This window comes from Balaenoptera physalus, assembly GCF_965194825.1.
Source record: "Balaenoptera physalus genome assembly, chromosome: 15".
Taxonomy (NCBI): Eukaryota; Metazoa; Chordata; class Mammalia; order Artiodactyla; family Balaenopteridae; genus Balaenoptera; species Balaenoptera physalus.
In genome coordinates, this window is record NC_138894.1 from 89,567,777 (window position 1) to 90,071,058 (window position 503,282).

The 503,282-nt window shown below is 46.7% G+C and overlaps 5 protein-coding genes and 1 pseudogene across 26 annotated transcripts; 4 read left to right on the plus strand and 2 right to left on the minus strand.

Moving 5' to 3' along the window:
- Positions 1–25,036: 25,036 nt before the first annotated feature.
- Positions 25,037–462,688, plus strand: LOC309643282 (uncharacterized protein). Its single transcript, XM_082425909.1, has 2 exons — positions 25,037–30,372; positions 461,740–462,688. Exon 1 carries the CDS (start codon positions 28,801–28,803, stop codon positions 29,281–29,283), a length of 483 nt encoding a protein of 160 aa, XP_082282035.1. The 5' UTR covers positions 25,037–28,800; the 3' UTR covers positions 29,284–30,372; positions 461,740–462,688.
- LPIN1 (lipin 1) lies at positions 58,718–278,608 on the minus strand. 13 transcript variants are annotated; one of them, XM_082425896.1, is made up of 25 exons: positions 278,416–278,607; positions 243,404–243,460; positions 202,657–202,857; positions 201,809–201,904; positions 198,097–198,404; positions 195,044–195,169; positions 192,764–192,871; positions 188,999–189,128; positions 187,489–187,804; positions 186,302–186,395; positions 185,447–185,637; positions 184,295–184,388; positions 183,473–183,542; positions 180,277–180,369; positions 177,157–177,236; positions 171,979–172,105; positions 170,578–170,726; positions 170,126–170,212; positions 162,272–162,424; positions 156,893–157,007; positions 155,555–155,658; positions 152,308–152,466; positions 106,439–106,493; positions 65,868–66,002; positions 58,718–60,759 (listed from the first exon to the last, which is right to left on the minus strand). In XM_082425896.1, exons 1-23 carry the CDS (start codon positions 278,494–278,496, stop codon positions 106,466–106,468), a joined length of 2,967 nt encoding a protein of 988 aa, XP_082282022.1. In that variant the 5' UTR covers positions 278,497–278,607; the 3' UTR covers positions 58,718–60,759; positions 65,868–66,002; positions 106,439–106,465. The 13 variants fall into 13 exon arrangements, with proteins under 13 accessions (XP_082282022.1, XP_082282026.1, XP_082282015.1 ...); XM_082425900.1 differs by lacking the exons at positions 58,718–60,759; positions 65,868–66,002; positions 106,439–106,493 and adding exons at positions 116,229–116,774; positions 128,335–128,443; XM_082425889.1 differs by lacking the exons at positions 58,718–60,759; positions 65,868–66,002; positions 106,439–106,493 and adding an exon at positions 133,740–133,758.
- NTSR2 (neurotensin receptor 2) lies at positions 286,536–295,080 on the plus strand. Its single transcript, XM_082425901.1, is given in 5 exon segments — positions 286,536–287,175; positions 291,608–291,857; positions 293,473–293,563; positions 294,547–294,721; positions 294,723–295,080. Coding segments are annotated over 5 exon segments (1,257 nt in total). The 5' UTR covers positions 286,536–286,551; the 3' UTR covers positions 294,840–295,080.
- On the minus strand, positions 302,691–448,616 carry GREB1 (growth regulating estrogen receptor binding 1). Of its 3 annotated transcripts, none has more exons than XM_082425886.1 (33): positions 448,295–448,616; positions 373,861–374,041; positions 369,035–369,151; positions 366,439–366,615; positions 360,523–360,705; positions 358,101–358,244; positions 356,585–356,713; positions 352,703–352,816; positions 352,079–352,222; positions 349,313–349,498; positions 346,348–346,698; positions 345,131–345,259; positions 344,293–344,421; positions 343,457–343,654; positions 342,551–342,731; positions 340,980–341,172; positions 339,390–339,526; positions 333,638–333,977; positions 332,163–332,278; positions 330,667–330,866; positions 328,518–328,607; positions 325,055–325,677; positions 322,161–322,263; positions 319,738–319,896; positions 318,245–318,387; positions 315,855–316,016; positions 313,186–313,390; positions 312,130–312,304; positions 310,308–310,526; positions 308,886–309,021; positions 307,469–307,669; positions 306,899–307,037; positions 302,691–305,748 (listed from the first exon to the last, which is right to left on the minus strand). In XM_082425886.1, exons 1-33 carry the CDS (start codon positions 448,406–448,408, stop codon positions 305,585–305,587), a joined length of 5,982 nt encoding a protein of 1,993 aa, XP_082282012.1. In that variant the 5' UTR covers positions 448,409–448,616; the 3' UTR covers positions 302,691–305,584. The 3 variants fall into 3 exon arrangements, with proteins under 3 accessions (XP_082282012.1, XP_082282011.1, XP_082282013.1); XM_082425885.1 differs by having other exon boundaries at positions 340,980–341,175; XM_082425887.1 differs by lacking the exons at positions 302,691–305,748; positions 306,899–307,037; positions 307,469–307,669; ... (5 more) ...; positions 318,245–318,387; positions 325,055–325,677 and having other exon boundaries at positions 319,761–319,896; positions 340,980–341,175.
- Positions 430,449–434,308, plus strand: LOC309643279 (RNA-binding protein FXR1 pseudogene; annotated as a pseudogene). Its single transcript has one exon. The product of its transcript is annotated as an RNA-binding protein FXR1 pseudogene (transcript).
- Positions 448,647–469,386, plus strand: E2F6 (E2F transcription factor 6). 7 transcript variants are annotated; one of them, XM_082425905.1, is made up of 8 exons: positions 448,835–448,895; positions 457,362–457,416; positions 457,676–457,824; positions 460,639–460,855; positions 462,728–462,883; positions 463,965–464,079; positions 466,423–466,576; positions 467,038–469,386. In XM_082425905.1, exons 4-8 carry the CDS (start codon positions 460,701–460,703, stop codon positions 467,085–467,087), a joined length of 630 nt encoding a protein of 209 aa, XP_082282031.1. In that variant the 5' UTR covers positions 448,835–448,895; positions 457,362–457,416; positions 457,676–457,824; positions 460,639–460,700; the 3' UTR covers positions 467,088–469,386. The 7 variants fall into 7 exon arrangements, with proteins under 7 accessions (XP_082282028.1, XP_082282029.1, XP_082282030.1 ...); XM_082425906.1 differs by having other exon boundaries at positions 460,642–460,855; XM_082425902.1 differs by lacking the exon at positions 457,676–457,824 and having other exon boundaries at positions 448,647–448,895.
- The last annotated feature ends 33,896 nt before the right edge of the window (positions 469,387–503,282 follow it).

Sequence of the window (503,282 nt, forward strand, 5' to 3'; positions counted from 1 at the left end):
CTATTTAATGTAAATTTGCATATTTAATTAACATTTAAAACTCATTTAATCTGCACACAGCCCTTTGAGGTAGGTACCATTATTATTCCATTTTACAGATGAAAAAAAAAAATGTGAGCTACAGAGGAATTGAGTAACTCAGTGTAGGTCCCGTAATCTGCCTCTAATTATCTGAAGGAACAGTATGTGGCAGACCTGATATGTACACCCAGCTTGGGGACAATAAGGCCATGACCCATATGTGCTTTAGCTCCAGTGGAGAGGAATGAACCCAAGGGCTCCCGAAAACATTTCCCCTCTCTGGATCTTATCGCTCCAGTTTTAACTAAGACAGACAAGACTAATGTTAGGCTGCTTTTATCCACGTAGAGATTTTTGTCTTTGATGAGAAAGAAGCTAAACTCTAATTTGCTCTTTTTTGAATACAAAATTTGACTTCAATTAACCAAAATTTTTCTTACTTTGCATTTTTTACAGAGATCCTCCTTGTTGTTGAGAAACTCACCAATGGCTAAGTATATTCAGGTGCAGAAAATCCCACTGAGACTTGGGGTTCTTGTGAGTCACCTCTCTTCACGTCCCTGCTGTGTTACTTTCCCTATCTATGGAGTGGTCATAGGACCTAAAGGGAGAGGCCATCTGGGTCCAACTTCTATTACATCATCCTGATGGAATGTGGATACAGGGTTTGCAGGGACTTTCTGTTTAAGCCTTGTTTTATTTAAGTTGATATCATTCTTAGAGTTTTAAATCACATCCACAGTTGCTTGGAATCCAGGCTTCAGTTGGATTATTGAAGGGCTGCAGCAAACGTGTCCTCCTAAAAGCTGAACTCAGCAAATGGTTAAACCAAAGCCATCCTGCCCCAAGACTCAAAGCGAATCTCTCAGTTCATTACATTTTAAAGATTGCTACCAGTCAGCAGCCTTTAGATTTATGTAACCTACGTTGTATACTGTAAAAGCACGTGCTAGTTATATAACAGATGTTCATGTGAATTGGTTAAAATAGGGCAGGTAAAGGATCATACACCATGATCAAGTGTGATTTATCCCAGGAATGCAAGGATTCCTCAATATACGCAAATCAATCAATGTGGTACACCATATTAACAAACTGAAGGAGAAAAACCATATGATCATCTCAATAGATGCAGAGAAAGCTTTCGACAAAATTCAACACCCATTTATGATAAAAACCCTCCAGAAAGTAGGCATAGAGGGAACTTTCCTCAACATCATAAAGGCCATATATGACAAACCCACAGCCAACATCGTCCTCAATGGTGAAAAACTGAAACCATTTCCACTAAGATCAGGAACAAGACAAGGTTGCCCACTCTCACCACTATTATTCAACATAGTTTTGGAAGTTTTAGCCACAGCAATCAGAGAAGAAAAAGAAAGAAAAGGAATCTAAATCGGAAAAGAAGTAAAGCTGTCATTGTCTGCAGATGACATGATACTATACATAGAGAATCCTAAAGATGCTACCAGAAAACTACTAGAGCTAATCAATGAATTTGGTAAAGTAGCAGGATACAAAATTAACACACAGAAATCTCTTGCATTCCTATACACTAATGATGAAAAATCCAAAAGTGAAATTAAGAAAACACTCCCATTTACCACTGCAACAAAAAGAATAAAATATGTAGGAATAAACCTACCTAAGGAGACAAAAGACCTGTATGCAGAAAATTATAAGACACTGATGAAAGAAATTAAAGATGATAGAAATAGATGGAGAGATATACCATGTTCTTGGATTGGAAGAATCAACATTGTGAAAATGACTATACTACCCAAAGCAATCTACAGATTCAATGCAATCCCTATCAAAGGACCAACAGCATTTTTCATAGAACTAGATGAAAAAATTTCACAGTTTGTATGGAAACACAAAAGACACTGAATAGCCAAAGCAATCTTGAGAAAGAAAAATGGAGCAGAGGAATCAGGCTCCCTGACTTCAGACTACACTACAAAGCTACAGTAGTCAAGACAGTATGGTACTGGCACAAAAACAGAAATAGAGATCAATGGAACAGGATAGAAAGTCCAGAGATAATCCCACACACATATGGTCACCTAATCTTTGATAAAAGAGGCAAGAATATACAATGGAGAAAAGACAGCCTCTTCAATAAGTGGTGCTGGGAAAACTGGACAGCTACATGTACACGTAAAAGAATGAAATTAGAACACTCCCTAACACCATACACAAAAATAAACTCAAAATGGATTAAAGACCTAAATGTAAGGCCAGACACTATCAAACTCTTAGAGGAAAACGTAGGCAGAACACTCTATGATATAAATCACAGCAAGATCCTTTTTGACCCACCTCCTAGAGAAATGGAAATAAAAACAAAAATAAACAAATGGGACCTAATGAAACTTAAAAGCTTTTGCACAGCAAAGGAAACCATAAACAAGACGAGAAGACAACCCTTAGAATGGGAGAAAATATTTGCAAATGAAGCAACTGACAAAGGATTAATCTCCAAAATTTACAAGCAGCTCATGCAGCTCAATATCAAAAAAACAAACAACCCAATCCAAAAATGGGCAGAAGACCTAAGTAGACATTTCTTCAAAGAAGATATACAGATTGCCAACAAACACATGAAAGAAGGCTCAACATCGTTAATCATTAGAGAAATGCAAATCAAAACTACAATGAGATACCATCTCACACCGGTCAGAATGGCCATCATCAAAAAATCTGCAAACAATAATTGCTGGAGAGGATGTGGAGAAAAGGGAACCCTCTTGCACTGTTGGTGGGAATGTAAATTGATACAGCCATTACGGAGAACAGTGTGAAGGTTCCTTAAAAAACTAAAAATAGAACTACCATATGACCCAGCAATCCCACTACTGGGCATATACCCTGAGAAAACCATAATTCAAAAAGAGTCATGTACCAAACTGTTCATTGCAGCTCTATTTACAATAGCCAGGACATGGAAGCAACCTAAGTGTCCATCAACAGATGAATGGATAAAGAAGATGTGGCACATTTATACAATGGAATATTCCTCAACCATAAAAAGAAACGAAATTGAGTTATTTGTAGTGAGGTGGATGGACCTAGAGGCTGTCATACAGAGTGAAGTAAGTCAGAAAGAGAAAAACAAATACCGTGTGCTAACACATATATATGGAATCTAAGAAAGAAAAAAAAAAGGTCATGAAGAACCTAGGGGCAAGATGGGAATAAAGACACAGACCTACTAGAGAATGGACTTGAGGATATGGGGAGGGGGAAGGGTAAGCTGGGATGAAGTGAGAGAGTGGCATGGACATATATACACTACCAAATGTAAAATAGATAGCTAGTGGGAAGCAGCCACATAGCACAGGGAGATCAGCTCGGTGCTTTGTGACCACCTAGAGGGGTGGGATAGGGAGGGTGGGAGGGAGGGAGACGCAAGAAGGAAGAGATATGGGAACATATGTATATGTATAACTGATTCACTTTGTTATAAAGCAGAAACTAACACACCATTGTAAAGCAATTATACTCGAATAAGGATGTTTAAAAAAAAGAGAAAGATTTGAAGATGCTGCTGGCTTTGAAAATGGAGGAGGGGGCCATGAGGCGAGGAATATGATTGGCCTCTAGAAGCTTGAAGGGGAAAGGGACTGGATTCTCATTAAAAAAAAAAAAAAAAAATAGGGCAGGTAAATTAGATGTTGAAAATCAGAACTCAAAGGTTCCCAATAGCCTTAAATATATGTTGTTTACAGTCATAATGAGGGTATAATTTGGGTTTTTTTCCCTATGCTCTCCAATAACAACAGACATAATTAAGTGTCTACAAAATGCCAGTCACTTCTGCCCTATGGCTCAGCTTTGGAGTGTGGTCAAACTGCTTGATCTATGACATTCTGCAAGCTTCCCCGCCATGGTTCACCCATCCATCAAACAGAGGTAGTCATGCCTACCTTACCAAGTCAACATGAGAATTAAATGAAAAACATGGCCAAGTGCCTGGCAGGAAGTGGGTACCCAAGGAAGGATGGCTTCCTAGCCCACTGCCCTTATCTGATTTTATTTACTCCTCCGGGCCAGCCGGGGAGCTTGGTATGATTATAATCCCCATGTAGCAGGTGAAGAGGCTGGAGCCCACTGCCAACCTGACATTGCCCTTCAGCAGAGGAGGGTCTTCAGTGCAGAACTCCTTAGAGGCGCGTCTTTGCTTTGCACAGGTTATCCCACTGGCAGTTCATGCAGGTCTTCTGACTTCTCTGCTTTTCCTTCTGGCTGCCTGCCATCTGGCACTTTCCCTGCTAATTAGCACCTCAACCATGGTACAGCAGGGGAAATCCAGAAGGGTGAGCCTCAGTTGTTAGCAGCTGAATTGTGTGGTTTAAGAGCTTTCGGGGAAAGATTTTTTTTTAAGTTTGATAAAAGAAAGAGTGTCACATCTCAGTGGTGACATGAACATTTTAAATTATATCTGGAGTTCAGTTGTCTTTTATCCCGGCCTCCCACTAATAGGTAATTGAAAGTGGATCGTTATATTTAAGAAGTGTTCTGATCCTCAGGGAGATTAAAGTTCATTTGTATGCTGAGGCATTGAGCACGCTTCTCAAAATCGTATCAGAGCTCCTATTCATCCTAGCCATTACCACCAAACTGCTTACTCTCTATATTTATGCTGTCTTTCATTGGCAAAGAGTTTGATGTGCAATAGTGTTCATTCTTTGCTGAGATGAAATGGCTGGCATTCTGTACCCAGCAAAGCAGTGGATGCAAAGACATTAGATCAGTCACTGGGAATCCAAGGTCAGGTTCCTACATTCCTACTCAGGCAAACTCATGCTAACCCAGGCTGAGAATCCACTGATGGGAGAGGTAGCGTCTCTTTTTGAAACTGATTTTCGATGGAGGTGAGAGAAATCACTTGAGAGACCCCATAACTCGGATTTAAAAATCCAGTAAAACATCTGCATTCATCCCAACACATAGCCTACACTCACCTTTTGTTTTCAGCTAAGTCTTTATATACCTTCTTGCATAACAGAGTGAACTAAATTCACAAGGGCTACAAAACTTGTAAAAACCAACCCTGCAAAAATATGGAGAAGCAGTACTATCCCAAAGGCATTCTAGAAAACAGTTTGGCAAAACGAGGCAAAGGTCTTTAAAATGCTCATAACCTTTGATTTAATAATTGCACTTCTTAAAGTCCATTCTTATGAAACAATTTATGAATGCAAATAAATATGTTTCTTGCAGTGTTTGCATAGATGATGGACAAAATTGGAAAAGGTGAATGTTCCCCAAATGGGCATGGTTAAATTCATTTATTCAATACATATTTATTGTGCAGCTACTTGGTACAAAAACTCTTGCAGGCAATTCTTCCCCGGTAATAGGAGAGAGGGGAGAGGGTATGGGCACAGGTGTCCTAGGGTGGGCGAGGGTAATAGAGGTAGCTGGGGAAGTTTTCTTCAGGTTGCTGAAGTAATTTGTGGTAGAGCCCCACCAATTCATTAGTCCATAGCCCCTAAAAACCATCTTCATTAAAAATTTCAGTGAGAGGAAAAAAGGCTTAGAATACAATGTCACATGAAAAGGCATCATACATACGTGTGTGTGTGTCTGCAGATCTGAAGTCCTTGGGGATGAAGTGTACTGGTGTCTGCAACTAACTAGGAATAAGAAAATAAGGTAGACTGATGAAAAGATAGAGGGATAGATAGATAGAGAGATGGGCTAAAGCAAATACAGCAAAATGATAACGAGAAAATCTAGATGGTAACTCTATGAGTGTTCACCATACAATTCTTTCAACTTTTCTGTATGTTTGAAAGTTTTTATAATATAAAATCAAGGAAGAACACGTTTTTATGTACATGTCCACACAAACATGTATATGTACAAAAATGTTCAAAGTAGTCATTTTTCGGTGGTGACAACTGAGTGGTTTTTTAATTCTGTTTTATACATTTCTATACATTACCCACACCATCAGGCCCTGGTCCCAACTTGTTAGTGAGAATTTAATCTCCCTGAAGTGGTCCCCGCTGCTTCCAGATGCTTCCTTGACTGTGCTCTGGTATAAAAAGTCCTCTGTTTCTTCTCCCGCGCCCCTGTCGGGTGTCCTCTGCAACAGCTCACTCTGTGACAGCCCCTCGTTCCTGGGTGCAGGTGGCCTCTTCTACCTAAACCTGCTTCTGCCACCTCCCTCTACCTCAAGGGGGAGGACCTCACTCAGCTTCCCCAGGTCTGCCGCATACTACCTGGGGCACAGGCCCGTGTTCTGGTCCCCACGGTGCCTCTACAATACCTGCACTCAAATCTCAGCTCCAACACCTACCAGCTGTGGGACCCTCAGCTAGCTGCTTACCCTCTCTGGGCTTTAGTTTCCTAACCTGCAAAACTGGGAAAATATTAGTACCTAACTCATAACGTTATTGTGAGGACAAAATGAGTTCCCATCTAGTATTCAGAATAGTATCTGGAATGTAATGAGCACTAGGGGAGTGTATTATTATTATTATCATCAATATCATTACCATTACTAGTATTGCCGCCATACTACGATCACCACCAAACCCAGATTGCCACGTGCAAGAAGATATGGTACATTCTGAGACAATGGAGGGGAAATGTGGTGGACAGAATCATTTATAATACTGCCTCAGGTCCGGGTCACCTGAGCATCCCTTTCCAGGCTAGATCCCAGGTGCCTGGCTTCCATCTGACCCAACAGGACAGTGGCAGGTCCCCCACCACTACATCACACCATACTTCGCTGTGCCAGAGACTGACCACTGACGTCAGGGAATTTGTTCCAGAAGAGGCAACTTACCAAACATGAAAAGGCCCCTCCCCTGAGTCGTCCTTTCTTGCTCCAAGATTTACGTCTTCTGGGGATAATGGAGAACTGGGACCTTCACTCAATGGCAAACCCTTCCCTACGCACTGGGGTTCAGTCTGGTCTCAAAGCCTTCAAAAGACAATCACGAAGTAGTTTGACATAGATGTCTTTCCCAAAGTCTCTGCTAGTCAGTCTTATCGTGGTCATCACGTTAAATATATTTTCCAAATTAGATGCAATTAATGGGTGCCACTTTCACAATGAAAAGAAGATGGTGGTTGGGAACTTTCTTAATATTGCTGTTAAGGTGTTGCAGGATTCTACAGGGTGCCACGAAATCAAACAGATTCATATTGCAAAGTCTGTAAGTGGTCACTGGTTAGCCTGACGGTGTTTGTCTAACTCGTTGCACTAGGACGTTCCCACTCCTCCCAGGAAATACTTGTCAGAAGTCATAGATGTTGTTTTTCTGAGATGTAAAAACAACAGCACTTTGTTATTTTTATCAATTCTATCTTTGCTGGACCTATCAGAGTCAATAATTTGAACCGGGGCAAAAATAAGAGACTACTTGTGTATTCAAAATTTACATGCTCAAAATCCTAACCTTTGCCAAAAACTTTGTTTAAAAAGTAGAAAAGAATCGTTGGTTTCTAGCACAGGAATGTCATTCAAACCCTTAAATTCAAAATAACTTACAAGTTTCCAAGTTCCACTTCTTTTTCCAAGTAAACACAGATATCTTTTTCTAAATTGTTTCCACCCAACTTTTGCAACATGCCTAGCAAATTTCTCAAATATGACATATTTTATGTGTTTCCAGGTGTTGAGAAATGCCAGGAAACCAACCCAGGGAGTAAAAAAAATTCATAGACCTGGTTGGTGAGAAAGAATAACTAATGAACTTTCTACCTTCCAGCAAATGTAAAACTCTTCATAATTCTTCAGGTACCAGTTTAATAGCCATCACAACTGTCTTATTTAGTTATTTCAGGAGTGAGGCTTGCGTGTGAGAGCAAAGAATTGCATTTATCTTCATGAATATACAAACGAGTGCATTACGTGACCCAATCAGTGGTTTACTTCTCAGTAGAGACAACGTTCTGGAATCAAACAAAAAGCCTGGTATGTGAGGGCTAGAAGGGTCCCAGAGGATCATTTCATCAAAGCCCAGAGAGGTGACGAGCTCACCCTAGTTCACACAGCAAGCTGGTCCCAGTGGGGGCTGCCATCTTGGCCTCCTTCCCCTGCAGCAGGACCTCTTTACTGCATTGGGCAGTTAGGACTCAAACACTGAGAGCAGAAATACCTGTGGATTCCTTTTCCCATCCATCGTCCTCATGGAATATAATTTGGTAAAGTGAGAAGACTGGAGGCTTTGGAACCAGCCCTACCAGGTCCAAATACAATTCTACCATTTCCTGCAAACCCCTAATAACATTAAGAGTTGATTTATCTTCCAGTGAGAATGTGAGTGAGATGTACACGGAGCCAGCAAAGTACCTGCATATACAAGGTTCTCAGTGGAAGTCAGGATGATTATTATCTGTCTATCACCAAATATATACACTAGATGTTTATTAAATAAATTGGAAATACCAGATATGTACATTTGATGTATAGAGATATATATACCCTAGTATGTATGTGTATGTATAAATAGATAAGAGTATGTACAGATATAGATAGATGTTACCAATGCCTAAAATTCCTATACTCCTCTAATCTTGTCACATAGAGATTAAAAAGCTAACAGACTCTTGCAAGGTAAGCTAAGTCACTCAATATCTCCTTGGAGAATCTTTGAAATTTCTCAACATGGGGTCAGACTAAAGTTACAGTAAATGCTGACAGAACACACCCTTGCAAACAGTATCCCGATAGCAGCAGAGAAGGTAAAATACTGCAAAGAGGGGACGAAAGGAAGGTGAAGAGAGGAGAGAAAGGGTAGGAGGAAAAAGAGTGAGCAGAAAGCTCTTGAGTTGAAGGATGAGGTGAAAGTGTGTCCACAAACCTGCCAGTCACCCAGGAGGCAGCCAGCTGTCATGGCCCCTGGACCTCATTTTCAACCCCAAGACCAGCCAACTCTTATCCCAATTCTACAGTTTTTTGAATCCCTAAAAGAGTCTGTTCATCCATCCATTCATTCATACAAAAAACGTCCTCGATTTTGAGGGCATTCTGAAATAATGAAACATCATAAAGGAGAAATCGAAGGATCTTTCTCACCCATATAATTTTACAGAATTAATACTGAATTTTTTTCTACTCCATAACTACCATTGCTTCCAACCTACTATTCTCCCAGCCCCTCTATTCTGGTTACTAATTCTGTAATTAAATGCAGAGATCCAATCTCCACAATATAATTTCCATTCTCTACAAAGCATCCAAATATTGGTTGAGAACTTTTTTTACCCCCCTGGACCCCAAAAAAGCATCTAACAGAAGATGGATAATCAGGTGTCCTATACAAGTCAACTCTCTTCTGCAGATTAAGAACTGGTAGGAATTCAGACCAATACATGTCTTACAAACATCACTCCAGGAGACTCTTTTCTTGTATGTATATGTTACACCCAAATGGAATAAGACATTGGAAAATGAGCCGTTCATAACCCTGCCTTCATTTATGTCTTTTTACTCATTTCTGGTTGACCCCCTACTCACCACCCTTATGATCTATGTCTATACATGTCCAAATCCTCCTCATGCCCCAAGGCCCAGCTCAGATACCACCTTCTCCAGGAAGCCTCCCATGTCTGTCCCCAGCAGGAAATGATTTTGTTTTCCTTACAAGTCTCAGAGAGCACTTCACCTCATACTTTTCTTGTGAAATTGTTCATTTCCAAGCTTTTTTGATAGTTATTAATAAACCCATCTTCTATCTCCTGGGAGCTGCTTGCAGACCACCATTTCTCACCCTCCCACCACCTCTCTCATCACCATCTACCCTACACTTTGCTGCTTTTTATCTGACTTTGCATTGTCCTTCCACAGGGAATCTCTTTACATCTATCGCCTGTCCTAACCTCTTCCCACCCGAAGTGCTTTATAATCATCACTGCCTTTCTGACTGCCCCACAATCCATGAGCTCTTTAGTGACAATGGCTGTGACTTGCGTCTGTGTTCCTAGTTTAGGAACGTGGGAAACTTTTGTTGCATAAGTGCACGGCCACATCTAGTTTCCCTAAATTGTTCCCAACCCAAAAGCACAGCTCTAGAATCTGACCGCTTGCATTCTCATCCCAGGTCTATCACTTGCTAGCTCTATCACCTTGGGCAAGTTTTTCAACCTCTCGGATATCTCAGTTCCTTCATCTGTAAACTAGGGATGATAATAATACCTATTTTACAGGATTATTTTGAGAATTGAATTAGATTGTCTATTTTAAATGCTTGGTATATTTTTGAAACATGGTAAGCAATTAATTATTCTTTTCAATATATGTTTTTGAACAAGTGAAGGAATAAATGCTTCTTGTTCCCAGAAACATATAGACTATGGGACACCTTTATTACATCTTCTCCCTACAGAGATTAACAGCTATATTTTGAGAAAATTCACTCTAAAATTATATTCCCTGCTAAAAGCAAGCTCTGATGTGTCAACAAGACTCCAAGCAATGGATGGAGAGTGCCCTATTTAGGATGCTGTGTCCATATATGAAATTTCACACCCAGTAGATTTACATCTTCGGAGAAGCAAAAATAAATGAGGTGACTTCATGACCGTATCCCAAGCAGGTGACTGAACACTTTCTTGGATCTTATTAGGGCGGCCCCTAGAAGTCTTTCTCGAAACACAGACTTTATATTCCATTTTATCTTTAGGTTTTGTTTTTAGCAGCAAAAGGTTAAGAGCCTGGGACCGAATATCTATTCTACAAAACCCCTTTTTCAGGGAAAACAACTCTCTAGGACCAGAGAAGGCCTCAGAGCGTGGCCCTCCATCTTCTGGCAGACGCCCACTGTGGTCAGCTGGGCATCACAGGCTTCAGCCACAAACACAGCCCCTCTGGCACACTTTGCCATTTTTCAAGGCAAACCATTATATCTTGGGGCTGTTCTTTTTTTTTTTTTTAATATATTTATTTATTTTTGGCTGTGTTGGGTCTTCGCTGCTGCGCGCGGGCTTTCTTTAGTTGGCGGCGAGCAGAGCCTACTCTTCGTTGCGGTGTGCTGCCTTCTCATTGCAGTGGCTTCTCTTGTTGCAGAGCACGGGCTCTAGGCCTGCAGGCTTCAGTAGTTGCGGCACACGGGCTTAGTTGCTCTGCGGAATGTGGGATCTTCCTGGACCAGGGCTCGATCCCGTGTCCCCTGCATTGGCAGGCAGATTCTCAACCACTGTGCCACCAAGGAAGCCCCCTGGGGCTGTTCTTGTCATCAGAAAACTCCTTCCCAATTTTTACCCTCTGACGTTGCGAAGGCTGAATAAACTCCCTAATCCAGCTCTTCAAATACTGCCAAACTCTTCCTACAACCTGTGCACCCAGCTCCTTGAGCCATTCTTCATATGAGAGACCTCGGCAAGACTGAGAACGCCTCCAGGCAGGGTCTATGCATGGTCCATTTGGTGCAGTCACATAATGGCTTCCTGAACATAGTAGAAGCTCAATAAATATTTGTCAAACGAATAGATGAATAATTAAATGCATTTGAAAAGCTTCTCATTTCTCCGTTTACTCAACAAACAGGTATAGAGGACTAATAATATTCTTGTATGAGCAACAGGGATGGAAGTTAAATAAGAAACAGTCTGCGCTCCCAAGGAATTCATGGCTCACAAAGGCACCGTCTGTAAATGACTACTGTGGATTAATGTACAATATGGGCTGTAACACAACGTACGAAGTGTGTGCATGTCCTTGAGGGTCTTGAGGGAGGAGCAGCGCTCCCCCAGACAGCATATAGAGAAACCCATTCCAAAGTGACCAGCATGGGCAAACCCCCAGCGAGCCATCTGGGTTAATGTGACCCATTTCCTTTCCACCTGTAGCCCCACAATTGAATACAGCAACCTAATTAGAGCCTTGGCCATGCAAATCACAAGAAAAACAGCATTTCTCTTTAAAAAAAATCATAATGCTTCTAACAATGCATTTTACTTTTCAATTTATTTTTCTGGTAGCTATGTCCCATGGTTGATTTATAGGGAGTACACAGTCATCTCAAACCACTGAAACATTTATTTCAGTAGCAACTCTTTGCTAAGCCCCATGCCTGCCAAGCTGCCCTGGTATAATGGACTAATTTTTCATTTTCCTTAAACATAGAAGTTTGCATTTTTCACCATGATATTTCATTTCCTTCCTCCAGACTCACGCTCTAGCCACCACCACTGAACTATATGATAGTGTCACACCTTTCCTTGGTGAAGAATGCAGAGTATTGAGATTCTGCACTGTATGATTAGGAAATTTGGGAGAAAGTCAAACTTGGAATTTTGGTGAGACCAGCATTCCAAAAGCAGCTGTCATTTCTGACCTTTCCACGTTACTCTGGAATCTAGTCCGCATCGACGTTATTTCTGTTGTAGGGAAGGAAGCCACGGAGGTGTGATGGTTGCATCCCCACGTTCCTGGAGCAGCCCCAATTTCTAATATTCCGTCTGCTTCATTGCCTGTATAAATCACCAAAATGTCCTAGAAATTACAGTAGCTTATTTTCTATATTTGCTGCCTCCCCCAGACTGGCTTTGCCTCATACACGTTCCCTGTGTCCTTTGTCAGATCATTCATCCCAATTTTCTCTGAAAAGATTATTTGAGAAGATTTGAATGATGTCTCATAAAAAGTCCTCTAAAGAGCCAGTGAGACCTAGAGCTAGAAGTGAACTGGAAATCTTGGCGAGCTGCCTTCCCAGCTCCCTAACCCTTCCTGCTCCAAGAGTTTGTCAGGTAAAATGGGCAAGCCATCTCACAGGTTTCCCACTCCACTGCAAAATATGCCTTATTATTCCATTTCTACATGGCTGGTTTTTTTTTACAGGGGTTGGGGCTGGGATGGGAGGAGGAGATGGGAAACAACATTTACTATCTCTTTCTTATATCACAGCATTCTGTGTACATAAACCCATTTAATCCTTATAACTTTGAGGTAAATAGAATCATCCCTCTTTTACAGACAAAGAATAATGAGGTTTAAAGAATTTTAGTAACTTCTCCCAACACCATACAAAGCCCATATTCTGTCCGTGTACTACATACTTGATAGCTGTGAAAAATCTAAACTTGGAAAAAATCTTGGAGGATAGCTGCTCCAAACAGTTTATTTTTCAGATGAATCCACAGAGGCCCAGAGAAGGCTAGAGACATTGGCAACACCCTGGAGCTCATTAGTGGCGGAACCGGAACCCAGGTTCCTGAAACCCAAGCCCCATGCCCTTCCTCCAGCAACACACAGGCTCAAAGTCAAACAGAGAGGTGCCCAGAAGGAAGGACTGTCTAATAAAGACACCCTTAGACCACAAGAAGAAAAGGGACTGTTAATCTGCAGAATATTATTGGAATATTTTGAGAGGGCAGCAAAAATGATGTGAGTAAAGATTTGCAAATAATCTAATGTCAGATGTGAAAAGTAAAGCAGAGATATTGACAAGATGACAGACAAAAGGTGTTTGAATTAAACTATGCACAAAAAGCAAAAGTCAGCTAGGTGGGCAAGTTTGGAGGGGTCTCTCGTGCAGTCCCTTTCTCTGAATTCTAGCAAAATACTCTCTTGAACTAGAAAATCAGTATCATGATTCCCTGATAAGATGGCTGAATGGATAGTTCGGGGTGGAAAAAATGAGGTCATCCTGAAGAATTCCATCTGATGTGCAATATTGTGAACCAGAGGTTAATTTCCTGGGGGTTTTTTAACAATTAATCTCTTCCATATGGCAATTGGGCAATAAAAAATAGTCCCTTATATAAAACCACCTAAAGGGAAAATACACATAACGGAAGAATTATCCCAAAAAATTGTTCAAGAAACAATATACAAGTGACAAAAGCAAGTTCCCTACAAATGATGGAAATATTTGAACATGGACATTTTCCAAGAAGTATTTTCCTTCTCTAAGCTGAACAAAGTGGGAGAATCTGGAGGTGGTACTCTATAAAACAGTATGATTTTTATTTGAATGGATTTTTCAAAATTTAGTATGCTGATGGAAATGCTACTTATAATTAATTAGCGAATAAGAATTTAGAAAACAAGAATAGTCCTTGGAGTCAGTCTTCTTTTGCAGCAGGGTATTTGCCTTTAATGTGATCATTGGTAGTTAAAATCACTGGATTAGGTTTGTTCCAGCTGAGCCAAGAGGCATTTATAATTCTCTTCTCTCCAAAAGTAAACCACAATCAAAACTAGGTCACAGATGCTGTTTGAAAATAATGACTAACATCTGCATAGCCCAGTTATGGTTTAAAGAGCAAATTCACATCCATTATCTCATTTGAGGCACATGAAAATTTGTGAAGCAGATATTAGTATTCCCCCATCAAGGCTCAGAGTTTGAATGACTCGGCTAAGGACACACAATGGGTAAGTGCCAGAACCGGGCTCCTGACGTTCCCTGCACTCTGCCCATCAAATACACTATCAGCCAGAACTATAACAACCCACCAAACACCTGTGAGTTCAGATTCTCCTGGAATCCAACTAACCAGGATCTACAGGGTTCTGCTTTTGTTTATTTGTTTTTGCGGGGGAGGGAGGAGCTTTGGGGAGCATTTACTTTAAAGATGGAAAAGATGAACAGACAAATATCCTTCTGAGCATAATGGGAACTCCTCTGCTTGGTGTCTAGCTTTTCTGATCTCCTACACTTTTGGGGATAATCTTCTGTATTTCTGATAGGAATCTAAAGAGAATTATCAAAAATCAATTTTGTTCAACATAATGTTCCATTTGTTTGTGAATTTGGCTTGCAATATTTAAAAAATATTTATAATTTTAAAAAAGGTGAAATCAGAAAGATTTTCTGGTTAGCCAGAAAAGCAAATTAATGAGAAATAATGTTGTTCATGAACTATAGTGTCATCCCTGCACAAAGACGGTCTTTGAGTCTATTGTCAAATGTCGGCAGGATTCTCTTTCAGCCTTTCACTTATTTCTCATCTTCAGGGCTGGTAACTACAGCCAGAAAATGAGATGTCAATTAGGAATAATTTTTGGTCATTTTTTTCATACATATTTTGTTTAAATGTTGGAATCTGGGCACGTAAACCTCAGAATCGGAAAAAAAAAAAAAGATCCATCTGCCAGGTAGGGTTCTTTATAGAGTGTTCGCGGGGAGAAACAGGAGAAGTCAAGAATTTCTCCAAAGGGGAGATTCCTTAGTCCTACAATTCCTTTTGGTGGAACACAGCTAGTTTTGGATAGTTTCGTTCCAGGTAATGTCTGAAAGCAATTCTTCAAGTAGGAGTCTTGAAGAATGTAATAGAGATGAAATGTAATAAGAGGAAACTCTGTTAGAATCCAAAGCAGACTCTTCCTTCCAAGAGTTTCTGCACTTAAAATCACAGTGTAATTTTGTTTACAAAGAAAGAAAGATATTTTGACTAACATGAAACAGATTTGATATATGATCCTCAGAAGCAAATATTCCCCAGGCTATTAAGGCAATAAACTTGAGAGAAAGTGATTTTACATGGAAAAAACTCAGAGATGAAGAAACGTATAATTAAACTTGGGTCTAGGCAGTATCAACTTTGGAATAACAAAATCAGTCAAATAACCAAGATTTATCTTCTTGATGCCAACAGAATAGTGTGGCTAAGTCTCCCCCCCACTAAATTATTTAATTGATGTTGGTGACCTATTATTTTGCTCAGGCTGCCATAACTAAATACCACAGACCAGGTATTTAGACAACAGAAACTTATTTTCTCACAGGTCTGGAGGCGTGAAGTCAAAGATCAAGGTGTTGGCAGGTTTGGTTTCTTCTGAGGTCTCTCTCCCTGCCTTGACAGATGGTCTTCTCACTGTGTCCTCACATGGTCACCCCTCAGTCTATGTGGCTGTGTCTAATCTCTTCTTCTCATAAGGACCCTAGTCCTACCGATTAGGCCCACTATATAACCTCAGTTTACCTTAACAACCCCTTAAAAGGCCCTATCTCCAAGTGTAGCCACATTCTGAGGTCCTGGGGGACTAGACTTCAACATGTGAAATTGGGGGGACACCATTCAGTCCATAACCGTATACTCTCTGGTCTCACAAAATGCATGTTCTTCTGACGTGCAAAATACATTCACCCCATTCCAACAGCCCCCAAGTCCTAACCCATTCTAGCACCAACTCTAAGTTCAAAATCTCACCTAAAATATAAAACAGTTATGGGTGAGACACGCTGAAGGTATGAAGCAGCCTGAGGGAAAATTCTTCTCCAGCTGTGAATCTGTGAAACCAGATAAGTAATCTGCTTCCAAAATATAATGGTAAGACATGCAGAGCATAGGCATTCCCATTCCAGATGGGAAAAGTCAGGAAGAAGAAAGGGGTGACAAGTACCAAGCAAGTCTGAAGCCCAGCAAGGCAAATTCCATTAGATTTTAAGGCTTGAGAATAACCCTCTTTGGCTCCATTTTCTATCCTCTGGGTCCACCAGGGAGGCAGCCCTGCCCCCCAAGGCCCTGGGCAGCAGTTCTCACCCTATAGAACCAAGAGGGAAGCAGCCCCTTCACCCACTCCCAGGCCTGTGCCCTCTAGGCCTACGGTGGCAGCCCTGCCAACCTCTGAACTGCCTTCCAGGACATTCTTCTCTTTTCTTGGAAAATAACATGTTCACAGCCAGATTGCTCTACTGGTCTATCCTATAAAGTCTCAGAAGTCCAACAGTCTTCCTATATTTTGTCCTGTCTCTGCCCCCCCCTTTCAGTTCAACCTGCCATCATTTCTGCTGAAATGGTTAACAGGATCCATGAGTCATAACTGTCACGTCTTTATAACCAAATGATTGTCCAGCAACACCCCTGATGTTCTCTCCAGCTCTCGCATTCTCAGTTTTTGCAAAACTGATAGGCTGAGAATTTCCAAATCTTACAGTTCTGGCTCCTTTCGGCTTAACAATTCCTTCTTCCGTGCGTCTCTCCCCTCTCACATTTCACCCTAAGCAGCAAGGAGAAAACAGCCGGTACCTTCAACACTTTGCTTAGAGAGCTCCTCAGCTAAACAGCCCAGTTAATCACTCACAAGTCCTACCTTCCCTAAAACACGGGAACGCAACTCAGCCAAGGTCTTTGTCCCTTTATTACAAGGATCACCTCTCCTCCGTTTCCAGTAACGTGTTCCTCGTGTCCATCGGTGACCTCAGCAGAAGCACCTCTTGTGTTCACGTTTCTGTGAATAGTCTTCAAGGCAACCTTGGCTTTCCTGTCAAGCACCTCAAGACTCTGCCAGCCTCTATCCCTTACCCAGCTCTGAAGCCACCAGCACAGTTATAGGTATTTGTCACTGCCAGACCCCCATGTCACAGCACCACAGTCTAAGTTCGTCAGTGTCCCCAGAGAAACAAAACCAACAGGATGTATAAATACACAGAGGGTCATTTACTTTAAGGAACTGGTTCACGTAACTGTGGCGGCTTGGCAGTCCAAAATCTGCAGGGTGGCTTGCAGGCTGGAGACCCGACAGAGAGCTGCCGCGTGAGACTAAGACACGGTCTGCTGCCAGGATTTCCTCTTCTTTGGGGGATGTCAGTCTTTCTCTACAAAGGCCTTCAAATGATTGGACGAGGCCCACCACATCATGAAGGGTGGTCTGCTTTACTCAGTGTCTAAAAAGTATCTTCACAGGACCATCTAAATAACATTTAAGCAAATACCTAAGTACCGTGGCCTAGCCAAGTTGACACATAAAATTAACCTTGACAGTGACATACGTTATTTATTTCCTAACCCTCACACTGAACTCATTCTAAGGGCCAGAGGTGAGCTCAAGCATAGAAACAAGGAAAAAGCATGGCATCCTGATAAGAGTTCTGAATTTGGAGTCAATAGAGATATGTTCTCTGCTAACTGATTGGCTATATGATATATCTGCTGTCAGTTCTTCTTAAATTTATGAAATGGAGTTAAAATTAATAGCTCCCTCATCAGGGATCAAATGTGATGATCAAGTATGAAACACTTTGAAATGTTAGTTATTAATGATAATATTAATTAATAGAGGATTATTGCCTCACTCTTTAAGTGGACAAATACAAAGTCTGGAAGGCAGAGAACTTGGGTGTCTATCTTGGTCAACACCATGACGCCTTGTATGGGTGGTGGGATGGCAGCTTTCTTGCTCTTACCCCTCTCTAAAGCCCAAACTTAAGTTCTCACTATGGACATTGAAGTTCGGCAGCAGTAAAGGCTTTCTTAAAGCTACAGTGTGAGCACAAGCAAATGTCAAGTCCTCCTTTGCTAGTGATGTTGCTTCTGTTCTTCTGACGACAGTGGATTAACTCCACTGACAGGCAGTAGGTTTGAGAAAGATGGTCTCCAACTCGAAGATTCTATAAAATGTAATCAAAGTCACACACGTGGAAAGAGAGACCATCATTGTTAGTAAAAAGTCTCTTTTTAAGTGAGGGGAAAACTTTTCCCTGGTCCAGAGTTTGGGATGAGTGTGAAATAGAAATAAGAATTTGGTCTTCTGATGTCAGTGAGATAGAGATCTGGGTAGGGCATTTTTGCACAGTTTTAATCCTCTTGGAAAGAAAGGAATAGAACTAAAGAACCAGCTGCCCACACCAGGCTCCCTTCCCATACATGGTCTCTCATTTAGCCTTCCCCCAAATCCTACAGCACAGAGATTATCTCTACAAAGGAACAGCTATGGGGGTTGCCAACAACTTGGAAATTAAAGAAATAAAGTTAATAGCAGAGTTAATATTAGCATCGCAGACACCAGATCAGAGCTGGGATGTTGAAAGATAACTGGGAAAGAAATAGAATGGCTTGTAAGCCAAGCTATTAATAGCTGGAGACATTAATATAATTAAAGTTAAGCAGAGGAGCACTTGGTCATTCCTGGAAGTGGAGAGTCACAGAATAGTACCCATACCAGTAATGACCAGGGGAGATGGAATCCAGGTCTAAGGGTTCAGCCCGTCCAGTCTCTGTGGCAAATTTAACCCCTTTATGAAAATGGATGGAAGAGGCTGCTAGAGCCCAAGGCCATGGGACACTTAAATTGCATAACTACTTAATCATACTCTGAATGTATTTTCATCAAGGAACCTTCCAATTATAATTTACTTTCCTGTGTGACTTGCCTACAAGAAGAGAAGGTGCCATTTGGGTTATTGCAAGTATTTTGGCCATTGTGCTAGGCGTGACTCCCATTTTAACTTAATACATTGACACTGTGGTTTTTACATCAGCCTTTATGAGTTTGGTTAAGGTGAGTCTGCCCCAAGCGATGGAGCACAAACTTGGTGAATCGATCCAGCAACAAGGCTAAAGGTCATACCTTGAACCATGGAAAATTTGTCTCAACACTAACCACCTCATGAAACAACTTAGCAGCCTGACAATGGGTTTGGCTTAGTCTTTCCACATACAATCACGTCTGAAAATTCAGCATGATCACCTACTTACTTTCCTTGAGCATGAGTTTCCTTTTCTGCAAAATAGGGCTATGCCTGCCAGAAATGAAATGACAATGTAAATAAAGTAGATAGCAAAGGCCACGAACATAGGAACTCAATTGCAGGAACTCAATTAGTGTTAATTATTCTGATTAATTATTATTCCTTTTCTTCTGGTCCCATGAAGGCATCTGCCTGGAAGCTGAAATTAGGGAACACGCCATCCCAGGACTCTCATTCCTCTAAGTCCAAATTGCTCCGCTTCCTAAGGAATGCTTCTTCACTCAGCCAAGTTTCCAGTTGTCAGAACCTCTCCCTTATCTGGAGTTCCCCAAAACAGAAATATAGGAAACATTGGTGGATGGGTAATGACCGGCGGCACTTATCAGTTTAACAAACACGCGAGAGTCGGAAGCAGTGTGGGTCCTGAGACTAACGAGGCTGCTCCAAAAGCTGACTCATAATAACTACATGGTCGCCAGGGGAAATGCCAATGAGTTTGCTGGGTCTGGCAGAAATCCACTGGCTCCAGGGAAAGGACTTTACATGGTGGCCATGCTGAAGGCATGTGGTCTGGGGACCATGGTAGCTGGGAATACCCTGGGTCCAAAGCCCCCCCACCCCACCCCAGCTCTCAGGGCCACAGAAGACATTCCTGTCCCCTTGGTCATCGACACAATAATAAAAATGGGTTATTTCTGCTCTGGACAAATTTGGAGGTGAGGACGTCATGAAAAGCAAGGAAAATCTCCAAGGCCACTTCCTCCCAGGGTATATGCTTTGACATCCAAGTTGGCCAGGTTGACGGAATAACAATCCTTGGAGCATGCTTTCTGTGACACGGATGAACTCCTCCTTCACTTCTTGAATGTTTCAAGATGTATCTTTATAGCAACAAACTAAAGTGAAGCTTAATGGGCGGAGGGAGGGAGAGAGGCAAATCCTACCCCAACAGGAACCATGAAGCAGAGCACGAAGCTGCCCAGAGAGCTTGGTTGGGAGAGCTGCCGAGATGGCTGTCAGAGCAGCAGTGGAAAGAAGCCGTCTCTCCTGGCAGGGACTGCTTCCCTCTCACCTCCTGGAGAAAGAGATGCATTTCCTAGAATAGAGGCAAAATCTCCCTTGGTCCAAGGTCACAGACACCTCTGTCCACCTTTGCTTCCGTTTACACCCAAGGAAATAAAGACACTGACGCAGTCTAACTAAAGGTGAAGTGGAGGTGGTCCAAGTGTAAGTTTGGGCCAAGAAAGCTTTTTCCAAATCTGGTCTCAGAGTGTCAGGTTTCTCCACTGATTTAGTCCAACACGGGCTTCAGATCCTGGGTGCGCCGCTAACGACTGTGTGATCTTAGGCAAGTACCTTAACCTCTCTGAGCCTCAATCTCCTGTTGGGCAAAAGCAGGCCTGACATTCTCTTTCTCACAGAGACGTTGTGCAGATTCAATGAGATAACATATGCAAAGGTGCATAACACAGCCTTGATACATAGTAGACACAAGCCAAGTGTTAGTTTCCTTCCTTTCCAAATTACCTTTTTAGAATTGCTGAAGGCATTCACACCCAAAAGCACTGCTGAGACGGCTGTCTTCAATTATACTTTATAGAGAATATGAAGCATATGGGAGGAAGATATTGATCGCCAGCTGCCAAAATTATTTTTGTGGAAGGAAAATTCAGAATCACTCCAGATCTGTACTGTACTCTTAGCTGCAGGTGTGCCTACCAAGCCTTTGACACTCTTAACTTGAATATATTCATTATGACCTAAATAGAATTTGGGGAGCTACTCGTTCGGGTTGGAGCTGTGAGTGGCACCATCTTCCGTAGAATCACTCCATCGGGGATGTATCAACACATTGGAAAATGTCAGACTGAGAAGTGGAAGTTCTCTCCCTGGGATGTGAACACCTGGTGTGAGGACATCGAACAGAAAGGTGATGGCAGAGAAAGAGACTAATTCTAATTCCTTCTGTACAATATATTCAAGTGACACTGAGCAAAGCAATAGATCTTCCTTTAATATTTTTATTTGGTACATATTAAATGGCCTTTCACAATAATCCATGGGTCATGTTTGCATTGAAATAGTAAGTTTCTTAGATGTGCACAGGTGAAAAAGCATTATAAACCTCATAATATCTGCTTAGAAGTGGGCGGCTAGTGGGGACTGTGAAATCACAGTGGGGTCAGAGGGAGAAAATGAACAATTACTGATTTTCTACTATGTGCCTGACACAGTGTTTGGCTCTCAGAGACATTATATCGCTTGAACTTCACAGCATCTTTGTGAGGTCGGAGTTACCACCTCATTTTAGAGATGAGGAAATTGACTCCAATGAGAATAACTAACTAGGAAACGACAAAAGTCCGATCAGAGCCCAAATGAGTCTAACTTCGAAGCCTCGCCTTTTCCACTGTCACACACTGCCTGCCCAAGGACCTCAGATGGGCTCTAATTCACCCTCTCCCTCGCTTTATGGGGGAACAATCCCCAGCCCAGGGAGGGAGGTGCATCACTTTAGGTCAAGCAGTGAACTCCTCCTGAAGGCTGAAGGAGAGCGCTGCCCCTCCGAGGCTGGCACAGTTCCTTCTCGTCGGTGTCTCCCTAGTTAGAAAGGCCCCTGGACACGGGCGTCACCAACCTGCTACTCCCCAGAGATCCCAGCTCAGTAAACAGAAGCCCCATTTACCCACGTGCTGCAGGCAACCCAGCGTCCGCCCCCACGCGTCTTCCCGTCACGCCCCCCCATCTGATCCTCCCACATATCCTGTCACCTCTACCTTCAGAAAGCCCCCCATGCCCCCCCACTGCTCCCCCTGCCCCAAGCCTCCGCAGCAGCTCCTGCCTGACTGCTGTAGTCTCTTAACTCGTCCCTCTGCGTCTGTCCTTCGCTCCCAATGTTCTGTCCTCAGCATAGCAGCTCCAAGAGCATTCCCTTCACCCCCTCACTCATTCTTTCATTCCACGAATACCTGTGAACGCTTAATGTGTGCCAGCCTCTGTTTTCAGTGAGAATTCAGTAGTGATAAAATAAGTTCGCATCCCCGGCCTCATAAAGCTTACATTTTAATGGGGGAAACAAGCAGGTAACAAGATAATTATGTAAAATGTATAGCAAGTTACCCTGTGATAAGTTCCAGGGAGAAAAATAAAGCAGGGCAGGGGGCTGAGAGTTTAGATAGGGTGGGCAGTGAGGCGTTTCTAAGAAGGTGGCCTGGCCATGAACATCTGGATGAGGTGAGGGGTGAGCCGGGTGTGTCTGGGAGAAGGGTGCTGCAGGCGGAGGGAACAGTGCTACCTAGGACAGGTAACAGGAGCCGCCTTTAGGGGGAGCCCTCAGTGCCAGGGTTACCCTTGGCTAAGCGCCACACACAGACGGAACATTCTAGTGGGCACTCTGCGTTTACTGACTTCTAATTGTCATAAATTGACCCCCCTCAAAATATCCTCGATTTTTAAATGAGGACAGCTCAGCAGCACACCCACGGTCACAGAGAGCCGACCTTGTCTACCTTCACCGTGCTCCAGCTGCCTCTCTGTCGATCTGGGTTTGTGCTGCCCTATTAAGTAAGGACGTGTCTTCAGTGAAAACGTCTTAGCGCTAAGATCAACCGTGAGTTGAATTATGACCTCAGCTCTGAGTTATAAATAGCTGCTCAGAGCAAGCCTGAGCTCAGAGCAAAAGCTCAGCCTGGACCACCGCCAAGGTCGGGGTCTGTGTCCCAGTGAGGCTGAGAGATGTGGAGCTCAACTTCCGGGGACCTCAGTTTCCCCACATGAAATGACATTGGACGTTACCAACTGGTCTTTGGGTCAAAGGGGTCCCTAGAGGCCATACAGTCCAACATCCGTATTTACAGTGGGTGAGACGGTCCCAAAGAGAGGCATGTCCAGCTGCTAGGTCTCCTGGGGTGTCAAAGGCAGAGCTGGAACTCCCAGCCCAACGCTCGCTCCCAGGAGCACTTGCCTCCCTCCGTGGAACGTGTGAGTTACTCTGCCTGGGCTCTGAGGCATCAAAGTGCAGGCAGGGAATGAAAGCGTGGGCAGGGGTTCCAGGTGACCCCTGAAGGAACCTTCCCTACCCTGGCATGATGCTCGGTCCCTCCTCACACCGGGGAATGGGCTGAATGGTGACTCCCAAAATAACACGTCCACACTCTAATTCCTGGACCACTGAAGAACACTTCACATGGCAAAAGGGTGAATATCCCTTTATATGGCAAAGGAAGTGATTAAGCTTAGGCTCTTGAGAAGAGGAGCTTATCCTGAATTATCATGGTGGGTCCTACACGCTATCACACGTCTCCTTATATTATAAGAGAAACAGGGAATTTCGAGAGCAAAGACTTCCCCGACTCTCTGTGCCCTTGACGTGATGACCTCAGACACCCCCCACCCCCATGCACATCCTCCTTCCCGCCCTTTCAGCTCTACCCTCAGCTCAGGCCGCCCCCCTTCAGCTTACACTTTCTTCTCCCCTTCTTTCTACTCATCCTACCCAGATATTCCAGTCCCTAGAAGCTCCCGTCCCATAAGCTCCCCCTGAGGCCATCCCCACCCCGTCTGCCGGAGACAGCAATGGGCTGAAGCCTCTCCCAGCAGCATCACAAATGTTCAAGAGGACCTTAATGATCGTCATGCCTGGAACCGCGATGGCCCCGACAGCCTTGGGAATGGCATTGATGGATGACTGCCCGGCTGCCCGCCCCAGCTACCGTGGCCTCGGGCTGCTCAGTGTTCTGGATGAAAGAAAGTGTGAGGGAGTTGTTAGTGGGAGGAAGCTGGGCTTGGCCAGGGTGGGGTCTGCAGCTCCCACCCTTCTATTTAGAGTCAGCAGAGCTGTTTCTAGGTACTGGAAGAAGGCATCCCCAGTAGCAAGGCCCCCCTCTCCAAGCAAACCAGGCCTGGAAGGGGCCCGGGCAGACTTGCCAAGAAAAAATAGGAAACCCAGCTGATTTTTGAATCTCCGATAAACAACAAATAAGTATGTCTCATGCAATATTTGGCACATAGTGATACTAAACATGTACTCCTTTTTCATCTGAAAATCAAATTTTTACCTGAGTGTCCTGTATTTTTATTTGCTAAATCCGGCAAATCTCACCCTGGCCTGGGCCTCCACCTGGTAGCTCTAGACAGTGCCCTTTGCTTGTGACATCACAGCCTACCTGTCCTGGCCCCTGAGAGCGGTCCTTGGACAGAAGCTAAGTAGTCTCTGGCATTTTGAGCCCTTGCCAGAACTCTAGGAACCTCAGGCAGAGCAAAAGAACTGATCTGCTGAAGTTGAAGAGACATAGAAGATGGCTCAGGAAAGCAGTGTATTCAAGTCAGCCCACACGCGCTCCGCCAGGCGTTGCCAGTGCAGAGCTGAGAAAAGCACAGCCTCTGTCCTGAGGAAGGCGATGAGGAGGCTACGGAATTTTCCACGCTAATTACCCTGGACTCACCCCCCAGTCGCTGCCTCGTCTTCTCTGCACCCTCCTCCCAACTCTCGAAACCAGCCGCTAATTCCTGACCCTCCCTCACCTTCAGCGTCCCCCGCGCCAATCAGCACTTCTCCTTGCTGCTCCCGGCCTCACGCCTTCGTCATCTCCACCTTGGACCAGTGCCCTCTAGAAACTTGCTCTGTTTCAGGTCACGTTCCACCCCACCGCCGCCTTTCTGGCCCTGAGACATCGCAGAATGGATGGAGCAGCTCTCCTTGCTGCCATGGACTGTCTCCCCTTTGCCTGCCCAATAAAGACCAAACCCACTGGCACGGCACTTAGAAACCTCCGAGGTCTGCATGGCCCTGCCTCGCGTCCCACCAGCCCGCACTAAGCACGTGATGCTGCAGGCACAAGGGATGATGAGATGCTTGTAGAAGTTTGGATTCCTCCCTCCTGCTCATCTGTCTTTGGAATCTGGGGCTCTGAAAACTGAGAAGGGAAAAGCTTAGGTTAAGCCTTCCTTAACCAACTTAGCTCAGCATGGCTTGTGGGGTCTCTATGACCCCCACCCCAGGATGTATCTCCACTTCCTCCCCAACAGCTAAGAGTCCAGGGCTTTGATCCTACCTGGATGAGCCAGTGTCAGGCAGGGTAGAGCCCCCAAGACAGCATGGGGCTGAGCTGCAAAGCCGGGCATCCAACTCCAGAGCTGATGCCTTCAACTCCTCCACCTTGCAGAGCCCTTGATGATTCTTACCAAGGGACGTCTGCATACAAAGGAGGGTCAGCGAGGGGAACCCACATTCTGCTTCTTAAGGCTGTGTTTATACATCTCCCCGCTCTCTGAGATTATACTGAAGATCTGAAGATCTGCAGATCTTATACTGGGATCTGCAGATCCCAATTCTTCCCAGGATTCCCCTCAGCAACCTTGTCTTCCAGCCAATATTAAGGTAAGCCGACTGCTGTAAGTTACAAACCCCAAATCTCTCTGGCTCAACCCAGCAAGGGTTTGTTCGTTGCTCATTTCAGTCTGGAGAGCTTTGCTCCACGCGGTCATTCAGGAACCCAGACCTCTTTCATCTTGTGGCTCCACCCTTTCCTAGGTCCTTGGAATTCTTTCCATTCAGAAGGTAAATGAGGTGACGATTGTATGTGCAAGGTTTTTATGAGCCAGGACCGCCAATGATGCATGGGCTGTGCCTCGCAGGCCCCCCACTAAAACTGAAGAACATATTGCCCCTGCTGCTAGAACCAATGGCAGACCGTCTTCAGCAAGCAGCCCCCTCGGGAATCTCTCTGAGCTGAAGAAAGTTATCCCTTTCCTAGGGCAGCACAGGAGTGTAAAAGCCCAGGTCCTTCACTCCCACCTAGGACAACTCTGAAGAGCCCTGCCAGCTTCAGAGACCAGACTCACTTCTGCCTCTGCCTGTCCTGCTTCTGTCCCTTCCCTTCAGTTGGTCTTAACATCAACAGGACTCACAGATAAACTTCCAGCGTGCTGATCTCTATTTCAGAGTCTGTTTCCCAGGATCCCAAACTGCATACACACGCGTCACTTCTGCTCACATTGCACTGGCCCAAATTCAGACCAGTGACAAAAACCCTGGAAAGCGTGCTCTGGCGGCACACACAGGTAGCCGGAAAGTGCGGTGCTGATCAGCTCCAGCGGCATCTCCACAAGGAAATGCCCTCCTCTCTTAACACAACACTTCCACCCAGCGTGGAGCCCTACTGTGATGGTGGGTGCATTTGGAAATAGAAGCGGAGGATGCATTTGAACCTGAGAGCATGATTGCAAAGCACTGGACTTAGAATCAGGACACGCCTTTCTACTTTCTAGGATCAATAAAATGTTATTTCTCTTCCTTCTTCCATAAACTTCATTCCCAAAATCTATAAAGTGTGGCCGGCCCAAAATATTAGAATGTATAAAGCAGTTGTGAGATTAATAAGAGAATCTATGCAAAGTCAACTACTCCAGGACCCGGCATGGAAAAATTCCTCTCTTGGTGCTAGGTGGGTCCGAGTCTGTCTTCTGGCGTCTGCTTGATCCATGTAAAAACACTGACCTCTTTGACTATAAATTTGTGGGCTGGGACACTCAGACATGACATCCTATCAAGAGCTGATCAAATAGAAATGAATTAGCAAGCTGGAGAATTCAATATCATCACTGTTTTACTTTCTCTCTAAGAAAACTTTGAAAATGTTTTCCTTTGGTATTAAACCACTTGATCTCAGAATTCCATGGCCTCAGTCAGCCTGGAATTGTGTGGTTTACATGAGTTGGACCAGGATCTGATACTGGGATCTGGCATTTACTTGAGGTGGGCCTTTGAAGGCTGAATGAGACTTGGCTGGCTTGAGCTGGAGAGTCTTCCAGGCTTCGGGCATCCCACTAAAGGCACAGCTCTTGTGGCAAGAGGTTAACCGGGCAGAAGAGATTGGCAGGGCTTGAGACGCCTTCCTCTTTGCCTCATGATTTGAAACCAAACCAGCATAAACCTACAATATAATCAGAGCATTAAGAGGCTCTCAGAACTAAATCCAATCTATCCAACACCTGGGAAGGAATGCTGGGATGTCAGAGGGGTCAACGTAAACTCTACCTAATCCTCAGCTGAGGTCCCTGAGCCCCGTCCTGGGACGCAGGACAGGAGTCAGCGGGGAATGAGATGGCTGTGTACACAGAAGTGAAGATCATGGGCTCTGGAGCAAGCGTGTCAGCACCGAAACTCTGGTTTGCTACTTCTTAGCTGAATGAATGGGTGCAAGTTGGTTATTTAACCCCTCTGGGACTGAGTGTTTCCATCTCTAAAATGGAGATCAAAAAAGGACCTATATCATCATGTTAGTGTGAGGATTAGATGAAAGAAATCCGGAAAGCTCTTAAAAAGTAGCTGGCATTTGGCAACCATGCAAAGAAGTCAGTTGTTGTTGTAGGTTTGTGACTAGCAGTAGTAGTAATACAAGTATTATTATCACAAAATGTGTTTCATCTGCTCACTGATGTGCTCATTGGTGACTTGACTGTCCCAGGTCTGTGCCAGACCCTGGAGGTGGAGACATCATTCTGACCCTGGAGTTGCCACAGTCTGCTCGGGGAACGATGAAAGCAGAGAAGATTCTGTTTGGATCCAAGCAGCTGGAGGTGATGTGAGCCCCTGACCTAACCTGCAGGCATGTTGCTGCCACAGTTTTTTAGGCCACAAAGAACTGGGATGGCTGATGGAGGAGACACACCAGCCCCGAGGTCCCTGTGCGAAAGGAGAGGAGATGGAAGGTTGAGTTTGAATGGGCTGTATGGTGAGGAGGCCCAATGATGATCAGAACTACAGACACAGATCCTGGGGGTCCCCTCTGCTGACACCACGCACCCGCCCACCCTCTGACAGTGGAACAAGAATACTAGATTCTCAAGACGGGGAGGCACCTTCAAGGAGGAAGTGGGGTGTCCTGGGTGGTTTTTAAAGTAACATCATTTTGTTTTGAAACCAAGATCTCCCACATACAAGCTGTACAACTTTGGAAAGGCGTCTGACCTCTCTGAAACTCACTTTCTTATGTATAAAATGAAATAAAATACCTATGCCATAACATGCTGTGACAATTACATTAGATAACGTTAGGTTATTTTTTTCTTTACCACACCTGATTCCACACCACAAATGGTGATAAGCGTCTACCAACAGACATGATGCAGCAAGAAAAACAGATAAATAATAAAGAGGGAAAACCACAAATAAGAAGGAAAGAGAAAAGACAGGGGAAGGCCAGTCCACATAACTGCATTCCATATGATTCTGGACCAGAGGTAAGCTACAGTTTTTGCTCTGAGCTTTCTAGTGGCTAAGGCAAAGAGAGAAACCTGGGAAGTGACAAGATTAATGGTGCCCATAAGATGAAAACAGGCCTGTTGTTCATGAATGAAGTATTTGTTATAAAGCTCTTAGCTTCTACTAAAAATGTTTGCAGCTACTATGAACTACTACCACCGCATGACTTTTATATTCATCACCATCATCACCACCATCACCATCATCACCATCACCATCATCATCATCATCACCACCATCATCATCACCATCATCACCATCATTATCACCACTATCATCACCATCACCATCATCATTATCACCACTATCATCACCATCACCATCATCACCATCATCATCACCATCACCGTCATCATCATCACCATCACCATCATCATCATCACCATCATCACCATCATTATCACCACTATCATCACCATCACCATCACCACCATCATCATCACCATCACCATCATCATCATCACCATCATCATCATCATCACCACCACCATCACCATCACCATCACCATCATCATCACTATCATCACCAGCATCATCATCACCATAATCTTACCCAGTGTTTTTCAAAGTAAATGTGAACTCAATTTCATGGCAGGGGTCAGAATTTTTTAATAAAATAGAATAAAATAAAACAAAACAGAAAAATAGAAGTTATATTTGTGAAACACATGCTTCAATTTATATATATACAAAGAAGGAGAGAGAAAGAACCAGATTGTTGCCATGGACTGAATTGTGTCCTTCCCAGAATTCATATGTTGAAACCCTAACCCCCAATGTGACTCTATTTGGAGAGGTAATTAAGGTTAAATGAGATCATAAGGGTGGCACCCTGATCCAATATGTGAAGAAACACCAGAGAACTCTCTCTCACTTTCTCTCTCTTCACCATGTGAGGACACAGAGAGAAGGCCGCTGTCTGCAAGCCAAGAAGAGCGCTTTCACCAGAAACCAGCCTTGCTGGCACCTTGACCTTGGGCTCGCCAGCTTCTAAAACTGTGAGGTAATAAATTTCTGTTGTTTAAGCCACCGGTTGTGGTATTTCGTTATGGCAGCCTGAGCTAACTAAGACAGCTGTGGTATAAAGGACATCACTTAACGTGGTTCATGTTCAAAACAGTTTGGAAAGTGCCTGACCTTCCTTGACCCTCCTGTCCAGCAGTCTTCCAGGTGGACATCTACCTTTGAGCCAACAAGAGAGGACTGACGCTCACTCCTCTCCTGGGCAGCCCCGTCTGTCGCTGAGTCTCTCAGGCTTTAAAAAAAAAAAAAGGAATTCTTCCTTCGAGCTGAAATCTGTCTCCCTGGAATTTCCACTCACCAAAACAACACCACACATTATGAAGCAAACTTATTTTCCATTCATTTATTTTTGTGGTTTACTTGGATTCTCTGAACATCCTTCTCTGAACAGAGCTCTAGCCTAGTCCCTGGCAGAGTGAGGGAAGAAACAGATAGGCACAGGGCACAGCTCTTGCCACCAACAAAACTTGGGGTCTTGGGGCTTCCCTGGTGGCGCAGTGGTTGAGAGTCTGCCTGCCAATGCAGGGGACACGGGTTCGAGCCCTGGTCTGGGAAGATCCCACATGCCGCGGAGCAACTAGGCCCGTGAGCCACAACTACTGAGCCTGCGCGTCTGGAGCCTGTGCTCCGCAACAAGAGAGGCCGCGATAGTGAGAGGCCCACGCACTGTGATGAAGAGTGGCCCCCGCTTGCCGCAACTAGAGAAAGCCCTCGCACAGAAACGAAGACCCAACACAGCCAAAAATAAATAAATTAATTTTTTTTTAAATATATATAGTACCTAAATTGGAGGATACTAATGAGAATTAAAAGAGAAAATATGTAAAGTGCCTGGCACGTGACCGGTCTCACCTAAATAGTAGTTATTACTGTTGCTCCTCTAGGTGACACCTAAAGACATAAGTGGAACCAACGGCTGGAAGTTACAGGAGAAAGGTTTCTGTTTAATGGGCATTTCATCAACTGGAATGGCTCACAAACAGAAGAGGCTGCCTTCTACAGAGTAAACTCCCATTTGAAAAGAGACAGAACAGTGTAAGGGAAAGATTACCAGAATTAATTCAGAGCGCTTTGCTCCGACTTCAGAGCTGGATCATCCAAAGAAGGCTTCCTCACTCCCCCATCTAGCTGCGACTTTCCCTCCCCCACTCCAGGGTAACCAACATCTACACTTCTCTCGCCACAAATTAGCTGTGCCTGTTTTTGAACGCTACTAAACGGAATCATACAGTATGTAATCTTTTGAGTTTGGCATCTTTTACTCAGCAGTTAGTTTATGAAATGTTCTTATATGTAGGTGTAGTTTATTCTCTATACATTTTTATTATTATTTTTTTCAGTTCAGTGTGTGAGTTGTCACCTTGAAACAAAATGGCTATCAGAAAAAACTTCCAAATGGCTAAACTTCTGTGATTGCACCAAATGATGGCTGCAGTTCCAAAAAAGACACTAGTTTGGTATCTTGAATCACAAGATGATTCACTAAGTTGCCCTAGAGCATAATATATAAAATGTGCACATCTTTGATAATAAATGAAATAAACCGAGCAGTAGCAACCAACAGCTTAAATAAGAGCAGGCATATATCAAGATCTTAGGGCACTCCAAGAAGAAAGATTCAATTAGAATAAGGAGAGAATGCACACTGCCTGTGCAAATAGGTCAATAAAGAACAGAAACTTCCCCTAGAGTCACCAGTAGAGTTGTTAGAAACACATAGGCATGAAACACAGTGCCAAGAATGTAGATGTTGACATCGTACAGAACTGGTACCGAGCCGTTGGTCCCCTGCCCATTAACGGTGTGATCTTGAACAAGTTACTTCACTGCTCTGAGTCTCAATTTCTTTATCTGCCAAATTAAAATAGTACCTACCTCTTAGGCTTGGTTTAAAGATAAAATTCAATTAAATAATGGTGTGAGATAGAAAGTAGGTGCTTCTATTATTAAGAAATGAAGAAAATGCCAACCCATATCCCTGGCTCCAAGCTAACTTTTTTTATTTCTGTGTAAAGGGTACTAGGAGCTTTTCAAGGGCAGAGCATGAACCTTATTTATCTGATGGTCCCAAGTGCTTAGCATTTCATACAAGAAATGTACATCGATTTGAGGTAGATGGGTGGTTGTATTTGTGCTTATGTATTTGGAAGGAAGACAATGACACTAATATATCTTAGTTCTCAAAGTGACTAGCATAATGGCTCATAATGTCAGCCATTATGCCAGTCACTTTGCAGATGGTAATGGACTATTAGTTAATCTTTATAATGATTTTATGAAACAGAGTTTTATAGACCAAAAACAAAACTCAGAAAGATTAAGGTCATATATCCAGTTAGCTTAGGATCAAGATTGGGATCAGGTCCCTATTTTTCCAAATGCTGGGTTCCTTCCACTCACCATTGTTTCTCACCATCTTCTCTGCCCATTCATTAATTCAGTTATTTATTGATTCATTCATCGACTCAATCCATCAGCAAATATTTATGAAGCACCTGCCATGTGCCAGACTCTCTTTCAGGCATTTGCAGTATACCGACAAAAGAGAGATGAAGGCTTTACCCTCATGAAGATGACATCCTAGTTGGGAGAGGGTAGTAAATAAATAAATAGGATTCAGGAGGTTGATCTATGAAATATATAGATAGAGGAATATAATTCAGGGGTGGGAGCCTTCCTGCAGAGGCGACATCTGAGCTGAGACCTAAAAAATGTCCTCTTAAGTGGGTCCAGATGACATATCCTCCTGCCCTTCCACGTATCTTCTTTCAGAAATTGACCCGCAAAGTACTCTAAGCCACCCCCAGGCCTCCCATGGGGAGCAGTTTTGAAAGCTGGATTTACAGATCAGTAGGAACGGATCCCAGCCTGCCTGCCTGCCAAAGTCCCGTCAGCACTTCCAGATGGTTTCCACAGATTACTGCTTTCCTATCTGTCTGGGCTGGCTCTCCCCACCCAAGGAGGCAAACAATCTACCAGAGGTGGATGATTAGGAAGAATTTTCCAAGCATCTTTTATGCAGCTACTGGCCCCTGTGGTTTTCACCCCTGCAGGAACCCTTGGCTTATGTTCTTTTATCTTCCTACACCTCTCTGTTCCGATAGGGCAAAGAACTACCAGTGACAGCGGATCTACAGTGCTCCAAGCCCTGCACTCTACATACCTATCTGAAAATGCCTTTAGTTATGAGACTCTGCACATTACTTCCTTCTGTTTGGTGGCGCCATCTTGCATGTGCTCACAAAGATGGTGATTGGTTTTTCCTTGATAGAGGTATTCATTTGTAGACAAAGAGTTTGGTCCACCACAAATACATTCAGAGGCAGCCCTCACCCTACTAAACATGCAATATTAGGCTGTAGATGAGAACTACTGGCTCCAAACAGGGAGATGAAAGTATCTGGTAAAGGAGAGACAGCATGAGCTTTGAAGTCAGACAGACCTGGATTCTAAACCTACTTCATCACAACAATGTGATTTTTAAGGAATCACTTAATTTCCCCTATTAAGCGTCTATTTCTCCATCTGAAAAATGAGGTTATTTATATTCAGACAGGTTGAAAATAGTAAAGGAAAACGGTTGGTCCTAGCCCAAGCATACAGTGTGAAACGTGTCCAAAGGAAAGAATGGCAGACATAGGTACCTTGGAAATTTACTATCATCTAATGTCTGGCCATCAATTATGTGACAGTAATGACATGATTTTTCAGCCCACCAAATGTCCACCCATCTCTCAGGATGGAATCACACTGACTAAGCTCACTAGAGTGATGGAAAAACAGAATATCAACTTTTAAAATGATAAGGAGGATTAGAATTGTGATAAAAACCTCAAGGTCATATCAGCATGACTAATATTTCTCCTCCCTGGAAAGCACAGGGGAAGCCAAATTATAATCAGGAGGTCGACTCATGAACATGGAATCAGAAAAAGGAGAATTCGATGAAACACCTATTTCAAGGCATCAGGACAATGTGGCCATTGGGACCAAAGTATTCACAGCACCTCTCCGGGGACAGTGCCTGTATGGGCGCTGGTACATTTTGCCTCCACGTCTTCTGCTTCCTGGGGTCCTTTCTGATAGCCTCATTCTTTCCCTTAGAAATACTAACACGTTCCATTGAGTTTCTTCAAATCTTTTAGACCCAAGAAACATTTTTCTGTTGCAAGTGATTTTGCACTGCCTTGTTATGATCTCCTAACATTGATTTTATAATTTAGCTTTCTGGAGGCAAACTTAGTTGTAGCCACAATATAGGTTTTCTAGGAATAGTAAATGACATAGATTTCATACAGCATTTGGAACATAATAGGTATTGGAGACATTTTGATGATGGTGATGATGATGATGATTTTGTGTATTGGTCAGAATACACTTGTGCTCCAATTCAGGGAATATTTCAAAAGGAACAGCAGGAAATGTAAAGGGTGGGTAATAGGTAAGGCACAAATCATGGTCATTTCATGATTATTTCTTCAAATAGCAAATCCTCTGTCTTAACCATGAGACTAGGCATGTGACTCAAGCTGAACTAGCCTTAGAACCCCAGACCTATAGCTACAGAGACTGGCACAGAAATGAGGCACATGCCCAAAACCAGCCTAAGGGTATCCTTTGTAAGTCTTTGTAAGGCTGTTATGCTATTGTGCTCTGGTGTTTTGGACCTGCTCAGAGCATAGCCAGAGGCCACGTCCTTGTGAGTAAAGGACAAGAGCATCCACTGAAGGAAGAGAAAATTCCCACCATCTTGAGATGAGGGAGCTTGTGGAGCAGGAAATAGAGACTCAGAAAATGGGAAGATGGAGTTTCTTCTCATTTCTGGGACTTGTCCTTGGGTCTGTACTGTGAGGAGATAGATATATTCAGGGTGCTTCTGGTTGGAAGTCAAACACTGATTGCTGCCACATCCAATTACCCAGAGCCAGCCAGACAGACAGACAGAAACAGCCTGGAAAAACCCATGTTGATGGGCCAGGGTCTGTGTGCTGAGAGAGCAGACGTATATGGTACTCATTTGTGAGCTACTCTGTAATTCCCAGATTTTACTCCAGCCCTCACCTATGCTCTGAAAAAATGGGGAGGGTTTGTGACCACCCCAGGCAGCATAAATGCCTCAGTCCGTTCAGGCTGCTATAGCGAAGGACCATAAACTGGGTGGCTTATAAACTACAGAAATTCATTTCTCACAATTCTGGAGGATAGAATCCAAGATCAGGGTGCCAGCATGGTCAGGTTGTAGTTAAGAGTCCCGGACTGTTGACTTATTATCCTAACATGACAGACAGCAGAGAGCACAAGCTCTCTCATGACTCTTATAAAGGCATTATCCCATTCATGAGGGCTCTGTCCTCATAATCTCATCTAATCCTAATTTCCTCCTATAGCCCCACCTCCTAATGTCTTCACATCGGGGGATAAACTTTCAACATATGAATTTTCAGGGAAGACAAACATTCAGTTCATAACAAAGAGTAAAAAGTAAGCAGAAACCCTAGGCAGCTTTGAAGCCTCGGCAGCCAGGATTGGTGACTGGCTCCAAGGGGAAGGTGCATCTTCCCACCAACAGTGTGAACTCCAAGGGCTGCCCTCACCCTCCAACCCTGACCTCCTCCACCACCTGACACATGCACACACAGATACACCCTCCACTGACAACCCCAAAGGACTTGGTTTGATGTTATGAAGCACGTGGCCATTTCTCTTCTCCAGTTGCCTTACGTATAATTATGCTCAGTACATTTATGCAGATTGATTTGTGGCTGTGGCTTTCCCTTCCTATAGGGAATTTGGGGGCTGCAGATATGGATGTTGCAGCCTAATAGCAGACAGAACCTATGAGCCTAGAAATGAATCCTGATATAATCTCATTAGACTGGGAGAGACAAAGTGCTTCTTTAAGTAAAGAGGATATAATAAGGAGCAAAATTACTTTCCTAAAATGCCCAAAGAACCCACGACGTGAAAGAAAAATCCCACGTGTTCTATAGGATCCAAAGAAGGAGAATTAGAACTGATGGGTGTAAGTTATACCAAGATGGATTTTTATCTCATCTTAAGGTAAAAAAATGTGCAGATACTTATACTTGATTGTGAAGAGCAAAGGATGATTCCTGTTTTCCTTCCCACTCACCTTTAATTCCTCCAAAATGTTCTGTAGAGCACAAGTATAAGGGTTATGAGGCTAACACAACTGTGTGGGGAAGAGCAAAGGCACCAGCACCGCTAAGGGTAGCTCCTATCTGTTATGCTATTATCATGGGCAGGTACCTGCCAAGAGCTTTACAGACTTCTTCTCACTTAATCTTCACAGGGACCCAAAGAGGTAGGTACCATCGTTGGCCTCATTTAAGGATGAGGAAACAGGCTTAGAAAGGTTAAGTAACTTGGCAAATCAACTTTGGTCATAACCAGTAAACCATACTGTATACATGTTTTCTAGAGCTGTTTTCAGTGTTTTGAGCCACTTTATGAAACGTTGTGTGAAAAGGACTTGCTACGGAGGATCACCAGGCTATACAAGAGGGTGCTGTCCTGGGAGCCCCTGGAAGTGCTGAGTGATCCTCACCCAAGGGCAGTGGGGGTCAGGCTCCACGGAGGTCACTCCACCAACTTCCAGGTATGTTTCTTATCAAATGTTTGTTTTGTTGCTTTGCACACTCATGTCCCTAAGAATCTTGAGGAACTGGATTTTTTTCAAGATGAAATGAGAAAATCAGAGCAAGAAAGAAATATGCAGAAAAGTCCTTGGCAGGACATTGGAAGCTGCTAAAAGTTGGATGCAGAGGTGATGAACGGAAACGTCTGAAGGTACAATCTGAGTCCAGATGGCCAGCTAGATTATTCACATGAGAGTAACTATTTTGGGAGAGGCAGAAGTTCTAAAAGATTTCTTTTTTGTCACATCCCTCTAAATAGAGGCAGTTACTCTTCAGGGACACAGTGTCACACATTGTATGCCAAAGTCATACTCAGTACAGAGAATTTTGTATTGCATGCTCACAAAACTTTAGCATCTTCCAATAGTTTCACTATAAAGTTGAAATGCCTTAATTTGGCACACACGATCCACATGTTTGGCTCCTACAGTAGCATCTCTCCCCCCTTCTACATATACATACTTGGTCCCAGTGACACTGAGTTGCCTGTGGTTCTAGAAACAAGCCTACTGTTTCATGACTTTCTACTTCTGCCTTTATGTCCTCCCATCTTTTTCCTTAACTCTTATTTATTCTTCAAGACTCAGGTCAGCCACACATGGGCCTCCCTGAACCTGCCTCTCTTCTTTGCCTGTGTGGTATAGTATCCTTCTGTGCTCTACACCAGTGGTCCCCAACCTTTTTGGCACCAGGGACCGGTTTTGTGGAAGACAATTTTTCCATGGACCGGCAGTGGGGTGGGGGTGGGGGGGATGGTTTTGGGATGTCTCCAGCACATTACCTTTATTGTGCACTTTATTTCTATTATTATTACATTGTAATATATAATGAAATAATTACACAACTCACCATAATGCAGAATCAGCGGGAGCCCTGAGCTTGTTTTCCTGCAACTAGATGGTCCCATCTTGGGGTGATGGGAGACAGTGACACCCGAAGTGTGTTGCTTATGTCCAGTCTACTCCGTAAGATGCAGCTTAATTGTCACTTGCCAGTCACTGATGGGGTTTTGATATGAGTCTGCAAGCAATTAATTTATTATGGTCTCTGTGCAGTCACACCTCTCTGCTAATGATAATCTGTATCTGCAGCCTCTCCCCAGTGCTAACATCACCACCTCAGCTCCACCTCAGATCATCATCAGGAGCCCACAACCTAGATCCCTCACATGCGGAGTTCACAGTAGGGTTCACGCTCCTATGAGAATCTAATGCCACGGCTGATCTGACAGGAGGCGGAGCTCAGGCGATAATGTGAATGATGGGGAGCAGCTATAAATACAGATGAAGCTTCACTCGTTCGCCTGCCGCTCACCTCCTGCTGTGCAGCCCAGTTCTTTACAGGCCATGGACCGGTATCGGTCTGTGGCCTGGGGGCTGGGAACCCCTGCTCTACACAGCCGCAAGCATCCTGTACCCAACTGCAGCACAATACATAGCTCACAATGAGTTCTATCAATTGTCTCCCATCAGCACCTCCATCACTGATTCCACCACCATCAGACAGAGTAAGTGGAGGGAAAGGATCATATATATCTTCATTGATTTTTGTAGCCACAGGAGTTTAGCACTACAAATGATTTTAAAGCTAAATGGTTTTAATTTTTAGTTCAGTTCCTTCAAAGTTAAATTCAATAAACAAAGACCAATCAGATTTCTATATACTACCAGTGAACAATTGGAAACAAACAAAAATTTACAATAGCTCCCCACAAAATGAAGCATTGAGGTATAAGCTAACAAATCACCTACAGCAGAAGCCAGAAAACTTGATGGAAAGGGCCAGATAGATTTTAGGCTTTGAGAGCTATTACAGTGTCTGTTGCATATTCCTCTTTGTTTTTGTTTTGTTTTGCTTTGCTTTTGTTTTTGTTTTATGACTCATTAAAAATGTAAAAACCCTTCTTAGATCACTTGTCTTACAAAATAGGCCACAGACCACATTTGGCTCATGGGTCATACTTTACAGATCCCTACAAAATCCTAATGAAAGACATCAAAAGCCTAAAAAATGGGGAGACATAGTGCATTCATAGATTAAAAGACTCAATATAGTAAAGATGACCAACTGATCTATAGATTTAATGTAATATCAATCAAAATCCCAGAATAACTTTTTTGTAGATATAGACAAGCTGATTCTAAAGTTTATGGAAAGGTTAAGGAACTAGAAAAGCCAAAACTATTTTGGGGAAAAAAAAGAATAAAGTTAGAAGAATTACACTAATCAATATTAAGATGTTACAAAACTACAATAATCGGGATAGCATTGATATTGGTGAAGGAATAGACACAAAGATCATGGGATAGAATAAACCCACAAATATGTCCATTGGATTTTAGACAAAGTCACAAAAACAATTCAATGAAGAAAGAGTAGTCTTTTCAACAGAAGTTTTGGAACAATTGGATAAGCCATATGCAAAAAAAAAAAAATTGACCTAAACTTCATGCCTTATACAAAAATTAACTAAAATATATTAACTTAAATATAAAAACCAAATATTATATTATAAAGCTTTTAGAAGAAACACAGTAGAAAATATTTGTGACCATAAACCAAGAACACAATCTGTAAAAGAAAAAAATTGACAAATTGGCTTCACCAAAATGAAAACTTTTGCTCTAATGACTTTTCTTTCACATCATTTCATTAAAGTGAAGAGATGTTTATAGAGATTTAAATAAGTAGATGCCAGTGCCTTTCTGGACATTGTTATATACTCCTTTGCATTAGTCTTGATACAGAGAGCCAGACGTTTCCCTTGGGTTGAATAATGGCTGGAACTATACACCCATTCTAGAACCTTCATCAGATGCAATCCTTCCTCTTGCATGGTCTGTGCCAACCCGATCATTTTCTCAAAACAGGCAAAAATTAGAAAGCCATGTAGAGGAGAAACATTTACCTAGGAAAACAATAAACTAAATATTACATTTTTACAATGACATTTTCAAGTATTATTTCCTCCTGGAAATCTTCCTCTCGGAAACTCCTCATGTTAGATGCCAATTTAAAATACCACCACTGCATTTCTCTGTCAGGGCATTTCCCTTGAAGAGACTTTTCAAAACCTTGGTCAACGGGTTCTCTCTCATTCAGGATGAATGTTATGTATAAAGAATATCCTTGATATCTTTCCTACTAAGGGGAAGCAGATTCCTTTAAGTTTCATGGTAAATTGGGGGGAAATGTACACGTTAGTGTATTTTCTTCCAGGAGGCAAGAGAAGACTTAAAAGGGGGATGCACATCTCATAGGTGATTCTTTCTTCCCTCATTTCTGATCTCAGCTTATTTTTACTATGTCAAGCACATTACATTTCAGAGATTTAATATACTTCTTTTTTTTAATTTATTTATTTTTGGCTGCGGTGGGTCCTCGTTGCTGCACGGGGGCTTTCTCTAGTTGCGGCGAGCAGGGGCTACTCTTCATTACGGTGCGTGGGCTTCTCATTGCGGTCACTTCTCTCATTGCGGAGCAGGGGCTCTAGGCGCACAGGCTTCAGTAGTTGTGGCACGTGGGCTCAGTAGTTGTGGCTCGTGGGCTCTAGAGCGCAGGCTCAGTAGTTGTGGCGCACAGGCTTAGTTGCTCCGTGGCATGTGGGATCTTCCCGGACCAGGGCTCGAACCCGTGTCCTCTGCAATGACAGGCGGATTCTTAACCACTGCACCACCAAGGGAACCCAAAGCTTTAATACACTTCTTAAATATTCGATTTATACAATTCACAGCTTCTCAACTATCACCTGATCTGGATCCACTCACTGGCACAGCTGCTTCTGCTTTGGCCTCTGCTTGACCTAATTGGCTTCTGTTCAACTGTTCTTCCTTACAACCTGATTAGAATGAAGAGGAGATAAAAAGGGGAAGAAGAAAGTTCTAGTAGAGGGGTAAGCAAGAGGTGGGAAAATGGGAGGACAAATGATAGTTAGAAAGAGGAGAGACTGTTTAACCCAAATTTATTTTAAGCACACAGTTTGGGCAGTTTTGTCCCTATTAAGCTATAGGGATGTGTGCTCCAGAGCAAAGTTTTGTAGCAATGGTCATGGGGAGATGCACAAGGATGAATGGTGGCTGCCTTATAATGAACTTTCTATGAGTTCTCTCTGGTGGTTAGGTATGTGTGAAACATTCTTTCCTTGGATCAGAGATTTTATTACCTTCCCAATGGCAGTATTTCACTGTAATAACTGATGAAAAATCTGTGCAGTATTCAGAGGGCTGACTAACCAGCTCATAACAGCAAGCCACATCTATGGGGAGAAATTGGAGCAGTCTCTCCAGTTCAAAGAGCCTAGATCAGTCCAGAAGAGAGCACTAAAGTAGCAGGATAAGGATGCTGGTCCTAGGGAGGCCAACTCAGGACCACCAGCCACAAAAGCCAAAATATCCAAGAGAGAGAGTTTATCGCAAGATGCCCTGGTACCTTCAGCTGCAAGTGGAGACAGAAGCTTCCTGAATCCTGGAAGAACCAAAGAATTTGATTTGACCAGACTTAGGGTGTCATGGTTAATCTTATTTGTCTTTGCCTAGAGCTACTAACTGCAGATCAAGGGTGGAATTTATCAGATTTTAAGTTGAAAACAAAAGATCTGGATAAGCTTTGCCATACTAGCCATGAAGAAACAAGAAAGAGAAAAAGTAAAATGTGGCAGGAAAGAAAAGAAAGAAAAGGAATAAACTACTGATTATTTAACACAGTAAATGTTTGTCCATGTCCTAAGAACTTTACCTACGATATCTCATTGTTGTGGTCAAGACAAGACCAAATGCACCTTGCTCTCTGTGACTTCTCTTAGAAGACGGGGTCATTCAAACTAGAAGGACCTTAGCAATTGACTGGTTTTAACCTTGTTTTTCAGCAGAAGCAGAAACCTTTGTTCAAATGAAATCATCAAGAAAGTCACTCTACAAAAAACAGATAAAAGCAGAAATATGATTTGAGAGGACTTGAGTTCCCTAAATAAGTGAGTTGATGATAAACCCAGGCAAGAGCTTGGGTCTCTTTCCTAGTGCATGTTCTTCCCATCATCTCACAATCATCTCTTTATGGAAAAAACCTAATAGACGTCCTTGAATTCATGTCTCATCTCTCCAAAAAGATCATAAGCCTTAAGGGCATATTTCAAGTCTCACATACTTCTTTGTATCCCTCACTGCCTATCGACAAGGACTGACAAACACCAAGACTCAATACATATCTGCAGACAAACTCTGGGGATTTTTCAGTAAGGTACATAGGTGCAGAGCAACTTTAAAAGTTATAAAGAAGTTGTATTGGGGAGGGGGCATTTTATGCCTCTATCTGGGTGAGCCCACTTCTTTTGAAGTGTATCCTGAACAACCTATGGGTACAGGCCACACAGGTAAGGACACAGGCTATGAGGTCTTACAGTCCTGTCAAACGGGCTTATTCCAAGTGGTGTATCCATGAAGGTACCACCCCAGAGTGGATACCTTCAAAACAAAGGAAAATAAATCACGTGTGTGTGAAGCTGGGCAAACACAAAACTGGAGGATGGGCAAGGATTAGCAAGCCAAGAGGTCCAAGTAGGTCATGATCCTAATTCTGCTAACATGGAGGAATTTGTTCATTAAAAATTGAAGTATTCGAATATTGTTGTTATTGTTAATTCTATAAGCATGTCTTAGAAGAGAATGACCAATTGGTTTCTTAACTCCTTGTCCTCTCTCTTTACTGCTGTATAACAAAATTAGACCAGATGGAGGCTCATGGGACATACAGGCCTCAGGTTCAATCAACATTTGCTGTATGTAAATGTTGGCAAGGATGTGGAGAAGAGGGAACCCTCATACACTGTTGGTGGGAAGGTAAATTGGTGTAGTCACTGTGGAAAACAGTATGGAGGTTTCTCAAAAAACTGAAAATATAACTACCACATGACCCAGCAATTCTATTCCTGGGTATATATCCAAAAAAACCCAAAAAAACAAAAACACTAATTCAAAAAGATATATGTACCCCATATATATAAAGAAGATGTGGTATATATATATTTAATGGAATACTACTCAGCCTTAAAAAAAGAATGAAATTTTGCCATTTGTAGCAATATGGATGGATTTGGAGGGCATTATGCTAAGTGAAATAAGTCAGACAGAGAAAGACAAATACTGTATGATATCCCTTATATGTGGAATCTAAAAAATACAACAAACCAGTGAATATAACAAAAAACAAGTAGCCTCACGTATATAGAGAACAAACTAGTGATTACCAGTTCGGGGGGTGCACAATAGAGGTGGGAGAGTGGAAGGTACAAACTATTGGGTGTAAGATAGGCTACAAGGATGTATTGTACAACATGGGAAATATAGCCAATATTTTGTAATAACTGTAAATGAAGTGTAACCTTTAAAAATTGTATTAAAAATAAAAAATTTAAAATAATAATAATTTTAAAAACCACTTATTGTATGTTAGGCACTTTGCTAAGAGAAAGGATACCAATTTCTTTAACTTCAAGAAACAAATAAAAAAACATAATTCAAAAAGACACATGAACCCCAATGTTCATTGCAGCACTATTTACAATAGCCAGGACATGGAAGCCACCTAAATGTCCGTCAACAGAAGAATGGATAAAGAAGAAGTGGTACATATATACAATGGAATATTACTCAGCCATAAAAAGGAATGAAATTGGATCATTTGAAGAGACATGGATGGACCTAGAGACTGTCATACAGAGTGAAGTAAGTCAGAAAGAGAAAAACAAATATCATATATTAACGCATATTTGTGGAATCTAGAAAAATGGTACAGATGAACCAGTTTTTAAGGCAGAAATAGAGACATAGATGTAGAGTACAAACATATGGACACCAAGAGGGGAAAGGGGGGGTAGGATGAATTGGGAGATTTGGATTAACATATATACACTAATATGTATAAAATAGATAACTAATGAGAACCTCCTGTATAGCTCAGGGAACTCTACTTCACCTCGCTGTACAGTAGAAACTAACACAACACTGTAAAACAAGTACACCCCGATTTAAAAAAAAGAACCAAAAAACAAACAAGAAAAAGAAACAAATAGATGCTCCTTTCCTTCAAGAATAAGAAAAACACATCCTTGCCTTCAAGAAGCAAATAGTCTGTTCAAAAAAATGCTGGGGTAATTTCAGTACAGGGGGCAGTGCTTAACACCACATCTGGCACCTAATGGATGCTCGATCCACATTTGTTGATGGAGTGAATGAAGGAAGACTAGAGGTACCACTAGGGTGGTGGGGGAGTGTAGCAGAGAGGAAAGGAGCACAGTCTAAAGTAGGAGGTGACTGTCAGAAAAATCACTTGGTAAAAATGTAATAAATGCGGGCTTCCCTGGTGGTGCAGTGGTTAAGAATCCGCCTGCCAATGCAGGGAAGATCCCACATGCCACGGAGCAACTAAGCCCGTGTGCCACAACTACTGAGCCTGCACTCTAGAGCCCTTGAGCCACAACTACTGAAGCCCACCCGCCTAGAGCCCGTGTTCCGCAACAAGAGAAGCCACCGCAATGAGAAGCCCAAGCACGGCAATGAAGAGTAGCCCCCGCTTGCCGCAACTAGAGAAAGCCAGCGCACAGCAACAAAGACCCAACGCAGCCAAAAATAAATAAATAAAATAAATAAATTGATTTTTTTAAACGTAATAAATGCAAAGGGAAGAAACATTTTAGAGCACTTTGCATTTTATAAGATACTTTCGCGTGAAACATGTCATTTGTACTCGTATCACCAAATAAAGAAGGTGTAATTCTCCCTCAGTCTCCAGATAAGCCAGTAGAGAAATAAGAAGCTGGCCGAGGTCACCCAGCTGGTGAGAGTCAGAGCTAAGGACCCAACCCCATTTCTTTCAGCTCTAAAGTGTGTGTGTTTTCCAGAAGGCCAAGCTGACAAGACATGCCAAGTCTCAGCTCTCTTCTGGGAACTTGATATTGAAGGTGTACCTCCTCTTCCACTGCAGTTTTCCAGTTGGCCCCTAAGGAATCATTTCAACCTCAAAATGGGAGGGCGGGGAACCTCACTTTCAAAATTTTTGGAGCCATCACCTTGAGTATGAAGGTTTCTTTTTCTTTCCCTGGCCGCATCCCATAGAAAAACAAATGGTGAAAAGGAAAACGATATTAGTAGTAAAATGATAACTTTAATAAAATAGTAGACCATGCTCCTTAACAAAAACTCATGAAATGAATGCAAAATGATCAGTCATAAACACAAGAAGGTATTTTTAGCAAAACAGTATCGCCATGCACACACACACAATTTTCAGGTATGGTTTCATCAATTTACCTACATGAGATATTAAACTACTTTTTGCTGCTCTCTGTGAGCACCGGGTTCCTGTACTTCCTTGCATGTAAATGAGAAGTAACTCAGGCTGTTAATGAGAACTCAACATAAAGGCAGCACCAAAGCGTGGCGCTGCATTTATGAAATGGTTGTTTACATTTGTTTAATTACCAGGTTAATTAGGGGGTCATAAAATCAGAAGGAGCTGGGGAATTAAAGGGCTGGCAGAGAAAATACAATTGATCATCTTCTATTCCTTATCAAATAAAGGTTCGCCTGCACATAATTGCTCCTAGAAGTTTGCTCCCTATTGCATATCTTGTCAAATCGAAATGAATCTTCCCAACATCGTAAAAGCCCCCAAGACCTCATTCCTCCTTTGGGGGTGGTAGAATGAGCGGTGGACCAGAAGGTGTGGATAGAAGTCTGACTTCACCGTGGAGAAGTCCCCAGGTTTGCTTCGCTCTCTTCCTTCCCCTGTCCCACATCAGTCCTCCCCAGACACCCCATCCACAGTCTTCCAGCCAGAGACAGAGCAGTCATCCCAACACGCCTCACTCTCCTGCACCAGAATATTCCACTGATCAACCCATCCAGTCCAATCTGCCTCCTTAACACAGCCAATCCATCCCCTCCTCTCCAGCTCAGTACCATGGCCAGGGCTTACCACTCACCTGGTCTGTGGACATCACCTAATCAGCCTCCCTCAGCTTCCCTCTCTCCAGCCTCCATCCCCTAACTCTGAGCCTTTCTCTGTACTGCCAGAGTGAAGCTCTACATCACAAATCAGAACAAGTCACTCTCACAGCAGAAACGCTCTACTGTTTCCCATCACCTTTGGGGAACTCTGACAATAAGAATTCAATTCTTCCCACCATAAATGTGTTGCCTAAGTATCACATCTCTCTTTTCCTCAGTTGATATTATTTGTGGCAATTGTAAAATATATATATATATATATATATATATATATATATATATATATATATTCATTCAACTATATATATATATATATATATATATAGTTGAATGAAACATCAACAAAACTCTGGCTGTTTACAACATCAAAATGCACTTTTAAAATTCCAATTTTAAAAGAAAATCTGTGCCCTAGCCTATCACCCCCATTTCAAGTAATTATAGAAAATTCAAATTCACTTTTGCAAGAAAAATGTTTAGGTGATCCATTAGAGATGAATATGATGGGATTGGATGAGTATTTAATACGGCCGAGCATCAGAATGAAGGGAATAACTGTGTTGCATATTAAATTTAATAATAATCAGGATGGATTTTTATCCTTGTCCTTTATGTCCAGTCTGGTGGACAAGGGGCGGTTGAAACTCTTCCCAAGCTTGATTAACTCAGTAAGCAAGACAGAACTGGCTGCTGAAACTCTCAGTGGTAGAACGGGGTGTTATTCTTACAATCTATGCAAGAAATCATGGAGACAGCGTTGGTAGTCTCTCAGCCAATCATGACTTGTGTCCAAAAGATTTTATCATTTCAAATTCATCAGCCCATTCTCCCCTCGCACTACCAGGGCCACATATGAGCAGAGGTAGAAAAGGGAGTGCACGTCCCGTTGACTGGGTATTGCAGAAATGTGGCCGTCGAAATCAAGGTCTGAGCAGCGTCTGACGCTTCACATCCTTGGGGCCACAGGCACAAGGACAGAATGAGGAAACTTAATTACAGCGTGTTCAAGCAGCTCATGGAGCTGCCCAGGGAGGGAGACCTAATGGGTGTCAACACAATTAAGGATCTTCACACACATTTGAAAATCACGGACTGCGACACAGGCTCAATGTCCATGTCGTCAGCTCATCTCCACAGCGATGTCACATCCTGGATATCAATGCAGAATTGAATTAGAGGAAGAGATTGCACGGCGATTTCCCAAGAAATTGGCTTTCCAGTTTCTCTGTTAGCCAAGGCGGAGCAAGCCCCACGGTCACTCTGGAAGTCCAGCCACCCCACACCCCACCCCAGTCTAGGCTTCTGCCTAAAAACAGACAAAACCAGGATGGGTTCCCATCAGCATCTTGGCTGCCAACACTCAAGACACTCAGAAGAAATGCAGAAGCTGGAACAACGGAATGCTTATCCTAAACACTCCTCAGAGATCTTTGCTCCCAGGACTCCCATTTGCCCTCTCACCCAGCCTCATTCTCTCTTTTTTTAAAAATTTTTATTGGGGTGTTGATTTACAATGTCGTGTTAGTTTCAGGTTTACAGCAAAGTGAGTCAGTTATACACATACATATATCCACTCTTTTTTTAGATTCTTTTCCCATATAGGCCATTACAGAGTATTGAGTAGAGTTCCCTGTGCTATACAGTGGGTTCTTAGTAGTGGGTTCTATTTTATATATAGTAGTGTGTATATGTGAATCCCAATCTCCCAGTTTATCCCTCCCCCACTTATCCCTGGTAACCATAAGTTTGTTTTCTACCTCTGTGACTCTACTCCTGTTTTGTAACTAAATTCATTTGTACCCTTTTTATAGATTCCACATATCAGCGATATCATATGAAAATCTACAAACAATAAATGCTGGAGAGGGTGTGGAGAAAAGGGAACCCTCTTGCACTGTTGGTAGGAATGTAAATTGGTACAGCCACTATGGAGAACAGTACGGAGGTTCCTTAAAAAACTAAAAATAGAACTACCATATGACCCAGCAATCCCACTCCTAGGCATATACCTGGAGAAAACCATAATTCGAAAAGATACATGCACCCCAATGTTCATTGCAGCACTATTTATAATAGCCAGGACATGGAAGCCACCTAAATGTCCATCAACAGAGGAATGGATAAAGAAGATGTGGTACATATATACAGTAGAATATTACTCAGCCATAATAAAGAACCAGCCTCATGCTCTCAATTCCTTAATGACTTCCTCTACTAGCTACATGGCCTTGGCATCTCACCTGTCCTGAATCTCAGTCTCTTCATCTCTAATATGGGATTAGGAGAAGCCGCTAGGCTAGATTAGAATCACCTAGAAAATCTTTTAAAATGTAGATTCATTTCCCCTACTGAATTGGTTTCCTTGGGGGATGAAACCCAGGAATGTGTATTTTTAACAAATGCTCCAGCTCCTGAGGCAACCAGCTCTGTACCCGTCACCAGATTAGAAAGCTGGAAAGGACCAGATGATCTAGAAGGGGTTGTTTTAGTTCTGCAGCTTGTCAAGCTGTTCTTCTGACCATCATAATACACATGGATCACTTACCTGTTACCAGCCAACACTACGTATTTACACATATGCTATGTCATATTGCGTGGATTAAATGACATAACATTGACCCCAAGTCAGGATCCAGTCCCAGCCCTCACGACTCCTTCCACTCCCCTAATCCTCACACCATCACACTGTTTACCCATCCATCTTCCCCATGAAGATGGGGGCCTTGCTTGTCCTACTCACTGCTGTATCTCCAGGGCTGACACACACGTTAAGTGCTTAATTTATTTTGGCTGAATGATCATATTAAGGATGGTGAAACTGATGCTCAGAAAGGTTAGGCAACTAACTCAAGAGCATAAGAATTTGAAACCAGGGCTGTCGCACTCATAAGCTAGTGCTGTTCTCAATATCCTTATCCCAGAGGCTGGCCTCCCTCTTTGCAAGATCACTTGATTGGCATCTTTGCTCAGAATTCCAACCCTTCAATATTAACTTTGCTATCGATTTGCTTGATTTACAAGACAGTTGCCATATCTATTTTTCACCTTGTGGCTTTTGACTGGGTCATTATTTAAGTTCATTAGAAAATTCCATCAATAGTGTGATTTCAGCTGTATGTATACGCTGCTGTACATATGGGCCAACACGAACAACCCAAAAAGTACATTGGTCTTGATGGTGGTCTTGTGGAGTTTCATCTCCCCTTTTCATGTCATTTTTGTAAAATGCTTTTTTTCCAGTGATGGAGATACTGATGAAAAAAGAGTCTATCCCATTAGAAATTAGAAGCCTTAAATAAATCATATTTGCATCTGTTTCTATCCAAGTGTTAATTAGTTTCGGTAAAAGGCTACTGTGTAGCAAGAATGATGCTAGATGTTGGTGCAGAGCAGACGGGAAGGGATGACGGCAGAGTAAGTGCCTTGGCTGGAGAATCAGATGGCCTGAGTTCAAATCTCATCTGAGTTCTACCCCTGAGAAGGGGGAGAAAGTCACTTACCCTGTCTGTTAAGGCTAACACCAAATTAACGTCAAGCAAGTCAGCAGTTAAGGATTAAGTGAAGTCCTTATAGGAAGCACCCTAGCAAGTGCCTAGTATAGAGGAAGCACTCAATAAAGAGAGGCCTTTATTTTCTTTATTGAGAACCCCACGCTCAGCGCCATTCTTCTTTTTCCACCAGACCCCTTCTCCAGCCTTCTTGCCTTCAACCGCCTTTCTTCCACGCTCTGCTCCCACCCCCTGCATCCCTCCCATGGGCACTCTTCTTCCTCTCCCCGCCCCTTCATTTCCCTCTGTGGCAGTCAGTCCACAGTCAGGCTATGTATCTTTCATGCGGTAAGACGCCCTCTTTCAGCAATAAAGACCTAACCTCATGAAATGTGAGAAAAAGACGTCCCTGAGAAACAATCTCTTCATCTTTAGCACTTCAAAGTGACCCCAGCCACCAGATCAAAAGGAGAGAAAGCCTGAAAGCCTTCCATCAAAAGCTCCCACCATCCCACAGACTGGCAGCCTCTCGGCAACACCGTGCTTTCAATTTGTTGCCGCCATTGCTATTCACCACGTGTGAGCTCCCATCACTCAACCTTCACATGGAGATACTTGGAAATCTGGTCTGAAATCTTTCTTATCCGTAACCTTTGATTTATGTTGTTTCTGTCAAAATTACAAGAATTATGGTGGAGCCACTTATAAGATTAGTCACTGAAGCTTAGGAAAAGGGACCTGAACGCTGAGAAACCAACCCAGGACCAGAAGCTCCACAACCCGGGGGGAAGCCTCCCTCTATGGAAACCACAGCACGTGCCCACCCAGCAACAGCCCTGGGAATTGCTGGATAAGACCAGAAGCTCTCGAATACACAAAGAGGCAGACGTACTGCGTCTATCTCATTATGAATCTTTCTTGAAATCCATCACCAGATATTAAATTTGATTTTTAGTAAGTAATACACATTTTTGTAAACCCTGTGGAGAAGTCAGAACATATACAAGGTAAAAAATAACCCATAACCTCACCACTACAAATAACATCAGTAAACGTTTTACTGGGTATAAGAGGACATTCATAATGATAATATTTATAATATCAAAAAATGGATTGATAGTTAAATATTAAGGAACATATTTATATATATTTTAGTATAATAGTTACATATTTATATAATTTTATTGTATTAATTTATATTGTATAAGCATATATTTATATTTGTATATTGTATATTTTGTACATAATGTATATACAATGTACAATATATATGATATATAAGACATATCATACAGATATATATATCTCATGTAAGTGTATTACATATACTTAGATTTATAGATTTAGATGTAAATATATCTTTTGACATTATACATAATACTGTCATGGATGTCCTGTTACAAAATCATTGTACTGCTGAGGATTCACTTCTCTGGTATTGGGTAGGGATTAATAATCCGTTACTCTCAAGGTGCAAGAAATATTTTTGCATAAGCCCTTCATCTGCTGAGGCTGGCCAGAAAGCCATCTGCGGTCATTTTATGTGGTCCCTCTCCCTGCCATGGGTTGTGCCAGAACCAGGAAAAGGAAGGCAAGCTCTGGGCTTGGTTTGGATTGCTCACCAGTGCGGTTGCTCTGTGTTAAGGCCAGGTGGACCCTCCCAGGCCCCTAAACTCACCTGGCAGAGCCTGGCCCTGTGCTGGTCCCACCAGGGGGCTTGAGCTATGGCTGCTCCAGCCAGCACTCACTGCCCAAGCTCTGCAGGCAGCTGCCTGGCATCGCAGGTCCCGTAAATGAAGGGCTTCAGCCTGTGGTTGAAGGCTCCACCTCATTTCAACACAGGCTCGTTCTTAATTTAGCTTGTGATGTGTTTGCACTGTCACACATAGGATGCTGGGTCAAGTGCTCTCTTTATATATTTTAAGACTTTTTTTTTTATTGGGTTATAATTATGTTACAATATTGTGTCAGTTTCTACTGTACACTGGAGTTCCCTGTGCCATACAGCAGGTTCTCATTAGTTATCTATTTTATACATGTTAGTGTATATGTGTCAATCCCAATCTCCCAATTCACCCCACCACCCCGCTTCTCCCCTTGGTGTCCACACATTTGTTCTCTACATCTGTGTCTCTATTTCTGCCTTGTAAACCAGTTCATCTATATCATTTTTCTAGACTCCACAAATGTGCGTTAATAGATGATATTTGTTTTTCTCTTTCTGACTTACTTCACTCTGTATGACAGTCTCTAGGTCCATCCACGTCTCTACAAATGACTCAATTTCGTTCCTTTTTATGACTGAGTAATATTCCATTGTATATACGTACCACATCTTAAGACTTTTTAAAAAATCCTTTTAAATGATTTCTCATGAAAATATCATATATACAAAAACACAGGAAATGCATAGATAAAGTATGCAGAATTATAAAATAAATACCATTATACCCAGGACCCAAGTGAAGAAATAGATTCATACAATTCCTTTCAAGTTCCCCTCTCCCTTCCCCTCAGCCCAAAGGGAAATATAATATTGAATTTTGAGTTTATTAGTATTGTTACCTTGCTTTCATGTAAAGTATAACTAAATAATAACTATCTCTAAACTTTGTAAGGCTTTGTATTCTCGAGGACTCTGTACAAACAGTATCACACTCTTTATGTTCTTTAGAAACTTGCTTTTATCATTCAGCTTCAAGTTCTTTTAAGATTCACTGTGGTTGATGCATGAAGCTATGGTTAATTCATTTTGCCAAAGTATAGTGTTCCAACAGGGGAATAACCACAATTTATTCATGCATTCTCCCCTTGATGAATATCTGGGATGTTTCCAGCTTTTTGCTATTACAAACAATGCCACTCAGAACATATTTCTGCAGCTCTCCTGGTGCACACAAACAGAAATGCATGTGGTCTGTATACCTGAGAGGAACTGCTGTGTCAGATGCATTACACAGCTTCACCTGAAAGCATAATATCCATTTCTCCAACATGTTCATACACTTTTCACACTTCCCCTAGCATTCTGTCAAGTTCTGTTTTCTCTACTCTTCTTCAGTACATAAGCTTTGCCAATCTGGTAGGGGTGAAATGGTATCTACTTATTTTAATCTGCATTTCTCTGATTTCTAATGAAAAAGAACATCTTTGCATGTGTTTATGGGCCATTTCCTATTTCCTTTTCTCTGAAATGCTTATTCTATCTCTTGCCCAATTTTTTTCTGTTTGGTTTGTCTTTCTCTTTTTGATCTGCTGTAGGTCTTTTTAGATATTAAACCATTATCGGTTATGTTGAAAATATAGATTTATAGTTTGTCTTTACACTCGCTTTATGGTGTTCCTTGATAAATTGTTTCCAGTTTTAATCTTCTTATTAAAGTATAATTTACACACAATAAATTCCACAAATTTACATGCATAGTTTGAAGAGTTTTGACAAATATTTCACAGTAAGCAATCACCCAAAGTACATAGTTTACATTAGGGTTCACTCTTGGTGTTGCACATTCTATGTGTTTGAACAAGCATATAATGACATGTATCCACCATTACAGTATCATACCGAATATTTCCGCTGCCCTAAAAATCCTCTGTGTGACAACTATTCATGCTTCCCTGCCCCCAGTCCTTATCAACCACAGATCTTCTTACTGTCTCCATGGTTTGGCCTTTTCTAGAATGTCATACAGTTAATCATGTAAACTTTTCAGGTTGGCTTCTTTCACTTAGTAATATGCATTTAAGATTCCTTCATGTCTTTTCATAGCTTGATAGCTCATTTCTTTTTAGCTCTGAATGATATTCCATTATCTGGGTGTACCATCGTTTATCCATTCAGCAAAGAAGGACATCTTGGTTGCTTCCAAGTTTGGGCAGTTATGAATAACACTTCTACAAACATCCATGTGCTAGATTTTTGTTGACATAAGTTTTCAACTCCTTTTGGTACATACCAAGGAGCACAGTTGCTGGATTGTATGGTGAGAGTATGTTTGGTTTTGTAAGAAACTGCCAACCTGTCTTCCAAAGTGACTGTACCATTTTGCATTCCCACCAGCAACAAATGAAAATTCCTGTCGTTCCACAACCTCACCAGCTTCTGGTGTTGTCATGGTTCTGGATTTTGGTCATCCTTATAGGTGTGCAGTGGTAGTTTATGGTTGTTTTATTTTGCATTTCCCTAATGATATACGAAGTGGAACATGTTTTCATAGGCTTATTTGCCACTTGTATATCATCTTTGGTGAGCTGTCTGTTAAGGTCTTTGGCCCATTTTTAAATCAGGTTATTTGTTCTCTTATTGTTGAATTTTAAGAGTTCTTTGTGTGTTTTGGGTAATAGTCTTTTTCATCAGATATGTCTTTTTCATCAGATACGTCTTTCACAAATATTTTCTCTCAGTCTGTGGTTTGTGTTTTTATTCTGTTGATAGTATCTTTCACAGAGAAGAAACTTTTCATTTTAATGAAGAGCAGCTTATCAATTCTTTCTTTCATGGATCATGCATTTGTGTTATATATAAAAAGTCACCACCAGGTCATATAAAACTTCTATGTTGTCTTCTAGGAGTTTTATCATTTTGCATTTTACATTTAAGTCTGTTATCCACTTTGAGTTAATTTTTGTGAAAGGTGTAAAGTCTGTGTCTAGATTCTTTTTTTTTTTTGCATGTGGATATCCAGTTGTTCCAGCACCATTCATTGAAAAGACTATCTTGGCTCCATTGTATTGCCTTTGCTCCTTTGTCAAAGATCAGTTGACTATGTTTATGTGGGACTTGGTTGTGGTGTGTAATTCTTTTAATACACTGATGGTTTCAACTTGCTGATATTTTGTTGAAGATTTTTGCATCTGTACTGATGAGAGATCTTGGTGTATAGTTTTCTTTTCTTGAAATGTTTTTGGTTTTGGTATTTGTGGGAAGATTTTTAACTATGAGATAGAGAGAGAGAGAGAGAGAGAGAGATGACTATTTCTTCTTCAATTCATTTGTTAAGCTGTATTTTCCAAAGAACCTGTACATTTTGTCTAAGTTATTAAATTTATTGGCATACAATTCTTTTTAATATTCCTTAAAATCTGCAGTGATTTCCTCTCTTTCATTCCTGGTATTTATAGTGCATTTCCTCTTTCATTTTTTTCTTTGACTAGTCTTACTAAGGGTTCATCAATTTTGCTCATCTTTTCAAATAACCAAATTTTGGCTTAGTTAGTTTTCTCTAGGTTTTCCTGATATCTATTTCATTTATTTCTTTTCTAATCTTTACTATTGCTTTCTTCCAACTTACTTTTGTTTTAATTTGTACCTTTAACTAGTTTAATATACAAATGTATATCATTAATTTTTAACTTTTCTAATATAGGCGTAGTGGGAAATGGGAACTCTCAGTCACCACTGATAGAAGCAGAAATTGGTGCTCCCACTTCAGAAAAGTGTTTGGTATAACCTCAACCCAGTTTAACATGGATGTAAACTACAACTCAGAAATCCATTCCTAGTTATATACTCCAGAAAACCTTTTGCCCGTTTGTTTCTGTAAGTATATTTACAGAAGCATTATTCATTATGTCAGGAAACAGGAAATAACTCAAATACTATACTAGAATAGTATCAATCAGTACTAGAACGTTAGCATGGATAAATAAACAATGCAATGGGACTTTACAGAGGAGGGAAAATGAATGAACCACAGCTACATTCACCAACATAAATTAATCTATATTCATGTTATAAATCTAAATAATAACATTGCATGAAAGAAATGGGCCACAGACTAATGCAAAGAAAATTATTCAACCCATTTAAAGTTCAAAAACAGACAAAGCAGAACAACTGTTTCTTATCTAGGGTTATTTACAAAGGTGAACTACTATGAAGAAAAATAAGAGAATGATTAACACAAGATTCAGGATTGTGATTTCCTTTCGAGGCGGCAGAGCTGAAAGTGAACAGAAGAAACAGCAGAGCTGGAAAGGGCGGACAGAGGATTTCTAAGGTACTGGTCATGTCTTGTCTCTTAGTCTAGGTAGTTGGTGCATGGTTTCCAATTTATTATCATTAACTAATCTTCACATACACTTTTTATATTCTGTAGTATATTTTATATGTGTCACCAAAAAATAAAATATTCCTCAAAAGAATGAAAAATGATTTTAAACTCTATGAAAATTCTGAGGCATAGACAGGGCAAGGTTAGGTCTACTGGTGATCCGTTTAACAAGTATTTTCTGAGCACCAGCTCTGTTCCAGGTATTGGGTTGTGCGCTAGAGACAGAGAGATGAACGGAATGGAGGGCGTGTCCTCAGAGTTCCCAGAAGAGGCTGATACCTACATGAGGGTAACCTCAGAGGCAGAATAAGCTAGAGGGTTTGTGAAGCCATGGAAAATGGTTTACAGAAAGAGCTTAGCATCATTGCCATATCCTTTGACCAATAAGAAAAGAGGAGACTGAGAGTTTTGTAAAAGAAGTGCCAGGATCAGAGCCTTTTCTCAGGATGTCTAATGGGGCCAGGTATGCTGAATGGCTTGCAGCAGGCAGAGAGCAGGCACAGGAAGCCCAAGTCTGTAGACACTAGTGTAAGAGCTCACAGAAGAATTACCAACAGCCTGAACTAGGACAGTGAAATCAGGATGGAGAAACAAAGGATGTTGACATGCACATGGCAGCAGGGGTGGGAGGACTGTGTTGACAGATGGGGATCGTTGTCTGTCAAACAGATGGAGATGTCAACGACGACCCAAAGAGCGGTTCAGCCTGGATGATGGGAAGATGGGTGGAGAATGGAGGTGGAGAAACATGAGCCAAGGAGAGGTGGCAGGGTGCGGGGAAGGAAGGGAAGAGAGCCTAGAGAGTTCTCTGTCAGGGACACACAGGGGCTAAGGTCAGGGTGGGCATCCCGGGAAAGATGTCTTGGAGGAAGTAGGGAAAGGAGCGTGACTTCCCTGACTCCCTTCACTCCTGATGATTTTTCCTCCTTTGGGTCAGATGATCCTCTGCAGCTGCATGATATTCCATTTGCTGACCAGCCTTACGATTTTGAGAAAGAAATTCCAACCAATATCAGACCAATTCACATTTGCTTCTCTCTCACAATTTAAGGTCTGCAGTGAAATGTACACTTTCAATCAAGGCTCACCTATGGACCACAGGCTGTATCCACATGGTAGAAAAAGCCGTTGTTCAAAACTTGCAACCTGACAGACTTAGGTTTGAACTTCCATTTCTTTCTAGCTCTGTGACACTGGGCAGTCCAGTCAACCTCTCTGAGCCTCAAATTCTCTCATCTATGTAATGTCAACAATAATACCCGCTCCAGATGTCTCACAAAGTCACTGAGTAGATATCATACAGATGTGAGCTTTACCATGATGGTCATAATGAGAACATTTGGTAAGAGCGGGAAATGCAAGGGATCAGAGCACCAATCGCTGCAATGAGGAAATAAAAAGAGAAAACCAACTGCATGAACTCTTCCCTATTTCATCTGCTGTTCTGGCCTTTTCAATAATTCCAATGAGTGAGCTTCTAAAACCCGTCTCAGGTTCTGGATGGAAGTGATATGGCAAGAGATCCACAGAACACTCTCAGGTTAAATTACTACTAACTAAAGGGGAAATACCAACCAGACCACACACCCTTCTTCAAAAGCAACTCCAGAAACACAGCATTTCCTCAACACAAAAAGGAAGATAAGGGAGGGAAGGCAGGAAGGAGAGGGGGAGGGGGAGGGTGCTACTTGTAATAAGATCTTCTCTGTGCCTGGAGTTGTGCTAAAGATTTACACACACATTTCCCCACTTAGTCCTCACCACTGCCCTGCAGTGTAGGTATAATTTCCTAATTTAATAGATGAAAAACATTGAGGCTCTTCAGATGCTAAGAAAGCTGCCTAAGAGCTGGTGGTTGGACAGTGTCAAGGTTGAGATTCAAACCCTGGTGTGAGTCAAAGCCACTGTGTTCTTACTCCACGCTGTCTCCCAAGCTGATCTGGAACACATCGTCACTGAAGGATTCCATACCCTGCGTTAATCATTTACAATTTCCTCCTCAATTCTTCCAGTTGGAGGAGGAAAGCCTTGCATGTAATTAACTTAAGGATGAGTCCTCCATAAATTATACTTTACTCTGGTTCTATATTTGAATAATTAAGTTTAAAACAGAAAGACTAATGAAACTAATGGTTACCAAATTACTAGATTTTGAAAATCATTGATTTTCTCATTTGCCTGCTAAAATTAATTGATCTCATTTACATATACAGATTGCATTTGCCTTAGCTTTGAGAATATTTATCTTCCAAGTTTTTCCACTAAAGTTTCAAAATCCATTTGCAAAAATGCAATTCTATTTCAATTATGCTCATTTGCATGGAAACCAAAGCCTTATTGCTTTTCTAATTAATACTATTATGATTGTTCCTTTTATTTGAATACAATGCCCTTGCAACTTAAAGAATAAATCTTTAACCCAGTCAAGCAACTTTAAAACTACATATGGAAATGATCAGTGTAATACAATTTCTTCTGGTAAATAAGAGAAATAAAAGCATATTCTCCTGTTACAAAACACACTTTACAAAATACATTTTTAACAATATCTAAAACACAAAACCCTAAGATATTATGACCATATAATGCTAAATGCTTATATCTCACATGATTAGAAGGTATCTCTTGGAATGATTAATAAACAGAATAAACCCAACAAAATTTCTAAGAAATAGAGAAACAAAAGGATCCAATGACTTGAAAAGAAAAAAAGGATCCAATGACTTGAAAAGGAGTAAAAATCTTATAATTCACTGGGTTTTCGTAGAGAAGGTCACCTCCTACAAAACTGGTAGGTTACAAATTAGCATTTTTTGTATTTTTTATATTAGCGTATATGTTTTACAATAAAATATAAGTTGAATAAAAACATATAGAAAGAGCAATTATTGTTTTGAGAAGCTTTTGTTTCAGTTTCATATTTTTATATGGGGGTATAGAAATATGTGTGTGAGCATATCTGTGTGTGTGTGTGTGTGTGTGTGAGCATATCTGTGTGTGTATGTGTGTGTGTGAGCATATCTGTGTGTGTGTGTGAGCATATCTGTGTGTGTGTGTGTGTGTGTGAGCATATCTCTGTGTGTGTGTGTGTGTGTGAGCATATCTGTGTGTGTGTGTGTGTGTGTGTGTGTGTACATGTGTGTGAATCTGTGTGGGGAGGGTGTGTATTGCCTGGGTCATTGTCATGACATAAAATGTATTTCTTACTGCAGATCAAGGTCAAGAAGTTTGAAAACCACTCATCTAATTGATCCCCTTTGTGCAGAAGAGTTTTGAAGGACTGATATTTCAAAGACAATAAATAATTGACTTCAGCATCAGGTACCATGGGTTCAAATCTTGGCAAGTAACTTCATCTCCCTACATCTCAGTCTCTTCCTGAGGAAAATGGAGATAATAATAGTAATATCTCACAGGTTTGTTTTGAAGATTAAGAGAGGTAATATATTTAAAGTGTTTAGCACAGTGCCTGGCATAAAATAAATAGTAAATGTTGGCTATCATTATTTTCCAAGAACTGCTGAAGAGTTTCTTTGTCTCTGATTAAATTTATCTGCTTCTAGTTGTGTCCATTTCCCATCAGGCCACACCCATATTGAGCTCTTCCTCACCTCCAGGTCCTCTGCTAGGGGGAGAGATGAAGGAATGAAAAAACAGGGCACGCATCCGTGGACCCCAATCTTATGCTACTTTCAAATAAAAGTGCCAGCACAGCCGAGAAGATTCTTAGTCACCTTAGAATTCCTCATGACATCTGGATCCTTCCTCTCTCACACTTGCCTCTTTCAATACGGTTTACTGCTGGGGCATAAAGTGGGAAAAAAGAATATTCTTTAAAAAAAATTGCAATAACCTACAAGAAAAAAGAATCTGGAATATATATATATAATATATATTATATATATTATATATACAATATATGTTATATATATAACTGAATCACTGTGCTGCATACTTGAAACTAACACGATATTGTAAATCAACTACACTTCAATTAAAAATACATATACATTAAAAAAAAAAAAGCAGACAGTCCAAATACTGATGATCCTGGAATAAGGAGATTTAGAGTTGCTAAAGCAAGGAAAATGTATAAGGTACGTGCAAGATATTATATTGAAAATATCACCTATTTAAAGGAGTTTATAAGGCGCGTTAAGGGCTTTGCACTTTATAGAGCAATAATAAAAGTAGGTAACAACTGCTGAGCTCTCACCCTGCCTGATGCCGAGTGCCTTACACATATTATCTGACTCACGACACACACGATGCAGGTTTTCTGGTTAACCTCAATCTTCACGTGGGAAAGTTGAAGTGTCAAGAGGCCGACAAATGTATTACATGGTGAAGCTGAGATTCACACCCCAGACAGCTAACTCTGGGGCCAACATTCTTCAGGTTCTCGTGCCTTCCGAGGGCCAGAGGAGGCCATCAGAGGCTGGACATGAAGAGACCAGCATTTTCTGTTTTTTCTGTAAACTGAGAACAAGCCAAAGCTGGGAGAGCTGGAATCAGGAAGCCCCCTGGGAGGCTGCCAGCTAGCTAATCCAACAGCCCAGGCAGAGGGTGAAAAAGAAAGGAAAGGCGTTGTTCTCAGGGTGGAGGGACTAGGGACAGACGTGAGAGATCAGATTGATACAGATTGGTAACTGTTTAAATATGAGGCCTGGGATGACCAGCAGGGACCAAGGACAACTCTTGGGTTTCCACCCCTGGTAGACGGATGCAACAGAGCCTAAAACCCTAAATGCCGCAGGTGCACGTTCACTGAAGTTCAAGTGGAACAACCCGGGGAAGACAAAGCAAATTTGCACACAAAGAGGCAACTGAGCACAGGAGGGTCCTGGAGCCAGCCTGCCTGGCGATGAATCTTAATTCTGACACTTCAAAGCTTTGTGACTAAGGGCAAGTCAGCTAATATATGTAAAACACTGCCTGACACACAGAAGGAACGCGGGAAGTGTTAGCTCTTGGTATGATTATATAACAAAATGAAATAAAAATAGGGCGAAGCAGAAAGTTCCTCTGGAATCACTGCTTCCTCCTTCTCCCCCATCCCTGTACCACGTCTTAGACGCCGCTTTAAGATGCCGCTTTAAGATGCTTAGGGGCAGCCGAGGTGCCAGAAGGAGTTTGAGAAGAACCCACCTGAAAGGGGTCCCGTCCTGTTTGTTCCTAAGCTCAGCCCTGTTCCCAATCAGGCCGCAGGACAGAATGGTCTCTATGTTCATCCTTCGTTCTTTGCTTACTCTGCTGGGTCGGGTGATTGTGCGGTACTTGAATTTGGGACTGATTCCTTTCAGTGACTTTTTAGATATGACTGAGTCAGTCCTGCCTTCAGCAGTGGGAAAACAGCGCCCTCCTCAACTCCAGCCAGATTTTGCTGATTTACGTTCTCCAAGGGAAAGGGGCAAACGTGGAGAATTCACGTTTATTAAGAGTTTTCACAGTGAAGAGCGCTTGATACACATCGGCTCGTCTAGTCCTCACAGTGGACCTGTAAGGTTGGCAGTAAAGTAAGGAAACTGAGGCACGGAGAGATTAAACCATGCTTCCAAGTCTCACAGGCTGGCTAGTGGCCAAGCGGGGTTCTAACCCAGGTCCCCTGACTCCATCACTCCTTACAGTTTGTCATCAGGGGCAAGGCCCCACCCAGAAAGCTGATTAACCTACCCTAAAATGCTATGTCACATTTCCAGTACCTTCCATTCAGACTGGATGCTTCCTAAAGGGTGAAAGACGCAATGGATTACAGTTTTCTCGTGCTTAAAGTACTGAATTGCAGAGAGAGCTCACCAACCGCCAGTCATGTTCACTGGGTCCCTTCTACAAGCACCCCTCGAGGTTTTCTATGTGTCAGGCCCTGTAATAAAATAACTGAAAATTACGACAAACTTAAAATATAATATAGAACAGTATGCAAAGAGATACAACCACCTAGATACAAGAAGCCATCTAGTTAAAAAAAATTTTTTATTGAATATTGACTAAATCTAATCAGGTTTCCCTTAGCAGGGATTCTCTCACATTTGTCCTAGTGTCGGAGGGTTTCTGGCTCTTGTGCATCCCATAAGTTTTTCCAGGCCTTGACACAGCGGTGGCAAGACAATTAGCCTGGTGTCCTTCCCACGAAATAAGACCCGTTGCCCCATCCCCACCTCACTTCAATCAAGACGATGCACAGTATTGGCCACCCCATGAATTTAACTTTCATCCTTTATCAGCTCTTAATATCCATGGCATCTCTTCATTTCCTGAGCTCTGTGCTCCTAGCTTGGGCTTTAAGAGCTATGTGTGTATGACGTATGTTTCTTTCTTGCGCTGTCGTGTTTGGGCTGGATGCTTAAGTCTACCAGTTTCTTAAAGAGACTGGTTCTTTTTTCTTACTTGAATATTTCCAGATTTCCACTTCCAGCCATAGATTAACTTGTTTCAAAACAATCCTCTTTCCAAGATGACTAGAAAAGCTAGACAAAAAAACTTTTTATATATTTGAAGGTATTGGAAGATGAGTAAAGGAGCAAGAATTTCAGGGGCTAAAAGCCTGAAAAGAAGGGAAACCAAGAGAGGTGGTTCCAACTTCTGGCACATTTTTGTTCTTGATCAGAAAGCTAGGGATGAGAAAAGCTGCAGAGATTTCGACAGTCCCGAGGAGAAAAGGCCTGGTAACACCCGGGCTTCCTGAAGAAGTAGAATGCAAGACCTTCATTACTTTGATCTTTATCATATACCCGGGACTGCAAGCCCCGCATATAAAATCTCTGATTCCCCGTGTGTGAGGGGCACAGTTCTTGGGGTGCTAGCCTGCTGTGTCTTCCCTTCTGCCTGGCAGAGGAATAAGGCCATCTCTCTTATCCTCCAAAATCTCTGTCTCCATATTTCTGTCCGGCATCACTGCACAGAGAAGCCGAGATTTTGACAACAAATCCCCAGAAAGGCAACATCCCAGGGACAAGAATGAACAAAACCCAACTGTATGCTACACACCTTAAAAACAAGGGTACAGAGAGGTTGAGAGTAAAAAAGAAAGAAAAAAATATTTCATACTAACACTAACCGAAAGAAAGATGATTCACTAACGAGTGTAAAACAAAGTATCTTTGGCTATAAAGCAAGAAAAAAAAAATCTCCAGAAATAAGGATGAAAAGAGTACATAAAATATAAAAATTCAAAGTCTGCAATGCCCTGTATCAGTCGGGGTTCATACAGAAGTGAGAGGCCACGCCAGAAAATGGAGCAGGGAAAATTCCAGACACAGAGTTGTCAATTAAGTGAAAAGTGGTGAACTCCTAACAGGGGGAGCAAGTGGACCTGCAGAGCTGAGAGGTGAGCTTGGGGAAGAGTCTAGAACCCAGGGAATGGCCCGCAGGCTGAGGAGGAGCTCCTGGAGCCGCCACAGCAACGCCTGGACCCGCTCTCAACTCTGAGATTTACCGAGATGCAGGGTCTCCATAATGGGCCCTGCAAAAATATATATGTAATCAGTGATGAGAATGATATTTTCTGGAATTTAGTCAAGAATTTATCATAGAAGATAGACCACTTTCCTCTTTTAATTTTGTCACGTTTCTTTTCTGAGAAGATCCTGACGAAACAGCAATACTTTGAGAACCGTTCCTCCACAAATTTGCTTCCTTTTCCTTTTTCTTACTCTCGGCCACCAAGACCTTCCAGGCCACCCTCATCTCACACAGGACCACGGGGATTGTCCCCACGATCCTCACAAAGCTGGTCCGAATGAAAGCAGCATGCAAGGCGCCGGGGACCAAAGGAGATGTGTGCAGAACTCAGGACAAGAGAAGGTCCAGCTCACAGCCACTCCGGCACCACTGGCAGCTTGGAAACAGCCAGAGAGGAAGCAGCCTGGGCAAGGGGGACCCCAGCCTCACATACGTGCGCTCCTCTGATGTCAGCGGAAGCTCCGGATACAGACGAGCGGGCTGAATTGGGCTCCATGCCTTAATCACAATGTTATTTTTCTCTTGGGGGTTCAATTCTGTGCTTGGCATCTTTTGTGCAATCCTTCTCAGCTTCCATGCAACCTTTGGAAATCTCCCGCCATGGCTTGCATTACTCAGGGTTACATGAACAGCTTAAAAGATGAACAAGGCCTAGAAAACTCTCAGAGGGCTTCTGCCACCCACAAAACCAGGGTCTTGGGCTCCTGGTCGGGGGATGGCTCCCTCAACACCCACTCACCCAGCTACTCCGAAAGGAGGAACAGACAAATGGGGTAAATGGACACTTTTTTTCTCTTCTCTACCATGGCCTCTTTCCCACCCGGGCTGACAAAAGAAACAGAAAAGTAGGTTCTCAGATCTGTTCTGCCCAGTAGGTGGCTGCCAAAGCATCTGCTTTGAATGCTTTCGTGTCTCAAATACCACTGTTACCATCCCGAGCGGATGCCAGGACTCCCATCATTAGAAACCCTTCATTCTGGCCTTGGAAACTGTGGGTTTCCAGATTCTCTGTTCAAACCCAAATAGCCTAACACTTTGAGACAGCATTTCCCAAAGTGTTTTCCTAAGAATGTTCCTCAAAATTTCTTAGAAAAATAGTGCTATGGTCTAAAAAGGAAAAAAAAAAAAAGAGAGAGAGAGAGAGAGAGACAGGGAGAAGTGGCGTATCACGTGTCTTTCCTGAGGGTCATGATGCAAACATGTTAAAGGCTCTAAAGATCCCACAGTAAATAAAATCATTTCATTATGTTTAACAGTGTTTCCCAAAAAGATCTGCTCATGAAACCCTGTGTTGTTTTTTCCGTTTATAAACATCCCCCAAAACAGACAGAGTTTTCTTTGGAAAACCTGACTTAAGCCATCAATTTACAATAACAGTGAAGTGTGTCCAGATCACTGGGCTCCAAGTCAGGAAAATGTGAGCTTCCTTCACCAGTATATACCCCACCAAACCCCTATTTCATTCCTTTGCTGGTTGTTACAAACCTTCTCTGTCCTCTTCCAGCTCTTTCCACTATCACTGCTACCCTATCACAGCAGATACTCTTTCCCTGCTACCCTATCACAGCAGATAACCTTTTCAAATATTTCATTGAAAACACTGAGACCACCAGAAAGGAACTCCCTCAAATTCCTGCCGTCTTTGAAACTGTATCTATGTGTTTGCTTCCATCCCTCTGCCTTTTCTCCTGATTCAGAGGAAGGAGTGTCACCCCTCTACTTGTGTCTACTTGCAGATACACCCTTTATCTGCATCATGATATTGTCACTTCTCTCTTCTGAATATTTATCCTCTACTCTGCTGATCTTTTAAAGCCCATGTCTATTCCAAGTTGGATTTTAAAAAACTCACTCAGGGGCTTCCCTGGTGGCGCAGTGGTTGAGAATCTGCCTGCTAATGCAGGGGACACAAGTTCGAGCCCTGGTCTGGGAAGATCCCACATGCCGCGGAGCAACTAGGCCCGTGAGCCACAACTACTGAGCCTGCGCGTCTGGAGCCTGTGCTCCGCAACAAGAGAGGCCGCGACAGTGAGAGGCTCGTGCACCGCGATGAGGGGTGGCCCCCGCTTGCCGCAACTAGAGAAAGCCCTCGCACAGAAACGAAGACCCAACACAGCCAAAAATAAATAAATAAATAAATAAATAACTCATTCAACAAATATTCAGTACTTATTAAAAGGCACTAATTAGCAAACTAACACTCATATCTCACCCTTAGATTTCTTACCAAAAGTAAACAGAGACAGACAAGCAAACAAATGCCACCCTCTGGTTGGGCCAGGGCCCTGAGGGGAGTGAGTGCGGGGACCACAGGCACAGGAAGTCTGGGTGGTTTCCCAGTGGGTATGAGATGGCAAAGCTCCCAGAAGAGGTGAAGCTAGAACCACGCCTCACGCCGCATTCTGCGGTAGCAATCACCTGCTCCCTCATCACTTGCACAGCCATGCTCCAAAAAATATAGTCCACTCTGGATATTTCCTCTTCTCCAACCACCCCTCCATTCACTTCCGATTAACCTGGCTTCTGAGCCAAACTTTCCAGTGAAGCTGCTTCCTTGGAGGTCACTAGTCACATGGAACTTTCTACACCAATGGACATTTTCATCACCTGTGTCTTACTTGATCTCCCTGAAGCATTTAACACTGCACTCTGCTCCTCTGGCTTCTGAAGTGCCTCTCTCCCCTGAGTCTCTTCTTGTCTCTTTTATCCATCTGTCCTTCTTTGTCTCCATCATGGACCCCTCTTTTAATATCAAGTTTAACTCTTGACATTCCCCAAGGTCTTTTCTTGGCCCTCTTCCCTTTTCCCTGTACTATTCCTGGATATTTGTTGTATCTATTTGATTCCCACATGCTCTCAGCTCACGGCCCACTCACGACTTTCTCTCTGACCAAGTAAAATCTCCCTGCCACACCCTCTGATGACACCATGTACTGCTCCTTCATAGCACTCACCTATGATGTAATTTTGCATTTATTTATGTGGCTGTTTGCTTAAGATATCACTTTCAAATAGACTGAAATTCCATCTAGGCACTCTGTCCAACAATAACATGCTGTTTAAACAATTTATGGTATGCATACTTGATGAAATACTATACAACTAGTGAAAAAGCATCCCCCCAAAATGTAATGATTTGGAAAACTATTACCTTGTACATTAAATATTATAAAAGCATATTGCAAAGCAATACCTATAGTATGATCCCACTTTGCAAATAAATATGTACATATGTTCAAAAACTCCTGGAAGAATAATCTGCTAAAGTATACATACTGGCATGGTATAATTAAAAGAGATTTTTATTTTCTAAGCAACAGTAATAAGACTTACAAATGGGGGTTAATTTACAGGAAGATCTGTATGCTTAATGTTTCCCTGGGCCCTTTTTTTTTTTTTTGTAGCTGAGCACCTAACTGCCAAACTGACTAGCTGTGTTCAAATTTGTTACTATATTAGTACAAACATATCCACACAGTTCTTAGAGATAAGCAGATTTTTTTTGCTTACCAGAAGAGAGAGAAGCATCAGTGAGTCATAAAGGTCCAGAGCTCTGGGCAAGGGCTTCCTAGTCAACTCCTGGTTCCTCTGAAGTAAGTTCTGCATCCATTCCACAAGCATTTATTGCACAGCCCCAGCTGGGCACTGGAGGAAGAGGATGAAACTGGATGCACTCTCTTAGCATAAGGAGGGTACAGTCTAGTGAGGGAGAGAGACAGGTAAACAAAAGGCCAATAAGAGTTACAGATGCTATAACAGAAGTTAGTGGGGGCACAAGGCAATGACGGTCATTTCCCTGCAGGAGCAGATGATGAGTGAAGGGCCACTAGGAAGTTTCAGAGGGTGACATAACAAGACTCACATGTGTGTGGTACTCGACGGGTTTCAAAGGTGTCTTCACACTCTATTCTATCTGCTTATATCCATCCACGTGACCGAGGCTGGTAGTATTATTCCCATTTTATTTGGCAGATGAGTAAGTAACAGCTAAACCTTATAAAGCACTCACTAAGCATTTGACAAGTGTTAATCTCTCCTAATCCCCATCACAACCCGAGGAGGCAGGAACCACTATTATCCTCCTTTTACAGATAGGGATTGAGGCAGAGAGAGGTTAAGCAGTTTGCCTGGCTCATCCGTGGAGAGACAGATTGAAAATACAGGCAGTGCGATGCCAGGCACTGAGCCCTGGACGAGAACTCGGTGCCGCCTCGCAGGACTGCTTCTCTCACGGCCAGGAGGAGGCTGGGAAGGGGCAAATCCTGCCCAAAAATCCAGATACTCTGTCTCAAAGCCCCGCGCTGTGGTCACTCCTCCCCAGTACAAAAATTCTCAGAGACTTCGAAAAACCTAGAAACGTTAGAAGGGAGAGGGAGGGAAGAAGCACACTAACTTTGACTGAAAGCCTCTTTCTGTGCCAGGCGCTGTACAGGGCACCTAACAAAGATTATCTCCTTTAGTCTTTCTTACAACCCTGAAAGTCTGTACACGTGATTCTTCCCATCTGCGCCAAGGAGATCTGGTTTAAGAGGAGGGGTGACTGGCAGCGCAGGTCCCACCCCTACAGGCAGTGCCCACTAGGTCAGGCCCTGCCGGCCGACCGAGACAGGGGGTTCTTGCTCCTTCTCCACTCGGTACCCAGGAGGAAGCACTGCCACGGCCCACGTGGGCAGACGTGCCCCACCCCCCACGAAGGGCCTGCCACATGCCCCGCGCTGGGAAATAGAGATGAAGCCTGGTGTCCGCCCTGGAGGAGGTGCCAGCATGGAAGAGTCTCCCCACCACCTGCCAGGCTGCGGGGAAGGGCACGGAAGTGGGAAGGGATCCCGACTGTCCCTTCAGCATCCGGTGGTCCCCCACCTCCTCCCACCTCGGAGCAGGAAACAAGAGAGGAAACATCACCGCACGACAGCCTCTGCTCACGTTGCAGCAAGGCCGACGCCGGATGCCTGTGGCGCACTTTTGTTCACGGTCACGGTGAGTCTGGGGAGAGGCCATCTGGGCTACACCCGCGCCCAGCACGGGGCACAGGCCGCCCGGGGGGTTCCTGCGCGCCAGGCCCGACTTCAGACACTGTCCTTTACTGGGCGCCTCCCAGCTGGGCCCAGGGGCCTCGCACGTACCCTCTCCTGCTTTGCAACCGGCCCCAGGAGCTGCTACAGGTATTTCACACGCTGAGAGGGGAGAGAACCGTGGCCTCCCGCAGTGACTTATGCCCTCCGTTTGCAAATCCTGTTGTGCACGTGATGAGAATATGCTTAACCAGACGTGGAGGTAAATTGTGCAGCCTAGCATGGCGGGGGGAGGGGGCTCAGTTATGTTACGGGTTATTTCGGCGGGCAGCCCACCCCGGATGAGGATTCCACTGCCCCTGAGCAAAGGAGCGTGTCCGCCCAGCCAGCGGCACAGGGCCACCCTCGCCCCCGCACGGGAGATCCGAATGTTTTACTTTTTTTAACATCTCTATTGGAGTATCATTGCTTTACAGTGGTGTGTCAGTTTCTGCTGTATCACCAAGTGAATCAGCTATACGTATACATATATCCCCATATCCCCTCCCTCTTGCGTCTCCCTCCCTCCCACCCTCCCTACCCCTCCCCTCTAGGTGGACACAAAGCACCGAGCTGATCTCCCTGTGCTATGCGGCTGCTTCCCACTAGCTATCGATTTTACATTCGGTAGTGTATATATGTCCATGCAACTCTCTCACTTCGTCCCAGCTTACCCTTCCCCCTCCCCGTGTCCTCAAGTCCATTCTCTACATCTGTGTCTTTATTCCTGTCCTGCCCCTAGTTTCTTCAGAGCCTTTTTTTTTAGATTCCATAAAAGACCTAAACGTAAGGCCAGACACTATAAAACTCTTAGAGGAAAATATAAGCAGAACACTCTGTGACATAAATCACAGCAAGATCCTTTTTGACCCACCTCCTCGAGAAATGGAAATAAAAACAAAAATAAATGGGACCTAATGAAACTTAAAAGCTTTTGCACAGCAAAGGAAACCATAAACAAGACAAAAAGACAACCCTCAGAATGGGAGAAAGTATTTGCCAAAGAAGCAACTGACAAAGGATTAATCTCCAAAATATACAAGCAGCTCATGCAGCTCAATATCAAAAAAACAAACAACCCAATCCAAAACTGGGCAGAAGACCTAAATAGACATTTCTCCAAAGAAGATATACAGATTGCCAACCAACACATGAAAGGATGCTCAACATCACTAATCATTAGAGAAATGCAAATCAAAACTACAGTGAGGTATCACCTCACACCAGTCGGAATGGCCATCATCAAAGAATCTACAAACAATAAATGCTGGAGAGGGTGTGGAGAAAAGGAACGTTCGTGCACTGTTGGTGGGACCGGAACGTTTTAACACGCACATTTCATCACAGCAGTGGCTTGGGCTGCAAATGTTTCTCTCCTTTTCAAAAGCCAAAGGAGTCGGCCAGACCTTGAAGAGATTTAGGAGAGAAGCTCGAAGGCGAACAGATTTTACTCTTGGGACGCACAGTGCTCAGACTTGGCAATTCATTAGTTTAACTAGAAGTGAGGACCTCTGAAATTTCGAGGAACTCCACCCGGCGGGGGGTTGCCACTTTCGGAGTGTTTCTCTGGCGGCGCCCCAGCCTCGCCTGTGCCCCCCAATAAAAATAAGCGTGGTTCAAGCTCCATTCTGAAAAGAGTGCTGCTAGACCGCTCCAGACACTTCAGCATCTCAACAAGGTACTCGTTTCCATTCAAATGGCTCCTGATCTGCTCCTTTAACAAGCTCTGGTATGTTCTATTATTGACCTGAGATGTTAATGCATTAAGAATCTCCATTAAGCACTGCTCTGGAAACGTTACTCTAAGTCATGCATGGTGCTGGATGCTTCACAGGTATTATTTGATTTCATCATCATAAGAAGCTCCTTTTTCAGCCCTAGAAACAGGTTTAAAACCTTGCCCCAAGTTAATGCAGCCAGTAATTCTCTTGGTTAAATTTACTGAACAGTTAATTTTAGCGTAACTACAGACAAGGCACGTATCATTCAATACACGGAAGGTTTCTTTCATTACCCCCGGCTACCCCCCAGTAGAGAACAGGGGCTCTCAGACTGTGGCCCGTCTTCTACTGACTCTCCTCACTTACTTTTTTATCAGCCCTAGTTGTAGTGGGGTCACCTCCCACCTGGTCTCCACCCTGGTGGTGCCACCTTCAAACACTGATCACTCAAGATGCTCATAGGAAGGGCTGAGTCACAAACAGCAACATGTCTGTGTTCCGGCCACTTCTTAGCCCCAGCTGCTCTGACCCAACTTTGTCCAGTACTAGAATCAAGGGCACGTGTCTTCACCACACATAGACTGCCTCTTGCTAGGTCTGCACAACTGTCTTCTGTGATAAATGGAGTATTTTATCCTCATTTTATAAATAATGAAATCGGGATTCAGGGAAGACCGGTGATAGAGTACAAGCTGTGGAACCACAAAGACAGGGCTTTTAATTCCCACCCCCTTCCTTCCTGAGCAAGCTTGTACAAGTATTTAGATGTCTCCAGTCTCAGGTTCTTCCTCTGTAAAATGGGACTAATCTTCCAGGTCATTGAGAAAACTGAGTTAAACAGCATGAAAAATACAAATCCCTGCCAAGAAATAGGAGACAGAAGCAGTGCTAATAAGCAGGGCAGCCACGCAGCATCGGTGAAGGTAAAATGAGTTCCAGGCTGACTGAGCTTAATGACTGCAGGAAGCCTTGGGTCCAGAACCTCATTCTGAGTTCAAAGGGGTCAGGAAACTGAAATCAGATTATTAATACGAAATGAGTTTAAGAGGAGAGAGCGTCACCCCTCCTTTTAAAAAAGAAGACCACTCAACCCAGGCAATCAGCGAGTGCATCCTGCATTCTCAGGCTCCCCCGGAGTAGAAGGAACACTCAGCTCCTGGTCTCAGATGCGTCAGGCTTTACTGGGAGGCTAAACTCACATGGGAGTAACTGGAAAGGAAAGCTGAAATCTGCGCGCTACAAAGGCAGGCTGGATGGGGAGTCAGGTGGGAGGAAGGTGAGGTTTGGACTTGGAGGTGAAGCTAGGGAGGGGGACCAGTTTGGAAGTTTCTACTCAAGGTTGCCAAGACTGAAAACTATCGGAAGGTGAGTATGACCCCAATTCCTTAGACAAAAATAACAGTGAAAACTTCCGTTGACTGCCTCGTCCATGCAGAGAGTTCACTGGACTTTCTCATAATCCTGAAACTATTTTTACAGATCATAAAACTGAGACCCAAAGAGTGAAATCCCTTGACAGAGGGCAGACTACTAGTCAACAGCAAAGCTGGGAGTCAAACTCTGATCTGTTGGGTTCTCTCTGTGGCGACAGAGAGCAAGGAGGCTTACACCGAGAAAATCTCAAAGATTAGTGGAGGAGACCTTGTCAAGAAGGGTGGATGAGAGCTGAGAGGGTGCTGCTGAGCTATGGCCCTGAAGTGTCTGAGATGTGTCTCCCCTGGCCATTGGGCCCATGTTACTTGAGTGGGGAAGACAGCTTTAGAGACACAGTAGCTGGTCAGGAAGGATGCTTTTGAATATCAGAGGAACAGGGATCAACAAATCCTGAAGTGTTCATGAAAAACATCCCGAAGAAGCTGGGGAGGGTCCCACTTCACATCCTTCAGTGTTCCACGACCTCCAGCCTCCTCCAAGCATTCGAGAGGGCACCTGGGGCTGTTTTATCTTCTTTTCCTTCCAGCACTTCTCTTTTACAAACTAGCACAATATCAAGATAACATTTCTCACCCCCTAACCTTTTTTGTCGACTTTACTGATCGTCTCAGTGCCCTCCAGGGTTTGGGGGAAATTGCAGGCACTCTTGAAAATTAGTACACCTCTTTTAGGCATAAATGAGGCATTATTTTGGTTGATAACTATTTACTGAGCATTTTCCATAAGCCAAGCACTGCACTGGGTACTAAGGATACACAGTAAAATACAAGTCACCGATTTTAGGGAACTCAGGAACTAATGGTGAAGAGAGGACGAGAGAGGAAACTGAAACTCAGACTGCTAAGCTTGCACAAGGCACCACTCACCAGGACCCAAGGAATTTGATATCAGTTTACCCAGTAAGTCTATTTCTGGCACCTGATACATAATACATAAATATGCTCACTAAAGCACAACTTTTAATCACTGAAAGCAATATATCTGCCCAAGAATTTGAACCATTAAATAATTTATAGTACATCTATTCAGTAAAGAATTTTGCTTCTATTTTAAAAAATGATGCTTATAAGTTTTTTTTTTTAATACCAGGAGGAAATGCTTGTGTTATGTTAAATGAAAAAAAATAATAAATGACACTGTTTAAAATATATATTAAAGAAAAAAAGACTGGAAGACAATAGCCAGGTGAGTACTGACAAATGTTTAACAAGTAAAAATAAAGAAGCCTTGGTTTGTAGTACGTGCTGATTACTGTGATGTAAATATTCCCACCATGACCTAGTTCAAGCTGCCAATGTGATGTCACTATGTCTTTGAACATGAAATAGGGAATAAAAGCACCCAGTTGGCTTTCCCAAGCTGGTCCCAGCCAGTTACAGCACTACTGGCCATAACCTTAAGATGTTGACAATAGTTTGAATGATGCAATCATGGGCAATGTTATTTTTTATTTATACTTTCCAAATTTTTAGTAATGCATATCATGTTTGTAAAGCTCGTTTCTGCAGGGGAATGGCCTCCTAGCGAGTGTGGCCATTAGCTGAAGATCTGATTTGAGCAATACTGTTGGGCTTTTTCCTTGCACACCAAATTAAATACATTCTTGTGATCTGGTTTCACATTTCATTCAGTGAATAATGTCAGGAGCTCGAGTGAGCCAGAGAAGACACACCATTCTTCGTCCTAATACCACCCACCCAGCAACCATGGAATGATGCAAGCAAGGAGGACCCCAATATCTGAGCAGGAAGACAGGGGTCATCACAAAATTAGGCTATAGCTAACTGAGACCCTTACCAATGGTCCAACGTAGTCAACCAAGACAAAATCTTTTTCTTGGGTTGTGCGATTTTTTTCTTAATGAAACTCGAACGCAGCATTAGCCTCTGAGACATATAAGATCATATAAGTGACTCCTTAGGCAAGTTATTTATCTTGCCCAATCCTCAGTTTTCTCATCTGTAAAATGGGGACATTAGTACACACCAGTCACCATGCCACAGTTGTAAGGATCGAAGGAGATAGTAATCGTGAAATGATTGATAGCACTTAATAGGAAATATGAATTCTCATTTGCCTTCTTTTGCTCACTCTACTACCTTAGGGAGGAAAAGAAAGGTCCAAAGAAATGTCCACCAACAGAAAAGGGATTAATGATAAATGAGAAGCTCATGGTCTCGCAAATAGCCGCAGAGGCTTCAGAGCAGCAGTAGCACACGTTTCCTATCTGCAATGGCATGAAGCCACACATGTGTGTTTCTGTAAAAGCCTCCAACGGCTTTGCCCTAAATACACAGCTATCGTATAGCAAGAAAAAAAAAATAAGGCATTTTAGAAAGTCAGATTTATTTTGCATCTAAACCTGCAGCTCAGACAATAAGACATGATTTCAGAGTAGAAAAAACACAGGGTTGTTGCCTGCAATCATAAGACCTGCTTCCAGCCATCACCTTCCTGCCAAGAGATAAAGAATTTAATCAGAAAAGGTGGCAAATTGCTAAGCGCAATTCTGTGCAGCACACACACACGAAAGTATATACCTTGATTGAATTCACAGAACTACACTCCACTTTCGGAAAACAGAAGCGCTAATCGCTCACAACACTAAGTGCAAACAGATACCAGGGCGAAGAGCTTCAGATCCTCTAAACGGCCAGCCGAACTGGCTTGCGCTTTCTCACCTGGGAGGGCTGAACTCATCAGTGTTTCTGCCACTAAAGGAGAGAAAACTGTGGCCTGCTCTGGAGCAGAAAGGGCGCGGTGCCCTCCCGCTTTCTGCAGATGCCACATTCCAACCAACAGGCCCCTCTGGAGACACGACAACCAGCCTTCACTGGTTCTTTTGTCCTACTCTGACCAGAGTGTGGGCAGCAGATTGATTTCATGCTCAGATTTCATTTTTAACCCTTTTCTACGTATTTAGCCCTTTTTCCTTCTATCCTAGGATTGGAAGGCACTGGGGACAAAAAAAAAAAAAAGAAATGATTAAAAGCAAGCCAGTTGTGATGGTTAATTTTATGTGTCAACTTGGCTAGATTATGGTGCCCAGTATGGTCAAACACCAGTCTAGATGTGGCAGTGGAAGTATGTTTAGGTGCGATTAACAGTTAAATCGGTGAATTTTGAGTAAGGCAGCTCACCCTTCATCATGTGGATGGCCTTATCTTATCAGTGAAAGACCTTTAAAGGCAAAGACTGAGGTTTCTCAAAGAAGAAGGAATTCCACCTCCAGACTGCAACGTAAAAATTCTGCCTGGTTTCCAGCCTTCAAACTCAAGACTTTTCCCTGAATCTCCAACCTGCTGTGTGCCCTACAGATTTGAGACTTGACAGCCCTCACAATTGCATGAACCAATTCTTTAAAGTCTCAATCGATACATACATACATACACAATACATACATGGCATAAATATGTGCATAGGTAGAAAAAGATAGATGATAGATACACACATAGATACATAAATAGATAGATGTATCTATATATCTATAGCACTATCTGTAGATAATAATCCTATGGGTTCTGTTTTTCTGGAGAAGCCTAACTAATACACCAGCAAACACCCCTCTGTCCTCAAAGAGCAGCCAGTCCAGTGGGCGCAGAGGATTTGCAGGCAGATGTAGGGAGGTCCTCGGCATGTAAGTCTGAGCTGCAGAGGAACACAGATACAGCCCCTGCAGACTGGCCTGCTCATACATCTCCCAGGAGCTCCATTTCCACGATTACCTCCTGTCAAGGTCCTAGGTAGGTCTGAGGTCCGGTTCATGGGGTGACCATGTCCCCAGACTCCTACCCCACCTCCCCAAGCAATCAGGAAGTGCTGGTCACTTTATTCTCCAAGCAAGGATGGGAATGAGAAGCAGGGCCTCCACAGTGGTAGAAGAGAGAGTGGGGATGCCAGACCATCCAGGGCAAAGATCTGACTCTGTGAGCCCTGCCTTGTGGTGTTGCAAAGCTGCTCAGAGAATCTGGGCCAGATCCGAGTGAGGAGAAGGAAACAACCGAGAGAGATAATCCAGTGAGAAGGTATGCCCCGGAGCAGTGGTTTTCAAACTTGAAGTTTGCAAAAGCATTGCTTCCAAGCTTGCTAGAAAATGCAGATTCCAAAGCTCTCACGGGAAGATTTGGTTCAGAAGGTGTAGGATGGGGCTTAGAAACGAGCTTTCAAGAACACACCGCAGGCGATTCTAGTACAGATGTCTCGGGGCCCACAAATGGAGGTTATTTCCTTGGCAAGCTAGACAATACACTGCTGAGAAGAGAGCGAATTCCCCCTTTGCCCTACTCCACGCTTCAGTCCAATCAGCTCCAGAGAAGCTGGACGCCGAGGATGGTCATGGGCCGGCAGGGCCAAAGTCATCCCAGACTCCCATCTCTTTCTGACTCAGCCAGCTAGGAGGAGAAGTCGGCTGGAACAGGGACAGAAGACAGGGTCCTTGTTGCTCCTCAAGGGAGTGTTGGCTTAGCTTGAAATTTTGGGGAAGAAAAAACTAATTCTCACCGGTGCCATGAGTCAAAGGTTAACTTGAGATAGAATCAGCATTGAACTGACATTCATTTTCCCTCCTCCATCAGCAGAATTGTGATAAAGAAAATGTCATTAGTCAACACGAGGAGCTGGAGAAAAGGGACTCACCTCCTCCTTCTGCCTCGATATTGGAGCAAAGGACTCTCGTTGCTGCGACCTTCTCAGTGGCAGCACTTGACCAGCTCCCTCCCCCTGTTCATGTTCAGTGTCTCACCCCTTCCTTCATTTCCATGTTAATGAGGTATCTCCCAATCTCCCTGTTCCCTTTGCTGACCCCTATCCCTGCTGACTTGCTTACAGCCTGCAGGGCCTTCCTCTCTGCCAGAAGCATTACCCAGCCATCTTAATTACTCCTTCCTTTCTCCTCTGCGACCTGACCGGTGGCTGAAACACCACCTCTATTTCTCCATCAGTCATTTTAACTACTCCGCGGTTGCCTAAGTGTCGTCCGCTCTGTTCATCACTGAAGCACCCGGGGCTCCCTGAATAGCACATAAACCGAACCACACTTGGGGATGAAGGATATTGTAGCGTTCCACTTTATACCCCTTATCTATAACACGGATGCTCAAAATTACAAAGGGCAAAGCTGGAGGGTAGAGAGAGAGCGGGGGAGAGTTGGTTGATTACAGGATGGTTTTAGGCAGTGTAGCTTCGGGAAAGACGATGGGAGTGCATGTCCGTCTGTTTGGAGGAGGGGAGATGGGAGCTGCATGAGGAGACAGGGGACCAGGCGAGGGTGCACCAAAGCGTGGTAGCAAGGAGTCTGCACAGGCAGTGCTAAAGCCCACCGCGTCGTGTTTGGAAGACGGGATTGGAGCTGTTGGGGAGAAGATTCGTGTCTCAGGGTTTCCTGCCACAGCTAACAACCCAGACTCAGTGAGTCACTAAGGTGGACGACCGTCTTCTGCTTAAGAGCCGGGTTACTCTGTGTGTTCATAGTCACGAGGCATCTGAGAGGCAGTCATGACGGAGCTTACCGGCAAACGTGCGTAATGAAGCAGCTGTTGGACCCACGTAGGTGGAGACATACAAGTCTTCCTAACCTGACAGACTTTCTGGCAAACCCTCACAGCAAAGATAAATATAACGGGGAAGTATCCGCGGCATTGCTACCACAGAAGGAGCACTGCCTGCCATCGTTGCCTCCTCCAACAGTGTGTTAGAGGTCCTAGATAATCCAACAGGCAAAAATAAGAAAAGAAAAACAACTAAAGTATAAGAATTGAAAATAAGGAGAGAACAAAAAAAAACTATACTGGGGCTCCCCTGGCGGTCCAGTGGTTAAGACTCTGCGCTTCCACTGCCTGGGCGCGCTCAGTCCCTGGTTGGGGAATTAAAATCCCACACGCTGCCTGGCGTGGCAGAAAAAAAAAGCAAAAAAAACCCTATACCTATTTACAAACAATGCCGTTGTCTGGGGAAGTAAGCTGAAAAACGCCGCCCCCCCCCCCCAAGATGCCCACTTCCTATCCCCCAGAACCTTTGAATGTTACCTTTTATGGCAAAAGGGACTTTGTCAATGTGACTCATTAAAAAAGTTTGAGATGGGGACATTATCCCCATCTCAAATGGGGATAAGAGGGAGGCATGAACAAGTGCAACAAATCCGTAAAAGAGCTCAGAAAAATCCAGCAAAAGATGTACAGGATTTTTATTAAGAAAAGTTATAAAAATATGTGCAAGGACATGAAAGAAGACCTTTATAAATGGATATCTCTACCATGCTTATTATAAAGATCACCATCATAAAGAAGGCATTTTCCTCAAGTTAATCTGTACGTTTAACACATGAATTTCAACAAGGTTTTTGGGGGGTTTTGGGGGGGGCTGGGGGTTGTTTTATTTTGTTTTGTTTTTGTAGAACTTGATAAGCTAACCCTAAAATCCAAAAGGAAGAGTGGGCAGGAAAGGGTTAACACAGCAGCCCTAGGTTGCTCAAATCCTGCACATTCCAAAGAAAGGCTTCTCTTCTGGACTGGTTAGCCAGCTCCTGGGAAATACCCCTGAGTCCTTGGAATATTCTGCCTGATTAGAGTGCTTTTGTGTGCTTGAGGCCCTGGGTCATGCTGTACTACTCTGGCCTGATAAAATCATCCTGAGAATGTGATTTATGGTGAACGACTTTTTCTCTCAGCGCTAGAGGGGGGTGCCCAGAAGGATCTGAAATCCGAGGAGCTGAGGTCAGTCAGGCAGGTTGCCACGTGTCTACCTGACAGACCCCCAGTAGAAGCCCTGCACTAGATTCAGGTGTGCCCCCCAGGTCGTGACACATACATGCGATGTCACACATTGTTGCTGGGAGGACTATGTGTCCCCACGTGACTCCGCTGGAAGCTTGCACCTCATTTCTCCTACACTTTGCCCCATGTCCCTTTTCTGTCTGATGATTTTGATCTGCAGCCTTTTGCTGCAATAAACTGTAGCTTTGAGTACAGCATTCTGAGTCCTGTGTGTCCTCCTAGCAAATCATCAAGCCTGAGGGTGGTCTTGGAAACTCCTGTCACAAAGAGCAAAGCGCTGGGAATAGCTGAACCCCTTGTGAAGAAAATCGATAAGTTTGGGAGTAGTGGGTTACTACACTCACCAGATTGAGGCTCGTTATAAAACTATCCCAGTTAAATTAGGAGGTGCTGGGACAGATGGACAAGTGGAATGGAGTAAAGACCATAGACACAGGCCTGTGTCTAGAAGCTTGAAAGATGAACGCAAATGGGGAGGGGGTGTTATTAGCTACTCAATAAATGGTGATTTTAAAAAGGAGGTCCCTAGCTGTCACCATATTTGAAAAATATGGAGCCTACATTCTTACTGGGTTGGGGAAGATGATAAACCATCGACATGATAAATAAGCAAATGTATAGTACATTAAAAGGTAATCAAGTGCTCTGAGGAATAAAGAAAAAAGGCAGAGGAGGATTAGAGAGGTCAAAAATGATTGATACGGGCAGGCTGCATTTCTAAACAGGGAGTGAGGGTAGCCCTCGCTGAGAATGGTCTTAGTCTGTTCTGGCTGCTATGACAAAATGCCACAGACTCAGTGGCCTTATGCAACAGAAATTTGTTTCTCACGGTCCTGGAGGCTAGAACTCCAAGATCAAGGCACCAGTGTGGTCACATTCTCGTGGGGGTCTTCCTCCTGGTTCCATCCTCACATGGCAGAAGGGGCTAGGGATCTCCCCAGAGCTTCTTTTATAAAGATACTAATCCCATACACAAGGGTAGAAACTCCCAAAAGCCCTACCTCCTAATACTACCGTCTTTGGGAGTTAGGATTTCAATGTATGAGTTTTAGAGAGACACAAACATTCAGACCATAGCAGGAATATTTAAGGAGGTGAAGGCATTAGTCATGCAGGTATGTAGAGAAAGAGCATTCCAGATAGAGGAGACAGTCAACAGTTCACATGTGAGAAAACTGAGGCTGGGAGAGGTTAAGAAACTAGCATAATTTTACATAACTAAACAGCTGAGTATGGATTCAGCCCTAGGTCTCGCCAACTCTAAAGTCTATGGTCCTTCAGCTACACTGTTTAAAATTATTTTAAAATGTTCTTAAAATTCATAGCAAGGATATCTTACCCAAAAGTCAAAATATTTTCAAAACATATCTAATAGTCATCCTCAGATGTGACTCTCAGTAACTTTCCACCCTTCTTTTCCACCAGCCCGTTCCCAATGCTCCGGCACCCACGCCTCAGCCTCACCAAATACTCACTCTTCTCCCACACACCACACATTTTCAGGCCTCAATTTCTTTCCTGTTGACCCTTCATTTTGCAATGTACTACCCGTGCTGGTGAACTAATGCCCCACAGTCTTTTCAAGTGGTCTTTTCTTCATGAAAATTTCCCCAGCTTCCAACGAAAAGACATGGCTCCCTCCTCAACGCTCCCACACAAATTCAGTCACAGAGAAGCCAATTGTGTGGCCTGTGTTTGTCTGTCTGTTCCTCCCTCCAGCCTGTGGACCCTAGACGACCCAGTCAGTATCTGATTCATCTTTCTCCCCAGCACACACCACAAGATAGAGGGCCTCAGTAGGTGTTAAATAAATGTATGTCAAGTGGAAAATGAGTGAAATATTAATGATGATGAAAACCAAAACATCATGAAGTAAGTAAATTGTAATGTTCAACAGGAACTATGGTAAATGGTAATAAAACCTAACATTTACATTTGATATAAAACAATGTGCCATACAATGAGTACGTTCCAGATTTATTACATATTACATAAATAAAGGAAGACGTCAAAAAGGCAAATAATTACAGCCAAGCTATGTGCAGAGCCTGTTAATTTGTTATCTTTGTTGGAAGAGTGTCTCCATGTAAACACATTTTTTCAGAAACATGCTTCACGGAACTGGTGTGCTATAAACATGCCTTGAAAGTTAAACTCTGAAAATTGGGTATTCTCACTGAGTACAGATTTATATAAGACTTCCATTCATGATGGAACTCATCCTTCTGCCTCTAGGAATATCTACTTAATAATTTTAAAGATTCCTGCTTCAAATCTAAGCACTCTTAAACCACATTAATCCATGCATACTAATTACATATTTCTTTACAAAAAAGGAGATAGAAATTAAAGTTTCCCTTTTGCAGTATTCACAGATAAAATATTTGTTAATCAAATGAGTAGGGGTAATACGATCACAGGAAGAATTTGAAACCTTTAAGTAATCTCCCACTTTCTTGCTTAAGTGCACTTGTGCTATGCAATACGGTAGCTACTAGTGGCAGGTGGTTAATGGTCGCCTGAAATGTGGCTAGTACAACTAAGGAATTGAATTGTCAATTTGATTGGGTTTCGATTAATTAAAAATTAAATTTAAATAGCCACATTTAAGTGTAGCCAGTCACTACCATATTGGACAGAGCAAATACAGAATATATCCATCCCCTCAGAAAGTTCTGCTGGAGAACATTGCTTGTACTGTGCTGTAGATGGCCAAAATACAATAAATACAAATGAAATTAACAAACAATGACCAGTTCATCAAAATACAAACTTTGACATTACGGCATATAAAGAGGAAGAGTGTTCCCTGCCTTCAAAGAGACAAATGTGTAAACAGTAAAATAGAGGGTCGTCCCTAATGCAGGTATGCACAAAAATTACATGGAAGAGAAGTTGACTATATCTACTAGATCAAGGAAAGCTTCAACAGAAGACGTGCTATTAGAACCAATTCATATAGGAGAGAAAAATCTGAACAAGCGACAGGGTGGGAGTTGAGAACCATCAAGCCGAGAAAACAACCATGGGGGAAGGCACAGAAAAGCATCCTGAAAGATCATGATGTCGGGTGGCCAGCTCACTGCTTGGTGAGGCTAGAATGTACAAAGTGAGTGGAGAAGGGGCAAGTGACAGCTGAGTGAGGAAGCATGAAAGCCTGGGAAACCATGTGAGGGATTTCAGAACTGTCCCTGGGGACAGAAGGGATTGGATTCCGTTTCAAGTAGAAAGGTGACATAGACGGATCTGTGTTCTGGAAAGGTCATTCTGGCTGTGGAGAGGAAAATGGACAGGATGGAGATAGATTAGAGATGAGGAGATCCAGGAGGAGGCTCTGGACATAAAGCAGAAGAGAGATGACCAAGCTGCGCGAGGGCAGAGCAGGAGAGGCTGGAAAGGAAGCAAGGGAGGTGGGCGTTGTTTATTCGCAATGGATGAATATTTATTTTTAAAAGTTTTCTTAAAAAAAATACAGCAAGTGTGAGACATGTGATCATTCTGACATCCCAACAACATATGTTACAAGAAAAGGTGTTGCATCGATTTTTATGATGGGCTCTGATGAAAGCTCACAAAAACCACTTCAAAATGCTGAGCACGCAGCCAACCTGAGAAAGCCCACTGCTGGTGCTGAGATCAGGCAGCCAGCGTGGCAATGGAGTTATGGATTCCTGAAGATGAAAGGAGATACCAGCCATGACCGGGGAACAAGACATGGGGCAAAGGCAGCTGTCAGCATTTTGTTTTGGCTGCCCTAGCAAACTAATACATAGATATACTACAAAAATCACAATTTTCAGATGATTTCATACCGCTAATACTTGAATTTGAACATGGACTTGCTGTGGAAACTCATGCTTTAACATTACCCTACATGGTTTCCCCTTTTGCAAAGCAGGTTAGGTTTTAGGCATATGTTGTGAAATTATTATTTTTTGAAGTAAGGTTGCATGAAGATATTATCCCTGGAGTGAGTTCCAGTTTCATCTTCCATCTCCAAGTGGTTCCCTAATCCCCAGTCAAAATCAGTACTTTTTTCCAAACACAATAAACACCAGCTATGCCATGAACTTAACTGCAGCTCTAGCTATGGTTTCTTAAATTTGCTTTCCTATGACCAAAATAAAGACATATAGAAAGGAATGAAGACTTAGAGCCCTCATATACACCATTCTCCATCTACTACATTAGTAATTATAACTTTTTCCAGTGTATCCAGACAGAATTTGGGGGTTGGTGTGGGAACAAATATGAAGAAAGTGGGATAATGGTGGAAAGAACATAAAGTTGGATCAGGCTGAATTGTGGATAGGGAACCACTATCCACAGAGATTCCAGGTTTAATGGTGTAGTTTGGGAAGGCTAGAAAGGACTTTGTTCCGTTGATTGGTTGGCTGAAACATGGACTAAAGGTGGCCTATACTAAATGAAGTTGAAATGCCAGAACTACCTTGGTTACCACACAAATACCACACAAATTTTGCTTATTAACATAAGGTCATCTGAATCAATATTTTTGTCCTTTCTTTTTTAAATTACAGTAAGTCCCCTACATACGAACGAGTTCCGTTCCGAGAGCACGTTCTGAAGTCCAGTTTGTTCATAAGTCCAACAAAGTTAGCCTAGGTACCCGAATGGCTTTATAGTACTGTACTGTAATAGGTTTATAATACTTGTCACACAACTAATACATAAAAAAAAACACAAAAAATAAAGAAAACATTTTTAATCTTACAGAACAGTACCTTGAAAAGTACAGTAATACAGTACAACAGCTGGCATACAGGGGCTGGCACCGAGTGAACAGGCAAGAAGAGTCACTGACTGGAGGAGGGAGAGGAGGTGGGAGATGGTAGAGCTAAAGGATTGTCAGCAATAGGAGATGGAGGGCAAGCTGCAATTTCACTCACGCCTGATGTTGATGGAACGCATGTTCGCAACTTTGAAAGCTTGCAACTTGAAGGTTCGCATGTAGGGGACTTACTGTACAGAGAATCTGTGATTTCAAAAAGTTCTAAAACCCTAGGCTAGATAAAACCAGGTTATGCAGAGTAGTTTTACAGTGGTCATGAAAGCAAAGACTTATTGGTGCAATTTTCTAAACTCTTTAAAGAAAGTCCCTGCTCCAAACCAACATTAATAGAGGGAAGCCCGTCATCCTCCAGGTCTAAGAAGTGCGCTAATTCATCAGGCAATTATGGCTCTTCTAGGCGCTCCCAGGGGCATTTGGAGTCAGCAAAGTATCAGACAGAAATTATCTTCTATATCCTTCCATGGCAGAGGGCTGCCAGGTCCCTCCTCTTCTCTGAACTCCCCCTCAACTGAGAAGAGCAGGACCTTCCATCTGTGTCTCTATCTTCTGTGCTCAAGTCCATCTGGGCTGCCCCAGGGACCACCACCATCCAGGGTCAACCACATGTCAGAGTGGTAATACTGTTGCCGTGGATAGTGGCCCAAACTCCAACATCTCCTGTGAGTTTAAGTCTCCCCCGAGAACATTCTGTACAACATTAGGAGTCCATTCTCTCTTCTCCGTGCCTTCATTGCCCATGGCTCTGCAGTGATGACGGCCCGCTTGGAAACAAAGACCTAAACCCCACTGTATGGGCCCCACACATATCATTCCTCACAGCCCAGACCAAGCCCGTAGATGGATGGATGAGGGAACAAAAGTTCCCAGAGGCTGGAGAGCTGCCAGGGGCCACTACTGCAGCACAACAGTCATCTTCCTGAGGAAGACCTTGGAGAGAGGGGAGCAGCTCATGTGCGGGAGGATGGAATCTAGGCCGTGCCTCTGGATTTCATTCTAGAGACAAGGGTAAGGACGGAGGGCGAGGAGAGTACATTCTGAATCCAGGACATGTGGTCGAGACGGCTCCCTCCCTGCCCAGCCCCAGGGTCCTCTCTCGGGCCTAAGCTGGTTTTCACACCCTTGGTTTCTTCTCAGCCCCAGGCCCCGGGAGGCCTCAATCTGCTTTGCCACCCACAATGTGTCCTGAGGGATGTCTCCTTCCAGGCCTGCTCTGCTGTCAGGTGTCAGGTTGGTCCCAATTACTCTCCTCTCTGTTGCCCCTGAAGATGCAACTACAGGCCTTCGCATCGGAAGGTCCTAGAGCTGCAGCCAGCAAGGGACGGGATGGGAGAGTCACAGACGTAGGACTCTGAGAGCTCATGGTCTTCACGGTTGCAGGCCAGGTGTCATGGAAGGCCATGGGGCATACCCTAAAACTCTGCTGCTTTGTTCTTCTTCCTAGAAGGGGGTGTGCCAGCCCTCCTTGTGCCCTGCCAGAGAGGACCAGACCGGTACCGCATGGTGAGGCCCAGGGATGGGGGTCCAGGAGCGCACAGAGCAGGAAGTGCAGCGGAACAGGGAACTCTGGTGGCGGAAAGTCACATCCAGGGTGAGATGTTGCCAGACAACTTAGCTCGGCAGAGACTCAAGCTCATGGGGAAAATTCAGAGACTTGTTTACTGGAGAAGAAGTACCAGGAGGGTCTTGGTCACAAAGAATAAAGGAAAAGCTCTGTCTGCAGACATTCTCTCATTCACGCATTCATTCAGCAAACATTTCTGAGTGCCCCCCTATGCGAGGGTGGGTCTGAGGACCCAGAGAGCAATTGAATTTAGTCCTTGTCTTCCAGGAATCTCATTCCCATAAAGAAGAAACCTGATTGGAAAACAAAGGTGTAAAGTCAAAAGCCCCCCATACTTATCCCATCCCTCAATGTAAAAATGTTGGCACACATTTATTCAGAAATTGTTCTGGGATTATACAAAAAAAACCAGAACAGAAAACACTAGAAGCACCCTTGGCAGGCCGCACAGCCCCACGTCTGGAGGAACGTGCACAGCGGCGTTTCCAGGTGACCAGTGCTGGGTCGGGGAGAGCTGGTGAGCCCTGAGGGTGCGGCGGAAGCAGGGGGAGACACTGCGGGGAGACACGTGCTCCGAGCAGGTGGCGGGACGCTGCTGCAGGGCTGGGTCGCCGAGCCCCCCCGTCAGGTTCCCTCTGGGCCCCCCGGGTCTGGAGAGTGCCCTGCACCAGCGAGGCTCGGCCTGCAGAGGACGCGACAGCGCATTGGAGCCCCGAGGGACATCGCTCACCCACTGTTCTGAGTCCCAGGGCTGCCTCGGGGGAAGGCAGCGACGGAGGTGATGCTCGTTGCAGAGCCCTGGGAAACGGACACAGACAAGGAGCGGAGGGTCCAGGTCCCACGGTGAGCCTGGCGGAGGTGGACAGGAGCGTCTCCTCCAGGCACGGACAGGGGTTTACACTGCATCCCACGCCTCCCATATGCTTCGCTGGGGCCTCCTGTAGAGGGAGACGGGAGAAAGCAGCCCCCGCAGAGCCTCACGGAGCCCACGTCAGCCTGGGACAGCTCCTGGGACAGCTTGGCCGTCTTTCCCAAGCACAGGGAATAGAAACCAGCTGGGACCAATGAGGGGCAGCGGCCTGGGGAACCAGCTCGGCCTCTGGATTCGATCCCGGTTTTCTCAGCACCTCTCAGCTAGATGGTCTGAGTCCTAACCCCTCTACCTGCAGCTTCCTCTTCAATAAGATGGAGATCATAAGACCTTTCTCCTGGGTTTTTGTGAGAATAAAGTGAGGGCACGTATATAAAATGCTCAGCCCAGGGCTGACATCTAATAAAAACGATGACAGTGACGTTCATGTGCATGGTGCACGGGGCATTGCTTTAAGCACTTTGTGTGTCACCTTATTCATTCCTCCTAACAGTTCTAGGAGATAGATGTTATTATGATCCCCATATTTGGAAACGAAAGTACAGAGAGGATAAGTATAACCTCTTTGTTGCCCAAAGTCACAAAACGAGAAGGGAGGTGAAGCTGGTGAAGCTGGAAGGGAGGTGAACCCAGGCCATCTGACCCCACTCCCTATGGCCTCAATCCCTGGTGTGCACAGCTCAGTAAGTAGCACAAGTGGTGATGGTCTTATCGTTTTGCCAACCTTGTAAGTTTATTGTGAGAACTAGAAATAAAACATAGAACGTTCCTAGAAAAGTCTGTGGGTATCCAAAACCTAGTAATGAATAATTAGCACTACTATCACAATTATTACCATTCTAACTAAGGCCAGTGGAAAGTGTGCATATTGACCCCCTTATAAAGTTCCTGTATATTATCTATTGCTGCAATAATGCTATATAGCAAGTCCAGTAAGTCCCCTACATATGAACCTTCAAGTTTCAAACTTTCAAAGATGCGAACATGCATTCGCATATCCAATCATGTAAGTTAGTTCACGTATCTGGCGTCCATTGTCACATGTGTGCATCCTCTACACGCCGTTGTGCTTTTGTGTAGTTTACTGTACAGTACTATATAGGGTACAGTAGTACATTATCTTTATTTCAAGCCCAGGATGTCCAGAAGTAAGCGTAAAAGCAGTGGTGATGCAGCTGGTACTGTACTGTACTTTTCAAGGTACTGCACTGTAAGATTAAAAATGTATTCTTTATTTTTTCTGTTTGTTTTTTATGTATTATTTGTGTGAAAAGTATTATAAACCTATTGCAGTACAGTACTGTATTACAGTACAGTAGCTGATTGTGTTAGTTGGGTACCTAGGCTAACTTTGTTGGACTTATGAACAAACTGGTCTTATGAACGCACTCTGGGGACGGAACTCATTCGTATGTAGGGGACTTACTGTACCCACAAAACTGCAGTGGCATGCAGCAACAAATTCAGTGCACAGTCTGTGGGGTTTGGGAGCGTGAGCTATGCTCAGTTATGTAACCTGGCCTCACTCACATGGCCTGGGTTGGCCAGATGTCAGCTGGTCCTGGAAGGCCTTGGTTAGAATCTCCAAGGAAACTGTGTTCTGCTCTGCTTATCTTTCAGCCCAAAGCAGACTAGCCCAGGCACGTTCTTGTGGTGATGACAGGAGGGCAAGAGCAGTAAACCCACCTGAGTGAGGGCTTTTGAAGCTTCAGTCTGCATCCCATTTGCTAAACCCTAGGGGTCAAAGCAAATCACATGGCCAAGACAAAAGCCAGGTGGGAGGGCCCTCCACAGTTACAGGGAAAAGTTTGTGGATGAGGAAGGGTAAAAAAAATCTATTACAGTGCTCACTTCAGCAGCACATATACTAAAATTGGAATGATACAGAGAAGATTAGCACGGCCCCTGTGCAAGGATGACACGCAAATTTGTGAAGTGTTCCATATTTTTGTTAATATACAGAAATCTGTTGCATTTCTATTCACTAACAGTGAACTCTCAGAAAGAAAAATTAAGAAAACAATCCCACTTACAATTGCATCAAGAAGAATAAAATACCTAGGAATAAAGCTAACCAAGACAATAAGAGACCTGTACTCTGAAAACTATCAGACACTGATGAAAGAAATTGAAGATGACACAAACAAATAGAAAGATACAGCATGCTTATGAACTGGGAAAATTAATATTGTTAAAATGACCATACTACCCAAGGCAATCTACAGATTCAGTGCAATCCCTATCAAAATACCAATGGCGTTTTTCACAGAGCTAGAACAAATAATTCTAAAATTTGTAAGAAAACACAGAAGACCCCAAATAGAGAAAATAATCTTGAGAAAGAACAAAGATGGAAGAATGACACTCCTTGATTTCAAACTATACTACAAAGCTATAGTCATCAAAACAGTATAGTACTGGAACAAAAAGACACATAGATTGATGGAACAGAATAGAGAGCCCAGAAATGAATCCACACTTACGTGGTCAGTTAGACTATGACAAAGAAGGCAAGAATATACCATGGGGAAAAGACAGCCTCTTCAATAAATGGGCAGCAACATGCAAAAGAATCAAACTGGACTACTTTCTCATATCATATATAAAAATAAATTCAAATGGATTAAAAACTCAGTTGTAAGAACTGAAACCATAAAACTCCTAGAAGAAAATATAGGCAGTATACGGTCTTAGCAATTTTTTTCTTTTTTTCTTTTTTCTTTTGTTTGGATCTGTCTGCTCAGGAAAGGAAAACAGAAGCAAAAGTAAACAAATGGGACTACATTAAACTAAAAAGGAAATGATCAACAAAATGAAAAGGCAGTCTACCAAATGGGAGAAGATATTTGCAAACAATATATCTGATAAGGGGTTAATATCCAAAATATACAAAGAACCCATACAACTCAACCTTGACAAAGCAAACAACCCAATTTAAAAATGGACAGAGAACCTGAATAGACATTGTTACAAAGAAGACATACAGATGACCAATAATCATCAGGGAAATGCAAATAAAAAACCACATGAGATATCACCTCACACCTGTCAGAATAGCAATTATCAGAAAGACAATAAATACAAGTGTTGGTGAGGATATGGAGAAAAGGGAACCCTCATTCATTGTTGGTGGGAATGTAAATTCGTGCAGTCATTATGGAAAACAGTATGGAGGGTCCTCAAAAAATTAAAAACAGAACTATCATATCATCCAGGAATTCCACTTTGGGGTATTTTTCTGAAGAAAATGAAAACACTAATTTGAAAAGATTCATGCACCCCTATGTTCATTGCAGCATTATTTACAATAGCCAAGATATGGAAGCAACCTAAGTGTCCACTGATTGATGAATGGACAAAGATATGATATATATATTCCATATACACAATGGAATATCACTCAGCCATAAAAAGGAATTAAATCTTGCCATTTGTAGCAATATGGATGGGCCCAGAGGGTATTATGCTAAGTGAAATAAATCCCACAGAGAAACACAAGTACCATATGATTTCACTTACATGTGGAATCTAGAAAAAAAGAACAAATAACAAAACAGAAACAGAGTCATAGATACAAAGAACAAATCAGAGGTTGCCAGAGGGGAGAGGAGTGGGGGGATGAGTGAAATAGGTGAGGGAGATTAAGAGGTGCAAACTTCAATTTGCAAAACAAATGAGTCACGGGTATGAAATGTGCGGCATGGGAAATATAGTGAATAATATTGTAATAACTTTGTATGGGTATGTATGGTAACTAGACTTATCATGGTGATCATTTTGTAATGTATAGAAACATCACATCACTACGCTGTGCACCAGGAACTAACATAGTGTTGTTCGCCAATTGTTCTTTGCTTAAAAAAAAAATCCGTCACAGTTACAAAACAAGTAGCTTCCCTCTGAGTTGCCACCAGTGTAATTACCTCCTGCCCAGGGTGAACCTACCACTTTTTTGTTGTGGTTCCTGAACTCCCTGTGCTCGGTCAGCACCATTAATCCCTCTGAAGTCAGCTTGTTTAATCATTATTTGCCAGACACCATGGGAGGCACTGAGAACATACCTGTCAACAAGACAAACAAGGTTCCCGCTCTAATGGAGCTAATGTTCCAGCAGAGGAGACATGCAAAAAAAATACCTAACATAATTTCAGATAATGAAAAATTCTATGAAAAAGTTAACCAGAATTACTCGATAGAGAGAGACTGAGAGTGGTCTTAGAGGACAGTGACCTTTGAGATTTACATCTGTATCCTCAGCCCTAAGCCCAACTGGCTAACATGGAATTAGGTTTCAATATATGTGGAAAGGAGCATGAACGGATGGATGAACAGATGGATGGATGGACGGACGGACGGACGGACAGACGGACAGACAGATGGGTGGGTGGGTGGATGGATGGATGGATGGACGGACGGTTGGGTGGGTGGGTGGTGGATGGATGGATGGATGGATAAATGGATGGATGGACGGACAGACGGGTGGATGGATGGATGGATGGAAGGATGGACCGACAGACACTGGGACCTACCTGGCACTTCCTGCCATTGCCTCTACTCTCTCTGGCCCACTGGGGCCAAGAAAGATCATAGAGAGAAGACCCAGTTCCCTCTCCATGTCTGGACAGCCAGCCCTGAGACCTCAATTAAGTGTCTTCTCCACAAACCCAGTGGCTGGGGCATCTCAGTTCTCCGTGGTTAGCAAAGGGATTGCCTTCCTTCTGATCTCCCTGCTCAGTATTGGAAAAACGTCCTCAGAGCTGATGCTGCCCACTGTCCTTTTGGAGAAATTCAGACCCACTCCTTTTGAGGATGTTTAGGTTGTAGCGGGCGGGAGTGAAAAGGATGTGAAGAAACATGGGACGTTGCCAGTTCTGGTCCCGCCCCGCCCAGATTTCCCTGAGCAAGATCCGCAGGTTCACTGTCCCAATATTTTGGCTTCTCACCAAAATGTACCGAACAACTAGGCGCTTCATGTGTATTTACTCTTCACAATAACTCACTGAAACTGGTTACATTGCCTCACTCTACTGAAAAGATGGTGATTTTCTTAAGGTCACCAGTATAGAATGGCAGGGCTACCACGCAGAGCCAGTTTTTCTGAAGCAACATGGTGGAATGGAAATCAAACAGTCCTTCCTAGTCCAATAGACACGGATTTAAATCCACATTCAACCACTTCTTAGCCCTGTAACTGGGGCACACTGCGGTAGAGTTGAGTGTAACAGTGACAATTCAAATCCTAGAAACTCGCAGATTCAATCGAGTCAAAAGTGTTTTACAAACATGTTCTAGCAGAGGGCATCTGCTGGAAGCTCATGTTGGGGGCTTACATTTTTCTTTTTTAAAATACTTACTGAAGTGACTGTCAAAGTATATTTAAAATCTGAGCGAAGTAATAAAAATCAGCAGTCTTCCCAATTGTGTATGCCTATAAACAAAAAATCATCCTAAATGACACCTCTCCTTCACAGACCCGGTGGCCCATCGAACAAAGTCTCCAGATACGCATTCTGCTCGGGATGAGGGGCCTGGTGCTCCCCGGAGATCCTCTTCACCCCAGCCTCTCTCAGATTGTAGGTGCTGAAATTCGAGGCGGACGAAAAGCTGGAGGAAGCAGGCGGAAGGAAGGGTCTTTGAGCCGTTCTCTGGGGCAATCTGTACCATGGAAAGTTATTTTTAATTTGTTCCATATGAATCGTGAAAAAGACATGAAACATTCAGGGGGTTTATCATAATTCTCTCTGAGATAAATACTGTGCTCTGCAATAAAAAAATGGAAAATATGTATTTAGTCCAAAAACTCCATTTAAAAAAAAGTTAACATAAGGAAATAATTTCCTAAAGAGCCTTTCAGTCTGAGACCAAAGACGGACTCAACCATCTTAAGGATACAGATCAGATTTATCACTCCAGTTATGTCCCTCGACTAGGACAAACTTAAGCCGTGAGTTTTCCAAGCAGCAAGATTAAATTCTGAAGAACCCAAGCATGTGCTCCACCGTGCTGTGCATCTAAAGCCTTGCTCAATCCATGTCCTGCAGTCCCACATACCCTGCTTCAAAATTACTAGCTGTGGAACCCTGGGCAAGTCACTGAGTATCTCTGAACTTCAGTTTTCCTATTACCATAATAACTACCTTCCATGGTAGGTAAGAAGATAAAACGATATAATAGAGCTTTGTTTGGTGAACCATCTAACTTATTTAGAGATGTTAGCTACTATTGCTTCTGTGGACTGAAAAGCAGACACAAAATATTTCCAGGACCTATTGGGAGCTCAGCAATATGCTAGACCCTAAGAAAAGAAACACAAGAAAAGCAGAAGATGTGGTCCCTGAGTCCAAGGAGCTTGTAAGCAAGTTTTCAGACATAAAGAGGAAACAAAGAGAGACTCATGTAAGATAAAAAATAAGCAAGTTAGTATTTTTATGAAACGGAAATTAGTATCTTAAGATACAAATGACTAGAAGATTCTGGTGAGAGTTAGGCACATGTGTGTGGCTACAGGAAAACACAGCGGGAGGGAAGGCAGATGCCCAATGAGAGGTGAGCAAGATGGAGAAGACATATCTTAGACGTCAATTTGGCCAAGACAACGAGATCTAATTTTCCCTCTGGTCCTGGTCATCCTCCAGTCAACGCACACCTCCCAGATGTGGCCGTGGCCCAGCCAGGCTAAGTCAGAGGAAGACTTGGAGAAAGCCTGGTCTCCAGGCTGGCCATGGTAGAGTCACCCCTCTGGACACAGGCTCCCCATCTGCAAAACAGGACATCAGTGGCCCCACCCCCCCAAAGGGAGGGGCTTTGAGAGAGGTCATGCAGACTGTGGAAACGGGACTAAGGACTACCTGGCCCGACAGGGGAGAAACAGACCAACTGGGAGGGAAAGGAGATGAGGAGGAAAATGCACTGAGTTCCTGCTCGGTGCCGGGTACCCTGTTACGTGCCTTGTTGCACATTTTCCCACTTAATTCTCTCAACTGGAGTTGAAATTAATATTCTCATGTACAAAGAAGGAAATGGAACCTCATAGCAGTTGAGAGACTAGCCCCAGATCCCGTTCAAAGGAGAGATTTGAACCCAAGTCCTTCAGACACCGAAGCCCACACTCTTTATGGCTCCCAGAGGAGGTGGAAAGCCCTGGGCTGGGCAGACGTGGCAGGGAGGCCTCCACTCTGCCTTTTCCTCTTGGTTGAGAGAAGAGAGGCACTCCTTTGGGGGCGCGGAAGGAGGAACCAGAGGACTGCAGCTTAAGAGTGGCTCACGGCTCCCCCATGACAGAGGGGAGCATCCCAGGGGCCCAGCCCGGGTGGCCCCAGCTGGGGATACACTCAGTCCAGGGATGAAGATGGGGCACCTGACGAGGTGCTCCCTGGAGGGCATGTGTGGCCCTGCCCTGGGGTCCAGGACCAGTGTAACTGAGGGGCTGGTCTCAGGGAAATTCGGGGAGGACTTTACTTATGAGCGTGCTCAGCCGGATCAGAAGTGGGAAGAAGACTGAAGTTACAGGCAGAAAATGCAGGAACCAGCATGCTCAGGCAACCTGCATGTAACAGGTGGGCAAGGGTACAACAAGTCACAGGGGAAGCAGGGCCCACCTCCTCGCAAGAGCAAAGCTAAGTAGTTTCAAACAGTATTTTCACACTGGCACAAATTTGGGAAAATGGAATAGAATTCAATAATCTACGAATTTTTAAAATAAAACATGATTTCAAAGAAATTTCACTTGAGGCAACCACTGGAGCTGCCCCTGAAAAATCTCCCAGCCATTAGGCTGTGTGATGGGAATTTTCTGAAATAAAATCAGAGGAGACAAAGAGGAGGCAACACAAAGGGAAGGCAGCCAGGCCAGTCCTCAGGGGCGGCCGGGCTGGAGGCTGGAGTTAGATACCCAGTGGATGAGGAAGGGGGGCCAGGAAGACAAACAGGTGAACAAAGGACTGGCCTCTCACGGCCCATTTACACAAATTTAGAAGAGTGTCACCCAGGCAAGAGACATCTCCCATGCATCCAGGGATTTAATGTGAAAGAACTTGTCGAACTGCAGGTGTGTGTAAACTGCAAAGGGCTCCAGGACAGAAGGAATTAGCATCTTAATTATGCAGCGCTAACCTGGGTGACCTTGCCTGTGTCTTGACTGGTCCTCTCTTCCCTAACCACACCTCCCTCCTCTGTAGCTCCTCCCACCTTCCAAGCTGATGCCCCACCCACAAAGATCTGCCCCTCTGCTCTCCTGGTCCACCAGTTGCAGATGTGAGCTTTGCAATAGTTGCTCCCTTTGGCCACTGTTTCTTAGACCCACAGTCCAGACACATGGTTCTGGCTGAATCATGTCTGCTGCTCTGGCCACTCTGGGAGAGATGGGTCCACAACCTAATGGGGCTGGGAGAGAAGGGAGTCCAGAAACATGCACAAGGGTACCTGCTGTGGGTTGAATTGTATCCCCCCAAAATTCATATGTTGAAGCCCTAATCCTCAGATCCTCCAAATGTGACCTTATTTGAAAATAGAGTGGTAGTTGTTAAGGTGAGGTCACATTGGAATAGGGTGGGTCCCACATCCAATGTGACTTGTGTCCTTATAAAGAGGGAAAATGTGGCGACAGACACACCCACGGGGAGGACACCAGGTGAAGATGAAAACAGATTGGGATGATGCTTCTCCAAGCCAAGGATGCCAAAGATTGCCAGCCAACCAGCAGAAACTAGGAGCGAGCATGGAACAGATTCTCCATCGCAGAGGGAACCAAGCCTGCCAATGCTTTAATCTTGCAGTCTGGGCCTCCAGAACTGTGAGGCAATAAATTTCTGTCGTTTAAGCCACATAGTTTGTGGTATAGTCGGCCCTCCAGATCCGTAGGTTCTAAATCCTTGGATTCAACCAACCCCATATCAAAAATACTTGGAAAAAAAAAAATCTAGAAAGTTCCAGAAAGCAAAACTTGAATTTGCCAGGCACTGGCAACCATTTACATAGCATTTATATTATATTAGGTATCATAAGTAATGTAGAGATGATTTAAAGTATACGGGAAGATGTGCATAGGTTATATGCAAATACCACACCATTTTATATAAGGACCCGAGCATCTGTGGATTTTGGTATCAGGGGGATCCTGGAACCAATGCCCCACAGATACCGAGGGACCATTGTTCTTTTTAACAGCATCCCTAGCAAACTACTAAATGCCCAACCTCTCACACCAGGGTCAAAAAGGGCTTAAGAAAGTAGTATGGCCTGAGCCAGGTCTTAAAGAATGAAAAAGAGGATTCCAGGTAGAGTAGGAGCATGAAGGTTGTTCTGGGCAGGGGAAAGAAGACAAGATACAGCATGAAGACGTTCCCAATGAGCCACCGCTTGCTTTCCTGAGTGTCTAACTCCTGGAGAAAGAGGGGGCTGACAGTCTCAGTGGCACACAGCAGGACCCAGAGGAAGGGCCTTGGAGATGTAGAACAAATCTCTGGTTTTACGAACAGGGAACTTGAGGGTAAGGGAGGGGAAAGAAGCCACCCAGAGTCACATGGGGACAGGGCCCAGCCAGAACTAGAACCTGGGACTCCAGACACCACTTGGTACCTTCTGTTTACAACATAATTGATGCAAATGGGCTATGATTAAACACAGACTTCTCTTTAAATCAAGGCTCATTAAAAGAAAAAAAATTATCCATGGTTTTTTTTGCAGCAACATGGATGAACCTAGAGATTGTCATACTGAGTGAAGTCAGACAGAGAAAGACAAATATCATATGATATCACTTATATGTGGAATCTAAAAAAAGGGTACAAATGAACTTATTTACAAAACAAAAGTAGAGTCACAGTTGTAGAAAACAAAACTTATGGTTACCAGGGGGTAAGGGAGGGGAGGGATAAATTGGGATATTGGGAGTGACATATCCACACTACTATATATAAAATAGATAACTAATAAGGACCTACTGTATACCACAGGGAACTCTACTCAATACTCTGTAATGACCTATATGGGAATGACCACTCTTTAAAAAGAGTGGACATATGTATGTGTATAACTGATTCACTTTGCCGTACAGCAGAAACTAATACAACATTGTACATCAACTCTACTCCAATAAAAATTTTTTAAAAAGAAGAAAGAAAAAAAGTATCCATGGCTTTTGTCGGTATCACACAAAATATTTTGTTTTCCAGTGTAATCAGTATAACATAAACTTGGCTCATGGCGAGACTCACACAGGAGAAGCTGCAGGCCTGGCACAGCCTGGGATGCTGGCACCTGCGAAAAGGGAGCCGTTTCTATCAGGGTTTCTCACCAGAAAAGTGGGTTTCGCCTTCCTAAGGGCGTCCTGCCCTGGACCGGAGAGGCAAACAGCGTCCGGTACTTCCCAACCACAGCCCTAATCACTTTAACACGTTTGTTTTTCTGCTCAGATTAAGGCCGTCGGGGACTCACTCTTCTTCTAGCCAGATTTAGAGAGAAATTTTGCTGTAAAAGTCATGGGGTGGTTGCACGGGGAAGGTTCCAGATCCTGTGTGGGTTCGCTGGGCTCCTCCACCCGGAGGCCATGAGTCCCGGGCCAGGCGGATGGGGTCCATCCAGGAGGAGGCTCCTCTCCTCCAGACACCAATAGGAAGAACTCAGAATTCGCGGTGGCAGCCTCAGCCCGGCTTCTCCTCTCCCAGGCTGTGTGACACAGGACAAGCCCAACCTCATGAGATGCAGCTTAGCGACCTCACTTGGATGAAGGCAGAGTGCTGGCCAGGTGACCTTGACGTTCCTCCCCTCCCCATTTGTAAAAGTGCTGTGCTCATTTTCAAATAAAAATATTAGGATTAAAGATCAAAATGGGCTTGCGTTTAGGAGCCACTGACGTAAGCTGTCCTGAGTCCCCTCTTCTCCACCCTTCTCCTCTGTGACCTTCCCCCTTCCTCTCTTCCTTTGCTTCAAAGTTAATCCCCTCCTCCAGGAAAGGGGAGAGGACAGAACCAGTGTGCATGTCCATCCTGTTCGGTCCCAGGCCCCTGGCTTTGGACTAAGCCTTTATGCAGTATCATCACTTCATTTAATTCTCAGAACTCTAGGAAGAAGCTATGTTTGTGCCCATTTTACATATTTGAAAGCTGAGGCTCATGGAGGTAAAGCAGCTTTGAGGTCTGGGTCTTGATCCCTAAACTAGCTCATCCTCTTTTCTAATTTGACCCTGCATCATAGTACCAAGTTGTACCTGGGATTCCTAAATCTATCCCCTTCTGCCTCCCCAGGGTCAGGTTCAGGCCCCCATCCCCTCTCTTCTTCACTGTTTCAATCTTACCCATCTAACTCTTGCCATCCAGCTTCTCCCATCTCTGCAAGTTCCCTTGTCCTCTTGAAGGTCCGACTCAATAGCCTTTCCTCCAGCCAATGCGCTCATACCATCAACAAATTCCCCAGTCTCAGGACACCAGAGGCCTTGTTTACCGGTGACTTTCTTCCCTGTGCTTTTGATTACTTCTCCTCTGCCTCTTTCACTCTGGAGTATAATGGAGGAAAATCATGGACTTAGAGGCTCATCCCCAATCAGCTACTTCTAAGTCTCACTGATATTTTTTTCCCTAAATCTTTCTCTGATTCCATCTATTCCCTGCCCGAACCTTCCATGCTTCCCCATAAACTACCACCCGGTTGGAAATAACAGCATCATGCAAGCTATCCACCAGACACAGGGGACGGGCACAAGTATTTTGTGGATTCATCACAACGTGCTTACAGGGGAAAATAAAAATCAGGTCATCTTGCTTCCTTAAGAATGCTGATCTGAATGCAAAATTCAGATGCCACAGAACCACACTGTTTATTCAGATAGATGCCAAGAAAAAAAGCTTAACCCTTCCTAACTCAGAATAAATTTCCCTCGGCTAGAAAAGTGATCTCTTCTCAGGGGTCTGGAATATATACAATGTTTTACAAAGGCTAAATTAACATCTTTGAATAGAAGATGTATGAAAGGGGCATTAAAGCTCTAGATTTTGAATGCAGTATTACACAATAGAGGAACATCTAGAATGGAGAAGATTTTCTATTCCAAAGTGTTAAGGATATTATGAGATTCAGCTTCCAGTTCTGGCCGCTCCACACTTTAAAAATATCCCCTCTTTCTTCTCAAGTCCTCCTAAATAAAGTAAAAACTTTTTTTAAAAATACCTTAGCCAAGAATACTTAGAACTGGTCATAGCCAGAATATAAACAGTTAACAAGAAAGATGAGAGAGAGAAAGAGGCAGCAGGGTGGTGCTAATCTTATATTGACAAAGGACGAACCAAAGCATCATACACAGAAAAATCAAGTCCAAAGTAACAAAGGGAGAGTTAAGTCCTAATGAAAACCCACTGACTGTTGCCTCTAATAACACAGTTTTCATGCACTAAGAGGTATGAGAGTGTGTCCAAAATTGAAGAGCTCAAATCATTGCCTTGTTTTCTGTTTCATCATTATTGAAAGAATGAGGTGATGTCATGTATACACAGGGTCTGCCTTAGTCCTTGGCACCTGGTAAGCATTTCATCATTTTTAATGCTTTTCAAAGTCAAGTTCAATAGGTCCTTTAGAACTCTCATTCTTATTGGCCACTTGATTGGAGGAACAGACCTATTTATTGAGGGTCTATTGTACATTCATCACTCTACAAGGACTTGTAAACTGGGGTGTGTGGGTGCAACCCATGTGATATTTGGCATGAAATGATTAAAGAGCTCTGCCCCCCAGCCTCCAACCATGGCAGGATTTATTTCTAATAGTGTGATGCATGGTGTCTACATTTCTACCCGACGGCAGACCCTGTTTTCAGCTCAGACTCCAATAAGGAAGTGAGTCTTGCTACCAAAAGACATTCACAACACCCCTCCTTTCTCCACAGAGCAGCGGAATTCAACACTGAAAGAGAAGAGGTGGGAAACTAAGAACAGAAGGGAAGCCATGCCTGCATTCACAAGAAGCAGGCAGCCAACAGTTCCGGCAGAGTGTTGAAGGAAGCTACCTTCCTCAGAGCTACAGGGGAAGTGACTGCACAAAGGAAAATGGAGCAAGTACACGCAGAGACAGGACAGATACAGACTCCTATACAGGAAGATGCCGTGGAAGCAGGTGGGCATCACAGATGATGGGCAGAGGAGCCAGCCCTCTCAGACCACGTCACACTGGTTACCAGTAACTCCTGATAAGGGGGTTCTTAACCCTGGGTGCTCTGCACATCCATCTGTGAAACCTGCTTGGTTGCACCCTAGCCTGACCTAATTAGACTCTCTGGAGGTGGTGCCCCAGCATCTCACAAATATTAAACGTCGTTATCCTGCCTTCTGACCACCACCTCCAATTCTTCCGTATCTTTCCAGCCTTCATTCTCTTTACATCTGTCTTTGACCTTGAAGAGACCTCCAGGTCCTGGATCCCTCCATTTTCCCACACCCTCCTGATCTCTCCTCCTTTCTCTCCCAATCTGAAGTCTGGATTAGTCTGTGGTCTTCAGAGAAACAGAGCCAATAGGATATAGAGATAGAGACAGACATAGAGATAGAGACAGAGACAGAGACAGAGATAGAGAGATGATATAGAGACAGAGACAGACAGAGACAGAGAGAGAGATTGATTATCAGAGATTAGCTCATGTGATTAAGGAGGCCAAGTCCCAAGGTCTGCAGGGCAAGCTGGAGCCCCAGGAGAGCCAGTGGTGCAGTTCTAGTCTGAGGCAGGAGAAGACTCATGTCTCAGCTCTAGCAGTCGGGCAGGCGAAGTTCCCTCTTACTCAGTCTTTTAGTTCTAGAATGGTCCTCAACGGACTGGATGAGTCCCAGTGACATCGGGGAGGACAATGTGCTTTACTCAGCCTACCTATTCACATGTCAACCTCATCCAGAAACATCCTCACAGACACACCCGCAACAATGCTTGACCAAATGTCGAGGAATCATGAGGCCCAGCCAAGCTGACACAAAGCAAACCATCCCCGTGATAGCTTCTGCCATCTCTGCCAGGTGAGCTCCAGCCTTTCTGAATTTCTACACCCAAGTGTCTCGGTGCTCTTGGGGGACAGTGCATACCCTGGAGTGGGAACAACTACAAGATCATCTCTCCAACGCCAGCTGGATCCTCAGCCCCTCCCTTACACCTCTTTGCTTATCCTGACTCACCTCCAACCCAAGTTCCTTCAATAATTATTCCACTCGTTTACCACTCCCCTCAAGTTCCCTACTAAACCCCTCTCATGGCCCTACTACCTCATGCCTCCCGAATTGTAAACTCAAACATACCCACTCCCATAACTACTTTATTTTTCCCAATTTTCCAAACTTTTCTCCACCTGCATTTGATGTCCACTACTATCATTTCCTCTCCTCTATCTGCAATATCTATCTATCTATCTCTCCCCCCTCCCCCATTCTCTCTCTTTCCTGCTTCCTTTCCCTCAGACTTCAAACATGCTCACTTCTCTCCCATCCTGTGATTGACAAAACAATGCCCCCACCCAGAATCTGTGAATACATTATTTTATACAGCAAAAGGGACTTTGCAGATTGATTAAATTAAGGACCTTGTGATGGAGAGATTTTCCTGGATAGTTCAGGAGGACCGAAATGTCATCACAAGGGTCCTAATAAGCTGGAGGCAGGAGGGTCAGAGTCAGAAGATGTGATGACAGCTGCAGAGGTCAGAGTGATGCAAAGAGGGGACCACGAGCTAAGAAATGCCGACAACCTCTAGAAGCTGCAAAAGGCAAGGAAGCAGATCCTTCCCTGATAAGGAATGCAACCCTGCAGACGCCTTGATGTTAGGACTTGTCATCTCCAGAACTGTAAGAGAATAAATCTGTGTTGTTTTAAGCCACTAAGCTGGTGCTGATTTGTTACAGCAGCCGTAGGAAACTAATACACATCTTAAAGATAACCTCCCTTGATTCAAATCCCTCTTTAGCCCACCATCCAAACTCGCCTTTCCTTCTTATACAAGCTTCTAAAATTAATCGTCTGACCTCCTCTCTCATACTTCCTCACCTTCCATTCACTCTTCAACCTACTGCTTCCTGTCGCATCCCTACTGATGCGGATTTTATAATTTATTAGTTATAATAACTCATTGTCAAGTGCAGTGGAAACCATCCAGTCATATCTTATTATGGCTACTCGATGAGTTTACTGAATGGGGTAGGGGAGGGGTTTGACTGCCACCCATATACTCACGCCCCGAAATCTACAGCTCCAGCCAGACCTCTCCCCATGTGCACGTCCACTGCCGGCTGCACATTTCCTTACAGGCTCCCACTGGAGCCTCAAATTCAAGTTGTTCAAAACAAAACTCATTTCCATTGCCATGCCCATTCCCACCCCGCAAAAAAAAAAGTCTTTTACTAATTTATCTCAGTTTGAATTACAACCAGAAAACAAGTCACCGATTATCAACCCAGGGTTCATCTGCGATTTCTTGCCCCTCCTTCCGTCACCCATATCCCATCAAGCTCACCAGTCTTACACCCTATCTCCTGAATCCATACATTTCTCTTCATTCCCCACGGTTGCTATTTCATTCAAGGTCATCATTATTTCTTGCCTGGAATTACCTCAATTTATCTACCTGCTTCCATGCGTATTGACCTGCTATCCCCACTGCAACCAGAGTCATTCATCCAAAGTGCAAATCTGACTACTTACTCCTTGCTGACAACTTTCTGTGGCTTCCTGGATGAGACAGAGCAAGCTGTGTGGCTTACAGAGCCCTTGATAAACTCATGCCAACCTACCTCTCCAGCCCCATTTAACTTCAGCCTCTGTCTCAAGCGTCATGCACCAGCAGCAATGCATCGACCCAGGTATTCCCTGCTCCCATGTCTTATTCGTATCCTTCCAATTCCCTTCTTACAGTTACTTATCCTTCAAGACTCAATTGAAGCATCCAAAAGAAAACTTCTCTAGACTCTCCCAGGCTGAGTAAGGTTCCCCTCCTCCACGCTCCTGGAATGGGCTTGCCAGCTCTCGGCACGGGGCCCTGTGCATAGCAGGCAGTGCTGTCGATGTTTGTTGAGTGAATAAGTGAACACATAAACAGTCCATGCTGGTTAAAGGGTGCACTGATCCAGGTGAGAAGCAGAGGCTCTAGGAGCACAGTGGAGGGTGCCTCGCCCGCCTGGAGAGTCAAGGAAAGCTCTAAGCAGGAAACAGCAGATCTGAGCTTGGGAGGTGACTTAGGGGAAGGAGAGGCATTGTGTGCTGGGCAGATAAGCAGAGGCAGCTTCCCAGGCACGTCACCTGGAAAGCCTCATTGCCCAGGGACCCTGCTTGTTCTAATCCTCTGCAGCCACCATCTTGAAATTCTTCACTTTTGAACATGGAGACCTGCGTTTCCATTTTCACTGGACCTACAATGTAGGCACCTGATCGTGCCGATAAGACAAGCTTGTCCAAACGCAAAGGGCCAGGAGAGCCTTTGAAAGGGCTCATCGGGACCCTTGAAGGCAGCTCCAGTCTGATTGGGCTCCTCTAAGCCAGACACTTAGCCACAGTAAGAATGAATGTGTTCTCCCCACCCCATGCATCCTGATCTATTTATAAATGTTTAGCGTTTAGGAGGGAAACACCAAATCCACATTTCCAGGACTTTTTCTACGCAAGACTTAAACATGCGTATCGTGGGGCAAATCAAATCCATATGTTTCAGATTCGTTTACACTTTGTTCATCAGAAGTCCCTCCTACTCCCTCCCCAGGAGGAAGTTCTCACGTCCAAGAAGGCATCGAAGCTCTCCTGGAGCTTTTGAGTTTAAAGAAAAAGGGAGGGGATTTGAAAACTCTGAATCTGACTAAAGAAAACTGGATTTAAACCTCAAAAGTTTCAATTACACTTTGCAACTCTACATCCCCAAGTTAACGCAGCTCAACTCTGTCCCTTGAGTCACCCCAATAACCCTGTGGCAGGCACGGCCCCCAAGGAGGGATGTTTCCTCCCAGGGAGGAGATGGGGCCTTGATTGTGCATTAGGAACTGGAAACTAGGAAGAAATCATATCGACAGTTGCTTGAGAAAAAATAAGCCTCTTGCTCAGACCACTGCGTTTAGAATCACGAATCTTTAGGACTGAAAGGGATCATTGAGATCATCTACAGTAATAACTACCATGTGCAGAGTACTTTACACTTGATAAATCACGTTCACACTCATTTTCTTATCTAATCCCCGCAGCTATTTTGTAAGGGAGGGAGATGGCTATCATCACTTTCAGTTCAACAGCTAGGAAAATAAGGCTCAGAAAGGTTAGGTGGATTTTCCAAGCTCACACAGCAAACAGCAGCAATGCCAGACCCAGACTCATGGTCTTGACACTCCCCCCCACCCCAACCCCGGGGCTTGTCCTCGACCCCACTCACCATTTCTCAGGAAGAAAGGAGGCCAGCCACGCCCAAGCTCTCCCTTGTCTTGCCAGCGTCCGCCCAGTTCCGGGAAAGGGTGACACAGCCAGAGCGTCCACCTCCCTGTGTGGCGTCCTTTCTGCCTCTCTCAGCCCCCCTTTCTCTCTTTATTGGAGGAAATCAGGGAGGAATTCTCCTTTCAGAGAAATGGCTTTATTGTTTCTGACATTGCAACACCCGCCCCTTGGAAATAGCCATAAACAGAGCAACTCAATTTAACCTATGTATCTTTCCAATTCTTCCACAACCTGGTAAAGTAGATATTCTGTAACCTATCTTGCTCAAAGAGGAAACTGAGTGTCAGAGAGGATGAATAACAGCCTCTGTGACATAAACGGTAAATAGCTAACAATGCCAAGACTTAAACCAAGTTTTCCGACACCAAACCTAAAGATCTTTCCACTAAGACACAATGATGGCATTTGGCTCCCATCCCATGAGGACAGCCAGTGGCAGAAAATGGAGCCGATGGAAGGAAAAAGGGAGAGAGGAAAGATATCTCTCTAGGCCTGCAAATGGGACCGATTACTATAGGGTTTGCCTATTTGGCCAGGATTATTAAAAACTGCAGGAAAATCTTATGCACAAGGAGCAAGACAGACTGAGAGGAGGGACTGGGTTGGCTTAGAGCAAAATCTGAGAAGCACGTATGTATGTGCATACAAAAGACACGTAGTTTTACCTCTTTCAAGTATATGCAAACTAAGCTATAAATTAGTACTAATCAGTACCCCTGAGGTGAATTAATTTAAAAGTTATAATTCACAAGAGGCCTACATTACTTGATAATGTATCACCAAAGCTTATGAATATGAGAATTAATTACTTGGCCCAGATGTTGAAGGAATGTTTAATTTCCTGATCTCTTGGTTTCAAGTATCCGCTGATTTTATCCAGCATTGAAATGAAACTAGCAATTATTATGTTTACTCAATTATTATTTTAACAAACAGTCATCATTTATTAATGAGTTAATATTCAGTGTCTTGCTGTGCTGATTATACATATCATTTCATTTAACCCTCACAACAACTACGTAAGATGGACATAATTATCATCATTTTATATGTGCTAAAAATAATATATATATATATATAGGCTCTGTGATCTAAGAAGCCAAAGTTACACAAATTAAATAAAGTACTGCATACACAAATTTGTGTCTGCCCAATTCTGCCCATGGCAATGACCTTTGCTCCAAATGAACCCCTTGACAATTCTGGATTATGAAGCTTCAAATGACTGAGAATTTATTCCAATGGCTTTGCCTGGTTTTCATTCAAACTTAGGAGTACATTTAAATCTCAAATCTACAGGCACATAAGTCCATTCATTTCCATGCTATGTGTTCATTCCTAACTTGTTTCTAAATTCTGCTTTAACCAAAATCAAAATCAAATGTTTCTGCCTGGTAGGTAGTACAAATATGGAGCCAAATTCCAGTCATCATTGTGAGGACTGGGGGAGCAGAATGAATGTAAACAAGTTATATCCACAAAGTCCCTAAGCCCCACTGCATGCAGCTGCAGGAAAAAGGAAGCAGCGGAGAAAATAGAATTTTTTTAAAAATATGGATTCCATGTGGTTCTGAGTTTTTAAGATGTTTTAAATTTTAATAGTAAGTTTTTATTTTCTATCATGAACATATTTTTCTTTTGTAATAGGAAAATGCATGTTAATTGTTGAAATTACAAAGGACAATTTGGCTGGGTATAGAATTTTTGAGTCATAATCCTCCCAAACTTTATAGATGCTATTCCATTGACTGCCTTTTTTTTTTTTTTTTTTTTTTTTATTTATTTATTTATGGCTGTGTTGGGTCTTCGTTTCTGTGCGAGGGCTTTCTCTAGTTGTGGCAAGCGGGGGCCACTCTTCATCGCAGTGTGCGGGCCTCTCACTATCGCGGCCTCTCTTGCTGCGGAGCACAGGCTCCAGACGCACAGGCTCAGTAATCGTGGCTCACAGGCCCAGCTGCTCTGCGGCATGTGGGATCCTCCCAGACCAGGGCTCGAACCCGTGTACCCTGCATTGGCAGGCAGATTCTCAACCACTGCGCCACCAGGGAAGCCCCCCCCATTGACTGCCTTTATCCAATGTTGTAGACAGAAGTCTGAGGACTCCCTGACTTTCTCCCACTATACTTTTTTTTTTTTTTTCTGTCAAGTTTTTTAGGATTCTTTGGTTGTCCATGGAATTCAATATTTTCTCCAGGATATGTAAAACTGTTTGTCAGATTTAATTAAATCTTCTGGATAAAGTTCACCTGACAGGTTCACAACTTACTTGGTTTTAGAAACATTTTATTCTGTGTTACTTTGAATATTTTTGCTGATTTGTTCTTTAGGCCTAGCAGTTATTCTTTTTTCTAGTCCATGTTTATTTACATCATCTTTTCTCTGATTTTTTTACATCTGTCATTTCTCTCTCCATCCATATTTCACTTTGATTTGGTGCTCTATTATAATTTTTGTACAACACTGAATTTCTACTCTGCTATTATTGGTTTTACTTTATTTTCTGGAGTCTGTTTTATCCAGTCGTGGTAATGCAATTTCAATCAAAATACAATGGAATATCTTGGGAGACTTGACATCCTAAAGATTATCTATAGGAATAAATCTATTAAACTAAATGGGGGCTTCCCTGGTGGCGCAGTGGTTGAGAATCTGCCTGCCAATGCAGGGGACACGGGTTCGAGCCCTGGTCTGGGAAGATCCCACATGCTGCGGAGCAACTAGGCCCGTGAGCCACAACTGCTGAGCCTGCGCGTCTGGAGCTTGTGCTCCACAACAAGAGAGGCCGCGATAGTGAGTGGTCCGCACACTGCGATGAAGAGTGGCGCCCGCTCGCTGCAACTAGAGAAAGCCCTCGCGCAGAAACGAAGACCCAACACAGCCAGAAATAAATATAAATAAATAAATAAATAAAAATTAAAAACAAAAAACTAAATGGGACATTATGAGGGAGGGAATGGGGAACAGTAGAAATAAAATGAGGGAATCCATGCAATAAAAGAATTAAAATGAACTTTAAAACTAAAATAACAAAAACAGAAAGAATCATAGCCTCTTGCCAATATAGGCAGGCAAATCAATGGAATGGTATAATTTTGTTTCAGCTGGGAAGAAAAAGGATTCCACTTGGCAAAAGCAATGAAACTCCTTAGGGAAAAAATACCATACTAGAACCCTGACTTATATTTTATAATCTAAGTTCTAAATGAATTAAAGATTTCATTTTTTAACACATAAGAATACTTAGATAAAATTGATCAGTATTTACATAATCTTCATATATAAGAAGACGTTTGAAGTATATCAACAAAGATAAAAACCATAAAGCAAAATCTAACAAATTTAGAAAAATAAACATTGAACGTAATGGGAAAAGATACAAATGAGAATTTTTTTAAAAAGGAAAGAAAAGAAGAGAGAGAGAGAGAGAGAGAGAGAGGGCAGAAGGAGGGAAGTGTAACCGAGCAGGAGACTGTGGGGTCTTCCCAGAACAGGGCTTCCCCCATGCCCTCTGCCTGCCTTTTGTCTGTACAAAAACTTTAATCAAAGAATAAATTTAATCAGAGAAGTGAGAAAATGCAGAAAGAAAGGAAAACAGTCAAGCAAGACAAAATAATATTAGTTTGGCCATTAAGCAAAGTCAAGGACATTTAGTTCCTCCTCAAGGGCTGTAGATAATATTTGGAACCATGTCCTTTGAGCTGTTTTGCAGATACTGAAACTCCCACCAGGTCGAAGAAGTGAACTGTATGCTGCCCACAATGACACAGACCCCGGATCGGTTGGAACCAGAAGGTTAATGATGTTGACTCCTGATGACCTCACCAGCAACCAATCAGAAGAATGTCCACGAGCTGGTCACACACCCCACAATGCCTCTCCCTCACCCTGTCTTTATAAACCTTTCCCTGAAAGCCTTTGGGGAGTTCCAATCTTTTAAGCACTAGCTATCAGGATTCCTTGCTTGTCGCCCCGCAATAAACGCTGCATTTTCCTTCACCAAAGCCTGGTGTCAGTAGATTGGCTGGCTTTACTGTGAGCGGGCAAGTGGACCCAAGTTTAGTACAGTAACAGAAGGAAGGAAGGAAGGGAGGGAGGGAGGGAGGAAGGAGGGAGGAAAAAAGAAATATGTATGGTCCAAAACTTAAGAGAAATAGTTAACCTCACTATAATCAAATCATTGATTATAATCAAATCATTATAAATGGAAGGTAACTCTTAACATGTTCTCAGCTTTTATCTCTTGCTTCAGAAGCTCTATTTTTTGCATTTGTGAGATGTAAAAGGATTTAATTGGACAGTCTTGTAAGGCCTGAAGTTGGCAGAACTTGCTGGAAACTGGTTAAAGGGGAGACAAACATGAAGTAGAATAATATAACTGTACCCAAAATAAAAAACACAACAGGTAGGACCAGGCTCAGATGACAGAAAACTCACCACGGCTGATGTCGTCCAAGAAGACATTCAGGAAAACTGGAGTCTTGAACTTGAGCTTGAGAAAAGAAAAATCCAGAACAGTGAACTTGAGTGTACTCCATACTTGGCAACCTGCCTCAGGTGACCAAGATGGCTGTGAATTCACAGAAGATAACTGAGCAGTAGAAAATCTACTCAGCCTAGATTGCAAGAAAATGAGCTTACGCATCATGCTTTATAGTTCAAAAAAATCCTTTGATACATTATTTTCACATAATCTTCCCACAACCCTTAGTGTTAGGCAATGAACAGGTCATAACCCTCCTTTTAAGAAGAGGAAACTGAGGTCTAGAGAGATAGGATGATGCACTTGCACTTGAACTACTAGATGTAACTGGAGGAAGTACTTCAGCCCCATCTCACAGGGGAAGCTTGCCTTCTTCTTCACCACCCTGTTGCCATGTGGAATAAAAATAACCAGCTCCACGCCTCTGCCGTACAGCTGCACCAGCTTCAACGAGTGGACGCTCATCCAAATTTCAAGCTGTTGTGCTAAGGAACACCAATTGCTGTTGCATGTAAAATGTTCTTTAAAAATTCAGGGCTTCCCTGGGGGCGCAGTGGTTAAGAATACGCCTGCCAGTGCAGGGGACACGGGTTCCAGCCCTGGTCCGGGAAGATCCCACATGCTGCGGAGCAACTAAGCCCGTGCGCCACAACTACTGAGCCACACTCTAGAGCCCGCAAGCCACAACTACTGAGCCCGTGTGCCACAAGTACTGAAGCCCACGCACCTAGAGCCCGTGCTCCGCAACAAGAGAAGCCACCGCAATGAGAAGCCCATGCACCGCAACAAAGAGTAGCCCCCGCTCGCCGCAACTAGAGAAAGCCCATGCGTAGCAACGAAGACCTAACGCAGCCAAAAATAAATGAATAAATAAATAAATTTATTAAAAAAAAAAAAAGAATCCAGATACTCTTACCACCAAGAGAATCCTTTTGCTGTATCTGGAGCCCATTCTCGAAAGAGTTAAGAAACACTGCAATGAAAGTATAAAAGTTGCTGCCACAATGGCATCACAGCTGTAAACAGATAAATCAGAAAACACCTACTAGGACATGCCACCGACCACGACAGTACTTGCTGTGCTAATACTCCTCATGTTGGGCGTCTGTTTCTCCAGATACAAAACTACAAGTGAGATGCTCTCTAAATACCCTCTCTCCCTTGACTCTGAGAGGTACCATGGTTTGAGTAGGAAGTAGGCACACACTCAGAGAAGATTAAATAGGGCAAGAGGCCTGGAAACCATGTGATGACAAGGAGTGACCAAAGGAACCAGGAACTAGAGATGAGACACTGAGGGACAAGAGTGATGTCTGCAGGGCTGGCTTAGGGAAGACTGACTCAATTCATCCTGGGTGGCCACAAAGAGGGAAATTGAGACTGATGACTGAAAGCCCGGGGAGTCAGAAATTGATTTAAAAAAAAATAGAGCCATCCAAAGATGAAAGAAGCAGCTTCCAGGGAAGGGAAAGAGAAGGGAGAGAGGAAAACAGTTATTGCACTCCTGTCTTGACCTTTGACATGCATGACCTCTGATCCCTGTAACAATCTTGATACCTGGGCATTATCAACCCTATTTTCCAGGTTAGGAAACAAACTACTGCTCAGAAAGAAACCATTTGATCAACATCAGGGTAGTGAGTTACTGAATGCCCCATCAGGAGGATATTGAAACAGAGGACGAAATACTAATTTAAATGTATTTAGGCATCACATGTAGAAGGTTAGAGGAAAAGGTCTTTATGATCCCCTCCAGCCAGGGAATCCCATTATTCTATTGTATTTGGGTGCTACTTCCTAATCACAAAGAAGAATCATGTACTTCAAAATACTGAATGGGAAGAAAAAGCCCCATTGCTACTCAGCCGCCAGCACCATGATGACCGCCACCATCGCTGTCATCTCTATCAGCAGCACCATTATCAGTAGCAACATCTACTATGTGCTGGGTACTAGTATAAGCTATAACTGGAGATACTTATTGCCATTCAATACAATAGCTGTCAAGGTAAGTTTCTTTGTCATCATTTCACAAGTGAGAAAACTGAGCCTCAAAGAGGTAAGTTATTATCATCTAGCAAGTTAAATGGCAGGACTCAGCCTCAAGCCCCGTTCTGTTTGATTCCAAAGCTGGTGCTATCTTCAGAATACCCCACTCTCTCCCTAATACTTCCTGCACGCCGCCATACCAATCTTGCACCTGAGCACAGGATATATACCACATTAGGAAGCAGAGGAGCAGGTGTTAGAGCCGCCCCTGCTCCCATGGTTTAAAAAAAAAAATGCTCTCCTGCATGTAGCTATCACAACAGGTCTTGCTTCGATGTGCTACCACACTCCTTGAGAAACATGAACTTGATGGCATGCTAAGAATCAGCCTGGCTTCTCAGCTCTCTGTGGCTCTCGAAAGGAAGCTCCAGGACACTGGCCACTCCACTGGAAAGCTCTACCGACAGAACCTCAAGGAGTCAAGACACTACCTTGCAGAGTGTACCTCATTGGAAAGATCCGGCCCCCAGGGCCATCCTCCCCACTCTGGGACGCTGACTTGGCTTGCCTTCCTCACAAGGTACCAAGGCCGTCAGTAACTTTCCCCACACACGCACTTTTTCCTACTCTCTGGCTCTTTCAGCTGAGGCTGCAATGTTAAACACATAGTTCTGTAAATTAATTCTTTGAAGATTCACTCTTGTCAGCTAACTTTTCTTACTGCAATAAGCCAAGGAAGTCACTTCCTCGCAACTGAATTTTCCATTTTCATTTACTCCTGAGCCTTTTTAATTTGACAGTGTTCCAAAACCTCTGTTCAGCAGAACTCACCAGTAAGATCCAGGAATCTCAAAAATGTTCACTTAAAATTAATGGGGAAAGTGATAATCCCATCTTGGCCTTGGATTTTAAAAAGTGGGTATATCATCTGGGGTGAGAAAGGAGGCAGAAGATGAAGAAGCTTTCAGTCAGCATTTGACTTAATCCCAGTTTTTCAGTCTTGTTCTCCATTCCAGCCTCAGTACAGCAGTCATCTGTGCCTTGAATAGACTGGCCAGGCTACAGGTAAATGTCACTACAGGTGAGAACTTAGAAGAATGAGTCACAGCCTCTGCCCTCCAAGAGTTCACAGCTGAATAGTGAAAGGACACACCATCCACCATGGGGCAGGGCAGACAGTCCTCAAGGTGCAGGGGTGTCCTGGGAGCAGCTCTGGGCCGAGAGGCTTGAGTCCTGGCTTTGGGTTCTGACTGCATCCCTCATTTACTCCATAAATTTGGACAAGTTGCTCCCCCTCCTAAATTTCAACTTACTCATTTTTCTAAAACAAAAAGGTAGCACCAGAGGATAACTAAGATTCCTTCTGTCCCTAGCTTTCTAAGAGTTAGGAATAGCAAAGTGTTCCAGGAGAAATACAAAGGTTCTAGCAGAAAACGAGGAGAGTGGTTGATCGGGGAGAGTGCTGGGAAGGTGGCCATCGTGAGCTGGCCTTTGAGAAATGCCTAGAACGTTGATGGATCTGGAGATGAAGTGTTGAGAGACATTTCTGTCAAAGATGACACCCCTGCGGCTGCTGAAGAGGAGAGGGAGGGAGAGTAGAGAGGTAGGGGAAGGGAGAGACAGAAGGAAGAAGAAGAGCAGAGGTAGCACCACCTGATGAATAATAATAGTCACAGCTGCACCACCCTTTACAGTTCACAGAGCAGTTCCCCATACACTGGCTCATTTAACTCTCAGGACACAGCTGGGAGGCAGGGAGCGGCACTTTAGCCCACCTTATGGACTCAGAGTCGCTCGTAAGTCTGGTAAGTGGTGGAGCCGGGACTCACCCTGAGGTCTGACCGACAGCAAGCCTCACATCACACAGCACAGCTACAAGCTCGGCATGCTGCCACCACACAACGTGGTGTCCAAAGGAGGTCTGCACGCGTGCCCTCAGCTGTGTCAGGGGCTAACGTGGTCTCCAGAGGCAATGAAAGGGAACCCTGCTGTGTTCTTTTTTTTTTTTTTTGGCTGCGCTGGGTCTTTGTTGCTGCACATGGGCTTTCTCTAGTTGCGGCGAGTGGCGGCTACTCTTCGTTGTGGTGCACGGCCTTCTCATTGTGGTGGCTTCTCTTGTTGCGGAGCACGGGCTCTAGGGGCGCGGGCTTCAGTAGTTGTGGCTCGCGGGCTCAGTAGTTGTGGCTCGCAGGCTCTAGAACACAGCCTCAGTAGTTATGGCACACAGGCTCAGTAGCTGTGGCTCGCGGGCTCTAGAGCACAGGCTCAGTAGTTGTGGCGCACGGGCTTAGTTGCTCCGCGGCATGTGGGATCTTCCCGGACCAGGGCTCGAACCCGTGTCCCCTGCATTGACAGGCAGATTCTTAACCACTGCGCCACCAGGGAAGTCCCCCTGCCGTGTTCTGATCAGCCCAGGACCACTGCTTTCAGCTCTAGGTCCCACACTTCATCAGGGAAATTGCCCCATTGGAACATTGCAGAAAATGGGTAGAATTCTTAAAGCCATGCAATGTTAGTCGCAGTTGAGGGTTCTTGGGGCATTCGAGTGGAGAAGACATAGTGGATACGCAGTGTATTAGAATTATCTGAAGGGCTATTGTATCACCCGGAGTCCCAACTGGAAACAGATGGCTTTATCCAATTGGGTTAATCCGAGGAAGATTTGTTTACGAAGGGACTATTTGCAATGGAATAGGTGTAAAAGGAACAAAAGAAGAAGGCTAGAAGCAGGGAAGCTGTCCCCCCAAGACACAGAGTATGTAGGGAGGAAGTAGTTCCAGAAACCTGAAGAAGTCATGTAGAGAGAAGGTCTCCTTGAGAAAAAATCAGTGACAATCAGTAAGAACAAACCCAACCAGAGAGAACCCCACAGGTAGGCGCCTAGGTAATACAGACATCCGAACTCACTCTCCTCTCTCCTTTCAGTCTCCTATGGCCAAAGCCAACCAGAAGTCAGAGCATACAGGACCCCACGGATGAAGCCCCTTGAATTCCATATAGGTCAGCGTCCCAGGGCAGAGAGCAGAGGGGCGAGATGAAGAGAGGTCTGGAGGGCCAGAGGGATGTTATCAGACACAGCTGGTCTTGTAGAAGAATTAGACGTGGGTGTGAGGCCATAAGGGGGAAGGGGGGGTGGAGGCAGGTGGAGAAGGAATTAGGACCAAGGAGACTTTACAAGGAAATGAATTTTAGCTAAATTTTAAAATAAGTAAGGAAGAAATTAATAGTCAAAAAGAGGGAGGTATAAATTAGGAGGTTGGGATTAACAGATACACACCACCATATATAAAAGAGATAACCAACAAGGACCTACTGTATAGCACAGGGAACTCTACTCAATATTTTGTAATAACCTATAAGGGAAAAGAATCTGTAAAAGAATAGCCATATCTATATCTGTATCTATATCTATCTATCTATCTATCTATCTATCTATATATATATAAATATGTATGTATATATTTCTGAATCACTGTGCTGTACACCTGAAACTAACATGACATTGTAAATCAACTATACTTCAATTGTTTACAAAATCTAGTGAAAGAGAGCTGAACTAGGAAGACTGCAAGTTCATGCTGAGCTTCCCACCACCCAACTTCAAGACGAAGTTAGAAGACCAGTGACACAAATTCTCTAGAGGAAATTCAGTGGTCAACTGGATTAAATGACTTGTAAAGTTTCCTCTAACCCTGATATTTCAACATTTTATACATAAAAAAAGGATAAAAAGTAAAATAATAGAAGGGTGTTTGTTTTTTTTTAATCAATCTAGAAGTTCTCCCAATCTTCCTCCTCAATCTTCTTCCCAATTAAGTACCTGCCTTCACTGTGCCTGGAAGATAATAAAAGATGCTTATTGACTAAGGATGGCACCAGAGTTAAAGTTCTGATTAGGCAGAATTTTGAAGTCCTTTGAGTTTTTTAAACAAACCTCTCACTTGCCTATTGTGAAAATAGGATGACCTTGACAAGGAAAAGGAATTTTTTTTTTAGACCAAACAACTGCAGAAGATCACTTTCTTCATCATCTCAAGAAGTGTCACATTTCCTCACAAAATTTTCAGCCATAATTTCCCCGGAATCTCTCTAAAATGGAGTCGAAAATTACAAATGAGGGAGTAGCTGAGAAGTGATTTGCTAACTTTATTAACCTCTAGATTTTTTTTCCCTCTTGTTTAGCAAATAACAATAACAGTATGTTTCCCAGCCTTATTTACCAAAAGAGTTACACTGTGTTCACTGTCAAGGTTAATTAACATCTGGATTTGCTGATGTTTCCATTTCCTGAATTTTCAAACAAATGCTTTAGAAGACTTTAGCAACTGCATAATTACCCATAATGTATTTCATATACTAGAGGCATCTCACGTGGACTTTGTATTAAATGAATCATAGCAATGTTGTTTTGAGTGAATAGTAGTTTCGTTAACTCCATTGTTACTAAGTAATTTACACTTAGTTAGAAAACCAAGAAGGTCATTTGGAATTGTGTGCACTGAAATCTGCCATACAGATTAAGTGTACCTCCGTTACACAATGTGTTTCCCATTATTTCACAATGTCTTGAAGAATGGAACTAATAAAGCTGATATTCCATAGTGTAGGATGCAGACTAGCAGTTTGATGTAATGTTTCAGCTCACGATTCCTTTTATACAAGGAACAGATTAATCTATTCAACTGGAGAAAAAGACCACCCAATGTTTAACTGTGCAGGTGAGGTGCAAAGAAAAACTGGCTGACAACTGTTTTCTCCCAGAATTAATGGAACCAATTGGCATATCTGCCAAACAAGCATGACAGAGCCATAGGTCGATGGATTCCATTACTAGTCTACAAAAACCATGAATTAATTCAGTTATGCTCAGGAAGCCAAAATATTGCAGCCATTAGGGAATGTTTTAGGAACCATGGTTTTGATTTCTTTGTTCCCACATAGTCAGTAGTAAGCGGAAGACGTGATCATGAGCTCAAGCCATGTCACGACAGATTAGTAGAGAGCCATTCCCACACAGGCCGCCCCATGAGGAGGGCAAGAGGAACGTTGTGCGTGGCAAAATCTTCAAAATGCGATTCTCAATGCCAGAATTTCACCTAATCCCCGAGAAATTCTTGTCGCCTACATAATCTCTCCTACCCTCACAGTACAAGATTTTCAAGTCCTAAACCAAAAAAGCAATGCCGTCTCTTCTCTGCATTCATTCAGCAAAATCCACCTTCATCCATACATTTGTTCACATTTGTTACAGACACTCACAGGCTCTTGGCCTACACTGAGCAGGAGGTCTTCACAGGCCAAGTTTCATCTTATCCACATACTAAGTCTGCCATGCATATATGTCATTGTTGTTTTCATCATTATTTTGTGTATCACTCCCTCCCAGCAATGTCGGTCTATGTGCTTGCTAACACAGCACAACTCACAGATGGGGAAACAAATTCGCGTGGGCAATGGGTTTGCCCAAATCACCTGGTGCCTTAGTCCTCTCAGGCTACTGTAACAGAAACACCTGAGACTGGGTGGCTTATAAAGAGTAGATATTTATTTCTCACAGTTCTGGAGGCTGGAGGGCCAAGATGAAGATGATGGCAGATCCAAAGTCAGGTGAGGGCCTGCTTCCTGGTATATAGTCTTTTTGCTGTGTCCTCACGTGGAAAGGAGGAGGGAGTTCTCTGGGGTCTCTTTGATAAGGGCACTAATTCCATCATGAGGGCTCCACCTTCATGACCTGATCACCTCCCAAAGGCCCCACCTCCTCATACCATCACATTGGGGGTTCAGTTTCATCACATGAATTTGGGGGGGACACAAACATTCCGTTTATCATACCTGGTTAATGGTCACAGAACTTAGGTATTGATAGCATTCCAGGTCAGTCTGACTGCAAGTTCCATGATCCTTCTACTGTAGCAAATGATTTCAAGCGCTGCAGCATCAACCATTTTCTCATGGGCTCTACCAGCGATAGTATGAGAAACATATTCTGGACACTGTCCAGTGGACTCACACTTACAAATGCCTGGTACTCACTGAGCACTTCCTGTGTGCCAGGCACTGTTCTAAACGCTTTACAAGATGTTTTACACATCTTTCAATCCTTACAACTATCATGAGGAAAGTTATTAGTATTATCCTCATTCAACAGATGAGAAACATGAGGCACAGAGGGGTTAAGTAACTTTCCCAAGGTCACACAGCCAGGATGTAACAAAGCTGAGATTCAAAACCAGGTAGTATGGCTCCAGAGTCTGTGCTTTCAACCTCTACATTACCCTCCATCAACATATGGGATCTTCATTTACTGAATAAAGTAACCATTTACTAAATGCCTCCTGTGTGCCATTAGTGAACAGGTCCTGGGCACCCAAGAGGTAGTGAGATGATGTGGTCCTTTCTGTGCTAGAATTTATAGCATGATGGGAGAGGCAGATAGTAAACAATTAAGAGCTATGGAGGAAAACACACAATAAGAAAAAACGATGATGCAGAGGCAGGGGACAAGATCCTTTTTAGACTGAGTGGTCAGAAAATGCTTCCTGGCTCTAATTTGATGAGAATCAGCACTTCAGAGAAATATAAATGATGGATGAGAAGGACACAGATTCTCCCTTCATAGTTCATTTCCTCAGCCTGAGTTTGCATCTCAGCCTGGACCATTACGAGCTTTGGGGCTTTGAATAAGTTACTTCCTTGAGATACCACATTCCCATCTATAAAAGGGAAGTAATAATAATAATAACTCCCTAAGCTGCTATGATCTTTAGAACGTAGAGAAAGCACCTAGTTCAGGCCTTGCTACCCAGTAGATGCCAAACAAAGGTCTGTCCTTGCCCTTACTTCTCCTCATGAGCCTCATCAGCCAAACCAGTGCTGGGGCCCTGGTACCAACGGGGGCAGGTGTCAATGGAATGTTCCAGCTCAGTCACCCTCACACCCAAATCCTCTTGGCGAGGCCCAGACCTGCTCCATTAGTGTCTGAAATAAAACACATCTGAGTGTCAGCTGTGAATGCAGCACTGTGAAGGCCATATGGGCAAAGTGAAGCCATCTGCATTTCCACATCTGCCCTCAAGTAGTGTATCAGTCAGAATAAGCTTGGTTCTGCTGCAGTTACAGAAAGAAATAATCCCAAATGCCCAGAGACTTAAAACAACAGAGGCTGATTTCTCGCTTGTGTTATTGGGTTGGTCAAAAAGTGTCTTTGGTCTTTTAAGTAAAAATAAAAGACACATTTTTCATTTACACCAAGAACTTTATTGAACAACGTATCACCCTTTTGTTCCACTACCTTCTGCCATTTTTCTGGCAACTTCATAATTCCAACTTCCCAAAACTTTTTATCTTTTTGAGCAAAGAACTGTTCCAGGTGCCTTTTACAGTCTTCCAGGGTATTGAAATTTTTTCCATTAAGAGAATTTTGTAAAGACGGAAATAAATGGAAATCCAAAGGTGCAACGTCTGGTGAATATGGTGGATGAATCAGAACTTCCCAGGCAAGCTGTAACAGTTTTTACCTGGTCATCAAAGAAACATGTGGTCTCACATTATCCTGATGGAAGATTATGCGTTTTCTGTTGACTAATTCCGGACGCTTTTCGTCGAGTGCCGCTTTCAGTTGGTCTAATTGGGAGCAGTACTTGTTGGAATGAATTGTTTGGTTTTCTGGAAGGAGCTCATAATAGAGGACTCCTTTCCAATCCCACCATATACACAACATCACCTTCTTTGGATGAAGACCGGCCTTTGGTGTGGTTGGTGGTGGTTCATTTCGCTTGCCCCACCATCTCTTCCATTCCACATTATTGTACAGTATCTATCCACTTTTCATTGCCCGTCACAATTTGTTTTAAAAACAGAACTTTTTCATTACATTTAAGTAGAAAATGGCATGAGGAAATATGGTCAAGAAGGTTTTTCTCACTTAACTTATGTGGAATGCAAACATCAAAGGGAATCATATAACCAAGCTGGTGAAAATGACTAGCACTTGATTTGGATATTTTGAGTATATCAGCTATCTCCTGCGTGGTGTAACGTTGATTGTTCTCAGTTAATGTCTCGATTTGATCGCTATCAACTTCAACTGGTCTACCGGATCGTGGAGAATCGTCCAGCGAGAAACCTCCAGCACGAAACTTCGCAAACCACTGTTGACACGTTTGATCAGTCACAGCACCTTCCCCGTACATTGCACAAATCTTTTTTTGCATTTCAGTTGCGTTTTTACCTTTCTTGAAACAATGAAGCATAATATGCCGAAAATGTTGCTTTTTTCTTCCATCTTCAATATTAAAATGGCTACACAAAAATTCACCGATTTTGATAAGTCATTTTTTAAATGCACACTGATATGACAGCTGTCACATACAATCTAACAAGATTGTTTCTAATGAAGTTAAAGACAACTAAGTGCTACTAGAGCCATCGTATGGAAAAAAACAAACGAACCTTTTGGCCCAACCAATACATGTCACTGTGACCTACTGGGAGACCCTGCCAGAGACCCAGGCTAAGAGAAGCTCGTCCCATTTCCACGATGGCTGAGACTGGACAGGGCAAAAGGGCGAACTAGATGCTGGCTCATGAGCTTCTGCTCCCATGACAAATATCACTTCTGCCCACATTTTGTTGTCTATGACAAGTCCCCCAGTTACACCAAATGTCAAGGGGCCAGGGGAGTGCCTGAAGAACAAGATATAGTCTCTCCACAGCTCCAATGTCCCCACAAGGATTGTATAAAGATACTGTGCGTGCCCAAGAGGAGGGAACCTTCCTGGGAAGTTCTCTTCCAGGAAGGCTGGGAGGAAACTGCTCCCTCAAATTGCCCTGGTGAGCAATTTCCTTGAAGCCTTATGTTTTTTCCTAGAAGTTCATGTGAATTTTGCATCCAACTCCATTACATATCACTGTGTTTTAATATCAAAATCGATGCTTACAGAAGGTGTGCAGTGCTGTGTTTTTGCATTACACCTAACCCATCCCACCTCATGTTTCTGGGAAAGCATAGTGACAGATCCCTGACATTCCAAAAAATTATTCTTGAAATTTTCACAAATTGCCAACATCTCTAAACCATCATTTAATTTTTTTTACTTAGATCGCTTTTTTTTTCTGGATAAAAATACTATTGACCAGGACTTCCCTGGCAGTCCAGTGGTTAGGACTCCACGCTTCCACTGCAGGGGGCACAGGTTCGATCCCTGGTCAGGGAACTAAGATCCCGCGTGCCACGTGAGGTATGGCCAAAAAAGAAAAAAAAAAAAAAATACTATTGACCGTTTACTGAGAACCTATTATGTGCCAACCATAATCTCATCATCTCATTCCATACATGATCTACATCACCTCATTCCATACTCATAACAGTTCTCTGAGAAAGGCAGTTTCTACTAATGATCAGAGGTAGAGGCTCAGGAAGGTCAGTGATTGGTCGGAGCCACATAATAAGAGGCTGAGAGGAATGGGAACCCCGTTCTGAATGGCTCTGTATCCTCCACCTTTTTCCACTACAACCATGTTCCCTCCCAGTTACCACTAGGAAATCAACCTCAGATCCCCATCAGTACAAATGAGAATCTGCAACACCAATGTTATTTCCTTGCATCTTTAGCGCACATCAAGAAAGAACCACTCGATTACTCCACAGGTGGCACTAAAAAGCTACTTTGAAATACAGGAGCTGGACAGGAATGGCTCTGCTCATCAATCCGCTAAGCAACGCCGTCACACACCAGCCTCACGGCCACTGGGATTCAAGTTCACACCATGGGGAAGACGACAGACTACCACGCAGCGTGGACCTCGGAGTATCTGGTGATGGGTCCAACCAGGATTATAAAAGACACAAAGAAGAGTGTGGCCCCCGCTTCCCGGGATGATGGGAGGCTGGGGCCAACGGTAAGAGGAAAAGCAGGCTTCCTGATGGGCTCACAGCATCACCACGAGGCCCCAAAGGCCTTTGCCAAGCATCCTTGTGTCAGTTAACCAGGGACCCTGTAGGCAGTCGACACAAGCTCAGCTGGAGGGGAAATGTCACACAGCAGATCAGCTCTACCTGTCAGTTCTGGTTCCAGAGACAGACAGCCTTTCTGAACATTGCTCTGCTAAGTGGCAAAGCCACTACCTCTTACATTTTTTAAGAGATAGGTCAAAAAAGACGTTCTAAACATGAAAGCAATGGCTGTTATCAAAAAAGAAAGAAAAATAGATTCAACAACAAAACACGTTAAACCCCACAGGTCAAAAAAATTCCCCAAACAAAATTAAAAGACAAATGACAACCTAAGTAGGAAAATATTTGTAATTTAGCAAACATGAATACAGGGCAATTCATACAAATTGATGTAAAATGTACATCTTTTTTAAAGAAAAAGACATTCCCAGAAGAACTATAAGTGGTCAATAAGCATTTCTAAAATGTTTATCCTTACTGCTTACCAGGAATGCAAATTAAAATAAGGTACCATTTTTTGCCTAATTGGCAAAAATGATCATTTTTCTCTTTTCAAGATAATACTTAGCACTCTTGAGAGTGCCACAATGCCGGCTGTGAGAGAGTAAATTCCAGGAAAGCAGTTTAGCAAAATGTATCAAAAGCCCTAGCAATGTTATCTTCTTTGATCTAGTAATTCACTTCTGGGGATCTGTCCTAGGAAAATCACCAGAAATGTGGATAAAGATTTATATTCCAGCGTCTTCAATATACTGTCGTTTATAATACCTAAAAACAAACAAACAAAAAGAAATGCAAGCAACCTAAATAGCAAAAAGAAAAAAAAACTTAATAAATTAAAGACAGGGTAAGGATAAATATGGTGGAGACATATGATAGAATATTGAAAGGTATCATATTTTCAAGAATTATTTGGTGACATGGGGAAATGTTCAGAATATAATGTCAATTTAAAAGGCAGGCTCTGATATTCTTTTAGAAGAAAATATTATACAAACATATATACACACACAGTCATAAATTCACTCACATGCTCATAAGACAGGAGGAAACACTAAAATACTGACAATGATCGTCTCTGAGTGGCACATTACAGATGATTTTTGTCCTTCTTTAGATTTTTCTGTATCTCCCCAATTTTCCAAACGAACACAATATACATATAATACATGTATAATATATAAATATATCATACATACATTCATTTTTATCATCTAAAAAAAGTGTTTTGAAAACAAAATGTGATGATGAACAGTGCCACCAATTATTCCCTCCCTGCATCCATGCCCTTGGGCAGCAACCACCACACAGATTCTGAGCCAGGTAACTTGGTCAGCGGGATGTTAGCCGTTTTGACACAAACAGAGGCTAAAAGGCGCTCACACGCTGGAGCCTGTCTAAACTGGCTGCTCTTGGATCCTAAGACAACTACCGTGCGACAGAGCCTGGGCTTGTCCGTGGCGTGATGAGACACAAACTGCCCCAGTGCCCCAGCCGCAAGCCAGCTAACCTCGAGAAACAGCTGCCTAGCCAACCAGAAGCTCACCACTGATGCAGAAAAACCACCCAGCTGGTCCCAGTCCAAATCGCCAACCCAGGGAGTCCTCAAATAAATAAGTTGTTGTTGTTTTAATCCACTAAGATTTGGGGTGGTTTGTTATGCAACAAAAAATAAATGACATAGAAGAAAACATACTCTAGTCGTAAAATGGGGAAATCTTGGGTTTCTCCATTGGATACTTTATTTGACCTCTCACTGACTCTGTTTTTTAATCTCTAACATGAGAATAACACTACGTGCTTCACTGGCTAGTTGTGAGAATCAAATGAGTTAATGTACATGAAAGCATCTGACATAGAGTGAGGCTAATGAATCTGAATTACTATTAATTGTTAGGAATTGTTAAGAAAAAAGAAACAGTTAAGAACGTTAGGAATAGATGAATCAGGATACGTCTATCTCCACAGTGCAGGAGTGGGCTAAAAATATTATTTTAGTAGTCAAAGGACTTCATTATTATGAGCAAAGGATAAAGCCTGGGGCTGGAAATTGGGAGCATGAGTTTTACACCCTAACTCTCCCACTGACTTGGAATGTGACATAGGATGCTTTTTTTATATAGCCACTAACTCGTAAGTGGTGGTCCCTCAGGTCCGAGCCAATTGCAACAGAGCAAGGGAAGAGCTCTAGCCAGGGTTATTTCGGATGTAAAGCTTGAAGTCCATCTTCTTACCTGGACTTTTACAAATTAGTTTCAAACTACTTCTGCCATTCACAGCCCATCCTACCCCATAAGCTGAGCACTTCAGCCAGATAAAACATCCCAATATTCTCGAGACAGAGCACATGCCTGTTGTACCTTTCTTATGCTGTTCCTCTGCCTGGAATGTCTTTTCCTATAATCAAATTCCCATGCATCCTTCAAGACCTACCCGAAGGAAGTCTCCTCTGAGCTCCCAGACAAAAGTATCTCCTTCCCTTCCATTCCAACAGCTATAGATTTTCGGTCAGGTTCTCTAGAAGCAGGGACTAAGTCAGGGATCTTTGTGCAAGTGATCCATTAAGGGAGGGCTCTCAGTAAGATCCTTATGGAGGAGAGGGAAGCAGATGGGACAGTGGAGAGAGCTAAGCAAAAACTGGGGCTCAGCTGAAGCCTATGTGGACTGTAAAAGAAACCCTAGAGTTGTCCTACCCTGAGGCAAGGGGTCAGTCTAGTCTTCTGTATCCCGAGTTAACCTTTGGCTGGAACCCATCCTCTGGGGGAGAGCATAACCTTGCAAGCATTGCCAGGGCTGCACCCACTTATCCAAGGCAATTCTCAAGAGAAGGAACTATCAGGTAAAAGGGATCTACATGGGCATCAACAAGGCAGTCCAACCCTTCACCACTCACATCCCTTGCCTCTCATATTAAGTTCACTCTATTAAGGCACAGCTTCTTCGGGATTCTGATTGGGCATACTTCCTGGGGAAACTTACAAGACAGGGGCTGTTGCGTTGTTCCCAAGGTCGTATCTGAAGTTCATCATCTCCTTCCTCCACCACCCACACTGTTTCCCACCATGTTAGCTAGCACTGCTGACCTATGTGGATTTTCCTGAGGCAGAGGGAGACCCGACCATCCCCTAAGGGGGCCTGAGCCCCTATTAAGCCATAGCTGTGGAACTTGCCCATTTAGTGTCAAAATCGAGTGTGGGAGTGCCAAGAGATGCCCAGGGGACCAACTCAACGCCAAACATATTTCCCCTGCCCTCTTTGTAAAGCAGCAGCCCCACTTCCTCATGATGAGCACAGCCAATCACCTCTACCAGTAGAGGAACTCCTTTCTTTGCCTGATGATTATTGGCACAAAGAGCCCAAAATGGCCAGCAGATGCTGTAGCTTTAAGTCTATGGGTTTTTGTTGTATTCCTTGGTGATGACATTGCCACTCTGGGACCCAAGACCTCTAGACCCTCAGAGCCCAAAGTTGCCGAAGTGACAGGAAACATAAATTCCCCAAGTGGGTCATTAGGGGGTGATGGTGAGCAGAGCCACTCCTGCTCCCATCTTAGTTCCTGGACCCATGTCATCTATCTATTACACAGCGTGTCTCACTCCAGGGACTATATTTGTGTCTGTCTTCTAATGCCCCCTTGTCCAAGGGCTCCTTGGGGGCCAGGTCTATTTTCATTGCTCCCTGCACATATCATAACTCACAGTGCCCAGCATACAGTGAGGGTGATGAGTAAAGAAGAAAAGCACTTTCTTACACCGCATACAGCATGCCTCTGGATGGCCAGACTCACCTTCCTCCAACAGAATATCAATTCTCTGGTCCTAAAACCTGACACAGGGACAATGGGTCAGAATGGTAAATTAGGACCATCCCAGGATACCTGCAAAACAAATGGCTACCCAATTTGGGATAGTTCCTTGAAGACCTGGCAAAATTAAAAATACCAGCAGCAGCACATGTGTGGTTGGGAAGAGGGAGAGGGAGGCAAAAGGCCAGGGTTTCCAAGGTAAAAAATCAGACTTTGAAGATGAAACCCATTTCCCTGCCAGGCAAGACTCCCCTATGTGGGATTTGGGGCTAAGAGACCGTCACCTGGGATCACAGCAATGTCAGGTCTCTGTCCCCAGGACCACATCTGTTTGGGCTCTGGGAGTGGGAGATACGATGGGTGGGCAGAAGGAGTGACTATAGAGAACGCTGGACAAGGACCAGCTCCCCTGGCCACAGCCAACACTGGATATCCTGCCTTGGCCAGAAGGGACCTGGAAAGGAAGCAGACACAGAACAATTGGGAAAGGTCGAAAAACCACAGGAGTCTGATGAATAAAGCCAAGAGGCTGCCCAGTGATGCAACTCATGGGAGACAAAAAAAAAAAAAAAAAAAAAAAGAAGAGAAAAGAAAAAAATAAATAAGAAAATAAGAAAAAAGAAACTTCCAGTCCTACCCGGGAGCATTCATCCTTCAGCTTGACCTTCCAGGAATCTGCTGACAAACACAAAGTGTTTTGTGTGACTTTCTGCCTGGGTCCTGGAATGACTGAGAAGGGGAGGAAGGCAGGGAAGGGGCTGGAGTGGGTGGGGGAGGCAGGGGGAAGGGGAGGGCCGGGGACCGGGGGAAACCTCGTTCCCAGCACGGTGCGTTGTTGGGCGCCATCTGCTGGTGGCCTGGGGAACCACACCCATCTCCCTGCCCAAACAAAGTAAAACAATGTTTCAGAGAGAAGGTACATGTCAGAGGAGAGCATCAAAAATCTGCCTCTGATGAGCCAGATGCTTCCATGTACCTTGAATGTTACGTTCCCGTTAGGTGAGAATTGCTCTGCTAGTTTTACAGATGGGAAACTGAGGTTCAGGGAGATAATTAATTTCACAGAGGGCAAGACGATGAATTTGCTGTCATTGAAAAATCCATCCTCTTTCTGAACTCATAGAGCCTGGAAGAGTTCCTGAAGCATAAACGTTCTCTGAGTGAATGACTGGACCAGGCTTCAGTAACTGGGTCTTTTTGTAATTTGTCTGTATGAATCCAACAGAACAGGAAAAACTAAATGCAAAAATAAGAACAGCAGCTGTGTTTGTCAGTGGCGCTCAGGAAATGCCCGGGGCTTTATCACCCTCCAAGATTACAAACTACTTCAAAGCCTGGGAGGGGTTTGATTCCTTTTGGACCTCTGCCTAGCCCTGAGCTGTTCTGGAGGGGCCACATTAGGAAGGAGGTCAAGCTGCACAGGCAGGGGCCGGATTAAAGGGACTCCAACCAGTCCTAGGTGGCCGGTGGCAGCCACCACTGAGGGTTCTGAAAAACCATTCACTATTGCGACAGCTTCACCCGCTTTGTTTCCTGTCCCAGACTAGGACCCTTCTTCCTCTCCAATGTCTGTTGATGTTCAGGCTCATCAAGTCTCTTCATGCTGGGCCCTACCAACCGTTCCACTCATTCCCCCCCCAATAACCACCCCCCCCCCACACACACCCGACCTTCCTATAAACACAGAAGCAGACCTACTATCCATACTCCTATACACAGGCAAAAACTGCACCAGTCATGGACTCCGGCACAGAAACCTCAACATCCCCAAACACACTGGGATCTGTCACATCTTTGAATCTTTGTAGTACTTCTCTTCCTCTTGTTCTCTCTGGCTGGGATGACTCTCCTTCTCAGGCAAACTCCTATTCAACCTTCAAGGCCCATCTCCAATATCACCCCTTTGTGAAACCTTCCCCCCCAACCCCATTCACTCTTTAGTTGTTCCCTTATCTGAACACCCAGAGACTTTTTTCATATTTTACTACCATACATAAAGCACTGTCTTCATCTGTGCATGCCCTAGATAGAAGTAGATAACTTGGTAAGTGTTCACTGAATGAGTACAGGAAAGAATGAGCACAAGCTTCTTATAAACCCTCTGAGAAAAAGAAAAAGAGTCAAAGCAGAAGGGAACCTGCACACCACCAGCCACTAGATCCCAGCTTCAGGACCAGGCAGCTCTCAGCCCTTGGTCTGGAGCCTCTCGGCGAGGGGAGCTGACTTTCTGGAGGGGGAGGGGAAGTGGGACGTTCCTAACTTGTGGAGGAACAATACACAGCTGGTCAGAGAGAAAAATGACCCTCGTGTCAGCAGCATGTCAGAAGTACTGAGATCTAGAAGCTTCTGCATCCAGCTCAGCTCCTGTACAAATGTGGTCCAGCACTGGGCATTCATTTCTTGTGCTCAGGCTCTGATCTCTCTTTATGTTTACCTAGAAAATGGGATTTCCCGCGTGCCCAAGCTAGGAAGCAGCACCGTTCCCTCATTTCTAAATGAACGGTTTAAAAATAAGAGGACAAAAATGACCCAAACCAGTGGTAAATCTGCTCGTCTGAGATCTTCATCCCTGTCCCAAGGCCCTGAGCCCTAGATTACGATGATCCCGCCCAGGAAGGGAGAAGAGCAGCGACAGCTAGTGACCATCCACTGTGCACCAGCTGCTTGACCCGCACAAACGGCTTCAAGGTAGATGTCACCATGCTCTTCTGCCAGATGAGTTCAGAGGCTCAGAGAAGCAGAGCAACTTGCCCAGGGCACCCAGCTTGTCAAGTGGGGCAGCCGGCCGCACTCGAGGGGGTGGCTCTCCAGCGCCTCGCCCACTGCACTGCAAAGACAGCCTCCCACGCACACTGGGGGCTGGGGAGCAGGTAGCAGAGCCAGCTGGCTTCCTTTGCTGCTTGCCCTCTAAATGACCCCCTTTCAACTCTTTATCCCACGTGGGAAGGACATGGACTCTACAGAGGGTTTGAGGGAAAGCTCCATCTACTCAGGGAAAACTGCAGAGAGGAAGGCAGAAGCTGAAGCCTTTGTTCTCCTTTGGATGAGCAAGCGTACCCACCGCGGACCAGGTGTGCCTGGCCCTCCCCTTCACGGCGCTGCGGGAGAACCCGCACTGCCCACACCTTGACTGCGGGGCAGTTTGTCAGGCCTTGGGAGTATAACCCTGGTTTAGGGTTGCACATAGGTGCACTACCACTTTTTTACCAAAGCTTGGCAAAGGCAGAGAAGTGAGAAGGTCATATATTACAGGATGTGAAACTAAGTTTCAGGCTAGCAACCCTCGATCAGCCTTCCTCAACAGTATCGTTATGGAGCATGTCAGAAACACTCACTGTATAAGCCAAACACTGCCTCATTTCTTTGGAACACAAAGGCAAAGAAAAACACCGAGTTATGATTCTTACTGCAAAAACAAATGGCACATCAAAAAGGCAGGACTTTCCCTCTGGGAGAGCAAGATGCCTAGCAGTGGCACAGAGATTTGCACCATTATTTCTTACTTATTTATTCATTAACAAAAGTGCGTTGGGTGATTACCAGCTCCCAGGCACTGTCCCAGGCCCTGGAGATGCAGCAGGGACAAGATGGACAAAATTGCCCCTCTGAATGCAGCTTACATACAAGTGGAGGAAGACAGACAGACGAGGCAAGCTCGCAAAGCACAGGCAACATAAAAAGGTGATGCACACTGCAGAAAAGATACAACGAAGCAGGCAAGGGAATGAGAAGTGCAGGCGGCACCGTGCAGAGCACCAGCTCCCACAGTGCCACTCCCCTAAGGAGCTTCTGGAAAAGGATGGATAGAGGAAGGCTTCCCAGAGGGGGTGACCTTTGAGCAATATTGGCCAGCAGACCGGGGGCAGGGAGGGTGGTCATTTCCGCCAACAGTCAAAGGCCCAAGTGCACACGCAGACAAACGTCCTTAGGGCTGTTGACTAGCTGAACGTATTAGTCAGCTCAGGCTGCTGTAGCAAAACACCATAGACTGGGGGCTCAGACAACAGAAATTCATTTTCTCCCAGTTCTGGAGGCTGGAAGTTCAACATCAAGGTGTCAGCAGGTTGGGTTTCTTGACGCTTCTCTTCTTGGTTTGTAGATGGCCACCATCTCACTGTGTCCTCACGTGCTCCTTCCTCTGTACCCACACATCCCTGGTGCCTCTACATGTTCAAATTTCCTCTTCTTATAAGAACGTCAGTCATACTGGATTAGGGATCACTCTAAAGACTTCATTTTAACTTAACCACCTCTTTAAATGCCCCATCTGCAAATGCAGTCATATTCTGAAGCACTGCGGTTGGAACTTCAGCATATGAACTTGAGGGACATAACCCCTAGCTTCTCAAGAAACAATTTCCCATGGACAAAGAAGAAGAAGAGGTGGTGTGTGTGTATATATATGTGTGTGTGTGTGTGTGTGTATACACACACACACACACACACACACACACACACACACACACACACAATGGAATATTACTCAGCCACAAAAAAGAATGAAATGTTGCCATTCGCAGCAACATGGACGGACCTAGAGATTATCATACCAAGTGAAGTAAGTCAGACACAGAAAGACAAATATTATATGATATCACTTATAAGTGGAACCTAAAAAATAATGCAAATGAATCTATTTACAAAACTGAAACAGACTCACAGAAAACAAACTTATGATTACCAAAGGGGATATGGAGGGCAGGAGGGGTAAATTAGGAATACGGAATTAACACATACACACTACTATATATATAAAATAGATAAGCAACAAGGATTTACCGTATAACTCAGGGAACAATGTTCAGTATCTTGTATTAACCTATAATGGAAAATAATCTGAAAAATATATATATGTAGAAATGAATCACTGTGCTATACACGTGAAACTAACGTGATATTGTACATCACTATACTTCAATTTAAAAAAGAAAGAAATTTAAATTGCTCCCCAAAAAAAAAGTTCCCCTTGACCCCTTCAGAGCAGAAATCCTCAAAGTGGTCATCCAAATTCATTGCTTCCATGTCCTCATTTCCATTCTTCCGAAAATGTTCTTCTTAGGATTCTAAAGCCTTCCACGGTGCCAAGTCCAATGGACCCATGTATCCAACCACCCAATGGGCATCCTAAATTTAATGTGTCCAACATGGAGTTAAGTGGGCTCCTCCCTTTGCCTTTCCTAATTCGCTTTATCTGCTACCACCGTCTTGCTAGTTTAACCCCAAACACAGGAAACACCCTTGATTTCTCCTTTTCCTTTAAGCCTCCCATCTAAGCAATCAAAATCCCTCTGGCTCTACGTCCAGAATATTTCCTAAACCCACCTGCTGCTCTCGGCCCCATCACCCCTTCCTTGGGGGAAGCCTCCGTCCACCCGATCCTCCCGTTCACTGTTGCCCTCTGTTACTCATCCTTCCCACCACCTCCCCCGCCCCCTTAAAATACCTCAGTGACTTCCCCGTGCTCTCAAAACAAACCCCACCTCCTCCCCATGGCTTAGGCAGGTCCTGAGCCATCAGCCACCTGCCATTTTCTCTCGGCTCCCGTCATGTCCCTTCCCTCCCCTGCTGCCACACTGGCCTCCTTTCACCGCTCTGAGCACACCTGGCTCTCTCCAGCCCCAGGTCTCTGTACTTGCTGTTCCCTCTGCCTGGAAAGCCCTTTCCCCAGCTCATCTCATGGGTGAATTGTTCTCACCCTCAATGCTCAACTTTAGCACAGACCTTAGCCGGTCACCTCTCCAAAGCAAACACTTCCCCCACCCGGCCCCTGCAATAATTCTGCCTCGGGGCTTCCCTGGTGGCGCAGTGGTTGAGAATCCGCCTGCCAATGCAGGGGACACGGGTTCGAGCCCTGGTCTGGGAAGATCCCACATGCCGCGGAGCAACTAGGCCCGTGAGCCACAACTACTGAGCCTGCGCGTCTGGAGCCTGTGCTCCGCAACAAGAGAGGCCGCGATAGTGAGACCCGCGCACCGCGATGAAGAGTGGCCCCTGCTCGCCGCAACTAGAGAAAGCCCTCGCACAGAAACGAAGACCCAACACAGCCATAAATAAATAAATAAACAAATACTTTAAAAAAATAAAAAATAATTCTGCCTCACCTCCAGGTAGCACCTTTTAGAGCATCCTCTTGATTACACTGCTACTGTCTGTACTTCAACTACAAGGGCAATGCCACGGCAGCAGGGACCTGGTCTCCTGTCCCTGGACCTGTGCGAATAGAAGAAGGAGCCACAGCTGAGCAGAGGCATCAGCAGGAGACGTGAAGAGAAGCATTGGGGTCTAAGTGCTCACACGGCATCATCCTGGACCAACACACGTGGCCGGCCCTCAGAATGTTCTAGCCTCCAATGACTCAGGCCATTCAGAGGAGGTGTCTCAGGAGGACTTTAGTCCCGGCCACCTGAGATGCATTTCCCTCTCAGCATTCGGGAAAGACCCACTCAACCAAAAACCTTTATCTTTGCAGGAATCCCTGCTCCCTGGCCCCAACTAACAGGACAAGAATTTTCTCCATTGTTTGGTGTTGCGATTCTCCCTAAGACCCTCCATTAGCTCCTTATCACCTACAGGCACTCCAAGCCGTTGTATCCAGCCCAGATTGCCCACTCTGGCCTCATCTCCCACCACCAGCTCAGAGGGCCTGTACTCCAGGCATATAAACCCCAAGACTTCTGCATGCCCCACCTTTAGGCTTTTGCTTACACTTGTTCCCTGAGCCTGGATTGCTTGCTTCCTTTTTCTCCATCTCTCTAGAATTAAGCACTTCTTCCGAGCTAGTCCCACACCTCTATATTGATATTTCCCTTTTGAGCCTCTTACAGCAAGTCTCTTGGATCGATGGATACCAGTTTACTCCACTAGATGGTTGTAAGACCCTAACACCAAACTAAAGTTGTTACTAGAGTATGATCCACCATGAGTCACCACAGGAAACATGGCTGGGGCAGGACAGCTGAGACGGATGCCACAGTAAAGATCTTACAGGATGGGGTGGAACCCAGTATGGGGATGCCAGCCGGTGTAGGAATAGAAGTGGACTTGGAGTCAGGCAGGGAGCACTGTTCAAAACCCACCTCTGACGCTTCTTAACAAGGCAGACTTGAGCAAGCCACCTCCCTTCATCCCTAAGCAAGATCATGAACCCACGTGGTAGTTTCATGTGACGATTAAATGAGATCATGTAAAATAGCTGGTGCCCAATCAGAGTCAGTAATTGCCCATCCCTCCTCCCTCCCCTCCCTGGCCTCCCCAGGACTCTGCCGTGAGGCACGCTGACATTTTGTGACCTCTCTGCCTCTATCTCCTGCTCTCGGCTCTGACCTGAATCTCTCAGGTCTGAGGGATACACTTTGGGTGATGTCACCCCAGCCTTCCCCAGCTTATTCCCATCCATAGACTTCACTGTCCCAGCCCTGCCCCTGCTCACCTACCCTGATGCTGGCAACCACATGAGATTTCAAATCTCAGACACAGGTTTAAGTTCCAGCTCTGCCGCTCACAGGTCGTGTGATCTTAGACTCAGCAAAACATGTCTACGTGGGGTGGTATTTATCCCCTCACCAGCCATGCGTTCAACCCTCTGGCTGACGTGTGAATGTTCTCTGTGACCTGCAGACCCCACGCTCATGGTTGTTACTTGGAAGTCAGGAAGGGCGTTTTCTCCACTGTTCTCGTATCTGTGAAATTTAGGTTACTTGGCCAAAATTACAGACCGTGTCCTGTTGTATGATCCCTTAGGATAGTCTATCTATCTGCCACTCGACGGTGGGTTTCTTACAGGTGGAGATGGTGTCTTCTCTCTGTCTTCCCCTTCCTTGGCACAGAGAAGATGCTCAGAATAAGTTTGTCGTGGGCGTCAATGATTCGCCGACTAAGTGACTCCAGTTTAACCGAACCTGTCTTCCAACATCTCTAGGCCCATTTTTTTCATCTGCAAGATGGAGGGCACATGGCCCCAAGAGGCAAATGTAGTGAAGGTTTTCTTCATCCCTCTCCTTTCCTTCCCTCTCCTTCATCCATCCCTTTCCTTCTGGAATTCTCCTCTGGACAGGTGCCCCACCTCCTGCCCAAGCTCCAGGGGTTCTCATACCCCTCGAGGTGCCTCTGTCCAAAGGAAAGCCTGTAGATGAACTACGTGCTCAGTGTGTGAGCTTGTGACATCAACGCCTCACGGAATGTCTCATCAGGTGCAGTTCATGTGACTTACCTGATGGCTCACCTGTCCAGGACTATCCACGCTCACTGAGAAAATGAATCACTTGGGGTTGGGGGCTAAAGGAGATCAGAAGCCTAAGTATTCTAAGCTGGTGAAAATTCAGACACCGAAACCACGGATAGGAAGCAAGTTTCTTCCAGGCTACACTCAAATCCGCACCCCAGAGGAACACGGCTGAGAACAGACTATGATGTTTTCCATCCATCCAAATACCTACCGGGGTACAGTTCAAGCCCAGCCACTTCCTAGCTCTGTGACCAAGGGTAGGTTAATTTATCCCCTTGAGCCTCAGTTTCCTCATCTGTAAAATGGTGACAACAATACCTATTTAAAGCATTACTAGGATGATTAGAATAATTAAATAGATATATTAAATAAAATCAATAAAAAGAAGTAGATATAATAACTAAATACATAGGATAATTAGAAACAGAAACCCATTCTATAATGAGTACATTATTTGCCTGCATAATAAATACTCAATAAATGAAATTAAATTTAGCATCTTGACTCTAGACTCACTTTTTGTGTGACTTTGGTCAGGATCTTTATTTTCTGCACCCTAGAGTTTTCATCTGGAAATTAGAAACAACTTCCACCCAGCAATGCCATGGTGAGTGTAATGCGATATCGTAGACGTGAAACCATCAAGCCTGCCACGTGGCAAAATGTAATTTCCTTCCACGGCTTCTCTGTTAGACAGGAGCTGGGGAAAGCAGGAAGGTGAGATCATGTGTCCCTCCCTGCAGCACCAGGAGCCAAGGAGCTGCCCAAGTTTGATTCTGGGATTCCACTTGAGCCCCGAAGCAATTCTTAGCAATGATGATGGTGTGTGATGTTCGCCCCACCTACTATGTGCTAGGTTCTGAGAAAACTGTTTCCTGGCTCCGTCCCAGGCTAGCTCCGGAAAGCAGAAGTTTTGTGAACGACAAACCTGTCCACAGGAGCTGGAGATCCTCCCGGGGAAACAGATCGCCCCTTCTCGGGCTGCCAGGCGCCCTTCCAGGGAGCGCAGGGCACACAGCTGCAGCTGGAGGCCGGCCGGGCCAGTGCACACTTGCCCAATTGTGTCAGGAACCAGTAGGAGAAACAGTGTCCGCTCTGAGATACACAATGCTGCTGTCAGCCTCCCTCTTCAGGTGCTGCCCACAGGGCACCTTTCCAGGGACCACGAGAGCTGTTCCTAATGCGTTCACTGCAGGGTGTCAGGACCTTCCCACGGGTCTGCTTTTTGCTTCAGTAAACTAGCAGATGGCATTCAGGTAACAGCAATAATAGGTGATGCCTTGAAAGGAACTTCCAGAGCCACCTATTTTAGCTCCATTTTCATCGTGAGAGGCCACTCTCCTGCCGGTCGTCATCCCAGATGTTATTGGTAATAGGTATACTTTGTCCTCTTCGTACATAAGAGGAGAGAATCATAGACTCTTTGAGCCAGAAGGAAACTTAAAATTCACCTAACCAGTGGTTCTCAAACTTTAGGTTATACGAGAACCACCCCCTTCCAAAGGGCCTGGGGAAACAGATTGCTGCACCCTGAGCCCTGAATGCCTGATTCCAAAGGTCTGGGGTGGGACCTGAGAACACACATTTCTAATGACTTCCCAGGTGGTGCTGAGGCCGAGGCTGCCAGCCCAGAGCCCGCGCTTGGAGAACTGTGGTCCAGCCCCATCAGTTAACTTAATGGTGGAGAAACAGGAGCCCAGAGAGGGGAAGGGACTCTCCGGGGGTGACACCAGGAGTGAGGGGGTCGGCTCCTGACATGCAGGGCAGTCTTAGCCCGCCCACCCAGGGCCCTTCGAGCTTGTTTTTGCTGTGTAATTACCGGTGATACTCTTGTCTCTACCACTGGGAACTACTAACAGAAGTTAGGGTAGGGATTGCCTGGGATCTGTCCAATGTTTTCAGAAAATGGTCCCCAGATTTCTCAGGGGAGGAAAGAGCCGGGGCGATGGGGAGGGCTGGTGGCTCAGCGTGGCTGGGCTGGGGGCAGTGGGCCGGGAAGGCGTGGCCGGTGAGATCCATTCCAGCCCGACCCCGCAGCCCACCCGGCCGGGCCCCAAGCCTTGCGAGAGATTCCCTGTCCGTACCTCCTTCTCTGCTCACCTGTCCCTCCATTTACCACTGAGCAGCGTGGCTCAGGGAAGCTTGCCCCACAGCAGGTCAGAGCCAGTGAAGAGACAGATCCGCACAATCTCCGTGCAGAGAAACTCAGCCCGCTTTGGCACCGCCTTTGGGCTCGAGTCCATTATACACACGGCCTTCATTCCCCTCACCTTGAGGGCGGTCTCGAGCATGAGGTTTATAATAAGCCGAAGCACCTCTCACGATGCCTGGTTTATAACACGTGCTCCAGTCATCACTTCACCCCTTGTAGTTCTAACCCTGGGCCAAATGGTGACTCATCAGATTTTTATACGTGCTGAAGACTGTGCCACACACAGAAAAAACAGCAGAGAATTAGAGATGCCTTCTCTGACGAGGTGAAAACTCTGAAAAATGCCTTCGGAGGCTGTTCTGCAGAGCTGACGGGAGCTGGTCCACTTGGGTAGGAGAAAGGGCCCATGGCGTTAGCATCTCCACCCTTTCTGGGGGTCGTTAAGGGTTTGCAAGAGCCTTTTAAATCTAGTCTGTTTTCAACCTCCTTCACGTGTCCCCTGCATTCAGGACCGGCAGCCACTGAGCCACTGAGGCCAAAAGACCAGCCCCATCAGTCTTTAGCAGGAGTTAAACATAAATCTTTAAGTTAAAGGGTCCAAAGATAAGAAAGGAAGCTACCAAAAAGCAAAAAAAAAAAAAACCAGATGGGACCAGCTGGGAACAAGGTGGTGACGAATATGACCTCCAACAGACCCCGTCTCATTATACGCTGATTTGACTACATCAGCATATTAAATGACACACCTACCGGCGACCAGGGCCAGACATTAAGGACCAAAAAAGGATAAAAAGGGGGTGGCACCCCTCTCCCTCGAAAAGCCCCGCCCCTTCCCCATAGACTAATGCATATGCCTCCCCATCATTAGCCTCACTCCTCCTCCCTTTGTCTTTACTCTTTAAATTAAATTCCTCTTGCCACGGGGGCAAGAAATTGCTCTGTGAACTTAGTTCCCGCTTCTCCATTTTTTGGCCACTGAATAAAGCCTGTGCGGCATTGATCTCAGCTTCAGTTTCATTATTCCGGCTGCTCCTACCCAAACGGAAAAAGAACCCTTTCCACCAACACAGAGAGCCTTGGCCGGGCTAGGGCCCGAGCAGGGTCCATAAGATTTAATTCCGTACCAGCTTAGCCTGGGGAAGAAACGACCTGCGGGAGAAAACAGAACACGGTAAAATCAAGTGATTGCACGAGTGTGGTTTATCAGTTCAGTCTAGCAACCAGGAGATATGAATGTTGTCCTGTGAATTTTGTCCTTCCCTGACTTGGGTTTTTATGTAGAAACTACTTTTTGTTCAATCTACGTACATTAATTCATTAAATAGTAATAGCTAATACTTAGAATGCACTTAATAGGTGCCAGGAACTGCTTCAAATGTTCACAAACATCAATTCATTTATTCAGTCTGCACAAGCTACAGGTATCCTCCCCATTTTAAAGGCGAAGATGCTGAGGCACAGAGAGGTTAGGTAACTTGCCCATGGACACACAGTTAATTAGCCCAGGCAGTGCGGCTCCTGAGTCATTGCTTCGAACCACTACTTACATGCCCTGGGCTACCCTCCCAGGATTCCAGTTATCCCTCTGCGTGTCACAGGAAATCATAATTACTGATGTACTTGTTGGTCTGTCTCTTCAACACCCCCTGCCACCAGTCTAAAGCTCCTCCTAGCCTTTGATTTGCTCATTGTGTGATCATTAGCTGTGCGTGAGAGCTTGGCACGTGCCTGGTGTCATAGGCCCACAGCAAAAGTTGAAGGGACAAATGCAGGGGTGAAGAGATTATGGGAGAGCAAATTCGCATATCAGTTTGAAAAAAAATACAGTGCAAGAAGATCTAATATTGATTGGAAAAATCCTCTATGTCAGAAAATTTATATGTATGTTATTATTTTTCATCTGCAAAACAAGCCGGTGAAGAAATATCAACCTAATTTTACAGATGAGGAATGAAGGGGTTAAATAACATGCCCAAAGCCATTATCCCAGTATTCCCCAGGGTCAGAAAAAAAATTGTGAAAGTCTCTGACCTGGGAATAAAACAGATTACTAGGTGTTCTTTCTAGAGCATCCTTTCAAGATATCTAAAACTTCTGTGCTTCTTTGTGCTATTTACTACTCTGTAAACTGTAGAAAACTGATAGTAATGCAAATAATTCTTGTCCATGGAAATGCAAATGAATTTTGGTCCTTGGAGTCGCAACTGATTATTGCCCTGTGGACACTGAATTGGTTTGCATTTATTTGCAAATTCATTTCCCAATTCCTGACTGCCTGTGTTTGTGTGTTCCTTGAATTCTCCATTGAACCTGTTTTTACATTTTACTGGTTCCCTCATTAATTAATGAGTTAAATAAAATTCTTGGCATGTATTCATTATGTATTTCCATGAAAGTCTTGATTTTACCTTTATTTTAATTTTAGCACCAATTAGGATTCAAATCCATGTTTGTTGGTTCTTTCCGATTAATTATACACACACATACACATATGTCACCGCTGATCACAAGTTCTTTATCATAAAACTCTTTGTCAAAGGCAAACTAAGCTTGGCTAAAATGTCAAAGCAACACATATTTAAATAGGCCTTTTAAAAATTGTATTTTTCAGTATTGTCTATTAAGGACTGAATTAGAAAGGTTTGATTTGAGTAATGCGGCAGGTCACTCTCGGGGGCAGCCCTGGGTTCCCACTATAATATGTACCCCAGTCCTCTTTATTCTGTTCAGTCTTTGTTTCTGTGCTTGCCTGCCTCCCTCTCCACCAAATCCAGAGGGCACGAGCCACGTATTTTCTTCTGTTTCTCCTACCCTACACTGTAGCCCACAGCAAACCAACACATGGTCAGGGCAAAAGAATTCAGGGTGGATTGAATCGAACTGAACTGAACTGGGCCAGCCTCCAGCATCTACCCAGGAATCCTTACCTTCCCACAAAGCCAGGTCTTCGAGAACTGTCTTCCAGAGATGCTATCCTGAGAAACCTGGGGGAATCCCAGATTTTTCTCCCAGTAGGGTGACCAGAAGGTTATCAAGGCAGGAAAAATGGCTGCTGCCATCAGCAGACCCCGGGGTTAATAGGTCCGGTGCCCCTACCCATCTGTACACACACTAAATGAGACGGTGTGGCTTTAATGGAACAAATTCTGGAGTCAGCTCCCGACTCAAGTCCTAGCTACACCAGCCTATGTTTCTCTGAGTTTCAGCTTTATCATCTGTGATGGTTAATTTTTCTGCATCAACTTGGCTAGACTATGCCTGGTGCCCAGATGTTTGGTCAAACACTAGTCCAGATGTTGCTGTGAAGGTATTTTTTTAGATGTGATTAACATTTAAATCAGTAGACTTTGAGTTAAGCAGAGGACCCTCCATAATGTGAGTGGTTTCATCCAATCAATTGAAGACCTTCGGAGGCAAAGACTGAGGTCCCCTGAGGAAGAAAAACTTCTGCCTCCAGACTCCCTTTGGACTTGAGCTACATCACCTCTTCCCTGGGTCTCCAGGCTGCCAGCCTGCCCTGCAAATTTCAGACTTGCAGCACCCACAACTCTGTGAACCAATTCCTCTCTCTCACTCTCCCCCTCCCTCGACCTCTTTCTCTCTCTGCCTTTCTCCCTTTAGATAAAAAAATATTAAATGACAGTCCAGGGGTGAACTTGCAGGACGGGGCTGTCTTGGATATTACAGAACAATAAAAAATGTACTTTCATAGACCCAGCGAGAGCCTATCCTACTTGGCTATTGTCCTGCAGATAAATGAAGGGCCAGAGGAAACTCTAATGCATCACAGTGAATTCTCTGCTCTCCGCTCTGTGTGACCACCTCACTTCCAATAGGTGTCTGCACCTTTGCCTAAATAAACAGAAAACCAACCGGAGAGTGGATATTTGCCTGGGATGAGGTGGTATCAAATCCATAACCCACCTGAAATGTTGCACAACTGAAAAATGAAAGATGATTCTAAAACCTGATCTCTTCTGAGGACCACTTTACCAACCGCAGACAGGTCAGTGAGTGAGTAGGCTGTTGGGATAGTGTTTGGATGTTTTACGTCACCCATAGTCCCCCAGGCTATTCCATCTGATCAAATGCAGACTGAAACCAAGAGGGTGCCTGCTGCCACCAGACTCTGCATTCACATCGAATTGCATGTGTGTCTACGAGTGCAGCTGTCCTCCTGATGGGGACGTCACTCCCCAAGGTGTGAACCCACCCCCTCAGTTCCTATCACTATTCCATGTGTACCACCAAAAGCTCTGATGGGAAAAAGCAAGACAATAATTAACTCCAAGGCCACATTTCCCCTCTTCTGAAGATTCACCTTTACTCTATTTCACTTTGTACATAAGTTCAGCCATATAGTCTAATACAGCCCTGGAGAGATTGTACACTGGGCCCAAATATACATTAAAGAATGTTCTCAGGGGCTTCCCAGGGGGCGCAGCGGTTGAGAACCTGCCTGCCAATGCAGGGGACACGGGTTCGAGCCCTGGTCTGGGAGGATCCCACATGCCGCGGAGCAGCTGGGCCCGTGAGCCACAGTTACTGAGCCTGCGCGTCTGGAGCCTGTGCTCCTCAACAAGAGAGGCCACGACAGTGAGAGGCCCGCGCACCGCGATGAAGAGTGGCCCCCACTTGCCACAACTAGAGAAAGCCCTCGCACAGAAACGAAGACCCAACGCAGCCATAAATTAATTAATTAATTAATTAATAAAAAAAAACAGGGGCTTCCCTGGTGGCGCAGTGGTTGAGAATCTGCCTGCCAATGCAGGGGACATGGGTTCAAGCCCTGGTCTGGGAAGATTCCACATGCCGCGGAGCGGCTGGGCCCGTGAGCCACAATTGCTGAGACTGCGCGTCTGGAGCCTGTGCTCCGCAACAAGAGAGGCCGCGATAGTGAGAGGCCCCCGCTTGCCGCAACTAGAGAAAGCCCTCGCACAGAAACGAAGACCCAACACAGCCATGAATAGATAAATAAAAAAAAAAAAAAAAAAAAAAAAAAAACAAATGGATGCCATTATTTGGCATCTATATTTATAATTTACAAAAAAAAAAATAGAATGCTCTCAAATATGGACACTAAATTGTTTCCCATTTTTAAAAATCCACACAGGAATTAAAGGCCAAAGAAATCGAATCTAAAATAATTCTCCTTTCAAATGTCTCATTCTACTCAGGATTAGAGAAAGAGGTCCTGATGGAAGTAGATTCTGGATGGATTTTTTCTGAAGCGGCTGCTTCCTGAGCTCCTTCCAATCGAAGGGATGTGATTTTTTTTTTTTAACACTTGCAAAGGGGCAGAAATCCAAAGCCAAGTCTCTCGTATGCCCCATTTTTCCAAAGATCCATGAAGAACCACAAGATTACCTCAGCACCACCCCTCCCCCCCCACAAATGTTACAAAACCCTAGCAAATCCCTAGCTCTGTGAAAATTATGGTGGCGAGACCAGTTCACTGCACAGTTCAGCACTCAGCCAAACACCACTACAGGTTTCAGAAATTTCTGTGAGAGGACAAGAAATGGAAAATACATGGAAAAAGTTCAATCTGCTTGGTTTCAGCTTCAGCAGAATCCCTGTGAGTCTGGCCATTTGTTGGTCGCGTTGTTTTTCCAGAAGCACAAATTCAGCAGGAAGCCTTCACCTTGGAGGAGGTTCGCGCTGATGGCTGCAAATAGACTGCTTTTCACAAAGTGACATTTGAGACACTGCCGTCTTCCTGAAAACCTGAGAAATTTGAAGTCTCCGCATTTATTAGAGGCTCCCTTCTGCCTCTTAAAGTCTCTTCATTTCTGTTTCCCCAGGTGTTCCTGGCACCCCCAGTGCCTAACCATGTATCACATCAATCTCTGCTCCCTCAGCAGAGCATACCACATTTATTTGTAGCGTTTTGTTTCCTGACAATTCCGTTTTGGTTTTTTTTCTCTGCGTTACTCAAGAAGATGGAACCACCCTCATAAACAACTCCTTCCCCCGGCTCACAAAGGTCTTTATCCTTTTGTAGATAAAATCCACCATCACGCTGCTGTGGTTGAACCCACTGTCTGGGTCTTTCAAATCTTTAATAATCAGAGTTTACGATGTGAGCACTTCCGAGCAAGCCGAGCCCCACCTCCCTGGAGGATGGAGATCCAGAGACTCAGATTCAGTTGGTCTGGGGCGGGACTTACACATCAGTGATGTTTAAAATACCACCCCCCTCCCATTAATTCTAACATGCAACCAAGGTCGAGGATCTCTGATGGTAGGACCTCGAAGGTTCTCTGTTCTAAGACTTCTCACCAGCATCAGCCACAGCTGCACTTCTGATGGGGGCACACAGCTGCAGCCTCCCCAAGGACAACGGAGGCCCACAGGGTCTGTAAACGCTCTGCCTCCCCACCAAGAATCTCCTTCTCTTCATGTAAAACTTGCAAAGTTTATGCTCAGAGATTCCCAGCCAGGACGCACCAAAATGTATCAATTACTCCTCCTCCGTTCTGCACGAAGAACTAACAGGCCTGTAGGAACCAAATATCAGGGTTTTTTTTTTTTTAACCTGGACAAGGTGTCCACAGCCCCCTCTCTCCTGGAAGAACAGGAGAAGAGCTGGGATGGAGATGACCTGGATCTGAGCCCAGATGAGGCTCCGCCTCCCTCTCCTCAGGTGTGGAGTTGCTGGGAGCCCACCTGGCCAGCCTTGGGCTCAGAGGTTGAGAGAGGAGCGGGCAGAAGGTGGGTCCCCCCGCTCACACGTTTTCGGAGCTGGGCTCCGGGGGCCTCTGAGAGGGTCTGAGACTTGTTCAGCCGGAAGTGAGGCGCATCCTGGCGCAGGGGTCTCTCTGAGCGGACCCGCCCTTCCTCCTCTTGCGGTTTAGGCCTCGGTGACAGGCAGCCAGGCGTCCCTGCAGGGGAGGGGGAGGGGAAGCAGCTTTGAGGGAGGGGCCAGGGCCTGTGTCTGAAAGTCTCCTGTCCACCTCGTTGGGGACAAAACGTGTGTCCAGCTGGACGCCTTACCTGCCGCCCGTGCCAGCAGGTGGCGTGTCCTCGGGGCTGAACCACACAACGCGTCTCGGGCTGACTCTTCATCTGCCGGGTCCCTGCGCTCGGCTGGTCCTGTTCCCCTGGGCTTACAGGTGGGGGCTCCTCCGGACACTCGCGTTCGTGTCGGACATCGGAATTCATCCTGGGTTCCGCCCCAGGGGCCCCAGGTCCCTCTCCTCGAGCCGTATGACCGCCCAGCTCAGGGTCCTCCACATCTCCTCCGGGAGCTGCCCCGATAGTCTCTAGTGAGTCCCTTGGCCCGGCCCATCGCTCTGGCCCATGGCGTGACCGGCACTCAGGCCACCCCTTCCTTCATTCGAATGGCCACCAACTGCACGTGAGGCAAGACCAGACCCTCTGGCCTGGCCACACCGTGACGTGGCCACCTCTCGACCGTGTCTCCACACACTTCAAACCCCTCCTTTAACCACATCAAGTTCATAAAGCTGCTCCCACCCCACTGCTTCCCGGGTGGAAAACATCTAGGCATCACTTGAGACTCAGTCCAGGTACCTCCCTAACACCCACCGTCCCCGCCCCCAGATAAACTTGCCCTTCCCTCCACGCTGCCACCCCCGCCTAGGACCCTGGACGTTTCTATCGCTGCACCTGCCCCACCTCAGCACACAATTTCTTAAACATTCATCTCCTCCTGACCACGAGCTCCTCGGAGCCCCTGGCACCTGGCATTTTATCAGGCGTATAGTGGGTCTGCAATGTATTTTACTCCTTCTATTGTCTGGCTGGCTCTATTGTCGAGTACTAGCTCTAAGGTACCAGACACCACTCTGATTGATCCATGAACACTCACTCTAGGCATAAAGCAGCTAATAAATAAATGGATTGGTGCTCTTGAGATTTGGTCACTGGATGGAATAAAAAGGATTATCCTTGAAGAGTTTGATGAGTGAAGAAGCCTTGTCCCTTAGGAAGAGTGGAAGCATGGAGGGGAGGGGAGGCGAGTGCTGGGTCTAGTCTCCGCAGGTCGTTTCTCTCTCCTCTTCCTGCTTCTTTCCTGCTCCTCCGTGTTGCTCTTTTTGTTTCTTTCTCACTTTATTTTGTTGGCGTCCTTTTATAATTTTCATCTGTTTTACTGAAACCATAATAATATATTCACATAGTCCTAAAAGTCAAAGAGTGTTACTAGGAGACACAGAACCAAAATCTAGCCTGGCCTGTCCACCACACACATAGCCATTCTGCTCCTTGGAGACGGGCCTTTCCAACTCTTTGAGCTGTTGATTCTGGTATTTAATTTTTTCTATTTCTAAATAATATGAACGTACTATAATATTTGCATTAACCAAATTTAGATACTACTTATTGACTTACTATGATAGATGAAGATTTTATCTTTCATATAGCCTCTTTTCCCATCCCCAAACCTCCTAGTATAAACGCCATGGTATTTTGTATTTCTATAACTTTTTACTTTTCCTGGGGCTGAGAGCTGCTCCTTTTTTATTGCTTATCATTCTTTCAATGTAGTTCTAATTCCTCCCTTCTCCAGAAAAAAATGTTATGGGAGAACAAAGCTTCTCAGTAGCATTTTTTCACATTGTCAAATACCTCTCTCCTTTTTTCTCCTTCTTTAACAAACAGAAAAAGAAAACATAGAACTCAGGATGAAACACCACTTCTCCTAAAGCACAGTGACCTCGCTGTCACAGGAGGCCTGGGCGGCCACCTCCCTCCCCAGGACGGCTCTGCCATCATGCTCCTCTCCAATCAGAATCTCTTCCCTCAACTGTTCTCTCGTTCTGTGGATCAGTTAGGTAGCACTAGCTGCTGTCGCAAATAAACCTCTGAATCTCAGAGGTTATCACCATGGAAACTTATTTCTCCCTCTGCAAAGTTCATCTGCGTATTTGGCAGGTGGCCTACTACAGAGTGATTCAGGGATCCAGGTTCCTTCCATCCTGTGGCTCTGCCCCGGAGACCTTCGCTTCCAGTGACGCAGAGAGACAGGGAATGTGAAAAAGGCACACCTGTTTTTCAACTGCTTTGGCCCAGAGGTGGTCAGATCACTACCGCTTTTAGTTCCGTCGCCAAGATGGGGGTGACACAGCCCCACCTAGATGTGGGGCTGGGGAACTTGGTCCCGGGGAGGAAGCTGCTTTTCAGCAACGACTCTCCAGGACAGCAGGGCTCTTCGAAGGACAGCTAACCACCTCTGCCCTACCTCCGAAAGCTCAGGGTCTCCAAATGCCCTGTCCCTGCCCCATTTTCACAGGAAGTCCAAAACCAATTAACATTTCCAGCAGGATATTATACAGCAGGAATTCAGCAACGGAACACGAGTGTCATTCCTTTGTGTTGCTAGGCTGCTGAAACACATCTGTGGCAAACAAAGAACAGAAGGCCGAAGACGAGTGCCGTTCACTCGCTCCCATGCCCCAGACGCTGTTTCCTCAGTTCACGCTCTGGTGCGTCCAATCGGTAGGTCTCATGGTGCCTGGCGGGTCCTCCCGTGCAGCCCAGAGTCAGTGTCTTTGGCAGGAGTTTCAGTGACACGTGCTCCATTCGCCCACCCAAGCAGAATTGGGTGCTTGCAGATATTTCCGAATTGAAAGGTCAAGCTCTGCTTGGTGAGAGGCACAGGGCCTGGGTTGCATTCATCTCTGGTCGAAACAGGAAGTGCTTACCCCGTTTTTCAAAACGTGTTAGCTCGAAAAGGCACTGTGGCGCACACAATGGTTCCACCCTGAGTAATTTGTGGAAGATGCTTCAGGTCTTTCTCACGGCCTGTTCCCTGCTCTGTGTCCTCTTGTCTCCACCAGCTCAGCCAGGACACGTGTTGGTGCCTCTCTTGTGTGCAGAGCTCTGGGCACACGGAGGGGTTGCTCTGATCTTTGCCCACTTCACCTCCATCGCCCCAGGGGCCACCCATACGCCTGCCACTCTCGGTGGGTGCAGTGGGACAGGGCCTCTTAACACTTGAGGTCATGCTAGATTTGGAGACCCCAGTTCCTGCTCTGCCTTTCACTCATCAGAGGACCTTCGACCAATCACAGTCTCTCGGAATGTCAATTTTCTCCTCAGTAAAACAGAGCGAATGTAAAAAGTGATCTGAGACAGCAATGACAATAAAATTTAGGATTGTGCCATGTCCAAAGCACAGACATGCCCATAATTCTGTGCCATTATTTGCTTCATGGCAGCCGCGTGGAGCCAGCAGGCATAACGATGCTCTCCCACTTCACAGATGAGGAAACTCACGCCCAGGGAGGATGCTGGTGCCCGTAAGGAAAGACCGCAAGACCGACTCGGGCTGCAAATCAACCTTCCTGGACGTACACGAGGTGCCAGGCACTGCGATCATTGCTTCGGAAAAGAAATATAAGAGCGTGTCCTTCTATGGGGCTCAGAGTTGAAGTGGGATGACACAGGGAAATGGAGACTTCCCTGTTCCTGGCCCGGCTCAGTCTTGCTCAGCAAGTCAGGATGAACTGAATGGCTCCAGAGCGTTTCACAGAGACCGTAGGAAGGTGAGGCTTACACCAGCCTTGAGAGATGCTTGAGGCGCGCCCGGGGGTGGGGGGGGGGAGGGCGGGGACCAAGCCAGTGAGCTCAGGAATGTGCAAGCACTCCGTAAACTGGAAAGAGATGCTCAGAGGGGCACTACTGTAAATGCGGCCTATCGGCACGCCAGCTGAGAAGTGGCCTTAGAGGACTTGTTCCAATGAACATACTGTCAAAGAAGATAATCAATAAACACTCTATAATAAGAATAAAAAAGCGTTTTGGGCTTCCCGGGTGGTGCAGTGGTTGAGAATCTGCCTGCCAATGCAGGGGACATGGGTTCGAGCCCTGGTCTGGGAAGATCCCACATGCCGCGGAGCAGCTAAGCCCGTGAGCCACAACTACTGAGCCTGCGCGTCTGGAGCCTGTGCTCCGCAACAACAGAGGCCGCGATAGTGAGAGGCCCGTGCACCGCGATGAAGAGTGGCCCCCGCTTGCCACAACTAGAGAAAACCCTCGCACAGAAACGAAGACCCAACACAGCCAAAAAAAAAAAAAAAAAAAAAAAAAAGCGTTTTATTTGAGCCACACTGAGGACTATAGCCCAGAAGCCACCTTCCCAGATTACTCTGAGCAAGTGCTCCAGAGAAGCATGGATCCCAGCACAGTTTTATATCTTATCAGAACAAAGAACATGAAGTAAGTCAGGGATATATTTCTTCAACCTTAAAACAAACAAACAAACAGACCAGCACGTGCACATCGAGTCAGTATGGCCTTGGCACCTGGGAAGGGAGTTCTATCATCAAAGAAGTCCCAGCATTGGTGTCCCAGGAACGGAGGCATTTAATCTTTATTTTAAAAATGGACATTCTTTAGTTCTGGTCATTGTGCCCTTTTCGCTAATCATTAAAGCAGATGTACAATGTACGCTTGGTAGGCCACAAAGAAAGCTGTTCTAATTAGCATAAAATTCGAGTTATCTCATGTATAAGCCAGAATGACTTCCCCGGAACTCAATATGTGAACATTTCTTTTATCAATATGAACAGGCATATCAACTATACCGAAACAAACGGCCTCAGAAAAGCCATGTTTTATCCACAGGCATGGGTGAGACCCTCCCACAGACATGCAGGACATGCTCAGTTTTAATGTCTGCCCTTTTCATAAGCTCACGTTTTCATACATTGTACATCAACAGCCCTAAATTATTTCTTGTACCTGAATTTCAATTTTTGTACTTTAGCTGATGATTTTACACTGTTGTAAAAGGATGCTCGTTGCCAGGTACTGCAGTTCTGCTGAGAGAAAAAGCCAGGTCTTCTCTGAGGCCCAAGTCAACCTCATTGTCCTCACCACCCCACCCCACCCGCCCCGTCCTCGTCCCCGTCCCCAGAGGATGTCAAGGGTATCTCAGGAACCCAGGTCTGGAGCGTTCTCATCAGTTGCGTATTGCAGGGGTGAGGAGCTGAGAGCTCAGGTGAGATAGATGCCACCCAAGGTCCCATTCATCTCCAGGTGTCAAGGTTAGATCCCTCCCCCATCTTTTCTCCAGGTGCCGTGTGAACTGGAACAGACCTTGAGGATCTGGGGGCTGCTCAGCTCCCCTGCCCCAGTTCCTGCAACAGGAAGTGCTCATGGGCAGGAGACGTGCCAGGCCTGGTTCCCCATTCCCTGGGAAAGCCATCCCAGGGTCCCCCCAAATTCACACAAAGGTTCTTACTTGACCACTCGCCAACTTTCTCTCAAAGCAAGCAAAACCATCCTTAGAAGTTTCAAAATCGCTTTGGTTCCCTGGAAACAGAATTGCCCACCTGCCTCCCTTAATGCATGCAGATGTGCATTTAGCCCATCAGACCCTCCGCATCGTTGGAGGGAAGGTCTCCGCCCTGTGGGAGGGGCTGCCAAGCAGGCCTCCTCCTCGCTGTTCCCTCTGGTGGGTGGGGGGGCTGAGCTTCTGTCGCACGATGCGGGTGCAGGCCGGCTGGGCCCAAAAGCGGCAGGCATGCTCCCTTCTCCACGGAGCCAAAGACGGGAGGAATTTTCTAGTTTAGGGGGGGTGAAAAGAGATATTTAAACGCTCCAATGAAACTTCAGGCAACTTCCATAACTTCTGTCATTTGGGGGAAAAAGCTGACCTGTGAGTGCCCATTTTCGTCACTTGTGCTCCATCAACCAGAATCCTGAGGAGAGAAGGGCGATGGGCACCCCAGACCCAGCCTCCAAGTGTGCTGATGCATTAAGTACCGAATGATGTCACACGACGTCCAAACGACAGTTTTATGGCACTTCAAACAGATTAGGACAATGGGATCTCGGTAGTGCGAGCCCTGGCTAAATACCAAAGTCCCCATTTCCAAGTCGGTGCCACGCTCATCCCATCAGACAATTTACTGAGGGGACCCCCATCCTGCTGGAAGAATCTGCAACCGCTCATTAGCCGTCAGTGTTGCTGGAAATGGGAAATAAGGACTTTTTCATTACTGTATTTTGCAGAAGTCAGTGTTAATAATGATTTAAATGATGACCCACCATGCTCAGAAATCAAAAGAATCAAGCTGACAAATGAAACATAAAACACGGATACTTCTGTTATAAACCCAAATCCAGCATCATCTCGCTAGCCTTAACACATCATTTTCTACCACATAACATTCAGGTTAATTTGAATTTCATTGGTGCTTTAGTTTTATCTGCTCTTAATTTTAAATGCATTTTGGTTTTATTATTGTATAAGGGCTCTTGCTTTCTGTTTACGCGTACTTAAATACAACTATATAAAAATAATTTAGTTCAACACCGCAACATTTTGAAGATCACTGTATTGTTTGAATTGGAGGAAAGATGCTACGTAGCATTTTTCCACTTAACACACACTCTCCAGTCCTAAGAGGTTCACCTATTCGGGTACCGTAAACTTATTTCTGCGGAAGGTCCAGATGAAAACAATTTTACTGCATAAGAAATTATTTCCATTGTCATCCTTTGTGTGCTGCATGAAAACAAGAACACGAACTTTTGTCCAGAACCAAATCTCCCTCAATAAAACAGAGGTTAACCGCCTCACTCAGTCAACAGGCACTGTTTATTTTTAGGATATCCCTGAAATATGAATCAAAAAGACAAAAGAATAAAAGCGAAACTATCAGGCCACTCTGGAAGGAAAAATATAAAGTTCCCAAATGAATGTGTTCCTTGAAAATATAAACCATTTCTTCTTAGCTTGGCTCTGTCATGCATCTCGGAAAAGGATGTTTTTACAATCAGAGCAGAAATATGACTGGCGCTCCTACATTTACATTTCTTTGTTGCAAAATGAATGTAACTTGTTCGGATTCCAGCAGCGGAGAAAGCAGCAGAAGTCGTGGTTACTTTCCAAAGTGAAACCTAAAACCACCATCTCCGGTTCACAAAAGGCAGAATGAGTCACCGGAAGAGGCTACTTGCTTGCAAAACTCATTAAAAGCAATGCAAGGCTGAATGGACTTCCTGCACCAGTGAAAAGATCGCTGGCAACAGGACAGCAACTCAAGGCTCCAACAATCTGGGGGAGGAAGGGAGCCGTCAGAAATCCGGGCCGAGCCCAGGTCTGCTGGTTCACACGCACTCCAATCTCCTCCCAGCCGGGACCAGCGGACAGAGATGCCCAGGAAGGTGGTTCAGGCTGGCAGCTGTGCCTCCAAGGCTCAGGACACCCTGGAGTCGGTCGAGGCGCTGTATTGGGTTTCCAGGGGCCCCCATCCTTCCGCAGCTCCTTTCTGTGGCCCTGACCAGGCCAAAGCTAGGTGTCAGCTGCTATAATGCAGAAGCAGCTCCCTGGGGAACAGGATCTGGCCTCAGGTGTGTCCTCTGGAACTTGAGCGTGCATCAGAATCCTGGGGAGGATTTATTAGCACTGACTGTGGGCCCCACACCCAGGGTTTGATTCAGGAGGCCCAGGGAAGAGCCCAGGAACGTGCATTTCTAGCAAGCTCTGATGCTGGCGCTACAGGCCCTGAGACTATATACTTTTGAGAACCACAAATCTAAATGGGTCTTAGACCTGAATGACAAGCAGCCACAAACTGCTCCCTCCTCGAGGCCGGTTAATGATGTCTGACCAGGGGCCATGCCAACTGAAGGCACTCTGGTACCCGAATGGTCCCGCATGTTACTCCTTTCTCTCCCCATAAGCTCACAACACACCTGGCTGGCCTCCAAGGCAAGCACTGCAGGGAGGGGCCTTTGTCAAGCCAGGACAATGCGTTTAAAGGCTGAACTGCCAACCAAAACAGACTGCGCCCCCCGGTGGCCATCTGGGGGCCGATGACTTCCAGGGCCAGCTTCTGTCTGCTCAAGTTCTGGTTTCCTGCAGACACCACGACCTATCGCAGTGGTGGTGACACCCACCTCCACCTTCCACTGCAGCAGGAGTTGAAAAAGGGGTCAGAAACAGGAAGGCGACTCTAGTGAAGTTTTTTTTGGTTGGTTTGGGTTTTTTTTAATTTTTTAAAAAATTATTTTATTTATTTAATTTTTGGCTGCGTTGGGTCTTCGTTGCTGTGTGCTGGCTTTCTCTAGTCGCAGCGAGCAGGGCAGTGCCCGGGTTTCTCATTGCGGTGGCTTCTCTTGTTGCGGAGCACGGGCTCTAGGAGCACGGGCTTCAGCAGTTGTGGCTCATGGGCTCAGTAGTTGTGGCTCGTGGGCTCTAGAGCACAGTCTCAGTAGTTATGGCACACGGGTTCAGTAGCTGTGGCTCACGGGCTCTAGAGCACAGGCTCAGTAGTTGTGGCGCACGGGCTTAGTTGCTCCGCGGCATGTGGGATCTTCCCGGACCAGGGCTCGAACCCGTGTCCCCTGCATTAGCAGGCAGACTCTTAACCACTGCACCACCAGGGAAGCCCTCTAGTGGAGCTTTTAACCACCTTATCTTTGCTTAGCGCAGAGACAGGATGCCCTGCCACCCCCCGCCACTGCAGACACGTAGAAGCAGGGCACGGTGCTTTGTACAGACACTTTCAAGGGGAGGCAGATGAGTAGGAAATGATGGGTGATGTGACAAAGCTCCCTGGAAGAGCTGGTTAGGACGACACTCCTGCTGGAACAAGGAAGTCAGATTCCAGAGTTTCATTTTTTAAAATGGGGCCTGTGTAACTTTCCTCCACTCCTGTTCTCCTGTCCCAGGAGTGTACCAGGGCTGCCTGCGTTACCTTTCATAGGAAAGGTCACTCTGAGGTCCAAAGCCGGCGGTCACAGACCCATCGGCAATGTTCCTTGAGGTCTGATGACGTCACTGGCAAATCTGGTGGGGTGTATCAGGGTTTGAAAACAAGGATAGGAAGTATTTTGAATATTCAGGTGATTACAGCTGAGACACTGGGGAAATGCAAGCTACCGAACTGGTTTCCCCAGCACACGTGTGAGGGCTGCCTGCACAACCGAATGGAAACAGCATAGCCTACTGGCTCCACGGCGAGAAAGTGGTGATGGGCGAGCAGGTGGGGATCGCCGGGCCCAAGACTGCAGTTTATACTGATTTTTGCTTTCCAGATAAAAGCACCTACAACTTGAAATCAGGGTTGGAATAAATCTGTGATGTTCAGCTAAATGAGAGTTTTGTTTTGTTTTTAAGATACAGAGGCATGAAGAGATGAACTGTTTGGATCTGGGCTTCAGGAGGAGCTCAGCCTGGTACCCTGTGGAGACATCTTTGAAGCATTTAGGGACCAATATTCTTACATTTATTCCCGAAACACTCAGGCTGACGCACACAGGTAAATCAATAGGATGTCTCAGCCATGTCGACAATGCACAAAATCAATAGGAGTTATGATGGCTTTCAAGTGATCTGGGTGAACTCGCCAAGGGTTTTGACTGACTTGTTCAAAATGCGAGACAAATCGGGTACACCACAGAAAGTGTCCAAAAAATGAGGACAGTGGACATGAAGTAAGGGAACCTGTACTGTCTCTTTTATTTTACGTATGTTATAGTGTTTGGGATCTTAAAAAACTTGCTGGCTGGGAAAGACGGGCTGGCTATTTTGTAGAGATAGCAAAGGGCCCAGCTGAAGCATGCCTGTGATATGCAAACTAGCTGATCCAGAGCCAGGCCTCCTGTCTGGCCTGTGCACCCCCAGGAGGCACTAGCCCTCTGCCTTCATCAGCCCAGGGCAAAGGCATCAGGCAACCAAGGGCCACCCCTATAGCTCAGAGGCCACTGAAATGATTCACACTAGGCAGTCCTAAGCTGTTCACCTTGCCCTGCCTTTCCTGCAGAAGTCCCAGCAAAGGCCGTGGCCTCAGCTCCCCCCCTCACTTGTCTTTTGCCTCCTGACCACCCTGGTGCTTCCCCACGTGGCCCTGCTGGCGAGCTGGCTCCCATTCTGAGAACCTGCAAGCATAATAAGCTTGGTTTTCCTGAGCCTCTCCTGTGTTTTCTCTTGTGGCTGCACCTGATTGACATCCCATTCAAGAACAGGGAACGGAGCCCACCTGTGTAAGAGCCACGTGTCAAACACCGATCATAGTCCAGGTCCTGGGAGGCACCTCAGGTACAGCGTTTAACTGAACCCTCCCTGCTCCAGTCACTCCCAACAAGGTGGGACGAGCCCAGGGGGGCAGCCCTCTCCTCTCCTCTCTGTCTTCACCCCTCCTTCCCCGCCAAGTGCATGCAGAGGGTCAGTATTTCACCGAAGGCATCAGAAGAGACAGGCTCTTTTATTCCAAATATTGAATGAACAGTTCACAGCGTTAAGGGTTTCGTTTTTTTGTTTTTTGAGTAGAAAATAACATGCTTGATATCACACAGTAGGAGATCAGCATCTTAATAACTTACCAAAAACTATTTAAAATTCACACACCTGATTTTCAGGGAAGTCTTTCATTCGTCTCATTTGTTACAATACATCCTAGCTTTGCATCCAGCACAGTGCAATGAAGTATTACAGTGATTTTTTTATCATTGTACCAGCATATACAAATACAGATCAAGCGTTGTAAATAAAATATATTTAAAGTGGTGATCCAAACCTAAAATGGAAAAGGGACTCCTCTTTGAAGATGTCATCATTTTCTCCAATGTACCAGGGACATATATTTTTCTTCATCACGTGTGATGAATGTTTGATGACTTGTCGCGATGGAGGGATTCGTTTCCATAGGGCAACTCCGAAATGCGTGGTCCAAATAGAGCATCCTAGCACGTGGCTTTGGGGTCACTGAGTTACGGTTGTGTGAGCACAGATAAAACCAGCTGGCACAGGCGTGAGTGCTGTCCAGGCACGAATCCCATTTTCCGAAGCCACGAGGCAGGTGTGACTGTCACTGCCTCTCCAGGGCTCACACTCTGAACCTGACCCAGACCCGAGTGCGACTTTCTGGAAGGCGTGCTCTGTTTCAGAGGGCAGTGGCGTGGAAGCTTAGCGTGCATCAAAATTGGGGGTCCAAAGTTGCATGCTCTTGCGAGGGAGAACTACAGCTGGTCGTCTTGATGAAGGGCGCCCGCTCCGAGGGACAGGCCACCCGGTCTCACAGCCAGATTCCTCCCAGTGCAAGGGAGAAACTGTGCCGGCCTCTGCAGGCCCGTGAGCTTCTACGTAGTTCACAGCAGTTGAAGTTCACCCCAAAATACCCTCGTGACAGAAAGAATGAATGTAGCCTCTGAAGGTCACTAATGGCTAGCCCAGGTTAAGGCAGGACTATTTTAAATCATTTTTAATGCCTCCAAAAGGGCATCTGCACATGCGGCGTGTGCTGCTCTGCGAATCTGCGACCAGCTACGCACGGGTGTTTGCGTTTCTCCGCGTGGCCACGCGAACTGCTCGGGAAAGGCGTCCGCTGCCAGCAGAGCCCACCGGCGACAGGGAAGGCAAAGCCTCTGGGTTTTCTTTCACAGAAAGAGTAAAACTGCATTCAACTGTTTCACTGTTTGCCTCCATGACTCTAACCGTGCGATTTAAATAGGAGAGCATTTCAACCACTGGAGTAAAACGCTCTTTAAAAAAATAAGAGCTCGAAAAGTGAAATCTTTTACCAAAACAATTCTTTCACTTTTCAAATTATTCTCCTCTCCACAGGCCAATTTAACAAACAAGTAAAAGAATCATCTTCTACCGGCTTGACGAATGTCACTCAAATGACTACTTATCCACTTGCCCTTAAATCTGAGTGGGAAAAGCTAAGGGAAATAAAAAGTATGACTCATAAATTCCAAAAGAAGGTCAGTGTTGTGAGAATTACAGAATAAGGCTCTTTGGATGGTCTAACACGTATATCTTTTTAATGTATTACTGACAGTTATAATAGAAAGAACATGGCTAAAATGCTTATAACAGTAACCCAATCAGAGTAAGGTAATAAATAATACTATCTATAAAGAATATAATTTAACTTCTTCAAACTATTTTCTTAAAACCAACCAGTTTCTGTTGAGAGCTCCCAAAAGAAACTGACATCATCACCGCTTGGCATGAGCTCTGTGCGAGCCCACATTTTCAGCAGCGCATTGCTGGACAGGTTGCTGGCAGAGTGTCGAACTGATTCGAAATACTGCCTTAGTAATATTTCCTATAATCTGAACTTAAGGCATCGCAGAGTTACAGGGAGCTGGACAAAGCACATTCTAAATAAAATGTCTGCCACGGGTGCGTTAAGGCACAAACATTCCAGCCTTGTGCCACAAAAATGGGGGAAAATATGCCAGTTATATAGGTTAGCTTTAACCAGAGGAATTAAAAACATCAGACCAGTTGGCAAATACCACAAGGGCACATCCGCAAGGTCAAGGCCCAGAACGGTGGGGTTTGGAGTCCCTTCCGAGACCTCAGATTCAGGTCACGGGACCCTGCACAGCCCTCCACGTGGCACAAATGTGTCCCCCACTCTCCCAGAAGTCGTGCACACCTGGCGCCCCTCCTTGGATCCCGTCATCCCAGGGACCCCCCGGGTTCACAGCCCATCTTGCACACTAGCCACTCCCAGCCTGCAGCAGGCTGGGGAGGGCAGCGCTGCCACGGGCTTGAAGCCTCAACCGGGCATGGCCTCCCGACCAGGGACGCACCCGACGTCCCGTCTAGGACGTACACATCACTTAGAAATGTCAGCCCCGGCCAGGGGGACCGGGAGAGAAATGCTCCTCTGCTCTTAAGCAAATGACTGCAGGTTCCCAAACCTATCTTTTAATGGGGGCGCCCGATCTTCACAGGCTGTCACGAGGTGGCCCAGAACGTACTATGCTGATGCAGAATGAACGTCCTGGTTTTCAAAGGGTGGCGGCGGTTCTCTCCAAAAGGTGAAGTTACTGAACGTATCTGAGCAGGGAAAGTCGGAAGAATGGCTCCTTTTCAGCAAGGGGAAAACGTGGTCGACCACCTCGCAGAGTCTCACATATCTGGGAGGAAAACGGACAACGTCACCGCCTGTGAGGGACACTCGGCCACGCGGGACAGCGGCACGTACCCCACAGCGGTGCCCAGGAGTCAGAAGGGCATGTGCTTAACACGAGGGAGGCTGTTCTAGAATAATCCCTCACTCATTAACGGGAAACCAGAGAGTCTGCCAAGGAGGGGAGTCGGAGACGGCCTCATGGGCGAGGCGGGTGTGACCTGACTTGACTCGAAGGAACAGAAGCAAGAGAGCATGACAGACACAACCGCCCGCCTTGGGGACAGTGGAGACAAGAATCACAGAGAAGGCACATCTTCGGAGCAACACCCAGAGGCTGCCTCACTGTGCAATGAAAGGGCACTGGGCCCTGGGGTTAGGAGACTCCGACCTGACCTTCAGCTCTGCCATTTATGGGCTGTGCCACCTCCGACAAGTGGCTTCATCTCTCTAAGGCACGATTTCCTCAACCGTAAAGGGAGAAAATGAAAACTGTGCACAGCGTTCATGTGAGAATTAAATCAGATAACGTACGCCACGGTAAGATGATGTGAGCCGATGTTCCATAAATTTATTCAACAATAAATCATGAACACTGCAACATAATTCGCCCTGGCTAATCGTTAGCCTCAGGAAAAAAAGCCATAGTTGGCATGAGGGTCAAGAGACCTGGGATCTACTCCCGCCTTACTGCTGTGGACCCCTGGGCAGGTGTCTTGCCCTCTCTGGGCCTCAGGTCCTTATGAATATGGACTTGGACCTGATCAGTGTTTCTCAACGCTCCCTGCAAGACTCTCTCGCTCTGTTTTCTGTGTATTCCCCCAAGAAGATGTTGCATATTAGTTTCTGTGGCCTAGAACTACAAAAAGAAAGCTGCTGTGCTGAATATGCATTCTCAGACCTCCGGGCACCTCCAGCCAGAAACTGCGACAAGCCCAGGCCTCCCCGCAAATCCTCAGAGTCCTCCCTGACAGCCACAGGTCCCTCTCCAGCTCTAACTGGCTAAGAACCAAAAAGCGCTTTTGAAATCCAAACTCAAGGAATTAGCATGTTCTGAGGCATGAAATAACTTTTAAATAAGGATGTATGTGTGTGTATTTAATAAAGGACCTCCAAAGAGCTTATGAGAAACATTGTGCTTGCACAAAATGGGGAAAAGCGCTCTAAATAAGCAAGAATCATCTTTCCTAGGGATTAAAACAAAATTTTAAAATACCCCCTGGCTTGGAGACCTGTCTGTTTGAGTTTTGTGGCTCTGGAAGGTGGCCCCTCCCTGCAGGGGGCAGTTCAGGGCTCGTCATCAGGGTCCGGGGGCGCCAGATCCGAACCCGCTCCATCTGTGTCCCTCTCGGACCAACCCTCCGCGCGCGGGGCTCCTTCAGAGCAGGCAGAGCTCACGCACTGCTGGCCACGAACGCCAAGAAAGAAAGCACTGAAGCCCCCCATCGGCATGGGCCCCTGACTTCTCCGAGACAATGTCCTGGCTTCCAAGGGGCAAGCACCCACTTGGCTTTGAAATGGTGGTACCGAGTTTGGTGCCAGAGAAAATTGTGCGCTTAAACTGGGGCAGGAGAGTCTCTCCCACAGGGAGAATCACATCTCCCGGTCTAGGGGGAAGACGACACCATTCCTTGGCGATAAATAAAGTTTCCTCCCCGAAGGCGTGGGCAAAGCGAGCATTTTCACCCCATTTCCTCCCCGAAGGCATGGGCAAAGCGAGCATTTTCACCCCAGCGTCTCAGCGAATGGGATAACCTCAGGGGCCTCCTGGGCAGACCTTCGTAGATGCTGGCATCCCCCTGTCAACACCCCTTATGACAAGACTTGCCACTGGGCTGCTGCCTGGGCAGAAACCGTTGCCATTTCAGGGCCGTGTGCCATCAGCTGAGAATTCTTTTGACCCTAAATGGAAATCCGCTCTCTCCTCGAGACGGAGGAAACACTTTGACGTGGGGAACGACGGAGAAGAGGGAACTGAGACGTTATCAGGGCGGCCACTCAGAACTCAAGACAGGGAGAACCCGTAAGGAAAGGGGTGTGGAAGAAAGAGTCCCTACTGCCGTTCTGCCCATCAGGCAGCACCGCACGGCCTCCCCTTGTGAAGGATGGAGGCGGGTCCTGGCCTGGCTATGGGGGAGGGAGGCCTGGGGGGCAGACCCCAGGGCACCCTCTAGCCTGGAACTGTCCTGTTTAAGCTGGATTAGACTCCAACGGGTAAAAGGATCCTCTTGAAAGTGAAAATCTGCCCTAGGGGAACCTAGATCTCTATCAAACAAAAAAACCAATCCCTGGGAAGCCGCTAGACCCGAACTCCCCCAGTCCAACTCCTCCACATGAGGAGGGCCCCAGCAGGCCCTCTGGGGTCGCTCGGGCCAGAGGCCGTTTTCCAGGTCTGCAGGAATCAGGCCAACAGGGGTATGGCCTCTGAAATGGACAAGGCAGGACGACGCCTGTCTGCCCGACATCACCCAGTGGGCAAAGCTGAGGAAGCACTCTCCACTCTAAGAAGTCAGGGACCCAAAGCAAGACATATCCAAGTCAAGGGAGATTCCCGGCCAGCCAGGAGGCCTCACTGCCAACAGTAACCCAGTTCGGCCCACGGCCTCGGGGAGAATGCGCTTCGGCCAAAAAGACGAGAAGAATTCTTACCATCACACAGCCATGCTTCGGGTGAGAATATTATTACAGGTCAGTATTTGAAGGGCTACATAGGTTCCTCCTCTTTAAATATAACTTCTTATGATATTTTAATCTGGCTATATTTCTAATTCGCATTCTAGGCTTTCAAAACGAATTTGGCAAATGTAAGCCAGTAGTTTTCAAATTCATGCCATTCCACTCTGCGGCAGCATCTAACCACTCGTTTAAGTTTTCGACCCGGTGGGGATCCGATTTAATGCAGGCTGTCCAAAAGTTAGGTTCTGGACAAAATCCGAGACGTTAACATATGTTTTCCTTGTAGGAATTAAAGATTAAAATATAGGCACCGAGGGATTAAAAAGGTATATACTGTTGACTGTGAAACACCACTCCAAGGTCAAGACGATGCCAACAGTCACGACACGGCGATCACAGCGAGGGTGCACGATACTCACGAGGAGATGTTGGTCTTCGCGTGCTCCTGCACCAGCTCTCCTTTGGGGTTGACAGTGAATATCCTGTTCAGAGACACTCCCACCTGCTTGTACGAGTACACATCCTGTATTTGGTAAAGGGTTAATTAGAAGGAAAGAGTTCATTGTAAATACAAATACTTCAGATTTGATACAAATACAGGCAGACCGCAGAGTTACTGCGGGTTCGGTTCCAGACACCACGACAAAGCAAATAAAGCCAATCATACGAATGTTTCGGTCTGCCGGTGTATATAAAAGTTATGTTTACACTACACTGTACTCTATTAAGTATGCAACAGCTTTATGTCTAGAAAAGGTGCATACAAAAAACACTTTATTGCTGAAAATGCTGACCCACATCTGAGTCTTCAGCGAGTCCTAGCAGTCACATCAAAGATCACTGATCCCAGATCACCGTAACGTATAAAATCATGAAAAAGCTTGAAATATTGCGAGAATTACCAAAATGTGACACAGAGACAGGAAGTGAGCAAATGCTGTTGGAAGAATGGTGCCGACAGACTTGCTCAATGCCACAAACTTTCAATTTGTAAAAAAAAAAAAACAATATTTGAAGAGCGTAACAAATCGAAGCGCAATAAAACGAGGTCTGCCTGTGTTATAGAAGTTTCATTAAACTCGAAGAATACCTCCAAGTAGTGTAGAGAAAGAATGTCTCTGGATGTGAAACTAGTAAGTCAGTTGTCCTCTCTGGGCCTCAGTTCACTCCTCTATTCAAGAACTGAGTTAAAAAGTAAACCACCTACTACATCCCCTGCAATTCTAACATTCTTTAAGGTTATTCTGTGACCCATTTTCTTAGGCATGAGTTTCAAAAGCAGGAGAATTTTCTGACTGGGAAGTAAGTACCCAACTACATTCTCCAGAATGCTGACCTTTCTAGCAAATTTGGGAAGTACGCACAAAATCTCAAAGTATTACTTTTACCATAGGAAATAACACTCTTAAAACTTGAGACATTGAATTCACCTTTGTGCTTTGTGGTTCCATTCCGGTAGAAAGGGTCTAATCCTATTTAACGTTCTTGTTTTACTAATTTAGCAGGCAATTTGGAATTTAAAGTTTCTAGTTTCAAACTTCAAACTGAAACCCACAAGCCCACCTTCAAAGAAAACTAGACGCCACGAAATAATGACGATCTCCTTGCCTTTAGATGCAGGCAAGCGGCTCTTTAGCAGTTATTTCTAGTAGGAGGAGAATCTGGCTTCACATGGGAGTCTAGGCCGGCCTTTCAGATGACAGCTATCTGAACAGACGGTAATTTCAAGAACTCGTATATACCCGACTACTACTTACAGCTGGTCGGTTTCCAAAAGCAGCATAAAAGGGTTCTGTATTTGGAAAAAACAAGTTTCTGATGTCTGTCAAACACTGGACTTTAAACTTCTCTGGCTTCTTTTCGATCACTTCTCTGTTAAAACAAATAAATAATGGGTCAGCACGAGACCGTCAGCTTCATTAGCATCAAACTACTTTTAACTGTCAAAGGTGCTGGGATACTAAGAGCGCTTTCGTATCTTCAGAAGTTAAATATGCGTTAAGTCGGTTAAGCCATCCCAGAGAAGCACTAGACAGAAAGTGAATCCGTACTTTCAAGTCCTCCCACAAGGAAAACATCCCAGACAAGTGATTTCAACAAAGATCTCCACCAGTCATCCAAGGAACAAAGAATTCCAGGGCACAGAGGAAGAGAAAACCTCTCCAGACTCTCTTCCCGAGGCCAGCCAGCATGACCTCAAAAACTAAACCGAAAGAGGTAGTAAAGTATGGGGAAAGTGTGGGCCAATCTCACTCGGGAATGCCAGTGCAAAAATTCTAAATAAGTTGAAAACTTCATTGCAATATATTAGCAAAGACCTAAATAAATGAAGAAATATACCATACAATTGAATTGGAATACTCAATATTATAATGAGATATTAATTCTCCATTGGTCTACAGATTCACTGTCATTTCAATTAAACTCTCACCAGGTTGTTGTCTGCATGTTTTTATGGAATGTGACTCAAATCGCTACACAGACGAACGAAGGCCAGAAACGGAGGCACACATTTATGGGCCTTCAATTTATGACCACGATGACAAGTCAAAGCAGAGGAGAAGGGCACTCTTTTCAGCAAATGGTGCTGAGACAACTGAAAATCCATACAGGAAAAAAAGAAAAAGAAAATAGACCCCTAGCGCACTCTATATACAAAAATCAGTTCCTGGTGAATTACAGACCGCAACGTGAAAGGCAACACCTCTAGGTAAAATATAGGACACTTTCCTCACACCCACAGTCAGGGAAGGCTTTGTCAACACACAGAAAGTACAAAACTACAGGGGAAATGATCTGTTCAACTAAAGGAAACTCAGATTTATGTTCATCAAAAGCCATAAACTGGGGAAAGATATTTGTAGCGCTCATAACAAAGGCTACGTGTGCACAATCTATAACACTCTTACAAATCAAAAGGAAAATAAGGGGAAAGACGTGAACAGGCACTTCACAGAAGATGAAGCCCACATGGCCAATAAACACGTGAAAAGAGACATTTCTCACCCACCAGAGTAGCAAAAATGTAAACGGCTGACAATGTGTAGGTAAGAAAGTAAAGCCGATGGAAGGAACACTTCGCACTGTTTGCTTCTGGTGTACGAACTGGTTCAACTACTTTGGACAACAGTTTGCAACGGCCGAAGAAAACCAAATATGTGCACGCTCTGTGGCCCAGCAATCCTGCTCCTGGGGGTGTACCCTGGGGCAACACTGCACAGGTGCCCCCAGAGGACACACACAAGTGGCACTGCTCCTAAGAGCAGAAAACCGGAAGTGGCTCAAGCACCCACCAACAGTAGGAAAGATAAGCGGGCTGTGGTGAGGTCCAACAACGGGACCTACACAGAAGCAAAGACGAGCCGGTTACAGCGACTCTCAACAATCCTGGGAACGGCATGCTGAGCAGTAAAAGTGAGTTCCGGAAGAACATATGATTCATTTACATAAAGTTCACAAATGTGCACAATTCAACATACTGGTTAGGATTACATATACACGTGCTAACTATTTAGAGGAGCAGGGAATGACTAACGCAAAATCCAGGGATAGCAGTTACTATTACGGCTCAGAGGGAGGGGTGAGAGCACATCCTCTCGCTTTATCTCGGTCGTGGGCAGGCTGGTGTTCACTGTCTGATTATTGGATGATCTCAAGGGTCCCTTTCAGCTTGCGTATATTACAGAGATACTGCATATCTATCTATCTATCTATCTATCTATCGACAGATGCCTTGCATATATTTTGAAACTATTCTTCCGCACCTCAACAAAACGTAATTTAGATGATGATGATGCTGATGAGCCCCAAACTGAGTGTCAGAAGCCCCAGCGGCTGGTCCTGGCTCTGCAAGGACGTCTATGGACTCCAGAACCCTCCTTAGCACTAAAAGGGCCTTACAGTCTACATCTCAGGACTGTTATACAGAGACACATGAGTGACTGTATGATTATAAGTCTCAAACTTCAATCCACTGCTTTGAGAGCAGCTCGGGACACGGCCCTGGGCCCCCAGCTCCAGGGAGGCCTCTGCTTTCCTGCCCCCCACCAGGAGGCCAGACTTAGTTTGGCTTGGCTGTCCTGAATGCGGGCATGAAGGGGAAGGGGAGAGGGTCATCAGAAGTGGGCTGGTGTTCAACACCCATTTACAGTAAAAACTCTCCAGAAAGTAGGCACAGAGGGAACTTACCTCAACATAACAAAGGCCATATAAGACAAACCGACAGCCAGCATCGTTCTCAATGGTGAAAAACTGAAACCATTTCCTCTAAAATCAGGAACAAGACAAGGATGCCCACTCTCACCACTGTTACTCAACATAGTTTTGGAAGTTTTAGCTACAGCAATCATAGAATAAAAAGAAATAAAAGGAATCCAAATCGGAAAAGAAGAAGTAAAGCTGTCACTGTTTGCAGATGACATGATACTATACATAGAGAATCCTAAAGACGCTACCAGGAAACTACTAGAGCTAATCAATGAATTTGGTAAAGTAGCAGGGTACAAAATGAATGCACAGAAATCTCTTGCATTCCTAGACACTAATGATGAAAAATCTGAAAGGGAAATTAAGGAAACACTCCCATTTACCACTGAAACAAAAAGAATAAAATACCTAGGAATAAACCTACCCAAGGAGACAGAAGACCTGTATGCAGGAAACTATAAGACAGTGATGAAAGAAATTAAAGATGATACAAACAGATGGAGAGATATACCATGTTCTTGGATTGGAAGAATCAACATTGTGAAAATGACTCTACTACCCAAAGCAATCTACAGATTCAATGCAATCCCTATCAAACTACCAATGGCATTTTTCACAGAACTAGAACAAAAAATTTCACAATTTGTATGGAAACACAAGACCCCAAATAGCCAAAGCAATCTTGAGAAAGAAAAATGGAGCTGGAGGAATCAGGCTCCCGGACTTCAGACTACACTACAAAGCTACAGTAGTCAAGACAGTATGGTACTGGCACAAAAAACAGAAATATAGATCAATGGAACAGGATGGAAAGCCCAGAGATAAACCCACACACATATGGTCACCTTATCTTTGATAAAGGAGGCAAGAATATACAATGGAGAAAAGACAGCCTCTTCAATAAGTGGTGCTGGGAAAACTGGACAGCTACATGTAAAAGAATGAAATGAAAGCACTCCCTAACACCATACACAAAAATAAACCCAAAATGGATTAAAGACCTAAATGTAAGGCCAGACACTATCAAACTCTTAGAGGAAAACATAGGCAGAACACCCTATGACATAAATCACAGCAAGATCCTTTTTGACCCACCTCCTAGAGGAGAAATGGAAATAAAAACAAAAACAAACAAATGGGACCTAATGAAACTTAAAAGCTTTTGCACAGCAAAGGAAACCATAAACAAGACCAAAAGACAACCCTCAGAATGGGAGAAGATATTTGCAAACGAAGCAACTGACAAAGGATTAATCTCCAAAATATACAAGCAGCTCATGCAGCTCAATATCAAAAAAACAAACAACACAATCCAAAAATGGGCAGAAGACCTAAACAGACATTTCTCCAAAGAAGATATACAGATTGCCAACAAACACATGAAAGGATGCTCAATGTCACTAATCATTAGAGAAATGCAAATCAAAACTACAATGAGGTATCACCTCACACCGGTCAGAATGATCATCATCAAAAAATCTACAAACAATAAGTGCTGGAGAGGGTGTGGAGAAAAGGGAACCCTCTTGCACTGTTGGTGGGAATGCAAATTGATACAGTCACTGTGGAGAACAGTATGGAGTTTCCTTAAAAAACTAAAAATAGAACTACCATATGACCCAGCAATCCCACTACTGGGCATATACCCTGAGAAAACCATAATTCAAGAAGAGTCATGTACCACAATGTTCACTGCAGCACTATTTACAATAGCCAGGACATGGAAGCAACCTAAGTGTCCATCGACAGATGAATGGATAAAGAAGATGTGGCACATATATACAATGGAATACTCCTCAGCCATAAAAGGAAACGAAATTGAGTTATTTGTAGTGAGGTGGATGGACCTAGAGTCTGTCATACAGAGTGAAGTAAGTCAGAAAGAGAAAAACAAATGCTGTATGCTAACACATATGTATGGAATAAAAAAAAAAAAAAAAAAAAGCTTCTGATGAACCTAAGGGCAGGACAGGAATAAAGACGCAGACGTAGAGAATGGACTCGAAGACACGGGGAGGGGGAAGGGTAAGCTGCGATGAAGTAAGAGAGTAGCATGGACATATGTACACTACCAAATGTAAAATAGACAGCTAGTGGGAAGCAGCTGCATCACAAGGGGAGATCAGCTCGGTGCTTTGTGACCACCTAGAGGGGTGGGATAGGTAGGGTGGGAGGGAGGGAGACGCAAGAAGGAGGAGATATGGGGATATATGTATACATAGAGCTGATTCACTTTGTCATACAGCAGAAACTAACACACCATTGTAAAGCAATTATACTCCCATAAAGATGTTAAAAAATAGATAAATAAATCTTTTTAAAAATAACCAAAGAAAGAAAAGAACTGGGCTGATGGTCCATAAAAATAAACGGTGTGACCAGGACTCCTCATTACGGGAGGTCTCAGGCCAGGCAGGTGGTGATGGTGGCTGGTAGAGGGGCCACTGAACCCAGCCGAGGCCCCCGACTGGACGGAAAGCACACAGATAAGATTCGCAGAGTCACTAAGACTCAGGCCAGCGATGCAGGGAGAGGGGCAGCTCCCCGCGAAGCAGGGGGCTGCACGTGCTAAGGCTCAGAGCAGAGACCATCTCTCTGGACAACGGAGACAGTTCAGCACGGCTGCATCCCAGAACCCGGAGGGAATGAGACGGGAGAGGAGGACAAGGCGGGCAGTGAGGAGCCCGTGATGCCGAGTTCGTGGCCTTGGGCTTTCTCCCGAGGGCCGTGATGAGAGAGCGAAGGATGCTGATGGGTGACGAGGCCAGACCCGCCCTTGAGGCTGAATCTCCGGGGCCCGGCACGGAGCGGGGGTGTCGGCTGGGAGGACGAGTAAAGCAGCTATTCTGGCAAAACCTCCGGTGAGTGGGAGGGGGGTCCTGAGCCGGGCCAGCGGTGCGGGGCGGGGGGCGGGCAGGCCGAGCCCTCACCTGTGCAAGGCGGAGAAGAGGCTGCTGGGGCTGAGGAGCAGCGGCCCCTGGGGCAGCACCGTGCCCCGCTCGTTGACCCAGTGCAGGTAGCCCCGCGTCATGTCCGCCATCCCGATGGCCCGTGCGGAGCAGTAGAGGAACTTGTACCCGTTTCTGGAAAAGAGACGAAACGTTCACGCTTAACAGCATCACACGACGGAGGCATCTCGCGTGCACAAACCCTGATCTGTATCTGTTTCAGGAGGAAGGGCGCTGCTCTAACTCCCAAGCAAAAGGCCGCATTCTATAAAATCTTAATGGAGAAAGAAGCCTGAACGCCTTTCCCTGCCGTTTGCTAAAGGACCCTCACGGCCTCACTCGGTTTAATCCTCATGGGAACCTTGTTCAGTAGGTGCCTTCCTCTCTCTTTACAGTTAGGGAAACTGAGGCCAGAGGCATCAAACTGTCCAACTTAGCTGCACCCGGACCGTTCATACATCTCCATCCGGCTGTTCAGCTGTATCCTTTATAATACCCTGATAACATAGACCGGTGAATGTGTTTCCCCAAGTCCTATGAGCCGTCATCAAACCTGGGGAGGGCATGTGGGAACCCTCACTTTGTAGCCAAGTCAGGCAGAAGTGTGGGTAAGCTGAGGACCTACCACTTACGACTGGTGCCTGAATTTGGGGCGGCCTTGCGGGAATGAGCCCTTAACCCGTGGGGTCTGCACTAACTAGGTAGTTAGTGCCAGAATTAAACTACTGGACACCCAGTTGGTGTCTGAAGAGAACTTGGGAATTGTGAAACGTGTGAAAACCCCACACATCTGGTGTCAGAAGTGTCGCGAGTGAAGAAGCAGATCACAGGAGGATTCTTCTGTTAAACACAACTTTATTACTTTAGGAGAACTACATGTCCCTTTTTTTGAACCGCTGAAAACTTAAGAGTCTGAAATGAGATGCTGTGCTATAAATATAAAGTATATGCCAGATTTCAAGGCCTTACTATAAAGACAGAATATGAGATACCACCCATTCAGAGTTTTGATATCGAGTACATGATTAAATGGTAATATTTTAATATATCGGATTAAATACATGAAAAAAAAATTTTAAACCCCATCTGTACACTGAAATCTCTCAACTTTACATTCGTAGCCCAGACCCCCCTCCTCTTAAGCTCCAGAGCAATACACTCAACGGCACACCCCACATTACCCATCAGATACCCACAAGTAGTACCTCAAATGCTTCCAGGCACCCCACCTCGGGGGTGGCACCCCTGCTAGCCCAGGTGCGAGGCCCACATCTCAGGGGCCCCCCTGGGTTTCTAGCCCCACCGCAACCCATTGGCAAGCCCGCTCAGTCCCACCCGTAACACCATGAACCCTGTGCCGCCCCTCAGTCCCCCCGCCCCCGCCAGCGGGACCTCTGACCTCTATTCCTGCAAGAGCATCAATCATCTCCCTGCCCCCCGCCGAGCCTCCACAGAGAAAGAAAACTTAATACTCATCTCTCCAAAGCCTTGCCAGTTCTCTCAGATATAATCCAAATTCCTTGCCGGGACCCGCAAGGCCACTGAGACCTGGTCCCCGCCGTTCTCTCCAGCCCCATCTGCTCCCTGGCACCGGGCTGGACACCAGGTGACCTCACTGTCCCCGCACTTGCCACACTCCTTCCTGCTCCTGCCGTTCCTGCTGCCTGCACACTGTTCCCCTGGGCCTCCGGGCTCGCCTGCCCCCTCACCTCGTCCAGACCTGCTCAGACAGCACCTCCTCGGCGGGCCCCCCCTCGTCCACCTAGCTAATAAAACACACCCTCCCTCACCCTCACCCCAGGCACTAAGCCCTCGCTCTGCTTTTTTCCTCATGCACCACCAGTCACTGACATTACACGACAGCCCCTTGTTTGACTGTGTCTCATTAATCCATGAGCTCCCTGAGGGTGCGGACCTTGTCTCATTCCTCGCTGTTAACTCCAGCGCCAAAAACAGTGCTTGGCAAGTTAGCAGACACCTTGTAAATCTTTGCTGCGTGGGTAAATACAAACTACCCGCTTCCTATCCGACTTACTGCTCCACCGTGAATACTTCGTGCTGGCCAAAGGACTTGTCTTGAGATTTGCCTAATAATATGTTCTTTAAAACCAAGAAACAGGAAAGTGCTGGGACGAAGAGAATCTAAAAATATCAGGTTGTCTGGAATACAGGGATGCGTCTGAAAATCAAGCAACCATTTTAATGAAACATCTTTGTATCTGAGCTAATGAATGCAATCTTTTTTTTTTAAATCACTCTTTCTGTACATAGCTCTTCACATCAAAGCCCTAAGCGCTGCCGCCCGCAGGGCCCTGAGACGCCAATGTTCCTTAAGGCTGGTTTGCAAACGTGCTTCACGGCTTCATCCTGCCACTGGCTGTCCTCGCCACACAAGCGTTCTGCTTCAAAGGCCGTTACTGAACGTAGCTGGAAAAGCAGCGCAAGGACGTCCTAACGGGACAAATGCCTGTTGGTGGCAGCAGGGATCACCTCTCCAGAGCCTTCGCCCCCGTGAAAGCTGTGTGAAACGCCAGGTGTTCCCATCAGTCTCTCAGGTGGCAGACAGTCACCAGAAGGCTTACTCTCAACGGTACCCCTCGTGGGTAAGACCCCTCGCTCAGAAGGGCAGCCGGTAGCAGGACACAGCAGGCACACCCACCGGACACTCCCGAGCCAGGCTGGGCTGGGCGTGCTCAGGGGCCCAGCACAGCCCTTCCCTGCAGGAGTAGAGTGTACTGCGGGACCAGCTGTGACGGAAACAGGACACGGGATGGGGCAAGGTGGCCACGAGGGACCCCAGGGCAGGAAGGACAGCCCTGCCTGAAGAGGTTACCAGTGAACAGAGGTGCAACACACACACGTGGGTCACACTTATCCCTCCGACATCTCAGCAACTAGAACTGGGCTCTGGGGAAACGCCAGAGACAAAAAGAAGGCATCATTCCATGGCCAGGCTTAGTACAAATGATTTTCTCCTTTCGTCCCAATCTCTACATCCCTCTTAGAGGCCTGGAGAGATACTGAAATAGATTGGAAAGATTCCCTTTGGGTAACCTTCTACCTCTTCTACTTAATTTTCCAAGATAAGCTTCTATATTGGAGTTTCTCAATTACTAGTTGCCAATGACATGCCCCAGTCACGACAATCAAAGATGTCTCCAGACACTGCCACATACACCATGGGGGGCAAAATCCCCACTGAACTCCAGTGATGCAGAGGAAAGGGAAGTTGGTAGCCCTGCCTGCAGCCCTACAGGAAGGGTACTCGCCTGCCACCTTAAGAAAGGAAAGCTCAGGGCCAAACTCAGGCTCGTTCTCAGCCCCGCCTCCAGGGGCCCTGCCCTCTGGTGCCAGCCAACTTCCAGGTCACATAGGCCGCCGGCCCCCTGCACTGCCGGCCCCCCGCACCGCGGGCCCCCTGCACTGCCGGCCCCCTGCACCGCCGGCCCTCTGCACCGCGGGGCCCTCCGCACCGCCGGCCCCCTACACCGCAGGCCCCCACACCGCAGGCCCTCTGCACCGGGGCCTCCCTTCTGTGAGCGCTCCTCACCCCCACGAACCTGCCCATCTCTCGGCCCCGCCTCCCACTCCTACCTCCACCTGTGATGAGCCTTCCTCTCTTTCGGAACTCCGCTCATCCAGTAAGGCGCAGCTCAGGTGCCGCCTTCTCACTGAAGCCTTCTTTGATTCCTCGCGCTTCCGATCAGAACTCACTTCTCCTTCACAGACGTCTGTAAAATCTGCCTCTCTCACCACACCCCGCCCCAGTGCCTCGTTACGGGGCGTGCTGTAGGTGTCCTTCTTGGGGGTCACAGGGTGCCTGACGGGAGGGGCTGGCAGCACCCCCTAGCGCACCTGGAACAGCGCCCGGTGCACAGCGGGTTTGCCGCCAGGCTCAGCCCACCCTCGGCTTCTCACGGAGCCTTGGCTTGCAACAGCGCACACGGGCTCGGGACTGACTTGAACCACACGACCCAGCGGCGCAGTGCTGCCAGCCTAGCAGGGACCGACCAAAGCGATGGTGGGACCCAACTCCGCCCTTTAGGGATGAGGAAGCCAAAGCCGCGAGCGGGGGACGGGTCGGAAGGTCTGTGGTGGGCCGACGGCTGCGGCCCCTAGAGCCCAGGTCCCCGACTCCCTCCCATTCGCCACACGACCCTCTCCCTTCCTGGCAGACAGCGGTGACGCGATAACCTAGGAAGACCCGAGGTGAGGGGAAGAAAGAACCGCTGTGGGCAGGAGAAGAAGAAAGATGTTAATGAGTCTGCTAATGATCGGTTCCCATCTTCAGCATCTCGGCTTCAGACGATACATTCCTCAGGCCACAGATGAACTAATTTATCTATGGAAACACAGGAAGCGCTCCTCTCACTAAGTCACGGAGCCACCGATTTCCGGTTATATGAATATAAAAAATATTTATCAAGGAAGGTAGGAAATTAGAGCACTTATTGTCCCTACTCAGCCCCCCCGCAAATCCCCATTGGCTCAATGATCTAGATATTTTAGGAAACGGTCCTGCTTTATTTTCCTTCTACTTATTGAACGTATATTTGAATACGCGGGAGTTTCACATCTCTTCTATTTGTATCTGCTATAGCTCTTTTTAATCAATAACCAAGTCCGCTTTTTAAAATCAATAACCAAGCGAGCTTTATATCCTCTCTACGAACAAGGTAATAATCAACCTGACAGGTAATTTCTCATGGGCTGACTTATTCAGACAAGTAATTACATTTGGCAAAAAATAAATGCAATTGTCCTCATTTTCTGTTGTTTCCAGGCAAGTGGCCATCTGCAAGACTGGCTTCTCCATTAGAAAAATACTGCAGTGTGTAAAATTTGATGGGTACCCAAATTCAAGGAAAGCAGCATCAGGAAAGAGTGATCAGTCCAAAACTCAATGAAACGGCCTCTTCTTCCTGGTACTCTATCATGCTAAACATTTCTGTAAATATGTCTCTGGGTAGTCACAAATATGACACCAACAGAAACGGCCACCCAGCCTTTGCCAGTTCTCAGTCAGTCCCTGCCCTTCTCCCAGCTGGGGCTGCCGAAGACTTGGAGGAGGTGGCATGTGAGACGCTACCTGGATGGGCATTTGCTCTAACAAGCTACGAAAGCCGACACCACGTCCAGCCTGGGCTAGAACTCTGGGATGGCACCAAGGCCACCAAGCCAGGCCGAGCCCTTGGGTATCAGGAAGCCTAGAGGAGGAGGCCATAGAGCTGCCCGGGGCACCGATTCTGGCCTGGAGAGGCTTGTTGAGGACCACGGGGTCTGAGCCAGGCATTACCGGCTGAAAAACTGGGGGAGGCAAAAATCAGAGGTAAAGGCACGGCAAGCAGAAGCCACCATGTGAGCAAAGGTGGGAAGATGGGAGAACGACGGATCCGGGGTGGGGAACAGTCAGACTGGATTCGGGCAAGAGGGTCTGCGGAGAAGCAGCAGCACATCAGGAACTAGCAGAAGCTGACCTGAAACCGCGGGGTCTGAGAGCCACACTAAGGAGCCTGCCCTTGCTCCTGTACAGAGCCCCTGAAGGCAATGGCCAAGCTGGGGGACGGCCAGAACATCACTGGTCTAACCGTCCGGGTGCCACTGAGGACACACCTCAAACTCAGTGAACAAGTTAAGTGTCAAGCGCCTTCCTCTCAACCAAAATGAAAACACAACAAGCACTCTGTAGTTCTCAGATCCTCACCCACGGATCGGACTCATTCTAAATCAATCAATCGAACCAAAAGAACAATCAGGCATTCTTCGGTAAGCTACGCAACTTTATCTTTCAAGAAGATATCTTTTCTAGGAACACCCAAGAGAGACACAAATCAAAACCAAAAAAAAAAAAAAAAAGGCAAAACACAGTGCCTTTTTTTTTTTAACCTTACAGTAAGAACAGGAATAGCTTTATGTTCCAAAACCCAAAATGAATCAGGCTGTGAACTACTCTGTATCCTGACCCACAGGGGTTTCTTTAGACTAAAAATAGAGACAGTTTTCAGTGTCAGGCCATTCAAGGCAGCTCATCAGTGGATTAATCCTTCGAGGCAAAGAGTCAGCCGTGCGGAGGTGGCGGGGAAGGCCCTGAACACACCGCCTACAGGAGCGAGGCCGGGAGAACCTCTCAGGGGGCAGCTCGGGAATATCGACCAAACCTTTCCGCGTGCTCCGCCTTCCACCGGCAATTCTACTTCTGAGAATCCACCTTACAGCGGCCCTTCTGTAAGTGTCGTACCTTCTCTACTTATCTGTATGCTCGCTGAACATAATAAAGACCTTCTGTAAATGCTTATTGCATCACTATTGGAAAGAGTGAAAAACTGGAAACTCCCTATCGTGTTCACCAACAGAGGAATAATTAAATACAGGATGGTTTATCCACAGCATGGAATTTTGTACTGCAGTTAAGAAGAATGAGGTAAACCTCACACATAATGAAACAGAAGGATCTTTCATTAAATAATGTGCACATGGGGCGGGGGAGCATGTAAATGAATTTTCAGTACAGACGGAACCAAACCGGTCACAGTAGTTCCACTGGTAGAGAACGTATAATACTCGTAGCCGATAACTTGCAGCTTATTGGTAAGGCAGGAGAAAGATGTGACCTTTGTACTTTTCTATTTCTCTCGTTTTTCGTATTTATTTTTTTCAAAGAAGCATGTATTACTTTTAACATTTCTTAAGGAAGACATCCAGAAAAGGAAAGTCAAATCAATGAGCTGGGCATCTAAGAAGTGAGAAGCTTTGAATCCACCAGGAGAAAAAGGTCCTCCCAGGCACCTCGTGCCCCACCAACCCAAAGCGTGAGGTCCAGGAGGCCAGAGACCATGTCTACGTCATCATCACAGCACCAGGCACGCAACAGGCACTCAATAAATGCTGGATAAATGAATGGATGAGGAGCAGGAAAGTGTACTTCACTCACTTGTGCTCAGAGTACTGGCGACAGATTTGAGTGCCCGTTCCCCATCACCACCACCACCACCGTCACCGCCACCGTGGGCCGGAGGTGCGCACACCGGGACGGAGTCCCATCAGCCCAGGGCACCTCCAGGCTCTAACTGACTGGAGGACAGAGAGCAGTGGGGCGGAGAGGTTTCACTTACGTGGGAGACTCTAGTCCACAGAGGGATGGAGACAGTGGGACCAAGCACCTGCTGGCGGTGGTGCAGGGATGGGGACCCCAAGGGCTCTGAACCCTGGAGACGAGCCAGAGCAGATGCACTGGACCTGGAGCCAGGCCGACCAGGGTTTCAGTGCGTCCTGCCTCTTAGCAGCTATGGGAATTTGGACAAATTGTTTTAACCCTCTAAACCTAGAAATGATATTCCTTGCTTCTCGGAACTACTGTAAGAGTTAAGTGAAGTGACAGATGTGCCCGACACACGAGAGCAACTCAAGATCTACCCTCCCACACTGACGTCCCAGGTACGGCCCCTCCGAGCGCTCCCCGGACCAGGTGGGCGAGATGTGCACTGCTGGCCGGCCCACAAAACCTGCTTGGAATCTGGATCTTTTCAGCCTAAAACAACTCCCTTGGTCTACATCAGAGACTACCATGTCCTCACCTGACTATCTGTGCCATTCCTCAGTATGAACTGAACCTCAACCCCTCACCTAAGGCTGCCACCGCCTTCCTCCTCTGTCAATTTGCAATTCCCCGGCCACCTCCTTTCTTGCCTTTTGGTACTGAATTCAGATCTGGAGTTGGCGGGATTCACCACGCGCTCAGGACCCTCCCTGGCCAAGGGGCACCCGTCTTTGTAAGTCAGCCCGTCAGCAAAGGGTTCTGTGTGCGGATTGCTGCAAGTACTTCGGCTGTGTACTTACTGGCTCACTTTATGGTACAGCTTGGCGATGCCCTGGTGGGTCCAATCCTTCCCAAGGGTGGGCAAAATGTGGCCAAGAGTATCTGATCTAAATAAAAACAGAGACAGGAAAAATAAAGTTAAAAGGGCATCGCGAAAGGGAAAAAAAAAAAAAAAGTCATTCTGACTCATCGCACCATAAATGCCTCATTAAAAAATGCAAATGGGATGCACAACTTGCTCTCTGGATGGAAACCCCGAAACTGAGCAACAAAGTCAGGGAGCCACCGCCCCAGAGGGAAGCGACCCCCGATCCCCCACTGCAGCTGTTTAGATCAAGGAGCTATGGCTCCGCGGGCGGCACCGACCGCCCCAGAAACTGAACTGCATGAGCTGCACAATGCCCCAGAAAGAGGAACTGACACGCTGGCTCCAGGCCCCGGGGTCCCACGGCCCCGAGTCGGCGGGACCCACCTAGTGATGGTTCCATCGATGTCAGAGATGATAACCTTATCGTCCCAGTTCCACAAGTAGATGGTGCCTTCGCAGCGGCACGTGCCCTGGTACTGCGTGGTGACGCTGAAGACCACGTCGTTGGGTCCGTTCTTCAACTTCAGGCTTTTCTGAAAGATAAGAACTCTGTGTCCGCTGGAGGGCGAGGCTCAGAGGGAGGGATCTTCGGTTTCTGTTCCACGAGCAAGCGGATCCGGATTTTATTTTTTTCAAAGCACCACCCCAGGCCGCCGTACAGTTCTTTCCCTGTCTTGCTCTCGAGGAGGACTGGTCCTTCCAGGACTTGGGCAACCTGAACCCCAGGCCCCCTCGCAGGCCCCAGGGTAGCGCAGCTCACCCACGTCCCCTGGGGTTTGTAAGTGACAGGCTCTGAGGGTCGCCGCAGGAAATCACAACTTCAGACTGGCATGCACTTACTAGGCCACGGCTGAGCACGAAGGGCCACGGCCGGGGAGACGAATCTCAGTCAAGTGTGAAAATACGTTCCCCGAACCAGCCATGAGAACTAGTTAATACACGGACACAGACTGGAGAAAGCAGTCGTCTCAGTTATCAGGTGCATCTCACACCCGGAAGCCCAGAAGCTAGACCCCAGGAAGTCGCACCAGATTCAGAAGGCAGACTCCCCTCTCAGCGGCTCTGAATCTGCACCGGGGCCCCCGAGTGCAAGCCAGCTGTGGGCAGGAGTCCAGGTCGCCCCCAGCGGCGCAGGGTGTCAGGCCTGACCGTTCTCTTTTGCCATCAGACACCGTCACAACGAAGCCTGGCCCCCACGAACTCTTAGGAGAGCAGCAGGGCGCAGATACCTGCTCGCTGTCTGCTCCTGGGAACCAGGGTCCAGGGGTTACAACGGGCGGTACAGCCGCAGAGCGGAGGACGCTGTGGTCAGGATGGCGCCCTGCTGCCGGAAGCTCCCCGAGTCCCATCACAAGTGCTCCAGTTCCCCCAGTTCGGGAGATGCGGTTGACTTAACAAACACATCTCTGGAAAAGTGGAAACAGCCCTGCGAGATTTGGGCTATCCATCATTCACAGCTCAGGATAAGTTCACGCCTTCAGGCCGCCTCCCGCCAACACTTGCGGACAGGAGCCTCCAGGGCAGCGTCAGGGCCGGCACAGGGGAAGTGACGCCGCGGAGCCCGGCTGGGCAGCAGCTGACGTGGGGCGCGAACCGGAGGCACCGAGAGGGGGATGTGAGGAGGTCACGGGGGGGGCAGCAGGCGGTTGGAGAGAGAAGGTGCCAGAGCTGAAGCCGGAGCCGGAGCATGGGAGGGACGCCCGGATCGCGGAACCCACTGAGTCCAGGTGGCCGTGGCTGGGCCAGTGCCCACAGCGTGGGGGAGGGGGAGCACGGGACACTCACCAGCTGCTCTGACGTGAGGCGCAGGGTCTTCTTGTAGCTAACGCTGGACAGCAAGGGCAGGTGGCTTGAGCTGGCCAGCTCGGCGGCCGTGTGCTCCTCGTCACTGGAGGATGACTCGTGCTTTATTCTGGAACACACAGTGATGTAACTGCCAGTTAGGAAGCGCATCTGGGTAGCCATTAAAAATGCATTAGGCCGGAATCGATGACGGAGTCCATCGGGTGTCTCCCGGCGCTGTCTCTGGGGTTGCTCCCCGACCAGACGCCGTCACTAATCCCCTCCATGCGGCTCCTGCATTATTCATCCGGGACTGCCTCTCCTCGTTCACGTCCCTGTTACCATCACTCTACTTTAAACCAAGAGGCTCCCCCTCCTGACCAGCGGGGTTCAGCGCCCTCCTGGCCTTGGAGGATGCTCACATCCTCTCTCTTCCCCTGTCCCAGGCTGCTGGCCAAGCACGAGGAGCCCAAACTTTCTGCACGTCCAAGCTGATCAGTTTCCGGTACAAACCGCTCCAAACGCACAATTCCAAGTAACGAGGACACTCCAGGCCTTACGAACAGGTGCCGGGGGAGCCAAGAAAGGCCCCCCGATGCTCCCCAGGACCCCTAAGCAGGCTGCCCCGGAGCAAGAGCCGTACCTTATTCACCTGCACAGAATCCAGCGCTCCGAGCGCTTGTGGACTTCTCCACGTGGTCGGGGGCTGGGAGGTGCGGGTGGGAAGCAGCCTCATTTTCTTTAAATAGCTCAGGTAAGGCATGTCAGCAATTAGCTGTTCCCTGGATTCAAATCCTGCTATGGCATAGTCCCCAACCCAGCAGTACTAGACCTGCTTCCCGGGACCATTTTCTTTAAAAATGCCGTTAGCGCCCTACAAAGTGCTTCGTAAACGTTTGTTAGGCTAAATGGAGAAAGCTAGGCAGCCCCAGAGCAGGCCCCGCCCGACTCCCCGGATGCACGCCTCCCCCCGCAAAGCTTCTGGCTCAGCTCATCCCTTTATGTAAGACAGGCACACGGGGCTCCATCTTATCTTGGCATCTCAGTGAACTCCTACCTTGTCCTCCTGCTACCTCGCCCTCCCTTCCCTTCTACCAGGAAATGATTGGGTGTTTCCTCTGCAGCCTGTTGCTTTCTTGCCCCATGTGCTCATTCCAGAAGCAGTTCCTACAATCCAATACTGCCCCGCACTAGGGCAGACAAGAGGCAAGACCTGATTACACGGCACCCCGCTTCTGTGTTCTTTTCTACTGGCCCTTTCCATGTCCAGAATGAGCCGCCCCTCCCCAGGCCCCTGCTCCCGGGGCCCTACGAGGGGCAGCCTGTGGGCTGTGGACCAGTGGGCTGGAGCTCATGCCACCGATGCCTCTAGGCACCATGCCAGGCGTGGAGGATACAGCAAGCAGCCTGGCCCCTGCGCTCCCCGGGGCGTTCTGTCTGAGCAATCACAACAGAGCTGGACGGGTGCTATGCTAAGAAGGCAGAGAACATCTGAGCGCAGCCGGACGAGGGGTCCAGGAGCTCACAGAACAATCTGGGCTGGAGTCACAGACTTGGCCATCACGGGGACACAGCCCTGGTGAACGAGCCGTGGGGACAGGTGACTATGTCCACGGAGAAAGAGCACGCAGCCTAGAATCCCGGTTGGTCCATGGCGGGGTTAAGCTACAACTGGATGAATCTACACCTGTGACGCTGGGGGCCGGTTCTAGGTAGAGTGGAGACCTGAGAAGCCCGGGTTTGAACCCCAGGAACTTCAGGCTGTGCTATCCTGCTCAGACTATTTTCTTTCAGACTAGATTTCCTCATCTTAAAGTGCAGGGGAGCAAACGGCATCCCACCCACCAAGAGGTCCCAGAGGCCGGCAGGCACGAGGCAGAAAGAAGTGGACCAGGAAACAGGCGTCCCAGGAAAGGCCTCACAACCACAGGACTCCTCTCTGGGCCTCGGTGGCTCATGTGTAAAATGACACAAAAGTCCCTTCCCCTTCTGACCCCTGCCGATCCTACAAACAACGCCAATCCTTCTGAACCAACAACCTAGCGGTTGGTTTTCAGACAGACGGGTACACGTGGTCCTGGAGCCAAGCGGCCTGACCAGTGCCCGGGTGGGAAGCCAGGAGATGAAGCTACAGGCCCCTTGTTGAACTGGAAAATGTTATGCTCCACGCAAACAGTTTGGTGGGAAATGAGATCCAAATGTGAACTGAAGCTCTCAGTGACAACAGATTGGTGTGAGCCTCTGCTGGTGGGACGTGGAAGCAAGGCAGAAGAGCTCTTATCTCCATCTGCTGCTTTAAAATGAAAACCAAACCCCCTAGGTCGGTGCAGCACGCCACGTTTGAGGGAGCGCAGAAAGGAAAACACAGATACGGAAACTGCAGAGGGAGCTGTACACCTCAGCTGGCAGTGCCGGCTTAGGGCGAGGGCACGGTCATCTGCGGACCTGGCCACCCACTTCCCCACTCCTGCAACAGTCCTTACTGTCACTGGCTTTGCGGCGTCTGCAAGGAGCGACAGAACGAAACAAAAGGGCTCATCTCACTCGAGTGTCTGCGTTCAGCCAAGGAGCTGGGAACAACACTGAAGTTCGCACTTGTCAGTGTGCAGTTTTTGACGGTATTTTAATGACTTGCATGGTGACAAGCTGTTTGCTCAATTATGAGACTTCAGGGACTGTTCTGTCAATCACAAGTCTGTCAATTAGGAAAGCACTCCGACACTTTTTTTCAGTCAACTGCATGAATCTAATTAGGGGACTAGGATGCCAGTAAAAATGAAAAGATGTACACTGCTCAGAAGACTTCACACGAAGACTTTTCAGAACCTCAAATCCCTTTCGCAAGAGTCAATTCTTCGTGTTTCAGGTTTCGGAAAAAAATGTAGCCTGACTGACTAACTCGGAGTGGCCGATAGTCAAACTCTTTCTACCTAACAGGGCAGAGCGTTTCTGTCAACATCTGAATAGGATCACATCAGATACTAAGAAAGTCCGAAGCGCTTCAGATGGACTGTGTCAGCCGATGTTCCAGCTCAGGAAGAGCTGCAGACGCCCCCTGCTGCTCCCTCCACCCTCGGCCCACCGGGCGGCCGGGAAGGAGAAGAACACACAGCCCACAGCCCGTACCAGCCACCGTCGTGTTCTGTCCCTTTTAAACCTCTCTGAGCCCCTGGCCAGCCTTCCCCAGGTCTCAGACTGGCATATCGCAGGCCGGATTTGGCGGACATCCTGCGTTTGGCCCATATTGCGGAGTATAATTTTAAACACTTGCAACTGCACGGTTAAGATGAGTCTGTGTCCTCCAGGCCACCACAGAGCCACCCTCCTGACCACAGGCACAGCCCATGTGGCCTTGTTGGGTTTTACGTTCTGCACCTCCTTTCTCATGAGGCTGCCGGGAGGATTAGATGAGCCAACACCTGCGGTGTGGGTGTCAGTCTTGTGCCCATTTCACAGATGAAGGAGGAAACACCGAGGGGCTGAGGAGTTCGCCAAAGATCACAGACAAGAGTGACAAAGTCCCAGCTCATGCTGCCTCTTCTGCTTGGAAATTACTGCAGGACAGAGAGGGTCTCAAAAAGAGCCCCAGGAGAGCAGGGTATTTCCAGTGCAGCCAAACTGCTGGTTTAAACTGCTCAGGACAGAAGGGTGGCATCTTTGCCTGTGTCTCCCTCCCTGGCTGCTCTGGGAACGGACAGCACGCTAGTTCCTTCCCTCAGATACGGAAAGGAGTTTACCCAAAGCCAGGACTCCCAGCCAGATCTGCCTGACTCCAAAGTCTGCCATGTACATCCTGCTGCTTCAAACACCTACTTACCGAAAACCCACTGGCTTCTATCCTAGCGGCCTCCTACACCACCTCAGGACTGCACATTCTTAGCCCAAGCTCCACCTGCCTTCTCCCCTCCAAGCTCACTCAAGGCACACTCAAAATTCCAGGTCGGGAAGGTATCCAGATAACCGTGCTGGAAAGCCCCTCCCCAGAGAATGAGCCAGAGATGGAGGGTGAAGATTGGAAGAGAAATACACAAGCTCTTCAACCCTGCTCCCTTGTCCAGGGCAGACCGGCAGGGGGACAGATGGGAAGGGGCAGCGCCAGGGCGCCACCAGGCGGAACAGGAAGGGTGTCCTCTGATAGCATCCCAGCCGAGAGCCGGCCCTGCCATGCAGAGTTTTATCAGGTCCCGCACACTCTTCTCCACAGAGGACAGGAAAGAAATCAGACTGTTTCCTACGTGACACCTACATGAGTTTCTATTTCCAACAATGAGTTCTAGAAATAAAATAGTTTAAGATACAGAGCTATGGCCAGGAATCCAAGGACTTGAAATCTAAGCCCGCCTCCCCTGTGAAACAACAATATACTGGGAAAATCTCATCAGTTCAGTAACAGCACATTTAAGACATGCCTGCTCTGGGTCAGCCACTGGCTTGCCCTCTAAGCCATAAAGAGGATAGAGATATGCATCTTGCCCTCAATGAACATGTTAGCATTTTCTGCCTGCCAAATAAGAAACGCAATCCTGGGTTTCTCAAGCACAGGAATACCGGAAGGGTGAGGTCATATGGAAAAGGCGTTATACTAGCTCGGATCACTCAGCGTCAATACGCAATAACACCGTCGAATTAGTGGCTGATGGCATGGCCCTCACAGAAGTTACCCTCAAATCCCGTACAAGCAGGTTACCCTGAAGACAAAACACGACTAATATGGATCCGTATTATCAAAATCCAAGGTCTCCTGTACCAAGTTAATAGGAATCCCTATCAATACTTAGGAAAGTATCAATGTAAGTCCGGGTAAGTGTTTAAACTATAGAGAAAGGCAAGTTCCTTCAGAAGGGCAACTTGTTTTCATGCCACTGTCAACGCTGTTGTTCATCCTCATCAACATTATTTACCACCACTGCTACTATCACCTTCTGTAAACCGAGGGCTAGCACGTGCCAAGACCACGAGGAGTGCTCGTTACATTATCTCATGTACGCCTCACATTTACTTTGGAAATTCAGTATCTAAGGAGCAGACGCTTCCATCTGATTCATGGGAACAACAATTTGAGTAAACTGCTCCAGGTCACTGAGTTGGACCTGGGCTATTCGGTGAACCCTATCAGCATCTGTGCCTTGACCCTAGACATAGAAAGGAGCCGCAACACCCCAAGGTGACTTGGCACTGTACCTGGTGGCCATGCCCAGCTGTGACAGCTGCTCCCCAGTGCTGTGGCTCTTTCCTGCCAGGCACTGCTCTGGTTTCCTTTCCTGGAGAAGAAGAAGACAAAGAATCATGGACACGCCAAAGGGAAACCACCTACACAACCACTGGCATTCTGTGACGGGCTCCCCAAAGTCCAGAGCAGGGCCCCAATGCCCTCCCCAATGGCACACCCCCGCAGGGATGGTGGGTCCTAGTTACTCCCTTGCTTAGCCGTCTACAATTAAGCTGAGAAATATTTTTGACAAAAATAAGTCTGTTTTCCATAAGTATTCTTGGCACCAAACCAAACTTCATAATCACTGTAGCTTATGCAAATGCTTTATCAAGGGCTGCTTGGATACGCGAGGGCTTTCAAAATATTTTCTTATAATTGCTGATAGAAATGCCTGAAAATATTTTCACACCATATTTTGCCTGAGAAAAACATGGGCGCATTCTCTTTCTCAATACCGCATGCTCTTAATAGAAGATGCTCCTTTGAGGTACTGGAAAGAGCTTTGGAGTTCTAAGAGCTCTGGGCCCAGTCCTGCTGCCCTGGCTTAGGAACCTCGGGCAAGTCATGGAACCTTCTGGAGCCTCGTTTCCTCACGAGCAACACAGGAATGATGACATGCATCTCCTAACGCTGCCATGAGGACCACGGAGATGCTGCACATGAACACAGAGCCCGGCCCACAGCAGGCAAGGGAGGAGGAGAACCTCCACTAGCCCCACAGACGTCACAGGCAGTCATCACAGGCCAGACAGGTGTGTCAAAGGACAAAGAATTTACAGTCAAATTTCATGATCTGTGGTCATTTGGTCAGGGGGTAGAGATTGATGTTTTTAATATGAACAAAGAAAATGAGTGATAGAAACAGTGTAACAGGGTGACGAGCTTAACATTTGATGGGTACAAGCTATTTCCAAATATTCTTTAGCTTTTTATAAGCACACAAATAACTGATGTGAGAACAGGCCCAGTAATGTTTAATTTACCTGTTGAGACAGGTAACTTAGCCGCCACTATTAACAATTCTTTATTAGACCAGCGCAGGAATGTGTATCTATCTGAAATATAGTTCAGGTTTTTTTAAGAGATTTCATAACTCTTCCTTATTGCATGCCGCATTCTCCGCAGTTCCAACTAATGAAACTCTGGACACTCTGCAAAAATAGGTCTCTGAAGTAGCCTTCTTCTTAAATTCTCGAACATTCTGCTCTCCAGTAAGAGAATCAGAAAGGCCCCTTACACTTTAAGTCTCCTAAAGTAAAGCGCATGCTTGCTCTACCGTGTTTATACCCCTTGGAGATAATGGGACAGTCAGCAAAGCTCAGGTATGTGGACAGAAAATGCCCAAGAACAGTTTTATCTTGGAAACCCTCCCAACAGACTCTTTCCCTCTGAACTAATGAAATAAACAAACTGAGCTCCTGGGATTTCTTTTACTCTTATAATAACCAACTTGACTGCTGCCCTTGGGCTTTCTTCACACTAGATTCCAGAAGTATAATCAGCATTCCCTCAAACATCTGCCGAACCCCTGCTCTGGGTCCCAAAAACAGGTGCTCGGGAGACCACAGGGATCAAAGCCACGAGCACGTGTGGTCTCTGCCTTCGTGGAGTTTAGGGTCTGGATGGGACGGGGATGTCAATCAAACAGTCGTACTAATCGGTGTATAATTATAAACGATGAGAAAACCCGTGAAGGAAAAGTTCACAGGCAGGGTTAGGAGAGCAGAGAACAGCAGACTAGCCTAACCTGCCCAGAAAGGGCCATTTGAGATGCTAGTTAATTAAGTGAAGAAGGGTGACAGGGGTGCTAAGAACACTAGGCAGAGAAATAGCACATGCAAGAGTCCTGGGGTAGAATGTACTTTCAGCCAGGGCCACCAAAGCACAGAGGGCAGGGGGAGAATGGCAAAAGGTGAGGCTCTACAGAGGCAGGGGCTAGGATACACAAGTCCTGTAGACCATGCTAGGGACACTGGTCTTAATTGTAAGAGCGCTGGGAAACCACGGAAAGCTTTTAAGCAGGGAGAAATAGAAATGGGGCCATTATACTACATAGACCAATGCCAACTGCAGAGAATGAGGAAGAGAGGGCAAGAATGGATACAAAAAGACCATTTGGAAGCAATCCTCGGAGGGAAGGTGGCAGCCTTGAGTTGTGGGGTGTGGAGCTAGAGAGAAATGGAAAGCCTGAGCGATATTTAGGATGGTAAACTGACAGGAGGGGTGAGGGAAGAAGGAAGTACTAGCCTGTGGACGGACAGTGGTGCCATTTTCTGACGGTGGTCCAACAAAGGAAGAACTCTAGAGAAAACCATCAGATCGATTTCAGAAATGACGAGTTTGAAGCGCTTGAAGCATCCACGTGGAGATATCTGCCTAGTTGGCTATCTGATAAACGGACATGGAGTACAAAACGCCTTCCTTGTTAATAAAAATGGAGTCATCGCATGGGCGTGAATGAGGTTGCCTAGGGGAAAACAGGCAGTCGAAGCAGGAGAGAGGGCTCTAAGACAACCCTTGAGGACCCACTTACAAAGGGTCTGAGCCAGGGGAGGAATAGCCCCCGAGGCAGTGGCGGGGGAAAGACCAGGCGGACACACTGGCACAGAAGCCAAGCAAAGAAATAGGTTGAGAGGTTGGCAAAGATCTGAAACAAATTATAGGCATTTATAGAAATGGAAACCAAAGCCACTGAAGTGAAACGACTAATGGGAATTAGTCTAGGCTGTAAGTCTACCTCGTTAAAACTGTTCTCACAAGCAACAGGAAGATATTTAACTTAAAAAAAAAAAAAATTTTAAACATCACGTTGAATCTCTTCTTTTTACAGATAAAGACACGGTGCAGGGCAGGACGGTCCCCAGGCTGAGAGGTAACAGAGCCAGGAGGTGATGGCAACTGGTCACCGCACCGGGCCCTTCTCCACCTCCCCTCGTTCTGTGCTGCCTTTGCCTACCCTGTGGCAGGCCTGACTCTTGCACACTCAGTGTGATGGCTTCTTTCACTGACACGCGCATGAAGACAAACCCTACTGCCCAAAACCAAAATTCGCTGAGCTAAGTAGCAACACTCTTGTTTTCCAGACTCACCTCCTTGATTGTGCTGTTTCGTCCCCTCCATGAAAACCACCATCTTCCTCCCTTCCTGGGCATCTTATCCCTCATGATAGATTCCACCGTGGCCTGTTTTAAATGGATGGTAACATAAATAATGGAACCAAAAAAAGATCAACTTAGCACATTCAAACCAAAAGACACACACATGCAAATTAAACTAAGATTAAAAAAAAAAAAAAAATCAGAGAAAACACAACATACTATTTGTGGATTAAAAATTTTTGAGAAGCAAAACCTAATGGAGTCCAAAATTACATTAAGATAACTTAAGCATGAAGACTTAAGAAGATGTTAAAGGAATAAACAAACAACAAATAAAATACAACACAACAACAACAGAAAAAGAAAGCATTGAAAATCATTAGTGATTAGTCAGACCAGAAGTTTTCAAATTAAAGTGGTTTACTGATTAAGATATTATTATTCTCAATAAGATGATTATAAAATAAAAAATGAAATGATTAACATGAGGTATAGGGTAAACAGTCTTAAACAAAAGGTAAAATGCACAGGATCTTTTTAGTAAATGTAAGTTTCCAAATTTTGGCACACTGAGTATTAATAGATGCATTTGATTTAAAAGCTCAGGTATTAAAAAGAAAATTCATACTCTTGCCCTAAATAAATGCCAATTGAATAGGAGGAGACTAAACGTTAATTAATAATTTTCTTTGTAAACCAACTGTACTTTAATAAAATAAATTTTTAAGAAATAATAATAATTTTCTACATATTTCCAAAGAACAAAATAGCCATCTTGAGGCTAATTCCAGGACCAAGGTAAATGTTATCTAATTTCCTTTCCTTGGTTTACAGAACTATCAGGTAGCTGATACCTCAGCTAGTAATGAAAGATTTAAGTCTTTCAACCGAATGAGTTGCAGGTAAGTGGAAAGAGAAATAATTCACATATTTAGCCTGATGTCTGCTTCTTTCTATCATTTAAAAATCCCTACCTGACACAAAAGAAAACCACAAAATACACCAAAAAGCAAACCACGCATACCCAATTCACGAATAGGACAATTCATGAAGATGTCAATTACCCTATTCCCCCTATTTCATCCATAAATATAACAAAACTCCAATTAAAAAAAACTAACAGGATTCTTTTCAACCCTAGACAAACTGATTCTAAAGTTCAATTATAAAACAAACAAACAAAACTCGCCAAGAAAACTCAGACAGAATAATAAGTAGGCATGAGCCTTAATAAAATTTATTTTATTAAAATACATTTAAAAACCATAGTATTTAAAAGAATGCAGTGTTGGGACATGAGTAAACATGTTGATGCAACAGAAGACAAAGTCCAGAGATAAATCTAAATTCACGGAGGAAGTAGTAATATGATAAAGTTGTAACTGCCTATCAGTGGGAGAAAGAGTTATCTAATGAAAGGTATCGGGATAATTAGGTAGCTTTGCCAGACCCTCTCGGTTGCTTCCCTGGGTGAATCATCCCCTTTCTTTCTTGCCAACATAGCCAACACTTTGCTCGAGAATCAGACTACACTGTACAGGATGTTCTGGGAAGGCAGGCTCAGCTCCAGGGGAGGAATTTCGATTGGTCAGCACCACTTCGACTGGCCATTCCACTGTGTTGCCAACAACTGGCTTAGAGGTGGTCATGTGACCAAGTTGTGGCCAATGAAGTGTGAGAAGCCTGCCTCTATCCTTCCTATTTTGGATGCGGCTGTATGAGGAGATGATGGGTAAAACAGTCATCTTGGGATCGTAAAGGGGAAGCCAAGGAAATCAAAGAAGCTCACCCAGATTCATCAAGCCTGAAACTACCAACCTCTAGCATTCTTATTATACCAGATAATAAACCCCTATTATTTTAGGCACTTGTAGTCATTCTGTTTCTTGCAACCAAAGCATCGTGATTCAATAACCAGCTGAAGAGAAAAAAAAACAAAAAACTGATATGGTTCCTGATACCTCACTCATGACCCTCAAAATATCCAAGTGTGATACAAAACCCAGCAGCCACAAAAGAAAACGGTGAAAAATTCTACATATAAAGATAAATTCTGTATTAGATAAACACCAAAATCAGAATGCAAAAAATTACTGACAACCTGTAGAAAGACTGAGAACGCCTACCACAAAGACTCATTTCTTTAAGTTCAAGAGTCATTTCTTTTTCTGTGAACTTTATCACTAAGTATCTAGTGCATTGTTCTTTCTTCTTTTGGATCTGTAAGAGCTGAGACACGTAACATCAAAGTCTGTCCTGGGCCATGGATGCGATGCAGAAGCTGCCGAGGACAAAACAAAAGCCACTCTGGAGAACGTGCCCTCACCCAGTCCGCAAAGGATACTCACAGATAAAGCACCACCAAGGATGAGGTCACAATCCCAAAGCACGCACACACACAACCACAAAGGAGAGAGCAGGGGCTCAACGAAGTTGGATTAGACCTTCAGGAACCTCAGAGATGAAGGTTCCGACAGACCACAACATCCACGGCAGCACAAAGCGCTCGCTAAGCACATGAAGGAGGCAAGCGTGAGACGTGGCCTCTGCAGCAAAAAGAACGTAGCATCTGGTAGAAAGACGAAACGCCGGAAAACGGTCAATCCCAGGCGAGGCCCAGGGAACCGGTAGGGGGAGGATGCGGGCACAGCGGGGCCGCAGCGGGGCGTCTGCCCCTCGCCCTGCCTCTTCCCTGCAGCCGCTCACCTGCGCTCAGGTGCAGCTACGAGCTGCCCAGAGCCCGCACTTGCTCCTCCTCGGCCCATCGGCCCCGGACCTGCTTCCTGGCTGAGGGACGCCTGATGCTGACGGTGGCACCTGGCAGCTGGTACAGCACCTCCCTGCGCCCAACCCTGCTGCCTGCTCCCGCCCTTCACCCTTTCTCCCCTCGTCTCCCTTGGGCTCAGACGTCAGCCCGTCTGCTCTGCCTCCACCTGTGTCCCTGGCATGACAGGTGCGGGGACAGGGGACTGGAGAGGGCCGGGCTCGGACCGGCACTGCCTTGATTGCGAGGAGGGGGGAAGGACAGTCAAGGTGCAAGAGAGACCCTGACGTTTACACCCTTGGACTTCCAAACAGCACGGTGTAATTCACCTCCTGGTTTCTAAATTAAAAGCTAAGTTCCAACCCCCCAGATTCATCTCGCCATCATTTTCCGTGTCCCTTTCCTTCTCATGGTAAAGCTCACCTTTGGCAAAGGTTTCTGGAAGGCCTGCATCGCCAGGAGCAGAGGTGCCGCCGTCGTCCAGTTATAGTATCTGACACGAAACAACAAAAAGACGTCAGAAGACCAAGGCTCAGACTGAAAACCTCATGTCCTGAGAAGTGGTCGTGGTAGGCTCTGGAACTCCAGCTGGGTCCTTAAAGAGTCCAAGACTGTGGCCAGCACCCCGGCCCGGTCCCCACATGCCCCGCCCTTGCAGGAGCCCCTCCTCCATCCAAACCCACAGCGGCCACGGCCGTCTGGCAGGACACGCGGCATGGCGGGCGATCAAGCGGCCAGCTGAGAGCAGCCCTTGCCTCGCAGCGTATCAACCACCAACGCGCTGGGGCGTTTCTTGCCACCTTTCAAGGAAAAGGAAACTAGGACCCTCAGTTAACGCATAAACGTCCATGGCTTCCTCTTGGAGAGAGAAGTTTGCCAAGTCTGTAAAAACACGTGCCCGCCCCTTGACCCTAGACAACGAAGCTTTCACGGGGTGTGTGCAGTCTATCGTGCGACACCCGCGCATCATATGGGCCGAGCCCCACGGGCCAGGGCTGTGACATCACACCTCCCATCATGAAATCTCATGCAGGTGAGTGTAGACCCCCCGGGATCCAGTGACGTCAACACTCTCGCTATATAGTGATGCAGCATTTTGCCAAGGGTGAAGAGACAGTAGTAGACTTTTAACAAAGACTTAATTTCATGTATTTCCAAGAGCTATCGTCCAGGTCTCTATAGTTGAGAAATCGAAGCTGAAGCATTATCACACGACGGCTGAAATGACTTTCGGGAGGAACTTACTTATTCCCGATCTTCACCACGAGATTGGGGTCGTCGATGAGGGCAGGGTTGTCCACAAACTGCTGATAGGACACGGCTTGTTCCAAAAACGCATCTGTGAAAGCAAGCACAGGGAAGATAGAAGGAAAATCTGGTTCAAAACCCAGGCCTGTTTTTCACCCGCTCGTGTTCACAGCTATTTTCTGAGAGTTTATACATTCCAACTGTGCAGACAATCCTATAAAATCTATTTGCAAAGGGGGCTTCCGTTAGTTTGGGGGCAGCGTCTGCACATAAATGGAGGGAGGTGGGGCGGTCGGAGGATGGGGGGCAGGCTGACCCTTAGTCAGTGCACATGCGCTTCCGCGGCAGCAGGCGTGTGGGACTACGGTAAACACACGTGCCCGCAGAAGCAGAGGACCGGGGAGCAGGGCTCAAGGTCCGGCCACCCGGGTTTAAGTCACAGTCACTGGTGTGACCTTGGGCAAGTGACCAACCTGCCCAAACCTCAGTTCCCTCACGTGTAACGCGGGGATAGGAACCTTGCCTACGCCCTCGGTGGTCGTAAGGATGGACAAAATCACAAATGAAAGCGCGGTGACCTGCCTAAGGCAGGTTGGGGTGGGAAACACCCAGGGCCACCAGGTCCAGGAATCATCAGCTGGAATGGCTGACTGCATCGACTGGGGGTCTCAGGGCCACCTCACCACATAACTGGCATAAGACGCTGGGAAACCACTGTTATAAGTAGGGTGGGTGCCCCCTTCGGATGCAGCCGGGATGTGTCCCAGCACTTGCTCAGACATCCCTCTCTCCTCCGGCACTTCTGCACACTTGCAACATACTGCGTTTTCCCCGTGTTGACGCTGCCGCCCTGGGGCACCCCTGCAGGACGGGCACACGCTGTGCTCTGCGGGCACACTTGACGACCCGTGACCCCAGTGGCTTTGCCGCCGCCTGGAGCCACGTGTGACCCACAGAACCCTGAGGTCAGCCAACCGCCAGGCAGCAACGTTCGGGGCCTGAGCAACAGTGGTCACGTGTGCTCCACTAACCCGGCCAGAGAACATCGCCCGTGACCTGAACTCATTCTAGGAGCCCAGGCTTCGAGCCGTTCCCACCGGCGGCCACCAGGGGGCGCTCTTGGCTTGAGGACCGGCTCCCCGACGGTACCTTTGGTGATCTCCCTGTTGTCGCTGAGGCCGCCGCACAGCGAGATGGCGATGGACGGCAGGTCCCTCAGGCTGTCCGAGGTGCTCTCCACGCCACTGTCAACGCCAGAGCTGCCCACGGACTGCGGAGACTGGTTGGCTGAACGGGTTCCGTTGTCACTGGCGTGTTTTGTGAGCCCAGGAGGGTCTCCGCTGGAAGCAGAAGAGTGGAACGGGCTGTGAGGTCTCACATGGATATCAAGGGGCTCTGGCAATCAGAGGAGCCAATGATTTCATCCCGGGACAGACTTTCATTCAGGCACCATGACAAAGACAGACAAGCTCAATGAACGACCTCAGGAAGGAAGACGGTCATTTTTGGCCTCTACGTCTCCCTGCACCCTCTCCCAAACACACTGAAACTGACGGAAGAGAAAGCACGCTGTCCTAAGAGGCCACAGTCCTCTGTTACACGCTCCGAGGATCTGGCCCTCCCTGCAAATCACGGGAGAACTGAAGACGGGCCCCCAATGGCCACGGGAGACTCTCCCCGGGGGAGGAGCAGGGCCACACAGATGCCCGCTCTTTGCCACTGGTTCGGGGTGCGGGGCCACTGACCGCTGCGATACCACCCTGGTGTCATCGGGGAGGTGGCCTCGTGCCTGCGTTCCCGCTCAGATGCCACCCCGGGGACACACCCACACGCTCACATCTACACAGAGAGTCCACTGCTTTTACTGCTTTCTTCTCACAGTAAAACATGAGCCTCCGGCAGCCTTTTCATACTCACTTTCTAATCAAATGTAAGGAAAGAGCGGACTCCCGGATTAATATTCAGATTACAGAAAATGATATGAAGAATAAAAAGAATTGTTACTTTTTGGGAAAATACAGGGCAGCGACTTCAGGGTCCATGTCTGTGAGATCATCCAAGTAGACGCCATCGGCACCAAGGTGTCTGCTTCGTTTGTCTAAAACAGCAAAGGGGTCAAATCAGAGCACCGTTCTCCAGAAACCACCTCATGGACTTCTGAGTGTCTCCAGAAAGGGCACTTGAGCACAGTGTGCAGATGTGCCCAAACTGCAAGAAACCCAAGGAGCCAGTGGCACGGCATCGCCGCCGAGGCCGACGGCCCAGATTCGCATGCGGCTCCCACCCTCGCCAGCCGTGTGGCCTGGGCCGGTCGCCTAACTTCGCTGAGCCTCAGCTCCCCAGCTGGGAAGGACCTGAACAGTACTAAGCGCTCAATATATTGACACGATTACCATCATTATTATTATTATTATTATTATTGGCATTAATGGTATTGGTTTTGTTGTTATTATTATTACTAAACAATAACGCTTTCATTAAGCAATTCCCCATCAAGACTCTGAAGCACGGTACCCTAAAGAGGGTACCATCGGCCCCTGGGCACCATGACTGCAGCCTTCCAGTTTACTTCTGCTGGAGAATTACGTTCACTGGTTCATACAAACCTAGAACACTGCACAAGGCCACACGGCTAACAGATAGGCTTAATGTCATTGCTCCAGACAGGCAACCAGGTGGGCATTCAGCTATATGTAAGGAGCCCCCACTACGTGCCAACCACTATTCTAAGTACCAAGGAAACAGGTAAACAGACCAAAAAGATTCTTGACCTTGCAGAGCACATATGTTCTAGTAGGTAAGTCAGGCAAAAAAATGATCATTTGAAACAGTGACACACAGCACGCAGAAATTAAAACAGGATAATGCACGAGAGAGAAACTAGGGGCGAGGGGAGCGGGGGCACAGATTAGCTTAGTCATCAACGTCTTGTGCAGTCCCAGCGTGTGCTAGACCCCAGCATCCCTGACCCGCACAGGGCGGGGCTTACCACACCATCCCCGAGGCCTCCTTCAGGTCGGATTTCCTACGACTAAATTCTGAGAACTCACATATTGAGCAAAAGGGTACAGACCGAACAGGAGAGATGCCCTGTTTCCACTTTGAAGCACCCCGAACTTTGGGGGGAAGAAGCTGTAGTGTGCCGAGCCCCAAGTTCGCAGGAGGGAGCTGGGAAGCGCCGGCATCCTCACCCTTTTTCCTAGAAGGCGAATCCGTCTTGCTGGCTGCCGGGGCAGCGCTGGCGGAGAGGGCTTTGGGCTCTTCGATCGCAGGCAACGGGGGCGCTGCGGCTCCTAAGGCCTCGACATCTTCTTCGTTCACGAACTGCGTCTCCGTCTGCGGCTTGTTCTGCTCCAACAGCGGCTGCACGGGAGACCCCCCAGCCAGTGTCGGTGACTGTTCACTAAGCGCGTCTGAAGATTCACTGGGGATGGCTTGAAAGTGCATCTTATCACAGATTTTTCTACTGTTCAGCGGGCTGGACTCTTTCATCTTGTGTGCAGATGACTAGATCAAAGGAGCAGGGAGGGAGAGAGACGGTCAGAGAGAAACTGAGTCACCAAAGAACACCTGGGCAGGTAAGGATCTCCAGAGCCATGCCCACACTTGGCAGGACACGGTGAAGCATCAGGAGTCACCTGGTGATTCCGTACCTGCCGAAAGGTCTGGAAACCAAGGACAGTACTTCCAAAGTGAATGAACTTTCACAGAAAACATCAACTGCCAAGTAGCAGTGAGTGAGATTAGCAACGGAATGCAAACGTCCAGCAGGAAAATGGGAAGTGTATTCACACCACAGGGCGTTTGCAGTAATAACAAGTGAATTACGATTACACCCAACAACATGATGAATCTTGCAAAACTAATCTCTGCTGCTAGAGTGAAGACTGGGTTTATCCTGGGGGTTTGTGGGGGGCGGTCAGTTGGAACAGTAACTGCAAAGGGTCGGAGGGTTTCCAAGTTCTGATTTAGTCCCACTTCCTGGTCTGGGTGCAAGTCATGTGGACACATTCACAGTGTGAAACTTTACGGATCTCGGCACTTAGGATCTGGGTATTTCTCTGAACGTGTGTTATATTTCAGTGAAGTCTACCCTCAAAACGTGAATGAACAAGGGCAGACTTGGTGGCTGGTTCACATGAGTGGGAAATTAGCATTTCTGACTCTATTTCTCCAAGGAGTTTCCAGTTACAGAAAAGATTTATCCAAACAGAAACCGAAATGCAATTTGTGGGCCAGAAAGTGGGGAGAGGGTATGCATTTCTGTATCCGATCCCACAGCTTCGGGCACAAATGAAAACAATGCAACAGTGGATCTGTGGCCGGAACTGTTTTGCCAGAAGTGATGGGTTTGCACTTTCGTGCCGTTTCTCCAGCAACAAATGACATGAATTTGTAAAGATGGTTGGCTGCATCAGCACTACCACTTGTGGGCAGAGAAATCAGCGTTTTCCATGAAAGCTAAATAACCTAAATAACCTAGAAAGGGAATCAACCCACAGCTTCAGCCTCAACAGACCTAGTCTCCAAAGAGCTGCCCTTCTTGAGTCATAATAGGAATGCTTTCAATCTTCACTCACTCACTCATTCATTTCTTCGTATCACAAAGATTTACTGGGGATACAAGAGGCCGTAGCATCTTCCAAGGATCTTACAATATTATTATTTAAAAAAAAAAAAAAAAGCCCCAAAGCCACTTACCTTTGCGGCTTGGGGCAATTCTCCCCAAAGCCAGAGCATTTCTAGATTATTCTTCTGCATTGTCCTGTCCGCAGACTTGCTGACCAATTCCGAATCACTTTTAGGTGTTGAAGGTCGGGAAACTGAAGGACTTAAGAAAACACAAACGCATGATTAAAGTGGGAAGGGAAACTTTTAAAATTGTTTTTGGCCCAGAATTCTATGGTTCGGGAGAGCCCAGAAAAATGCACCCAACCCGCCACTGCCTTATGTCCACGGCTTCATGACTATCCCCTCTGTGGCCACCAGGGGTTGACAGAACACGCGCCAAGGGGGAAGGTGCTTCCAATTTGGGTAGCCCTGTCCCAACCTGCCGCCAAATTCCAAGCAAGTAAAGATGAGAAGAAGGAGCATTTAAAAGGGGAAGTTGGAAAAAAGAGAGATGAAACGGGAAAGGGAAGAAAAGTTGGTTGCCATCTTTCCCTGCCTCACCCTGACCTCAACGCTCCTGCAATGCCAATTTCCGAATCAAGCCCCTCAACTCGCAGACAGCTGCAAGAGGGTCCTGGCCATCTCGGACATGCACCCATTATATCCTATACTGAAAATATGTATAAATCTGCACCGGCTTTGAAAACAGGGAAACTGATCATGGGCCAACTTTACCACAAATGCCAGATGCCACCAATAACTCACTAACGTGGCAGGGACCTCCAAGCTGAGATTTTGCAAAATATTATATCTTCCAAGAATACTTCAAAGATTCCTATTTGCTAAGCTCTTCTTCCTGCAACAACACATCATGATGCTTAATTCTCAGACCAGCTTTTAAGTGGCTGTAACTTGGGTTTGCCTCTCTGCGTTTTCTACATTTTCACTCCTGAGCCCTGAGCCGTCACACCTCGGTCCAAGCACAGAAACCACCAACTTATCTACAGAATTCTCACAGCCTTCTAAACAACATGTGGATGAGAAAAAAGACCCATTTAATTATCTCTGGTCTTCCATCTCCTGCACCATTTCCTCTAAGTAAGATGACAGTTTTAAATGATGTGAGAAAGAAAGCCCCTGCAATTTTCCTTTTGCACCTTCTCTCACAGCCCTCACACAGTCTCCCCTAAGTCACCTCTCATCCATGTGCTTGGTTTCATTCATCTGTTCAAGTTAGATGTCAGCTCCAAGGGAAGAGAACTTTCCTGCCAGGACAAGGAGAGCTCGTGGATGACACACAGCTCGTTTCAGACAAATAGGGACCCTGAATGGCTAAACTGCTCCTGGCTCTCTTTAGTCCAGCCATTCGGACAAACAGACTAAATGCTGCTTCTCTCCATCGTTTCACACGGAGGTGGACGTTGGCTGGCTCCCCCTCCCTGGGCGCCCGCTGCCCTCCATCCACGTCAACGGCACGTGGCAGCCCTCGGGCTCCGCTTGGCCAGTCTGCAGAGAGGAGGACCCTGAGACCGCATACCGAGGGCGTGTAAACGACGGGACACCTCTACACGCATGAGCGTGCATGTGCGCGCGCACACACACATACACACACACACACACTCGTGCCCATAAGGAAGGAGTCCCCTGAGGAGGAACGCTGGGCCCTCCAGACATCGGAGAGGTGAAGTGTTCATCACCTCCGACCTGTCTTGCTTCCTCTAGTTTCCTAAGTCTGCTTTTCTCCAAAGGGTCAATGCTTTTCTGCCACCGAAGTGTCCAGAATTACACGTTCAGTATCAGTGACATGTGCAAATGGAGCGCTGTGGCCTCCAGCGAGGGGCCTTTGTGCCGACAACTGTGCCCTGGGTCATTCTTTCTCCAGAGGCATCACGGGGGAAATCCATCGTAACGGACTTCCTACCCTCATCGGCACTGCACCCAAACCTCAAATCATTTGTTTGAAAAGAATACAATTTATTTATATTTTGTTATAAATTCTTTGGAACAATACATTGTCTTACCCACCACACAAAATTAAGTCAAGCCCTTTAGACTGAGTCTGCTCTGGAGTCAGGTGTCGGCAAACGTTTTCTCTAAGACGCCAGGCAGCAAGAATTCCAGGCTTTGCGGGTTACGTGATCTTTGCAGCAACTACTCAATTCTGCCCTTGCGGTGCAAAGGCAGCCACAGACAATATATGGACAAACTGGCTGAGCCCCATAAAACTTTACAGAAACAGAGGGTGGGCCGGATTGGGGCCACGGGCTGTGGTTTACCAAACCCCACTCTAGAAGAATGCACACACTGAACGCGGTTCTCTGTCACCCCGCTCAACTCCAGAATCCCTAACCTTCTGATGCTGTGATAAAAGCTACAAGCCATATGGTTTCCACAGAGGCATTCAGGTGGGCAAATTCATATTCACAAAGGACCCAGCCCTGTGTGAGTCATAAGCTAGACGTGCCACCTCTCACATTCACTGTGCCGCTACAATAAACGCTGGCCCCCAGCCCGCACCAGCCTCGCGGAAGGATGCCGCACCCAAATACATGAGCACGGTCTGCGCTGCTTGTTGAGAGAATTCAGACAGACAGAAGATGAATTAGGAAAAAGACTCCCAGTGCTGAGTGTGATCGATGAGAAAGATGATTCCAGAATTTCTAATATGATTACCAAATATTAGACTTTTAAGATAAGGGTTGTTCAAAAAAGTAAGCTTCAAGGTCACTGATTGATTTTCATAACTAATGCATTTGTTAGCCATAATAGTTTTCAGCATTTTCCCTGAAATCCCAATCAGGGACATCAGTTGTAACTGCTCACAACTTAGTTGACCTCATTTTAAAATGGCCTTTCTTCTGCACAGTAACCTGTGAGTGAAGTACGTCCTGAGATTGGGTTCTTCAATCAAAAAGAAAAACAGTTTCCAAGGTAGAAGTTAATCACAGCTTCTCTGTTCAGGTTTCTAAAGAAAACGCTGTAAGTCTACAAAGCAGGCAGGTCAAAGCATGGGCAACGTTGAGGGAATGGAGGCAGGAACCTAAGGCCTCTGCCTCAGATGAAGACTCTAACCTAGGAACCCAAACCTTCAAGTCCATCCTATGCTATTCTCCAAAATTCTATGCTACAAATGCTGTGGAAACATCTGATTATATTACACAGAAAGTCTATAAGCTGGTTTTTTTTTAGGAATTTTTTTTTTTTGATGTGGACCATTTAAAAATCTTTATTGAATTTGTCACAATATTGCTTCTGTTTTATGTTTTGGTTTTCTGGCCGTGAAGCCTGTGGGATCTTAGCTCCCCAACCAGGGACTGAACCCACACCCCCTGCCTTGGAAGGTGAAGTCTTAACCACTGGACCGCCAGGGACGTCCCAGAAAGTCCATAAGCTATTTAGTGAGTTATAGTAATAACTCTTCTTATGCTTAAGCAACATCTTAAAAAAGTCTCGTAAACTTATTTGTTGAACAACCCCAGACACAAAACAGAGATCATATTCCCAGTTTTCAATGCATTGTTCTATTTTTCAAAGCACTTCACAAAATTAGAAAGAATTATATGCTTGACCCTAATTTCCAGAGAGTTAAATTTAGTACTTTAAAAAAAAAAAATCTAACCATCGACAAATGTTTAAAATGAAAGGAAAAGTAATAATCTATACGTATTTTCTTCATAAGTGATTCGGTTAGTTGGTAAAATAGATTGGTAGGAGTTAAATCTACATTTTTCACTTCATAGAATCTACATGTATTTTCCACATAAGTAATTTGGTTAGTGGCAACACATAGTTCTAAGAGTTAGATCAAAGTTTTTATTATCAAAGACATCCACGGCGGGAAGAGAACCCAACTACCTTTCCGAAGCGTGGAAGTGGGAAGATTGTGGAGGGCAAGAGCTAGAAAGACCGCCCTCGGCCGCAACTGCCAGACGGGGGGGGCGCCTCCTGCAATCTATCAGGCTACTGGATGCCACGTGATCCACATTAAAGGAGAGAGAAATCACAGGTCAATTCAATTAAACAAAATTTCTTATCGATTATTTGACTACTCTCCACGATAACATCTTCAAGAAAGTGAAGGTACTTGGGCATCGAACAACAGCAGAGGATCACATGTTGAAATCACTAAGAAATCAACATGAATCTTCTGAACCACAAAAACAGGAAACTGCCAAGACACCCATTTCACTTTCTATTTCAACCATATGCCCATAAAAGCTCGCTTTTCTTGGGTCAGAATTTAGTGCCTAATCAAATGACTTACTCCAAAAGGCTTGATAATTGGGGCTGGTAACTGTCTCTTAAAAGAAAACACATAAACCCAAGTATGGACATGTATCTATTTATCCTAATTTGTAATTGCATTTAACAGTGGCCAGATCACTTAATCTGACATGGTCATTCTTCTGGATTCACAGAGCAAAACATGAAAGACAGAGAAACATATACAGGATTGTGTTTAAAACATTTGTTTTAAATGCTTAAAATTAATGTAGAGTGTTTGAACAGATTTTTCTACCTATTAGTGGTTTCTAAATATTCCACATCATTTTCTTCCTAAAAGTACTGTATTTTTTCCCTCAGGGTTTAACTCCACAGACCTAGGGAGAGAATGTACGAGGTTCTAGAAGGGTCTTACACCTGCACTGTCCAATATGATAGCCATGGGCTGCATGTGGCTACTGAGCATTTGAAATGTGACTGGTCCAAACTGAGATGTTCTGCACATATGAGATACACGACTCAAAGGCTTATGAAAATGAGAACGTGAAGCAGCTCAATAATGTTTTAAAAAACTGATTACCTGAAATGAAAATATTCTGGATATACCAGGTCATTGAAATAGATCATCAAAATTAATTTCATCAGTTTCTTTTCATTTTTTAAGGATGGTTACTAGAAAATTTTAAATCACATATGGAGCTAGCATTATGTTTCTACCGGACAGGGCTGGCCTGAGGACAGACAGACCCCCATGAGGGGACTCCACGGGCCCCCAGCCCCACCCTGGCTGACGAACTTGCACTGTCACGGTCCTGGCTAGAAACCAGGCACGTGACGCATCCATTTTTCTCCAACCTCAACTTCAGCGCACAGTGCTGACCATACCATCTCATTAATGAGATTACTCGGGTCAGACTGGAACCGGGAGTGGTGTCTACGTGAGCCTGGCTTCAGGTGGGAAGCCCTGCAGCACGTGCCAGGGCTTGGGGGCTCCGACACCTCCCCTTTAGACCAGAAGCAAACCTAACACGTTAGGAGCACGAATAACCAAAGGATGTCACTGTCACTTAGATCAGTGCTTCCCAACCTCTCTTCCATTCTCGCCACACCTCCGGGACATTTTCTTTCCCAATAGCCCTCCCTCCACCATGCAACTGTAATGCCATGGATATACTATGTATCTGCTTATGTACTGTGGCCCTTTGGAGGCCACATACTATTATAATATCTAAGACTTTTTGCCACCCCAGAACCAAGTTTTGTCCCAACAGGGGTGATATTATCCCTGCTGAGAAGGCATACTTCAGTTCTGTCCCCTCCCCAGTCCTGAAAACTGCTCAGAAGGGCTCACATATCCTCACAGCTTTCGCAGCCTTAAAGACTTTAGAGTCTTCCCCGCACACAGAGCAGCTCTGGTTCTCCAAGTTGATACAGGAAGTCTAGGGCCCCTTGAGAGTTCATTTCAGGGAAATCAATATTCGTAAACGCAGCAAGGGAAGAAGGCATCATTCTCGCAGCCCCAAATGACCGCAGGGGCCCCCGAAGCAACCTCTCTGCTCTTGAATCCCACTTTAGGGCTCAGGTTCCAGAAAGGCTCTGTCACCTGTCTGCTCCTGTTGACAATTAGCTTTATGTAACTTAACAAGTGGTTGGCCTTTCAGTGTCTCCTGGGGAAGCTAAGAGCCATATCTGTAGTTCCATTTTGCTATTAGATAGAAGTTTATGATCTGCACATGCTCTGGTTTTAATCCTGATCTGTACCTCCTACTCTAAACTGTGTTTTTTCCAGTCCTAATTCGTTTCATTTTTTACTTAGATTTCACTATTTTATTAAACATGTTTCCTGTAAATGACTTGGAATCCTCTGGACCAGGACAGGTGAACACACACGTACACACACCAGCCACTCACCTGGTGCTAGGTGACCACTCCCTGTCGGAATTTGGGTAAGATGCTGACTGAGGGTAAGTCATGACTGGGGAAAGGTTTTCCTTAGGGATATCTCCTTGGAATGGAGGTATATCATTAGAAAGAGTTCTGCAGACCAAAAAAAAATCAAAGTCAAAGAATTATTAGTGATAAGATTCATAATAAAGGCAAGTTTCCATTTTTTCCTTGATTATCGCTAATACTTCATAGATTAACATGATCTCCTTTTAAACCACCCTGGCGGGACTTCCCTGGTGGCACAGTGGTTAAGAATCCGCCTGCCAATGCAGGGGACACAGGTTCGAGCCGTGGTCCGGGGAGATCCCGCATGCCGCAGAGCAACTAAGCCCACGCGCCACGACTACTGAGCCTGCGCTCTAGAGCCCGCGAGCCATAACTACTGAACCCATGTGCTGCAACTACTGAAGCCCACACACCTAGAGCCCGTGCTCTGCAAAAAGAAAAGCCACTGCCATGAGAAGCCCATGCACCACAACAAAGAGTAGCCCCAGCTCGCCGCAACTAGAGAAAGCCTGCACGTAGCAATGAAGACCCAATGCAGCCAAAAATAAATAAATAAATAAATAAATAAAATTTTTAAAAATAAAATAAATAAACTACCCAGGCATATTCCAGGCACATTCCAGGAATGTGGACAGGAAAAAAGTGACTCAGAGAAATGTTTTGTGTGCTCATGCTTTGGCTGAATTATAAATGTAAAGTGATTTTGTTCAAGAATTGGGACTTAGACATGGGCTCGATGACCACACTGCTTGTTACTTACACTGTAGGGCCTACGGAGTTGTCTTTCACATTTCATGCGCAAAAGCTTGAGAGGTAGATTGGGCCCAAAACCATACCCAGAGGGTTAATAAAATTCTTGCCATGCACAAGTGAGCTACCAAATCCCTGTATGGCCGTACACAGATAATGTTTCATCTAGCAGAATAAATAAATGTCACAACCAATCGTAGTCTTTTTTTTTTTTTTTTAAGTGTGAACTTTTGCTCTCTTGCATTCTTTTTTTTTTTTTTAATTTATTTATTTATTTATGGCTGTGTTGGGTCTTCGTTTCTGCGCGAGGGCTTTCTCTAGTTGCGGCGAGCAGGGGCCACTCTTCATCGCGGTGCGCGGGCCTCTCACTATCGCGGCCTCTCTTGTTGCGGAGCACAGGCTCCAGACACGCAGGCTCAGTAGTTGTGGCTCATGGGCCTAGTCACTCCGTGGCATGTGGGATCTTCCCAGACCAGGGCTCGAACCCATGTCCCCTGCATTGGCAGGCAGATTCTCAACCACTGCGCCACCAGGGAAGCCCCCAGTCGTAGTCTTATAATTATGAAATGGTGCAAATCTACCTCGTTTCAGGTATAGCATGCTCAACGAAATAGGATTCACTATTTCACTCACGCAGAGGCCACTGGTCTCTACTTTTGGATGTTATCTGAAATACCTAACACTAAGTTCTGGAACTAAGAGCCACGCAGGGAAGGCAATTGTAATAAACCCAACCACCCAGCTTCTGAGCCCACAGCAGATCAGAGGCCACAGTTAGGAAAACCGACATTGCCAATGTGCGTTTATTTTAAGCCAGGAAAAAAAAAAAAAAAATTCTATTCTAAATAACAAAGCCGGAGGTTAATCCTGATGTTCCTTCTCCCTTTTTTTTTAATTGAAGTATAGTTAATTTACAAGGTTATGTTAGTTTCAAGTGTACAGCAAAATGATTCAGTTATCCATCCTTCTCCCTTCTTTTGTGTTAACAAGACACAAAAACAATGATCAAAAATTACACTGAATTACATAAAAATATGAAACATCAAATATTCTTTACAAATGTTTTGGCTTTTTAAAATGGCATTTTTCACCAAAATAGTAATACCCAGAAACAGCATTCTGCCACACTATTAAAAGCAAAGAAAAATAACAGGTGTCCATTCAACTATGGGCCTCATCAAAATTGAAAAGTTTGCTTTTGGAGAAACCGGTCATGTTCTACATTCACCTGTGGCCCTAAGTCTATAACAGATCGGCCTCCAGCTATCCATCAGCCCAACTGCCGGGTTCATAGGTGGTGCTCAAATAGGAATAAGCGGGTTCTGAAACAACGGTTTCGTGCAAGAAGTATTCATTTGCTGATCTCCTGTTTCTTGGTTCTGATCTGGAAAGCTGGAGTTATCACCAAGGATGTTACCAATCGTCTCTCTGTCACAGGCTACATCCCATCTTTATGCTACTTTAGAATCGGGCCTGCAGGATTCCAAAATTCAGTCTCAAATGCATTAACAGAAGAGTAAGAAATTCTGGGGGAAAAAAAGTTTATAAGAATAATCCTACTACAATCCCACTGTTGGGCCAATATATGGAGAAAACCACAATTTGAAAAGATACCTGTACCCCAATGTTCACAGCAGCACTATTCACAACAGCCAAGACATGGAAGCAACCTAAATGTCCATCAGCAGATGAATGGATAAAGAAGATGTGGTGTATATATACATAATGGAATACTACTCAGCCATCAAAAAGAATGAAACAATGCCATTTGCAGCAGCATGAATGGACCTAGAGATCATCATACTAAGAGAAGTAAGCTAGACAGAGAAAGACAAATATCGTACCATATCACTTATATGTGGAATCGAAAAAAAAAAAGATACAAATGAACAAAACAGAAATAGACCTACAGACATAGAAAACAAACGTATGGTTACCAAAGGGGAAAGGGGGGAGGGATAAATTAGCAGTTTGGGATTAACAGATACACACTGCTATATACAAAATAGATAAACCACAAGGATCTACTGTAGAGCACAGGGAACTCTATTCAATATTCTGTAATAACTTATAAGGGAAAAGAATCTGAAAAAGAACAGATATATATACGTATATATTAAAATAACTGATTCACTCCTGTACACCTGAAACTAACACAACATTATAAATCAACTATACGTCAATTTAAAAAAAAAAAGGATCATCCTAAACAACGAATTCACCCAGCTCTAACTGAGGTCCTCGCTTTCACCCACACTTACCTACTGCTGTCCAGCAGCTCGGCCTCCTCGTCCGAGCTCATCTCTATGGGGAACATGTCTTCATCCTCAGACGTGTTCATGTTGTCGTCCCTTTTCAGGCTGTCCAGCTGCGACTTTCTCCTCCTCTTCCTTCGCTTCTTCACTAAAGAGCCACTTGAAGGGGTCTCGCTGGGAGGTAAGACCTGGGCTGACGTGTTGGGGTCCAGGCTTCTTATCCAATCTACGGAGTTCCTCTTCAGCTGGGACTCCATCCTCGAGGCTCCTTCCGACAGGATCGGGGAGGTGGCCAGGTGCATGGGGATCACCTCCTGAAAGACAGAACACATTTCCAAGAAGGAGCGTCGTTAGTTGGGGTTAAAGGAGCCGGTGGTGCCGACCCACCAGTGCTAATTCCGGAGCCCAAGCACCGTGGGCAGTGGGGAGCACGGGGCACTCACGGCGATCTGCAGACGCGGCTGCCGAATTTGACAGGCGGTCATAAAGTCGACAAGTCACTAACTGCCATTTTGTACTGAATCCTGCGTTTTCGTAATTATAACAAAGTGAGGTAATTTTCAGTTATTTCAGGCTACCAAAATTCAGCTTGGTCTGAAATTTCCAGGGTAAAGAGGAAAAAATGGGCTTGGAGTCATCACATTACCCTGGGAACTGGACTCCGTTTTGCACTCTAGTGTGTGTGTGTGTGTGTGTGTGTGTGTGTGTGTGTAAGAGAGAATGTGTGTGTGTGTTTTTAACATGCACTGAATTAAGAGGATAATAATTTTTAAAGAAAACATCTGACAGTGTCCCCACACCGTGCCCCAAGTGCCCACCTGCACCAGAGCACACCTAGGTATGTGGCTGTCAAGTGATTAGGTACTGACCCTCTTCTCTACAAAAAAACAAAAATAACAACAACCAAAAAAAAAAAACCTCCACTGCCTGTCAATTTAATAGTTGTTTTATAATGATTCACCAGTTTTTTAAAAAACTATAGCAATCATTTTATTATCAAATGACTCATTTCTTATCAGAAACCTGGTAACAAGTAGTAAAAAATAGGGTTCCATCTCTGATGAGCTATGTGATCTTGGGCAGAGTCACTTAACTTCTGAGTCTGTTTCCCTCATCAGAAAAATGGAAATGATAATCCCAACCTTACAGCGTTGTTAGATAAAATGGAACAATGTAACTATTGTACATACAGCCTGACACATATGCAAAAATTCACAGACAAACATGAATGGATAACAACAGAAAACGGTATTGGAACAGTGGGAATCAGCAATTTTACACAGGAAGCTTTGGGAGATGTTGTTTACTGCAGTCTGCCTGAAGCTGCAACAGAACTGAACAAACAAGAGGAGTTTGGTGCTTTGGAAAATGTGAAAGCTGCTCGTGAACTCTATTCTCCTCTATCAGGAGAAGTAAATGAAATTAATGAAGCTCTATCAGAAAATCCAGGACTTGTCAATAGATCTTGTTACGAAGATGGTTGGCCGATCAAGATGACACCCGGAACTAGGTGAACTAATGAGTGAAGAAGCACATGAGAAATACATAAAATGTACTGAGGAGAGACAATGGAACCCCTAAATAAACTAGTTTGAAAGAAAATCTAGGGAAAAAAAAAGAAGTAAAGAATATATACAAAAGAGAGGGGATTACCCAGCATGCTGCTGATGGTTTAAAGTAGCTTAGAGAGGGACTTCCCTGGCGGTCCAGTGGTTAAGACTCCGCACTTCCACTGCAGGGGGCTCAGGTTCGATCCCTGGTCAGGGAACTAAATCCCGAAGGCTGCGGCATGGCCAATGAATAAATAAATAAATAAATAAAGTGGCTTAGAGAGCATCAGACAATGCGCTACACGTATAAAATCCACATCTGAGCGGTAAGGCTGAGGCTGGGAGAGACCATCGCACCTTTGGGAAAACCAAAAGGAAGCAAGGCCTGGGATGGTTTTGTCCTGAAATTGAAACTATGGGCATTCATTTTAGAGCCTGGAGCTATTTAGAGCCGTTCCTCTATAAAGGCTATCTTCTCATAAAGGAAACAGTTCAAGTGGTTTTTATTGAGGAATCTCTACATCAGATCCCTTCAAAGCGGCTTTCCCAGTGAATGAAAGAGTAAAAAGAAATGGTTTGTCTCAGAAGAAAACATGGGGGTAAATCTTCATGACTTGGAACTCGGCAAAGGATTCTTAGATGTGACAACAAAAGCACGAGTCACAAAGAGAAAACAGATAAATTGGACTTCATCAAAATTTAAAACTTGTGTGTTTCAAAGGACAACATCAAGAAAGTGAAAAGACAACTCACACAATGGAAGAAAATATTCTCAAATCATCTATCTGATAAGGGACTCATATCTAGAATATATAATGAACTCTTATAACTCAAGGATAAAAAGACAAATAACCCAATAAAAAACGATCAAAGGATCTGAATAGATACTTCTCCAAAGAATACATACAAATGGCCAATAAGCACATGAAAAAATGCTCAACATCATTAGTCGTTAGGGAAATGCAAATCAATACCATGATGAGATACCACCTCACACCCACCAGGATGGCTAGAATCACAAAGTCAAAGAGCAAGTATTGATGAGGGTATAGACAAATCGGAACCCTCGTGCACTGCTGGTGGGAATGTAAAATGGTACAGCAGCTTTGGACAACAGTCTGGCAGTTCCTCAGTGGTAAATTCAGTGTTACATACGACCCAGCAATTCCACTCCCAGGTACACACCCCCCAAAATGAAAACATGTGTCTATACGAAAACTTGTACACAGCATTATTCACAACAGCCAAAAGGTGGAAACAAACCCAAGTGTCCACCAACACATGAAAAGATAAACGAAATGTGGTATACAGATACAGTGGAATATTATTCGACCATACAAAGGAATGAAGTACTGACACAGCCAGAACACGGATGAATCTTGAAAACATTATGGTACATGAAAGAAGTCAGGCACAAAAGACCACAGACTATGTGATTCTACTCAGATGGAAGTTCAGATTAGGGAAACCTATAGAGACAGAAAGTTTGATTAGTGGCTGCTTAGGGCTCAGGGTGGTGGGGAGTTAGGGCTTTAGGGATAGGGGAGGTGTAGCTAAAGGGTACAGAGTCTATTTCTGAGGCAATGAAGATGTTCTAAAATTGACTGCGGGGATGACCTGCACGTATCTGTGAAAACACTAAAAACCACAGAACAGTACACGTGAGATGGCTAAAGCACACGGTGTGAGAATTATATCTCAACAGAGCTGTTAAACATTTTTTCATAATAAAAAATGAATGTGATTTGGTCACTCACTAAACAAAAATTAGAACATTTCAGCCGTCTCAGATTTGACACACGAGTATAACTTGTATGCTTTGGTGATGGTTTCAGGCCAGGGTCATTCAACTCCTCTGTCTCCCTGGAAACGGGGAGCAAACGCAGGAGGCTGGGACTGATGGTTTCAGGCCAGGGTCATTCAACCCCTCTGTCTCCCTGGAAACCGGGAGCAAACGCAGCAGGCTGGGACTGCTGAGTCTTGGGTAGGCATAGCACACACTCACCCTGTGGCTCAAATAAATCCCCAGGACAGGTAAACAGCCGCTTTTCTCCTCTGCCGTCACCCACACAGCCGGCACCAGTATCACCTCTCCACACACGCCCCCAGATGGGCGCTGCTCAACGCTCAAAACGCGGGCGTAAGCTTCACCACCCAGCCTTCCTTACCTGATCGTTATCAGTCTCTTGAACAAAAAACGCTTCTCCATTATCTCCCAGTTTCATGTGCAAATCCACTGCTTCCCCATTGATTTCTATGTCAACCTGAAGGAAAAACACATGTTCTTCATCACAACAGGAAACCTCACGGGGAATGACCAGGTCTCTACATACGCTTCCGTCACATACATCCCCAAAACATCTCACAATTCCAAGCCTCCGATGGTCACTCTGGTCGAGAAACGGAGTCTACTCCCCCCCCCCCACCATCCTGGGTCCATGCAAGCTCGCGATCGCCCCAGTGAGTAGAGCACACCACAAGTGAGGCCACGTGGCTTCCGAGGCTAGAGCAGAAAAAGCAGGCAGAGTCCGCCCGGCTCCCTCCCTTGGATGACGCTTGTTGCCCTTGCAGCCAGCGCCACGGTGTGAGGAAGCCCAGGCCACGTGGAGAGCCCACGTGGAGGCGTCTGGGGGACAGCCTCGGCCAAGAGTCCAGCCAAGGGCCACCAGCCGAGTGAGCAAGTGCATCTACACAGGATCCCAGCCCCCAGCCCTGAGTCTTCAGCTGAGGCCCCAGGCGGCAAAGAGCAGAGACGGGCCAGCCTGCTGCACTTGGTGTGAATTCCTGACCCACAGAATCCCCGGAGCTTAATAAACCGTTGGCTTATGCCACTAAATCTTGGAGAAATTTACACAATCATAGAAATCAGAACAATCTGAGTAACTCTCAATTCAGGGACCAGCCCTTTCCAACGGAAAGCTAAAACTCGGGGTCCGCGAGGAGCTCCGGACACGTAAGGCCGCAGAAGTGCGAGGGTTTTTCTCTAAGGAGAGAACCCGTCCCCCAGGTCACGTACCACCTTCTCTCGGGAACGCAGGACCCCCATCTTCCCAAAGCGGACGTGGAAGGGGGAGCACTGCAGGCTCCCGTCGGGCTGGCAGACCACGATGATGTCGATGCATCCGGACAGGGTGGCAGGGTTCAGCCCCTTGTAGAGCTCCTTCACGGTGACAAACACCTGGCCCGCCAGCTGCCCGACGTAATTCATGGTTTGAGCCTAGGAAACAGAGACACAAGCAAGGCGCACAAACGGTTACCTCGGGGCAGGCTCTAGAGCCAGTCAAGGTGAACGTGCACGCGCCGCATGCCCGACTTCAAAGACACCCAGCTCAGCGCATCTGGCTCCCCTGGAATGGGCCCCACCCAGCGCTCCGCACCCCAAACCCTGGCCGCCCCGGGAGGCCTGATCTCAGTCGTCACCAGGCTCTTCCTCTCTGAGTCCACGGTACATGTGGCTCTTGCTCTGTCATCATGTGCGGGCTTTACAGACCAGATCTTAAGGCTCTTGAAAAGAGACTGTATTTGAGACCTCTTCATATTCCCCACCACGCCAAAAAGAGTAGGTGTTTAATAATGCTGGTAGAAAAAAATGACTATTTTTACTTGAGAAGGAAAAAATACGTGACTTTTATTTTGAACAGTTTCCATCCTGGTCCTTCTCTGCCCGCCCGATGCTCTCACATCTCGAGGGACACTCATGCTCGGCCGCGGTTTGTCTGCCCAGCCGATCAACCGAAGTCCACTCAGCAAACATCCAGGGCCAACACTCCACGAGGGGCCTGGTGCTGGGAACACAGGTTAAAAAGACGCAGACCCCGTCCCCCGGAGGGACTCGGGCTCGTGAAGGAGAGAGAAGGAGAATACACGTCCGTGTGGTTGTGTCTGCTTGGACTTAAGGAGATGCTGAGGGACTTACGTCCAGGGAAAGAGGAGAGCCATCCCAGAGGGGCCGGCAGTCGACGGGTGGGGAGCAGGGCTGGGATGCCCCCCGGGAGAGGAAGGCGGACAGGCCGCGGCAGACAGACAGGTGTGCGCACAGGCACAGAGGGGGTGGCGCCTGCGGCAGAGAGCACGCGGGGGGGGGGGGGGGGACAGACAGGTGTGCGCACAGGCACAGAGGGGGTGGCGCCTGCGGCAGAGAACACGCAGGGGGGACAGACAGGTGTGCGCACAGGCACAGAGGGGGTGGCGCCTGCGGCACAGAACACGCAGGGGGTACAGCCAGGTGTGCGCACAGGCACAGAGGGGGAGGCGCCTGCGGCAGAGAACACGCAGGGGGGACAGACAGGTGTGCGCACAGGCACAGAGGGAGAGGCGCCTGCGGCAGAGAACACGCAGGGGGGACAGACAGGTGTGCGCACAGGCACAGAGGGGGTGGCGCCTGAGGCAGAGAACACGCAGGGGGGACAGACAGGTGTGCGCACAGGCACAGAGGGGGAGGCGCCTGCGGCAGAGAACACGCAGGGGGGACAGACAGGTGTGCGCACAGGCACAGAGGGGGAGGCGCCTGCGGCAGAGAACACGCGGGGGGGGACGGGAGCCGACACCGGCCAGGAGACTCGGAAGGTGCTTTGTAACAACTGAAGCCGTCGGGGACTTGGGAACCACAAGACCAGGATTCGATCCGTGACTGAGAAAGAGCGCTGCGGTAAAAATGTAGAGAAGCCAGCAAGAAAAGACACTGAAGGCAGGAAGACCAACCTGTGGCTTCTGGTGATGGTGCGGACAAGAAAGGATGCCAGCCTGAAGGGCGGCAGTGACGGAAGAAACGAGGCAGAGCGCCAATCCGGGAGACGCTGGGGCACAGGGCAACGGGAGCCCCGCCGGCGCCGAGCCCTCCTCACAGCTGGGGCTCTGACGGCCACCCTGGTGTGAGCCACACCCGCCTGGCTGCCCAGACGGCCTGGTCCCCCCTCCAGTTGCCCGTCCCCCGCCCTGATGTGACTCGGACACTCAGACTGGCCCGGCCTCCCTCGGGGACGCGGCTCTGCTCAGTGGTCCTTCCCCCGCCGGGTCCTCCCTTCTCCAGCCCCAGCTACGCCTACGCTTCGGGGCCGAGTCCAGACTCTCGTGTGCCCTCCTCTCTGCACACTTAACGCTCTGGAGGCTTCCAGTATCACCTGAGCACGCAGGGCTCACGCAGCGTGACTTCCAGCCCTCGCCCACACAGCCCAGTTCCTCGGGGAACCCACCCAGGAGCACGTGGGACCACACGGACGCCACCCGCCCCAGGTCCCCAACGACTGCTCCAGCAGCCGCCGCAGCGCGTGTGCACGCCTGGCCCTGACAAGCCTCTGTTACACTGTAACTGGGAACTTTCTCGCTCTGACGATGTGTCTCTATTTTGCCAGGTGGTTTTCCTGTCACTCGGTGAAGCCAGATTCTCCTGGAGGCCAAGGATCAAGCCTGGTCCTTTCAAGCTATAAAAAAAAAAAACACCAAAAACTACCTTTTATAAGCATCGCCTCACCTCACCCCCTACGACACAAGCAGAAGTGATACTAGCATCCCTGCTTCACAAACGAGGTAACGGAGGCTCAAAAGTGGTGGGTCAAATGCCCTGCAGGCAAACAAGAACTGCTGATTTAATTCTAATTTAGAACAAGCCAGAGACCTAAGGCAGTGAACAAAAGCTTCAAAGAAAAGAGTGTGAGAAAGTCCTCTGGCTCGCTGTGCAACTTTAATAACGACGCTCTCTGGATTCCCTCAGAGGAGGAAGCAGGCAGACCTTCCTTCCGAAGACACATTCACACACCAAGACCTGGCTCCCTAGCTATGCAGCGCCCACCGCTAACAAAGGCCCAGGCACGAGAATACAGAACATCACACACCTTCTAAGTCTGCTTAGTGGCGCAGGTTAACTAACTTCATGCAAAGGGGGAGGGGGGGACAGTTCCTGAACAATACAGAAAAGGATTCTTTGTAACCTTGACACTCCCTCTAGGGAATCATTTTATAAAAGAAATCATCACCACAATGGTCAACCTAGATTTTAACATACTGGGCTCACTAAGAGAGATAAACTTCTAACTCAATAGCAGTACCCGCAGTAAAAATAACATTTTTGTATGATTTCTTTCATATGCATGGCCTCATGTTCACGTGATTCTCACAATAACCCTGTAGGTATAAGGCCTTTCAGATGGGAAAACTTAAGGACAAGCAAACGTGCAGTGAGGCAAATGCCCAAGATCACAGGCCTGGAATCCTACCTCGGCTTTGGTTCTGTCGAGCCCCCTCTCCCATCCCCCACGGCTTCCCCCAACTTCATCACCCTCACATAGGAGCCCTGCTCACCCCGAATGACAGGGACCACCTCCCCAGCACTGAGGTCCGGAACCCACGCCAGCTCACTGCTCTGCGGGCACCGCTCCTGAGAAGGCCTCAGGCCACGCCAGCCAGTATTTTTCATTCATAAGAAAGAGAAAGCTCATGACTGGCTGCTATTGCCATCTCTGCATCCTAGCTTCTCATCTGTAAGATGAGGACATCGGCCTAGGTGACCTGCAAGGTCCAATTCCAGCTCCAACTGTCCCAAAGATAAAGGCTGCACTCCTCAATCTTTAGCAACCGAAAGGGCATCTTTCATAATTTGAATGAAATGTTGCTCTCTGCTCTTGGCCTCAAGACCAAAGCATCCCTCCCCCTCCTAACGAGTAAATTCCAGGTTATCGTGCAGAACCTGAGAATTCCGAAGCTGGCAGGATCCGGACTGAGTTGCTGCCCCAACACCCTCGTTTTCAAGAAATAAGCCCAGAAATGGTAAGTGACTCAGGCCAAGCTCCCCCCACGGCAGAGACGGAGCCGGACTCAGATTCCTCGATTTCCAGCCTTGTGATCTTCCCTTTGTGGGGGCCACGGGATCAGCTGGTGTATTTTTCCGACCACAAATTTATCAGAAGTTGCTCTGATATCTTTAGCTCCCCCCTCTATTGAATAACTTATCTACAAATCTGAAGACACCTCCATTTGGAGGCAGAAAATCTGGTCTATAATCCTAAACAGATGACAGGGTCAGGGTCCCACCTGGCAACACGCTCCTAGGAACTGTCAACATCTACACCCTGGGGCTGCCAAAACTGGGCGCTGACAATTTTTTAGAAGGGGGAACACTACCACCTCACGTTTATTTGGATGGCTGCTACCTAAAAAGTAGGAAGACACATGCACCGGTAAGGATGTAAAGAAAATGGAACCCACGTGCACTGTTGGAGGAATTGCAAAACGGTGCAGCGACGGCGTGGCGACCCCTCGACAAACTTAAGACAGGGCTGCCACATGACCTAGCAATGCCACCTCTGGGTATACAGTCGAGAGAACTGAAAGCTAGGTCTCAAAGAGATAACCTGCACCCCCGTGTTCACAGCTGCATTACTCCCAACAGCCAAAAGCTGGGAACAACCCAAGCGGCCACAGATGGATAAATGGATAAACAGAATGCAGTATTATAGACACAATGGAATACTACTCAGCCTTAAAAAGGAAGGAAATTCTGGCACATGTTACAACATGCATGAGCCTTGAGGGCATTACGCTAAGTGACACAAGCCAGTTACAAAAGGACAAATACTGTACGCGCCTACTTATCTGAGGTACCTAGAGCAGATAAACCCATAGAAACAGAAGGCAGAATGGTGATTACCAGCGGGTGGGGACAGGGCAGGGGAAGTTCGTGTCTAAGGGGGACAGAGCTTCAGTTGTGCAAGATGAGAAAAGTTCTGGCGCTAGAGGGTGACCGTCCACTGTGTGAATGCACAACCACGTGCATGTATTACATTAAGTCTACTGAACTGTTCACTCAAAAGTGGTTAAAAGAATAAATTTTATGTCATGTGCATTTTACCACCATTTAAAAATATTTTTACAAGGAGGGTAAAGGAGAACACTGCCTTAACCAAAACTCATCATTATTTGGTTAAAAAGTTTCTTTGAGTGACAGCTTGGGCCCACGTCACCTCCAGTGCCCGCCTGGCCGAGGGGCGTGAAGGCAACCACACTCTCCTTGACCTTCCCCTCGTCCAGGGTCTCTTGTAAATACATGCTGGCGAATAGGTACCGAATACAAGAATAAACCAGCTGGGCACCGGTTCCCAAGTTTCACTTCCGTCAGTTCTGTTTGAAGTAAAAGGCTCAAGGAAGAAGCTAATTTGATGTCAGCGAAGAAGCCAGGCCAGCCAGAGTCCCCTCCCTGCCACCCTTCACCTCCCTCCGGCCACGGTGTCCGCGGAGACACACGAGCAGGCCCTGAGGGAAACGTTTGCCCTGGAGAAGAAAGTGCCTTCAGGACCTCAAGAGAAGCCGAAGATGAGCAAAACCTGTACACAAAACAAATGCTGCAACTTCCACTGAACAGCTTCGAGACACCTGTCCTCCACTCACCCCATTCCAAGTTACTTTTCAATCTCCTGATTTTAATCTCAGAATTTGGCAGGAAACACCTGCTTCACCTGACAAGGCTTCACTGACCACGTGAAACGGGATTCCACAACCCTTGTTCAAAAGTTTTTCAAGGAAAGCTGAGCCAAACCTCCAAAAAAACCCTCTGGCCAAACTGGGGCTCTCTAAGCTGTGCTTAACTCTGAGGTTAGGAAACAGGTAAATATATTTTTCTCAACATGACATCTTCCAGCTTGACCTCCTGGAATGCTACTACCTTTCTAAGATTTTCCCAGGCCATTGGAACAGTGTCTTTCCGGATACTCTTCCCTAAGTTAGAAACCACTGCAGTAGTGGTATTAGACCCAAATAGATAATACACCACGGAACACAAAAATCCAAAAGCGTATCCCCACCGGGGATTCTAGCTACAACATTCATAATCAACAGTCTTCAGCTTGAAGAGCATCAATTATTAAAACTAGGGACTTCCCTGGTGGCGCAGTGGTTGAGAATCTGCCTGCCAATGCAGGGGACACGGGTTCAAGCCCTGGTCCAGGAAGATCCCACATGCTGCGGAGCAACTAAGCCCGTGTGCCACAACTACTGAAGCCCGCGCACCTAGAGCCCGTGCTCCGCAACAAGAGAAGCCACCGCAATGAGAAGCCCACGCACCGCAACGAAGAGCAGCCCCCATTCGCCGTAACTAGAGAAAGCCCACGCGCAGCAACAAAGACCCAACGCAGCCAAAAATAAATTAATTAATTTAAAAAAAAAAAGAACCTAAATACGGGGCTTTGAATTATTTTAGGCCAACCCCTTTAATCATCAATTCAGGAATCATTCCCACTCATTTATTATGCAAGTGGATAAAAGTGATTTTAATTCCCTTCCCGGTTCTGTCAAGGAGACTATCATCGAAGGCATGTTATCTAGGAAATAACAGTGTCTCCATTTTCATACTGTGGCTGTGTTTCCCGGCCGTGACACAGTGGTGCTACGATAGGCAACACCGAAGTCGGAGCTACTCCTCTCCAAGAAGGCTGGTGGATCACCACTCCAGGCTGAGGAACCTCACCTTAGCAAAGGTCAAAGAGTGCAAAACTGTCTCAGTAAACACAACTCTCAGAATCACCATTTTTGTTAAACCTTTCTCACCTTCATCATTTCCTTCTACCTTCATCTCTTTAACTCCCGCAAGAGTTCTACAATCACCCCTTAACCTGTATTTCCCATCGCATCCTCCACGTCCTCATCTGCATGTCAGGATACCTTGTTCATCTACACGCCCAAAATCACTCATTGTTTTGCGAACTGAACCTTCCACTGGCCCTCCTGTTCAGTTAACACCACCCCCTCCCATCCTGGGCAGTTGCTTGATAAACGCAGACTGTCATTTGTCAAGTGGCTGGAGAGACCCCATCCACCAAGCTGTCTGCCCTCCTTGAGGACAGGGAGGGGGCCAGGGACCCAGGAAATGTTGCGGCCACACACGACCACGTTTCCTTTAACTTCCCAGGCTGCCTTTGACTACATTCTTCAGCATTTGCCAGGAGCCTAATCTCTTGTACTTGTCTATTAAGCTAGGTACGTGTGGAATGACGTGATTGAATTAAATCTATATGGTGACTGTCTTCCAAAAAGGGAAAATGCTTCATTGGTTGCGAACGCTTTTGCATTGGTTCGATGGAAACAGAGGATGCACAATCAAAGCTGCCTCAGTCCTACTCTTATCACTTTGAAACAAACGCACGTCCCAGAGTGACGGACCAGAGTGCAGGAGAAGCCTATTTCTCCCTGGTGACCATCATGGCAGAACACGACTGGAGCGGTGGCAGGTAGGGGGATGCGGAGCTATGTCACAGAGGGGGCCCCCGGGGCAGACATGGCCACACGGGTAGGCACAATATTCTAGTGCTTTAATGAGGAACGAGGAGACAGGTCATCACATAAAGAGAAATGAGGAAACGTACCAGAAGCTAATGAAAGAGAACTACTGAAAGCAAATTCCCTAACTCTACTAGAATTTCAGCAAAGGCTAACCTGTGGATCATCTTTGAAAGGACGTCCAGAATGAAACAGAATTTCGGGTTCTCTGAGAAAACAAATTCTACTGCCGTATGATGCTAACTTTTTGTCGGTCACCCCAGCCCCCTCGCCCCCAGACCGATCCTTGTTTCCGTGAGGCTCTCCGGGGAGCTGCAGGTGCAGCCTGGACGCACATGCTTCTTACCTGACGCAACAACCAGGAACTCCAGGGATAATAAGTGGAGGCAAGAAGATAAAATGATGGTTTGGAGAAAGATTTAAATGGGCTTGGAAAACCACGACGGGTGCCTACCGACTCTGGAGAACAAGGAATACTCCAAAGCCATCAGACCCAAAGCCCACCCCGTGGGTGCTGCAAATCCTCGGCAGGCCACTCATCACTAATAATCACCTTTTCCTGAATCCCAGGTGAAAGGCCACACAAGCCTCCACACGACATTTGTTCAGCATTTCACGACACACGAAACTCCTTTGCCCAGGGCAGCTCATCTGATGCAAATCTATGAAACTCCTTTGCATAATAGGTGAGTACTCAGGACCGACATCATTACCCCATCTCTGACAAGGAACTGGGGCGCCGGGCTTGCGTGGTGTTCAGGGCAGCACAGCTGGTAAGCGGCAGTGAGGACGGGGGCCCAGGTTGAACCCCTGGAACTCCCTGTCCTGCAGTGCGTAGCGTTGCCTCCCCTTCTTGCTGGACAGAACTGGTATAAATGGATGAGGCCCAGTCAAAGAAAAACCAGTCGTGTGGCTTTAGCAAAACAGATGGCAGTCGTCTAGTTCTAAAAGTCGGTAACATTCGGCACACGTTTACAGGGTATCCAGTGCTACCCAGGTGATCAGAGATTGTAATTAAAGTCGGAATCAGAGAGAGGCCATCCCAGAGCCAGGGTGGAAAGCACAATCTACGAGACCAAGCTTCTAAGAGAACTGACTCATTAGAGGGAGTGAGCTCAGCGTCAATGGGAGTATTCAAAGAATCTCAACCACGATCCAACAAAGAGGCTGTAAAGGAAATTCAAGAATGGGGCTCTAAGTTGATGATTCTATGACCTGGTCATAACAGCATCATAAAAGCAAGTTTTCATCCCAAGCAAGAAACCAGGGGTTTGGAGTTGTTTTTTTGTTTTAGGGTTGTTGGGGGTTTTTTTTGTTTGTTTTTTGCTTTTTGGCAGGGAGAGGGGGAGAGCAGGGATGTAGGGGAGAGGGATTTGTTTGGGCATTTTTTTTTGTCCCATCATAAAAAATTCCAGATGTGCACACACCGCCTCAAAGTAGCTTAGCAAGTCTGGGTATGAGGAGAACAGTGTTAAAATTCAAAAATTAGAAGAAATTAAGAAAACGGGAATTGTTCTCTCCCAGGAACATGAAACTCATGAAGACAATGCCCCCAACTAAATTCACTACAAACGCAGTTTAGGTAACAAGCTCGTAACACGTTTCTTGACAACAAACAGGCCATGAAAGATAAAGGATAAGTATGAAAAATAGAAACTGCATAAAATTGGGGCTATGGACAAAAAAAAAAATGCTGCCTGCCATTTCAGTAAACAAATAGCGTTGCCTGCCATTCTGGTAAACAGTGAATGTCGCCGGACCATCAAGCCACCCACCGCCACTGCAGCCGCCCCAACGGTGCGCCCTGGAGGGAACTCAGGATGGAGAAAAACAGGACACAGGCTCTAGACAATTAAAATCTATTTCAGAGAATTCATTTCAATGAGCCCAGACTCTTGCATCTTCCCGTTCATAGACAAGCCCTCAAATCTTTAACTTGAGATGTCTGGGGTTTTGTCATTAGCAGTAGTCTTTTGATGCTCAACTACATTTTTTGTTTTCAGCAAAAAATTCCTCTATCCCCTGGCTCCCCCCTTGCCTCTCTGGAGCACCCAGGCTGTAGTCCTCAGTAAGGTCACAGATAAACATAGCTCCCCTGGGGGCTTCCCTGGTGGCGCAGTGGTTGAGAATCTGCCTGCCAATGCAGGGGACACGGGTTCGAGCCCTGGTCCGGGAAGATCCCACATGCCGCGGAGCAGCTGGGCCCGTGAGCCACAACTACTGAGCCTGCGCGTCTGGAGCCTGTGCTCCGCAACAAGAGAGGCCGCGATAGTGAGAGGCCCGTGCACCGCGATGAAGAGTGGCCCCCGCTCACCGCAACTAGAGAAAGTCCTCGCACAGAAACGAAGACCCAGCACACCCAAAAATAAATCAATCAATAAATAAATTTAAAAACAAAAAAAAACAAAAAAAAAAAACATAGCTCCCCGCTTTCAGGTGCGCACGTGTGTTTAGTCAATGGGGCTCCGAAGGCCTGGACGTGCTCGCCTTCCTCCGGCACTTGTGAGCTGTGTGCACGGCAGCCAGGTCTTCACATGGCCTCTCTGATGAGAGGTACAAGACAGTGACTTTGAAAAGGTCTTTGCCCTTGGAAAGCACAGGCCAAACGTCTGCCATTTCTTCCCTGAGCAAATGACTCGATAAGTCGGACTCAGTCGTGGGCTCTGGGTGTGACATTTTCAGAAGCGTTCACATCTCCCTCAGCTACCCCTCCTCGGGACTGCAGAAGGTCAATCCAAAACCTTCCCCCACAGTCCTCAAGGCCTAAAAGGTCAGACACCCTCCTTCCTTCAGTCTGGGATCTGAAGACATCTTTGGCACTTCTGTCCTCAGGATGACTCACGGCTTCCTGGAGCGAGCCTGCCAGGAATCCACCCCCTGTGCACGCAGCCGTTGTGCTCTGTCACCTCTCCCCTCACAGCAGGTGCCTAAGGGACTCCTGCGGAATCTGGGTTTAAGGCACATGCAGGGAGTGTCCTGATTGGAAAACCAACCCAACATCACGCAGGGCGAGGCCTCTGACTTTGTGTTCCCGTGATCAGCAGCAGGGTTACCCCCCAAGAAGCCCAACCAGCTACTGCTCTCCGGGGCCAGCGTGCCGGCCCGCCAGCTGCTCTGCTCAAAGGAGCGCCTCCGAGGGACTTCTCAACGTCCACTGAGTGGGTATTTACTGGCAACGCTAGGCAAAGACAATAACGCAGCAAACCAGTGTGACACAAACCTTTAAACCTGCTGTCCGTTTTCACACACCATTAAGGCTGGTACACTGTCCAGATGGGATAATAATCAAGAGTTTAAATTGTTTGCTTAGTTATCATAATGATGCAAGGGATATAATCTTCCCAGTTTGCAGAGAGTCTATATATAACCTGGGCAGGGTAAGTGGTGGAAGTACTATCCAAACCCAGGTTCGGTCTACATCCAACACTATGACAATCCTGCCAACCTCCCGTATGACTTGATGGTCCGACCTACATAGGGGGCAGCTCACGCAGACTTTAAGTTATACCTGCGGAAAGGTAAATATAACGCACAGCATTTAAAAATATATTCACTTCTCTTCTCCAAATATATTCACTTCTCCAATATATTCACTTCTCCAAATATATTCACTTCTCCACTTCTCTCTTATTCACTTAACTTTGAAGGCAAAGTTATCCACCACGGTACATTTTAAGAGTTTTATCTGCTGGCTTGGAAATTGGTCTGCTTGCTCCAGGGGTATGTCTGTGCTTGCCGGTTGGTCCAGGAGCGGCAGACCAGCCTCATCCTCTGACATCTCCAGGTGGCACACGCAGGTAACCAGAAGGTGCTCGGGACAGGCGCACAGGCTCGGCTGAGCCCTGCCACCAGCTAATAGTCAGGGCCACGCCCCAGGGACCTTGCAGCTCTGGAAAGGGTCTCATTACTTTTGAGTTAACGAAGAAAATGGGCAAAGAGATTTTACCATTAAAATCTAAATTAAATACCCATGGATAAAACCTTCTCCTCCTCCTCCTTTTTATCCAGATCTACCCCAAGCGTCTGAGAGTCACCTCTCAGGACTGGTGAGTAACTAGCCAATCCCACCCCTTCCCACACACGTCCGCTCCCCCTGCACCCAGCAGATGACACAAACGCTCACCTGTGCCCGGCAGTGGGCTTGGCACCAGCCAAGGCTAATTCCTGTCCTGAGAAGCTGAAAGTCTTACATCTTAGCTGGCTCAGTTATTGAACAACTGAACGTGGACGTCCATCTATAACCTTTCTGGACGCTGAAGAATTTCCTCTGGGAGAGTCAGCATCTGCTGCTGGGCGTATTTAAGCCATTTGGCTTTTATTAGCTAGGACCATTCTTCCTCAAGGACACGACAGAAGCTGCCTCCCTGGGGTTCTCCCCGCAGCTCCCCGAAGCCCCGGGACGTCTCTCTCTTCATCTGAGGACGGCTGTGTGACTGCCCCTTGTGCCCTAGCACTCTAGCCGGGCCTCACAGGGATGGGTGGGGGGCCTCCACCCATCACCCCTGGCTGATCTCCGCTGAGCGCATTCCAGACTCTGTCTCCACGTCTGGGGTCCAAATGTGAGGTCTGACCAGCTCTGAGTAACAATATAAACATCGTGCTGCTTCAGAACTGGCCAAGATCACATTCACCTGGGAGGTTACGAGGCAAACGCTGGTTTTCATACAAAGCATTAAAAAAAGACAATTTCTAAGAAATTCCAAAAATGATATTTTGACTAATAAGACTTACATGGAAATGAAATTGGTTTATAAACTGCGTACCTTCCTCTTGCTATTTATAGTAACGGCAAAGAAGAAGTCTTTCTTCAGAGCACTGTGCATTGATATTTATCAGTTGGCAAGTGTGATAAATTATATACAAAAGACCAACGAGGAAGTATGACTTAGGTGCAGCGTGATGCAGGGTAAACAACGCTAGACTGGAAGTCCAGGTGCCTGGGCTTCACGCCACCCCTGCCGCGCTGACAGTACACGCTGGGGCAAGTCTCTTCCCCCTGGCCAGTCTGGACCAGGTGAGTCTGGCAGCAGCTGCCCCTTGTGTTAGTCCGACCATCTTGAACGGAGCGCTACGAGAAACTTCGTACACAAGAGAGCAAACTTCTGTGTCCGTCAGTACCCCTGGGGATGCAGGGACTTTATTGGCAGGCCAGTGTTCTTCAGGAGGCACTCTGGTCCAAAGTAAGAAAAATTCACCAGAAAAACTTGCGATGCTTTTGAAAAGCTTGCAGGTCAGACTAGTATCAATACCTCCTGACAAAAGTGATGAAGCAGCAAAACCTGCCCGCCCTGGGGTCCCCGCGCCAAAGCCCTCTCTGAATTAAGCGGGTCCTGCCCGTCACAGCTCAGCTCCAGGCCCAGAGGAAGGGCGAGCCAGCTCCAGGCCACCCTGCAGGACGCAGGGTATGGCAGGAGGCGTGGGGCGTGAGTGTGTCCAGGATGCAGGGGGCTGTCACTCTGTGGAAGTCAGTCAGGAAAGTGGGCGTCCAGAATAACTCCAGACACTCAGCAAAGACAGAGGGAAGGCCCAGGAGGTATTCTCCTCCTTGAAGGCCGCCCACACGGGAGGAGTCCCCACACTCCGGGCACACAGCAGATGCACGAACGCGCCAGCTACCCCAGTCTCGTACGGGCCCAGAGGGCAGCGCTGCGAACACTTGTCAACGTGAGGTAAGGGAGGTCTCATGACTTGCCACCTCATTGTTAGTTACATCAGAAAAATCAGCATTTCATCCAAAATTGGCAGACTCCTTCTCCAGGGTTCACAGATTGCCAAGAAACACTGCTTTCTTGGAACTTCTGCCAAAATTCAATACCCCAGCCACAGCTCTCGTAACCCTGTGGTTTTGCTAATACCATCCACCTCTAAAATATTAATGTCAATTTAAGATGGCCTCAGACCAACCCAATAGAAAAATGAGCAAAAGAGAGAGAGTTCACAGAGAAAGAAGTCCATTTGGTCAATGATGTATGAGAAGATACTCAATCCTATTCATAATTTAAGATATGCAAATCAAAGGAGGCATTTCAGGTGGTCCAAAATCAAAGCATTTTGTAAAAACCTGAGGGGCTGGTGAGAACAGGAAAGAAACAAACACTCACCACTCCCTGCCGGTGGGGTAATAAACAGGGGAAGCACTGTGGCAACAGCTGTCATTTTTTGCACACACCAGCAAACTCCAGCAATTCTTCTGCTATGTACAAAACAGTAATCAGAGCACTGATTATAATAAGGAAAATTAGAAACAAATACCTACAGGACTTCAGTTCAGTAAATTAGGGACCACCCGCACCATATAATTGAATATTATGAGGCTGTTAAAAAAAAAGAAAGAGAGGGAGAGGTAGTTCTCCAAATACTAACATGAAAAGGTATATATACTGTGTGAAAAAAGTACAAAAATATTTATAATATGAACCCATTTTTAAGAATTACATTTACACATGTTCTCATATGCACAAAAAGATTATGGACTGATGTACATACCAAACAAGCTTCACAGGCTCACCCTAGGGAACAGGCCTGGGGAAGGGGAGGAGACCTTCACTTTCCATCACGAATATTTCCACCGCGTTGGTTCCTGGGTTTTGTTTTCTACATGCGCATGTACTGCTTTAACGTTAATTTTTAATGACCTCAGAGAACTGGGGGAGGGATGGCAAACTCTGGCCTGTTCAGTGTCAGGGTCTCCCCAGCACTGAAACTGCTGGACAGGAGGGGGCGATGCGGGGAGGTCCTGCTCTGGTCGGAAAGGTCAGATGGGTGACCGCTCCTCCAGCGTTGGGATTGTGCAACGCTCCAATCTTACAGTCCCGTGTGATGAGTGTTCTCAGGTCCCTGCCAAGGAGCACAAAAGGCCTGAGGGGGGTGGAGGGTGGAGGCGGCTGAACTACCCCGGTGGCCAATGTGCTGGAAAAACAGGCCCAGGTTTAGACCCCGATCCCCCAGCTCTTGACCCCGTAACTCACGAATGGAGCACAGGGCTTGCAGCCTCTCTTTGCACCGCCGCAAGGGCCCCCTGTCCAGGTCTGTGTCTTGGCCAAAAAGAAAGCCCTGCTTCTGTGACTTCTGCACGACCCCTGCTCCCTCCACCCAAATATCACCTGGATGCTCAAGAGTGCTGCCTACAGCTCAGGGGTAAGAGCTAGAGCCGCGGAGGCAGACAGCTGGCCTTCACCTCCCAGCTCCACCACCTGCTAAGCCGTCACCATGAACGACTGACCGACCCCTTGGCCGCTCAGTCTCATATCTATAAAACGGACGACCCTAACAGCACCCACCTCATAGGATGGGTGTACGTGGAGTTCTTTTCCAAGTGCACGGCCAAACGAAAGCCAGGTGCTAACCCTCTGGTCACCAACGGCGCCAAAGGCCGGACTGTGAGTTAAGGCTGCAGCCTGACAGCGCTTTGCATACGTCAGCTATTTAGGTCGCACCCTCCCGAAAAGACAGGGCCAAAGAATACTACTGGTTGAAATTAATACAGAAATATCAGAAGGGTATGGTTAGATTCCAACAGGCTGGGAATACATTTCCATTTTATCCAAAAATCTGAGCCCAAAGGCAACCCGAAGACTGGGCCACAGGCTGGGGTGATGCAGAGTTCACCGGCAGGAAATTCTCTGGCCAAAGCGGGGAGCTGCCTTGTGGGTGCCCCGTTATCCCAGGACCCTCGCTGCTTCTATCTTTTGTAAACCAAAGGTGGATGCCTAGAGAGACCAGTGAATGCAGAGGAAGATTTCACCAAAAAGAGAGAAGACATGTGTCCAAGGAGATAACGGGCCTTCCGGGAACAGGGCACATGGTGGAAGCGTGCTGATCGTGTCCCAGGATCACTGCGCACGCAGAGTGTCTCGAATGCAGGGTCTGGGGTCGGCCTTAGGAGTAAACAGGCAGTCGAGGCAGAGCCATGACTCTGCTCTAACAACCTGTAGCTCTTTACTCGAAAGCCCAGCGTCCAGCACCAGGAAAAAAAGTTGTCGCAAGAATCCCAAACCTGCTCAGAGTGTTGAGAGATGTGGTTTCCATCACCGGCGCGGAAAAGCATCCTCTCCAGGCAGAGCTCTGTCCCTTCGCTCCCACCCGCACTCCAGCTGCACAGCGGATGCGGAAGAACCACCCTGGGTCACCTCCCAGCGGGCGGTGACTGCCGGGGGGCCAACACCTGACACACGCAGGCCCCTCCCCGCAAACCAGGCACTTGGTCTCACACACCCCCCTTCCCTCCACCAGAGCTCGCACGCGGGGGCACGCGTGCACACACACACACATACACACACACGCATCTCAGCTAAACAAGTTTCACAAAACAATACCTAACCTCAGATTAGTATGTCCGGGTCTGGGATTTTCTTTTCTATTCTATTTCACCTTTTCTAAAATGCCCATGGGGCTACTAAACTGATTTTAGGACCAGAGGGTGACAGGCTGCTCTGTGAAGAATACTGGCCTGTGCCAGTATTCACTTCTTACTGTTTAAATAAAAGGTGGGGCGGGGTCGGGGGGAGACATGGGAAGAGGAAGGAGAAGGGGCACACAGGGAAGTGTGGAGGACACAGGACAGGGGGGCAGGTCACAGTCTCCCTGACAGCCCCCCCTACTGTCAGGAGGGTCTCCTGAGCCCAGCACATGGCATTCCCCCAGCTGGACCTGCTGCCAGGAATGAAAGCAGGTGTCAGGCCCCTGCTCTCTCTGGACCCTCTGCTCACAGATTAGAAAGCTCCCGCTGATGGGCTTGCTCGGGCTTGCTCGGGCTTTGCTCGGCTTCTTTTCACAAATCCCACTCCGATTCTAAGTGAGTGGGCTTAGGGCGTAATAAACCCGGCCAGGGTTCAGTGAAACCTAAGAAGTGGGACTTGACCCGCCCTCCCCAGGGCACTCGCCCCAACACTGACCGTGCATCACGGCCTCGCATGTTCCTTGTCACCTCAACAGCTCCCAGTTCTCACGGCTCGGTCACGCTGAGGAAGCTGAAGTGCAGACAGGTCAAACCACCAGCCTCAGTGTCCTAACTGGACCACCATCTTCTAGATCTTTTTCAAAATGCTCCAAAAGCCATCCCCGCCAACAGGCCTTCCCTGGAATGAGCTGCTTTCAGCCTCACCCATCCCCATCGGCACCCCCACCTAAATCAATTCATCACACTTAGGTACCTTTCAGACCTTGAACCCAGAAGAGAAAGGACCCAGGGGAGGTCCACTCACAGTGTGAGAGGGGGTCCCACAGCGCTGATTTACAGCCCAGAGGCCAGTGTCAGGCAGGACTGTCCCAACTCTACAATTAGCCCTCCACACTGGCACCCTGTGTTCCTCTCTTAAAGTAACAATGACCACAGGGACCCCGCATTCTTTCCCAGGGGCTCTTGTATATCTCAGTGAACTTTTACCATAACTTGCAAATGGGTGTGATTCTCCCTTCATTTCCTAGGAGAAGAAACACTCAAGAGACACTCAAGAGAATGTGTCTTTGGCCCAAGTTACAAGTGGGTAAGTGGGTAAAACTATAAAGCCAAGTTCTTTGCACCAGCCTGTGTGCCCCATAGGCCTCAGGCCCTTCTTTTGAAATCTCTCTCCATCTCATGCCCTCCACCCCCGCCCTCTGGTCCAGGGCCCTGAACACAGCTGACTGGGTGGTGGGCAGGCTTACAGACTTCCTTCTGGCCAGGCTGGCCACCCTACCCCTTCCCAGGGCAGACTTCCCAGCCTTTCCGAGGTCCCCTCAAGACCAGGAGATCCATCGGTGCCCCACCCGAGTGCCCAAGTTCTCTCCCTTGCAACAAGACTCAGCAGGTCTGTCCCCTGCAGCCATTCTTTTCCAGAGTGCTGAGATTTTTGACAACTGAGACCCGGGATGGTGAAGGCACCTGGGCAGGGCCCCACTGCCAAGCTAACGCAGAACCCAGACGAGAGCCCAGGCCTCCAGGCCCACTAAGTTCATGTCCAGGGCTCTGTCCAGGCCTGGCTCCACACCATACGGCCCTCCACACAAACAAGCATAAAAGCTCCAACCACACACCCATACACAAAAACACTCGATAATAAAACAGATGTCGGCAGATGTGAATGAAGCATTATCAAAATACAGAACCGGAAGACAAACTCTTAGATTTCCACCATTTCTGGGGGGAAGACGCATACGTGTGTGTTTATTTCTCAGTTGCTATACATTCCGCAATTGTTTACTTTAATTCATAAGACCCAAAACATAGAACAGGGACAAACAGTAAATTTCACAATCACCCCCCACCATTACCCACCCCCTCCCATAAAAACAGTTGATAAGCTCATCTCTCCAAACCACTCTTGGAAACTACTGGGCTCTAAAAACTCTCTGAATTAACATGGCCAGTTGTTTTAGTCAAGTTCCTGTTTGTTGGTCAAAAACGAGGTTGACATCTGCGTTCTCCAGCCACTACCCTCCACGCAAATTTTCAGCCAGTTATCTATACACACTCTTGCTCCACGTCACTTCAAGTTATTTCCAAAACTCTACTTTTCATCCTACATCTTCCCCGCCTTCCCCAAAATAAAATTATTTGCAGGGGCATCTGATGGAAGGCCTAGCACCCATCAGGCTGCAGGAAAGGTGCACAGAAGCTGGCAGAGGAGGGACCAGACTGTAATCCGAGAACCAGGATTCCAACCCGGGCTCAGCCTGCCGCCCAGCAGCTGTGTGACCTTGGGCACCTAAGTCAACCTCCCCGAGCCTGTTCCCTCAACAGCAAAGCAGGTATCCTAAATAACCCACCCCCACCTCCCCGAACAGTTTCATAAAAGTCCCCGGCTCTAAGCAAGGGCTGCTTGCTGTACAACCCACACGCCCTGCCAGGACGGAGTCCCGCGGCCACCCCTCGAGTTCGCCACGCCGATCAAGGTCAGCCCTTTGGGAGAAGGCCCGAGGGATGCTCACGAGGCCGCCGGGTCCCTGGGCCTGTTCTCCGCCTCCCTCTCCGAAACACCTGCCCCGAAAGGGCCGCGGGGACAGAGTGTGGTCCCCGGGCGTCACGTCGTCCCGCATCCCCCGGCCGGCAGCGGCCCGACCGCGCCCCCCGCCCCCGGGCCGCGCCCCGCCCGGCCCAGCCCGGCCCTGCAGAGGCTGTGGCCCCTACCTCGGCGGCGGCCGGGGTTTGGCCGGGGCTCCACGGAGACTCGACACCGGAGGCTGGCGGCGGGGAGGCTGTTACTCACCTTGCGGCGCAGCGCGCTTGGCCGCCTTTGTATGCAAACACCCAGCCCGCCTCGCGCTCCCAATCTGCGCGGCCCGGCCCCCGGGGGCGGGGCGAGCGGGGTGGCGCGAGGGGCCTCACGAGACCCGGGCCACTCGGCTGCTTTCAGGGCCCGCCCGGCCCCAGGCGGCGGAGCCTCCCTCGCAGGCAGTGCCGGGGCAGCCCGCCCCTCCTTCCTCGCCTACCTTAGTGCTCTTTACTGAGATGCAGAGGGAAGAAGGAAGATGCGGGCTCGGAAGGAAACACGAGTGCAGTTCTGGCCGCTCTAAGACTGAGATTTTTTCCAGCCCTCCCAGACATGTCGGGAAGGGGAAGGCTTCTGGTGCTCGTTGAAGAAGCCGGCTGGCTCTAGGTAGAAGTTTAGGGTCATCTGCTATCTTTCCCTGCTATCCCCATTACTTCCACTACATCTCAACAAGTCGAGACTCTGCAGGGAGAATTTGTTTCCAACAAGCAATGAGGAGAAAACACTAGATCACGTTTCAGTATAAGCTGAGCTGGATTCACCAAAGCCCTTGCCCTGCTGATCCTGCCCTGGCTGGAGTCCCCCTGGGAGGGCCCTTGCCGAGCTGTCTGCAACCCAGCAGTCACCCAGCTGTGACTCAGCCAGGACAGCTGAGGTGATCCCCTGGGCCAATCCCTGGACCTGCTGCTTTCAGCCCAACTCGGAAGGGGAGAAGGAAACCACAGGGATGAGTAAACTTGCTCCAGCCTCTGGAGGAGGAAGGAGGGAGGAGTGATGCCAGGGCAAAGCGACGCAAGCACCCTCGATCCTAAAAAGACTCAGACTCGGTTTCACTATCTGGAAAATGGGAGGCAGATGCTCAACACACAGATCCACTTTGAGGCTGGAAATGGCCATCATGTGAAATACATGGCCTTTGCTCACCTGAAAGATTTTTAAGTTCTAGAACCCTATACATTAAGGAGCGGTGATCCCCAGGATTTGTTCAGTGCTTAGCCCAGCTGTGATACAGAGAGTGCCAGGCTTGCCCAGCCTCAAGACTCAGCAGGCTGCTGACCTTCCTCCTAGGAGGGACACCTAGAGGAGGCTGATGATGTGTAAGGCTAAACAATTACAACTCCTCGACTGGCAGAACTTTTCTCTACACAGAAAAGCCACGAGAATGATCTAAGTCGCCCTATTCTAGCCGGAAATCTCCGTCCTTCTATCCAGTGACAGTAACAATCCTGGGAATTCTGAAGTTTTCCAGATCAACTACCTACACAACTGAAAGGGCTCTGCAAGGGGGAGGGGAGACAGGAGGGTGCAGGCTCGCCCCTCTTCACCTGAGTCTCATGAAACAATGCAGGTGGGTGTGCAATTGACTCATATCGTGACAGTGACCACAGTGGTTAGCTCTGTAAATGCCCTGGGCAGAAAGGATCCCAGAGAAAGAACAATGAATTTCCCCCAGAGACCTATACTTTGTCTCTGGTGCCTGATTTGGTCTCCTAGGGAGGGAGGGAATCTCCGAAGGATGCAAGGCCAGGGTTTGGCTGGAGGCCTCTCGACTTCAGCACAGGCACTCCACTCCCTTGCTTGAGGCCTCAAGAATCAAACGGGAACCAGGGACCAGCCGGTGCTGCCTCACCCCCTCGGAGGGCAGGGCACAGAGCAGCCTGGAAATCCACCAGAGGTGGAGTGGGTCCCATCCCAGTGGGGTGCCCGTGGGCGGGCTAACCAAAGCGAGTTTCTTGGGGGAAGAGGCAGGTATGAGAGGTCCTGGATTCCACAGGAGGAGGAGGGAGGGTACACCAGGGGGAGCGAATGCTTGGAACCAAAGCACAGAGGGCCCACCCCCAAATTAGGGGGAGGATCGTAGATGAGGGCTGAGGCATCCAAGAGGGCAAAAGAAGTCGCAGGGAGATTAAGGGGAGCGGCTGACAATTGGCCACAGCTTGAAGGCCACGCCACCCTAATTCACCCTAACAGATACATTAATCAGACAGCCCAGTGCACCCTCCCCTGGGCCACGCGCCGGGCAGAGTCCAAGAGTCATGGGGCTCAGGCACACAGCGCAGCGGGGGAGCAAGGAGAGCCCCCAGCCCCAGGGCAGAGGGAGAGGCAGGTCCCCCACTGGCCGGCGGGCCACACTGCCTGGCATGGAGAGCTGTCAGCAGCCCCGCAGCCCCCAGCCCGGTCTGTCTCCCCGCCTGCATCCAGTACTCGTGTGTTGAGTGCCGCCCGTGGCCACGCTGAGCGCCGGGGGCTCCGGCGGGGACCAGGCCAGTCGCGGCGTCTGTCCTCCGTTGAGTGTTCGGTTGGGGGCAGTAATGCCGGTCAGTGGCACAGACACACATAAAAATTGTGACCCTATTCAGTGCCACCATGAACTGACCGGTTGGACGTGGCTGCGGGACTTGACCTGCTGGGCCCCAGAGGAAGAGGGGCAGGCACTAATCTCGACTGCTCTAGGCCGGGTGTGCCGGAGCAGACCGACAGGAGGAGGCCGGCCTGTGCAGAGCGGGCTGGCACTCGCAGGGGTTGAAGGAAGACACCCCCCGCCCCCGACCTGCACCGCTGGCCTCTGATGGGAGAGGGGGAGCAACGCCAAGTCCCTTGACCGCCCCGGCAGTGGCTCCCAGCCTGTGTCCCGGTGATCAAGCGGGGCTGGGACATCCTTTCTCCCCTGGCCGCATGGGGGAGATTCCCAAAGAGTCAGGTGAGGACAAGAAATATATTTTTGCCAGGAAACTACATCGTCCTCTCTTCCTGCTCCACAGCCAGGCCTGCAGGACCCAGGTCTCTATGAAGCTGCCCTCACACCTCGGACGGTATTTCCTTTGGTGTATACGTCACACAGGGAGGCCTTCCTCCCGCCCTGTTTTTACCCCAGCCTTGTAGTGAACAAATGTCTCTCCTTTGCCAGACCCAGGACTGATAGTCACTCTGTTTGGTCTGGCACAAGCATTTGCCAATGAGAACAGACATGAAGCACAGCAGAGCAGGACCCTGCTGGATTATGGAGAAGGTTGGGAGGTGAAGGGAAGAGGAGAGATGAGGTGGCAGGAATGAGGCCACTTAGGGAACTTGTGACAGTGACTGGTGACTGGTATTTTAATCATTGGCAAGGCCATACTAGATGAATCTACCTGAGAAGAAAACATATTTGGAATCCAACTGAGAAATGCATCTGCTATGGACTAAATGTTTATATCCCCACAAATGTATATGTTGAAGCCCTAACTCCCAGTGTGATGGCATTTGGGATGGGGAGGGAATTAGGCTTGTAGATGAAATCATGAAGGCGGAGCCCCACCAGAAACCTGGACCCCAAAGCTAAACATAGTGGTCCAGCCTCTGACCTCAGTGAGGGAAGCTGGCTACAGAATAAAATCAGGTTCCTGCAAGAAGACACTATGCAACCCGTTACAGCGCCATGGGCTCAGGGCCAACCCCAAGGTCATTGCTCAGCTACTAGAATTTTCAGCTGATAGACCTTTGCACCCATTTAAGATAAAATCTTCGATGCTAACTGATATAATCCTTTGTCGTCTCTAAACAAACAATTAAGAAAGCAGAAGGGACTGGATTTGCCAACAAATTATCATATCTGTAAATATGCAGCATTTAAACTCGAAAATAGCCATCCACATTGGCATCTGCTCGTTGCCTGGAGCTTAACTAAACACAACTTCTTTAATTGTTGACCTAGAACCTGGGGTTGGTTGAGGAAAGTCACTCTATACTCAAGGACTTCAAGTCATCGCTCTCATCATCTCTTGTTCTTAGAATAAGTGAAATCATTCTGAATTGGACATTCTCACCCACCCCTAACACGGTAAAGCAGTGTTTACCATGAAAACTTCTCACATATTAGAATCACCTGGGGAACTGTTAAAACTCTCGATGCCCAGACCAGCATTCACATCAAGTAACCACAGTCTCCGGGGACAGGACCCAGGCATCGATATATCGCAGAACTCCCATGAGATTCGAGTGCACAGTCACGTTTACAACCCGGTGTTCTCCGAGTCCACTTCCCTTCATCCTGTACCCTGGCCGGCTGCCCTTCCCTCTCTTAAAGCCCACCATCTCCTCTCCCAGCACCCTGTGCCAAGGGTCAACATGTAACTTATATTCCTTCTAAATGTCCTTGTAACAGAACCCATACAAGCCAACTCAAGTAAAGTGAGTGAGTGAGTGAGTGTGAGTGTGTGTGTGTGTGTGTGTGTGTGAGTGTGTGTGTGTGAGTGTGTGTGTGTGTGGAGCATGATATATTGAAAGGGGCCAGGGATTCCAGAAATGGGCCTTGAACTGTGGCAGATTCCTCTCTGTCCCTCACTGTCTTTCCACTTGCTTAGCTCTGCCCCCTTCCCCTCTCCCAGCTGCTTCCTCTGCTTCCTCTCCAGGGTTGCCTCCTACACACAGCTCACCAGGTAGCTCTTTCCTTCACATGACCACCTACCTCAGTTCCCCTAACCCCAAAATCTCACGGAAGAAATAGTATTGACTCGGGTCATCTTCTCCGCCTACAGTACCCAGTCTCAGGTCACTAGCATCCTAGGAATGACTACCTTTGCTTGTCCCTCCCTGGTCCAGTGCTTCCCCAGTTCTGCTCGTACCCCCTTTCCCAGCACCTAGCGTACCCCAGACGCAGTGCTCAACACTGCAGGAGAGAGAGCCGTGAGACAGACACGGCACCTTCCTTCAAGGCCTCCTTAAGTCTGTCAAACGTCCGAGCCCTGATGTCAGGGAGTACTGAGGGAGGAAGGGAAGCAGGTGCTATGCAAGAGCGGAGAAGACCGGATCAAGCCTGATGGGAGAGGCCAGGGCGAGGGGCTCCACGCTGGGCTCTGATCCCAGCTTCATCTCTTGCTAGTTATGTGATCTTGACCTCTCTGACCCTCAGTTTCCTTTTCTACTGAACTGGGGTGAAATATCTGTTTCACAGGCTGTTTGAAGGAATAAATGATCTAAAGTACTGAGTGCAATGCCTGGCACAATATACATGGTCCACTCTGGTGAGTTTTATAATAGTAGTGATAATTACTACTACTATTATTATTATTATTTATTTTGAACACTTAGAAGCCTGATAAGGGACACAGTATCACGTTTTGGGCCTTCAGGATGGGGAAGACTCCTGACCGATGAAGTGCGAGTGGGAGGAGGTATTTCGGGCTGAAGGACCAGCACGTGAAAGGCCCCATGAAGGCATGTGGGAAAATGGGGAGCTCGGTGCCCTGTGGCTCAAATGTGGCGTGGACTCCCCAGCTTGAATGCAAGAATGAATTCATACCCGTCTCTCTTCCATGGTGTCCAGTGCATGCTGGGCCCCCAGGGAGGTCTCAGAGGACACGTTGAATGACTGATGAATTGCTTGGCTAGGTTTAGTTAGCCTGGGAAAGGGATTAACCACTCCGGAGAGTTAAAGTCAGTTTCCTGGATTAAAGCACACGTTCCTTTGTGCTTAGGAGAGCTAAAGTCAATTTTCCCTTGACCCAAAGCAGGACATTAACATCACACATGAGCAAAATGACGTGCACCTACGAGGAGTGTCAAAGATGATGGAGTGTCCACATCGCCTCCTCCGGCATCCATGGGAACGCTGCCTCAACAAACCTCTGGCCTCTCTCTCCACCCCTCGTCCCTTCCGTTTTGTGGAAGGAAGTACAGAGCTGTAACTCAACTGCTCCTTTCTGGTGTGACGGTCAGTACAAACCAAGACAAAATTCCATCTTCCCTGGTGCAACAAGGGAAAGAGGTTGCCTACCCCTCCCCGCTTTTCTTAGCACGTTTACTCTTGGACACTTACTGTACATTCTTTCTCTGCCCCTTTGAGAGTAAATCTTAAAAAGTAAATCTTTCTAAAAGCTAAATAAGCCTCTGGGCACCTGTACAACTCAGAAATATTCCTAGTACCTGGCAGCCACCTCTCGGAAATGTAGACAGAAAGATGGCGCCCCTGTCTCCCAGCGTCCCTGGGAGGGCAGGCGCCTAACTTTGGCAGGTGTCCTGCCTCGCTCCACGGTGCAAAACTAGCTCTTGTCACAAAGGAACTAGAAGTTTCATTTTTCCTTTGGATAAAGGCAATAAGCTAACACAGATGGCCACCCCGTTACCAGGTGAACCGTGTGTGACAAGTGGTGCTGTCAGGTCCTCTTACTGAGGACTGGTTGTCGTTTAACCCGAGAACACGTGTCAGCCTGGCTGCATGAACGTGTGAAATCCCTTAATGTCTTTGCAGTCTCTTATTAGATGGCCTGGTTTAATGCTTATTCGATAATTAAACGCTTTTTTTTGTCGTCTCCCTTTGTGGAGGTTTTCTGGGCTGGGTGGAGATTTTGTTTTCTATGTTGTGTCTCAGCACCGGCCTGGCTGTCCTCAGGACATAGACTTCCTGCCCGTTGGTTCCCCGAGCCAGTACAGGGAAGCATGCGGTGTGGGGCGGCCAAGGTTAACTCACGAGAGAAGCTCTACAATCTGCTTCCGGTCACAGGTCAAGTGATTACCGTTGGCCATCCCTCATCCCGCAAGTTCTCTCTCAAAGCATGCTAGGAGTCCAAAGGATCCACAGAGAGAAAGCACACATTCACAAATTCAATGTGGAAAAAATTAAATCTTCATTTCACTAACTTCTAACTCACATTTAGTAGTGTTCCCTTCAATTATGAAGGTAGGGCAACAACACACAATGGTATCAACAGTTCCTACAACCAACGCCACCAACTACAGATCACAGATATTTTCACACCGCAACAAAGTTGTTGACGATATTGAGAAATATCCTAGACACTCATTACTATTTAAAAATTTTGGTTGTTATTCGATCTGCTGCTCAGAGACAGGGGAACCAAGGCAGCCAGACCTCGGGGAACCAAGGACAGGAGGCAGCCACTGGGACTTAGTCAGAACAACAGAGAATGTCTCCCTCTGCCACCCCACACCTCCGAGCTATAACAGGAACAACAGCAGGGTAACAAGAACAGCAGGGAGAGGAAGAATAACAGGCAAAGGGACCCTCTGTGAGGCCCAGTGCAAAGGGAAGGTCTAAAGCTGAGAGTCAGGCAAGTATTTCTTGGGCAAACCACACCCTGAAACACAAGGTGTTCCCACAGGAATTTGAAGAGTTCAGTGCACTGAGGGTAACCATATCAACAAGGAACCTCAAACCCAGCCCACCTTCTACCCAGGTTAACTCCCACCCCCACGCTAAGGGCCTGCCAGGAGGAAAAGTGGGTCCATTTCTAGAGATTAAAAGCAATTTGTCTAAGTTTCTACAGGTCTACCAAGATGTCCAGCTTTCAAGAAAAAATGAGGAGGCAAATGAAAAGGCAAGGTAACACACTTCCAAGAGACAGTAACAATAAGAGATGAGATGTGACACAGATGTTGGAATTATCTGACATGCATTTTTTTAAATCTGATGTATAGGGTGAAGTCTCTAATGCATAAGGTACACGATATGCAAGATCAGATGAGTTCACTGGAGAGATGGAAACTATAAGAATCTAAGGAAAATGCTAGAAATGGAAAATACAGTAATGAAGATGAAGACTGTCTTCAGTGGGCTCATCCATAGACTCAACATAGTGAGGAAAGAATCAGGGAAGCTGAAGTAAGGTGACCAGGAACAGCCAAACTGAAACACAAAGAGAAAAAAGAGTAAGGGAGGAGAAAAGAAAGAAATGGGCATCTGAAGTGGTGGGTCAATGTCAAACAGTCTAGCATTCATGTAGCAAATCCCAGAAGAAGAGAGTGAGATAGCTGGGCAGAAGAAATCTTTAAAGAAATTATGGCCTAGAATTTTCCAAAATTAATGAAAGACACCAAACCACAGATCCAAGAATCTCAAAGATCACCAAGCAACCAAGCAGGGTAAATATTCACACACACACACACACACACACACACACACACACACATGAACATAGGCATATCATATTGAACCACTGAAAATTAAAGGAAAGAGAAAGTCTCAAAGGCAGCCTGAGAAAAGAAATTACACAGAGGAACAAGATAAGAATTACGGCATATTTCTCATCAGAAACCATGCAAGAGAGCCAGTGGAGAATCCTGGCAGACATGGCCTTAACCAGGGGATGCAGGCTAACATCTTAGGTGATGCACGGCGACACCACGGGCCCCTGATGGAATGCACTGAGGAGGCGTGTCCCCTCTGTAACCTTCTTCCCAACAGTAGAACAACTTTATCTGATCCTGAAAAAACACCAGACAAACTCACATCGAGGGGACTTCCAACAAAGTAACTGATGAGTACCCTTCAAAAGTGTCAAGATAGTGAAAGACATGGCGAGACCAAGGAACTGTCACCGACCGGAGGGGACTAAGGAGGCAGGACAACTCAATGCCATTGAGGGTCCTGGACTCGATCCTGGAACAGAAAAAGTAATTGGCAGAAAAACTGGTGACATTTGAATAAATTCTGCAGCTTAGCTTGAGAAAAAATAGATGACTGGTTCGATATTGCCACATATGCTTAGTTCCAAATGACTGGAAAAGACCCAAAGGCCCAAGGAGTTAGGGAGAAGGAGTGTTGGGAGAGTTCTGGGTGGAAAAAGATGCTACAGGCTTTGCTTAATTTACTTAAGCAGATGGGGTCTGATCCAGACCTTGAAGGGTCATTGCGTGACAACCAGTGCAAATGAATAGAGAAGGGATTTTGCAGGGGTGGGAGGAAGGGGTGCAGGTAAATGTGGAAAGACAAGTTTATCGAAGTTTTGGCAGTGGGCAAGTCAGAAACGTGTTTGGGATTTGCTGTGCAGGTTATCAAAGAGCAAATATCCTCATGGGTTTGTTGAGCAGTTAATATGGGCAAGCAGGCTGAGACCAACACATCATGGCCTCAAATGGCAGCCTAGTATTATAAGCTGGTGTTTTAAACCACATCACTTTATGTTAAGCCCGTGCTTTAGAGGGGGGCTGTCAAGTACTTGTCATCCCTATTATATTAGATAGTACAACTCTTCAGGAAGCTTAGATCTGAATTCACTGTGAATAAAAATAGTAATAGATATTTTATATTTATGGTGAGAATTTCAACCAGCTCTTGATCCCTTTTTAATAAAAATTCTCTGAATCATGTTAACCACTAAAAAATATATAATACTTGGTTCTTCTTGGTTTATGAAATATCTATGTTAATGTGAAAGTAAGTAATTTAGAATTACAATTAAAGTGAACATTTGCCTACTGCAAAAAAAATGGCACCGCAAATGGTGCTTTAAACTGAAGGCCCTGGAGAACCATTAAAAGCTTATAAGAAGGGAGGGAAATGTTATGAAACCTCCATTTTATGGAAATGAATCTGGCGGGGGGTGGGGGGCTGGCCATGCAGGATGGCGGGAAGGCTGGGCGGCAGAAGACAGTAGAGGTAGGCGGCTTCTGCAGTGGTCTAGGTATCCAGTTCTGGGGTCAAGCAATGATCAGACATCGATTGTCATGGAGAACGGATGAAAGGACAACACATTTCCAAACTCCTCGGGTTTTCTCACAGCCCCAGCGGTAACAACGCTAATCCCCACACTGGCTCCGGGTGGGATAAGTCCTGCCCCAAGCTGTGAAATGAGAGCCCTTAGAACTTCCCGGGAAGTGAAATCCTTCTTGGATGTAGAAAAATGGATTTTTCATTTGTTTCTGCCATCATCCTTTAAAGAAGGGCAAGAGACCAGGGAGAGAAAGTGATCCGGGAGCTGTGCTCGCCTGTTTCCCAGCTGGGACCCTAGTGTGGGTACCTGTCCACACAAGCTGGCTGTTTGGAGAGGTCTGTGGCTAACACCCTATCCCAGCTCAGAAACATAACAAAACAAAGAAAAGAACCACTCTCTTAAATCCCAATGAAACTGCACTTCCTATAAATATTTGTGTGCAGATGATCATTCACGACTGGCTGCTCTGGGCCCATACGAAGGGGAGGAGGAGGGAGCCAGGAGGGGGTGGAGGGAAAAGGCAGAGGTCACCTGCTTCACAGGGGTGCTGTGGGCTCTGCTTGGGTCCTAGTCTGGGAATCGAAGTTCCTGTCCCTATTGCTTCGTCCTTCTAATGAGAATTAGACTCTGGAGGTTCCTGTTAGGCACCAACTTGCAGAACTCCCTGAAAATACTCTCAGTATCACATGCCTGCATGTACATCTAAGTGGCATTTCCTTTGCATTTCCCATGTTAATAAGACAAAATATTAGAAAATATTTGTATAAATAATGCACCATGGTTTACCATTCTTCAAAGAACTCCACAAGAAGGCAATCAATGACACTGAACAGATGAGGAGACCCGTGTAACAGCCCAGAGCAAACCAATTCACAGAAGGTAGAATTGAGACCCCAAGAGTCTTGTGATAGGGCTCTAGTGTCCCCAGATTTCAGCCACTGATTCCATTCTTCTGTGGGTTCAGTGGCGGAGAAGCCAGCACGGGGGACATTTGGATGTGTCGTGTGGGGATTGATACCCCATTGTGTCCACCCCCCCAACCCAGCCATTTACCTTCACTGCCAGCAGAAAGCCGCACCTTCCCCACTTGGAGGGCATGTTGGCAGGACCCCATTCAACTTCCATTCATTTCATATGGAGGTCACTGCTCATGGGAACACTGGCCTCCTGGTTGACTTTCCTCTTTCTCCTAGTTTTCTGGTTCCCATCAGCCCGGGCCACTGCTTACTGGCTGTTATTAGGACAGGCACGGCTGGCTCCCCATCCCGGTCTTACCCTTCTCTCTCTTTCCTCCTGATCTCGCCCCTCAACCTGCCTCCTCCACTCCCATTTTCTCTCCTTCTCCACTGTCCTTTCACCCGTGCCCTCTGCAAAGACTCCGGGAAAAGCTCATTGTTGGGTGGCAGGATTGTGATGACCCCACTGGGGTTATGATGTCAGCATTTTGTGGTGCTCGGGGGAGGAGAGAGAGGGCTCAGTAAGGCTGCTGCATGGAGCTGGTTGGAGGCCAGCACTGGATCCAGAACAGAACCTAGTCAAGGGCTGATCGAAAGCTTGGAGCACAATGTGACCAAAGTCTTCCATGAAATCAGATTTTGCCTTGCTGAATTCTGAGTTACAAAAAGTTAACTAGAAGGGACTTTTCATTCACTCTAACAAAGTGAGAAAACATTGAGGGAGGAATTAGCATATCCATTTTTTATAGAGCATGAAAATTTGGTGTTATCTACTAAGTATACTAGTAAGATATTTATATAATAGACCTTTTTGCAGACAAAGCATCAATTCCAAGAAATTTAAGCTGTATAGGAACCCTTTGAAATGCCTAAGTCATGGACAAAAATGATGAGTAATTACAGGATACAATTGTTTAAGTATTATCCATCAACTAAAAATAGTTTTAAATGGTGATAAACTGGAAAGTTATTATACAGTTAGACTGGAATCCTTTAAAATATGGCAGTACTGCTATACAGCATTAGAAGTCTTTGCTCAGGTGTGACACTGTGAACTCAAACTTTTAGCTGAATCTCGAGGACCACCTTGCACCCAGTCTTTCTATAGATGCTTAGGCTTACAGTGGGATTGTTTTCTCACAAGCAATTTCTTTAAGCATGACCAGAATGCCTACCACCAGATGTTAGACATGAGAGTAGAAGGTAAAACTTGGAAATATTGGTTCACAAACCATGGGCCTTCTCATTCTTTGGGAGAATCCAGAGTTAGAGCCAGAGTTGGTCTTCCAGATGTACACAACCCGCTTACCCCTTCCCATGTCTTCTTCGGATGGTGCTTTTGAATCTTAATGGAAAAGTCGTGTTTGTAAGACCAATTCTTAACAAGGAAGAGAATTGTTCCTTTCGTCTCTAGCTCATGGTAGCTTGGATAGATTTGTGGTTAAGATAGAGTCCTGAAAAGGATGTTCTAATGTTAAAAGGCTGAGCAGTAAGTTCCAGTAACTGCATGGGATTTGTACATTGCTCTGTTGACTTGTCACCATGCAACCCAGCACATTTCAGGAAGTCATGTGCAAATCTAGCACATTCTGTCCTGTGTAAGAGAATGGCATTGGAAGCAGCAGTATCTAAACTACCTACAAATCATTTCAACCAAATATGAGGCTCTTCTTGTAGTTTCTCCAGATCATGTCAACCCAGCCTTACCAAAGTTTGGAGGCTAAAAAACATTAACTCGCTTCTTAAATTGTGATTCTCATCTTTAAAGTGTACAGTTTTCTACTGAGATGTGAAGCCAGCATATGCATGGCCACGAGATTCCAGCCTCTGTGCCCCTCTGCCAGCCTCAGGAGAAGAAGATTCCAAAGCTTCACACTTCCCCAAACCTGTGGTACTGGGCTGCGCAGATAGATGACTGTTAGCCTGAAACAAAGGAAGTCATTTTTCCTGGTTTTCTCTGCAGATCACGCCACACTCACAAAACCACATTCGGTGCCACCTTCATACTTGAGCTCCGTAAGGGTGGCACACACCTCTCTGAAAGGAACGACCCACAACCTGAAAGGCGAGTCCAAACCACTCTCTAATAACAAAAGCTGTTTAACCTGCAAAAGAAAACCCACTGGGGGGGAACGGGAGATGGAAAAATGGTGGCCTAATGCGAGGATAGGATCATATCTGCCTGCAGATTCCAAAGGATGTGAAGGATGAAAGTAGGTGGATTTGTGATCACGATGAAAAGACCGAAGGAGACAGGTAAGGCGTGTACAGAGACCATCTGGGCTGCGTCTGGAGCCTGGGAGCTCGCAGCTGGATCCCCACTTGGAACAGGGCTGTGGAGGGTTCTGAATGGGAGGCAGATCCAGAGTGAACTGCTGGATCTTTTGCATAACCAGTTTGAGAATTCTGGGCTTAGCCTTGCTGTGTCCCACCCGAGCAGCCCGCAGAGGAACAGTGGTCTGTGTAGAGGTGGGCAGGTCGGGCTCAAAACGCTGCCACCTGATTCTTCGGCTCCTGGATTGAATTAGCTGCTCTCCACCTCCACCCCGCCCCCCAAAGAGGACCTGGTTCCAGGGAAGCTCTATGTTGGGTGAAACAGAGGTGAACGAGGCTTCTGCCCCAAGAGGAGAAAAGGGCCAGGGACACTCTGTCTAAAGGCATGCTGAGAGCAAGCTGGTTCCAAAAGCTAATTCTGCACCTGGTCCAGCAGTCAGGCTGCATCTGTAAGGTAACACATGTCCCCAGAGGGAAAGTGGCCTTCCTCGAGCTCCACACTAGAGTTGATCTGGGGGGCTTCCCTGGTGGCGTAGCGGTTAAGAATCTGCCTGCCGGGCTTCCCTGGTGGCGCAGTGGTTGAGAATCTGCCTGCTAATGCAGGGGACGCGAGTTCGAGCCCTGGTCTGGGAGGATCCCACATGCCGCGGAGCGACCGGGCCCGTGAGCCACAACTGCTGAGCCTGCGCGTCTGGAGCCTGTGCTCCGCAACAAGAGAGGCCACGATGGTGAGAGGCCCGCGCACCGCGATGAAGAGTGGCCCCCGCTTGCCGCAACTGGAGAAGGCCCTCACACAGAAATGAAGACCCAACACAGCCAAAAATAAATAAATAAATAAAATTAAAAAAAAAAAAAAATCGGGCAATCCTGCACTTGTGAAGAGAGGGTGATAAAAGATGCCCTTGTTTAAAAAAAAAAAAAAAAAAAAAAAAAAGAATCTGCCTGCCAATGCAGGTGACACGGGTTTGATCTCTGGTCCGGGAAGATCCCATATGCCGCGGAACAACTAAGCCCGTGCGCCACAACTACTGAGCCCACTCACTGCAACTACTGAAGCCCACGAGCCTAGAGCCCGTGCTCCACAACAAGAGAAGCCCCCACTCGCCGCAACTAGAGAAAGCCCACACACAGCAATGAAGACCCAATGCAGCAAAAAAAAAAAAAAAAAATTTTTTTAAAGCTTTAAAAAAATAAATCTGACCTGGATCTTGGCCACACTCTGTGATTTTTTTCCTCCCTGAACAGTGAGGACATTGGCCCAGTACAAAAATCCCACAGATCTTTCTGGAATCTGAGGTTTCCTGGGCAGGGTGTGGTTCTGGGGAACTGGAGACCTGGGTTCTGGTCTGTGTTCTGCCACTTATAAGACCCTGCAGATGTCACCTCAGTCTCCGCATCGGAAAGAGAGGAAGTGGGAATAGAGGACCGTCAGCTCTGACCTGTCATCTACACATCTGTGCTGTGACTTCATAGGTACAGACAGTCTTGCGTCGTCACCCCTGCCCAACCCCCCAAACACACACGCAGTGTGATAGCTGTCAGTCCTGGGCCCATGACACCCCAGGGCATCTCCGTTCATTTCAGAGGATATTGAGGTAGTTTCAGAAGAAGAAATTAATGTGATTTCACTTGAATTTTAAACTATAACACCCGCACCCAATATTCTCCTCTCCTGTCTCCCTCCCCGGGGGATGTGTAAGTGAAGGTTTGGGCATCACTAACCTAATTAGAGGAAATTCTGAGCAGAGTGGGGCATACTCAAGACAAAGAATCAGTTGAGGGTTTCTTGAATTTCCAGTGGGAGGCAGGGACTGGGGGCTGGGCAGACAAGGATTTATCCCGGTCCCAACACAGCTCAGTTTCAGTTCTCTTCTATCGCTCTGTGCTTTGCAGCGTCGAACCCACCACGGTACGATCTGCTCCACTGATGCTCAGCTCAGCTGCAGTGTCCTCAGGAGACTCAGAGACAGACGGATCAGCTAGAGAGCTTCTGAATGGGAAACGCTTCTCTGACAGACACACGTGCCCGCTTCTCCAGCATCAAACGTCTGACTGCGCGTCTGCTGTCCCAGCTGCTCTGGCGCCACTATTTCTCCACACAGTCTAAGCTCCAGCTGCACTGGATGGTTTCCCTGTCTTTGCGCTTGTCCTGCTCGCTCCGACCGCCAGGCCTCTGCACCTGCCGTCCCCCTGCATGGAATCCTCTCCCCTCTTCACCTGGTTAACCACTGCTCATTCTTCAACCTTAGCTCAAGCATCACTAACGTCCCCATCTATGTCAATTCTCCCTGTTAGACACTCACGCTGCTCTGCATATCTTTCATTCAAAGTGCTGAGCATAGTTTAAATGTTCCATCTGTGTGCGCAATTATTGTAAAATCTCTCCCCAGCAGATAGACTCTGCAGGAAGGAAAAGACCATTTCTGTCTAAATATCTAGCACCGTTTCTGGCCCTTAGTAGGTGTTCAATAAATATTTTGAAATGTCTGTGTAATTATTATATAGGGGTCATAATGCCTGGTTGCAAATATATATTCATCCTAGTAAAAATAAACTAACTAGGGATGCACTGGTGTTAAAGGTACCGGTGCCCTTATCATGAGTGAGGCAGGAGGGAAGTCACAAAGAATGCACCCATTTATGCAACCAGCCATTTCTCTTTTTTACAATAAAATATTTTATTAAATTCAATAAATCTAAAATATTACCATTACAACAGGTGATCAATATAAAAATTACTAGTGAAGTATTTTACATTCTTTTCTTTTATACTAAGTCTTTGAAATCCAGTACGTATTTTTTACTTGTAACACACTTAGGTCTGGACCAGCCACATTTCAGCTGCTCAGTAGACACACGTGGCTAGTGGATACCGCATTGGAAAGCTCAGGTGTGACATGTCCTCAACCAGCCATTTCTGAGTGCTTACTCTGTGCTAGGTACAGTGGGGGGTTAACGATTAAGAGATGCCTCTGTCCTCAAAGAGCTCAAGATAAGTCGATACACAGTGTGTCCAGCAAGAGGAAACAAACACAAACAATTCAGAACAGGATGCCCACTGGGGTGGGAGAAGGATTTGGTGAGAGGGAGGATTGGGAATACACACTAAAATGAGACATTCATAGAACGTTTCTGTCTATTGCAAGTGAGAAAGGAGCCCTGGGACATCTCTCTAAAACCTAAGCATTCACTGAACAGGAAATGATCGTTCTCTGTAAGATTCTAATTAAATACATTATTGTTGGATCTGACTGTGTTAGTGCCTGGCACTAGCCCACCCAGGACGTGTACGGCAGAGTGGGGCTATCGTGATTCAGGCTAAGAAACGCAATCGGCTGTAAGAGATATGCGGTGCATTTCTGGATAGGAACACAGTGAATGTCATCGGACACGCGCGGAATAGCTCCATTAACAATGCTGAACAAGGAGGAAAATCCTGGGGCAGGGTAGCAGGTGAAGCAGAACAAACACGGGTGTGTTTATTTTCCCTTTACTTCCAGACACTGCATCTCATTAAATTTCAAGGAAACTTCAGAACTTAAAAACTTACAACAGTGAAGAGAGAGAACAGGAGGGCCACCTTCTGTGGAAAAGACATCTAATCAAATTTGGAAGGTGAAAGCAAAGGGAAAGGTTGAGTAAAGAAATAACGCAGAGCACAAGGGCTTAATCTCCAAAATATACAAACAGCTCATACAACTCAATAACAAAAAAACAAACAACCCAATCGAAAAATGGGCAGAAGACTTTAATAGACATTTCTGCAAAGACGAAATACAGATGGCCAGTAGGCACATGAAAAGATGCTCAACATCACTAATTATTAGAAAAATGCAAATCAAAACTACAGTGAGGTACCACCTCACACCAGTCAGAATGGCCATCATTAAAAAGTCTACAAATAACAAATGCTGGAGAGGGTGTGGAGAAAAGGGAACCCTAGGGCTTCCCTGGTGGTGCAGTGGTTAAGAATCCACCTGCCAATGCAGGGGACACGGGTTTGAGCCCTGGTACGGTAAGATCCCACATGCCACAGAGCAACTAAGCCCATGCACCACAACTACTGAGCCTGCGCTCTAGAGCCCGTGAGCCACAACTACTGAAGCCCATGTGCCACAACTACTGAAGCCTGTGTGCCTAGAGCACATGCTCTGCAACAAGAGAAGCCGCCGCAATGAGAAGACTGCTCACCGCAACGAAGAGTAGCCCCCGCTCGCCGCAGCTAGAGAAAGACAGTGCAGCTATGAAGACCCAGACCAGCCAAAAATAAATAATAAATAAAAATAAATAAACTTATAAAAAAAAAAAAGAAAAGAAAAGGGAACCTTCTACACTGTTGGTGGGAATGTAAGTTGGTGCAGCCCCTATGGAAAACAGTCTGGAGGTTCCTCAGAAAGCTAAAAATAGAATTACCATATGATCCAGCAATCTCACTCCTGGGCATAATCCAGACAAAATTATAATTCAAAAAGATACATGCACCGCTATGTTCATAGCAGCACTATTCACAACAGCCAAGTCATGGAAACAACCTAAATGTCCATCGACAGATGAATGGATAGAGAAGATGTGGTACATATATACAATGGAATACTACTCAGCCATAAAAAAGAACGAAATAATGCCATTTGCAGCAACATGGATGCAACTAGAGATTATCATACTAAGTGAAGTAAGTCAGAAAGAGAAAGACAAATACCATATATCACTTAGATGTGGAATCTAAAATATGGTACAAATGAACCTATCTACAAAACAGAAACAGACTCACAGACACAGAGAACAGACTTGTGGTTGCCAAGAGGTGGGGGGGTGGGGGAGGGATGGATTGGGAGTTTGGGATTAGCAGATGCAAACTAGTATATATAGGATGGATAGACAACAAGGTCCTACTGTAGAGCACAGGGAACTATATTCAGTATCCTGGGATAAATCATAATGGAAAAGATATTTAAAAAAGAATGTCTGTATGTATAGAACCGAGTCACTTTGCTGTACAGCAGAGATTGGCACAGTATTGTAAATCAACTATACTTCAATAAAAAGTAAATAAAATTTTAGAAAAATAAATAACACGGAGCAAGTTACAACCTGGAATACCTGCAAGGGGGCTGCAGCCAAGGGAGGGGCTACCTGCCCAGGAGACCCTCAAACAGGTGCCGGAACCAGAATCACACTGTTCCCCGGGTAACCACCGGCTCCCTGACTGGTTAGGGTGAACCCCAGCCATGGGAGCTTCCAGGCAACCTTCCTACCCCATGCACACAGTCACCTGCCAGTCACCAGCCATTTGAGGAAACTCTGCCACATGCAAGAGAAAGAATGACAGACAGGGGGAAACCTGACTCCAGAAGAAATAAAAATAATGAAGGGAACAGAAGAGAAATTAATAGGAAGAAATTCCCAAATTCAAATCTCAGAGAGATCTGGGAAGTTATTTCATTCAGAAAACAAAAAACAGGAGAATGCTGTGAAAGAGAAAAAGACTGGAGAACAAAAAAGAATCTGTTAAAGGAAAAATTTGATTGCCAAAAATAATCATAACAAAAATAGAAGATTAAGTGAATGAAACATACCAATTGTAGACCAAAAAGCTGGGCTATACGAGATAAGAGAGACAGAGGGGAACTTGATGGGCCTCCAGTCACCACTCTTTTATTTGTTTTCCATTTTCCTTTAGTCTGTTGACATATTTCATCTGCTGATACTCATTAGCTTACAAGTATGTTGTCCACTAGGACAGTACAGACTTGTGCTCCAGGGTCTAAGCAGAATGAGTGAGACATAATCCACTGCTGGGCACATCACTGTGGAGCTTCAGGACACAAAGGATTAATTGAAGACCCTAAAAACTTACAGGTAGAAAATAATAATAGTAGGTCACCCAGGAAGGAACAAAAGTCAGACTGGCATACAGGTAACATTGGTTATTAGAAGTCAATGAAACAATGCATTCAAATTCTGTGAAAAATTAATATCAACCTCAAATGCTAATTCCAACTAAACTATCAAATGTGAAGTCAAATTAAAAAGGAGATTCAGACAGGCAAGGATTCGAAAACTTATCTTCTATCTCCCTTTTCTGGGAGGTTACATGAAAACAAAACTCCAGTTTGCTTATTTTTAAAGAGTGAACTAAGAAGAAAACAGGGATCAGGGTAAAGTTGGATGTAGTGAGAGCCTTCCAAGATGACAGCTCTGGCAGAGGACTGAGAGCAAGCAGGAAGAGAGATTTCCTGCAGAGAGAGGTTATAGGAAAAAAAGGACTCCTGCACAGAGAGCTGAGAGTTTGGAAAAATTAGGGAACGTGATAAAAGTACTAAGTGCAAGGAATAAATGAAAAGAATTAGAAACTACTGAATGAGAGAAACTTCTTATAGAGGCAGCATGTTGCAGTGCTTAGGAATAAAGTCTCTGGAGCTAGAAGATGTGGGTCTGAATCCTAACCCTGCCATTTATCAGCTGTGTGACCTTCAGCAAGTGGCTCAACCTCTCTGTGCTCATTTTCTCATCTCTCAACTGGAGATAATAATAAGACCAACTTACAGAACTACTGTAAGGAAGTAAATGAGTTAATTTTGTAATACTCTTAGAAAAGAACCTGTCACTTGGTAAGCACCATATAAGGTTTGTTAAATAAATAAGAAAACCGAAGTGCTATATGAAAATCATGGTCATCCAAATAAGATAAATAGATCCCAATTAAAACAAGTTAATGGGCTTAAAAATAATGACTGTGATAGTTTCCAAGTGATAGACTAAAATAAAAGCTTAAGGACATCATGTGTGTGTGTTGTGGGAACGGAGGGCAGGGGAGAAAGGACAGGCAGGGAATGGGAAGCACAAATTTTTCCTGCTAACAAGGAAAAAGAAAGGCAAACATAACTTCCAGGAAAAACACACCTCTCCCCAAGAAAAACTCTCTATATAAGAAAGGCAGAGTCTGAATAAAGAACAAACTAAAACAGGATAAGATTATACATAAATGGCAGAGTATAAAAAAGGAGGATGCATTAGCATATGATGCTCTGTGAGAATCAGCTAGATTCTCCTCTATCAGTAACACCATAGGATAAGGTGCAAAGAAGATACGTAAGTAGTTGGCTTTCGTCGTGAGTCAGCATTTCCTAGTAGATTTTCTAGAAAATAGGCACATGAAGCACTTGGGTAAAATTTTTCAAAAATTAATTTAAATCTAACCAAAAGTCACTTCCTCCCTGTACAAAATGTGCTTTCCATCCAAGAAGACATTTTAAATCCTGTCCTTTTTCAAACTGAAAGATAAGAAAGAAAAGGAGTAAGCAAAATATGGTTCCAAGTAACTGTGCCAGGATAATCTAGAATTCTGAGAATTGCTGCTTTTGCTAGAAATGGTGCAATCGAAGCACAGGTTGGCCAAGAGGGAGGCTTCATGTGACTAATTGTACCACGTTCTCTCGCCTGAGTTACACGGGTTACGCAGTTTGGGTGAACATTTCATTGCTCAACTCTCCCTCCAGAACTCGGGGCCTTTTGCCTTGAATGAACCTCTACGTGTGCAGGGATGGGTATGCTGGTGTGTATCTGGGGGGTTTCTGCATCCCACGGCCAAACCAAGATTCTTCAAACTGAGAGCTGGACCTCCAGGAAAGCATTCCTCGGGTCCATGAAGAATTCATCACTGGCTTCTCTGTACTAACCAGCCCACATGGGACTCCATCACGGCACATTTCACGGAGCCTTGTCGCTGCGTCATTTCGTATGCCTCTGTCTCCTCTACTGGTTGGTGAGCCCTTCAAGCAAAAGACCAACCACGACGCACTCATTAGTGTACCCTCGTGCCTAGAACATTTATTTGCACAGTAAGTAGGAGACAGAGACAGGGACAGGGACAGAGAAAGAGACAGACAGGCAAAGACAGAGATTTTGAGCCCTACTCTCTTGCCCTGTTGTACTTTCCCTTCACTTGGGTTTTCTCATCACTAAGCATTTTTGGAATTTATGAACCTATCTTCTAAGGATAACAACATAAAAATTACCAAAAGCTGTGACAGTAGAGGTTCTGATTGGAAACCCACCTATGTGACCTCGCCCACCTCCCCTGGCCACACACACTCCCTGGGTGATTTTGTCCCCCTTGGAGACTTCAGCGATACTGTTGACCCACAGATCAGTATCTCCAGTCCTGACCTTGCCTCTCAGCTCCAGACCAAACATCCAGCTACCTTCTGGAAACCTCCATTTGGACTGTCCACCACGCACTTCAGCTCAACCAGGCTGACGATGACCTCCTAAATGGCCTCCCTGTCTCCAGCCCCATCCCGTGACTACCCTGGAACAGGGCTGCAGATGTGACACGGCACTGCCTGCTTAAGGCCCCTCAATGCCAACACCCCCCATTACCATTACTTGTAGGATAAAGTCCAAGGTCTTTAGAAAAGCAAGTGAGGCCCCCCATCATGGGCACCCTGAAATAAGTCTTCAGGCTTTATCACTTCCTCCCTGGATTATTCCAAAAGCCTTTCCTCGAGCTTTTCCAAGTCTCTTCTCCACAGGAAAGGATCTCAGGTTTAAAATCTAGGGGGTAGAGCAAGTTGTATGAAGTTGCTGAACTTAGGCAGGGCGAGATGAACATATTGTGAGAAAAGAACCAGGATGGGGCTTCCCTGGTGGCGCAGTGGTTGAGAATCTGCCTGCCAATGCAGGGGACACGGGTTCGAGCCCTGGTCTGGGAAGATCCCACATGCGGCGGAGCAACTAAGCCCGTGAGCCACAACTACTGAGCCTGCGCATCTGGAGCCTGTGCTCCGCGACGGTGAGAGGCCCGCGCACCGCGATGAAGAGTGGCCCCCGCTCGCCACAACTAGAGAAAGCCCTCGCACAGAAACGAAGACCCAACACAGCCAAAAATAAATAAATAAATAAATAAATTTATTAAAAAAAAAAAAAAGAACCAGGATGTAGGTGGACCACTGCCAGGGATGCTTCAGCAAAATATCCCCCCAAACTTCAGAGGCTCAGCGAGCCAGATTCACAAGCAGAACCTGGAAGCTGGCATGGGCATGGGGGCGGCGTGGTGCTGGCCCTCGGGCTGCTGAACATGGGGTCTAGGGAGACCCTAAAAGAGCAGAAAGCAAAGCACTAAGTACAGTCACAGAGACAACCTGAAGGGCCCGGCTGAGGCTTGGGGACCAGGCACAGGGCAGTGACAAAAGGGACCAATGGGTGCAGGAGGAAGAGGCAGAATCTTCAGGAGGGCTTTGAGGGGTTCAGGGGCAGCTGCAAGGGCTTTTATTAAATAAACGTGACAGTCCTTTAAGGGCAAACAAACGGCATGAACCTGATATGAACATTTCCCTGTTGGCACTAGGGAGCCATTGAATGCTTTTTAATCAGGGAGGTGACAAAGTCAGATCTACGCGTGGGAGAGGATGGCTCGCAGGGAGAAGAGGTTAGAAACCAGCCCAAATGTCCTTAGCTTCATCTGGGGCTCATCAAACCTTTAGAAAGGGCTACAGGCCAACTCTGAAAGCTTCAGTCGAATGGCAGAGTCCTGGTTTGGGGGCTGCATGTATCCATGGCAATAAACCAGTTTGTCAAAGAGTATTTTCTCTCATCTTGAAATGTCAAAGTATTAATATAATTAGGGCATTCATAGCAACTCTACTCACATTAATGTTTGAAGACCATACATTTCGAATCCAGCCAGGGTCTCTCATTATTGGAATCTGCAAAACAAAAACATTAGAAATTACTTAATGGAAATGTTCTGGAATTAGTGGTAGCGATTGCACAACCTTGTGAATATACTAAAAACCACTGAACTGTACACTTTAACCTGGTGGATTTTATGGTGTGTGAATTATATCTCAATTAAAAAAAAAGGAAATGCAGTAAGAAGAAGGATTTGGTGAGGTTTTTTTTGAACACACTCGAGTGCGAGGTCTTGGTAAGAAGCGACGCGTCGTGCGGTCATGAATCTCCCGCTCCCGCTCCTCTGCTCCTCTGTGGCCTCCTCCTTCCCAGAGCACATGGACCTACTGGGGAAACGTCAGGAGACAGGGCAACATGGAAGAATGATGGGATTTGGAGTCCGAAGACATGCTTTCACGTGCTGCCTCTACTCTTTCTTGGCTGTATGACTGCACAGGGCTGGTTTTCTTTGTAAAATGGGCATAACGACAACCCCGGAACGGATGGGTGTGCTGTGAGCGTTCACTGAGTCTATTCCGGTGAAAGGGCAAAGCCTCATGCACAGATGAGTTGCTAAGACTGTTGCTATGAAATTATCCAAGCAAGTAGCACCTGCACAGTCTGCTTTTCCGACAGGGGCCCCCGTTAGAGCTCCCAGCCTAAGGGATGCGATACGTTTTCATAGTCCTTAAACTATACTTACGTTATACTCAGAAACACATATGTTCTGGGACTTCCCTGGTGGCACAGTGGTTAAGACTCTGCACTTCCAATGCACGGGGCCCGGGTTTGATCCCTGGTCAGGGAACTAGATCCCACATGCGTGCTGCAACTAAGAGTCCACATGCCACAACTAAGGAGCCCACGGGCCACAACTAAGACCTGGCACAAACAAATAAATAAATAAATAAAGTAAAATTTTAAAAAACCATATATGTTCTGAGTACAACTAAAGCAGCCCAGAATCAACAACCCTTGAAGCCCCTTACTCCTATTTCCCTCATCCTCTCATCCCCTTGCCCGTCACCCTACCTGCTATTCATCTACGGCATTTAGCTCTTCCAACCCATATTGTTGATTGGCAGATAATTAATGGTGTTGCTTTACCTGATGATTCATTTAGTTTCTCGCAGGGGCCAAGTGCTTTGCTAGGTAGTGGGAACACAGAGATGAGTAAAATAGAAATTCTGTCCTTGAGTCACTCATGATCTAGTGGGGGGCAGGCAGGAAGACATGTAGAAAAGGTTTTCATGGCCAGGACCACCATCAAGACATGCCCAGGGCCGGGTGGGAGCCCGGGAGGGAGGCAATAGTTTGCTTGCGGGAAATATAAGGAAGGTTCTGCGCCTTCTGTCCACAGAAGGTGACATCTGAGCTGCTTCTGAAGGATAAGTGGGGCTCTCGGAGGGGAGAGGAGGAGAAATTCCATTCCAAGCAGAGAAGAGGGTGTGTTCAAAGAAACAAAGGCACCACACATATGTTTGGGGAACAGCGAGGAGTGCCCATGACTGGGGAATATCCCATCGTGTGCAAGTGATACGGAGCAGGCCCGGGATGGTCTGCAGTCAGGAGACATGGGTAGAGTGGGGTCATTTAAAAAAAAGTTTCTTTTTTTAAACAAATGCCCTCAAACAAAATCTTTTGCAGAAGCCTGTATGTAAATAGAAGGGGAATGCTGTGGTCATTTCAGGGAAGAGGCCTGGAGTCCCCAGTCTTGGTTGCAGAGCCCTGGCTTCAGAGACACAGTTTGAGAACGATGACGGTACACAGTGGGGAGCTGCTGAGGGGCAGGATGGTCAGACCTGTGTTTTACAGGATCACTCTGACATCTGTGTTTTGGACGCAGAGAAGCAAATTTAAAGGCTTTTTTTTTTTCTTCCTTAGCCGCATAGCTTGTGGGATCTTAGTTCCCCCACCAGGGATTCAACCCCCGAGCCCTCGGCAGTGAAAGCGCGGAGTCCTAACCACTGGACGGCCGTGGAATTCCCTTTTTTTTTTTTCTTTAAAGGCTATTCTAGCAAAGCGTGGCCAGGGTGTGAAGGAAGGTGGTGACAGCGGGGGTAAGAGGAAGGGGCTGCCATGAGCACTGCCTAGTGGGAGAGGCCCCCAGGCTTAGTGATTGACTCGGATGGTCGGGTGGGTGAAGAAGAGGGAGATTTTGAGGATGACTGGAGTTTCTGGCCTGGGTGACTTGGTAGATGATGGTATCATTAAGCATCAACCAATGAGGAAAACTGAAAGGATAAATCTGGGGAGGACTCTTAGAGTATTCTGGAACACCTGTAATAAAAAGGATAGATTTTCCTATAATACAGAATCCGGGAAAGAAGGTAGATGTGAGTTAAGGAATTCTATTCAAGTCCAGATCCTGGTAGGGAAAGCGGGCAAGGCGACTGGTTTCTGCATCTATAAATTGCTTAATAAAGTAATTAATTCAGTCCTGGTTTCAACCGATCAATGCATTTGACACACTTGTGGAAGTCCAGTTACTACCCCCATTTTAGCTCCTCTAGAGTATTACAGCATTCTGCAAAAAATCATGCCACTTGGATACAGATGTTCTGAAGCACCCAACTCAAATTCCTCATGGGACACAAACATGGCCACATGCCCGCCAGCACTCGCTGGGTACAATAGTTGCACTGATTTTACACTCACGAGGTAGGCTAGGAAGGCTGGCAGCAGTCTAAATTCACAATGCTTGGATTTGGTCCCAAATAAAAATGAAGTTTCAAATCAAATACCAAATATATTTTTTGCTGCCATGGGAGCAATGACTCTGATCCCCCAGAAATTTGTTTTGATTTCAGAGATTAAAAACATACAAGAACAACAAAAATGGTGAACCCGTGTATTTCAACAGTAATTTCTGTCAAAGCTAAGAAGAAAATAATCTCATTCCACCCCACAGCTATTTGTCTGTTGTCATTCAAAATTCTAACACAAAATGTGAAGCCCACCCTTTGGTCCCTGGGCAACAAGCAGTTAGCAACCGTGGGGTAAGCCAAAAATGAATTTGGGTTTGAACCGAACCCCCATTCTCCCAGTAAGAGCTGTACGGCCTTTAGCAAGGAATTTCACCTTCCTAAGCCTCAATCTTCTCATCTGTAAAAGGAAGAGAACAATAAAATAGTTCTGGAGCTGATGTAAAAATGAAAAGATATAATACTGTGTAAAACAGTAGTGCACACATTTTAATTGCTAATCCTGGACGATGATAACACGGAAGTCTCAATGTCAGGAACAGGTGAGCATCTTCTGAACAGCTGGTTTGCTTTCACCTTATTTATACCATGAAATGTGTAACTGCTCAGGTCCTTCCTGAGACACTGGGGGCCAGAGCCACACTTCTGCTCTACTTCTTATAAATGAGCCAGATTCTATAAAATGCATGTTTGTGTTAGCCTCATTCTTGGCTCTATCTTCTGCCTCTACCTATTTTTTTCTTTTATTCTTCACTTAATTTAGACATATGTAACTGCTATGGACTGAATGTTTGTGTGTCCCCCAAAATTCATATTTGAAGCCGTAATCCCCAGTGTGATGGTATGTGGAGGTGGGGCCTTTGAGAGGTAATAAGGTCATAAGGGTGGAGTCCTTGTGATGGAATTAGTGCCTTTAAAAGAAGAGATAGGAGCGAAATGAGCTCTCTCTCTGCCACGTAAGGATACATCACGAAGGTGACCACCTACAAGCCAGGGGGAGGGCTCCCACCAGAACCAAACTGTACTGGCACCCACATCTTCTTTAGCCTCCAGAACTATGAGACATAAATTTCTGTTGTTTAAGCCACCCAGTCTGTGGTATTTTTGTTATAACAACAGCCTGAGCTGATCAAGACAGAAATTCTGGTATGTTTTGAACCATCTTTTGTCCTTGGATAAATACAGTAACGGACAGATAGATGATAGACAGACAGATATAGAAAAATGAAAAAATGGTTGGAGAATGGACCTAGTAAATGTAGATAGAATAATAGATAGGAGATAGATAGACACTTTCCTATTGTCTTTTCCTTTATGCTGTGTTGATTTTCTTGCTCACTTGACTATATTAATCATTATGGGGTGTAGGGCAGTTGAAATAGAACCACAAAGACTGGTCCTGGTCAGGGCCTCTGCCACTTATAAGTAGAATAATACTGAACCACTGACTCACCCTCGCTGAGCTTCCGTTTCCTCTTCTAAAGAACCTACACGACACTACCCACCTCGGGGCTGCTGTGGGAATTAAGTGAGAGATGTACTTGAAAGTGACCAGCACGTGGTAGGTGGTCCATGAAGGCGAATTTGAATCTCCATGGCAGGCTGATGAAGATCAAGGTCCAGGACACAGTCTCCTGTGTTCCTCGCAGGGCCTTGCTCACTCCTACACCTTTGCCCGTGACTTGCTGGAGGTCACATATATGGGCCTAAATCCAAATTCAAATTCAGGTCTGCGTGACTCCAAAGCTCTTGCTGCCGTTTCACTGATGGAGAAACATTTGGACCACAGAATTCCCACCACACAGAAGGAGAAAGAGGGAGACTTCAGAGAGAAAGTCTTCCAGATCATCAGGCCTTAAGTCCACAGTGATAGGCCAGGCGCGTCCCAGTTTACACATTCTAAAGTTCATTTGTTCACCTGAACTTCTTTTTAAATAGAGAGTAACATTTTCTCATAGGAAGAGTTCCATCCAAGTGAGTTCGTTTTTCCAGGGGAGGAAAGGCAGAGGAAGCCATAGCCTAGATGAACTGAAGCACTGCTGAGCTGTACAGCCAGGGACCTGCTGGCACTACGGTTTACACAGCCTACTTTTATGGGAGAATGCATCCAAACGCCAGCTGCGGATTCCAGGAACACCTGGGAACATTCCAGGAACCCAGGATGCGGTGGGAGGAGCCTTGGTCTGGGGAGGAAGCAGTTCAGGATTTAGTCCGGACTGTCTTACTAACTTGGAGGGGGCCTTGGCCAAGGTACTTCCCTTCTCTGGGTTTCAGTTTTTCATCTGTCAAAGGACAGAATTACACTAAGTGCTCTTTATCTCCAAAATTCTATGAGCCTAAATGCACGTGCCCTCCTACATCATGATTCCAATGCCAAGATCCCCCTCTTCTGCAGCCCAGCACCCTCTGTCAATACGATTTGAAAAAAGGGAAGAGGATAAGGAAGGGTTTGCTCTGGTTGGGAGGAAATGGGGTGAAGAGGAGGACACTACAGGTGGGGCTGGAACTGGACCCAGTCAGACTCTAACCTGGGTCCCCCAGGGTCCCTTAGACTAGTGCAGAAACGGAAAGAGAGTCTGTAGTCAAGAGAACTGGATCTAAGCCCTGGTTATAATACTTAATAATGCTTGGTCTTGGGTAGGTCACTTCATGTCTTAGAAATTCAGTTTCTTCAACTACAAAATGAGGTTAATAGCATTTGCTCCATCTTCAAAGCTCTCGAGGGCTCTCTGAAGCTTCTTCAAAGCTTCTCGAGGTTGAGTGCCTCTGATGTCCCATGTCTCTGACCCATTCTCTGAACTCATGGGATTACGTCAGGCGGTAATCCAGGATAATCTCCCTATTTTAAGGTCAGTGATGAGTAATCTTAATTCCATCTGCAACCTTAATTCTTTTTTGCCACGTAATTAACACATTCACAGGTTCTGAGGATCATGGACATCTTAGGGGGGCACTATTCTGCTGGCACAGCCTCCTAATGGGATTGCCCACATTTCCTTTTGCCACGTTGTAGTTCATTCTCCTTGCGGCAGCCAAGGGCATCTTTTTGAAACAAAATCTGGTCGTTTTACCTCCATGAGTAAAACCACTCAAATAAATATATAAAACGTATACAATTTTTTAAACCCTTCCTTAACTTGGTGAACAAAGTTTCCACCCGCCTGTCCAGTCTCATCTCCCACCTGCACCCTTTGATCTCTCTGACCCAGTCACACTGGCCTTTCACCACCTCCTATTCAATTTATTCCATCCAGCCACAGGGCCTTTGCACATGCTATTTCCTCTGCCCAAGACACATTTCAGCTGGTTAGCTGCTACGGATCCCCCAGACCACAGCCAAGTATCACCTCAGAAAAGCGGTCCCTGGCCTCCTTGACAGTGATCACATCATGATTGCACCCTCCGATAGCACCCTTATTGCTCTTTGCTGGCACTTAGCACAGTTGGCAAAGTTACAATTGTTTGCATAACTCTTCAGCTAATGACAGCTTCCTCCATCAGGGACAGTGCGTATTGTTCTCACCATTGCACCCCCGGAAGATAGTCAATAAATACTTGTTGAACGAAAGTATAAAAGTGTGACTTTTTCAACATACAGAGGAGGACACTGGAGCTCAGAAGGTCAAGGAACTCGGCCAAGGTCACACAGCCAGCAAGCGGGGGTGGGTGAGCTGGGATCTGACCCAGGTGTGACTGACCTCTAAGCCACAACATCACTCCATCTGCATTGCAGGCAACTGGTAAAGGAAGGGGACTGCGGATGGCCTGATTTTCGTACTTTTCCAGAGGGAAGATGAAGGTGGTGTTGGTCCCTGCAAGTACTTGAGATGTAACTTCCAGGAGAGAACTCTCCCCTGAAAGGAGTGACCCCCAGTACAGGCTCTTACCCAAGCCTCGTATTTCATGTGCAGCCACTGGGAGGAGATCAAGAGAGGTAGCACCCCCCAGCTCTGCCCGAGGGCATGGCCCTCACAGCTGCCACAGCTTCAGACCCAGAGGCAACCCCAGTGGTGTGCTTAATAGGGAAGCCTTTGTGTGTGTGTGTGTGTGTGTGTGTGTGTGTGTGTGTGTTAGATTACAGATGGTCTCAAATTCTTTACTGCCATTGACAGATAAAGTCTAACAGCCCTCCCCTTAAATCTGAGGAAGCCTAACAGACTTGCTTGCTCAGTGATATGCAGGACAAGTGACATTCTTCAACTCCTGAGGTCATTAGAAACCTTCCAGCGTCCCCTCCGCGTTTTGCAGTGCTCTTTATGGGGGATGCCGGCTGCGACCTAAGAGGTTTGACTACCCCGAGATATCACATCTGAGAGGCCCGGCAGGCACTCCTGGCAACAGTCCCGGCTGAGGCCGGCCTACCAGTCACCGCCACCAAGCCACCAGACATGTGAGGGAAGCCAGCGTTGTCCATCCAGGCCAGCCCGTCTAGCAGTCAGGTGCCCCGAGTCATCACACGAGGAGGCGAAGCATCACCCAGCCAAGTCCTGCCCAAATCCTGACCCACGAAATCATGAGATGTGATGAGATAGTTGTTGTGTACGTGCACTAGTTTGTGAAGCAGTTTGCTCTGGAGGAATAAAATAGCCGGAACAGAGGCTGTGTGTTGGGGGGAGGGCGTCTGGATTGTATTTCTCTGTTTGTTTACATGTAAAATTACACCTGCGCATCTGTGATTGTGCCTATTTTTGCAAGTGTGTCTATGTGTTTGCCTGTACCTACACAGCCTGTGCTTCTGTGTGTTTATCTGTGTGTCCTCTCATTTTCTCTGTGTCTGTGCGTGTGTATCTATGGCAGAATGATGGGGACGACGCTCCCCCCTTGAAATCCAGTCCCAGTGCTTACATGTCTCCTTGCCGATTTTTAGGAAGAACTCACTCAGACCATAGATGTACGCACGTGTGTGTGTGCCTACACAAGGATAAGGTTTGATTCGAAAACAAGGACAGAGCCTCTAATTGGTGGGTTCTATGGGGGATTCATTCAATGCAGGCAATCACTGAGCACGCACTGTGTGCCAGGCACTGTGCCAGAGCTGGGAATCCAGAGAGAAGCAAGGCCTGGTACAATGCCCCGGGATGCCGGGAGCCTGGGGACCCAGGGAGGATCAGGCCAAGATGAGAGCCCAGAGTTCTGGGCGCAGTGACCTCGGGCTCCTGGGGCACCTGAAGCCCTGTAAGGTCATCGGTCCACGCCCATGAGTGGGCAGCTCAGAGCCAAGCCATCCCCGACTCCACCCGACAAGCAGGGCAGCCTTCCCCAAGGACTTCTCGTGCGATGGTAGTAAGTCTTATGCAAAAACCAGTTCTGCGGTGGGGCAGATAATTCTGGAAACATCAGATAAGACGGACAAAGATTTATTTCCTGCATAACTTCTTTCCTTACTACCTCATTGTATGCTGTCAATCTCCTAAAGGGAATATAAAATGTAGGCTTTCCCCAAACCGCACAATCTTGAAATCCCTTTTCCACTGAGCAAATGGTGGTCTCTGTGGGTCTGGTAACTCATTCAGGGGACATTCTGATGCAGAAATAAGAGGTGTGGTCTCCAACCCTGGGGGTCAGTCATCCACACCTCCCATCTCCACCGTCCCCCCCAGAGAAGGTAAGGTAATAAGTAGTTTTAAGAAATTCAGGGACTTCTCTGGTGGTGCAGTGGTTAAGAATCCATCTGCCAATGCAGGGGACACGGGTTCGAGCCCTGGTCCGGGAAGATCCCAGATGCCGTGGGGCAACTAAGCCCGTGTGACACAACTACTGAGCCTGCGCTATAGAGCCTGTGAGCCACAACTACTGAGCCTGTGTGCCACGACTACTGAAGCCCTCACGCCTAGAGCCCGTGCTCCACAACAAGAGAAGCCACCGCAATGAGAAGCCCAAGCACCACAACCAAGAGTAGCCCCCGCTCGCTACAACTAGAGAAAGCCCACGTGCAGCAACGAAGACCCAACGCAGCCAAAAAGAAATAAATAAAAGAAATTAATTTATAAAAGAAATTCAAGTCTGGGGAATTCCCTGGCAGCCCAGTGGTTAAGACTTCACCTTCCAATGAGGGGTTGCAGGTTCCATCCCTGGTCCGGGAGCTAAGATGCCACATGCCTCGTGGCCAAAAACCAAAACATAAAATGGAAACAATATTGTAATAAAAATTCAATAAAGACTTTAAAAAATGGTCCACATCAAAAATCTTAAAAAAAAAAAAAAAAAAGAAGAAATTCAAGTCTGAATGGGGAGGCTAGTGGAAGGAGACACGGGAGGGCTGGGAGGGCTGGGGGGGAGGGAGAGGGGAAGGAGGGAGGGCAGTAAAAATGAACAAAAACAGGAGAAGATGTTTGTGCCATGGGGACAAAGGACAAGACTGAACCAAGGCCAGAGGAAGGGAGGTTGGCCCGAGCCCTCTCTGCTACCATCCCGACACACTCTCCATGCCGGTCTCATCAAAGAGAGAGCCCTGGGCTCTCACGAAGATCTTCTTCTCTAGCCCATGCCAAGTAAGCCAAGGTTTGTCTGTCTCAAGCACCCACATTCCATGGTGTATTAACCACGTCTTTTTATTTTCTGTATTTAATGCTTTAATATCTAGAGCTTTGCTGACCCTGGAGAGACTACCCCTCCCCGAGTAGCCAAGAAGAGAAATTAGTGTCATTTCTGTGCTACTGAACACCTGGTCTTGTGAGTCAAAAGAAAAAGCAGCAATATTTACTTCTTTATTTTCTTAAGCATAAAAACCTCTTATGGAATTCCCTGGTGGTCCAGTGGTTAGGACTCTGCACTCTCACTGCCAAGGGCCCGGATCCAATCCCTGGTCGGGGAACTAAGATCCCACAAGCCTTGCAGCAGACTGGCCAAAAAAAAAAAGAAAAAACTCTTACAAGTGACGCAGTTGAAATCCAGCTTTCCATGACTGGTTTCTCCTTCAGATCCCAGGCTTGATGATGTTTAGGGGCCTGCCTTTCATATGCAAACCAACCAATCCAGAGCCGTGAACTCAACCACCTCTCTGATCAAATGCTCACACTCTGGGCCACTATCCACTTGTCCTAATCACCCCAGGAAGAGGGCCTAGACAACCAGGGACAGCTCCATCCCCCAGAGCCCGCTGCAATCATTCACGCCAGCCGGTCCGAAGCCCGCTGACCCTGCCTGCCCGTTCCTTCCCCCCGAAACCACAATAAAGACTCTTGCCCATATGTTCCCCTCTCTCCTTCTGCCTCCTGACTGACCCTGGTGCTTCCTCGTGTGGCCCTGGATGGGGCGTCTGCCTCCTGTTTCTAGGGATCTGTGAGAATTACAAACTTCTTCCTTCATGACAGTCATTTCTGTGTCCACATGTCTTACCGTACCGGAATAAAACAAATCTCGGGTATACTTAAAACACTTGGCATCCTGGAGCCACAAGCCCAGAAGGTGGAACTCAGCAGAAGTAGCCATGACAACATCAAGGCGTCGATATACCCGGGGAGATGATACAGAATAGTTAAGAAGTTTAGTACAGCCACTGATCAAACCAAACAGACACCCAACCAACCAGAAAGGGCACATCAGCCTTGGATACACCAATTAGTAATTCAAGTAGCTTTTTACAGGGTGACTAAAACATAGATTCTAGAATCTGACCAGCTTGAGCTCAAATCCTAGACCCATCACAAACCATGTGATCTTGATCTAGTCGCTTAACTTTTCTGTGCTTCAACTTTTTCACCTGTAAAATGGGGATAAGACTATATTGTTATGATGAGGATTGAATGTGAATGAATTTAAAACACTTAGCACAGGGGCTTCGCTGGTGGCGCAGTGGTTAAGAATCTGCCTGCCAGTGCAGGGGACATGGGTTCGAGCCCTGGTCCAGGAAGATCCCACATGCCGCAGAGCAACTAAGCCCGTGCACCACAGCTACTGAGCCTGCGCTCTACAGCCCGCGAGCCACAACTACTGAGCCCGCATGCCACAACTACTGAGCCCGCGAGCCACAACTACTGAAGCCCACGCACCTAGAGCCCATGTTCCACAACAAGAGAAGCCACCGCAATGAGAAGCCCGTGCACCACAACGAAGAGCAGCTCCAGCTCGCCGCAACTAGAGAAAGCCCGCGCACAGCAACAAAGACCCAACGCAGCCAAAAATAAATAGATAAATAAATAAATTTATATGTTAAAAAAAACAAAAAAAAACCCAGCACAGAAACAGATACATATTATGCATTCAATAAATGTCATATTATTATCATTATGACCACTGCGTATAACTGAATGACATAATTGAGGTCTGGTGCAGCTCCTCATCGGTGTTAAGAGCCCATTGCGGGTGCCTCCTATGCCAGGGGCTGTGGACAAACCTAAGTGTTGTTGCCGTTCAGAGCAGAGAAACCAGCAAGGACATGGTTAGTCAAGTTCGGTTATTAATTGTCTCCTACGCGCCATGCCCTGTGCTGGGTACTGAGTTCATCACTGGGACAATTGCAAAGTTGACTAAGACGTGATCACTTGAGTGATTCATCGATTAGTGTGGAATAATAACACGCATCGACTGTGTGCCTGGTGCCATACCAGCTGCTTCCCACCTTCAATTCCTATCATTCTTCTCTAAGTATTGTGGGTATTACCACCCTGGTTTTTTTTGGAGAAGCTGAGTTTCAGAAAGGTTGAGTAATTTCCCCAAAGCCACACAGCTGACATGCTCTTTCTACGCTAAATGGCACTGCCCCCCTCTGTCCAGCGGGCAACTCCTACTCACCCCCCATCTGCTTTGCGGTGACCGCTGCTCCTGCAGGTGCAATCGGTCATTTCCAGGTCAGCGTCTCCCTAGCACCTTGTTCGTATCTTAACATTAACACTTGTCATGATGCCTTGCCTGCTTCTCCCTCACTGGACTGGGAGCTCCCCGAGACCAGCCACCAGCTTATCCTTCTTGCTCTTTAGAGCTTAGTACCCGTGGCCACTCGGTGACCATCAGTTGAACGTCTGAATGAGAGAATGACTGACTGAGGTAACTGCAGCTGTGGTCAGCTGGTACACAGAACGGATTTACAGCACGTATAGTTTCTCAACATATTAGAGGGAGATTCCTCGAAGGCTTTGCATGTCACATGTGTCAAAGCTTGAGGCGAAGGAAAGAGGCACACATGACCCAATGCCATCGGGAAGCAGTGCGGAGCTTTGGTGCCTGTGTTCTCCCTGTTTCATCATCTTTCTCCTGAACACCCTCCAGGGACTCAGACCCCCTTAAGACATGCAGGCGGTCAAGCCTGAGGTGAGGTCCAACCCTAGCAGGGCTTCCCCAAAGGATTGGAAACCACATGGCCTATTAAGTCAAACTTTGTTAATTTGCACCAAGCAGGCTCAAGTCAACTTACAGCACGTTTTATTCTTTTCAACGACAAATAAGGACTTGGCCTGAGCAAGGACGTGCCCCCTAGGAAGGTTTTTATGTGGATATATATATATTTTATTCATTCTTTCTTTTAATGGCTGTCACTTATTTTTTATTTATTTATTTAGTTTTGGCTGCGTTGGGTCTTTGTTGCTGCGTGCGGGCTTTCTCTAGTTGTGGCGAGCAGGGGCTACTCTTCGTTGCGGTGCGCAGGCTTCTCATTGCGGTGGCTTCTCTTGTTGCAGAGCACGGGCTCTAGGCACGCAGGCTTCAGTAGTTGTGGCTTGCAGGCTCTAGAGTGCAGGCTCAATAGTTGTGGCACACGGGCTTAGCTGCTCCGCAGCATGTGGGATCTTCCCAGACCAGGGCTCGAACCCGTGTCCCCGGTCCTGGCAGGCAGATTCTTAACCAGTGCGCCACCAGGGTAGCCCTGGATATATCTTTTAAAAGAGATACAAATAATACAGTATTTTGCATGTAAATGAAGGTTCTAAAGTGACTGAGGACCATTTATTGATGAGAGTGATTTAAAGGAGGCCCCAAGTATGGGACAAGAATATGAACTTGGCTGATGGGCCTGAGTAACGGCCTCAGGCATGGAGTTGACACCCCCCAAAGTGGCAGCTCATATACAGCATTTATACTCTTAAGTTCCATGACAAAGCTTCTGTTCACAAAATGTGCAAAGCCTTGTGTCCAGAACACCACAGATTCCAAATGAGAAGGAATCGAGTAAATGAGGGTTTATGCTGTCTAAAAAGAAGAGCCAGCAGCAGCCTGCTGAAGGGCACCCTGCATTTCAGAACCACAGGAGAGGAGAATTCAGCTGATGTTCTCAAGTATGCACACACAGCATCGTGCAGTTTAAAAGCCCAGCTTTTCAAAATGAGGCCCAGCTTTCCTGGTGGCGCAGTGGTTAAGAATCTGCCTGCCAATGCAGGGGACACAGGTTTGAGCCCTGGTCCGGGAAGATCCCACATGACGCGGAGCAACTAAGCCAGTGCGCCACAACTACTGAACCTGCGCTCTAGAGCCCGTGAGCCACAACTACTGAGCCCACGTGCCACAACTACTGAAGTCCACGCACCTACAGCTCATGCTCCACAACGAGAGGCCACCGCAATGAGAAGCCCGCGCGCCGCAACGAAGAGTAGCCCCCGCTCGCCGCAACTAGAGAAAGCCCGCGCGCAGCAACAAAGACCCAACGCAGCCAAAAATAAAATAAATAAAGTAACTAATTAAGAAAAAAACACACAATGAAATATTGAATACCTTTCATATACACATCCAAAAAAAAAAAACCCAGAAAATAACAAGTGTTCATGAGGATATGGAGAAATTGGCACTCTCTTGCATTGTGGTGGGAATGTAAAATGGAGCAATTTGGCAGTTCTTCGCAAAGCTAAAAAATAGAACTGCCATATGACCCAGACACCCCACCCCTAGGTATGTAATAAATAACTGAAAAGAGAAAAAAAAAAAGAGGCCGAGGCAACCAGCAACCTGTTCTCTGTGTCTATGCGTTCGGTTTTGTTTTGTTTTGTTTTAGATGAAATGAATGAAGAGGGTCAAAAGGGACAAACTTCCAGTGATAAAACAAGTCCTGAGGATGCGATGGTGACTACAGTTCACAATGCTGTATTGTATATTTGGAAGCTGCTAAGAGAGTACATCTTAAAAGTTCTCATCACAAGAAAGAAAATGTTTAATTTTGCATGGTGATGGATGTTAACCAGACTTATTGTGATCATTTCATAATCTATACATGCATCAAATCATTATATTGTACACTTGAAACTAGTACAATGTTACATGTCAATTATATCTCAATTTAAAAAAATAGCTTTCCTATGCCATCTACCAATTCAGTATTTGTCTGGATTAATAAGCTCATCTTTTAAGATACAGATAGCCTGGGCTTCCCTGGTGGCGCAGTGGTTGACAGTCTGCCTGCCAATGCAGGGGACACGGGTTCGAGCCCTGCTCTGGGAGGATCCCACATGCCGCGGAGCAGCTGGGCCCGTGAGCCACAATTACTGAGCCTGCGCGTCTGGAGCCTGTGCTCCGCAACAAGAGAGGCCACGATAGTGAGAGGCCCGCGCACCGCGATGAGGAGTGGCCCCCGCTCGCCGCAACTGGAGAAAGCCCTCGCACAGAAACGAAGACCCAACACAGCCAAAATAAATAAATTAATTAATTAATTAAAAAAAAAAAGATACAGATAGCCTGTGGAGAGAACAAACAGAGCAAACTTTTTACCTACAGTGTCCACAGATTAAATACACTCAGCAAATTCAGTTGCTCTGAGGAAAAGGAGTTTATGATGGAAGGGTGGGAATGGTACAGAGTAAGGGGGGAAGGCACGTTTGCGGAAAAAAAACACAATCGGGCCCTGATCCATCAGTTCAAACGTGGGTGGGTTTCTATGTATAAACAACCACCAAGAAGATGAAGAAATTGCTGTCCCTGAAGACATTAGGTCCACGCAATACTGTTCCTGCATTTCTCAGAAGAGGCAGTTGAGGAGGGAGCCAGTTACAGCAGCCCTGATTCCGGGGAGAACTCTTACATAAAGAACTCGGAGAAATCCTCCTGACTTTGCGTACATCCAGCTCCTTCTACGAGAGCATCTGGTCTCCTAAGACAGCTGTGGTGAAGCTGGCCCCCCGCCAGGCTGGAGAGTGGGCAAGGGGCAAGGGAGGCAACAGCAGGAGAATCAGGACATGACAGGACACAATGTGCCCCTACGTGGCCAGCCTCACCCCAGAGCACCATGGGTTGAGCTGACCCAGATGACAGACACCCACATTCCTGTGGAATTGGGACCTGCGGGGAGGGGCACTGGAGGGAAAGACTGTCTGTTGCTCGGGAGAAACTGACAACGCAGTCAGCGCTGGACACAGTGACATTCTTTGGCCACCCGGCCGCCTACGCCCCAGCCGGGACTGCGGGCAAAGCCTGGCGCTTCCAGATTGGGAAGTCACCAAAAGCTGAGGGAAGCATGACAACCCTCCCTCTGATGGTGGCTGGTGGCCTGGGGACATGGGGAGGAGGGGGATGTAAATGGGGCAGAACACAGGAGGGGCTTGGTGCCAGGCTCTGCCAGGTGCCCACAGCCAAGAGGCTAATTAGGTGGGAGTCAGGTATTCAGCCGCCAAGACGGCCAACCAAGAGCTCTTCCATTCAGCCCACCTGTGAGGGGGGCCTTTCCCTGTCACTGGGCCAAGCATCGTCACTACCAACGACAGGCAAGAAAGGAACCAGCAGGTCACCAAGGTTCGGCAAATGCAAGCTTCCCAGGGCTGGGGAGGCAGGCTGAATTCCTCAGGCTTGAGGCACAGACCCCTCGGGCTGGCCGGGCTTTCAGGCTGATGCAGGGAGAAGCAGGAGCCAAAGCCTGGTATGGCCCAGAGTGGCTGCAGGGGCTCCTTCCTGAGCCCCAAGCCTGGCAGCGGCCACAGGCCCCCAGTAGCGGCTGCTCCAGCCTGGAGGGCAGTCAGAGCTCAGGGCTGCCACAACACAGGAGCTGGGCGAGGCTTCTGGAACGTGCAGGAGCCTGGCCTTGGGGCACTCAGGGGGCCTCGGGTTTGGGGACTGCCCGTTTGAATGACGGCTTCACTTAAAAACAAAGAGGGAATAAGCCAGAGCTCCACAGAAATGGGTGCATCCTTCTCGGGACTCGAGCTAGGACGCAGCTCTGCTCTTGGGAACAAACACTTTTCTCTGGGCCAGAGGCTGGGTACCCAGAGACAGGGTGGAGGTCCCTGTCCTGAAGGGGTCCCAGGCCCCCACCACCAATGCCTGCTAACCTGAGAACCAGGTAAAAGAGAGCATGATGATGGGGCAGGAGCTCAGGGAGAGTCACGGGGGAGTGACAGCCGAGCTCAGCTGTGAAGATGGATGGGGGTCTCAAGGCCAAAAGGGGGAAAGAATCCCCGCAGCGGGGAAAGGGGCACAAGGGCGTCACAGCTCGGAGCAGCAGCCCCTGGTGGCCTGTGGCTTGATGCGGGGCCAGGAAGAGGCGCCCTGGGGCCAGGCCGAGCTGGCTGCGCCGCCGCGGATGGAGCCGCTTTGCGCCCGCCTCTCCTGCTCTGGCTGGACGGCCCGCAGCCTGCCCCAGCCTGTGCGTCAGGGCTTCGGGGCTCAGCAGGCTGCCCCCGCACCAGGGACGGAGTGAAGCCCCTCTTTACGCAGCACCAGCTCGCCCGTCTCCCCTGTTGATCCACCCAGACAACGATGAAATACGCTGTCCCTTTGTGTTGCCTGTTTATTGCCTATCAAAGCCCCTCTCTTCACCTGATTCCCCTGCTGGCTGCTGCCTGTTTCCGTTGCCCTTTCCGGCAAATGCCTCTGCAGAGTCATTGGTGCTTGTGTTCTTCAGTTGCATCTTCTTGTTCTCTCCTAAACCCGCGTCAGGGAGGCTTCCCGCCTCCCCCACTCTGTCACCAGAACTGTCCGCGTCAAGGTCACCAGCGGCATCCGGGTTGCTAAATCCCATCAACATTCTCAGTCCTTCATCATGTTTTTGATCCATCAGCAATGTTTGAGGGCTTCCCTGGTGGCGCAGTGGTTGAGAATCTGCCTGCCATTGCAGGGGACACGGGTTCGAGCCCTGGTCCAGGAAGATCCCACATGCCGCGGAGCAACTGAGCCCATGCGCCACAACTACTGAGCCTGTGCGCCACAACTACTGAGGCATCACTCTAGAGCCCGCGAGCCACAACTACTGAGCCCTTGTGCCACAATTACTTAGCCCGCGCACCTAGAGCCCATGCTCCACAACAAGAGAAGCCACCGCCATGAGAAGCCCGCTCACCACAATGAAGAGTAGCCCCCACTCGCCACAACTAGAGAAAGCCCACGTGCAGCAACGAAGACCCAACGCAGCCAAAAATAAAATTAATTAATTTTTTAAAAAAACTAAAAAAAACAACGTTTGACACAATTTCTCACTCCCTCTTCCTTGAAACACTTCCTCCTCTGACCTCCAGGACACCAAAGGCCCTCGTCTTTCCCTCCTGCTCCAATGTTAGCTCTAGGTTTCCTGCAGGTCTCTCCTCCGCCCTCCAGGGACCACCTTGTCCCTCTTCTCGAGCTGACTGACTCTCTTGGTGACCTCATCGAGTCTCGGGGCTTTAAATACCTACAGAAGGCTCGTGACTCCTGAGTGTGTATCTCCAGCAGCTCCAGTCTCTCTCCAAAGTCCAGAATCATACACTCAGCTGCCTACTCGTTGTCTCCAATTGTGAAATCTAGCAGAATTCTCCAACTCAGCACGTGCAGACCTCAGACCTCCACTGACCCCCATACTGCTCTGCCTGCAGCTTCGCCCCCATCTTGGGTGATGGCAACTATAGACTTTCAGGGGCTTGGGCAACCTTCTCTGCTTCTCTCACACCCATATCCAGTTCACCAGGAAATCCCGATGGCTCTGCCTTCGGGATGTGTCCGGGATCTGGCCACTTCTCACCCCCTTCACTGCTCTCACCTGAGTTGGAACCCCCTTACCTGTCTTCTCATTTACTGCAGTGGCCTCCTAGCTGGACTTCCTGCTTCTCTGATCCTACAAACTACTCGCCACACTGCAGGCCCAGACGTCAGAAGACATCACTGCTCTGCTCAACTCAGACCCGGCAACGGCCAAAATAAAAGCCAAAGTCCTCATAACGGTCTGGGAAACCCTAAAAGCTCCCTCCTCCACTCCACCCCCACCCCTACCCTGACTTCATCTCCTGACGCCCCACCCGCCTTGCACCCCATTTCAGCCTCCTTCTAGTCCCCAGAGGTTCCACCGTGGGGTCCTTGCGCTCGTTATTCTCTCCACCTGGAACACTTTTTCCCCCAAATCAAATGACCAACTCCCTCATCTCCTTCAAGTCTTTGCTGGGACATCACCTTCTCTACAAGCCACTCTTGACCACAGTCTGCCCTTCCACCTCAGAATCTCTGATCCTTGTACTGTTTCATTTTTCTCCATTGCACTTTTAACCTCTAGCACATTAGATAATTTACATATTTATTATACTTACTGTTTTTGGATTGTCCAGATGTGAACTCCATGAGAGCGAGGCTTTATTTTTTAGTTGTTTTGTTTTGCTTTGGGTCAGATTTGTTCACTGATGCGTCCCAAGTTTCTAGCACAGTTCTTGGCATATAACAGGCTCTCAATAATTATTCTTGAGTGATGGAATTGAATTAATTATAGTCTCATGACTGCCTTGGACTTTGGTTTTAAGATGCTTATTTGATGGGCAGCAAAATCAAACAAATAAACCATATGATGTCACAGATGATGGCCTGTCATGGAGATTCACAGATGGTGAGAACATGATTGGAGAGTGGTACACAGAGCACTTTAACTGTAATAATCTTTTTTTATTTTTTAAAGGAGTAGTAGGGACACAGATGTTCATTATATTATTCTCCGTAACTTTTATATGTATGAAAGATTTCATATTTTTTTAAAAATAACAGGTATTCAGCAAGTTAGCCGTAACTACTACGTGCTCAGTCCTATGCTAGGTATTGGGCTGGGGAGCAGGCGGGGAGCACAAAGAACGCTGGTCCTGCCCTCCGAGAGCTTGATACGTACAGTGAGACAACACAGTAACTTCCAGAACATACGAGGAAGACAGTCCAGGATGCATGGGCAGACGAGTGGTACTGACACTCAATGGCACAGAAGTTCAGAGGGCACAGGGACGGCTGTGGTCAGAGGGCCCAGGGGACCTTCACAAAGACAGGAGGTCAGCTCTGATGAGCCAGGGGAAGGAGAAGACCTCGTGGAGAGCAGGAGGTGCCACGGCGCTCTCTCGCAGGAAGCTCGTGTGACAATAACAGAGCATCTGACCCTAGAAACATCTGTCAACCTCACCAGAACTTTTGCATCCGTTCACGGGGTCGCTTGTTCTAGACAACCCACAGAATCTTTTCTGTTTTGAGGATTCTATAATTCTGTGTGCCAAAATGGCCAGTTCACTCAATGCTAGGCACTGAGCGGGCAGAAATGTTTTAAGTGTATAGCCCTTGCCTCAAAGACTTCACAGTCTAATATGGGAGTCCGACATTAGTTGCCTTAACAACCTTGAGAAGAAGATACAATGAAGATGAGGAAACTGAGGCTCAGAGACACGCCAAGGACAAAATACAAACCCGGCCTCCAGGAGCTCCCACTGCAGGGCTGGGTGCCCAGGTAAACAGGAAGCACCATTCTCGGTGACCTCTCCCACCCTGATACGCCTCTGAGCCAGCCAGAGGGCGCTTGCAGGTTATGATTCCACCGGCCTGGGGTGGAGTCTGCGAGTCTGCACTTCTGATTAGCGCCCAGGTGACGCTGAGGCTGCCGCTGGTCTGAGGACTGACACAGGGCTCTCGGACTGCTGACCAGACCATTCAGCAGAGTGCCTGGACCACAGTTAGATCAGCCTAGAATCTCTAGATCAGTGCTTCCCAAACCTGTCAGCACATCAGAATCACGTGGGCAACTTGTTAATGCCAACAGTTTGATTCCATAGGGATGGCATTTGGAATTCCGTAGTCTTTTTTTTTAAAAAAACAAGTTGCTCAGGGATTCTGGTGCGTAGTCTTTTCCAAAAACAACTGTCCCAACTCACCTTCCCAAGACCCCAAGGACCAGCTCTCCCTGCCTCTTCAATGTCTCTGACTCTCTAGCTCCACCTGCCGGATCCATGCCGTCTGTCACAACGACCTCAAAGCTTCCTTCCATTCACAGCTGGACTCGAGCCCGAGAAAACCTCGGGGGTATGATCTGTATAAGGAAGCCTGGCCCGCGACCCAAAAGAAGATGTCTCCCCCACTTTAGCTGGTCTCGATGCCTTAAATTTCTCAGGCTGCAATATAATCCCAAGGTCTCAGGGCCAGGATCCTATTTACCTCTGTATCGTGGGGCTTACCCAAGGGTACAGAAGATAGATCTAGTAAGTGGTGGTAAAATTTAAATGAAAACTTTGAACTAAACACTGCCCTTTCTTCTATTTTTATCAAAGGAAAACATCTGGAGGAGAGCAATTTAAATGAGTTTCCTCCTGTGGTTTTCCTCTGGGACACAAAGTGGACAACACCAGAGCCCTGGGTGTCTCGGAGGAAAGGAGAGGAGGGGATATGGGAGAAGGAAAGGGGATGGGGGCCTCTGCAGGGCACTGGCTGTTTGCTAAGCACTTTACAAACACTACGACTCGGGATCTCAACCTTCTTGCTCGTCAGAATCAACTGGAAAATTCACTAACAGTCCTTCTTCCAGGCCCACTCTAACCCGCTGAATCGAAATCTCTAGCGGGAGAACCCAGGACCTTCTCAAAGCTCCCAGGTCATTCTGGTATTTAGGAAGCATGCATTACATCGTTTAACCCTCACAGCAACCCATTTTACAGATGAAGCCACTCTAGCGCAGAGGGACGTTCTGAAGTCACATGGTCAGTAAGCGCCAGAGCCAAAACAAGGAGAAGGAAGTGGGACCAGCCTTTCTGGCGGCATTTTCACAGGAAGCCGAAACATTCAAAATCGTGACAGGAGTAATAGGCTATGACTTTTTACTTTGAATATGCCGGTGTTTCCTTAGGATACATGGTGAGTCAGTGTTCCCAGTTAAGGCATGTTCACCGTGTAGACTTTACCCTGCACGCCCCCAAGTGAGTCATTCTTAGTGTTAAAAAGCCAGGGACGTGGACAGCCTGGCAACCACCAGAATCCACAGAAAATAAGCCTGGCCAAGAAAATGCTTTTGTTTTTCATAGAATAGTTAGGCTGGCGGATCAGGAGAATGTCATACACGCGTGCGCGCACACACACACACACACACACACAAGGGTATTAAAGGTCTGACCAAGGCATTTGATAAAATCTTTCATGATGCCCCTAAGAGACAGGTTGGATAATCTGGGTTAGGTAATATAGTAATAAGTACAGCTAGTTAAACTAACATTCCTGAGGAACGTGGAAAGGAGAACAAGTAAGTCAGATTTCCAGATGTAACAAAATCAGTACATTGGATAACAATTAAAGCACCAAAGGACCCTGACAGGTCTAAATCCAATGAAATGACGTTTAAGACAGATATACTAAGACTCAAGAAGTCAGTTGTGTAACTAGTAGATAGGGAAGGCTTAGCCATCAGCAGTTAACTCTGAATGCTTTGATCTTAGAAAACAGTAAGAGATATAAGATCTAGAACAAGGAGACGGGGGCCATTGTACATTGCACTGGTCAGATAAAACTTCAAGAAGGACACTAGCAAACTAGAGTCTTCCCAAAGAGTCCAAGTGGGTGTAACAGAATCAGAAATCATGTCTCACAACAAAGAGCCAGTGGAAGGAACTGAGCATATCTAGTCTGGAGAAGAAAAGACGAAGCAGGGTCGTGAACGCTGTCTACATACCTTGGAAAAAAGACATAGTCACTAAAAATGTATATATATATAATATAAATAATATATAAAAATATTATACATCACATATTTATCATAAAATTTATTATATTTTTATTATTTATTTATATTTTTTATTTATCATAAAATTTATTAGTATATTATTATATATAAATAATATATTATTTATATATAATATAAATAATATATAAAAATATTATACATCATATATTTATATTTAATATATACATCATATATTTATATATTTATTATACTTAAACCTATATATTTAATGCACAAATACATCTTAAATATATTTATAATTAAATAAATTTAGCTATATTTAATATTTTGTTAAATATATTTTTATTTGTCTTTGTTAAATATATTTATTTCATTAATACAGCTGACCCTTGAACAATGCAGGGCTTAGGGGCACTGACCCCCGTGCAGTTGAAAACTCGCACAGAACTTTGCAGGTGGCCTTCTGCATCTGCGGTTCTGCGTCGGCAGATTCAGCCAACCGAGGATCGCATCGCAGTATGTATTTATTGAAAAAAACCCTCACATAAGTGGACCCGCAGAGTTCAAACCTGTCTTGTTCAAGGGTTAACTATATATGGTTAATAATAAGATTGATTTTATTAAATATACATACAAGACTGATTCTGGGTAGCACCGGAGGGTCCAGCTGGAGGCAAGGGTTAACCTTACAAAAAGGTGAGTGTTGTTTCCTAAATGCTGGCCTGTAGTTAAGCCGCTCCACCTCCCACTTCCATTCGCGGAGCTGCTTCTCTCCCCCAGATCCTGTCAGGTGCCAGGAAACCAGAGAAACGCAGCAGAGTTTCAAGAAGTTCACCATCCAGTAGGGAAACAAGGCTGCAGAACTAATTGATACAATGAAGTCAGCTCTAGACTGATGGATACGAAGTACCACCAGCGCCAGAGGAAGGTGGAGTTCATTTGCTCTCCAAGAGTAGACAAGAAGTTTCACTAACAAAGTGACCCAGGAATTGGGTTTTGAAGGACAAGTAAGAGCTCGCTGGACAAAGAGGTAGGGAGGGAACTTCGTGAACAGGGGGCAAAGGCATGGAGGGGGTGGATTCGGGGAAAACTTGAGAGCTCAGCGTGACTAGAATTGTGTTTTCATGCCTGGATCACCAGGGGAGCTTCTAAGAAAACAGAGACACAGCTAAACCCCACAGATTCTGATTCTGTATTATTTGGAAACCCCGTGAGTCTGATGTCCAGGGCTGGGAGTGACGACAGGAGTCCCATGAGGCCAGCTGTGAGTTTAAGACTAGATTAGGTGCCGGCCACCAAGGACCCTCCCTTCCCATCTAACATTTGAGAAGCCCATATACCAAGAAGTGTTCTTTCATCCAAAAAGTCTCCCAGGGCAGGACCCACAGAGAACAGTATCTCTCCTGCTAACCCACCTCCACCGCCGCGTCACCCCAGGAAGAGGCATCGAGCACCAGGGTCAGTTGAAAAATGACCGTCATTCAAGTGAGACGGTCCCTGCTGGAGAGTCAAATCTCTAACCCTAAGCAACAGGGCTGAACAGAGACATGAAGCTGGGAGACTGGCTCCGTGAAAGTTAGAGCTCATTCCTGCGAAAGCTTCCAGAGAAAAATAGAAAGGCAGCATTTCCGGTAGAGAGAGCAGATCTTTAGAAGCAGGCATAATGGTTTCACCGCTAGTTGTGAGACCTCAGCCCAGGTAAGTAATCTCTCTAAGCGCCTCTGTGTATAAACTGAGGCCAATAATCCACTCACATGCTACTTAGGAAGACTGATACGACAAAAAGAAAAATGCTTCATTGGTGCCTGGCATACAGAAAGCACTCAGTAAACAGCAACAACAATAATGAACCTGGACGGGGAGGGTGGGAGGGAGGGAGATGCAAGAGGGAAGAGATATGGGAACATATGTATATGTATAACTGATTCACTTTGTTATGAAGCAGAAACTAACACACCATTGTAAAGCAATTATACTTCAATAAAGATGTTTAAAAAAAAAAAGATCAACAATAAAAAAAAAATAATGAACCTGGACATTTATCATTTTGAAAGCACTTTAAATTATCCATAAATTGCAAATAACTCATACGTTTGCAAAAATACTAGTCTACCAGGTGGCCGCTCAGTGTTCAGCCTGTAAGACTTACTGTTCTTTCTCTTTCCATCTGGTGACCTCTTACCTGTCTGGCATTTCTAACTGGACAAAACCTAGAAACTTGAGCCCATCTTGCTTCACCTTTAAACGTGAAGTGTCTGCCAAATGTCTATTAATAAACTAAGTTTCTGCCTGGGTCAAATCAGGGGAAGTCACTAGCTAGCCCAAGTCCGCATTTCCTTTATCTTGAATTCCTTCGAGGTTCAAATCACCTTAGATAAAAATAATCCACTCAAGAATTTCAACAAAACTCTCTAATTGTTGGCCAAAACGTTTTGTATATCGATTCAGTTTTCATTTGTCCCGCACTCGTATGGAGCAGAGGGGAAGTGGTCCCTTCCCAGGTATGCCCTGTCCTGGGTCCCAGTGTCACACGCCCTCTAGAGGGCATTTCTGGGCCAGGACACCGAACGACAGCAGTTAGATGCTCCCTACGAAGGGCTGCACTTCTACGGAGTAAAGGAGGAACGTGCAGGGCCCGACGGATGTAACAGGACATGGAAACAGGGTCCCCCAGCCATGGCTCCACAGAAGGGCTCAGCGCACCCATCTGAAGTCCAGAGACTGTCACTCCATTTTGCTCCCCAAAGAATTCCAGGCTGTGATTCCAAGATGGTCCACTTGGACGGACCACAGGAGGTTACCTCCCCCTCCAGGGGGTTCCGACTATGCTGCACGGAGCCCTGGGTGACAGTGAAGAGAGTGAGGGCGGGGACAGGGAGGTGGCCGATGTGGGCGCTTGAGAAGGGAGGGCACCAAACTCGCCATCTTGGCATTTCACAAGTTGCCCCATTTTTACGTCATTTACAGGGAGGGGTCTGCAGATATTTTCATTGATAGCAAGGGTTCCGTATCGGGGAATGCAAGTGCTGAAAATCGTGGTCAGGCCCAACTCCCCGGGCCACAGCTGGCACACAGGGCCCCTCCGGAGGGCAGAGTGCAGAAAGAGCGCCCCTTCGGGTGAACAGATTTCAAAAGGTGCCCCTTCCTCCCGACTGTCACAGCCACCCTCAGTGCCAGAGCCCAGCAGGCTTGGTGAGCGGAGCGCAGGTTGGCTTTCCGCCCCCGGGTGCCCTTGAGCCAGCACTCTGTGCAGACTGAAAACCGCAGGGCCCTACATGGCAGCCCTGCCTCACCCTCATTCTACACAGTCACCTGATAAGGCTTGAGGAATAGTGAGCTTAGCTCTGCAGAGGGGGCACTCCTGTGCCTGCAGCTGCACAGACAGAGTCTCCTGTGATCTGCAGACAGCCCTATGGGGGCGGAGGCACAGCGCCAAAGTGACAGCAGGCCTGCTCAAAGCCACACTGTGAGCTTAGAACCTAGACCTCCAGACAATTCAAATTCTTTGTGTTCCTCTCCTACGGAGAGAGACTCTCATTCTCTTCATCCTGGTGACAATAAACTCTTCAAAAGTTCAGAGGCGCCCCTCTTGCCCCCGCTTGCTGTCCCTGCTGAAGGAGATGTCACATTCTTCAGCCCCTCCCCCCAGACTACAGACCAAGCAACCAGGAGTGTCACGTTCCCATAATGTCCTGCTTTCCTGTCAATCCTGATACATTCAAAAGACATTAGGTATTTTTATTCCAAACTTTTGCTTATTGTTTGCTTATATCCTTTAACAAATCCAGAAAGGATCTAAGCAGCTTAGGGAAAAAACTCAAGTAATCAAACTGTTTAAGACTATGATCAAAAGCCACGCAATGGAGCAGGATTTAGAATTAGGGGAGGAAGTGGAGAGAATTATTCCTGAAATCTAGTCTCAGAGCAATCCTGCAATTGGGCACTTAGCAAAGCTCAGCCCCCAGGGCAGCCAGGGCAGAGAGGGAAGATGAGAAACAGGGCTCTTGTCTGACAGAAGGACTCATGTCGATTCAGCACCGTTAGACCGCATCCCAACCATACACCCTGCAAGGAGTGGATTTATGACAGCTCACACAGGACAGATAACAACAGAAGCTAGCGTGTGACCCACCGGCGCCTCAGGAGCAGGCATCTTCTAGACCACTCGCATGGGATGGGTATGACCTTTCTGGTGAGCACACGCTCCGCTCACGGCGCCCAGGTGGTGGCCATCCACCCCAGTCCTGTGCCTTTAAACCCGGCCAGCTCACCCCCCAAAACACACCACACAGCCTCTGTCCAGCAGCCAATATCCATGAACTTCAGGCATTCCAGAACACCTCACCTGGGCAAGACCCTCCGGTACCACCCTGTCCTATGAGCCGTCTCCTTTCCCAGAGTCTTTCCTTCCTGACATTCTGGTCTTCCCCTCCCATTTCACCCTAGGGCCTAACTACAGAGCCACCTCTGAGATTTCTTTTCTTTCTTTTTTTTTTGGCTGCGCCGTGTGGCTCGCAGGGATCTTTGTTCCCTGACCAGGGATCGAACCCCCGCCCCCTGCAGTGGAAGCGCAGAGTCTGAACCGCTGGACCACCAGCGAAGTCCCTACAGAGCCATCTCTAAATTGCTTCTAGGGCCCAGCTACTCTCTGGTTCCTCCCTCTGCAAGTGCATCCCATCCACCCAGGGCAGGGCTGTGGTTGACCACACAGTAAGTGCTAGGAGTGGGATCCGGGAGCCTCAGGGCGTAAATGAAGACCAGACCAGGCCAAAGCTCGCCATCGAGTGATAAAGACCTGGGGGCTCTCACTTTGTCATCTCTTTCATTCACCTGTTCCTTCAACAAATGCCAAGCACTTGCTGTGTGCCAGGGGCCAGTCTTGGAACAACTACAATGAAAGACCGTGTGTGCCAAGTTCCAAAAAGAGGATGGGGGTTGAGGATGGAGGCACCACTTGCAGCTGGGGTTCCCAGGCAAAGGCTGCACTTGGACAAGGCCTTGAAGGATCAGTGGACGACTGAAGGTGGCAACCCCTCCCCCGTGTTCTCTACTGATGGAGTGCTCAACTGTCACCTCCTCAGGGAGATCTGCCCTGACCTCTCCATCTAAAAGCTCGTCATCCTCCCATCCTATGCTCCCTACTTTATTTTATAACCCCACTCTCCATCTGGCATATAGTTTACTTTTTATTTGCGCATTCTTTTCTCCTCCACCTAGAATGTAAGCTCTAGCGGGGCAGGGATATTCGGCCCTGTTATCTACTGCTTCATCTCCAGTGCCTAGAAAGATGTCTGCCACCTAATAGAAACTTAATGAGTATTTATTACTAGAATGAATAAAGGAATAAAGAGACAGTCATCTTTTATTACTTTTGTTTGGAGGAGCACGGGTGATTAGTGACATAGAATTGTCAACTGTTTATCTTAAGAAAGAAGGAAGGAAGGAAGGAAGGAAGGAAGGTGTCATCTACTATAATAATCATCTCATAAAGGAAAGATACTTTAACCTCCCCAAAGTGGGAAGTGCATTCTCTCAGGATAAATAGTAGTCTTTCCCAAGAAAAGGTCACATCAATGCACACGTCACACAACATTGTCCTAGTCTGTATTTCCACTGTGAATCACTGAAGCCTTTGGCACCATCAGCCGTTCATCCCCAACACCTCCCAACCCTCCAGCTCTGGGTCACAGTGCTGTTTCCTTGAAAAAAAGACAAGATGGCCACGTGCCCCTGGCTGGCCCATGCTCCCCAGACGTGCCTGCTCATGTGGGGATCATTCTTGACGCTGAAAAAGGGTGGGGTTCCAGCTCCGGAAGCCAGCTCAGATCCAGGGCCACCCCCTGGATCAGAGAGAACCAGCATGACACCAGCCTGTGGTTCACGAACTTTACAGTTCACACTGAATTTTCAGTGAAGTTATACTTTTTCCACAGCTCCTTCTACTGCATTTTTCATGCAGCTGCTAAGAGAAAAATCAAATATGGCTCTACAAACCTCACCCCATTTACCTTCACAGTAAGCTAGCGAAGGCGGTTTATCAGCCCCGTTGTAAAGATGAACAGCCCGAGGATCAGAGAGGCTAAGAGCAAGTTGGCGGAGGTGGGGAAAGGGGAGGCACTGCAGGTGCAGGGGCGGCCCCACCTCCACCTTCTCGCCTCTGCGGAGTCCGGGGCTGAGGGCCAGGGGCCAGGAAGTGTGCACCTGCAGCTCTCCAAATCAAAAGCTGCTCCAGGCCTCTTTTCTCTCCTTCTCCCTTCTCAGCCCCCCTTCCCAGCCCTCAGGTTCAGCTCCAGGCCCACCTGCCACAAAAAGCCGACTTCCTGAGCTGCCTCACTCCAAGGGTTTCCATCTCTGAAGCTGGCCGTCCTCAGGCTCCAGACCTCACCGTTCAAAGCATAGCTAGCCAGCTTTCTGCCACATAATCTGACATTTTAAAATACGAGAACACAAAATTAGACGTGTTGCGTATTACATGATAGACATCATCTCACGTAGTTCTTGGCTCTCTGGCTAGCGCTTCAATTCGAGAGCACGTGCCCTTCTTCTGCAGCCCCGCAGGGCCTAGAGCAGGCAGAGCGGATACCCATGAGTTCCACTGCATCTCTAGGGAGCCCCACAGTTTGCGAAGTGCTTCAACTCACATAGCTCATCTGAGCCTCCCAGCACCAGGCAGAGAAACTGAGCCTCTCGGAGAAATGACCTTGTCCAAGGTCAGATAACTAGTCATTTGGAAAGCTGGGCCCTCAGCCCTGGTTCTGAGACCCTGGGTCCACAGCTCTAGGGCACCTCGGCATTTTGCTTCTCAATAGCACGTATACATGTGCAACAAAACTTATTGTTGGCAAAGAGTGGAGCCCTCATCCTGTTCATACTTTTAATGTAAACGCATTCAATTAATTATACTTTTGGCAAAATAGAGAGGGGGAGAACAAAAAATAAATGTTCAACCGTGCATGGCAATTTCTCTTGCTGTTTTCCAGAGAGGAATGGGATAGAAGATGCAGATCTGCTGTGTCCTCACTGTCTCACTTCCCAGGAGGATCTTAGGGGGCGAACATCGCACATCACGTGAGTATAGCGTTCCAGGAGAGAGGTCACCTGGTGACAAAAAGGCCAATCATGCAAGGCTTAAGAGAGGGAATGGAAATCTGCTTTAAGGCTGCGGGAAACAGGGCCTGTGTTGGATTTGATAAGAACCAGCGCTCGTTATGTGCACACTAAGTGCTTTATGGTTTTTAACTCATTGAGTTCTCGCAAAATCCTTTTTGCACACAAGGAAAGGCGTCTAAGAAAGGTCAGTCACCAGCTAGCAAGCCGGAGAGCTGGGCATTGAGCCCCAACAGAGAAGCTATTTAATCTATTCCCTTAGTTTTTCTGCTAACATGGCAAGGCATGGTGTCTGCAGGGGCCAGCATCGGCAGGGAACTGGACCACACACAATTTCTGCCCCTTGCACTAGCGCTAGATCCTAGTCTTTGCATGAAACACAGCGCTACCGCACAAAGCCCTCCACCCGCTCTAGCCCTGACCAGAGGGGTGGGGGAGACGACTAGGACCCCTAAGTGGCAGTGAGAAAAGACCTTTGGGAACAAGATGCGGGTGAGGGGATGGCCCCAAAGCCAGGCACAGGTATGGACTTAACAGGTGTGGGCCAAGTAGAGTGATGACCCCATTCCAGAGCCAAAGGCTACGAGTAATTACATCAAGACAATAGGTGTAAATCCAACTGACCCAGGCAAAGGTAGCCGTGTTAGGAGGTGTGGGCAATGCCAAGATGGAGACACCCTCGCTTCCCTTGGAGCTCACCGCTCAACGGGAGAGAAGAGGCTGTAGATAAGTATGAGAACAGAACAGGCAGGGGGCGGGGAGGGGTGCCAGCTGGAGTTCGAGTTTAAAGGCAGGGTCCCCTGCACTCCAATTCCATAAAGGGAGACAAAATCAGTTTCCATCAGAAACATACAGCTATGTCCCACACTGGTTCTTCTTCCTGTTCTAGTTCTTTCCATCAAGCAAAAGTTAATGGTGACTTTTTCTTCTTCCATTTTAACCCCTAAAAATAAAAATTCTTATTCTTTCAATTAAAGAAAGGAAAAGATGGACTTCCTTCATGGCACAGTGGTTTAAGAATCCACCTGCCAATGCAGGGGACACGGGTTCGAGCCCAGGTCCAGGAAGATCTCACATGCCACGGAGCAACTAAGCCAATGCACCACAACTACTGAGCCTGCGCTCTAGAGCCAGTGAGTCACAACTACTGAGCCTATGTGCCACAACTACTGAAGCCCATGTGTGTAGCGCACCCACTCACCGCAACTAGAGAAAGCCTGCGCACAGCAACAAAGACCCAACATAGCCAAAAATAAATAAATAAATTACAGCAAAAGAGAGAAAGAAAGAAAGAGATAGATTGCATTTTGCCCAAATGAAGAAGTAACCATCAGAATCAGTTTTAAACACATCCCACTCAATCAATGACAACATCACTTCAGAAACCACACTTCTAGGGACTTCCCTGGTGGTCCAGTGGTTAAGACTCTGTGCGTCCAATGCAGGGGCCACGGGTTTGATCCCTGATCTGGGAAATAAGATCCTGCATGCCGGGCCGTGCGGCCAATAAATAAATGAATAAAATTTAAAAAAAAAGAAAAGAAACCACGCTTCTAAATGTTGAGCATTCAATAACAGCTTTTTGTTGTTACAATCAACAACAGCCTCACTCTAGTAACCATGTTTCCATAGCTAACAGGCAACCAATCCCTAAAGTTCCTGTCAATGGATGTTCACAAATTCACAATCTCCATGCTTCCTAAAAGCAGTTTACTTCTCAGGGAGACTGTATAGTACAAGCATAGTAAACACTTCTTTAACAAGCAATAAATTCAGTTTTAGATACTAAAAAAAAAAAAAAAAGAAACATACAGAACATGAAGCCGAGACAACTGACGTGTTACTTAACACGAGGGAGGGGGCCCTCAACCTTAAACGCTAGCTGAAACGTTACAGAGATGGTGGCATGTGAACTGGGCCTTAAAGGAAGAGTAGGATTGGAATCATTTGAGAAGGAAGGAACAGCATCTCTCTCTGGGCAAGATGCAGAATGTGTTCCAACAACAGTTTGCTGCTGGGAATTCCCTGGTGGTCCAGGGGTTAGGACTCCGCGCTTTCACTGCCCGAGGGCCTGGGTTCAATCCCTGGCCGGGGAGCAAAATCCTGCAAACCACGCGGCACAGCCAAATAAATAAAGCAGTTGGACGCAAGGAGTTAAATCACAAACAAACGTAATGGCGAGGAATTCAAATTGGACCCAGTAATCACTGATTTTGCTGCATTGAGCTTCCGTGTTCATCCTAAGTTTCTGACCCTAGTTAAAGTTCCATCTGCCTCGTGGTTGTGTTAGGAGGCCGTGGTGGTTCTCCTGTGTGTAGTGGCAGGGTACCACCTCCAGGGGGCGCTCCAGGCCTCCCTGTGACTTCACTTGGAGGGGGATTGGGTGGGCCCAGGACACTGAGAGAAGGAGCAAAGAAGCCGAAAGCTCTGCTTCCCGGAGAGGGAGGGTGTTTGGGGACGGCTTCCTAGGTTTTCTCTCTCCGCCTCCCCATCCACACACACCCAGGGGGCTGGTGGTTTCAGGCTGATCCCAGACAGTAGCCTCTTGGGAGCCTCCCTGGACCAGGTGGGCAGACAGGTGTTTCAAGTCGGCTGGGGGTCTAGGGAGAGGTGGACCCTTTCCCTGAGTCTGTCTTTCCATGCCCTCACCACAGTCAGGGGTGCAGGCCCCAGAGGTCCCTGAAGAAAGGAGTCCAGGAGGGTATTACCTGGCTTCTGTCCAGGCTTCCGGTCAGCTTTGCCAAAGGAATTTAGGTAGCAAACATGTGCTCTGAGCAGTTGAGGCCCAAATTCCAGCCCCTGCCCAAGTCTCAGGGGCTGGAGGTGGCAGGATGGGTCTGGGGTCCTGACGACCACCTCCCTGGAGACCCAGCTAACATGACTGGCTCAGCGCCTCTGAAGAAAGGCACTCGCTGTGCAGCACAAGGTCATGGTAGGAGAAACAGAGCCGAGAGCAGGAAGGTGAGGCCAGCTTTTGAGAGGCCTTGAATGCTGAGTCAAAATGTCTGGACAAAGACTCCCTCAGAATTCTCTGTATTAGTGGACACAGGGGTCTGGATTTGTGCATTTCCTCCTTACAGCGCCAAGACCCATGGTCCAAATGTGAATGATTTGATTTCTCTTCACTGTGATATTTACAGCCCAACCTGTAACAAGCTATCTTTTTATCAGGTTTAGGTGCTATTATGAATAATAGCTACCATTTACCCAATACCTGTGATTATTATATTATTAGGTATTGTAAGCCCCATTTTACAGATGAGAAAACTAAGGCTCCAGTTAATCAAAACTTGTTAAGTGGCAAAACTAGCCCAAGTGGCAAAACTAGTGCCCGAGCCCCATGGCTCCCGCTTCCCCCACCCCCAGATTCACGCTGGGTCCCACATATTTGGCCCGTAACTGTGTGCTTTCTTTCACAGGCTGGGTGCCTGACCAAGATGAATGTCACCATGCACGCCCCAGCTAAGGAGAAATAAAATCCCAAATGGCCTGAGGAACAAAACCTTCAGACTTAGCTTTAGGGGAACGCCCTGTACTCGCAAAGCCCAGCCTTCACTCAGGCTGAACCCTTGGCTTAGAAGACTTCACCCACCGTGTGCTCTGTTTATTGAAATCCTACCCTTCGCCAAGGCCTGGTTCCAGAGTCAGCTTCTCAAAGACGCCTTCTCCAGCCCTGCCAGTAGGAATTCCTCCTGATCTGTGTCCCCATGAACTTGGCAGCTGGCTCGGTGCAGACCCACCCACTCACATTCCGCCTGGACCTCTTGCGGGTGGAGACTAGGTCTCACCCATCTCTGTGCCCCATGGGGCTCTGCACACACTCAGGGCCTGGAGATCAAGCTCACAGTCTCTGGGAAGGGTTGCGGCCAATGTTCAGGTAGCTGGTGCCAACTTAACAGGTGCCTCCCAGGGCTCAGCTGCCAGCTGCCCTTTCCCAGCCCCAGGAATGAAGGTGCCCCATGGTGGCCGAGCCACTTTTACCCTTCCCACAAGCAGCCAGCCCAGCCCGGGTTCCTGGCCACAGCAGCTGTGGCTCCCGCCTCTCCCATCCTGCTTGGCCGGCTCGCTTGCAGCCGCCTCCTAAGCTTTCCTGCATGGCAGTCTGTCCATCTGGGCATCTGCCTCAATTTCTTGCTTTGTGTTCCAGTTCTGCTTTGCTGAGCCCCGACTCTGGACCTGGCCCTCCTTTGTCCTCCCAGGGCTGGACCCAGCCCCCAGCAGTGGAAGGAGGCCAGCGCTCTCACTGGAGCCCAGATAGGCTCCCAGGATCCCCGCCTTGCAGCCACCCTTCAGCACAGCAGGTCAGAATCTCCCAGATGTGGGCATCAGCCCGAGCCAAGCCCAAGTTCCCAGGCCCATTTAGACCCCGCACCCAGGGGTGGATACCCGCAGGAGCCAGCGGGGTCCAGCAACCCGCCCGCCCTTCACCCGCTCCTGCCATGGACGCCTGCCTCTCCCAGGGGGGACGGTCACAGGCGCCATGCCGCGGGGGATGCAGGCCACAGTGGGACAGCCAAGGGGCCTTTGAGGATTTTAGAATCAAGCACACAGGGCGGTGTAAGGGTTGAAATAAAAAGGGACTAGAGGCTTTGAAATCCTTTCTGTGGCTTAACTATAATGAGCCTTCAGGGAAAAGAAGCACGACCTCCGTTTACAAAGTTCCCAGACTACCTCCCGAGGGGTGGGATGACTGGCATTTTACTATCTTATTTACATTTTGCTGTAGATTCTAAATCTTCTGTAATAAACATACTTTTATAACCAGGAAAAATAACTGATAATCCAAGGACATAAGCAGAAAGCAGATATCGTCAGAGCTTCCTCGGATCACAGCGGCCGTAGGGTACCAGGGATGACAGACAAGCTGGGCTGCCATCCTGTCTCCCTCTTCCGCCGGCCCCCAAGCTGCGGCGGGCAAGTCCCAACTTCAAAGCCTCAGTGTGCTCGGCTGTCAAATGGGAATGACAGTGTCGGCCGGGGCTGCACAAGAGAGATACCCACGATAATAAAACTTCCATCCCAGGGCCGGGGAGACTCGGTCCCAGAGTGGGCCTGGGAGAGGTTTCTGAGAGCGCTCCCCACGCGGGAGAAGTAGGGGCGCTTCTCAGGCAGCACGGGGCTGCTCTGTCCAAGAGAGATATTCCAGGAATGGAAATGAGACACAGCCATCTTAATCCCCAGCTAACCACAAAACCGTCCCTTTAGCCAGAGTGTGGGTGCCATTGATCTGCACAGCGCTGCTGGGGTAGGTCCCGTTCCTGTCCTCAGCCTGCAGAGGGAGGCTCGCTGACCAGTCTCCTCTGCAAGCATCTGTCCACCCAGGGAACACCGGTCCAAAGGGCCAAGCGGCAAATGGTGGGAGCAGAATCCAGATGCTCTTTCTCTCTCGGCCCCGCCCCCGCCCCCGGCGCCCCACCCCCGGCCCCCCAGCCCCCCGCCCCCCGCCCCCGGCCCCCCGCATTTTGACCCGAGCACCAACAGCAAGGTCCCTCGCCCCTGCAGGGAAAGGAGCCGCCCTGCGGGGGGGAACGTGCCCGAAGGGCAAGCGACAGGTGCTTTGGGGAGCCAGCAGCCAGGAGGCTCGTCTGCCCCGCGCACGCCATGCCCTCACCCGCTTCCAGTGGGGAGCAGACGGCCCCAGGCTCTCTCTGCCTGCAGGGCGTGTGGAACCTTCCAGTGCCGGCCCAGCCCCTGCAGCTGAGGAGAGTCACAGGCGTCCTAGATGCCATTCGGGGTGGGAGATTAACACATTGTCTTCACTGCAGCCAAACCTCCAGCCTTTGGAAGAAACGACAACGCCTGACTCTAGCCCAGGCTCCATCCTCGGTCCCCGCTTCCACTTGGGGTTATCTGAACACCCTCTGCTCTTGCTTTGGGGCTTTACATGAAAATAACTACCTTTGAACAAAGCCTCGGCATCTAGGGTGAGATCCAGAAAAGGCAGGATGGTGCAGCCACTGGCTTTGGAGTCCAGTGGCACTCACAGCACACACGTCACACTCTCTGAGACAACCATGCTTAAATGACTGTGTCGGTCCAGTAACTTCAACACTCAGGGCCTCCCTCCTCTCCCGCATGCAGACACAGAAGACAACAAGAGGTCCCAGCACTGTGCCTGGCGAGCGGGAGCCGTCAAATAACTGCCCGTCTTGAGGCTCAAAGCAATCACTATTTCTCTCCATCCAAGGCAAAGAAAAAAGCCTTCACTTCTTGAATAAGTTCTAAACCCTCTTCTATAAATGCAGCCTCCATAGCAGGGGCCCGTGGGCAGCAGCTGGTCCTGTCACTCATTTGAAGAAGTAGGAATGCACAGATCCTCAGTGAGACCCGCAGGTCCCATCAGCGCGCCTCAGCTGGGGGAGGAGGGGGTGTGGTTTGCGAGTGGCCACGCCCTGGCCCTTACCCATGACCAAGGTGAGTCCGGGCGGCTCTTGCCCTGTGAGGGCTCCCAGGTGGAGCTGCAGGCGCGGTCCTGTTCCTCCATGGCCGGGCCCGAGGGATGCCAGCCGCCTTCTCACCCAGTGCCCGGAGAGCAGTGTCTGCAGCGGCTAATTTCAGGAGCTGGGAGGCTGGGCTGGCGACACCGAGCCCAGAGCAGGCGGCTCCTCTTTACACCCAGGAGCCTGGCCAAGTCACAAGGCTCAGGAAAAGAGCAGGGTGCTGAATTGCAATTCCTCTCCCACCTGGGACCGGCTAACAAAACAACACCAGGACACCTCCCGTTCCCTGAAGGATGCAGAGATTTCCCGCAGATGCCAGTTTCTCTAGACTTTTTGAGAAGGACGCCCGGTGAGGGGGCGTGACCCCTGCCGGCCGGCGACTGGCCATTCTCTCCTCACCAGCTCTGAGGAATCAGGAGTAAGACTCAGAGATTGACTAACTTCCCCAAGGTCACAGCAACAGAGGACAGAACTGGGATTCAAACCCACGAGTGCCGCCTCCAGAGGGGATTTGAGGGGAGGAGGGGATTTAAGGGAGGGACCACCTCACATGCTGCGTGCAGGGAACCTTGCAAAAAAAGCTGTGCAGACGTTTCTTCACTTTCTATTCACTTTCTTCCCTACCACAAAAAGTGCGCCCCACAAAAGCTACAGGGAATCCTTTCTCTCCATGCCTGGGCACCCCTCGGGGAGTCAGGAAGGCTGGGGTCGGTGGCCTCCCTTCCCCAGTGGGCCACCACCGTCACCTCCATCGTGCTCAGCAGCAACATCACGACCATTCGCTGGATTTGAATGCCCCCCACACACCAGGAAGCTGCTTTCTGGTACGTATTTTGCATCTAAGGTTATGGAAGTCAAATAAGGAGTGTGAAGAGCTGGTCTTGGGTCACAAAGCGGGAAGTGACAAAGCAGGGTCAGCCTGATCCCACATGCGGTGCTTGAAATGTGGTTCTCATCCTGCTGGGAGTCATGGCTTTGTGCTGATGGGGCTGGGCTCTGAGGAGCGCAGGGCGGGAGGGAAGGTGTTTCTGGGTGGGGTGGGAGGGCGGGGGCGGGGTTAGGGGTGGGGGAGGGGAGGGGAGGGGAGGGGAGGGGAAGGGAGGGGAGGGGGAGGGGGAAGGGGGGGAGGGGGAGGGGGGAGGGGAGGGTTCCAGGGCACGCTGTAGGCATGCGTGCAGAGGCTCCGATCCAGTTTGACAGGGACTGAGGGAGACAACTTCCCTGACTCTTAGCACAGAGGGACCCCTCGCCCCACTTGCCCCCCAGAGCTGCTGTCCCTACAGCCTGTGGCGCTAAGACCAACCACCTCCTGAAGTCTCTCAACTCTGCTCCGTGGGCCGAGAAGCACCTTTTCTGGTCCTCCACCTCCTCCCCAGCCAGGCCTTCTCCCATTCCACTCACTTCACTCTTCTTCCTCCTTCCCTCCGGAGGAGACCCTGACCAGGAATCCATCCGGAGCTGTGCTGAGAGCGGCGTGGGCGAATACATGAAAGGTGCCTGGCGTGTCCTATCTAGCACGATGGGTATAATGACCTCCCTTCACAGGCTGGGGCCAGTGGCTGTCCCGGCGCTGCATCTAGGAGGGAGCAGGGCGGTCCTCAGCCCCCGGCTTCCGCACTCCCAGGTCACCACGCTCCTGGCCACACTGTCCCGCTGGCCCTCCTCCCACTGGGGAAGAGCAGAAGAGGTAGGGAGACCCCCACCAGCCCAGCCCTGGAATGGCTCCCACATGTCCTCAACGGAAGGGAGAAGATAACACTTTAAGACATCTATACTGAGCTGGGTCCCCACCACTCTTACTAGTTTTAATTCATCCTGTGGGGATATTTTGAGAACTTCATGACTGACGAGGGATAAGACTGTAATTACACCTGGTCACGGTGAACATTTAGCCTAGATGCACACAGCCACACAGGAGCAGTCACTCTGCACACAGCACACCGGCGTCATTGCATCCATCCTGAGGCGCTGTCACGTGGCGCCTCGGGATGAACAAGGCGGGAGAGGCGTGGTCCTTGGGGCTCTGGGCCCAGGCGGGTGTCTCAACCCGGCTGGCAGGGAGGTCAGGCTGATGCGTGTCCCGCTGCTATGTCAGGCCGCTGACAGCCAACACTGGCTTGGCTGGCGCGCCTAGAGATGGGGACGTGAGTGTTGATGTGGCTCCCGGAAGCTCCATGTGATGACTGAACCTCAGCACCTGAGTCACACAGACCTGGGCCCTGGGGCTGACTCGGCCCCTGGAAGCTGTTCTGACTCAGGCCTTTAAGAACCTTTGTTTCCTTATCTGGGAAACACAGGGATAAAGATAGTCTCTCCATCATAGGGCTGTTGTGGGGATACTGAGGCCAGGCACGGAGAGCCCTTGACACAACGCCTGGCGCATATCAGACCCTCAAAAAGCCGTAACAACTATTAATCCTCACAGTAACTTTGAGGTGGGTATTAATAGCTCCATTTTACAGGTAAAGAAGTGGAGGCTCTGTTTTATTTTGTACTTCTGTTGGCCACACTCTCCAACAACTTGTCCTCCACTGGAGCTTCTGAGGACTCCCTCGCTGCCCCAAGGGGCCACGGCCAGGACCATGCTGGACCGCCCCTGAAACACTGCCCCTGCATGCTCCTGGCTGCAGGGATCCACAGGGCACTGCTTTCTCCCAGACTGCCAGGCCCAGGCTCTGGGAGTCTCCTGCGAGGCCCCACAAGAGCACCTTGGATGTTCCCATTGCTAAACCTTAGCTCGTGCTATGACCCCTTCCTGGAATGCCTTTCCAAAAGTGTCCACTTTCTAGGCCCAGGTCAAACTGAATTCTTCCTCCACGGAGCCTTCACTGATCTCTCCACTCCGTAAGGACGTTCCCATGCTCTGACCTTCCAGATAAAGGATGCGAGGTCGGGACTGACATTTCGAGCATCTTCCAGGAGCCAAGTGCTTTCCTCACACGTATCATCTCGAAGTCCCAGGGTCAGGTGTTGTCATTTCCCAGATGAAACAGACTCAGGGGGGCTCACCTGGCCCGGAAGAGGTGGAGCTCAGAATCCTCACCATCCACTCCCCTTATCCGACACTTAGCATGTGCTGGGGCAGGTGGGTTACCTGTGAGTTTATGTCTCATTATCTCAACCACTGTAGGCACAGGGTCCAGGCCTGACTCATCCTTAGCTCCAATAGTACCTCACACAGTAGGGTGACACAGCATGTGAAAAAGTTACATCCGCTTTTTTTAAATTAATAAACAATTTTTTAGAGCGGTTTAGGTTCACAGCAAAATTGAGCTGAAAATACAGTTTCCATATAGTCCCTGTTCCCACACATGTACAACCTTCCCCACTATCAAAATCCCACACCCGGGGGGTACATTTTTTACGATCAGTGAACCTGTACTGACAGATCATTATCCCTCAAAGTCCATAAGTTACATTAAGGTTCACTCCTGGTATTTCACATTCTATGGTTTTGACAAATGTCTAATGACATGTATCCACCACTGGAATCATACAGAGGACTTTCACTGCCATGAATGTCCTCTGTCCTCAGCCTGTCATCTCTCCCTCCCTCCATGTCTTTTCATGACTTGAGAGCTCTTTTTTTTTTAGTGCTGCATAATATTCCAGTGTCTGGATGTACCACAGTTTATCCACTCACCTACTGAAGGTCATCTTGGTTGCTTCTAAGTTTTGCAACTATAAATAAAGCTTCTAGAAACATCTCTGTGAGGGTTTTTGTGTGGACACAAATTTTCAGCTCCTTTGGATAAATGCCAAGGAGCACAATTGCTGGCTTGTATGGTAGGAGGAAGTTTAGTTTTGTAAGAAACCACCAAACTGTCTTCCAAAGTGGCTGCACCATTTTGCATTTCCCACGAGCAATGAATGAGCATTCCTGTTGTTCCACATCCTCACCAGCATTTGGTGTTGTCAGTGTCCCAGATTTTGGCCTTTCTAATAGGTGTCTGATGGTAGCTCACATTTGTTTTCACTTGCATTTCCCTGATGACACATGATGTGGAGCAACTTTTTATGTTTATTTGCCATCTGTATATCTTCTTTGGTGAGGTGTCTGTTGAGGTCTTTGGCGCATTTTTAATCTAACTGAGCGTTAAGAATTCTGTGTATATTTTGGATAACAGTCTTTTATCATGCACATACACTAGATTGGTCAAGGTCGTAGCTGAGAACAGATGGGAGACTGGAGCTGGGTCAAGGCCTGACAAGGGAGCTGTTTACAAGGATATGGGGAGGGGTGAAGAAGACTGGCAGGGGGTGGTGGCGGGACCTAGGCCAGCCAGGGGAGGGGCTGAGGCCAGGCTTGGGTTGAGGGGAAAGGAGGGGAATCAGTGACCGGAGGTGTATGAGGCAGAATATCGGCCTCCAAAGTGTCCAGGTCCTAATCTCCCGAACCTGCGGATATGTCACACTACACAGGATATGTTACATCTTCTGCCTCCCTCTCTCTCTCTCTGTCCCTGTCTCTCTGTATCTCTCTGTCTCTCTGTGTCACTCTCTCTCTCATAGACACACACACACACACACACACACACACACACACACACACACACACACTGACTCTCTGTTGTTCTCATGAAAGTAAACTCTGTTCCTCTGAGTCAGAAAACCCCACCATGACTCACTCCTGGAGTGAGGGAAACAGGGAATTAACTGTCTTTTTTTCAAGGTTGAAGCAGCAAATAATCTCTCCAGGTTATTTGTCGGCATCAATAACCATCAGGTTATTTGTCGGCTGATTAGGGATCGGAAATTGTCTTAGTCTGCTCAAGCTACAGAACAGCGTACCATAGGCTGGGTGGCTTAAACAGCAGAAATTTATTTTCTCACAGTACTGGAGGCTGCAAGTCCAAGATTTAGGTGCCAACAGATTTGGCTCCTGGTGTGAGCTCTCTTCCTGGCTTGCAGAACATCTCCTCCTGTGTCCTCATGTGGCAGAAAGACAGAAAGAGACAGAGAGAGAGGGAGGGAGGCAGCTCTCTGATGTCTCCTCTTATACGGACACTAATCACCCTTATGACCTCATTTAACCCTAATTACTTCCTCACTCCACATACAGTCACTAAGGCTTCAACAATTGGGGAGGGGGGACACAGTTCAATCCATAGCAGAAGCCCCCGGGATGGGATCCTACAAGCAACAGGCAAGAAAGTCAGGAACCTGAGCACACAAAGCAAGCAGAAAACCCCGATTCCTGGCCTCAGAGACCCTCTTGCCTGGCCAGGAAGCCTTGTCAATACTTGACACTACTGCCCGGACAGCCCAAAGCAGGGCAACATTCCACCTCTGGCATCCCTGGACTCAGAACTGCTGCCCTTCCATAACTGCCCACCCCTGGCAGCGCCCTCCAGCTCTGAGTGGTTCTGAATTATTTGCTGCACAATTAGAGATGGAAGAATTTAGCCTGGTCTGTGGCTAAACAGGAAAGCCAAGATTTTGATTCTTTTTTTTTTTTTTAAGTCAGCAGGCAGCTTTCTTTTATTTATTTTTATTTTTTATTTATTTATTTTTGGCTGTGTTGGGTCTTTGTTGCTGCATGGGCTTTCTCTAGTTGCGGCGAGCGGGGGCTACTCTTGGTTGCGGTGCACGGGCTTCTCATTGCGGTGGCTTCTCTTGTTGTGGATCACGGGCTCTAGGCGTGCGGGCTTCAGTAGTTGTAGCTCACGGGCTCAGTAGTTGTGGCTCGCGGGCTCTAGAGCGCAGGCTCAGTAGTTGAGGCACACGGGCTTAGTTGCTCCGCAGCATGTGGGATCTTCCCAGACCAGGGCTTGAACCCGTGTCCCCTGCATTGGCAGGCAGATTCTTAACCACTGTGCCACCAGGGGAGCCCCAAGATTTTGATTCTAACATAGACAGTGGGGGATATCAAGGATCAGAGTCTTCCAATACAGGCTGAAACCAATCTTGACACAAGTGATGTTTGTATTCAGAGGCAAAAGTAAGTTCTTGTGGGTATTGAAGAAGCAAGCGCTAGTCTCAGAGCATCTATACACGGATACACTCTCTAGGAAGAGTTTCAGGTTAGCGGGACCATGCATGAGATTTACAACCAGAGGGCACATCAGTCATTCTCCTCTGTCCCCCTGGGTGAAGGTAGAAACTCCAAGCCCTCTGCACACATCTGTAAGGGGAACCCACTGGGTGCGTCATTGGTGCTGAATCTTCCTCCTCACTCAATAACTGCATTTCACCGTCCTCCTCTGACCTGGCTGGAGAGGCCCAACCACAGAAGATATGAAGGAAATTCTCCTCTTTCTATATTACACAGGATGCTTACTGTCCTTAAAAGGCAACAATACCTCTTCATGTCTTTGATGGTGTGTCCTGGAAAATGGACTCACCCCCAAGAGCACCACAAATGAAAAACCAGAGACTGCCCCCTTTTTCTTGGAGCTTCTCTACCTCAAAAGTGTTAAGAATTTAACTCCTTGAAGTGACAGCCTGGGAACTCCAGCCCTGAAGATTCCTATCTGCTCTGTGCTCTAACCCAAAGAGATAAGAAAAACAGATCGTAGTATTTTTCATTCCTCATTTTCAGAGAGTAAACTAGGCTAAGAGAGACAGGTGGCCTGTCCAAGACACACAACCAGTGAACAGCAGAGATGAGACTTGGACCCACCTCTTCCAACTCCACCCCGGGGTCTCTCCACTCTTCCAGACTAGACCTTGGGAGACTAAGTCCTTGGAGAATTCGTCCAAAGGGAAGCAGGAACTTGCCCTTTCCCAGGTCCTACAGGCCTGATTGAGCTATGTGAAACCCAGTAAAAAGTTAAAAATTTATTAATATTGATTATTTGCTTTAAAGAAAATTTGTCTAAAACTCATATGTATGGAATCCTTGTGATGGACTGAATTGTGTCCACTCAAAACATATATGTTGGGACTTCCCTGGTGGCACAGTGGATAAGACTCGTGCTCCCAATGCAGGGGGCCTGGGTTCGATCCCTGTTCAGGGAACTAGATCCCACATGCATGCCGTAACTAAGAGTTCTCATGCCACAACTAAGGAGCCACATGTCGCAATTAAGGAGATGGTGAGCTGCAACTAAGGAGCCGTGGAGCTGCAACTAAGGAGCCCGCCTGCCACAACTAAGACCCCATGCAACCAAATAAATAAATATTTTAAAAATTAAAAAAAAAAAATATATATATATATGTTGAAGCCCTAGCCCCCAAAGTGACTGTAAGGTTATATATCCAAATGGAAGAATTAAATATCACTGGGCCATAACAACTTTGCTGAAGACAAAAAATCAGGAGACCTGGTTCTGGCCCTAAATGCCCGGGGATCTAAGGGTGAGATAAGAAAGCCTCCACAAGGGCCTTTCAGTTCTAAAGTTCTGGTGTTCTAGAAGGGCTTAGGAAAGAGACCAATGGAAGGTTTTGAAACATGCTAAACATACTTCTTTTCCCTTCCTGACACTGCTCTATGAGAATGACATTCTTGAAGGACGGGGGAAGCGTGATATCATGAGGAGGCATCTGACAGTGACAAAGGAGTCCTTGAGGTTATTAGTGTGGCACTGAAACAGCCTTTAACAACAAGATGAAAGAGTGCTTTAGCAAGAAGAATGACAGCTGCAAAATGCTGAACTGCAGGCAAGTTCTTGATCAGTTGTCCTTGGGACTATACACACAGACAGTAGCACAGCACAGGGGCACGCAGTGCATGTGGGATGCCTACTTATGCTGCAGTGCAGAGTTTCACACAGATTCACCCACTTCACCTTCACAGAGATTCTGCAATGTAGATAATATTTTTCAAATGCAGAAATGGGTTGAGAGAGGGTTAAAAAATAACTTGCCCAAGGTCACACAGCTAGTACGTGAAGGCGTCTGGCCCAACGCATGTCTCTCAGGTCCCAAAAGGAGCCCACCGTCCACCCAGCGCGTGTTTCCCTGCGTGGAACTGAACTGAGAAACGTGAGCGCGGCTACCGGGCCTACCCTCGCGGTCCTGCGCTGGCGCAGGGGCGCCCTTCGCGGGGCGTGTCCGCCCGTTCCGGAGGTTCCCAGAGAGGAGGCGGCGCTGGCTCACGGGGCAGCTCGCCCAGTCTCCGGGCAGGGAGAGGGAGGGAGTGCGGCCGCGGGAGCGGGATGGAGACCAGCAGCCCGCGGCCCCCGGGGCCCAGCCCCGGCCCCGCGCCGGGCCTGGACGCCCGGCTGGGCGTGGACACGCGCCTCTGGGCCAAGGTGCTCTTCAGCGCGCTCTACTCGCTCATCTTCGCGCTGGGCACGGCGGGCAATGCGCTGTCCGTGCACGTGGTGCTGAAGGCGCGGGCCGGGCCCCCCGGGCGCCTGCGCTGCCACGTGCTCAGCCTGGCGCTCTCCGCCCTGCTGCTGCTGCTGGTCGGCGTGCCCATGGAGCTCTACAACTTTGTGTGGTTCCACTACCCCTGGGTCTTCGGCGACCTGGGCTGCCGCGCCTACTATTTCGTGCGCGAGCTGTGCGCCTACGCCATGGTGCTCAGCGTGGCCAGCCTGAGCGCCGAGCGCTGCCTGGCCGTCTGCCAGCCGCTGCGCGCCCGAAGCCTGTTGACGCCGCGCAGGACCCGCCGCCTGCTGTCCCTCGTCTGGGCCGCCTCGCTCGGCCTGGCCCTGCCCATGGCAATCGTCATGGGGCAGAAGCACGAGCTGGAGACGGCCGGCGGGCAGCCGGAGCCCGCCTCGCGCGTGTGCACCGTGCTGGTTAGCCGTACCACGCTGCAGGTCTTCATCCAGGTAAGCGGGAGGGGCGACCCTACAGCCTGTGTTTTCATCTCTCATACTGGAGACCAGTCAGAAAGTTGGGTCTCATTGCCCCATTTTACAAAGGACTTGTGGAGAGACTTGGCTAAAGTGAAACACTAAGAGAAGTCCAAACAAGAATGAAATGTTGCCATTTGCAGCAACATGGATGGACCTAGAGATTATCACACTAAATTAAGTCAGAGAAAGACAAATATTATATGGTATCGCTTATATGTGGAATCTAAAACATAATACAAATGAATATATATGCAAAACAGAAACAAGACTCCCAGACATAGAAAACAAATTTATGGTTACCAAAGGGGAAAGGGAGGGGAGAGGGATAAATTAGGAGTATGCAATTAACAGATAAAAACTACTATATATAAAATAGCGAGGCAACAAGGATTTGCTGTATAGCACAGGGAGCTATATTCAACATCTTGTAATAACCTATATGGAAAATAAAAAAATATATGTATGTATGTATAACTGAATCACTTTGCTGTATACCTCAAACTAACAAACACAGTATTGTAAATCAACTATACCTCAATTAAAAAATATAATAAAGAAAGAGAAGTCCAGATCTGAATTCAAAATTAACTCTGAAGTCTTCCCACTCTTGCAGGAGTGGTGAGCAAATGTGACGGGGTATAAGAATTACCCTGAGAGCAGGTAAAAATATAGATTTCAGGACCCACCCTAGGCTTCTGCTTTTTTATTATCACCAAAACTAGTCATCTTTAGCCCCATGACAAGAACATGAAAGAACAACTAGTTTATTGGGACGTTGTGCAGATATAAAAAGAGGCCTGAACATTCAACATTAATGAAGGGTTTCAAAAGAAATACACATATCCACTGCAGCCTTACTGAGAATATGGAAAAATGTGAAGTTAAACCCAATAAGAAAACATTCCACTTGCTTTCAAAGTGGCTTACTATGGTCCCTATAAGGAGAATAACTCAAAGCTGGCTAGGCAGGATCCCTAATTTTTAGAAAATCCACTTCCTATATCAGACATTTTTGTAAGTTGTCCAATTCCTTACCCCAGTCTGGACCTGATGATAAAGGAGACCAAAACAACAAACACCAAAACCCACCAACAGTAACCATACTAATGGAACTGGTCCTGCAGGGAATCAAGGCAGCCGTCAGAATAAGGGAGCCCACTGACAACAGTGGGCGTGGCTCCTCCTAGCGCTGCATCAGGCGGACTAACTGTGACCTCAGACCTCAGCGGTCTGCCCACATGCTGCCTGCGCCAGCCCTGGCCCAAGCACCTCCCGGCCACAGGGCAGCACGGGACACTCATCTACCTCCCAGCAGCCCAGCTGCCTCCGGATTGTGAGCTGCAGGGAATCAGTCAGCAGAACAGTCAGTGCACTACTGCTCCTGCCCGAGGCCTGACCGCCCGGCTCCCGCTGCACACTGCTGTGGCCCCGCCAATGGACTAACAGCCCCAGGCTCAAAAGACCTGGTTGTCAAGTTCCACCACGCAGTTCACAGACTGGGGCAGTGGCTTCCAGGCTGTACTTATGTTGGAGTTAGGCCTGAGAGAGGAAAAAGTGTCAAGCAACGTTTGTGCTGCAGATATGCTACTTTCAACGTTTACTTTACTGGTACGGACCAACCAATGCGATGAAAGCCATGAAGTGTTCGCGGGCCAAGCTTTTGACATTATATGTAGTGAATTCTTTTAGTGTACCAGTGTTGTTTGACAAATGGTATATGTCAAAAATGTTTCACGTGAGATGTACAGTCTGTGTTAACACAACGAAATAACCAGACTCAAATTATTTCGGCCCACCTTTCCTTTTAGTGTCTTATCAGTGCGTGGATTCATTAGCCACATGAATCAATGCTTTTTGACCAAGGAAACTGCTCAGAGTTTTTGAAAGTAGAAAAAGCTGCAAGGGCATACCTTGTTTTACTGCTCTTAGCTTTACTGTGTTTTTTTACAAATTGAAGGTTTGTGGCAACCCTGAGTTGAGCAAGTCTTATCAGCACCATTCTTCCAGCAGCGTTTGCTCATTTCATGTCTGTGTCATATTTTGGTAATTCTCGCAATATTTCAAATAAAGATTACGACAGCAATAAAGATTATGACACACTGAAGGCTCAGGTGATGGTTAGCAATTTTTAGCAACAGAGTGTTTTTACATTAATGTATGTACATTGGTTTTTTTAGACATAATGCTATTCCACACTTAATAGACTACAGTATAGGGTAAACATAACTTTCATATGCACTAGGAAACAAAAAAAAATTCGTGTGACTTGAATTTATTGCAATATTCACTTTATTGCAGTGGTCTGGAACCAAACCCACAATATCTCCAGGTATGCCGTGATAGTTCTTCTAGAAAGATCTCAAAGGTCCCAAAGATTAATTACTAACTTATGAATATATGTTTTACCTTCAATTTCTGTCTTGACTGGTACTAAAGTTACAGCTTGATAGTAAGTATATTGTCAATAAAAACCTGTTTGGTTCCACAACAAACTTAAAATGATCGTCATGTACAGTGTTTTATTTTTCTCTAGGTGTTGCTGACTTGTGAGCGTGCATTAAGATGAAAAAAGCCTGAATGATAACTCCTTACAAAGGTGCAGCACCCAATTGAGACATTTTGTGATGAATTTTTTTTTTTGTCCTGGCCGCACACTTGCGGGATCTTAGTTCCCTGATCGGGATGGAACCCACGTCCCCTGCGGTGGAAGCGCAGAGTCCTAACCGCTGGACTGCCAGGGAAGTCCCCATTTTTTTTGCACTGATTTTAAAGTGCTATTAAAATGTTTCATTTTTTTTCAATGTTTGCAAAGGGAAAGAACTGAGGAGGAGAAGACCCTATAACACATGTATTTTGAATTTGAAAAATTAAACATTTAAAACACAAGGTATATAAACTTGTTTTTCATAAATCAAAAAACATCAAATAATAACACAAGACCTATAATGTAAAACAGCTGCTCCCTCCCTGCTCCTCCATGCTCTGATTTCTAGTCTCTCATCTGGAGGCACCATCCACTCTTACGTAACTCCCGCTACCTTTTGCCTACATTTTCCAAAGAATACGCCTGCTTTATCTGTCAGCCTTAAACTTATCCACTGACTTCTACCTGTAGAAAATGAATACATCATTCTTTTACATTCCCATCCCTGCCCTCCACACCCCACATTCACACACACTTCCTCTCACCATCCTTTCAGTATAATTATGTCATGGTATTTGGTTAGATTCATGGTCAATATTTATTTTATTGTGACTACGTAAAATTCTTCACTGATGAACCAGGTTGTATATTTTTGGGTTTTGTCCTTTCCAATATTACAATATTATCTCCAGTATTTGTTTTCCTTGCAGTTAATGATGAATAGCCTTTTTTCCCTCTCATTTGCTTAGTTTCCTATCTATTTCTAACTCATTTTTCCTTCTCTACCAGAAGTATAAATACCATTTCAATATGTTCAGACCCATGAGGTAATCTACCAGCTTCATCTTGTATTCTTCAGTCATCCCTGGAGCCCTATCTTCTGCTCCAGTCTCACTGGGTGCACAGCTGGCACCTTGCCAATGCCACCCCATCTCTCTGCTCCTCTGTGGGACACTGATTTGGGGATCCCAGGTCTCCCTCTGTATTTGTTCATAACCTTATTTTGATGGAACATATGCTCTTGTAACCTCCTGCAACCTGAGAGAAAGTTCGTAGAAGGTAAAAAAATTTTTAAGAATTTGCATGTCTGAAAATGTTTCGTTTTATCCTTGCGTTTCTCATAATATGGCTGGGCAGAAAGTTATAAGATGGAAATCATTTTCCTCACACATTGTGAAGCATCACTATTATTTTCTAGCTTCTTCCACTGTTGCTTTGAGTGAGTCTAATGCCATTCTGGTTCCCCATCCTTTGTATGTGCCGTTTTAGCCCTTTGGAAGCTTTCAAGACTTTCTCTTTGTCTCCAGGTGCTAAAATTCATAAGAACATGCCTTGACGTGGATTTATTTTCATTCATTGTTCTGAATAGCCAAGCGCTTTTCAGTCTAGAAGCTCATATTCCTCCATTTTGGGAAATCTTTCTTAAACGTGGTTTTGGTTGTGTGTTTTTTTGTTCTTGTTATAATTTCCTCCCCTCTGTTTTCTCTATTCTCTTTCTTTCTAGAATGGCTATTACTTAGATGGTGAGCATCCTAAACGTCCCAAATTTTCTTATCTTTTCTCTTCTATTTTCATTGCTCTCTCCTTACTTTCTGAGAATTTTCTCGACTTCCTCTTGTAAACCTGCTGTCACCACGCCCCTGCCACACACCCCCTCTCCTGCTGCTACAGATTCCTGGGCCCTTGGGCCCGGCCTGATGACCAGCGAGTATCACTGAGCCTTGGTGATACCTCCATAACCTTTGGAATTACTTTTTCCAGGTGAATGTGCTGGTGTCCTTTGTGCTCCCCTTGGCATTAACTGCTTTCCTCAGCGGGGTCACCGTGAGCCACCTGGAGGCCCTGTGCTCCCAGAGGCCATCCCCTTCTGCCCCCGGCAGCTCTGCTCCCAGCCACCTGAAGCTAATGAGCGAGGAGAGGAGCACACCGGCCCTGGGAGGCCAGGCCGCCCTGGTGAGACACAAGGACCCCGGCCGGACCCGTGGCCTCCGGCGCAGCATCCAAGTTCTCAGTTAAGTGCCCGGTAACACCGCCCAGAGAGGCAGGGCCAGATCCAGGGCTGCCTCCACCAATACCTGGCCACGTGACCTTGAGCAAGTTACTGCCTCCCTCTAGCCCTCATTTTTCTCTTTGCCCCAGGGAGTTATATAATCACCAATAGGCTTCTGTAAGGTGCAGCAGTAGAATTAAAGGAAAGAATGGGAATTGTGCACGTGAACCCCCCGTCTGCTCCAGGGAGTGGCGCACAGAGACAAGCAGATGCCTGGCTGCTTTTCAGGGCGTCTGGCCATACAGACGGACGCGAGGAGCAAATGTAGTTAAGGACCCACAGACCAGCAACAGTGGACTCAGACCAGCTGGGTCTCCAAATCCAGCTCTCCACTAACTCTCTACTGTTCCTAATGTGACATCGATCAGTGTGTTTGCTTTTCTAAGTATCTGGGCAAACTTGGCTTTGTAAGGGCAACTTTAAAGGCACCGGAAAACAGAGGTCTTTCCAAGCCCCTGCTGTGATCCAGGAACTCACGACGGTCTGGGAGGATGGAGTAAGGGAGAGGGTCTCCTCTGTCATCAATGCCACGGTCTTGTGGGCAGGACCAAAATATAAGAGGCAAGTGCAATGTGCTGTGACAAGTAACAAGGGCAGCACATGAAGGGCCTGGATTTCCTTCCATAGACAACGGGCCGTCATGGAAAGAGCTGGTGTCCAGAATTGCTCTTGAGATATATGTGCTCAGCAGTCTTAGAGGACAGGCTATCCAAGTTTGAGAAGTTTGCTTCTCAAACTTCTGTGTGCACAAGAATGATGTGAACAGTTGTAAGACGCAGACCACTGGCCCCCAACCCAGAGACTCTGATTCAGCCGGTCTGGGATGTGCCTGAGATTTTACGTTTCTAACAAGTTCCCAGCTGAGGTGGACACTGCTGGTCCAGGGGCCACAGTGGAGTAGAGAGAGAATGGGTTTGCCACTCAGGGCAGGAGTAGGAGAAAGGAAGGGAAGAGGGAGAAGGCTGGGGACAATGGGGCCACTTAGGAGACTGCTGTCATAGTCCGGTGGAGGGACGACACGGGCCCCTTAGGGTGGGCACAGGGGAAGTGAGGAGGAAGGAATGGAGAGGGAGATGCTAGGGAGAAGCTGTTTAATAGATTGGATCTTGGGGGTAATGGAAAAAGAAGAAGACTCTGTGGCTTATGACGTGAGTGCCAGATGGACGGTCGTGCCATCCACCAATCAGAAAAAGGGATAGAAGAGGGAGGGGCCTTATAAGGCGGAAGGACATTTGAGTTCTGTTGTCTACGCAGTCAGACAACCAAGTGGGAATATCTAGCCCTGAGTTGGGAGTATTTTCTGGTGGCTAGGAGCTTATAGATATTGTAGCAGTTTCTAGAAGCATGTCAGTGGACAGGTCAGGATTAAAGTGGACACTCAGAGGACAGGGTAACACCAGGTTTGGGGACAGAGCCAGGTAAGGGTGTGTCAGATAACCTCAAAGTCCCCTTCCAACCCCTAGACTCCAGGAGCAAGTTCAAGGGAAATGCTCTCGTCACCTTGGGCAGCTTCCTCCCCAGAGATGGCGTAACCGCTGTGTGTTTCCTGTCTGTCTGTCTCTCCCCGGTCCCGCAGGAGCCACCCTGGCTGTGTATGTCGTCTGCTGGGTGCCGTACCATGCCCGCAGGCTCATGTACTGCTACGTCCCTGACAACGGGTGGACCGAGTGAGTGAGGGGAGGGGCCCCGGCACACAGGGAGGGGCCGCCGGGCGGGGCCGGGGCTGCCTCTGCTCTCCGGAGGGACCCCCAGTTGCTGGGTTCCCCAGAACTCTGGCCTCCTTTCTATCTGGTCCTGCCCGGTCTGTTATCCCAAAGGCTCCCAGCTCAGGGTGGGGAACAGAGCATGATCCAGAAACCTCTCTGAACTGGTCAGGCCACGTGAGTGGTAGTCAGGGTTATGGGCATCCTGACTTCAGGACGGAGAGCGGCCTACAGGTAGGGAGCGGGGGAAAGGCCATGTTCGTACAAGGAGAGAGGGAAGAAGCCTCAGAGCTGTGATTCCATGAGCTAACAGAGGCCCCTTAGAGACCAGACCATGCACACCCTTTTTACGACACGACTGGAGAAAAGCGAAGCAGAGAATCCCGTATCTTCCTTTTGGAAATCACTATGCCTCGATCATAAGGGAAAGTCAAACATCTGAGAGGAGAGAGATCCCACGTGGCCTCCAAGGAGATAGCTGTGTCAACAGATGGCTCCTTCTCGAGAGCTGCTAGTGTCCCCCCCCGACCCCCACGTGCACACACATGCACACACGCAGCCGCTCCCACGGCGACAAGGGGCACAGCTTCTCAGAAGGACTTTCTCCTCTTAGTGAAGCCGCATCTCCTTGACCGCACCCAGCAGCACGAGGCTCCCAGTGTCTCAGCGGGCTGGCCAGTGGCCCCCGTCCACCAGCAGGTGTGCCCTTCACTGTGCAGGTGACCGGGCCGGGCGGCCAGGAACAGGGACTCAAAGGCTGGGCGGAGGTCAGCCAAGGGCAGCTGGTGTGATGGAACGTCTCTTGCATTCACACTGAGCTTCCCGATAGCAGGAAGCAGGCCTTCCTCACCCAGCCGTGTGGAAGGGGAGACACTCCCAGCAGGAAGGGGAGGATGCCACGGGCAGGCGGCAGGCCCCCTAACCTGCCTTCCGGGTTTCTCTTCCAGCAAGCTCTACGATTTCTATCACTACTTCTACCTGGTGACAAACACGCTTTTCTGCGTCAGCTCGGCGGTGACCCCTGTGCTGTACAATGCTGTGTCCTCCTCCTTCAGAAAACTCTTCCTGGAAGCCCTCAGCTCCCTGTGTCGAGAGCACCAGCCCATGCAGCCATTCCCCCCGGGGGCCCCGGAGCCCCGCCCTAGTGGACACAGCCTCCGGCTCTGGGGCTCCCCCAGGAACCCTGGCCTGGATGAAATCGAAGAATGAGCAGAGTAACACTGGCTGCACCGCCATCTAGCATTCAGATGAGCAATTCCATCACTAATAACTCAAGCCCTGCCGTCAGGCGGACCTGCAGGGACCCCCAGCTCTGCCACTTACCAGCTGCGTACCTGCAGGCAAGTCACTTACACCTCTCAGCCTCAGTCTCCTCATCTGTATGATGGAAATGAACAGTACCCATCTTTCCTGTTGTCTGAAGATTAAACGCTTAGCACAGTGCCTGGTGCATAATAAAGAAAATATTTTTGCTGGCATTATTTTTGTTGCTATTGTTATTACTATTATTATTATTGTTATTGCTGTTTTTCTGCTCTCCTGAATTTCCGCAAATGACAAATCAACAGTGCCCAGAGCTGACTGCCTTGTTAGATCACATAAGTTGTAGTAAAATCGTCCAGTCGCTCCAAGTAAGGGAGCAGCCATTCACCCCAGCAGGAGCGTTCTGTGGGCTCTAGAGAGCCTGGAGTCACCAGCTGCCCTCTCTGGCCTTGGGCCTGTGTGTCTGCCTGACGTGAGGCAGCTGGTGCAGCCGTGGGACGACGGCAGGGCTGCCTGCTCTGGAGAACAGCCCCACAGACGTGCTCTGGCCAGCAGTGTTCGGAAAGGTTGCATTTCCATTCTTTTTGTCAGAGCAGGCTCCCTCCATTTCCCCGCAGGCCTCAGCCCCTCTCCTGCCTGCACAGGGTCAAGTCCTGCTTGACGCGGCCAGCCTTGCCCCTGAAGGCTTGTGAGGCCTGAGCCCAGAGAGAAAGGGTGGTTTTCCTGTCTGTTGCCATTGAAGCCACAGATCTGCAAAGGGGCAGGAAGAGAAAAGTGAAGCGCAGAGCAGAAGGGCCAAGAAAAGGTTTCTGGGGCTTCGCTGGTGGCGCAGTGGTTAAGAATCCACCCGCCAATGCAGGGGACACGGGTTCGAGCCCTGGTCTGGGAAGATCCCACATGCCGTGGAGCAGCTAAGCCCGTGCGCCACAACTACTGAGCCTGCGCTCTAGAGCCCGCGAGACACAACTACTGAAGCCCGCAAGCCACAACTACTGAAGCCCACGCGCCTAGAGCCCGTGCTCCGCAACAAGAGAAGCCACCGCCATGAGAAGCCCGCGCACCGCAATGAAGAGCAGCCCCCACTCACCACAACTAGAGAAAAGTCCGCGCCGCAGCAACGAAGACCCAATGCGGCCAAAAATAAATAAATAAATAAAATTTAAAAAGATAAAAAGGTTCTTTCTGATTAACTGTGCTGACGTTTCCCTGAACTCCGCCCATCACTCACCCTGGTCCCCAGTCCTGGAACCAGCACCTGTGCACACACATCACGGGCAAACGTCACACAGATACATCCCACACACATCACGCACACACACACACACGCACACATATCACGCCACACACCTCACACACACTACATGCACACACGCCTGGGCGAGTACCCTGTTGGAGGTGAGAAGCTAGAGCAGGCAAAGGAAGACAGGAAAGGTGGCCAGGAGGAAGGCCCAGCCCGGGCACATGGCCTGGGGTGCTGTGCGGTGGCCACTGCATGACCGGGAGGTGACCGTCCCGGCCCCCAGCCCCCAAGCCCTTGAGAAAAGGCCGGAGGCGATGACAACATACTTCAGAGAGAGCCTACACAGAGCCCACCACCCTCCTCGTCAGGGAGAGGAAGGGCCACCTGGAAAGAAGGAGCCACACCGTGCTGGTCTTGGGAACCTCTCGTCAGGCGGCTCCGAGGGTCGGGCACGAGATCGCCTGGTGGATGGAAGAGGACGGACTCCAGACCGACACGTGGAGGGTGGGCACCCCCTCTCTGCCCCGTGTGCCTGGGCTCCACCGCATTGGCTGAGGATCACTGTGGGCTGATCTTAAAGGCCCATCTCTGGAGCTCCTTAGTGAAGGCGGGGGAGGGCACCCTCCTTCATTCTAGCGAAAGCTCACAGAGCACCGTGAAGTAGGAAAGAGCAAGAAGCGGCTCAAAATACAAACTTTGGTGCAGCTCCATCAGGGGGTACAGAAGCAATTGAATCAGCAGGGTCCAGTCGGCCCAGGACTCGGGCCCCGGCCTGGGGCAGACCTGGTTTGGGGCCTGGCCTCATCACTTGGATGAGCCCACCCTGGGCAGAGGAATTTCCCTGAGCCTGTTTTTTCATCTATAAAACTGGTGGAGCAAAAGCCCTTAAATCCAGTTTTTAAAAATAATTTAGATCAGCAAAAACTGACTTGGATTTGAAGCAATGTACAGCCCTTAGTTATCCTTCTTCATAGAAGTATATGTACATTTTGCTGCAGAAACGTGACTGTGTTTGATTATGGGATGCTCCAAGTTCCTGCGTGTCAGCTCGGGCTGCCATCACCAAACAACACAGACTGGGGGGCTTAAACAACAGACGTTTATTTTCTCCCAGCTTTGGAGGCTGCAAAGATCAAGGTGCTGACAAGTTTATATTTCATTCTGAGGCTTCTCCTGGCTAGGGGGCAGCGGCCATCTCGCTGTGTGTCCACATGACCTTTGTGCATGTGTCGGGGGAGAGAGAGAGCTCTCAGGCGTCTCTTCTTACAAGGATATTAATCCTGCTGGATCAGGGCCCCATCTTTATGACCTCATTATGATGAACTTACTTCATCAGTAATTAACCTGAATTACTTCCTTAGAGGCCCCATGTCCAGATACAGCCACAGTGGGGGTTATGCCTTCAACATATGAATTTTGAGGGATGCCAACATTAAGTCCATAACACCCTGTTAGGGTTGCTGTGGTCAGCGGTATATGAACCATGTTACTTTTCAAAAAGTCAAATACTCTGAATCGCAAAATATTGATACATCTGATCCCAAGGGTTTCAGATAAGAGATTATGCATATATAGTACCTAATAATCAATTCGTAATGATGAAATGAGAAAGAATGAAAAGCTCCAATCACAGTGCCTGGCATACAGTAAATGCCCAATAAATACTAGTTGTCACTATTGTCATTGTCATCACTCTAGACCTCAAACTGGGTAAAACCTGGTAACTGGGTAAACCCTTACAGGAGGCCCTGTGAATAGCAAAGAACAGCAGGACCAAAATTTAAAGAAAAACATATTGAGAAAACAATTTAAGAAAACATGAACGATACATAAGGAGTTACTTTACATGTTATCCAAAGATCTCATGCAAATCATTAAGGAAAGCACCAAGACCTCAAAGGCCAAGAAACACACCAGAGGAAATACGTTCAGCCTCAAAAGTTCCTAAAGAAACAACGATCTAAACAATAGTGATGCAACATTTTATGGCGAATACATTAATTTCAAAATGTCAATGACAAGAGCCCATATTGCCACCAGAAACCAGGTGTGACCGATGTGCTCAGACAGTGGAGGGAGAGAAAATCAGAGTGCCCTCCTAGAAAGGAAACAGACAAGAAACTTTGGAAGCTAGAGAAATGTTCAAAAACTTAGAGCCTATGTTTCACCTGCTGGAATTTTCCTTTAAGGCAGTTTGCCAAGGAAGAAAAGCCCCTCTGTGGGCACACAGGTGTGTTGCCATGCTCTTCATGGGGCATTTACCAGCAGGCTCTGGACCAAGCAGGTTAATCACTCATGATGCCTGCCCCTTACATCCTGCCTGGAAACACTGTTATTACTTTTGTTATTTTACATGTGGGGAAATGGAAGCAAAGAGAGGTTAAGACAAGTCTTGCCCCATTACTTGGAAACTCAGACTCAGGAGCCAGGTACGCCCCGCTGCATCACACTACTTCCCAAGAGTCTGATGACAAAAGATGATAAGAAACTAAAGGCTCAGCCTTAAGGAATCGAATGATTCATGATCATCTATTCAAACAAATCCTATGTGTTAGGCCACCATAAACAAATAATGAGACGTACTTAGCAGTATAAACATATTGTGGTTTTACTATTAACTAAACAGGGAAACAGAATGCAAAATTATAGTATGCACAAGTCATTCCGATTCAGAGAAAAGGTCTAGAATGAGGCGTTTAGAAGATGCTGAGTTTGCTATGGAGGCATGAGTGACCTAAGAATAAGGGTGGTTTCTGCCACCTTCATCCCAGGATCTGAGTTTAGTGCCTGGCACGCAGCAGACACTCAGAAATGTCTGGTAGAAAAAGGACTATGAAACTTTTTTTTTTTTTTCCTTATTTGTTGGCATAATGTTGTTTGTATAATATCTAAATAACAAATTTCAAATAGAAATCAAATTCCCCTTGCTGGGGCCCCAGGTAGAAGCACTGGGCATTGACTAAAGCACCTGCAGTCCAGGCTCAGACAGGCCTGGAGGTGGATCCTGCCTCTGTCACTTACCAGCAAATTCCTTCACCTGCTTGGGCCTCCTGCCCACATCTGTGAAACAGACACGATAACAACTATCCTCTGGATGTGAAGAATTAAATGACATCAAACATGAAAAAATGCTTGGAAAAGTGTGTATGTAGCACTTAAAGAGCTCAATGGGTAGTAGCCGTTATTAATATAAAGGGAAGCTCTTGGCTCCTGAATGCAGCCTATCTTTACAATTCTGTATTTTTTAAATTTATTTATTTAATTTATTTATTTTTGGCTGCGTTGGGTCTTCGTTGCTGCACGCGGGCTTTCTCTAGTTGCGGTGAGGAGGGGCTACTCTTCGTTGCAGTGCGCGGGCTTCTCACTGCGGTGGCTTCTCTTGTTGTGGAGCGTGGGCTCTAGGTGCGTGGGCTTCAGTAGTTGCAGCACGGAGGCTCAGTAGTTGTGGCTCGTGGGCTCTAGAGCACAGGCTCAGTAGTTGTGGCGCATGGGCTTAGTTGTTCCGCGTCATGTGGGATCTTCCCGGACGAGGGATTGAACCCGTGTCCCCTGCATTGGCGGGCGGATTCTTAACCACTGCGCCCCCAACCAGGGAAGTCCTACAATTCTGTGTTTTAAAAAAATAAGCTGTATCTATTTGTGTGGTTGTTTGGTCTACTTGTTTGCCTGCTTGGCCAAGATCAAGAGACCCCAAAAGTGTTCCTTTCCTAAGTCTTAGTCTTACAGCCACGACAACCTCATACCAGGATCCTAGGAAGCCTTTGCCAAACTTTGCCAAACTTTGAAAGATGAAGTATGCATTGCCCACCTGTGTTGATTTCCTAGGGCTTGCATGTAACAAAGTGCCACAAGGTAGTGGGCTTAAAACAACAGAAATGTATCCTCTCACAGTTCTGGAAGCTACAAGCTCAATATCAAGGTGTCAGCCGGCTATGCCCTCCTAAGGCTCTAGTGAAGAATCCTTCCTTGTCTCCCAGCTTCTGTTGGTTCCCAGCAATCCCTGGAATTCTTTAGTTTGTAGATTGATCACTCCAGTCTCTGTCTCCAGGGCCCCATGGTGTTCTCCCTCTGTTTCTCTTTATTGTCTTCTTATAAAGACACCAGTCACACTGGATTAGGGCCCCACTTCACTCCAATATGACCTCATCTCAACTAATTACATCACAACAACCCTATTTCCAATTAAACTCACATTCTGAACGACTGGGGGTTACAACTTCAGTATATCTTTTTGGGGGACACAATTCAACTCACAACACCACCCAAAGCCCACCCTTCTTGGTAGGGTGGATTGCCACCCCTAGGAAACACCCTTTCATAGAGCAAAAGATCCTAAGAGAGAAAAATTGGTGCTCGCCTGAGTTCTAGAAGAAAGGCAAAAGGAAACTGGGACAGTCTATTCGGTGAATGACAAATGCAGTCTTAGAATTTCTGTTTCTTCTCTAGACCTGAAGGGCTTGAAAACTCTGCACTGGCCTTCCCAACTGGTTTGCTAATTAAAATGCTAATTCCTTCTGAGCTGGAAGTCTGCCTAAGCAAGTAGACTGAAAAAGAAACAGCAGCCGTAGACACTGGACTTGCCCTTGGTTCATGGTTTTCCCCTAAAGAAGAGCTGTCTGCAGAATCTGAAGCCAGACGTGGGAGGTTTCATGCAAACTTCTTTATTGAAAGTGGTTTCTAAACCTTAATGCTGGGATTGCCTAGACTCTGGATGGCACATAATGTGGTGCATTTGGTACATGCTTGAATCCAGCACCACATTCAACAGGCAACCCAGTGAGAAAATTCTGGATCAGTATTTTTTATTGCACACAGAATCTTAGGAGCCAACAGTGCCTTCTAATATACAGCATTTGGGGGAAGTAAATAACTCAAGATAGCACACAGCTGTGATGTTAGTGAAACCATCCTTACACCTGCAGGCATGAATCTAGATTTGTTCTGTCACTTGAGAGGTGTGTGATCTCAGACAAGTCACTTAGCCTCTCTGAGCCCTAGTTTCTTACTCTGTAAAATGATACCAATGATATCGACTTCAAGTGTGATTGTGACGACTAAATGAAATAATGGACAATTAGCCATCTAGTAAAATGCCTAACCATAGTAGATGCTCAAGAAAGTTTGCTACTCACTGTTGCTGATTTCACAGCTAACATAGTCTCCAGGGAGCTGGATGACTTGGCAAAGGAGCCAAGGCATGAACCCAAGTCTCCCGATTTCAGATTCCGTGCCCTCTGCCACATCCTGCGTCAAGAACTCAGACATCCATATAAATGTTGCTCTTGTAGCATGATTTCTCCTCCTTTACTGCAAGAGTCGTAAATTGCTGAAAGTTTTCAGGAAAAAAGGAATCAGTTTTTTGGTGTGTACTTATTATTCTTATCTGGTTTTGGGGTGACTGTTATATCTGGCCTTTCATAAGTACAGGATTCCATATTTCCCAATGTTCTGGGAGAGTTTTTACTTTATGGCGGTAAAATACACATACAATTGGCTGTTAGTGACATTTAGCACATTCACTGTTATGCAACCCTCACTGCTATCTAGCTCCAGTCCATTTTCTGGAATTTTTATTACACAAGAATTCTCTCCTCTTTGAAGGTTAATTACTTTAGACCAAACATATTACTGTGTCAACCAACTCTCATTTCTGTGGGTCTTCTTTGTCTGCTTCTGCGACAGACATACTAGTCTCCATTTATGATTACACAGTTTACCCACCTTCTCGTGTTTCTCACAGTTCTTTATATTTCATAGCAATGTTGGCATGTCTACAACATGTCGGGACAGTCTCACCCCTCTGGGTAGAACTTTGAATTTTAACTTAAAATATCTCGTTGCCTATTCTTTTTTTTAAACCTGGCTTAATAAAAGACAGGTAGTTTGTTTGTTTTTTTTAAATTATTTATTTATTTATTTATTTATTTTTGGCTGTGTTGGGTCTTGGTTTCTGTGCGAGGGTTTTCTCCAGTTGTGGCAAGCGGGGGCCACTCTTCATCGCGGTGCACGGGCCTCTCACTATCGCGGCCTTTCCCGTTGCGGGGCACAGGCTCCAGACGCGCAGGCTCAGTAGTTGTGGCTCACGGGCCTAGTTGCTCCGTGGCATGTGGGATCCTCCCAGACCAGGGCTCGAACCTGTGTCCCCTGCATTGGCAGGCAGATTCTCAACCACTGCGCCACCAGGGAAGCCCCCACCTATTTAATTTTTAAACATGGAGTCCTAGTCTGATTAGCTTTCTTGACCCAATCTGAGAGCCTCAATCTGTTGTTAGGTGACTTTAATTCATTTATAATTATTTTGATTATTGATAGGTTTGGATGTGTTTCCTATTTACCAAGCTTTCTTGCTGTTTATCCCCTCCCCAGCCTGCTCTTACCTCATACAGTTGTCAGTGCTACCTTTCCCTTTAATGTTTTAGATATTGGACATCCTGTTTTTTCCTTCTAGCAGCTTCTCTAAAAGTTTTTAACACATATATTTAAATATTCCTTTTCCATTAACATGTTAATCACTTCTGCCCCATTAAACCAGGAATTTTTGCTCAATTTCACTCATTTTATCAGTTCCTCCATCACTGACCACTCCCATGTTGGGATCAGGTAAGAAAGAAGAGATTCATTCGTTCATTCAATGGGCATCTCACGGTCCCTACAGTTTGCTGGGCATAATCAAGGCTCTGGGAACAGAGCAGTGGAATTGTCTCATAAAATTCCTGCTTTGGTGGGGAAAGACCAAAAAAACAAAAGACAGCTAAACAAACTGTGTTCTGTTAGTAGGTACTCTCAATCAGGGATGACCTCACTGAGGAGGTGGCCTTTGAGTAGTAAGGACCCAGTGGAAGCGAGGGAGGGACCCAAGCGGATGTGAGGGGGAGGAGCGCTCTGGGCAGAGGTGGGTGCTGGCCTGGCAGTGGCCAAGGTGGTCCAGGAGGGCCAGGCAGCTGACATGCAGTAAACAAAGGGAGAAGTTAAGGGTCAGCAGAGAGATCAGGAACATCCCTTTGTACTGCCTTCTTAGAGACTTTCTCAACTGCACCTTCCAGCTGTCTCTTTTGCTCTTGAGCTGGTCTATTTCATCCGCCTACTGAGGTTTGAATTTCCAAGATCTGTACCTGATCTTGTTTTGTTCTGGATGCAATATATTCTTTTTCCCTGAATTTAATTACACTTGGTTGATGGGATTCCGTCTGCTGTATTGACTCTTCATGGAGCTCATCACCTCTCCCTCTATAACATTTCCTGTATTTTTGTTATGAGTTTTAGTTGTGCGTTTATTTCCGTACTAGGGAGCTCCTGTTTGCTATTTACTGCCTCAAGTGACTGTGGGGACAGGACACTGCGGTGGCGACAGGGTGCCAACAGCTTGTCTTCACAAAGGCCTGGGGACCCGCCCCCTGCTTGGGGCTCCACACTCCGGGCCTGAGCCTCAACCAATCCGCTGCTCAGCCCAGGTTGGTTGCGGGGTGGGGAGTACGGCAGGGAGGGCTGGGAGGGACCAAAGAGCCTGGCCGCTCCAGGCGACTTCCCCTGTGAACGACCCTGCCAAACGCCCAGGCCCACTGCCTGCTTCTTTAGTCACTCGGAAGCTCAGGGCGCCCCTGAAAGCATCCTCCTGTGTGGCAGGCTTCTCTGCACGCTTTGGGCCACTGTTTCTTCCATTTCTGTCTGTCTTTTCTCTTTCAGGGATTCCTCCACATCTTAATATACCCTTATTTTTATGGATTTGTTCTTCTTTCCTTTCCAAAACTGTCCTCCTGTCATTCATTGAGATTTTAAGCAGGTATTAGCCCCCCAGGACCACTGGCCACACTACTTCCTCCCAAAACAATGCAACTCATTCCCAGCAAAGAAACAATCCATGCATCACAGATTCTATTTGTAAGGCTGGAGCAAATACAAATACTCGTTTGGTTTTTTTCCCCCAAGTTTAAGTTAACCAATAAAATGGGGAAAGCAGCCCAGAAGCCTCCAGAAGCCACCATTTATAAAAGACAAGTAGAACTAAAGAAGGTAAGTTTTTATTCCAAGATAGGAATAATGACATATACAAAGTGATCATTTTAGAAACACTGATCTAAGTCTTTTATACTCATGGACTTTTTTTCTTAGGGAAGAAAAGATTGACGTTAACTCTTTGGCATCATCTCTGAAAAGAATTTCTTCTCGGATTGCTATCCGTGAGAGTGCTTTAAACGTCTAAGGTGGATGGATGAGAGTGCATTCTGCTTCATTTCTGACGACCTTTAAACTCTTCCTTTGGTTACGGGCCACTCCATAAGCAATGTGGTGGGGAGATGGACCCCAGAGTCTGCCTCTGCTTCTCTCCGGCTGTGTGATCTTGGTGAGACGCGCGCTCTACATCTCAACTGTCTCATCTTTGAAATGGGAAGAATAATTCCACGCACATGGGCTGCTGGAAGGGTTAAGCAAGATCGTAACTGTGAAAGCACCTGGCCCAAGGCCCAGCCTCTAGGGGGCCCTCTAACACGCTGGTTTAAAAAACATCCCAGCACAAGCGAGAGCGTGGGCATCACAGAACATCGCTGCTGCCTTGTCTGTCCCCCTTCCTCTCCTGTCAGGGACCAAACACTCGTAAGAGAAGACAAGCGATTCAAGGAACTTAAAACTGAGCTTCAATAAATTAGAGTCAGAAGTCTAGTTCTTACCAACTATTTTCTACATCGCTTTAGTTGTTCTCATTGTTTGTTTCAAGTGAGCCCTTTGGTCCTCTTTCCTTTGTAAGGCAAATTCTATTTCTCAAGGTCAATCTCTGTAACCCTAATTTCCTTCCTGAAACCCCTGTAGTTTTTAAAAGTTTCTTTTCACTTTTGCCCTTTCTAAGAGGTAGGGTATTTACCCTATACTATTTTAATAGAATCGTATCTGCTCTGAAGTGAAACTATTTGTTTTACTTTATTAAAGTCGATGCCTTTGGGCTAGCTTCTAAAAGAGTAAACTTACATAATTCTTATGAAGTGAACCTATTTCATTTTTTCTTGTCTCCAGCCTTTACAGTTAAAAGGTTCTTTTGGAATATTGCTCTGTAGTAGGTTATAGAGAAACCTACAGAGCCAACATCATATCCATCATCTGAAATGCTGGCACCTGTACAAGATAAGCCAAGGGGGATCCTTCAGAGCTAAGAGAAAAGTCAAGTCTGTCCATGGAAGCATACGGATGATGTGACAGCAGGCAAAACTTTGTTCTTCACATGATGGACTTCGACACAGGCCAAGGCAATGGGGTCTGCGCCGGAACCTAGGGGCCTTTGGTTTGAGTTCCTGCTCACTGCCCACTCATCCCCGTCGGTCTCAGTAAGTCTCGGTCCATCTCTGGGCCTCAGTTCCCTGGCACCTACCATGAGGGGGTGGCCAACAGACACCTCTGGGTCCCGTCCCAGTCCAGACACTCCGTGGTTCCTATTCTTCCTTTAGCCTCAGCAGCCTGAGGTTCTGAAGACCCCCCCCTCAGATGTGTCTCCCTCAGATGTGTCGTCCGGTCAGAAAGAAGAGGGGTCGGTCCTCCTTGGCATTGGCGGTCTGGAATTCATCTCGCAGCCGAAACTGCCACTCATCTTCCAGCTCCAGGCGGACAACCGTCTGGCGGAGTGAGTTGCGGTCCTGACAGATCACACACAAGGTGGCACCTGTGTGGACAACAGCAGAGGTATGTGAAGAAAACAGGGGAGTTTCTCCAAAGGAAAGGTACCGCCTGGCTGCTATTTGCAAGAACAAAATATGCTGCTGCTTGCAAGGGAAGGACCGATGTCCGCGTGAGCTCTTGTTTCCTTGGGGATGCTTCTTAATTCTTAGCAAGACAGTGAGATTGTGATTTGGCAGGTCTGGCAGATGAGACAACATGGAACCAAGAAACACTGGCAAAGAAGTGAGCAGAGGGGGAGAAGGAGACAGACTCGCAGGATCACAAACCAACATCCTCGGCTCCAGCCCCTGCCGGGAAGCGCCCCACCCTGCCCCTCCAGCCCAACCCTCCCTCTGCACCCATCCCAGCCGGCCACCCGCCCAGGCTCCACGCACCTCCTGACTCTCCCTCTGCTGAGGCAACGTGGATTCTCCCGCCTCTTGACGCCTAGCGTTCATCAGTAATCATGGGTGTTCGTTCTAGCTACCTACCTCCCTACCTACACGTCCTATCCTCCTATTGGACGAAATGTTTCCCAAGAGCAGAGAATGTTGTGGAAACCTCTGACTATTTCCCCAAAGCTTATGCAACGTTGGTGCTCACTAAACACCTGGTAGAGAGGAAGGTCAGAGTCAAGGCCAACCAAGGAAAAGTGAAGCTCGATTAGGGATCCCAGCTGGATTGGAAAGAATGTGTTTAAGTCACACAGAATGAACGTTTCTCACTCTCAACCACTCTAGCACGAAAACACCTACAGAGGGAGAAAGATTAGAAGAAAAGTAAAGATGCATGTGGCATCCCAAGACAAGGAAGAAGAACTCATCCACCAAGAAGGAAAAACGTCTGAGGGGATCTGCATGCTTAGGCTAAGAGCCTGGCTTGAAAAGCAACAGAAAAGTTGAAAATATCTGCTAGTCACCGAAAAGAAAGGGGCTGTGTCTTGTCTCTACGCAAACAGGTAGAGGGGGAAAGAGCTGCCCTGGGATCCCATCCCAGCCTTCTTGTGCTCCCCTGGATGGTCGGGGAAGTCACGCGCCCTGAGCCTCAGTTTACCCGTTGGCAAGAAGGACCAGGGCCAGAGGTCACCTCCGCAGAGGTGCCAGGTGACGACAGCCATTCAAGTCAAGATCCACGGTAAGAGTACGGGAAGTTACCTTTCAGAAAATGAAACTTTTTCAAAAAGCCAGCTCCCACAAAAGAGTCACAGAGGTACAGCAGAAGTCCACTAAACAGGAAGTCGGAGCAGCTGATGTTCAAAGAGTGGGGCCTGGAGCTCACGTAACACACAGAGATCTGAAGAGAAAGGAACCCAAGAGAAAACGTCATTTTCCATGAAATACTCCATGACGCTGTGTTAGGGCTTTGCATCTAGCAAATACTAACTGCCAGGCCAGGCTCAGACTTGGAGGAACGGAAACAGTATTTAATGTTATTTCCAAATCTAGATCCTAACACTCAACGCCAAGACTTATCCAGATTTATCTGTTCATTAATTCATTTGAGAATCAGAAATGTTTAGCATCAGAAGTGGGTTTGATTCTTAACTTCTTATATCGGGGCCAAAGCACTTCGGTCCTCTCAGCCTTTATCTTACCAGCTGTAAAGTGGGGTCATACCGAGGCCGAAGTAGTGGAGTGGTTCTAATTCCAAGTCCTGGGTTCTGACGCACGTGTTTAGGAACTTCCCGGATTTGTGGACTCGACAGCGCCCCCTCTGACAGTTACCTGAGACCCCAGGTTAAGGTAGCCGTCGACGGACAGCACGGGGTGGCCGTGATTCCTCAGGGAGAGCGGGAAGAAGCGGTGGCTGTGGTGCTGCAGGAACTTCTCCAGCAGGAGCTGCGCGGGGGCCGCGAGGAGCGTGTGCTTGCTGTCGGGGGCGCAGATGTACTGGGCCGGCACGATGGCCATGGGGCTGTCAGACACCTGCACGGGGAAGGGCGGGTGTCAGCCACTCCCAGCCACCCTGAGCAGGGACCCGGGGCGGGTGGCCCCGTCGTGGAAGGCTGTGCCGTGGAGCAGCGATGTGAGAACACATAACTTCCACGGTGAAGTTCTCCATTAAGAAAAATTAGGTTTAACCGAAGCGGGACGTGTGAAAACTGATCACGTGATCGATCAGAATCGTAGACACTGACCATTCCACGCCGAAAATTGGCTGCCTGGTCTAGAAAAAAATAAGGGAATCCATGGACCTTGGGAACGTTCCCCCAAATCCAGGGATGCAAACCTCTGGGAACGGCCAATCTCCCCTTGACCCCCAGACCCTATCTGCCTCCTGTCCAGTCACATGGCCCCCGCTCTCCACGGCCCGGCCATCTGGGCCGCCATCTCTTGTTCCATCACCAACATACTTCCCATGCTACAGCCAGAGAGACTGTGGATGTAAATCATGCTAATCAAACCCTCTGCTGGACACCCTTCAGTGGGTCCTCGTTACTCCTACAGAAAAGTCTAGAACCTTCCCACAGCGGATAAGGTCCTGCCTACTTCTCCAGCTCATCTCTGACACTCTGCCCCATGGATCGGAGGGACCTTCAAGGCAGGGGTGTGCCAGCTCCGTATGGGTTCCTGGAAGACACAGATCTCCGAAGGCTCACTGTGACTTCGCATCTGAAATGCCCAGGTCTGCCCGGCCAGGACCGACACAATCAGATCACGTCTCTGCCCATCTGGAGGCTGGCTCCAGGACAGATGGCACAGCCATCAAGCTAGCCCGTCAGTGCCATTCAGACAGTGTTTGGCAGGCACTGTCCCAGGGGCTCCGAGAAGAGCACGGCACCACACCTGCCCCCCAAGGGGCTCTGTCCAGCAGAGAAGCCGGACAAGTGAACAGCAAAGATGGTGACAGAGATGAGCTCAGGAAACCAGTGGGGAGAGAGAGTGCGGGCAGGCAAGGGCGCACAGGAGGGCTGGTGGCGCGTGTGCGCTGGGGGGGACACACGGGAAACCAGTTAAGAGTCGGAGATCAGAAGGGAAACCTCACGGAGTCTTTCCCTTCCCAGGGCTCCCAGCCGGAAACCTTTCCTAATACTTCCCAGCAGTCAAGCCCACCCCACTGACTCAAAGGCGCCCAGGTGGCCTCCCTGCCAGCCTTCCCACCACGGACAGCAGCCCCCTCTAGGCACACGGCCACACCCACCTTGGACGTGATGTGGAAGGACCTGTGGCCGCCCACCGCAATCTGCTTCTTCATCACACTGAAGCGGTTGAACCGGCAGAGCAGGAGGCCGGCGCTGTGCACCCGCAGGTTGAAGTCCACATCATCACACATGAACCTACCCAGAACCAGAGGAGGGGGCGGGTCGGACTGGAGGCAGCTCACACACCCCCAGTCACGCCCCTACCAGACACGTGGAGTGTGCACCCCTGTACTGGGGGCTGGGAAGGCGGAGCAGGCTCGCTCCTGCCCCAAAGACCTTCCTCTGGGAGGCACAGAAGGCAAACCGAGAAGGAAAGCAGGACAAGCTGTGATGCGCCTGCACCAGGAAAGCAGAGTGCACCCCAGGCTTACACTACAGAAGCACTGCCACTTGTGGACCAGGCACGACATGCCTGGCACCGTGAGGGGGACTTGACAAACACCACTTCATCTATTTGCTGAAAACAAAACAACCGACCTCCCAAAGTAAAAATATTAGCCACTTTTTACAGCTGAAGAAGACAAGACTCAGAGATGGCAAGTCATCTGCCTAAATTGCAAAGCTGACAAGTGGCAGAACCCAAATTCCTAGCAGGTCGGTCTGGCTCCAAAATGGACACTCCTGCCTGGGCCCTCTCGGGGGTGTGCCCACTGCCTGGCATGTAGAGGGCTCAATAAACATTAGTGATTAGATTCTTCTCGTGATGTGAGCATTTCTGCATAGATCTGTAGAGAGTGACACAGGGAAATTACAGTTCCCTTCAGTGCTAACGCTCCTAAAAAGTGATGTGTTCAGAGAAAGAGCCAAAAGAGCAAGAGAAACAACACCCAGTAGCATTTAAGTCATTAAATAAGGTACCACGTGAATTGAGGAAGGAAGTTGAACGGTCTTAGGCAAATCTGCCCTAAAATTATACAACAAAAATACCAAAAAAAAACCATGAGGGGGCTTCCCTGGTGGCGCAGTGGTTGAGAATCTGCCTGCCAATGCAGGGCACACGGGTTCGAGCCCTGGTCAGGGAAGATCCCACATGCCGCGGAGCAACTAGGCCCGTGCGCCACAACTAGTGAGCCTGCGCGTCTGGAGCCTGTGCTCCGCAACAAGAGAGGCTGCGACAGTCAGAGGCCCGCGCACCGCGATGAAGAGTGGCCCCCGCTCACCGCAACTGGAGAAAGCCCTCGCACAGAAACGAAGACCCAACGCAGCCAAAAATAAATAATTCCCATTTAAAAAAACAAAAACAAAAACCCATGAGGGCTGCAAGCAAGGGACCAGGCCAATGCTACGGGTGAAAAGGCTCTGGTTTCGCTGGCCCTAGAGGGCAAGGATGGAGCAGCTACCCGCCAGGAGTAAGGCTGCCCCTCACGGCGGGCCCTGGGACCGTGGGCTGAGCTGACAGCCAACGTGGCACAGGAGCTCACCGATTCTGGTTGTACTGCACGTTCTGGGTCAAGTCCACGTTCAGGATGACGAAGTCGTGCACATGGCAGCGGGAGAAGGGCTCGCGCACCTCGCGGCTCCCGGTCTTGCTGGACCACTTGCGCATGCCGATCAGGGCGTAGTGAGTGATGTTGGGGGAAGCCTCAATGTGCTGCATGATGTGCTTCAGGGAAACATTTCTTTCTGACCAGGAAAATTCCCTGTTCGAAGGAAGGAGACGGACATCCCTTGGTTGGCATGCAGACAACAGCAAGGCCCTCTGGACCAGGCTGGCCAGGATGCTGCTTTCCCCTGAACATGCCGGGCGGGGTGGTGCAGAAGGAACCCCTCACAACCACCAGGCACCGTGCCCAGCACTTCAGATTCACTGTCATCGATCCTCACAGCAATCCTATGACACAGGCATATCATCCCCATTTTACAGATGAGGAAAAAGAGGCTCTGGATAACTTGCCCAGTGTCACGTGACAGAGCTTGGCTTGAACGGTGTTGTCTGTCTCTGGAGCCCACAATCTCTGCGTCTGCCAAACCACCTCGCGTTTCCAGTGTCAATTCCAAGTGAGGTGGGGGGAGGGAAGGAGGCAGCGTGTAAACACTTCCCACCCCACCCTGCTGGTGACTGATGTTCGTGAAGACAGTGAGGGCCACCCGACGACCAGGGAGGGCTGCTGAAGGGAGTAACCCCAGGGCTGGGAGCTGGGGTGACAAGAGCTCTGTCTGTGAGACCCAGGGAAGTGGCTCAACTTCTCTGCATCTCAGCTTCCTTTTCCCCAACTGAGGGGCTTCAACTAAACTCTCTAAGGCCCCAGCCAGCTCTGACATGCCAGGACTTGAACGGCTGCTGCAGAACGAAATTCAGAAAGGCAGAGGGAAAAGCTCGGTTCTCTTCCTCATCGCTGCCCTAGCCGAGCTCTTGCCCTCGGAAGCGTGACAGTGAGAATACTGAAAGCACGGTGACTGCCGTCCTCATGCATGTGCAGCTCTATCAGACAGAAAACATTTTTTTCTAGAAGAGCAGTGGTGTTAATGGTAATTGTTACATTAGAACTCACTAACACAGAAGAGGTGGACCAACCTCAAAAGTTGCCTCTCAAAAAAACAAGCCAAAAAATCAAGCTGTTTCTCAAAAAAAAAAAATCAAGCCAAAAATAAAGGCTAAGTTGCAACACTCATGGTAAAACCACACAGACATATTTTCCCAATGATGTTCAGATGCAGCTGGATCTCCTCAACCTTTCCTACACTGTGCTGCTCCACTGCCCACGACCGGGCACACAGTTCATGGTTTAATTAATCCTTGTAACAAACTTCTGGCACAAGTTTAAGTGCCCCTTTGAAAGATGAGGAATCTAAAACCCAAAAAAGAGTCATTTCCCTAATGTCACACAGCAAATAAGAATAGAGCTTCACGTTAGGAGGAGGCTGGGGGGAGGGAGGAGGGACGGGAAGGTTCTGGGGTGCCAGTGCTGGTCTGCTTCTTCATCAGGGAGTTTGTCAAGTGTGTGTGTTCTGTTTGTGAAAATACCTGGATATGTATTACACTTTCCTTTTCGCATATATTTGATGTTGAATATATATCGCATTATTTTCTGTACGTATTACACCTCAATAACATTTTTTAAATTAAGAACTCAAAGCAAAGCTTGGAACGTGAGCCCACCACACGCAGGGCTCTGTCCACTGCACACCACACCTTCCAGCATGAGGCGCCCTCTGGGGTCCTCGAAGGGCGGACGAGAACCCCCACCGAGAAGAGAGCGCGTGCACTTGTCTTACTGGTGGGGTGCGTGTGTGGGTTCTCACCTGCTTCTCTCCCCAGCACCGTCGACGTCCACCACGTTCCACATCACGCAGGAGTCATCAGAAATCACGATGAAAGGCCAGATGTCCTGCGGCTTGATCCCCAGCTCCTCCTGCCGGTTCCGTTCCAGCTCCAGGTTGTGGTAAGACAGCTCCTTGATCAGGAAATGGGCGGCGCCTGAAACGGGCAAACGACCCCGACCCAGGTCAGTCCCAGGCCGACGACCAGCCAGGACAAAGCCCCAGTGAGGAGAGAACGTGATGGAAGCCCATCGAGGCCCCCGCCCCGCCAGCTCCTGGGGGTCCTGATCTGCAGCCCTCATCCACCCACTATAGGCTGTTGACTTGGTAGAATTCTAGGGCAGAAAACACTCCTTCTCCAATTTGCACACACATCGATTTCTCCTTGCTTTTCTAACAGCTGAGAACATGAATAAATCAATAACCAAGCATCGAAGACAAAAAGAACAGTCAAATCAAAATAGCTTTAAACGCCAAAAAGCTTAATGAGAAAGGTCTTTTCATCTCTACGCGGACAAAAACTGTCTCTCGCCATCTGCCTGTACAAGGATGCGGTCAGCAGCCACGGCGGTCGCTGACCTTCAGCACACCCTGAAAGGAGTTCAGGGTGGCGATCAGGAAGGAGGCAGTCTGTGCTCTGGGAAAAACTGGCAGAACAGGCCTTCAGAGAGTTAGATATTTTTCAGGAGGCGATTTTATGAGCCCAATTTCTTGCCTCGTCTCCTAACTAGAAAAGCACTAAAACCATTAACAGAGATATCTGCTCCCAGTGACCAGTAGCATTCCTCTGCCAACATGTGCGCTTGGCTGCATGCATCTCCCGTCATCAAAATCCCATATACACTGACCTCCCCCCTTATCTCACTGGAGCAGCTCCTCAGAGCTATCTGACAGGCCGTCTCCCAAGCTCTAGTCTTCATTTTGCCCCAAATAAAACTTAACTCACAACTCTCCCATTGTGCGTCGACATCTAGAACATTCTCTCAAGTCTCCATTCACAGAAAGTTTACAGAGTGGGGCACGTTTAAAAAGGCCTACCAACTCCAGCGCTGTTGAAGATACTCGGAAGCACCAGCATGATGTGGTTGGGCCAGTATTTCTTATAAATCGCCATTTCGTACTCCTTGACAACTAGCACGTGCAAATGGCTAGCACCGTCCATCGCGTGGTACAGGTTAAAGAGCCCGTGTTCGTGACGGCCAGTTGTGGGAGTGAACGTCGGACTTTTTATGTATTCGTGACTCTGCAGAGTACGGGCATAAAGAAGCAGTGTTTGTCAGCATGGCCACAATTATCCCCCTCCCTTTAAAATGTGACTTTGCGGGGCTTCCCTTGTGGCGCAGTGGTTGAGAATCTGCCTGCCAATGCAGGGGACACGGGTTCGATCCCTGGTCCGGGAAGATCCCACATGCCGCGGAGCAACTAAGCCCGTGCACCGCAACTACTGAGCCTGTGCTCTAGAGCCCGTAAGCCACAACTACTGAGCCCGCGGGCCGCAACTACTGAAGCCCGCGCGCCTAGAGCCCGTGCTCCACAACGAGAGAAGCCACCGCAATGAGAAACCCGCGCACTGCAACAAAGAGTAGCCCCCGCTCGCCACAACTCGAGAAAGCCTGTGTGCAGCAACGAAGACCCAACACAGCCAAAAACAAATAAATAAATTAAAAAAAAAAATGTGACTTTGCAGCCTCTTCCATCAAAAGATGGCATCTATTTCCACACTCCTTGCACCTGGCTTAGCCTGGGGACTTGCTTTTATGGATAAAATGCAGTAAAAATGACAGCGCGCCAGTTCCAAGCCTGGCCTCCAGAGGCCTGACACATTCTGCCTTCTCTCGGAACCCTCCCGGGAAGAAGCCCGGGCTAGCCTGCTGGAGAAGGAGAGGCCGCAGGGAACAGACATGGGCGTCCCTAGCCCAGCCGGCCCCCCGCCAACCTGGTAACTAACCTCGGACACAAGTGAGAGCAAGCCACCCCAGGATAACCACCCAACAGAACCGAGTCCAAACTGCTGGCCCACAGAATCAGAAGCTAAGTACATGCTTGTTCGGAAATGGTTTGTTAGGTGAGCAAAACTAACAGGTATATATCGATTACCCAAATTCATTAACCTCTCCTATTAGCACCCAACATCGTGCTCTGAGTACACGTTATTCCTGTATGACTTAAATCCCTCTATTGTAGCCATACAGCCTAGCTACTCATACACTCAGGCTATGAATCTTTTATATAAAGAACTGTGTTTTCTTTCACTCTTTTCTCAGCAATAGGTTCCGCTGGCCAAGCTTCCAGCTAGGTCTTCCGTTCCTTCTCGATTCCTCAAAGTACTTGCTACAAAGCTGTGCATACAGCTGGTGCTCATAACCAGTTCTTTTTTTTTAAAAAAAGTTATTTATTTATTTATTTTTGGCTGTGTTGGGTCTTCGTTGCTGTGCACAAGCTTTCTCTAGTTGCGGTGAGCGGGGGCTGCTCTTCATCGCAGTGCACGGGCTTCTCATTGCGGTGGCTCGTCTTGTTGCGGAGCATGGGCTCTAGGCGTGCGGGCTTCAGTAGTTGTGGCACGCGGGCTTAGTAGTTGTGGCACATGGGCTCAGTAGTTGTGGCTCGCAGGCTCTAGAGTGCAGGCTCAGTAGTTCTGGCACACGGGCTTAGCTGCTCCGCGGCATGTGGGATCTTCCCTGACCAGGGCTCGAACCTGTGTCCCCTGCATTGGCAGGCGGATTCTTAACCACTGCGCCACCAGGGAAGTCCCTCATAACCAGTTCTGATGGGAACCACCTGGAAAAGCTAGTGGAGTAACTGATGAAGTCTCAAGCACCTTATAGTAAAGGCATGTGCCCCTCACTGCCACTTTACAAATGTTTTCATTCTTGATAATAGCCTGCTGGGTCTGCAAGGCTGGGTTCAGCTCTGGACATGCCTGGCCCTCTGGAGAAGGAACAGCAGAGCTGTACACAAGGTCCGTGGGGCTGGGGCTGGGGAAGGGGCGGCAGGTTGACTCTGAGGTCGTCAGGCTGGAACTGTCAAACCAAGCGCCCCTAAGAATGGCGGCCACAGAGACGACGGATTATTATGAACAATCTCCTCGGAAGAGAGATTTCTCCTTTAGAGATATACGTTGAAATATTTACAAATGAAATGATACAATGTCTGAGATTCGCTTCCAAGTAACACAGGAAGGCAGGTGAAGAGAGATGGCTTGATGAAGCAAGACTGGCCTTGAGTGAATAACCGCTGAGGTTGGGTAATCAGCCCTGGGGGAATCATTATACTATTCCGCCCTCTTAGCCTGCTTCAAATGTTCCACAAGAGACAGCATGAAAGAAAAGATAGTGGAAGGGACGAACATTTACTGGCCCTTGTTATCTTCCAGGTACTGTGCTGGTGCCTGACGTTGGTTATTCCATACAATTCTCACCACAAGCTTTTGCAAGAGTTATTATTGCCCAAAGCTTACAGATGAGGAAACTGAGGCTGAGTGACATCAAGTGACAGCATGACGTCAAACGTGACTCATATTTGACTCTGAGTGACCACAAAGCCCACGTGCTCCCCAGCCGCCTCCAAGTTCAGTCACCATGTTCGTCTCTCCCCGCCACACCCCACCCCATGTGCCCGACTCATCAAGAACCACAGTCTCTGGGTCTCCAGCTCAGTGGTCCCTTGCAGCCACTTTGATCTGACCCCCGGGGACTCGAAGCCAGTACCTTGTCTGTGACGAGGGGCAGCCGCATGCTCTCCAGCTGGCCTCCGGGTTGGCTGAAGACAAAGTGGTGCTCCTTGGACTTGGGGATGATGAAGTGGAGCTGGATCTCCTCTCCTAGCATGGAGTAAGAGAAGGCAAAGGCGTGCAGGGTGGACTCATAGAGCTGAGGTGCGAGGGGGAAAGGACAGAGCTTGCCATCAGAGTCCGGCCTGACTTCCCAGAAGAACCCAGGCCCGCCGTGGCCATGACTACACAGAGGTCGCTGCCACCTCTGCCCCAGGCTGACGCCAGGACACGGTGTGGACGCCCAGGTCTCACTAGGGGACAAACACACCTGAGGCCACACCCACTCGACCAGCGGCTGCTCCCGTCCTGGTGCTGACCGTGCTTCACCCAGCAACGCCACCTCTGCCGCCCAGCCCTTCCCGACGCTGGATTCGACCCAGAGGTGCGCTGGGTTACCAACTAAAGCATTCACGTGCCAGATCACATTTTTAATTGTAACAAAGGTTATCTTCCCACCATAGGTAATATGTGTAACAGCATAGTAATAAGACAGTAACTGCGAACTTGTGCGCTTCTATCTCACGCACCACATCCAGGCCCCCTCCCGTCCCCTTGGCGTTAAAATTAACAATCTATGAAGCAATTAACAACCCTATGTCCTCACCCCTCCTTGGTGGACGTGGAAACTGACACCCACGGGTCTTGGGCTCACTCCGATCCCCAGTCTAGCCTCACCTCTAGTCACTTTGTCCAAGGAGCCCTCCCCTCACCTAGTTACCATGCCCGCACTGCTCTCTGGTGCGACCCCCCAGCCCAGCTTTGCCCAGGCCACGCTTATGCCTCCTTCAGTTCTCAGCTCAGGCGTCCACAGAGGGGTCTTCCCTGACCCTCAGCCTCCATCTGACAGCCCCTCCTGCAGACGTGCAGCTAGCCTGTGCTGTGTCCTCCTGGGAACCACAGGGGCCAGGGGAGGGCCAATGCGGGCCGGGACACACCGGCTGTGAAGTCCTACTGTGGCTCTACTTTGAGAGCAGAGATGAGGGAGAAACAGATTCTGACCTGGGGAGGGAACACAGAGGGTCGTAACTGAGGAATCTCCTAAGACTTCCTCTCAGGGAGCCTTGAGCGATGAAGGAAGAAGAACAGAACAAGCAGAGGCAGGGAAATGCCAGCAGGGGGCCAGCGTGCGCCCCTCAGTGCTCCTCACAGGGCCTGGTTTCACGTCCCCTGCAAGTGTGGCCCCCCAGACCCGAGCGCTTGCACACAGACCTGGCCCGCCGGCCAGAGCTCAAACCCGCCCTCGTCCTTCTCCCCCATGCTTCGTTCATTCCTTCACTGCAGACCCTGAAGTGACCAGGGACTGAATGAACCCTTTGAGTCTCTCCAGGTCTTTAAATTTCAAAATCAAGATGATGTTTTCACTTATATGTTTCTCTGCCTTGAAAGAAAAGCTTCATCTCCGAGGGAAAAAAATGTTAGGAGAATTATTCTGCAGCAAATAGGATTTCTGATTATTTTAATCCTTTGAAAAACCGCTCATATGTATTTTCTAATTTCGTCTACAGTAAAATTACATCGTTTAAAAAAATCTGTGCTAAAAGAAGACAGGTGCTACTTCAGTGGAAGCTGAGCTCAAGGCCGAGCAGATTCGGGAAAATTAAAGCTACTGTCTGCTGTTTCCCTCTGTAAAGGGGACGGACAGAGCAAGCCAATGCTCTTGCCACCTTTGGGCCTTTCTGGGGCATCCACTCATGTATACATGAGTATGTAAGTCGTATAGAGAAGTATAAATTAACTCATGCTGTAATAGCTATCAGTGTAGGTAAAGCAATGTTGTTATTTTTTTGTTATTTCTTGGATGATTATTCATTTGCGTGTAAATCCTGACAGCAGTGGAAGGCCTCCTACTGATAGGATAATAGTGAGAATAAGGGTTGTGATGATGGGTATTTTATTTCATGCATGTGATAGTGATAATATGGTGCTGGCTGAACCGTAAATAAATCATTATGATATGCATATTGACTGGAATTGATCTGACTTATGAGCTATGTACAATTAATAAATATATGTACTATGTAACACCAATGATTTAATGTAAATGCTTATAAGCATGGGGTAAATAAAGCACGATTATACATATTATGTATTGTGTACAATATGATGTATATGCACTTGTATACGTGAATATACATATAATGCACGAAGTACATAACAATTTATGGGGGAAAAGTATGTAAAAAACAAAGTTTGCCGCACAGGTGTCTGACTGGCTCCCGTCAGCTCCGGCTGCCCCCTCCTCCTCTTTCCCCGATTGGGTCTGAGATGAAAAGAAATACTAAGTGTAAAATGGGAGGTGCCGCTGGAGCGGGGGCTCCGTCCTACCTGGTAGCGGGGGTGGAAGCCCATGTACTGGTGGCACTGCTCGCAGTGGTGGTACGTGTTGTATGCCGCGTACTTGGAGAGCCTCATCCGCGCCGTCTGGCGCCGCACGTAGAGGTCCTCCGGCTTCCGGTGTGTCCCTCTGTCTGCACGAAATCCCCAGCATTAAATAACAGCAGGAGGCACAGCCCACGTTCTCTCCCCTGCCTACTCACAGGGAACCACGGTAACAGGACTTTGTGCGGTCACCTCTCACCTGTCTGCCCCCAGGTGACTGAGCTGGTCAGAAAGGACAGAGTCTCAGTGGGATAAACTGAAGGCTACGTTCACATGGCGTCTTATGCATGCGCCTATGCATGGTTCATAAACATATTCAAGGATTCGCTACGTGACAATGTAAATCGATCGCCAACATAATATGCAAATACTGTAAAGCACGTGCATCACCTCCAGGTTTTCAAATGACTTAGCAAAATTAAGATTTTAACAGTCAACCTCCATTCGAGAAGGTCTGCTATGTGAAGAAACCTTCAGTAAAAGTGATCTGCTTGGGCCTCCCTGGTGGCGTAGTGGTTAAGAATCCGCCTGCCAATGCAGGGGACATGGGTTCGAGCCCTGGTCCGGGAGGATCCCACATGCCACGGAGCAACTAAGCCCGTGTGCCACAACTACTGAGCCTGCACTCTTGAGCCCGTGAGCCACAATTACTGAAGCCCGTGTGCCACAACTACTGAAGCCTGCGTGCCTAGAGCCTGTGCTCCACAACAAGAGAAGCCACTGCAATGAAAAGCCCTCGCACCGCAACGAAGAGTAGCCCCTGCCCGCTGCAACTAGAGAAAGCCAGTGCACAGCAACGGAAGACCCAACGCAGCCAATAAAATAAATAAATAAATAAATTAATTAAATAAATCTTAAAAAAAAAGTGATCTGCTCTGAGAGCAACGAAGATAAAATGATTGGTTTGACAAGGAGACTGGTGAGTATTTTCCTCTCACGCTGCATTCACCAAACTTCCCTAGTCAGTGCTTATAATCACACCGGCCACTCACGTCCGATGTTTGCTGCCAGTGACCCTGAAACCCAGCAGGGTCATAATACTGTGGAAGTTAGCAGTCCCTGAAGAAGGAGCGAGAAAATGAGAGACCAAGGGCAGAAAGGGAAATCAGTGCATTTTGTTACAATCCAAATTCATAGAGAAACATACATGTCTTTTTCCTCTATTGACCAGAACCTTCAGAATACTCTGATCATGATAAACCACCAAGGGGGTCCTCACCGTTATTCAGCACCAACCGAGCCGTGAGTCTCCCCTCGTGAGGTCCGTGAAGAGCCCTTCCTGCCAGGTGAGGTGGCGACCTCAGCTCTCCACTAGGCACTGTCGGTTCACTCACCACCACCAGGTAAGTTCATCACTAACAAAATTCAGCTCATCCCTTTAAGAGGCTATTCCCACGTGCTCTGGAAGAAGGTGGCAGCAAGAGATTTAAAAATCTGACCTTCGTTCTTTATGCTCTGATGGTGTGAACAGATCAGACTGGCATCCTCATACTTCGGGTCGTGAATAATGTAGTCAAAAGGCAACTTCTTGAACAGCTCCAGGTCCGGCCAGGGGTCACTGAGCTGGAGGTAATGCCAATCTGATTCTTCTCTGAGGTCTACAGGATCAGTAGAAACACAGATATATGACAAAACAGGAAGTGAGAATGATTTATGTCAAATGTACACAAGGATGACGGTAGGAGTGGAATTGATACTGAGTCTACAGGCTACCAGGGGAACTCCACTGGATCTCAAATACTCTGGCACCCGTCCCATTTTCAGGATTGTTCTAATTCAGCAAGAAGGTGCATTCAGATCTATCTCTATCCAGACAAACAGCCTTATGCTGTGTTTCCTATGGGATGGGGTTGCTCTTCTAACTTACACTAACTTCCACTCCTGGCAGTATACCTACCCCTGGGCTCTGGGCTTCTCCCCAGCACCATCCCCCAAATATACCACACTGGTCCTCACCACCGGCAGAACTTAATGTAGTTCTCTCTCTTGCTCTTATATCTAAATGCTACCCAGCCAGTAAGGCCCAACTCCTATCACTTCACCTCTAGAAAGCCTCTTCTGAATGCTCAGGTACACTGGTTTCTCCCTTCTGAATGCCACCACTACTCATGGCCCAATCCACATTTTCACATTTGCAGTGTTTATCACCCTACATCATAATTGGCGTAGTCTACAGTGCTCACTAAATGCTTGTTGGCTAAAAGGTAAAAAAATCTAGTTGGTCCAACTCAAACTTATGTAACATATTGATTTTACATCAATTGATCAACATCATTTTACATCATATTGATTTTACATATTTGATATACATATATATAGTATAGACAATACTGATATATGTCTATATATCTATATCAATGTATCCTACTATATATATGTATATGGGCAGAGTATATGTCCATGAGAAACGGAAAAAACAAGGAAAGAAGAGGGAGAGGAACATTTATTCTGCATTTAATAGGTGTTCAGTGCTTCATATGTGTAACATCCGTTAATCTTCACAACATCCTGTAAAACAGAAATTACACACATTTTGCCAAGGAGAAACCCAAGGCAATAAGAGAGTATTTAAGAAAATGAGGCTTTGAAGTTTAACAAACTGGATTCAAATCCTCTTTATCATTGGTATATCCAACAAAATGAGGAGACAGAAATTCAGACCTGTTGACTTTCATTTGTAAAATGGTTTCAAGCTGTGGGGAAACGGTGGAAAGCTCAGAGTTTCGATGAAGAGCCTCTTTGCCTTCTCCTTCAAAGGAAAGACCAAGGACTGGATGGGCTTCCTTGGTTCTAAATTTTCTCCAAGTCAAAACTCAAACACAGCAAGAGCATCTAAAAAAGTTCTGTGTATCCAAATGACAGGATTTCCTTCTTTGTCAAGGCTGAATACATTGCCAGTATATACTCCATCGTTATCCACTCAACTGCTGATGGACGTCTGTCCATTAATGGACAACATATGGTTGTTTCTATATCTTGGCTGTTGTGAATAATGCTGCTGAACACGGTAACTATGTGAGGTGATGAAAATGTTCATTAGCGTGATTGCAGTGATTACTTCACAATGTATACGTGTATCAAATCATCCAGCTGTACAGCTTAAACGTACATAATACAAGTGCTGTTACAAGCTTACTGGGGCCCCTTCTTTACAACACACGACTCCTTACACAAATCTTCATCCCCAAAGCAATGGATTCCTTTAGCAGACCAAGTTTCTGAGCCACTGGAGGGGCGTTGGAAGAGGAAATGGAGGAGGTATTCTACAATAAGCATGAAACAGCTGTTCAAAGAGTCTTACCTTAATCAGGGTAAATTCTGTTCTGTGAATGAGAAGACAAGACTATTCCCTGCATAGCATATGTTTCCATTTTGCCCCAAGATGTTGACCTATGCGCTCAGGAGCCTGAGAGGGAAATGCTCCCCTGATGGACAACCCTGCTTTCTAGAGGCAGCAATGAAATCTAGTTTGGTTCCAGTTCTGCCACCTCCCAGCTGGACCCCTGAACATGTTATTCCGGAACGGAATAACAGTATCCATCTCGTGGTGTGGCACAGGAAACGAAATGTGGTGATTTACGTAAACCATCTAGCACAGTGGTTGACGTTTGTAAGGTGCGCAGTAAACAGCAGGTATTTTTAGTATCGTAATTTTATCTCCCACCAAGGCCTCCCAGGCACTATTCTAGGACTGAGCAAAATGGCTACAAGGTTAAGATAAAAGCAGCCCTACAAGGCCCTTGGGAGGAGTCAGATCATTAATCTGAGAATTCCATCTTCAAAGTAAAAGATACAGCGGAAGTCACTTGAGAAACCGACTAAAGATGATTCCAAGCCCAAGCCTCATCAGCAGGTAACTCACTGATATTGATCTCTTCTTCATCGTAAACATCCACTTCCGTCAGCCGAATGAGCATTCTGGACAAAATGCTGAGGAATTGCAGGTAGGCGCCTGTCTTCCCGATCTGTAGAGACAGCAAAACAGGAGCCAGCCTCAGTACGCCCTGCCTACGTGCAGGCGCTGACGGAGCACCTGACACGCCTCCACTCCTCTACCTCTTTTAACCATCTCACCTAATTAAAAGGAGGGCTGGGGGGATGCAAAGTCATTTGAGGGAAAATGTGGCCTGAAGAAGCATGGCAGGCAGACAGATGAACTCGGTGGGCAGGAGACCCACCTGCTTATAAATCATGCATATGTCTTTCCAGATTTTAACTGGCCACATTGTTTAAGCTGTTAGAAGTAGGACTCCATCAGGAGCCGAACAAAGGTTGCTTCAAAAAAAAATGAACTGACATTTCAATAATGTCTTAAAAGAGTCTTGCGTCATTGCAAATTGCTATCTTATATTAACTGATATAGCTGTAGTAAGACAACACAATTCACTGTGCGGGACATAAAAGGCTGGCATCACACTTCTCTCCTCCTAAGGCCAGGAAAAGAAAGAAAATGATTTTTCTCTTCCTCCTTCTCTTTCTTCTTGTTTTAGACAGTCCCCTGCCCCCTCAAGCCCAGCACCAGGCCCATATACTATTGGTCTGAGTTCACTGAGTTCACAACTGGTTACGTGGGTACCTGTGGGCTATCCTCGCCTCCCTCCACCCTGGTGCGCTAAGAATGTGCTCTCCAAGTTCTTAGCTCAACGCCCGGCTCACAGCAAGTATTTGACAAATGCTGATGAATGGAAATAACTAACTTTTTATTTTTATTTTTTTGGCAGTGCCGCACGGCATGTGGGATCTTAGCTCCCTGACCAGGGATGGAACCCACACCCCCGACAGTGGAAGCGCGGAGTCTTAACCACTGGACTGCCAGGAAAGTCCCGGAAATAACTGACCCGTTTAAAAAGAAAATATGAGACACAACTGGGGGAGCGTTAGAGAAAATATATGCAATACATATAAGTGACAAAGGATTAAAATTTATAATCTAAAGAACAAAGCAAAAGAATAAAAATCAAATGGACTAAAGGAAAAATAAGAGAAACAAAACCAGAAAGTCACTGTAAAAGAAGTACCAATGGGGGCTTCCCTGGTGGCGCAGTGGTTGAGAATCTGCCTGCCAATGCAGGGGACACGGGTTCGAGCCCTGGTCTGGGAAGATCCCACATGCCGCGGAGCAACTAAGCCCGTGAGCCACAACTACTGAGCCTGCGCGTCTGGAGCCTGTGCTCCGCAACAAGAGAGGCCGAGACAGTGAGAGGCCCGCGCACCACGATGAAGAGTGGCCCCCGCTTGCCGCAACTAGAGAAAGCCCTCGCACAGAAACGAAGACCCAACACAGCCAAAAAAATAATAAATAAATATTAAAAAAAAAAAGTACCAATGACCAATAAATATATTAAAATATATTCACCCTTACTATTATACTAGAAATATACTACTTCTCCCCTATCAAAAAGGCAAAAATTTTTAAAGATTGATAACATTCAGTAATGTGAGGGGTATGGAGAAACCAGGAATCCTTTTTTAAAAACATTTTATTTTTTCCTATTTTTTTAACTTACGAAAAGCACTATATACTCATTTAAAAGTTCAAGAAGTACAGATCAATAATAAAGTAGAATGGTCACAAATTCCAGTCCCCCCCGCCCCCAAGCTCTCCTGTCAGGGATTTTTTAGATATTTTCACACACGCAGACACATACACACACTGATTTTTTTCATAATTGATATGACACCATGTATATATTATTCTGCAACTTGATCTTTAAAATGTAAATATCTTAGAGAAATTTCAGTGTCAGTATATAAAGATATACTGAATAGTTCAAACTTTCTGTGGCTGAATTGCATGATATCGTTGTGCTCAAATATATTCAACCAAACTTGACCAATGCAACTTAAGTTGCTTCCAGTCTGTTTTTTAACTACTGTAAACAATACAAAAATGAGCATTCTTATACATATTTTTGTGGGTTTGTGTTTCTTGGGGTAGGTACCTGGCAGGGGAATGAACATTCGGTGTGAAAAGGAAACATGTCTTGAATTGGGGTAGTGATGATGGTGGTGACAGTAACAGTGCTTTCCAGGGGTCAGGCCACGTTCCAGGTGCCCTACAATTATCCTCTTGTTTAGCACTCCTGTTTTTGTGATAGAGGGGCTATCATCTTCCTCCTTCTCAGATGAGGACAGTGAGGCAGAGGGAAGGCTGGAACCGGCCCAGGGCTCCGGTGATGTTTTAGTCCGAATCCAAGCCCAGGCAGTTCACTGTAGGGCCCACCCTCCAGCCCTGCCCTGTCTGGCCGAGCCCCCTCCCAAGACCCCAAACCAACCTCGTGCGTCCTCCTTACATGCTCACGACACCTGACATTCACACTGCCCAGGTTCCTGCCATGTTGACAGGTGAAAGAGTCTTTTGTTGTCAGAAAAACACAAAGAGCTGGGAGGTGGAGACAGGTTTCTCACCTCCCTGTTCAGTTTCACCAAAATGTTGCAGGGCAGAAACAGGGGTTGGCCTCCATTGTCAGAGTGGGAGGGAACCGCAGATTGGCCATGAGGACCGAATGCAATCACGTGGGAAATGCAGAATCGTTGTCTGAAGGAGCAAGAAGCACCCGCAGAGAACTCCTCCACCCACACACCACGCAGAGGAGGAAACTGGGGTCAGAGGGTGGAGGTCACCCAGCCGTCCACCTGCCCACTTAGGGCCATCCGAGATTCTACCGCGGGAAGGCAGGTGTGAATAAGCCCCAAACCTGCCTCTGGGCGCGAACACAAGCCCCGCGGAGCCCGGGCGCACGGGGCGGCACCCACCTGGGGGGGCCCGCTGAGCAGCAGCCGGCGCGGGTGGAAGCCGTCCACGCGGCCCTCGGCGCGGCTGCCGTAGTCCATGTGGCTGGGCCGGGGCACCGTCCACTGCCGGTAGTACAGTGACTGCTCTGTGGACGTCATGGTCTTGCTGAGCAGGGGCCGGAACGAGCTGGCCCACATGACCGAGTGCGAGGGCAGGAGCGAGGCGGCCTTGGGAAGGCCGCTGCCGTCGGTGGACGTGACCATGTCGTACACCAGCTTGGGCAGGAAGACCACAGGCGGCCGCCGGCAGGCCTTGCTCGCGGAGCACTGGGCGGCCTGCAGGACGAGCGGGCCGGCGGCGGGCATCGCGGATGAGGAGGGCGAGCCCGAGGAGGACGATGAGGGCGCTGACACCTGGATGCTCCACTGGCCGGTCTTGAGGCCGGGGTCCGGCTTGGGGGCCGGCCCGGGGCTGCGCCTGCTGATGACCGCCGGCGGCCCCCGCCCGGCCCGGAGCCACTGTCTCTCTCCCGGGGCCCTGCCCTCCTCCGCGGGGCCGCAGGGCTGAGGCGATCGGGCCCGGTCCCCCCGCGAGGGCCCCGCCGGCTGAGCCTGAGCCGGGGACTCGCCGCACCGCGCTGAGCCTGGGGAGAGAGGGTCCCGTCAGTCAGGGCCCCGGACCCGCCGCTCCTGCTTCTGCAGCACTAACTCCCCTTTACCTGCAACGACTAGGAATTTCGGTCAACGCCATCCCACCTTTGGTTAAATACAGACTCTGTCCTTCTGACAAAGCCAAGAGGCACCGCGGGGAGACAGCCAGCACGGCTCCCTGGCCCCGTACACGTCGCAAAGGCCTCTCCTCTGCACCCCCCGCCCGATCTGTTCCAGAACCCTCACCTGCAGCTCCCAGCCTACACTCCCGCTTCTGTGCAGGTGGGTCCTGGAGCTCCGATCTCCCCTCTGCACAGCACAGTGGTGCTTCTGGTTCAAAGCAGCAAAACTCACAGGACTGAAAAGGCTTGACTCTAACGCTACAACCACTTAGCTTCTAGAAGAACTCAAGACGGAAAATGCAGCACGCACAGCCGCTACCCAAACACGGGGTTTCTTTTGCCCTTTTCCCCACGTGGACCATGTTGAAAGGCAAGATGAGCGTGGGTCCCCGGACACCGAGGAGCAGCGCTGTCTTTCGTATCAACCCAGCCATATCTGCCTGGGGCACGCGTGCCAGCTCCGAGCAACCCCGAGGACCTCAGGCACCACGGGAACCACATCTCTGTCTTAGCTCTGCTGTTTTCCCGAAGACGAGGGGAGCTGCCTCCCAGGCCACCCTCCCCAGACCCTGCCCCACGACACTTGGTTCAGCCTGCCTGCTGCGCAGCACACCACTCAGCCAACCTCCCCACTGGATCCCAGCTCCCCAGCAAGGCTCTAACTCAGCCCCGCGGCCTGCGTCTTGCTTGGTTACAGGCTGCTCGTGGACAGAGGAAATGCAGCAGCGGTCTGTCCCCCTAGGCTAAAGGCCTGACGCCTGCTAAATCGCCTCTTCCCCCGGCAAGCCACCCGAGGTGATCAGCTCAGAGGCAGCGGACGAGCTAAGGACCAGGGTCGGGGAGGCTATGAGGACCTGGGCATCTGGCCCGGGGGAGGGACAGGTGGCCACAAAGGACGTGAAAGGGGCATGAGGTTCCAAAAGTAGACCACGGGGACCCAAATGTTTTCACCCACGTGCTAGGTTGTGAGGCCCAGACTGGGAGGACCCGGAGGACGGAGACCCACACTGATGCTTCTCTCCGTCCACCCGCCCTGACCTCAGTCATTCTGCCCCGGTTGAGTCCAGGGGGACTGTCAGTCTATAAAAGAGCGACCCAGCCCCTCCCAGGCTGACTCGTCTGACCCCGCCCCCCGCTCTTGACTCCTGTGGCCAAGGCTCCCCTCCCTGGACCTCCTAAAATGTGGGAGTTACACCGAAGGCCACGGGAAGCATCTCATCAGAGACACAGGAAGCATCTCATCAGAGACACAGGAAGCATCTCATCAGAGACCCCTAAGATCCCAGGACCCTCTGAGGAATTATAAAAAGTCACCTCACCGGAAGGGAAGGCTGGCTGGCAGCCTGGGCAATCTACTCCACCTGAAGACACTGCACAGACCTGCGTGTCCCAGAACCTTCTAGAAAGCTGTCAGCCCAGGATCAGAGAAGAACAAAGCACCACACCTCTCTATTCTAACGGCACAGATCATCCACTCCTCAGGTGCCCCCTGGTACCCTGGGCTCCCTCTAGTGCTTGGGGCAGAAGGATAACAAGCTGCAGCATTTGGCTTTTCTGACCGACTCTAGCCTGTAAATCAGACCTTTCTTCTACCACAGAGACCAGGCTCATGTTAAGGAGGCCTCGTCTCACTCCCTCTGTGCACACCTGTGAGGGAGAGCCCCACCACCAGCCCACTGTTATCCGTGGGCAGGTGGGGAGGGGGAAGGAGAAAGGAAACCAAAGAAGGCCCCAAGCCAAACCCCCGGATGTGCTCCGACCTTTGCAGCCACGCCCTGACCCTGAGCTGTAACCCTGGGACCACTCACTGCACCCAAGCACCACACACGCCTTCAGGCCCCAAGCCTCCTCTACCTGTGAAGTCTCCTCCACCTGGAATACCTTCTCCTGCACTGGAAAGCCTTCTCCTGCAAGGCCCAAAGGCCAGCTGCTCTCTGAAACCTGCAGGGGTCACACCCTACCCCTAAATCTGCCCCACCTGAGACAAAATTAATTACTTCCTCATATGCATAACCGTTAACACCTCACGGGTGTGACTATGTGTGCAGAAAAAATACAGCAGCCCCTACTGCAACATAACCTGGTCCAAAGGAACAATGGTTTCCTTGAGAGCAGGTCCGTATCTAATTGGTCTCTCAACGCCCTGAGCCAGGTAGAGAGTAGGTTCTCCGTAAATGCTTGTGGTGGGAAGACATGCGATATGTCTCACGTGTGCCCGTCCTGACTGCTCCTGAGGCCGAGGCATCCCTCAGAGCAGAGGCCTGGAGCGCTTCATCCACATTCCCCGCTCCCTCCACCAAAGTGTGGTCCAGGTCCAGGGGTCAGTGACACTTGCTAAATTTTGTTATTTCTCCCCCAGTGAAGTCTTCTGTGTCCACTTCTCTCCGCCCTCAGACTCGACAAGAACACTCACCCAGCTCCTCTCCCCTGATTCCCCAAACCAACAGCTGCCTGTAGAGCACAGAGGGAGGGCCCTCTGACACCACCCCGCACAGGCCCTGCAGGGACAGAGGCCACGACCTCCTCCCGGGAAGGACCCCCCCACTCCCCGCCCAAGTCCAGAAAGACGCGTACTCTCTAGAAAGGCCAGTTCTTCGTAGATCCCTTCTCTTTCCAGTTCTAGTTGAAAATAAAGGATCTCTTTTCATTCTTTGAAATCTCAAAAACCTAAAATGGTCCAACTGTGGGATCTTTACCCCTTGGAGACTTACTGGATGCCTTAGAGGAGAGGGACGAAGACGCGGAGTCACGGGAGCGGGAGCGTTCTCTCTTCACGGGGCTCCTCTTCTCTGATGTGGAGCCTGGTTCAAAACACACACACTGAAGAGGCCTCGTAATCACGGTCCTGTACATTCCCCCAGCACTTCACAGTTTACAAAGTGTGTTCACACATATCATCTCTCATCTGTCCACCCACCCACCCAACCACCCATCCATCCATCCCTCCATCCGTCCATCCCTCCATCCGTCCCTCCTTCCATCCATCCATCCATCCCTGCATCCATCCATCCCTCCATCCATTCCTCCTTCCCTCCATCCATCCCTCCTTCCATCCATCCCTCCATCCGTCCATCCCTCCATCCGTCCCTCCTTCCATCCATCCATCCATCCCTCCATCCATCCATCCCTCCATCCATTCCTCCTTCCCTCCATCCATACCTCCTTCCATCCATCCATCCCTCCATCCATCCATCCCTCCATCCATTCCTCCTTCCCTCCATCCATCCCTCCTTCCATCCATCCCTCCATCCATCCATCCCTCCATCCATTACTCCTTCCCTCCATCCATTCCTCCTTCCATCCATCCATCCCTCCATCCATCCATCCCTCCATTCATTCCTCCTTCCCTCCATCCATCCCTCCTTCCATCCATCCCTCCATCCATTCCTCCATCCATCCCTCCCTCCATCCCTCCATCCACCCCTCCATCCATCCCTCCATCCATCCCTCCCTCCATCCCTCCATCCATCCATCCCTCCCTCCCTCCCTCCCTCCCTCCATCCATCCATCCCTCCATCCATCCATCCCTCCCTCCCTCCCTCCCTCCATCCATCCATCCCTCCATCCGTCCCTCCATCCCTCCATCCATCCATCCCTCCATCCATCCATCCATCCCTCCATCCATCCATCCCTCCATCCATCCATCCATCCCTCCCTCCCTCCCTCCATCCCTCCCTCCCTCCCTCCATCCATCCATCCATCCACGTTCCCAGGCATCCTCCTCTGAGGGAGTGCTGAGGAGACAGGTGTACAACACAGAGCAGGCCAGTGAGGCACTGGTGGGTCAGTGAGGCTCCTGCCCAGGGGTCACAGCTACAGGACAGAGTAAGGAGAGCAAAGAGGGAGGAGCCCACGGGCCAGGTGCCCACCCAGCAGGGAGAAGCAGGAGCAGGGAAACATCCTCGGAAAGGTGACCCTGATCCCGGTTCTGAAGGGCCGCCAGGGATTTCCAGGTGAAGCACGGAGCAGAGGGAACTCGAGTGGCCGGGAGAACGCCTGTGTGGCCCAGAGGTGACAGAGCAGGGCACATTCATGAGATGAGTGTGGCCAAGAGCCCGGGGTGCGGCGTAGGGGCCGGAAGCCAAGAGGAACGAATGGGGAAAGGACGGAGGTGGGTCGGGAGATCCCAGGAGTGCGGATTCACTCCACGGGCAGTTTCATGTCAGGGTCCCATTCACGTCTGTGAGAGGTTCCTACAGCACCAGGCGGGTCTTTCCACCCCGCTTTACAGACGAGTCATCTGAGGCTTGGAGAGGTGACGTGACCTGTCCAAAGCCACACAGCCAGAGATGGAGGGGGAAGAGCGCCCTCATCTTCCAGCTCTCCTTGCATCTCTCTCTCTGCTACACCAAACCCCACGAATGCCTTGCATATTTGTAGTAGCAGCTTTTTATTTTCTCTCGCTATCCTGTTGACTACAGCCAAATGCCTTGCATTGCTCCGATTTATGTGTCCTATTAAAATACATGGCGTTGAACTTCGATGTCTGCAAACGAAACTAGCCTGTTTTCATAAATCTCAATAAGGGACAGATCCTGTTAATTCACATAGAGGAAACAAGTGAGTGAACCTTAAACCAGGCAGTAATTCCGCCAGCAATTCAAACAAGGCATGAACTTAAAGCCTAGGAAATCTCCATTTTTCTTCCTACTCCTTAAGAATTCTAGAGCTACGAAGAACCTGTTGGGATTTCCATTTTCTCACATCACCAAAAATGAGGGGGAGAAAGCAAAATCTGAAATCGTTGAGGGATTTCCCCCAAAGACGTGTCCAGATGGCTCTCATCGGGAGCTGCTGACCAGCAGACGGGCCCAGGGCCGCGCTGCGTGCGGGACAGGTGTCTAGACCGGCCCTCCCCACCTTCCGTCACCAGCTCCTCATCCTCGTTGTCTGTGCTGCTCAGCTTTTCAGCGTCGCTCTCCAAGGCCTCACTCCGGGCCCCCTTCTCCAGGGGAGCCTCGCTGCTCACAAAGTAAGCGGCCAGGCCCAGCTCCTGCTCCAATGCCGTCCTCACCAGGCAGGAGGAGTTTATGAGCCGCAGGTCACAGTACCGCAGAGACCTGGGAGGAAACGGAAGAAGGGCTCGACTGCCTTCTACAGAGGAGGTACCGCTTGCGCTGGGGACCAGCACCCTGCCTTCCTCATTAGGCCCCTAGGACTCGTGCAAACGGAGAAGCAAACAGCATCACTGGGACCCCTGAGCAACAACGTCTGTTTGACTGCAAGTCTCTGGGGGCCCCTGCCGTGGATCTAGCCCCGTGCTGCTTGGAATCCAAAGAACACTGACTTTCAGGTCAGACAAAAATGAGGCTTGAACCCCTACCCTGCCACTTCCTGGCGACAGACCCTCGACAAGCTGGGCAACTTCTTGGAGGCTCAGATTTTTTTCAAATGAAAGATGGCCATGAATATTAATAACCATCTCCGTGCACTGCTGGGAGAAATATATGTAATAAGTGGGTATTTGATTATTCCATCAACATTTAAAATGTGCCCAGGACTATGCCCCATGCAAGGGAGAGGATGGTGATCAAGTCATCGCCATACTGGAAACGAGAGTCTGCCTGGGAAGACACACCAGTGAGTCACGACACACGTGGAGGTGTGGGCACAGAGGGCAGGCTGGGGCAGGGCTCACAGCTGTGCGGAGGAACAGCAAAGGGCTTGGAGACAGGCAGATGGGGGGTGCAGTTAGGCTTTTACTAAAGCAAATGACCTTTCATTTGCTCATCTATAAAACAGGGGAGTAATACTATGGTCACAGGTGCAAATGCTAGATTAAAAGTCTAGCCCAGTGCCTGATACAAAAAGTAAACGCTTGCTCAACGTTAAGATAGACTAAGACATTGTCTTAGTCCTTATGGAGCTGAGGAATAGAAGACTTGATCCGTGACACGGCAACAACCGAGGTTGAACCCTGTGCGGACACTTCTACCCGGCCCGTGAGTACGCGGCGCGAGGTGGCCCTCGCGTAAGTGTCGTGTGGCCAAGCGGCAAGAAGCCGGGCGGCCCTGGAGTCCGCCATGCGGCGCACTGGCTTAGTCTCTGTAAGCCTCAGCTTCCTCATCGGCTACAGGGCCTCCACCCACGGAGCCCGGCAAGAGTCCCCACATCCCCCACCACGAGCCCGGGGGGTGCCTGTCTGAGAATTAGGAAAAGCTGCCCAGGCCTCAGACGCATTTCACTGACATCTGCTGGAAAACGGTCACCATAAAGATACACATCTATGATGACTTTGATGTGAAGGCATTCCCAAGAGTCGGGCAGGGGAAGCTTGACCTGGCAAAGCCCCCAGCGGCGAGCCCGGGCAACTGGCTCCTCAGAGACCCCCAGGCGCACAGCCCCTCCCCACTCACCTCGGTAAGGACTCCCCGTGCGGGTCCATCCCACTGAAGATCAGGATGCAAGGCAGGCCCTCCAACTCCAAGTATGTCCGAGGCCTCCACTCCGCAGCCTCAATTTTCTGCCACATCTGCAGGCGATTAAAAAGAAAGCTGTAAGACTTCTTACTTTCCAACCACCCCAGCTCCAGGGGAACCTTGATATCCTTCTGCTGATTTAAAGCTCTTGCAATGCCTCGCTGGATTTTTATCAAATTTAAACTGCAAACAAGCATACCATTGGCTTCACCACGGGACTCCCAGCCACACAGAACACTGCCTGGCACTTATCAACTGTTCAAGAAATATCTGCCAACTGACTGCCTCATTCTTTGCGAGACAGTGTATATCCTCAACTGTCTAACATTTGGTACTATGTTCTCTCCATTGTGGGGCTGTGCCTTCACAGTTCCTTCCCAATTATTCTCTCAGTATTCTTACCCTAACCCTTTTGCATCCTCCGTCACCTGTACGTTTAGTGAAAGGCGATTACGGTCCAGGCACTGTGCTAGTTTGGGGGGCTGAGATGTGTGGGGCTGTCCTTGCCCTTCTCTGCTGGGGGAGGAGCCAGATGACAGGCAGGTAAAACAGAACTTGCCCCAGGTTGGGGGGGTGCGGGGGGACAAGTAGGGGGAAGGGCAGCTTCCTGAAAGAAGAAAAGACGCTGGGGACTTCCCTGGGGGCGCAGTGGTTAAGAATCCGCCTGCCAAGGCAGGGGACACGGGTTCGAGCCCTGGTCCAGGAAGATCCCACATGCCGTGGAGCAACTAAGCCCGTGTGCCACAACTACTGAGCCTGCGCTCTAGAGCCCGTGAGCCACAACTACTGAGCCCGCATGCCACAACTACTGAGCCCGCGAGCCACAACTACTGAGCCCACGTGCCACAACTACTGAGCCCGTGAGCCACAACTACTGAAGCCTGCATGCCTAGAGCCCATGCTCTGCAACAAGAGAAGCCACCGCAATGAGAAGCCCATGCACTGCAACAAAGAGTAGCCCCTGCTCACCGCAACTAGAGAAAGCCCACGCGCAGCAACGAAGACCCAATGCAGTCAAAAATAAATAAATTTTAAAAAATTAAAAAAAAAAGACACTGAGTTGAATTCTGCAGATTGATAGGCATCAGCTAAATAAACAAGAAGAAGAAGAAATGAATCCCCAGAAAGAAATAAAATCAAGCTACAACCCAGAAGTTTGAAAGAGCAGTGTGTTTTGGGGGGGGGGGTGCAGCTTTTATAAGTAATGTGGTACAGCTGCACTGAAAGCTGCAGGTAGGCACGTGGCAAGAGAGGCAGCTGGAGGGGTGGGCCGGTATGCAGAGGCCACGATGGACCGATGGACCGCGATGGGACCTTAAGGAGTTTGTCGCCACCCCACTCCCTCTCCTCCCTTCCCCCTGGTGGTCCCGCCCCACCGCCCTCCCAGGAGTCTCTCCCCACTCCTGTCCCACCTTGAGCTGCTTCAAGAAGTGCTTCCCGATGGTGATGCCAGAGCTGGGGTTGCCCAGGATGATCTCAAAGTGCTCCTCCAGGGCCAGCTGCGCCCGCACGTGGGCCAGCCGTTCGTAGGCCACGGCCGCCAGCGGGGAGCAGGGCACCCGCAGCAGGACCATGAGCCCGTGGCCGCAGGGGCACTGCTTCGGGGAGTTGATGAGGTTCTGCGTGATCTCCAGCGTCTCCACCGATGTGTAGTTCTTCATCTGAGAGAGGCCGCTCACGGCCATCATCGCGGCCGTGTAGTGCTGCACGAGAACAAAGGTCCTGATCACCGCGCTGTGCAGGCGGGGGAACCTGCAAGGAACAGAGAGAGACCACGTCGTGACCCAGGGCTGCCACCCCCAAGGATGCCCAGAGAGCTCCGAGAGAGAAAGGCCTTCCCGGGGCAAACAAGTAACCCAGACACCTGCCATCTCGGGCACAGGCAACTCCTGGATCACAAACAAGTGGTGTTGCCTTTTGAAGCTGGTTGTTTACAACCTGAAATTGAAGTCTTCCTTAGAAGTCAAGTCAAAAACTGCTTTATCATTTCCAGCTGAGAAACAAGCAAAGTTTTGCTGTTGCTGCTGGCGCATACTAGCTGCTCAATAAATATCTGTTCAATGACTAGATGAATGAGTAAAATAAATGCCCATCATCAGCTTAATTTATGTTTCCATGAGTTAGGTAATTTGCTCCAGGTTCCCACTGGCAATAAGAGAACCATCAGTAATCAGTATGTAAGTGCAACTACCACTTACCCCAGATCTGGGGGACCATCCTAAAGGCATATCATTCATTTCATGTACAGTGAGTTATTAGAAATGTAACTAATGTGATTTTAATTTGACAGATGAATTACAAATCCAAACACAGGCAGTCAAACCAAGAATCCTAGTTTTTGTTTCAGAAGCTGTGGTCACACGAAGGGGGAGACCCCTCCCACAACCACGTGCACTGCCAGAGCAGCTCTGACCCCTGCGCCAGAGACAGACCCCAGAACACCATGAGAAAAACCCAAGTCACTGTATGTCACCCTGTGTTTCTCAGTAGGAATAGACAAATTGATGTTCCGTTTATAGGCAATGCTCTTGGGAGTTTATTTAGATGGAATGAGTCCCCTGACTCAGTGGCTTTTTGGAGCAAAGATAAAGTAGTTTCTTGACCTACAAAGATAGGAACCTTCCCACGGCCATGTCACCCTGTGAGTTCTATCAGGGCAGCCAGCTCACCTTCCAACAGCATCTCTGATATCTTCTCCTGCCCATCGTTATCCTTTTGTTCATTCTTTCTCCTTAGCACTCAACTACTTTATGGCTTCTATGAACTGAAGAGTTGGCCCGGCAAACTTGCCAATACCAGTTCTGTCTTGGGAAGGCATTAAGGGTCTGCAGGTTCTGGCACAAAGGGGACCAGTGGCCCAAGCACTGCTTTACCTTGCCCCTGGTGCACTGGCCAAGTAGTGCCCAGGAAGAAAGAGAGCAGAGTGGAAAATGCATTGTCTCCACTCTCTACAGCACTGCCCCAGCTGTGGTGGCCCCTTGTCACCTTGAGCAAGGTAAGAAGAGCAAGATGTCACTTAGGGAGAAGCACACTCTTCTCCCCACCTCCAACATCTGCTTTCAACTCTGCTCAGAGGACAAGCAGAGACTTCTGCTTCTGGCCAAGACAGAGTAACAGGGACTAGATTTATTTTTCCATCAGAAATAACTAAAAATCTGGATAAATAGAAGAAACAACAGTGTTTCAAGACACTGAGCAATGAAAGACAGTGATCCTTCGAAATGGAAAAGAAATTAGGTAAGCCTCCCGTTTCTACCTGGAAAGAGTTCCCAGGATTGCTCGGGAAGGAGGAACCCAGGCAAGCCCCAGTGTCTCCCTGAGTTGAGGAAAGATCTGGAGTCCAGGGAAACCAAGGCAGCCAGAGTTCATGGGGGAAATTACCAAAGAGGAGAGAACTGCACAGATAGCGAACTCAGGAGAGCGGCAGAGGGTCCCATTCAAATCCTCAGCTAAGTAGTGACCAGTGCATATATGTGAGAAAACTACCCAAAGCCAAGAAAAGGACCATCCAAAAGGATTAGAGGGAACAATACTTCAAACTCACATAGGGCTTGGAATAGTTCCTGTTCCCATCACCAGTGTGGAAGACATCAAAATTCATGAAATATTGTAGAGTACTTAGAGGGTTTCACTTCAGTAGTGAACAAAATTAGCCCTAGACTAAAAACTGCTCTGGTCCTGCCTAACAAAGTTTAAAAGCAAAACCTGAAAGAATTAAACTGTTTCCAAGTAACTTAACTGTATCTCAGAACAAAGCTTAAGAAGATTTATAGGAATACAAATATATCCAGCACCCAACGAGGTAAAATTCACAATGTCTGGCATCCTCTCAAAAATCACCAGATATGTAAAGAAGCAGAAAAACACAACCCATAATAGGGAGGGGGGAAAATCAACCAATAGACACTGACCCAGAAACAACACAGATGACAGTATTAGTAGAGAAGAACATTAAAACAATTATTATAACTATATTCCATATGTTTAAGAAGATACAGGAAAAATCGAGCATTTTAAATGGAAACATAAAAAAGACTCAGATTCTAGAGATGAAAACTAAAGTGTCTGAGACAGAAAAAGAACTGGATCCTGAATTCTCATGGGAGCTCCCACCTTGGTATTTGGCCCGGCCCTGCCAGCTACAATGGATCAGTTCAGGAATGGTTACCTGACCCAGGATGGGTCATCAGGCTTTTCTTGGGATTTTTCAAACTATTTATAAGAATCAGTCCCCTTCTAGAACCTGGAGAATATGAAGTTCAGCAGCAGCTAGGGATGATGTTGTCAGCACATGGAAGAAACCAGTGTGTGATGAGATACAATAAAGCTAACACAGAGAAAAATACCAAAGACAAGACAACACAGTCTTGGCAGTGTTTAATACCTAACTTAAGTTGTTCCTGAAACCAGCTGCATCTAGTTCTGTGGTTTATTTATTCAACCTCTCCTTTTATTTCATGACAGTGCATTCCTCTCCCTTTCCTAAAGTAGCTCAAGCTGGGTTTCAGTCACTTGCAAGGAACAGTCCTGATTAATAAACAAACACAAGTAACAATTTATTATCAATTTGTCAGTGTGTACATTCATGGATGTGCTACCTGAAATTGCCTTTCTTCTTCTCTTAGGAACTTTGTTATATGACTATTTTGCTTTTGTGAAAAATAAAAATATAAATATAAATAAACTGGATGTGACTGACAGCAGAAAAAAAACACTAGTAAACTTGAAAACATAACAATAGAAATGATCTAAAATGAAACAGAGGGAAACAGAAAATAATGACTATAGCATCGGAGAGCTATGGAACAACTTCAAGTAGGCTAATATATGTACAGTTGGATTACTCTAAAAGGGGAAAGGAGAGATGTAGAAAAAAATTTTTGAGGAAATAATGACTAAAATTTTTTCGTATTTGATGAAAATTCAATTAACTCAAGAAACATGAAGAAAACCACACCAAGGCCTATCTTAATCAAATTGCTTAAAATCAGTGATAAATTTAAAACATTTTGAAGTAGCCGGGGTTGGGAGGGAGTGGTGGGGAAGAGAGGTCATTACACAGAGAGAAACAAAGGCGATGATGACAGCAGACTTCTGGTTTGAAACAATGTATGTCAGAGGATAGTAGAGCAACACCTTTAATACTTTGAAAGAAAAAAGTCAACCTAAATTTTATACCCAGGGAAAATATCTTTCAAAAATGAGGCAAAATAAAGACTTTTAAAGACACATAAAAGCTGAAAGAGTTCATCACCAGCAGACCTGCCTGCCAAGAAATGTTAAAGAATGTCCTTTGGACAGAAGGAAAATGATGCCGGATAAAAATCTGGATCTACACAAATGAATGAAGAGCACTGGAAGTATTAACTATGTGCATAAATAAAAAAGGAGGTTTTAAAAAATATTCTTATTTAAATATCTTTAAAAGATGATCGACTGCCTAAAGCAAATGTGATTTATTGGGAAGTTTATAACATATATAAGTAAAATGTATGATAAGAAAAGCACAAAGCCTAGGAGGAGAGAAATGGAAACATACTATTGTAAGAATCTTATACAGGAAGTGGTACAATATCACTTGAAAGTAGACTGTTCAGGCAGGTTCCATGATTTGCCTAAAGTTAAAACTAATAAAGAGTAGAGCCAGGATGTATGGTGCCATGATCACTCTGGCCTTCTACCAGCTGTGAGAGCTCGCTCCGTACAGTTTAGTAGGTCTACTGTTTTGGACTTAAGTGACCAGGATTTGGTCTGGCTTCACTACAAACACCCCACATGACTTTGGGCAAGTGACCTAACCCAAGTCTTTGTTTCTTTCTCTGTCAAATGGGGGACTAACAGTGTCTCCTGTCTCACTGTGCCATTGTGAGGACTGTATTAGGCAATAAATGGAAAATACTGGCCCAACGTCTACAGATCGCTAAGCGCTCAGCACATGTTTGCTGCACGAGGAGAAGCCGGGGAGCCGGGCAGAGAAGCAGAGGTGGGACAAAGGTCAGTTCTCACAGCCTTAGTGTAAAATCTTGGAGCGTGTCTTCCCTCAGCAAGGTTCTGAGAGCTCGGCTGACAATCCACGAGTTGGACAAGTGGCCTGATTAAACCTATCAGCGTCAGAGCTGAAAGGGATTCAGTCCCCCAAAGGGTGCTCTGGGGAACGCTAATCCCATGAGACAACGGAGATGCCGCACGCTCTAGCCGTCTCTTGGAGATTTATAGCACACGTGGCACATTGAAGGCTTTGAGAACTCTCATTGGGAGAAGAACCCTTTGTTAAACGTAAGGTTTATCAAACACACATGACCGTGGAACCCCTCGTGACATAACAACTATTAGCATCCAGCAGTATAGCTTGGGAAGTACGTGTCTAATTCAATCCTTTTGTCAGCAAGTGAGACAAATGAGGTGCCATGAGGGGAGAGGGCAGAGCTCAGTTCAACACCCACAACTGGCGGCAGAGCCATTCATTTTGTTTTGTATTAGACAGTCTGTAAAGCTTGGCCTGGCTTTTCCACGTATAAACTGTGTGGATGTCGGCACTTAACCTCCCTGAGCCTCAGTTTCCTCATCTGTAAAATGGCAGCGCTGATATCCACCTCAGGGGTCTGCTGTGACAGGGTTGAAAAGGTAGCACTGACTCTGGGTTCACACCCAGTTCTGTCACTTGCTAGACGTGTGGCCTGAGAAAGTCATGGGGTCTCCCTGAGTCTCAGTTTATTTGCAAAATGGGAATAAAAATAGCAACTGGCTCAGAGAGGTCGGGAGGACTAAATAACATGATGAAAGTAAGAACAGTGACCGGCACAAAATAAGCACACCGTAGATGACATGCAAAGGAAATAAAGACAAAGCCAACTGACCGCCACTCTCTCTTCCTTTAAACCTTTTGCTATCTTACCTCCCATTTTCTTGCCCTCCCTTGAGTCTCAGACATGCAATCCCACATTCTAGCATATTTCTGCCCATTCTCATCTCTCAAATTTTCTGGAACAACATCACCGGCCCAAAAAGGCAAGACGAGAAATAAACCAGGATCCCTTTAATGGAGGGACTGAGTCACCCAGGAAGGGAGAGAGGTGGCCCCCTCCCTGGAATTCCCTGGCTGCACATTCCTCACCTTGCACTTGACTACGGAGCATTTTTAGTAACTTCAAGAGAGACAGGTACCTTTTTCCCAATGCGGTGACCATGGCCTCAAAGGAGCTGTCATATCTCAGCAAGGGGAGGCTGTGTCCTGAGAGGGTGGACTCAATGAACTCGGACAGCCCGAAGTACTTCTTATTCTCAGGATACAAGTCCACTCCCTAAAACAGAAGCGCATCGGTCACGCAAACATTGCCTTTGTGGGGACTGAAAGGGTCACACTCCGGGCGCACAGATGACCTGGACGGGCATCTTGATCTGAACCGTGCTGACTGCAATCCCCTGGATGACGTTTTATAATTGTCTTTCCTCTGCGGCCCCAGAGCACGGCGCACTCCATGCGTAAGGGCCAGCGTCTCCCCATCGGTCAAGACTTTTCCATTCAGCTGACCCCAGTGCCTTTGCCAAGAAGAAAATCAGCCTCTTTTTTTTTTTTTAAACACACAACTTCCTTTGTTAAAATTGCTTCTTTCCAACAATTTTGGCTGGTTTTAGGAATAGACAAATCAACTCTTTTGCATTCAGCTGCTATTAAATCAGCAGAAAGAAATGCATTCATCCAACCAATTTTACCCACACTGATATAAAATTCCTCCCAAACTAACATCAGAGCTTATCAAACTTCAGAGCACAGCAAAGCTGGGGGGGGAGAGGATGCTAAAATTACAAAGGCATGAATTTCATCCTTAAGTAGCACAGTGGTTAAACATGAGGGCCGTGGATTTCGCTGGACTGGGTCATATCCCGGCTCCAGAACCTTCTAGCTGCATGGCTTTAGGCAAGCGGCTTCACCCCTCCCCTCTGCCTCATTTTCCCCCTTTGCAAATCGGAAATCATCCTAGCACCTGTGTCTTACCTCAGTTCATATGATAAAGCACTTAGAACAGTGCCTGCCTGGCTCACGGGAAGCGCTACATAAAAACAAATGCCGTTGCTACCTCTGATTCTGAATCGGCGGGAAGGAAGCCAAGCATCAGCGCCTTTAGAAGTTCCTCGGATGATTCCGAGACACTCCGAAAAAGTCCACAACTTGACGTCTACTTATTGCTTGTGTAATTAGGTGGAATCCAACCACCAGATTTCTCAAATTACCAGAATGACTGCTGTCTTCTATTTTGATGAGAAAATGGCAGGTGATAAGCTGAAATAAAACTCACCAGGGTTTGTGGACGTGTGTTCAGTTTGAGGAAGGAGATTTTGAACCTTGCTGCTGAAGGATGCAGGGGTAGGAAAGCCAGGAACATTTCCAGGGCTTCTAGACAAACTTAGGAGTTACCCCACGTGGAGTCCAAATCCCCACAGCCCTAGAGGGCTGTACGTCCAACACCAGGAGAGCAGGTGTTCAGAACGCTGCTCATAGAGCTTCAGTCGCCAGAGAAACAGTAAACCAACTGTGTTGCATTACATGCTCTAAGACAGGGAGCCAACAAATGCACACAGGAAGGTTTCTAAAGACCAAGAAGGGTTTAAATCTAATCCTGGGGAGAATCAAAGATCCAAGGAGCTGGAACCCACTGACCCTCAACTGGGCTAGTCAGTCAAGTCTTTAGTGAACGGGATCTCTCCCAACGTAAGGTCATTGCTACAGTGGGCCCAGCAGCCTGGGACACTCACATTACTGTAGGAGGCCGGCCAGTGTATCTCGTTGTAAGGGCTGATGAGGGTGTGCTGCGTCTGCAGTGCGTACGGGAAGGAGGTCACGTGGAGCGTCACGATGTTGGGGGCCTCCTTCACCTCCTTGCAGTTGAGCAATCTGTCCACCAGCCCCATGGACGGGTCACTCTGGGAGTAGAGGTCGTGAACAGCGCTACTGAGGGAGCAAAAGGGGGAGAAGAAACGATAAGCGGAATGGCAAGCACTGTCCTGTCATTTGACGACAATCAATCAGTTGGATCAATTGACAGTGAGCCTCCCAACGCTGGCAACAATCGAAGCTTAGGGCTCTGCCCATGACTAGGAAAATGAAATCTTTAAATATGACTGCGCTTCAGGTACCCTTCAGGGACTCCCCGGAATATTCATGACTTATTAAAAGCTTGGCTGGGGGAACAGTGTCTCCAGAGGATTGCTGGCGAGATACACAATCCACCTGCTTCTCTAGCACAGGGATGCTCAGCCAGGAGTTGTCAAGGAGTCGCCTTTTCTCCCTTGGCCCCATCTGACTGTACACCTGCCTCCTTAAATTCTTTTCTCCAACAGTCCTACTCATCTTGAAATGACCCAAAGAGGACATAACATGGTAAATTCTATACTAAATTTTAAAGTATAGGATCAGGAATGGGAAGCATTTTGGACAAGGGGCCGAGGAGACAAGTGCGTCTCAGCCTTTCTCAGTGGGTCAATGGTCTCAGCATTCTTGTCTGTAAATCTAGGGGGACAGGAAAAAAATCAGTGCTTCACCTTTTGGGTGGCAGGTAGCCACTCTGAGAAACCTACCCACCAAATGGATATGTACAATTTAGCTTTTTATATACTTCAGAATGTTCAAATTCCCCCACACCCATACATGGATGCGAGAATGTAAACCCTTTAACTGGGTGAAATTTAAGGCTCTGGCCAGCCCTGAGCTTCTGCCCCTGTGCTAAATCAAAGCCTTCCTCCGATACCTGACCCACAATCTTCTTTCCCACCTCATCCATGTCAGTGGCAGTGTCTAAACACACAACCCCAAGGCCAGTCTCACGGAGATGACCAATCCTGGTAAACACCCAGGAATCCTACCAGACTCCAGACTTGACACCATCTGAAATTCATCTAGATTTATGTTCATTTGAATTGAGAAAGTAACATCTCCCCTGGGAAGGGCACCAGCTGTGACCCATGGTGTCCAGAGCCAATGGGGCTCCATCAGGAAGGGGCCTGGGCAGAGCTACTCCCATCAGGATCCCTTCCCGGTACCTGTTGCTCTGCCACTGATACCCTCCCTCCCCCACCCCAGCCTGCGACACTGAGCGAGATGCCTCCCTTCTCTAGTTTCCATAATGGTACCTTTCAGAGGCTGCACTAGATGATCCCTCAGGTAACTTCCGGCCCTAAGGTCTGAAATACACCCACAGCATCTGCCTACAAATGCCAAGCCCCCAACACCATTCATCTTTTTAACACTTGTACCCACAGTATTATCCATACATATTCATTCAAAGAAGGGAAATGCCAGCCTTGCCATGTGCCAACGCCAGGCTAACCTCACGAGATCCCAGTGGGCGTGGTCGTGGATGAGGACGAAGAGCGTGTGTGGATTCTGAAAGGAGTTTTGCAGAAAGGCCTTGAATTTTGTCTGCGCCTCGGCATCTAGCTTCAAAACATACTGCTCGACCCTCTGCTTGGTCATGTGCTCCTTTTCCAAGCCAAGCTCCAGCAAAACCCCTGCAACACAGTGAAAATGCATCCGTAACTCCAAACATGGTCATGAGTTCTTCACGCAGCAACAGACACTTGAGGAGCATCTCGCATATGGCAGGCTCCTTGCTGGGACTGGAGGCTGCGGGGATGCAGGAGGAACGTGTGAGTCAGGGAGGCCGATGCCCGTTGCAGGCGACTGTCGTGTCACTGCCTGCAGGAGCAGGGCCTGGAGGTGGGCCTGCTCCCCAGCGCGGTATGTACACAGCCCACCCAGGGGCACAGCAGAGCTGCCTCCGTGAAGCAGCTGAGCCCAGCATGGGTGACTGAAAGAAAGGGAAAGGTCCCCTCTCACCCACCAAAATCATCTCCAGCCTGAATGCCACCAGGCCTGAGGTTAGAGCACTCAGAGTGAACCCTCCGAGTGAAGACACTGACTCTCTGTGTGGTTCATGTTTAATCCCCTTGAAAGCACAGGGAAAATACATTAAGTTGAAGCCAGATATCGGGACATACTTCACTGACTTGAGTGGGACAGAGGGAACATTCAAGTCATGTTCTACCTTTAACAGATTATAAAATAGTGGACAAGTCGCTTCCTCTGGGCATGAGTTTCATGAGCTATGAAACCGGGGTGTTAATATGGCACCCTCTACTTTAGAAGTAAAGATGGTGTTAGAATCCAAATCTGAATGCAAACAGATCAAAGCTTCTCCACACAGACCTCACACTTGCCCCTGAAAGGCCCGTACCTGAATGCCAGACGTGGAACAGGGTCTGCTGGTAGGTCACTTCTGAGGGTGGAATACAAATCAGAAAGTCCACCTTCTCAAAGGATCCTAAGTCCAGATTCTGGGTGCTGGAATCTGCGATTGAACACACGTGGGAGAGGAGCTTCTGGGCCACGGCCAGCTGGAAGGGCCAGATGCGGTGAGGCTCCAGATGGTAACCTGGAACCAGAGCCCCCATCAAGGTGAGGTGCACGCCAGCAGATGGCTACAGCCCTGGACCTCTGCTAGGGAATCAAGCAGGGGGCCCCGTCTGGCACACAAAGTGATGAGGGAATGGGGAAAACACCAATATTCATTGAGCGCCTGCTCCGGGCTACCCACCGTGATGGTCATTTCACACCCTTTTCCTAATTTAAAAATAAAAGGATGAATAGCACTCGGGGAGCACAGAGGCTGTGACCTGCTCCACCTGGAGGGGACAAGGACGGCATCCCAGGGAAGCTGATGCTGAGATTGGATTTTGGAAGAGGCTACAGGTTCTCTGGAAGAGGAGGAGACCATCACAGCCCTTCAGGAACTTAGAATGAATAAAGTATTTCAACAATGCATCAATAAACTGGAAATCAACAGAGAAATGTGCCATCTCAGGAAAACTGTACAGATGTACATTTCAGGGTAAAATGAGACTGTTATCATCAAAGACTAAAATTAAAATTAGATATTAGGTCTACTCGATTCTAAGGAGATGCCCTGCCCGCTGGAGGTGCCTCTACCTTTGCTTCCTTGCAGCCCCTGTGGGCCCTGGATGCTGCCTCAGCAGCCCAGAGCTCGGCCACCAGCGCCCCGGCGTCACTCACTTGTGCATACCGGTGTCCCGCCGACGTCTAGGGATACTGATTTGGTGACAGAGGAGGCAGTAAGTGAGGAAGAAATCTGGCCTTGATTTTCCTGATGAAATTTGTCCAGCAAAACATCAATGTCGCCCTCTGCCCAAAACGGAAAGAATAACAGAAATGGGTTTTCTGTCTCAGTGAAACTCGGCAAGCATCTATGGAACACCCCCTATGTATCAGGCACTGTCCTGGGCCTGGGGCACCAGAGATAGGGTGGCCCATCCTGTCAAGGAGCCCACAGCCCAGGAAGGCAGATGTGCTAAAGAAAATTACATTATGACCCAGAAGGTGCCAGGACAGAAAGAAAGAAGAGCGAGATGCCAAAGGTCAGGAGGTAGGGGTCTGAGCACATCTTGGAGAAGGAGGGGCCAGCAAGAGTTTCTGGGAGGAAATAGGGTGAGTCTTGTAGGGTGAGTAGCCAGGAAAAGAAGGGAGACGGGCACTCAAGGCACAGGACACACAGAATGAGGCACAGAGAATACACTTCTCCAGTGAGAAGCTTTAAGCAACACAGAGGGGGAGGCAGGAGGGTGATGGACAGAGCCGGAGAGGTACGGAGAACCAGGCACAAGGCCCTTGTGTGCCCCCAAAGGACGAAACCACAAAGCCGCCACCTAGTGAACTCACAGCCAGAGCAGGAAACAGCCAGCCAGAGACCCACAGCTGGAAGGGCCGCCCACACATGCAAACCCAGGCCAGCCTCAGCAGGTCACGCGGGGTGGGCTCCATCCCCGAGACGACCTTGCCCTTGGTGTCTTTCTCATCAATTTATGAATTTGCACCTGTCTCACTACAAGCCTACCTGGACAGAGGGTGCTAAAAAAGGCTCCCAGAGAGTCCACTTTCCCCGTAACCAGCTCATAATTGACTTCTTTCTGGTACTCGGCTGGGGTGAGAAGGCTCTCAGAAAGAATCCGGGCTTGGTATTTTCCTGGAAAACAAACAACAATTTGGACTGGGCCCTCCGCTTAGAATTAGCACGTGAGCTCCTCGATGGCAGGGTCTGTGCCTGAATCTCTTTCTCCCTCCATCCCGCAAGCCCAGCACCATGCCTGGCTAACAGCAGGGCTTCCTGCTGGTGAAATGAATAATGGGTACACACCCCCCGGGCCCAGTTTAGTAGTTGGGATAATAAGAGGGAAATCCCTGAGTTTGGGCTGCTGGGGTTTGGAACCTGACTCTCTCCCCGCTTAACTAGCTGTGTAACCTAGGCTGACCCAGTTTCCTCATCTGGAATTCGTGGCTAAAAGTATCATCTACTTCACAGGACTATTGTGAGGATAAAACAAGACAATGTTTATAAAATATTCAGCCCAATGCCTGACACAGCAGGGGCTCGAGGTTTATTACTAAAGATATTACTGAAATCAATGTAAAGAATTTATTAAAAACACAGGTGTTTATGACGAAGGAATGCCAAGAGATCACTGGGACCCTGCATAGTTACTGCAATCCTCCATCCCTCCCCCCGCCCCCGGGACATTCTGCGCTGTTTGGTGTCTGTCTCCCCACCAGAACGCACGCTCCAGGAAAGCAGGGACATCACTCCTGCGTCCCCAGCCCCCAGAACAGTGACTGCACATAGTAGGGCTTCAATACACGTTTTTATAATTAATTAGCTAATTGGCTCATTAACCCACACAACACAAGAAGGCCATTATTTATTTTTTTTCATCTCCATTAGGTAGTTGAAGAAGCTGAGGGCCAGAGTCATTAAACCACAGACCAGCAGGTGCACGGGGGACCCAGGTTTTCCCTGCATCTATCCAGATCCAAACCTGCCCCCAGTCTCTCTAGAGAAAGGGGAACGGCTCACCTTCTATGCCAGGAGGGATGGAATTTTTCCCGAAGCGCACTATTCAGGGCACACCAGCGGCTACTGTGCGCTAACGGCTGTTACTAACCAGCGCAGCTGCAAACCCGGGGCCACGAGAGGCAAAAGGGGGCAACGGCAAAGGAGGGCTTCTGGGCATCACCAGACTGCTCTCCCGGCAGCCCAGCGGCGGGGCCCAGCCTCACCGGTGACAGCGATGCAGGAGTCGATGGCGGCGCTCCGGCAGGCGCAGATGATCACCACGTAGTTGGTCTTGGCCAGCTTGCCCTCGATGAGCAGGCGGAACATCTCAGAGAGGCCCTCGGCCAGGGAGTAGGTGCACTCGATGATGTGCACGCTGTCGTTGCAGGAGCTGGCGGCCAGGCCGGCCAGCCAGGGCAGCTGCGCCGAGGTGACGGGCGCCACGGCCCCAGGCGCCGGCGGGACGGGCTGCGGTGGCACCTGCTGGTACTGCCGGATCTCCGTCAGGTGCGACTCCCGCCAGGAGCGCAGGAAGATCTGCTCCAGGTCCTCCATCAGGGGCACCTGGTCCGCCGCTGGCAATGACAAGGCGGGCGGAAGGGGCTTCAGCACCTGCCCCATGCGGCAGCTTCACACCAACATAACCGGGGCCGTGCTGGGGAAATGCGTGTAAACGAACTCTCAAACAACACAACCTAAATGATTAACGTTAAATGGCATGCGAGACAGGTGGGAAATAGAGGGAGGTGATGAAAGCAGCCCTCATCTCACCATCCTAACAGAACCACTACTATTTTTGTATGTTTCTCCATCTTTTTTTTTTCCACGTGCGGGTTTTACATCGTTATAATGCTTGCGGGCCTATGACTTCAAGGCGTGTCTGCTTTCCTCACCATCACGCCGCAATCACGCTTGCATGATGTTTACGGCCTTCATCAACAGCACTTGTTAACGGGCACTGTTAACGTGGAGGTACCATCACGGACTGAGCAATGCTGATCTACTGTTGACCCCTGTACTGCTTCCAAATAAGCACATTTATAAATACTTCTGCAATACACAGCTTTATGTATAGGACATTCCTTAGCCTAAATGCTCTAAATTGGGCTTACAGAGCCAGCTAATACATATCATCAGACTGTCTCCAGATGGCTGAAATGTCTCAACGTACCATGACACTAATGACACACGATAACACTGGTTCTCCTGCACCCTTAGCTCCACTGGACAGCATCGTTTGGGCTGTCACCATCAGTTTAGTTGAGAAAAGCATCCCTCGTTTCATGTGTTAATTTTGTATCTCTTTGATGACTAGTGAGATTGAGCACCTTCAGTGTTTTCTTCCCTACGGGTATTTTCTGGTTGATGTGTCAAAATTTCACATTTGGGTGAGCTGGAGGAAAGAGCACCACGCCTCGATTTAGAAGACGCGTCCCCATCCAGCTCCACCCAGCAGCAGCTGTGCAGCCTTGAGCTGTCTTAGCTTGAGCAAGAGTGGTACCCTGGGCAAGGGAGGTGGTGATAGAGAAGGTGGGTGAGGTTGGATTCAGGATGAAGCCGGGCTTACTGATGGATTGGATGTGGATTGTAAGAGTGAGAAAGAGAAACACATCCGCATTTTCCCAGATTCCGGACAGTCCTAAGCAGCACGCTCGAGGGTTCCTCCCTACCTGCTCCATCTCCGTCTCCTCTGGGTCTCCTGAATGCTGAGTGTCCCAGGGCTCAAACCTTGGCACTTTCCTCCATCCACCACCCCTCCCAGTCTCTCATCCAGCCTCACAGCTTTATTATAGATCATCACTGAGCCCGTGTTTCCTAAATTTATACCTATAGCTGCAACCTCTCCCTGGGGCTCAAGATCTGCACATCCAAATCCTTGACTTGGCCCACCTGGCTGCCCCATCAGCAGCTCAAACTTGAAATTGCCGAGACAGGACTTGCGCTCATCCTCCAGCGCCATGGCTCACCGGGCTGCTCAGGCCAAAACGCAAGTGCCATCTCTCCCTCACGTCCCTCAGACAGACAGCCCACCATCCTGACCTTCAGAATCTCTCCCCTGTGGCCGTCAGTGGTCCAAGCCACCACCTGCCTTCACTGGGACGACTGCACCATCTGGCCACACATGGCAGCCCATGTGGTCTTCTTGAAATGAAAGTCAGATCATATCTGTCCCCTGCCCAAAACATTGCAGTGGTGCTATGGACTGAATTGTGTCCCCCTCAAATTCGCATCTTGAAGTATTAACCCCCAATACGACTTATTTAGCGATAGGGCCTTTAAAGAAGTAGCTAAGTGAGGTCAGAAGGGTGGGGCCCTAAGCCAGTAGGACTGGTGGCCCTATAAGAAGAGGAGGCGACACCAGAGCTCACCCTCTGTCCCCACACACATGCACAGAGGAGGACACAGGGAGAAGGCAGCCGTCTGCAAGCCAGGAAGAGAGGCCTCACCAGAACCCAACCTTGCTGCCACCCTCATCTTGGATTTCCAGCCTCCAGAACTGTGAGAAGATAAATTTCTGAGGTTTAAGCACGCAGTCTGTGGCATTTTGTTATGGCAGCCTGAGCAGACAAATACAAAGTGTTTCTCAGTGTGTCTAAAATATGAACCCTTGACCTTAGCCTGAGGCCCTACCCCGTCTCTGACAGCACCCTCACTGTCATGCTCTCACTCTGCAGCCGCCCTGGCTCCCACTGACCTGGGGCTCCATGCTCCAGCCCCGCCTGCCGCCCACCCATGCTCCCCGCTCTGCCTCCCTCAGATCTTCATAAGGCTGGATCCTTCTCATCACTCGGGTCTCGACCCAAACGCCGTCTCCTCACAGAGGCCTTTTCTGACAACCTGAAACAATCCCACAATCACATACCCCACCTCCCTCTGCTTACTTTCCACTTGTTTACTGTTTCTCTCTCCCACTAGGATACAGTCTCCTTGAGGGCAAAGCCATTGTTTTATTCCTGCTGTATCTCTGCGCCTAGAAGGGCAGGGAAATCATTTTTGAATTCCCACTGTAGATTTTGACCTACTTTAAGGCCCTTCCAGCCCCTCGGGGTGGAGACCACTGCAGTGACCTGATAGCAGAGGCGGTCTTCACAAGGGCTCCAAGAGAGGGTCAGCGATCAAGGCTTGTGCGGTTCCCGCCTTTAGCGATTATTCCACCAGTGGTTCCCACGAAATGGGAGGGAGACTCACCCAGCTGGACGAGATAGTAGACGGTCAGCAGGAGCTGCATCTCCTCTGAGATGGGCTGCATCGTGGAGGCCCCATACTGTGCATATGCTCTGGAGACAGACTGGGAGTTCTGGTAGCACGTGTACAGGAGAGGGCTCACGACGACATCGTTCAGGTTCCCACAGAGGTAAGGGAAGTGCCCGTGGCCTGGGGGAGGAGCAACAGCACCCGCTTGGCCCCTGGCCTCGGGCACAAGGCGTGGTCCCCGCATGTGGGGGGAATCTCTGAATGCGAGGGAGTGAAAACAGGCAGGCCAGTTGCACCTGGGGTGACTCAAGTGCTCCTTTCCAGGAAATCTTGAACCCCCAGCCCTTGCTGATTTGTGCACCTGCTCTGAGAACAGACAGGGGCTGTAGCATTTTCTTGTTCATTTAGTCCAATCCCCTATTCTACAGCCAAGCAAGCCCAGGCCAAGAGGGAACTGCCAAAGCTGAACAGTCATCGCCTGTGCTGCTCCTTTGGCTCTGACTCTAGAAATTTCACGCGGGCAACACCTACCAGATCGTTGCCAGGCCTGCGCCAGCCCGAGCCTCCCCAACTCCCCGTGTTGGATTCTGCCTCCCAGTCCCCCAGAACTCTCTGACAAGCTGAGTTAGGAAAATAAATCACTGTACAGACCAGAGACTCCGAATACTGACAGAACTTGACAAATGCTTTAGCGAACGTTACAAGATTAATTCTGATGGCAACTCTCAGAGGCGGGACAGCCCAGGCCAGTTCCGACTCGTCTCTGCACCATTTATTAACTATGTGACCCTCAGCAAGAAGCTTAACTTCCCTAAGCCTCAGTCTCCACCTTTGTAGAACGGGGTGGAGAAAATCGAGCCCTCGTGTGGTTGCTGAGATGATCAAGTGTGGTTAAGCGTGTGCGTGGCATCTTGTGTTCAGAAGGTCTCCATTTATTCACCCAACACACACTTGGTGGACGCCTGCCGTGTGCTATGTACGGGCCTCACACTCGGCTCTGGGGGAAGATCTGGTGACTGGGGCACCGTTCATGTCCTCCAGGAAATTGATTCCCAGACTTGAGGGTGCATGAGGGTCCCCTGAAGGCTTCCTAAAACACAGTTGCTGGGCCCCACCACAGAGCTTCTGATTCGGATTCCGGGATGGGCCTGGGAATTCACACCTCTACTGAGGTCCCAGGTGATGCTGGCTTTGCTGGTCCAGGGACCACAATTTGGGTAGCATTGTTCACAAACATTATGGTTTATAAGAGGTAATGAAAAGAATTACTATTAAAAGAAGGATGTGAAATTTGTCATGAAAGAGGCACAGAGAAGCTACAACGGGGCCCAGATAAAAGGGAATCTGAGGGGCTTCCCTGGTGGTGCAGTGGTTAAGAATCCGCCTGCCAATGCAGGGGACACGGGTTTGATCTCTGGTCCAGGAAGATCCCACATGCTGTGAAGCAACTAAGCCCGTGCGCCACAACTACTGAGCCTGCGCTCTAGAGCCCGCGAGCCACAACTACTGAGCCCACGTGCCGCAACTACTGAAGCCTGCACGCCTACAGCCCGTGCTCTGCAACAAGAGGAGCCACCACAATGAGAAGCCTGCACACCACAACGAAGAGTAGCCCCTGCTCACCGCAACTAGCCTCATGCCCAGTTCAAAACCCAGACCTGCACCCTTCTTCCTGAATACCCTGTCCATTTTTTTTTTTAGGATAAAGAAAGGAGTACCCGCTCCTATTTCATAATTAAGAGTAAGATACCTCCCCACTTTCCTACCACCCCCTCTCCTCCAGTCCTACAAACATGATACCAAATAGTGTTCACTCTACTCAATACTCTGTAATGGCCTATATGAGAAAAGAATCTTAAAAAGAGTGGGTATATGTATATGTACAACTGATTCACTTTGCTGTACACCTAAAACTAACACAACATTGTAAATCAACTATACTCCTATAACCATTTTTTTAAAGTTTATGCCATCTAATAATAACAGAGAAAATAAAAATTAAAAAATTAAAAATAAAATAAAAAAATGAAAAAAACCCCACAGTGCGCAGTTATTTAAGAAGGACCTGAATGTGTGTGTGTGTGTGTGTGTGCGTGTGTGAGACTCCGTGCCAGCCCACGGTACTGGCCAGCACCATCATCAAACAAGCCCTGCCGAATCCTCACGTTTCAAGGGCTCCCGCTTCATTAGGAAGGAATTTCCTTAGTTGAGCCACAAATTGACCTCCAATCACATACATAAGCCCACAGAATAGAGGTCAAATCTGGTCTTGTTTCATGCTTCTGCCTGGTGACCATGGCTATCTTGGCCCAAAGTCAGATTTCATGGCCCAAAAATACTAGCGGTCACAGGACAACCCGCCAGACCAGGGGCCTGACAAATCGGCAAGGGGCTGATGGCCCATCTCTCACCCACGGTGCCCAGCCCTGGGCTTGGTACCATGGCAGGAGCCGAGTGAGGCTGAGAGAGGGACTGATTGAAGGAACAAATGAACAAGCAAATGGTCGTCGCGGAACAGGATCGCCTCACTTGGGCTCATCGTAGAAAACCGTGACAAGCTCTGAAACTCTGGGGCCTGATCAGGGGCTACCCCAGGGACCGGGCTGCTTGGCTCTCTCATTGCCCCGGAAAGGATTTGAGAGTTTTCCCAGGAGGACCCCTTGGTGTGGAGCCAGACTGGGAGCACGTGTCATGTTGCCTGTTTCTCGTGCGCCCCCTGGGCTCCCCGACTTCCACCACTCGTCACACTGCTGTACTTGCCTTTAAAGATCACTGGCTTGGCCTTGCATATTTTCAGCAAGTTGTCGGGAACGGACACTGGTTCTCCGGAGGCCACAACGGGAAAGGTGACTGAAGCCGGTCCCACCAAGCCAACCTGGGGCATGCAGGTCACGCCTGTGCTCTCTAGGGACACGCCGAGAGCGTTAGGAAGACACGTCAGACAAAGCATCCACCTCCCGCAGACCTGCCGTCAGGCTGGCCAACACATCTGCTACAGCTTGACCAGTTCCCTGCTTAGGGGGGCATCCAAGTCCAGGAATCACAGATTCCTGAGGTCAAAGCATCTTAAAGGTCACTGGGTCCCCCTTCCCCACCAAACAACCCAGTCTCCTCCTCCTCTCAATATCCCTGCCAAGTGACAGGCAAGCCTTTTAAAAAATTCCTCTAGGATCAGAGAACTCAGTACTGTACATGGATCCTGGGCTTTGTTAAGCAAGTCTAATATATGAGAAAGAGAATCTTTTGTTATACCCAAGTCTGCCTCCCTAGAACTTTCTCACCAATACACACAAAAGCACATGTAAACGCACACACACACCACCAGCAGCACCACCACCGCGAGTACCCAAGCCTTGCACTTGGGGCAAGGATTTCGTCACTTACCATACTTAGCTCTGCTCCCACCACCCTGGGGGTAACCACCATCCGCAGCTGATGGAGATTCTGGAGACCATCCTTTGTGGCGTTTTTTGGGCGGCCCGGAGCTTGATAAGATACCTAGACAACATTCAGAGCATGGATTAGGCTGTCATTACGGATGGGCTTCAATACAACGTTCCCCTGAACTGGAGCACACTTATTTGTAATTTTTTAAATCACAGTTTCACAATGGGTTTTAGCATCTAGCGAAGTATCTAGGCTTAAGGAACTAGCCCATCGACCTTCGTAAATGTTTTATTCCAAAGCTGTGCAAGTGTCTAAGCTTTAGCTCTCCGAGCATTACCTCCTTCATCTTTACAGTGGGATAATAAAACCTACTCTGAAAGGTGGTTTGATCAGGACTAAAGAGAATATATGTAAAGCACAGAGTTTGGGTCCAATAAATGATAGCCACCAAGACCCACATCACCATCATCATCTACACATTCCAGTAAATTAATACGTGTTTCTGTAGACAAGCTGCAGCCGCATTCAACTTACCGCCACAGTTTCACCACTTGGGGGCAGTACTGTTCCACCTGTGCACCTCTCCCCACCCCCGGCCTCGAAAGCTAATTTCAGACTAACAAAATGATGGGGGACAGAAGCTGGTACCCACCGCTGTTAACGAGTCATCCCGGCCCACGGCAGGGAACAGCATGAGCGTGACTCACGCTCCGTTCTTGGATTATTCAAAATATCAAGACTTGGTTACCAGATTTTTTGGGACCCATCCAACACAAAATTTCCCCTACATTTAGAGCTCTGCGTTCAACCATGACACATTAAAGTTTAAATTTTAAAACTCTCTATTCCCAGATGCAACCCCATCCCAAGGAAACCAGAACCCCAGCATGTCCAGATGCCTTCTGATGACCCACGAGCTCCTGGTGATTCTAAACCACAACCAGGGTTGAGAACCACCGGTTTAGAGCAATGTTTCTCCAAGTCTGGCCTGAGACAAAGCTGGACAGAACCAGTGGGAGCTTGTTCAAAGTGTCTGCTCCTGGACACCCCTCAACCTACAGAAGCAGACCTCTGGAAGTGAAAGAAAACACTTCGTTCGCAAGCACCCTGGTTATGCTGAGGTGCACTGCAGTTTGAGAACCATTGCTTTATAGAGTCTTTTAAAAGTAATCCAAAGTTAATTTCACCTCTTCTTTAGACCGACTGAAAATGAATGAAATGAAGTGAATAAAATGTTAAAAACGTGAAGTTCTTTGTTTGCAAAGAGCTTTCCAGCAGGTGGGCTCCTCTGATCCCCGCGACCTCTGAGGCAGCTCCTGCTATGTTTGTTCCATTTAGAATCACATCTTCACCTCCCCGAACATCTGTCCTCAAGAGCCGGTAGAAGAGCTCCCACAAAGACTGAGATGCCAGCTCCTCTGAAAACCACGTTAAACTACCAAAGCAGGGAGGGCAGTGGGATTGGGCCTCGGTACTAAGGATGGAAGATCTGCAGGTATTTTCTCCCTTTGGGATGCTAACGCTGTCTCTAGGTGGACTCTGAGCTCATGACCTCTGCCAAAATGATGTCACCAGGAGCTGCCCCTGTGGACCAGCTATTTCTGGCCATGTGTCCTGGTAGTGGGGAGGGGGACCCTATTTGGCACTTTGGGGGAGACAAGCCTTCATCATATAGCCCACTTTCTGCAGGCACTGCACATCCGGACCCTGAGCTGGGACAACCAAAGAAAGGATCCTGCACATTTCCTAACTCCCTCCCCCACCCTACCACCCCCCCCCCCAATCCCGCAGGCGCAGCACTTCCGCCGCGAACCACTGAGCGACAGTCCCCAAGCCCCGGTTAAACACTCCTTGCAGCTTCAGAAGCAGTTTCTTAAAACTGATTCCAGCTCTCCCCAGAGCAGGCGTGAGGCACAGGACCTCCGATGCTCCAGTTGCGCCCTTAATGGTGCAACCACACTTCACCAGCATCCATCGCGCCCTCCGGACCAGGCTCTGCGGAGTATCTGGGCTCCCGGAAAACATGATGACGGCCCTGCTCCCAGGAACTTCATAGGCCCGACAGACACAAAGAGCCTGACACCTGAGGGTCACAAGGAGGGAGCGCTCCTACAGGGAGGAGGTGACACCTGAGCTAAGCTCTGAAGGGCAGGTATAGCAGGTGGGTGGTGAGAGCCCTTCAAGGGCACGGATGTGTGACCAGGGCATAGAGACAGGATGCGGAGGCCACTGAGCTGTACCCAATGCAGCCAGGGTATGAGTTCTTAAGTAGAAAGGGTGGAGAATGAGCGAGTTCAAAAGGTTGGTTGGGGCCAGATTCCGGAAGTTTCCAGCATCACGCTAGGGAACTGGGGCTCTATTTCCCATGCCCCTCCAAGGAAACACATTCATTCACCACAGAAGGAGCCTCAGGTTGGGTCCCCAGAGCCAACCTCGTAGGGCCCAGGCCGAAGGATGTCCTCTGTCCCTGCTGCCCGGGGCGGATGCACCCAGGCCGAAGGATGTCCTCTGTCCCTGCTGCCCGGGGCGGATGCACCCAGGCCGAAGGATGTCCTCTGTCCCTGCTGCCCGGGGCGGATGCACCCAGGCCTCGGTGCAGGGAGGGGAGGTACCAGCAGCACAGTCTCCCATCACCGTCCCCAGAGGCCCAGTCCTCAGCCACTGGCCGCCCTAAATTTAGCACCTCACCGAGAAGAAACAGTCTTGGGAGGAAAAGCGGGTGCCTGCCTGGGGTTCCTCACACTGGGGAAGTTACGGGGATTTGACTGCAGAATGGACACTCTGGTCAGAACTGGGAAGGTTCAGATCCAAGTCAGAAAAGATATCGTTCCTTCAACTAAGAGGGAGACAATTCCCCCACCAGGGAAGTCCTCCGCCAGCCGTGTCACGGAAGCGGGGAAGCCTGGCAAACAGGCTGGTGTCTCTCTGGGCCCCACTTTCCTTCTCTGTAAGGCAGGTCGGACTAGACGGCTTCTGGGCCCTCTTCCAGCGATGCCCTCGGGTCCTAATATTCCATTTAGCTGTGTGCACGCCGGAGGGAGGAGAGAGGTAAGACTGGCCTATCAAATGGCTCCAGGTAAGCACGGAGGGAGAGCGCCGAACGTGGGGTCCCCGGACTGCTCCGACTCTTCCTCAACCCACAGCCTCCAGCCCAGCAGGAGGCCTGCTTCACCCCTTCACTCGCTTTTCTCACTCGGACCCTCACCTCCTCATCCCTCTTCCTCACTTCCTCCCATACCGTCTCTAATTAATGCTTCCCCAACTGTCAGCTGCAGCTCAGCTGTCACCTCCGCCAGGAAGCCCTCCCTGAAAAGACCAGCTCAGTGATGGTGTTGATGCAGGTGGCAATAATGGCGCCCCTTAGTGAGCTGCCAGTTGTGTCCTGAATTTCCATACAGCGCCTCATCTAACCTCCTCAACTGCCCTCAGAGCAGAATTCTCATCTCCTGATGAGAGAATGTTTAGCAAGGAGACTTGATCCCCTGACAGAGCTGGGTTTTGAATTCTTGTTCATCTGATTCTGGAGCCCCTGTCTTCCCATGACACCACATGGCCCCATTTCTCCAGAACTCTCCAGCCCTCACGGCGGGTGGCCCACAATGCGACAGGTCACCCGCCCATACGGGGCTCCCACTGTGTCTTGGCAGACACACCCACCACCCAAGTCAGGGGCCGAAGCCAGGGCCCCCCCAGCGCCAGGGCCTGAGCACAGCGCCACGGACTCAGGAGGCACCTGCTGACCTGGCCTGACTCTCCTTCCAAGCCCCCCAGTTCCGGGAGGCTCAGGGGCCTCAGCACGGGGGCTCCCCCATCCTCCCACCCCGCCACCGTCTCGACCCAGAGCAGAGTAAGGCCCCCGAACAGGACGGGCAAGGCTACCTAAGGCCGAGGGACGCGGCACGGCGGACAGGCTGTGCTTCACCAGCGGCTGGTGCTTCGGGGAATCTTTGCCGTTGAAAACAGCCGGACCCACGGCTGCGGTTAGCGAGGTATGATCGGAGGCTGGTCCTGACAGCAGAGAGAAAGAGGGGAGAGGGCAGGGCACTCTGTGAGCCCAGCAAGCAGGAAATGACTCTTCCTCCAGTTTACAAATTAGCCTTTCACTGACGCGGCCCATCGCGGGTCAGAACTCTTGCCAGAGTGATTCTGCCCCCCCCGGAGAAAGCACAGACACACACGGACAGGCACACACGCATATGTGCACACACAGGCACACACACTCCTGCGCATGCTTTACTGAGCACGCCCGGTGAGAGAAGGGCCAGCGGGGCCCCTGGATTCCGGGAGCAGCCCTGCACCTGCTCCACCCCCCTTCCACCTTCTCGCTCACCCTCCTGAGTTCAGGGTCATGTCAAACATGCTCAGGAAGGCAGTCAGGTTTGCCATCGCCCAGATCCAGGCTGCCCACAGGGCCTGGGGCTCCCCGGGCCCGAGGAGAATTCTGGGGGCAACTGGGGGCTGTGGTCTTCTAAGTCACCCACATCAGCCAGAATGATCTGGAAGGTACTCCAGACTCAGGAGTAGCACAAAACGTCTCCTGTGTTGAGGCAGCATGGTGAGGGAGTTAAGGGTGGGTTCCGAAGCCAGACGACCTGTGACTGAGCCCCAGCTCTGCTGCGTACTTGCTGTGCAACCTTCCTTAACTTACGTCACCTCCCATTGTTCTCATCTAGACAATGGAGGTAATAATAGAGCCACTGTGAGGACGACATGAGTTAACAGAAGGTCATAAGCACAAAGTATTTGCTATTACTATCATCACACTCAATTCTCACAATCACCCTGCAAATTAGACAGAAAAGATTTTCTCCATCTGTACGGATGAGGAAACGGAGATTCAAAGAGTTAAAATGAGTGGCCCCAAATCACTTGACTAGCAGGCAGCAGCGCTGGAACTCACACCAAGGTGTTCTGACGACAAAAACAGTGATCCCTCCAGCTGCCAAGGTGTGACAGGCCCCAGGTGGCCCGGGCACAGTGAGGACAACAGCAGACACCACGTGGAAGGGGGACACGGTGCCTCTGGAGGAGAGCGTGTTCCCAGCCCAGGTGCAGCCTCTTCGCTACGGATTGTGAGTCACACGGGGCAAGGGCCCAGGTCCCCTCCAGGAGGAATAACAACCACCAACCCACCAGAGGGCTTGGGAAGGAGGCTGCTATCTCCTTGATAACAGCTGTCGTGCTTATCAGGTCTGTTCAGCATGGCACATGCAGAGTTCATGAGCCAGAAATGCCTGTATCGAATCCTACTGCCCGTGAGATCCTATGCGAGCATCTTTGTGCCTCAATTTCCAAGTCAGAACATTGGGGAAACTAAAGCCCACTCCTGGCACCTCCGGCATTGGGGAAACTAAAGCCCACTGCTGGCACCTCCGGCGCTGCCCCATCACCTCACCTGCCTGCGGTGCTCCCAGCGGGATGCTCGGGGTCGTCCCCGGACCAGGCTCGCTGGGGAAGGGAGCTGACAGTCCAGAGCTCTCCAGCGGTGGGAACAGAGAGCTGGAACACGCACTGGCGGAGGCCTGCCGGCTTCTGAACTCTGCGGGGAAGATGCACACGTGAAAACCAACCCACTGCTCCTCCCCAACAGTGTGAGATGACTTCCTAGACCGGAATCTGTCCTGTAGGAGAGCCAGGTACAGAGACGACCACAGTGGTGCCAAGGCCATCCTAGTCTCTTCTTCGCTGTAGCCGGGGGGAAGGAGGGGGTGCAACGTGCCCCAGGCTCAGTGTCAAAGGCAGGGGATCCATCTGAGGGACAGCTCTTCTGCCAGGAGCAGGAGCGATAGTGACCATTTGGGAAAAAGACAGAAACACATGATACAAACAAGACCTTCCATCGCCGCCCTTCAAGTGCAAGGGAAGAACAGAGCCTTACTCAAGGTAAAGGAACAGCTAATACCATCCTCCAGCCCCTAAATCACTCTCTGTCCGGAAGATTAATTCCCAGGAGTACTTGGCCACAGCAAGTGATCAAAGACTCTTATCTGGTCCCACAAGGGGAAGAACCACTGCCTCCCCAGGACGTAGAAAATGACAGGCATGTACGCAGTAGGAGCTCAAGAAATATTTACTGAGCCATGCAAGAACAGGAGAGGGGCGGGGAGAGGAGTGATGGGAGGGGACAGGGGAAGAACGCCCAGAGCCAGCCCCTCCTGAAGCCCTCTGCTCTACCTGCAGAAGCTGGCTGGGAGATCCCAGGTGACCAGAGTGAACCCACGCAGACAAGTGAGGGACAACAGTCTGGCTCTCCCGGGCACCTCGCGGAGACCGCTCCTAGGACACGTCCCTCCCCAGCTGTTTGTCGGGGGGCTGGGGGGGAATCTCAGAGAGTACCTGGGCCTGGGAAATCCAGCCCCTCCCTCTGCCCCTATAGCTGACTGCAGCCATGAGAATACGGGGAGACAGAGAAGGGCGGAGTGTGGCCCTTCCCTAAAGCACTCACTTCTGCGAGGACCAGCACCGGGAAGCTGGTCTTTCTCTTCACAGCCAACAGGCTGTGGGCCGGGCAGGGGGCCTATCTGAGCTGAGTTTTCCCCAAGTCAGGGTTTCTCAGCTTCGGCGCCATTGACTCTGGGTTGCACACCTCTTTGGAGGGGTACTGCCCCGGGCACTGCGCGATTTAGCAGCGTCCCTGGCCCCACCCACGAGATGCCAGCGGCCCTCAGCGCTCAGGACGATCAACAGTGTCTCCACACATTGCCAAATATCCCCCGGGGGACAGAACCACCCCCGGCTGAGAACCTTGCCCCAAATACTTGCCACAAGAAGGCACAGCACAGTGTGGCCCTGTGTCAGCTTTGAAAGCGCCCATACAATTGGGCTGATACTATAAACGAGATGCCCGTAGTGCACAGTCACGTTGTAATTTCCCAGGACTGTAGCATCTAGTTTATAGTGTCAGCGCTTTCAAGGCTGACACAGGGCCCCACTGTGCTGTGCCTTCTTGTGGCAAGTATTTGGGGCAAGGTTCTCAGCCGGGGGTGGTTCTGTCCCCCGGGGGATATTTGGCAATGTCTGGAGACACTGTTGATCATCAAGAGCGCTGAGAGCCGCTGGCATCTCGTGGTTGGGGGCCAGGGACGCTGCTAAATCGTGCAGTGCCCTATGGAGAACAGTTCGGAGGGTCCTTAAAAAACTAAAAGCAGAATTACCATATGACCCAGCAATCCCACTACTGGGCATATACCCAGAGAAAACCATAATTCAAAAAGACACTTGCACCCCGATGTTCACTGCAGCACTATTTGCAACAGCCAGGTCATGGAAACAACCTAGATGCCCATTGACAGACGAATGGATAAAGAAGATGTGGTACATATACACAATGGAATATTACTCAGCCATAAAAAGGAAAGAAATTGGGTCATTTGTAGAGACGTGGCTGGATCTAGAGACTGTCATACAGAGTGAAGTAAGTCAGAAAGAGAAAAACAAATATCGTATATTAACACATATGTGGAATCTAGAAAAATGGTACAGATGAACCATTTTGCAGGGCAGAAATAGAGACATAGATGTAGAGAACAAACGTATGGACACCAAGGGGGGAAAGCAGGCGGAGGGGGGATGGGATGAATTGGGAGACTGGGATTGACATATATACACTAATATGTATAAAATAGATAACTAATAAGAACGTGCTGTATAAAAAAATAAAATTCAAAACAAAAAAATTTTAACAGGGCTGACGTGTTGACGTGTTGCCCGAAACCACGCCCACTGCAGAGCAGTCTCGGCCCAGAGTCGTGCCGACAGGCCCCTGGCTCGCTTGGAGGCGCCCCCTTCTCACGCCCCACCCCCTTAGAGCTGCTCACCTGAGCCTTTCCAGCAAATGAGAGGCCCTTTGGTCAGAGCCCCTTGTGCGTTGCGGATCAGGTAATATTTCAAGTGTTTCTGCTTCTTGGGCTGGGTGGTCACCTTCAGGTTCATGTGACTGGAGAACTCTGTGAAGTAACAGAAACCTTTCTTCCCACAGCCAACGCAGTTGCCAGAGAAACCTGGGGAGGAAAAAACCATGACCATCCCCATCTTACACCAAAGTCCCTCCAAGTGGTACATCGTCCACTAGGCATTCACATCCTATACCACACCAGCAGGGAAGTCCACGGGGCAAAGGTCCCTGTCAGCTCCTGGTGGCCCAGGGGTCAAGATGACCTTGATGCAAACAGGAGGACCAAGTGGACTTGGTCGTAGAGCTGAGCCCAGGCAAGCTTGGAAGACTGAACTCGCTTAGGGGCCTATTTAAAGCCTCTGCGTCCTATGGCACAGGACAAGAACTGTCCCATTCAACTGTCTACACTGCCCGAGCACCTGCAATAATTTGCTGTGTCCGCATCTCCTTCAGGGCTGGCCAGTCACAGAATCTCAAAGCAATCAGACCCCTGAGACTGGATGCATTGGGAGTCCTCTTCAGAGTCCAAAGTTCCCTCCAGGATTCAAGTAAGTTGATTCCATGAGTTGCAGAGAAGAAATCAAGAGCTCCACCATGCAAGGCCAGGGCAGTGGTGAGTGAAATCTATGGCCCCAGCAGCCGCAGAGTGGAGACACTCGGCTAAAATGTGGTGGTCTATGTCAGTGTCCTGCTGCCTGAGGGCAGAGGGGGCCTTTCTGGGAGATGACAGAGTTCAGCTCTGAGGCTCTGGGAAGGCTGGCTTTATAGAGGCAATGACAAAACCGCCTCCCATGAACTATTAAAATCCAGAGAACGTGCTTGAAAGACCTTTACATACTGTAAAGTCTATTCAAACTGGACTCAACAGGACTGTTGGTTAATACCAGAGAAATGTAATGATTTAGGTTTTCCATCTGGTGACCCTTCTGGTTTAACTTCACTATCTCACAGAGGCCTTCCCTATGACCTTGCCTCGCCCACTGGTACGTCTAGTTTCTAAGGAGCAAGGTCCTTCGGCAGGAGAGACCCTGAAGCTAAGACTAACTTATTTTATCGTATGCTCTGGCTGACAAGTCTACAAAGGGCATTTCAACTTAGGCCAGGAGGACCATGGGGTTCTGTAAGCTCTGCTTTTAAAGGGGATAATCCTGAGGCCTCTGGCTACTGTCCAAAATAACATCAGTTTGTGAAGGTTCAAAACATCTCTCCATTGGGGGCTTCCCTTGTGGCGCAGTGGTTGAGAATCTGCCTGCCAATGCAGGGGACACGGGTTCGAGCCCTGGTCTGGGAAGATCCCACATGCCATGGAGCAACTAGGCCCGCGAGCCACAACTACTGAGCCTGCGCATCTGGAGCCTGTGCTCCGCAACAAGAGAGGCCATGATAGTGAGAGGCCCGTGCACTGCGATGAAGAGTGGCCCCCGCTTGCCACAACTAGAGAAAGCCCTCGCACAGAAACAAAGACCCAACACAGCCAAAAATTAATTAATTAATTAATTAATTTTTTAAAAAAAGTAACAAATGTTCAAGTACAATTGGTGTCTTTAAAAAAAAAAGAGAGAGAGAAAAGAAAAAAAAACATCTCTCCACAGAGAAAGAAGATGTCTATATTACAGAAACCTTCTGGATTCTCTGACTGATTTTAAGCAAATTTAATATTCCTTAAAAGGCATTAGAAATAAAGACAAATCTCTTGGTCTAAGAAGGCAGGCACAGGTTAGTTTATCCTTCCAAACTCCTATCCCCTCTGTACCAGAGAAACAGATAAGGTACCGAAGAAATGCCAACACCATGCTCTATGTTTACTTGTTGTTAAAGGGACAGGGAGGAAACTGCCATGCAGAGAAAACCAACAGCCTTCTTGCCATTTACTGTCACCCAAACAGGGCACTCAGCTTAACTGACACAACCACCAGTCAGTCAGGACAGCAAAACCTTCTTCTGGGAAATGAGAACCAGAGACGCTAAGTAGTTGTCCAGGGTAGATCCAGAAAGTGATGCACGGGTTCTAGCATGAGAATGGAGTGTAGACCCAGAAGCATGGCCTTCAAGGCTGCCCCCAATGTCCCCCATCCTCGCCTCCTGCTTTACCTCTCGTTCCTCCTACTACTATGCTGAACTCCCAACTGGACTTTATATTGCTGACGGTTCTTATAACTTCTTCCCTAGTGTTAGAGTTACTGAAATTTGTGTATTTTCCTCCATAAATATCCCCATGCTTCCAAAGGACCGGGAGCACGGTATGTCTGTGGGGAGGCATGGGTCATGTCTGTGTGTGTAAGTGTGTGTATACAAACTAGTGCCTGACACAGGAGAGGCAGCAAATATTGGGAGGGAAGGAGGAGAGAAGAAACAAGATAACTGTCAAAGTGAACACTTAGCATCTCCGCATACATTTTGACAGGCTTTTGTTTTCTAATGTTTTAATGTTTCTAATGTTTTCTAACTTTATCATCTAATGTTTTTATTTATTCTTTGGTCTCCAACCTGGGCACCTTGAGATAAACAGCTCAACTGCCATCTAAGAATGAGGCCCTGAGAAAACCTCCACGCTCCCTGGAAGGGATTCTGACCCTGAGGGTTGAAAAGATGATGAACAAGAAACAGAACTGCACAACCAAGGATGCTCAGAGCACTTCACCAAAGCCAGCACTGCCATCCCTTTCCAGAAATAGCTGAATAGCTTACAGGCCTTTTGTCCTATGAGAACTGTGGACTGTGGGACCATGGCTCCATTCCAGAAGCAGGGAGGGGAGCCACAGACGAGAAGGGGCGCCTCCTTGGGGTTCAGAAATAAAAGTGGAAACCCTGGCCCTTCCAGGACAGTAAGGACAGGCACACCTCGTTCTGCTGCCCGTGCCTCTGTTTCTTCATATCTAAATGCTAGGTAGTAACACCTCACTCACCTACCTCATTTTAACTAGGACAGTTTCTCGCACATGAGAAGTGCTCAGTAAAGTAGCCGCTGTCAGGTTCATTTGTTGCGGCTGCTGCTGTCTTTCTCCAACTGGCAATCCACCCATTTTTCATGACCCAACTCCATCACCACATACTCTGAGATACTCTCCCATCCCTGGGAGTCGGTACATCCTTCGGGATCCTCTAGCGCCTTAAGCCCTAGGCTGGGACCTGCTGCACAGAGATTTCTGTGGCCGTGGGTGCGGATCTCCGAGCTGGGTCCTGGTTGGCTTGTGTCCTCCCACAGGCCCTGAGCTCCCAGGAAGGACCAGGTCCCACTTGGCTTTGGGGCCCTGGGCTGAATTTAAAGTCCACCTTCAGTTTGGGGTTATACATTCCATAAATGCTTAATTATTTGCGTTCTGGATGCACAAAGAGCTTGTTTACTCCCATGTCGGAAATGAACAATCTAGCTAGATGTTTTCTTCTCCTATGTCTTAGCTATCAGCCAATTTCGATGAACTACTATCAAAAAACTGAAACACCCACCTAGGTTTTCATTTTTTCACTTTCTCAGACCAAATCCCTCAGTTGATTCAAACTCACTAAAACAACGCTCCCTTCATTATAAATTACGGGGCAGAGAGGCACCGAAAGCTGTTGCTTCCCCCAAGATATTCCACGGCCTCCACTTTATAGGTCACTAAACAGCGCTGAGCCCCGGCCCCCAGAGGGCTGCAGGGCCACCTTCTCCTGTGCAGCCATCAGGGTTAATTACAGGAAACCTAAACAGCGCTAAGTGTGCAAGCTGAGAGCATAAAGTTATTTTAAGAGAAGAAAGCGACGGTTATTACCAGCCGGCCCTTGTTACCCACCTCCGATGGCTTTTTGGCAAGCAATTAACAAAGACCCCACTTCCTCTAAGCTCCCCGCCTGAGGGGTTGAAGCTGTTCCTGGGCTGGTGGTGAATGAACTGAAAGATTCTTGTCTCCACATTTCGAGACCCAGAGCCTCCTTGATTTACTACCCTCGCCAGTTCCTTTACAGTCACAAAGGGGAGGAATTCAGGCAAACCCCCAGCCACGGCCAGATCAAACACGAACCAAGGCACCAGGCCATCTTCCCCACTCATTTTGTCCTAAGCGGCCTTGATAAGCAAATTAAATCTGAGGCGCAATGACTCTGTGGGTTTCCTTGGTAGAGTGAATTTTCTGGATTATTCTTGCTTTCAAAAACTAGTTACGGTATCTATTTTACACATGGTAGGGTAGATAGCTAGTGGGAACCTGCTGTATAGCACAGGGAGATCAGCTCCGTGCTCTGTGGTGACCTAGATGGGTGGGATGGGTGGGGGGGAGGGAGGTCCCAGAGGGAGGGTATATATATATATACATAGAGCTGATTCACTTCATTGTACAGCAGGAACTAACACAACATTGTAAAGCAATTATACTCCAATTTAAAAAAAAAACAAACCAGTTACGATACAGGCCATTACAGAGTACTGAGTAGAGTTCCCTGTGCTATACAGCAGGTCCTTATTAGTTATCTATTTTATATATAGTAGTGTGTGTATGTCAGCCCCAATCTCCCAATTTATCCCTCCCCCACCTTAAGAATCTAAAAAACAAAAAAAAGAGTGGATATATGTACATGTATAACTGATTCACTCTGCTGTACACCTGAAACTAACACAACACTGTAAATCAACTATATCCAATGAAAATTTAAAAAAAACAAAAAGTTACGATAAGCCCATGGACCTGCCTTAAGAGAGTACTGGCCACAACTTTTTCTCCCCCTGGTCGTTGCCCCAGAGCCATGTCCGTCCCTCCAGTGAGCGTCCGTCTGCCGTGTTTCAGAGTTTACGCACCACTGTGTCCCCGCGGCCCTCGTGGCAGGAACCACTTCTCTTTCTTCTCTGGGTCAATCTTCGCTCTCCCCTCCCCACCTCCACCCTTCGGTCCTTCCCACAGAACTTCAGACATAATACCTTGTCAATAAATATCCACTGAGGTACATTTACCTACCCAGCTTTGGGGGCCGTATCAAGCACAAAAGTGAGGTTTAAATGTCTGTACACGTGGAAAGTGCAGAAGGAACTGGGGAGCAGGGGGAGCCAGCTTGCTGGGCTCTCGGTCCAAACCTCACGTCTCCCCTGATTTTGCTCCACTAATGGGGGAGTGAGCTGAGCACAGGGCCAGGCACACAGAAAGAGCTCAATCAAAGTCTGATCAAAGGGGAGCCAGGCTTCATAAGGCTTGGTCTCAACTCTGCACTGCAGCTGGGGCCCCCTGGGCCAGTGGTGGCTCCAAAGATCAAAGCCACAGCTTCCCTAGGCTGACCTCGACCAGGTACGGGACCATGGGGTGTGGTAGTTAGAGGGTACAATCTGGAACCAGGAAGACCTGAGTTTGAATCCTGACCCTGTTCCTTTACTTGTGCGCCCTTGGGCAAGTGCATTAACAGGTCCAAGCACACCTATTAAGCCAGGATAAGAATGACGGCTGGTGAAGGGTAAAGCGAAGGAGAGAACGGTAGAGGGTGCCCGGCCGTCCCCCAGGACGTGACTGTCCAGGAGGTAGGGCCACGCGCTCGGGCTTCTTCTCCTCCTGCCTCGTGTCTGCTGGCTTCCGAGAGCATCTAGGACAGGGTTTGGATCGCAATCCTGACACAGTAGGAAAAGGTCTGACGAATACGTGTACAAGAAGAATTAGTACTGATGGGCTTTCTACAGGAAGGTAGTCAGGTTTTAAAAATAACTCTCATTTGCCTTCCATTCCACAAAGAAATAGCCCACAGAATGATGAATAAACAGGGTTGTGTGCCATGCTCATGAAGAAGCTCAAAGGTGGCCTGTCCCCCAAGGGGACCAACGGCCCTCCTTGTGCCCACCCGCCATGCGGCCGGAGCCGCAGAGAGGAGCAGGGGAGAAACTCACCAAGAAGGGCGTTGTGTCCATCGTCATCTGGCAGGAACCTCTTGTCAACGGCACACACCAGGAGATGGTCCGGCAGGCTAGGGGACTTGGCGCCCACCAGGAGGAAGCCCGCGGGGACATCGATGGGCTCGCTGGAGATGGAGACGAGACGCAGGTCCTTCCCTGCCTGGCAGAACCCTAGGAGGGACGGACAGGCTCACACGCTGCCCAGCGAGGGGTTCCCACGGAACCAGGATCCACGCGGGCAAAGGGGTGACAAGAGTCTGGACTCGTAATCAGCCACCCTGCCGCTGGGCCTGGCTGACTTTCAGGTTAATTCTGAGAACGGTCTGAAGTACATTACCCTTACATGCTTTTCACTTGCCAATCACAACCATTCACAACAATCAAGTGATTGGGAAGAATAAAATATTTAAAAAATTAATTCATTACTCATGACGCTTAACCACATGCTGTTTTTATGACTCTCGGTGTCACCGTATAATACACATTAATGTAAAATGAAGCTCAGCAGGAAAGAAGGGTAGACCAGTGATGGTAAATTAAAATGTAGACAAGATAAATCCATAAGGGACTGTAAGTTGATGTCTTCTCCACCCTATATTTTATGTGTATGAGGCAGGGGCACACGGCAGGGATACGGGCTGAGGACCGGGTGACGCTGGTGGCCTCAGAGGGGCCTCATCAGCAGAGGGAGACTTTCACTCTATACACATGAACTTTTGTATTTCAGAGCTTTTAAATATATTTCCTATTTAAAAATTAAGTGTCCAAAAATATTTAGGAAAAAAATGAAGAAGAGGGAGACAGCTGAGATTTATTTGGATGGGCCCTTTCTGGGAATCTCTCTCCCTGAAGGCACACTGAGCCGGATGCCCTGTGGTTTCCCATCTTTAGTTATCGATAGGGACGATGAGAGTTAACGTGAACCCTGATGATCCCAAGGCCTTCCCTGCAAAACTCTATGGTACTTTAAGAAGACTCCCCTCTGGTGTATCTGCTTTACCATTTACAAGGCACTAGCTCCGAGTTCTCGCATCTGCCCCTGGGCGAAGCAGGAAGAGGCACCCACTGTGTACAGCAACAGGTGGGAGAAGCCCTGGAAAGTTCTCATTTGAGAGGTCAAGTCATTTGCTCACAGCTGCTGGGAGGGGGGGTCAGGATGGAGCTTGGGGTGGTTCCCCTGCGTCATCTTGGGGAAGTTAAACCAATTCCCACAGGTGAGGTCAAGGGCCCAGCAGGTCTTTACCTCCATGACCCAGGCCCCTCCCAGTCTGCACAGCAGCCCCTTCCTTCTGAAGAGCTGGAGGAAAAAAGGCCGTGGGCAGTCAATGTTCACTGTGTTCACCTGGAAATTCTTTGAAAATCACAGTAGTGACCACCGGAGAGTTTGCCATTCTCTTATTTAATTAGGCGGCCTTTTAGCTCTTGGACACCAGAAGTCCTATATCACGAAGAGCTACTGTATCTGTTTCCCTTTTCCTGGAAGAGCAGCCCCAGGGAGGGCTGACTCCCTCCCCTGCCGGCCATCCTGCACAAGGTCAAGTCCAGGCCCCCAGGCAGGGTGCAAGGGGCCTCCATAGGCCGTCTCATCACTTATCCAAGCCCTGCCTGGCCACCTCTCAGGCCCCTACCTACATAAACTAGTAGCAGTTCCCCAGACGGGCCGCATTCCCACTCCTCTAAGCCTTTGCACCTGCTGTTCCTCTGTCGGGAATATCCCACTCCCCCCAGCCCTCTCTCGCTCTCCTGGCTAACTCCTACCGATCCTCCAAAACCCATATAAAGGGCCAGCTCCTCCAGGAGGCCTTTCCCCAAACCCTCCACCAGCATTGGGAGCATCTCCTGTGCTCCCACGGACCCCTGCTGGCCCAGGCCACCCCAACCTCCCAGCACTTTCTACACTGTGTGCAGAGGGTCTGCTCACATAGCTTCGCTACACTGGGAGCTCTTGGACCTTTTATCTCCATATTTTCAGAGCAGGGGCTCAATAATTATTTTACTCAATTAACTGACCAACTAAGTAGTGACACCTCTTGACTGGTATGGTGACGGGACAGGTGACCTTCCAACCAGCCAGCGAGTTTGCCAGGCGGGGGAGGAGCAGAACCAGAAGTGCCCTCCAAGACCCTCAAGCGCAGAGCACAGGCTCCCATCGCTGAACAAAGGTGCCACCGCACCCGGCATCTCCAAGCCCCGGGTCCTCAACGGCAAAATGAGGATAATCTTACGGACTGTACAGCGTTCCTGAGACAACGTACTGATATATCTGCCTTTTCAACAGTAAAGCAGCCACAGATGTGAAAGATTATTCCTACTCATCAATGCTGATATAAATACACGGTGGAAGCCGACCTCAGCTGGGATATTCTAGTTTTTAAACGGCCGATGGAGAAAAATTAACTTTTGGATCTGAATGCATTTGTAACGGTGAGGCTGTCCAAAGAGTGACTGAGGATGGTCAGCCTGACGGGGCCCCACGCGGTGTAGCCAGTGCTGCTGGGACGGGAGGGCCCGCCTGGCCACGACCTGCTGGCGACGCGGGCACAGCTCACACCTCGGGGCCCCTCAGCACGCAGCCTGGCGGGCATCTCACCGTCCGTGGTGCAACATCCTTCGGGCGGGGGGTGCATCTGGTAGGGGTTTGGGGGGCAGCTCTGTTCCAGCCCCCCTTCCCCCTCCTCTTCTTCTTCATTGTCCACTCGGCTTCCACCTAGACGCGGGAAAGGAGAGCAATGAGCAGGGCGGAAGTGAGTACACAGCGAGTCTCGGCTCGCTGCTAACTAACCAGTCCTCACAGGCACGCTATTTAAGGAGGGCGTTACCACCCTTCTTTACTCGCGGTGAAGGCCAAGGCTCACTCAGGCTGGAAGTCCTTCCCAAGCTCACAGACTCGGGCTCCAAGCCTGGCCTTGTGACTGCAAATGCAGGTCCACGTCACCTCCCAGCCCCCAGAGCCACACACGTCTGCGCAAGCAGCAGGGCTCAGTACGGACCTCGCTGTCGACAAGGACTGAGCATGAAGCCTGCACACGGTAGGCGCTCCAAAACCATCTGTGCGGGAGGAACCACGGCGTAACATAAGGCCCATTTTGCAGCTAAGGAAACTGAGGTTCAGAGAGAGCCAGTGATGCAACAAGCCGTTAAGCAGCACAGCCGGAATGTTCCCAGTTACACCCAACGCCCAAGCTGCTCTTCTTGCCACTGACTGCATCGCTTGGTTTAGAACCCAAAGTCCAGTGTGAACAACCTTTACACTGAACAAGAGAGGAGTGAAGCTCTATGCTGTTATTTATCCCCAAGGGAAAACTGGATGTATACAAACCAGAAATGCGAACACCCGAACGTACCACACTCACCAAAAAAAGCCATCCCAGAGCAGGCCAAGTGACTTTAAGACTTTAGGAAACTTTTTTTAAGTGAAATAGTATTATAGGAGCAATGGCAAATGTGGAAACGGCCAGGAGAGCCAGGAATTGGCCAGGAAAATCCCACTCCCCCTGTGCGTGAACTTCATCACAGCAATAAAAGAGTTGGTCTTCCCCACAGGCTCTCAGCTCCTGGAGAGTACGGGCCCTGCCCTTATTCTGTAACCCAGGCACCCAGCAGAATGCCTCGCACAGGAAACTACTTCCCAACTGGTCTGAGCACACACAGTTATACCTTATTTACCCAGCCTGCTAGAGAAAGAGGGTTTCACATCAATGAATTTACAAACTCCTTCTAGCTTCTTTTAACTTCTTTGGGTAAAAAAATCCTTCTATCTTTAAATGTCATTTAATAAATAGAATCCAGATTTCCTCATGGAATAGGGTCGTTACAAGCATCCTTAGATACACTAGGCCAGGAGACGGTTGCTTCTTCCTGTTTTGTTTCTCTGTATCCTCCTCTAGTGCTGACCCCTTTGCTGCCATTCCTTCTACTCTCATCTTAGTTGGCTCTCACACTCTCCATCCATCCAGTGGGTTACGTGGCTTTAGGTTAATGATGAAATTGTGTGCAGCAGAAAAAGATCGACTAGGAATCTGGGAACTCGAGTTTTAGTCCTTGGGTCTGCCATTGTCTGGGTGGCCACAGAAAAGTTACTTAACCTCTCTGTGCGTCAGATCCTGCATCTTTAAAATGAGGTGGTCATAGAAGGTCACTTTGAGCTGTGACAGTCTATGTGGGGATATATGGCTCTCAGAGTTGCACAGAACATTCCAGGTGTGATTTAATCAGTACAGGGTGCTGGGAGCATAACCTCAGGGCGGTCACCATTCTAAAGGTGCCGGAAGGACAAGAGGCAGAAGAAACTAACATCTTAGGCCGGCCCAGACCCATGACCTTGGGAAGGTCACGGCAGGAAGTGAGCAAGAATTCCTAGTGTCTCCATCCCTCCAGGACCAGAGGACAGAGAGGTGGCGGGGAGGCTGTAAAAAGATTACCCAGGAAGAACACAAAGGGCGCTGGAGGGATAAACTCCAGAGCCTCCTTCAGACGCTTCCTTCCTGCCATTAAATGCAGGCAGGGATGGTTTTAGCAGAAGGCAGAGTCACGCCCAGACCCCAGGTGCCAGCCATGCAGCTCGGGTCCCCCCAGGGGCTCAAACCATCCTTTGGCCGTCTATGGAGTACGTGGCTTAGAAGGCTGCCTGCCAAATCAAGACTAGTCTGTAAGCCAGAGACTCGGCTCCAGGGGCTCAGGGCGGGGGGGACAGCAAAGCACCAACAATTAGAGTGAAAAGGGGAGAGAAAGCCGGGGACTTCGGAGCTCTGAGGCACGCACAGGAATGTCTGCACGTTATTCCGTTCAACCAAAAAGAACAGGAATCCAGACTCTCCGAAAGAATGAAAGGAGAGGGTCTTAAGCCTCTGAAAGTCAAAGAAAGGGCTCAGAATCCAGTCGCTGCCAAGAAAGCAGGATTAAAGGTCAAAGGTCTACATCAGACATTCCAGGCTCTTTGATGGAATCCTTCAGCCAGCATCAAGCCCAAGGAGACTTCCTAACCAGGGCCAGACTAAACCAGACTGTTTACCAAGGTCTCCTGGCAGGATGAGAGCTTTAAAATGGCCTGAGACAAAACCAACTGGATTGGGAGCTCAGGACCTTAAAACTCAACCACAGGAATCCAGAGGTTCCACAGCTGCACTGCACCCCATACAGTATGAGGGTATTTGTTTTAATGTTTAGAGTAAATTCTGTTTTCTTTCCATGAGAAGAAACCGTATGACATTCTGAGTGGGTGGGATTACAGGAATTTACCTGCATCTTGTTTAATAAATAAATACTTATCCCCAAATACTGGGTTTGTATTTGTTTTGTTTGGTTGGCCTTCCTTTAAAAAAAAAATAACATGTAAAAGATATTTCCCCTAGAAAGAGGGGGTAATACCCCTAATTCGTAGAACAAAGTAACAAGGGCCCTCTGAATCGCCCTCACAAATACAGAAAATGTTAACAGATCAAGACGTATTTGGGGTACCAGCACCCTGGTCATTAAAAGCATCCTTAATGTTACTGTCTGAGGAAGGACAGCAGTAAGATAAGAGACCTGATAGAGAGACAGACTGACAAAACAAGCCCTCTGCACCACGTTCTATGATGCAGAAACCAGGGGCTCAAGCCTAGTGCTTGGTTGATGGTGACATTTAGCAAATTGACAAGAGTCTCCCCCTTTTCACCAACCCCTTCCTCCATCCTCCCAGTACTAGAGAAACAAAATCTCGCAGGATTTCTCTATGCTGTTTGCCAGACATATGGGAAAATCATAGAGAGGGCCTGCTCTGGTTTTCATACCAACATGAGGGGCTGACCAAGCCGGCTGACAGCTGGCAGGGAGCCTTCAGCACTCAACATGGGGGGCCCAGGCCACGCAAGCCTCCAAGCTGTCCCTGGAAAGCGCCACATGATGAGGGCAGATGAGGGCATCCCAAGGAGTCAATGTTCGGGATGCAGCCTCCCGTTTAGAGGCCAGCAAAGGTTGTCTATGGAGAGCTTCGACCCCAGGAAAAGCTGACTGGGAAACTCCAGGGCTTTCTCCCCACCTGTCCCTAGGTGAACATCCTTCGAAACGTCAAATCCATCTTCCATCTTCCCAAATCATGGGATTTAATTACTGGTGGAGGTAAAAGCACTTTGTTGATTTTAAGGTGCCATTCGAGTGTACTAAATTATTTATCATTATATTGTTCACTTATCATTAGCAACAAAGCCTTTCAATACTATAAGAAGTTAAGGATGACCATTTAATACGTATTTCACAAAAGTCTTTCAGCTAGCTGAAAACACAGTCTACAAGAGATCCCCCAGTTATTTCTCAAATGCCCCCAATGTCACAGAATTCTTCCTGTGCCGGAAAACCTTGGTACTTTCGATGTGAATACCAGAGAATTCTTGGGCTTCCTAATTCGTGCTTTTGATCACAATCTACTTTCACCCAAACCCAGATCCAGTTCCTTTAGGTCCTTAGCGATTGTTATTTGCAAGGTTAATTTTGTAAGGACGTTTTAAATAGTGACACAAGGAATGCCTCCCTGCTAGAAAAAGGGACTATCAGACATCACACGAGGCCCTCTGAGCCTCATTTTCCCTTATGTGCAACCGTCCCCAGCCCACCATCCCCGCCCTGCACGCACACACATATCATGATCACCCCAAGACAGGACCCGGCATACTGCATGCTTCGTTAATTAGTTAACTTTTGTTTTAAACCACAGCCCTCTTTCACTTCAAAAGCTAAGAGAAGCATGCAGGTAACTTCACGTGAAAGACAAAGTGACAAAAAGAACTTCCTTTAGCAATAACTCTCATACTTTGGATTGCTGTGGGTTACTTTTGACATGAAAATACATGACTACAAAAAATACAAAGGAAAGATTGAAAAATACAACCAGTTTATTCTCTGGATAATTAAGTAAACCCTAAATTTAACCCCATGCCTGAAGATAATTTATTCCCGGCACATGTTAAATCTATAAGGGTTTGTTCTTGGTTTTTAACAGTTTCTAGAGGGCTCTTGTAACTGCTATGACAAAGAAAAACTACCTGCACTCTTTTACAAAGATATGGCCACAAATCACAAAGAGAAAAAATATATAACTGAGGGTCAAAAGCATGTTAAAATGTCTTACTTATCCAAGTGAGACCATCAAACCTTTTAATACGAGTATAAGTAACAAGCAACTCAGAACAGGCTAACACGGCTCTTTCTTTCTCCTACTAGTCCAATGAATCATTTTATTCCTTGCAACTTTATGGCTGAAACTTATTTTCGTTTTAGCCAAGTAAGGATGGGATGCACGTGCAACGTTCTCTTTCCTAATAATTCTGTGCTTCCAGACCCAACAGTTTCTACAGTTTCCTCAGAAGAGGAAAGAGTTTTCCAGTGCCACTGCTGACATTCTCACACTCGGTAAGAGAAAGTCAAGAACGCATCTCCTACCTTCTAGGGCGGAAAGCTGCTGCTCTGCTTCCAAGTACAACTGGGAGAAGACGGGCCTGGGTACCAGGCTGTTGGAACGCAGCGAGGCCTCGATGGAGTTGTGCAGGACCTCCTCAAACCGCGTGGTCTTCAGCTGTCCAGCGTAAGAGTTTCCCATCTCCAAGAGAGGTGAAGCAGTCTTCTGTTTAAAATGGCATTTCAGTTTCAGTTACAAAGCCTGACCCCGAGCACGAAGCCCAAAGGCAGAAAGGATCCCCACTGCAAGGAGGGGAGAGGGCCGCGTATCCCCCGCTCAGCCAAGACGAGGAGCAGGCAGCTCTCAGCTACAGCTCCTGCCGGGCAATTACAGGAAGTTATATAAGTAACAGCTTTCTCTAATATAGCACTCAGAGAGCAGAGCCTGACACCTCTTAGGAGATTTTACTAGAAACTGGCTCTTAGTCATCTGCAGGTTTCACAGACCCCCCAGCTTTTCCCTGAGTGGTGATCCTGCTTTTTGAGAGACCCCAGACAAATGACGCTTTCTTTTCCTTGACTTGAAGAAGAATGGCCCTGCGCCACTTGATGTGTGTGACGGCAGCTGACAATGCAGCGACCCATGACAACCAGTCCCCAATTTCAGGATTACGGGACTTGGTCTCCCCCACCTTCTCAGGAGGAAGGCTCGCAAGCAGATTTCCCCTCACTGCCTCCTCTGCTAAAAGGCCAATTGTGAACACTTCCTCTAAAATGTTTTTAGTTTATTATGTTTCTATTAGACAAGTGATGCAGAATTACATCTGGGAATCTGGAAATTACAGAAGAGGGTGGAAAAGCAGGAGGAAAATCACTATGTCCATCCCCCAAGATAACCACTGTGATTTTTTTTTTTTTGGTAGCAGCTTAAGATCTAATTCACATAACACCCCATTCATCCACTATATGTAAAAGAGATAAACAACAAGGTCCTACTGTAGAGCATAGGGAACTATATCCTATATCTTGTAATAACCTATAATGGAAAAGAATACAAAAAAGAAGATATATATGTATAACTGAATCACTTTGTTGTACACCAGAAACTAATACATGGTAAATCAACTATGCCTCAATTTTTTAAAAAAAGGTACAACTCAGTGGTTTTTAGTATATTCCCATGTGGCACAACCATCACACAATTGATTTTAGAACATCTGTCATCACCCCCGAAAGAAATCTCATACCCTTTGGCCGTCACCCTTAAGTCCCCAATCCTGCAGCCATAGGCAGCCACTGATTTACTTCATGTCTATAGACATATTAACAGAATCATACAGTATGTGGTCCTTCCTTCCGTTAGCGCAACGTCTTTACCACTCCTCTGTGTTAAGCAGGTGTCAGTACTCCATTCTCTCTGACACTTTGATGCATTCTTTCCAGACTTAATTCTCTGGGGGGCAGGAGGGAGCTGGGAGACTGTATCCACATGGTTCTAATCCCTTTATGATACAATTTTTGATTCTGCTCTTTTCATCTGACATAAACATTTCACCCAAACCTCTTACAAATGCTCTTAGAACCATTTTAATGGCTGCATTGCACTCCATTGAGTGAAGGTTCAGGTATTTGCTAAGACATTTCTCTGGGATCAGACATACGGTTAAATCCCTATATTTAGTGCTTCCTAAGAACTGGCATTTAAATGTATATTCCTTCCTAACGTTTGCTGTTTATTTTCTAATTTCGTTTTTTGTTTAGATCTCCCTTTTTCTATTTCCTTTTGGTTTAATTTGTTGTACTTTTACCAAACTTCTTAAAATGACTACTTTATCATCATCTTTATTTTCCATCTTACTGCTTTGATAACGAAGATATTTAGGGCTATACATTTTCCTCTGGGTACCTCTTGTGCTGTGGCCCCTAGGTTTAGTGTGAAGTGTTCCCCTTTCCATCTCTTTTTAGACAGTTTATGATCTCCCTTTTGAGTAGGTTTAATTTCTAAATAGTCAGAATTTGGGAGGAAGAAGGATTAGCCTTATGTTATTTATTTATTTCTAATTTGTATTGGATAATCACGACTGTGGCGTTTAAAAACTCTACTTTTAAAATTTGTTAAGGGTTTCTTTTTGACAGGTGCCAGATGGATTTTTACAAATATGCTGTCATATGAGAAAAGATTAAACTCTCTTCAAGGTATGAAAGTAGACTATTCAACTTTTCTACATCCTCATATATTTCATGCCTCCTCTACTATTAATGCCCAAACTGGCATTTGACTTCAAAATAGCACAAGGTGGGGAATTCCCTGGTGGTCCAGAGGTTAGGACTCCACGCTTCCACTGTAGGGGGCCCAGGTTCAATCCCTGGTCGGGGAACTAAGACCCTGCAAGTTGCATGGCGCAGCCAAAAACAAAAACAAAAATAGCACAAATGCCATCCTCGACATGACCACAGGACACTGGCTTCCTGCTTCATTACAGTGACACACACACACTCGGTCACCCAAGTTGTGAGACTGGCTTCACATCCCAGGCACCTCCTTACACATCACTTTGACTTAAGATGTATATAAGAAATTCCCCTTGTCCTTGTTCTGTAGGTGGCTAAGCAATTTCAAGATGGGACCGTTGGTGCCCTAAGGAGCTCTGGTTTCCCTCCTGAGGGTAAAATGGGCCGGTGTCATCAGGTTGATTTTCTGCCTTCTGTTGTAAGAAAGGTTCAGAAGGTTCAGGCTTCCTTCTTCCAACTAAAAGTAAATGGAAACCATTAAACACTTCCTGCTTGGGGCAATAACTCCTGAGCACAGGGCCTCCCCTCGGTCAGCCCCTGCTTACAGCCTGGGGAAATGAGCTGGTGGGAGGATTGCTTCAGGAATTAGCCCGAACAAAAAGAAAGCGCTCCTGAAAGGGAGAGGGGAGCGGCTGGAGCCACCTAATAGCCTGAGTCAGAAGAGGCTCCCGGGCCCTCTGCCTTTTCTCTTGACCCGCAGCCTCCTTCAGTACATAAATGAGGGATTACGGGCCACATGTGGGGACGCCTGTGTCCGTTTCCATTCAGGGTGGTCCATGGAAAGCTGCCGCCAATTAATAACATCACGAATGCCTCCTGTTTCTATAGATCTTTGTCTGAAGAGCTTAACGCACACAGAAAGCAGCTTTACTTCTGGCCCATTTTACCTGGAGCCCCTGCAGAATGATGCTCAGTGGTTGAAAGAAATGCTCAGGGCATCCAGACCCTCCCTTCCCAAGGTCCTGGGCCGCTCACCTGGCAGCTGACGGGCACCCTGAGCCCAGAGGACTCCAGCGGTTAAGGCAGAGCAATGCCTGGTGTGGACAGAGCAGTAAAGAGGAAGAAAGAAAACTAATATCGTCCGGCTCCCGTGTGCCAGGCACCTTGCTCAATACACTTGGTAGCCGCGTGAGGGATATTATGAAGCCCATCATAAGGATGGCAAATCCAAGTCTCAGAGATGATAAGTAACCTGAAAGAACTCTTGTTGAAAGAAAATAGAATTGGGGGTGGGGGGAAGGAGAAGGGGAAGGGGAGGGAAAGAGGGAAGGAGGGAAGGAGAAACACAGAAGGGACAAGGGCATAGATAGAAGAATGCTCACACTCAAAAAAATGGAAATTGTATTTTACAACCCTAAGCAAACATCAAAGCTTTAATGCCTAGAAGCAAATAGTGAGAGAGACAATGACCCCACTCCCGATCTCATGAGGCATTTGAAATCCTAAGTAAATGCTGGTAACTGAGGATGGGGAAGGAAACTGAGAATCGTACGACAATGCTCTGGCCCTTGTTGTTAGTCCTACTGGACCACAATCGAATGGTGTGGAAAATTCCTACCTACACCTGGCAGTGCACCAGCTCACAGACAAGACCACTTGCCAGTGAGGAGTTAGGGCTCAGAGGGCAGACAGAGCAGGCTGAGATGGAGGCCCAGCTGGGGCTCGCTGGCGTGCTAGGATCCCACAACTGTCACACGGGGAACTAAAGAGCCAGAGAGAGGACAGCCTCGCTCAGGGTCAAACACCAAAGCCAACCTCCTCCCCAAAGCCTCGTGGATCCAGGGCGACACCTGTGACCTCCCGGGACTGGGTTCTACCACTCGCTGCCTGGGAACGGCCTCTTTGCTCGTCTCCTGTTGCAGTTACTCAAGTCTGCAAACTGCGGGGATTCCTTTCCCACCCTGACACGTCACACTCTGCTGCCTGCCTTCCAAGGCCTGGCCCAGCCCCTCCCAATGCTGGTGTGTGATGCTCTTCAACCACAGAATCTGAAGCAGTGCCCATCACCGCAGCGACAACGGTCAAACCACGGGCTTCACCTTAATGCACAGGAGCCTGGTATAGTAGACAAAGAGAGCATGTGTGGCTCACCGGGCCTCGGTATTCACATCTGTAAAATGCGCTCTTTGAAGGACTCACTGGTCATCACAGAGAGCAGAAGACAGAGTGTGAAAGTGCCTAGCAGAGCACCTGGTAGTCAGTGCGTGACCATTCATTTCTAGCTAAATCTGAACAGGCATGTGAAAAGATAAGAACTTCAAATCATAAGTGACAAGGGACAAAAAGTGCTATAGTCCATAATTCCTACAACGTAAGGTCGGGGCAGGGGTCTTGGGGAGAATCAGTGAGAACTCAGGCGGTCCAAAGGGGCTGGTACCCAAAGTGGGCCAAAAAGGAAGAGTAGGATATTTTTGGCCAAAAATTGGGACTAGCATTTGGGAAAGAAACAGGAGGGTACACAGGCAGGAAAGCTCCACGAATACACACATGCTCTAGAAAAAGAAAATAAGTGCACTTGATGAGTAGTAAAGGTGGCACCATGATAGGAAAAAAACCAAAACTGAGGGTAAAAATTAGACATTGTTTTAGTAGGCAACAGCCCTGAAGCTTCAGAACTAGGGATTTATGTTGATAAAGGTGATGTTTTAAGCAGGTCAGCTGGACAGGGATGTTTGGAACAAAATTGGAGGGAAGACCCGGAGGCAGGAGGCCTGGTGGAGATAAATTAGGAGCTTGGGATTAACATACACGCACTACTGTACATAAAAGAGACAAATAACAAGGACCTACTGCAGCGCACAGGGAACTCTAGTCAGTATCTCGTAATAACCTATGATGGAAAAGAATCTGAAAAGAATAGATATATATAAATATGTATAACTGAATCACTTTTCTGTACACTTGAAACAACATTGTACATTAACTATACTTCAATAAAGAAATAAAAATAAAAACAGCCTTTGCTCACTTCCTGTCTCTGTGTCACATGTTGGTAATTCTCACTATATTTCCAACCCTCCGCCAGCAAAAATATTATGACTCACTGAAGGCTCAGATGACGGTTCGCATTTTTTAGCAATAAAGTACTTTTTAATTGGGGTACATACATTGTTTTAGACACAATGCTATTGCACACTTAATAGACTACAGTATAAACATAACATTTATATGCACTAAGGAACCAAAAAATTCATGTGATTCACTTTATTGCAGTGGCCTAGAACTGAACCTGCAATATCTCCAAGGTGTGCCTATAACTATTTTGGAAGATGGGGAAAGGAAAAAGGTGGGTGCACACATGCGTTTGGCGGGGAGGAGGAAAGAGGTGTGAGAACCCTCAGTTCTCATTCCATGGTAAGAATGAAAAGATGGTCCAGGAATAATCAAGAAAGTGCAACATCAGTTATTATTTGTAAATAAAGCGGTAAAATCCAGAAAATTAAAGAAAAAGAAAGAATTAAGAGATGGTTGCCTCTACGTAGCAGGAACTGGAGTGGAAATCGGTGAGAAGGAGATCACTGGTTTTCAGTTTAAAGTTTATAACATTTAACTTTTTAGACTGTGTGCATTTTTACGTTTATTAAAAGCTGAAGGTTACATTTTTAAAAATTAGTGAAATGCAGGCTTTATGAATATCCATTTTTATAATGGATGATGGATATCGCACAGCACTTCAGTAGGAGAGCAACTGAAGATCTTGGTGAACTACAGACCTACAGCAAAGGCAGGCCACCCTGCTAAGCATCTCCACAAGCATCACTGAATTTAATCCTAGCAACAATCCTTTCTGGTCATTATTTCTCTCCCTACTTGTATCCCTATTTTACAGATGAAGAAACTAAGGCTCAGGGAGGTGGGGAGACCTGTCTAATGACACACAGCTAGTGCCTGGTCTGGAATTAAAAGCCCATCTCCAAGAATCTCTTCCATGAAAAGTAGTATTTAAGAAGTTTGAACTAGCAGAATTGAAAAATCTCAGACATCCTCAGTTTAAAGGTTATAAACTTGTATTACCATTACCTTCTAGTGTTTTTTTCCAGTCGTGTCAAGACATTTCCCAGTTTTACAGAATGCTATGGCATTCCTCAAAACTTCTAGAGGCTAGCACTGGAGAGTAGGCCTCACGACACGAAGCATGCACACACATCCAGAACTGGACATCCTTCCAGGCTGTGTTCTTGTTGGCACTCTGGGAGCCCATAAAACCCTGCAATTATTCATAGGAGAGGGTTCTACCTATACTCACTGAACCCCATGACCGACCTTATAAAGTCCCGATTATAGTACTTACATACATAGTACAGCATTACATCCAAAGTGAACAAAAAAACAAAATATAAAAACCTCTGTTCGTATCTATTTTACCTAATCATTATATTATTTTTCAGTGTACGTTTTATAATGTAAATAATATACAGGATATACTGCAGTCCACGTATGCAATTTATAAATCAACAGACAGATATATACATATATATGAGGGGCAACCCGAGTTTGAATGAAAGAATAAGAAAACCAATATTTGTTTAGTATCTCTTTTGCGCCAGCAGTTCTGTGACAAAAGTACTATTGTCTTCATTTTGCAGGTGAAGAGACTGTGTCTGCGATTTAAAAGCATTTATTGTCTTCACATCTTTATTATTTCCTTTAGCAACAGAAACCCCAAGAACATTTTAAGTAATAATCAAAATAATAGTCATCACTTACTAGGGCCACTTTGTGCAGACACCTTTCTTAGTTTACATTTATCATTTATTCCATCTTCACCATGGCCCTAAAATGCACATAGCATGGTTCTCATTTTATATATTAGGAAACTGAGGCAGGATGAGATTAAGTGACTTGTGCAAGGTCTCACATTTGGGACAATTTTAGAATGTCGAATGATGGCCCAAAGCAAGGGAATCTTTGCTTTCAATGACGTCGGTGACTTCAGAAAAGGGAGCATTTTTTAAAGTTCTTGTTTTTGTTTTTGTTTTTTTAATGGTGTCCACTTGTCCAGCCATGCCGAAACTTTTGATTAGAAGAGGACTGCCTTGGGTTCTTCCTTAGTGGTACTTTACCAAGAGGGGGGCTGCCATGACAAGAAAACACAGCATCAGCAGCTGAAAAGCCCCATTTAAAAAGACACATTTCTAGCCAGACAAAGAAACCCAAGAGCATTCTAAGAATGCTACCTGAAGACAGGTCTCCCCGAGGGAGAAGGGCGAGCAGGCTCAGTGCTGCTTCAAGACACAGGCAGAACAAACAAGTAATCAGCGGGCCGGCCAGCCAGGGCCTGGACAGTGTCCGCCTCTCCGACAGCCCGAATGGCCCTTTCCTGGAGATTAAAGCAGGGATTAAACTAGACTCCAGCCCTTTCAAAGAAAAACATTCTCGTTCCGGCCTCTCCTTGAAGTGACCTTTTTCCTTTTCCTTTCTTTTTTTTAAAGAATAGACTATCAAAAGTTTGGGGGAATACCCTGGCAGTCCAGTGGTTAGGACTCCACGCTTCCACTGCAGGGGGCACAGGTTCCATCCCTGGTCGGGGAACGAAGATCCCCCAAGCTGCGCAGTGTGGCAAAAAAAAAAAAAGAATATCAAAAGTTTTGCCCAAGAGACAGAAAATCCATTTCACTTAAAAAGCTCACTGACACTTACTGGGAACCCTGAAGAGCTTCCGTGTCCAGCTAAACTCTGGGTCCACAAAGATTTGCCTGTTCCTTTCTGAGCACCTTTCAACTTTGCCTTTTGTCAGTCAAGTAACGAGGCACCTCTGCTTAAGCCCAGAGCTCGCACCTGTCAACAACAGTTATTGGCTCCTGGAATGGCTGGAACTCACTTCCTAAGGATGACACCCAGCTCTGTGTATCCCTGGCTGCTGCACACTGCTCATTCTGCTCATAAAAATAAAGCTACCCCCTCCCCCTGCTGCTCGCCCATCAGGGCCGGCTCTCCCCCTTCCCCAGAGAGATCCTCACTCTCATCCCGTTTCCTCCAGACGTCCGGAGGCGCACATCGTTGGCTGGGTCCCTCTGTGTGTGGAGACTGAGGCCAGCGATGTGCTGGGGGAAAGCTCTTGGGTTCTCAGCCATGGTGTCGACTTAGATCAAAACCAGCAGGACTCTCAGAGAGGGGCCCTACAGGTCCCTTTGAGTTATAAGATAATAAACCCCTCAGTAAAGTTGGACTTTACCAACTTCAAACGATTTTTCAAACGCAAAAGCGTTCATAATCTGCCTGCTGGGTAGTAAAAAGCATGTACTGTGGAATAAGGCCACCAGGGGCTTCATTTATGACTATGCTTCTTTTGAGCTGTGTGGCCTTGGGCAAGTTACCTAACCTCTCTGAACCTCCATTTCTTCATTTGTAAAATGAGGATAATACGAACTACCTCCCAGAGTTGTAATGAGGGCTAAATGAACTAACATATACAGAGTTGTTGGCACATAGTAGGTGTTAATAAATTCTAGTTTTCTCTCTTAAATTGGAATTAACTGCTCCTAATTCTAATTTCTAGATGCTAACCAGAGATCTTAACTTGATTCACTGTACTCCGATAGCAATAATTAAACTGGCTTCCTTTAGGGGTACACCAATTGCAATGTGCCTATGCAAGTAGATGGCATTTCCACACTGCTTATCCCCCTTCCTCTCAAGACTTGAAGCCACTTGACAACAGAAACTATGCTAGTCAATTCTTTATTTCCCATAAATACTGCAGGTCCCGGATAACTCCTAAAAGGAGGCAGAGGGAGACGGAAAGGGAGAGGGAGACCACCTGTTCAAGGTTATAGTGAGGACGGCAAAGAAACGAAGCGTGGTCCTGTGTGAAAGCATCACATGGAGATTCAGAAGCCCCAGGTGTACCAAGCAGACGCATCTGAGGTTTTCATTTCAGACCCCAGGATGCCATCGCTGTTACAGTTCCAGAAAGTGTATTAGCTAATGCCTCCCTGCCCCAGGTACTACCTGAACTCACCTGATTGTTTTCCATCCCAAGCAGGGTCAGAGGGGAGCCCTTCCCGTGAGCATCGAAGTTCAAGATGTGCACTTCTGTTCTTCCCTCATGAACACTCTGCTACCCCATGGGCCCTGTTTGTGCCTGTTCTTCCCTGGGCTCACACTGCGGCCAGCATTCATGGCTTCCTCTCCTCCACCCCCAGCACTCTGCACACACCTCACTGGGCTCCGGGTTTCTCCCCCTAAAGCCACACAGAGTGTGTCTGCGTTTCCCCCGCTCCTCGGGGGCTTGAACTGCTGGATGGAGTAACCAAGCTCACTCATTCCCCATGGAGCCCAGAACAGTTTCTTTGGAGCAGATCTGGCAAAGGATCAGCCATTGACTCTGCTCATTACCCCAGGCGGCCAGAGACCCCACTCGCCCTCCACCCGGGCCACCCCAGGCTCAAAGAGAAGACACAGCTGGAGGCCTTCAAGGTCTCAGAACCAAGTTCAGACAGCCAGGTCTGTCCTAAGCCACAAATCGACAACTCTGAGCCTGTTCTCTGCTTCATGAGAAACAGTGAGCCTTCCCCTTAGATTCATGGTTTTGCCCTAAAGTTAAATGCTTAAATAGTCTAATTTGGATACATGGCAGTCATATTTCATTCCTACTTGGAGCTAAGGGTGAAAGTGAAAGACACAGAGTCCCTGACCTGGAGAAACTCACGGGTAGGGAGGAAGTGCAGGTAAACAAGGCAGTGTGACCGTTGCCTTAGCAGGGATTTAGGCAAGAGGGCAGCTCGAAAGGAAACAGAGATGGGCATGGAAGGTTCTATCTCAAGTCAATCTCAGGGTAACTCCCAGAAGAGCTGAATCTGGGGGATAAGCACAGGTTTGCCAGCTGAATATAGGAAAGGGCATTCGGGCAGGAGGTGGGCAACACACCCAGGCTTGACCCGGGGGGGACACCCACGTGTGATTGGGGAACACAGGTCCTTCCAGATGCTGGAGCATGGTAGGGGGCGGGGGCGGGTATAGGAGGGTGATGAGGGCCAGTCTAGACTAAGCCCTGTGAACACACATTCAGATTTAACCCTGTAGAGTCAGGCAAGGACTTTAAGCTGGCTGGATCAGACTGTGAGAGAGATTACCTAGGCTTCCTAAGGAGGAATATAGGAGAATATTGCAATACACTGAGACTCAAGGAGGACACAAAGACTGGCTCATGTGGAGGCTGAGGAAGAGGGGAGACTGGGCTTTAGAAAGAGGAGGAAGTCGGTGGTGTCACCATCGCAATGCAGAAGGGCAGGGGCCGCGGGAGGTCTGAGGAGCCCAGGGCGCCAGGTGTTCAGGACCCTCCAGCCACCCCCTTGCTTGTGATCTGTTCCCTCACAAGCATCTGCTGAGCTACGTGCAAAATGGGGCTGGTACCCACCTGTCTTTGTCCTCTGTCTCCTCTCAGCCTCGCCTGGAGAGGTGACCAAGGGCAGAGAAGAAAGCGTCCATGCCCTGGAGTCAAAGCCGGAGTTCAAGTCCATGAAAGAGAAGACCCATCCACAGACCCCCCCGGCCTCTCTTCCCCTCCCTTTGCCATCTGCCTCCGTTCTGAATCACATCCAAAACACACCTGTGGTCCTCAGACCCTCTCACCTGTCCCTCTCCGGAGACAGCCCTCCCCCGGAATCCCTGCTGACCTCAGGGCCTCCCGGAAGGTAACCATCAATGCCCCAAATTCCAGCTCAGATCTGAGCTGCCACTAACCCCTGTTCCTTCTTTCTCCCACATCCCTACAGCAAAAGTTAAGAATCCTTCAGCCGGGGCTTCCCTGGTGGCGCAGTGGTTGAGAATCTGCCTGCCAATGCAGGGGACACGGGTTCGAGCCCTGGTCTGGGAAGATCCTACATGCCGCGGAGCAACTAGGCCCGTGAGCCACAACTACTGAGCCTGCGCGTCTGGAGCCTGTGCTCCGCAACAAGAGAGGCCGCGATGGTGAGGGGCCCGTGCACAGCGATGAAGAGTGGCCCCCGCTCGCCGCAACTAGAGAAAGCCCTCGCACAGAAACGAAGACCCAACACAGCCAAAAAAAAAAAAAAGAATCCTTCAGCCGACACACAAGTATGGTGATTTATTTCTTATGAGACCACAGTTTCGGAAAACAAAACAAAAGCAAAGCAAAGCCCTCTCAAGACTGCATTTCCAACCTCCTCCTGTACCTCCCGCGGCACGGTGGGCCCTCGTGTATGAGGAATGGCTGTGATGCTCTAGGAGAGGAGGAAGAGTCAGCCCCGAATATACGATGTGGCCATAAACGCATCCAGACGGCAGGATGGTCTCCTACAAACTCTTTGAGGTCCTCCTGGCAGGAAACAGCATTCTAATGTAGATTTCTGCGATTTTCCCTGGAGGAACTCATAAACTCCACAGGTGCTGTTTGATGACCAAAAGCCGGGCTAAGGGCTTGACTGCTATCTAATCTGCTTGTCTCTCTCACCGGGACTGTCCTGTCTCAGCCGCCAGAGCACCACGCCACCCAGACATCTGTCTACACAAGGTCAGATGGAGCCTTCCTCTGGGACCCTCCTTCAGCTCTCTGGAATGGAACCACAAAGCAAACGCGATGTCCCCACCCCCAGTTGCAGGGAGAACTGAATGGGAGAGAAGCAGCTTCTGAATAAAGCCAGGGAAGATTCTCAGGGAAGAAGAAACCATGGAAAAACTTCTCTCCAGAACCCACCAGGCAGGATCCGGAGAGTATTTCCTTAGCACATCATTTATAACTAGACTCGCCGCTGCTTGGTGTCTACCTTGTGCAAAACTAATTAGTTCTAACCCATTTAGATACCATTTTCAACAGCAAAATCAGGAAATGAGTTCATTAGGTGGATTCACTCGGCTTACTGAAAAGGCAAATGCTTTGCCATTATTCCGCTTGACACGGGCCAGTGCCGTCTCTATCATCAGCCAAAACGCCAACGCCAACCTCTCCAACCCCCCAAAGCTGGTGCTCCGCTCCCCACGTCGAACACACCATACCTTACAAGAAGCTGGTCATTTCAGGCAGCCAGAAACCAACCAGCCAGGAGCAGGCTGAGCCCAGTGAAGGGCGAGCGCTTGCTGAGCCCCTGCCTCCCGGGCTGTGCCTTTGATCGTGCGGGGAGCCCTTAATGCCCCCAAGAACAGTGCCAAGCGCTCGGTCAGCCTGACACCCTGGCTCCCTGGCCCCTGCCCTGGGAGGCAGAGGCAGTCAAGCCAGCCAGGGGAAAGGTTTCAAAGGCAGTATCTGCTCCCGAGGCTACAACAACAACCAGGAGGGAAAAAAAAAAAAAAACAAGCCAGCAGCAGACTTTCCAAGCTGAGCTCCCTCTGCCCCAGGCTCCTGCTGGGTCAGATGGCAAATGCCATGGTTTTCCATCTTCTTAGCGCTGAAGTGTTTTACTGGGTCAAAGTGCTCACCACGCAGGTACATACCAATCTGTCGGTCTAACCACCAGCAGTTAAACCGAGTCTTTTCAAACATGAAAGTTCTGTACTTGGCCTGGAACCGCGTCCTCTTGAGCAGAGAACAAAGGGTCAGGGAAGAGCACGGGCTTTGCCATGGGAATCGGGCAGCCCGCTTGGCCACGGGAGGACCGCAGGTGTGGCACTGACCCCGAGAAGCACGTGCCCCTCCAAACAACCGCCTCCGTGAAGAGCGAGGAACACAACCTGGCCAGGAGAAGTCCCCTGAGGGTCACAGTGGCTCGTTCTTGAACTTATTGTATTTAAGTCATTTCCACCACGCTGGAAATCATGAAAACACCAGCTCTTGTCCGGACCTTCCTACACATCCCTGTTGCAACTAACATTTGGAAATCCAGGAATCCTGCTCAAATCCTAACTGAAAAAGGGAAGACAAGAAATCATGGGAGCCCCCTTCTTTTGTGCTAAATCCCTCTAACTTTGATTTTCATCTTCTTTCCACGGTCTTTTATTTGCCCGCCAAGAGGACATGGAGAGGACCCAGGGAGACCCATGTCATCTGCCTTTTGCGCCAAAGCCCAAAGGACTGGATTATCCTTGTTGGTGCCCCAAGTCAGCAAGGAGAGTTCTCAGCTGTTTCGAGGCCCCGCCCTCAAAACCACCATGCGGTGGAAGGAAGAGCCCCATGTCTCGGACTTCCTCCTCCCCAGGCTGAGCCCCATCTCCCTAGCAAGGCAAGTGGAGACCCCACCTGCCCCCAGGCCTTCACAGACAGGCAGGGCCGCGCCCCCTGGTGGCTCTGCTTGAATGAGGCTGCAGGAGTCGAAGCAAAGCCTGGCGCGGCTTCACTCACGGCAGGGGGGGGAGCAGCTCAGGTCTGAGGACGCTTGGGGACTGGAGAGGGGGTGACCCTGCATGGAGCGCCTACCACCGTCCACCGCTCAGAGCACTGTCTGTAATGGTGGGAAACTGGACACCCCAGACATGTCCAACAGGAAAGGGAGGTTTAATGCAGCCTCTGATATCCACATGCATGTGACTTTGTGCATGAAGTTTTTAAACGATATGGATATCCTTAGGGTACAACATGCAGCAAGAAAAAGATCTTAACTTGTTATAGAAATATAAAGAGAGGAATACATGTATACACATACATGTAATACAATGTATTGATATATGATATCTTATTATATAGAGATCCATCAAGAGAGATATATCTTGGGTCTGGCCCAGGCTTGGGTTTGAATCCTGACTTACTGGACATTTGACCCTGAGCAACTTACCTAACCTTTATGTGCCTCAGTTTCCCCAATCTGATAAAAGGGATAAAAGTACCTGTTTCTTAGTGTTGTTGTGTGGATTCCATGAATGAATATGCAGAGGGTACTGGGAACACTGAATGGCACATATATAATATTTACTATATAGGCCATGATAATAGTAACAACTATTATCATTGCTAAGCTTTCGGCCTGTAAATAAATAAATAAAATGCTTAAAAGAGATTGAAAAAAAAATGTCTACAGTGGTTGCCTCTAAGTGAAAGAATTCAAGATTTTTTAATGCTTCTTTAATCTTTTCCATAGTTTGCTAATTTTAAATTGCCATAAATTATCATCATCACGAGGAGAAAATGAGCAAAGAAGGAACTGCCTTCATCAGGCCTGTATTACAATACCTTTGAACTGACCGTGCTTTCCCATTGCTGTCAAAATAGGCTTCGGATGTGAAAATAACATTGGGGTGCCTGCACAGGAGAGAGAGCTCGCCCCAGTGGCAGCTCTGATGGTGTTTCTGTGTGAGTCTTCCTGCTGAATTTACATCTGCAAATCTATGCTCAATGCCAATATATCTCATTGCCATATATATCTATCTCCCTCTCTTCTGTCCCATATCAAATGCTGTTCTCCCCCCCCACCCCTCGGCCAAGTCCCTTCCACCTTACATGATGTGACAATCATGGACAGATTCACTGTACCAGCAGCCAACTGTGTTGGCTTTTTCTCTGTGACCACAAAGGCTTGAAGTGATTACCTTCAAAAAGCCAAAACTCTCTACCTGTCCAACAAAGTGTCCTGGAGACTGTGATAACCACCATTAACAAACAAATAGGCCTTGGCTTTTACAAAATGTTTCCCTGAGAGTTTTTCAGATCACTTTAGGTCTCCTTTACTTGTACAGACTGTGAGGGGCTGGTACTGCCCGATGCCGATTGCTCATGCCTCCGGTGCTTTGTGCAGGCTGTGTGTTCTGCCTGCCTGGGAAGCCCTTACCCCTCATTCATGATATGAACTCCTATTCATACTTCAAAACCTAGTTCATACATCTCTTCTGTTGTGTGATGGACCTGACTTCCCTAAACAGACCTGAGCACTTCTGTCTTTGTTCAGGTTTAACGAAACTCCAGAAGCCAGACTAAAGAGAGGACTTGTGGCTAATACAAGGCAAGTAACTAGAGGAAGCCAGTCGGCCCTACAGAAACCCAGACTCGGGCCTCTGGCATGTGTTAGTTGAAAACAGGGGACTTCTTTGAAATACTGTGTACAGAGCATTTGACCCCTCCACCGCCCACCCGACGGCCACATGCAGCGTTGCAGGACTCAGGTGTGCACCACTGGCAAAACACATGAAATCAATTAAATTTAATCAACAGAGAAGAACTAGGGCCACTAACATAGACACAGTCTGGCATTTAGAGGGCTCCAAAATACGAGCTGATGCTGTCCTGAGCACCCAAAAAGCAACACCTATGGACACAAAACTCCCAGCCGACTGTCTCTTTCTTAAACCCACATGAAAATCCAAGAGTCACCTGGCATCTGAAGAAGGACTGAAGCATGACAAGAACATCCAGGAGAAGGAAAGATACTAAAGCAACCTGAGAAAAAAACAAGGATACATAAACAATTTTTTTAAAAACTCTAATTATTATCCTTTGAGAGACTAGGGGGAGACACACTGTGTCACTGAGTCCATTCACTGAGAGACCCAAAAATCACAGAGGAAGAGCTCTTAGAGATGCCCCCATCCGTCCTCTGGTTTAGAGCTGACAGACAGTCTTAGTCCCCTCAGACTGCTGTAACAAAAATACCACAGACGGCATGGCTCAGAGAGCAAACATTTATTTCTCCAGTTCTGGAGGCTGGGAAGTCCAAGACCAAGGTGCCAGCAGATCTGGTATCTGGTGAGAGCCCATTTCTTGGTTCACAGATGGACCATCTTCTCCTGTGGCAGAAGGGACAAGAGAGCTCTCTGGGGTCTCTTTTAAAAGGGTACTAATCCAGACTTCCCCAGTGGTGCAGTGGTTAAGAATCCACCTGCCAATGCAGGGTACACGGGTTCGATCCCTGGTCTGGGAAGATCCCACATGCCGCAGAGCAACTAAGCCCGTGTGCCGCAACTACTGAGCCCGTGTGCCGCAACTACTGAGCCCGCATGCCACAACTACTGAAGGCTGCGTGCTCTAGGGCCCACGTGCCACAACTACTGAGCCCGCATGCTGCAACTACTGAAGCCCACGCACCTAGAGCCCGTGCTCCGCAACAAGAGAAGCCACTGCAATGAGAAGCCCGCACACCGCAACAAAGAGTAGTGCCCGCTCACCACAACTGGAGAAAGCCTGCGCAGCAGGGAAGACCCAATGCAGCCAAAAATAAAAACAAATAAATAAAAGGGCACTAATCTCATTCCTGAGGGCTCCACCCTCATGACCTAATCACCTCCCAAAGGCCCCACATCCCAATACCATCACATTGGAGGATAGGTTTCAACATATGAATTTGGGAGGGACACATACATTTAGTCTCTAGTAGGGACCCTAACTAGAGAGCTGAGTGGAAAAGCTACAGGTATGGAAGCCACACACATTATGATATGTAAGAGTTTGCATATTCTGCTATGTTGTCCTACATACAGTCAGTTCTGCTATGACACTTGTTTTTAAACCACAAATCTGTACCAACGGATTAATATTTTGTGAATTTTGTGTGCCCTTGGGTGTGATTTCCTCTGCAAGAAACACTAAGGTGAATGCAGAAAAAAGGTGCCCGGTTGAAGTGAGCTGCTTAGGAATACACAAAACCACACACCTCAAACACCTACCAGCCACCTCCAAGCTCTGCGTGTATTACGAGCCACGCCCATCCACAGCTGGTGTTAGAACTTTCCATATGATTCCACATCTCCCTCCTTCCTCTACTTCACAGTAACTCACAGCTGCAACCCTTCCAATGCCCATTTCCACACAAAACTCTATCTTGCACTTCTAGGTAAAGTTCCATATTTATTGCACCATTTGTGTATTTCTTAACCATTTCTCATATGTAAAACTGTGCTTCCCTTTTCTATTAGGCGTTTACCTTTTTTTTTTTCAATATGTCATTGATGAAATTTTTTTGAGTCCTGTGTCTGTAATCCCATCTTTCCCACAAATCCTGTGGTTTTTATTGTGCGATTTTTCATGATTCAGTGATTTTTAGAAACATATGTTGCATTATATCAGAACTGACCATATGACTGTATTTCTGCATCCCAACTACATTTTCAGGAGTTCCTCTGATACTTGGGGTGGGGAGGGGTTGGGGGAAAAACAAAGAGCATGGCATGCCGATTCTGGTTTGGAAAATTTGGTCACCACCACTGAATTGTACACCAGTCACGCCAAGCTCATTCTTTCTGGCAACCCCAAAACTTTCATCAGCTGCTTGGCCTTTTCCCTGCACTGACTAAACTGGAGTCTCTCCCTGGGGTAGAGCCAGTTGCTGGGTTTTGTCAGTATAAAAGAAATGTGTATATCATATGGGTTTTTTCTCTCCATCAAATACAAAATAAAATTCAAGCATAATTAATGAAATCTCCATTCCTGGCTTTTGTTTACGGGGAAGCAGCTATGGAGCTGGTGCCTGGGTTCCCATCCCGGCCCCTCACCGGCCTGTTGCTGTGTGACCTCAGGCAGCTCCTGAACTCTCTGAGTTCGTTTCCTCCCCCATAAATGGAGATTAACAAGGCTTACTTCAAAGGGGTTTTGTGAGTTTCAAATAAGATAATGTAGTGAAGTATTTAGCACCCGTGGCTGAGGCTTCGGTGTTTTTCCTCCTCTTTTTTTTTTTTTTTTTTTTTTGTCCCGGTCAAGCTGATCTTTTTACTGATCACAAACTTATTCCCTCATCCATGTCTTATGTTATTTGCCTACATTGAAATCCTCTCGCCTCCCTCACTGCTACTCAAATTTGGAGCTTAAAAATTGCAAAAAATGAATAACAGGGTGGTACTCAATCTCAAGTTTTGGGCTCATACTGGCCATGTTCTCGCCTCTGCTTTTCCCCTCCATGAGCTTGGAGTAATCATGCATTCACTCACTCAACATTTGCCAGACGCCTACCTTACATACACACTGGGTATTTGAGTGACTTAATTTTCCAGAGCCTATTTTCTCAGCAAAATGAGGATAATAATACCTATATCATAAGATTGTTGGAAGGCTTAAATGACACAAGGACCATAAAGCACGTTTTACACTGTCTAGCGCACAATCGGTGCTCAAAAATGGTAGCTTTTATTGGCATCACCATGATGAGAATGACTAAGCCACAGCCCTGCTCTGAGGGAGCTTAAACCCTGATAACGTGAAGACCCCTCCCTGCTGTACTAGTGCAGCCGAGCAGATCCTACGCTGGGAAGCTCCGCAAACTTCTCTCCTCCTACAGACCCAAACAAGCTGGAGCGAATGTTCCACTGGCGACGAAACAATGAGTCTGATTATGAGCTCATGTGACTGAAAAGGCAGCAAGCTAGCTTAGGCATGATTCACCATCGTCTGCCGCAGTAATTAGAAGTATTTTGGTTGGTTCTAGGTCAGAATGACCCAGTTACTGCACTTTTTTTTTTTTTCACTGCTAAAGTTTGCGGTGAACCTTAAAACAAAAACTAAAGACTTAGGAAAAGATAGCTCCTTTGTGGCTTTTGCTCGGAGTCAGGACATTATCGGCTCTGCCTTTCAGAAGCAAGCCCCCATCGGGGAAGCCATTAACGTTCCATCTTTAATTTTACTAGACACAAGAATAATTTTCACGCATGCTCCAGCCTGGAGCTCCTGGAAACCTATCCTGCCCATCTGCTTCCCAAGCTCCTAGCACAAAATAACAACCATGAGAGTATTTAGGGATGAGGTGCTCCTATAGGCAGTAAGAAAAAAGAGAATTAATGACCCTAAATATCTGATGGTTGCTAAACTCTCCAGGAGTCAATGAACCTTTCCCACTTTATTCTGGCTAGTGTTGACTCATTAGCAAAAGAGTTCCTTACATACTTAATATGAGACATTTAAATGACAAAAAGCATGAAAAAATGATAGAAAGCAGAGAAAGTATATTACATCCTTAGTACCTACTACAGTTGTGGGTTTTAAACTGCATAGAAAAAAGACTGGAAGGAAACACACTGAAATGTTAACAGTGGATGTTTTCCCTGGTGGGGGTAAGGGAACTCTTCCATCTTCAAAGGTCTAATACAGATTTGGCAATTTCATTATTTTTTAGAGTTTCTTCCCTTTATTTTCAAATGAAAAAGATCCTCTGAATCTTGGCAAATGGGAATTTTCAAAGTCATTGTGCAAAACAAACATATAAAGTAGGAGAAAATAAAAATATTTAGAGTCTTCTGATTATTTTTGAAGGTAATAACTATACTGCAAGACAATTCTGTACTTCTAGTGACCAAAGTCACATTTTAGTAATGTTGAGAATTGTTCAAGCCAGTTGAAAAAAATTGCCAAGGGCTAATTCTTCATCCAACCGAATTACCGAATCTAATAACTTCCAATCTAAAAGAAGCTATCTGGTCATTCTTTTAGAATAAATATCTATAGCTAGCAAAGAAAAAAGTGAAATTTGACAAACGTATATAATTTCATATGAGTATTGGTGTTAAGGATTTCTCCCCAAAATACAGACTTAGTAGCACTTAATGCTTGCAGACAGAGCATTGCTTGGCAAAGAACTATATAAAATATTCTATGATTACAGGTTTTACAGTTGGAGGGTACTTAAAACTATCACCCAGTCCAACCTTCTGCCTTATAATAAGAAACGTATATCATTTTAAAAGCAAGGAATAGAACATTTAACCCAAACAAATAATTCTGCTACTTTCAACTAGGGTGCTTGCATTTTATAAATTCTTGCCTTTTATGGATGGATTTGAAAGAGATTTCTGCCACTCATTAACTTTGATGTAAATGTGAATTTGAAGTAGATGTAAAGTGACAGGTCTGCAACCTTGAAAAGTCATCATTCTTCTGTTCTACCAGAGTAGTGACCCCTGGACTTTTGTGATCCATTCCTCACACACAACAGCACGCTCATGAATTCAGGGCCCTTTCCCAGTGTGGAGAGCTGCAACTGGCGTGTCCAACCCCATCTCTGCTGCACTGTTTCCCTGAGCAAGTTCTGGATTGGATAAAGGTTGACTTTATAGCCTGAGAAAGACTGATTCTGAAATCTTGTGGGTTTACTCTACTCCATAGCTGTTTGCGTGTCAATGCAGAAAAGAGATAAGCCTTCAAAAAAGTTAAAGGAAAGGGAAACTAAGAGATTTGGGGAATCCTTATCAGCAGAACTATCAAGCTGGCAGACTTTGTTCAACTATTGATGGAATTGGAATTAGGTGACACATCCTGCCTTTTTCTTTCACAACACTCATGACACCAACAATGCACGTTGCGGTATCTGTCTTCCCACAGGACCGTGAACTCCATGAGAGCAAAGACCACGTCTGTTTTGTTGATTACAGACTCTCCAGAGCCCAGCCCATGTCTGGCTGTCTAACTGAATGAATGAGTGCAGTCCTGCTATTTAGAGAGGCTGACCAGCAGAAAAGATAGGTCAGGAGACATGCCGTCCATCCAACCCACCAGGTGCCCAAGTTTACTCTTGGATCAAGTTTCACCACAAGACATTTTCAACCCAATTAACTTGGTCCCTCATGGAGTCATCTGCCCAGAGTTGCACTGTGACATTGTAACTTTGGCTTTTTTTCAACACCATCGTGGAAAACAGCCATATGGAACTGGCTTTGGCATTTGCTATCAAATTAAGTCCACTGTGTCACAATATCATTTATATGAGGTCCCACAGTAGAAATTGATTTAAGAATTTAATGGGGGAGGGGAGACCTTTCCCCTGAAAAAGTGGCATGTCTCTTCTTTTCTCATAATATGCCTACTACCATTTATCACTTCCCCATTTTACACTGGTCACCAGATAAACAGTGATAAATGCATACGAAAAAAATAAGCAATGGCTAATTTTAGGGAAAACAAAAGCTATGCAGGAAAAAGATAAAACTAATAGTAGTACATACCTGGCTCAGCCATCAAACTGTTTACATGGCCATATTCATGCATACATTGAATTGAGCTATCAAACACTATAAATAACTATATTGGAATAGAGGGCAAGATGTGTGTACCTGTATGGGAAGAATGGGGCATATATGCAAGAGAGCAAAATCCTTATCTTCCACATTGGGAAGTTAAGAAATATTATTTAAAATTCAAGAATCAAGAAGTAGCAAAGGGGCTTCCCTGGTGGCGCAGTGGTTGAGAATCTGCCTGCCAATGCAGGGGACACGGGTTCGAGCCCTGGTCTGGGAAGATCCCACATGCCGTGGACCAACTAGGCCCATGAGCCACAACTACTGAGCCTGCGCGTCTGGAGCCTGTGCTCTGCAACAAGAGAGGCCGCGACAGTGAGAGGCCCGCGCACCGCGATGAAGAGTGGCCCCCACTTGCCACAACTAGAGAAAGCCCTCGCACAGAAACGAAGACCCAACACAGCCATAAATAAATAAATAAATAAACCCAAAAAAAGTTAAAAAAAAAAAAAAAGTAAATGCTATTTAAAAAAAAAAAAAGAAGTAGCAAAGTATGTTCTTTAGAAATGGCAAGAGAGTAACTAAAAGAATCATTTAAAAGGATTGAAAGTTATTGCCTCCCAAGAATAAGATAAGGAGGAAGGAGCGGGCAGCTGCGGAGAATAAGACTGCCATTAGTATTCGACGTAAAATATCTTATTTAATCTCCACTAAAATTCTTACCTTACTAATGAGAAAACTAAGGCTTGTAGACATTAACCAAGATTGCATAGCTAGTAAGTGAAGCTCAGATTTTAATGCAGGTTTCCTGATATCCAAAACTCATGATCTCTCCACTACATTATGTTCTCTCTCTTATTCTCCTATTAAAGGAACTTGTGACATAAAGGAAGAAAGCTTAGAGTCATGTGGTGTCATAAAATGCCATATGATGCAAAGAAAGAAAAAAAGGTGGCAAAGATGAGGAAGAGGGAAAGACAATGCTTAAAACCATTCATAAAACTAGTTACGGGCTTCCCTGGTGGTGCAGTGGTTGAGAATCTGCCTGCCAGTGCGGGGGACGCGGGTTCGAGCCCTGGTCTGGGAAGATCCCACATGCCGCGGAGCAACCAAGCCCGTGCACCACAACTACTGAGCCTGCGCTCTAGAGCCCGTGGGCCACAACCACTGAGCCCGCGTGCCTAGAGCCCGTGCTCCGCAACAAGAGAAGCCACCGTAATGAGAAGCCCATGCACTGCAACGAAGAGTAGCCCCCACTCTGCAACTAGAGAAAGCCCGTGTGCAGCAACGAAGACCCAACACAGCCAAAAATAAATAAATTAAATAAATAAATGAAAAAAAAAATAGTTACATTAGTAATTAATCCACATGAATTCAAGCCCTCAATGGATCTTTTTTTCACTAGAACAAACTAAGTTGGCATTGATAAAAATGAGTCTTTGATAAAACCCTGGCAAGTGTCCGACCCCTCTATGTGACTTGGTGCCAGGCCTCCATCTCATGCCACATCCTATGGGGCTGGCCTGTGCCCGGCTGGGCAGTCCTGGCCTGAGGAGAGGTGGTTGTACCCCAGCAGGTGCTTCCTCTCAGCACTAGAGACAGGATTTCTGTCTGAACACAGCCTCCTGTGTCTTTGCCAAATGGCTAATGAAAGAAGCCCGAGTAGACCTACAGGGTATGTCATTCCAGAAGGAAATAGTCACAAGAAAGAGAATGTGACCAAGACAACTTTAAAAAAGGTCACACGAAACACATTTACATGGACAGAGTCATGTCAGTGTGACCTCAGGGAAGCACCTCACATACCCATCATGATATTTCATTGCCTGTTACAGAAACCCAACCACAGTGGCTCAACCCAAGAGGAGCTCACTCTTCCCATGTAACTAGAAGCCTGCAGGGAGCTAGTCCAGAGCTGGGGTGGCCTTCTGACAATGACATTCAATACCAGAGCTCCTTCTGCCTTGGAAGGCAGCCACTGAAGTTCACAATCCGGACTGGAGGAAAGGAGATAAAGCAAAAGATAAAAGGAGCAGGGCTTCTTCACCAGGAAAACAACTGTTTTCCAAGGAGTCCCACCCAATAGATTTCTGCTGATAAAACACTGGCTGGAACTTGGCCTTAGGGCCACCTACACTGCAATGGAGCCTGAGAAATTGGGTTTTTAGCCAGGCGCTTTGCTATCCTGAACAAAATCAGGGTTTCCATTAGTCAGGAATAAGGAAAGGGATGGACAGAACCGTCTGCCATGGGCTGCAATGAGTCCAGCGTCTGTTCAGCCAGTGACAAGAAGATGTGTGATGTGTTTTGGAAAGCACAGCATGAAAAGTAGTGATAAGACCAAAACAGAGCAAGGCCAAATCTGTCCCAGACAATGAGGTCATGCTGACCTTCCGGGGAGAAGAAGATGTTCAGACAGGACATGGTACTGCAAGGCAAATGCAAAAATATCAAAGTGCTATTTTACAAGCCTGCAGAGGTGGCTATTTTAAGTATTGATTCTCCACCGGATAAGGCGGGCACACGAACTGCCCCCAGAGGATCCTTCTGCTGGGCATCTGACACATCACTTCACTTCATCCTCACGCAGTCCCATGAGACCAACAGGAGAGGAAACAGGAGGGCCAGAGAGACGGATGTCTTGCCCAAGGACACACACACCAGTAAGAGGCAGAGGTGGGATCTGAAAGCGGATCGATCATGCTCCCGAGCCTGTGGTCTCTCCACCTTTCCTCTGGTCCAGTTTAACCTTTGGATACTGGACACCAGCCTGAGGAGCTGGGTGAGATTCTGCCACTGTTCTGCTCCACCCAGACGTCTGGGTACCGAGCCAGACAGAGCTTCAGATCACCTGTGAGTCGAAGGTGAGTTGTTTCCGTAGGTTTTAGCCTTGGTGAAATAAAGGACACCGGCCAAAGGGCGGACCGGAGAGATGACCCGCATTAATCGACACCCCTGCCGCTTCCCAGCTGCAGCGTGGACAAACCTCATCTTGTCCGATGCCCTAACCCTGGGCTTCTGAAACTCTCAACTCAGTGTCTGAGGCACAAGTGAGGAAGCCCAGAAAGAAGAGAGACTTCATCCTACTGAAAAGAAAGGAAAGCGCCGCCACTTACGCGGACAATCCCAATTTACCTTCAAATGAGCATGACTTTCTCCTCTCCCGAATTTATTTCTAAGTGTTCATTTTCAACTCTCAATGACTGTAAAGTCATAAACTCCCACCTAACCGGACTGTCCGGTTCCTGATGACCTTGACATGAGACACCTATCTGGAAAGAGGCCCCCCTGCTTCCTGGGCAGGTCATCTACCCCTGTTTGCAGGAGATAAAAGAGCGCCATGGCCAGTGATTAAATATGCATGTACCATTTTGTTAGAGTGACTGGTTCCTTTTTTTGCCTTTGCTCTTGAAGAAAAAGCACTAAATCACTTTCTCTAGTAAAATGCCCACAGGCAAGGAAAAGAGAAACAACCACTCCTAGGAAAACTCTCTGGGTCCTGGGAAGTTCTCAGCAGCTTTTAATTACTCCTCAGCGTTTTGCTACCAGTTGTTAAATGTAACAGAAACAAGAATTACATTAGCACACTAAAACAAGAGGATCTAGGCCTGCACTAGAGTGAGACTAACATATAAAACCAGATGAGTATGTGGGAAGGTCCCTTTGAACAATGACTATAAAGGCAGGAAGCCAACTTATACTGGGTGATAATAAACTACCAAGAACTTTCGTGTTTTTTTTTTAATGGTGCTGTTTTATCATTCTGACTTTATTTATTTATTAAATATTTATTTGTTTATTTATTTATTTGGTTGTGCCGGGCCTTAGTTGCGGCAGGTGGGCTCCTTAGTTGCGGCACATGGGCTCCTTAGTTGTGGCATTCATGTGAGATCTAGTTCCCTGACCAGGGATCGAACCTGGGCCCCCTGCATTGGGAGCTCGGAGTCTTAACCACTGCGCCACCAGCGAAGTCCCCACCAAGCACTTTAATTTAGTCTTCAATAACTGAGTGGGGAAGGTGGCTTTTTTCTATAATCATTGTCGCCCTTTTTCACAGATAGAGAAGCTGAGCCTGGCCACAACAGGAACATATAGGAAATGATAGTGGAACCAAGGGTGTAACTGACTCCATACTCTGGCACACCTGCTCCACCGTCGGTTTAAAACAAGTTCACAAAATGGACATGTCCAGGACTGTTCATTTATAATAGCATATTTTCCAAATGCCTGAAAGTTTCCAATAAATTGCTCTCTTATAGGTATTTTGTATGAGTTTTCAGGGAGCCATGACCTTTTGGGGACTTCCAAAAGGAGAAGCAAGTGGAAAAGTGTTTGCAAACACAAGAAGGACGTGTTGGAAAAGTCACTCACCCACTGAACGACATCAGTCATAAGCCAGAAAAGAAAAACATCGTACATGCATAGATTTTTGTTAATCTGATAATTTCTTGAAGAACAGACTTTAAAAAATGGACGAGCGAATATGCTATAATTCCTTACAAGGTCTTAGTAAAGGGCTCCATGCTGTTCCAAAACACATGTTGCCTTGGTGATGCCTGTGACAGTAGCCTGGGGCCCCCAGGAGGACAGAGGGAGCCCTGCTGGGACAGGTAGAGGGACCACCTGAGGAAAGTGCCACAGTGGGGATTATTCTACAGGTGAGGAGCTAAAACTCAGAAATGTACCAGGGACCCCCGAGTGGTGGACTGTCTGAGCCCCACATCAAGCCCAGTTTCCAGGGAAAACTGCCATGAGGACGTGCCAGTGAAAGGGGTGAAAGATGGGTGTGTGCTCAGCAGGCTGACAAGAGCAGGAAAAACGGGGCAAAGGGACTGAGGTGTCACAGACCCGGGGTCCTGGGAGAAAAGTGCGAAGCCACGGCCACAGGAGCCCAGGAGGCTGGGAAGCGAACATAGTAGGCACACGGGGCCGTGCCCAGAGCCACACGCATCCTCTCTGAGGGCGAGGGGCAGGGTGCGGCCCACCATGTCTGTCCACAACCCACAACGCGTGAACAGCTCCACTGACCAGCTCACTCTCCATTCAGGCAAATGATCTCAACTATGCCGGCACCACTCCTAAAAAAATCTGCTCCCAGTAGCATGGGCATTTGATTATATCCTCTTGGTTTGATCAACAGAGATGGTCAATTCAGAATGTGGAGCCAACACAAAATCCAAGTTGAAGCCAAGCATCTCCTACCAGTGAATGGGTGGGTCATTCAATTACCATGTTTCCAACCCCGTTTACGCTGCCCACCTGCAATCTGGGGAGGTCCTTAGGTCCAGCTGAGGAGGCAGGGCGAAGACCCATAAATCTGAAGTAATATATGTAATTACGATGCCCAAGTTTACCCCGGGGACAAGCTTCTCAGCAGGATGAAGCGAACCGCAGATCAAGTACAAGGTGGTTGACCGCCTTGGGAGAAAGAGAAGAAGTGCCCCTCCCACCTCTGTGCTTTTGCCCCTGATGTCCACGCCCCACCCCAGGAAGGCCCTTCTTCCGTGTCACTGCCTAGTAAAGTCCTAAGCACCTTTCAAGTCAAGAAGGTAACTGTCATGAGATGAATTGTGTCTTCTAAAATCCATAACCCTCAGCACCTCAGAATGTGACCTTATTAGGAAATAGGGTTATTGCAGATGTAATTCGTTAAGATGAGGTCATCCTGGAGGAGGGGAGCCCCTAGTGTAATCTGACTGGTGTCCTTATAAATAAGGGGAAATTTGGACACAGACACACACACACGGAGAATACCATGTTAAGACTGGAGTTATGCCATCACAAGCCGAGGAATTACCAGAAGCTAGAAGTGGGGCCTGGAACAGATCCTTCCCTAGTGCTCCACAGGGAACTCAGGTGCCACCCTGAAACTGGACTTTCAGAGATACTGCATTTTTGTGTTTCAAGCCACTCAGTTGTGGTACCCTGTTACGGCAGCCCAGGGAAGCTAGTACAGTGACTGTGTTAGTCCACTCAGGCTCCTATAACAAAATACCACAGATCAGGTGGCTTATAAACAATAAATTTACTTCTGTCAGTTCTGGAGGCTGGGAGTCCAAGATCAGGGAGCCAGCAGGGTTGGGCTCTGGCGAGAGCTCTCGTCTAGGTTGCAGACTGCCGTCTTCTCACTGTGTCCTCATACAGCAGAAGGGACAAGGGAGCTCTCTGGGGTCTCCTTTATAAGGGCACTAATCCCCTTCATGAAAGCTCCACCCTCACGCCCAAATTTCCCCCCAAAGTTCCCGCCACAATACCATCACATTGGGGTTAGGTTTCAACATACGAATTTCGGGGAACACAGAAATTCAGTCCATAGCAATGGCTTAAACCTTATCTTCACCAAGAGGACTTTTCAGATTCTACTGACCAAGCTCCCAAAAGAAGGGGGTCTCCTGCCCTGCCTTTGCTGTAGGATTTCCATTTCAAATAAGAGACTCCACCTCCCCTGCAGAGTGGGGAGAAGGAACTTGCACGGAATGACTCAAAAGGAGTAATTGGGCCAAATCTCTCTCTTGTGAGTTTGAACCGAGAGATGCAGAGGGAGAGCAGAACCGGAAGGAGGAGGCACGTGGTCTGCTGCCGAGACACAGCTCCCTAGACACCCCCAGTGTGAAGCTCCCCTTACACGGGGCCACCCACTCCAAGGTCTAGCCAGGGGCGGGGCGGGCCGGGAGAATCAGCCAGGCCTTCGGCTCACACCTTAACCAGACAGGCCAACAGCCCCGGCAGAAATGAAGGTGAGACTCCGGTCTCCGTCCGCCTGATTCTCCATCCACTGCAGCTGGAAGCTGGGTAAGGAGAAGAAGGTGGCATCAGCCCCTGAGTCCCGACGGGAAAGCACAGCAGGGCTTGAAGCCCACGAGTGATGAGACTGGACTCGTGTTTTGGATGCACTGGGGATGCAGTGGTGGGAATGTGACCCACCACGGAGACCTGACCAGAGAAGAGAAACCGAGGACCTGCCCCAGAGCAGTCACAGGGAGAGAGAGAACAGGTCCCTCCCCAAAAGACATGCACAGAGGATTACAGGGAAACCTACAGCACGCCGTACCCACCAGTGGTGGAGGCAAGGAAGGACGCCCAAGTTCTGGGGATGGAATCAGTGCATTCAGGAGGAGCCGGGACAGGGAGACCATGAGGAGGTCGTCGTGGACGGCACGCATCTGGGGACACCAGAAGGGAGTGGGACACCCAAGTCTGAAAACAGCCAGCACTGGTCGTGCTGTTGTCAGGAAACCCACCAAGTCCTGCAAGATAGGTCACCCCGCTTTTCCACCTAAAACTCCCAGGTGACGGATTTGCCAGGATAGTATGAAAATAATAGACCACTGAGCTCTGACTAGGCTTCTCTGGGGCTGTGTTCCAAAGCGTACCCGATGCATGGTCCTCCGAGGCTAACTAAGCGTCTCCACGTGGCCTCGCAATCACAAAGGCTGGAGAAGGTGAGCAAACGTCCTCTGCCCCGCAGGAGTCTGAAGTGTTTCACGAAACGCTAGTAGGATGGATGAACCAAGAATAATGTCAGAGGATTTCGCCTCTGCTCTCAGATAAATGTGCTGTCACCCCCTGTTCCCAGAGGAGGGGCTGATGAATGATCACTTTGACCAGAGAACATCTGCTCTGTCCTTTTAGGCGCATTCCTCTCGGGGAGACACAGGAGGGGACGGCGATATGGCCACCTTGAAGCCGCCAGATCAGTGCCCCCTGCCCTGCCCTCTGCACGGAGCTCCTATGGAGATCCTCACGTCTCAAAGGGCTTCCAGCAGAGCAAGGGCCGAGATGGTGCCAGAGAAAACCTCACAGGGGCTGAGATACAAGGGAAAAGGGATAGAGAGGGAGAGGTTGCCTCGTTCATATCTATGTCATTTAAGATAAAGAAGCAACCTATTATCTTCTTGGAAAGTCCCAGGCTTGGAGATAATATGGTCTTCATTCAGTCATTTTTTTCCCTACTTGCCACATTTTCTTCTCATTATCCTTAGACTCTTGAGCTCTTTGAGAGCATGGTCTGTATCTGACTCAATCTCTTGTTACCTCAGCACTGGCCATAATACCAGGCACATTGTACTCTTCAGAGAACACCTAATGGAGGACGGAGTGAGCGAGTGGATTGGTGTATGGGTCAGTGAATGGAAGGATAAATAAGTGGATGGATGGATGGATGGATGGATGGATGGATGGGCAGTTGAATGGATGGCTGTGTGGGTAGGTAGATGGGTACATGGATGGATGGGTGGATGGGCAGATGGATGGATGTGTGGATAGGTCAGTGAACGGATGGATAAATAAGTGGATGGGTGGATGGATGGATGGATAGATAGACGATGGATGGATGGATGTGTGGGTGGGTGGATGGATGGGTGGATAAATGGTTGAATGAATGGATGTAAAATGGAGAGGCAGACGCGTGAACGGGTAAGTGAGTGGGTGGGTAGATAGGTGGCTGGCTGGCTGGATGGATGGGATGAATGGATCGATGGATGAGTGGGTAGATAGATGGATGAATGGATGGAAGGCTGGATGGATTGGTAGATGTATGGATGATGAACAAATGGATGGATGGATGGATGGTTGGATAGATGGTTGAGTGGGTAGAGGGATAGATTCCACAAGCAGCTCTTAAGTACCTACTCTGCGCCAAGCACAGTGCTAGGCACTGGACACATAGAGATGGATAGCACCTGCTCTCAACTTCAAAGGAACGCACACCCAATAGGGCAAAATGCCATATTACTAAATCAATACATGATAAGTGCTATGACAAAGGGAAGGAGTAATGGTCTCAGCATAGAGAGCGGTTGTACAGATTGAGTCCTGAAAGATACACAAGTGTCTCTTGGTCACTGTATTCAGCACCTGATTTCCCAAAACTTCAGTGGCATTCCTTTGGCCCAACTGAAATCTCCAAAGAGTTCATTCCAGTTCTTCCCCTCTAACGAGCTCCCTGCAATCAATAAATACCCCTTCCCTTTTCCTTGACAAGCATTTCTGTGGGCCAACCCCCTCCTGGAAAAAGCAGTTAAACAGCACATACATCTGAAGACACAACACTGACATTTGATAATAGAAATATGGCCGTGGTATGTGAGCAAAGAGGTGGACACCCACTGGACAGGTGTAAGATTTGGAGTCAGAGTCTCCAGCTGGTGAATTATAAGCTCAACAAAGCAATAGATAACTTGGGGAAATGACTTATTTTCTCTAATTCTCAGGTTTCCCCAATTCAAAATAGGTTAACGTGGTAACAGCTACACAACAGGATTGATGAAAGGATTACACGAGAACTGCAGTAAACAAGCCTAGCCCGGAAGGCAGCACGTACACCTTTGGTCCTCAGTGTCCACTGCTTATCATCTGTGTCCCGGGATTTGGAGACACCATTCACTTCCCGTCGTCTTTGGTCATACAGATCCAACTCTACACCACCTGGCCCAGGCTCCCGATCAGAAACATTCCTTCCTTCACCCATCCCCACTGATCCAACTGAACCTTCCAGAGTTATTCTCACTCCTGTTCTGTCAGAGTTAGAAGGAGATCTGTCTTCCCCGCTCTAGTCTACGAGCTCCTAAGGGCAGAGACCAGAACCCATTCGGCTCTTCAGCTCCTGAGCACGGTTCAGTACCCGGCACAGGCTACTATTCAGAAAATACTGGCTGAATGAAACCACAAACGTGCCGTTGCCACCAGTCCTGCTATAGCCCACGTGACGGCAGCGGGACCTACCAAGCCAGAATGCCCGCCAACACGTCACACTCAGTACCAAGAAGAGCCAGGCCTGGGAAGTTACTTCACAAACACTGGTTTATTTCATAAAAGCTAAGTAAGTGTGAAGTACTACAGAGAAGCCACTGTTCCTGTTTTTGTAAAGCAAGACCAAGAACCCTCAATGAGTTGGAATTCTTGGGAAACAGGACGTTCCTATTCATTTAGGTTTCTGGTGGATCCGAACAAAACTCCAACGCAGGGCTACAGAAGTTCAGAAAAGGGAGAAAATTCTATCAGCTAAGGGGACCAGGCAAGGCATCCTGAAGGAAGTGGGCCTTGAAGGGTGACTAAGAGGTTCCCTAGGAGCCCAGGTCTGTGCTGGGGACTCAGAGAGCCCAATTTGTGGCAGAGATCTTGAATGTTGCTCCTGGAAAAACTAGTCCCAATGGCCGAGCTACTTAAAACTTCCTTCCCTGAGAAGGCCATCCTTCGATTCTGGGACCGAAATCCCTCAAGGGTGACATAGAGGCCCTTACTCTTCCCACACTGGGACCAAGTTAAAGAGACCCAGCACTCTGTCAGGGAGATTAGCTGTGGGTCCCTAATCGACCCCCAGGATGGGTGAAAAAATAGCCTTCCTTGGGAAATTAAACAGAAAAGATATACCTGAAACTAACACAACACTGTAAATCAAATATACTTCAATAAAAAATTTTAATCCTATATATGAAGCTGTAAATTGCAACCATATAACTTAGCAGAACTTTAGAACATAAGAAATCAAATAAAAATGACGTAAGTATATTTAAAAAAAAAAGATTTGATGAATCTGCAGAGCTTTCTGGAACCATACCCTGCCTACCTACACAGTCTCGTTTATGAAAAACAAACAGGAAGACGATCAGGTCCAATTAAGCCTATTATTTTTAAACTTTTCCTTTCCGCTCAAGAACAGGGAAGCCCTGACTTTATCAAAAAGTCCGTTCCCAGGCAGATGGAGTGATAAAAGAACCCACAGCCATCTTCCCACAGCCCCTGGGTTCCTTTACCCAAGCTGCTCCAGCAACTGAAGGAGGGTCATTTTGACCCGATTATCTTTGTGTATAAAACTTAAATCATATTCACTCAAGTAAAGCATAAAACTAGCTAAACTGTGCAAAATGTCTGGGGAGTTGTTCGGAAGAGGCATTTCTTTCATTCTGTTCTCGAGAGGACCCTTCAGATCCAACGTCAGGTCATTAATCACATAGGGAAAGAGGTTCAGGGGTAGATACATTGCTCCTATGACAGCTGATGGGACAAACAACCCGACCCAGGTTATCGACTCTCTCACCTCACTGCGCCTCCCATCAAAACTAGGGGCTCTTCTACTGGGTTGCCCAAAAAGTTCATTCCGGTTTTTCCTCTACTTTCCCCAGTATTTATTTTGGGAAAGAACAAAGAATCGTTTTTTCCATATGCCTATTTACATATGCCCCCACCATGATCTCCATGGAGAGGAAAAAGAAAGATAAATATCTCCCTCCAGGAACACAAATAAGCATGCCCTGGATAAAGAAGATGCAACGCCTCCCTTCCACCCACCTCACCTCCCCACCCTCCTCCCCCCTCCCCCCTCCCCCCCAGCACACAATGGAATACTGCTCACCACTGCCCCCCAAGAAAAAAGGATTATGCTAAGAGAAATAAGTCTGACAAAAAGACAGACCCCATATGATATCACTTCTATGTGGAATCTAAAAAATGACAGCAACGTAGTGAATATATACACAACAGAGGACAAGCTAGTGGGTTGCCAGTGGGCAGCACCTTGCAGAAAAACCTGAACGAACTTTTTGGCCAACCCAATACAATCCTGGGGCCTAGAAGCTCAAGACTAATTTTGTTCTAAAGCCTTAGGAAACCAGCAAATCTCCCCGTGCCCTGGTGTCGCCAAGAAAATCCTGCCAGGAGTCACATCTGTTTAATGCATCACTAAATGCCCAGGGCTGGGCTTCCCTGGTGGCGCAGTGGTTGAGAGTCTGCCTGCCAATGCAGGGGACACGGGTTCGAGCCCTGGTCTGGGAGGATCCCACATGCCGCGGAGCAACTAGGCCCGTGAGCCACAACTACTGAGCCTGTGCATCTGGAGCCTGTGCTCCGCAACAAGAGAGGCCGCGATAGTGAGAGGCCCGCGCACCGCGATGAAGAGTGGCCCCCGCTCGCCACAACTAGAGAAAGCCCTCGCACAGAAACGAAGACCCAACGCAGCCATAAATAAATAAATAAATTTATTAAAAAAAAAAATGTCTAAATGCCCAGGGCTTAGCCCATAGTAAGCACTCAATAAATATTTGTTGAGTGAATCAATTTGTATTTATAGGGAGAGTTGCTTCTTTCATTTTTAAAAAAAATTTTCCACTTCAGCCTCATAAAAAATGATAGTTTCTTTCTTCGAGTTCTACTTACGTGAAGGATGGTTCTAAGAAACGAGCTCTTCCACAGGAGCCAGGGGTCGACGGTGCGCCTCGGGCGGGGCGGGGCGGGGCCTAAACGCCTTGTAACGTGGACAGAATGTTATTCAAAATAGTGGTCGCAAAGCAAAGGGCGGTCAGCCCCCCGAGGCGGAAAAAACAGTGGGTAGAAAAAATATAAAAAAAACGAAAGTCTGGGGACTTCCCTGGTGGTCCAGTTGGCTAAGACTCAGCTTTCCCAAGGCAGGGGGGGGCCCGAGTTCGATCCCTGGTCGGGGAACTAGATCCCGCATACGTGCCGCAACTAAAAGATCCCGCGTGCCCCAGCTAAGACCCAGAGCAGGCAAAAAAAAAATACAAAAGTTTCATTCTGATCCATAGAAATGTAGCATTTGTGTCCCTCCCAAAACTTCTAAAAATGAAAATAAAAGAAGTTACAGACGCTGTTGCTAGAGATGGCAGAGGCAAAGAGCCCTTTTTCAAATGAAGGTACCGAATGCCACTAAACCCTTCAATTGAAAAAGGGTCCACTTTATGTCATATAATGTTCACCTCAATTTAGAAAAAAAAAAAAAAAGCCTTTACATTTCCGACATTGTTTTCACGTACAACTCCATCGCCTTGTGCCATGGAAATTCCACCAGCCGCGGGCTAGAAATTCCCTGGTGACAGAGAGCGAGTGAGACTGAAGCAAGATTTTTCTTCTAGGAACACAGGTGCCAAAGTGACGGGCAGGGAGAAAAGTCTCACTGACGGTAACAGAGGCCACGTCTATGGAGGTCCTCAATGCAGACCAGTGCTGGGCCACTACCTGAGGTGTATTATCTCATTTAATCCCCACAACAATCCTAAGAGAAGGGACTATGGTTACTACCCCAGCTTGGAGCTGAGAATACTTATCTAAGAGACTTGGGGCATCTACGAGGAGCGTCTGCGTTAGGACAGGTGTGGGCTCACTGTTTAATTAGGAAGGGGTCCTGTTCCCAAGAAGCTCAGGAAGCAGAGGAGACAATGGACGCGGGGGAGGAAGCCCCACGGGGGAGAGTATTAGGAGTACAGGTGAGACTAGGAGCTGCTCACCTGTGTGAACCCCCAGCCGCCCCTCCCGCACCCAAGTGGCCTTCAGATTTTGTCTGATCCCTCCTCAGAAAGGCATCCAGCTTCTCCTGAGACCTAGCTCCTCTTGCCATTTCCACTCCACACTCAATGTGCCCCTCTTTGAGCTGGCCTCGCCCTGAATTCACCCTCCTGTCTTTCCCTGCCTTGCCCCTGCACCTGGAACGCCATCCCCCGACCTGTTCTCATGCCCTCCTTGATTTTCAGGGTTCCATCTTTACTGGCTACGTCATCTTGGGGAAAACTTCACTTCCGTGAGCCTCAGCTCAGATGGGGATGATGGTGTAACGTTAAGAAAGCTCTGCCCCCTGGAAAAATGTTTGATGGGAAGCGGAGAAGGTGATCTTCTGCTGCCCCTTCATTGAAATCTCGCTCCCAAGGCCATCCACCAGGGAGAAGCTCTGCTCTCAGAGAGACTGCTGTGGGGAGGTGAGCCCCATACCTGGGCCATTGGCCAGAGGAGGGCAATTTGAGCACCAAAAAGAATAATTACTTCTCAGAACTGAGCCCACTGAATATGCTAAAAAGCCATACCTTCATAACAATCCTAAAAAAATACTCATTGGTTGGCTTTGGAGGATGCGAGGGAACCAACTCATTATCCAGAAAACCGGTAGTTGAAGAGCCAAGCGCTTCTGCTGCCTTTCCTGTGTGATCTGTATTTCACGGTAGCCAAGTAGCTGATGATGAAGAGTCCTTTATAAAAGAATTCCAGCAAATAAGTGAAGAAGGAATTCCAAATTAGCGTATCATCATTTTGCAATCCCTCATGAATTGCCAGTGACTGTCACTTGTGGCTAAATCCAGTGCTGAAAGGCTGATGGGGAATTTATAAATGGGTAGATCAGGCTGACAATCCCTGAACCCACTGGCCAATCCTAACGTCAGAAAGGGGGACACTCAAGACGCGATGTGCCTCCCAGTGAGATGCAGTGTAAGGTACACACCATCACTCGGACACCTCTGGCCAAACACTGAACCTGAATCTGATCAAGCGTCTATATCAAACCACCAATTTACTGATTATACAGGGACAAAGTTACATACTAAACAACAGCCCAGTGATACAATCAGCAAAATCCAGAAAGAAGGGAAATGCAAAAGGTCAGTGACCTGCTGGTTTCAACAAATAAATGGCAAGGAAAAAGGAAAAACTGTTATCAATCAAAAGAGTCCTAAGAGACTTATCAATAAAATGCAACACATGGACCTCATTTGGATCCTGATTCCAAAAAACAAATCAACTGCAAAAGCATGTCAATGAAACATCAGGCGAAATTGAATACTAACTGGATATTTGGGATAATAAGGAACTACTGTTAATTTTTTATTTCAGTGTGATAACGGTTTCTTGAAAAGAGAATACCTTTCGAGATAACACACAGAAATATTTTTGGGTGAAACAGTTTACCTGGGATTTGCTTAAAAATAATCCAGCAGGGAAAAGAAAACTGTTGGTAGGACAGACAAAACAAAATTGTCCATGTGTTGCTAATTTTTTAAGGTGGGAAATGCATACAATTGTCCCTTGGTATGCAGAGGGGATGGGTTCCAGGACCCCTGTCAGATACCAAAATCCACAGATGCTCAAGTCCCTCATATAAAATGGCATAATATTTGCACGTAACCTATGCACACCCTCCCGAATACTTTAAGTCATCTCTAGATTACTTATGATCCTAATACAATGTAAGTACTATGGAAATAGTTGCCAAAGCAGCAAAATCTAGCTTTGTTTTTTGGAGCTTTCTGGAATTCTTTTCCCAAATATTTTCAGTCCACGCTTGGTTGAATCCTAGGAATGTGGAATCTGAGGATATGGAGGACAGACTGTATGTAGGCGTTCATTATAATATTCTTGTTTCTTTTGTGTATGTTTAAAATTGTCCATAATAAAAGATGGAAAAGGGGAAAAAGCAGATTTGGCCCTGAAACTTTGGACTTAAGGGAAATGGTAATTTCTGGCAAATCAAAGGGAAAGGGAAAAAGTTTGGATTTACCTTTCAGGCAGAGAGTCTCTGGGTACAGAAGACAACCTCAAAGGACATTTTGGGCGGGCAACAGAAAGATTAACCTGGCAAATGATGATGTAAAATGGTGTAGATCTAGAAAAGAAATGGTCTTCAACACGTTGAAGCCAAATCTCTATAGTTTATGTTGGCTTTGAAAGGATGTTTTGTTATTTTGTTTTGTTTTCTTCCATTCTAAATACGGGTTTAGTCTACACTGTCCTGGAAAATGACTGTTTGTTCCTGGAAGGATTGTGTGTTCTTGTTCAGGCACATAAAAGTGGGAGTGGCCATCAAAGATGTTAGGAAGGATGGGAAAACAAGTCTTCCCCAGGCAAGGTGAAGGACAGAGGGGAGACCATGCTCAGAAAGCCTCTTCTGTTGAAGAGCCCGTGGGGTGCTGTTGTTTGTTGGAAAACAAAGACTCTGGGAAACATTCCCATGCAGTGAGTGGGGAGGGGCAGCTGAGGGCAAGGCCAGCCCTGGTTGTAAGGGGTGGGGTTTTCCCTCCCAAAGGAAATAGAAACTCCGACTGCCAAGAATCTCTGGAGAAGGAAGATCTACGGGTGGAAAGTGGCCTAGGAGAGCAGGCCTGGGACTTGGGACAGTGGGGACAGTGGGGCAGCCTGGGGGGCCTGCTTGTGGTCATTCTCTCTCTCTACCCCTCTCTCTCCCTCTCTCTCCTCCCCCCTCCACTTGCTGGAGAAGAGGGCAAAACTTCACCACTGGAGAAACGGCCTACAAACCGTCTAGGAGTCTCTGAAAACATATCTCATACATGGTTTTGTGTTTTCCAGACTACAATGCCCTCCTGGGATAATTTCTTCAATACGTTATTGGAAAGCAATACAGCCCTGGTTTAGATGAGTTAATGAAAAGAATTAAAGGGCCAGAATCCCCACTTAGAAGAATTTCAGAAAGGAGAAAATAGACTTTTTCCTGCCCACTCCAAGGCCAGCAATGATGACAGCGGCAACAAGTCAACAGTTCCGTGGTCTCAGGACCCCAGCCTCAAGTGGAGGCAGCCAAAGGACAGGCTCGGCGTGGACCACTGCTGATGTGGGGCTCGACCCAGCCCTCAGAGGGGGGAGGGACTTTGAGAAGCAGGGCCTCTGCCTGTATAGCTGGGAGCTCCATGCCTGGGGACTCCTGGATCAGAAATCATGATACCCATTTCACAGAACAGCAAGTTCTGGGCAACTTCTTTAAAATAGTAGAACACAGTATGCATACTCACTACCATCGTTTCTTAGTATCAAATGTAAGGCAGCTGATCCAGCACCTAGAACAGAGTAGACAGTCACTTTTGCTGCTATTACTATGCTTTTGTTGTTACTATGGACTCATCAAGAGGAAATGTCAATGCTTGTTATATCACCTACTCAGCAAAACTGGTATAGTATATTTTTAATTTCTTGATTCAATGAGTTATTAATTATTGTGCAATTTTGTATCAAAATCAGTAGATTTAATTCACACAAGACACATAAAGTGACATAAATACTTTGCATTTAAGACAATGGCTCGGGGGGATAAATTGGGAATTTGGGATTAACAGATACATACCACTATATGTAAAATAGATAAATGACAAGGATCTACTGTATAGCACAGGGAACTATATTCAATACCTTGTAATAACCTATAATGGAAAAGAATCTGAAAAAGAATAGATATATACATATGTGTGTGTGTACATGTGCGTGTACATGTGTGTGTGTATATATATGTATGTGTGTGTGTGTGTATATATATATATATGTATATATATAAAAAACTGAACCACTTTGCTGTACACCTGAAACACTGTTAATCAACTATACTTCAAAAATGAAAAATAGGGACTTCCCTGGTGGTGCAGTGGTTAAGAGTCCGCCTGCCAGTGCAGGGGACACGGGTTTGATCCCTGGTCCAGGAAGATCCCATGTGCCGCGGAGCAACTAAGCCTGCGAGTCACAACTCCTGAGCCCACGTGCCACAACTACTGAAGCCCGCGCACCTAGAGCCTGTGCTCTGCAACAAGAGAAGCCACCGCAATGAGAAGCCCGCAAATCACAACGAAGAGTAGCCCCCGCTCGCCACAACTAGAGAAAGCTCACGCACAGCAATGAAGACCCAACGCAGCCAAAAATAATAAATAAATACATAAATACATAAATAACAAAAATAAATAAAAGTAAAAAGACAATGGCTACTGTGGGTGACTCTCTGATCCTCAAAGTTCTGAAAACCAAAGTGTTATACCCCCAGCACATTCTGCCACAGCGCACGGCCGTGTGTCTGGAATACTGGAACCGTCCACACCAAAGCAAAGGATGCAGAGTCAGGAGCCCTGGATTCAGACCCGCTGCACGTACTCTGTGCCCTCGAGCCAGTTACTTAACCCCTCCAGGTATCCCTTACCTCTCCTGGAAAACAGGGCTGATAGAGGCCTGTCGCAAGTTTTTTGTCAGGAGTAGAACCAGCGATCAGGAGGTGCTCAGAGCCATGCCTGGCTCACATCAGGAACCAAACACCAGGAGCTGGGAGGGGCGGCGGCAGCAGCAGGGCTGGTCTCCTCCTCCGCGTTCTACCTGCTCTGTCTCAGGACGGACACCTGCCCTGAGATGACACCTTCCTCATCTCCAAGTCCAGCCACCTCATTTGTAAGGAAAATGAGACCCCAGAGGACTTCTTCACTGTTAACACTGGCTGTAAACTAAACTGAAGATATTCAGTTAACACGTAATTTTTTTAAAAAAATTGGACCTCCACCAGAAATGTCCTTTCCCCTTCACATAATCCAAGAGTACATCTCTTTAAAGTATTAACTCAGGTGACCTTTCTCCACGAAGCTCTTTGAGACATTTCCACCCAAAAGGGCCCCTTCTTACCCCCACATCTGCACGTTACCCCTTATGGTACTTTGCCCCCTTCTCCTACCAGCCAAGCTGTAAGCCCCAGGCCACATTCTTTCTTTCCTCCCAGCACACGTCACAGCATCTAAGCATAACGAACTTTTAATAAATGAATAAAGGAAAGAGAGGGAGAACTATAAGATTATTTCTATTTGTACACTTTGGGGAAAGCCACCACCAATTCCTAGCTAATTGTAAAGGCATCTGGTCTACTGGAAAAATAATAAATACACCACACGACACCCTAATGTCCTCCATTGGCCACAGTAGGTTTCTCATAACCTAATTAACAAAATACCACGGATCTGGGGAGGATGTGCAAAAAGGCCTGCCATCAGTCATGGGAAGAGAAGCTTAGATTCATGGGCCGGAGGGGCCGTCATCACTGGCCTTACTGATGAGAAAGTGTGGCTGGTTCCCCTTAGGCCATTAACACAGGCTCGGTCCCCAGAGAAGCCATCTGCACACAGCCCGGCAGTTTCCCCCCTGGCTCAGCCGCTTGTTCACCACCTGCTTACACAGCCGGCTCCCTTCCGAAGGATAGGAAATCCCAGCATCTTCACTCAAGCAAAGACTGAGGGAAGAATGTATCATGGTTAGAAACAAACCTCCCACGCCATGAGGGATGGTATCGCTGAACGGGACCGACATTACCTCGTCCCATCTCCTCGCTTTCCAGGTGAGGAAATCCCGTCCAAAGGGCTTCCCTGGGAAGCCCAAGGAAGTCAGTGACTAAATCTTGCCTAAGGCCTGATTCCCATCCCGGCCACTTTAAGGAAACAAACATGTAAGAACATCCACAGTACACATGTTCATGTTATACTTTCAGAAAATATTTTCTTCCATGTATATGATGTACATGGCACATGTTCATATATACAAGGACATTTCTAAATTTCTTTTTAAACACACCACAGCCATCCCAGGCTTGTGGAGAAAGGAGGGCCCTTATGTGTGGGCATATACGCCTCTCCTACTTGACCTTTTCAGGATTAAATGAATTTAATCTACCAAGTGACCCCAAAGGTGAGGGCACAGATGTATATCTTCTAATTATCCATCCATCTTGAGATGTCTGTGCCCAGAGATCAAGGCCCTGAAACTCACCTGGGAACAGGATTCAGGAAGTGAATGATGTGAACCCCTGTTCCATTTGCCTCTGCTCATGGGAGGGAGAGCCAGACTGCCCTCTTTCAGGGACTCTACAGATGTCCCCCCACCTCCCCCTACCCATCACACACACACACACGCATACACACACATACACACACACACACACAACAGAGGGAAGGAAGAAGACAGGGAGGAAAGAGGCTCCCTCTCTTGTCGAACTGGATGGAAAATCAGAAAATCTGAATCTAGTTGCAGCACCTATGAACGTCAGATCCTCTGATTTGGCCCCTTGACTCATCAAAGAAGCTGAAGTCAGGAGACCTGGAGTTGAGGAAAGCAAAGGAAGAAGCAGGTGCTGGCTTCTCTCCAGCTGTGTGTGTAACACAACAGATGCTTGCCAGGTGCTTTGGGTCCCAGGTGTGCTGAGCTGGGAAGTGCAGAGTAAATCCTTCCTCCCCTGCCATCAAAGACCTAGGGCTCACTTGTGTTGATGTGGTTACACTTAATACTACCTTTCCCCCAAATCATCGGGTCGACAATAAGCCTCAAACAGCGTAGAAAAGAGAGATCAGTGAGTATCTGCAAACATAGGGGAAGTTTCTTGGAAGACTGGGACTCTGCTGGACTTTCACACGGGGAGGGTGTGGACAAGGAAGAGGGCATCACCCCATTAACGGTCCTCAGTGCCTCAAATTCTCGCGATGTTACAGGTCTTGCAATAGAGGAAAGACATGGTGGAAATACCAGTCATGGTTACTGTCTGAAAAAGCTCACCGCTGACTCCCAATCCCTGTGGCTAAATCTCCACTGGAGGTCCCCCGGAAGACCACCTGGAGGCCAGCTCAGAAAACTGAAGGCTAGACCCCCCCCCAGCCCCCTTCAGCTCCATCTGCTGTCACATTCAAAGGCCTGGAAGAAAGCTTCATGGAGGACATCAGGTTTTCAGAGGCAGCTTGCAAAGGACACAGAGTCGGGGGACAGCCCACTGACCTGGCCACGGCTCCCCACGCCCGCCCCAGCCCCTGAAGCCCCGGCAGCAGCTTCCCATCGCTCTGTGGTTAAGCTCTCTCATCTTTAACAAATCCCAAAAGGTTGTCCGGGCAGGTCCCCGCCTGCCCACCAGGCTGCACACCTCTGCCCCCCAGACATCCACCCCACCGCCTCCATCGCAGGCACGGGCCGCAGGGCTGAGCCCTGCAATGCTCACATTGCTTCCTGGGTCAGGACAAACCTCCTCCACACCCACCACCACACCCCCTAGTCCTGCAGTTATAGCCAAGTCCTCTTCAGATCAAGTTCCAATCTAGGTCACGTTTCTTTGCTCTCTGCTCTCTGGAACTTTCTTCCTATCTGAGTGCATTCCTCCTCATTCATTCAGGGATCGTGTGATAAAGTCTGTCTCCCCCAGCTCAGCTGAACAGACACACACACAGGAGCCACGGCGGGGTTGGCCCACCAGTCTGTCCCCGGTGCCTGACACACGGCGGGCGTTCGATAAATAATTGTTGCAGCAATAAGCAAACGTGGCAGCTTTGATGCCAGCCTGTCACTTCTTCATCACAGAACTACAAGTAAATTGCTCTGTCTCTCTGCCCCCTTGCACCACCCCTGAATGTCTGCCAACACTAAACATTATCATCTCCCCCCATTTAATAGTTATTAGTAGCATACTTTACTACTGCTTTCCTCCCAATGTCTGTTTACAGGTGAGTTCAACCACTTTCATCATGTGTCATAATTCATCGATTTGTTATTATTGGATTTCCTCAAGGACAAAATCAATATTCTGGTGCTGTGTCTATTCTTGATCGTGATCTTGGTGAATGTGTGCCTTTCTCTAAACTCATTATATATAATACAGAGATTTGGAAATGTTTTTGTTACATCACTGCAAAAAGAATATCGTATCAATATTAAAAGTTGGAAAGAAATATTGTCATTCCACTAAAGTATATCAAGATCTAAAGAGGGCTTCCCTGGTGGCGCAGTGGTTGAGAATCTGCCTGCCAATGCAGGGGACATGGGTTCGAGCCCTGGTCTGGGAAGATACCACATGCCGCGGAGCAACTGGGCCCGTGAGCCACAACTACTGAGCCTGCGCGTCTGGAGCCTGTGCTCTGCAACAAGAGAGGCCGCGTTAGTGAGAGGCCCGTGCACCGCGATGACGAGTGGCCCCCACTTGCCGCAACTGGAGAAAGCCCTCGCACAGAAACGAAGACCCAACACAGCCATAAATTAATTAATTAATTAATTAATTTAATTTAAAAAAAAGATCTTAAGATAATAAGTAGCAGCTGCTGCTACACTAATGTTCTGGCTGGCTGATCAGTCTCTGTTTCTACCACATCAGGAATTACTAAGGTTAGGAAGTAGCCCCCTTTTTTTTTTTTTTAATTATTTTTTCCCCACAGAAGTACCTCGCGAGAATTTCTGAGGAAACCAATAAAACAGTAAATGACATCGTCCAACAGCTTTAGGACTACAAGGGTGTCTGTGCTGGGAGGTCATCTCTGACCTCGGGCATGTGTGAAACCTCTATCCAAGCTGGGGCTGAGATGAGGCCCCTACAACCACAACGTGGTCCCTTAACCCTCTGGAAAGCTCTTGTATCAGTCGGCGCCACTGCCCCTCCTTTTCCAGCTCTGTCTATGAAGCCTGCACGGCCCCCGCCCCAGAAACTGGACAACCCAGTGGCACCAACACAGCCTTGAGGCTGCATAGACTTCAGTTTGAATCCCAGTTGACCCCTTCAAGCTGCATGACCCTGTCCTTGGGGCTTTCTCGGCCTCTGGTCCTCAACTCTGAAGTGGAGACAATAAAACTTACCTCTGCGGGCTTGTTAGGAGCATTAAATCATGCATCCTTTCTATAAGCCCTATAGAACCCCCTATAAGCCTTCACTATATGAAGTGCTACAGATGAAATGGTGCATAAAGTAGATGGAGATACAGATGAAGCACCTGATACAATGTTTGTGGCCAGTAAATATTTTCATCCTCTTTGTTATTACTGCCTTTATTCAGATTCACTAATAAAGGAGCAAACAGCTGAACTGAGGGAGGCGCCAAGTTGTACTGGTTCTGTACACTTACAAGGAAATCCAGGCTCTAATGAGTAAAAAAAAAAAAAAAATCAGTTCCGCCCAAACATAAATAGAAAGGGAACCCTAAGAGTATGAGTCCTGGGAATTCCCTGGCAGTCCAAGGGTTAGGACTCTGCACTCTCACTGCCGAGGGCCAGGGTTTGATCCCTGGTCAGGGAACTAAGATCCCACAAGCCACACAGCATGGCCAAAAAAAAAAAAAAAATTATGATTCCTGAAAACAAAATAAAGCAAACCTAACAGGAAGCATCTCAAAATTATCTCTTCCTTTGGTAAAAGTATAATATAAAATAGTATCTAAAAGCACCTTCCCTTAGTAATGAACTGGGTTACAGTAATTCAGGAAACCTGTCTAAAATTCTTCACATCCCATCATGGAAAGAATCCCATAGTGGAAACAAGACGCCCTCCTCTCGGTCACATCCTTTTGCCTCTCAGATCCCACCACCACCGCGGCAATTTACTCTAAAGAACTTGGGACCTATGTGAATAACTGCAAAGTCTTAGGGCACACCACTGAATTAAAGGGGTTGAACGTGTTCATTGGCCAGGAGACTGCAGCACTCAGCTGGGGTCCCATGGGTGCCCGAGTGATGGAGCCTGGTTTCCTGCCTTCAAAATCTGGGCAATCCATGCAGGGAAGGTGCAGGTAAACAGGCGATGACATTCAGTGTGGTCAGGACAAAGAGCCTGGCACAGCACTTGACCGAGGACTCTAAGATGGGACCAAAAACCTGAGCCCGGCATCACGGCCAAGTCACATCATAGATGAAAATGTGGAGTAAAATGGTATCTCATGATCTGTTACATTTACATCGCAGGCTAACACCAAAATCAAACTAGTTTGCCAGGACTCTCTACACTTTCTCTCTCAATGTTTCTTAGCCAAAAGTTGGCCTAGGAAAATGCACTGGGGACCGATCTGCTGTCCCCCTCGTGAGCCTTTCCGCCACAGAGGTGCCCGTGTGTTCAGAAGCCTGACCAGGATCCGTTCCCTGCTGTAAAGATGTCAAGCATCCACTATTTGTTCAGCAAAACTGAGTCAGTCTCAGCGGTTCCCTTATTCCAAGCGGCCAGAACCATTTGAACTAGCAAAGTAACCATCTATTACTTGAACATACATTTACAAAGTTCCTACAATAAACAAAAGCAGGTAATTTTATACACAATGTTTTAGTTGCTACAATAAGAATTGTTTGCTAAGCAACAAAGGTAACAATACCATCTTAATATTTTTAAGCAACAATTCTAAAATGTAAAGAAATTATGTAAAAATGACATGATAGAATACTCTGCAGATATCAAAATTTGTGCAGTAGAATGTTTACAGCAATGACATGGTTGACAAGTCCTAGCACACCTACAGGGAAACTGTATGCACAGGAGGATAGCATTTTTTTGTAAAATTTCTATTGTATGTGAACATGAAAAAGACAAGAAGAACTTCCCAAAAGGCAAACAATGGTTACTTCTAGGTGGAGGAATTACAGTTTTGGGTTTTGTATTTTTCTGTGTTTTATAACTTTTCTGCAATTAACACACATAACGTAAAGAAATGTAAAGAAAATGCTTTTAATCTTTTAATTAGGTAAGTAAACAAATTTTTTCTCAGAACAAAACAGAGAGACGGATGTACATGGCTAATGCAAATACTACTGGATCCGCTCTTATGTGGAATTAATAGTGGGACGGAAGGCAGGGGCTCTGCTCTCCAGGGCTTCCTGTGGGGAGACCCCTTCCACAGTCAGGGCAAAGGATAGGGCCAGACAACAGTGTTTAAACATGTCTTTGATGTCCGCAGCCATGATCCTGGACAGCTGAGCAGCGGAAATAAAAGATCATTCTGGCAGCTCTGGTCCCACCGGCCTTGGTACCCCACCTTTGGGTGTGGCTGCATTTGCCAGCGCTGACCTGGGCCCTCACACACACAGGCCTCATCTGCGGCACGATCCGCAGTGTCAAAACCTCTCTCCAGATGCAGCCAATGAGAGAACAATTTCTTTTTTTCTTTTCTTTTTTTTCCAAACCAGCTTTGTGTCTTGATGTTCCAGCTGGTGAAAGAAATGAGAAAAAAAAAAAAAATCTTCCTTCCAAAATTAATAATTTTGTGTTCACCGGGATTATCTCAGGGTATGGGGATTACAGATAAATTTTGCTGAACTGTGCTATCTAGTTTTTTCTCCAGGGAACACCTGTGTGTAACAGAAAACATTTTAAAATAATCACAAATTTTTCAGTGCAAACCCACACTCCTAAGATGGCACTAGAGTCCTGAGTGCTCTAGATACAAGTTTTGAAACCGCCAGCTGCTGGAGGCTGCACTGGGGGTCGGGGTGGGGGAAACCTCACAGGAGCTGACAGCTGAGATCACCAGGGATCAGGCAGGGCTACACATGACGGGTGAGACGAAGTGGGAACCTAACCCGGTCATGCCCATGCCTTCCACAGGGTCAAGTCCACCAACAGGTCAGCGTGCCCCAGGCCGATCCAGAACACCCAGTGTCACCACCCCCGCCTGGAAGAGGAAGCAGCCCAGCTGCCCGGCAACAGCAAAACTCCAGAGAAGCTCAGCCTCCCATCCAGAGTCGCTGGGCCCTGACTCTCACTCCCCCCACAGCTGCCATCAAGTCCTGACCCTCAGGGTCCCTCAGCTGAACTGTCCTTGTGGATGTCCTGACTATAATTAGCTACACGAGCAGCTCAAATTTACTGTACAAACCGTAGGCGCTTATGTGGCCCAGTATATTTGCCTTGATAAGAAAAAGCATCAATTCTTAAAATCTTAAAAGAAATCAATGCAAATGCAACTCGATGGAGGAGAAAGAGCTTTTTCAACAGACGGTGCTGGAACAATTGGATACCCGTAGGCAAAGAAATGAATCTTAACCCAAACCTTTGCACCTTACACAAAAATCAACTCAAAATGGATCACAGACTTAATGTAAAACAAAACTATAAAACCTCTAGGGAAAAAAAAAAAAAACACCAAGGACAGTCAAAAATCTTCATGATCTAGGGCTAGGCAAAAAGTTTTTAGATTTGAAACCAAAAGCACAATCCTTAAATTGATAAGTTGACACACTGGATTTCATCAAAATTTAAAAGTTTTGCTCTGCAAAAGACCCTGTTAAGAAAAGAAAAGACAAACTACAGAATGGAAGAAGATATTTGCGAACCACATATCCAACAAAGACTAGCACCTGTAATATTTTTTTAACTCTTAAACTCAACAGTTAAAAAAAATCCAATTAGAGGGCTTCCCTGGTGGCGCAGTGGTTGAGAGTCTGCCTACCAATGCAGGGGACATGGGTTCGAGCCCTGGTCTAGGAAGATCCCACATGCCGCAGAGCAACTAAGCCCGTGAGCCACGATTACTGAGCCTGCGCGTCTGGAGCCTGTGCTCCGCAACAAGAGAGGCCGCGACAGTGAGAGGCCCGCGCACCGCGATGAAGAGTGGTCCCCGCTCGCCGCAACTAAAGAAAGTCCTCGCACAGAAACGAAGACCCAACACAGCCAAAAATAAATTTAATTAATTAATTAATTTAAAAAAAATCCAATTAGAAAATGGGCAAGAGACATAAAAGAGACATTTTGCCAAAGAGGATAAACAGAAAGCACATAAGTCATGAAAAGATGTTCAGCTTCATTAGCCCAATAGGAAAATACAAATTAAACCCACCATAAGATATCACTATACACCCAGCACAACGTCTAAAACAGAAAACAGTGACAATACCAAATGCTGTCAAGAATGCAGAGAAACTGGATCTTCATGCATTGCTGGTGGGAATGTAAAATGGTCCAGATACTCTGGAAAACTGTTTTGCAGGTTCTTATAAAATTAAGACATTCAACTACCATAAGACCCAGCCATTGCACTCTTGGATATTTATACCATAGAAATTAAAACTTATGTTTACACAAAACCCTGTACACAAATGTCAATGCCAGCTTTATTCATAATAGCCAAAAACCGGAAACAATTTGGATATTCTTCAACAGGTTAATGGTTACACTGTGGCACAGCCATAGCGTGGAATACAGCTCAACAATAAAAAGGAATAAATTATTTTTTTGAATTTATTGTATTCAAGAATGGTTAATTTACAATGTTAATTTCTGCTGTACAGCAAAGTGATTTAGTTATACATATATATACATTCTTTTTCATATTCTTTTCTGTTATGGTTTATCACAGAATATTGACTATAGTTCCCTGTGTTATATAGTAGGACACCTTGTTGTTTATCCATTCTATATATAATAATTTGCATCAACTAATCCCAAACTCCCAGTCCATCCCTCCCCCACCCCCCCTTCCCCTTGGCAACCACAAGTCTGTTCTCTATGTCTGTGAGTCTGTTTCATAGATAGGTTCATTTGTGTCATATTTTAGATTCCACATATAAGTAATATCACATGGTATTTGTCTTTCTCTTTCTGACTTACTTCACTTAGTATGATAATCTCTAGGTCCATCCATGCATGTTGATGCAAATGGCATTATTTCATGCTTTTCTATGGCTGAGTAGTATTCCATGGTATATATATATATATATATATATACCACATCTTCTTTATCCATCCATCTGTTGATGGGCATTTAGGTTGTTTCCATGTCTTGGCTATTGTGGCTAGTGCTGCTATGAACATAGGGGTGCATGTATCTTTTTGAATTGTAGCTTTGTCCAGGTATATGCCCAGAAGTGGGATTGCTGGATCACACAGCAACTCTATTTTTAGCTTTTTTGAGGACCCTCCATACTGTTTTCCATAGTGATTGCACCAATTTAAAAGAAATGAATTATTAATACTCAAAAGAACTCAGATGAATCTCCAGGGAATTATGCTGGGGCGGGGGGTGGGGGGAGGGACAATCTCAGGAGATCACATTCTATATAATTCTCTTTATATAACATCCTTGAATCAACAAAATTATAGAACTAGAGAACAGATCAGTGATTGCCAGGGGGCAGGGACAGGGGATGGCAGGAGTGAAAGGGAAGCAGCCATGTCTCCGAAAGAGCAGCATGAGGGATGGTTGTGGTGATGGAACAATTCTGTATCTTGACTGTATCAGTGTTGTGATATCTTACTATAGAGTTTCAAGATGTTACCCTTGGGAGCAACTGAGTAGAAGGTACATGAGAGCTCTGTATTATTTCTTACAACTGCCTGTGAATCTGTAAATACCTCAAAATTAAAATGTTAATTAAAAATAAATAATATCTCTCAGCCTTTTTAAAAAGATAGTCTTGCTAGCGAGTTGCCATAACACTGCTACCTGAGCAGGAGAGAAAGCTCTTGTCCAGACTGCTTGCTTTGTTACTAAGACATTGGAGTGTGGCCACAGGCTGGAGAAGACGCATTGCTGCTCCTTACCATCGTCTCCACGTGAGAAATCTCTCTGGGAATTTGCAGGCTTTATCCAATGTTAATGGGGATTAGAAGGGCACGTCCAAGGGCCCCGTCTGATTCTATTCATTTTCACCCATGTAAATGAACCCAAATACGTATAAAATCCCAACAAGGCACTTTTGTGCCCTACCATGACGATCCAATCATTTAAAGAAGACCCCATTGGCACCCGAATCCCAGTCTGAGAGTTGAGAGCAGTGCAGTGGCCAGGGCTGGGCCTCAACAGAGCAAGAGCAGGAGGTTGAGAAACCGGATTCCTGACGGTAATTCCACCACAGGAGTGAAAGGAGAGGGAAGAAGCAGCACCCAGCACAAGGACAGACAGAGCTCTGCAGTCAGACACCAGGAGGCTTGAAATCCAGCTGGTTTTCCTCACCTGTAAGATGCGAGGTGAGGAAAACATCACGAGTCTCCTGCTAAAATTAGATGAGAGGGTACACAGAGCACCTAACACAGGTTCACGGAGGTGCTCAGGGAGGCCCGTGCCCTTCCTTCCCCCACTTGTCCAAAGTCCACAGCAGCAAAAACGCTGCTTACTCGAGAAAATGCCCCTTACCCCAAGATTCAGGAGGCTTAGAGCTCAGGCTCCGGGCCCAGACTGCTTGTGTCCACGTTGTGTTTCTGCCACCTCTTGGCGTGTGGCCTTGGACAAGCTCCTTAATGTCTCTGTGCCTCGGCTCCCCATCTGTAAAATGAGGGTGCCGATAATAGCACCCGCCTCATAACGCTGTTGTGAGGACGGAGTTACATTGTGAAGTGCTTGGAAAAGTGCGTGCCCACAGTTTTTTTAATGTGTCCTTACATTGTGAAGTGCTTGGAAAAGTGCGTGCCCACAGTTTTTTTAATGTGTCCTTACATTGTGAAGTGCTTGGAAAAGTGCGTGCCCACAGTTTTTTTAATGTGTCCTTACATTGTGAAGTGCTTGGAAAAGTGCATGACCACAGTTTTTTTAATGCGTCCTTTCAGGTAATATTCTGGTTAGAAGAAATAAGAAAATATCCTTTTTGGCTGAGCCGCATGGCTTGTAGGATCTTAGTTCCCTGTCGGGAATTGAACCCAGGCCCTCGGCAGTGAAAGCGCCAAGTCCTAACCACTGGACCGCCAGGGAATTCCCAGGACCATTTTTTTAAGTGTGTGAAAAACAATTATGCGGTATGATGAAAGTATTAGGTTAAACCATTCGAAATTGCCATTATACTATTTCGAGCTACAAAAACAGCAATTTCCTACGGTTCTATCCAGCAGGTAAACCTCTGGCCTCAGTTTACACAGCTGTAGAATGTGTATCGCAGACCCTACATTCTGAGGCTGTGCTGAGGCTCAGGGACAACGTAAAATGCTGGCACGACGTAGGAGGTTCACAAACCACAGCAGCCAGTTGTGCAAAACTACCAACTGCTTCCCAGTTACGACGCTCAAAGAACACCACTCACAGGCAACAGCGCTAAAGGAAAATAGGTGAGATAAGCAGATGATGGTACAGGCCCAGTTCCCCATGCAAATGGGTCCGTGTCACATGGGGGCAGCCTAGAGGTCACAGGATGACCCGGCAGCATCACCACAGGAACTGAGCAAGGGGTGTGGACGGCAGTGGAAAGTGAGCAGCATTGTGTTCAGACCCAGAGGCAGGATGTGGGTGATAATATCCTCACCATCATCATCATCACAATGAAGAGGAAGAGGAAGAAGTGGTGGAAGAAGGGGAGGAGGAGTTGTAATAGTAGTAGCAGGAGGAGGGGGGGGAGGGGGAAGGCGTTTGGACTCTTTCTATGTAGAAGGCAATGTTCTAACTCCTGACATGTAACACGCTGAATTCTTGCCACTGCTCTACAAGGTGTTTATTATCACTGACCCCATTTTACAGATGAAGAAACAGACCTAGAGAAGATTAGGTCACTCGCCCAAGTGTAGCCGAGTTCACATTTGACCCTGGGTCTGCATGACTCCAGATACCAGCTCTTAACTACACCCTCATTAGCGTAACCACTCAGATCACCGCCATGTGAACAGATACAGGATCACCATCATCTAAAGGCAAGTCTGACGGAGGAAGCTGTGTCAGGATGGGCTCCAGCTTTCTAGACCAAAGAGCCCTTCCAATGACCTCTTGCCAGGGCAGTGCTAGAGCAGCTTCATAGAGCAGTGCTTCTTACCCTTCAGCATGCATGAGACTCACTTGGAGAGTTTTTGAAATACAGATTCATCAAAGATTCTACTTCATAATGTCTGGGTGGGACCCAAGAATCCTGAAGATATCTGACAACGCTAAAGTCTTCGCAGTCTGTGTGGTGGGAAGTCGGGGAGATGGCTTGGTGTTGGGGTGCCTTCAGACCACACCCCCCCACACAAGCCCATCTCATCAGCCTGGCTCTATCCAGGCCTCACCCCCACTTTGGAGTCAGATAAAAATGGGTTTTCCACCACTTGTTGCCCAGGTAACCTTGAGCAAGTCCATTGGCTTTTCCACACCTCCGTGTCCTCATGTCTACAAGGGGTCCAATCCTCCACCTCACTGAGTAAGGATTAGTGATATGGCCCATGTAAGGTACCCGAGCTTAGGTCAAAGTCTACCTGCTCCTTTCTCCTCTCACCTGCTGTCGATCAGATTCACTTCCTCTCTGTCCACAAACACACCAGCCCAAATACTACTTTTTCTAAACTTGTATCATGTCTGTAGCCATTAGTAAGGATAGCAGCAATACTTCATATGTCTCTAGTTTACAAACTGCCCCTTGAAGGCAAGGTCCGCGCTGCCCCTGTGTGTCCCTTGCCACACCTAATGCAATACGATGTACAATGACACAGAGTGAGCATTTAATATGGATTTATTGATCAAGCACACTGACTGAATTTGCTCTCAAACTAACATTTTGAGAAGACAATTTAAACTTCAGAGATGTGAGCTCATAGTAGTTCTGGTTTTCTGTTCAACCAAGAATCTCTCTCCTCTACTCGCTTCTAATAGATGCTGTGAACAGCCATGAATGAACAGAAGAAAGATTGTAATTAGAAGATGAAAGTAAAATCAAGCCAGCATCCTGGATACAGTCAGGCTAAGGTATCTCTCTTAGAGCTACAGAAATCATAATGCCTAATTCTCTAGACAAAACCAACAAATATCTTAGTAAAAGAGAGGGCTAAATGAAGTTTTTTTTTAGGCTAACACCCCATAAAAGCCTGTGAAAAAAATGCAGGTTCTCAGAAAGAAACAGGGAAGATGATAGGAAGGATAAAGGCAGAATGTTTATCCTGAGATATGGCTGTTACTCTGACCAGCCCTGGGGCCAGGGCCAAGAGAAGGGAGACTGAATGACAGACAAATGAAAAGTACAAGTAGAAATTAACTTGAAACAGATGACAGTTTGGACAGGTGACAGAATGGACAGAGACTTTTTGGGTGGGGCTAAGATTTGGCTTCACAGTTGTATAGCTTTGTGGTCAGACAGATGTGCATTCAAATCCTGGTACAGCATCTCACCTCTACATGACCTGGATCAAGTTCCTGAACTTCTCAGGACTTTAGTTTTCCCACATATAAAATGGGAATGATAATACCTACACCTCATAGGTGCTATCAGTCCAACTCAGAACCTGGCCAGAATAGCCGTGTAATGTTTATTCCCATTGCCTTTACTCCACTTAAAATCATAAGAGAGGAGGAACTGGGTTTTACTTCCATGTATCTAACTAAATAACTGCAAAGTTATATTCCTATCACAACTGAAAAAATTTACACTACTAAAATGAAAACTTTGTGAAACTCTTACAATGTGAAAATACAACCAAACTCAGTGGAGCCCATAATGAAGGTAACTAACTTTGCAGGACCCTGTTATTTAAATGCCTTCGAGTAGTTAAATGGTATTTAATTTTTAAATCTTACTAGATGCACCAGAATTAGCTACTCAAATCAGTTCCCAGGTTTCCTCTTTGGGCTTCCATTTTCTTATTTCTAACCCCTGACTCACAGGCTCACCCTTGGGTGGCAAAACTGAAAAAGCAATGCAATAGGATGGCCACCTGCAGAATCACCTTCAGAGTGAATGGGGGTGAAAAGAAAGGCACAGAAATGCACAAAGATCATCCCTCACTACCTAGGAGATAGAGTTTGAGGATCAGGTCCCACTTTTGCGATTGACCAGTTTTGTGATAGCTTCTCAATCTAAAACATGGGAATGATGGATTCCAAAGAGCAAGGAATCCCTAGTAAATCCAAGGTCCAGATGGGTCTCATGATATATTACTCCTAAATTGAGTCACATTCAAGTCCAACAAGACAAGAATGTCAGCAGGAAGCAGAGGCACAGTAAATGAACAGAATCGTTTGTCAAGCCAGAAGCAGAGAGGGCCAAACGGAATCCTTTGTAAAGGGTGGTCTGTACATGTGCCTTCAACATCACAATAAACCAGGACATTTAAGAAATGTGTGAATAATGGTGGTAGATCTTATTGGCATGGCAGGGAATTCATCTGATGGCTCAGATCCAGAAGTACTTGCTCTCTGAAGGACTTAGCAATTTTTGTGTGCTGTTTCCAGTCCAGAACTGTCTACCAACAACCCACAAACACCTACAGGTAAGTACCCTGTCATGTGTTGCCCCGGGCTGCACAGGGGTATACACACTCAGTCTCCCTGGCAGGTACAAAAAAGATCACCGACAATAACGGTGTCACCTGTGTGTGCTCCAGCCTCACACACTTCAGAAGAAGAGTCTCGCTCCTCCTCTAAACCCCCCAAACCAGTGCTAGGAGCCCCTGTGTGCTCTTGCAAACCAACCCTAAAACTGCAGGCTCCAAAACTGAGCATGCTCACCTAAGGGGGCAATCTTTGGAGTGTGCCATAGACCGAAGACTTGTGTCCCCCCAAAACTCATATGTTGAAGCCCTAACTCCCAGTGTGTTGAATTTGAAGACAGAGTCTAAAAGGAGGTAATTAAGATTAAGTGAGGTCATAAGGGTGGGGCCCTGATCAACAGAGTTAGTGTCCTTATTAGATGAGACAGCAGAGGGCTCCGTCTCTCTCTCTCTCTCTCTCTCTCTCTATCTCTCTCTCTCTCTCTCTCTCCCCCCACCCCTCTCTCCACGCTCCTGTGGGAGGAGGTGAAGAATGGCCATGTGAGGACACAGCAAGAATGTGCCCACCTGCAAGCCAGGAAGAGAGCTTTTCACCAGAAACCAAATCAACCAGAACCTTGATCTTGAATTTCTAGCCTCCAGAATCGTGAGAAATAAATTTCTGCTGCTTAAGCTGCTTGGTCTATGGTATTTTGTTATGACAGCCCAAGCTAATACAAGGCAGTGCAAGAAGGCAATATTGGATCTTTCTTATTATGTATCTCTTACTTTAAAAATCACAAATACTTTAAGCCTTGGTAATGGATCGACCCTGGCACTCCCCACCTCCAATGCATGTGTCACATAGGGTAGGAAAGGTATCATGAGGAAAGAGTGGGCATCTCACAGCTCAGAGGGGTTGGCAGGAATGCCCACACCTGTCTGCTTGGTCTCCATGGATTGCAATATATTACAGCTTATATATGGCCTGATTGTGATCTTAGATAATAGAATCTTTACCATATTTTCTATGAAAATGAAAATCACTTACAGCACAGAGGTTCACTGCCAATCTTACCACTAGAATGTAAGTTCCAGGAGGGCAGGAATTGCCTGGTTTGTTCACTGCTGTATCTCCAGCACTTAGACAAATACTTGGCACGTGGTACATACTCAATAAATAGGTATGTATTAAATAAATGATGCTAAAACTCGTGTTACCTTTACAGACTATGATGTCTGCAGATTTTTAAATTTTGGAAACAACTTTCTAACCTCGTTTTTAATTTTTACAAATGAAGGTATCAATGAGTTTTTATTTTGTTAAAATACAAAATTTCAAAGCTTACCAATTAGCTCATGTCAGGGAACAGATATTTAGGCGATTCTCATAAAATACTTTTTACATGGTAGATGCCCAAGGATTGCGGTGGTTCTAATAATTATTATTATTTGGCTAACTCTTGTGCCTGAAAGCACTGGAATGCAAGGTAGTTACCAACCAATGAAATAGTCGTATTAGCACAAGCTCCTTGTTTTACTCTTTTCTTGTATTGCCTTCCATACTTCTCCCCAGAGGCCAAGATATTACTAAGCACATAATAGATACTTTTATGTGACAAATATAAAACTAACTGAACTTTTGGCTCAAATTCTCCTACACTGTAGTCAAGACCTCAAAATAGAACCCTTAACTGTTCTCTAATTGTTTCTACCAGTATTAGGCTTGGCTCTGTCCAGAGTTCTGTAAGTTCCCTAAAGAACAAAGCTCATTCGTTCCTCAAATATTTACTAAACACATACTATGGACCAGCCATTGTCCTGGGTGCCGGGGCAGGATGGTGAGCAAAGCAGACTTGACCCTTCACAGCACTTACCATGTGCCATGGGGGAGATAAGACATCAAACAAATAAATATGTAATTACAAATGTGGTGTGTCCCATGAAGTGGTTCTCGACCTTTTTTTTTTTTTAATGAAAATTGCCTACCTATACTTCAGTTCAGAAACATTTTATCTAATCATTTCTTTCCCAAATCTTTTTGAGTCAAGAACTGTAACTATCAGTCAGAGTTCCTGATCAACAAAAGATCTCACAGTCACTCCACCACTGGTCTCATTCTGCACAAAGGGAAGAAGCTGACATTGTACTGACTTACCGAACTCGATGATGGGTAAACGCACAATTTCCAGTAGGGTTTCCTTCTTTTTTTTTTTTTAACTTATTTATTTTTTGGCTGTGTCGGGTCTTAGTTGCGGCACGCGGGATCTTCGTTACAGCGTGAGGGCTTCTCTCTAGCTGTGACGTGTGGGTTTTCTCTCTCTAGTTGTGGCGCGCAGGCTCCAGGGCGCACGGGCTCTACAGTTTGCAGCGTGTGAGCTCAGTAGTTGTGGCATGCGGGCTGAGTTGCCCTGCCACACATAGGATCTTAGTTCCCTGACCAGGGATCGAACCCTTGTCCCCTGAATTGTAAGGCGGATTCTTTACCACTGGACCACCAGGGAAGTCCCCCGTTTGTTTGTTTTTTTAAAGGGCTTATGGACCTCTTGTCTACTTTCACAGATTAGTGGTTCTCAAGCTTGGCTGTTCATCAGAATCACCTGGAGGGCTTATTAAACCACAAATTATTGGCAAATCTCCCCCTTCCCAGAGCTTCTGAGTAGGGCTGGGTATGGGGCCTGAGAATCTGCATTTTGTGCAAGTTCCCTGGTGATGCCAAAGCTGCTGGTCCAGCAACTACAATTTGAGAACTACCACATTAGACTAAAAGGCAGACCTGAGCTTGAACAAAGTAAAAGTTGGAAGGAAGCTCGTGGATTACCTAGGCCAAGCTCCTCAGGTGATAGATAGGTGAGCCAGAGAGCCAACCTGCTCAAGGTCAAAGCAGAACAAGGCAGGTAGGTCACTGGCATGTCTGTTACACAGCTTCCCAGCAAGCCCAGCTTCCTGAAAACATGCCCTTTTCGGTGGATTCGGAGGTAAACTCATCATCAAAAATCCAAGGGTATGAAATGCTGTAATGTCTTGGATTTACTTCAGGGTAATCCAGGAGGGTTGCAGTGTGGGGAGGGAGGAGGAAGAAGAGGCAAAATTGATAAAGTGTTCACAATTGTTGAATTGGATGAGATCACACAGCAGCTCAGTATATGATCTTTCCACTTTTGTAGACGTTTGAAGTTTTCCACTATAAAAGGGTAAAGGGAGTCAGTTGGATCAAGATTTGTCATTGCACATCTCTGAGAGGACCTGGGTTCCCACACAGCCCCTGAAATATACTCCCCCTCCACCAAAGGAGTATTTTGAACATCTGTGACATGCCAAGTCTTGGCTGGCCACTAGAGGGAGTCAAACAAAATTAAGGCACAAATTGCTATCCTCAAGAAGCCCATAATTTGGTGGTGTAAAGAAAATGCAAATTATTGTGTTACAGAGACAAATAAATGGCATAAAAGATAATGAAGAAGGGGCTAAGAGACTGAGAGGACTAAGGCAAGGCTGCATCTTTTCCCACTGTATATCCTTGAAGTAAAACTTTTTGTGCCGTTTTCTAAGGGTGGTCAAGTTTCTGAAATGTGTATTACCATCAATCAGTGATGTTTTATCAAAGTGGAAAGAACATCAAAAGCACAAATAAAAGGAAAAGCCCAAGAGTCTGCTAGGGTAATAGTTAAATTATAATTTATCCACACAAGAGAATACAAAATTGTAATTTAAAATGACAATATCGCTCTGCGGTTCCAACATGGCGGAGGTGACGGTGGAGATTCTCGGCTCCAACGGGGCTTTCGACAAGGGATTTATCAACGATGTTCATGAAGACTCCCTCACAGTTGTTTTTGAGAACAACTGGCAACCGGAACGCCAGGTTCCATTTAATGAAGTTAGATTACCACCACCACCTGATATAAAAAATGAAATTAGTGAAGGAGATGAAGTAGAGGTGTATTCAAGAGCAAATGATCAAGAACCAAGCGGATGGTGGTTGGCTAAAGTTCGAATGATGAAAGGAGAATTTTATGTCATTGAATGTGCTGTTTGTGATGCCACTTACAATGAAATGGTCCCATTTGAATGACTTCGGCCTGTCAATCAAAATAAAACTGTCAAAAAAAATACCTTCTTTAAATGCACAGTGGATGTTCCCGAGGATTTGAGAGCGGCGTGTGCTAGTGGAAATGCACATAAAGATTTTAAGAAAGCAGTAGGAGCAGGCAGAATTTTTTACCATCCAGAAACCACACAGCTAATGATACTGTCTGCCAGTGAAGCAACTGTGAAGAGGGTAAATATTTTGAATGACATGCATTTGCGAAGTATTCGTACGAAGTTGACGCTTATGTCCAGACATGCAGAGGCCACTAAGCATTTAGAATGCACAAAACAACTTGCAGCAGCTTTTCATGAGGAATTTGCTGTGAGAGAAGATTTGATGGGCCTGGCAATAGGAACACATGGCAGTAACATAGAGCAAGCTAGAAAGGTTCCTGGAGTTACAGCTATTGAGCTAGATGAAGATAGTGGAACATTTAAAGTCTACGGAGAGAGTGATGATGCTGTAAAAAGGGCTAGAGGTTTTTTTGGAATTCGTGGAGGATTTTATTCAGGTTCCTAGGAATCTTGTAGCGTCAAGGATGGAGTTGCTGCTTGAGCTTCACTGTGCTAACATGGAGGTTGCTTTTACATGCTGCTGCTAGGGCTGCGCAGAGAAGCCATGCATCACGTGAATTCCCTGTCCTACTCCTTTGTTTTTTTCTTTTTACCTGTTCAGTTGCTGCTGCTTTTAAATTTAGGGTTATTGGGCAAGGAGGTTTGAAAATCCTCTAATAGTGTCTGCTGTATTGATCGGCTTATTGTTGCCATTGTTCCCTTATTTATTCCCCTCCCCCCTTATTTATTCTTCATTGGGAACTGTTCTCTCAAGCATGCAATAGAAGAAACTTACATCTTAACCTCTTTCAACCAAAATTAATTTATTGTGGAAATAGATTGCTGATATAGTATAAAATTTTAATTAATTGAGGATTTGGACTTAACAAATAAGATGTTGCTGTTAACTTAGGATACATCTATTCCATAAAGTGATAGTTACCTGAACATCTACTTCTGTTACCAGGTAACACGACCCAGTGTTGCTTTGTTACTTTATGGGTGTATGTTAGCTTTATAACAAGTGAGTTCCTACGGGGAAGAGCATCTTCATTTCCTCCCTTTACTTTCTCCTCTAATTACTGGATACTCAATAACTGCTATTGGACAGACTTACAAGTTAAGTGTGGAGAAGGTAAATAATTTGAATTTTATGTCATTTTACAGTAGTTCATATCTAGGAAGACAGCAAACCATATACATGTTGTATGTAGTTGTACAGTTCTGCAGTACTTTAAAAACTTACAGGTGTAAAATGTGATACTTGTTAAATGTCAACTTTTTATTTCGGTGAAGAGAATATTCATTTTAAAAGAATCTTCAAGTCACAGGTGTCTTTTGAACAAATAGGAGCTTGAAAATAAAAGCCAGATTGATGACTTTGTTAGTTGTTTGAATAATAATATATGTAACGTGTCATAAATGTAAACAAATTGATGTGATTAATGCCAAAATAAAAGTTATCTTTCTGCCTTCAAAAAAAAAAAATCAATGAAATAATAAGTATATTCATAATACAACTTTTATATTTAAAAGATACAAAATGACATATATTTTATATATATATAATTTTGGCCAATGTTTAGAAGCATATAGAACTTAATTTTAAGACCAGAAAAAACATGCCAAAGTATTAACAGTAATTATATCTGGATCATAGATTTCCAGTTTTCCTTTTTTTTTTTTTTTAACTCTTCTGCAGGTTTTTAAATTTTATGTCACAGATACAACTTCTACAACAGTCTTCCTCATTCTGTTGTTTTTGTTTTTAAGGGCAATTAGCTTTAAAGTACTATAATTTATCTGTATATTCAGAAACTGAACCAAAAAGACAAGCGTGCCCATTAAGCAGTGTACAAACTGCAGAGATTAACTGGAATCTTTTGAAGGGATTAGGGGGCTATGGACCCTCTGGCATGGCCAGATCAGGGCTCCACGAGCTGCCCTCAGCCAGCCCCAATGGTCAGTTACTCCCACAAAAGCCCTACAGGCTTCCTAGGGGAAACAGAACAGAACCACTGAAGCATGCTGGACAGGGAAATGTGGATTATTAAAAGCAAGCCCCCTTTACCCACTTAATGCATGAAGCGTCCATATCACAGCCTTTGTTTAAATGTCCTGGTCCCGCCCATTTATGAGGACTGTGCTTGGGCATGGAACAGGGTGCAGGGGGTCTGCCTCTCTCTTTAAGTTATAGTCGATCTTCTTTTCATTCTGAATGAATGAACCTTTTATCAGCTCTACTTTGAGATTGCCTCTGAACACTCTGGAATCACTAAATAATTCAAATGTTGAATCCACAAACTAGACACGATTTTCTTAAAATGGGGGTTTCTGATGTCAAATAAAATGGTAGTAGTAGAATGAACATCTGTAACGCCGTAGGAGTTCAGTCACTTGCTTACTAAATGAACCAACTTTACACTAAGCATAGAAACCTTCAGACAGGCTCTACATTATAAACTCTCCTATTAAAAATGACAAGACAAAAATACAGATATGAAAGTGTAGCTTCAAATTACCCACCCACTAAAAGATTACATGTATTGGTGCAAGTGGCTATTTTCACTGATTAAAAACATCTTGAACCACAAATAAGCCATTTGTTAATCAATAACAAGAAAGGCTAGGATGGAATTTCAACTTCAGCCTGAACTTACTTCTTATTCTTTGAAGAATACTTGTTCCAAAAAACACTAATTCTAAAAGATACATGCACCCAATGTTCACAGCAGCATTATTTACAACAGCCAAGACACGGAAGCAACCTAAGTGTCCATCAACAGATGAATAGATAAAGAAGATGTGGTATACACACACACACACACACACACACACACACACACACACACACACACAATGGAGTACTACTCACCCATAAAAAAGAATGAAATTTTGCCATTTGCAGTAACATGGATGGACTTGGAGGGTATTATGCTAAGTGAAATAAGTCAGACAGAGAAAGACAAATACTGTATGATATCACTTATATGTGCTCTAAAAAAATACAACTAGTGAATATAACAAACATGAAGCAGACTCACAGATACAGAGAACAAACTAGTGGTTACCAGTGGGGAGAGTCGTGGGGGGAGGGGCACAATAGGGGTAGGGGATTAAGAGATACAAACTATTAGGTATAAAATAAGCTACAAGGATATTGTACAACTCAGGGAATATACCCCATATTTTATAATAACTATAAATGCAGTATAACCTTTAAAAATTATGAATCACCACATTGTACACCTGTAACTTATATAATATTGTACATCAACTATACTTAAATTAAAAAAAAAAAAAATTGCTCTAGAATGAACAGCAGACCACCTGATCCACTGCTGTGGGGATGGAAAAGTCACAGATCACAATGCAAACTTTAAATGAACCAGATTTCAGTATGAAAAGACTTGTAGAAACATCTCCTCACCTGTGTTTCATTTAATTGTTTCACATTTTTAATCTGATTTTTGTTTCCTAGAAACAAACTTTCCTGAGCAAACCCAAAAACAGTACTCTCGAAGCAATGGATTGCATACAAGGAATTCTTCAAATCTGCCCAGAGATTTAAGACATTCTAAGATAGGGGTAGGAGTCTAATTGGTCTTTAAAACTTCCAGTAATGTTTTCCTACAAAGTGCTGCAAACCAGGTGACATTAAAACAACGCTTTAAGTAAGATGAAGCTCAGAACCGTCCCAGACCTCCACCTTTCCCCATGTCTAACACGCAGTGCTAATCGGAGAAATTAAAATGCTCTCGCTAGGAATAAAAGTTTTTATCAAGTTAAAATGCACATATTGTTTAAAAGAGATACTAAAAAAATCTTCCAAGTCCTGAGTAACACTTAACTCTGTAAGAAAAGTTTCTTAAAGAAAAGCTTCAGTATACAAATTAAGTAGTTCCTCTTTTTTTTTTTTTTTTGCTGGTCTTCATGACCAGGGATCAAAAGAGGCTTGACAGCAAAATGGCCCAACAGCCTTCTCCATGAATGGCCATCATCGCCTCCACCCCGCCTGGCGCCCTGGCGGCCACACACACACACACACACACACACACACACACACGCACCTTCTTGGACTTCAGGGAAGCAGCCTTTGTTCCCAAGACCCAAAACTGGGATCCAGCTACTAAGCCTCCTCCTCCCCCGAACCAGCCTTCCCAAGGGTCGGAGCCCCTCAGAGACAGTCCCAGGGCGGTTCTGGAAAGAAGCCCCATTTTCTCCCGTGTTCCAAGTGCCGGGGAGTTGGGGCCGCCACCGCCGGCTCCAGTTTCTCTAAACACACAGACATGGACACGCATGCACGCACACGTGCACACCCTCAAAACAGTGATTATTACCATCATTATCATTTTTACTAGCTCTCACCTACGGAGCGCTCACCATGTGCCAAGCGCTCAGCGCGCGTTCCAAGTCCATCTAAGTCCAACTCTGCCGGCCCCTCTTTTTCTCTCGCTTTCACACTCACACACACACACTCCCACGCGCGCACGCACACGAGGCAGCGGCACCCACACCCCCAGGAGCCCTCGAGGCTGAACCCCGACACTTCCGTAGCCTCCCGGCGGGTCCCGACCTCAAAGGTACCCACGTCCGCCCGCGCGCTCCCCGGGCCGCGCTTCCCCGCGCGCTGCGCTGCGAGACGTTCCCCCGGCGCGCCCGGCGGCCGCTCCTACCTCGGCCCTTTGTCCTCGCGCCGCCGCGGCCCCGCTCCGGTGCGCCCGCCGCCGTCGGAGGGCCGGCCCAGCCGCCTGCGCGCTCACTCCCCCAGCGCCCGGGCTCGGCCGGCCGGGGGGCGCGCGGCAAAGCCCGGATCTGCGGAGCGCGGAGCGCGGCCCGCGCCCGGGACTGACCCCTGACCCCGGCCGCCCCCTGGAGTCCGCTTCTCCGGGTCTTCCGGCCGACCGCGGAGAAGGGCCGGCGGTGGGCTCGGCCGACCCGGGACCCCGCTGGGAAAGGGTCGCGGCGAGGGCGGCGCCGGGGCCGGACCGGGAGGCGTCGGGCGAGGGGAGGAGGCTCGAGGGCCGGAGCCGAGCCCCGCGCCCGCCCGCCGGCCTGGGTTTTCGCGCCGCGTGCCCGGTCCCCTCGCCCTGCCCCTGCGCCCCCCTCGCCAAAGTCCGACCTCCTCACCCGAAGGGCGCGGCACCGGGCTCGGGGCGCCGCCTGCTCTCGGGAAACGTCGCTCTCTTCTCTGATCTCCCCGAGGGATTCCTCCCCCAGCTTGCCCGTCCCGCCCCCCGGCACACCTCCCCACCTTCCCGCAGGGCCAGGCGGGGAGCCCCTCCAGCCAACGGAGACTCAGCGGGGGAGGGAGTCTGGACAGACGTTGGAAGAACCCTCGGAGAACAGAGGTCATTTTGTCGCTTGGGACGCAGACGCCCAGAGGGGACAAGGCAGGTCTGCGAGGCAGCAGGAGCGCAGCCCAGGCTTCCCAAAGGCTCCACGCCAAGGGCCCCGGAACGCCCACCCCTGGACGCACGGGCTGAGCCCTGTGGAGGGCCGCGTCGGCGGGGCGCCCTTCTCCGGCCCCCAGAGACCGGCTCAAGCAAGGGGGGATAGGGGGACCCGGGTCCCCAGCAGCCGGGGTCGGCCAGTGGCCCACCAGGGAGCCTGTCTGAGGCCAACAGAGGAGAAAGATTCTGGAACGGTGGGCACCTGCGGGGGGAACTCAGCCAACTCTCCCTGGCCCCGTGTCGGGAAGAATCCGTGAGGAACGGAACGAACCAAAGAATCTCCGATAAATCTTTGCAGACCTCGCAGGAGGCTGGTGCAGAGCTAGACCGAGCAAGCAGTGAGCACAGGGCAGGAGTACTTCCTTTTTTTTAAGCAAGAGAGGAGCCCCTGTGATTTCAGGAACCTGCGAGGCACAGAGTTGGAATCGGGCGACCAGCCCGGCACCCTCACTGCCACTCACCCCCATGACTCGCATTGTGGCCTTGGGCCAGTCTGACAGTGTCCTTGAGGATGGGGGAGACAGTCACAGTTGAGTGAGCTGGGCGGTTAAATGAGGGAATGAGGGCCTGGCCCCCAGCAAGTGCCACCACACAACAGGTCCTGGGTAAAAATGTTGCCTGAATCAATCTCCGTAGATTTCCTGTACTCTGATTGGCAGTACCATCATTTTCCTTTTCTTATAATGAAATATTTGAAACGCACACAAGAGACAGTAATGTCACGAGCCCCTCTCTGTGTGCCCAAGAACCAGCCAATCCTAACCTCTTGCCATACTTACTTCGGATATTCACGTAAGAAATAAATATCACCATACAGTTAAAGCCCCCAGACAGCCCTCCCTGATCCCAATTCTTCCCCCACCACCGCCTTCCCAACCCCCAGTACTTTCCTAAAACATCCCATCAGCGTTTTCATACTATTACTACATATGCATGTGTTCATGTTACTACATATGCCTGAGTTGAACTATAGCATGTTTTCCAATTTTACCACTTTCTGTGTGTTATCATATTCTGTGTTTTGTTCTGTAACCCAGTCATTTGTTTTATGTTGTTTTGCTCAACATGATGTTTGTAAGAGCCATCTCCTCATACATATAGCCCTAGGTTATTCATTTTAACTGCTAAATAGTATTCCATTGTATGAATGGCACAACTTGTACAGACATCCTTCTGTTGATGGACCTTTGAGTTGAACTGTTTTTCATGATTAGAAACAAGACCGCAGTGAACATTCTTGACTGCATTTGTGTTTCTAGGGAATACACAGTTTTTCAACCATTCCAGTAAACACATGTACAGAATAGCTGTGTTGAAGTCACATTTACCAATACGTTGGTTCTATGGTTTAGATTAGTTACTGCAATTGCTAAACCAATAATCACTGTACTTACTTTTTTTTCCCTTACATTTTGACAGCTTACACTTTATCAAGCAAATAAAATCCTACAGAACAGGGTCAGCAAACTTTTTCTTAAAGGTTTAAAAGAAATATTTTAGGCTTTGCCAGCCAAGAGGCAAAACCACACTATTCGATTATAAAAGTACTTATATAACCACTTAAAGTATAAATGTATAACCATTTATATTAAAGTATAAATATTTTTAAAAATATGAAAACCATTCTTACCTCATGGGCCATAAAAAAGGATACTCCCCCGCTCCAAAAAAAAAAAAAAAACCTAGATAGCTGAACAGATTTGGCCCATGGGCCATAGTTAGCCTGCCTAACCCCCGTTATATGAAAGACATTCCAAAAATTAATTCCTTTCCTTGAAACCCAACATTAAAAAGGAAGTCACTTTTAATAAAGGCAAAAATATAATTTGATTCACCAGACGAATCAAAGTGAATATGTGGTTCCTGCTAGGGAAACATTCTTAGGAAGCTGTCCCATGCCTTAGCTAATTGATACAGTGACTTTGGGGAAACCATTTAATCCCATTTTTTAATCTATAATAAATTTTAGAAATGCACAGACTCCTATCAACTGAGAATTAATAAGACAAGAAATGAAATTCAGTGAAAAAGTTATATGGTATTTTCCTGCTTGATGAATCATCTCTCTGCTCCTAGTTCATTGATTTAAATACCGGCACGCAAATACGAATGATTAGCTTTTTTCTTCCTGAACTGAACCTGACCCACTCATTTTATGTCTTTACTGAACTTGAACCAAAACTTGAAAAAGTAATTTCAAGATATTTTCTTAAATGAGGGGAATCAAGCTAGTTTAAAATGTTGTTGACAAATATGGGACTGAACTAAAAACTGTGGTGGCCAACCTCAGACCTACAAAGGAGCTGTCAATCTCTAAGTTCATTCAGTAAGCAGGGTTCGCAGGGGCCATGGGGTCAGGAAGGCAATTAGACACGGCTTCTGGGCACATTTGTTTCTTTGACCAGCATTATCCTAAAGAATCACACGCATGTACTTCTCCTCACACGCTTACACACACACATTCTTCTCTCCTTCTCACACACACATCCTCACACATACGTCCCCCCCTTACATGTCTAGGCATGTGCTGCGCACACGTATTCCTTACACACTTATCTGCCTCCTTAAATGCACACACACTTCAAACATACATGTGACTCTTCTTCACATACATACACGTTTCCTTCTCACACATGTTTCTCTCCACCGACAGAAACACCGAATGTCTCTCTCTCTCTCACACACACACACACACACTCACACACACACCTTGTCACGCAAACATTTCTCCCCTTGGTACATACATTCTGCTTACACCCATATATCTGTTTCTTGCAAATCCAACTCCTCTCATACCTTTTTCTTTCTAACATACACACGTTTTCACATGACTACACCCAGACACAAACTCATCCTCTCACGCACTTTCATTTTTATGTATACTTGTTTATCTCGTCACACATACCAGTAGATATGCCATCTCCTTCCTTTGTGCCTGAGCAAAACAGCTTACTCTTTTCACATCCATCACAGCGCCCAATTAAAATGCAGTAGAGTGGAATCGGCTGAAGCCTTTAAAAGCTCCCATTTGTGCGTGTCAAGCAGTTTAGAGTCATTTGTTATCAGCGTACCACTTGTTTCTATGTGAGACGGTTTCTGAATGGCTTAAGGGTACTTCGTTTATTCGCTTATAATAAATATCTCTAAACTATAACCCAGTTTCTGTTATTAGCTATCACTTTCTGTGGAGGAAATGTTTCTCTAGCCTAGTAAATGCTTAAACCCAGCTTACTTAAATTCTCCCAGAATGTGAGTGGGTAGGTATATTGGTTTGCTCAGGCTGCCATGACAAAGCACCACAGGCTGGTGGGCTTAAACAACAGAAATGTATTGTCCATAGTTCTGGAGGCTAGAAGCCCCAGATCAAGGCGTCAGTGGGTTGGTTCCTTCTGAAGACTGCGAGGGAAGGATCTGTCTGTCCCAGGCCTTTCACTTCGACTTGCATGCCTGTCTTCTCCCTGTCTCTTCACATCCTCTTCCCTCTCTGTGTGTCAGTGTCCAAAATTTCCTTTCTTATAAAGACACCAGTCATATTGGATTAGGGCCCACCTCAGCGACCTCATTTTAGTTTGACTGCCTCTGTAGAGACCCTCTCCCCAAATAAGGTCACATTCTGAGGTGCTGGGGGTTGGAACTTCAATGTATGAATGTGGAAGGAGGCAGGGATGGGGAACACAAAGCAACCCCGAATGGTAGGACTTGACTTGCTTCTACAGGTGGTTCAGACCAGAGATACTAAACTTCACCTGGATCACTAATACATCTGAGGCCTAGATGTGCCACATCCTCGTTTGAAACCTTAAATTCAACTCCAATTGCATTCCACTCTACTTCACTCCACCTCCATATCACCAGGAATATTGACCACCCCAAATTCAGCGGCCCTACTCAATGCGCTCCCTAAGGTGAAACTGCTCCACCTGGTGGAGAGTCAAGATGCTACACTTCAGCAAACGGTAAGTGGGCTTGTAACCCGGCTGCCAGCATCGTATCGTCTGGTATCAAATATTAGATAAACAAAGGAAAGAGTGAGAGGGGCAAAACAAATTTGGTGCAACTGATGTATTTCCTGGGGGTAGTGCGTGGGAGGTGAACATTTAAGTAGGACACATTTAACAATCAGTAACACGTTAGCAAACAAACTAAATTGTGCTTGTATAGAATTCAAGTGGAATAAAATGATGCAGTTCAACTTTAAAGGCCAAGTGAAAATTGATTTATCATATTTTTCCCACCTTGCTAAAGGGGAGGTAAATTGATTCAACTTCTTTGAAGGATAATTTGACAATATCTATTAAAGTCACCTCTGGCCTCGTAATTCACTTGTAGCCACTTATTTTTTAGATATACGCATACCTGGGTGAAAGGTAGGCTGAATGAGATTGTTCTATGTTTGGTGTTGTTTATGGTTGCAAAATATTGGAAATAACCCAAGTGTCCAGACTTGGAGAGGGCATGGGTGATTTATGGTACATACACACAATGCAATACTGTGTAGACATAAAAAAGAGTGAGAAAAACTTTTATTGCACTGTTAGGGAACAATCTGCAAGATATTTTGCTAGGTTAAAAAAAATCGAAATAGTATGATTATTAGTGTGCAAACAAGGGTTGGGGAAATAACATAGAGGACTATTTGTGCATAAAATATCTCTGCAAGAATCCATACAAAACCAGTGCAATGTGAGCTTCAAAGAGAGGACTTTAGACTTCACTGCTGAGAGACAAGCGTGGGAGGGATATTTTTCACTGTTTACTCTGGTACCTTTTGAATTTTGAGCCATATAAATGAACCTCTTCAAAAAATTAACAGTTTTCTTGCTTAATTTTCATTGTCCAAAATTTCTCAGAGGTCTAATGATATTTTTGTACTGCTGGTATCAGAAGTCTGAAACCAACGTGGTTATCCTCCAATATTGGGCAACTTTCTTTTCTTTTAGGGGAAGGTATTATAATTTATCTTTTTCATTATAAAAATAATGTGTAACTACCTAACAAAGAAAACAAAAGGTTTCAAGTTTGCTGATTGTAAGTCTTCTTTCCACACAATTAATACAAATGGATTTTATAATAGCACAATTAATAACACAATAACACAATTAATAAAATGGATTTTCTTTTCCCAAAATGAAACTAACGTAAACCTACAATATTTAAGAAATACTAAGAACATTAGTATCATTCATCATAAAATTCAGTCAGAGGAAAAATAAAAGTTGCTAAATGTATCAATCATCTGATAATGCTGAATTAAAACAAAATCCAGCATAAGGTGTGCTTCAAAGTTTTAAGACAAACTATTACCTCTATAATTTGGGTTTTCATGTTTTGCTTTAGAATTTACATTTCGAAGTCAACATAGTAAAGAGTTTATTTTTTTTCAAATGCTATTTATTTATAATGTAATGTGTCTATGGATGGTGAAAGGTTACTGGGGGCATCAGTCCAGGTTGTGGGGCTCATTAGACAACACGTGGGAAGGAGGCTGGGGCGCTAGCCTCATCTGGGAGTTCAGAGAAGCCTTTCTGGCGGGGGGGGGGGGGGAATGTGCAAAATAAGGATGAGGCATCTGCTAGGGGAGGTGTCAAAGGGTTAACGTCCTAGCAAAGAAAACAAGACGTGAGAAGACTCAGCAGTGAGGGAAAGCTTTTGAGGAATTGAATGAAGATTAATGTGACTGAGAGAAAGTGATGCATCCAATGGCTCTGATAAGGTGGTAGGGGCCCCTGAGTGCCCGGGACCCAGCCCCTGCCCTCCCTCCAAAAGTGTGATGCGGCAGACAGCCAGGCAGGCAAGTGACCAGTGCCCAGGGGAAACTACTAACCTCGAGCATAATACAGACAAAGTACACTGACAGCTTTTAAGCAGAGGAGTGATGAGATCAGACCCACGCTTTAGAAAGATTTCTCCTGCAATGAAAGGTCAACAGCCACCCCCCAAAAGGCAGTTGTTTAATTTGACAGTGATAGTATAGAGTCCCTTGTAAATGGCAGGACAGGCGAATGAATTAGGAAGCAGTTAAAATAGTCCAGGAACAATGACAATGAGGGTAGTCGTGGGGCAGTGGGAATCAGGAGGAGGGAAGGGCTGAAACCCTTTGGGGGGCTGGAACTGACAAGCCCCTGTGCCCATTCTCCCTCCCCTTTGTGGCTTCCTCATTGGAGTTCACCCAGGCGTATAGCAATAGCTCATCTTTCCCACAGCTCTTTTTTGACAGGCTTTCATGGGGATTTGCCCTTGTGGGTGTATTTAACTGCAGGCTTACTTTTTTGTTTCCCTTTCTGAAGCAGAAGGCAAATACTGTTGCTAAGTGGAGAGACTGAATCCGTGCATCTGGACCAATGACAACTTTCGTGGGCTAGCATCTTCTTGGGAGCTCTCAGGAAAGCTTGTCAAGTTCTGAACAAAACCTCAGAACAAAGAGTCAGCCGCCCGGCTCTTTGTTCCATTTGATGTCATTTTAGAACCATTTTTAGTCACTGGGGGAGGGAGCTTTGAGACTTGGTTAGAAACAGCCCCTGTGAAGCTAGGAAGTTTGTGTTACCACTGAAGATGGATTCAATGCACCAGGGACTTGACGTCCATTGTCTCTAATACAGCAGAATTGCAGGTATGTTTACCCTCAGTTTACAAACAGAGAAACTGAGGATCCTAAGGGTTGAGATGCTTGCCAGTGAGGCTAATAAGGGTGGATGCAGGAGTCGCTCCAGTCCAGGTTTGTCTGTTCCTTCCTGCATGCCACCGCTCCTCTTTCTGCATCCTTCCATCTCTACGACACTCCTTTCCCGCCAAGTGTTTGTCCTTGCGCCTCATCACCTTCCTACAAAGGGTACTGACCTAGAGAGTAAAAGACCAGAATTTGGATTGCAGCTCTGCTAGAAACCATCTTTTTATTATTATTATTAATGAAGACTGTTTAAATTCTATAGTGCTTTACAATTTTCAAAAGTTTCACACACATGATTTCCTCTAGTCCCATAATAACCCTTTTTTTAATCCTCTACCCCTATACTGCCTCTCCCCTCTCCCCACTGGTAGCCACTAGTTTGTTCTCCGTATCTGAGTCTGCTTCTTGTTTGTTATATTCACTAGTTTGCTGTATTTTTTAGATTCCACATATAACTGATATCATACAGTATTTGTCTTTCTCTTTCTGACTTACTTCACTTAGTATGATAATCTCGAGGTCCATCTATGTTGCTGCAAATGGCAATATTTCATTATTTTTATGGCTGAGTAGTATTCCATTGTGCATGCGTGTGTGTGTGTGTGTATATATATACATGGACATATCCACGGCATCTTCTTTATCTATTCTTCTGTTGATGGACACTTAGGTTGCTTCCATACCTTAGCAATTGTAAATAAAACTGCTCTGAACATTGCGGTGCTTGTACCTTTTTGAAGTAGTGTTGTCATTTTTTTCAGATATATACCCAGGAGTGGAATCGCTGGGTCATATTTACTGAGTGCCTGGTATGTCTACCAAATCTCCACTTCTACCATCTCCCCTGACCCTCAGCAGATGACCTTGCCTTCAACAGAGCATGAACTCCTTCAACTTCCTGCTAAAAATACCTTATAAGGTTGTCTGCCTCTGTCCTTACACTTTCCTCCTGTCACCGTGGAGGTGGAGCCCTCCTCTTGTTTCCAATTTCCTCCTCCCCTGGAGCTCTGTATGGAATCCCTGACAGCATTCTCAGGGTTATCCCCTTTCTCTGTTGCATCTTCAAGCTTCCCCTTTCTACTAGCTCCTTCTCATCAACATTAAAAAACTTAGGTCTCTGCTATCTTAAAAAAGTAAAAGGGGGGGTGGTGGAGAGGAAGGAAACAAAGTAGGAAAGAAAGAATAAAAGAGAAAAGAGAAGGAATGAAGGGAGGGAGGGAGGAAGAAGGAAGGAAGGAAGGGAGGAAAGAATGGAGGGAGGGAAGAAGAAGGAAGGAAGGAAGGGAGGAAGGAAGGAAGGAAAGAAGGAAGGAAGGAAGGGAGGAAGGAAGGAAAGAAGGAAGGAACGAAGGGAGGAAAGAAGGGAGGGAGGGAGGAAGGAAGGAAAGAAGGAAGGAAGGGAGGAAAGAAGGGAGGGAGGGAGGAAGGAAGGAAAGAAGGAAGGAAGGGAGGAAAGAAGGGAGGGAGGGAGGAAGAAGGAAGGAAGGAAGGGAGGGAGGGAGGAAAGAAGGAAGGAGGGGAGGGAGGAAGGAAGGAAAGAAGGAAGGGAGGAAAGAAGGGAGGGAGGGAGGAAAAAGGAAGGGAGGGAAGAAAGGCAGAAAACATCCCTTCTTTTAACCTCTAAGGCACCCATAGCCTAGATTCACCTTCAATTCCCCTAGCTACTCCCTCTTAATTACCTTTGTTGTTGCTTAGTTTAAAAACAAAAGCAAAACTGCTTATTGTAAACAATGTGACAGTATCTGCCAGCCCTTTCACACTGGCTGCCCTCTTGCTCTGCCCTCTGGCCCTGCCCCATCTTGCCCTTACTCCTGCCCTTGTCAAATCTCACCTGTGCCTGGACTTCAAGTACCCAAAGCGCCACCTCGGGTCCAAGTCTTCCCTTAAACTTCATCAACCCCCAAGCTCTGTTCCTTCTACATCTATCTTCTAGCTCTTGAATCTGTCCTTTGCTCTCCACTTTCACTGGCACTGCCCAGTTCTGGCCATCATCAGCTGTCCTTTCGGTGACTGACAGCCTCCTAACCATTCTCCTTGCCTCCCATTTGACCTCTCCTGTTGCTGAAGATCTGAGAATGCCTATGCCGGCGTGACAGGTATATGCAGAAAGCTGTAACACCTAGCAAATAGTAGGTTAGAGTGGCGACCATTGGATTTGCTCCAAGCCCTCAATCCCAAAACACTGCATTAGAAAAGTTAACGTGGCTTCAATTTAGCTGGTTTATCATCCCTTGGAGAGGGGATGAGGGTCAGTTTCCTCACCTGGAAAAGAAGGGGCTGGGCTAGACCGGTGCCTGGCAGAGTACACCCAAATCCTCGGAGTTTCTGATTCTGTAGGGTCTGGGGTAGACCCAGAAAGTTTGCATTCCTAACAAGCTTGCTGGTGATGGCAATGCTGAGGTCCACAGACCACACGTAGAATCTCACCAGACTAGGTGATACCACATTTTTGTATCTTCACCCGTGCTATCCAATATGGTAGCCACTAGTTACCTGGCTATTAAAATTCAAGTTAAATTAAAATAAATGAAAATTCAGTTCCTTGCTAGCCATACTTCAAGTGCTCAACAGCTACACGTGGCTAGTGGCTACCATATTGAACAGTGTAAAACATTTCCATTTTTCCCTATTGGACGTGGCCATTTCCTCACAGATTTCTGGGGAAGAAATTTTACCGTAGAAGGAAGGTAAAATATCCCTTGACAAATAAGGCCTCTCAGCATTCCTCCAGCGCACCTGGGCCCTCGGCCTATATCTCAGGCCTAATTTTAAAGTCTCAAAGCCCACACCCTATTTTGCCCTAGCACCATTTTGCCCCAAGAAGAACACACAAAAGCAGCGCTGGAAATGGAAATACTAGAATTTCTGTGCTGGGAACTGGGTCTGGGCACCGCAGTGGGACTTGATGGACAAAGCTAAGGATCTGGTGGCTGAAGTCCTGCATTTGAGCCCCCTGAGGAGGTGGCCTTGGGCAAGTCACTTAACTTCTCTGAGCCTCTGTATCCTCATCTGTAAAGTATTCTAGAAATATCTACCTCACAGGAAGATGTGTGAAAAAGCACCTGTGATTTACACCAAGTCCAGTTATTTTTTTTTTTCTTCCTTCTCTGCGCTTCCATAGCATGTTATACACATTCTAAGTTAGTACTTACGCATTCTGGTTACGTGGGGGCCACTGGAGCACAAGGTAAGGACCCCTCAGACTTAGTTCTCTCCTCAGCACATACTCCTGCCAGGCACAGGCTCAAAAAAACGTGCGAATGATTAAGTCTCAGGGGAAAGCCAAGTCACAGGTATTGTAAGCGTCTGGAGGGCAGGGTCACGGGCCTCACTCTCTACAGCTGTGCTCATGCTGGGTCTTCAGCCTGCAGCGCCCGCTGAACAAAACCTCAGAACAAAGAGTCACCTGCCCCCCCGGACTCACCCACCTTCACTCCCCCAACCCCACCTCTGGCTCTAGAAAATCCAGTCACCCTTCAAGAGGCTTCCCAAGGATCCACATACTAAATCAATCAGCTATGAGGTCAAATCCTGCCTCTGCCGCTGCCTAGCCAGGACCTCGGGTAATTTTTGTAAATCTTGCTAATATTTATTTTCCTGATCTGTAAATTGGGCAGAAAAATACCTATCTTTCAGTTTTGATATAAGATTTACATAAGAAAATGTGTACAGAACATTTAGCAGAATGTTAAACAGACCTCAAATGCTGGGTTATGTCTTTTTTAAAAAAAAAAAAAGCCAGCCATTTCTGGTCTCCAGAGCTTGCCTTCTCAGGGGACTCTGGTTGGTAAAGGTGTCACTTAACCACTCTGGGAAATTCTCCATTCTGCAACATAATCCAATCTTTTAGAGACTTCTCCTAGATTATCCTTTATTTCAAGTCATTTGTTTAGCAAACACTTATGGGGCACTTACTATTTGTCAGGAACTGTGCTAGATGCTGGAGATCACAGATTAAAGAATGCCTCTGACCTCAAGAAATTTCTAGTCTAGTGGGAACCCACCTTCCACCTCATGCTGGGTAGAAGCTCTTGGTCTACAGCTCAGTAGCTGCCCTCCACCCTGCACTTATCACATGGTATTACCTTTTTATATCAAACACGTGCTATTCCCAGTTCTAAGTAGGCTACATTCATTAATTCATTTAATCCTCACAACAATCTTATGAGGTAAGTAGTCATTAGCCCCATTTAACAGATGAGGAAACTGAGGCACGGAGCGATTAAGCAGCTTGCATCAGGTCTTGTAAACTTCTAAGTAGGGGGAGCCAGGATCTGAAAACAGACCGTCTGGCTCCAGCTTTATTTTTTATTTTATTTTATTTTATCTTATTTTATTTTATTTATTTGGCATTTAAACTCCCCCTTTTATTACCTGCTTAGTGGATTTTTGGCACACGTAACCTTTGTTATTGAAACACTCTCCTTTCTTTTCATTTTTTAACTTTAGTTGATTTACGATGTTGTGTTAATTACTGCTGTACAGCAAAGTGGCTCCAGCTTTAAATGTTCCTTTACTTATCTGTCCCCTCCACCGGAATCTGAGACTATGCCAAATTCAAACGAATATCTCCTGTGCGCACCACGATTTCTGACACCTAGGGAATCAATAGTTTATTCCTCAAATGAAAAGAAGGAAGAAAAAGGAAAGGAGGAAAGATGCATGTAAGTAAACAATTCCACGACGGTTTGGTTACCAACATTTACTAAGCATCAACACTGGGCAAGGGCCTGAGACGTGCGGAGGGCCTCAAGCGTAAACTAACATCCCTGCGAGCTCAGAACTTTCCGTTATTAGTACCTTTACCGTCGAGAATTCCGAGGCGACCACTGCGTTGTCCCGGCTGCCTCCTTCCTCTCGCCCCGCTCCCTTCGTCTGCAATTCCTGCTCCGCGTCTTCCTTTTCCTTCGCCATCCTTTCCGTGGTCTCCGCTCTCCGGGATTTCCCGGGCTCCGGCCTTCGGGAGCGGGTCTGTGTTTGAGAGCGCTCCGGCCGCGCCGGGCATGCGCACTGGGGGCGGCGCAGTGCGCATGCGGGAAGATGGCGGGCCTGGCGTCCTGAGAGCCGTGGGTCACCCTGCTCTCCTCCCGCCCGCGTTCCAGCTCCCGGGGTCGTGGGGCAGCGGCGCGCCCGTCAGCGGGCCGGCCTAGCCAGGCGGCGCCTCCGGGCAGGCCAGGAGTCCAGTTCGTGCTTGGCCCCCGGGAGCCGGCGGGTCGGGGGCGGCGCCCGACCCGAGCGGGAGAAGGCGGGAGAGCTCGCGGGGTGCGAGGCGAGGGGCGGCCGGCTGGGCAGCATGAGTCAGCAGCGGCCGGCGCGGAAGCTGCCCAGCCTGCTCGTGGACCCGGCGGAGGAGACGGTGCGCCGCCGCTGCCGAGACCCCATCAACGTGGAGGGCCTGCTGGTAAGCCCCGGGGACGGCCTGTGTCCCAGCGGCGGGGCCGGGGCGCGGGGTGGGGGTTCCCAGGCCCGCGGGGAGGCCGGACTGGCCGTCGTCTCGGTCGTGCGCTCCTCGAGGTGGCCCGGGGCTGCTCCTCGGTCTCCCCGGCTCTCGCACTGCCCATCGCGTCCAGTGAAGCAGACAGGTCGTTCGCTTAAGCTCTCGCCTTCTTGTTTGCGTCTGCTCGCAAATGTGTTGTCAGCCTCCTGGGCTTTTACGTCGGCTCCAGAGTAGTGTTGGAGAAAATTGCCCAGCTTTGCCTGAGACAGTCATGCTTTTCCGTCTTCACTGGACTCAGTGGATCTCTGCAAGCTCTCTCTCGTGTGTTTTTCTCTGCAGCCTCTTCTCCCATTCTCCTCCTTCAGGGCAGCCACTTAAAACCGTGTCCACACCCCACACTTCCCACTCCACAGCTACCCATTCAGCAAGTTACCTTCGGTCCTCTTGGACAGAGCAAATGGGAGATTGGCCTCCCCGCCGGAGGTCAGTTTCCTCTGTTGTTCTGGACTAGATGCGATATATTCTCCTCGAGTCTCAGGACCCTTGATGAACCCATCGTTTTCCATTTCTCCGCATATTTTCGACTTCTTTGCTGGTTTCTTCCCATTCCTAGTAAATAAACATTTCCTGAGGTCCGTCTGCCCAGACGCCAGGAGGACTCAGGGCTCAAAAATAGTTGATGAGCATCATCTCATTTAATTCCGCCCAGCAGTCAGTCCTCAGGGATTATTTTTCTTGTTTTGCAGTTGCCAAAATAGACGTGGAGCTGTTAAGTGGTTTGCCTGTCGTTAGTGAGTAGACAGGCCTGGGTTTAACCTCGCAGTGTCTGACTCCAGATGGTAAATTCTCGACTACTTAAAACGCATCCTAAATCCATTTCCATTGTGAAAGATCCATCCCTCCCTTAAATTCCGTATGCCCTCCCACCTACTGTATCTCTTCCCCTTCGCGGCCAAGCTTTCTGAAAAAGTTGTCAGCACTCCTGGGTCTGCTTGCTCACCTGTCATTACCACCTGCTGGGGGACCTCTGCCCTAAGCACAGCTCCGAGACGTTCTAACCAAGGTCGCCAGTCACGTCCAGCAGATGTCTCACTCCGTACCTTCTGTAGTTTCCACGCGATCGACCACTCACTCTTGTTTGACACTCGCCCTTGAACGGCCCCCTGGACGCGTACTCTCAGCGCTCCATCTGCTTATCTGGCCTCTCCTGTCCTCTTTTGTAAACCCCTCTTCCTTTTCCCATTCCTACCATGTCGGTCTTATTCAGATCTTCTACCTTCTCCACGGTTTCTTCCTGCGGGGTGTCATTCACCACTCTCGTGACTTCTGTTACTCTTGGTATTGGCGGTCTTAATCTTTGAGAATTTGATAAAAGCTCCGAACTCTTCCTATGGAAAAACCACTTTATTTTGCATTTAATGTCAGAAGATGCACATATCCCTTGAAGTTGTAGATAGTCTTATTCACTCTGGTAGTTTCAGTTACCATGTCGTGACTCCAAATCTATAAATCTGGCTCAGAGCTTTGCAACTGTCTACTAGACATTTCTACTTAGATTTCAAACTCACGTATCTAAAGTGGAATTCATTATCTTCTTGCCTAAGCAAGCAGCAACTCGCTGTCTCCTATTGCAGTAAATGGTACCACACCCACCGTATTGCCCAAGCTAGTATCCTAGGCATCAGTCATCCTTGCCTTTTCCAAACGGATCCCTTCCATTCTATCTAATTAAAATTAATCACCAATACTTGCCACTTCTAGCCATCATCTGTCTTTTGGACTGTAATCTTCTTAACCAGTTTTCCTGCCTCCCATCTTGCCCTTGATTTTTCTATATTTTCTCCACATAGTAACTAACCATAATGGTCCTTTTAAAACATATTTCCGATCAACGTCATTTGACTTAGAGAATCTGTCATGGTTCCCTAGTGCTCTCAGGAGAGAGGAGAAACTTCTTTATGTAATCAGACCCCTGGATTTATCTTTCCTGAACTGCTTATAGTTGCTAAATTTTCCATATCTCCATATTCTCTTGGACCCCTGTATATCTGCACTCCCCCTTTTAAAAAAACCTTCAAAGCACACTTTTCCTTGTCACGTCGCGTGGTTCTTCAGGCCTAGATTTATAGGTCACTTGTCGGAAGCCTCCCTGACTTCCCAGGACTCGGTCAAGCGCCCCTTTTGCGCTCCCAGAGCGCCCTGTGCCTACTCCTCTCTTCGCACCGTGTGGCTCTTTGGTCCCTGAGTGCAGCGACTCTGTTCATTTCATTGTTACATCCCCAGCACATTTGGTGCTTCTTGCAGAAATATTTGGTAAACAGCTTTTGGATGAATGAAGTAGGTACTCTGTAAATGTTTGAATGTATGAGTGTTTATTTTCCTGGCTGTAAAATGCTGATTTAAACACCTATCTCAGCATTTTTTAATTGGCTAATGGCTGGCAGTATTTAGTAAACTGTGTATTATTAAACACTGTGCAAAAAATAGTTATTTGTACAGCTGAGTGTTTGATGTTCCCTGGGCAAATGGCTTGAAAACTGGAATTCTGTGAAGGCATAACATGGTACTGATTAAAGATGGAACTTAGTGTGCACATTGAAAAACAAGGAAAAGTTGAGTGTGTGACAAGAATGCAGTCACTGTGGGAAAAGGTATATGTCCAGAGAGCTCTTAAAGGGATATTACTCCCCCAAACAGGCAATTGGTACAAAGAAGCATCTGTGTAGAGAAATTTTTAACCAATTTAGAGGCAGTGTTTAAGATCTTAGTCCCTAAAACTCACCTTTTATTCTATTCTTTCTCCTTTGAGATCACAAGTGGAAAAGTGTAGGTTTTTAGATGTGGGACTTGGAGCGCTAGTGAAATAACTTGGAACGTGCCGCCTTGCCCATCAGGAGCTGCTGGTGCCTAGACAGCCGTGTGCGCTGAGAGCAGCCTTAGTGCTTTCAGTTTGCGGGCTCTGCCTCTTCCCGGCTAAGGTGCAGACAGGCTAAGAGACTTGAGCAAGTGAGAGAGAGAGAAGCAGTTTGCGGATTGAGCGGGAAGGTTTCCTAGGACGTCCAGCCTTGAGGCTCGGCTGCTACTGGACTGTCCCTTGGCATGTCTTGGGGAAACACCTGAGCGTAGCCCCTCAGTGTGACTTCCTTAAAGGAGCAGAAGTGTTGGCATGCCTCCACAGGGGTGGGTTCTCAGAACGAAAAGCAGCAGCGTCTCTGCTGGCGCCTGGGCAGGTTAGCGCCGTAGAAGTTTGAGGGAGCATTCCTCTTGAGGACTGCCGTCCTAAAGATGCTGAGAAGGTCAGAAGTAAGTGTCCTGTGCAGGAACCACTTTGAAAAGGCTCCCATTGGCCTAATCTGGGACAGTGTGAGCCTCAAAGTAACAGATTTTGCACTCACAGAATGAGGTAAGAATTCAGGCTCCCTGGGTGTAGTTCTTTAAGTACAGTTCCTCAAGTACAGTTCCTCCAGATCTTTAGGCCTGTGAAACTGAAAAGACAAGTTATCTGCCCCCTGCCCCCCACACACCCCCAGCATACGTCGTACACTAGTGGGACAGACAGGGGGTAACTGCTGTAGACAGTCCTGTCCATAAAGGAGAAAAAGGGGGGTCACAGAGGAGTATCCGGTCTGGAGCAGTTCTGAAATGCCAGCTGGTAAATGTGGGAAGTTTTTTGATTAGGTCTCAAGGTCTGGGAACAATTCTCCCTGTTCCCACCTCTCCCTCTGGGCTCTTGGTTCCACCATCTGAGCCTGTCTGTCTTTTTCATGAAAGGTCATATCTCTTCAGTATTTGTAGCTGAGTCCTTTTTTCAGCCTGCTTCCTGTCAGCATAATTTGGGGGTGTCCAGTGGCCTCTTTTCACTTTGAACTGTCTCTATCCCTTTTAGACCAAGCTGGCAGTGATTTTGCCAATGTAATTCTCTCGAAATCCATGTGGATGTCCTGTGAATCTTGTGGTTCACTCAGTAGACAGGCGTCCCACCCACAGATTTCTTCGAAATAAACTCTTCTGTGCCTTGGGCTCCTGCTGGGGTGGCCGAGGACAGTGCCCTGCAGCTCCCCAGAGGCCCTGTCCTTAGGCTGCGAGGATCTGTGAGGCTCATCCTTGGTCTCCTTCGGGGGCCTTGTGTGTGACCGAATGGCACTCTGAAATACCATCTTTGATCTCTGAGGACTTCACCAAGAATTGCTCAGTCTCACCTTCCCCTTTAGATTCGGTTTTTCTGGCGATGCCTTTGATTTGGTCTTTCTCAGAAGTCTTCGCTTAATTTTTAGCTTCTTGAGAGGCTGAGAATTTTTTAAGGCTACCAAGTCATAGCTTCTTTTTCTTTGAACAGTCCTTTCCTCTCTCTGTCTCTCTCTGTCTCTTCTCCGTCTGTCTCTCTCTCCCTCCCTCTCTCCCTCCCCCCCCACCCAATCCCCGTTAACACTGTGTGGAAATCTCCGCGGTTAGGTTACCCGGTTCATTACCATCTGCTTTGCATGGATCTGCAGTTGACAGAGTTGCTAAGTGCTCTGTCTTAGCATAACGGGCATCCCCCTTCTTGAAGTTTCTAACAAGCCCCCCTTCCTTTTGAACCCTTACTGGCAAAGTCCAGATTTCTACTGACAAACTTTTTCAAGACTGCTTAGTCTTGAACAGACTTCTTGGTAGTTATACTCTGGTTGTCTAAGAGAATGTCCTTGAGATACACACTGAATTATTTAGGGGTCTGCAATTTACCCTTAGATGATTCAGAAAAAATAAATTATGTGTGTGTATAGAAAAAAAAAAGATAAAGCGAATGTAGTAAAACGTTAGCATTTGAAGGATTTGGGTGAAGGGTATATGGCAATTCTTGGTACTATTTCTGTACCTTTTCTGAAGGCTGAGATTATTTCAAAATAAAAGGAAAATGGGTATCCCTGAAAGGTGCTCACACGATCCGTCTCCTGTTGGGAACGGCCTGGGTCGTTCCTCACCTTGACCGGGGGCCCTCTGCTCACCTTCTCTCCAGTGTCCTCGTCCCCGCAGGGGTGACCTCGTCCCCGCAGGGGTGACCTCGTCCCCGCAGGGGTGTCGAGCCTCAGCATTCTCCTCCAGGGCAGGGTGCCTTGCTCTGCTCTGAGGGACCAAGTGCAGGGGTGGCATTTCATTTACTTTTTTTTTTTTTTGGATAGCTCACTAACTTTTGTGTGAGAAAACCTGCATTCTGATTTTAAAGCCATTTAAAAAGAAGAACTCCTATCTAGTCCCGTTTCCTCCCAGAAAAGCTCCTAGCTTACCTGTTGGGTGTGGTTCCCCAAAGTTAGAGTAGTTGGGAAGGCTTGCCAGGATTGTCAGATTGAGTCTCTCCAGATGAGAAATTTGTATTAGAAAACAGAAACTGAGGCTTCATAGTCTCGCAGTGGTCCTTATTGATGGTGTACCAAAGAGGGAGTCTTCACCCTGTGTCCCTGTGTCTGTAAATACTCCTTGTTGTTTGTCAGTTGAAGTCATCCAGACAAGGTCCTATTTCACTCTTCTGTTCATTAGTTTAACAAATATTTACCAAGTGCCTGAATGTGCCAGGCACTGTTCTGGTTCAAAAAGGAAAACAATAACAATAGTCTCTTATGCTTTCATAGGATCTTTACAGTTTACAAAATTTGTCATTTAATCTTCACAATAGCTTGGAAAGTGGGCGGTAGAGTTATATCCCTACACTGTGTTACAGATGAGGGTGGGATCTCCCAGCATCTAGGAGGTTCTGGTAGTCCTGAACCCGATCTTAAGCCAAGAACTATTTTGAGTATAAATGAGATGAATGTGTCATCACTATGGGCACTTTGGAAATCTCCAGAATTGTAGGTCTGTAGGATTTATACGATCTTTATTTGGGATGTCTGCCCCTGAGGGGCCATGATGCTATTGTGATTCCTCCAAAATAAAGAGATAGTGCTTTTATATTCAAAGGGATAAAAACGAATGGGTGCTGTTAGGGTCTGTTTTCCCACAGATCTCAATAGAGCCAATATGTGGTTTAGAGCAAAGAATGTAGGGGAAAGGAAGTCATACTTTCTCATGTTACTAACTGAGGTATTATCCCTGTGCCAAGCTGTGAATAGCAGCAGTCTAGATAAGGAGACCAGAGGGAGGGCGTATAGAGCAGGAAAGGTGCCCTTGTAGAATGTGTAGAGAGCAGATAGGGAGCCAGCCTGTTTGGAAACCGTTAAGTACTGTGTGCAGGACTCTCCCTGCTGCTCTAAGCTAAGAACAGAAGCCTGTTTGCAGCAAGGCACCTGTGAATGCTGCTCTGTTAACCCTGTCTGTGTGCATTCTCAGGATTTATTCAGACATTATAGTAAATGAAGTAGTGTGCTGCAGGTACATAAGTAACAGATCGTGGACTGAATAGAAAACTCATAGACAGACCATAGTATTTACAACAACTTAGGATATTTGTTGATGTGTGTTTCAAATTAGTGTGATAAGGATGGATTTTTTTTCACTTAAGAATCTTGCATCAGTAGTTCAGCTCCATCTCATACTGTTTTAGCAGAAGGGTTGAAAGTAAAAATAGCAGTGACAGTTGTTCTGTTGGTCTGATATTTGCCTTGAATAGGACTGCCCTTCAGCGTGGCACTGTTGGACGCTGTCTTCACAAGTCTGTTAGCTCTGTGCTGAGAGCTAGCGGGGCCAAGACGGGCCCTCCCAACTGGTTTTGCACCCAGCAGGCTTACGTGTAACAGCTAAGTTAATGTTACAGTGGAATCCTGTTTCAGGGGAATTATTCCGTATCAAGTTAGCTTGCTGACAGGTGCTGTCATCTTGTCATAGATGGTAAGGGAATCATTGTGCCGAGGATCGTAACACTGCCAGCAAAGAGCTTCTTAGCTGCTCACCTCACCTTCAGGCTTCCGCACCTTCAGTCTTTTTGCCGCATTGCCAACACACTTAGATTTCTAAACCATGGACGACGAGCTGGACGACGTCATATCTTGTTCGGAAATCTGTGGTGATTCAGCACTGGTTACAGCAGCAAGTCCAAACTCTGTAGCATGACTTTCACGGTCCTCCGTGTCGAGCGTGGTGCTAGCATTCCCGTCCAGCCTTAGTATCAGGCTGGTTTTGCACTGGCCACCCAGGTGGCTTCTCAAAAGGTGCCAGGTGATTTATATTTGCATACCTTTGTTCATTTCACTTCCTGCCCCAGGAATTCTTTTTCCTCCCTCCTTAACCTCCCACAGGTTGGCTTGTCTTCCAAGGCTCAGCTAGGGGTCCCCTTGCCTGTGAATCCTTGTGATTTCCCTCGCTGGGTGCATCCAGAGCACTGTTGTTTCCCTTCTTAGAGCACCTTATGAAATTCACTTATCCCAGTTTTGCTACGGCCCATTTGGGGGCCAGTTTTTTCACTTACACAGGAGCTAAACCTGCTCACAGCTTGTCTGGAGACACATGGCATCATTATACGTACTTTGTTCTAAGCAAGAGGCCAATATGGATTTCTGTTTATTAGCCTTAGCTTAGGTTTTATTTATTTTTTTGTAAAACCAATTTTTAAATATATTGCAAACGTTACTACAAGTTTATATAAACTTTCATAGCCTGCAAATAGCTGGTAAAATGGTGAGCGTTGATATTGGAGCTACTACTAATTTCCTGGTCATCTCAGGAATTTAAAAGAATTTTTTTATGAATCTTAATACCAAAGTTTCTAGTTATGTAGCATGCATTATTTTCCATGATTAGAAATGCTGTTTTTACATTAATTATCATGGGAATGCATGGCTGCCTGTGAAAGTTTGTGAGCACATTTCTTGGAGCCACTCTCACTTAATTAGCAAGGGGTGAGCATTTGTCAGTTTGGACGTCTCTTAGATCTCTGCTGCGCTTTCCAGAGTCAGGGACGGTGTCCTGATCATCCCTGCATTGCTTTTTATCCTCAGTACCTGATACAGTTGATAGGTGAATGTCTATTTAGTGATAAAGTCTCATATTCCCTCCCTCCCCCTTGCACCATTCCTCCCTCCCCCCCCCGCCCCCCACCATCTCTTTAACTACTACTTCCATACTTACGGAGGCCTATGCAGTTTCAGAGATTCAAATCGATGAACACTGTCAGATGTGATTACAGTTAGAGTAGATATAGTTTAGAAGGAGGACTGGTTTTCTCACAACAAAATTATTACCCCAGGGTGAAAAAAAAGACAGACTTTTATATTATCCAGAAAAATGTTGTTCATTTGCATTGTTTCTGCTTTTTTTTTTTTTTACCCTTTTTGGCCCCCTTAATCTGTAAGCAAGGCCCCTTATGCACGCACGTTAGTTCATATAAAGAAGATTAACCACTGTGCCGCTATAAATAAGAGATGGGCAATAATTATTAACAATTCTGCTTTTATTTTTTGCTATTCATTTGCTTGTATTTTAAATTACTAAGTTTAAATTTCTGTATCTTCTTTTTTCCAGCCATCAAAAATAAGGATTAATTTAGAAGATAATGTACAATATGTGTCCATGAGAAGTAAGTTGATTCAATTCCTGAATCGGTTTTAGGTTTTGTAGTTTGAACTTCATATGATCTAAGTGATTTATTTTAAATGTACACGAGTTGATGAGTAACTTAAAATGCATTATTTGTACACTGAAATGTAAAGCTTGGAATTTCAGCAAAAACTCCTGAGGTTGTGGGCTGTTAATGTGCACAAATGCCAGTTTATTCTCCATTGCTTTGGAAATGTCATTTTTAAAACAGAATGGTCTCTGTTGGGGTATTTTCCCAGAGTTCTGTGAGAGCAGTTGTCACCGCAAGCAGAGCTGAAGGCAGTTTGGCAGCAAGCGTGTGGACAGTCTTTGGCCCTCCTGGTTTCCTTTGATTCCCTGTGCCCTTCCCATCTACTTCTGCCGTGGATCAGTGTTCAGAGTCAGTCAGGTAGTTCCCTGTCTTTCTGAAAATTGTTACGACAAATGGCCCCACCCCCGTTTCTTCTTAGTTTGGTGCTAATCTCGGTGGGTAGGTGGTGCATAGGTGCCCACGAGGAACCATAACCTCAGCCTTCATTTCTCCCCGGCCCTGCCACAGTCCCACCCGTATCTGGCCCCCAGGTTTGGCCACTTTTACTCTGGGAGCGTTCCCTTCATCTGCCGCATACCACCAGCTTACACTCATATCTCAATTTATTGAGCTCGTACAGTGCCTGGCCTGTATTAAGGTCTTTGCATGGATTATCACAGCAGCCTTTCAAAATTCAGGTTTGGATGATTATTCCCATTTGATAGATGAGTAAACTGATGCCCAGAGATTAAGTAACTTGCTCAGTCAGGATTCAACCCCATGCTCAGACTTGAGCCCACAGTCTTACCCGCGGGTCAGGCTGCTGCTTCTCATGCAGGAAGCAGTGGTCTCGCCATCTAAGTCGGTCATCGGCTCCAGGCTCTTCCACCCCCTCACCTCTTCCGTTCTACTGCCCGTGTGATCTTTCTAATACAGAAATTAGATGATGGTATCACTCAACCTAAAATTCTCCAGTGATGCTCTGTTACACATGGAGAAAACCCTGACTGCTCATTTATTTATTTCTATTAAAGTCTATTAAGAAACAAGGCAGAGAACGGACAGACAGATGGACAAGGCCCTTGATGGCCATTTCTCGCTCCACTTTGCAGCCTCACCTCCCAGTACTCCGCACCTCCCCCCATCGCGAGCGCTGTACAGCTGTGGATTCCCTGCAGACGCCGTGTTCTCACGCGGGGCTCTGCTGTTTCCTCTGCCTCACTCGCCCCCTCGCCCTCCACCTTCCTGTCCCTCTTTCTATGCTCTGTTCCCAGCACACGCCCGTGAGGGGGCCTCCCCTGTTTCCCACTCCAGTTAAGGTTTTATTTCATCTCATGTCACCTTGAGTCCCTCTGGCACACTCATCTCAGGGTTGTGGGTAGAGTTCCTGCTAGACTGTGGAACACGGGACGCCTTTGTTTTGGAGACCATTTTAATCATGTTTATATCCCTTCAGCAACTGTCACGTTATAGGTGTTCAATTAATATCTGTTCTTTATAAAATGACTAGCATGATAGGAATATACTTATCCTGAACTTATAAGACCATGTTTTGTTAGTAATATAGTATCATTACAGTTGACCCTTGAATAACAGGGTTTGAACTGTGCAGGTCCACTTAGATGAGGATATTTTTCAGAAGTAAAGGCTGCAGTACTAAATGGTCTGGTTGATTGAATCCGTAGATACGGAGGGCCACAATAAATTATACGCAGGTTAACTCCTGCGTTGTTCAAGGGTCAAATGTAAATGTTTTTAAAGTCAGAGTTTCTCATTTGTAATCTTCCAAGGTATGTTGTAGAATTGTGACTATCTTCTGCTTCCATTTTTAAAAAAAGTTTAATTCCTCTTTAATCCTGTTTAATCTTAAGTATAGGAGTAGTCTCCACATGGAAGACATTTGCATTATAAAATATGTACTTTTGTTTCCTGCAGTAACGACCAGGGGTCTCTAAACTGAATATGACATTGTAGAGGTTCTGGATAAGGGCATTTTTGATTGAAGATAGTCTGACTGTTTCTTTTGAAGCATACTGTGGTGTGCCATGAAGTAGAAATAAAGAGTAATCATATACTCCACACCAGAAGGACAACTAAATTATTCATAAAAGTATTTCCTCTGCACACTAAGCCATAATAACTTTTTTTCCTAGTATCAGATTGGGAAAGATGAAAAGAATGATAATATTCAGTTTTCCCCCTTCATTTACTTATGTTAAGTTAATACAGGGTAGTGAATATTTTAAAAAATAGTTATGCCACTTTTCCTCAAGGTATAATATCATAATCATCCTAATTAGAAGACTAATTTGAGCTCTTTCTGAACTTCATCAGACAGGGTAACACTATGATGTGTATAGGAACATTTTAAACATTTTTTATTTTAAAGCCAAGTCTCTAACTTTGCTTTATAAAGAATTTCTTAACTTGAAGACCAAATGAGAAACTTAATTTTAAAAATCATTTCTAATCCTATTCCAGATAGTGGTGTGGATACAAGTGCAGACGCACCATTTCGTGTCTGATACGGCGCCATGATGCCTTTTATTTTTTATTTTTATTTTTATTAAATTTATTTATATTTATTTATTTTTGGCTGCTTTGCATCTTCGTTGCTGCTCACGGGCTTTCTCTAGTTGCGGCAAGTGGGGGCTACGCTTCGATGCGGTGCACGGGCTTCTCATTGCGGTGGCTTCTCTTGTTGCCGAGCACGGGTTCTAGGTGCGTGGGCTTCATTAGTTGCAGCACACGGGCTCAGTAGTTGTGGCTCGCGGGCTCTAGAGCGCGGGCTCAGTAGTTGTGGCTCACAGGCCTAGTTGCTCCGCGGCATGTGGGATCTTCCCGGGCCAGGGCTCAAACCCGTGTCGCCTGCATTGGCAGGCGGATTCTTAACCACTGCACCACCAGGGAAGTCCCCATGATGCCTTTTAAATTCACATACTCAGTGGAAACTGGTTGCATATTTCAAACACTCCTTTAAGTCTAAAGCATTTGTTTACCTGCAATAGGCTAATAAATTTTTATCCAGTTTGAGAAATCGATTTCGTAAAAATTAGCTATGATTTGGTCAGTGTGTAGAATATCTGTAGGTGTCTCTGCTTACTGATCAAGAATAAATCAATGGTTTTTTTAATGAGTTGAGAAAGAAATGCTGTTTTAAATTTTATGAATTGTGTTTGTTTTGTTTCCCAGAAGCTCTGAAAGTGAAGAGACCTCGTTTTGATGTATCACTGGTTTATTTAACTCGAAAATTTATGGATCTTGTCAGATCTGCTCCTGGGGGTATTCTTGACTTAAACAAGGTTGCAACAAAACTAGGAGTACGAAAACGAAGAGTGTATGACATCACCAATGTTTTGGATGGAATTGATCTTGTTGAAAAAAAGTCTAAGAACCATATTCGATGGATGTGAGTTGTTTTCAAACTTTTCTTCTTTTTTTTTTTTTTCCCCCTTATTATTAAGTGACAATACTATGCTTAAAACAAACTAGTTACTAGCAATGTTTTTTCACTACTTGGTACCAATTAAAAGCCATAGACATAGAATATCATTCCAATATTATGGAAAAGTTAAATGGAGTCATGATTAGTTTTAAGAATTTCACTTTTCAAGATAAGGGGACATCTGATTTGTATAGGAATTTTAAAAAAAATATTTCTTAAGTTCTAATTGATTATTAACATCAGGGGGAAATCAGTTAAGGCTGTAAAACAGTGGTTCTTGCACTGTAGTGTAATAAACACTTAGATGCCTCCCTCCGCAGGGGTTGTAATTCAGTTCTGGGAGAAGACGGATACCTACCTTCTTAACAACTACCCCAAGTGATTATGGTGTATATCATACTTTGAAACACAATGCCCTGAGTGTAAAAAAAAAAATCAGGAGACTTAATATCTAAAAGTCAATAGCTAAAGACTTAACATATGATTAGGAGGGATCTCATGGAAAGAAGACTTTATGGTATAAATGTAGGTGTGTGTGTGTGTGTGTGTGTGTGTCCACGCATGCACATGTGCGGGAAGCCCACACAGGAAGAAGGCTGTTATACTTACAATAGGCACGTATTTTGGATCAGTAAGAAACAGTTCCAGGGCTTCCCTGGTGGCGCAGTGGTTGAGAATCTGCCTGCTAATGCAGGGGACACGGGTTCGAGCCCTGGTCTGGGAGGATCCCACATGCTGCGGAGCAGCTGGGCCCGTGAGCCACAACTACTGAGCCTGCGAGTCTGGAGCCTGTGCTCCGCAACAAGAGAGGCCGCAATAGTGAGAGGCCCGCGCACCGCGATGAAGAGTGGCCCCCGCTTGCCGCAACTAGAGAAAGCCCTAGCACAGAAACGAAGACCCAACATAGCAATCAATCAATCAATCAATCAATCTTTAAAAAAAGAAACAGTTCCAGCATATAAGTACATAAAGACCTTTCAGGCAAATGAAAAATCTACCAACAAAGATCATTAAATGATTCTAAGTAATTAACTTAGCTATTAGAGGAAAGGGATTCATAAAGGACGTTATTTTTTCAGTATTATGGAAATGCAAATTGGATTCTAATTTGAACATGTTTGCTAAATGACATTAACAGTTTAGGGGTTAATATCAGATTGTGTTCCGAACCACTAATTAGAATTAGATTTGAGAACTAGCAAGTGAAAGAAAGGTAAAGTGGTAACAGCCTTTTTTCACTTTTTATTTTCTATAAAAATTGAAGAAAAGAATGAATATTGGTTGTTGCTCAGGTCATGTCATATTGGAGTAAACAGTAATAAAGAAAATATATCTTTAAAAAATGATCATTATATTCAGATAGAACTGGATAGAATATGCACAGTGGGGAAAAAATAAAGACTTACAGAATTTTAGGAGGGGAACTATCATTTGGCCAATACATCTTGTTTTTCATATGTAAGAACTAAAGGATTAAAAGATCATAACTTGTCAAAAGTCATGTGAGAAGTAGAGCTGGGCTGAAACTGGGTGTTACTGACTCAGTTCACTGCTCATTAAACTTCATTACGCTTTCCCTACTACTACTAATTTCCACAGGGTTATGGTATTGGTTTTGTTTTTAAAGTCTCTGTGTAAAGGAGTAGAAATGGGGACAAAAACCAGGAGAAATAATGGTTGTCTAGAATAATGGGCGGGAAGGACTGGAGTTCAGTACCTGGTTTCTGTCATTGTGGGAAACACCTGGTGTAAACGTTTGGAGAAATTCCAGTAACCTAACTTGTATTTTTTTGTAATCTCCTAGATGTTATTGATGGTGATCTTTTTCTTTTAAAGAGGATCTGATCTTAGCAATTTTGGAGCGGTGCCCCAACAGAAGAAGCTGCAGGAGGAACTTTCTGATTTATCGGCGATGGAAGATGCTCTGGATGCGTTAATTAAGGATTGTGCTCAGCAGTTGTTCAAGTTAACAGACGACAAAGAAAATGAAAGATATCCTTTAACTCTGTGCCTTTAAAAAAATTCTCCTTCCAAAGCAGATTACTTTAGATGGTAGGGTCAGTTTGGGGATTAATTCATATATTTAAGATACAAAATGAGACCTTTAGAAGTGAGTGAATTGCCATAGAAATGGTACTTAAACTGCCATTCTAGTCCACAAAGCATAACACGCAGCTGAATGTCGTATTGCTCCTAAGTTCAGTGTCTCTGGGACCAGAGGGGGAGATTTGTCTTTGGTACTGATCTCCTCCCGGGTCTCCTAGACTTTTTTGCTGCCCTGTTCCCCACGCGGAATGGGTGAACACCTTTCTGAGGTGTCGCTGATTCTGAGCTGTTCCGTGCTTCAAGTTTACTTAGACTCTCCCCCAGTCAAAACTTCCGTTTCCACAATACGGTGATTAGAAGGAAGGTAAATGCTGTTACTACACTCAATCGAAAGATGTGTGGAGTAAGAAAAAAAATAAAAAAGAATGCTGGGGAAACCCAGTAAATCATGTAACGTAAAAATTTCAGGCAACACAATAAAAGAAGATGAGAAAAATTCAGGTAGCGAGATAGAAAATAATTTTGGATGAGGGAAATCCCATGAGTACATGATAGTCCTGAAAAACTGGTTCTCTAAGTTGTGTCTACTTCTTACCGATTCTTTCCACCTTACATTTTAGGAGATTCTCATCAAAACTCTGAATATTTTTTCCCAAAGGTTCTCATAGTAATATCTCGCAATGCATAGGGAAGGGCCGGGGGAGGTTTGATAGCTTCATGGGTTGTATGTGTGTTAGAGGTCCAGACTTCATTAATATTTTTCTCCAGAAAGTGTCGTCATCACAATAGTATAGTTTAAAGGGATTCTTCAAGTTAAAAATATTGTAAAACACTTTATAAAATCTTAAGAATTGTTTATGAAATAATAAGAATTATATATGAAATAATTTTTTCCTGACTGCTTTCCTTAATTGTGGGTTTGGATCCCATAAAAACTAAAGATATTCTAAGATTACACTTGGATTCATGTATTATAAGAGATAAATTATCTCCCCACTCTGCTTAGAGACCCTTGACTGATTTTCACACTAGCATACGTGACGTATCAAGATATTCATAGCATTCAAGCCTTCCATGAACAGATTGTAATTGCAGTTAAGGCTCCGGCAGAAACCAGGTTGGATGTTCCAGCGCCCAGAGAAGTAGGTAGCCCTGCATTTTTAAGAAGGCTCTAAGGGAGGCAGGCCAGCTGCTTAGGCTGCGCTTTATTGCGGTCCCAGCGCCTTGTCACCAGTGTGTGCGTGGTAGCTGCATACCTGATACAGCTTGAGGCACTTTACACATTCTGAGTTGTTTTGCATAACACAGCAAACGTGGTAGTCATGATTATTATCCTTTTAAAGATGAGGAATCTGAAGCACAGAAAGTTTAGTTAACTTCCTCACCATCGCATAGTAAGTGACAGAACCACAATTCAAACCCAGATAGTTTGGGTTCAGAGTTTATTCTTAACCGTTGTACTCTCATGCCTCTTAGAGGAATCACCAAGGACTGCCTCAGTGTTAAGATCCGGTGTCAGCGAGGGCTCTAGGGAATTAACTCACTAACAAAATTCATAAAAGACTATGAATAAAAGAGAACACTAAATTACACATTTAAAATGAAAAGTAAAATTGCTTTGTAAATGAAAAGACTGTCAGCTGTCAGCTGCTTGCAGGAAAGTTTGTACTGAAAGATACGTGTCATCAGAAGGTTGCGTGGTAAGGGTGGAATCAGAACGAAGGGGCATGACCATTCTTAGGACAGATCACGTGCTGACAGCGTGATAGAACTGTCAGTGCTGAAGTCATCACTTCATTGCGACAGGGACTTACCTCCCTCCTCGTGAAGAAATTCTCCCCACCCACCTTTCCTTTTGTCCCCAGAAGACCACTGTCCGTGTGAGACCCCAGTTGCCACTTGACAGTGTATTACAGATGGATTAAGGAACAGCTTTTGTGTATTCCAGTCACACTCAAATTGTGACTTCTTGGTGATGCTTCCTAGTTGTTTTATTTAGATTTAGATATATTCCGAGTCTCCTAAGTAACATTTATATTTAATGTGAATCATTTCACATATTCACATTCACACATAATCACTAATCTTTCAATACATCCTTCCTTTGGGGCATGATAGTCCATTCTGCAGTGGCTGACGGGTTTTTGGTTTTTTCCCTGTGCTGTGAGCTGCTTCAGGCTGTAATTGCCAAATCTTGCCGAGCTTCGATCATGCCCAAGATGTATCTTAGATCCCATTTAAAAGCTGAGGAACGTGGGCCCTCTTGGCAGCCATTCTCAGCATTAAGGAAAGACAGTGGGACCGATAGACACAGAGTCCGGTTCCAGGGAGATCTGGGGATCTCGTCCCGGTGGAGATGGACTGGCCTTTGGGTCACATCCAGCCTGCTGGGTTTTTGTAAATAATTGTTTTGGGACACAGCCACGTGCTCATTCGTTTAGATTGTGTCTCTGACTGCTTTCACTCTAGAATGGCAGTTGTGTGGTTGTGAGAAGGATGGCATGGCCCACAGAGTCCACAGTATCACCTCGCCCTGCACGAGACGCGGGCGGCCCCTGACTGAGTGGACCGCGAGGTCCCCAGCTGCCGCTTCTGGGCAGCTCAGTGGTTTCCGTTATTGCTCAGAAGTATCTGTCGAATTGCACAGCATGTACCGTTCAAACCAGACCTGGCCCGCCCGTCTAGGAGCTGAGCAGATGTTCTTCAGCGTACCTGCCTTGCCTGCCTGCTACCGGGAAGCTGTGGAAGGTGGCGCTTGAGATTGGGAGCCCCTCTGCTGTGAGATCGCAGGGTGGTGTAGAGCAGGGGCATCTGGTACCAAGCCCAGGCCTAACCGCAGGAGAGGGAGAAAATAGCCTTGACTTTACAGTTGAACCCACTCGCATCAAAACAACAAAGAATCATCTGTAACCGGAACTGTTCCTTACGAATGTAGCATAATTCTCAGTAGGAGTACCCAATTTCCTGATATCTTTTGGGTTTTAATGTTTTAAATTACAAGAGGTATATTTTGTCTTGATCTCATCCTCTTTTTCAAGTGGATGGAAGAATGGTCCTTTCCTTTAGCTCAGTTACCTCTTCAGTGGTCTGAAATCTTAACACAGCCTTATTTGAGTCTGCAGGGTGTTTTAGATTTCTTTGTCGTCAAAATACTGATTTTTGAGTCTCACGTACAGACTCCTTAAAGGGGTCAAGTCTTGAGTAGAGAAAGATGGGCTCCTGAGTACTGAGGTGGTCCCCTCCTGGCTCTGAAACCATTGCTGCACCATCAAGTAGCTGTGTTAACTGTGTGAATTGGCCAGTGGTTTCCTGTGACTCAAGCTAACTAATAAATGCGTGATTTTCTCAAATATATGATAGAAAGGAAACTACCTGAATGAGAATTTTCAAAAGTGTCCCTTGAAACTTTTACAGTTCTAGTAAGTGAAAAAATACAGTTAGTGAATCCTCTCATTCATCTTGATGTTTTCCGTGTCTCTTGCTAGGATTCTATCACAGTACATATCAGGAGCACTAAAGGGCCTATTGATGTTTACCTCTGTGAAGTGGAGCAGGATCACTCAGGTCACAGAGTGTCGGACGGTGCAGGGGCCTCTTCGTCTGAAAGCAGACATCCAGAGCGCCCTCCCGCTGAGAAAGGTAAGTGCGCCAGTTCTGTGGTTAGGAAAATGTAAGAGTTTAATGATTTTTAAAAGATATACAGTTTTATAAATGAATATTATGGCCTTATAGGTATTTTTACTCTTCCTAGCTACAAAAACATGAGTTAAAAAATTACAAGGTAATTCTTAACTGTAGTTTAGACTGTTTCTGTGTTGTTTTGATAGCCGTGAAAACTTAGAACTGTAGCTGGTCCTAGAGTTTGGTCTCTGTAGAGAAGGCTGTTTGCATCCTCTGACCCAGCCTCTCAGGCACATGCTTGAGTTGTAGTTTATTCTTGTGAGACTCAAAACATTAGCCTCATGCCATTAACGTAAGAATATGGTTCTTGACTGAGGTCTTCCTATTTTTTTTTAAGCACTTGAATTGTATGTTCTATTACCTGTCTGCCTTTCATACCTTCACTTAGGAGGGTTTCTCTTGTGCTCGTTATTTTTCAGAAGAAAATCCTCCACAGCAAAGTGAAGAACTGCTTGAAGTGAGCAATTGATGGCATTTGAGGATTCGTGCATTGAGTCTTTTGGGGACATCCTGTGTGGATGAATTATGCGTTAGATGTGATTCTCAGAGCAATAAATCATCCCAGACATTTTCTTATTCTCAGTAGCAGCCGTAAGGCCAGGAGTACCTTCGAGTAGTTCACTACTTAGATTACTGGATAATTATGCTTTCTGCGTTTGAAAACAACTCTTTTTATAATTATTCACTGCTTTTTGTCAGTGAAATAGACATCTTGCCTACTGAAATTACTAAGTCACCCAGAGTATCACTGAAACAGACAGGCAGGCTGGGTGGACAGTTCCTAGTGGACCCTGCCCTTTGCTGCATGGGTCGCGTGTCATCGTCACAGAAGAAATGGCCTCACACGGGTTCACGACTGCAATGGATGGGTGTACGCACGCATCTGGACGTGATGTCTTTGTATATATTTGTATAATGTTGAGATCACTTATGAAATAAGTCTAAGTGAAACTTTTCACCTTTGTACAGCCAAAATAATGTATATATGGAAAGTAACAGACATATTCTCTAATTTCTGTGGTATCTATAACTTATTAGAATCCTCTGAATGAGGGTTAGAGGAGAGTTTTTTCCAAACTTCTACATGTAGAAGTATCATAAATATGCTATACATTTAAAGTTCGTAGATTTAATGAAGGTATTTCAGTACGGTTCCCAGCGCTAAAATTGGACTTCAGGCTCCCTACAGAGTCATTGTGTCTGAGCAGACTGGTGGCACGCCCCAAGCCTTAGGGGCAAGTGTACAAATGCCATCAGGTCATGGCCTAATTCCTTGCAAGACATGAATTCAATCATGATGAGAATTGGAAACTATTTTAACCTTTTTTGCAATCAGGTTTTGCAATATGTTTCTGTATGCAGCCTTGCTCTTCAATCAAAGGGGTTTACTTATGATGAGTTAGTGGTACCCTGCCCTCTCTCCAGCTCTAGTCCCACGTTTCCAAGTACCTAGGTATTTCTACCTCATTGGGTAAGTCATTTACCACTCTGTGCCTCAGTTTACTCAGTAGTTAACCATTAGACTGTGAGCTCCTTGAGGGACTTTGTCTTAATCGTTGTTAAACCCAGCTGACTTGCACCACGCCTAGCACATAAAAAGTGCTCAGTAAATGTTTGAACAAATCAGTGAGTGAGTGAGTGAGTGAGTGAGTGAATGGTAAAATTAGACTAATAATACTTGGCTTATATAACATACAAGGTTCTTGTGTCATTCAAATTCATATTTTAAACTTCTCTTGCTTTCAAAGAAAGAATTGAAGCAACGTGAAATTAAGACCATGTATATTGAGCTAGCATAGGAATCAAAAATCAAAGTACTGAAAAATAATGCTGAGTATGTAGGACTGGCACACCTCTGGGCTCCAGCAGCTTTTGCCAGTCCCGTCCTGCTGCCAAGCACCAGCCTCTTCCCTCCTCGGTCCGCGCCGGCTGCCTCTGTCGGCCCGGGACTGCTCGCCGTGCTCCTCCTCTTGGGCACGTGCGGTGAACCTGAGAGTCCAGGCAGAAGGTGTGTGTAGAGATCAGGTGCTCCGTGGAGAGGTCCAGGCTCTGCCTTATAGATTTGGCAGCTGTCGGTCTTATGTGATGGCTAAACATGAGAGTGGATGAAGTCACCTAATGAGAGGGTACAGCAGAAGAGGGAGAGGCCCATTAACATTTATTTTAAGGGGAAATACAGAAGAAAAGGCTTTTCCTGAGAAGGAATAATGAGAGGAAGGGAAAATAAACAACTAAAGAAGGCAGTGCCCCCAAAACCAACAAAGAAAGCATGGCCGCAGGTGATAGCATCGTTTCTAATCAGCAGTTCCTTACTTGTGAAATGTGATAAATGTTCTACTTTGCAAATTGCTCTGAGAGTAAAATGAGATCATGTAAACGAAAGTCCTTTGTAACTGTAGACGTGTTACATAAATGCATCTCTCTCCTGTCACTCCAGCTTCTGGTGTTGGTTTCTTCTTTTTACAGCTGCTAAGGTGCGCATCCCCAGAACTAGCGTCCAGGGTCCTTCCTCCCCCACTCTGCCCTGAACATCACTACCCATCTCTCTGTGCGTACAGGCGTACCTCATTTTATTGTGCTTCGCAGATGCTGTGATTTTTAAAAATTGAAGGTTTGTGGCCACCCTGTGTCCAGCAAGTCTGTAGGCGCTATTTTCCCAATAGTGTTTGCTCATTTCATGTCTCTGTGTTGCATTTTGGTAATTTTTGTAATATTTCAAATGTTTTCGTTATTATTATGTTTGTTATAAATATAAAACTTGAACAGATGAGGAGTTGCTTCTTATTGATGAACCAAGAAAGTGGTGTCTTGAGTTGGAATCTAATCCCGGTGAAGATGCCGTGAAGATAGTTGAAATGACAGCAGAGGATTGAGAATACGACAGACGTAGCTGACGAAGCAGCAGCAGGGTTTCAGAGGCTTGATGCCAATTTTGAAAGACGTTCTGCTGTGGGTAAAATGCTAGCAAACAGCGTTGCAGGCTACAGAAGAATCATCCGTGAAAGGAGCGGTCTACTTCATTGTTGTCTGATTTTAGGAAATTGCCACAGCCTTTGTCTGCTAATCTAAAGCCGTGTCTCCAGTCAGCTTTACTAATAATGGTAGAGATACTTCATTAATATCTGATGTCCGTCTCTCAGACCTCTGTGTCTATCAGTTAATTCTGAACGTGGAAGGGGAAGAGGGATGTTACTTACTGGGAAAAGAAACCATAACAGACTTTGCACTGGGGCACCCATATGAGCAAGGATTAAATTCAGCTGCAAGTAGCAGAAAAACCCCAAAATAACAGCAGCTTAAAAAAAATACAGGTTCATCTGTCACATACAGGAAATCTGCAGATAGTCCAGAGTTGGTATGGCTCTCCAAGGGGTCAGGGACCAAGTTTCCTTCCAGGTAGTTCTTCCTGCAGGCTTGGCTTGCATTTCCGAGTTCACTTCAAAGTCCAGGAGAGCTGCTGGAGCCCTAGCCATTGTGTCTACGTACTAGCCAGCAGGCAGGATGAAGAAAGAGAAGAAAGGTACACTTCTCCTTGAGGACACTTCCTGCAGTTCACTTCACTTTACATCCATTGGCCACAATTTAGCCACTGAGCTTTAGAAATGTAAACTTGGGTAGGGGGACAGCCACGTGCCCAGCTAACACCTGGAGCTCTAGTGCTGCTGAAGAAGAGTAGATACAAGGTGTTGTTAGACATTACTAGATCCTATTTTCCTCTCTGGGCAGGAAGATGACCTCTAGTGAGACCACATGACTAGATCTAGCCAGTTGGCTATGAAAGGAAGTGACATGTGAAAAGACTACATGCAGTTCTGCAGTAGCTCTTCGTGCCCCAATAACCAAGAAAGCCACAGGTTGTAGGTGATGCAGCTATAAGATCCTGGAGCCTCCATCAGCCTGGATCCCCGAGAGACTGTGTGGAATTGCCCTGCCCATCTGCATGCAGTGTGAAATGTGTCAAATCATTGGGATTTGTTTGGAACTAACTTGTTACTGCAACATAACCCAGCCTGTGCTAACTAGTATGTTTGGGGACAACTAGCAATCTCTGCCCCAAGTCAGTGAGTGAAAGACTCAGAAACAGCCTCGCACCAAACCAGTGTCATACCTTAGGCACACTCCCAACTTGTCAGTTGCTTGTGATCAATAAAATCTGACTATTAATACATTTGTTGGCCACTAGCGTCATGGGAGTCTAACACAAATTTGTGTAATGATTGCCACCTAGTGGAGAGTTCAGAGTTTCCAGATTTCTTCACTTACATCCAATGAAGCAGATGCTGCTAGAGAATAGCATTGACTTTAAATTTCCAGATCCCGTTCTTGTTGATAAAGTGAATTCACACTAATTCTCACATATTAAAATCTAAACAGTAACTGGGGAGGAAGGAAGTCACAACTGTTAAGAGATCAGCCTTATATTCTAGCTGTGTCCATTTTCCTGTTCTTGCCGTGATCTAGTCTGCAGAGATCTTGAGTGTCTTCACTCCCCTCAGAACATCACATTGGCCCATGACATTGGATCTGTTGAGCAGGAAGTAGTAAATGCCTTAGATGTTTCAGTAAGACATACGTGTTCCAAAGACGGTATGACAAACACTCTTAATACCAAGTACTGTATCAGGCAGGGTCCAGTAAGAAAACCATGGTGGGTATCACATCAGAGGCGAGTTAACGCAAGAAGGCTGAAGTAGCAAAAAAGGACCTTGAGGTAGCAGATATTAATAATTCAGGAAGCAGCTACCACCCCTAGGATAAAGTAGCGTTCCCATAACCCGGGAGCCGAGAGGCGAGGTCCTCACATCTGTGGAGGAGATGCCACACCAGTGCTCTGCTGGGGAAGGAGACACCCACCTAATGGTTAGTACTCAAGCCTCTGGTTGGGGTGGGACACAGGCGTGTACACCACTAAGGGGGTTTTACAGCCACTGGTGCTGGCGCTTCTGAGGGGACACCGTGGCTGGCTCTGGGGCTACCAAAGGGGTCAGGAAAGCGGAGCCACGCAGTCCTCTGTGGCTGCCGGGACACTGACAGGAGCTAGAAAAAGGAAGAAAGTCGCTTCCGTCCTCTCCCTGCATTCCATTCTCCCACCACTGCCTGCTTATCAGCACCCAACTGGCCAGCAGGGGAGGATAGGCCACGGGGTTTGCAGGGCCCAGTCGCAGCGTGACAGAACAGAGCATAGAAGGGTGGGATGGATCTGAGAGAAAGGAAACACCCAGCACGTCCTTCCTACCCATAACGGCCGCATGGTGTAGGCAGCCCAACTCTGCCCTTCGCTGAGTATGACATTAGAGAAATCACCCTGTTTTCCCACCTGTAGGCTAATTGTAAAGTTCCATTGTACAGTTGACCCTTGAATAACACGGGTTCGAACTGCACAAGTCCAGTTATATGTGGACTTTTTTTTCAAAAAATACTATAGGATCACACGATCCCAGCTTGGTGGAACCTGCAGATGCGGAACCCGCGGGTACAGAGGAACCGCGAATAGGAGGACGGACTGTAAAATTAAATGTGGATTTTCAGCTGCGCCAGGTGGGCGCCCCTAAGTCCCGCGTTGTTCAAGGGGTAACTGTAGTTCTATCGTCTCTGATTCTAAATTGATTCCTGGGTCCAAGATGACCCTCCGTCTAAGTGGATGGCTGTGATATGGGTTGTTTCTTGGAGTTTTGCCTTCTGATGGTACGTGTTGTAATACAGTTTGAACTGCATAAATGCAAACCAACCTCATTGGGAGCTGTCATCTCCCTTCCTCCTTCATCTCCACTCTCCTTTACTGTGATGAGGACGAGGATTTGCTGCAGTAATTCAAGGCTCTTATTCCAAGGTTACCTTACATTCTCTTTGACCTTTTGCCAGTGCACGAGCTGTGGGGAAAGCAGGTACCTAGTTCTCTATGTATAGCCTGAAACTCTGGTGAGAGGAGGTAAAACCTTAGTCTTTTTAAAACCTGGGAGTGGTATCTACAAAGGTGGCCACTTCAACTGTTTACACTGCTCTGAAATGTGGGCCCAGGAACGCAGCCCACAGGTCTGTAAGCTGAGCATGTGCCAACACAGAACCTCTCCACTCATGAATGGAGTGGTTATGCGGCTGGGCTGGAAAGCACTGCCCAGCATTTTTGCAGCATTTCAGTCCTGAAGCATAGGTTGCCGTGTAAGCAGAAAGAAAAATAAACCATCCATCCTACATCAGATTGGTAACCGAGCTCCTTCGCACATTTCTTCTAGAATTTATTCTAGTTGCCCCAAAGGCAGCTGTTGTAATGGAAAAATAAAGAACATATGTGAAATTGATGGGGGAAAATTATTTTCAGGTTTAACCAGAGTCCTATGAGGCTTGTTTCCTTTAAGTGTCTTTCATTTCCCATAATCAACTTATTTATAAAGAGAGAAATTCTATTTGAATTCCGAAGTGTAAGTTTTACTAATCTTTTTGTTCTGCTTTATTCCTCCAGAGTCAATCAGCCTCTTTTGATCACGGTTTCTTTACGCTAAGGTATGGGTCTTCTGAAATCTGCCCCGATGGCATTCTTCATTTAAATGGGGTCGCATCAATGTTGGGAGTAGGGGAAAAAAGAGCAGATAACATCACCAGCGTGTTACGTGGTACTCACCTCGTTCAAGACAAATCTAAGAATCACAGTGGATGTGAGTTGTCTTCAAACTTTTCATTATTTTTAAGCTTTAGTTATAGAGGAATTATATTGCTGTTAAAAGCTGAATATGGGATTTCCCTGGTGGTCCAGCGGTTAAGACTCCACGCTGCCAATGCAGGGGGCCTGGGTTTGATCCCTGGTCAGGAAACTAAGATCCCACATACCACAACTAAGCCCGCACGCCACAACTACTGAGCCCGCATGCTCTAGATCCCTTGCACCACAACCGGAGAGCCCGTACGCCGAAACTAGAGAAGCCCGTGCACTGCAACAAAGAGCCCACATGCCACAACGAAGACCCAGCGCAGCCGAAACAAATAAATAAATAATAAATAAATTTTTGTAAAAAGCTGAGTATGACAATAATGGGAAATTATAAGGCATATTAAGAAATAACTTGATGTTGAATAAGGATTAACTGCAAGCAAAGGTCTATAAAAGAGTGAACGTAACAGAGTCCTTTCTGAGACAAGCTCTGTTACAGGCATTCGAAAGATAAAAACAAACACAGGGGACTTTCCTGGCAGTCCAGTGGTTAAGACTCCGAGCTTCCACTGCAGGGTGTGTGGGTTCGATCTCTGGTTGGGGAATTAAGATCCCGCATGCTGCACGGTGCAGCCAAAAAATTATTTTTAATTAAAAAAAAAAAAAAAGAAACTCGAAACATGACATGGTCCTTGCCTTTACACACAGCACTAGGAGAGACCAGCAAACAAGTGACTACCACCCAGGAAACAGAGGAAGGGACGAGAATTAAATGGCTGAGAACGGAGTGGCTGATGCATTTAAACTGGGACTTGAAGCATAGCTAGAGGTCCCCAGGCAGAGCAAGGGAAGAACATTCCAGATGAAGAAACAATATGTGCAAAGGCAGAGAGAGGTCAAAGGGCAGCGAGGATGACTTTTTAAATGTCCAGCACACACACAGATGTTTCCCAAACAATACTTTCCTCACTCCCTTGCGATACACTCTTCCATGGATTCCATTTCACTTTTTAAAGACTTCATCAGTCTCAAGCCACAGTTTGAAAAACATTGTGATAGAGCTTTCAGGGCTCTCCAGTTCCTGTAGGATAAAGGGTTGCCACTCTTTACCAGTCAGTGGTAAGGTCAGATTTGTGTTTTAGAAAGACGACTGCACAGTAATCCTAGGGAAAACCACCTAGAGTCAGGAAGATTGGAATATATTCCTTCATTCATTCCACAAATGTACGTTGTACTTTGTGTCAGTGCTGGATACACAAAGACAAACAGGCAAGGTCCCCACCTTCAAAAAGGGGGACGAAGAGGGCTTGAATCCTGGATATTCCACTTAATAGCATAAGCCTATAAATCCTTAACCTCTCTGAGCTCAGGGTGATTACTCATTAAAGCGGTCAGTCTGAGAGAGGGAAACGTGGTATCCAGCTTAAAATAAGTGTTCAGTAAATATCAGGTTTCTCCCTCTTGTTGTGGAGGGGGCTTGAGGAGAGAAGTGACTACTGGCAAGGAAAAAAGATGTTTTTAAAATTTATTTTATTGAAGTGTCGTTGATTTACAACGTTGTGTTAATTTCTGCTGTACAGCAAAGTGATTCGGTTATACATGTATATACATTCTTTTTCATATTCTTTTCCATTAGGCTTATCACAGGATATTGAATATAGTTCCCTGTGCTATATAGTAGGACCTTGTTGTTTATCCATTCTATATATAATAATTTGCAACTGCTCATTCCAAACTCCTAATCCATCCCTACCCCAACCCCTGCCCCCTTGGCAACCACAAGTCTGTTCTCTATGTCTGTGAGTCTGTTTCTGTTTCATAGATAAGTTCATCTATGTCATATTTTAGATTCCACATATGTGATATCATGTGGTATTTGTCTTTCTCTGTCTGACTTACTTAATATGATAATCTCTAGGTCCATCCATGTTGCTGCAAATGGTATTATTTCATTCTTTTTTATGACTGAGTAGTATTACATTGTATATAGGTACCACATCTTCTTTATCCATTCATCTGTTGATGGACATTTAGATTGAAACAAGATTATTTTTATTTTCTGCTTCAGCCATTTTAGAAAATGTATAGGTTATATTGAAGTTATGGACTAGGGTGTTTTGCTTTTAACAACTTTGATTAAATTTCCAAAAGTGGCTTGGAATTGCACTGGAACACAGATGTTTGTTTAGTTTGGGTTCCTGGTTTGGTCCTAGTATCCGATGGGAACTGGACTGGGGAGATGAAAAGGAGATGTATCTACTGTGTATCCAAAAAAGCAATCAAATGCTTAGGGTTGTTACATGAGGATTAAATGAGTTAATGTTTCTAAGTACTTACTTTTGAAGTATTTTTAATGTACAGGGCCGGCACACAGTAAATACTATATAAGTATTTGATACATTTAAAAAATTTAATAGAAATGAGGCTGATCCAAATTCTGCTTTGAGGCTGTAACTAAACAGATATTTATACTTTGAATTTTCATCCATCCATCAGAGGGGCTTCTGACATGGTAGGGGGCACATTGCTGCTTTTAACGGAGGCTTGTCTGACCCGTGTGCTAGCAGAGTGATGGATCAAGGAATCCAGAGCATTCCAGCCTTCCACGATCAGATCGTTGTTGCAACGAAAGGTCCAGTTGCAGCCAAATGAGTTCCAACTCCCAGAGAAATAGATGGGGAGTCACAGATTTTATCTTCCATTAAGAAAGTGAGAAATTATAACACTTGTGCTGTTAATTTCCTAAGGTCGCCACAGTGCTGTTGTCTTCAGGACCAAGTGTCCAGATCCTAGCTGTCCTTACCTGTGTATCAGCTGTGGGAAGCCCAAGAGCTGGAGAGTTTGGAGGCAGTTGGGGTTAATTAATACAGTCGGCTGTGCCTGTTCTGTCCCCGAGGGCACGTCTTTATGCGCTGAGCCTCCTGTGGCTGTCCTCGCAGTCCTGCCATGCAGAGGGAGCAGCTCCACAGTGTGGAGGCTTCTGATCACGCCCAGGGCTTTCTCAGTCCCGTTTGAAGTGTGTGCACGTGGCCCTCCTGGCCAGCCATTCTCCGGAGCAGGGAAAGCCACAGAGCGGGTGGCACTGGTTCAGTTGTCTTGGTCCACAAGGTCTGGGAGGACCTGGCTGGATGCAAAGTCATCAGTGGACTGTCTTCAGAAATCTCCATGGAAAAACGTGCTCCTCTGGGGAAGGAGAACCATTCAGAGTAGACCTAGACCTGTTGTCAAGAAGGTGAGCTGATCGCGGATGTTCTTAGGTCTAAATGGGGAGCCCATGAGTGGAAGGACGAGTAAGGACCTGAGAATGTCATTCTTCATCTCACTGCCAGTGACTCATGAGAGATGGTGGAGGTACGGAGCTGGCAGGGTCGTGGGGTCCTGGGTGAAGTCAGGTCTGCCAGCCCGGACGTAAAGCAACAGGGCCGGGGGGCATGGTGGGGTAGGGTTTCATATCCAAGGGCCACAGGGCTGCTTGGGGCTTATAACACTGTCCTCTTGATAATGATGCAAAGCCAGCCTTTCCACAAAGCTGTTTCCATGCCTGGAATGGAGAATAAGACAGAAAACATGGGACAGAGTGGTCAAATTTCATGAAGAAAATGATGAAAGGAAACTTCCCATTAAGAAGAGATGGTGCAGGACTTCCCTGGTAGCACAGTGGGTAAGAATCTGCCTGCCAATGCAGGGGACACAGGTTTGAGCCCTGGTCCGGGAAGATCCCACATGCCGTGGAGCAACTGAGCCCGTGCACCACTACTACTGAGCCTGTGCTCCAGAGCCTGCAAGTACAACTACTGAGCCCACGCGCCACAACTACTGAGCCCACGTGCCACAACTACTGAGCCCACGTGCCACAACTACTGAGCCCATGAGCCACAACTACTGAGCCCACATGCCTAGAGCCTGTGCTCCACAACAAGAGAAGCCACCACAATGAGAAGCCTGCGCACCACAACGAAGAGTAGCCCCCGCTCGCCGCAACTACAGAAAGCCCACACGCAGCAGCAAAGACCCAAAGCAGCCAAAAATAAATAAATAAAAATAAATAAATCTATAAAAAAAAAAAAGAAGAAGAGATGGTGCAACTTTGGGCTCTGGGTAATTCTCAAGAGGAAAACATCCCTTTCTCAATAATGTAAGGAGAAGACATACTTCATGTTTTTAAAATAATTATTTACAAGGAAATGAACATCTGACACCAGAACACATGAATACTCATCCTAGTGATCACGTTCAGGCCATGTTAAGCTAATAATAACTTACAAATACATGGGAGTTAAAGCAGTATGAATTATACTGATTTGATCTCTTCCTTTTATATCAGGAAAGGAATCTGTTCTTGGTTGGTCTAATGTGTCCATAAATCACATTAAGATGAAAACAGTCGTCATTTTGGTTCTTTGGTCTCAGCAGACCTCTTGTTTCTCAAAAAGTTATGAATTTCAGTGATAGAGACAGAATTTCCCGATTCATACAGGACAAACAACTGTATGCAGTAGGAGCTGACTTTTATCTTGGTTTGAACCTCACTCTTTAAAACTTCACCATCCAGGGGCTTCCCTGGTGGCGCAGTGGTTAAGAATCCTCCTGCCAATGCAGGGGACACGGGTTCCAGCCCTGGGCTGGGAAGATCCCACATACCGCGGAGCAACTAAGCCCGTGCGCCACAACTACTGAGCCCACGAGCCACAACTACTGAAGCCCGCGCACCTAGAGCCCGTGCTCCGCAACAAGAGAAGCCACCGCAATGGGAAGCCCACGCACCACAACAGAGTAGCCCCCACTCGCTGCAACTAGAGAAAGCCCGCGCGCAGCAACGAAGACCCAACACAGCCAAAAAAAAAAAGCAAAAAAACCTTCACCATCCAAACAGTAGCCACTGGCCACATGGGGCTATTTAAATCTAAATTGTAATTAGTTTAAAATCAAATAAAATGGAATCAATTCTTGAGTCACACCAGCCACATCTCAAGGGCTCAATGGTCACGTGTGGCTGGTATCTTGCACATTAGGCAGCACAGAGATCATTTCTGTCACACAGAAAGTTCTAGTGAACAACGCTGCTATAAACTTTTATTATAGCACCCCCCCCCAAAAAAGGTTAATAGACTGTAACTAAGCTTAACCAATTATATTTCTTTATTTAAATTGTTTAATCAAGAAATATTTTAGGGGGCTTGCCTAGTGGCTCAGTGGTTAAGAATCCACCTGCCAATGCAGGGGACACGGGTTCAAGCCCTGGACTGGGAAGATCCCACACGCTATGGAGCAACTGAGCCCATGAGCCACAACTACTGAGGCCCTCGTGCCTAGAGCCCGTGCTCCACAACGAGAGAAGCCACCGCAATGAGAAGCCCGCGCACCGCAATGAAGGCCCAATACAGCCAGAAATAAAAACAAATAAAAAAAAAAGAAATGTTTTATTGTCAAAGATTAATTATAGTCGTTCTAATAAGAATAAAGCTATTAAAGCAGTTAAGCTGATTTATCTCTTGGCATAGTTATCAATAAAGCGTTTTAGCATGAATTTTATAGTATCAACAAATGTGGAATGCATATAAATGAAATATAAACTCAACACCTAGCTTGCTTGAAGCGCGATTGATTAGCAGCTGTGAGGCCTCAGGGTTTTGAGTATTCACAGCCAGGTAAATCCAGCCCAGCACATGTGTCATGACCATTTCACTAAACTCACATTGTTTTTTAAATCTCTACTCATTTTTCTTCAAAAAAGAGGGAAAAAGAAATTAGAGGATCCCTATGTATTATCAGCTGGAAAGAATGTAAATTAAAACTTTGAGAAACAGAACTTTGCCTATTCCTGTAAGTAAAACAAACCTGGTTAATACTTTCTCTTATCGATAATGGTATCTTTTATCTTTCCCAGAATGTGTCGTAGTCTGTATAAAAGCACCAAGGAGCCAATTAACGTTTGTGTGAGAAGAAACAGGACAAGTGCCACAGTTGAAGACCTTGGGGCCTCCCTCTGAAATAAAAACATTTCTCTGACACTTTAACCAGAGTAAATATAAAGGGATTCAACATGATTATTAAAAAAATACATTTTACATGGATGTTATTGCGTTATTCTAAGAGCAGTGTATGCTTGCAGCAAAAAAATTTGGAAAATGCAGACATGTAAGAATCATCCACATTTCTTCCTAGTTTTATTTCTATCCATCTATCTTTACACATATAGTTGAAACAGCCAAAATAAAATTTTCTATCAGAATAATGAACTTTCAAATTCAAGGTTCGAAATGGAAAAAATTTTTATCACTTTAATTATACTCTTACAAGAAAATGTTTTTAAATCTTCATTAAGAAATATTTTTTGAACAAGGCCATAAATATCTTAATTGACATCAATATCTCATTCTTCCAATATAAGTGGTTGCAGATATCAGACAGTCACCATCATGTGGGACAATCTAACCGAAGACGATATAAAATTCCATGTATTAAACTTTAGCCCTAGGGAAAAAATGAGAAGCCATTGTGGGGTAAGTATGAGAATTTGGGATCAGTAACTGATGGGAAAGAGGTACAAGGAATGTTGGAAATTTTTTGTGGTGACAGAAATGTCCTCTATGTTGTATTAGTGGTGACGGTATATACAGTTGCTAAATTTAGCAACTGTATACAACTGCTAAAACTCATTGAACTGCACATTTAAGATCTGTGCATTTTGTTGTTATTAATAACTTGATTTTTAAAAATTCTTAGCCTTTCTACAATTTATGATTTACTCCAAAGAAAATTAAATACTTGGGATATACACTTAAAATATGTACAGGATCTGTATGCAGAAAATTACAAAATGCTGATGAAAAAAATCAAAGAAGACCTAAATAAATAAAGCTTCAAATACTCTTCCTAAATGGCAGGATTTGCACCTGGATTCTACCCAAGCCCAAGCAGGGGATAAAGGCAAATGAGTCGGCCACAGACCACATGGGAGGAGAGAACCCAATCCCGGGAGACAGGCTCATGCTGACATTCACGGAGTTTGGAATCCATGCATTGAACTGCTTTCCCCTTTTGTAAGATAGTTTTACATTTGTCTATTTCTTAAACAACCTCTGGTTGACTTAGGTAGTAATGTTAGGAGAGTTAAAAATGTATTTGTACTGGTCAGAATGGCCATCATCAAAAAATCTACAAACAATAAATGCTGGAGAGGGTGTGGAGAAAAGGTAACCCTCCTACACTGTTGGTGGGAATGTAAATTGATATATGGATATCATGGACACCATGGATATATGTCTATGTATAACTGATTCACTTTGCTGTACAGCAGAAACTAACACAACATTGTAAATCAACTATACGCCAATAAAAATTAATTTAAAAACGTATTCGGGGTGGAAAAAATCAGACTTAGAAGAAAGATGGAAATGTTGCATAGTTAAAAGCCTTTAAAAATTTGTTTCCACTTAACATATGGCATCTTAGTCAATCATATAATCTGGTGAACAAGAGACAAGACTGTGACACTGACTTGTTATTTATAACAAGGCAATATATTGCTTAGGACTCGTCAGCTTTCGAAGTAGTTGAGCATCATGTCCAGTACTCTGCAAAATTCTTTCAGCTCCTCTAAAGACAGCTTCAGTAGAAACGTCATCACAAGCCTACTCAGTTGTCTATAGACAGGCTCTCATTTCATTTTTCACTTTGAGAATATATTTACAATCCTTGCAAAGAATCATTCTTCTCTGTCTCACTGCAGTATTTAATTTGGTGCAGAAGGAAAATTGGGTTGCAGGTAAAAGTTGAATCTTGTTTGGGCAGTGAATTGTAGCAATTTCAGCTACATCTAGATCTGTTGTGCTTTTATGAATCATTTTACATTTCATGACTGTTTTAATTATTATCTAGGCATAATAATGACTACTTTTATTGAGCCCTTGTCACATGCCAGTCACTGGCGTAAGAGATATAAATAGTTGAATCGTCACATTATCTTGTCAGATAGGTATCATTACCCTCATTTTAGAAATGAGAGAGCTGGGGCTTGAGAGGGTAAGTTGCCCAGGGCTGCACTGGGCAGGGCTTCTCCCTGCCTAGGGCTACACTGCTAGTTAATATGAGAACCAGGAGTTGGACCCGAGACAGCAGGATTCACAGTCCCAGACTCCCTTTAGAGACAGAGGTGACCCCCTTGCTAGGCTATGTGTTTCGAGGCTCTAACATTCTTTTCGTTCATGCTGTAGCCGTGAGAAAATGTCTTAATTTTTGGACAGCTCTTTAGAAGTTGGGGCAAGTGTTAACTTGCGACCATATTGCGACAACCATACTACTACCTGGTTCCATTTCTTCGACTATTGATTAATTCTTTTTTCCCTTGACCAGTACATATGGGTATGAAAACATACAGTATAATGATACCAGGTGAAAAGAAGCAATCTGGCTAAAGCAGTAGGGCTGGTTTTTGAGTTTGGTGTCATAATTCACTAATAAGGCTATTTTAGCTGGGCAGTGAACCCCTGGAACTGTAGCTGAAAGTTTGTGTTAAAGTCTCATTTTATATATATATATATGTATATACTTATATATATATATGAGATCTGAAATCAATATATATCTGAATACATATAAATGCATATGTATTCTGAGGTAACTGCTTAGCTCTTGATTTCAGAAATCTGGAATATTTATTTTATATTCAATTAGGGAATTTGATTTGAGCTATTTTAAGCAGACTCACCTAAAATAATCTGTCACAAGAAATTTATAAAGTTATTAATACTTTGAAATATGACATTTTTACTTATTAGCACCTTACATTGTATTAACGCTCCAACATCTTATAAAAACATGCAATACAGGATTTAAAAAAAAAAAGAGTTAAGGAAATTGGGGCAAAGGGCAAATAAGGGTAGAAAAAATAAATGAAACCAGGGGAGAGGTTAGTACACAGAATGCCTGCTGTAAAGTGTGTGTCATTTATGGCATCTCATTTTAAAAATAAAACAGTACAGCTCACTTTCCTAAAAATGTGGCTCCTTGATCAGGAATCTCCATCTATTTTTTTTTTTTCAGCAGTGGAACTTCCTGTCCTTTTTGATATGTTGTTCTTTCTACCCTGCCTTAGGAAATATCCCACTTGATTTTTGTTTTTGTTTTTTCTTTTGGTGATAGGCAACCTTCCACAGCAGTTGAGACAATGAAAAAATCACTTGAGCTTTTTTAAACAAGTGATCATTAGGAGCATTGGAGGATTCATTTGTCAAGTTAGTTGGAACCTCTTACGTGGGCAAAGCTCATGTTTCCAATTTGGGACTATCAGCTATCAGCTGTGTAGAATTCTCATAGCCGCTTGGCATCAGCCCTGAGACCGCGGTATCTTTAGCAGCTCACCGTGTAGGATGACGTCAACTGGATGAGCCGTCCCCGGGGAAAACAGCTCACTCGGCATATGTTTATGAAGCTACAATTTGGCAGTAGTATCAAGACCTTTCTTCTAGAAATCGCTATGACCAGTACACATAGTGGAAAGATCTGAAAGAGAGGATTCAAGTTTTCCGACTCTCCCTTTCCTGTGCAGATTATGATGGGGTATATGCTACGTAAAACCATGACTTGCAAAGTGAAAGCATTGATAGCATTCTTTACTCAACATTTTAAGTAGATGAGTTGAAAATGATAAAGTGAAATGTAAACACCTCTATATAGAACTGCAAAACATTTTAGATAAAATGTGAAGTGTGCATTATTTTCACTTTGTGCCATTATAAATATGAAAAGAAATCATCAAATACACGAGGCAGAATTTTGAGGGGACAAATGAATGAATTCTCCCACATGTCCTACCTGGTATTTGCAGCAGCTACCCCTGAAATAGTTTATTATTGCCACAATAATGCTGTATAACAATTTCCCCACCCACCCACCCCCAATCTCGGTGGCTTAAAATGTTAATAATTGATCCTCAAGCTCACAGGTCTGTGGATTGGACAGTCTCATTTAGGAACCCAGGCTGGAGGGATGGTGCTGGCCACCTGGTACAGGTAGAAACATGCGATGCCTCTTAAACCCAAGGTTTCTGCCCATATCTATTGGCCAAAGCAGGTCATATGGCCAACCAAGCCCAACATCAATGGGGCAGGAAAATACATTTCCCCCATAGAGATTGATGGAAAGGGAGTGACTATTTGTCGGACAACTGTATGAAGAACCACATAGTAATTTGAAAAAGCAGAGTTTAATATAAAGAATTATTAACTATAACAGGAGATTGGAGTAACAAAGGATTGGCTAAAAAGAAGTAAAGAAAATGCTAAAGAATACAGGAATAGCAGATACAAGGAGCAGTCGTTCCACCTAGGACTGAGACAAGAGTCCAAGGTACAGACCCCATCCAGCCCCAGGGCTGAGATCCAGATCATATTGGAGGGGTAGGACCAGCCTTGGCCCACTGGATAGCACAGAAGTCACTGTGGTGCTGTGGAACTCACTGGAAATCTGCACTCTGGAATTTGTCAGAAATCACCCTCTTAGTTCCCGGGGAAAGCTGTTCACAGGAGGTGCCTCACTAGAGGCTCTCTGCTACAAAGCTGCCCCAGAGGGGCTGCCCGGGAAAACTGCTGGCTACTAGGTGCTGCTGGCCACTGTGCCCTGTAGGAGCCAGACTTTGGGGAAGCTGCACATGCTGCAGGAGCCTTGTGCTGGAGAAGCTGCAAACTGCAGGGGCCTGCCCAGCAAGCACACCAGAACCGGAAAGCACAACCTTTTTCCTCCTGCAACCTCTCTCTAGCGCCCTCTACTGACAAAGCTTAATATTGTGCCCGCTGGTAAAATCTATTTAAATATTTTTAAAGGGCCCAGAGGAGTTTTCACAGAGCAAGCAAAAAGGATGATTTTGAAGCTCACTCTCTGAACAAACCTGCTTGCTCTGCTGGACCCATGAGTCTCAAAGTGCCCTCCTCTGTTATCCCAGAACCACCCAAGGGGCTTGTTACAGTGCGGATTCCTGGGCTCTCAATGGAACTGACAAACTGAATTAGGATGGAGGAAGGGAGACAGGGATCTGTATTTGAAAATTCTACCCCAGCTAGCTTTACATACATAAAGTTTAAGATCCAGGAGCTCCTTGCGGATGGACACATTTTTGATTCACTGTTGTTTCCTTGGCTCTTAGCTCAGTGTCTGCCACTTATTAGGTGTTGCTTTAGACAGGTTGGTTCCTGGGTTGGTTGGTTGGTTGGTTGAGAGAACCGATTCAAACTTGATCAACTGTAATTGGCCATAAGCCATACACCAAACCATACTTTAATGATGTTTGGTTGATACGTATGTCCCTTCACTATTGTTGGTGAAACCCAAAGACAACATATCCTCACTAGAATGGCAGGTAATTTTTTTCCAAAGACAACAATATCTTCCATCCTACACGTTCCCCTACAATGTGACCTTGCCACCCCTCCATCAAGAGACAGGGTCTATGTCCTCTGCCCTTGAATCTAGGCAGGCTTGTGACTTGCTTGTAACCAACAAGATGTAAAAAAGTGGTGATGCATGACTTCTGAGGCTAAATTAAAAAGGCAATGCAGCTTCTTCCTTGTTCTCTGGGAAACTCACTTATGGAGCAGAGTTTCCATGTAAGAAGTTTCCACGCCGTGAGGAAGCCCAAGTCACATGGAAAGGCCACACGTGGATTCTCCAATCAACAGCCCCATCTGAGGTTCCACCCAACAGCTAGATCGACCACCAGACATGTTAGTGTCCAGCCCGTAGCTGCTGAGTCACCTTTCCAGACGTCATAAGGCTCCAGAGCCATCCCACTACCTTGTTGAAATGCCTGACCACAGAATCGGTGAGAGTAGTAAATGGTTATTTTAATCTTATTTGGGGGATAATTTGTTATGCAGCAACAGTAATTGCAACAAATTGTAGAGTTCTTCTGGCTCAGAATCACCTGACTGTCTCATTCTACAACTCATACGCACCAAAATGCATGAACTTATATTTAAATCTTCCCTCTTACTATTGCTGTGGTCTTCCCTCCCTTCTGCTGAATATCATTATGGAAGAGAAAGCCCAATACTTCTAAACTTGCTGCGCTGCCTAATGGTTCTATTTGAAGTACTTAAGAAAAAACTATTTCAGAATTGTGTCACAGGTCTTGATACATTAGCAATGTAAGGAGAACTTAATAAAGCAGCATGAAAACCTAAACCAAGTTCATTTAAAATTTCATTCCAATCTAAAAAGGAAAGCACTAAATAATTGTGCCATAGCAGTATCAGGAATTTGGTCGAGTAATCTTTATCAAGCCTCTCAGTTTGGAAAGTCAAATGGAATAATGATAAGAGGAAAGAATTAGGGATCCGTAAGGCCTGAGTTCAAAAATAAGTTCATCCCTCTATTGTCTTTGCAGTCCTGAACATGTTACTTAACCTCTCTGACCTTCAGTTTCTTCATCTCTGAAACAAGATTAGATAATAACCTTCCTAGCCCACAGGACTGTTTTGCTGCTCAAGCGAGGGGGTAAGAGATGTGACAGCACTTTGTAAAGCTGTATGACACTAAGGACTCCTTCAGAAAAATGAGACAAAAATTAAACTGAAATTGTATCCAGGCAATTTAGGACAGTATGGGGAAAAAATAAAGCAAAAACCAAAACCAGAAATCCTCTCGACATTTTCTTTCTTGAACTGCAGTGCCCCTCGCAGACACAGGTGTCCAATGGTACTGGTCATGGTGATAAGGGGTGGGGGGGGCTCTGACGGCAGCACCACTTCACTGCCCTTCCCCACAGATCCTGTTTATACCGGATGTTTCACTGCTTTGCTTTGAGCAAGTTCACCCTGTGCTGCTGAAGTGTTTCCTTCCCCCACTTTCGAAACAAGCAGCGGCTATGGTTGCTTTGCAAAGACGCATTTCCAATTCCAGTTCCTAAGATAAGCTGTGGGTCTTATACCTCTTTTTGGTTTTATGTCCCAACTGCAGCAGCCTAGCCCACACTGCTGCTCCCTGAATTTAAAGCTAATGTTCTGTTTTACACTTGCCTATCGGAAAGGACGCTTAGAGACCGGCCAAGCCCACCATTTCACAAGTAAGAAAACCGAGACCCAGGAGAGGAGCAGCCTCCCAACCCAGTGTCACGACATCTTGCAGAACGGAGCTCCTCTTTCCAGAAATAGCTTCTCCCAGTTATTCCTGCGTTGAGCATGTGTTCCAGACTCGTGTATCCAGCTGCCACCTCGACATCTCCAGATGGATGACTAAGAAGTTTCTTCAACTTAACTTGTCCAAGCAGAACTCCTGATTCCACCCACCGCCTCCAGTGGGTGCCTCCCCCAGTCTACCAAGCTCAGCTAATTGCCCAGCTGCCCAGACCAAAACCCCAGGAGTATACTTAATATCTTTCTCTCACTTCCCGCACCCAGTTCACCAGCAAGTCCTAAGGCTCTACCCTCAAAATACATCCAGAATGTATCCATTTCTTCCCACTACGATGACTAACAGTGAGCCTCCAACACCTCTTATTAAGCTTCTACAGTGGCCACCTGACTAGATTCTCTGGCTCCACACGTGTTCTCCTTGAGTCTTTCCGCCGCACAGTAGCCAGCGTGAAGTTTTCAAACTATAAATCAGATCGCATTGCTCCACTACTCCCAGGGCTCCTATGGCTTCTCATCTCTCAATAAATCCCAACCCCTCACCATAGTCTATAAGATCCTACATAATGAATCCTGCCCACTCCCCTACTTCTTAGACCCCATCTCCTATTACTGTCTCCTTAACTCTCTCTATTCTAGGCCTTCCTGCTGTTCCTGGCACACACCAAGCTCATTCCTGCCCCTGGGCATTTGTACTTGCTGTTTCCGCCCCTGCAAGGCTCTTCACCCACATCTTGACCCACTTTATCTGGGTTCTGATTGAACCGAGCTTGACCACTCTCTAGAAAAGAGTAAACCCCGCCAGTCACTCCAACCCTTTATCCTGTTTTATTTTCTTTATAGCTCTATCTCCGCATGAAATTATACATTTGTTCATGTCCTTGTTTATTGTGTGTCTTCCACACTGGTACTTAAGCTCCATGAGGCCAGGATTAGTCTGTCTTGGTCCTTACTTTATCCAGGTGCCTAAAGCAAGATCTGTCACATATCGGTCACGTGTAAGAATGCCTGTCACAATATTTATTGAACGAATGAATGGATCAGCAAACTAGCATTTAAAATTTGGGACAGTCCAAAACTTCTTGAGAAAAAACTTGTGAACTTAACACACCATGGGTACGTGTGTCACTTCTTAGCCCAAGGTTCTCACAGAGGCAATTTTAGCTGTGATGAATCTACCAAAGGGTCATGGTGCTTGCAAAGGAAAGAGATAAGAGAATATTTAAAAATGCATTTTGTGCAGGGAACTCACTACCTGGGCCCTGGAATTCCTGTTTGAGTCTGTGTGCTCCTGTGGCATATATATGTTCTTATAGGCTCAGACCCAGCTGCTTCCCCAGGATGTGCAGCTCCCAGCAGAAAGATGGGTCAATTCCAACCAGTTGAAGTGTTCCATCTGTGAAACATGACTGATTCTCTCTCGTGAATCCATTTTCACAGCGGACCTCCAGGAATTCCCTGGCAGGAAAGACTCAGACCTGCAGGGGGAGCTGATGGCACTTCTCCATTCTGGAAAGACTTGGAAAACTGAGGTCCAGAAATTAAACAGAAATTAAACGATGAAAGAGGTCATTGAATTTTATAAATATTCAGGACATTCTCTTACTCCTGCCAGAGTCTGAGAAATTGAAAGATTCTTTAGCCTCAAAATATCAAGTGGTCCAACTGGGTTCATACAACCCATCTGACTCTGGGACCACTTCCTCTTCATGCATAGATTTGGATGCCCCTTACCACCTCGTCCACGAACACGGCCAAGGTGATGCCTCCAAACGATGGTTAAGAATGCCCAACACTCTATTGAAATTCTGCCAGCTCTCTTCATACAGAAACCGTTATGGGTTTATTGAGAAAATCCCAGAACTTTGCTTCAAGTACCTGGAGAGCAAAACAATGTGACCTCCCTGTCAGCGATCTAAAATTACTAAACAAAATTGAAATGATTCTATTAATAGTTTATTTATGGTGGTATCACTAGGTCAGAATGAAGTCTCAACTGTTGCTTCTAATTTCACAACAGCAACCTCACTTTCATCAAGCTAGTCCTTTTTGTGGATTATAAAGCCTCAGCTTGTTCTCGGACTACAATCTGTCAGGGCAAACCTTGAAAATGGAAGCAAGTCATATTCTCTCTCTTCCCCCACCCCCCCAACAAGGACCATTATAGTTGGAAAGAAAAGGGGGAGCAGTTAATCGTGGTCTGGAGTCCTGTGTTAGGGCTGGGAAGGGTGTTATCTCTCCTCCACGTGCAGGGACTGGAGGAGATTTTTGCTCTAGAGTGATGGATTATGCCATCTTCCAAAGGCAAGTCTTTGAGTCTTCGATGTGTGCCTTCACCATTTCCTTTGCAATTTTGTGAATTCCCGGGCTTCTCACTCAAGGCCTTAAAACCAAAAACACAGTTCATAACAAATGAATTCTTAAAAATTGTTTCTCCCTCACTTCCCTATCCATATGTCGCTGTATCTGATATGGCCTCAGATCCCAGCAAGCTGGGGCTACAAACTAAGGACGTATGTAAATTGTAATGACTCTGTGTCCCCACCTGCCCAATATACAGAAAATCCGAGCTCCTTCCCTGGACTCCCCTCTTCAAGTTCCATATTTACCTAATATTTTCTTACATGATCAACAGTTCTGAAAGATGCATCCTACAGCTAACATCAAACATTAAAAGACAACCCTTGGAGCATCTCTGGGTCCAGGCCATGACGAGTGGTCTGACGGTCATTGCCCGCCCGCGCGCAGGTTGAGTTCTTCCCAGAAGGTGTGTGTTCACCCCATTTCCCCACAGTTGAATGCTTTGCGCTGGTGCCATCGTGCATTGCTGAATCTTAAATGCGGATCTCAGTAACTCTCATCTAAATTTGTCTTCATAATCTTACACTGCACTGCAGCCTTGAGACAAAAATTATTTATATGCCAAAGACTGCCTCTCATATACCAATACATTAAAATGCCATTGAAATCACCAAATCTCTCAGAATATATCTTAGATTCTTCTAAGTTAAGCAAGATTAATGCAGTCAGTTCTTAACTAAAAAGTAATTTTTCCTCAGGCTCCAGAACAGCCATTCATCAAAAGCTCCTGGCTGATTTCCAAGAAAATCGGTTTATTTCCAGTAATAAGTAATTCAATTAAGAGGGGGGAAAAAAAAAAACAATGAAACTAGGAGTTTAACCAAATAGGAAATGCCAGTCTAGAATCCCAATATGCTGGTCAATTGTGAAGGTGCTCACGAGACCAAGGTTACAAGTTCACGTATGAAGATCACACGTCACCTGGGTGCTATGCCTGCCTGTCAACAGCAGAAGAGAATTCACAAGAATTTTCAGAGTCGGGATATACTTAAATAAAAATTTTAGCTGTTCACTAAAAAAGAAAGTTATGTAATCAACTGTACGGATAAAAGGATGCTACTATCCATTAATTTTTCTTAAATTGTGGACATCAGCAAATAGCGGTTCTTTTATCCCCACAAAGCTGTTATTCAATCAACAGTACATTTTACAACCTCCAACATCTTAGAATGGGAGAAACACACTTCCCAGGCCCCTCCCAGTTGCGTTCCCTGGTCCATTGAATCAGTTCTCCTCCTCCCTGAGTTTCTTCTACTTTCCCTGACAGGTGAGCAGGGAAACGCAGGTGCTGGTGCTGAAGACCACAGTCAACACCTTGCTCATCACTGCCGCGGGGGGCTCCCTGCCTCTCCCTGCTGTCCCCACTGCCTGGTCTCGGGCCCTCATGCCCATAGCAACTTAACAAGCTCCAGCCTTAACTGTTTTAGTAGTGGGCCACTCCTTAAGAATTCATTTGGAGAAAGGCATCCACAGTTAAATTTTTAAGAAACCACTGGACAAATTTATCTCTCATGTGATTTTGGTTCGAATGTTTTCTGACTCACTAACTATATTCTGCTTTTCATTTGAATTGAAATAGTCTTTTTTTTTTTTTCTTTATTTCACATGAAGGGACTGAATCAGAGAGAGGGTAAAAGGCTCAGCTAGGAATAGAATGAATCTAGCTCTTGACCAGTGGTTTGAGCTCCATCTCAGGACAGTTACATCAGAATCCCGGAGGAAAGCTCGGCTCAGACATAGGTATTTTTTAAAAAAGCTCTCTAAGTGATTCTAATGTGAATCCAGGCTGAGAACCAGTAATGTAGTGGAAAAAACATTAGGCTCTGAATCTAGGGACTCGGAGACTCTGTCAGTCACTTGGGCAAGCCACTTACTTCTTTGCGCCCAATTTTCAAAGCTGCAGAATAAAGGTTATGGAATGGAGAATCATTCAATCCTTTCAGATCTGACACTCATGCTAATGGCAAGTCTCTGTCGTCGTGTACATCGATATCTCAGTACAATGCTGATTAGAATTGCACTTTGGACTAAAACCACCCAAGTAAATCACAACCAAAAAAAGGAACCTCTTATTGCCAAGTGTACCAACTTTTCCCAGACCGCATTCTTTTCCCGAGCTTTGCAGCTTTGATGCTGTAGTCCCATCTCCTTGAATTCCTCCTCCCTAAATGCATCCATGGCATTGCATCCACTAGAAGGCACAAGCAAATATTTAAGTAAGGAATCAAAGGAATTCCGACCAGAGGTGAGGAAGGGAAATGGAAAGGGGCAGAGGAGTTATCACAGAGGAGAATCTCTTTGCGGCAACTGGAGGTGAGAGGCAAGCAAGGGGGCAGAGTCCTAACATCTCCCAGACGTTCAGCAGCATCCCTGGATGTATTGTCAGCAGATGGAACAGGCATGTAGGGAGGAGAGACAGCTTTGGCTGTGAATGTCATATGCCTAGTATTTTGGGTTTGGGTCGTTGTTTTTTTGTTTGTTTTTGTTTTATGGCTGCACCACGCAGCTTGTGGGATCTTAGTTCCCTGACCAGGGATTGAACCTGGGGCCACGGCAGTGGAAGTGCCGAGTGCTAATAGCTGGACTGCCAGGAAATTCCCAACACTTAGTATTTTGGATCTGTTGAGTCTGAGGCACCAAAGTTTAAATAACTGCATCTTGAAGGGTGGGGTCTTAAGGACTTGAAAGATTCTTCCAGACATTTCACTCATGCTAAAGGCAAACTCTATGATGCTGTTTGCAGATGTCTAGTGACAATGGAAAATTAGGCGTGCACTCTGGGAGAGGCCTATCAGGTTGATGGAATCTCCTCTTGCTCTTTTGACCTTCTTGTCAATTCCTTCATCCATGACACACTCACTCACTCATTCATTCATTCATTTATTCATCCCCCTCTCCTCTCAGTTTTCAAAACTCTGTATCTGGAACTCTTTTTTGGCCTTTATTTTCTACTTTGTATTTTGTCACCAGTGGACGTTAGGTGAGTGAATGGAATGAGAAAGTATGAGGGAGGCTACTTGTGACAGGTGCCCCCAGCAGGAAGAGATGGGCAGCAAGGACACGACCAGACCCCCTCCCCGCTTCAAAAAGAGAACATAAAAAACACAAAACAGACATAAAACTCAGTGAACTCTGTGCTCTCCAATGAAAATAACAGTCTTTGGGGGTGGTTAGTACAGGGGCAATAATAATAGCTGGCTTTTTGCTGCATCGTTGATAATAATGATACATGCACATTCTGTTTGTCAGATGTGCTACTAAAAGCGCTCTGTGTATTATGTATGTACATGATCTCTTTTAATCCTCACAACAACCCCAGGAGGTAAGAATTATTTTCTTTTTTTTTTTTTGGTGGTGCTACGCACCTTGCAGGATCTTAGTTCTCAGACCAGGGATTGAACCCAGGCCCTCGGCAGTGAAAGCATGGGGTCCTAACCACTGGACTGCCAGGGAATTCCCTATTTTCATTTTATGTTTGAGGAAACTGAGTCTGAGAGGGTAGTTCACGTCTATAAGCTCGTACAACTGGGAATTCAAAGTTGGATCAACTTGACTCGAGGCCCAGACTCACCACTGAGCTGTCCTGCCACTGGCAGCATCGCTGTGGACAGTCCAGGAGGGTAAATGATGCTCTTACTACTGACCCTGATTCATCCTTTCATCTTCTAGTCTCAGAAGGTGCAAAGATGTGTACTACCGTTTGGAAAAGGTCCTCCCCAAATGGTCAGAATTTCAGTGCTTTTCAGCTCTCCATTGGTGAATCTTCAATTACCTGAAAGATTCACTTATATGTAGACTGTATCGCCCATCAGTGAAACAAATGAGGAATTACAGTAGTTTTCTTGAGATCAAACCGCCAGAAATGCACACAGAATACCAGGCATGAATGCACTGTAGTTTTGCACAAGAGAAGGATAACATATTCTGGTTTGTTTCCAAAACCCTGAGAAATCCTGTCCCAATTGTTTTAGCCTTCTGAGCCATGAAATCACTTTGGCCTGTTGGATTCAGAGAATAATCTATGATGACTCAATCCAAAGTCTGTCTCCTGGGCCCCTGTCAAAATTGAGTCACTAATTTTTTCATATATATAAATTGGATGATGTCCCCTGAAAGGCTTCCCTTTTCACCTGTCCCCTCCGCTGTCAGGCCGCTGCTCAGCCCAGGAACAAAATGTCCTGAAAGCATCAGATTAACCTCCTGTTGATTTACACCTTTCCAACACTATGCCAATAAAGGCACTTGAACGTATAAATTGTAAATTCAGAGGTGGAGTTCAGGGTTTCAGATATGCTGTGCAGTGACCTTTTCTTCTCTCTTAACTTGGCCATCAGGATAGAGCCAAGAGTCAAGGTAATTCATTAGACTTTCATGCTATCTTTTATTTTTGTCCTCCTGAGCCAAAAAGCAGTATGAGAATGGTTAACAACATCAGTTTGGAATTAGAAGGAGTGTCCTTACATCCCAGCACTGTGCCTTCCACTTGAGCAAGTCACTTTGCTTTTTTGAGCTGAATCTGTACAGGGGGATTATAAGGTCTCCCTGCCACGTCCTTCCTTCTTTCCTGCTATTTTCCTTCCTTAAAAAGCCTTGCCCTGTCAGATGCCAAGGGGAGTACCTACACTTGAAGAGGAGGCTTTTAGTGCAGTATTTCTTTTTGGCCGTGACGCATGGCTTGTGGGATTGTGGGTTCTTAGTTCTCTGACCAGGGGTTGAACCCGGGCCCCTGGCAGTGAAAGCACCGAGTCCTAATCACTGGACCGCCAGGGAATTCCCTAGTGCAGTATTTCTTATATTGCAAGTTCTCAAGAAATTAGTTATTCTAATTTTTAAGGTGGGCACAGGGGGCTCACAGGAGAACTGAGCGCCCAGCAATGCCCACAAAGGCCCCAGTGCTGCCATCAGGAGGGGGCCTCATGCTTTAACTGGCATAAGTTGGCTTTGGGTTTTGGTCAGTGTAGTGGGTTGACTAGTGTCTCCCCTCAAACTTCATGCCATCTGGACCCTCAGAATGTGAACTTATTTGAAAATAGAGTCTTTGCATATATAATTAGTTAGGTATCTCGAGATGAAATTATCCTGGATTTAGGGCGGGCCCCAAATCCAACGACTGGTGTCCTTTGAGGGAGAGGAGAGGACACAGAGAGATGGAGGGCAGAAAGCCACATGCAGACAGAGGCAGAGATTAGAGTGCTGCTGCCACAACCAAGGAACACCTGGGGCCCCCAAAGTTGGAAGCGGCAAGGAAGGGTCCTCCCGTAGAGCCTGCTGAGGGAGTATGACCCTGTTGACACCTTGATTTAGGACTTCCAGCTTCCAGACTGTGTGAGAATTAAATTTGTATTGTTTTAAGCCACCCGGTTTGTGGTAATTTGTTATGACAGCCCTAGGAAACTAATACAGTCAGTCCCTGCTTTTTCACTGGAACATTTTGGCTTTGTCTTCCATTTGCTGTAAAGTTTGACCCATGATCATTTGAACAGCAAATGCTAATGATTAAATGACCTCCTGGTACCTGGGAAGAGCTTTGAGGAAGGAGGGGACAACCTCCCATGACACCCACACAAACACTGCCTACAAAATTAGGACCAAATTTCTTAGCGTGTCCTTCACTATTTGCATGATCTGACCCAGCCCAATCTTTCCAGGGTCGGTTTAGTAGGAATACGCCTCATCCCACATCAGCGGCATGCAACTGTTCAGCTACTAGAATCATCCTTGTCCTCTCCCATATCACTGATCCAAATCCCACTCATCCTCAAGTTTTAGGTTATCAGCCACCTCCTCCAGGAAGTACACCTTATTTTATCCTGTATTGGTAAGGATGGATTTTGGTTGCAAGTTCAAAAAAACCCAACTCAAACTGATGTCAGCAAGAAGAGGAATTTATTGTCTCATGTGACTGAAACATCAAAAATAAAAATGGTGTTAGGTAAGGAATATTATGGTGATTCAGGGACTCGTTTATTTCTGTCTCTTCATTCACCGTCTGCCTTCAACCTCATCTGAAGGCTGACTCACCTCATAGGTACTAAGTAGCTTTCAGCAGCTCCTGGGGCTTTTTCCTTCACAACCAACAAAAAGAGTCTTCTTTGCAGCATTTCTAGCTGAAAGCTTGATCTTCACTCTGATTGGTCCAGCTTAGAGCACATGGTCACCCCTGAGCCAGTCACTGTGCCCAGGAAAACGGAGTGCACTGATTGGACAAGGTCGTCATGTGTTCAACGTCTGAGGCTGGGCGGGAGCATCCACTTCCCCGGAACCACGTGTCTCCCCAAAGGGAGCAGGAGGAATGGGTGCTGGGAGACAATCCAATGCCCATTAGGGTCACTCCCTCTTCTGTGTGCCTAATAAATTCGTCAGCAGTTCTGTTAAGGCACTGATCGTCCTTTTCGTGCATTTTATTCCATTATCTGTACCCCCAAGAAAAGTCCTTGGGACCAGAGATTGTGTGTTCTTCATACTTAGGTCTCAAGTTAGCCCGTTCAGATGGTTGTTGCCCAATAAAGTTTTGTTGAAGTGAGTTACTTACACGTTTCTAAAAAGTTGTTTTCATACTTTCAAATTCCCAAAGGATCCTGTTACGTTGTTTTCTGCTCATTGATTAATCCCTTTCCCAGTAAGTAAGGCTAATCGCAGCCGCATTAAAAGCTCTCACGTGCTGTAACCTGATACATTTAGAATATTTGAGTCATTTAAAAACTAAGTCGGATGTCCACTGCGTTTTTTGTGCGTGAACGGTTATAAATAGGCATGGAAAAACACTAGGGCTGTGAAATCAGTTGGCAGGGGCCCTGGATTTGGACCCCCAAATATAGCCTGCTGACAATTTGCTCCAGGCTTTTTTTTTTTTTTTTTTTCCACACAGTTCATCATTTCAAACATTCTGAGCGACCATCGTATTTGTTCAACAGTACATTTTTTCCGCTTTGTCTTTTGGCCAGATATGTGGCTTTTTCTTTCAAAAGGGGTAAGAATCTCAGGCACAGATGAATATATACCCTGGCACTTGGCTATAATACAACTCTTTATAGGCAATCTGTCTTGTCTCCATGGGATTGGTTTAAATCTGGAAGCCTCTGGAAGACCTCCGTCTCACACTTGTGCTCCCACAGCTTCTCCTGAGGCGAAGTCCCAGAGGGAGTGGGCCACAGACATTGTTTTCCCTTCAACAGAGCCAGACAGAAAAGGGGTGCTAATGAGTCTCTTGACAGAGGTGAACTCTGGGGACCCTCCCTTTCTGAGCTGTCTGGACTGCCGCAGAATGTCACCATGCGTGCTGCAGCCCCCTGCCTTTTCCCAGCGTTGTCACACTGTTGTGTCACCTGCATTTCTCTCCCTCGCTCTCCCCTTCTCCAAAGCCCACACAGCTTTCCAAGGCCAGCCTCACTGCCGGATCTGACATGTCTGACTATAGTTAATTCAGCCATTTCCCAACGTAAGGTTGGTCTATGTCCAAGAGGTCCACTGAATCGCAGAGTTTGAGATCAGAACAGACTACCCCATGGGTACCATGCAATTAATGAGGGTTTAGATTCCTAGGCTAGACCATAGAAACCCACGTAACCCTGCTGTGCTAGTGATATCGTGGGTGAGACTTTGGGGTCAGCTTTGGAAAGGAAACAGACCACTGAGTCACCATTGTTTTTTCTGTAGCTCCAGGGGTATTGACTTCTGATTTCAAACAACGTGGGGCAGAGATCTCTGGAGCACACAGAGGCCACTGATTAACCTTGCTAATCCTGGTGTCCCTCCCTTGTCAGCCTGGTGGAGAGAACGTGCTGGAAAAAAGGGACAGTGGAAATACGTGATGGATTAAGAGGCTGGACCGGAGCGGCAGGAGAAGCCCTCAGAGGCATGCTCCTGTTCTGAATGGGCACAGAAAACTAACACCGTGCCCAGTAGGGCCATGGTCCTCACTCTCAGCATGGGGGCACCCTCAGCCCACCTGGCCACACATACTCCACTAGCTATTTTCTTTCTGCCCAGAGCTTAGAGTAGCCTGAGCCCATACCAGCTCTCACTGAGTCAGACCCCACCTACCCTCTGCTCCCATGGGAGGGACCCTGGTGCTCATGTGGCTTCAGCCAGGGCCCTGGGCTCTGCTCTCTGCAAACACAGCCCAGAGGCCGCAAGGGCAGGGCAGGGTCTGCTCGGGAGAGGGAGCTCCAAGGGGCTGCAGCACAGCCTTGGGCCCACTGTGGTCATCTGTCAAAATGTGGTGGCAGCAGCTCTGAGAATTGTGTATCTTGGTCAGAGTTTCATCTTTCAGCAGCACAGAACTTTGCAACAAAGGACACCAGCTTTGCCAAAGACTGACGACTCAGTCACTGCTCCCGTGCTGGAGAGGAGAGGGATCAGAGGAGATCTCTGGGCAGGAACAACTTTATTACTATTATTACCTTTAATAATTCTAATAATAGAGTTACTATTGTACTTTTTATTCCCCAGAATATTTTCACCTATATTGACTCATTTAATTCTTACAATATCCTTCTGAAGTAGGAAAGGCTGGGGTATTATATTCTCATTTAACGGGTGGAGAAACTGAGGCTCAGAAAGGATTGCTGACTCCGTAGGATCACACAGGAAATCAGACATGTTTCTTAAACTAAAAGGGATAGTAATAACAGCTATATCATCCAGGCTTCCAGCAGGAAACAGATGGCATTCTTCAAAGAGGTGATTCATGGGAGTGTAATAAAGGGACTATTTACAAAGGTATAAGCAGGGTCAGCGAAACCAGGATGGGAAAGTAAAGCATCCCGGGGCCAGAGAAAGCAGGAAAGCCCCTGCCACCCATGAGTCTGGAGAGGCAAAGAGAGGGAGCCGTTACTGGAATTCAGTGAGAGCTGTGCCGCAGGAGAAGGCCACGAGGCAGGAGCATTGCCAAGCCCGAGAAGTGAATACCCCATGGCCCTGACCTCCTGCCCCCTCCCATTTCCTGTAGGTGCCTCCCGTTGGCCAAACCCAACTGGAAGCCAGAGCAACTATGCCCGAGGATGCAGTTCGTGAGGTCAGCTTCCCACAGCTGAGAGCCAGCGTCCACGTGCTTGTGTAGGTACAAAATCAGCGCTGTCTCCTGGAGGGGAAGGAGACAAGCGGTGAGCCGGGGCAAGGAGCAGCTTTCCCCACACAACACATTCTAATACGGCACTCCGAGGATTCTGAGGATTCTAGATTTGAACCCGGCCTTGCAGGTTACCAAGGTAGGAGGATGGAAGATAAGTTATTTAACACTTTGTTGGCTTTGTTGATAACTTTCAAGTATTTATTTTCAAGTATTTATTTTAAACATAAGAATGTGGACCTCTCTGTGTAGGCTTGTCCTGGGCTACATAAATGTTAGGAGTGGGCCTAGAGACACATTTTGTTTGGGTTAGTGGATATATTAACATGTTTCAAAATCACTCCCATTAAGTTATTGCCAGCCATTCAGGGGGAGGAATGGCTTCTAGGCATCCTCTGAGGACCTGCTGTGTGGACCCACCAAGCATCGCAACAGAAAGTTGCAGGACTAAAAGCCGTAGTGTGAACTGAACACATGCTGGCTGCAAAAATATGGCGCTGTGGAGAAACAGCAAGTCAGAATAAGTCCAAGGAAAATTCTTCCAATCATGAATGCATAAGATTGCAAACAGAAAATTTTTTCCTTCTTGGCATCTACTCGAAACTATCAATAATAAAAAACAAACTTGGATCAACTGTGCCAGAGAACAGACTGAATCAACTTTATAATCTCTCTATAGAAAATGTTATAAAATCATTGTCCTATAAAGAGGCTACCAGTGTACACAGCCCAAAAAATGTAGGAAAAAGTATTATAGAAGCATATATTAATTAATAAAATAGGTTATTTTTCTGGATTTTGTGATGTTTGTAGTATTTGCGGTTTCTAAAAAAATTGTCATTTGTTGTGACTCCTTTCTCCTAAGTAAGCATTTCCTTTCATATTCAATTTCGTATTTGTAAATTTTTATTCTTCTTCTTGAAGAGGCCCCTCCGAACTGGATAAGCTTCAGGCCCCACAAAACCTGGACCCACGCCTGAATTAATATTATGATTCTGAGCCCACGCATTATTTCATCCCATCTGTAGGGTGGACAAGATTGCCCCTGTTTTACAGCAAAGAAAAACGAAGGCCCAGAGACGAAGTCGCTGCTCGTTCTGATTCTGAAGGCTCTTCTCTGTGGATTCTGAGCTCTTCAGGCTCCGACTGCTTCTACCACCCGAGTCCCAGTGGGGAGAGGCGGAGGGAGACGAAATCGGAAGATGAAGCCTCGGGAAATCAGCCTCTGTTTGGAGGGCTCTGCACATCCCTGCAGCAGCCGAGGGCGGGGAGACGGGGTGCGCCTGGGGTGGCAGCGCAGGAACTGGGCCGAACAGCTTTAGCGGAGGACGGAACAGGGGCAGTTCGAGTCTCCGCATCCCAAACCAGGACCCTAGGCCTTCAGTTCATTGCCGGTGTGGCCTAACACTGACGTCACAGAGACAGGGAGGAGGCTGGTGAAGGATCGGATCGGGTGTCAGTGCTTCCTCATTTCCTGAAACCGTCCGGCACAGAGACGTCTTTGCTGCTTAGAGCTGGGCCTGCCTCAGGTTCAGGATGGCCACTAAGGGCACCTGATGGGTCACTCATCTTTGGCTCTGGGCCCCTGGACTGCCCTTTGGCTAATCAAGGCTGTTGGAGAATTAAAAGCGTGGCCTCTTAGAGTAGAAGGAACCTAAATGTCACGGGATCCAGTGGTTCTCAGTTCCACCCTGAGGGAATGGAGAGCCAGTGAGGACAATAGAGTGACTTTTTTCCAAAAGCTAAATTTTTGTTTTGGCCACGTGGCTTGTGGGATCTCAGTTCCCCGACCAGGGATGGAACCCATGCCCCCTGCAATGGAAGGGCGCAGTCCTAACCACTGAACAAACAAGGAAGTCCCCCAAAAGCTAAATATACCCAGTTTAAACACTGTCCTTTTGCCTTAGATTGAGTCCTTTTTTTTTTTTTTTTTGCTTTATTTGTTGTTAAAATTTCCTGTATGAAATGATAGTGATTGTGATACTATTTGCTAGCATTTCTTGAGTTTTGCCATTGTGCTGGGCCTTGTGCTAAAAGCTCTGCGCAGTTTGTCTCATTTCGTCACCGCAGGGGCTGAAGAGACAGATGCTGTTATATATTTTTTGATTCAATAAACATTTTTATAGAATTTTAAATCACTTTTTACCATTACTAAAAAATATATCGTTAAATAAAGCGTTTCAAAGTATTTTTCCATCCTTTATTCTTCATTGCCCTTGATTTCCTGTGACCAAATTTTTTTTAATTGAAGTAGAGTTGACTTACAATGTTGTGTTAATTTCTGCTGTACAGCAAAGTGATTCAGTTATACACATATATACATTTTTAAAAATATTCTTTTCCAGTATGGTTTACCATGGGGTATTGAATACGGTTCTCTGTGCTATACATTAGGACCTTGTTGTTTATCCATTCTATATGTAGTAGCTTACATCTGCTAACCCCAACTTCCCATTCCATCTCAGCTCCCTCCCCCTTGGCAACCACAAGTCTGTTCCCTATGTCTGTGAGTCTGTTTCTGTTACATAAATAAGTTCATTTGTGTCATATTTCAGATTCCACATATAAGTGATATCATATGGTATTTGTCTTTTGCTTTCTGACTTACTTCACTTAGTACGATAATCTCTAAGTCCATCCATGTTGCTGCAAATATCATAATTTTGTTCTTTTTTATGGCTGAGTAGTATCCCATTGTATATATGTACCACATCCTCTTTAACCACTCTTCTGTTGATGGACATTTAGGTTGTTTCCATGTTTTGGCTATTGTAAATAGTGCTGCTATGAACATAGGGGGTGCGTGTATCCTTTTGAATTAGACTTTTGTCTGGATATATGCAAGAAGTGGGATTGCTGGATCATATGGTAGTTCTATTTTTAGCTTCTGAGGAACCTCCATACTGTTTTCCACAGTGGCTGCACCAACTTACATTCCCACCAACAGTGTAGGAGGGTTCCCTTTTCTCCACATTCTCTCCAGCATTTGTTATTTGTAGAGTTTTTAGTGATGGCCATTCTGACCTGTGTGAGGTGATACCTCATTGTGGTTTTGATTTGCATTTCTCTAATAATTAGCAACGTTGAGCAGATAGATGCTATTATTAATCCAATTTTACTTCCAAAGAAACTGAGACGTGGAGGTCAGGTTGGCACACGTCCTGGGGGAGGATGTCATGGAGTCAGGACCTGAGCTTGGTGGTCTTGCACGCACTTCACCATCGCACCATCCTTCCTCTGGAGATAACACAGTTTTTAAATGTTTATGTCCTTAGCTTACAAAATAAAAGTCTGGCAACCTAGGTTAGAGCCTCATGTGTTTTAAAGAACTTGTACTGGCTTGGAAATCTGGATGTCTGAGAGCCACTGAGCTAGCCCACCTGCTTTATTTGACAGGTACCAGGGAGAAATAGTTGAGTTACCCAATGTCACCCAGCAGGCTGGAAGTAAAATTAGACAAAGAGAAGACCTGGCCGGGCAGATTTTCGGCATTTGTGAGACATGAAAATTTGGGAATTTCCTTTAAACTGGACAATGGTTGACTAAAGGAAAGGCAGCCTCTACAAATGAATTCAGAAAACAATTCTTGTAACCTATGTTTCCCCAGGGACATCCTGGCTTTGACATTGTATTTCTACACAGCTTCAGGAATGACTCCACATTCCTCAACAGAGTGGGAATTCCCGGCTCTGGGTTCCTACTGAATATGCTGCCTCACAAACAACACAGAAGTGTCTGCAGGCATGCTCTCCCCTCTCCCTCTGCGGGACCTTCCTCCCACTCCAAGAGCTGCTTTCCACTTGGCTGTCTCCATGGTGAAGGTGAGAGAAAGAAGGAGGTTAGATGGTTTCCATGGCAACAGCAAGGGAGAGCTCATTTCCTTGGTGATGATGAAGGTGAGGCAGTCAAGCTCAGAGTATCTGCCCCTCCCCAGCTCCCACCCTGCATAGGTCACACCTTGGGCTTCCTGGATTAGGGCCTTGCAGGGCAATCATGACAATCTGACAAGTGATGGACTATCCAGGCCAGGCTCTGGGTCCAGGCAGACTTGGTTTGGGGCGTATTATTTCATCCTTTGAGCTCTCAGTGGCCGCATCTGTAAAATGGGGCTAATAATAGGATCAGCCTCTTAGGGTTGTAAGGAAATAAACGGAAGGGTCAGTAAAATTTAACCGTTATTGTTGCAGGGTAACTATGATTGCCACACACTAATAACCATAATTATTGCAATGCAGAGGGGGAGGCAAGTTGGGTTTAATAAGACCATTTTAAAGATGAGAAAGCTGGAGCTCAGGGATGAGGAGTGACTCTGCCTGAGTCCCAGCATTGTTAAGAATCAGTACTAGAGTGAAAGCCAGCTATCTGGGCTCGAAACCCAGTGCCATTTCCACTCCCCAACCCTGTCTTGCACAGGCAACACACTGACCCCTGGCTGGGCCTACCCCCCTTCCCTGCCTCAATCGGAGACCCTGAAAACAAAGCATCCAGGCCCTCCTCCTTCCCTGTGTCACTCATGGTTTGCACCACATGCCTGGACCAAGTCAACACAAGCATTTGGATGATTGTCAAAGCAATTAATAAGCAAAAAACAGGCATAGTGAATTAATTTAGTGAAGTCTTCCCATTCCATAAATTACAGGGAATCAGTCTAGACTAAAGTCTGGGCTGCCGATGACTGACAGAATGTTCCAGTGTTTCTTGGAATGGTTCTGGCATCACACAGCCCCTGATGGCGTTCCTGAATCATACAATGCATGAATTATTAAGGTCTTACTTGTGTGATCCATTAGTTATTTAGACGATGATACGTTGTTCTGGGAAGACTACTGGCTTTAGAACTAACCAGATTTGGAATCAAATCCCAAATTGTATTTAAAAAAAAAAAAAAGAAAGAAAGAACCTGAAAAGACAAAAAAAAAAAAAATCCTAAATTCTACTACTTACTACCAATGTGATTTTGGATGCGTTAATTAACTTCCTGGAGCGTCAGTTTCCTGTTTTCTAAAATGGGCATATAATACTATCTCCTGACAAATTGGTTGTGAAGTTTAGAGATAATATGTATAAAACACCTGGTATATAACAGTCATTCAACAACTGATAGTGTTTCTTATTGAACACAGAGATTCTCACCATCCCTCACAGTTGGTTGTATTTTCACCTCTCCTTAGTCCTCAGTTAGGCTGCGTGCTCATTGAAGCCAAGACTGGGCCTTCCAGGGCTCTGCACCAAGGTGAGCTCAGGAAAGGTTTGCTTGGTTGCCTTGGATCCAATGCAGGGGGAGTAGTGGGGCTTAATGAATATAGCCAACAGCCTAACCATCATTACCCAGGTCAGATAGCAAAGTGAGCTGCCTAGCTAAAAGCAGTCACAGTGTGATCTCCAAGGCTGGCTGGGAGCGCCCACTTTTTGGTCTGTCGATCACACCCACAGGGTTGGGTTCCTGCAGCAGGTTTGCAC

Excerpts from the sequence above, each read along its gene's own strand:
- LOC309643282 (XM_082425909.1), top strand. The coding sequence starts at position 28,801 with ATGTTTGCAGCTACTATGAACTACTACCACCGCATGACTTTTATATTC.
- LPIN1 (XM_082425888.1), bottom strand. The coding sequence starts at position 278,496 with ATGGAGGAACAGGACCGCGCCTGCAGCTCCACCTGGGAGCCCTCACAG. Across the intron at positions 183,543-184,294 it reads GTGGTGAAGATCGGGAATAA|ATACTATAACTGGACGACGG; the intron begins GTAAGTTCCTCC and ends GTTTCGTGTCAG. Across the intron at positions 157,008-162,271 it reads CTCTTCTCCGCCTTGCACAG|AGAAGTGATCGAAAAGAAGC; the intron begins GTGAGGGCTCGG and ends TTGTTTTAACAG.
- E2F6 (XM_082425902.1), top strand. The coding sequence starts at position 448,788 with ATGAGTCAGCAGCGGCCGGCGCGGAAGCTGCCCAGCCTGCTCGTGGAC. Across the intron at positions 448,896-457,361 it reads TCAACGTGGAGGGCCTGCTG|CCATCAAAAATAAGGATTAA; the intron begins GTAAGCCCCGGG and ends TCTTTTTTCCAG. Across the intron at positions 464,080-466,422 it reads ATGTTCCAGCGCCCAGAGAA|GATTCTATCACAGTACATAT; the intron begins GTAGGTAGCCCT and ends GTCTCTTGCTAG.
- GREB1 (XM_082425885.1), bottom strand. The coding sequence starts at position 448,408 with ATGGCGAAGGAAAAGGAAGACGCGGAGCAGGAATTGCAGACGAAGGGA. Across the intron at positions 352,817-356,584 it reads GCCGCGTCCCTCGGCCTTAG|GTATCTTATCAAGCTCCGGG; the intron begins GTAGCCTTGCCC and ends AATGTTGTCTAG. Across the intron at positions 344,422-345,130 it reads TTTTAGCACCCTCTGTCCAG|AGGGCGACATTGATGTTTTG; the intron begins GTAGGCTTGTAG and ends CGTTTTGGGCAG.